The following is a 533,274-nucleotide window of genomic DNA, read 5'->3' as shown; positions in this document are numbered from 1 at the left end:
AAAACCCAGGAAACAAGATTAATGTCCAGTTGTCCAAGAATCCTACTCAATAGGCCATAAACTGGTAAAATTGATGAGAAAAGGGAGTACAAAAAGAATTTTCATACGGTTTTAGAAATACACATTAATTGTAGAAAAATAGAAAATTCAGAAAAGCAAAAATAAAGGAAAATAATCTCTAGTGCCATCACTCATTGGTTACATTTTTGGTGACAATCCTAGAAATTTTTTGTACTTACATTTGAAAAAAAATGAATTCCACTCTAAGAGGCTTAATAAAGAGATTCTTTTTAAGCCACAAACTATAAACTGAGAGTCTTGCCTTCTGTTTTGTATTTCGTTATTGTGTCTGGAAATAAACAGTCACATGAGCACATGAAAAATGTTTGGAAGAAATTAAAGTCCATGTTCAGTTACCCTTAATTAGTATTTAGCCTTGGTCTAAGTTCTTGTTAACACTACTCTTTTTTATCCTCCATTTGTCTTATAGAGATTCGGGACCTAAAAATAAATTTTAGCATCCAGATTCATACATCCTGATGAATGCAAAAAATAAAAATGAGATATACTCCCAGATCAGACTATTTGGGTTATCTGCCACTGACCATGTTTATACTTTCCCATCAGTAATAGTAACAATTTAAGTTGATTTAATGAGGACAAGGAAAAAAAGACATTTGGCTCAAAGAATTTGGAAAGCCTGAGCTAATGAAGAGATCTGAATGTAGGTTAGTCATTAACAACATAGTTACACTTGTATAGAGTATCTGATATTTCCATTTTGAAGTTAACTTCAACTGCTACATCTTATGGATTTGGATTGATGACCCCCTTCCTTTTTTAATGGGTATTTTGCAGTATTATTCCTCAGTAACTGTTACGCATAACTGCCTTAGATTTCTTATTTTTACAAAATGAAGTGGAGAAATAAATAGGGGTAATAGTAATCAACTGTTTTCACCAGAGAGGGACCAATATTTTAATTAGATTTCAGATAATTAGAAAATGGGATGTAAGAAAAACCTGGAAGTTACCTAACTGGAGATTTTTGACAGCATTGTCTAGTGCTGAGTTCTCAACTGGAGTGATTACACCCCCCCGGGAAACATCTGACAACACCTGGAGATATTTTTGTTTGTCACAAGTCAGGGAATACTACTGGTATCAAGTGGAAAGAGGCCAAGCTAGGGGTGGTGATGGATGGTGTCCAAAATATGCCATAGCACAATTTTAAATAATTTGAGTTTGTTTAGATTTGAATATATAGATGAAATAAATGCTCACTTTTATATACATAGTTTCATTATGTGAAATATATAAACTTTTTTCTACTCATGAGTTCTAGTCATTATTTTCACATTTTCCCTTGACGTTTTGAGACACCAGTTTTCTAAAGCATGTCTTGTTGTCTTGTTGTCTAAGCTTAATTGAAAGAAAGCAGTGTTTTCTGAAAATGGTAAAAGTTTTACCCACATATGATGTTCTAAGAAATCCCATGCTTCAGATCACCCACTGTATAAACAGCAAGGTAGCAATTTCTTCCCTTCATTCTGCAGGTAGTTGATTTCCACATTACAACCACTTATACTGTTCCAAAAAATGCTTGTACTATATCCTATGCTTGTTTTTGAGGTCACATTTCCAAGAATAATGACTAAACATTGTTAATTTTTTTTTAATTTTTCACCCTTTTAAGTATTCTGAAAGTAATAGTGAAGTGGCTTCAGTCTAATGTGATTTTCTTAAATATTACCTGTGATTCAAATACATAATTAGAGTGCTTCTCACAAAGAGATTTTGGTTGGCCTGGAGAAAGAGGTCTTTTCTGAGGGTTAATTACAGAGAAATAAACCTGCTGACATGGGATAGATATGTGTCTGTGAAACAGTCCTGACAAGTCTGTCACTTACTTCGGAGTTTGAGATGCAACACCAAATATAAAGCATTCAGGAGAGTAACAGGAATGCACAAAACATCCCCAGGCAAATGATTTCATTAAATATTAATTTATGAGTTCCTTGGAAGCAGAAACTCATCTATCCATAAATATGCAGAATATCTAATTGCTTGCAAAATCAGACCCTATCAGCTGCACTCTGAGGTCCTCAGCTTATCAGATGGGTAAGGCCAGCCACAATGCTCACAGCATATCAACTGGTGATGCTTCTAATTAATTTAAAAGAAAATCCTGACTTTTCTGATGCTACTCCTGGGAACCCAGGAAAAGAAAAGCGCAGTTAACCAAAGGAGCATGTGTGTTTTGGAATGTGAGTTTTGTCACTAGAAGAAGAAACAGGTAACGCACATAAACTGGCACTACTACTCGATTTCCGAGCTGATGATTATATCCAAGAATTCTCTGTATTTTTGTGACCTAGAAGGTTGTCACAAAAGATGGACCTAAAATTTTGTAGGTAGGCCTAGCATGGGGAGGGCTTCTGCAATCTAGGTGTCAACATCACTCCTTTTTCCCTCAAAATCTCCTTCTTCACCCCATGTGAAGAAAAGACATTTCTTGTCAAGTTCACAACTAATACCCACGCTGTGTCTCTGATACCATCTCTTCCTCTCTTTGGGACTGTTACTTTTCCTTCTCATTTCCAGTCTGCTAAACACAGGGGATTCTCATCCTGAGTTCCAAATGCGCTGAGCTTTTCCAATCCTTCAAGTTATGGCCACTCTCCAACCTCTACTGCTTACCCTCTTGAAAGCCGGTAACTGCGCATCTCCTTATTTCCTTGGAATTCCTCATCCCTTTACCCCACTCACATTCCACTTAAGAGCATCCGACTCACTTTATGATTTACTTAACGTTTATTTTTCGTAGACTGCCTCCCTGGAGAGTGTAAATTCAATCCAGGCAGGAATTTTTGTTAGATTTTTATTCACGTACCAAGTGCTCAACAAATATTTATTGAATGAATGAATACCTACTTTTTAAAACATTAACATATAATGTATTATTTTCCCCCGGGCGTACAGGTCTGTGAATCATCAGGTTTATACATTTCACAGCACTCACCATAACACATACCCTCTCCAGTGTCCATAACCCAGCCACCCTATCCCTCCCCCACTCCCCTCCAGCAACCCTCAGTTTGTTTCATGAGATTAAGTCTCTTACCGTTTGTCTCCTACCCTGGTCCCATTCTTGTTTCATTTCTCCCTCCCTTCCCCCTATAAACCCTTTGTCCTGCCTCTCAAATTCCCCATATCAGAGAGATCATACGATAATTGTCTTTCTCTGATTGACTTATTTCACTTAGCACAATACACTCTAGTTCCATCCACATCGTTGCAAACGGCAATATTTTGGGATTTGGATGGCTGCATAGTATTTCATTGTATATATATATATATACCACATCTTCTTTATCCATTCATCGTTGATGGACATCTGGACTTTTTCCATAGTTTGGCTATTGTGGACATTGCTGCTATAAACATTTGGGTGCACGTGCCCCTTCGGATCACTACATTTGTATCTTTAGGGCAATGCGATTGCTGGATTGTAGGGTAGCTCTATTTTCAACTTTTTGAGGAACCTCCACACTGTTTTCCAGAGTGGTTGCCCCAGTCTGCATTCCCACCAACAGTGTAGGAGGCTTCCCCTTTCTCCAAATCCTTGTCAACATCTGTCGTTTCCTGATTTGTTAATTTTAGCCATTCTGATTCATGTGAGGTATATCTCACTTTGGTTTTGATTTGTATTTCCCTGATGCCGAGTGATATTGAGCACTTTTCATGTGTCTGTTGGCCATCTGGATGTCTACTTTACAGACACGTCTGTTCATGTTTTCTGTCCATTTCTTGATTGGATTATTTGTTCTTTGGGTGTTGAGTTTGATAAGTTCCTTATAGATTTTGGATACTAGCCTTTTTTCTGATATGTCGTTTGTGAATATCCTCTCCCATTCTGTCAGTTGTCTTTGGTTTTGTTGACTGTTTCCTTTGCTGTGCAAAAGCTTTTGATCCTGATGAAATTCCAATAGTTCATTTTTTCCTTTACTTCCCTTGCCTTTGGTGATGTTTCTAGGAAGAACTTGCGGCAGCTGAGATTGAAGAGGTTGCTGCCTGTGTTCTCCTCAAGGATTGGATGGATTCCTGTCTCACACTGATGTCTTTCATCCATTTTGAGTCTATTTTTGTGTGTGGTATAAGGAAATGGTCTCATTTCATTCTTCCGCATGTGACTGTCCAATTTTCCCAACACCATTTGTTGAAGAGACTGTCTTTTCTTCATTGGATATTCTTTCCTGCTTTGTAGAAGATTAGTTGACCATAGAGTTGAGCATCCATTTCTGGGTTCTCTATTCTGTTCCATTGATCTATGTGTCTGTTTTTGTTCCTGTACCATACTGTCTTTATGATTACAGCTTTGTGATAGAGCTTGAAGTCTAGAGCTGTGATGCCACCAACTTCTTTTTCAACATTCCTCTGGCTCTTTGAGGTCTTTTCTGGTTCCATATAAATTTTAGGATTATTTGTTCCTTTTCTTTGAAAAAGATTGATGGTACTTTGATAAGGATTGCATTATATCTATGGATTGCTTTTAGGTAGCAAATACATTTTCACAATATTTGTTCTTCCAGTCCATAAGCATGGAACATTTGTCCATTCCTTTGTGTCCTCCTCAATTTCTTTCACAAGTACTTTATAGTTTTCTGAGTACAGATTATTCACCTCTTTGGTTAGGTTTATTCCTAGGTATCTTACAGTTTTGGGTGCAATTGTAAATCGAATTGACTCCTTAATTTCTCTTTCTTCTGTCTTGCTGTTGGTATTTAGAAATGCAACTTATTTCTGTACATTGATTTTATATCCTGACACTTTACTGAAATCCTGGATGAGTTCTAGCAGTTTTAGAGTGGAGGCTTTTGGGCTTTCCACATAAAGTATCAAATCATCTGCAAAGAGTGAGAGTTTAACTTCTTTGCCGATTCAGATGCCTTTTATTTCTTTTTGTTGTCTGTTTGCTGAGGCTAGGACTTCTAGTACTATGTTTTTGTTGTTGTTGTTGTTGTTGTTGCTGTTGTTTTTTAAGATTTTATTTATTTATTTGACAGAGATCACAAGTAGGCAGAGAGGCAGGCAGAGTGGGAGGGAAGCAGGCTCCCTGCTGAGCAGATCGAATCGGGGCTCTATCTCAAGACACTGAGATCATGACCTGAGCCGAAGGCAGAGGCTTAACCCACTGAGCCACCCAGGTACCCATTCTAGTACTACGTTGAATAACAGTGGTGATAGTGGATATCCCTGTTGTGTTCCCAACCTTAGGGGGAAAACTCTCAGCTTTGCTTTTCTTTCTTTCTTTCTTTCTTTCTTTCTTTCTTTCTTTCTTTCTTTCTTTCTTTCTTTGTTTTTTTGAGAATGATATTCACTGTGAATTTTTCATAGATGGCTTTGATAACATTGAGGTATGTACCCTCTATCCCTACACTTTGAAGAGTTTTGGTGGATAAAGATGCTGTACTTTGTCAAATGCTTTTTCAGCATCTATTGAGAGTATCATATGGTTCTTGTTCTTTCTTTTATTAATGTATTGTATAATATTGATTGACTTGCAGATGTTGAACCGACCTTGCAGCCCAGGAATAAATGCCACTTGGTAGTGGTGGATAATCTTTTTAATGTACTGTTGGATCATATTGGCTAGTATTTTGGTGAGAATTTTTGCATCCATGTTCATCAAGGATATTCATCTGTAATTCTTCTTTTTGATGGGTCTTTATCTTGTTTTAGGATCAAGGAAATGTTGGCCTCATATAATGCGTTTGGAAGTTTTCCTTCCATTTCTATTTTTTGGAACAGTTTGAAGAGAATAGGTATTAATTCTTCTTTAAATGCTTGGTAGAATTCCCCTGGGAAGCCATTTGGTCATGGACTCTTGTTTGCTGGGAGATTTTTGATGACTGCTTCAGTTTCCTTACTGGTTTTGGGTCTGTTCAGGTTTTCTATTTCTTTTGGTTCAGTTTTGGTAGTTTATACGTCTCTAGGAATGCATCCATTTCTTCCAGATTATCAAATTTGCTGGCATATAGTTGCTCATAATTGTTTGTATTTCTTTGGTGTTGGTAGTGATCCCTCCTCTTTCATTCTTGTTTTTATTAATTTGGGTCCTTTCTCTTTTCTTTTTGATAAGTCCAGTCAGGGGTTTATCAATCTTATTAATTCTTTCAAAGAACTGGCTCCTAGTTTCATTGATTTGTTCTACTGTTGTTTTGGTTTCTATTTCATTGATTTCTGCTCTGATCTTTATTATTTTTCTTCTGCTGGGTTTAGACTTTCTTTGCTATTCTTTCTTCAGGTCCTTTAGGTGTACGGTTACATTGTATATTTAAGACCTTTCTTGTTTCTTGAGAGAGGCTTTTATTGCTATATACTTTCCTCTCAGGACCACCTTTGCTGTGTCCCAAAGATTTTGAATAGTTGTGTTTTCATTTTCATTTGTTTCCATGAATTTTTAAAATTATTCTTTAATTTTCTGGTTGACCCATTCATTCTTTAGTAGGATGCTCTTTACCTTCATGTATTTGAGTTCTTTCCAACTTTCCTCTTGTGATTGTGTTCTAGTTTCAAAGCACTGTTTTCTGAAAATATGCAGGAAATTATCCCTATCTTTTGGTACCAGTTGAGACCTGATTTGTGACCCAGGATGTGATCTATTCTGCAGAATGTCCCATGTGGACTAGAGAAGAATGTGTATTCTGTTGTTTTGGGATGGAATCTTCTGAATATATCTGTGATGTCCATCTGTTCCAGTGTGTCATTTAAGGCCTTTATTTTCTTGTTGATCTTTTGCTTGGATGATCTGTCCATTTCAGTGAGGGGGTTGTTAAAGTCCCCTACTATTATTATATTGCCGATGTGTTTCTTTGGTTTTGTTATTAATTGGTTTCTATAATTGGCGGCTCCCATGTTAGGGACATAAATATTTTAAAATGTTAGATCTTGTTGGACAGACCCTATAAGTATGATATGGTGTCCTTCCTCACCTCTTATTAGAATCTTTGGCTTAAAATCTAATTTATCTGATATAAGGATTGCCACCCCAGCTTTCTTTTGATGTCCATTAGCATGGTAAATGGTTTTCCACCCCCTCACTTTAAATCTGGAGGTGTCTTTGAGTCTAAAATGAGTTTCTTGTAGACAGCGTATCAATGGGTCTTGTTTTTTTTTAATCCATTCTGATACCCTGTGTCTTTTGATTGAGTCATTTAGCCCATTTACATTCAGGGTAACTATTGAAAGATAGGAATTTAGTGCCATTGTATTGCCTATAAGGTGACTATTATTGTATATTGTCTCTGTTCCTTTCTGGTCTGTTACTTTTAGACTCTCTCTTTGCTTAAAGGACCCTTTCAATATTTCCTGCAGGGCTGGTTTGGTGTTTGCAAATTCTTTAAGTTTTGTTTGTCCTGGAAGTTTTTTTTTAAATCTTTCCTCCTATTTTCAATGACAGCCTAGCTGAATATAGTATTCTTGGCTGCATATTTTTCTTGTTTAGTGCTCTGAATATATCATACCAGTCCTTTCTGGCCTGCCAGGTCTCTGTGGATAGATCTGTTGCCAATCTAATATTTCTACTGTTATAGGTTACAGAACTCTTGTCCCAAAGTGTTTTCAGGATTTTCTCTTTGTCACTGAGACTCGTAAGATTTACTATTAGATGGCAAGGTGTGGACCTATTTTTATTGATTTTGAGGGGTATGCTGAACCTCCTGGCTTTTGATGGTTATTCCCTTTGCCAAATTAGGGACATTCTCTGCTATAATTTACTCCAATACAACTTCTGCCTCTCTCTCTCTTTCTTCTTTTTCTGGGATCCCAATTATTCTAATATTGTTTGTCTTATGGTATCACTTATCTCTCAAATTCTCCTTTTGCGGTCCAGTAGTTGTTTGCCTCTCTTTTTTTAAGCTCCTTTAGTCTTCATCATTTGGTCTTCTATATCACTAGTTTTCTCTTCTGCCTCATTTATCCTAGAAGTAAGAGCCTCCATTTTTTATTGCACCTCATTAGTAGCTCTTTTAATTTCAACTTGGTTAGATTTTAGTTCTTTTATTTCTCTAGAAAGAGATTTTATTTCTCCAAAATGGTATTCTCTAACATCTCCCATGCTTTTTTTGAGCCCAGCTAGCATGTTTATAATCAAGTTCCGAACTCTAGTTCTGACATATGATTAATGTCCATATTGATTAGGTCCCTAGCCATTGATACTGCCACTTGTTCTTTTTATTGTGTTGAGTTTTTCCACCTTGTTATTTTATTCAGATAAGAATAGATGAATGAGAGAACAAAATTCTAAAAGGGTAGCAAAATCAGAAGAAACCCCAAACCTGGGGGAGATGAAAGGGGAAAAGAAGAAAGAAAAAATAAATATGTATATATATTAGACTGGTGAATTGAAGAGAGCCACACACTTGATTTTGTGTGTATTTTGTTCTGTTAGAGGAAACTACCTCACAAAATTTTAAAGAAAGAAAACCATATATATATATATATGGGTAAACACAATGAAGGGATGGAATATGACTGTAAAGATGAAAATTAAGAAACATGCTAAAAAAGGAATTGATAAAATAACTTGGTTAAATTAAGAAGAGGAAAGAATGTGATCAGGCTGAAGACTAGAACAAAGGCATGTACTAGATTTAGGGTATATTTTGATCTATTAGAAATTGTATCCCAAAATTTTAAAGAAAAAAGAAACCATATATATATATATATATACATATATATATATATACACACATGTATGTATATATATGTGTATATATATGTGTGTATATATGTATAAATATATATAGGTTATATATAAATATATATATATAGGTTAAATACATGAAGGGATAAAATATGACTATAACAATGAAAATTTAAAAAGATTTTTTAAAGGTATTAATAAGCTAAAGTAGTTTTAAAAAGTTAAAATAAGAAAGAGGAAATTTTTTTTTAAAATAGAATAAGAAAAAAAAATTAAATTTAACTTTGAAAGAATAAAGGATCATGGGGAAAAAGCCATGAATTCTATGTGTTGCTTTCCCCTAGCTCTGGAGTTCTGCCATTTTCATTAATCAGTGCATTTGGTCTTGGCTCGATGTTCTTACTGATCTTCTGGGAGAGGGGCCTGTTGCACTGATTCTCAAATCCATTTGCCCAAGGTGGACTTGCACCACCCTTGCCAGGGGCTGGGCTAAGTAATTTGCTTGGATTTGCTCTTAGGCGCTATTGTTCCCTGGCCACTTTCTGTAGAGCTTTGGAGGATGAAAATAAAAATGGTGGCCTCCCAGTCTCTGGCCTGGAGGAGGCAAGAGCTCAGGGCCCACTTCTCAGTGTGCCCTCAGAGAAAATCAGTCAATCCCTCCCATCTCTCTGGTCTCCGGCTGCACTCTGTGCTTACCCAGCTTGTGACTGAGTCTTTCTATCTCTGGTGCCTGATCCCACTGGAGTCTCCAAACCCAGCTGATTCCCGCAGTGTGCTCCTGCACCACTCCTCTTGGAGGAGGAAGGATCTGCCACTTTTTGGGTCCCTGCCTGAAGAGCAGTGGTCCAACTGTACCTTGGATCACAGTTTAAGGTAACCTCGAGCTGAGAGCCCAGTCCACAGCTCTGTCTCTGTAGCTGGCTTCCCTGCTCTGATACCTAGAAGGTCTGCCACACTCAAACACCCCTGGTCTTTCTGTGACCCTGTGGGTCCTGACATCACACTGTCCCCATGAGGGCTTCACCTCCACCACTCTTCACCCCCCTTTCCCCACTTGGCCTCTGGAGTGACATCCCTCAGTGGAGCAGACTTCTAAAACCTCTGATTTTGTGCTCTGCTGCTCTCTCACTTGCTGGGAGCTGGCCTGTCCCCCCTGCAGTCTATCTTCCCATCGCTTTGGATCCACTTCTCCACATGTCCTACCTTCCAGAAAGTGGTCAATTTTCTGTTCCTAGAATTGCTGCTCTTCTTCTCTTTTTCCTCCTGCTGAGTTTGTAGCTGTTCAGAATAGTTTGATAACCATCCAGCTGAACTCCTGGAACCTGATGATATTTAGGCCTCCTACTCCTCCACCATCATGCTCCTTTCCTCATGAATATCTACTTAAAAAAAAAAAATGTTTTAAGTAGGCTCCCCACCCAGCAAGGGGCTTGAACACATGACACTAAGATTAAGAGTCACTTGCTATACTGACTTAGCCTCTCTTCTATTTTTTAAATCTAACTTTTGCCAACCTGTTCTGTTAAACCAATTATCCTGAAAGGTAACTAATGCCAAATCTTATAACTTACTGTTGTATTTTATAATTTTACATTTAGGCTTTTTTGTTTTGGTTTTTTTTTTGTTCTTTACATTTCTAGTTTCTAAGATTCGGTATTCTCCCACTTACTTGGGGCTTACTCGTTGAATGAATACCACTTTAAGATTCATTTGTTTAACTAAGTTTTGTGCGGTGGCAAGAATGTGGTCAGTAAGGTTTATCCAAGGCACAATTATTAAATGAAAACTTCTCATTTTTTTTCTTAAAAAGGAATCCTAGAAAGATTTAGTATTACTTCCTCAACCTGTTTCTGCTGTTCAGTTAAAAAATCTGCAAACCATCATGGCCATCTCTTCTATTCCGGGCACTATGCTAGATAACTGGGGTGTCAGGATGAACAACAAAAGGCCCCACCTTAACACATACAATGTGAGATTAGTCTTGACAAGGAGAACATTTTTATCCCAGAGACAGGTCAAGATATGCTGAGGTTTAGGTAAATGGATACCTAGATGGATCATCAGGCTGCAGTGTGATAAGCAAAATCATGGTTGCTGGGGCGCCTGGGTGGCTCAGTGGGTTAAGCCGCTGCCTTCGGCTCAGGTCATGATCTCAGGGTTCTGGGATCGAGTCCCGCATCAGGCTCTCTGCTCAGCAGGGAGCCTGCTTCCTCCTCTCTCTCTCTCTGCCTGCCTCTCTGCCTACTTGTGATCTCTCTCTGTCAAATAAATAAATAAAATCGTTTAAAAAAAAAATCACGGTTGCTGTACTATTTTGGAGTAAGGCTACCTACTCCAGTGGGTGGTTGGAAGGACAGGAAAGGATTCCAAAAGGTGGTGTCTGAGTTGCATTAAGAATTCCTTATTGAAGATGAAGGCAGCTGGGGCAAGTATAATGTCTCAAGAAGAACAAAAAGAAGTAAGCATGGGAACTTACAGTTGATACTGGAATAGAAAGCATGAGGTAGAAGGTAATAATAGGAAGGCTCCAGATGGACCCAATCCTGAATGCCGAGTTTCAAAGCTTGAACCTCACCTTTCATAGGTGATAGGTTAGGGAGTGAAATGGTCAGAATCGCACCTTGTATCATTCAGGCATTTGTGGGATGGAGAGACCTAGGAGGGACCATACAGAGAGACAGCACACTCTGGGGCAAGGAAACTAATCTTTGAGCCCCCCTCATGTCTCTATGTGTTTTTTGGACCATCTCACCCATTCTCATGGCTTCCACTACCACTTTAAATAAATGATTCAGTCTGTATTTCTACCCACAGTATCTACTGAGTCCCAGGTGCCTAATTCAACCACATTTTGAACATCTCCATGTGAGGTTTTCCAGACACCTTACCCATCTCACCCAGTCATCACTTATATACCCCTTACCCTGCACACTCTGATGTCTGTCCCCCATAGTTCATATTAAATCCATCCAGTCATCCCCTGTTCAACATCTCAGAGTCACATTTCTAATAACTATTCTTTTTTTTTTTAAGACTTTATTTGGGAGAGAGAGAATGAGTGGGGAGAGGGAGAGAGAGAAGCAAACTCCCCACTGAGCAGGGAACCCAGTGAGGGACTCGATTCCAGGACCTAGGATCATGATCTGAGGCAAAGGCAGACACTTGACCAACTGAGCCACCCTGGCACCCCTGTGATAACTATTTCTTTGTCTCCAAATTCACTTAATTTTGATCAATTCTTCATTTCCCAAACTTCTGCTTTTCAGTTTCCATGCTCAAGACTTTTGCTAAATCATTATGTCTTTTTACTAAACCATTGCACTTAACTCCCAATAATTATCCAGCCTTACAGCTCCCTTCCTATGTTTTCTACAGACTAGTATCAGAAGAATTTCCTAAATCATCATTTTGCTTTCTTTGTTCCCTAACTTAAGGCCTCCTATTTTCTACTCAGTAAGTTCATCTGCTATACCACCATTTGAGATTCCTTCATGTGACTCCTAGAGGAATTTAGGCGTGTGTCTAGCTATATTCCCTTATTTTCTTTAAAAATACCCAATAGTCCCACCATGAGGTACCTCTTTCTATCTCCTAACGACCTTTAATGACTCCTACTTTCTTGCATTTGCTCAAATTGTTTCTTTTAATTGGAATGCTCCCCTTCTGTTTCTGTCTATCAGTTTTTTCTCTTTCAAAACCCATCTCACCAGTGCTACTTCCTCCATGATGTCTTGTCCACTTCAAACTAGGTACAATCTTGTCCTCATCTGATCACCCCCCCCCCAGAACACTTTGTCCCTTTTTCCTGAAACTTACTTTACAATGATAAAATAACTTAATCTTTATCCCATATAAATAAAAGCTTTACGAGAGCTGGAACATTATCTTGCTTAACCTCATATCTGGCACATACTGGGTTCTCAATAAATATTTCTAATGAATTATAAGTGTTTTGCGAACAGAGATTTAATGTTATTTTTCTATTTCCTGCCATATATAACATGGTGCTGGGCATACAGTAAGAGATCAGTAAACTTTAAAATAACTTGATGCTGGGGCGCCTGGGTGGCTCAGTGTGTTAAAGCCTCTGCTTCAGCTCGGGTCATGGTCTCAGGATCCTGGGATCGAGCCCCGCATCGGGCTCTCTGCTCAACAGGGAGCTTGCTTCCTCCTCTCTCTCTGCCTGCCTCTCTGCCTACTTGGGATCTCTGTCTATCAAATACATAAATAAAATCTTAAAAAAAATAACTTGATGCCTTGGGATCTCCTATGTATATAGTGCCATATTCATCTTTATAAAATGTTCTTTTCATATCACCTTCCTACCCAAAGTCCTTCCTCTAATCTACAACATAAATGCAAGCTCCTAAAACAGGTATTCAAAATTCTGGATACCTAAGTCCAAGTTCTCTAACTCTTCTGAAAGTTAATGAATTCATTGATGACACCATCACTGCCTATTGTTTCTTGTTACCTTGCTACCTGAGTAAGTTATGGCCAACTTCATGACTGGGATGTCACAACATCTTCTATGCCCGTACCTTTTCAAATTCTATTCATCTCCAAAGTTGGGTCCAGTTCAACCTTTATCTCAGTTACATTGTCTTGCCTGACCATTTTAGACCACTTTTTCTCCTCCTCAGCATGGTCTAATAGAAATAGCAGGGACTCTGGACCCTGTTAAAGCAAAGTTTAAAAACCAACTTTACTGTATGCTTGTGGGCAAGTTACCCAGTCTCTATGAGACTCTCTTTTCTTATCTGTACAGTAACAATGTAGTGGTCACAAAGCATGGCTATGGGTTTAAGTGAAACTGTATACCTGATTCATCTAGGTACTTAATACATGCTGGTTTATCCCCCTTCTTTTTCCAATCTTTCTTGAGAATGGACATTATTGCACTATCAATCATCTTTCTTTCTTTCCTTTTTTTTTTTTTTTTTGAGAGCAAAAACTTTTCCCCAAATACTTTCAATAAAAATTTTCAAATTTTAAAAACATTGAAAGAATGGTACAATGACCAGCTGTATATTCTCCATTTAGATCCAAAAATTTTTAAATACTTTCCATTATATGATTTATCTATGTATCCATCCTGTGTGTAGATAAATAGATGTATGTATACATGCCAACACTGTGTGTGTGTGTATGTGTGTGTGTGTGTCCACTTCCATGTGTATGTATATGGTAGTAAGTCCCCCTTATCTGTGGAGAATACACTCTAAAACTCCCAGCAGATCACTGAAACTGTGAATAGAACTGAACCCTTATATATACTATGTGTTTTTCTATACATACAAACCCATGATAAAGTTTAATTATAAATTGACACAGAGATTAACAATAGTAACTAATAATAAAATAGAACAATTATGACAATAATCTGTAATAAGTTATGTGAATGTGGTCTCTCTCTCAAAATACCTTTAGATCGACCTTCTTCTTGTGATGATGTAAGATGATAAAATGCCTATGTGATGAGATGAAGTGAGGTGAATGACATAGGCATTGTAATGTAGTGTTAGGCTATGACTAAGTAGTACAACTATTAAGTAGTACTAAGTTCTTTGTGACCATATGTCAGAATGATTACCAGCTTCCAGACCACGGTTAACTGCCAGTAACTGAAACTGTGATAAAATATCACCACAGATAAAAAGGGACTACTGTACTTCCTTTTGCTGAATAATTTGAGAGGAACGTGCAGACATAAGACACTATACACATAAATTCTTCAGCAAGGATCTCCTAAAAGTAGAAGCATTCTCCACAGAACTATAATATTATTCTTATGATTCCCTCACCCAGACCCAGAATGCCCTTTTAGTGGACCTGGTATTTAAAAACCAAGAAACAGACAAGAGATATGCTTATTATTGCTGTCATTACTTCTAGGTCCTTTCAATAAACAGAGCAAGGAAAGAAGTTTGCTTTTTTGTTGTTGTTTAAATACCAGACAAAATTGATATTTCCAATATCAGTGGAATTTTTTCTGCACCTTGTTCTTTTGACTTCAGGAAATATTTCTTTGCTATTACATAGAAATCTTCCTAATTATGGCTAAATGGCTTTGTGTGGTTTGGATATTCCAGAGTTTATTCCAGTGGCCCCCAGTGATAGATATTTGGGTTGTCTAGTTCTTTGCTTTACAAATAATACCACCTACATTCTTGGGTGCATATTCTACTCATGGAGGTAGAAGTAGGGTTGTGATTGCTGTGTCAAAGTGTAATGATTGCCAAATTCCTCTTCTTGGGACCTTTCACCTGAAATATATAGGAGTGCCTATTTCTTCAAAGACAGTTGCCAACTTGTAGATTTTTGCCAATTTGATGAGTGGGAATTCTTTTTGTAGTTTTAATTTCCATTAAATGGTAAATTGTATTTCCAAGGATGGTTGTAATAATAGTTCCTGCCTACATGCTTTTTTTTTTAAATAATGTTCTCCTGCCAATTTTCCATAAGGTAGTAGAGCCTGTTTCCCCTTTCCTTGAAACAGGGCTGACCCTATGACTGACTCTTATGAATCAGCAGTATGCCAGAAGTGACGCCATGCAACTTGTAAGACTGCGCTTTAAAGATCTTCCTTCCTTTTCCTTGGTCTTGGAGTCCTGAGCTATCACATACTGAGATCTATCCTCCTGGAGAGGGCACAGGAGGGAGAGGGAAGAGAATAGAGTATAACAACAAAATAAGTATTAATACCAATTAATGAATTAAAAAATAAAAACTTGCAGCAAGGGGTACCTGGGTGCCTCAGTGGGTTAAGCCTCTGCCTTCGGCTCAGGTCATAATCTCAGGGTTCTGGAATCAAGCCCCGCGCTCGGGCTCTCTGATCAGCAGGGACCCTGCTTCCCCCTGCCCCTCTGCCTGCCTCTTTGCCTACTTGTGATCTCTTTCTCTCCATCAAATAAATAAATAAAATCTTAAGGAAAAAAAATGAACTTGCAGCAAACAGGAATAGAAGGTGCTCTCTTAATCTGATAAACAGCCAGCATCATCCTCCATGGTGAAATATTGCAATATTTCCATTAAGACTGGAGAATAAAAGGATGTGAGCTCTGTCTAACATGGTGCTGGAAGCCCTAGCTAGTTTGGTAAAGCAAGCAAAAGAAATAAGAAGCACAAATATGGGAGAGAAAGAAGTAAAACTATCCTTAATCACAAGTGGCATAATTGTGTATAAAGAAAACACAACAGCATCTATAAAACAATTAGTAAACTAATAAGTGAACTTAGCAAAATCACAGGATATCAAAAAAACATCAATTATCTAGAAATAAACCTATTAGATGTACAAACATATACACTTAAACAAAACTAGGCAGACAGAAATTACTGAAAATCTGCATAAATAGATATCCCATGTACATAGATTGGTTGTCTCCCAAACTTTAAGATTTGAACTCTTCCCAAATTGATCTGTAGATTCAATGAAATTCCAATCACAATTCGAGGACACTTTTTTTTTTAGATTTTTAAAATGTATTTGACAGAGAGACAGCCAGCAAGAGAGGGAACACAAGCACAGGGAGTGAGAGAGGAAGAAGCAAGCTTTCTGCTGAGCAGGGAGCCCAATATGGGGTTTGATCCCAGGACCCTGGGATCATAACCTGAGCCAAAGGCAGAAGCTTAAGGACTGAGCTACACAGGTAACCCTCCAGGAAACTTTTTTTTAGAAATTAAAGAACTAATTCTAAACTTTATATGAAAAAGAAAAAGGTCTAGAATGGCCAAAACAAACTTGAACAAAGTTGGGGGAATTACACTTTTTGCTATTAAACTTAATATAAAGTACATTGATCCTGACAGTGCGACACTGGAATAAGCTTAAATATATCAGTGACACCGAACAATGAAACTGGAAAACAATCCACCTATGTATAGCCAATAATTCTGATCAAAGTGCCAAGGTAAATCAATGGGGGAAGTATAACAGTCTTTTTTAAAAACATGCCTGGGGCAAGTGGGATATTCATATGTTAAAAAATGGACCTCAGCCCTTATCTCACACAATATTATTTCAAAATGGAAGAACAAAAATTAGTCCAAATGGAAATTGACCTATATAAAAGCTTAAAGCATAGAGTATCTACCCAAAAGCTTGGAAAAATACCTTTTGTGACCTCAGACTATTGAAATATTTTAGACAAGATAGAAAAACACTAACCATAAAATCAAAAATTTATACTTAGATTAACCAAATTGAACATTTTTTATCATCCAACGATATCATTAACGAAAGCATAGGCATGTCAAACTGGGGATAGAAATAATTTTAACACATAGAGCTTGTAACAGAATATATAAAGAGATATAAAAATGGGAAAACACCTTAAAAATACTTGACAAAAGAAAGGATACAAATGACCAATAATTACATAAAATGGTGTCTGACATATTTAGTCATAAGAAAATCCAAAAATAAAATTAATGTTAAAATGACTGAAAACACCAAATGTTGGTGATAATATGAAGGAATTAAAAATGACTCTCGTCATTGCTGTTGGGATTATGCCATCACTTTGCACAACTCCCGGCAGGTGATTGTAAATTAACATACATTTACTCTTGGACTCAGCAAGTGTGTGTATGTGTGTAAGAGAAAGGGAGTGGAGGGGCAAAGGTACAAGAATGCGCGTAGCTTCCTTATTTACAGTAGTCAGAACTGGAAACAACAAAAATGTCTATCAGTTCAATAGCAGCATGGACAAACAAAATGTGACATCTTCATGAATGGAAACGTACTCATTAATAAAGGAACAAATAATAAAGGAACCAAATACTCAGACACCAACGAAACAGAGGCATTTCGAAACATCCAAGAGTAAACTCTAATCACAAAAGGTGGCAAAATATATGCCATTTACATGAAATTCAGGCACCAGTGAAACTAACATCCTGTAATAAAACTCAGAACAATTGCTACTTTTGTGTAACAGTGGCTCATTGGAAAGGGGCATGAGAATACGTTCTGTGGTGACAGAAATGATTTATGTCTTGACTTACATTAGTGTTTACATATGTGGACGAAACTGTCAAAACTCAGGATCTTTGTATCGTGTTTATGTTAATTCCACCTTAAATTATGTTACATAAACCGTACTTTAAGAATGATGGCTTAATAACGTTGGATCCGGAGGACTTACTTATTCATTTTCTTTGAAATTTATTCTCACTTTGTTCTGGTCTGTCTTTTAGTTTAAAGATACAGAACAGCTCGTTGTCCTAAATTCTGCCTTGACCTCTGACCAACGTTATGACAAATTGGACCTAGGCCAAAGAAAGAATAATAGCATGATACAAATGGCATATGAAGTACTTATTTTTGCATCTGTGCAGAGATCATGAAATACGGATCTCAACTTTTGTCAAATGTTCGGATGTAGGCGCACATAATGGCTGGACCCAAAGGCAGGTGAAATGCTCCCATTACACCACTGGTGCACTTTGGGGCGTTTCCTTTGGTGACTGCCAAAGGAGTCCTTGTGTAATCTCCTTCTTTTGAATCTGAGCCAAGCCAGGGACCTGCTTTCACCAAAAGGGCAGCAGCCCTAGTGGCTATTGATTTCATAGCCCGGGGAGCTCTGAGCTGCCATGTAAGAAGTCTGGCTACCCTTGCTGGAGAAATCTCGTAGACTGACCCTATGGAGACACCATTTGGAGAGGAAAGGTCGTGAGATTACATGGAGAAGAACTGGGAGCACAGCCAGCAAGAAGCACAAGGCACTAAAAACATGACCCCAGCAGAGTCATTCAGGGCCTCACCATTGACGACTTTCAGGGAGAGGCGTGGGACATGCCAAGTCAGGAAACCACTGGCACATTGAAGCTCCAGGAGATTAGCCCTCTCTGCTTTCCCTGTCTGAATTCCTGCTCCGCAGAATGATGACAGATAATCAAACGGTTCTCGCTTTCTACCAGAAATTTGGGGGTACCTCACTATGTAACACACCTCGTGGGATAAGCTGTAGAGGGAAAGCTGGGGCCAGGAGGAGAAGGAGGTGAGAGACTATTGGAGAATGAATAGAAAGTGAAAGGACAAAGAAACCGAAGCAAATGGATGATCCTGAGGGAGCAGGAGGTGCTGGGATCATAGCCTGATGTTTCACACAATCCACCCTACCGATGAGAAGCCTCGAGCCCCCCACAATAACGAGGTGAAGGATCGTTGGGCCAAAGTATGGGACAAGGACAGAACAGCCTAAAAAGCCCACCGTGTCTACCAGTTTGACTGTGGAACGTGAGCCAGGCTGTCTAAAAATTAGTGGTAGTCTGCACCTCTGTATCGAGTTCTCCATACGGTTTTCAGCGGAGCTACAAAGTGGAGATTGCCTTAAGCAATCCCAAACGATTTTCTAGACGAAGAAGGTGTTTCTTAAAAAGAAAACACGATACATTAAGATAACACACTACGATTCCTTCTAAATAACCGTTAATAGCTGTAGCAAGTTAGACTACAGATTCCTTTCATTGAAATTCTTCTGATGACTTCAGTTCACATCCGCTAGGCCGGCCATACCGTCTCTGTGTGCTGCTGTTCTGAGAGCACTTGAACGGTGGATAAAGGACACATCAAGTCTTGCAGTGCCCGAATTGTCCAGACCCTTTGCATCCTGAGAACTCAGAAAGTCTTCCAGAACTGACCTAGGAAACTGGTCAAAGCTGTGAGTGCTGGGGAATAACAGAACTGTTGAAGGCCCTCCTCACCGCCCCCTCCCCCATTCGCTCTTTCCCCAGTGTCTCTCTATTCCCTTGGAGAATCGGAATTTTAAGGGTACCTCCCTCCTAAGATTACTATGAGGATTCAATAAGGGCATATGTTTATACTCCTTCAGATAATGACTGGTACGAAGTATGCATTATTTGTCAACAAAATTTAGTCCATTATTATAGTGTTTTGTTAATCAACAAAAACACCTCATCACCACCCTCTTATGCAGATTATGTGTCAGGTAGAATTCTAATTATCCCGAGGGGTAATAAGGATACTAAAGCCCTTGCTAGCTTGTCACAAAGACCTGTGTAGATATTTCCATGACCTTGTTCACTTCGGTATATCTTGAAAGGATAATCAACATTTATCCTTTGAAGGCTGCATTTGTGCTGTCTCCGAGTTGGGAATCCCACTGGATTAAGGAAGTCTCCCTGCTAAAAAAATACCGGGATACGAAGAGAGATACGAAAATACTAAGACCATTACATCTGTTAGCAGCCTCCAAAGTGGAAATAACAGAACTGACAGCAGTTGTGTCGAGTAAAAGGGGAATTGATCAGGAGGATACTGGGAGTTCATGTCATTAGTAGGATTCTGGAAGACCGAACTTGGAATCTGGGTGGACACCAGTGCAGCGATGAAGGGCAGAAACCGGAAGCTTTTTGGGCAGAGGTAGCTGTCCCTGCGGCTCTGAATCATGCCTCAGCGTCCCTGTGCAGGACATTCAGTCAGAGTCCTGGTGGGAGTGTTTGACTAACTAAGCCTGGGTAATATGACCACATCCTATCTCCTGGGGAAAGAGGAGAATCAGGCCATTTTTGGTTCCTATAACGGAGGTAGGACCCTGTGTTCCTTCGAGACCGTTGGTGAGTTATCCCAAACAGGAGCGGACGTTTGGAAGGGGAGCAGCCATGGAAATGCTGACTATTTGCAATGCCTTTGAATTGTGAGACAGAGCCACATGAGCCTGGCATCCACGTCAAGACTAGTTGCTCGAAGGTAATTTTCTCAAGCTGCTTGTCAATGACCTTTGACTTCAAGCCATGCGTATCGAACCGACAAAGCCACAGTCTCCATGGAATCTCAAGACCTTTAGAATGCCAGAATCCAAGAGAATGCTAAAAAGACTGACAGCACCAAATGTTGGTGATACCATAAAGTAACTAACAATGCCTCTCATCATTACTGTTGGGATTATGCCATCACTTTGCACAACTCCCGGCAGTTGATTGTAAATTAACATGCATTTACTCCTGGACTCAGCAAGTGTGTGTGAGTGTGTAAGAGAAAGGGAGGGGAGGGGCAAAGGTACAAGAATGTGTGTAGCTTCCTTATTTACAGTAGTCAGAACTGGAAACAACAAAAATGTCTATCAGTTCAATAGCAGCATGGACAAACAAAATGTGACATCTTCATGAATGGAAACGTACTCATTAATAAAGGAACAAATAATAAAGGAACCAAATACTCAGACACCAACAAAACAGAGGCATTTCGAAACATCCAAGAGTAAACTCTAATCACAAAAGGTGGCAAAATCTATGCCATTTACATGAAATTCAGGCACCAGCGAAACTAACGTCCCGTAATAAAACTCAGAACAATTGCTACTTTTGTGCAACAGTGGCTCACTGGAAAGGGGCATGAGAATACGTTCTGTGGTGACAGAAATGATTTATGTCTTGTCTTACGTTAGTGTTTACATATGTGGACGAAACTGTCAAAACTCAGGATCTTTGTATCGTGTTTATGTTAATTCCACCTTAAATTATGTTACATAAACCGTACTTTAAGAATGATGGCTTAATAACGTTGGATCCGGAGGACTTACTTATTCATTTTCTTTGAAATTTATTCTCACTTTGTTCTGGTCTGTCTTTTAGTTTAAAGATACAGAACAGCTCGTTGTCCTAAATTCTGCCTTGACCTCTGACCAACGTTATGACAAATTGGACCTAGGCCAAAGAAAGAATAATAGCATGATACAAATGGCATATGAAGTACTTATTTTTGCATCTGTGCAGAGATCATGAAATACGGATCTCAACTTTTGTCAAATGTTCGGATGTAGGCGCACATAATGGCTGGACCCAAAGGCAGGTGAAATGCTCCCATTACACCACTGGTGCACTTTGGGGCGTTTCCTTTGGTGACTGCCAAAGGAGTCCTTGTGTAATCTCCTTCTTTTGAATCTGAGCCAAGCCAGGGACCTGCTTTCACCAAAAGGGCAGCAGCCCTAGTGGCTATTGATTTCATAGCCCGGGGAGCTCTGAGCTGCCATGTAAGAAGTCTGGCTACCCTTGCTGGAGAAATCTCGTAGACTGACCCTATGGAGACACCATTTGGAGAGGAAAGGTCGTGAGATTACATGGAGAAGAACTGGGAGCACAGCCAGCAAGAAGCACAAGGCACTAAACATGACCCCAGCAGAGTCATTCAGGGCCTCACCATTGACGACTTTCAGGGAGAGGCGTGGGACATGCCAAGTCAGGAAACCACTGGCACATTGAAGCTCCAGGAGATTAGCCCTCTCTGCTTTCCCTGTCTGAATTCCTGCTCCGCAGAATGATGACAGATAATCAAACGGTTCTCGCTTTCTACCAGAAATTTGGGGGTACCTCACTATGTAACACACCTCGTGGGATAAGCTGTAGAGGGAAAGCTGGGGCCAGGAGGAGAAGGAGGTGAGAGACTATTGGAGAATGAATAGAAAGTGAAAGGACAAAGAAACCGAAGCAAATGGATGATCCTGAGGGAGCAGGAGGTGCTGGGATCATAGCCTGATGTTTCACACAATCCACCCTACCGATGAGAAGCCTCGAGCCCCCCACAATAACGAGGTGAAGGATCGTTGGGCCAAAGTATGGGACAAGGACAGAACAGCCTAAAAAGCCCACCGTGTCTACCAGTTTGACTGTGGAACGTGAGCCAGGCTGTCTAAAAATTAGTGGTAGTCTGCACCTCTGTATCGAGTTCTCCATACGGTTTTCAGCGGGAGCTACAAAGTGGAGATTGCCTTAAGCAATCCCAAACGATTTTCTAGACGAAGAAGGTGTTTCTTAAAAAGAAAACACGATACATTAAGATAACACACTACGATTCCTTCTAAATAACCGTTAATAGCTGTAGCAAGTTAGACTACAGATTCCTTTCATTGAAATTCTTCTGATGACTTCAGTTCACATCCGCTAGGCCGGCCATACCGTCTCTGTGTGCTGCTGTTCTGAGAGCACTTGAACGGTGGATAAAGGACACATCAAGTCTTGCAGTGCCCGAATTGTCCAGACCCTTTGCATCCTGAGAACTCAGAAAGTCTTCCAGAACTGACCTAGGAAACTGGTCAAAGCTGTGAGTGCTGGGGAATAACAGAACTGTTGAAGGCCCTCCTCACCGCCCCCTCCCCCCCATTCGCTCTTTCCCCAGTGTCTCTCTATTCCCTTGGAGAATCGGAATTTTAAGGGTACCTCCCTCCTAAGATTACTATGAGGATTCAATAAGGGCATATGTTTATACTCCTTCAGATAATGACTGGTACGAAGTATGCATTATTTGTCAACAAATTTAGTCCATTATAGTGTTTTGTTAATCAACAAAAACACCTCATCACCACCCTCTTATGCAGATTATGTGTCAGGTAGAATTCTAATTATCCCGAGGGGTAATAAGGATACTAAAGCCCTTGCTAGCTTGTCACAAAGACCTGTGTAGATATTTCCATGACCTTGTTCACTTCGGTATATCTTGAAAGGATAATCAACATTTATCCTTTGAAGGCTGCATTTGTGCTGTCTCCGAGTTGGGAATCCCACTGGATTAAGGAAGTCTCCCTGCTAAAAAAATACCGGGATACGAAGAGAGATACGAAAATACTAAGACCATTACATCTGTTAGCAGCCTCCAAAGTGGAAATAACAGAACTGACAGCAGTTGTGTCGAGTAAAAGGGGAATTGATCAGGAGGATACTGGGAGTTCATGTCATTAGTAGGATTCTGGAAGACCGAACTTGGAATCTGGGTGGACACCAGTGCAGCGATGAAGGGCAGAAACCGGAAGCTTTGGGCAGAGGTAGCTGTCCCTGCGGCTCTGAATCATGCCTCAGCGTCCCTGTGCAGGACATTCAGTCAGAGTCCTGGTGGGAGTGTTTGACTAACTAAGCCTGGGTAATATGACCACATCCTATCTCCTGGGGAAAGAGGAGAATCAGGCCATTTTTGGTTCCTATAACGGAGGTAGGACCCTGTGTTCCTTCGAGACCGTTGGTGAGTTATCCCAAACAGGAGCGGACGTTTGGAAGGGGAGCAGCCATGGAAATGCTGACTATTTGCAATGCCTTTGAATTGTGAGACAGAGCCACATGAGCCTGGCATCCACGTCAAGACTAGTTGCTCGAAGGTAATTTTCTCAAGCTGCTTGTCAATGACCTTTGACTTCAAGCCATGCGTATCGAACCGACAAAGCCACAGTCTCCATGGAATCTCAAGACCTTTAGAATGCCAGAATCCAAGAGAATGCTAAAAAGACTGACAGCACCAAATGTTGGTGATACCATAAAGTAACTAACAATGCCTCTCATCATTACTGTTGGGATTATGCCATCACTTTGCACAACTCCCGGCAGTTGATTGTAAATTAACATGCATTTACTCCTGGACTCAGCAAGTGTGTGAGTGTGTAAGAGAAAGGGAGGGGAGGGGCAAAGGTACAAGAATGTGTGTAGCTTCCTTATTTACAGTAGTCAGAACTGGAAACAACAAAAATGTCTATCAGTTCAATAGCAGCATGGACAAACAAAATGTGACATCTTCATGAATGGAAACGTACTCATTAATAAAGGAACAAATAATAAAGGAACCAAATACTCAGACACCAACAAAAACAGAGGCATTTCGAAACATCCAAGAGTAAACTCTAATCACAAAAGGTGGCAAAATCTATGCCATTTACATGAAATTCAGGCACCAGCGAAACTAACGTCCCGTAATAAAACTCAGAACAATTGCTACTTTTGTGTGCAACAGTGGCTCACTGGAAAGGGGCATGAGAATACGTTCTGTGGTGACAGAAATGATTTATGTCTTGTCTTACGTTAGTGTTTACATATGTGGACGAAACTGTCAAAACTCAGGATCTTTGTATCGTGTTTATGTTAATTCCACCTTAAATTATGTTACATAAACCGTACTTTAAGAATGATGGCTTAATAACGTTGGATCCGGAGGACTTACTTATTCATTTTCTTTGAAATTTATTCTCACTTTGTTCTGGTCTGTCTTTTAGTTTAAAGATACAGAACAGCTCGTTGTCCTAAATTCTGCCTTGACCTCTGACCAACGTTATGACAAATTGGACCTAGGCCAAAGAAAGAATAATAGCATGATACAAATGGCATATGAAGTACTTATTTTTGCATCTGTGCAGAGATCATGAAATACGGATCTCAACTTTTGTCAAATGTTCGGATGTAGGCGCACATAATGGCTGGACCCAAAGGCAGGTGAAATGCTCCCATTACACCACTGGTGCACTTTGGGGCGTTTCCTTTGGTGACTGCCAAAGGAGTCCTTGTGTAATCTCCTTCTTTTGAATCTGAGCCAAGCCAGGGACCTGCTTTCACCAAAAGGGCAGCAGCCCTAGTGGCTATTGATTTCATAGCCCGGGGAGCTCTGAGCTGCCATGTAAGAAGTCTGGCTACCCTTGCTGGAGAAATCTCGTAGACTGACCCTATGGAGACACCATTTGGAGAGGAAAGGTCGTGAGATTACATGGAGAAGAACTGGGAGCACAGCCAGCAAGAAGCACAAGGCACTAAACATGACCCCAGCAGAGTCATTCAGGGCCTCACCATTGACGACTTTCAGGGAGAGGCGTGGGACATGCCAAGTCAGGAAACCACTGGCACATTGAAGCTCCAGGAGATTAGCCCTCTCTGCTTTCCCTGTCTGAATTCCTGCTCCGCAGAATGATGACAGATAATCAAACGGTTCTCGCTTTCTACCAGAAATTTGGGGGTACCTCACTATGTAACACACCTCGTGGGATAAGCTGTAGAGGGAAAGCTGGGGCCAGGAGGAGAAGGAGGTGAGAGACTATTGGAGAATGAATAGAAAGTGAAAGGACAAAGAAACCGAAGCAAATGGATGATCCTGAGGGAGCAGGAGGTGCTGGGATCATAGCCTGATGTTTCACACACATCCACCCTACCGATGAGAAGCCTCGAGCCCCCCACAATAACGAGGTGAAGGATCGTTGGGCCAAAGTATGGGACAAGGACAGAACAGCCTAAAAAGCCCACCGTGTCTACCAGTTTGACTGTGGAACGTGAGCCAGGCTGTCTAAAAATTAGTGGTAGTCTGCACCTCTGTATCGAGTTCTCCATACGGTTTTCAGCGGAGCTACAAAGTGGAGATTGCCTTAAGCAATCCCAAACGATTTTCTAGACGAAGAAGGTGTTTCTTAAAAAGAAAACACGATACATTAAGATAACACACACTACGATTCCTTCTAAATAACCGTTAATAGCTGTAGCAAGTTAGACTACAGATTCCTTTCATTGAAATTCTTCTGATGACTTCAGTTCACATCCGCTAGGCCGGCCATACCGTCTCTGTGTGCTGCTGTTCTGAGAGCACTTGAACGGTGGATAAAGGACACATCAAGTCTTGCAGTGCCCGAATTGTCCAGACCCTTTGCATCCTGAGAACTCAGAAAGTCTTCCAGAACTGACCTAGGAAAACTGGTCAAAGCTGTGAGTGCTGGGGAATAACAGAACTGTTGAAGGCCCTCCTCACCGCCCCCTCCCCCATTCGCTCTTTCCCCCAGTGTCTCTCTATTCCCTTGGAGAATCGGAATTTTAAGGGTACCTCCCTCCTAAGATTACTATGAGGATTCAATAAGGGCATATGTTTATACTCCTTCAGATAATGACTGGTACGAAGTATGCATTATTTGTCAACAAATTTAGTCCATTATAGTGTTTTGTTAATCAACAAAAACACCTCATCACCACCCTCTTATGCAGATTATGTGTCAGGTAGAATTCTAATTATCCCGAGGGGTAATAAGGATACTAAAGCCCTTGCTAGCTTGTCACAAAGACCTGTGTAGATATTTCCATGACCTTGTTCACTTCGGTATATCTTGAAAGGATAATCAACATTTTCCTTTATCCTTTGAAGGCTGCATTTGTGCTGTCTCCGAGTTGGGAATCCCACTGGATTAAGGAAGTCTCCCTGCTAAAAAAATACCGGGATACGAAGAGAGATACGAAAATACTAAGACCATTACATCTGTTAGCAGCCTCCAAAGTGGAAATAACAGAACTGACAGCAGTTGTGTCGAGTAAAAGGGGAATTGATCAGGAGGATACTGGGAGTTCATGTCATTAGTAGGATTCTGGAAGACCGAACTTGGAATCTGGGTGGACACCAGTGCAGCGATGAAGGGCAGAAACCGGAAGCTTTGGGCAGAGGTAGCTGTCCCTGCGGCTCTGAATCATGCCTCAGCGTCCCTGTGCAGGACATTCAGTCAGAGTCCTGGTGGGAGTGTTTGACTAACTAAGCCTGGGTAATATGACCACATCCTATCTCCTGGGGAAAGAGGAGAATCAGGCCATTTTTGGTTCCTATAACGGAGGTAGGACCCTGTGTTCCTTCGAGACCGTTGGTGAGTTATCCCAAACAGGAGCGGACGTTTGGAAGGGGAGCAGCCATGGAAATGCTGACTATTTGCAATGCCTTTGAATTGTGAGACAGAGCCACATGAGCCTGGCATCCACGTCAAGACTAGTTGCTCGAAGGTAATTTTCTCAAGCTGCTTGTCAATGACCTTTGACTTCAAGCCATGCGTATCGAACCGACAAAAAGCCACAGTCTCCATGGAATCTCAAGACCTTTAGAATGCCAGAATCCAAGAGAATGCTAAAAAAGACTGACAGCACCAAATGTTGGTGATACCATAAAGTAACTAACAATGCCTCTCATCATTACTGTTGGGATTATGCCATCACTTTGCACAACTCCCGGCAGTTGATTGTAAATTAACATGCATTTACTCCTGGACTCAGCAAGTGTGTGTGAGTGTGTAAGAGAGAAAGGGAGGGGAGGGGCAAAGGTACAAGAATGTGTGTGTAGCTTCCTTATTTACAGTAGTCAGAACTGGAAACAACAAAAATGTCTATCAGTTCAATAGCAGCATGGACAAACAAAATGTGACATCTTCATGAATGGAAACGTACTCATTAATAAAGGAACAAATAATAAAGGAACCAAATACTCAGACACCAACAAAACAGAGGCATTTCGAAACATCCAAGAGTAAACTCTAATCACAAAAGGTGGCAAAATCTATGCCATTTACATGAAATTCAGGCACCAGCGAAACTAACGTCCCGTAATAAAACTCAGAACAATTGCTACTTTTGTGCAACAGTGGCTCACTGGAAAGGGGCATGAGAATACGTTCTGTGGTGACAGAAATGATTTATGTCTTGTCTTACGTTAGTGTTTACATATGTGGACGAAACTGTCAAAACTCAGGATCTTTGTATCGTGTTTATGTTAATTCCACCTTAAATTATGTTACATAAACCGTACTTTAAGAATGATGGCTTAATAACGTTGGATCCGGAGGACTTACTTATTCATTTTCTTTGAAATTTATTCTCACTTTGTTCTGGTCTGTCTTTTAGTTTAAAGATACAGAACAGCTCGTTGTCCTAAATTCTGCCTTGACCTCTGACCAACGTTATGACAAATTGGACCTAGGCCAAAGAAAGAATAATAGCATGATACAAATGGCATATGAAGTACTTATTTTTGCATCTGTGCAGAGATCATGAAATACGGATCTCAACTTTTGTCAAATGTTCGGATGTAGGCGCACATAATGGCTGGACCCAAAGGCAGGTGAAATGCTCCCATTACACCACTGGTGCACTTTGGGGCGTTTCCTTTGGGTGACTGCCAAAGGAGTCCTTGTGTAATCTCCTTCTTTTGAATCTGAGCCAAGCCAGGGACCTGCTTTCACCAAAAGGGGCAGCAGCCCTAGTGGCTATTGATTTCATAGCCCGGGGAGCTCTGAGCTGCCATGTAAGAAGTCTGGCTACCCTTGCTGGAGAAATCTCGTAGACTGACCCTATGGAGACACCATTTGGAGAGGAAAGGTCGTGAGATTACATGGAGAAGAACTGGGAGCACAGCCAGCAAGAAGCACAAGGCACTAAACATGACCCCAGCAGAGTCATTCAGGGCCTCACCATTGACGACTTTCAGGGAGAGGCGTGGGACATGCCAAGTCAGGAAACCACTGGCACATTGAAGCTCCAGGAGATTAGCCCTCTCTGCTTTCCCTGTCTGAATTCCTGCTCCGCAGAATGATGACAGATAATCAAACGGTTCTCGCTTTCTACCAGAAATTTGGGGGTACCTCACTATGTAACACACCTCGTGGGATAAGCTGTAGAGGGAAAGCTGGGGCCAGGAGGAGAAGGAGGTGAGAGACTATTGGAGAATGAATAGAAAGTGAAAGGACAAAGAAACCGAAGCAAATGGATGATCCTGAGGGAGCAGGAGGTGCTGGGATCATAGCCTGATGTTTCACACACAATCCACCCTACCGATGAGAAGCCTCGAGCCCCCCCACAATAACGAGGTGAAGGATCGTTGGGCCAAAGTATGGGACAAGGACAGAACAGCCTAAAAAGCCCCCACCGTGTCTACCAGTTTGACTGTGGAACGTGAGCCAGGCTGTCTAAAAATTAGTGGTAGTCTGCACCTCTGTATCGAGTTCTCCATACGGTTTTCAGCGGAGCTACAAAGTGGAGATTGCCTTAAGCAATCCCAAACGATTTTCTAGACGAAGAAGGTGTTTCTTAAAAAGAAAACACGATACATTAAGATAACACACTACGATTCCTTCTAAATAACCGTTAATAGCTGTAGCAAGTTAGACTACAGATTCCTTTCATTGAAATTCTTCTGATGACTTCAGTTCACATCCGCTAGGCCGGCCATACCGTCTCTGTGTGCTGCTGTTCTGAGAGCACTTGAACGGTGGATAAAGGACACATCAAGTCTTGCAGTGCCCGAATTGTCCAGACCCTTTGCATCCTGAGAACTCAGAAAGTCTTCCAGAACTGACCTAGGAAACTGGTCAAAGCTGTGAGTGCTGGGGAATAACAGAACTGTTGAAGGCCCTCCTCACCGCCCCCTCCCCCATTCGCTCTTTCCCCAGTGTCTCTCTATTCCCTTGGAGAATCGGAATTTTAAGGGTACCTCCCTCCTAAGATTACTATGAGGATTCAATAAGGGCATATGTTTATACTCCTTCAGATAATGACTGGTACGAAGTATGCATTATTTGTCAACAAATTTAGTCCATTATAGTGTTTTGTTAATCAACAAAAACACCTCATCACCACCCTCTTATGCAGATTATGTGTCAGGTAGAATTCTAATTATCCCGAGGGGTAATAAGGATACTAAAGCCCTTGCTAGCTTGTCACAAAGACCTGTGTAGATATTTCCATGACCTTGTTCACTTCGGTATATCTTGAAAGGATAATCAACATTTATCCTTTGAAGGCTGCATTTGTGCTGTCTCCGAGTTGGGAATCCCACTGGATTAAGGAAGTCTCCCTGCTAAAAAAATACCGGGATACGAAGAGAGAGATACGAAAATACTAAGACCATTACATCTGTTAGCAGCCTCCAAAGTGGAAATAACAGAACTGACAGCAGTTGTGTCGAGTAAAAGGGGAATTGATCAGGAGGATACTGGGAGTTCATGTCATTAGTAGGATTCTGGAAGACCGAACTTGGAATCTGGGTGGACACCAGTGCAGCGATGAAGGGCAGAAACCGGAAGCTTTGGGCAGAGGTAGCTGTCCCTGCGGCTCTGAATCATGCCTCAGCGTCCCTGTGCAGGACATTCAGTCAGAGTCCTGGTGGGAGTGTTTGACTAACTAAGCCTGGGTAATATGACCACATCCTATCTCCTGGGGAAAGAGGAGAATCAGGCCATTTTTGGTTCCTATAACGGAGGTAGGACCCTGTGTTCCTTCGAGACCGTTGGTGAGTTATCCCAAACAGGAGCGGACGTTTGGAAGGGGAGCAGCCATGGAAATGCTGACTATTTGCAATGCCTTTGAATTGTGAGACAGAGCCACATGAGCCTGGCATCCACGTCAAGACTAGTTGCTCGAAGGTAATTTTCTCAAGCTGCTTGTCAATGACCTTTGACTTCAAGCCATGCGTATCGAACTGAGAAAGCCAAACTCACATTTTCTTTATCATTAAATGAACTCTGCCTTTTAAGCAATTTGTCTTAAAATGTCTGTCTATATTAGCATAATAGTTTTAATCAATTCAGCGATGGTAGAGTCACATATTATATACATTTTTTACTGTTCATTACACATTAAGAGTAATGGGTTCTTTGTATTTTGTTCAACACACCCACATCAGTTGACATACCTACATTGACCAAGTCACGGTATTTCCTCCCACTATGATTGTTTTGATGATTACTTTAGTAACTTTTCCCTTGTTTTCCTCATCTGTATTTGTTTCCTTTGACTGTTGCAGTAAATTCCATGTTTACAAGAGAAATTTGTTCTTTTGTAGTCAGTGAAAATATCAAATACCTTTGATTTTTTTAACTGTCAAGCATAGAAAACTGCAAAATCATGTAGAACATTTTAAAATAAAAAAATACATAAACTTTATATAAGTAAAATAAAATATATACCATACACAGAAAATATCAAACCCTGGCTCTTTTACTATAAAATACATTTACTGTATTTTTTGTTTTTTAAATTTATTTTTATTAAAAAATACATATTATTGAAAACTTAGGAAGTATGAAACAAAGAGGATTACCAAAATTTCATTTTTTCATTTATATTTTACTTTCAAGTACATTAAGAAATTAACTAAAAAGCCGTCCTCACCATATACCCAAAGTGTCTTCCTTTGTGAAATCCTATCCTGAATCAGTTTATACCTTACTAATTTGTCAAAATTGTTTTACCTACTACTGTTTGTTAGATCAATTGAATTGCAACAAAATCTAAATTTAGCAACTTTAAAGAAGCATGCTGTGTGCAGAAAATTAGTTGCAGTAAGCAAACTATGTTTTGCCCACACAGAAGCAGATTGGCTATCTGAAGCTTTTTTTACAAGAGAACTTGTATTTTTCTCCTTTTCCATACTAAAAATATCTAAATTTAAGTTTTCCTATCAAAAATAATTTTCTCACATTGATTGGATTCAAATCACAACATGGTGACTTATCATTGGAAATCATTTCAAATAGTTAAGAATTTTATATAGACATATATTGAAATAATTATTAAATGATAACATAATGGCCTTTGCTAGTTTTTCTAGTATTTATTTCCTAGAAACCTGCTCCCAGAGAGGGAATTGGAACATGTAAAATTCCACAGACACTGGCTATGCCTTATACTTAAGGCAATCATTCCCAGTCAACCCCAAACCTTGGACCCCTGTGTCCTGGTTTCATCAAGAGAGAGACAGGTAATTCTTGCTATTAGCTTACGACATAGGAGTTGGACTCAGTCTTTGAATATAAAAGAGGAGAAATACTTCAACCCACACCTTCATACACACAGCTGGACTCAAGCCTGACGTCTTGGGATGGGACTGATATTAATGTTCCCCTTGGCCCTGATCACACCAATAGAAAGCATAGTATTTTGTTACTCATCTCACCTGGAAGCAAAGTGAACTAACTGACCTTTTCTGGGAATACAATTTGGCAATCATTACACTTTGACACAGCAATCACAACCCTACTTCTACCTCCATGAGTAGAATATGCACCCAAGAATGTAGGCAGTATTTTTTAATAGCAAAGAACTAGACAACCCACTATCTATCACTGGAGGCTACTGGAATAAACTATGGAACATCCGAACCACACAGAAAATTTAGCAGAACCATTTAGCCGTAATTAGGAATATTTCTATGTAATAGCAAAGAAATATTTCCAGGAGAAGTCAAAAGAGCAAGGTGCAGAACAAACCCACTGATACTGGAAATATCAATTTTGCCTCATAATTTTAAAAAACACGAACTTCTTTTCTTGCTTTGTTTACTGAAAGGACCTAAGTAATGACGTCAAATAATAAACACATCTCTTGTCCATTTCTTGGATTTTAAAAACCAGGCCCACTGAAAGTGGGAATCATCAGACTAATATGGTTCTGTGGAGAATGTTTCTATTTTTAGGAGACCCTTGCCAAAGTATTTATGTGTATGGTTTCTTACGTCTGCTGGTTCCTCTCAGATTAATCATCAAAAGAAAGCACAGTAGTTCCTATTTATTCCTGTTTAACCTGTATTTTACCACAGTTTCAGTTACTAGCATTTAACCATGATCTAGAAGCCAGTCATTGTTCTGATATATGGTCACAAAGTCAGTAGTAGCTTAACGATACCTATAGAAGAATTCATCTATTTTCTTCTGGTCTTTCTATAGTTTCTCACCCTCCCTCCTTGCCTCTTTTTCCAAATGGCTAACCAATTGTAACATTTTATTGGGCCCCTTTTTTGTGCAATGATTTAAGATGCCATCTTAATGGGGATGAACACTGGAAACTCCTACCTTACAATTTTACTGATATCACTCCAAACTATTTTAAGACAGGACAAAACAAGGGCCAGTTTTTAATGCTGTATTCTTATTGCTATCCAGGGCTTATTGTTGGAAATCCCATTTCTGAAAAAGAGTTGCCACATCAACAAATTTGGACAAATTAGTTATTAAGTATATTGGCTCTGATGAAGGTAGATTTAATTCCTGATGATTTTTATCAGACTGAACCCAGCAAATCTTGAGTATTTAGTCTTGATGCAGTGAATATTAATTTTCCTTTATTTCCCTAGTGTTATAGTCTCAATAGTATAGTATAGCTTTAGACAAAATCAGTCAATTAAAACAAAATTCTGAGGTCTCATTATGTCCATTCATTTTGCTTTCCATTGTGTTCACTTTTCTTCATTTGTTTTCATGGTTAGACAAATTATTTAAGGGAAATTTTTTGGAGAAATCATATTTCTATTACATATGCTACATGAAATTGGAAGGAATGAATTCTTCCATAAGAGTATAGGAATTGTTTTTATATATAATATATAAATATCTCCAATGAGATATATATATATCTCATTGGAGAGAAAAGATTCTTCTGGTGTCTCCTGAGAACATTCAGGTATGGGGCTTCTGGAAAGAATTTGTTATACTTCTAAGTTACTAGTTACTATTTCTCCTATCAATTTTACTATCTCTTTACAAAGTTACTATATAGTTCAATATTTAAATATTTAAACTTTACAAAGTTTACTATATCTTTACAAAGTTACTATCTCCTATTTCTCCTGTACATCTTCATACAATAGATCTTGTTTCTTCCTTTGCATCAGCTACTAGGATGCTCAGCATCAAAATGCGTGTTCTAATTTTATTGAGTATTATTATTAACTCCGCCTTCATATTATAGTTTTTGGCTTTATTTTTTATGAAGCCCAATTTTCTCATTTGCTTATTTTAGTTTCTGAAATGTTTAAGCTGCCACATAAATTGTACTAAAAAAGTGGGTCTAACTCTGCCTACATTAAATCAAAGAGTATTGGAGATGGGGTGAAGGTGTTACCCAGGCTTCAGGAACTTGAGCAACTATTCCCACCCGCAAGGATAGCTCAAGTCTCTCGGGCTCTTGCCCTTGACTTCTCTCCACCGGGCTCTGATACCTGTGGACTAGAGTGCCCTCTCCCTCCTACTCTTCTCTCCCTTGTACCAGAGCACCAACTTCTTTAAGTACAAGTTCTCCACCCACTCTCTCTCCTATTCAAAGCAACTCCTGTAAATAGGTAGCACAGGCTTGCAAATGCACGACTCCATTAAAATCCCTGAATTCCTTTAGCTCAACCCAGAAGCACACTACAAGTTGATCCAACCTGGGAAGCCTAGAAATGTACCACAGAGCCCAGGAGAATGACCCGACTTAATCTATTTCTCCCCCACTGGTTTGTTTCTTTTGAGCCCCAGGGCTGTATCCCATTCCAGGTAGTCCAGAGATGCACTGCTCTCTCTCTCCTACCCTTACCAGGTCATAGTATCTACCCCAGGATGTACCCATGCTGGTGATGACCTCTCACAGAGTTTTCCTCTCCGTGATTTTTTTTTTTTTTAAACCTCTGACTTACATACTACCGGGTATAGTTGGAAACTAATTTCTGGACACTTGGGTGAATATATGTTTCTTGAGAAAATGGTGTGTGCTGATAATTCATTGCGACAACTACGAGGGTCCTATACCTTTTATGGATTCAAAGAAAAGAGCATTAATAAAGGAAATTATTCCCCTTTTTAAATTTGAGTCCTTCCAAGTTATGTTTCTTCCATTCATGAATTATTCTCTCTAGCTATTTGATTCCAGTTAATTCAATTAAATATTGAACTATATGTAAGGCTGAGTTACAAGCTATAAAACAAATAAGACACTATTCCTACTCGTATGAGATTTTAGAATAAAACGTTTTTGTCTTACCTCTGTCTGCATAGAAGATTCACTTGGAGAGGACTTCAAAACACTGATGTCAGCAGTCTGTTTGCAGGAACTCTGACTTAAATGGTTTGGTGTGGCGTCTAGGACATTTTTTTTAAAGTCTTAAGTAAATTAATTAATTTATTTGAGAGACAGAGAGAGAGGGCAAGTGGGAGAAGGGACAGAGGGTGAGGGAGAGGGACAAGCAGACTCCAAGCTGAGCTCCATACAGGGCTCTAGCTCATGACCCTGAGACCGTGACCTGAACCAAAACCAAGAGTCAGATGCCATCGGAGCCACCCAGGGGCCCCAAGGACATTTTGGTCAGGTGGTCCACATGTGTAGCCAGAGCTGAGGCCCACTAAGGCAAGTCTGTGTGCTCTGCACCAAAGAGGTGTGCTACAGGGCTGCCTGGGTGGCTCAGTGGGTTAAGCCTCTGCCTTCAGCTCAGGACATGATCTCAGGGTCCTAGGATCAAGTCCCACATCAGGCTCTCTGCTAGGCAGGGGGAGCCTGCTTCTTCCTCCTCCTCCTCTCTCTCTCTCTACACTTGTGATCTCTCTCTGTCAAATAAACAAAATCTTAAAAAAAAAAAAAAAAAAAAGAGCTGTGCTACAAAGCAGGATATAATTGAACACTTTTGAGACAGGCACCACGGCTGAGATGAGGTCCCCATTCCCCAGGGCTTCCTCATAAGCACCTGGCCCCCTTCCCTACTGCATTCTGGGTTAGCTGTTCACCAATCTTGTTTCATAAATCCCTACACTTACTGCAGATAACATTTATCACTAACTTTTCTTTTTCTTTTTCCTTTCTTCATTCGTCTATAACCAGTGTTTTTGCTGCTGGACTAGGTTCCCTCAGGTCAGGGACCAAGGTCTGCAGTCAGATTAAAGTGATTTCTCTTCTGGCAACTGATGGTACAGGTAAATTACTTAACTTCTATGCATCCTAGTTATTTATCTGTAAGATGTCAATAATAATAGTGCCTAACTGAGAGGGCTGACATGAAGATGTAATAAAATATTGCCTGTAAAGCATTTTGTTCAGTGCTATGAGCCAGGAATGTGAGCTATTGTTATTACTAGTCCCTCTAGCCCCAGAATCTGGCATTATTGATTTGTACCTGCTAAGTACTTAATAAATAAAAATACTTGACTTCCCAGGCCAGATTTATTGAACCCTAATGAGCAGGGATGCACTTCTTTAACAAAAGGCAAACTGCTGAGGGTCCAAACTGTGCCTCCATGCAACTTAGGGAAAGGACACTGTGCTGGTTTAGCTCTGTTTTTTCCCCCACTGGGACCAATGTGCCATGGTCAGTGCCTCCGGAGGCTGAGTGCTCCTGACTGTATCACAGGGGCTCCCTTGCCAACAGACTTGGGTTCTGCAACTGGGAGACCTGAGAAGGAGAGTGAACTGGCAAGAGAGGTGGGACCTGTATTGCTGCTCCCTCCCTGCTTGGGGCTGCACCTCTGGCTGGGGCTGCAGCTGTCCACAGGCCACCTCCTGTTGGGAAGGAGGCTAGAGCTCCAGGGGTTACAGGATTCCGTGAGCTCCATTTCCTTCTGGGCTCTGGGGTCTAGGAAAGGTGCTGGCTTCCTGCTCTTGCCAGTGTCCAGGTCCAATATCTCTCATTGCTCTCCTTAGCCTTGTCCATACACAGGAAGGCTGGGGAGGTCAGCTCTTCATCGAAGTCTTTTGAACTGAGTTGGACACAGTTTCCTATTAGGTGCTCGTCTAATACCTGCACTTCCCTCAGTGACATTTTACTGCCCTCTGCTGGAAATTTGTGGTAAGCAAAATACATTTATTAGATCTCCAAAGAGAATGTGACCCTTTAGACGTGGGTTAAACAACTCAAAGGACAGTGAAGTTACAGGCACAGCGTTAATGAATTAATGTACCTATAAGCCATATTTGCTTCAGAAAGGAACCTCAAAGTCTCTTCACTTAGTTATTCGGGGTGTCACCTGTGAGCGCTTCTGTATCCTGTTTTTCTCTTCAGTCTCTTTCAAGTCCCCTTATCAAGTAGTCCGCCCTCCCTTGGGGAACGCCAGTCTTTCCCACCAAGTAAATCATCGGAATTTGGGGGGTGGGCATACATATGAGAAATTGTTCATTGTTTATCTGAAGTTTAAAATGCAATTGGTCATCCTGTATTTTTATACGCTTCATCTGGCCACGATCTTTGGGACTGTTAGCAGTAGTAGCCGCACAAATGTAGAACAATGGAATCAAAAACATGAGAGCGATGTGGTTGATTCGGGGTCACACTTCTACAGGCCTGATTTGCCCTAAAAAGTATAGTCTTTCTCATTGCTTGTCACTTGAAGAAATTTCTCTCTGTCGGTGCTGGTATGTTTGTTCCAAGTGCTGCTTGGCCCTTCCTGGGATGTGAAAACAAATAATACCATTTACAGTATTAATTTTTAAAATTAATTAGAGAGAGAGAGAGACAGAGAGTGCACAAGCGGAGGGATAGGGGAGAAGGAGAAGCAGGCTTTCCTGCCAAGCAGGCAGCCTGATGTGGGCTCAATCCCAGCACCCCAGGATCATGACCTGAGTGAGGGCAGATGCTTAACTGACTGAGGCACCCAGGCATCCACTATTCACAGTTGGAAAGTAATTTTATTTGTTTCTATTAGATCCAGATTATAAGCACTAATAGAAAGTAAAGGGCTGGGGCTCCTGGTTGCCTCAGCTGGTTGGGCATCCAATTCTTGGTTTCTGTTCATGCTTCCTGCTCCGTGCTCAGTGAGGAGTCTGCTTGAAGATTCTCTCCTGTTGCCCCTCCCCTCACTCTCTCTCTTTCTCAAATAAATAAATGGATCTTTAAAAAAAAAAAGGAGGGACACCTGGGTGGCTCAGTCAGTTAAGCAGCTGGCATCAGCTCAGGGTATGAACTAAGGTCCTGGAATAGAGTGCCACATCTGGCTCCTTGCTCAGCAGGGAGTCTGCTTCTCCCTCTGCCTGTTGCTCCTCCTGCTTGTGCTCTTTCACTCTGTCTCTCTTTCTCTGACAAGTAGATAAATAAATAAAATCTTAAAAAAAAAAAAAAAAAGGAAAGGGGAATTTTAAAAATTATTTGCATAATTTTCAGTCTCAACTTTTCTGTCTTAATATTATTTATTGATGATTAATAATAAATATTTAATCACTTCACCTTTAATTAATTTGACATACTGCTTATTCCCTGGTGTAAATTTTCATCTATCATCATTTACCTCAAAGACTTTATTAAAACACTGCAAGTTATTCAGTTTTTTGACCAGGTCATAAAATTATAAAAATACCCAAAACACCCTTACTCAAAGTCTTTGTCTATGGTGTAGCTGTCTCTTTGTTATGTTTCCATTCACTCTTCATTCACTAACAAATATTTCTAATACATATAATGAAAATGATACTTGATAGGCACAGTGTACAGACAGGATAAGACACCCTCACTGACTCTCAACTTCATGCTTTGACAAGGGCACCACAAATGCTTGGTGGTTATGTTAGTTACTTCTATATACTATTTTACTTCTATATAGCCAACTAATCCAAGTCTTATTGGTTTGAAACAACAGCATTCATATCTCACAGTTTCTGTAAAAATGATTCAAATATGTAGTATTCCCATTTTTTCCCCTTCTGCCCTGAGCCTCTTCACTCTCTCTCCTTTCCCACTACTGCCATCCCGGTTGGTGACCGCTGTTTCTCTCTGCTGGATTCTCACCAGATCCTCCCAACAGCTCCAGGCTTGGTCACTCTTGCCCCTTAAACACATTCTCTACACAGCAGGAGAGTGATCTTAAAACCAAGCCAGATCATACCACTGCTTTCTCAGGACCTACTCCAAGAAGTTGCATGCGTTTATAGCTCCTGAATCTGGGCACAGCTTAGCCGGGTCCTTTGTTCCAGAGTCTCAGAGCTGGCCAGGGCTGTAGTCACAACTCAAGGCTTGCATGGGGAAGGAGCCACTGTCAGCCCCTTCATGGGCTTGTTGGCAGATTCAATGCCTCCAGGGCTGTGGGTAGAGGCCCTTAGTTCCTCACTGGCTGTTGGCTGGAGGCTGGTCTCAGTTTCTTTTCACGTAGGACTGTCCATACCGTAGCTCAGAACATGGGAGCCAGTTTCTATCAGAGCAAGCAAGAAAGAGGGCCAGGCGGGCTCCCTGCTAGGCCAGGAAACCTGCTTCTCCTTCTCCCATTCCCTTTGTATGTGTTCCCTCTCTCGCTGTGTTTCTCTCTGTCAAATAAATAATATCTTTAAAAAGAAAGAAAGAAAGAAAGAAAGAACGAACAAACGGCCCAGGGAGGGCAAGCAACAAGCTGCAATCTTTTGTAACTTAATCATAAGAGTTACACCCTAACAGTTTCGCTATATTCTCTTTGTTAAAAGGAAACCTTTAAGTCCAGGAGAAATTAATTTTAGGAGCAAAACTGAAGGCACCTTTACTATAATTTCTGGCTTTGTTTTCTAGAAAGTCTGACATCATTGAAGTGACTGCCTTGACCAAAGGAGATGGGGGGGGTGATTTTTAAGTGAAGGGGAGAGTGGGGGTGGGCAGGAGATATTTCCCAAGTAAAGAAGTTGGCAGCCAAGGAAGCTGGTGAGCTCTGCTGCCTTCTGGTTGAGTCGGGTGAGGGATCAGAGTTGGTTTTAGCTGTAATTAAAGACAGTAAGTGGCTATTTCTTACACACCCATGTACATTTGTGTGTTGAGAGTCATGGTCACTTCTGATATTTGTTAATGTTTCCTCACTGTGAGAGCAGACACATGATGAAGAGGGTACTGACACCAAGGCTTTCAATGAACCAGATGGTTAGTTTATGGATTTACATCTTGGTGTGTCTAATTTAAATTGGTTGTTTGTAGAATTCTGTAAAACCTATTAAATCATGTTAGGTAGAATTAGTTCCAGAACAATTATTGATGTTTGCACAGACTTAATATTCCTTTTCATAATTATTTTCCAATGCATGAAATCCTGGGGTGGGGGAGGGAAGGCCAGAACAAATGAGTTTTTGCTAATTTCACTTTCTATTTTTAGTTATCAGAATATAGTATGTATTGGACTTGGGAGATAAAAATGTTACAAACATTTCTGAGTTTGAGATAAAATCTTCACAAAATGAATAAAAATAATGATACATTCCATGCCTCATTCTTAATTCTATTGCTTCTTCCATTTGCAGGAAGGAAGAGGCATTGGCAAAAGCATACACTTTAGTGAAAGAATCAAGAATTCATATAATGACTGCCACTATTTATCACTGGAGTTTCAATGTAAAAATGTCCCCCTACCCACAAAACAGAAAGCTTTTTCAGACAAAAGTGTAGTTAAAAAAAATAGTACTGTATTGGTCTCTTTTGGACAAGAAAGCCACAAGAATAAATGATATACTGTGCTTCAGCTTCATTCCTTAGTTAATCGCAATACCATGGAGCAAAAACAAGAAGAAATTCGTCTGCCTGGCACCTCGACAGTCAGATCACACGACTCCTTTCTCAAGACCCACGCAAAGCTTCTCATTCGGCTTTGAACAAAGCACAAATGATTTAGATCTCCCGGGGCAGCCTCCCTAACATCAACCCCTCTCTCCTGTCACTCTCCTAAATCCTTTGTTCCGGACCTCACACTTAATTCAGATGAGCCAAGCACAGTGAAAAACAAACAAATGAATAAACAAAAAGCAAATCTGCTAGAGGTAGTCTCAGTATGCACACTGATTCTTTTCAATAAACAAGTTTCCCATTAGCTTTTGCCTGCATCCATTTAGGCTCTGTCTCGTGTTGGAGCCTCTGGTTCATTCTGTCAAATGACTGAATAGAATTGAGGACTTAGTGTGGGAAGCAGATTCACACAGCCTTCTCTGCCATTACTCTCCAAGGTGAGAGAAAATGACCTGTTTGGCTGTTCAGCTAATCCTCTGAGGAGAATTAAAAGGTTCATAATGTATCTGTGTGATGAAGTTTAGCAGTAATATCTGTGGGCAAGATAGTTCATGGTATTTAGAGATCAGGCAGTGGGTTGTGAGCTTGCGGCAAATTTATTTGTTATTGAATTCTCTCTCTTTCGGCTCATCCATCCTCATGAGCAGACATGTAGTTTTCAAAAAATAGCCTGTCAACAACTTTGGAATCCCCCAGTTAGTGAGGTCCTTAGAGAGGAGATACATTTTCTTGATTAAACAATACACTGTCACACTGGGCAGACTTGAAACGGATGGGAAAAAATGGAGTTATTAATCATTCTCAATGCTCGTTGGAAAATGCAATTTCTATTTCAGCAAAGCAAATCATTTCTCTTTGGTTAACTAACAAAAGTGGGCTGCAAAGTCTCCTTACCTTTGGGTCATGCCTGAGAACTCAGGTCTGTGAAGATTCCACAAGACCCACTTCCTTCTCCCAGTTGTCTGTGTGCAGTGGGCAGGGCTGCAGCCAAGCTAAGGTCACTTTTCCTGGACGCTCTATGTTATGACTCCCTAGAGCTCTCCCAGAGCACATCCTGCCTCCTGGGCTTCAAGTTCCCTAAAGAAAATATAAAACAATGTGTAAACCACAGAAATATATAGTAATGAGATAATGAAAAAGGACACCAGATGGTACATTAAAAGCTTTTGTCGTTTCCTCCAGAGATTCACAGAAATGCCTATCAGGCACCTACAGGGTGCTTAGCGCTTGGTTAGGATGAACAAGCCACTTATTGGGCATTCAGTAATGACATAGATACAACAATGAATAATGTGAGTCAAATATAGCATGATAGAAGACAAAATCGGACGTCACAGGAACATAAAGGATGGCGATTAAGAGACATGAGATAATCAGCAAAACCTTTAATAGTCTTCAATGATGAGAATGATTTGCCTAGCAGCGAAGCCTTCATTGTTCTCCTTATGGAGCACGCTGGATCACTTCCCTAGCTGTTTTTGTCAGCTGACATTCAATGTCCTCGGAAATGTGATCATTTCAGCAAGAGCAGGCTCCTCCTACAGACACCTAGGTCCTCCTGAGTTCTTTTATTTACCTTGGCACTCCAGAAATTTGCAGTGTATGGTCAGGCTTAGGAACCATCCAGTGTCATGTTTGCCTTCAAATCTAGACTCAGGTTTCTTTGAAAGCAACATGATCTTTCTTACCAACACTCTGCTTGCAGTCTGGAAAGGACTGATTGCCCCAGCATCTCAGGATGGGGGCAGAAGGGCATTCTCCCAATCCCCAGCGCTCCTAGCCAACCAGCACTCCTGCTTGCTCCTGCAAAAGCCTTTCTCTGAGGGGTTGGCCCTTTCAGCTCTCTCTTCTACACAGCTGTCCCAGCTCGTTGCTCTTCACTCTCAGTAACGGCTGCGTCTCACTGCCTCTCTCTTTCTCTTTCTTTTCTTTTCTTTTTTTTTTTGTCTTTTTTTCCCTTTTGTTTTGTTTTGTTTCCTTTTCTTTTCTTTCCTTCCCTCTATCCTTTCTTCCTCCCTTCCTCCTTCTCTCCCTCCCTCTCTCTCTCTCTCTTTCTTGCTTGCTTGCTTGTTTGCTTTCTTCTCTCTCTCCCCCTCCCTCCTTCTCTCCTGCCTTCTCTCTTCCCTCCTCCCTCCCTTCTTTCTTTCCTTCCTTCCTTCCTTTTTCAAAAAGCTTTATTGTTTCCATTTGGTTCAAGGCTTGGGAGAGGGTTCTCAGGTGGTTAAAAGGTGCCTGGTGGCTGCGGGGAAGGTTCACCCGCAAGCCTGGCACCGGGGGGATCCCAGAGTGGCCCCTAAAGTCTGCTGGGCTTCCGGGGCTCCCAAGCATGCTTGGGTGAGCCTTCAGAAGAGAGATACTTGCCCAGGCCAGCCTGGGAGCCAGCCAGCCTGTGGAGATTAGTCAGGTGGTCATTCATCTCCTTAGTAAGTTTTACCTCCTCATCCAGGAAGTGCTTCACCAGGAAGTCACAGCGCTGGGGATCTTGCCAGGCAGAACCCAGGGCATGTAGATCCAAAAGGGCCTGGTTCAGGTTCTTCTCCAGAACCAGGCAGTTTCTGTGGCATCCAGGGTCTTACGCACTCATCCTGGGACAGCCTCTGCACATCCTGGAAGAGGGTATGGCTGCTGCACTGGTTTTGCATCTTCAAGAGAAGCTCAGTATCCTCACACTTCTCAGCCAGCAGGTGGAAGAAGTGGCCCACAGCCTCCAGAGTCACATCCTTGCTGCAGAAATACACGCCCAGAGAGAGGTAGGTGCAGGAGGCCCGCAGATGCCTGCTGACCAGGCAGCTGATCGCACCTTCACCTGGGTGGAATAATACTGCTGAATTCGGGAGCTCCTGGTCGATCGATCGGCAAGTAGGAGCTAAGCCTGGAGTAAGGTGTTGGCTGGTCTCAGGGGCAGAGAGTGACAAAGAATATGGCTCTGAAGGTTGTGACTAGAAAAGGTTGGAGGGTTGTCAGAGGCTGAAAGAGGGGCATCCCTGGGTCTGTTCGGTCCACACACTGTTGAAACAAGAGACAGATCTGTGGGACCTCTGGGTGCACTGGCTCACTGTCTCCCTCTTCAACTCAAACCCCACTATTACTGAAGGAGCCTAGGCTTTCGAATCAAAGAGAACTGGGTTTGAAACACAGCTTGACCTACCAGCAGTTGTGTGACCAGAGGCAAGTGGCCTGACTTTCGGACCCCTAGTTTGTCACACGTAACACACAGTAATGATGCTTTCTTGAAGAAGGCTGTGAGACTCTGCATGCAAATTGCACACCCCCATGGGAAACTCACAGAAAAGCATAAGTGTTGCTTTGGAGGATTGCTATGACGTGGAGAGCATAGCCAACACCCTCTCTCCTCAGTTCTCCCATCTCTGCTGCTCCATCAAGCTCCCCAGCACGTAGTCCCTTTCAGCTTTGGACTACCTCACAGCATTCAGAACAGCTCCTCGACCAAAATCTTAAAGATCTACATTTTTTCCATTACCTTTTCCTATTATTCTAGCCCTCTTCCTTTTATGCTCATGCTGTACCCCTTCTCCAATTTTTTTTTGCATCATCTGTTCCTCCTTGCTCTCCTTCATCTCTTTTCCTGTCTCAAAGCGTAGACGTCACGATGTCATTGATAACATTCTTTGACAACTTTCTTGCTTCCTCGTCTTTCCAGCAAAATTCCACTGCTACGCCAAACCAGGGGTTTGCCTCTCCTGTTTTTATACCCAGTCTCTAGAGAGCTATTAGGAAAACAAGATTAAACTTCGGTGAGCATCTCTAAGTATACATTCTCCAACTAGCTCTAGTGAGTTTCTTTTACACTCTTCACTCTTCGACCTAGGACATTCTCTTTGAGTTTCCTACACATCAACTTTCTGAAAGCTCCCCGCTAAAGTTCTAGCCACAAGCATCCCATGAGAGGAACTTCCCTAACTGTCTGTTAATCCCCTCTCTCAATCCTTCCCCATGTCCTCCTCCTATAATTACAAAGATCCACATGTTAGAAGGCTCTGTACCTCATCTTCTATTTCTTTAACAACATCATTCTCTTCATCATCTCTGCTCTCTTCGGTTGCATTGCCCTTTCTCTACCTACTTAATCTGTCTCTCAAAATATGAATGTGTTCAGTGTCTTCTCTTCTTCATATGCTTCCCTTCCCCAGACACTATTGATTCTCAGTTTGAAACATTCCTCCTGGTGTTCACTCTTATAAATCTTCAACCTCTCCTTCTTCCTCCTCGCTCCCTCCACCCTCCCCCCCTTCATCTCGGGTCCTCTCCTAAACACGTGAACATTTCCTAGGGTTCCACCCTCAACCCTTCTCTATTGTCCTTCTGGATTCTCTCCTGCAGGGCTGATAGTCACCACATTTAGCACCTGGCATGGGTGGACACTGACAAATCAGGACAGATCCTGGCCATAAGTGTCTGACAGAGCTATGCTAGTGCATAACAGCTGAGCACTAGCCCCGACTCCATGGCACCCACAGTCACCAGAGTCCCAGATCTGTACCATCAGCCAAACCGCTTTCATAAATCAAAGTGGACACATTCCCTCGGACGTAGCACAAGCACCATAAATTTAACATTCGCTAAACTGAGCTTTTCCTTTCCTCTTTTCTTCAAATGTTTCTTCTCCTGCACTGTACTTCTAGGGAGCTAGAGAGTGACAGCACTTTATTCTGTCTTGAGTAAAACTGTTTCACCACTGTGATCTTGGCATTTTCTACCTCGGCTGCAAGGGAGAAGAACACAAATCTTAAACTGTGAACTTCCCTGCTAAAATCCTATGACTTCGTACTGCTTTTAGGATAAAATTCACACTCCTTAGGACATACAAGGCTCTTCAGGATGTGGCTTCTGCTGGTCTCTTTAACCTGGCTGACTTCTCAGCACTTCTCTCACCATCCTTAACCCTTTGTGCTCTCCACTCCATACTAGATGGAGCCCTAAATATCAGCCCCCAAAGGCTGTGGTAGTTTTTGCCTTGAGCCTTTCCACAGCATCTCTTGGCTACCTGAGCCATCATATCACCACTAACTTGCCCTGATCTATTTGTTAAAACAGTTCCTGCTTCCTTTTAAAAACCTAGCACTACCCCCTCCCCCAAAAGACAAAACAACCCCTAGTCAGAGAGATGTTTAGTCTTTTTTTGTTGTTGTTTTCTTCTTGTTTTTAAATACTTTATTTGTCAGACAGAGATTACAAGTTGGCAGAGAGGCAGGCAGAGAGAGAAGGGGGAAGCAGGCTCCTTCCTGGGCAGAGAACCTGATGCGGGGCTGGATCCCAGGACCCTGGAATCATGACCTGAGCCAAAGGCAGAGGCTTAACCCACTGAGCCACCCAGGTGCCACACTTTCTTTTAGGAAGACTTCTTGAACTCCCCACTGTCCAGCTAAGGTTAAACATGATCCTCCTGCTCTCATTACGCCTCCTGGTTACCTCTTCCATTTCGCTGATCAGAAACTACCACATCTCTCTACTTACCTGTTTAGCTCTTCCTTGCAAGGGGAAGTTTTTGAAAGCAGTCAGATCAGCAGCTGGAGCACAGAAGGAGCTCAAGAGTTTATGGATTGAGGGGCTGATGGCACCAAGAAGGAAGAGCGTCAATGAACACCAACACATCGTGTCTGTTCATTGTTGGTATATAGGTTTGCTTATCATTTGAAAAGGCTTGAAATTCGTGAAGCAGATAATACTGCCTAGTCTTTGTTTGGCGTTTGGAGAAACTATCAAGACACACAAAGCATCCCTCAGGAGTTTCTGAGAATCTAACATTGATGAGAGGGCTCTGTGAGCACCTGCCGCCTCCCTGTAGACACGGTGATTGCCTAATGAGTCTTGACTAATTCCACCTCTCTCGGTGCTTTGCCAAAACAGACCCATAACACTTTAGGTTAGTTTCGTTTGCCACCGTCCTCCTTTCCAGATTTTTCTTTCATAGAGTAAAAGTGGACATGCCAAATGGACACAGGTAACATTCTCAGATCACCTTGTTTTGTATTTTGGGTGCTCTCCCAAATCCTGCCTCTATTTTAATCATTTCAGTAAAACTACATGATTTATCTTTTAATGTTTCTCTGTTGCCCTGTAATTTTTGTGACATCAAACTGTATTCCAGACACAAATTATGATTTAGCTTGTGTTGTTCTGGATTTTGTATAGCCTCCAGCCATTTGATTTAAAAGTTTGAGAGAGAAGTGTTGCACTTACTAGGAGTTGAGTGACTGTGTCTGGGGGGAAATGCAAATCTGCGAACGGTGAAGGAAGAGGTCACCTTTAGTTATTGGAGCATAAAAAGTAGTTGGGAGCAGATTACCTGCACAGTAGTAAAGGACTCTTTCTTTAGAACCAACTTTTAAATGATTGTCCAAATTTTGGTTCAAACATTCCCTCACTTGCCCTTCCCATTCCCATTTCCTACTGCCTCCCAAAGGAGATTAGCAAAAAGTGGACAAAATTAATTTCTCAAATTCTTTTTTAAAGAAGATTTTATTTACTTATTTGACAGACAGAGATCACAAGTAGGCAAAGAGGCAGGCAGAGAGAGAGGGAAGGAAGCAGGCTCCCTGCTGAATAGAGAGCCCGATGTGGAACTCGATCCCAGGACCCTGAGATCACGACCTGAGCCGAAGGCAGAGGCCTAACCTACTGAGTTACCCAGATGCCCAATTTCTCAAGTTCTTTTTTTTTTTTTAAGATTTTATTTATTTATTTGACAGAGAGAGATCACAAGTAGATGGAGAGGCAGGCAGAGAGAGAGAGAGAGAGAGAGGAAGGGAGGCAGGCTCCCTGCTGAGCAGAGAGCCCAATACGGGACTTGATCCCAGGACCCTGAGATCATGACCTGAGCTGAAGGCGGGGGCTTAACCCACGGAGCCACCCAGGTGTCCCCCAATTTCTCAAATTCTTAAGATGAAAAAAGTTCAGGCCTATTATATTAGAGCATTTTATCCTTCTTGTGCCAATGCTGTTGATGATAATTTGAATTTTGCTTATGATTGAAATACAAAGTAACCCCTTCCATCATGTGACCCTTGCTGGGGCTTCCTCATCTTATTGTCTATCTCAGACCATTCTCAGTATCTTTCTTTCCAAGGCTTACCACCACTGGGCCTTGTGCTATGTTATGAATGTCCAAATGGCAAGCCTGGTGTTTATTAATTCCACATCAGCATTAGGGAATATAAGGGGATTATCATTTATTGATCACACATGATGTGCTAGAGCAGTGCTGGGTGTTCACAGATGCTATCTCATTTAATACCATATTTCTAGTGATGAAGAGATTATTTTCATCCTGTTAGATAAGTACATTGGGGTTCAGAGAGCTTAAGCAATTTTATTTGACCAACAGAGCACAGAATGTAGGGAATCCAATTATGGTTGATTCTGAAAGCTCATTATCGTTCTTTTATACAGGCTACATCCTGCTATGACTAGGGAATATCACAGATTTAGCATTTAATTTCCCTGTTATGAAGTTTTTCTCTTAAAAATTTCATTGTGGTTCCTAATGAATTCTCCATGCCCCTTATAAAGTCTTCCGAGGATACCGTGTGCACACATACACATACGTGGGTATGTGCTGGAAATTAGAAATAGTTCTGTTGATACATTAGGGTATTTAGCCAATAGCATTTATACCGAGAATTCTTCCCTTTTCTATACTTCCCAATTTGAGAGTCTTATAGAATGGTCTATAACTTACAAAATCAAGATGTTGATCAGCACATGGTTTGCACAAACTTTGGAGTAGTTGACACAGTCCAGATTCCCTTTGCTCTTCTTCATCTATCCTCCGTCCAAATCTGTCCTTCATCTGTCCTTCATCTGCCCTCATCGCCTTCTAACCTCATTTTCATCTACTTGCATTGTATTCCCTTGTGACTTGGTCTCAGTTGATATCAATTCGTAGCAGCCTACTCCAACCCTTTCTTCCCTTCTCTTCCCTGGGTTGGTTTGTGTCCTTTTCAATTAACACTTTCTCTGTCTACTCTCGTCTTTGATTTCTTCTTCGTCAGAACCACCTCGTTGAAACAGTGAGAGAAAGGGTAAGTGACTATTAGCAGTATTTCTATAATTAAATGAAAAAAGTAAGGACATTGCTTTATGAATTTTTTTTTTCTTTTTAAAACTTATCCTCAGTCATTGGACAATGCTGGTATATGGTGAGCCCTCAACAAATATTTCCAAGTTGTTTTGTTGGTCAGGGCTGTGTATGAGGTGATGCAAACATGAAGGCTACACAAAATGGCTATCTATATCTATATCTATATCTATATAATTTTTTTTTTTGAAAGAGAGGGAGAGACGTTGAGGAAGAGCAGAGGCAGATGGAGAGAGAGAATCTCCAGCAAACTACGCCTGAGTGCAGAGCCCAGTGAAGGGCTGGATCTCTGAACCCTGAGATCATGAACTGAACTAAAATCAAGAGTCAGATGCTTAACAGAATGAGCCACCCACATCCCCCCAAATGGCGTATTTTAACTATTGTTAGTTTCCATGTCAGACGCTTTGAAAGTGAGCAACCCAGTGAATGGGGCGAGGCCTACTATCTGCCAGCTACATCTAGAGTAAAAATCTTTAGTGAGGAAAGTCTCCTTAATAAAAGGAATACTTTGGCATTATTTAAGTGCCAAATTAATTAGATGATGTGGTATAAGTCATCAATAGGGGATCACATTACCCAATCTTCCCAGCCTTGTTGTTCTTCTAATGCAATGCTTTGGACTCCTAATACCTGCTTTGCTCCATCAGCCCCAAATCAGTCTTTTCTCCATTTTCACTTGCTGAATTACCTTAACACCTATGTGTGCTCCCAGAGCAACCCATACTTCTACTGGCAAAGCACTCACAACAGTTTAAATGATGTGTGTGGCTGGGAAATATATCATAACCTCCCTGTGAGGCTATAATACTCTCATTGCTTCAGAGAAACAACGTGGAGAACAGAAAACAAAAGACTCCTTCAACATTTTGGAGGAAGAAGGGCTTCCCCCATGGCAGAATTTGCTACTGTGCTCACCAAAACCTGTTTCTTTTTCTTTTTGGACACACAGCTAGCTGACACTTTTCAGATTCCCTTGCAGTCAGGTGAGACAATAACTAAGTGTGACCCATGGACAGACCTATGGATTGTTGATAAAAATGATCTCTGCTCTTCCTTACCTGGACCCAGTGACCCCCAATCAGTCCCCCACGCTTCATCTTCTCCACAGCTGACTGCATGGAGAGGATGCTAAAGACACAGAGGACAGTGAAGCCACAAAATGGGAGGAAAGTGGATCTCTGCATTGCCATGAGAAAGGTTTCAGGCTAGAGACTTTCAGCAAACTGTTTAGTGACAGAATGAGGATGGGTGGCAGAAAGACCTGATATAGACAGGTTTGTGGAATCTGAGCACAAATATGGAGACCCAGGTTGGTAGCAGAACTCTAGCAGATAAACAGGTATGGTGTGAGTCTAGGGTCTCAGAACACCACGTGGCAGAGTAATTCATATCCCTACAAGCACAGCTTAGGCACAGAATACAGAACTGCTGGACATAAAAGTCTGCAGAGATGAGTCAGTGGTCACCTCTAAGTGGTGACTGTGTAGGCTGGAAGATGGAATGCATCAGATGGAATGCTGGATGTCTCAGCAGATGCATGTGCTCAGGTAGCCTCAAGTGGCCTCAGGAGACAGTGTCACCTTCCTAATCCAACCTTATGAACTCCTCAATACTTTCTATGACCCATCTCCAAAATTATATGCAACCCATGAAAAGAGGAAGTCTCTAATGGGCCAAGATGAAGTTTCTGTTACTCTGGGGGAATGGGAGCTTGAATTGGAAAGTAGGTTGGGTTATTTTTCACCACTGAATATGAGGAGCAAGATTCATTCCCACTCCCTCCTTCGTTTGTCTCTTTCCTGCTGTACTGTGAGCTCTGTGAGGTAGGGCCTATCCAGTTCACCAGGTTGTCACCAATGCCTGCACATGGTAGGCACTCAATGACTACTTATGAACATGTGAGCAAATGAATAGTCTGTGAACAAAAGAGTGGTTCCATTTCTGTCTATCAATGGTGTGTGTGGGAAATAACTTCAGGGCAGCAAGAGCAGAGAACTAAGTTGGGAGAGTTTTCTGTTGGGGATTTTGTTCTTTTCTTCTAAAGGTGGAAAAACTAAATGTTACTGAATCTATTTCCTGAGAGACAATATTAGCTGTTGGGTCTTAAAATAATAATTACCGGGCGCCTGGGTGGCTCAGTGGGTTAAGCCACTGCCTTCGGCTCAGGTCATGATCTCAGGGTCCTGGGATCGGGTCCCGCATTGGGCTTTCCGCTCAGCAGGGAGCCTGCTTCCCTCTCTCTCTCTGCCTGCCTCTCTGTCTACTGTGATCTCTGTCTATCAAATAAACAAATAAAATCTTAAAATAATAATAATAATAATAATAATAATAATAATTACCAATGGCAGGACACTACCACCTTTGTGAAGGCTTACTCATTCATGTGAGGGTTTGAAGCTCAGAAGAAAATAAACAGATGTTCAATGGCAGGCTTCCGCAGTGACATTTATTTTTATAAAACACAGGCTTATACATCTCATATATTGTGTCTTCATAACTTTGATGTCAATCATAATGAGTACAAGCAGGTATCAATAGTGTTTTTATATAAACTAGAAATACTACATTTGTTCATAACTTGAGAGTGGTTATTTTTGATATACAATGACATAAGATGATTTCAATTCTGGGTTTTCATTTTATGTGATAATTATGATCACAATAATAATTATCAACACTGTCACAATGGGGACCATTTATTGAGTGCTTACTTGGAATATTGGTTGTTTCAAAATTAATTTTGAACTTATGGTTTAATTGGTTTTCAACCAATGCCTAGAGAAGAAGAAGGTGTCCTTCTCCTGTCCCTCTTGAGATCACATCTTGAGAGGCATTATGGGAGCAACAGAAAGTCTCAGAGAGATCTAGAGGAATCAAAGTATTGGAGGCTGGAGTCTCACCTTTCTGAACATAGCCTGGGAGGATGCCAAGATGAAGAGAAGCTTTGAGTTCAGCATGGTAGACGGTTGAATTTTGGGCTCCAAGGGATATGTCTACCCAAAACTTCAGAATGTGACTTTATTTGGAATAAAATTCTTTCTGATGTAATTAAGGTAAGGGTCTTGAGATTATATCATCCAGGATTAGGTTGGGCCTTAAATCAAATGATGAACATCCTTATTAGAGACAGAAAGAGAGAGATGGGAAGAAGAGGCCTATGAAGAGAGGAGCAGGAATTAGAGTTCTGCAGCTGTAAGCCAAAGAATACCAAGCATTGCCAGTGGCCACTAGAAGCTTTGAGAGAGTCCTGGAACAGAACAGATTCTTCCTTCAATCCCACAGCAGGAATCAAGCCTGCAACATCTTGATTTCAGATTTCTGGCCCCCAGGGATATGAAAGGATAAATTTCTGTTGTTAAAAGCTACCCAGTTTGTGAGAATTTGTCATGGCAGCTCTGGGAAACTAGTACTCGAGCAGCAATAGCCAGGCATGGGTCTGTGGGCAGTCTTCCAGTCACGTCTTGCAAATCAGTGCACACACGGCCCCCTGAGTGTCCCAGCCCAAAGGGGTGGTTCTCCAGCAGAGAGCTGGAGCAAACAAGAAGAAGCCTGAGGTCAGGATAAGGGAGGAAAAGAGTGTGGAGCCCAGTGTAGCAGGTGACTGCCCAGCTGCCAGGAAGACTGAAGACCATCATGGAGGAAATCTTCAGGACCTTGGAGGAAATACATAGTCCAGGAACTTCTCTGTCCACTTCCAGGGTGTGGTATGAGTTGCCTTTGGTTTTTGTTACCCTGGAAGAAGAGAAGAGATGAGAGAGAAAAGAAAGCCTTAGAACTGAATACAGTTGACTTTTGAACAACATGGGTTTCAACTGTATAGGTCCACTTATGCATGGATTTTTTTTTTCCAAAAATACTGTACTGTACTGATAATGTATTTTCTCTTCTTTGTGATTTTCTTAATATTTTCTTTCCTCTGGCTTACTTCATAGTAAGAATACCATGTTTAGTACATATAACATACAAAATATGTGTTAATTGACTGTTTATGTTATCAGTATGTTAACAGAAGTCTATTATTGGTAGTTAAGTTTTGGGAGAGTCAAAAGTTATATATAGATTTTCAGCTGTGTGGGTATCAGTACCCCCAACACCTGTGTTGTTGTGTTCAAGGGTCAACTGCATTTATCCAAAAGAGACGAAGTGTTTACCTGAAAGACACTATTTTATACTGGAAAGGAAAATACCTTTAACTGACATGTTTAACTTTTCCCCTTGGTGATTGTCACATAGGAAGCTCAAAGAATAGGTAAGTTACAGAAAACAATTAACTTTTTTTGCACATCTGAGTTGTTTGTGTGAATTCAAGAGTGGAACACTTGATCTCTGTCTTATTTGGGATGAAATCTTCCTCACCAGACCCCTGTGCTTCTCTTGCAAGAATGTGGTGGTTCCAACCCCACCCCCAAAAGGCTTCCAGATGACTCAGCATGGGATCCTAGCAGGAATCCAGCATAAACTCCAGATGAGACCTTGCCTAATGTATAGTGTGCTCAACAGGTGTGAGTTCTTTTCTTTTTTTTCCCCCTCCCCAACTTTTTATCATGAAAAGTTTCAAATACACAAAGTAGTTGAGAATAGTTTAATGAACACTCTCATACTCACCACTGTCTTAGATTCAACAACTGCTAAGGTTTCCTCATTCTCTTCTTATATATGTGTGTATGCACATTATACATGCATATTCATAATAGACTTTTTTGAAGTATAATCGGCAAATAATAAACACTTTTTTATTCTTTTATTTTAAGAGATTTATTTATTTGTTTGAGAGCATGAATAGGGGGTAGGTCAGAGAGAGAAGGAGAGAGAGAGAATCCCAAGCAGACTCCATGCTGAGGGCTGGTGGAATTGATGCTGGGCTCAATCCCACAATCCTGAGATCATGACCTAAGCTCAAATCAAGAGTCAACACTTGGGGCATCTGGGTAGCTTGGTTATTAGATGTCTGCCCTTGGTTCAAGTCATGATCCCGGAGTCCTGGAATCAGGTCTTGCGTCAAGCTCCCTGCTCTGCTGGAAGCCTGCTTCTCCCTCTCCCACTCCCCCTCTCTCACTGTGTTTCTCTCTGTCAAATGAATCAATAAAATCTTAAAAAAAAAAAAAAAAAGAGTGAGACACTTAACTGACTGAACCAGCGCAGTGCCCTTAGGATATATTTAAAGTTTACAATTTGATTAAGTTTTGCAGTCTGTATATACCTACGAAACCATCATCACAACTGAGATAACAAACAAGACCATAACCTTCACCCAAAAGTTTCTTTCTGCCTCTTTGTGATATCTCCCTCCCCGAACCACACATCTCACCATTGATTCCCAGGCAGCCTTTGATCAACTTCTGTCACTGTAGATTAACTTAAATTTTCTAGAATTTCATATTAATGGACTCATGAAATATATACCCCTCACTGCAGGGACTTCTTTCACTCAGCACAACTATTTTGAGGTTCATCCAGGTTGCCACATGTAGAGTAGTTTATTTCTTCTATTCCTAATGTCCTATTGTATGTAAACCAAAATCCATTTATCCATTCATCTGTTGATGAAAATTTTCATTGTTTCCATCAGATAAAGCCACTAGGAGCATTCATATTGGAATCTTCATGTGGACATATGCTTTCATTTTGGGGTGCATATCTGGGAGTGAAATACTAGGTCATATTGCTATATGTGTATGTTTAACATTTAAAGAAACTACCAAGTTGTTTTCCAAAGTGGTAATGCCAAGTTACATACCTACCAGTAGTGTATGAGAGTTCCAATTGCTTCTAATCCTTGCCAACATTTGTTATGTTTAAGTTTTATAATACTAGCCATGCTAATAGGTGCATAGAAGATTCTCCTCATGAGTTTAATTTGGATTTCTCTGGTGTCTAATGACCTTGAATACCTTTCCATGTTCTTTACCTTTTCATACATTTTCTTTGGTGAAGTGTCTATTCAAATCTTATGTGGTCTTTAAAAATTGGGTGTGTTGTCTAATTACTAAGTTGTAGAAGTTATTTATCTATTTGGGAAAAAAAACCTTGTTTTGGAAATATTTTCTTGTATGGCTTGCCTTTTCATTTTTCATAACTGTGTCTTCAGAAGAACAGAGTATATAATTTTAATGATGGTTAGACATGCAACTTTTGCCTGTACAGATCTAGGAGGTGCACTCTGACTCCAGATCCAGCAGTTGTAGAGGCGGTGGTTTCTTGATCCTTGCACAAGACCTAAGGAAGGAGATTCCTGGAGCTAAGGGCTGCAGCAGCCGTGCTCCGATTTCATAATGTGCTGGCCTCTTTGCTTCCACTCCCCCCTGACTTTCTGTGCTTTGTGTATAGGTAAGCTCCCTTTGCAGATATCCTCCCCCACAGGTGCCTTGTTATGTTTGACCAATGGGTGACAACGTCAGGAGACTGGTAAGGTGGAGACGGAGAAGTGACTTCTATCCTTCCTTCAGTATTGTGGGGACTGCAGTGGCTGAGACTGAGCTAGCAGAAGCAGTAGCTGGAGTGCACCCTCTGGTGTCTGCACAGGCAACTCAGGTTCAACAGGAATCTTGGCAGCACATCGATCCTGTGCTAGGGAATGCTGTTTTTCCCTTTTGGATCCTCAGCTACAGCCAGTTATGGCTTCCCACAGTTACCCTTCTCCGGGGAACATTATTTTTCTTCTTTTGTCTTTCCAGTTGTTCCAACACCCTTGCAACCAATGTCTATATTAAATTTCCTCTATTTGAAGGGTGCCTGGGTGCCTCAGTTCATTAAGCACCTGCCCTCCACTCAGGTCATGATCCTGGGGTCCTAGGATGGAGCCTTGCCTCCTAAGGCTCCCTGCTCAGTGGGGAGTCTGCTTCTCCCTTTCCCTTTGCCCCTCCTGCTGCTGGTGCTCACTCTCTTTCTCTCCAATAAATGAATAAATACAATATTAAAAAAAATAAATTTCCTCTGTTTGAAATTAAGAATTTCTTTTCTTTTCCTTTTTTTTTTTTAATTGAACCTGATATGATTTCCTTCCAAGCATGACAGAGAATCCTGTCCACCAGCAGCCCAGCTCTGTGGAATTGTTCTAGGAAGTATTCCTTTTATTTATTTTTTTAAAGATTTTATTTATTTATTTGACACAGAGAGAGAGAGTGCAAACACAAACAGGTGAGCTACTGAAGGAGAAGGAGAAGCAGGCTCCCCGCTGAGTAGGGAACCCCATGCCAGGTACATCCCAGGACCCTGGGATCATGACCTGAGCTAAAGTCAAATGCTTAACCCACTGAGCCATCTGGGTACCCCTCTGGGAAGTATTCCTGAAGGTTCCGTCTAAAGACTTTCCCCTTGCCCTTCCCAATTATCCAGGAAGCACCAAATTTCTCAACTTAAAACTCTTTCTGATTAAAATAGCCAAAGTGATTTCCATTCTCTGCAACTGGAACAAGATTCTGGAGTTCAAAGGCTTAGTCATCTTTTGATAACTTGTGTTTAAAACTTCTGTACAGGGGCGCCTGGGTGGCTCAGTGTATTAAAGCCTCTGCCTTCGGCTCAGGTCATGATCCTAGGGTCCTGGGATCGAGCCCAACATTGGGCTCTCTGCTTGGCGGGGAGCATGCTTCCCTTCCTCTCTCTCTCTGCCTGCCTCTCTGCCTACTTGCGATCTCTGTCTGTCAAATAAACAAATAAAATCTTTTAAAAAAAATAAAAATAAAACATCTGTACATCCATCTCTCTGGCCTAGTTTTGGCCTATGGCCAGTAAGTCACACCTACATTCTGGTGACCAGAGACCCAGAATGTCTGAGTGTCCTGAATGACTGCTGATTGCTGATGAGAACACAGGGCACACAGGTCGGAAGTGTTTGTGGATTTCACTTTGTTGGGTATTTGTGACCACACTGATCAGTTATATGATGTTATTTATATGTTTTGTTTTTGTTTTGCACACACTGACAGTAAAAGAAAGTATAGTAGATATGCACGTTTTAAGTTTTAGATCTGAGTGAATCCAGCTCTTCCACTTACGGCTTGCAGGTTAATCTCATAGAATCTCATTTTTTTCCCCATAAGAATGAGGGTAAAATGTCTGCAACAACTTTATAAGATTTTTGTACTGGAGTAAGTGAGATAACCTGTATATATATATATATATATATATATATATATATATATATATGTAAAGCACTTAGTGGTTTTGCCTGTAGGTATACCTCTTAAGGACATGAAGGTGTAAATTACTAATTTAAGCAAATCCACCAACTTCAGAGACTGCCTGGTCAAGGCCAATCTGTGTCCCTGGATACTGTGACTTCTTTTCCTGAGATACACCCAGAGGTGTTTTGTGGGCTAGATGGACTAGAGACTGCTTTGAGGACTAGATGAGAAAATTGCCACTTACTACTGTGAGCCCTATTAATGACTGATTGTTTAGGAGAGAGCATGCAAGGAGCATTAGGAGGAGCCTGGGGAAACTCCACAGACCTTTCCCAATAAGCAAAATGTAGTCACCAACATTTCACAGCAAACTGCAAAAGACTGCTACTAAATGTGTTCCACTTTCTCAATAGAGTGCAAGTTTTGACTTTGAGGACCATTTTTGGGGAAAGTCTTAACTTACCAACAATTTTTTTAGACAGTCTTCCTGAAATGAGGGCTGTTTCTGGGGATATGCCTACAGACATCCAGGAATGATTCTTGAAGGGGAAACTGTAGAGAAAATTTTGAACATCAGAGTGGTCAAACGGCTGCCATGTCCATTAACATGGGAGCCTTATTTTCTGTGTTTTATACTGAGTATTGCCTGTTCATTGATTGTTCCCCTCTTCCTTGCTAAAAGATTCCACTTTTATTTGGACTACAGCTTGCCCAGCCACAGGGGACCAGTCATGACTAAAATAAGTCGAGCATAGTAATCCTGTTTCCTTTTGCTAAATGATTGGTTTAGAGGTCTAGCCAATCACATAAGAAGTCAGCCTAGGGATTCTAGAAAAGATCTTGCTTCCTGCTAGAGGATACTCACTCCATCCTTCCTGCTTTGGAATTTGTCAATTTTGTGAGAAATTGTGATGGTTGGTGCTGCTACAACCATCTTACAACCATAAGGTCAAGAGAACCACAGAAATCCATAGACAGCATTCTTACGTTATGACTCCACCCCAAAAGTGCCTACCTCCAGACTTGTCATTAAGTGAGCTCTTACTCAGAGGGCTAGTCTGTTGTATTGCTTTGACCCTGACTCAGCCTGGGTGCAGTATGATGTCCTGGGCAAAGTTTGAGAAGATAATTTAGTACAAACTCTGGTTGATAATATCTACTTGAGTGTCCCTCCCAAATTTTTCACATTATATTTTCTGTACTAGACTGTGTTTTAATTTTTTTTTTTTTTTAATTTTTTTTTTTTTTTAATTTTTTTATTTTTTATAAACATATATTTTTATCCCCAGGGGTACAGGTCTGTGTTTTAAAATATATGGCAAAGCAGTCTGCCTCCATGGCTAGATATTTTCTGTTTCAGAACCAATCTGGTACAAAGGAAGATCAAGTGGAGTGTGCCTGTTCCTCACCCTGGTGTGTTTCTGGTAAATAAGCTTATTCACACAATTGTGTTGGAATAGCAGAAATTTCCATGCTGAGAGGACTGCAGTTATGTTATTGCTGGCTGGTGAAGACAGGACCATGCTTGCTGTCATAGCCTCAATAACTGATTCTAGAAATAACGCCCTCCTCCTCAAACTTCCCTCACCACACCCAAGGAACATATCCCAGATAGTTATATTTCTTTATTCTTCATATTGGCTCTTTATAGCACTTTTTTGTCATCCTGTCTTTTTTTTAATTCTCAAAATCTGCTGCATGCTTGGCGCAAAGACTGTGTTTTGCTTGCCCTAATGGCTAATTACTTGAAGTGGGAAAAAAATCTCAACTACAGACTGATGAACAACATAAGCTTGGAAGTTACCACCCCCATGTAGAGCCACTCTTCTTTGATGAAAATATTTCATAGGATTAAGTGAATCCACAAAGAAGTTTACACTATATACTTTGGTAAAAAAGGAAGTAGGCCTCCTGTAGAAAGACACTGTGACTTCTGGTTAACCACAAGAAAGACCTTGTTGTTGTTTATAGACCTGCTATATTTTAGAGTCAAGAATGGGCTATGAAACTGCCAGAAATTTTGCTCACATAACCTGACTGGATGTACACATTTAATAAGAAGTTTTCAAAAAAGTTATTATTCCAACAATTTCCATTTATATACAATACCATTTTAATAACATCCTGTAAACTTGTAAAGGAGCATCCCTTCTTTTAAGAGAGATATCTTGGTTTTGTTTTGATTATAAAAGTAACATATGCTCTGTGACAAAAATGCAAACCACATATTCAAATGTTCAAATGTAGAGTGCGGAGGTTCCCTGTAAACTCATCTCTCAGAGACAACCACAACTATTTAGTGCACAGACTTCCAGTTTTGCATGCATACATATTTATGTAAATGGGATCTAACTCAACACACAGTTTTATAAACTGCTTTTGTCACTTAAAATATATATCTTGAACATCTTTTCAATTTAAAAGTTATATACTTCATCTTTTTTTTTTTTTTATTGACATATAATGTATTATTTGCCCCAGGGGTACAGGTCTGTGAATCATTAGGCTTACATACTTCACAGCACTCATGATAGCACATACCCTCCTCAATGTCCATAACCCAGACACCCTATCCCTGCCCCCCAACCGTCCAGCAACCCTCCGTTTGTTTCATGAGATTAGGAGTCTCTTATGGTTGGTCTCTCTCCCGATCTCATCTTGTTTCATTTTTTCCTTCCCTACCCCCACAACTCCCTACCTGGACATGCAAATTCCTCATATCAGAGAAACTATATGATAATTGTCTTTCTCTGGGTAGATCTAGAGGGTATTATGCTGAGCAACATACTTCATCTTTTAAAAGAGATGCATAATAGTTCAGTGGGTTGATACACTTTTTTTTATTTAATCAAACAAATACATATTTAAAACCTTTTTTTTCCTTTTACTATTTTAAACAAATCTACAGTTAATACCTACATACCTGCACCGTCATATGCTTTGATTATTTTTCTGAGGATATATTTCAAGAAATGGAATGACTTTTTTTTTAAAGTATCGTGGTTTAAAATTTTAATACCCTTTGGCAAATTTCTCTAGAAAGTTTATTTCTATTTGCACTCCTGTACGCAATGAATGACACGACACTTTTCCCAATATCTTTACCATTGCAAGCAGTAATAATTGTTTGAATGTTTGCCAATCTGAAAGCTAATATCACTGATGTTTTGCTCTCTATTTAATTAATGATTAGTGAGATCAAACTTCTTTTCATTGGTTTATTGGCCACTTGTGTTTCATACTTTGTTAATTGCTTGAGCACACCCTTTGCTTATTGTCAGTAGGAAGGTTAATCTTTTACATGTTAGAGTTCTTATATAGTAAAGGCCTCAATTGTTTTTGTTTGTAGAAGTTACTCACTATTGAAAATTATTTATCCAGCATATGGAAGGTCAGTCACTCATGGAGCCCCAGTCTTCCTAGGGAAGCAAGCTGAGTTAGATGGTGGCTTCTCTCTCTGGCATTTCAGATGTGCATTGACTCTAGAGTACTTGTTGCTCAGTACTCAGTGCTTGGGGGCTTGACTCCTTCACTATACAGGTATCTAATAAAAGATGGGGAAAATCCTTGTTTATCTTTGTACCTTAATTCAGAAATAACACTCTGGGACAGTCATTCAAAGTGGTAACAAAAGCAAAGCCATTTGGTATCCTTTCTTCTCTGTCTTCTATAGCACAGCACAGGCGGAATCTGCAGAGTGGTAAGGCAGGCAGTTTCACTCTACTCAGCCCAGTTTGGGGCATTTTCGGTATGTCAACATTATAGTAGAGGCAGGTGATGTTCAGAAAAGGACAACACTTTTTCGATGATTTGCCCATTTTTCAGTTCAAGGGAACTCTCCCCTAAATTTGGAAATTAAGGGTCAAAACAAAAAAGCCACCAACTGTATCTGTGATACTGTATATGAATGGAGAAAATTAAAATAGAATGATGTTGGGAAATATTAGCCTTACAAATGCCTCAAAAATGATAGATTTTAAAAAGGACAGTGACTATTTTTGAAACCACAATTAGATATTTACTCATTTATTTCTAGAGGCAAATGTATGTAGTATGTGTAAATTCATTTTACAGCTTATTCTCTTTTTAGTGATCATGCTGATAACTGAAATTTCTGAAGAGCTGTTGCTAAGCAATATAACTTGAAGCATGTAATGAAGCTTTTGGGTGACTACTTAAATGTAAGAAAGTACTATCTTAAGTTTACTACTTCATTATCGATCTACTTTTAATGTTTGTGGGATTGCATCCTTCTTCCTTAATTAAAATTTTTTTACAGTCATTTAAAACTGATCTAATAATCTAACCAAAGATGAAAGAGGAAATATCTTTTGGAGAAAAATGTTTACATAGTGACAAGGAGACAAGACTTTGGTGTTCAACATTGGGTTATCTGTCATTATCTATCTGGGTGACTTGGAGCATGTCCCTCCCTCTTTTGGACCCAAGACTTTACCTGAAGTTCCAGCCAATATGAGAAGACAAAAGACATGGAGCAAAAGCAAGGGAGAAAAGACAACATTTTCTAGTTGTGCTCTATTGTATATGTTGAAAATCCAAATGACTTCACAGATAAATTAATAGATATAATAAAATTGTTCATCAAGTTCAACAAGTATACAAGTAATCAGTCTTGTATAAAAGATTGACATACATAAATCATTTGTATTGCCATATCAGCCATAAATAAGAATAGAAACTGAAGAAAAGATGCCATTCCAAGAACAACAAAAACTGAAGGTAACCTAGAAATAAATATGTGTGGATTATCCATGGAGAATATTAAAATACATTAATGAAGAACCTAAGGAAAAAATCTGAACAAGTAGAGGTATATACTATGTTAATAGATGAAAACGATTCATATTGTCATTAAGATACTTGATGTCATTTCCCTCCCCCTAAAACTTACAAACTCAAAAACATCCCAATAAAGTCTCAATAGAGTTTTTCATGGAACTTGATATATTGATTCTGAAATTCATATGGAAAAAGGCCAAGAGGCCTCTCATGTAAAGGCCAGAAGGAGCTAAAGCAATTTTGAAGAAGCAGGAGGGGAGGCTCACCTTCAGATATGAAGATAAATTATAACACTATGGTAACACAAGGTGGTGCTTTTTTTCCAGAGATGAACAGGAAGACTAATGAACATATTGGTACAAAATAGAGCTCAGCAAAAGCCCCAACTTATAAGCAGTTGATGCATGACAGGGACACCACCACAAATCAGTAGAAAAAAGCATGGGCCTTATTAAATAGTGACAGTACAATTTAATAGCATTAGATAAATTCCAGATGGATTAGAGAATTAAATATGAAGGACAGAATTTAAAAACTCTTAGAGGGAATACAGATGACTATTTTCATAATCTCTGTTGGGAAGTATTTCTTAATATAAAGCCATGAAAAGCACAAACAAAAAGTTTGATGAATTTGATTATATTAACTTTGAAAAGCTCTTTCATTATAATAAATATTTAGGAAAGAGTCCAAGATGGTGGGGGAGTAGGAGATTTAGTTTTTTTCTGGTCCCAGGAATTCAGCTAGATAGCTATTAAATCATTCTGAAACCTGCAAGCTCACACCTGGAGATCTTAAAAAAAAAAAAAAAATAGCAGCAGCTCTACAAATAGAATTGTCCTTCTGCAAGAAGGACAATATAGAAAAACTCACCTCAAAAAAGAGAACAAGAGGCAGTACTGACTTCCAGGGACTTAATAAGTATGGATATAAGTAAGATGTTGGAACTAGAGTCAGAATAATGATTATAAAGATACTAGCTGGGCTTGGGGCGGGGGGAAGCCATAGAAGACACTAGAGAATTCCCTTCTGGAGAAATAAAATCTAATCAATTTGAAATAAAAAAGGTTATTAATGAGATACAATAAAAAATGGAGACTCTAACTTCTAGGGTAATGAGGCAGAAGACAGAATTAGTGATATAGAAGACAAAATGGTAGAGAATAAGAAGCTGAGACAAAGAGAGATAAACAGCTACTGGATCATGAGGGGAGAATTTGAGAGAGAAGTGATACCATAAGATGAAGCAATATTAGAATAATTGGGAATCACAAAAGAAGGGGAAAGGGGAGGTGAGGGGAAGGGGAAGAGGGTAAATTGGAGCAAATTATAGCAGAGAACTTCCCCAATCTGGGGAAGGAAACAGTCATTCAAGTCCAGGAGGCACAGAGAACCCCCCTCAAAATCAATAAAAATAGGACAACATCTCGATATATAATAGTGAAATTTGCAAATCTCAGAGGCAAAGTGAAAATCCTGAAAGAAGCTTGGGACAAGAGGTCCTTAACAAGGGTATGAACTATTAGACTACAAGGGTAGAAATATTAGACTGGCAGAAGACCTATCCACAGAGACTTGGCAAGGCAGAAAGGATGTATGATATATTCAGTGTACTAAATGGGAAAAACATGCAGCCAAGAATACTTTATCCAGCAAGGCTATCATTCAAAATAGAGGAGAGATTAAAAGCTTCTGGGACAAACAGAAACGAAAAGAATTTGTGATCATTATACCAGCCCTGTAAGAAATATTAAAGAGGAGATCCTTTAAGTGATGAAAGAGCCCCAAAGTAACATAGACTAGAAAGGAACAAAGACCATATACACAAACAGTGACTTTATAGGCAATACAATGGCACTAAATTTATATCATTCAATAGTTTCTTTGAATGTAAATGGGCTACATGCTCCAATCAAAAGACACAGGGTATCAGATTGGATAAAAAAGTAAGACCCGTTGATATGCTGCCTGTAAGAGACTCATTTTTGACCCAAAGACACCTCCAGATTGAAAGTGAGGAGGTAGAAAACCCATTTATTATGCTAATGGACATTGAAAGAAAGCTGGGATAGCAATCCTTATATCAGACAAATTAGACTGTAAACCAAAGACTGTAATAAAAGCTGAGGAATGACACTCTATCATAATTAAAGAGTCTATCCAACAAGAATATCTAACAGTTGTAAATAATTATGCCTCTAATATGGGAGCAGCCAATTATATAAATTGATTAATTAAAAAAATTAAAGAAACACATTGATAATAATACAGTAATGCTAGGGGACTTTAACACCCCACTCACTGCAAGGACAGATCATCTAACCGAAAATCAACAAGAAAATAGGGCTTTGAATGGTACAGTAAGCTAGATAGACTTCACAGATACATTCAGAGCATTCCATCCTAAAGCAACAGTATATATATTCTTCTCGAGTGCACAAGGAACATTCTTCAGAATAGATCACAACCTGGGTCACAAATCAGATCTCAAAAGATTGGGATCACTCCCTGCATACTTTCAGACCACACTACGTTGAAACTGGAACTCATGTGGCTGCAGAAACAAACAAGTCAAGAAGATGCTCCCACCTATCTGCAAAGGAACTGGGGGGAAGAGCATCCTTTTGATGAGTACTGGTGTTGTTCCCCCACACTTGGCCTTAAACTAAATGCAGAGAGACTACACTTAGATCCAGAATAAATAACCTTCTAATGGTAGGAAACTCCTCAATAATTCAGTCTCTCTGGCTCCCTTGGTCACTGGATCTTCGAGGGCTGATCTTTTGTCAAATGCTTTGAATGCCTTCATAGATACCAACTGTTCATTTCACAGAATCATCAGATGAGAGCAGAGGTTACCAGGATTTTCTCTGACAATAACTCAAAAAGGAAGTCTGGAGTGGTTCCACATCTTTTGAAGGTTTTATACAAGTGTTGAACATTTTGGGTTAAAAAAGTACATGTTAAATAGTAGTTGTTTATAATTATTCTTCTGAAAGAGTTTAGGATTACCCCTTAGTGACTTAATAACGCTCTTTGATTAGAGTTTTTGAATGAGGTGCCTGCTGACTGGTAGATCATCCATGAGCTTGGGAGGTTTTGAAAGGCTCATTCATCAAAGCCAGCAGTTTTGGCAAACTCTGAGCTACAGCTTTAATTAGCATTATGTTGCTTTCTTCAGTTTGGATTTTGCAGAAGTTAAAGCAGCCAGGGAAATATTTCACTCAAATCCACCTGCTCACTCAGCATCACCTAACCCTTTAGTTTTCCATAAATAGCTTAGGATGAAGAGTTGACAGTCTACTTGTTTCTGTACTCACAGCTTGAGTGCCTCAAATGAACATATGGAAAGGTAGAGTTTGGGGGCTTTGTGACTCTTCTTAAGCCAGGGAAATGAGTACCTGAGGCTGTTGTGTTAGTGCCTTCCTTGATATCCATATGGCTCTTAGGTTTGGAGCTGGCCTTATAATCAAGTCAGAGCTATAGCTGGCTTTGATGTTGCCCTGGCGTAATCTACTTTTTCTGCCTATCTTTAGAAACCAGCACTCCCATATCTCGGTCTCAGAACTGCCTAGATCCTTTATGTAGGCACCTCTGCCAATCTGATGTCTAATTAAGCAAAGTGATAAATAACTTGGGTCTATCATTAAGTCAATTTCTCTAAACATAGAAATGAAAGAGAACAAAAAGTACTCTGCAGGATATACTGTATTTTGCAGTTAGTTCTTATTATTATTGGTATATTCTTCACTCACTTCCATTTGAAGAGTATATGAGATTTCAGCAGTTCTCTCCAGTACTAGAGGGTAGAAGAAAAGGTACATGGATGAAGGTGTACCAACCATAATGGGACCAGCCATTCACCATAAGAAATAGCCTTATTTCTTATAGCATGGCAGTTTGGGGAGATTCTCTTTGTCCTCCTTTGTTTTTGGAAATGGACACCTGACTATAGAGAGACCCCATATCTTACAAAGGTTACTGATGCCCTTGAACCCATTGAACACTTTCAGTGCATTCCAGGATAAAAAGAGACGTAGATCTATTCTTTCCACATTCCATATTCTTCTCTCTATGAGCAGATGGAGTACAACTGTGTTCACTTTAAATAAACAAGAGTGTGTTGAATACTCCCAGATTCTTTGCAGTGAAGTGTTTATTGCCAGGTGTCTGCAGAGAGCTTCTCAGTCCTTCTTCAGCCTCAGCTGCCTCACACAAGGCCTCAATTGGTCAAGACAGGACATAAAGACCTTGATATTTGGGCCTAAGGTGAGCTAATTCTGATGGGCAGTATTTGCTCCTAGGGTCCTCATGGGACTGGCTGAGGCTTTATCATGCTTGCATTCAGACTTTTCCCTCCACTCAATACAGCTTCTTTCCTCAGCATAGATGCTGATCTTTCAAAATTCCCTCTATGCCAACTACGTCTCAGCATCTGCTTTTGGATAGCCCAACCTGCAACATAAAGCAAAGCTCTTTCCTTTCTAATCAACCATATATGCCAAGTTAAGCTATGACTTCTCTATATCCAAGGGCAGTGGCCCATGTTGGGTGGGGGAGGGCTAAAGAACACAGTGGGACCATAAATTTATGGGTTCCAAAGATATCAAGAACCAAGGATGTGGGTCCTTTGAGTTCATCAAGTCCAGATTTTAAAAAATTGTATTCTGAGGGAAAAGTTAAAGAGCACTCCTTACAACAAAGTTCCCAGGGCAGAAACATTTAAGAACTAGAGCACGCATTTCTCTTTGGAGATTTGCCATGCATATTCATGAGAGATTCTGTTGTAAAGAGCATAATTTAACTTTAGCTTAATGATCATTGTCCAAATTTATTTGATTTTGGAAACCTTCTATTCCCATCAAACAACCATTAGTAGCTCACTGTGCTAGAGTTCTTTTGATAGCCCTTTGGGAAGCTACAATGAAGACTTATGTAGAAACTGAGTCTCAGACAGACAAAGCTTCTCCCAAAGCTGGTAGAATTAACTCTTGGTAGAATCAGGACTAGAATGTGGCGCCATTGATTTTTTTCCAGTACTTCCTGTGAGGTTTAGCTGCCTCTCTCATGTAATCCTAAGGGGATGTTAAAACAAAATTTTTTGGTTTCATTTTCAGCTGAGGTTCCAAAAAGTGGTGTTAGACCTCTGAGCAAGATTCCCAAATGATGAGGCCAACCACCAGAAAGTAGCTCTTGCTAAGAGACTGAAGTTGAAAACTGGACGGTTGTCTTGAGAGAGTGGCTCTTGTGCTGATATAATGAGGGGGGTTGCCTTCCCCTTCAGGCAAAGTGACAGTGGCTTCCAGGGACTGCCCCAAGGGCTGGTTCACATTTCCTGCCAAAGGGAGCCTGGATATCAGCCTGCAGCTGCAGATCAAAAAGCCGTGCTTTAGGAATACCCACAATCCCACTAGTGATGGGACAGACATGAGTTTCTTCCACAGTGGACTTGAGGGAGAGCTCACCTATAGTCCTCAAAAAGGGCTTGACACAAGAGGACTGTCTGGAGTGGTGATCAAAACTGAAAAATGATTGTGAAGGTGGATTGTTGAGATTCAGAGCCAAAGAGGAGTTTTTAAAAGCCAGTCAGAGGGCAAAGCCCACAGAAGGCACAGCAGGTGTGTCACCCAGTGATTGGGGATTCTCCAAGAGCTCACAGAGGTCTGGCCCAGAGACCAAGTCTGTTTCAGACTTGGTGAGGGTGAGATAATGCTGGCTAAGGGTAGGAGGGAAGCACCACCCCTGCAACTCTCCCTTACCTGATGTTTTTTCCTTCCAAATCACCATAACTTGCTAGTGGGGAGGCTGGAGGACCTGGCAGGCTGAGCAAAGCAGTAGCCAATCAGAGCCCCTCTCCCAGCACAAGACCTGCAAAAGCCACCAGCTGAGAAGTGCTAGGTGTTAGGAGATTCTTGTTTGGAGCTCAAGTTACTATTACATTGTACTTCATCTATTATGTACTTAATAGTAGCCATTCTTACCCCTCCAAGTTACTGGAACCCTTTTACTCTGGAGGAGAAAGACTGTGAAACCTGCCCAGAATTTCATTCCTGGTAGGGGTTATGCATAGAAAGGAGCTGACAATGGATTTGCAGAGGCAGTGCTGACAAAGAAAAGCCAAGCTACGACTCCATGACAACAATGTAGTAGGGACCGTGGAGCCAGATCACCTCAGTTCACATCCTACCTGTCGCTGTTTCCAAGTTACTTAAATTCTCTGTTCCTCTCTTTTCTCATCTGTAAAATGGAATAATAATAGAACCTACCTCATAAAGTTATTTTGAGAGTTAAATTGGTTAACACATAACGAACAAATAAAATAGTGCCAGAACTCTCATAAATGCTCTATAAATAGTAGCTATTATGGGTCTAGCACTTTTGCAACATGTCAGATAAGCATGTATGATGATCCCTGTTAGGTCCATTATTAAATGAAACGAGACTGAGACAAAGTGAAAGTTATTTAAAGCTTTATTTTATGATAAGTATTAGAAGTTAGACTGATTGGTCAGGGGAACGAGACTGAGACAAAGTGAAAGTTGTGCAAAGCTCTATTCTATGCCAAGCATTAGAAGTCAGACTGACCAACCAGGGCCATCTCTGAAGAGAGCGACCACCCCCAGCTTACAGGCTCAAGAATTGACTCCAAAGAGGGCTACCCCTCCCGATCTTACAGACTACCTTTTATAGAGCAAAAGTTTGACCACACATAGGTGGCCAGTGAGATTGTAGTCATGTTAGGTTACACGCAGGTGGCCAATTGAATTACAATTTACCCTATAGTAGCTGTTTGAACTAACCTATTACTCTGGTCAGAATTGGTGTTCAAGGTTGGCACCCAAATGGTGGGGTTTACATTCTTTGGTGGTTAGGGAAAAAGTATGTGTGTTTCTTACTGATTAGATGTCTCCACCTGGCCCGACTCATCCTTGTATTCTGGGCTCTGTTATTAGGAACTAGCTGACCATATTTTACTGGTTTCCCAGACTTGCTTCTAAGTAAGTTTCTCTGGGGGTCAGTTTAAGTTTTACTGCACAAACAACAAAATGGCTTTTAACCAAGATGGAGTCGCTCTGGCTAAACAGGTCCTTTACGATCCCAAGAATGACTGTTTCAGAGTTGGTAAACCAAAACACAAGTTATCAAGTGAATTTTCTCCCCTCTTGAAACTAGACAGAATTGGGCTGTGTTCAGTGATGATGAGGTAAGCCCATTACCATTCTATAGATAGTTCTATAGCTTTCCTTTCTTTCTAGGAAAAGGTCTGATGTAAGCATGCACAGCTGGCTGTGTGGACACTGGCTTAACTCCCTAGGTACACTAATAAACATTGTTTCACTTATGGATGGCGAAAACTTCCGGTCTTCCCAGAGGCCCCTGCGCCAGGCCTTGCTGTTGAAGGCCGATTTCATCAGCAGGTCAGCAGGAGGTGCTGTCCTGCTGCAAATTTAGTAGAACTGGCTGGCACATGCCAGTCAGCTTTCAGGACCTTGTGCTCTCATGTGAATATTTAGTGTTGTCTGAAAAAGACTTCAAGTCTGTTCGGTTAATTCACATAGTTTGTAAATTCCAGTGTCCCCCTGATAGAAAATCTTTTTCAGTTTCTTGCTCATGACTTCAATCTGTACCTCTGCAAAGGAGGGAGGAGTAACAACTCGGATTTTCCCCCCCATCTCTTGGAAGATGAGATGTGTGAGGTATGGAATCTGTCTTGTGGTTTCCTGGTATTCAAAGCAGAATTAAAATGGGAAACTTAAGAGAACTTGACATTAAATTTCTTTATTAATGAGTCATGTCACTTGTTCTTAACTATGATCTTCACACTTAGCATTTAAAACCAGCAATCCATTTTGCATTGTACGCAGTTGAGTTAAATAGTAGTCACATATGAATGAGAAGGATCAAAGATGTACTTTTTCACTTTCATGTTCCAGTTTTTGCTTGTCTCTCGTTTTTATTTACTTCTTCTCTTGTCACACAAATGATTTGAAGGACGATTTTCCAGCTCTAGGAAAATGACTGAGACTATATCAATATGATGACTTTATGAATATAATTAAATTTCTGTGAATACAGAACAGATATCATCTTGTCAACACAGAACATACAGACACAGAAATTAACTGGAGGTGCATTGTTTAGATTTCTTATGTATCTTTATCTGTGTGACAAATCTTTGAGTGCTTAAAAATATAACTGAAGTTGATGACTCTTAATCTTGCCTCCCTCATCCCCCATATGGGTCTTGAAATGAAGAGCCATTTAGTTAGTTCTGTCTTTGTAGGATTCTTGACACTTCACTGGAAACCTATCAAGGAGGTTTTGCCGGAGAGGGGTATGTTGGAAACTGCTTCAGCCAACTGTCATCTGGAACAACTTATCATTCTGCAAGGTTAATTTTCTGGCAGTTTCTTTCATATTTTGCATGTACTTGTTGGAAGAAGCAACTTGTCTGAAGTTCTATTTGTGGCAGGAGAGTGTTTGCTGTATAGTAGTGACCGAACATTCAGTGGCTCTATGATGTGAGTTTCATAAGATGCAGTTGACTCCTACACACAAAGGGAAAACATGAGAATCTGTTTCCTTTAGTGTGAATTCAAGGAAATATGTTTTCTAAAACTCCACATCTCTTATACACATTAAATATTAAAATCCAAATAGCTCTTACCAATCATACATATTCTAGGTGAGAGAGAGACCCCAGGCAATCTACTGGTTCCAGAAGAAATAGTCATTAATCTTATGTGATTTAACATAACATAATTTTTATGAATCTAGCATCAGACCTGCCTTGGCATAAAATATAATACATTTAGCCTGTTCTTGGTAATAATTTTTTGTTGTTGTTGTCATTATTGTTTTTTAGTAAGCTCCCTGGACACATCTCAAGCAGAAATGGAGCTAATTGGTGAGTCAAATGCTGTGGATTCTAACACACTTTCCAAGGTAGAGCCAAGTTAGATAGAAATGCTGCTAGCCCAAGGGTTGAACCCTTAGCCAGAAGAGGACTGGAGGAAATTTGCTCTGCGGGGCTTGGCAGGGTTTAAGTCAGTCAAGTGTGTGAATTAGATTGTGCATCCACAAGAAGCCAGAGCTACAAGAATCCCACCCCTCTGTGGAGTAGGAATATGCACTTTTCCATTACATAAACTTTTCATAGAAGCCAGGGAGGATGACCAAACCAAGAGCTTTCTAACCATTAAGGACAATAGTGTAGAAAGAGGTTGCAAAACTAAGTAACATTCCTTTTGGTTTGGAGGACTATTGAAAACTCACGTGTGTTTTTCCTGTTCCATCTTTTCCTTCCTCCATTCTTGATTCTCTGGCTTCTGTGGATAGATACAGCACAATGAACACTTGTGGTAACAGACTCCATGTGAATACAGGGGTTGCTATAGATTTTGATTGAAGATATTGTTTGAAATAGAGTCCCTGGTGGTTGTTGAGGATTTATTTGGCATTTTTAGAGGATTCTCTAGCATCTTGATTTAATTACTAACAGGCAATGAAATGGCAACAATTCTGAACAGTGACATGTGTGTAGAGGTTGTAAAGTCATTATAAAGTGATAAAGATTTATTCCTGAATGCTTCAATGAAGTTTACCTGAATCTTAGGTAGAGCAACTCCTAAAGAATTCCTTGGGGGTTAGTTATTGGCAGCTTATTAACAACCCACTGGAGACATTAAAAAGTGTGAGTGATCAAAACAGGCCCACCTCATTCTATTTGTGAATTAAGTAAAAAATAATTCATCCAGCTTCAGTGAATTTTCCATTATTACCGGAATCTATTATTACCTGGTATTTCCAGATTGGTCCTGAATGCAGTGAAGGTAAAATGTATCCAACTCATAAGCAGTAAAAAGTGCTAAATAAATGGTGGAAAGAGGACTAGGTTTGTGTGTATCAGAAGTGCCACCCTGGGTCAGGCTATGTGTGTGACTACCTCAGGTGAGCCTAGGACTATGCTGTCACCTGGGAGATAGTGTGACATGGTAGAAAGCATAGTCATCTTGATTTCGGCAGACCTCTCAGAGAGAACTTCAAAACCATTGGAGTTTTAGGCCCAAGGCTCAAGTTAGGGTTGGAGAGATGGTATGATGTCATGCTGTTTGGCCAAGGCCTAACTTTCTTCATACAAAGGACTTTTTCAGATTTTGATGTCATTTCCAAATGAACCTGCCAAATATCACAGAGATACAGTTACAGCATTGAAAAATCACATTTATCACCGACTTTCACTGTGTCCCATTCCCAGACCACATTGACTATCGTGGACTATGAATTAATATTCTGTTTATTTACAAAACAGATATCATTGTATCTGTATATATAATAATATATTTTATATTAAAGAACTAATTTATTAAATAAGTTCTTATGTTAAAGAACTTATTTATTAAATGTAAACATTCAAAATGTACAGAAAATTTGCAACATTTTATTTCTAATATAATGGTAGTCTTGGAAAAAATGGAAGTAGCTTGGTCTCTGTTATATTCTATGTAATTTATAATCGCTTAAAAGTGGTTGGGCGCCTGAGTGGTTCAGTGGGTTAAAGGTCTGTCTGCAGCTCAGGTCATTATCCCAGGGTCCTGGGATGGAGTCCTGCATTGGGCATGCTTCTCCCTCTGCCTGCTGCTCTCCCTGCTCATGCACTCTATCTCTGTCAAATAAATAAAATCTTTTTAAAAAGAGTGATTAGTTAGCTTTTGAAAAATACTAATCAGGATTCCAGACTCCAGAGGCAGCTATTAAATATTATTGTCCATGTCTGCACCAGAGGGTTTTGTTATTTAGGCAAAGGAATGTTACAAATAATTCCCCATTAGAGAAATGAATAGTGTTCAAGGTACATAGTTGGCTAGAAAGATTGCATAGGCATTTTTATCCTTTTACATGGATAAAAAAGAGGCCCAGCAAACACCCAGTTAAGTACAGCAGCATAAAATGTATGGAGTGACACCTTAGCTCTAGAATTCCTTGTAGTCATTTTTGTCTCCTGAAATGGAAACCAAAAGTCTCATTGATCCTATCTTCAGTGTTTTGTTAGATCTGCTTTGGAATCTCCTACAGGGTATTGTTAGAGCCAAAAATTGTCTTAGTTAGCTCAGGATGCTGTAACAGACACCGATTTCTCAGGGTTCTAGAGGCTGGGCAGTCTGAGATCAGGTTGTCATCATGGCTAACTTCTGGTGAGAACCCTCTTCTTGGTTTATAGATAGTTGCCTTCTTGCTGTATCCTCACATGACAGAAAGACAGAGAGAGAGAGAGAGAGACTATGAGAGAGCACACAGACACTCTGGTGTCTCTTCTCATGCAGGCACTCATTCCATCATCGGGGGTTCACCCTCGTGACTTCAGTTAAACCTAATTACTTCCCAAAGGCACCACCTTCAAATACCATCACTCTGAGGTTTGGGGAACATTCAGTCCATAACAGAGGTACTTTGAAGATTTTATTAAGCTTACAAGAGATATTGTCTGTTTCTGTAGCTGTCAACCCCCTGCTCTGAATGTCACAACTTCTTTCTGTATCTTTCATTAACCTTTCAAACTGGAAGAGTAGTTCTCAACTGCATTATATGTTTTCATCAACCAACTCAAACCATGTAAATAGTGTGAAAGCATATTAATAAACTATGTATGCAAAGAACTTCAGACATGACTTTGAGATATTTCTTTATGCAAAGAAATCATTCTTTGTTACTCTGATTCCTGAACCAGAGATTCTGGTTCAAAGACAATCACAACAGAAGGTGTGAGGCACTGGAAAGTGTTCTTGGTGATATGCAGAAAGGATGGGGACAACTAATTGATTATTTAATTCTCAGTGACTCAGATTCTTCCAGATGCTTCCATAAACTGTGGAAGTCTATTTGCCTTTTCATGTTTCTAGCTTACAAGTCAGAAAGGCATTCTTTTCATTTTCAGTTTGGAAACCAATTTTTTAGATGAAGTACAGTTGACACACAATGTTACATTAGTTCCAGGTGTAGAAAGGCTTTTTTTTTTTTTTTAGTGCAAGTATTGCAATACCCATAAAAGTGATTTGGAACTTACTTTTATCTTTTACTTCAATTATTAATTAAGCTCTTCCATAAATGTTATTTACAGGCTTATGATTTTAAAAGGGTGACCATTTTTAAAAAGATTTTTTAAAAATTTATTTATTTGACAGACAGAGATCACAAGTAGGCGGAGAGGCAGGCAGAGAGAGAGGAGGAAGCAGTCTCGCTGCTGAGCAGAGAACCTGATGTGGGGCTCAATCCCAGGATGCTGAGATCATGACCTGAGCTGAAGGCAGAGGCTTTAACCCACTGAGCCACCCAGGAGCCCCTGGGTTGTTTTTTTAAAAAGCTTTATTCTTTTGCAAAAGGTAGCGATTGACCGTAACAAGTTGATCTTTGGAAATAGCATTCAGGGTTTACGTTAGGGTCTTGAGGATAAGTACAAATGTGACTCTTGAAAGTATAAGATGGTGTCTTAGTAGGTTAAGTGTCAAACCCTAGATTTCAGCTCACGTCATGTTCCCAGGTCTATCTTAGGTCTGTCCCGAATTTAGAGCCCTGTGTTGGGTTCCTCGCTCAGCATGCTGTCTGCTGCAGATTCTCTCTCTCCCTCTTTCTCAGCCCCTCCTCCCACCCTACTCCTGCATGTGCCCACCCTCTCTTTTTCTCTGTCTCTCTCAAATAAATTAATCAATCTTAAAAAAGAAGAAAATATAAGATCAGCCTCTAAAAGGGTGACCATTTTGAATCCCTGCATGAGTGCCAATATGGTGTTTAGTTTAGTTTAGTTTAGTTTTAGAACTATTGAAGATAGTTTATTGACACCATTGGCTCAGGGATGAGGTATTTGGAGTGTGGAGCTTGAAGTAGAAATTCAAAGGGTGAAAGAAAGAATGAACGGATAAAAGGTTCAAGGCACAGATTGGTGACAAATTACTGTGGTATGTCTTGGATTTGCTTATAGATTGAGAGCCTTGTCTGTTAAAATCACTGTATATATATGGAGCTTAGTAAAGTACTTTGTGAAATTAACAACTTCTTATTTGACCAGTGTTTAGAATAATGTCTTAAAGTGCTCTGAAGCATTAAATCAGTCAGGCAGGATTTTGCCTAACAAAAACCAGGTTCTCTTCTCACATGGGATGTTTGTTCCTGTGTCCAGAGGTCTTATTTGCCAGTAAGGAAATGAGACCCCCTGACTTTAGAACCCGAGGTCTCTCCTGCCGTCTTTCACAGGGATGAATCCTAAGGGCAAACCATCAGACCTCCAGCCATGAGGTCCTGTGGAATATGTTTCATTTTGTCAGTAATTCTACAATTAAACTCTTGAGTTTCTTCGAAAGTTTAGCACAGATTATGTGATTTTTTTTTTAAAAGATTTTATTTGTTTGACACAAAGAGAGAGAACAAGTAGGCAGAGGGGGTGGGGGCAGGAAGCAGACTCCCTGCTGGCAGAGAGCCCGACATGGGGCTCGATCCCAGAACCCTGGGATCATGACCTGAGCTGGAGACAGAGGCTTAAACCATTGAGCCACCCAGGCGCCCCTGGATTATGTTTTTTAATCTCTAATTTACTTCTTAGTATCTTTTGATGAGGGGTAGAGTATCAGTGTGTTTATTATTATTTTCCAGTGTGGTATCTTAGATCTCTCTGTTTCAAAAGACAATTTGAAAGTGGAAATCTTCCTTCTTGCGAAGTAAAGACCAAAAAGGATATCAAATGAATCTGCTTTATATAAATTGAGTGGTCTTCAGGTTCAAGGCACTGTGCTAAATTCTCTAAACAACAACCAAAGACATGTTGCTTTTGCCTTTAACTCTGTTGATCGCACCCTTTGCTCTGTGATTATGAAATGTTCCTTCAGAATCTGAACCTGGTTATCCCTCTTTGAAAAAAATTTTTTTTAGATTTATTTATTTAATTAATTATTTGACACAGAGAAAGATCACAAGTAGGCAGAGAGGCAGGGAGAGAATGAGGGGGAAGCAGGCTCCCTGCTGAGCAGAGAGCCTGATGTGGGGCTCGATCCCAGGACCCTGAGACCATGACCTGAGCTGAAGGCAGAGGCTTAATGCACTTAGCCACCCAGGGGCCTCTCTTTGAAATTTTAGAAATGCATTTCCATTCCTTTGCAAGTTTGTCCTAGAATTCCTTCTTTTGGTTTCTGCACAATTTCTAGTTTACTCTTAATTTCTAGTTTGCATTCACTTTCTCTCCTCTCTTTAGTCATCTTTCTGTTTTAAAAGGATGCTTTCTTCTTTATAATACTTCTTCACCCCCACCCCAGGTCTCATTATTTTGTGACTTGGCCCATATTTATTAGAGGACTTTGGGAAGTTGCATTAAGTTATCTCCAGGCTTGTTGGGGTTTCAGAAGCCTCCTGTTCTAAAAGTTAATTATTTGTCCTTTACTAACTTTGTTTTTCAATCTCTCTTATGATAAGATAAAAATTCTCCATTATTATTATCTGACTTATTATTACTTTTGCAATATCCTGTAACTTTCGCAGATCATTTTTCCAGCCTAAGTTAATTTTGTCAAGCACAGAACTACCCACAGAGGTTCTATAGTTTCTTTTTGGTCTGGCAAGTTGTTTTTGCAACATTTCTATGTTTTCTTTTTCTTGGATACTGTCTATTTTTGTGCCCCACCCCACCACTGCTTTTTTAAAGATTTATTTGAGAGAGAGAGAGCGCACGTACGCTTGTGCATGCACGGGAGAGGGGCAGAAGGAGAGGGAGAGAGAATCTCAAGCAGACTCAGTGCTGAGCATGGAGCCCAACTTGGAGCCATTTCTCATGACCCTGAGATCATGACCTGAGCCAAAACCAAGTCAGAGAATAACCCACTGCACCACCCAGGTGCCCCTTTGTCCCACTCCCCTCTCTTTTTAAAAAAATATTTTATTTATTTGACAGAGAGAGATCACAGGCAGGCAGAGAGAAAGGGAAGTAGGCTCCCTGCTGAGTGGAGAGCCCTATGTGGGGCTCAATCCCAGAACCTTGGGAACATGACCTGAGCCGAAGGCAGAGGCTTTAACCCACTGAGCTACCCAGGTGCCCCAGTCCCCCTTTAAATGTATCTGTGTCCTTTAGAATTCTTGGCTCCACCAAATTCCATTGGCTGTCCTCATGTCTTCAAGGTGCTAAGATGCTGTTTTAGTCACCTTGAGGTGCTGTAAAAAAATACCGTAGACTGGGGGCTTAAACAACATTTATTTCTCACAGTTCTAGAGGCCAGGGAATACCAGATCAAGGTGCTAGTGGGTTCGATTTCTGATAAGGAAATTCTTCCTGATTTGCAAACAGCTGTCTCTTTGCTGTACCTTTCCTGGCAGAGAGTTTGAACTCTTGCCCTTGATATGGGGACTCTAATCCCATCTTGAAGGCTCCACCTCCATGACTTTATCTAAACCTAATTACCTCCCAAAGGTTTCACCTCCAAATATCATCACATTGGAGAGTATGGGTTCAACATATTAATTTTAGGGGACCAGAAACATTCCGTTCATACAAGAGGCCTCTTACATGAAAACCTTGATGGTTTTTTCCACAGAAAACTTTAGGAACTTACATACACCCAGTTTTTTTTATAAGGAAAACTCTAAAAAGATAAACAATCTGGGATACTTGGATGGCTCGGTCAGTGAAATGTCTGCGTTTAGCTCAGGTCATGATCCCAGGGTCCTGGGGTTGGGGAGAGGCGCTGCTCAGCAGAGAATCTGCTTCTCCCTCTTCCCCTCCCCTCTGCTCGGGAACACTCTCTTTTTTCCTCAATTAATAAATAAATATCTTTTTAAAAAAAGAAAAACAATCTGGCTAGGATGATCATCACTATTGGGCAAGATCACATGTCATAAATTTTAAGATAAAAATTGCGTTAAAATAAGACATCTTTGGTCAGTAGATCTTTGGAAGTAGGAGATCATTGCAGTGTATGTCGGTGTGCTGATTCTATTAGGATCACTCTGTAATATAAATGTAATCAATATTTAGTCTTAAGTCTTCAATGAAATAAATCATTTTTTCTCTCATGGATAAACTTGTAATGAATCAGAGTTTTAGCAGTGATACTTGAAACACAAACCAGAGTAAAAGGGAGGACAGAAGCTGTGGGTGAATTGGCATTTTGTTGTCACATTTATTTCTTATGGGACACAAACATATTGGGAGGGAGCAGAAGGAAGCAACACTTGTATTTCCTGCCAAGCACAGTCAAATGCAACGACTTTATTTTTTTTTTTCAAACACAATATGCATTCATGCCTGATGTTGGGAAGTTATGAAGAAAACCAAGACTTCGATTGTTTCAAAATATTAGAAATGATTGTATAAAACATAAGACTTTTATAAACCTTTAGAAAAAAACTTGATAAATAAGAAAAAAGTATATTCTTTTTGGTGACATTTCTAACACCATATGTTTTAGTTTGAAAAAATGTAGTTCAGGATTGTAGGGGATAACAATAGAAATAACCAAAATATATCAGGAAATAAATTCTTTAGTATTTCTCATGAACCAAATTATTTTTTGAGAAAATTCTATTTTTTAATATAGAAACTGACTCTTTTAGTGGAGGGCTCTGTTCTCTGCTTCCTGGCATTATAACTAAGCTGTCCTATTAGATGATGATGATATTCTAATATAGACATTTAATGGTTCAAAACCAAACACTTTTTACTAGGGTTAGTAGACTCTTAATTTCTGTGATTTTATCTATATAAAGTTCTGCCAAGAAGTTATTCAATCAATATTATCTACAAAATCAGCAAAAATAAATGAAACTGATTTAGTTTGCCTTCATTCATTCAAAAATTTTTAATGAGCTCCTACTATATGCTAGATACTGTACACCAAACAAACCTCCCTGTCCTCAAGAAGCATAGATTCTAGTAGGGAAGACACATAAAAATAAATAAATATGTAACCATAGGTATATATATATACATATATATATATATATAGAGAGAGAGAGAGAGAGAGAGAGAGAGATCTAGAATAGTGACTGGCATATAACAGGCATTCAGTAGCTTTTACAAAAATTGTTTTATATTGAAGTAAAATTCACATAAAATGCTGCTGGTAGGGGTACCTGGGTGGCTGAGTCTTTAAGTGTCTGCCTTCGCCTCAGGTCATGATCCCAGAGTCCCGGGATCCAAGCTCCACATTGGGCTCTCTGCTCAGTGGGAGGCCTGCTTCTCCCTCACCCACTCCGCCTGCTTATATTCCCTCTCTCACTGTCTCTCTCTGTCAAACAATAAATAAAATCCTTTTTAAAAAATGTTGTAGGTAATACTCTTCCCCCCACCCCCCAAGATTTCCATGTCCTAGTCCCTGGAATTTGTGAATGTTACTTGACAAGGGAATTAAGGTACAGATGAGGTTAAGATTGTTAATGAACTACTTTAAGGTCAGGAAATTATCATGGACTATCTGCATTGGTCCAGTGTAACCACAATGATCCTTTAGGTATGGAAGAGAGTCAGTGTCAGAATGATGCAATGTGAGAAACTCTTGAGTAGCTATTGCTGGCTTTGAAGATGGAAGGAAAGCAAGAGCCAAGGATTGTGGGCAGCCAGCCCCTAGCAGCTGGAAAAAGCAAGAAGGTAGATTTTCCCTCAGAGCCTCCAGAAGGTACCAGCCCTGTTGACCCCTTGATTTCAGACCAGTGAGACATATTTTGGACTTCTGACCTCCAGAATTGTAAGATAGAAAATATGTGTTGTTTTAAGCCATGAAGCTTGTAATAATTTGTTGTAGCAATGATGAGAAACTAACATGTATGATAAAATTTACAGATCTTAACTGAATAGTTTGATAAATCTTAGCAAGTATCTTCACTTGTGTAACCAACGACACTACAGACATTTCCATCCTCAAGAAACTTCCATCATTGGCTCCTTCTAGTCACACCATTCTCCCCTAAATAGAAGGAATTACTAATTTCTAATTGTTCTAACTTCTACCACTGAAATTACTTTTGCCTGTCCTTGAATTTTATGTAAATTAAATAATTAAATATGCATTTCTTTATGTCTGGCTTCTTTCATCATCCTGGTTTTGAGGTTCATCCAACTTGAATCTCTCAGTAGTTCAATCCCTTTTATTGCTTAATAGTATTCCATTGTAAGCACACTGCCAGGCCAGATCAGGGCCATGACTGGTAGTGACAGTGTCACTTCTGTCATAATCTATTGGTCAAACCAGTAACAGCATGTGCCTGAATTCTAAGGGCCAGAGAAACAACTCTGCCTCTTTGACCTGAGCGGCAAAGCCCCTGTTATATACTGAGTTGTATCTCCCCAAATTCATATATTGAACTCCTAATCACCAGTACCATAGAACAGGACTGTATTTGGAGGTAGAAACTTCAAGAAAAAAGACCATGTGGGGGCACCTCAGTGGCTCGATCAGTTAAGCATCTGACTCTTGATCTCAGCTCAGGCCTTGATCTTAGGGTTGTGAGTTCAAGCCCCGTGTTGGGCTTCATGCTGGGCATGGAGCCTACTTTAAAAAAAAAAAAAAAAGTTAAGAAGAAGACCATGTGAAGACAACGGGAGAAGACAGCTATCTACGAGCCAAAGAGAAGTCTCCCTGAAGGAAACCAAGCTGACACCTTGATTTTAGACTTCAAGTCCCCAGAGCTGTGAAGAAATAAACTTATGTTAAACCACTTCATCTATAGTGTTATGGTAGCTCTGGAAAACTGTTACAAGCCCATTGCAGAAGATGGGAGATTTTATTGTGGCTATATATGGAAAACATTGTCTGCTACAGTTAGGTTAAAGCCCTCGACCTTATCCTAGTTTTCTATTTGTTCCATCTCTTTTTATATTCCTTTCCCTCTCACCTCTTGGCTTCTTGTAGTCTAATTGATTGCTTTTTATAATTTCATTTTTCTTCTTTTTTCCTCTCTAACTGTTGTGTTCTTTTAGTGGCTGCTCCAGGGATTATGTTTTGCATCTATAATTTATCATATCTTACTTAGAATCGAAATTGTGCCAGTTTAACTCACATTTAAGAGACTTGTTAACAGTGGAACTCTTTTGTGCTCCTGTCATGCATTTTTCTTCTATAAATATTATAAACATTGCAATGTTTCTAAAGAAATTAGGGAAAAAAGAACTTACTTGTTATATTTACCTAATGTTCTTAAAATTTCTGGAGTTCTTCATTTCTTCTTGAAGATCTGACTTTCCATGTAGAATTTCCCTTTAATGTAAAAAGAACTTCATTTAGCCATTTCTAACATAAAGGTCTGGTTGCAAAAAGAGTTCCCTTAGTTTTATTTTGCCTGAAGAAAATGTTTTCCTTATTTATGAAGCATATTTTCACTGGATATAGAATTAGAGTTTGAGAGGTTTATAAAACTTTCTTTTGCTATGGGTTGATTTGCATGTCCCTCCATCCCCCAACAAATTCATATGTTGAAGTCCTAATCACCAACATCCCAGAATGTGGCCTTATTTGGAGATAGGGTCTTACAGAGGTAATCAAGTTAAAACGAGGTCACTCAGGGGCCCTAATCTTATATGACTGATGTCCTTCCGAAAAGATGAAATGTGTCTACAGAGACGTGCTTACAGCAAAGACAATGTGAAAAGGCATAGTGAGAAGACAGCCATTGACAAGCCAACAGATTCCTTCATAGTCTTCAGAGGGAACCTTTTCTCTCAGGACCTTGATTATGGACTTCCAACCTCTAGTTCTGTGAGACAATAAATTCATGTTGTTCAAGCCATACAGTCTGTGGTGCTTTGTTATGTGGCCCTAGCAAACTAATCACTTCTCATCACTTTAAAGACTTTGTTCCATTTTCTTCAAATTTTTTTTCTAATGAGAAGTCAGTTGTCATTCTTATGATAACTCTCCTATATATAATGTGTCTTTTTATCCTTCTGGCTATTTTAAAGATCTTTCTCTTTCTCTTTTATTTTCAGTAGTTTGAAAATGATGGGGATCAGTATGGTTATCTTTGTATTCATCCTGCTTGAGAGCATCTGAATACATTGGGTCTATGAATTACTGTTGGTTTGTTTGTTTTTTAAAATATTTTATTTATTTATTTGTCAGACAGAGAGAGAGAAAGAGAGCATGAGCAAGGGGAGGGGAAGAGGAAGAAGCAGACTCCTGACAGAGCAGGGAACCCAATATGGGACTCGATCCCAGGACTCTGCAAGCATGACCCAAGTCAAAGGCAGATCCTCAACCAGTTGAGCCGCCAGGTATCCCTGAATTAATGTTTTTAAATAAAATTTTTAAATAAAATTTGGGGACATTTCTTCCATTGCTTTTTGAAATATTTTTTCTAAGTCATTCTGTCTCTATTTCCCTGAATGTCAGTCATCCAAGGAAATTATATTGTTCCACAGATGTTGAGGCTGTTCATTTTCTTCCCAATTTTCTTCCTTTTATTCTTCAGGTTGAGTAATTACCAAAAAATCTGATTTTAAACTAACCCAGGAAGTCTTAAATTTCAGATGTTGCATTTCTTTAGGTTTAGAATTTCCATTTAGTTCTTTTTTATATTTTCCATTTCTCTGCTGAGCTTCCTTATCCATTTATTCATTCATCCTCCATAGTTTCTTGAACAAATTTACAATGCTTTTGAGACTCTATCTGCTAAATCCAACATCTGGATAATATTGAGACCTGTAACTGTTACCCAACCAGCTTTTTAAATTATGGTTCACATTTTCCTGCCCTCTTCCCTTGCATATTTGTATTTTTTTATTATGTGCTGGATATCATTTTGATAATAAATTGGAAGGAGTCAGGATTATTCTGAGTTTTGTTCTGGCAAGCAAACCAAATTAATGGTGAATCCTCTTGATATTGTCTGAATTGGTTTTAGGCTTTACTGAGCCAGATATATTTTGGTCTTGTCATCATTCTACATCATTACTGTTATTCTTGGGAGTGCTACTTACTCCTAAAGTATGGCCTTTCTGGGTTGTCTTTGAATGCATAGCAATCAGCAAGGTCTTTCAACTCTGGCATGGCTGTAACACCAACTCCTCCCAGAACAGCCTTACTATCTTCCTTCAGCTCTTTGTCATGCAGGAGCTGCTCTTTGTTATACTCTTGGAGTCTTGTGTTGCTTATGTTTAGTCCAGCACTCAGAGAAGTACCCAAGGGTAACCACCACACAGATCTAGGGACCCATCTGCATTATTTTCTATTAGCTATACCATGATGTGTGAATTTCAGCCACCTCAACAGCCCCAACCTATTCTGCCCCTCCAGATCACTGAGATCATTGTTCTTCTCCTGGGTTCCACATCCTGGGTCATCAGGAAAGGGCTTCAAGAAAGAAAATGACAGTGAATGTGTAGATCACTTTATGCGTTTTCTGTTCATCATAAAAGCCAGTGTTCTTTATTGTTTGATAGCTGAAAAAATCTCCCACTTATTATTTGTCCAGTTTTATAGCTGTCTTTAGTGGAAGAAGAAGTCCAACACCACTTACTCCATCATGGTACAAAGTGGAGGTCCAATACTCAATACTCAGTGCATAAATGTGTGCACTGAGTTCATGTTCCTCTGTTTGACATAAAATCTGGCACAACTGGAATATAATAAATGTCTATTGGATAGATTTATAAGATTTCAAAGAAAGCTTACTGTCAAATTTCATTATAAAAGTACAAGATAGGAACATAGGAGTAGAGGAAGGTATTATATATTAATATGGCACTTTTTTTCTTATTTCAGTTATCTTTTATTTTGTGCAAATAGAAATGTTTCCATATCCAGAACTGTGTTATTGGTAAACTCTGTAGACAAGATCAAGGCCTATTGGCACAAGATTACTTTCTAGCTAGAGAGAAAACTGACATCTATAGCCGACTTGGCTGGGAAGAAACAACCATGTTGTTGAGACCAAAAGAAGTACACATGATCTCCTGCAGGGAATAGGAAAAAGGTTTCTTGTGAAGAAATTCTTCTTTTATCTGATTAGCCATGTAAAGAAAACAACTTTCTCTTCTTTTTGGCAATTTTCCTTTTTTTTTTTTCTGGAGGGATTTTTTGTGGTTTCACACTAGGCCCAGGTGGATTTAAGCAAAATCTGCCAGGGAAATCCTTCTGCTTTGGGGTTCCTACAAGTTCACTCCCCATCACCAACTAGGGTGGGAGCTGCCAGCATCAAGCTTAGTCCTCAGTGGACAGTCTGCCACCACTCACAACATGGTGATCCCTCACATTTATGCTAACAGAACAGAAGAGTCATTGCTTCAAGTTCTCATAATGACAATGTTTCCATTTTCCTTCATTTCAAACTGGGACTCCCACTAGACTAGTTGATGGAGGACCCAGCTGGGATTCACTGTCAACTTGATGCCTACTCTTTTTCTTTAACCCTTTTACTCCAGTTCTCTACACATTATATGTAGATACAAATCTCTGCTCTTGTTTCCTAGAGAAACAAAGAGGCAGCTGAGTTAAAATTTGCTAGCAAATCATGTGACCGCCTATAGTACAAATTTTATTGAAAAACGGACTAGAATTATGCAGATCTCCCCGCTGCCAGAGTCCTGACATTTCTCCCTTCAGAGAATTAATTTGATTCAAGACTCTGGAAGGCAAGAAGATGAATAAGATATTAATAAGATTGATTTATGCAAAGGAAACCACAACAATGAATATATTGTGCATTATGCAAACCAGAGGCAACGCACTTCACTACCAGAGTCACTTGAAATCTTAATTACAATGGCTACGTATTGAAGTACACAGCAATGACAATGTCCCACATTTAACATTTAACCTCAGAGCTACCAAATAGAAAACGTGGATTTGAAAGAAATTTTTAAAAAGTGATGAAAAGATCACAACACTGAAATTGTTATGAATTTATATGTATCTCTTGACTTAACAAGTATGACAAGATGACAGGTGATAAGACACATCTGACATGTGACTTTCTGCTCCACAACACACCTTATATACCTAATGGGGATATAACCTTTTCTATCATAGTATGGCTCACATCCCACTGGAGAGTGAGGCGTCCATCAGGGCACAGCAGTTAGCTTATGTGTAATAGATGGATATGGAATGAAACCGCCTCTATTTAGCTGTGGCCTTTTGGTGAAAGGGCAGTGAAATTTCCTACAGTCACAGTAATGTTAATAATCTCTTGCATTTATTTAGGGATTTATAGTTTACTGAGTGTTTGAAGATAAAGGAGAACAAAGGCTATCATGGTTGTGTGTGTGTTTCAGGCTCCTTCTTAAGTGTATTACGAGTACTTTGTTGGTTTAACTCTTACAACTCTGTCAGGCAGCCATTGTTTTTCACATTTTCCAGACAAGAAACTGAAGTTTGAGAGATTAAGCAACTTAACTGAGATCATGTAACTAGCGAGAGGTCACAGCTGAGATCTGTGTGACCACAAAGTCAGTTGTCAAAAACAGAGTTAAACTGCGTCGTTCTATGTCACAGCAAATACATTCTTGTGTTAAGTAATTGCAGCTGCTCTCTCTCATGCTTCCAAAGTGTTGTATACTGTTATGATATGAAAAATAATGTATTTACATAAAAGGAGAAAAATAGAAAAAGCTGTTGCCTGGTTAAATTTTTTTTCTCCTCATTTGCATTATTATCCTTCATGTCTTCTATCCCCTCATACACTAACACTTCAGACACAGCTTGCCATTCCTTAGCCAGTCCCCTGCTGTCCCTTATCCTGGAAATCCCCCTGGCTACCCAGTCATGACACAACTGTGTTCAATATGGGACACTGTTCCTCCATTACAAATATTCCAGTGTGTGTGTGTGAGAGAGAGAGAGAGAGACAGAGAGAGACAGAGAGAGATACAGAGAGAGAGAGAAAGATCAGGTCCAAGCAGAGCCAAATTTAACAAGATCACATGGAAAGGGAACAACTGTTTTTTCTTTGGCAAAGGTGGTAGATCCCAGGCACTACTTCTGAGGTTTTTGAGTTGTGCTCAGATATTATTCATATTTACTCATTTATTCATTCATTCAATGACTAATATTGGAGCATCAACTCTACACAAGGCTTTGTGCGAGATGTTGTGGGTTTTCAAGTACGGTTACTGATGTATTCCTTGCCTTCAGCAAGCTTACGGTCCACCTAGGAGCACAGATATTGCCCACTTCAATATATATATGAAGATGCAGGTTTTGCAAATGATAACACAACCCAAGTCAGAGATCAGCAAAAAGAAAAGTATCTTTTGGGAGTAGGAGATGGGGGAACACTACCCGTGAACTCCTGATATTTCCATCTTGGCTGGGACACAGGAATTAGTACAACATCAGCATTTCTCAGTTTGTATTTCATTCTCTGGATGTCACTCTTGTTTGTCTTCACTTTTGCTGGTCACCTTTTTCCATTCAATCTTCCATGCTTAGTGAGTTTGGGAGGAGGGCCCAGACGCATAGCGTTCCACTCTTTCCATTCCCTTTCTCTTAGGGAGCTTCTGCCATCATAATGACATAGCCATGTCTGCTTCTCTGCGCTCCAACTCTGGCCCCTGGGAAGGCCTGAGGATTTCAGCCCAGCCTGAGAGTGAGTAGGTAGATCTAATTCTGCAGTTCAAAATTAGAAACATTGTTGCTGAACATTGAAACCGCATTCTTCCATATCAACCTAAAGATTACTATATGTGATATTGTCACCACAGGGCATCTTACTCTCTGGTATGATTTCTCGAATGGCTCAGATAAGCATTTGAGTAGGGAGGGACTGATGGAAATTAAGTTCTATACTGATCATAACAAGTATCTTCTTAAACATCTCTACTTAGAGGAAAACTAAGAAACATGGAATTATTCTCCCAACCCAACTGTCAAAATGATTACTGCCTGTTATTTTATTTCCTCCAGCAATGTCATTCCTACCGCAATTTTGGAATAAAAGTAGTGCTGAAATGTAAAGTCAAAAAACTGTTCTCTGTTCAGTTATTGATCTCTAATTCCTCTTCAACCTTTACTTCTTATATAATTATTCATGCTAAATTTGACTTGTGACTTCTTAAGAACGGGTTTTCCTTGTTCTGTAATATTAAGCCTTGAGATTCATTTTTAAATCATTATATAACATTTGTACAGAAAAGTTTACAAAATATAAATGCCTATCTGCACAAACTGAATTATTGAATTCTTTGAGTTGTCCTTGGACAGCCACTGTTCAAAGTGCAAATTCTGATGAGGAAAGTAATATGAAGGTTTTGTTTTTCTATTTTTTGATTTCTTCATCTGTCAATGAATCCAGGAAGCTCTGACCTCTGCTAACGTTCTGGTTCTTTATTCTCATCTGAACAGTGGACTCTCAGCACGCCTTTGGTGATCAGGACTACACCTCCCAACAAGTGAATTGCCTCTTACTGACCATGTATGTGCTATGAAAACTGCTGTTTCCTCTTACCTCATCAGGATCTGTCATCATGATGTGTAAGTGCAGAAGATTCATAGAGAGAAGCTGTCAAACTGATAATATCATAATATTTCCTTAGGGACTTAGGATGATTGGGGGTGAAAAAAGGGAAAATTTAATCACCTTTTCTTTTTTCATTTTAAGTGATATGAGTTATATTTTCTTTATTTTTTTTTTAAGATTTTATTTATGTATTTGACAGAGATCAGAAGTAGGCAGAGAGGAAGGCAGAGAGAGAGGTGGAAGAAGGGTCCCTGCTGAGCAGAGAGCCCGATGCGGGGCTCAATCCCAGGAACCTGGGATCATGACCCAAGCTGAAGGCAGAGGTTTTAACCCATTGAGCCACCCAGGTGCCCCATGAGTTATATTTTCATAGGTGAATCCTCCAGTTCACTTAACTGAGAGCTGCAGCTTTGCTTGATTAACTCTAATCCAAATACAATCAACTTTTCCTCTAAACTACGGACACGTGCAATTTCCACTGTACAAATTTGCATTTGCTAGGTGTTATTTTTGTGTTCATCCAGTCATTTATTTAATGCCTGGTATGGCCTTTGGTAGGTCCTGGGAACGCCGAAATGAATAGGAAACAATTATAACAAAGTAATAAACTGTAGAGTAAATTTAGGGAGTAGATCTGAGAGCGTGGAAGAGAAAGTTGTCTAAGACTAGATTTAAGTCAAGAGGGAAGACTTCACTGTAAAGGGGAGGGGAAAAGCACTGTGGAAGGAGAGCTTTATTTGCAGAGGATTTGGGGGTTCGAAGGGTACAATGGAACAGGTGAAGGTAAAATTCACAGGTGAGGAGATAGAAATATGGAAGGGAAAAAGATGATTGACTCCAAGGGCTTGCATTTTGGATGACCATGCGGGATGATGTGAGGAAAATTAACTAGCTTCCAGGTTCCAACGTGAGTTATAAGCAAAAGCTATTTTGGAGATGCCTGGACTTCAGCTCGTTTTTAAAAATACTCCTGGGAATGCTATTGGGGTCATTACTGCTCACTATCAATTAGAAAGGAAACTGTTGGCAGGCGAGGCTGGCCAGAAAGAGCTTGCACTTCAGAAAAAGCATTTCTGGAAAATACCTAGGTTGTGATCATCAGAACTATCCTCTTACAGTATATGAATGTCAGCTTAAATTCTTTCACACGCTTGTGTCTCTGTCATCTTTTTTTCCCCAAGTAATATGGAAGATGTTACCTTTCAGGAATCATACTTCTAATGTGTGAATCTACTTCTCCATCTCTCACTACATAATACAGAATTTTATATACTTTCTTATAGTATTTAGGTATATGACATAATCTCTTTTGGTTATTAACTTCCTCAAAGCTGAAATTTTAATCATCCTTAGTCATTAGCTTATATTTAGTAATCATTTAGGAAATGTTTCTTGAAGTATAAAAACAGAGCTAAGTTGAACAGTGGGGGCTCAGGTGTTACAGTTTTCCATGAGCCTAAGGAAGGCAAAAGAACAACATACCATTTCTGGCATGGAAACCAAACAAGCCTGCTTGAACGTGAACTCCTATTGCCTTGACCTACAGACATCCAACGTAGATGCTTATCATCCACCCCAAGGAGAATATTCTCTGTGAAATAAAAGAATATGCTAAGAACTGTCAAACCTAAGAGCTATAAATAGTATTGGTTTTTCTTCCCCCTCCTCCACCAGTAAGCCTAGCTTAGACTTTAGGATAAAAGTGAGAGAAGTGTTTCCTCTTCTACGTGACATTATCAGTCTTATTGAATGCCTTGTTGCTGGGGAAGAGGAAAATTCATTATAAAAACTATTTTCAATTTTCTGTTAGGACACTTGCCTCTAGGATATTTCACTTTGTGTGAAAACTGTGTGTTGATATTCCATGATCTCCAGAGCCCAGGGGATATTTTTAATGAACAGAGAGAGAAGGAAGCAATAGGATGCAGAGTGACAATTACCTGACGATGATTTTCATCTTCTGCTTTGATTTTTTTAAATAAAACTTTAAATTTTAAAATAGTTATAGGTTGACAGAAAGACTGCACAGAGAGTACAGAGTTCCCATATACTTCTCACTCAGTACCTCTTATTATAATCTTAATATGGTATGGTATGTCACAGTTAATGAACCACTCTAGATATAATTAATTAAAGCACATGCTTTATTCAGAATTCCTTCATTTTCCTCCACTGTCCATTTTCTTTTCCAGAATGACATCCTTAAATGTAATGACACTACATTACATTTAATCATCATGTCTCTTTAGGCTCCTTCTAGAAGTTGGACATGTTTAATCAAATAACAGGCACTGTTGTGAATAAGCATGTAGTGGGCAGATTTATACTAATTGTGCTAGAAGCTAGACTGTGTTAGTGTCTGCGGTTGCTACAGGTGTCAGAGCCTTAAAATTCCTCTAGTGATCTTATTTTTGTCTCCTTTCTTGACTTGAGACATCCCTAAGTAACTGTCCCTCAGAAAGAGCCTGAAGTTTTCAGCTACAATCCACTGTTATTATACTGGAATCCTGTCGGTATTGTGATAAAGGGTGGAAGTGAAATAGCATTCTACCTTCTTGTAATTAAATTTTGGTCTTTTTTTTTTATAATAGCCAATATTTATTCAGTATTTATTTATATTCTTTTTTAACTTAAATTTAATTTTTTTCAGAGTTCCAAAATTCATTGTTTATGCACCACACCCAGTGCTCCATGTAATACGTGCCCTCCTTAATACCCACCAGCAGGCTCCCCCATCCCCCCACCCCTCCAAAACCCTCAGTTTGTTTCTCAGCGTCCACAGCGTCTCGTGGTTTGTATCCCCCTCCGATTTCCCCCAACTCCCTTCTCCTCTCTGTCTCCCAATGTCTTCTGTGTTATTCCTTATGCTCCACAAATCTTGGTCTTTTAATGGGCCTGTGTCTTGGGGTTGTGGCCTTCCTGTATATTTCTCCAGTGGTATAGCTCTTCTCTCTCTTGCTCCCTACTTCTTCCTCTCACTTCACTATTGCCAGTCTACTTTCTTGAAGACTGATTTCTGTTGACTACACTTTCTCCCCTTTGGTGACTTCATTCAACAAATATTTACTTAGCATCTGCTGCTTTGGCACTAGGAGAATGATTTAATATTAAAAAAAATTGATGTTGCAGGGGAAATTGAGGATAATATCTAGAATGATGTCCTTGATTAGCAGCTAATGGATGTGATTCAGTTTACCAGTGGAGAGAGAGGCTTTCGATAATACCTTTTAGAGTTGATCGTAGGGGCTTCTAATAGGAAAGAAGACAATAATTTGACCCAGATGCAGATAGCGTGGTTGATTTGTCTTGATGATTGTCTTATGTCGTCATGAGGGACTGAAGCCAGGAAAGTCATCAGAAAGAGGCAGGTATTCATTGTCTCTCTCTTTTTCTTTTGCTCCCTCTCTCTCTCTGTCATTCTTGAGCTTCATGGTTTCTTATAACTCTGCCTGCTCGCTTCATTCTTTATTGTCTAAAGTCTGACATCCAATGCTTAAGCAGGGCTGTGATAAGAAATGGCTCCAACAAAATTCTCTCAGGTCATTAACTTAAGAGCTTGGAGTTGCTGTGTCTCATTTAGAAACTTCTGGAAAAGAGAACTATATGATTTTCCCATCTGAGGTTAAGTGTCTATCACAGTTTCAGTTACCAATAGCCAGTAATTTGCCCCACTGGTCACTTTGCAAGGATTGAAGAACAGATATGAACAGGTTTTGTAAGAGTATGTGGAGTTGAGGAGGAAATGATTTAAATTTCTTGCCAATGTGTGTGTGTGTGTGTGTGTGTGTGTGCGTGCACACATGCATACAGGGTAAGCAAGTAAAACTGTCAAAGTTAATCTGTATATTTCATTTCATTTCACATTCTTAAAAATATAGCTGTGCTCAAGTGAATTTAAGATTTGATTTGGGAATTAAGAACCCAAGAATAGGGAAATTACATTTTAAACTATACTTTAAATTATTGGTACATATTTTCTTACTATGGTTGGATTCCTTACTCAAAAACATAGTTAAATACGTATTGCCAGGTGAATTCTACAGTGTGGGGATGAACTGAGGCGGTCTATGTACAGAAACAATTAGTCCTCTTTTTCTCATCCTTTTTCCCCAAAATGTCTTTTAAAACTAGTCTTTCAGCCCAGGTGGAATCTGCTGTTATGCTTGATGACCACTTATGATAAAAATAAACACTGCTTTGTTGAAACACTTACTAACACCAGCTGAATTATTTAGACAATTGGACCATGTTGGAACGATTACTAAAAAAAAAGGCTTTGTCCTTTTGGCAAAACACAAAATTACATAAGCAATAAAATGTCATAGGAAAAAGTTCTATTTTATATTTATGAATATTAGTATTTCTTTAATTATTAAGTATTATAATTGCACAATTTGCTCAGATAACAGTGTAGCTTAAGTTTAAAAAACTGCTTTAATTTGGTAAGAGCCCTAAATAGGGAAATAAGTAGCTTTCTCTATGTCAGTATGTTTTTTTTTAAAAGATTTGTTTATTTATTTATTTGAGAGAGAGAGAGAGGGAATATGAGCAGGGGGTGGGGAGGACAGAGGGAGAGAGAGAAGCAGACTCCCCACTGAGCAGGGAGCCCAACCCAGCATCCAGAGATCAAGACTAAGCCCAAGGCAGACACATAACCAACTGAGCCACCCAGGAACCCCTCTGTCAGTGTACTTTATTGGCACATATGACTTACCAATTGTCCCCAGAATCTAGTCTCCCCTTCTTCCTTACTGATGGAACCCCCAGTTTTTATCTAGGCACAAGCAATAGGAATAAAGACTACATTTTCTGGTTCTCATTCCTTATAGCTTAATGTGTATATAACTAGCTTCCAAGAAGTTTCCTTAAAAGGAGCATTTGTCTCCTTTTTCAACACTTGTTGGTTTCCCACTGGCTGGGATGTGTGTATTTGGATGTCATGGTTCAGCAGCAATATTGGATGCTAAAATAGAAGCCACAAATTGAGGATCAAAGCAGCAGAATATAAGGAACTTGGGTCCCTACACGTCTAAGCTTTTATGTCTCCCCAGACTACTTTGTTACTATATTGGTTCTCTATTGCCACAATAATGCTAAATAAGAAATGTTCACAAAACCTCAGCGTTCTACAAAAACACTTATTTCTCACATATCTGTGGAGTTCAGCTCATCTGGGATCTCTCCTGCTTCTAGAGGTCAACTGAGAGTTGACTGGTCTAGGCTGGGTTCAAACAGGGCGGTTGGTATGAATCCGCACTGCTCCATGTGTCTTTCATCCTCCAGCACAGCGGTCGGGCACATCCTTCTCAAGGAATGATAGAGACACAAAAGAACAATTGGAAACATGAAGACCCCTTAGGGCTTAGGCTTGAAACTGGAACACCAGCACTTCTGCCCCATTCTGTTGGCCAAAACAAGTCAATAAGACAAGCTCAGATTCAGGAAATGGATTCCATCTCCTTAATGAGAGAAATTACAGGTTACATAACAGAGGGGATGATATATGAAGGGAGAAGAATAGGGCTATTTTTGCACACTTTCGCATTTCTGACTTATTTCATGTCACAGACAAACTGTTGTCTTGTTGAAGCTACTGTAATTCAACTTAATTTCATTCTGCTTTTGTTACATATAGTTGACCCTAATCCTAATTGATTTACTGAGCTCTCATTGGAGTGTAATTTCATGAGGACAAGGATTTTTGCCTTTTTAAATTCACAGTTGTATGCACAGAATGGCACAATGCTTGTTCCATAGTTGGCATTCAATGTTTATTGATAGAATAAATAAATGATATGGCAATTAGATTTAATATTTTAGAACAGAACCCATCTGTAGAAAGAACACAAACATGAAGAGAAGCAACACCCCAAATAGACAAACAGGATTATGAATATCTTTAGAAATGAATTAGACTGTTATGAAATAAATATTTTTTTTAAATGCTGATGTGTCTTAAAATAATTTGGTGACTATGGCAGATACTATAATTTGGCTCAATTCCCATTCCAATCCACCCCCCCCCTTTTTGGGGAAATTTATTTATTTTTTTTTAATTTAATTTTATTTTTTCAGTGTTCCAAGATTCATTGTTTATGCACCACACCCAGTGCTCCATGCAATACGTGCCCTCCATAATAGCCACCACTGGGCTCACCCAACCCCCCACTTCCCTCCCCTCCAAAACCCTCAGTTTGTTTCTCAGAGTCCACAGTCTTTCATGGTTCGTTGTCTCCTCTGATTCCCCCAATTTGCTTTTCCTTTCCTTCTCTTAATGTCTTCCATGTTATTCCTTATGCTCCAAAAGTAAGTGAAACCATATGATAATTAACTTTTTCTGCTTGACTTATTTCACTCAGCATAATCTCCTCCAGTCCTGTCCATGTTGATAAAAAAAAAAAAAAAAGTTGAGTATTCATCCTTTCTGATGGAGGCTAACAGAGACATGAAAAAATGTTCATCATCATTAGCCATCAGGGAGATTCAAATCAAAACCACACTGAGATACCACCTTACACCAGTTAGAATCGCCAAAATCAACAAGATAGTAAACAACAAGTGTTGGAGGAGATGTGGAGAAAGGGGAACCCTCTTACACTGTTGGTAGGAATGCAAGTTGGTGCAGCCACTTTGGAAAACAGTGTGGAGATTCCTTAAGAAATTTAAAATAGAGCTACTTTATGACCCTGCAATTGCACTACTGGGTATTTATCCCAAAGATACAGATGTCGTGAAAAGATGGGCCATATATACCCCAATGTCCATTCCAATCCCTTTTATTTTGATTTCTAGAACCATAAAGACTATAAAGCTAAAATCTTAATTTTCACATTCCCTAGCAGATATGGTACTGCATGAAATCCAGTTCTCCCCAAACTGACCCACCTAGGGTTGATTCAGAAGTAGCAATGTGCAACATCGGTGAAGGGGTGTGTAGGTGTATCTCCCAGTGTGACCGATGGTAGAAGCGCCTAGTTCTTTTTTTTTTTTTGTTTTATTTATTTGACAGACAGACATCACAAGTAGGCAGAGAGGCACAAATAGGCATAGAGGAAGGGGGATGCAGGTTCCCTGCTGAGCAGAGAGCCTGATGTGGGGCTCGATCCCAGGACCCTGAGATCATGACCTGAGCCGAAGGCAGAGGCTTAACCCACTGAGCCACCCAGGTGCCCCGAGGTGTCTAGTTCTTCCATGTTTCTGGCTTGGGTCACAGGTATAGAGTGGTGAGGACCGTACAGGTGTATTTTTCTCAGCGGTCTTTAGCTTTTCTCCCGTCTGCTCTCTTCTGGCTGTGTGGTGTTCAAACCTAGGACTTGGACGTTCCAAGACAGTCTTTAAAGTATGTGCCATATCTAGTAAATGTGCTATTGAAGCGAGCACAGCTATGCGTCATATCTAAAAGAACTTTTTATTATCAACCAGCCAGAGGAGATTGTCATCTGCAATTATTTTCAGAAACAACCAAAGATTTGATTGTTTATATTAGCACCACATATGCTGGGGTGCCATTTTTTGGATCTTCAGTTAAAATGTTGTGGAAACTTATTTTTGGTTAAGGATAGAGGTGGGGAAACATCATAATTGGGCACATACTACAGATATGTCTTTGATTCTTTGTTTACTTAAGAAATACTTCTTTGGCTAGCAAAGAAGATGACATGGCAAAATGGAATAATAATCTAGACATCAGGCATCAGGAAGTGGAAATTATTAATATTTTAAATGCATTTTATAATAATTGTTTTCTACAACCATGAAGTATGAAGATCAAACTTTATTTTAATTATTGTTCCTTTTTTCTACATGCCCTTTCTTATATCCTTGAACAGATTTTTTTTTAATCCCACACAAAACACTGATAAACATAAAAATATTAGAAATAATGCACTTACTTTCAATGATCTTTTTGGTATGGGAAGTGCTTCTAAACAAAGTAAACTGATATCTAAAACATTTTTTGTTTATTTTGAAGAAATGGATATAAACCCACAGGTAACCCATAATTGCCAGAAAAAGAAATACAGATTTTTACATTTAAACTTACAGCTGGCCCTCTTAACCTCAGCATTAATGATTTTGAGCTGGATAATCCTTTCTCACGGGGCAGGGGGAGGAGGGTGTTCCTGGGTCTTGAAAGATGTTCAGCAGCACCTTTATGCTCTACACAGTAGATGCCAATAGCATAGACCTTCCCAAGCTGTGACCATCAAAAATGTCTCCAGACACTGCCAAATGTTGTCTGTGGGGCAAAATCATTCCCCTCCTCCCACACAACCTGTTGAGAACCACTGACTTACACAGATACATAAAACATGGAAGCAATTTCTAATAGAGCCTTTAACAGTATTTTTCATGATCTGAAGAACAACATCTTAATGGATGAAATATGCACCACAGATAACATGTTAGTATCGTATTAAGGACTTGTAATGGAACCGATGGATCTTTCCACTTTTTCACTTTATTGTACTAGAGATACAAAGTGGTGTTCTGCAGATCAGATCTAAATGAGCAAACTGTCAACTGGGTGAAGACAAAAAAGCCAGGCATGTATACAATGGAAAAAGAAAACACAAAGCTAGAGGCACCTAGTAATTACCTGGGATTAATTTTGAGTCCGTGGTGTTTTTATTTTAATTTCTGGGAATCATCTTGGTGGTTGGAATCTAGTCCTGGGGGTGGAATGAAAAATTATATTCTTCTTTTCTTAGCAGCTGAAAGGAAAAATGACTGTTTACTTGAGTTCTCTTCTCAAGCATGTGGAGTAGCCCTTGGGCTGCTTTGTCACCGTTGTTTGCTTATGTGCTTGAGGATCCTGCTCTGGGAGGGCTTCGGGGCTGCCAGAGCAGTTCTGAGACCTCAGAAATAATCATTAATTTTTAAACATCCTGTCAAAATAAAAATGTTTTTCTGACTCAACAAACCTTTGCTTCAAACACAACATCAGGGATTTTCTATGAGAATGAAAGTTTCAATATTTAGGACTCACAGGGAAAGGTTTTTTTTTTTGTTTTTTTTTTTTGAAGTATGGTACCAGCATGACAAACAGGTGAAAGATGTGGTTACAAACATAGATGTTTGGCTTGTTTGGGTAAATGAAGCAAACTACCTTATTTTTAAAAATATACATTATTTAATTGAAATTTAGGAGATCCAAATTTTCATCCTGTTTCTGACACAAACTAGATCTGTGATTTTGAGAAAGGGGAGAGGAGAGGAGTATCTTTAAAGATGATTCTGTGGGCCAGGGCCCTGCATATGTTCTCCCAGATACCCGACTTATGCACTTACCTCTACTATGTCTGAATCTCTCACCTCCAAATTACATTGTTGCATCTGGCCAGGGTTTCTTTTTCCTAATTTAATTTAATTTTTAATTTTTATTATTATTAAAATTTTTAATATTATATTATTTGCATTTGAGGATAGTGGACATGGAATGCTACATTACTTTCAGGTGTACAACATAGTGACTCAACAAGTTTATATATTATGTTGTGTTCACCCCAAATGTAGCTCCCATCTGTCACCATATAACACTATTACAATATCACTGCCTAGATCCCTTATGCTGTGCCTATTATTCCTGATTTAGTCATCCCATAATTAGAAGCCTGTATCTCCCTTCAACCTTTTTGCCCCCCAATTTTGGCAACCATCAGTTTGTTCTTTGTATTTGTAGGTCTGATTCTGCTTTTTGTTTGCTTATTTTAGATTCCAAATATGAATGAAATCTTACGGTATTTGTCTTTCTCAGTCAGACTTATTTTACTTAGCAAAATATCCTCTAGGTCCATTCATGTTGTCACATACATTGGCCAGGGTTTCTAAGTTGAGAATCCATGCATGGGATTCAGGGCAGTCTGTCAATTCCCTAATGTTGCCCAGAGTTTGGGGTATGCATGTTTGTGCACTGTTCTGTGGGAGATGGTTCAGAGGGTCCATCAGTTTCTCATGAAACTTGGATCCTGAAAAATAATCAATTCACTTAAAATAAATGAGGGTGTGCATGCCCTTGTGAGTAGGCAAATCCAGGAAGTATGCTGGCACAGAAAGTTCTAAGTACATTGATTTGCTTTCCTTAACTTCTTTGTATATTATGTACCTAAACGGATCTCCCTGAGAAAGTGTGAGCGTAAAAGCCCATGTGATGGGACCTGATCCTTCTCTCCTACCTCCTCATTTATAACCTGCATTCTTCATTTCATTAAAGAGTTTTCCTTCCATTTGACTCATAGTCTTACTATGGTGCGTTGCCACCATAGTGTTAAAAACCTCATGGTGCCAAACAGGATATTTGAGAGTATGAGTATTGGGGTTAAAAAAGTAAATGACTTCAACGGCTAGATAGAAACTCCTTTGTTTCTTTCATTCACATTCAATCCAGTTGAAAGAGGACTAATAAATTATGAGCTGATAAATCATTACATTTGTTGATGATTTGTTCCAGGAATTTTCTCTACTGCATATTTCTTTCTTGATTTCATTTATTTCTGCTCTTATTTCTATTATTTCTCTCCTATGTCTTTGGGGTTTACCATGCCATTGTTTTTTTCCTAGTTTCGTGGATAACTATTTTAACCACTGATTTTCTCAGCCTTAACCTTTTATCTAATAAATACACTAAAACTATATGTTTCCTTCTAAGCTTCAGTTGATATCCACAAATTTTGGTAGGTTCTCTTTCATCACCATTCAATTTGTAAATATTTTATTATTTCCAATATGATGTTTTTGAGCATGAATTATTCAGAAGTGTATTGTTTAATTCCCAAATCTTGATTTGAGAGATTATTTTCGTTATTTACTTCTAGCTGAATTACACTATGTCTATAAAACATATTATGAATGATTGCAAGTATTCGACACATTTTCTGACAATCTTAATAAATGTTCCATGAGCACTTGTAAAAGACATGGAATTTTTGGTTTGACCTGACCGCTCTCTCTGCCTTCCCCACTACCCTCCTTGCTTTCCCGTACAGGACTCAGCACAGGAATCTTTTGCATGGCCAATCTAGTCTTGTACCTGCTTCTTAGAGGACCTGGACTAAGAACCAATTTGCCCACTCCCCTCCACTGACTTTTGTGCTATTGTTTCAATGTATTTACTTGCACATATATTTTAAATCTCAGAAGACATTCTTATCTTTTATAAGTCAATATTCATTTGGATTTATTCACGTAGTCTTTTTTTTTATTAGTCTTTATTTCTTCCTGTGTCTTCACAGTCTGCTTTCAAAGAACTGAGATCACATTTTTATCCTGCTTACAGAATTCCTTTGGTATTTTTCTTTAGTGCTGGTCTCCTGCTGATTAATTTTCCCCCTTTTTTGTGCATCTAAACACATTTTTATTTTGCCTCTATTTCTTTTTTTTTAATTATTTTATTTCTTTTCAGCATAACAGTATTCATTGTTTTTGCACCAGTGCTCCATGGAATCTGTGCCCTCTCTAATACCCACCACCTGGTTCCCCCAACATCCCCCACCCCCCACCACTTCAAACCCCTCAGGTTGTTTTTCAGAGTCCGTAGTCTCTCATGGTTCACCTCCCCTTCCAATTTCCCCCAACTCCCTTCTCCTCTCTAACTCCCCATGTCCTCCATGCTATTTGTTATGCTCCACAAGTAAGTGAAACCATATGATAATTGACTCTCTCTGCTTGACTTATTTCACTCAGCATAATCTCTTCCAGTCCCGTCCATGTTGCTACAAAAGCTGGGTATTGATCCTTCCTGATGGAGGCATAATACACCATAGTGTATATGGACCACATCTTCCTTATCCTTTGGTCCGTTGAAGGGCATCTTGGTTCTTTCCACAGTTTGGCGACCATGGCCATTGCTGCTATGAACATTGGGGTACAGATGGCCCTTCTTTTCACTACATCTGGATCTTTGGGGTAAATACCCAGTAGTGCAATTGCAGGGTCATAGGGAAGCTCTATTTTTAATTTCTTGAGGAATCTCCACACTGTTTTCCAAAGTGGCTGCACCAACTTGCATTCCCACCAGCAGTGTAAGAGGGTTCCCCTTTCGCCACATCATCTCCAACACACGTTGTTTCCTGTCTTGCTAATTTTGGCCATTATAACTAGTATAAGGTGGTATCTCAATGTGGTTTTAATTTTAATCTCCCTGATTTGCCTCTATTTCTTAAAGATATCTTTGCTGGATATAAAATTTTAGGTCTTCTTTCTCCACCAAACTGTGGCAACTAATTTGTGAGCTTGCAAGTAGGATACACTCTCATATCCTTCACAGTTCTTAACATTTATTACCTGAAACTGTATTTTTATTTATTAGCTTGTATGTTATCTGTCTTCTTCTCTAGAATTTAAGTTCTTTGAGGGCAGGGACTTGGTCTCCTTTTACCCTATATCTTCAGCACATAAAACAGTTCTTGGCACATAGCAGACAATAAATATTTGCTGACTGAATAAATGAATAAATAAAAATATTTTCTAGCACAACCTTTTGAAAATCAATAGAGCCATCCTCATTGCATCCCAATACCAAACAGAATCTATTTTTCAAAGTTTCTGCTGCCTCGATCATTTTTCTTCCTTTCTAGACTCTTACTTCAAATCTTTTCTCAAGATATTCATGTTATTTTTCATTTCTTCCAAATCATATTACATTTGATCCTACTGTAGGATGTTAGTAATGTGGGTAAAACAGGAGATTTCAGAGGATATAGACTTTAGAGTAAAATTGCTTCTTGGTCTAGCACTGGCTTCACCCTTTTCCAGCAGTGTATTTTTGAGCAACTAAACTTGTTTGACCTTTGTTTCTTCATCTTTAAAATAGGGATAACAGTGATGCCTAATTCATATTGTTGACTATAATCAGAGATAACATATGCAAAATACTTAGCAGAGTCCTTGACCTGCAAAACATATTCAGTGAGCTGAGTTGTCTATGGAATATGGATATGGTTCTTCCTCCTGCCTGCGATGCTGACAGTGCCTTAGAGTTAGAACTCCTGCCAACTTTCTGTATATGCTCTTTGTTCCCCACTGAAGGAAATTACCCAGCCAGGAAACAATAGGCTTCAGGACTGTAGAGCTCTGGGATGTGCCACGAAATTTTTACCCAGCTCTTTATCTGCTGTGGATGATCTGAAAACCTGTCTCCAGAGTAAAAGAGGAGCAGAAGAAGTGGGCCAATCTTTCAAATATTCCAGGAAGTCAATGCATTTTGGGTTTTGATTTTTTTAAGATTTTATTTATTTATTTGTCAGAGAGAGAGAGCACAAAAGCGGGGGAACAACAGGCAGAGGAAGAAGCAGGCTCCTCACTGAGCAGGAAGCCCGATGCAGGACTCAATCCCAGGACCCTGGGATCATGACCTGAACTGAAGGCAGATGCTTAGCTGACTGAGCCACCCAGGCATCCCTGCATTTTGGTTTTGATCTGCATTTCTATGTTTATGGTAGTTGAAATTTTAATGTTTCCTTCCTCAGAATTTCCCCCTGAATGATAGTCTCAGTGCTTTGCTTTATTAAAATTAGAGAATAACAATGTAGTTCAGCCTCCTTTTTACAAGACAGGCAATGTGAAACATTGTGGTGAAATGACAAAAAAAAAAAAAAAAAAAGCTACAACAAAGATGCAGATTCTGGCTGCATAGATATTCGAGAATCTACAGCCCAAGTTGAGTCTAAAGACATGAGCCAAGTCTGGGAGATCATTGTGGAAGATAGCAAATAATCATTACACTGCTAGATAAGAGTGTCACCGCGTCGTTCTGGTATTACATTTTATTTTTCATAACTGCTAAGACTATCTGAGAATAGTTTCTTACCAAGCCAAAGGTTTGAAGATGGAGAATGCTTCTTCTGTGAGGCAGCACGGAGACTCAGCAAAGACTTGGGGCCATCTCTCACAAGCAGTGGTCATGTGCAACTGCAGCTCCCACCAGCCACAGGGTCCTCAGGAAACCCATGCCAACACCCGTGTAAATGGTTGCGAACAGAGAGTCCGAAGAGTTGGCGGATATGGCTAGGTTTCTAGAAATAGATGAATTTCAAACAACAGAAACAGAAAAGTTGACATTCTCAGACAGTGTTATATTTGCAAGTAGCTCTAGCAAATGACATTGAACGCTGGTGACAAAGCAGTCACTACCAGAAAATAAGTAAGTAATAGAAATAGTCCCTTAGGCCTGTGAATGAAGATGGCATTTTGCTGCATCAGGCAGAAAACTTGTCTTCAGTGAGGTTAAACCGAAGCAGTGTGAGACACGATGAATATACACAGCAGCTTCACAGACACAGGGTTTGTGACGAATGCCAGATGCAGAGACACGGGGCCCTCTTTCCTCTAAGAGCGGTATTATCCTCCTCATTCCTTTCAGGACCTCCTGCGTGTGCCTGCTAGGTGGACCACGCACCATGCGTTCTGGCTGGTCTGGGCAGCACTGGCTTATACTTATCGTTCTTGTGACCCTGCCTGCTAGGATTCCCTTTTGCTCCCACAGATGTCCTGGTTTGGACAATAAATGATATGATCACGCTATGCATGGTCACATTTTTAGGCATTTGGAGGCTAACCAAGAAAACCTGTGGCACTTAATGGTATTTCTTTTTCTCCTTTGTGGGCACTATGTGCCCCTGTTGGAAGAGATCGGGGACCAGGGGGCAAGGGCATGCAGCCTCTTGGCTCCTACAAGCCTTAATAGGTGGGTGAGTTGGTTGAATTAAATACTGAACTACCCCAGAGCCTCTTGGGTTTACATAAATACTACATCTGTGCTGAAGATTCCGAGAAATTTAAAGAATACTGTAGCCCAGACACAGAGAAGCTGTGTTCAGTTTTACCCGTTGGAAAGCCACTAAACACAGGGTTTTGCTAGAAGGCTGGCTCTTCCAGCATCAGCAGACCAGCCCTTCTCTTTATGCCAAGAAGTGAGTAGAGTGAGTTAAACTTTTCTATTATCTGGATGAAAAAAGTCCCAAACACCTGCTTTCCAAAGATAAGGAACTTGTAAATCTACTACTTAACCTGTTTATGGACTAAACATCCCTTTGCCACTTATCAGGGGAAGTAATCAATCACGTGGGTCCTGAACTGAGTTAATTGTTTGGGGATTTTTTTTTAAGGATTTGATGATTTTGTTTTTTCTAAAGATTTTATTGATTTATTTTGGAGAGAGAGCATGAGCACGGGGATGGGCAGAGAGAGAGAGAGAATCTCAAGCTGACTGCACAGCACCTGCCCAATGCCGGGGTTGGTTCCCACAACCCTGAGATCACGACCTGAGCAGAACAGACTGCCATCCAGGCTTCCCTATTTGAGCATGTTACGTTGCCAAAGTATCACACCAGAAATAAAGTTGAGATTATCTCTTTAAATGAATAATCTATTCCTTGTAGGCATTCATGATAAAAGAAAGTAAGATTTAAAATCTAAGCAAAATCTTAAATTTTTGAAAAGCACTTGACTCCAAGGTGTTCAAAGAAAAATGTTGATTTGTTTCTCTTAAGTAATTCTCATATTTCTATGAAGAAAGGAACAGATAAGAATATTCTGATCTCTGTAAAGAAAGGAACACAGACAGTACAATCTTTGTTTGGTTGAGAGAGAAAACGAAACATGTTGTTTCAAGTATGTATATATTCGTGGTGAAATAATGACATTTCATTGAGTTTTACCTTAAGGAAAATGGATAAAAATGATTAAAACTTTACCTTTTGTTATGATGATACATTGAGATCAGGGGCCCAGAGCCAATGCCATAAAGGAGGATTAAAGAATTTTCTGGTAAATTTATTTCAAACCTTACTCTTAATTCAATTATCTTGGGTTATTTGTCAACTGAAAATAATTCATTAGAGTCATTTATCATTAGAAATCAGTTATTGCTCATCTAGAAACACACACCAGTTCTAAGGAATGCATTAATTCATTCAATGAAGATTCATTTATCAACTGTTTTGTGCCAGTCCCTTTTCTGAGTGCTCAGGTCAACAAGACAGACAAGACGTTGCTGAGCTTTTGTGACCGATGAAAGTCAGTTGTAAATATCAAGAAACAGGGTGAATCCAGACAGGGTAAGTTACCATGCATGATGAACTAGAGACTGCCATAGCTTTTGGTGTTTAGACTAAAAATTTCAAGATGGTGAAATTTAAGCAAATGCAGGGCTAGGGGCAGAAAATGTGGTGTGAGAAATCATCATTAGCATACAATCAGGTATTCGCAATCATTTTTTCTTTTGCTCACTGCCTTCCTTTAGTGCTGAATGCCTCCTAGTTTTCCCGCAGTTAGACTGTTCACTACTCTCTGTCCATTTCTCACAGTGACCTCCTCTGCAGCCCAAGGGTGAATCTTCCACCTGGCAACAGAATCACCTGGCAATCCAAATGCACTCTTCTCACACTTTCTGATGCTCTCAACTTTGGCAGGCGAGTCCTCCAAGTCCGGTGATCTTCTCTTGGCTTGGCTGCTTTATGGGAATTACCCAGGTGCACCGAGGCGAAGGTGGTGCTAACATGTTGCTCTCCTGGGCCCTGGAACAGCTGACCTCACTGCTGGTGAGTCGTGCAGTTGCTGTTTGGTTTTTATTTATGTTGTTGTTGATGTTGTCGCTCCATCTTGTTTGCTTTTCTTTCTTCGGGAACAAAATCTAATCATTGTCCAGGTTGTTCTCTTGTACGCCCTGCTGAAATTTTCTGGAGGACACACCTAGATCCGATTTGTCAATTGTCTCTATTATTGTCACTGTCATATGAATATATGACATTTTGTTTGTCTATTCCCTTATTACTAGCCTTTTAGCTTATATCAACTTTGTCTCTAATATTGCAAAGGACATTTATGCAGGTCTTCTTTGGTACCAGTGAAAGAGAACTGGTACCGAAATAATTTTGGAATGTTTGAAGTACACATCTTCAAGGATTATTAAATCATTGAAATTGTTAAATACTCAAAGTGGTTATACAAACATATCTTCTCTTTGGTGGTTTATGAGCTTTCTCATATTCCCATGTCATCTCAATACTTGGATGATATTTTCGCCAATTTGATGGGAGTGTATGTGAAGATAGCATTTAATTGTTTTAACTTGCATCTCCCTGATTAAAATGAGGTCAAGCATTTGAAATGTTTATCTCAGTAGGAATTCCCTTTCATATCTACCCATTTTCATTTTGGTTTGTCTTTTTTCTTCCGTTGATTTTTAAGAATCTTATATATACTTAATAAATTTTTATGTGTTTTATTGCATGACTATATTGCAAACATTTTCTCCCATTCTGAAGCTTGCCTTTAAGTTTTAAATTCTGATATAATTAAGTTTATTAGTCATTTTTCTTTATGATATATGACTTTAGTGCTCTTCAGATAAATCCCTCTCTGTTGTAAGGTCATGAAGACATTCTTCTCTAATTTTTTCTAAAATGTTTAAAGTTTTGGGGCCCCTGGGTGGTTCAGTCATTAATCATCTGCACTTGGCTCAGATCATGATTCTAGGGTCCTGGGATCAAGCCCCATATAGGGCTCCCTGCTCCTTGCTTCTCCCTCTCCTACTCCCCTTGCTTGTGTTCGCTCTCTCACTGTGTCTCTCTCTGTCAAATAAATAAAATCTTTTGCACTCCTGGGTATTTACCCCAAGGTAAAATGTCGTGAAAAGAAGGGCCATCTGTACCCCAATGTTCATAGCAGCAATGGCCATGTTGCCAAACTATGGAAAGAACCAAGATGCCCTTCAACGGACGAATGGATAAGGAAGATGTGGTCCATATACACTATGGAGTATTATGCCTCCATCAGAAAGGATGAATACTCAACTTTTGTAGCAACATGGACGGGACTGGAGGAGATTATGCTGAGTGAAATAAGTCAAGCAGAGAGAGTCAATTATCATATGGTTTCACTTACTTGTGGAGCATAACAAATATCATGGAGGACAAGGGGTGTTAAAGAGGAGAAGGGAGTTGGGGTAAATTGGAAGGGGAGGTGAATCATGAGAGACTATGGACTCTGTAAAACAATCTGAGGGTTTTGAAAGGGTGGGGGGTGGGAGGTTGGGGTACCAGGTGGTGGGTATTATAGAGGGCACAGATTCCATGGAGCACTGGGTGTGGTGAAAAAATAATGAATACTGTTTTTCTGAAAATATATACATAAATGATTTTTTTAAAAGAGAATAAATAAATAAAAACATAAAATAAAATAAAATGCCAAAAATTGTATTCTCATTTAGATCTTTAATTTATCTGAATTTCATTTTTCTAAATGGTATGAGAGGGAGATCTAAAATACCTTTTTTTTTTTTTTTCAGATGGATGGCTTTCATCCAAACACCTCTTATTTTGTATATAGGCCTATATTTTCCTTGTGAACTTGTATTGTGACCTCTGTCAGATAAGATCTTATGTATTCATCGTGTATTTCTGGGCTCTCTGTTCTGTTCCACGGGCCTATTTGAGTCTATCTGTGCCAATGCTATACAGTTTTAATGGGTATTACTTCGCATTAAATCTTGATAACTGACAAAGCAGTTCCCTGTTTTTGTACTTCAGAATTACTTTAGTAATTCTTGGCTATTCCATTAGAAAAGGTGTATAGAAGTCTGACAAAATTTTGGGGCTTTGACCGGGATTGCATTTAATATAGACTAAATCTGATACTACCGAGTTCTTTTATTTATTTATATTTTTTAGTACTGAGTTCTTTTAAATACTGATTTTTCCCTTCACAAACATGCTTTATCTTTCCATTTGTTCAGATCTCTTATATCTGTCAGTAAAATTTACAGCTTTTTTGATAATAACCTTGTATATCTTTTCATTTCTTGATAATTTATCCTTTTTCCTATCTTATTATTCTATCTAGGACCTTCACTAAGACATAGAATTTCAGTTGTGGCAGTGGGAATTCTTGTTCTGTTTTTGAATTTAAAAGAATGTGGGCGCCTAGGTGGCTCAGTTGGTTGAGTGTCCAGCTCTTGATTTCGGCTCAGGTCATGACCTTGGGGTGCTGGGATCGAGTTTCACATTGGGCTCTGCACTTAGCACAGTCTGCTGGGGTTCTCCCTCTCCCTTTCCCTCTGTCCCTCCCCCATCCTGCTCATGATCTCTCTGAAATAGATAAATAAAATCGCTTAAAAAAATAAAAGAATGCTTTTAAAAAATAATTAAAAAGTGCTTTTAAATGTTCACTATTAAGTATAAGATTTACTCTGTGATAGATATCCTTTACTGAATTAACAAAGAATTATTCTATTCTTAATTTTTATTTAAATCATTACTGCCTGTAGAATTTTATCAAGTACTTTGTTGCATCAATTAATATCACCAAATATTTTCTCCTTTATTTTTTATTTTTATTTTTTACTGTGGTAAATAATCTAATTTCTAGGTCAAAAAGTTATAGTTATGTCTTTTTTGTAAATAGCATATAACAGGATTGTTAAAAAATTCCTATATGACTACTTCCTTACCTTCTGGCACTTCAAGATGCTCCAGACTCGTCTTGTATTTCTCCTGCTTCGACCCTAGAGGTAGCCGATTCTTCAAGGACCCCTGTTTCTTTTTCTTGGAGAATGGTCTTGAGAAAGTAAGACTGGGCATAAGAATACTCATTGTTGATGGGGTATTCTAGCCTTCTCAGTGGACAGCAGCAGGAAGTATATAACTCTAAACAACTATGTCAATACCAAGTTTTAACTTCTAAATTTGTGGTTTTGACTTCGTGTAGGTGATGAGAAATTGAACCTCATATTCAGGTGTGACCTTTAATTTTGGTTTCTTGAGGGCAACTCTTTGTCTCTTCATCATTCAGGGATGCCAGCCTGCTTTCCAGCACGTATTCTTGGGCCAGTGAGCACAGGTTTTTCTCTCCTTTTTATGGACTGGACCCTTCTTTCTCGCTCCTATCTTTAAGCAGAGTGCTCAGTTCCAATGTCCCACAGAACACAGAGTTTGCAGCCTTCGTCATAATTCAGGCATCAGATTCAAGCCCCTTACCTCGTGTCTCCTGACACTTCTCAGGGCTACCAAGCTTTTGTAATTGCTTCAGTTTTAAGTTTTCATAGTTTCTGGTACCTATAGTTATCTCTTTCTTATGTGGAACTCTAGTAAGGGTAAGAACCAATATTTGATGTTGTATCTGGTATTTCTGTGTGGATGTGGGTGTGTGTTTGTGTGTATGTGTCTTCACATTGGCTTCATCTGCTGTGTTGAATAGAAATTCTGTCTATTTACAGCTGAGGCAACAAACACTAGAAAATTTGACCCCAAATCACATAGAAACTTAGCACCAATATATCTGCACTCTCGTCTCTGGTCTTCCCACTTTACTTTTCTTGCACCTGTGGGAACTGTGATAGTTTCACAAAGTTTTAAGGTTTTTCCCATATGACTTTTTCTTTCCCCAAACTAATTCATTTCTAAAAACTTCCAGAGTTCTATACTGTAATCAACTTTCCTTGAAATGTTGCTGTAGTACTGATGGAGGAGGGCAGAGAAACACAATAGACTGAGAATGAATCCTCTTTCATTTTAGGACAATCTGAAATATATTTAATTTGCAAGCCTATTTATAGAATGGAACAGTGCTTGGGAAACACAAATAACCTCAAAATTGCAGAATTCATCTAGAACTCAAATAGTAGCCATATCCAGACTCATTGATTTGTTGGAGTTTATGTAGATAATATATAGACCCTCATTTTAAACCTATTTTCTTTTTTTTTTGTATTATTTAAACCTATTTTAAATTATTAGATTTAAAGTGTCTAAATTTAGAGTTCAAATTCTGGTCTTTCTCTTGGTAAAGAAGAGGCTGATGTGGGGCATATCAAATGGGAATAAATGCTTGCTTTATTGATAAAAGCTCTCCCCTGTTGTGTTTTATCAATTCTTTTTTTTTTTTTAAGATTTTATTTATTTATTTGACAAACAGAGATCACAAGTAGGCAGAGAAGCAGGTGGGGGTGGGGAGCAGGCTCCACGCAGAGCAGAGAGCTGGATGAGGGGCTTGATCCCAGGACCCTGGGCTCATGGCCCGAGCCGAAGGCAAAGGCTTTAACCCACTGAGCAACCCAGGTGCCCCTTATCAATTCTTCCTTATTGTATAGTCTTTGTAACTGCTGGTTGCCTACTTATGACTGTCTCATTACATTAGAAAGTACTAATACTAAGAAAATGGTTACATAATCAAATACTTTCAAAATTAAGATTCTTTATTGATAGGATAAATTGTATAAAATAAACAAGTTAAATGTAAGTTTATAATTTTTGCTGAGAGACAAGTAAAGATAAAACAAACAGAGAATAACCTCCTTCTAACTTCTAACTATACTTCTCTATTGGTACCAGATAGATAACAGATATGAAATGATAGATACTTTATTACTCATATTATTTTTAAACAGAACAAATGACCCTATCAAATGCATTCTAAATAATTCACTGCTGGGTTGTGAGAATCACTTAACTAGATTTCTTTCCTTAATCTGACATTAACATAAGAGATCTATAATGCTGATTAAGATTCAGGGATCAGTTATGCCTGGGGAAATCACAAGAGTGGCTTTTTAAACATAAATTCTCCTATTATTTGGTAACCACTATTATGTATAATGAAGCTTTGGTATCTACTTGTGGAGTTTTCAAAAATAAGTCTTGTGGTACCAGAGTGGTTCAGGTGGTTCAGCTTCCTACTCAGTGACTTCAGATCAGGTCATGATCTCATGGGTCATGAGACCAACCCTGGGCTCTGTGCTCAGCAGGGAGTCTGCGTGACATTCTCTCGTACCTCTCCCTTTGCCCCTCCCCCAACTCACAAGCGCACATGCGTGTATGTGTGCGCATGCTCTCTTGCTCTTTCTCAAATAAGTAAAAAGTCTTTTTTTAAAAAAGTAAATCTTAAAAGTGTACTTGTTTGTCTTATGGAAAATTATTAAACCCTCCAAAATATTTATTAAAATCTAGTCACTGGAGCTATACTTCAGTCGATTTGTCGGAAGAACCAAAATATAATATACAACCAGAGGATTTTTACTCATGATCATTTGTTAGGACTGAATATCAAAGTCTGATTCATGTTAGCTGGAGATCACAGAACCCACTGAATGTCAATATTTACACAACTAAAAAATTTTTACTCATCCACATAGTCTGGCAAATGTTCGTGGAAGTTGCTCTTCAGCATGATGTTCTCCTTCTAGGAAAAAAAGTGTGTAATTGTGGAAAAGAGAGATTCCCAAATCCAAGATTATTAGCTGTCATTGACTACAAGCTCTTTTGTCTTTCTCATGAAAAGAGAATGAGATATAAATTAAAGAAAGCATTGATTGATATTAGTTGTTCCAAAGGTGCTTATGCAGTAATCACTGAGAAACAGTTCGGAGGCCCAAGAACTGTGTGCACGTTTGATGAATTCACGTCTCAGATGACCTCATGGGCATCAGGAAACCGCAGTAGTTCCAACTATCTCCTTGACTTTGGGACTCAGGCAGCTTAGGTCAGGGGCCTAAAATCCCAAAGAGAGACCCATCATCTCTGCTTTCATTCTGCTGGAATGCACCAGATCTTTAAGTTCACATCTCTCCTGGACAGATGACATCCTTGGGCTGTGCGATCATCCTCCATTCTAAACTGTGCACTCTTATATTTTGTTTTTCTGTCTCCTGCTTTCAGAGACTTTTACAGGGCTCCTGGGTGGCTCAGTTCTTTAAGCAACTGCCTTCAGCCCATGTCATGATGCTGGAGTCCCCTGACCAAGTTCTGCATCAGGCTCTCTGCTCAACAGGGAGTCTGCTTCTCCCTCTGACTCTCTCCCCCTCTCCCCTCTCATGTTCTCCCTCTCACTCTCTCTCAAGTAAATAAATAAATTTTTTTAAAAAGAAAATTTACAGCAGTTTATTAGAAAATAGCATCTCTTCCCACCACTGTGAACAGATCACTGTGAACAGATCACTGTGAACAGATCACTTCCTGTGTGTTTTCTTATGTGGGGAGATGGTGGGGGCGAGAGGTAGTGTTCCAGAACTGTCCCCACAGCCAAACTGGCAGCAGTGTCCTAGGGCACAGTGCCTGTGTGGTCTCCCCACAGCCCAGCTCCAGCACCTGGTAGAATGTCTTTCTGTAGGTACAAACTGTCATGCGCTTAAAAAGAAAGGAGTAAAGCATTTCCATTGTTCTTTTTTACACTTTGCCTTCTGGTTCTGTCATGAACATGTGTTTTCTCTAAGGAAAGAGGTCACCATCTGAACCTTTGATTTATCCTATAATTCCCAATTGTGCCTCATTGAACAAAAGAACCTTTTCAAGAGAACAGTAGGAACATTTTTCATTACTCTTTCTAAGAAAAGAAAACTAGTATAACATAATAGAGTTGCGGCTGTATAGCATTCAAGGTCTACCTGTCTCTTTTACTTATTTCTTTCCGGAAGTTCTAAAAGCAGAATTTTTTACTTACTTCTGGTAGGGAGAGAAGGATGTGGGGCGGGTAGGGTGTACATGCACGTGTGTGTGTGTGTGTGTGTGTGTGTGTGTGTGGTGTTAACTAAGATGAAACAGTTAAATAATTGGAGAAAAGATAAACCACTTTTCATCTCCCCACTCCCCTTTCACTAAACATGTCCACACTAACCAGCTCTGCTAAACATCCCCAGCACATGTCTTTACTGACCTCATCAGACAGCACAGTCAATACCTGATGCTCGTTTATCTGGTCAACAAACAGGCATTTAGTATTTGGGGGGAAAAATCCATTTGAAAAGACTTGAGTTTCCCTCTTAAAAAATAACCAAGTTAGTTTTAAAAATAGAGGCACATTAGTAATTACAATTGCAAGTGGGATCCCTCCTGCATGCTCTTAGGACTGGTGGCTTCCTGCACATATAACTTGATGTTCTCACTGATGGGCTGCCCCCACAGATGCTTAGGCCATCTGTCTTTGGTTTATTTATGTTTCCTAGGTGCTCTTGACAAGTAAACAATGGTGACATGGGAAGAGGCTTGACAGTTTGACAAGATGATCATCATGCTCTTTGATGCCAGTGAGACCCCAGAGGGAAGAAAGTATATTTTACAGAAGTCTTTTGTGAAGTAAGTAGTAGCCAGGAGTGAGATATTTGAAATAGATGGATGCCCAGTTATCGGTATTTAGTGGGCATTAGTGAGGATGCTAAACATCCTGCAGAGCATGCAATAGGCTTATAAAAGGAAGAAATGTCCCATCTAAATGTCAGAAGTGCCTCTGGAGAAACACTCTGGGTCTAGAGTGTATTGAAAGGGGAAGACTATTGTCTGAAGTTCTTCCTAAATTCTCCATCCGTGTCATACACAGTTGCTCCCCATTCTACCATGGGCCACGAGTCTTCCTCCTTCTAGTCACTTTCTGGCATTCCTGGATGCAGTCCCTTTCAGATCATATGGCTTCCTGTCCAGGGGAACCAACATGGCAACCAACTCCACTGTGTCTGTACTCTTCATAACTCCTCTGTGTTTTGCTGAGATTTTGGCACACACACATACAGTGATGGTATATTACAGCCTCTGGCACTAGTAGGGATTCAATCAAGACTCCTTCAATGAGTGAAAGAATAAAAAAGCCCCTCTGTCTTCCTTCTTTATTTCTTTTCTTCCTCCTCCCTTCTCTTTTTGTTAGGTTAGTTAGATTTGGTTTCTGTTGCTTGACATTAATAATCCTGGTAGATATAGAATTGAACTACTTTTTTTTTTTTTTGCCAAAAAAGTCATCTTCTGAGAGACAAAATTCAATCCAGACCACGTATTTGCCAATAGATAGTTTGTCAGTTACCCTCTGCTCAGCTCTGCCCTTGTGCATTAGATAAAAGGCCTTCTCAGAAATACAGTCGGATAATACCTGATGCATGACCCCATTTCCAATGTTTAGCAGTTCCTTCTAGTGCAGCTCTGTTGAACCGAAATGAGGTATCCTAACCTTGGTTTCTAACACTCTGAGTAAATCACACACACAAGAACTTCCATTCCCACGAATGCCATCATCAGCATTTCCTGATACCCTCACCGAAAACTTTCTGAGGACCAAGCCTTCACATAGTTCACTCCTTCTCTCTTTGTGTCCAGTTGGTTTCTGGGTGTAGCCATCTCCGTGACAGCAGAAAGAGGTTCTGAGAGAGAGGGAGGTGGGGGAGGGACTCTGACTTCTTAAAAAGCATTGCTCCTGTGGCACGTTGCCCAGTTTTCGGATTGAAGTTTTTCTCACCCAGTGATTAAACAGTGAGGAGTAGCACAGCTGTCTTGTTCCTTATTTTCATGTGGGCATCACACAGCTGCTGTCTGTTCTTCATTTTAGCTGTTAGGGAAAATTCTTCTCAAATTCTGTAGATCAACCGTGTCTCCTTTTTAGGTGGCAGCTTTGGAAATCTATACATCCTTTTTGGGTTGGTTACAAATATTTTAGTAGAAGTTTGGAGAGATCATGTTAGAACTTAAACTAAAGGCCTAATGTTTATTTATATACAAGTTATATTTCAAGTATCTTTTACTTTGTCCTACTATGACACATACACTCAAGGATGATCAAACTAGGACTTGCATTCACACACTGCATGTTTCAATAATGTGATTCTCCACCTGGGAGGCATAATTTCAAGCTTTGAGCTTTCACCATTGCCAGTGTTGAAACCTTGGTCCCACAATCTCCATTAAGCATCCTTCTAGTCTTCAAGAAGGTGTGAAAAGGCTCAGTGGTGAGTTGTCAAAATATACCTCCTGCCTTAAGGCCCTCTGTTTGCTGTTGGACCATTGTTTCTCATGATATTGGTAACCCCCCGCATGACTTTCAGAGTTTATCTGAAGCCTTATCAATGGCAGCCACAACTTTCATTTTCCTCCTTGACAAATGCTCTTGAAGTTCTTCTAATTCATCTAGAATTAAATTCTTTGAGTGTGGGAATCAGACCCTATAATTTGTAAGAAGCCTGGAGACCACTTACACACTCTGTGTCCTGCAGAGGGGACACTTGGTGGCTGCTGGTTGACTGATAACTGTTAAGGCAGTGATTGTTACATGTCAGGTGGCAGCCTCACACATGGGGATACTGATTCTCAGCTCCATGAGCCTTTAGAAAACCATTATGTGAATGGAGAAGGAGTTACTATTCATATTACATGTATTTATCAGCATTTTCTGTTTGTGGTAAACACTTCCTATGTATTATTGAAGTACAGTTCACACATCACATTACATTAATTTCAGGTTATAGCACAGTAATTTAATATCAAAATTCCCTGCAAATTGATTACCTCAATAAACGTAACAACCATCTGTCACACTGTACAACGTTATCGCAATATTGTTGACTGTATTGCCTATGCTTTACTTTTCATCTCCATGACTTATTTGTTTTATAACTGGAACTTTGTATCATTTAATCCCCTCCACCTATTTCGCCCATCTCTTCATCCTCTTTCCTTCTGCAAACCATGAGTTTATTCTCAGTACTTATGAGTCTATTTCTGTTTTTTGTTTGTTCATTTGTTTTGTTTTTTAGTTTCCACATATAAGTGAAATTGCATGGTAATTTTCCTTCCCTGTCTGACTTATTTCACTTAGCAGAAAACCCTCAAGTTCCATCCAGGTTGTCACAAATGGCAAGCTCTCATTCTTTTTGAAGGCTGAATAATATTCCATTGTGTGTGTACACCACATCTGTCCCATTCATCCATCAGTGGACACTTGAATTGTTTCCATATCTTGGCTATTTTAAATGCATAGATTAATAAACATAGGGGTGCCTATAGCTTTTCAAATTAGTGTTTTCATCATGTAATTTACTCTTTACTGCAGATATTCTTCCATTTGTACTGAAGAAAGAGCAGGCTCAAAAGAAGTGATTACATGGTCATAGAAACTAGAACACCAGCAACTACATAAAATTGCATGCTGGGAAGGAAAAATCAGAAGATGTATATGTTTGGGGGAAATTCTTAAAATGTGATGAAGGGTAAGAAAATCTGTCTGCAGAGGATATATAGCCTCGGCCAGGGACATCATTAGCACTCAGTGGAGACCTGGAGTTCCAGAAGCATAGACTTCAACAGCTGGAATCTATGGGTATAGCTAACTTTTCTTTTTCCTTTCCTTTTTGTTATTTTTATTCCAAAGAACTATAATAGAGAATTTGAGCAATAACATAAGGGAATTTGGAATTTCCTCAATTACTTAGCATTTTACATTATTAATCCTGCCCGAGTTAGGCATCCAAAGGTCCTATCAGAACAGTAGCCTATTCCTGATTATAGAAAGCCATGTTTCCACTACTACTGGAAGCCTTGTCCTCTAACAGTCTTGGGGAGGGAAATGTAATTAGTTCTGTATTTTCAGTTGAAGACTCTTTCCCTTGAGGCACTGTGGTCTGATAGTGTAAGTCCCAGCCAGAAGATGGGTATTTGTCTAGTACAGCACAGGCCAATGAAATTTTCTGTCATGATGAATATGTCCTATATCTGCTTTGTCCAATACTGTAACCACAAGCACACATGGCTATTGAGTATTTGAAATGTGGCTAGCATGACTGAGGAACTGAAATTTAATTTTATTTAATTTTAATTAACTTACAGTTAAATTTCAATAGCCACGTGTATATAGTGCTTACCATGTTGGACAACAGAGCTCTAGTGTCTGGAAAAAAAAAAAAGAAACTAATCAGTTCCAGGTTACACCTAGGTGTGCTCTTCCTACTGAATTCTGGCTTCAACTAAGCTTTTCCCTGTATGCAATCACGTGATTCCTTCCTGCCCTAGCCTCACTCCACTTTCTCACTTATCATTAGTTTCTCAGCATTTCTAAACAATCACCTACTTGCTTCCAACAAGGATCTCAAATAGCTTTATTGGACAATCTTTTCACAGAAGCATTGTTTTCCTCATTTCTCCCAATATTTGGACAATAATAGTTTGCGAATGTTGTTCCTTTTCATATTACTTATTAATGCAGAGAGGTATTTCCCCAAGTGTGGAGCATGTGCCCCGAGTGGCATGAAAGACAATTTTAGGAGCTAACATACTAAGCATTAACGTGACTTTAGTACTTATTTTTATTTTAACGACTATTGGGAAAATGTGATTAGTACCTCAGATGTGTAATTTCATGGATATTATTGCCAAACATGAAGCTAAAGTAGACATTTATATTTTACATAGGGAGTCATTTAAAACAATATTAAGTAACTAGTAGTACAGGTGGTATGCAGATATGACAAAACTTATTAATTTATTTTTAAAATGGCTGAACTCTGGGAAAGGCAGTTGTTAAATATACTTTCTGCGTTGACTCCATTCCCTGCCCCTCCCTGCATGTTCTCTGAGCTTCTGCCCAGCCCTCATCACCTGCAAGCATGCTGAGCATTTTTCCATCTGGCCTTTGCTGATTTGGTTACTTCTTCCAGGGCTGTCGTTCTGTTCTGGTCCTCTCTTTTTCACCAGGTGAAATTCTGCACAGCTGTCTAAGGCCAGATCAAATCTTTGGAGAAAATATCTATGGCCCCTCTTCTTTCTTGACTCTTCCATAAAGCAAAACTCACCTACCTTCTTAACTTCGCTGCACGTTAGTCATTCTTCCAGTGTACTGCTTACAAGTGATGGCTTAGTTCATTACATAGGGATCTGTTTCACTCACTGGGATTGAGAAATCCTTGAAAAGAGAGACATTGTCATAATCATCTTTGACCTTAGTGCAATCGCAACACCTGGCACATAGCCAGTGTTTATGAAATATGTGTTAAGGAACAAACTCAATTTTTGAAGATTTTCTTTTGTATTTATTTACTTGAAAGTGTGTGTCTGTGTGTGTGAGACAGAGAGCCTGGGAGAGGAGAGGGTCAGAAGGAGAAGCAGACTCCCCACTGAGCAGGGAGCCTGATGTGGGACTCAATCCCGGGACTCCAGGATCATGACCTGAGCTGAAGGCAGTTGCTTAACCAACTGAGCCACCCAGGCACCCCAAATTCATCTTTTAAATCAGACTTAATTACATGAAGCCAGTTTTAAGCAGCCACGCCCCTTTCTGCTTACATTCGGTATATTTACAGGCAGCCTTTGGCTATGCTAGGCTGGTAGATGCTCAGAATGACAAATTACACTTAGTATTAGCCAAAAGGAAACCCATGCAGATTTTAAATCTGGGAGGCAAAACAACCACGATGTGCAAAGCTGAAACAAAATGACTTTGCAAAAATAACTCACACCTCTGCTACCAAAGAAAGTTGAGGCTGAGGTTTTAATTTATTCAAACAGTGCAGGCTAACATGCTCTGCTTTATTTAAAAAAAAAAAAAAAACAAAACAAACACCTTTTGGGTTTCAATTTCAATTATGCACCTTGTCTATGCTAATTTCCTTCACCATTGGTTAACGCTTTTTTTCATTTAGTTTGTTTAGCTGTATTACGAGTTTAACATTACATAGCTCTTTGCTATTGAGGTCAGATAGTAAGTTACATACAGAGAATATCTGAACACAGTAAATTTTCTGTAAGGCTTCTTATAAGTCATTTAGTTGTGTCTAGGATAGTAAAAGTATGCAAGATAGTCAGTAATTATAGAAACAATTTCTGTTTGAATTAAAACTTACTACATTAATTTTTAGAAAGCTCTTGACGTTCTCTTAAAGTGTTTTCTAGCTTAGATAGGCAATATATTTGTTCAGGAGATAGTTCCTTTTATTAGGTCCCCCAATAATGGGTCCGTGATTAAAGGAGCAAGACTGATACAAAACGAAGGTCAAGCAAAGCTTTATTCCACGCCAAGCATCAATAATCACCTCAAACGTTCAGGGCCGCGCCTCTTACAGAGAGGACAACCCCTCTCTGCTTCACAGACTAGCTTTTAAGGGCAAAGGCTATGTGGTTGGGCCTGGCCATGCACAGGTGGCCAATGAAATTGTAACACACAGAGAAAGTTGCATAGTCATGTTAAGTCACACATAAGTGACCAATTGAATTACAATTTACCCGAGTAGATATTTGAATTAGCCTATCACCTTGGTCAGAATTGGTGCCCAAAAGGCTCCCAAAGGGTGGGGCCCATACTCCTTGGTAGCTAGGGAGACAGTATGCACACCCCCACTGATTGGATGTCTCCACCTGGCCTGACCCATGCTTGTATTTGGGCTTTGTTACCTGGGACTGGTTTCCAGGACCTGTTTTTAAGTAAGTTCCCTGGGGGAAAGAGGGACAGGGACAGTTTAAGGGTTAAACAACAAGGTTATTGTTTAACCTGATGGATGCACTCTGGCTAAATAGGTCCTTACACTTTCATATCAGCATTCCCCCTCCAGCCTTAAAGGAAGTCCAGTAGCAAAGTCCTTGTTCCATACGTACATTTTTAAACAATATCTGATTCTGACAATGTGTGGGAACTGTTCCAAAGTCCATTTCTTCATTGTCAGTTAATCATTTGACAAACACTATTATATGCTGGACTCGGTACCAAGTGGTGGGATAGAAGCTGAACAAGAAATGAAGCTTATAGTCTCCAGAGAACCACATAGGAAAATGATGCTGTGTTTCATGTGCATGGAGTGCTATGATTGTGTGAGGGCATCTAGTTGGGCTACGAGGTAAGGGAAGGCTTCCTGGAGGAGGCGACTCCTGAGGTCATTTTTGAACAGTAACTAGGTGTCTGCTGGACCAGGAAGGAAGGGAAGATCATTCCGAGCCTGTGGTATGTGGGAAGGCCCCTAGGCATGAAACAAACCCTCACAGTAGGGAAACTGAGCATTCTTCTACTTTTTTTTTTTAAAACTAAACATTCTTTGTGGCTATGCAAATGTACACTCCCTGAGGAAAGGAAGGAAACAAGGCTAAAAGGAGTTGACAAATGGTCAGATTATGAACAGGCATTCCACTAAGCTAATGGATTTGAATTTTGTCCTAATTGCTGGGGGAGCCATTGGTGGGTTCATAGCCAGGAAATGATAAGTTAGGTTTGTAGGGCACTCTGGCAGCTTGAGAAGGGTGTACTGAAGTAGGGCCAGACTGGGATGGAAAATCCAGTTCAAAGACCACTGTAGAGACCATACTGAGATGTAGAAGAGCCTGGGCAAGGCTTAGTGATATAATGGAATGGGGAAGGGCAAGAGGGGATTTAGGAGATAGTACGGCAAGACTTCATGACAGTAGGGTAGAGAGAGGTGCAGTGTAGACATCTCCCAGCCTTTGCTTGAGTGCCTGGGTCAGATATAACATCATTCAGGGAGCCAGGTATCATAGCCAGCGGGAGATGTGGGTGGGTGGGGTTGGAAGCACAGTGTGTCTGATGCATCTCTGCAACATCGAGAGTTGGGATTCAGGATTATCTGGAAGTTCTGTGGAAGAAAAAGAGGTCAGAGAGCCATTGGTAGTATCAATGAGAGCAGAAGCCAAATATGCAGATGAGATTAACCAGGGATCGTGAACTGAATAAGAAAAGCAAAGACCCAAGGTCAAGGCTCTGGGCAAAACCCACAGTTAAGGGGCCATTGGTATTAGATGTTAAATGTGGTCATGGGAGTTAATTAGACTCACTGTGGTAACTATTTTGTGATGCATACAAATATTGCATCATGGTATGCACTTGAAATTAATATAATGTTCTATATCTATTTTAGCTCAATAAAATCAAAACAAAATAATAATAAATGAAATAAAATTATGAGTCTGTAACTCCAGAAAACTAGATGAAATAACAAATTTAGGCAAAATTCTGACATTTTCCTGTTATGAGTCCAAACATCTTTAAAAAAAAAAAAAAAGAGGCAGTTGGGAAATAGTCACAAAAGGACAAATATCTTATAATTCCACTTATAAGATGTACCTAAAGTAGTCAAATTCATAAAGACAGAAAGTAGAATGGTGGTCCCTGTGGCTGGACGGAGGGGTAAAAGGAATGGGGGAATTTCTGTTTAATTGTAGAAGAGTTTTAGTTTGAGAAGACAAGAAAGTCCTAGAGAGGAATAGTGGTGATGGTTGCACAACATTGTGAATCCACCATGCCACAGAAATATACACCTGACTTGGTTGATTTTATGCTGTGTGTATTTTGCCAAGAAAAAAAAAAAAAGATTGAATAGGTTTTGTGTTTATAGAAACTATTCAGAGAAGCTATGTTTCTCAAACTTCACCAGTTAAAATATGAAAAAAAAAAAAGAAAGAAAAGAAAAAGAAAATAAAGCAAAGAAAGGAAGGAAGAAAAGAAAAAAAGGGCAGGCAATTGGTGGAAGAAGCCTATAGAAGAAATGGAGAAGCAGAGGTGGGCAAAAAGAAGTATTCTTCTAGAAGCAGAAAGAATAGAAGGTCAACAGTGTCAAATGCTGCAGAGGGTTCAGGTAAAATAAGCATAGAGCAAAGTCCATGGGCTTCGGAAAATGCAGGAGACATGGAAGTTTTTGTTGCCTTAGTAAAAGCTGTTTCAGTTGGCAGCACGGGGGCAGAAACTACATTTTAGCAAATTAAAGAGTGAATATAGAGCAAAATGGACTTTTAGACAAGAAATCAAATCTCTTCTTTATCAAGGGTTTAGAAGGCTATATGAGGTTGACAGAGATCTTAGTTTTGTTTTGCTTTGCTTTTAAAGATGAAAGTTCTTCGAGCATGTTTCTATGCAGGAAGATAACCTAATGGAGATGGAATCCGAGTGTGAGGAGAGAAATCAGACTGATGGGAATGGGGGGGGGGCACATGAATTAGGCAAAAAAGGAGAAAGAAATGTCTTCAGAGGATATATACTCATAGGGCAAAAAGGAAGTTGGGGAGGTTTTCACTGGGTAATGTTTATTTTCTCATTGAGGAATAAGAAAGAGGAAGGTGGCAAGAGAGGGGCTTGACGGAGAGGCAGTTCTGTGCATCTTTTCCAGGCTTATGGCAGCTTCAGGGAAGGAGCAGAGAATTTGAAGACTTGAGTTGATTAGGCCAGGAGTTTTGTTAGATATAGTCACTGAAGAGCAAAGGAGATTAAGGAATCATTTAAGAGAATGATTGAAAGGAGGCTCTATGGGCTGAAGCTATTGAGGGGAAGTTCAAAATCCTACAGTAAATGGGAAGAAATATAGAAAATTTTCAAGGTTTATTTTAAAAGATAAGTAACATCTAGGGAGAGAGGGAAATAGGAAGATTTCCATGAAAAAAAAAAAAAAAAGAAATACTATGAGGGGCGCCTGGGTGGCTCAGTGGGTTAAACCTCTGCCTTTGGCTCAGGTTATGATCCCAGGGTCCTGGGATCGAGGCCCACTTTGGGCTCTCTGCTCAGTGGGGAGCCTGCTTCCTCCTCTCTCTCTCTGCCTGCCTCTGCCTACTTGTGATCTCTGTCAAACAAATAAAATCTTTAAAAAAAAAAAAAAAAGAGAGAGAGAGAGATTGAGAAAAGTACTATGCAAGAATCCCAGAAGTGAAAGAGAATGTGTGTTGGCTTCATTCAGTTCAGGGACCTCATCCCATTGAAGAAAACATGCTGCGGTAGGAAGGAGGGAGTGGGGAATGGAGTGAATGCATGCAGGTTGAATGAGAGGTTGAAGGTGGGAGATAATTGGTGCCATTAAAATGATTCCTGGGCCCAGTTCTAACACATATGTGGAGGGGGGCATCCCCTACACAACACCAAGCAATTTCAGACAACAGTAGGATGTCCAAGAATTCAACGAAATTCTGACGCTATCTACTTAGAGATAGCATCAGAATCCACAGTTTAAGGATTCAGTCCTGTAAGAACCCTCTCTGCCCCTCACCCCGACTTCAGCAGCCAGTCATAAATCCCAGACTGTTACTGTGCTTCTGATAACAGACCGCAGAGAGGAAGTAACCATGACCCTCTCCTTGGACTTCAAATACCAGTCACAAATCCAGGGTGTTGTTTGTACTTCTCACTGGCTATAAATCGGAGGTTCCCACAGCCCCCTCTTCGGGTTCGCTTAATTGGCTAAAAGGGCTCACAGAACTCAGAGAAACATTTTACTTACCAGATCACTGGTTTGTTACAAAAGCATCTAACTAGAACAGCCAGAAGGTAGTGCTGCATAGGGCAAGGTCTGGGGAAAGAGTGTAGACCCTCCATGCCATCCAGGTAAGCTGCTCCCTAGCACTTCCCCCTTGTTCACTCACCCAGAAGCTCTAAAACCCAGTCCTTTTGGGTTTAATGGGGACATCATTATATGGGCATGACTGATCTTAGTGATCATTGAGTAAATGATTGAACTCAATCTCCAGCCTCTGTTTTCTCACCACAGGTCAGGGGGTGGGACTGAAAATTCTCACCCTGTAATCACAGCGTTGTTTCTCCTGGGAACCAGCCTCCAACTTTAGGTCTGATTCAAAAGTCATCTCATCAATATAACAAAAGTCATCTTTTTTTTTTTTTCTTAAGATTTGATGTATTCATTTGATAGAGAGAGACACAGCAAGAGAGGGAACACAAGCATGGGGAGTGGGAGAGGGAGAAGCAGGCTTCCCCTTAAGCAGGTAGCCCGATGCAGGGGTTGATCTCAGGACCCTGGGATCATGATATGAGCCGAAGGCAGATGCTTAAAAACTGAGCCACCCAGGCTTCCCAAAAGGCATCTTTATTTTTCTCATCACTTGGGAAATTCCAAGGGGTTTAGGAGCTGGAAGCCAGGAACCATGGACAAAGACTGAATATATGAGAAATATATTTCTTACATCAACCTTAAAAATAAAATATTTGACTGGAAAAATATGGGTAAATTGGGACATGCAAGCCCTGACAAAACCATAGGCAAGTCTAAAGTGCAGGTCAGTTTTAAGAGGAAACTGGGAGGGGTTGTTTTGAACAAAAGATCACTAAAGAAGAGTCCAGGATGGTGAAATTTCTTATGGCTGCAGGGAGTGATTAATGTGTTGTTGCTGGGACAGGTAGGGATCTTCCTTCTTTTTTTTAGGAGCAGAAGGTAAATTTCCTTGTGAAAAGTATCCTCCTGGGTAGAGGTAAAAATGATCTTCCTCCTCCCTGCTGGTTATGCAGGATGCAATGAGTTGTCTGTGCCTGAGAGCTACCGCCTCAGGGGCTTCCAGACTATTTTCAGTGAAGTTTCCTTTACTTAGTTTCACATGTGGAAATCATACTATCACAGCTATTCATTGGATTAGTGAAGAGTCATTTCAGGATAAAAATACTGATTTCAGTTTTAGCATTTGGGGTTTGAGATGGTTTGTGTGATATGTAAGTAGGGATGTTTAGTAGACAGTAATCTATACTAGTTGGAAGTTCTGGAAAAAGACTTTGTCCTGCATATGAATGAATCTTAAAGTCAGTAGCTTACAGATAATAACTTAAGCCATAGAAATAGGTAGATTGGGTGCCTGGGTGGCTCAGTGGGTTAAGCCGCTGCCTTCGGCTTGAAAGACCAGCGGATCCCCTTACCCAAGAATTCAACACTGCCACAGGATGCAAACAGCAAGAGGTTCTTTATTGTTACGCAGGCGCCTGAGGGTGGTCAGCGCCCGCCTGCGGGTGGTCAGCAGCTCCTGCTAGCTGAGCACACCTGGCTGGGGTGGTGCAGGATTTTTATAGACAGGTACATACAAGTCCCGGATGGGACGGGGCCGATTGGCTGACAATTTGAACATTTGAAAAAAGGCATACTTGGTGTTAGCGGATTGGCTTTGGAAGACCCCCTCGCGGGAAGAGAAAGGCGGGAAGGGGAAACAAAGAGGGGAAGTTTGACCTTATTACTCAGCAGAAAGACATCCTGTCTATGTGACTATGCAGCCCCCTGTCTACGTGACCTACGTGACCATGCAGCCCCCTTGCCTATGTGACCATGCCTCGGCTATTAGGAGAAGGTATCTTGTTCAAACAGGAGACAAGTGTCATGCCCTAAAAGCCAAGCGGTTACAGAAAGGCAAAAGAGCAGTTACATTGAATTCAACCCTGGGGGAAGAAGGGTCTTTTCATTGCAAGGGGAGGAGGGGTACTCTTACACAACAAAAGAGCAGTTAATTAGTTAACAACGGGGGGGGGGGGTCTTTCAAGCTCAGGTCATGATCTCAGGGTCCTGGGATCCAGTCCTGCCTCGTCGTAGTCGTCGTCTTGTCGGGCTCTCTGCTCGGCAGGGAGCCTGCTTCCCTCTCTCTCTCTGCCTGCCTCTCTGTCTACTTGTGATCTCTCTCTCTGTCAAATAAATAAATAAAATCTTAAAAAAAAAAAAAAAAGAAAGAAATAGGTAGATTGCCTACAGAGAAGTTGTAGAGCAAAAGAGAAGAATTAAGGACAGAGCCCAGAGGATCACAACTAAGGGACTCATGAAGAAAAGGTTTCATGCAAAAGATACAGAGAAGGAACAGAGTAAAAAACCCCCAGAGTACTGAAACCAAAGAAAGAAAACTTTAAGACAGTCATCTGTGTTATAAGTTTTATACCTGATAAATTTGAGTGAACAAAATAAAGATCAAAAGTGTCTGTAGGGCTTAGCAACCAGGGTGTCCTCAGTAACTTTGGAAAAAGCAATTTCTGTGGAGTGGGAAGTGGGAACAGTGTGGGCAGAAACCTGGCTGCATAAAATTGATGAGTGGGTAGAGGTTAGAAGAAGGAGACAGTAAGTGTAGAAAACACTGTCAGAAACTTCTCTGTGAAGAGAAAATGCCTTTAACTAGAAGGTATTCATTCCTCTGACATAAACTCAGAGGTAGCATTATTTTTTTTCTTTTTTTCCAGAAGAGAAAGGCTTGAACATGTCTAAATGCTTACAATAAGGAGACAATCGAAAGGAGAGGATAAAGTACAAGAGGCAGTGGTACTTTCTTGATCAAGCTCCTTGAAAATCAAGGGCTCCAGGATCCAGCACAGAGGTGAAGAATGTAGCCTTCAGAAGGGGGAAGGATACCTCCCTTCTGGAAGGTAAGAAGGAACAAAAGAGATAAATTTGTGAGATCAGTGTGGGAAACTGAGGGAGCGCTCCCCAGTGGCTTCTGTGGTCTCTGTGGAGTAAGCATGTAATGAAAGAAGGGTGGTAGAGATGGTAGAGGTGATGGTCAGAAATAGGATATTTTGATATGCGTATTTCAGAAGGTGCTCAGCTTTTTGTGGTCCTTACCATGGGAGTTGAAGAAGAGTTGACGAAGAGATCCTTGGAACCAAGGAATAGAGCTATTGAGACATTTGGTAGCCCTTTATTTGAATATTTAAATGAAAGTAGTCATAGAAATGGGTAGAAGGAGAAACAGTGAGTCAGACATGAAAATGATCACTTAATGAAGGGAATTGGCAGCAGATTTGTAGATGACAGAAGTAAAAAGGGGTACCAAGTTGTCAAGTATGATGTCTTGGGTTTAAACGATGTAGTTTTTTTAGAAGTGGGAGAAGAAATGTTGTGAAAGCAGCAACAGGAAGCAAGAGGCTCCCTATCCTACTTCTGGAACCAAAGGTGAGCGCACGTAGGAGAAAAAGCAGCATCCACTTGGAACGGCTGCAAGGGAAGAGGGGTCATTAGGGGATATTTAGATTTCAATGAAGGCAAAAATGGGAAGATGCTAAGGATGAAAAGAATAGTTTTCTGCTATCATATCAGGAGTTCTAGAAGACATAGAGAAAAAGTTAAGGGTGTGGGATAGGTAGAAAATGATCTCTGATTACAGAATATGTAGTTATCATTGTATCTGGGTGATGGCTGATGGCTTAGGAAGCTTGGGATCTTGAAGATAACAAATAATCATAATGTGAGACATGGGATTAGTTTCATTGGTAAACTATGGGGCCACTTGGGTCTTTGTTTACAGTTCATGGCTGCTTAGCTAAGGGATAAGGCAAGGTCTCTCTATTAGGCAGCCATTGCCATATAGATAATAAATAAAATCTTGGGTGTTTAGAGTGACAAGGAAGAGGTATAGAGACTTGATGGCTGGGTGTAGGAATATGGGAGAAGGAGCTTACAGAGAAGACCAAGAAGGAATCACAAGGTTAGAGGAAAACCAGGAGCATGTGGGTCATGAAGAGATTCACTGAGAAATTATGTTTAACAAAGAAAGGATTAGCTGATATTGCCAAAGGCTAAAATGAGGAATAAAAGCCCCATTATAACACAAAGATCACAGATAATCTCAATGAGTTTTCTGTGAACTCAGTGCACAAAAGTCAGATTGAGGAGTGATGGAGAATTGAGAAAACTGGATAGTGAATTAGTAAATTCAACATTTTGGCTTTGAGGTGATGATGAGAAATGGGAGGTGGGTGACTTAGGAGCTAGAGAAGGCATCTTTTTTTTAGGTGGAAGAGACTTGTGTATGCTTGAATATCTATAGGACAAGGAGGAAGTTTGATGTATAGGAGAGAGAAGAGAAAAGTGATATTATAAATAGTTTCCAACACGATACAGTTGGTTATTTTTTTTCTCAGAGAACACACGGGAAAACTTGGTTGGGAGGTCAAAGAGTAGTATAACAGGAGAAAGAATCTGGGAGGTAAAGATAGTTGTCTTTGTGGCTGACTCTGTAACAACCTTTAATCTCAGATGTTTAGTTTTAACCAATCATGGTAATGTCCCTCTCCTTGCCTCTGTAGTCCAGAACCAGTATTTGACCCAATCATGACCAATGAGTAAGAAAAAAGTCTGCTCATGGGTTTCTGGAAAGGAAGACATGGCTCCTTTCTTCTTCTGGTTGTTGGTGTATTTGGGCATGACATTCAGAAATGCAATATTCTGGCAGCCCTGAGGGGAGCCAACTTGAGGGCAGAACCAGCTCATTGAGGCTGGTAGAGAGAGATGTCTATGCATACAGATGGCCAACAGACTCATGAAAAATTCCTCCACATCACTGGGCATCAGGAAAATACAAATCAAAACCACAATGAGATACCACCTCACACCAGTCACAATGGCTAAAATTAACAAGTCAGGAAATGACAGATGCTGGTGAGGATGTGGAGAAAGGGGAACCCTCCTACACTGCTGGTGGGAATGCAAGCTGGTGCAACCACTCTGGAAAACAGCATGGAGGTTCCTCAAAAAGTTGAAAATAGACCCAGCAATTGCACTACTAGGTACTTATCCTAAAATATAAACATAGTGATCTGAAGGGGCACGTGCACCTGAATGTTTATAGCAGCAATGTCTACAATAGCCAAACTATGGAAAGAAACTAGATGTCCATCAACAGATGAATGGATAAAGAAGATAGGGTATATATATGCAATGGAATACTATGCAGCCATCAAAAGAAATGAAATCTTGCCATTTGCAACAATGTGGATGGAACTAGAGGGTATCATGCTTAATGAAATAAGTCATTTGGAGAATGACAACTATCATATGATCTCCCCGATATGAGGAAGTGGAGATGCAACAGGGGGGCAGGGATTTAGGGGGGTAGGAGAAGAATAAATGAAACAAGATGGGATCGGGAGGGAGACAAACCAAAAGAGACTCTTAATGTCACAAAACAAACTGAGGGTGGCCAGGGTGAAGGGGTGTAGGGAGAGGGTGGTGGAGTTATGGACATTGGGGAGGGTATGTGCTATGGTGAGTGCTGTGAAGTAAACCTGTGTGTAAACCTGGTGATTCACAGACCTGTACCACTGGGGCTAATAATATATTATATGTTTATTAAAAAAAATTTAAAAAAAAAGAAAATAGGTCTATGATCACACATTTTAGACACTGTTAACTAATTCTGGTTCCTGCTCCATGCTTAGACTTTTTTTTATACAAAACAATACATTTCCTATTGTCTGAGCCAATCTGAGTCAAGGTTTTCAGCTACTCACAGTTGGATATGTCCTTAAAAATGCAGTAGAATTAGTTTTTCTCAAGAGAGTATTGATGCAAGTGTGCTGGCTGTCTTCTAAGTCTTGATAATATTCATATTTTGAGAACTCTTCAGAAATCTGCGGCCTTTTTATTGGTTCTAAATAGAAGTTTTATGCTATTTATTATTTCTGAATTGTATAAACCTCAGTGCTGGGTGACAGAGACATTATTTTAGGACTGAATAAATACACAAGTAGCTAATGCTTACAGGGTTTATGACCTTGCAAACTTCAACTCTAACTGAATTTGCCATGGAAAAAAATGGCCTTCTGTAGGGTTTTTGGTCTTCATGAAACTTATTCATAAGCAGAGAATAAAAATAAAATCTTAAAAAAAAGGGGGGGGGTGCCTAGGTGGCTTAGTGGGAAGCCTCTGCCTTTGGCTCAGGTCATGACCTTAGGGTCCTAGGATCAGTCCCACATTGGGCTCTCTGCTCAGCAGGGAGCCTGCTTCCTTCTCCCTCTCTCTCTCTGCCTCCCTCTCTGCCTACTTAGGACCTCTCTGTAAAATAAATAAATAAAATATTTGAAAAAAAAATTAAACAGAGAATATGGTATGTTCAAGTTGGAGTCACAAAATAACAAACTAGCATTAGGTACAAAATTAGGAGCTTACTTGGGTTTCCAGGTAAACAGAAATATCACAACCATATTTTCATATATATTTCAGAAAGAATAAGCAGAAATGCTTTAAAAATAGAGTTTAGAAATAGAAGAGAAGTTGTTATTGGGTTGAAGGTAGGTTATTTGCCTTTTCAATATTTGACAATTCAATGTTGAAACATAGCCAATGTAAGATAACTTATTCCCGTTGACTTTTAGCAACTCATTGACTTGTACAACCCTACAGGGACAGGGAAAGTCTACTATATCCAGCTGAATGAATAAACTCGACCATGTTTAACTTTTGATTTGAAAACTGAAAAAAAAACCACCATATTTACTATCTTCCCTCCCCACTTTCATGCCAAAGTATGTTAATGAGAAAATAATGTCTTACTGTTTATTAATATTCTACTGCTATATTTCAACTTGACAAGAAAGTGTTTGTTGGATTGTGGCTGGATTAATCTGTTGGGGAATTGAAGGTTTATCAATGAGGAAATGATAGATATCTCTATAGAATGGAAACATAATTAGCAAATTAATGAATCTACTTGTAGATATACTGTGAGAATTATTTGTTAGCTTAAATAAGAAACTGTTGCAGATCTTGACAACGGCCCCTAGCCTTCTGCCTTAGTTGCAATCTGCTCAGGAAGGTGTCTTGGCAACACTAAGAACTCAGTGTGTCAGGGTTACACTTCTATACTTTTCTTTCTTTTTGAAAAAAAACAAAACAAAACAATACAAAACAAGAAAAAAAAACCCTATCTATCTATTTATTTATTTATCATTGGTCAAATTTATACCTACCCATGGTTTGAAGAGTCACATCTATAAGGTTTGTTAGGTAAAAGAGTAGTGTTCCGTTTCCCTCTCTACCATTTTGCCCTTCACCACAGGCAATCACTTTCCACTCTCTTAGTTGATTCTTTTATTGATTTCTCACTATGGAAACTGTGGGGTTTGTTTTCTTTTTTACTGTCCCCAAATATACATATATACCATTTCATTCTCTCATCAATCCAATGTAGTTATACATTTATCTAGATCAAAATTCAGGGTCTGCATTGTCGTGACTCAGCAAACGCTGTTAAGAGCTTGGACAGTTAGTGAACTGTAACCAATTTCTTCTCCTGCCTGAACAACTATTGGTTATTGCTGATGTTAATAATTGCCATTTTCTTAAAATTTCTTTTTACTTGTTAAATTCAATTACAAGTTTTCTACTAGTTGTCTAAATTTACTCTCAAGAGTTAAGATGCATTAGGTTTTGTTTGTTTTTGTCAATTTCATCTGGGAGAAGGACTCTCCCAGAGTCTTTTGGCATTTTCCAATGTGAAATATTTGTCCTCAATGACTTGTGCACACCTGTAGTTTTGAGATCTCCCAGCATCATCACAGGTATTCTCTTTGCTTCTCTTCTGTGTTGGATCTCTTTGTTCTTAGTTCTCCTTCTTCATTTAGACTCTAGTTTTGGTGGAATATATCAGGTAGCTTCCCCATAAAAGGTAAATGGAAGGTAAATATTGCAAGACGTTCTATGTCTGAACATATCTTTACCTATATTCATAGAAGATTGACAATTTGACTGGATACAAAATCCAAGAATGAAAATAATTTTCCTTCAGCATTCTGAAGATGGCCCACTGTCTTTTAATTTCCATTGTTGCTATTAAGAAGACCCTTACCATTCTGGATTTTTTTTTTTCTTCTCTGGAAACTTAAATTCTTTGTCTCCAAATTATTGGACTTGCATGATAAGGTACTGGTGCTGTTTATCCTGTTTGGCCTTTTTAGACTCTAAACTCATGCTTTTTAGTTCTAAGACATCATTGCATTATTTCATGGACATTTCCTCCCATTTCTCTGTTCTCTTACGAAGAACACCTATTTTTCAAATGCTGACCCCCCAACTGACTTTCTGATTTTCTTACCATTTTTCTCTATTTTCCACTATTTTTAAAATAAATTTCTAGATGAATTTGTTAGATTTACCTTGCAAACCATCTATTGGGTTCTTCATTCCTCCTTCAAACATTTTAATTTCTGAATGTTTATTTTGTTTTCTGAATTTTATTTTTTGCATGTATGTCATTCTGTTCCTATTTGAATTTTTCAAAATCTTCTTTTACTTTCTGAGAATATAAGTGATGTTTTTCAACTTTATTATGGCATATTTTGTATATCATAAAATTCACCCATGTCATGCCTAAATTTATCTAATTATGCAATAATCATCATAAATCAGTTTTATTTCATTATGTATTATTTATTTACTACTTATGGGTTTTTTTCCCCCAACTTTTAAATTTTTCTCTTGCTCCTTGTTTTGGGTGCTTTGTTCAAGTTTAAGATCTGGAAAGACCCTTTGTTAACAAGAGCCAGCAGGAAATTGAGGATCCCTTCCCTGTCCCCCGCCTACCTCCACTAAAGCCATCACCCTACCTCGTTGGCTGGATGCTGTGGGTCCTCTATGTGTGTGGAATTTGGATGACAGGGTGACCTCCTTCTGTGGTTGCTGGGCTTGTGAATGCTGCAGTATCTTTTGACTGTCCACGTCCCTAAAATATTTTTAAATACTTTTCCACATTTCTAAAGTATCTTGCATACATAGCTCTTTGCCTTTATGGTTTCTTTTCCCACTTGGGATGGGGGTATATAACAACTTCTTCCATGACTATGATGTTTTTTCCTTGCCACTTATAGTCTTTAAAGGTCTTGTGTGCGGTCTCGAAGAGCTACTGGCCCTCTGGGAAGACACCAGCACTAGTTGCATAGGCCTGGCTCAGCTTCTCCTCTTTTTCTATCTGTGTTTTGCTGGCAAGCCTACCAACATTGAGTACAGCTAGGGGAGAAGGGGTTTCTCTTCAGTAATTAATTATTTCCACTTCTGAAATATACTGTAGGTTTATGAGCAAGATGTCTGTATGGTTGGGCTTTCCACTGGAAGGGAGGAAAGCCAGCATTTCAGACTGTAGTGGATGGCTACCACTTTGCCTTATAGCTGCTGATCCTGTTACCTCCCTCAGTATACCTCTGAACTCTGCCGGTAGCAACCACCAGCTTGGGAGAGCAGCCTACTATTTGCTGTTCATCTGACCTTCTCACCTTTGTTCCAAACAACCAATAGTTTACATTCTATCTCTATAGATTTGCATGTTCTGAACATTTCCTACAAGTAGAATCTTATGTTATGCGGTCCTTTGTGTCTGCCTTCCTTCACTTAGCAGAACGTGTTTCAAATTCATTCATCTCAGCATATATCAGTAGTTTGTTCTTTTTTACTGGTGAGTAATAGTTTGTGGTATGACTATACCATATTTTTGTCTATCCATTGACAATTGTTGATTGGCTGTTCCATTGACTAACTGTTGATTGACTTTGAATTTTTTTCCAATTTGGGGTTATTATGAATAATGATTCTTCAAACATTTATTGCAAATCTCTGTGTGGGTATATGACATATTCATTTCTCTTGGGTAGATACCTGGAAGTGAGATTTCTAGGTCATATGGTAAATCTATTTTTAACTTTTTAAGAAACAGCCAAACTATATTCCAAAGTGGTTCACCATTTTATATTCCCAGCAGCAGTGAATCAGTGCTTCTGTTCTCTAAATCTTGCCAACCTTAATAATTGTCTTTTTTATTATAGGCATCCTAGTGGGTGTGAAATGATATCTCATTGTGGTTTTAATTTACATTTCCCTACTGACTAATGATGTTAAGCATCTTCTTACATGTTAATTAGCCATTCATACATCTTCTTTGGTGAAATGTGTATTCAAATCTTTTGCCTCTTTTTGAATGGTTTCCTTGCTGTTTAATGAGTTGTAAGAATTCTTTATATACCCTGGACCTGTATATCTGTAGATACCCTGGACCAGTATATATTCTTCACTGGACGTGTGTTTTACATATGTTTTCTTCCTGATTTGCTTGTATGTCCATTTCTTTTCTTTTTTTTTTTTTTTTAATTTTTATTTATTTACTTCAGAGAGAGAGGGAGTGCAAATGGTGGGGAGAGGGGAGAAGAGGCGGAGGCAGAGGGAGGGGGTAAAATTCTCAAGCAGACTTTGTGCCAAGCATTTTTCATGTATACATCTTGTACCACCTTTGTTACATCTCTTTCCTAAGGATTTTATTCTTTTTGATACTATTATAAATGGAATTATTTCTTAATTTCATTTTTAGTTATGTTCATGACTAATGCATAGAAATACAATTAATTTGTGTATATCTATCTGATATTCTGCAACCTTGCTATATTTGTATGTTAGTTGTAATAGTGTTTTGTTTTGTTTTTTTTTCTAGATTTCTTAAGATATTCTATGTGTAGGATTATGTCATCTGTGAATAGAGATAGTTTTACTTTATCTTTCTTATCTGGATGCCTTTAAATACTTTTTCTTGCTGATTGGATTGGCTAAATCCTCCATACAACATTGAGTGGAAATGGTGAGAACAGATATTCTTGGTTTATTCCTAAGTGGGGGGGGGCACTTGGTTTTTAAATATTACATATGGTTTTCACTGTAGTTTTTTTTTTTTTTTCTTTTTAGATGATCACTCAGATTCAGGAAGTTCCCTTCTATGAACAGTTTTATGAAAGATTTTATCAGGCATGTGTGTTGGGTTTTGTCAAATGCTTATGAAAAATTATTTTTATTTGATTAATATGGTGTATGACATTAATTGGTTTTCAGATGTGAAGCCAACCTTGTGTGTTTCTAGGAGAAATCTCCCTTGGTTATGGTATAGAATCCTTTTTGTATGTTGTTGGAGTTGGTTTGCCGATGTTTTATTGAGGGTTTTTACATCTATGTTTCTGATCAATATTAGCGTTTTTATACAGCCAAATCTAGAATAGGTCTTACATTTTTAACTGGCTTAAAAAAAACAAAAAAGGAATATTTCTTGACATGTGAAAATTATATGGAACTTAAACTTCAGTGTTTATGTATAAAGTTTTAAAATTTTTTTACTTAAATTCAATCAATTAACATATAACATATTATTAGTTTCAGAGGTAGAGGTCAGTGATTCATCAGTTTTATGTAATACTCAGTGCACATTACATCAGATGCCCTCCTTAAAGTCCATCACCCAGTTACCCCATTCCCCTACCCCCAACAACCCTGTTTGTTTCCTATGATTATGAGTCTTTTATGGTTTGTCTCCCTCTCTGATTTCATCTTGTTTTATTTTTTCCCCTCTTCTATCATCCTCTGTTTTGTTTCTTAAATCCCACATATAAGTGAGATCGTGTGATGATTTTCTTTCTCAGAATGATTTATTTCACTTACATAATACTCTCTAGTTCTATCCATGTCATTGCAAATGGCAAGTAAATAAACTTTTATTGAAACAGAGCCATATTCATTTACCTATTGCCAATGCCTGTGTTCACATTGCACCAACAAAGTAGTTGCAATAGAGACTGTACAGCCTATAAAGTCTATAATATTTATTGCTTACTTTTTTAAAGAGAACATTAGTAACTTTTTCCCTGCTTCTTTATATTTGTAGTAATTTTTGTACTAATTTTTGGCTACTTGCTGGATGTTGTGAGTATAGGCAATAGAGATTTTGGATGATGGTATCTTTCTCAACACATCAAATTTTAATACAGAAGGCAATCTTCAACTCGGTCAACTCTGTCCTGTTGAGGTTTTGTTTTTGGCTCTCTTAGGAAGAGTTCTCCGTCCTAGAGCGTAGCTCTTACTGCGATGACATGGTCCTTAAACTTAGGGTATAGCCTTTTTTTGAGTCTCTACCCATAGCCTGGGAGTTCATCAAATACTCTGTATAATCACTGGAATTAATTACCAACCTCTGCCCTCCCAACACTGTGCTCCCTCTGAAATCTCTGTCCAGCTCTCCAGCTTTCTTTGCTGGGCCTAGAGTTTTGCTGTGTACATGTAATTCTCAAGAGTTGGCTCTGTGTGCAATTTTCACACTGAGTTTTTACCCTCCTTCTCTTAAGTTCCTCCTTTCTAGAACCCTCCCGAGCAAATCCCAGCAGTCTTTGCAACTCTCAACTCTGGGATCTGTCTCTACCCAGTGAAACTACCACTCTCTGATTGGGCACTATTTCTCTGAATTGTGGTTTGGAAATGCCCTCAGTGTAAAGCTGAGATGAATATTGGGCTCACCTAATGTGCTAATGTGTTTAATTTCTTACATATTTCTTTCCTCTAAGGGATCATGGCCTTACATTGACTACTGTCTAATATTTAATATACCTTTTAGAATTATTGATGGGGACAGTTAATTCTAATGCCATCCACTCCATCATATCCAAATCCAGATCAATTATTTTTTTTAAATACCTGTTATGCCAGATTCTTTGTATATATTATTGCTAGTCTGTGTGTGTCTTGTAGAGTATATGTTATTTTCCTCATTTTTATTGATTAGAAAACTGTTACTCAGAAAGCTTTAAGAAGTGATTAAAATGAAACAAGCCAAGTCAATAGGGCTGAATTTGTAACTGAGATTTCTTTGGCTCCAATTTCTACTATAACATGCTAGAATTCTACTCAAACATAGTTTCTTCTCAGCTGGTCACTGACCAGACAGTATGTAAATTCCCACCTAGTCAATGTCAAGTTGGTATATAAATTCTGCACAAGTAGTGGTATAAATTTCACTGACAAGTCAGTATATAAATTTACTACAATTTTACCAAAACTTTTACATTAATATTTTTGTGTATTAAAAATTTAGAGGGAGAGGTTATTGATGTCATCAGTTTAAAAGGATAAAAGAGGTTTATTTAAGGATTTTGATACCCTATTCAGAGATAATTGATATCCCTGAATCTCTGATTAAACTCGTAAGCACTATGTTACTGATTTTTTTTTAAAGATTTTATTTATTTATTTGACAGACAGAGATCACAAGTAGACAGAGAGGCAGGCAGAGCGGGGGGAAGTAGGCTCCCCATGGAGCAGAGAGCCTGATGTGGGGCTCGATCCCAGGACCCTGGGATCATGACCTGAGTTGAAGGCAGAGGCTTTAACCCACTGAAACACCCAGATGCCCCTCCATAATGTTTTCTTAATGCCTTATGTAAATTTGTATAGTAATACTCCAACAAATCAAAATAATAAATTATCATATATACTGTCAAAAAAACCCAGTGAGTGTTTCTGGAACATTCCTATGAAATGAATGTTTGTGTCCACCTCCTCCTAACCCAAATTTATATGTTAAAACCTGAATCCCCAGTGTGATAGTATTTGGAGGTGGGCCTTTGGGAGATAATTAGGTAATGAGGGTAAAGCCTTCATGAATGGTATTAGTATCTTTATAAGAGACATGAGAGAGATGGTCTTTCTCCACAGCAAGAAGGTGAACATTTGCAAATCAGGAGGAAGGCTCTCACCAGACACCAAATATGCTGGTGCCTTGATCTTCGCCTTTCCAGGAACTCAGAAATAAATGTTTGTTAAGTTGATGATATTTGTTATAGCAGCCTAAGCGGACAAATACAGGAATCGTTCTCATAAATATATATATATATATAATGTCTTGAGATATATATATATATATTTATGTCTTGAGATATTAAGATAATCACGAGGAAACTGGTACTATCAGTGCCCTTACTGAATAAGGCAAGCTTTCTGTTGTCAAGGACTTACCATGTCACCATGACAGAGATATGCTATCCTATGCTTTTGGAAATGGAACGCTTGGCAAATAATACTTAGACATTTTTAAGCTATGGTAATGTAGTCTGACCCTGGAAAATTAGGCCTTATTCACAACTAATAACACTTATCTCCTTCTCTAGTGTTCCAGGTCTCTTATCAGGAAAGGTCAATTATAAACCTACAGACAGTATTCAGAGTTTCCCCCCGATGAGATAACATTTACAAAACACAAAAGAAAAAATTACATAAACAGAAGAGGGGTGTAAAATGTGAGAGCAGTCCTTGATACCTCTTGCTTACTGTCTGTTTCCTTGCTCTGTGCATCTTTTCCATATCCACCGATAGTGTCCACAGACTGTAATGATGAGGTTCTGGCAATTTGACTTCCCAATTATCTTATCCATTGCTTGGATATAAATGTAAAGACCTACACATTCTTCTCCTTTCCCTTTCCCATCTCTTTAAGTTTCCCACCAGCTTTGCTTTCTTCTCTCCTGTGTGAATTCAATCACGTGAATCAAAACTCGGCTGCCCTTTCATTCTCGATGCCATGTAGCATGTTTTGAGTAGATTAAAAAAGACTTAGGAGAGAAAGAAAAAGAGTAAGAGAGTGGCATGGGGAGAGCAGATGGGCTACTGGGCATTTGGAGCAGCGCAAGCAATTCCAGGCGACTGCTCAGCAATTTGGAGAGAATCGGCACTTACTTCTGGAGCACGACAGTAAAGCTTTTACCCAGTACAACACACAGGTGCAGTCCCTGCAAAACAGAGGAGACAAAATGCCTGGTGAATGTGAGGACTGAGACACAGGCCAAATCCTTCTCTTCCCTACCTGAGAGGAACTCTCTTTAAAATGAGCACCCTTAAAGAGGGTATAGCTGATAGTCACCTTCTACTTCCTAGAAGAATCCAACGGAGCTAGCACTTGTTTAAGTGAAAATCAGATGATGTAGATAGTATGAGTGGAATGGAAATTTTGCCATGGTCAACACTAAGCACACCTGGTCAAAGAGGGATGAACTGAACAGTAAGCACCTTCCTGGAATCCACACGCTCCAGCTAAAAAACTGCATACAGACCCACAGCTTATTGCCTTTATCCCCTTTTCTTTGGTTCTGAGCTCATGGAAGATGGATTTTGAGGCCCAGGAGGCAGCAGGGGAAAGGGAAATAGGCCTTCCACATATCTCTTTTGTTTAATTCCATATCAGACGGCCAATCAGACATGTGTCCTTTTAACAGCTGTTCTACTTACCTCTCAAATGCTATTTTGCTACTTTTTAGGAGACAAGCATGAAGCACAGAACTGGAAGGCAAGAATGGCCCTGAGACTGTAACCCCTTCACAAGAAAGAAGAATGAAAACCCAAGGCTTGCACCCGCATTAGGTCTCTTCTTAACAGCAGGATTGAAATTTTTCATCTCTCATCTTGTTCCTCTCCCATCCTGGCTTTCTTCCCTCCTGACTCAGTGGAGAGTTAGATAATTTGGGTTCAACAGTCCAACTAGAGAAATGACCAGACACAAACGCGGACACTGAAGTGCAGACACAGCCCTGAGTTGTGATGTGCCAGAAACATTCAAAAGGAAGGAGGCCAAATGTGAAGGAAGAGGGCACTCAAGCAACCAGTCATTCAAGGCAGACATGTGAAATAACCACAAATGTTGTTTTAATAGAGAGATTCCTACCACGATTTGCTGCCAGGTTGAGATGAAGCGCATTGATTAATATTGCCTCCATTAGGTGGGTCCCCTAAGGGCAAACTCATTGTGAACTATTAGAATCTTACCGCCCATGAGGTTACAAGCTTTGGTCCCATTTGCAACAATTCTTCAGAGTATCTGGTACAAAACTAAGGTGGAAAAATCTGAGTGAAGGGTTCTTGAGAAAGAACAGGGCAGCATGTTAATTATAAAAGGGAAAATGCTCTAATTTGGGTTAAGTTTTGTAGAAAAAAGACCTCAGGGATATTTCAGGTAGTAACCGGGTTTTACATAAATTGGAATGTAGATTGGAGAGTTTTTTTGGACAGCTGTTTCTTCAAATTTTTGATAATTAAAAAAAGGACTCCCAATATTGTTAAAGGCATCTTCTTAACCAAACAATGAATCCCATCTTTTCATCCTCCCCTCTCCCTTGGGTTAATCAGACATAGTCCATTCCTTTCTCGAATGTTATTTTTTCGCCAACCCCACTCTCCTTGGCAAATCACCAGTATTTTTTATTTGTGCATTTGGATTCAGTGGCGATATTAACATGCCATTCTGTAAACATACTTCTCTTTTAACCATAGTCAGGGCCAATCATTCCACACGCTGACTAAAGTGGAAATTTTTAAAAATGCCTATCATTTTCCACAGTAGGATCCCTATCCAGACAGTCTAGATAAAGGAAAATGTGAAAAATAGAACTCCCTTAAGAATCAGTTATTAACTGGAATCTGGAGCAATCGGTGTAAGAGATGCCTGGGACAGGAAACCAGGTTTCCTTTGAGAGAAATACGGTCTTGTTTAGGTCTAAGGTTTCTGTGCCAGGTTCTCAGAGGCTTTCCCCTTTGGGGGTGGAGATCCTCTGGTCAGAGACCCCTTGAAGAAGCCCGCAGGGCCCCCTGCTGGGTGCTTTGCCTCATTTAACTCTTACTACACCACGGGGAGAAAGACGCAAAGCCTCCGTTGCACAAAGGAGGATGTGTCTCAGAATGTGAGTACATAAATTGCTTAGGGAATCTCTGCTAATAAGTTTTAGAGGCACAATTGGAAGTCGAATCTGCCTACGTTTCCTTCACAGCCCTACAAGATGCAGACGTGGAGTTGGTCTGACATGCTTTTTCCAGTTTCCAGAATGAATTCTTTGCGCGAAGTTGCTTCTCCTCCAATTTCCTCCAGGCCCATTACGGTGAGTGTTGGAGTAATAGGATACTGGAGTTTGGGTTTTTAATTCCGGACCAGCGCCTTGTCTTCGCGTCCCGGCGCTGTCCCGGGAAGGTGGTGCTAAGGTTCCGCGGTGTCGCGGCAGGAGCGGGTAGTCGCCTCCAACTAAAGGGGAAGGGTCTATCCCCAGCCTCACGCGAACAACAAACAAAAGACAACAAAACAAATCCTCGCAACCCCGAGCTAGGCAGGGCCGCGGTGGACGGGGGAGAGGAGGGTCGCGGCAATGATGCGCCTCGGGAGCGCCCTCTGGCGAAGACGGAGCGCGCGTGTCCCCGCCCTGGCCCCCCTTCGCCGCCGCCGCCGCCGCGGCGCCCCCGCCCGGCTCTCCGGGTTCACTCTCGGTCTCTCACTCCGTGAGACACAGACGGCAGCTTTCCGAGCGAGCGGGGGACAGGTTGAGGCGGTGCCAGCACAACTGCGCCGCTCGCCCGGAGAGGACCTGGGCGCCGGGAGAGAAGGCAAAGCCCGGAGCCCCATCCCCTCTCTCCCCGGGGCTCTCCCGAGCCGACGGGCAGCTCGGCGGCCGCGCGCGGCCCCCTTTGCGGCCACTTCGCGGGGTGTGCCAGGACTTGGGGAGCGGCTCTGGAAGAGCCGGGGCGGGAGAAGGCGGCGGCGGAGAAAGGGGGCGCGCACCAGGACGGGAGAGGAGTGAGTGGCGGGCTGGGCGGCGGCGGCGGCGGCCGTAGCCGCGGGTACCTCCCGGCCTCGCCGCTTCGCAGGCAGCACCGCCTCCCGGGCCGCGGCCGCCCGGCCGGGTCCTTTGCGCGTTCCCGGGCTCCGAGCCGGCGCACGATGCGCCCGGCTGGGTTCTGATCGCCGCCGCGCCGCCGCCTCCGCCGCGATGATCCCCCCCGAGCCGCCGCAGCAGCAGCTGCAGCCGCCGCCGCCGGCCCCGCCGAACCATGTGGTGACCACCATCGAGAACCTGCCGGCCGAGGGCAGCGGCGGCGGCGGCAGCCTGTCCGCCTCCTCCAGGGCTGGCGTACGCCAGAGGATCCGCAAAGTGCTGAACAGGTGAGCGGCGGCGGGGGCGCGGAGCGAGGGCTGCGGGAGCCGGGCCCGGGGTCTCGCCGGACCCCCGGCGGCCCTGAGGCCCCTTGGGACGGAGTCGCGGCCGAGGGACACTGAGGAGACCTGGCGACGACGCGCCCCGCGCCTGCTGGGAGGCCGTGGCAGCTTTGTCCCAGAGCGGGCAGCCCTGGGGCGCCCGGGCTGCCGGCTGGTCCGAGGCGGGAGTTCGGGGAGAGGCGGGGTTTGCCGCCCGGCTGCCGTGTGTCTGCACTCACACCCTCGCACACGCGTGTTGCCTCGGTCCCCTTACCCACTCGGACCCCAGCTTTGCGCCCAGGGAACAGGGGGGACCCAAGGGTGGCCCGGGCGGAGGCGGGAAGACGCGGGGCTGCGGGGATGGCGAAGAAGTCGCCGGCCTCGCGCTGTCGCCCGCCGCGGCCGGATGTCTCCAGCCTCCACGCGAAGGGATGGAGTGAGTCGTGGCGACAGCCCGGGCGGGCAGGAGGGGACCCACTTCTGTCTGACGCTCCAGTTGCCGCTCAGACTCGTCCAAGCTGAGACCAGGGAACGGGAGGCTGGAGGCCTGGATCAGACCCAGGCAAAGTGCAAAAATGTTGCGAGAAGGGTGTGAGCAGGAGGGGCCCGGTGATTCCAAGGCGGGCTAAAGCCAGAGGAGGCGAGCGCAGATCGCCGGCGCCTCCAGTGCTGGAATCTGCGCAGTGAATGGATCAAGGACGAGGCTTTTTAGGCTGCAAACACAGGTTGACGTGAAGATGGGGCCCCGGGTGCCCCTGACTCAACTATTCCGTGGAGGCGACTTTTTCTACTTAAGGAACTTGAAATGGTTGAAGAGCTGACACTTAAAAAACCCCGAGGATTGGTTTTGTGTGTTTTTATTTAAGTGCGTGTGCGCTCTTTTGGTGCATGTGTGCGGGTAACTCTTAAGGTCGCTCTGTTCGTACAGGTTTCTGTGTAGCACAGTTTTGGGTGGCCGAGACTCCCCATAGAGCTATGGGGAATTCACATAGAACTCTATGGGGCTTAAAGCTGTAGTAGGAGCACAAAATATGCACAGAAATAGGAGCTGAAAGATGGGAGTATGGTTTAATTCAGGTATAACAAATCCCAAACCATTCCGGTCCTTTGCAAAGACTTTAACATGTACATTAGCTTATTTGTGGGTACTTCAGTATGTTTCCTTTTATCAGCAAACAAGAAGCAATTCACTGGGAGTGAGACAGGAGTTGGTAATACAAAGTCAAGATTCTACTTTCCTTTGAGTTGTAGCTTAGGATAACACCTTCCAAAATATTACATTTAAAAACAGTGGCCAAAAGTTGAATCAAGAAGATGTTGGCTTACTACATGCTCTATAGGTTTCCTAGTCTTCACGCACACCTGTGGTTTTTTGAATCGTAAATATCTTGGCATTGGATGTTTAAATTTTTAAGCAGAGTATGTTAAATATTAATATCCCTCATCAAATTGGAAAAAAGCGTGATGCAGTCGTTCATTTATCTTTGCTTGATTACAAGTTCTTATTGATTCTGTGCAAATTGATATTTAATGAATCTTAGAGTCCAGAATAAAAAGATCACTGAGGAGACTTGGCTGTCATCATTCTCAGCCAGTAACTAGCCATGTGGCGTGGGGCAGAGCTGCACATCTCCCTGGGGGCTTGGTTTCTGCATTTGTAAAACATGTTTTATAGTACTTGTCTTACCGCTCTTGTCATGAGATAATATTAAAGAAATACTAAAGAAACACCTGGACGAATATAAAACTCTACATAATCTCATTTCTTCAGCAGCTTTTTTGTTATCTGAGGTGGGTTTGTGGGAGCATCATAGGCAAATGAAGTCTTAGTACGTCATAAGTAGAATTTAGTGTATTACTAAGCCTTACACAGTGATCTGTGTGACATGAGTTGTACTATTCCTAATTTACAGAGGAAGAACTTGGACTGAAAGATTGAGTCAGTGACATGTCATCTCAGGTCCCTCTGTGAATGGGAACATACCCAGGGTTATAACCTCTCCACTTCAATTAAAACATCCAGTTTTCTGGGCGCCTGGGTGGCTCAGTGGGTTAAGCCGCTGCCTTCGGCTCAGGTCATGATCTCAGGGTCCTGGGATCGAGTCCCGCATCGGGCTCTCTGCTCAGCAGGAGCCTGCTTCCTCCTCTCTCTCTCTCTGCCTGCCTCTCTGCCTACTTGTGATCTCTCTCTGTAAAATAAATAAATAAAATCTTAAAAAAAAAAAAAAAAAAAGAGCACTGTGTTCTTTAAAAAAAAAAAAAAAAAACATCCAGAATTTTATAGAATTTTCAATATAATATTTTATATTGAGTTAATGGTCTTCCCTTGTACTTAAAGGGACAAGAAGAACATATTTCTTCTGAGAAGGAGCATCTTTGGTATGAAGACTGAAAAAAAAAGTCAGATTAAATATAAAAATCTTGATGGAATAATTTCATTAGCATGTTGATGAGTTTGGCTTCTGCACCATGATTATGTCTACAGGAGGTCATTGGTAGTGGCTGATGAGTGACTGGGCTCTACAAACAACAATACGGGAAGAAAGTAGAATTTTAGAGCTCTCGTGCCAGAATGTAGGTGTGGTTTCCCTCTTGTCTGAATCCTCCAAGTAGGTTGGATCAGTCAGTAATGTCCAGCAGGCTGGCCCACTGGGGCCAGATCATAAGCATCTCTGTTCATTCTCTCAAAGCTTAAAATCCATTCTCCCTGGGGCGCCTGGGTGGCTCAGTGGGTTAAAGCCTCTGCCTTTGGCTCAGGTCATGATCCCAGAGTCCTGGGATCAAGCCCCACATCGGGCTCTCTGCTCAGCAGGGAGCCTGATTCCTCCTCTCTCTCTGTCTGCTTCTCTGCCTATTTGTGATCTCTGTCAAATAAATAAATAAAATCTTAAAAAAAAAAAAAAATCCACCCCCCCTTCTTTTTCTTCTTCTTTTACTCTTCCTTTTTTCTTAATGATTCTATATCCTTCACCTGTATTGCTCTATCAACTTACTATCCTCTGGGTTTCAGTTGCTTTTATTTATTTATTTATTTTCATCTGCTTCTGGCATGGAGCAGCTTAGCTGTTAGCAGAAACTGAAGTTGCAAAGCTGGAAGTTTAGAGCCAATATTAAAAAAAAATCTCTCCAATTTTTGGCATGCAGATATATGGTTGGCAGCATTCTATTGCTGTGAGCTGGCCAGTAGTCTCTTCAGTGACAGAATGGGACATTGCACCACTGTTAGTTAGCTCTTAGAATCCCATTGGGCCAAAGAGGCAGTACTGACAGACTGACAATGGTGCCGTGAGATGGGGAGTGTTAGACTACAAGCAACTTAAGCCCTGTGATTTGCCTGCCATTGGTGGAAATCTGTAACAATAGCTACCTGTCAACTGGAGGAAGAAATGCAAATACATATGCTATCTATATCTACCCAGGGATAAGTTTAAAAAAAAAAAAAGTACTGATTAATAATTAATTAAAGGTACTTGCTGTCAAGAAGCATAGACTGAAAAAGGTAGTGTTATCTTAATGAAATCTGCTTGACATTATTCTGCATCATTTTACTTTCCTCAGTATAGCCCCTCATCCTTTCCCCTTCTTTACAGGCTTGTAGAGTTGGATTGCTGCGTTTTGTACATAGCAGTTGGGGCATCTCACTGATTACTCACTTTCTATATAGTGATGAGTTTAGAGTCTGATAGAATCCAGGATTTTGGTGAAAGAGGAGGTGCTAGGTAATTTTTTGAAACCAGTTGATGGGATGTGTCTCATTCTTCTCCCTGTGGTATTCAAATTTGTTTTGGCAGTGGGATGCAAGAAATCCAAGATGGCTCTAATGCTGAAATAATTGTTACTTCTTTAATTCCCAGAGATTTAGAATAATGTATTGGTTTGAGCATGGAACAAAATACGGCAAACTCTTCCTCACTTATTTCTTAGCGTGGAATAGTATTTATTACCCTGTCACAGGCAAGCAAGATGTGACAAAAAAGAAAACATTTCAAGGGCAACAGTTGATGACCCTTTCACAAAAACTGCCAAATACTGGTATGGTAGAAAAATAGAGGAGTAGATGCTGGTCTGTATGGTATCTGGAGATTTGCTCCTCTAAAATGATTACTTAATGAAAGGTTTGTGAAAAACGAGTAAGAGCTTGTTTTGTATTTTGCGTGTGTGCGGTTTTATTTATCTTTTCGAGTTGAGTATTATTTTCAGATCTCAACAAAAATAACTGCGAATTTCTAGTTTTGACCCACTTTCTTCCCAAAAAGAGATTCATTGGGTTGTCTCAAGTTATAAAGGGGTTTCTATCTTTTTGAATCCTGTAGTGGGGATATTTAGTAGAATGGAACCACTAGTGTGATGCTGGGTCATCCATTCATTTGATTTGGAACTGATGTCCAACTTCTATTTTGATTCATTTTATTAATTTTATAATTTCTGAAAATTTTTGAGTTGAAGACCAAGAAACATTAAAGAGGAGAGCACTGGTAGCAGGCCTAAATAAAATCCACATATAAGATAGGTTAGTATGTGTATATAGCATTTATGAGTCATTAAATAAGGTGGACAGAACATGGTGAACTAACAGAATGGCTGCCAAGAACAGGAGTATGCTTGAACTAAGTATAGGTACAGTTGATGAGGACATAATTTAGGTGATCCCTTTTTATCAAGTCAGAAGGCTCTTGTTGAAAAATTGATAGCGAAGCTCTTCCTCAAGCTGCTTCTTCTAACAGATGTCAGAATGAAAGGAAAGACCAACGAGTGATGAGGATAATTGATACACAGTATTCCAAATTGAACTGGGTGGTATGATTAAAAACAGACATTTCTAAGATCAGTAGTAAACAAAGGATGTCGAAGGATGCATTTATTTTTAACCAAAGAACAAAATTATGAAAATAAAAGATCATCCTCTATAGTTATTTTTTATACAGAGGGCTTGGAGAAATGAGCATTTATATTAAAGTGGTATTTGGTTTACTTGGGATAGAGATAAAATATTTCCAAGTGATGTGTAAGAAAATGGGTGCATCTTTGTGTAATTTTCCTTTGAGCTTTCACCATTTCAAGATCCTTCAAAGTCCAGGGCCACCATAATAGAAATCTATTTTTACTGTACACTGCTGTAATAAAAACGATATAGGAAATTAAGTTGGCTGCCCAGATAGTTCTAAAGTTGCCTAATGCAAGAGCTGATTTATTATTTAATTGCCATTTCTCATAAAAGTAGGATGCAGAATGTGAGAATACCACCACCAGGTTTTAGTTTAGCTTTCTCATTCATTTGAGTTCAGGCCAATGAGCACCACTGTACCTTTTTCAAACACATTAATTCTTGATTATGTTTCTAAAAAAAGTATGGTTAAGAAGTTAAACTCCAGTAGCCACATGGAAAAATATCTCACAAATGCTTCTTTCTTTTTTCTTCTTCTTCTTTTTTTTTTTTTTTTTAAGATTATTTGTTTATTTATTTGTCAGAGAGAGAGAGAAAGAACGAGCACACACACAGGCAGGTAGAGTGGCAGGCAGAGGCAAGGGACAGGCAGGCTTCCCGCCAAGCAAGGAGCCCGATGTAGGACTCAATCCGAGGATGCTGGGATCATGACCGGAGCTGAAGGCAGCCGCTGAACTGATTGAACCACCCAGGCGTCCCTGGCATATTTCTTGACTGTAGCATGAACATATACAAGTATAAATTCATATCCTTGTTTTTTTTTTAATTTTATTTATTTATTTGACAGAGAGAGAGAGAGATCACAAGCAGGCAGAGAGAGAGGAGGAAGCAGGCTCCCCGCTGAGCAGAGAGCCCAAAGTGGGGCTCGATCCCAGGACCCTGGGATCATGACCTGAGCCAAAGGCAGAGGCTTAACCCTCTGAGCCACCCAGGGGCCCCATATTCTTGTTTTTAATGGCCAAACCACATGACATCTTTAGTACCGTTAAGTGTATAATACAGTAGTGTTATTTGTGTGCACATTGTCATGCAACATATGTCTAGAATTTTATCATCTTGCAAAACTGAAACTGAATCCATTAAACAACTCCTCTTTCTCCCTTCCACGCTGACCCTGGCAACCAGCATTCTACTTTTGTTTTAAATTGTTTGACTTTTCTGGATACCTCATGTAAATGGAATCATGTAGTGTTTGTCTTTTTATGACTGGCTTAATTCACTTAGCATAATGTCCTCATGTTGTGCCACCTGAGAGAATTTCCTACCTTTTTTAGGCTGAATAATATTCCACTGTATGTATATACCACATTTTCTTTATCCATTTATCTGTTGATGGACATTTAACTTCTTCCATCCCTTAACAATGGTGAATAAAGCTGCAATGAGCATGAATGTGAAATATGTCTTCAAGATCCTATTTTCAATTTTGGGGGATATGTACCCAGAAGTAGGATTGCTGGATCATATGGTGATTCTATTTTTATTTTTTGGAGTTTTTCATAGCATTGGCACCATTTTATATTCTCACTCACAGTGTCTAAGAGTTCCAATTTCTCCACATCCTTGCCAACACTTGTTACTTTGTGTGTGTGTGTGTGTGTGTTTATTGTGGCTATCCTCAGGGTTATGAAGTGACGTCTCATTGTGGTTTTGATTTGCCTTTCCCTAATGATTACTGATACTGAGCAGTTTTTCATAAACTTTTTGGCCATTCGTATGTCTTTGGAGAAATGTCTAGTTAAGACCTTTGCTCATTTTAAATTGGATTTTTGGTGGCTTTTCAGTTGTTGAGTTGTAGGAGTTCTTTATGTATTCTGGATATTAATCACTTATTAGATATAAGGTTTACAAGTATTTTCTCCCATTCCATTGGTTGCGTTTATACCCAGTTGATGTTGATGTTTATTTGTTCTTAATCACTTACTGTGTGCTGAGCCCTGTTCTGGAGGACACATAGATAATAAAACATGATTCTTAGCCTGAAGGACCTCAAAATCTAACTGGGTAATTGGGCACATGTTCTACTACTGGGAGTAAATCATTATAAGCTGTAACCTGAATTTTTATGGAAAATATCTTATTGTATGTCTCCCCATATCGAGATACTAGAGTCTTTTAAATAAGTTGTTCAATATGCAGTCCATATTAAACTTCTTATTCTACCATTTTGACTTTATACAGGGGCTACTTGTATGTACAATAGTTAAGAAGAAATTTCATAGGAAATATCAAAGAAAACAGGAAAATAAATATGTCTTAGAAAGTGTTCTCTTAGAAAAACGTCACGCCTCAGTCAGTGGCAATGAAAGTAATTTGTTTAAGGATACAATTATTAAAAATTTTTAATGATTATTTTCTATTGGATTTAAATTCCAAACTTTCTCTGAAGAAATTTTTTTTAAAGATTTTATTTATTTATTTATTTGAGAGAGAGGGAGCCAGCTTGTGCACACGAATTGGCGGGAAGAGCAGAAGGGGAGGAAAAAAGCAGGTTCCCCCCAGGGCCCATCCCAGGGCTCCATCCCAAGGTCCTGAGATCATGACCTTAGCCCAAGGCAAACACTTAAGGGGCTGAGCCATCCTGGTGCCCCTGCCTGAAGAAAATTTATGTATGTGACTCTGTGATGGTTAAAAAATACCTTAAATCCCATTTTGAAAGCTCTGATAATATGTACCACCAATTCTTGCCATTTTAAAAATGAATTAGGGAAACCTACTATAATTGAATAAACACTAAAGGATTCGAAAAACCAAATCAGTCTAATTATTTAGATTTAGAGTTAAAGGGCTATAATTCCTAATCATTCCTGACTCTGAGATAGCTAAAGTACTGATCCATTGTATAAGACAAACACTTTACTGTTTTCCATTCATTCATTCAGTATTTATTGAGTTCTTCCTATATGTTGGGCACTACAGGATCACAGCAGTGGACCAGACAGGTATGGGCTGAAGAGGACTCTTGGGTGCCATTGGTAGACTTTCTAACTGTTATTACCCTTTCAGTATAATTTATCAAGGGGACAATTTAAGTAAAGTAGAAATAATGGTAACATACATCACCTCTCAAAAATGATTAGATTTTCAAGCTGATCTAACAGAGGTGTACAAAAAAGCCTCATAATTTAGCTGTTTCACCTATAGGCAAACTACTCAAGAGGAAGACTGAACCCATAATAAAATTACTTGAAGTGTACACAGAGTCCAGAGGTAGATCTTTCCTGATGAATGTAGTACAATTTGTTTCACCCAGAACTTAAAAAAAAAAAAAAAAAAGGAGGAGGACTAGCTAGCCGTAATGTTTATCTACCTTCAGAATATTAGGAGAAAAAGGAGAAAAGATTTGAATCCCATCCTGCCATTGCAGGGTGAGCCTATCAATAGGTCAGTGCCATGTAAATTAAAAAAACAGAATTTCCTAAAAAACAAGCAAACAAACAAAAAAGGAAAATACTTTCGTGACAATATGAACATTGTGAACAATAGGAACAGCTTTAAGTGACCTTGAACACATGGACATATGTCACAGGTAAGAGAGATTTCAAATAGGGCAACAGCATGAGCATGAGTTGGGGGAAGGACTGCATGCGTTATTATGTAATTTGATACAACCTAACGAATTAAAATTAGCATTTAGACAGCAGATCAGATTCTTAAATCTTACATTATAAAGTATACATTTTATATTATAAAACCTACAGCATGTGTTCTTATAATAACAATAGTGGTTATATTATCATCCTTTTATAGATAAAGAAACCAATTTTTGCGGCCATACAGCTTAGTGCTTTTGAATGGCTACAGAGGATGGAGAGCCCACACTAGATGGGAGACAGGGCAGGAAGGTTCAGGGATAGCATTTTCCCTTGGCATGGAGCAAGGGAAAGCAGCCCTTAGCAAGGGCTTCCCTTAGCAAGGGCTGCGATAACAAGATACCATAGACTAGGTGGCTTAAACAACAGTTATTTCTCACAGTTCTGGAGGCTGGGAAGTCTCAGATCAGAAGACCAGTCGAGTGAGGGTCTGGTGGGGCCTTCTTGACTTGTAGTCAGCCATCTTCTCCTGTCTTCAGTCTGTAGTGCAAGAGAGCAATCTCTCTCCTGTTTCACCTTGTAAGGGTACTAATTCCATCATGGGGACTCCACCCCAGTGACCTCACCTCAGTCTAACCACCTTCTGCAGGTCCCACCTCCAGATACCATCACCCTGGGGATTTGGGCTTCAACTCATGAACTTTGGGGGGACATAAACTTTCAATCCATGGCAGAAAGGGGGTAGTAGAAAGGATGAAGCCAAGTATGGGGTAAACGATAGTAAGAGGAGTAAGTGTCCAGTTTGACAGTATTATGTGGAAGGGAAAAACAGTGGAGTGGAGTAGGGTTAGAATTGTGGGGTGGAGACAGACACTGGGCACTCTTAGGTGCTCTGATAAGGAGTGAGACTTCACTCTAACTCTTGCGGGTTATTGAATAGAGAAAGGACATGATCAGAGATGTGCCTAAATGTGATATTCTGAACACAATCTGTAGGACAGAAGGAGAGGGGATGACCGAGGTAGGGAGACAAGTTAGGGACTACCATAGCCATTTAGGAGAGCAGACAAAGGAGTCTAAAGGGGACAGAGGCAGGGACAGGGAAGTGCTGTGATTTGGACAGAATCTGGACCAAGATCAGGAAGAAGAAGATTAGATTATTTTGGAAAAAGTACCCAAGAGTGCCTACAACATTGTGGGTGTTTTAATACTTGTTTTACAAAGTGGTATTTAAAAGTTGTTTTGAGGAAGGGATCTGCTCACCATGGCAGAAGAGACCTAGGGTATTGCGTGAACTACACAGCCTGCCAGGAGGACAGCAGCCAGACAATCAGAGTGTGGTCCCAGGACCTGTGCTGGTTCAGAAACTGCATAACCAGAATGTGACATGAACAGACATCAACAGTGAGCATTTAGAAATATCTATAGATAGCCGACAGAACTTTTATGTCTTTCCTTCTAATATTAAAAATGGGGTCATGTATTTTGGTAAGTTTTTGGGTTTTGCCATTTTATTTTTCTAGTAGCTGGTTTTTATTTTTTTTTTATTTTTTTTTTTTTATTTATTTATTTTTTTTTTTTTTAAGATTTTATTTATTTATTTGACAGAGAGAGATCACAAGTAGGCAGAGAGGCAGAGAGAGAGAGAGGAGGAAGCAGGCTCCCTGCTGAGCAGAGAGCCCAATGCGGGACTCGATCCCAGGACCCTGAGATCATGACCTGAGCCGAAGGCAGCGGCCTAACCCACTGAGCCACCCAGGCGCCCCATCTAGTAGCTGGTTTTTAAAGTTGCATTTCACAAAAGCATTGCCTGCAATGAATGGAAAGGAACAACTGATATCTTATAGTACATAGTTTGAGAGACACTCACTGGTCCCAGCCCGGTATCCAAGAGGGAGCAACTGGGAGTCTGGATTCAACAGTGAACCTAGAAGTGCATCTAGTCCCAGGGTAGGGGTTCCTTACAGCAGTAGCATTAGGCTGGTGCTAGTCACGGCCTTGGAAATATCCCAGCTGGTGCTATGAAGGCAGTACATTAGCTCAGAGGGCAGCTACATTAAGTATCAGGGACTCAGCCCAACAGCCTGGGTGGGTCTCCCACCTTAGACGCTAGGCAGGGTAACTTTTACAAGTAAGAAGTGGTATAGCACAGCACCCCAGTTCTGTGAAATGGGTTGTAAGTGGAGATGCTGCCTTTCAGGGATCACGAGGTGAAAGAAAGCACATTCTGAGTGAGAGAAAGGAGAGTCAGGGTTCCGTGGCTGCGGGCATGAGGGACAGAGCCACTGTTAGGGCTTCATTTCAAGCTCTGAGGAGCAGACACTAGGAGCTCTGCAGCCATTCGTCAGATGATGACTGTGCCGCGTAAGAAGCATCATCTGGAGGGGCGGCCGGAATAGCTCAGTTGGGAGAGCGTCAGACTGAAGAAGCATCATCTGGATATTGGGGATACCGCAGGGAGCACGGCATAAAAGACCTCCACTGTCATGGTGACTGCATTGGAGTTGGGGCAGGCAATGAGCAAATACTAAGAAAGCTATCCTGTTGTGCTAAGTACTACACAGACAGTTAAAGTGGGGGGAGGCAACAGAGAGGCAGTGGGTGGTGCTTTGACTTGAGGGGTCAGAAGAGGCTTCTCTCTCTCTCTCTCTCTCTCTCTCTCTCGTAACACTGAAGCAAAGACTGGAATGATCAGAAGAACTGGCCACTTGAAGGTCACTCCAGGCTGAGATGCTAAGGTGAGACAAGCAGGAACAATGTACTGAAAGAGAGGGAGACTGAAGTGCAGGATGGAAGCGAGCAGAGGAGGGGAGGAGCTCACAGGGGACCGAGGCATTAGATCTTTTAGGGCCTCAGAGGCCAGGAGACGATTTTGGGTTTTATAAGTGGGAGGGGGAGCAACTGGAAGGTATTTAGCAAAGGAGTAATCTGGTTAATGTTTTGGAAAGACTATTCTAGCTGCTCTTGGAGAATGGATTATAGGAGAGGTAAGCGGTTACTGAAGGAAAGGAGGTGTTGGAGGCTTAGACTGGAGGGCGGCAGTCGTGGTAGAGAGAAACAATCCTGTTTTGGAGTGATCTGCGCTGGGAGATGGAGTCCATGGGACTAGGTGAGTGACTTGAAAAGGCTGCTGAAGGAAAAGGATAAAACAAAATTCCACTTTGGGGGGCTTGAGAAATTGAGTGAGTGAAGGGGCCTCTGTCTGAAGATGGGAAGGACAGGGAGAGTAACATATTTGTGGGGAAAAAGTCAGGCAATTGCTTCTGGCAAGTTCTTTTAGAAATGTCTAGTGGAGATGATGTCCAGTGACAGCTGGAGTCTGGGTTTCTGGAGAGAACACGGGGGCTGGGGATTTGCATTTGGAGGTCACCGGGTGGTCCTGGGTGAGATCATCTGGAGAGACAAAGTGAGATAGCGGAAGAGAAGGGTCCGTGGTCTGTCTGGGCAGGGCATCCACCTCTGAGCTAAGGACCTGGAGGAGGAGAGGTCTGAAGGAGGAGAGAAAAGAGAGAGTGTGGTATTCAGACGTGTAAGGGAAGAAAGGAGGGAGGGAGGAGATAAAGGGTGCACAGCGCTGAAGTCATCAAGGGAAGGAGACAGGAGTAGGCAGTGGCTCAGCAAGGTGGGAACCTTGGGGGCCACGAAAGGCACAGGTTCAGTGTGGTGGTACGTGGAAGCCTGAATGGAATGGATGGGGAGGGAAAGTGGGGGAGGCCTTCAAAACATAACTTCTGAGAAGTTCTTCTCTAATGAGGGGCAAAGGGAGAGTCTCTTAATAGAGGAGATAACACCAAAGGTCTGTGTGCTCATGGGGATGGTAGTGTGTTAAGGGGGAAGTTGCATGTGTGGGAAGGAACAAGATACGGAACGGAAGAGGGGAGAGCCTTGAGAAGGCTAGTTGCTGGGATCCAAAGGAAGGGGGGAAGGTTGGACACTCTCCATGGTACAAGAGAGGAACACAGCATGTGGGTGTAAATGAAGGTGATTTGGTAGATTTTGATGGGAATAAAAGTCCGTTTCTGGCTGGGGACTTCTCTTTCTCTTCAAGCTCTAAGGCAAGGATATCAAGGAAGGTATGAGAATGAAGGAGCTGGGTGCTGGGAGGGGTGTAGGACATCAGTGCCAAGGGAAGTGGGTCCCAGTCATTTTGAAGAGTCAGAGAGGAAATATACGAAAGAAGTGGAGTAGGATTGAGGGACAATGCTGTGTGCTTATTTGACATTTGTGGGGGGGGGGGATGACGTAGGGGGTGTGATGGGCAGAAAGAAGTCTGTCCTGGATAGGGTTAACTCAGAAACAGATCTGGGCCCAAGTGACACAGGAAGCAAGAACCCTCTGTGAATTCAGCTATGAGAAAGTCAAGATATTAGTACAGGGCACACCTGGGGAGCTCAGTAGGATTTGTGTCCTGAATACATCTGGGAATAGGGTGTGAGAGACACAAGAATTAAAAGTCACTCAGAGATTTTGTGTCTGGGCTATTAGCATGATGGTGTCCCCTTCAGAATGTGATCGATACGTTCTGTCTCAGGCAACTGACTTAAGTTTTAGGCTTCAATTTTCTCATTTGTACATTAGTTAAACTAATCCTACCCCTTCATTTCCTGTTGCATTTTGGGGATTTTTAAATGAAATAACATCTGGGTGTGGGCTTGGAAAGCCGCCAAGCACCATGCAGTTGTTATCCTTGTCACAATATTCAAAGGGGAGTGGGGTCTTCAGGGGTTTGAGCTGCCTTCAGGCTCCTGACAGATGCCAACTGGTGCCCTCAGCGTGCGGAGGCCTTGAGTGCAGGCCGCAGGCTGGCCTGCTGGTTTCCCTCCTGAGCCTTGTCAGTCAGAATCTGAACGGGAACCCACCCACTTGTGAACAAAGCACAAGTCTTTACTTCAGTGTATTCCATTTGTTGAAAGCTAGATATGATGATGATGATGATGATGATGACTTGGTTTGTTTTAAGAAAGCCTCTTCTTGGGAAGGCTCACGTGGCCGAAGGTGTCCGTCCCGCTGTCTGGTTGAGCCTCTCAGAGCTTAATCGCTCTGAGAGGCTCAAGGCTTCCAAAGTAGCTGTGGTGTGTAAAGGAGTTCGACAGGCTTCAGGGAAGGGGTTAGTGCCTCTTGAACTGGGAGGTTTCAAAATGAGCGTGGGCCTAAAAGGCTCCATAGAGGCCGGCAGTGGGACAGACAGAGCGGCTCAGAGGGAAGGGACAGAGCAGCTTTAATGTGCTAATGAGGGGAAGCCCAGATGCCAGCAGGATCAGAGGAGCTCTTTGTGATACTGGGTTCCTGAGGATGGCTGGAGTCTCTGTCCCGATCTGTATCCTGCTGTAGGCAGAAGAAACACTGTGCTCTCAGAGAGGGTCCTTTCCTCAACAGATAGCCTTATAGACCACTCTGAAGGCCGGTGGGTGGTGAGGGGCCTTGGAAAATCCCAGGGTCAGGTGACAGCTTGAAAACAGGGAGGCTGTGAGGTGGGGGGAGGTGAGTGTGGGAGGACAGAGGAAGGGTCGGGGAAACTGTTCTGGATGGTGTGTGTAGTCGCAGAGAGACTAAGATGGATATTTGCAGCTAATTACAAAATAAATTACAAGATTAACCGTTGTCCCTCCAGTGCTGCCAAGCATGGTGAGGGCATCCGGGCCTGTCCAACAGGAGGTGATGAGTCTTTTGAAAACGGCGCAGGGCAGTTTCTAGCTAGTTATGGAGTAAGTCTGAAACATCATGAAAACCAACCAAACAGAAACCACCACCATCACCCAGTGAGCGCTGGAATGAAATTCATGGTCTGGTTGCTTCATTCAGTGATTGCTCTGGAATTCCTCGTAGGGAGGGGTTGGAAGCAGGGTCTTGAAGCTGACTGTGCATAGCATGAACATAGCATTTTAAAGATTGTGTGTTTACTTGTACTTTCCCCATCTACTGATGGAGGGGTTGGGTAACTAAAGCTTCCCCAGTCATCTGGTAAGGAGTTTTCTAGATTTCATCATAATGTCTAGGGTTGTTAATGTCTCTGGAAATATGAGTTCCCAGATAAGAGAGACAAATGAAATGAAGATGATCAATCCACAATATCCTGACCCTATCTTTGCCTCCTGCTTTTCCTTTCTGAAGCTTTCTGGGGTACATAAATATTTAATATGATGTACTATGCATATTATTTTCCAAATAATGATTATTTGTAATCAGTCTTTGTCTACCTGTCTTTTTCTCTCTTGCTCTATTTTTCATTCTTACTCTCTCTCTCACACACATACACACATTGATGGATGATAGTTTTCCATTGGAATAGTTTGTCTTTCTTATTTGAAAATAGCCATCACATTTCCTTACCATGCTTTTTTGGGGGGCTCAGAGTTGGTTCAAGAAGAATGCTTTATTTTTAACACGTTTTATTTTTATTTTGGAACTATACTGAATTAGTATCATCTAAGAAAATAAAAATATTCTGTGTGGAATGACCTATGAACTAGCTCTACCTGAGAATGTCCCTGGGCCTACAGAATAGCCACCCCAGCCTGCATTTCCCTGAGCCATAAATGGTTTTATTACAATACTCCAGGCTCCGGGTGATAATGAGTCTGGTGACTTGACTTTAAAAATTTTCCCTTTCCGCCTGCTTTGATTCTAACAGTTTGTGTGATTTGTGTTTTTCAGGCAAAATTCTTCTACTCCCCCTTGCTCTCTTCCTCCTCCTTGTCCTTCCTTTAAAAAAAAATTCCTCTTTCCTCGATGCGTCCCATTTATTTTGTGCACCTCATGGGATCCATGCATTTTGGATTGACCTTCCCTAGTGAAAGCTGGGCGCTCTTGATCCTAAAGAAATATAGGCAATGAGGTGCTTGCTTGCGCTGGTTTTAGAAGATAGATCATTTGCAACTCTAATGCTGATAAATGGACTCATTTGTGTCCAATGCAAAGGGACCATAATTATTACCTCCCTAGCCCCAAAGTTAATTGCAACCTGAGACTGTGCCTTTGACTGTGACTGAGGAAAAGCACCATTTAAAGCATTTATAGCAATGGGTATCAGATCACTCATTTTGGATTCAATTTGTCAAAAATGGTGATTATGTAAAGTATGCCAAAGGGAATGTATGCAAGTGTGGGCTGATGTGCCAGGACTGTTAGTGTGTTGGGCTGTGGATTGGTGAATTGAGATACAACAAAAAACTTTTCTTACCAGATTGGTGTCTCCCATTTCCCTTTGTCACAACTAGAAAGCAGTTCATTGGATTTAGGAACCATTGGATTTAGAGAAGGCTCTCTGCCTTTTGGCTGCAACCGGAGAGGCAGGTAAAGGGCCAGAGTCTACAGTGCATCCTTTCTAAAAAAGGAATTTCCTTGGGCTGATGTACTCTCCCACAAGCTCTTCCAAACGGTGGTTGGGGAAGATAAGACATACGCGAGGCACAGAAGATTTTTACGGGGGAATATACAAGGACATGGAATGCTGGTGGTGGGGTGGAGGGTGGAGGGAAGCCTTACAGAGAATTAGCCTTGCTTTTATATTACTGCTCTGCTGTTTTAACCATTAAAGTAATTGGCTTCATGAGGCATAGAATGTTGATTCTGGAGCCTCTTAAGGAAATGCTAGCAAGTGAACAAAGGAAAAAAAAAAAGGCACAGAAGACATGTGATATATTAATGAATCAAAGACACCCTCATTCCTTGTCAGATTCCCCATTTTGGTGAATTGCTAGCACTGTCTGTGGAACTGCTTTGATCTTAGGGAGTGGATAAAGCAGAGCCATGCCTGGTGGTGCCTGGCACAGAGTAGGTACTCAATGGATTTTAGTTTTCATTTTTAAAAACTGATCAGTGGAAAGGGAGGGGATATAGACAAGTATAGAAAGATAGTTTGAGTGGTGCCAGAGTTAGGAAAATACCAAGGTGTGCTACGCAAGTCCTACTCATAATTTAAAACTCCACACGTGTCTATGAATACTTCTCTCCTTAAAATTTTCAATTCTGTCCTGCCATGAAATTTTCCGTGCAATAATCCGTTGTAGAAATGAAAACAGAAGTCACTTAGAGATTGCTTTAGGCAGCCGAAGTTAAGAAGGGGGCTAGTCTGCTTACTTTAGCAACATAAGGCTCTGATCTCAGGGACCTCAGTTTCTTATCCACTAACAGGTTGTGTTGAGGACTAAAAGAACAGCATCTGACGTAGCACGTAGAACAGCATCTGACATATAGAAAGTCCTACTCAAACCTATTACTATTATTATCATTATTACTTGTTATTATCATCACTGGCAGGTATAAAGCCTGGGGAAAAGGGAAGAATGAAACCGATTGCCAAGATAACTGCATGAGAGTAGAGACCATGATTGGCTGATTTAGTGCTTTCTGCCCAGAGCTCCGCATAGCCCTTGAACACAACGTGTGTTGGCAGTACTTGTTCGATGAATTAATGTTATGCTTATAGTGATCTGGACAAGGAATGATAAGAGGAATATATGTACTTAGAAGTCCTTGCTCAAAGTATTGGTTGGATTTTTAGAGTGTGGGAGATTGTACCCCTAGAGAGCCATAAGTGTTTTTGGCTGGAGGAGAAGAACCCACAAACATGGGAAAGCAGCAGAGATCAGCTTTGCTGTCTTTGGAGTATTGTCCAGGGTTCCCCACCGGTGGGGTTGAGCATCACTTCCCAGAAGATTTTCAGAGGCGTACTGGTCAGTCAGTGTTCGAGAATGTATCTGTGCAACAGCTATGAGAATTTTGACGTGTCATTTGAGATACATGCTCAGTAAATCCCTGTACAGCTCTTATGGTATACGATTATATGTGACAATAAATCCCAAGGATCTTTTGACAAGTCAAATGAAATTTGTTTTTAAAGCATATAGGTGGCCTTTCTTCTTTGTTTGCTGGTACCTCCGAATAAAATGACAGCCCCGCCATTTCAGGAGTGGCTCATATGTGCTTGTGTCCTGGGAGCAAAGAGCCGATGCCGACAGTTAAGTTAGAGTTCCAACCCAAGAGTTATTTGCTACCTCCATATATTTAGATCATTCCTGCCAAGGTGGACTCAGGATAATTTGAGAAGTTATCTGCACTGGAGTAGAACGGAAGTCAGCATAATATTTTTTCTAAAAGTGTCTGTTAGCTTAGTTGGCTTCTAAATTTCTGCTCCAGGACCCACAGATGCAACACATCAGGGAGCAGGCCAGTGCCATCGGGTTACTCACTGTCACAGCCTTTCCCCCTCCTCTCTCCGGCCTCTGTTGCATCACTAAGGCGGGACGTTTTATCCGCTGTGGAGTGATGAGACTTCTGCTTTATGACATTATCAAAGATCTGCATACATAAAAAAAGAGTAATGAAGTCATTTGGCTTCCATTCTTGCTATCATTTGTATTGCCTCTGCGCAGGGTTGAGTGAAGCAGTTTCTGTCGCTGCTGTAAGCAATAAGCCTCGAAATGTTAAATGCTGACTCAACATAAGCATGTCTGCAGAAGAAGATGATTAACTTGAAGAGAAGCTAGTGTCAGCAAGAAGAAATACAACCACATATTCAAAAGGGATATGGAGTATTTACATGTGACATTTTCAGGAGCTATTGCAAATAGAAAGAGAAAAATACAGTAGCGTTAGGTGGAAATAAGTGTACTCTTTTGTGTCTATCCTTGGCCTTGGAGATTTTTTGTCCTTCAGAGTCTCTTGATGGTTCCATCACTAGTGCATCCATTTTGTTCCAGATGGTTCTTATAAGCCTATTAGTTTTTGGCATTCGTCTGGATTCTGGGGCTGGCAGATTGTTGTCGATCTTGGGACAGGCACAGTTCCCAGGTTGGCCCCATTGGATTGAAGGGAAGCACTAACTTTAGATGGCGGGGGAAGAAATTTCTCTTTCCCTGTTGGATTTGATCAAGGAGACATCCGTCTTGCTACTGGCTGTTACTGTCAGCTACCTTATGACCATGAAGGAAACCAGCCTTTGAGTGTCACTGATGCCAAGGACAGCAGAGTGGAGACAGAGAAAGTGCCCGCATCCTTGAAGATAGTCTCGGGCAGCTGACGGGTGTACCACCAGCTTAGAGATGGCTCCATTGCTGGACTTACATGACGTGGCGTCATAACTATCCTATCCGTTTAGGCCAGGCTAGGTCGAGCTTTATTTTCCTTGCAGTTGAGAGCTTCCCTAACTGATACACATTTCTCTGACTTTGCCCTGAAAGCAACAACTATCTACGAACACTACCAGTGGAGCCTTTTCATCTCTTGCAGTATGGACACGTGTGCCAAGGGAGAGCACAGAGGTGTGGAGGGCTGATTTTCCAGGATATGGTTGCACAGAGAGTAGGAGGAGTGGGCTCCTGTGATGGGGAGAGGCCATGGATAGCCACACCAGTCTGTGGGCATCCTGAGTTGCTCCCAATTAGACAAATACATTGAGGGGATTGGAGTGCTGGGTGATGGACTCCCCCATCACATCAGCCACTAATTCATTTGTTCCATGAGCGTTTATTTGAGCCTGCTTTGTGCCAAGCTGGTGCAAGACACCACGTGTAGGAAAGATCTCACAGTGGACAGTGGAGAAGCATGGAGTGCCCGAAGTGAGGGACTGGGGAAGGCTTCTGAGCATGTGACAGCTAAATTGGCAACTGGAGGCTGAGGAGGACTTTGCCAGAATAAAGAGAGGAGTGTGTGTGTGGAGGGGGGGAGGTGGGTTGGTTTAGAGGGAATGGTGTTTTAGACAGAGGAAGCATCACCTCAGAAGACCATGAGAGTGAAAGCGTGGTGCATTGTGGGGGACAGAAGTGGTTCAGATGGCTGTGGACCCACCTGTGAGGGAAAGCGATGCTAGAGGTCAGCAGAGTAGGTAAGGGCCAGATAATGGAGGGCCTTGGAAGTGTGTCCAGTTGGCTGTGCTTTATCTTAAGAGCACTGAGAGTACTGAGGCTCCACGCAGAAGAATGACAGGACCAATTCATGTTTTCGTAAGCTCTGGCTGCCTGCGGTACAGACAGTGAATTTGAGCACAGCAGGATCATTGCAGGGAGCCCAGCTAGGGGACAGTTCCAGAGGAGAACTGGCACATTATGATGCTCCCCTAACTTATCTTTTCTGAAGCCATGGGTCTTGATTGTAGCTACTGTTTAGGAGAAAGGTGAATTGGGTTTACGGTGGTCAGCGTTTGATTTCACGTGGTGTAATGATGATATGACCTCAACTCTCTGAGTTTTGGTTTCATCATCTGTGAAATTACACAAGTACATCTACCTCATAGGGTCACTGGGGAGAGTTAGGTAAGATAATATATTTATAGCTCTTGATCCCATGCCTGAAATATGCTAGCCATTACACTTATTAATACTTAGCCTAATAAATGTGCAAGGAAGCGACACAAGAATGAAGGCAGAAGAAGCGTTTTCTGTCTGAGTTCCTTTGTAGTCTGGGAGTTGAGAGTCACACCAACATCTTATTATGTTGGGGAGCAGGACTTGTATTTACCATATAGGCAGCAAATTTCCAATCATACTTGCTCCTGGAAGGCAAAGAAATAGAAATCAAGACAGAAAATGATAATGAAAGGCATGCTGAGTTTGGGGTGAGAAAAAGAGCAGAGAAGGGATATTGAACTCACAGGGCAGGGAGAGAAGGAGGCCTGGACCTAAGAGATGCTGGGAGCCAGGACTTCCAAAAACCCGGGGCTTCTTGGCAGTGACAGCATTGTTCAGGGACACACCTCGAAGCTCCAGATGAAGGCAGGAAACAGGTGTATTTGTTTTACCACAGGGTCTTTTCTTTTCTTTTTTAATTCTGGAGAACAGCTGTCACGTCGTAGATACCGTATTCAACAAATATTTATTGAATGGATGACTATGAAGAGATGGCCTCTTCCGTGGAGTTATGAGTTCTGGGGTCAGAATTTCTGCCTGAGACGTAGGCACAGGCTGGGTCAGGTTCCTTTCCTTGGCCACCTACAAAGCAGCCTTGTAGTTCTCTTGCAGTTAATAGAGAAGCTAATGAGAGAGGCTAATCAGTGGCTGAGGAACTGATTCATGGAGAGAGAATTCTCAAGCCAGAGTTTGAAAGAGAGTGGTTTCTTCCCTTGGGCTACGGAGGCGGCTGTGTGGAGTCAGCAGGTGGACATCGCTCCCTGCAGAATGTGGAGATTTCTGAGTCACCAGAGAGAGAATGCATGGCTTTCAGCTTCCCTCATCTGAATCCATTTCTGTACCCAGAACCTTGGATTATAATTTAAGATGTCAATACTTATTAGTCAGAAAAGGGCCAATCAGTTTTCTTTGTGCCTTGCTTAAACACAAACAAATCCCCTCCAAATCAATTGGCGAAAACACGGTGATTTAACAGTTTACGCAGTTCTGAGTTGAGAACCGGGCTTCCAGAACAGTTATTTCCTATGATAAGTTTCTAATCACACCTTAGATTCCTGCCAGAGATTGATGAAGTGTGCGCCACAAATAGTAGTTTGCTCTTTGTTCAAATGTTCCACTGTGAGATACCATACTTAGATCTTGGATGAAGACAGCTTGGAAATTTCTTGTTTCTTGGAGAACAGTTGTGGAAGTCAATCAGATACACTCGTGGCTTACTTTAGTGAGCTGTACATTGCCTGCCATTCTGGGTTACTTCTAACCAGTACCAAGAGCTTTAGGGGAACAGCTAGACAAGTCATGATGATTATATGAGTCAGGAGATGTGTGTGTGTGTGTGTGTGTGTGTGTAAAGAATTTTGATACACTGTATTTAATATATTTGCATATACAAGTATATATAAAATATTTTTATATAAATAAATATGTATATAGGTATATGTATTATATCTGTATGTGTACACATGTGTATTAAGAGACAGAAAGAGAGGGAAAGAGAAACAGGAAACGAGAATTTATTTATTTAAAGATTTTATTTATTTATTTGGCAGACAGAGATCACAAGTAGGCAGAGAGGCAGGCAGAGAGAGAGAGAGGAGGAAGCCGGCTCCCCGCTGAGCAGAGAGCCCAACGTGGGGCTCGATCCCAGGACCCTGAGATCATGACCTGAGCCGAAGGCAGAGGCTTTTTTTTTTTTTTTTTAAAGATTTTATTTATCAGAGAGAGAGAGAGAGAGAGAGCAAGCACAGGCAGACAGAATGGCAGGCAGAGGCAGAGGGAGAAGCAGGCTCCCTGCGGAGCAAGGAGCCCGATGTGGGACTCGATCCCAAGACGCTGGGATCATGACCTGAGCCGAAGGCAGCTGCCTTAACCAACTGAGCCACCCAGGCGTCCCAAGGCAGAGGCTTTAACCCACTGAAGGAAGAGGCTTTAACCCACTGAGCCACGCAGGTGCCCCGGGAATGAGAATTTAAATCAGCTTGTGCAGTTGTGGGGGCAGGCAAGTCCAAAAATCTCTAGGGCAGTACAACAGGCTGGAAATTCAGACAAATTTCTGACACAGTGTTGAGGCAAAATTATTTTTCCAAGAAACCTCCGTTTTTGCTCTGAAAGCCTTCAGTCAGATTGGATGAGACCCATTCTATTATCCAGGTAATCAGCTTTACTTAAAGTCAACTGATTGTAAATGTCAATCACGTCTATAAATCCACTGATAGCAGCCTCCAGACTAGCACTTGACCCAAAACTGGGCGCAATAACCTAGCTGAGCCGACGCATAAAATGAACCGTCACAGTGATGGTTACGGGATGGAGATGGTGATGGCTGCAGCCCTCAGACGGCCTGGCATCATCACGTATCAGTCATTGTGCCAAATGCCTGTTGATACCACTTTGTTTCTTCCCAGCGACAGAAACCTAACTCAGGCTGGACTGCAATTTATTGTCTCATATTTTCGGGAAGTCTGGGATGACTAGCCTCAGGCACAGCTGGATCCAGGGGTTAAAAGGATGTCCTCAGGACTCTGCCTTTTGCTCCATTGCTTGGGTCTGCTTACTTCTTTTTAACTTTTTTATGTCGACAGGCTTTCTTTATGAGGAAGGCGGGATTTACATCCTCTGATTCAGTGAGCACAGTAGAAAGGGGCTTTGCTTTGCTATAGCCTTTTATAGCAATTCCAGAAAATGACTTTGGCCTGGCTTGGGTGATATACTTATTCCTGGTCTAATTCCTAGGTCCCAAACCTGCAGCTCTCTGTTCGGTACTGCTTGGCTTGTCTCTGGGTTGGAAGACATCAAGATGGAAACCACAATAGAACCGGTGGAACGAGGGAGGGCATTGCCACACTTCGGCCTCCTGCCACTGACAGCATCCCGTGAACACCTCATTGGAAAGGAAACTCCCCAGTGGATACCTCCAAGGACTGGACTGTGTGTGACAGGGTCACATTGCCCAGTGACAGAAGTTCCTTGAAGCCAGTGTTATAGAAACACTGTTTTTAGTGCCTTTGCTTGTTCAAAGGGAAAGTTAGCCCTAAACTATATAGAATTCAAATATAGAAATTTAATTTTTTTTCTCTGATTCGAAGCACAGGACCTAAGCAAACTTCTTACCTAAACTTTAAGGCTAAATTAGCTTCCCAGTAGGTACGTACACATCAGAGGCTCTCTTTGGGGAAGGTAATCATGCACCCTCATGCTTGTATCCCTTCATCTTTTCTAACCGCAGATCACAGACTACCTTGAAAATAGTTGTTTGTATTCCAATCTGATCTTTCTTCGGTTGTGAGCAATTAGGGGGCAGGGCCCAATCTTACTTCTTTGAGTAACTCTATAGTTCTGGCACAGATTTCTGTCGCAGTGGGCACTCAGTAAGTGCTTCTGAGCAAGTGAATGAATCTGAATTAATATGAGGTAGAATAATCCATTGTGTGCTGCACTCAGATTTCTTCAGCATAAATTTTTAAAGGGGCATAGCATGGAACAGAAGTTGGGGCACTGGTCTGGGTCAGACTGCTTGGGTTTGAATCCTTTACCCTGGCTTTCTGTAACCCTCCATACCCCATCTGTCAAAAGAGAGATTATGATAGTATTGACTGCACAGAGAGGTCTGATGAGATCTGTCGTAAGCACTTGATCCATAGTTAGTATTCAGTTAACATTAGCTAATATAACTACAGTTGTTATTTGATTGTTTTGGATGCTAGAAGGTCACGGGGCACTGTTTGAACCTGGCAAGCACTGGTTTGTTACACTCTGTTGTGCCTTGGTCACGTGTCTGAATTCAGTCTCTTGTTTGCATTGAAAAAGAAAGAAGTATCTTTCAAAACATAGCTTTCCCTTGCTCTTTCATTAAAAACAATACTAGCATATGTCCCGATAAAACTGTAACAGAAACATATGCACACACAGAGAAGATTAGCTTACAGGTGGTTGTCCTCCAGGGGTGCCTGTCTCTGGGCTCAGCTGCTTCATTTGCTGAGGCCCCAAGATACTCTCAAGTCGCCAGACCTATTTTCACAATGAATGTGGCCCATTTCTAAGTTAGAGGTCTCTTAATGCTTAAAATCTATCATGTCCCCTCTTGTATGATTCAGTCACTGCCTGGCGCATCATTTGACAGTCTTTCCATCCCAAATGTGTCCAAGACACCCGGAGGGGTTTTTCATCTGGCACGGAGATGCAGTGAATCCTGCGAGAGAGGAAAGGTAGGGTGGGGGTGTGCCTACGCTTCTCTGGAATCCTCTGGATTTCCCCTGTGGGGACGATGAGAGCCACCTGGGAGGTCTTTTCCCTTTTGCTCCATACAGTGTAGACAAAGCGACTACCGCAGTCATCTGCTTTCTTATCGCCATTGATTTCTGAGAAACTCTGGGTAAAGAGGTGCCTCCAGATGGAGATGGGAAAATACCCTTGTTGCTTTTATTGCTGTTGCCTAAAAAAGAGTTTCAGTTTTTTTCCGCTATTGTTATCGCTGTTTCACGGGAAAGGAAACCTAGGTGTAAAAAGTTGAAGAGGACAGGGCAAGTAGCCGAACTAAGATTTGAATTCAGTTGGCTTTAGAGTCTGTTATTTTAACCACCACGCTACCTACAAATTTGTCAAAAAAGAACACCTTTTAAAGCCTCTTGTGGTCCTTACCCAGATAAATTAATTTTCTGTACCCAAATCCAAGAGGAAAAAGGCGAAGTCAGCCAAATCTCAGACAGATTGAGGATTTTCTTCTCAAAAGACCAAGATATTAAAATCCTTCCTTTTAAAAAATTCACTTTGTGGTATGACTTCGTGCTGTGTGAGCTGCGTCTTTTCAAGGATTATATGAAGTTTTTGGGAAATGAACATCATAGGGACTTTCAGAAATTGAAGTCATTTGTTGTTTGGCCCACGTTTTCCATAGGAGGCAGTTGGAAAATGAGAACCTGAGGCTGCTCTTCTGAATGTATGCGATCTGGACTCCTGGGCTGGGCAAGCCAACAGTGTGCCATGGTCCGTCCCCTGCAGTTACTGTTCCTAGACGCTCCTCCAGGCTTCTCAGAACGTGCTGCTCAGAAAGCCAGTGGGAGCAAAACCAATTTCTTATGTTGATTTCACTAAAGCTCTAAGGACAAGCTTAGAACGCGTTTGATTTCTGCCTTTGTGCTTCATAACTAAGAATGGCACAGACTTCTCTCGATCCTTGTGAAATGAATAGGATGCATTATTGAGATAGTCACAGATAAGGATACAGCACTCATAATGATAGTCAATCCTTCTCTTCCACTTTCCACTTCTCCTAATGCCCCTTGGACTTGAGGCACTGTTAGGACTCGTATACCTCCCATATTTATATCTGAAGTCATTTCTGCATGCATAATATAGTCAGTATTTAGACTCTTATTCCTTTTGTTTTTCTCTCTGCCAACAAAAGCAAGCCCTATGAAACATTCCAAATTGTATTGTTTAGAGTAGCAAATTATCTTTAAAACATCATACTTCAGGGCCTCCCATCTTCTTTTAAGCATGTATTTTTTAAAAAGAAGGTATATCACACTCAAAAAATTTGAGTAAGCATAGATGTCTTGTGATATAGTGGTTGCCATGGTAATTAATCACCTCCCAAAAAGAATAGTGGAGAATATAAATCCATGTAAATTACCCAGAACACTAGTTAGAACAGTCCCTGGGGCACCTCAGTTTATGAGGAATTTCAGGGAAAAAAAAAAAAAAGGATGTTTTCCTCTTTTTTTCTTTCATGGAAAGAGGGCTAGAGAAAGCTGCTTTTGTGCTCTGATGGTCCGGCCCTCTCCCTTCCCATTGGAGAGTGCCAGAAGGTTACAGAGCAGGGAGGCAGTCACTCTAGCTGACAGAGAGGGCTCTTGTGATAACAAATTGCAAAATACACTTGGGCATGGCAGGGTCTGTGACTTTATGAATATCCTGCATTCAGATTCTGAATCGCCTATGCACTTTCTAGGACCTCGTGGGAACTCAGAGCTCAGTGCTCACTCCTTTGGCTCGTGTTCTTCTGCTTGCCTTGACCTAGGTCTTCTTTCAGATCGAAGTGGAATTTGCCACTGACTTCTATTCAATATGAATAAGGGGGGGGGAGATTATTTTAAATTGTTGAGCGGGGGTCTTCTGAGACAGAGCAGGGCATTGTGGACTCCAGAAAAAGGGCTCAAAGAGGGTGAGCTGCTAGAGGATGATTTCCAAAATTTCAACTACGTAGAGCATTGCCAGTTGCACATAAGATAGGGTTGGCCTTTTGGCCTGCTCCTCCTAGGTCAGAAACTGTAGCTTCCAATCCTTTTAAAGACAGGTTGTCCTTCGGAAGCGTGGCGCATTTGGTGTGGCTGGTGGATAGAGCTATTCCTGACGGAAAGGATTTCTTGTAGAAAGGCTGATGGGAACAAGCGAATATGGTGGGAGGTAGTTTTAGCTAAGATGATTCAAAGAATTATATTAAGAAGATATTCTGTGACAATATTGGGAAGAGATATTTTGATTAAAGAATATCTGATATTTATTAAAGGTACATTTTAAACATAGATTAACAGTCACAAAAAGAAGTCTCACTATTTCATATGCAGGTTCACCTCACTTTATGGAAGGTAGTTTTAAAAGTCACTTATGGGGCTCCTGGCTATCTCAGTTGGTAGAGCATGTGACTCTTGATCTCGGGGTTTTGAGTTTGAGCCCCATGTTGGGCATGGAACCTACTTAAAAAAAAAAAAAAGATGATTTATAAAGCAAATTTTAGTCTCAGTTAATGCAAAGTCATCTTTGGTAGAATTTGTTTCCTAGTTATGAAAGTTATAATTTATTATTTTGGGATGATATTTGGTTAGGATAGAAATATTAAACACAAGAGTAAAATAGAGCATTATATTTAATGGTTTCATTTAAATGAAAACAGTTCTTTTCTGATTTTGTTGTATGAAACAAATTTCAAGATACGAAACTTTCATGATTGACTCAGCAATAAGATACAGAGTTCAATGTCACAGTGTAGCCCTGTAGAGCCTGTTGGCACAGAATTCACTTAGTCCCTCTCATATAATTTGTACACAAATTCTACTCCAAGGAAACCTACCACTCTATCCCACTGAATGGGTTTTGCTTTCTGCCAAATAGTAGAGCTTATTTTTTACCTCCTTTTTGTATCCCTTGCTTTAAATAAGTTTGAAAATAAGGAGAGGATTCTATTTTTTTTTTTCCAGTATTTTAGTCAATACTGGGACTTCTAGCTGTGAGATATAGTAAGACAGAATATCACAACTGAAGCCATAGAAAGGGAGGAAATTCAAGATCAGTTGCAGTAATTGTAGATTTTGTGTCATCTGTGTGAATACTTATATCTTATAGGAAAGATTTATCCTCTCAGCTTAATAATGTCCAAGTAGACGATTTAAACATATACCACTGTGGAGCTGGCCAGGCCATTGTGACCTTTTCCTCACTTCTCAAAATTTTCTACTAACCATGCTACCAGTGGATATACCGTGATTGAGTTACAGGAACCAACAATTAAGAGAATCTACCAAGTGCTGGGTACTTGGGGTTCAGAGACGTTATGTAAGTTGTTCCAGCTCATGTGGACAGTACCACAGTTGAGATTCGAACCAAGGTCTGTCTTATTACAAAACCCAGGTTTTATGCTCAAATTTATTTTCCATAAGAACTTTGAAGATATTGTTCCATTTTCTTTTAGCATCTAGTGTTTCCCTAAAGAATTCTGAAGTTAAAATGAGCCTTGTTCCTTTGCAGGAAACCTGGTTTTCTCTCTGGAAGTTTTTACGAACCTCTCTTTATCTTTGATATTGAAATTTTACCCCATTGTGTCCACCTGTGGATTCTAAAATTCCTTCTGCTGAGCATGTTCCAGGCTCTGGCAATTTGAAGACTTGTTTTTCTTTGAGAAATGTTTTCTGTACTCTGTCTTCTTTGGTCTTGAAACTCATACTAGGTAGATGTTAGAACTTTTATACTTCTCTCTAATCCTAAACTTTTCTCACCAACTTTGCATTGTGTTTTGGTTCCTCTGCAGTGTCTGTGGGTGCATTTTTGGCTTGATCAAACGTACTAATTTATTCTAAAGCTAGCATCCATTTTGCTATTCAGTGTACTTATTGATTTTTAATTTCTACGATCCTACATTTTTTTTGTCAAGAATCTTAGATTATTTCTTATACAGTGTAATATTATTCGAGTGCAATAGCCTATCTTACTCACATGAGGATATCTACTATACAGTCTGTTTTCAATATTCACAGTAATTATGCTCTATAAAGTCACCATACATTAGTAAATTACCAAATACTGAATTAGTAAATATTGGACCATTGTTCCTAGGGCAAATACAGGATTAAGTGCCTGTGAGTTTCTGGTCATATTTTCATTAACTAATCAATAAATAACTTTCTTTTTTGTATGTTTTTGTTGAAGACACCTTATTTAATATGTATTATTGACTCATAAACATCGAACTTACAACCAGTAGCACTATAACTCATGCCTTAATGAAGTTATTGAATACATGTATTTTCTCTGTAAAGCACGTCACAGCTTTCCAGTGCTTAGAAACTCTAGACAGGATTTCAGTGCTGCGCTTGGGGGCCATCTTACCCAGAGAAATCACCAACAAAAAGCACAAAAATGTGAAAAACATGACACTCAATACACCACAAAAAAGACACTTGTTCACAGTATGAGAGAAGGCAGATTTGCCTTGTTTTCATCTAGCTGGAATATGCACATTGGGTGATTCAAAAATTTCACCACCCTATGTATGTCTGTCATTGACTTTGAAAGGGCCACCAGAATTGATTTGGGATTATAAATAGATTTTATCAAATAGGCAGATTCAGAGATAAGGGGATCCACAAGTGGGAGGATCAGCTATACTTTTTTCAAAGTCACCTTCTTCTTGTTCTATTAGGTTGTTTCTTTCTTTCTTTTTTTTTTTTTTTTAAAGATTTTATTTATTTATTTGACAGAGACCACAAGTAGGAAGAAAGGCAGGCAGAGAGAGGAGGAAGCAGGCTCCCTGCTGAGCAGAGAGCCCAATGTGGGGCTCGATCCCAGGACCCTGGGATCATGACCTGAGCAGAAGGCAGAGGCTTTAACCCACTGAGCCACCCAGACGCCCCTAGGTTGTTTCTTTAAATGTTTGTGGTTTTCTTTATTCAGTTTGGGGCTTCTTCTCATGGGGTTGGTTTTCCTAGAACATTTGGAAATTCTTGTGTGAGTTCATTTTTATATTTGAGATCCCTTTCTTACTTACCTGTAAATAATGTTTCTGTTTACCAGAATCTGCCTCCTTCGTTGGAGAGAGAGAGCTGGGATATGTTGCTGGGCATGGTGTTTAAATGTTACTCATCTGAGTATGGACAGTCCATATTCTTTATGGGCAATGGCAATCCAGGTCCTTCTCCAGTCTTCTCTCCTCACAGGCCCAGGGGTGAATACTGCTGCTGCTGCTGGTGCTGGTGTTGGCAGGGAGCCGGGAGTCATGAAAGGTGGGAGAGTGGGATACGCTGAAACATAGACCAGCCTGTTACTGAGGCACATTTCTCAGGATTCCTTCCTGCTCCCTTGTCTGTCATCTCTGAGTTTTGGGTGTCCCAGAGTTGCTCTCACCTTTGTAGCAGATTTTTCCTCCATGTCATCTGGATTGTGGTTTTTCTAATCAGTAAGATTGTCAGTGTTTTATTTCTGGAAATCCTCAGAATTTTTGTCCATCAATTCTACTCTTCTCATTTTCCAGCACTGTTGTGAATTTATTCTTTTTTAAAAACAGATTTTTTGGTATTTTTAGGAAATTGAGGTGGGAGTAGATAGGCATAAAGGCTTAGTCTGTCATTTTGATCTAAATCCATACTACTTTAATTGGAAAAAAATAAGTTATTTTTAAAAGTAAATTTGTGTTTTTCATATGTTTCAGATGAAAATGGTTCATTCTGGATTTCAAGACACAATTGTATGGAATTCTTTATTGATAGTTTATATGGGGGTCTTTAAGAACATATCAGTAGATTCTAATTGTTACTATTGTCTTTGTTATTGCATGGATTATTTTTATCTTCATAATTATTGAAAGATACTTCACTAATAACATTTTTATATGAGGACCTTCTGTACTCTCATATAGCTGTATCGTAACAGTAATGTCAAGCACCTTATGGTTCATTATCTCATTTAGTTTTCACAAAGGTCTTAGGAGGTAGCGGTTGTCATTTCATTTTTGAGGATGAGGAAGCAGGTTCACTGACATGAATTTTCCGGTGGGTCCCAAATATGTAGTGGAACTGGACCTGACCTGTTAGCTTTCTGGCTCTAAGCTCACCAAATCATCACTGTCTTATGGGAGATTGGCACTTGTTCTGCAATGCTAATTATTAGCTCACAGTGTATGTGCTCATGCACATAAAAATCAGGAAGGTATGTAATGCATTATGAAAAATTGGATCTATGTTGGAGGAACTGTGTGGTAAACATTTAGACATATGCTGAAGCCTTTTGTTATTGGATTCTTCTTCATGTTAGAATAAATAACTTAAAAAGTGCATTTTTCTAAAAACAAATTAATAGTCAAGTTAGTGTCATTATTGACCATTAAAAAATTCTTTTCCAATTTTTAAAAAGGATTTTATTTATTTATTTGACAGAGAGAGAGGGAGAGAGGGCATAAGTGCGGAGAGCGGCAGAGGGAGAGGGAGAAGCAGACTCCCTGCTGAGCAGGGAATCCTATGCAGGGCTCGATCCCAGAGTCCTGGGATCATGATCTGAGCCGAAGGTAGACACTTAACCACCTGAGCCACCCAGGTGCCCCATTTCCAATTTAAGGCACAACAATGAACCATTTATTTAAGGAAAATAATTCTGCTTTCCCCAGGCTTTTTCATTTGAATAAACAGAAAATAAATCAAGAAATGCTGTACATAGCCTCTAGCTCAGTACAGCTCAGAAATTCTTCTGACATCTGTATTGCAAAAACTTAGGTGAGTTACCTAAGTTTAAGTGGGAAAAGTCCTGTGGCTTTCATCTATAGAGATCGTGAGTACATCGGGTAAAAGCGAAAAGGTCCCAGTTTCTAACTTCTCCATTTTGAGCTTTTTAAACTGAGAGTATACTCAAATTTAGGAATGTTCCCTGAGAACATGGCTTGAACAGGGTCTCATGCTACAGCCTTTCCTCTCCTTCCCCTCCAGTTTTTGATGGACCTGATTGGAAGAGAAGAGTTGGATCTCATATGCATGCTTTGGAGACATAAATTCCTCTCTGTGGGTCACTGAAGCATTCTTAAAGACTAGTCTGATTATCACGTAAAGAGACATAAAAATGATACAAACCTATAGAAATCAAGCCTTGGGCAATAGGCCTAAAACCAAACCTGTGTTCCATGACTTCCTTAATCTCTTTACTCTCCCCATCTTTTTTGTGTGTGTGAAGTTAGGGAGGGGGTGATTTGTTGTAATTCAAAGGTTTATATCTCTGCCAAATAGTAGCTACTAATCTGTTAGTCTAAGTCATCTGAGAAACATTCCACAGAAATAAATCTCACTGAAGTTAAGTTGGATAAGTTTGTTTCACAGGACCAGGAAAAATGTCAGCTCTCATGATTCTCCTGACTACTGTTACATTACATCATGTTTACATTAATAACTAACCCCACTGTTCTAAATCTCAGCATGTTCCAACAGAAATTCCAGGCTCTTCCAGTAAACCCTGGAGAGGTCCCTCCCATGCCTCATCAGTGGTCAGGACTCCCCTGCCGGCCTCCTTGTCCATTCTGCAGGAAGCAGCCCGCCCCCCTCCTCAGTCCCTGCTCCCCTGACTGGCATTCGCCAGCTGGGGGAGCAGATTCCTGCTGAGTCATTTAGGCTTCTGACAAGCTTCAGCTCACTCCCATAACTTGTCCAACTCTTGAAGAGTGGGAGGGAAGATGTTTCCTCCTCTTGAAGGTCCCAGAACAAGGGTTCTTGCATCCAGACTGTGGCTGAGTTTAGTGCAGTGGCTTTGCCAGATCACATGTAAATTCTTTTCTAGTCTGGGATTTGTATATATCACCAGGTAGCTTTGTCTGAACGGATCTAAGTACCAACTTACTGAGTGCTGCAGTCATACTTGCCACTCTTCCCAACCTTCAGACCCTTTGGCTTCCTATATTAGATGACTTTGGCCCTTACTGTGGGTTTTCTTCAGTGGGAAGTCCCCACTGTCCTCTCCATACCCTTGCATCCATTCCTCTTTCACTTCCAAATTTCTGCCAGATGTACCTGTGTAGGCCTGCGCTCTAAGTGGAGACATGATTCACGTGTGTCCTACCCCATGGCCCCCAAGGCCCCCAGCCCTGATGTAAATCAGTGGATGCAAGTAGGTATTTTGAGAACAAGTGTCACTTAGCTCTACTTTCTAGACAGATCTGAGTCTCACTGCAGCCCAGCCAAGTGCACATGTAATTTCTGCATTTATATCTTTTCCCCACAAGCTCTTCCTCTTGTAGTTTTATATTTAAACAGCACATTACAATGTGCTAAGATTCTGTGGGCATTGTGGACTTTGAGCTTCTGCAATGATGAGTGTTGCTTCTACGGAAGAGTATTGCTTCGTGGGGGCTGAAGGGCCCACAGCCCATGGTCCAAGCCCAGCATGAAAGGGAGAATGAGCTAAGAGGAAGGAGCATGTACCATCCCAGGAGTCTTCAAGCCTGGCCAGGGCCACACAGTGGGTGCTCTTTTAAGTCAGCCTTTCCCCTGCTCTCTGCTGATTACAGAGCCCCTCTGGTAATTAGCCATGGCAGTTTAACCAAGTATGTTGGTGGGCATTGGCATGGAGGAAGTATACAGGGAAATCAGTCTTCATTTGAAAATGAGCACAGTAGGGGGAGAGAAATACATAAGGGTAAATAGCTGTTTCCTAGGCTCATTGCTTTTGATCTCTTATAAATCGATTTGCTGAATATCCAGAGAGACAAAAAAGTAATACAGCCTTTATTAACCATCAGGAGAAGCACTAGGCCCTTTCTGTTGATGTGTTGGGGGAGGATGGAGTTTTCTTTTATCTCTCAGGGTCATCTGGGACATTTCATCTGTACTAAGACTGTCTTTATTTATTGCCTTTGTGTTTTTTTTTTAGATTATGTCTCGGCATCTGAAACTCTTCTTAGAAATACAATAATGGCATCTTGCATTTGTACCCGTGTGGTGCTCACTGACCTGAAGGCAAGGCATCACATTTGAGCCCTCGTCACAATTTCCTTCCTTCAATATTTTAAGACCTGGTAGCACGTTTGGTTTTGAGAATCTAGACATATCTCTCTGATTTATAAATTTCATATTTAAAGAAAGTGTTTCTGAAAGTGAAACAAAAGCTCCAGTACCTCTTGAGAAAATCGGTACTTAGAATCAATAATTTTTAGGTTTTCATGCTTCAAATGAGAAAACACATTGGAAAGACTTTCAGCTATTTTAAAACGTATAGAAGCAAATCAGTCTTACCACATTGTTTACATTCAAGGTAAAGACCTAACCGTTTCATTCTTCTTCTGTTTCTGTGATCAAGGCAAGAAGGTTTATAGAATAGGGGTAACATCCTTGAGGAAACCCTTAAATCAAAGTCAGTCATTAACAATAGCAAAACCAATAACAACTACCATAGTAATGACTTTTCAAGTAAACCAAGAAACATAGGGAAGTCAAGGGCAGCTCATGTGGTTGTGAAACGCCTACTTACCTTTATGCCAGCGACTGTCATTCTTTTCTTTCATACAGTAGTCTGTTTACCTTTGGAAATTATTGATTCTGTCACCAATAATACAACAGATTAGCCTTTAATTCAGAAACAAACTTATTCCGTGGAGTGAGGTGATTAAATACCACTGAGGATTTGAGCCTGTCTTTAAGCGGCCATATATATTTTACCCCTTTCTTGTTTATCTGAGGCTTTTCTGAATAAAACAGCCTTTTTAAAAAAATAAACAGCCTTTTAAAAAAAATGGGGATCCTCCATTCGTATCTGGAAAAAGCTCATAAAATTAACATGACTCAGTAGTTATTATTGCTCCCCTCCCCCAGAAGTTCTTTAGCAGATTTTCATACTCCTCATCATATCATCATTTGCATAATAGTTATCTTACGTTTGAATACCTACTGTGTGCCAGGCACACCTCTTTCTCAAGATCATAAACATTATCATCATGGAGGAGAATAAAATGGCATAAGTGCCAATATGCACGTGTTACATAATAATTATCACTTAATCCTGTCAACAGCACTTTGAAGCATCATTTCTTTTTGCAGACGTTGGTCCTTGCCAAAGTGCCTGACTCATTTAGGATTACACGAGTGCTGTGAACTCAAGTCTCGCTGACAACAAAGCCCTTGCTCTCATTATGGGATTTGGACTTAGTTCTATTGTTGTTACAGAATATGAATATATAATATGAATTATGTAAACACTATGAGCTTAAATATTATAAATATCCAGGAAAAAGGAAGAGGGAGAACAGTTTTGTGTATTTGTAGTCAAGAGATCAAAACCAACTGAATACAGAATATTTTGATCCTGAGTATGTTCGTGACTTCATGTTTGTGAATTTAAATTTTTGATAACACCGATCAGTTTTAGTCTTTTCTAGAAGCAACCTGCGTTCTACGCAGAACAGCCCATTCCATTTTTTTAGCCTATTTTTATTTTACTAAAATTAATTTAATTGTATCACTTATATTTTGTATAACTTTTAAGACAATGACAATATATTGTTCAGCCTTCTGACACACATTAACATGTCCGTGATTACAGCCTCTGTCATTGAAGTTGTCCTTTTGTGAAGTCACAACTTCTTATTCTAATATTGGCATGACTGAAATTTTGCCAGGAAGGTTTAATTCTTCCCTTACTGATCTGCCATCGCCAGTTTTGTGTCAGTTGCATCTTCTAAATATGATTTTCCAAGATCAGTTTAGTAGTTATGATTGTCATTAGCCAGAAGACATGTGTGGGTTTAGTTATTGTACATTTTCTTTTATGTTAGTTATTTTTACCAATAGTGCATTCATTTAGAAACAAACAAAAACCTAATAGTTTTCATTTCTTTCTTAGTCCATGAGAAAATTATGATCAGTTTCCGTAATTCCACAATTCATCTTTTGTCAAAATACCATGCCAGTCTCAAATTCTTTGAATTCTCATGTAATCAAGTCAAGTGCCTCTGAGACAACTTCTCTGTCAAATGAACTGATCTTTTTTTTTTTTTTTTAAGATCTTATTTATTTGTCAGAGAGAGAGAGTGAGCGCGCACAAGCAGGCAGAGTGGCAGGCAGAGGCGGAGAGAGAAGCAGGCTCCCTGCCAAGCAAGGAGCCTGATGCGGGACTTGATCCCAGGACTCTGGGATCATGACCTGAGCCGAAGGCAGCCGCTTAACTGACTGAGTCACCCAGGCGTCCCAAATGTACTGATCTTGTTGTTGATCCATTTCAATTGAGTCTTACAGATCTTGCTAATGGATTTCTAAAATACATGAAGCTTTATTTCAAATACCATTGGACTTTGATATCTATATCTGTAACCAGATTTTTCAGTAGATAATTATAGCTGATTGATATCTCATGTTGGGACTAGATCTGCGGAGGTAACCGAAAGCACATTTTTTGAACCAATTTAAAAGTAGTTTTATGTTGTACAGTGAAACCAATATAATGTTCTATGTCAATTATATCTCAGTAAAAAAAAGTGGTTGTAGTTTTTCTAAATTACTAATTTGCTAAGGTCTCCAGTGAAGCCCTAGCTTATAAATTGGAATTTAGGCAAATGACACAATTATCTCCTCTGCATGAGCAAAATACATGTTATCAGATGTGCTGTTAACACTCTCTGCTCTAACTTTCCCTGGATTAAAAAAAAAGAAGAAACTGAGAAACCTAATGTCAAGGAAAATTGAACAGATTGAATTAATGCCACTTGTTAAGACTGTGGACATTGATGTCAGTGTGAAATTCTGTGTAAAGTTCATTATGGGTTTAAGCATACATCAGTGGTACATCAGAGATAATTGAAATCATCTTATAATGGAAATTACCTAAATCCTTGCCAAAAGAGTTGGCTCTATTTTAAATGTCACATCAAGGAGAAATCTCTTTATTCCATTGTTGCCATGAACTTGAAGACTAGTAGCCTGACCAAATAAAAGCTTCCCATATTTGTAGTATCTGAACATGTTCTTGAACCTCAGTTTGTGTCAGATCATTGGTTTTACTGGTCCTGGAAGTCCCTTTGGCTTTACATCCCTTTTCATCAGTATGTCTGCCTTTAGCTATTTTCCTTTCTCCTCCCTCTCATGCGGTCTGCTGCGTGCAAATGTGAAATGAAGATGGTGTCTCCAACTTTATAAGCATCAGTCATGGAAGCATAAACTCCACAAAAACGCCTCCGTGAGATGGTTCTTCACCATCCGCAGATCCAGTCTCTTCATGGAGATGTGAAGTCCAGCTTTGCAGGTGCAAGAAATGCACCCAAAAATGGATGCTTTCATTGTTGCTTATTTTTCCAAAGGAGAATAAATGGCCATCACAAGATAATTTTCTGCAATTATATTTGATAGTCTGTTGTTCTGTATTTGTGCTTGTTATTCAAAAACAAAACATGAGCAATTATGGAGAATTATTTCTATGATTGAACTTCATCCAGTTCTCCTTTTGTTATTACTTTGCTTACTATGTGCTATCTGTACACATTATTGACAGTTCAAAAGCCATTAGTAAGAAAAAGGTAAAGGATCTGGGTGAAGGAAGGAACAAATCATCTCCAAGGTCAAAATTGTGAGGCCTGATATCCCACCTCATTGCCAAACAGCATAAATTCTGTTGTGGGGCTCAGAAATCCAGAGTCACACTGCAACTGGAAAGTGCTGTGATAGCTGAAGAGTTCAAAATGTGGTGAAAAAAAATACTGAGTAAATTTCATATACTGACAAACTATTATTTTTTCTTTTATTTTCAGAAGATCATTTTTAACTTTGTTTTGTGAGATCCACCTCTCCCAACATACCCACACATAAACACACACACTGTGAGAATATAGGCTGAATGTAAGCACATGATAAGTATTTGTTGATTTGTTTTGACTTACTTTACTGCCATCTTTATGGATGCATCTGTTCCAGGGAGAGAACGCCTGCATACAAACAAGGCGCATTTAACTAAACTTTACAGGATTCCGGTTTTAAAGAGTAATTTGTAAGCAGTTTTTGAGATGTGATTCTTATTTCTGTATGAAACCATTCTTCCTCTTCGTTTCAGTTATGCTGTCGAATCTGAGTGCTCTTACTCTGAGACTCCTCAATGGTCTGGATTCTTGCAAAAAATGTGGCTGGATCTGGCTTTGACAAAATAAAGCAGATTTGGGGGTTTGGAGGCAGAGCTGGGAAATCCCTTCTTGGCAGGGCATTTGCAAAAGCTGCCAGGGTCCTGAGGGCCAGTGCTATTACCCTCCCCAGGTTATCTGGCACTTGGCCAGTCTCTCCTTAATGGTATCCCTCTCCATCCGACTATGCTACCTCTTCTCCTTATGTCACGTATAGACAGGGTTGGTCCTATTTGGAAAGGTCTGCTACCACAGAGGCTGTGTTTTATGTTGGAGGTTTTTTTTTTGTTTTTTTTTTTCACGTTTAGTCACAGATTTACCACTGTTTATTTAGTACTTGCTATACACATTATATCACTTAATCTTCATAACATTCTGTGAGGTAAGCAGTATCTATTACCCCATTTTATGAGGTAGACTTATTTATGAGGAGATGTGGGGAGACTTATTTGGGAAAATTACTCATTTTATACACACACCCGTATTCATGCACATACACAGTTTAAAATACTGCTTTTCTGAAAAATAAGAGTTAATTGCTAATGATAACTATTTTAAGAGATACTGCAGGTGTTTAAGATGATTGATTCTTAACAGTTAGATGCAGCATTCTTTTCCCCATTTTCACCTACAAGTAAAGACAAGCCTCCGGTATTGCACACTTAACCGCGAGACTCTCTGCTGTCTTTTTGCCATTGATGTGGTGCTTGGTCCAGGAGCTGTATGTCTTCACAGCAGGATTGTAATGGGAAACACTTCTCTTCTAACAGATTTTTCTTTTTACATTATAGACATCTTTAATTTTGAAAAAGTGTAGGTTGTTCAATAGTGTGGTTCTTCAGATGGAACGTTTAGAGATACATCTTGGAAAAGCTGAGGACAGAAACATGACAAGGAGAGAGACCAAGGTCCTAAGAGAAAAATGATAGTTGCTAAAATGAAGAGCCTTTTCCATGAGTTGCAAAAAGTTCTGAAAGGAATTGCAGTTTGTGTTGTTAGTTTAGAATTAGTCTTGGTAATTTAGTTTAGAAAGGTCTTACTCTTGGGGTGCCTGGGTGGCTCAGTGGGTTAAAGCCTCTGCTTTTTGGCTCAGGTCATGATCCCAGGGTCCTGGGATCAAGCCCCACATCAGGCTCTCTGCTTGGCAGGGAGCCTGCTTCCCTCCCCGCCCCCACCTCTGCCTGCCTCTCTGCCTACTTGTGATCTCTGCTGTCAAATAAATAAATAAAATCTTAAAAAAAAAAAAAAAAAAGAAGGAAAGAAAGATCTTATTCTTTCTTGTGCTCCATTATTCTGACTAGATTTTTCTGGAGAATAAAAAAAAAGGAAAATGAACTGGATGGTTTCCTCAGTAACACCCGCTTCCCTTCATTTTCCTCACAACTAACTTCCAAGTCCTGACTCCTTTCCAGATCTTTTTTGGAAAAAGTTGAGTTTAAAATAGGAGGAGAAAATAATCTGAGTGGGTTGGCATCTAATCCAAAAATGTGGATTTTAAAATTAGTCTTTTATTTATTTACTTACTTACTCATTTATAAATTTTTATTTATTTATTTGAGAAAGTGAGCTAGGGAGCATGCAAGCAGGGTGAAGGGGAGCAGAGAGGGAGTGAGAGAGAGGGAGAGAATCTCTCAAGTAGACTTCCACACTTACTGTGGAGCTTGACACAGGGCTCAGTCCTATGACCCTGAGATCATGACCTGAGCTGAAACCAAGAGTTGGACACTCAACAGAATGAGCCACCCAAGCCCCCCTAAAATTATTAGTTTAATGACATGATATAATTACATAGAAAATGATGATAGTGGAAGCAATTTACATATTGCCATTCAAATATAATTCTCACAACAACTCTAAGATGGTAGAAGGGCTAATATTGTGTTTCTTAATTCAAATATGTGTCAGCTGAAGTTTTGAAAGTCTGATGCCTCTCCTTGCAGAGTTCCTAAGGGGTAGTGCTTGGATAAGAACTCAGACCACATGACATCCAGCTCTATCTTCAGTTCACCATTACTCTTCCATTTCAACCCAAGTTTTCTATTGTAAGTATGAAAGACCATATAATATATCCTCTTAAAGGGGACTGTAGCATGGGTCCTTCCAATCTTTGTGTGAACCCTTTTAAGTGATTTGACCTAGAGGCAAAACATTAGTAGCTAAATGGGAATGTGCTTTGTGACAGAGAATTAAGGAAAATGTCCTTAGAAAAATATTGACCTTTTTGTGCACTAATATTATTTAGGTTACGTGATACTGAATTTCAACCATCGCAGACGTTTTTGAACAGCTACAGAGTAGTACCATTTGTTTTTATTTTCAAAAACCTGGTCTGGAAAGTATGGAAGCTGTTTATCTACTTGGTTCATTCATTCATTTAGGTATTTATTACGTGTCTCCTCTGTGCCAAGCACATTTTTAGGTTTTGGGGCAACAGCAGTGAACAGAATAGAAATCTTCTGCTTTTAAAGAGTTTGAGAAAAGCTTAAAATGGAGGGATGATCCGAAGCATGGTTGAAATTTTAGAAAAGGTGGTCTCAGAAGAGGGTTTTTGAGGAAAGACCTGGCAGAGATGATGGAACAGCTATTTGGGGTCTGGAGAAGAACTTTTCGGACAGAGAGAATAAAGTGCAAATGCTGAGGTTGTTGGTTCCTGGGCTGCTCAATAAACAGCAGGAGGCCAAGGAGGCTGGAGTGGATGGGGAAAATTGTTGGAAAAGAGGTTCTAGAGATGAAAAGAGGATCGTGGGAGGAGAGCATTGCAGACCATTGTATGAACTTTGGCTTTTATGCAGAGTGAAATGAGAGCTGTTTGGGGACTTTTAGCAAAGGGGAGATTTGATCTCATTCCTAAGAGCTCTCTTATAAAGGATCACTCTGGGTGTTGTGTTGAGAAGAGACAATTATAGGTAGCCAAGAATGGAATTAGGGAGACCATTTAAGAGGTGACATCAGTAGTCCAGGTGCAAGATGACGGCAGGAACGTAGATGATAAAAGGTAATGGGATTCTGGATATACTTGGAAGGTAGAGCCATCGGTATTTCTGGACTGATTGGGTGTGGAGTGTGAGAAAGGGAAGGGAGTTAAAGATGGCATCAAGGCTCTTGGCACCCGAGAGACTGGGAAGGTTGAATTGCAGTCAACTATGGTAGGGAGGGTGTAGTGAGTGAGTAGGGGTGAGGCAAAGATCAGCAGTCCAGGGTTGTATTAAGAATGTTTGTTATGTATTCATGCCAATTGTTGAATGGGCATTTGGGGTATTGGAATCTGGAACAAGGGAGATGTTTGACTGGGCATGTACGTTTGGGAGTCATCGCATAGTTGATATTTAAAACTGTAGGACTGGGTGGGATCTCTAAGGAAGAGAAAAGAGGACCAAGAATGAGCCTTGAGTCACTCCTACTTTATGAGCTCCTGGGGAAGGGGGACCCAACAAAAGGAGCTAAGCAGCAGTTATTCATGAGGCATAAATAAACACTGTGTCTTGGTAGCTTTATTTGTTTCAGTATTTCTTGTAATTGTGGAATAAATGGCAGTAAAGGAATCTGAGAAAAAGTATCCAGTGATGTGGGAAAAAAACAGGAAAATGTTCATAAATGACAGGGCTTTAACCAAGACAAATCCCAACTGGGTTAAGCAGCAGAACTAAGTCTGCATAGAGGTCATAGATGAAGAAGCAGTAACACTCTTTTTTTTTTTTTTTTTGTCTCAGCCTTTTGCTTGGGAGATGTTACAATTCTAACTACTTTGGGTTTGATCTGGTACTGAAAGATAATTTAGTTGTTAATATCCTGGAAACTAGGAAATGATACCCACTCCTTTATATTACCTGGAAGTTGGGTCCATTGCCCTCTAAAATGCTTTCATATACTTCTTAGAAGAATTGGTTGTATTTTTCTCTCTGATTTGATTCTCAATTATATACTTTTCTTTTGTTGTTTGAGGTTAAGAGCATGCTGGGTTCTGCTGGAGAGTCTAGCCTTGTCTTCCTACCTTATATTCCTTTATTTAACAAACATTTTTTAGAACCTATTGCAAAATCAAATTTTGTACTTGACATTGGAGATACCAGTATCACCCACATAAGCTAGCTCTCCCTCCTGGAAGAGTTCCCATTCTAGTGTGAATGGCTAGTTATACTGTAGTGTGATGTGTATTACAGTGGAGATGAGTGTTGAGGAGAGATTTATTAAAGGAACTATAAGGGAGAGAGCAAGGAAATTCCTGGCAAGAGTTGAGGAGTGCTTCTTGGAATAGGAAATACTCACACTTAGACTTGAGAGATCGGTGAGTTCTCCAGCAGACAAGAGGGCAAAGGATATTCTAAGCAGGGAGGCAATATATCTGTGGGCGAAATAATAGAAGAAGAGGTGCAGAGTTGAGTAGGTATATTAGGGTAAAGGCAGAGGGTTAGCAGGAGCTGGGTTTTACCTTGGCCATTTTTTGCCCTGTGCTGGGCACTGTTCTTAATGACTTTTGTGTATTCACTCCCCTGAATTCTTACAACTTTCTGGGGTGATGCAGTATCAACACCATTTTTGCAGATGTGTGTCCTAAGGCATAGAGGACCGAATGAGTTCTCAAGGTCAGGCAGCTAGTAAAGTAGTAGAGTTAAATATGAGCATCTGATGCTGAAATTGTTAGTTGGTCAGTTCTAACACTTTTCCTCATCATTTTCTTCTTGGAATTGTTAGGAACCTCCTTCATTATAACTTTTTGTTTATTCTTCTCATGGCACACCTGCTGTCCTCCATCATATCAGATTTGACAAAGACCTTCATTTTTTCTGATTGTTTCTTTCTCCTCTTTCCCCAAATTTGAATTTAAAGTCTCTTTCTTAGATTGGCAAGCCTCCTGTCAGGATTGGTTTTGGGGGGATACCATCAAATCCCTTCCAGGAGCCCATGATCCCAGCATCGTGACCCACAGCACAGGGAAAGAAAAAAAAACAAACTTTCTTCCTTTAACACAATCCATGGAGCCTATTGTTCTCACCTTATAGACTTAATTCCCTTGTGTAATTATCACCTTCAGATTGGACAAGGTTTGAAAATATCATCTGTTCACTTGTGTCTCTAAGGCTTTTGGTTGCTTAACCTGTCGTTGCAGGTTTCTACTGAGTGAGTTGTAAAAGGTAGCGCTGGGGGACATGTGTCCAGGAAAGTGGTGAGCCTCCTGGTTAGTCATGGATTTATACTGTTTACTTTGAATAATGGATGTCTCTCTCTGGGGGACAACTGAGGGCCCTGCACTTGATAATGCATCTTCTTTCCTGTTCTGCAGAGTGAAATGCTTCTCTTTCAGTAGGTCTGAGTCCCCTTCCTGGGCAGAGTCTCATGTTTTTTTGAGTAATTCTCTTGCCATGGCTTTTTCTACCATATTTCTGTCTCCCATTTGTAGCGCTTCAACCCATTTTCTTCTTTCTCTTCTGAGTGTTGTTTCTGTCCTGGGATTATTCATCCTTTCTAATGGTCTAGTGGAGAGGTATTCTTCAAGCTGTCTCACATTCTTCCCTAGCAAGGAGTTGGATTCTACCTTGCAGGACAGTGATCAGGGACCACCTTGGTGAGGTTGTCATATCCCCCATATGGCCATTGCAAGAGGCTTGAAACTTCATCAGCTGCACTCTAAAGACCGAGCTCTTGGTTACCATTTTGCTTTCTCTTTGGTACTTAACATGAAGGACTATTGGTTTTGCTAGTTTTGTCCAAGAACCATTTATTGAGCATTCTGTGCCAGATGCCATGTAAGATCCTTGGCATATAAAGGTCTCTCCTTTCAAAGGTGTTGGTTGGTTCTCCAGTCCCTCAAAGACCAATGTGCGTAACTCCAGTCACTGATTTATTTCAAACATTCCTGACACAGATAGCTGTGAATTCCATTTCCAGAGCATTTCCATTATAAGACGAAGATTGAGGATATAAAGAGTTCATCTGATATAACTTAAAAAAAAATAAATGACTATTAAACATTAGTAATGAACATGTTCAAAGCCTTTGATTTGTAAATGTGCAGTATTGGAATTATAGTTCCCTGCATTACAATTAAGGCACAGAAGGAAGCAGGTGTTGAGATGTCAATGTTGATAAATAAGAGACTTTTAAATAGTCTAAGTCATTCCTAAGAAAGGGAAGAGATTTTTAAAAATTCCTTAACATGTAGTCAAAAATACGTTCTTAAATATGTCTAAACTAAAATAAAAATCACAGACACGCACAACTGAATGAATTATTTTTTATTTCACTTATGTCTGGATGTTCTGTTCTTAGACCTGAACAAGAGCATTTTTCTTCTTAGGAATTTATTTCTATAGCATGAATGTGATCTTTGAAAAAGATGTTTTGTAGGGTTCATGTAGAGCCCAGAATCTTTACAGAATGAGCTGGGAGAGCTTTGGAGCAAGACAGAAAAGGTTTGGATTTAGGGATAAAATGCAGCTCCCAGAAGGAAGGATTTAATTAATCTGCTCTTTTTCAGAGAAAAAATAATAATAACAGAAAAAGAGAATCATATTAGAATGAGTGAAGAGTTTTCTGCTGGGTTTGAGATTGAAAAGTCTAAGTTACAGATCTTGACTACAATCTAGACATAAAACAGTTCTCGAGGTGGAAAAACAGACCTCATTTACTAGAAATTTTGCAGTGTGGTTTCATTTTACAAAGAAAAATGAGCAAAATGAAATTTAGTGAATTTAGTGGGATTAAATGACCTGGAGAAAATTGGGAATGTGTATAAGACACAATATCAAATAACAAAGGAAACAGAAAAATAACAAAAGAGAAAAAGTAAAAGAAAACATTTCAGCAAGTGGAAGGCATGATCTAATTTCTCCTTTTTAAAAAAAAAATCCTGGATTCTTTGAAAGAATAGTTAACAAGTTTGCTTCTTTGTGCTGCAGAGGTCAAGGAATATGCTAGCAAAAAGAGACTGAGAAGAGACCTCTGTTCAAACCCAGGGCAGCGCTCAGGGACCCCACACTAATGTGCTTTTTGCCAGGAACCTGCCCCTTGCTCATGAATGGCAGTGGTGCAAGGAAAAAGGCTGTGGAAGACGGGGCCAAGGGAGATGGAAAGGGATTCCGTCCTGCCAGTGGACTGTGCCTAAAGTTGTCCATTAAGTCCCAGGGATCCCCTGCAAAGTGTCTGCGGGTGGAATGCAGAGCTTCTGAAAGGAACCTTGAAGTGCAGCTGGGAGTGAGCCTTGCCTGTGCTGCGGTTGCCAGCCGGTGGCCGCCTCCCGCCGCGCCCTTCTGCAGAGCAGCCATCTGCGGCAGCTTTAATGAATGAATCTCTCCCGGGCTTTTTTTTTTTTTTTTTTTTTAACAGAACAATAGCTTCTCTGGTGTGCTCTGCATTCCGATGGATGGATTGAGTCCTTTGCTCACACTTCTGTGTGTGTGTGTTGGGGGTGGGTGGTTAGGAAAAAGAGGGGGTGTGTCTGAGTCCTCTGGGTGGGGAGATGGTAGATGCCTCAAGAAGGTAATGCTTCAGGTTTGCTTTTAATTGTTGGCTCTTCCTTTGGAGACTTGGATGACTGGGCTGCTGCTCTTTTTCCTCTGTATGTCCTTTCCGCAACTTTTTTTTTTTTCTTTCCCTGAGCACGGAAGGATGGATTCTTTTCTTTCAGAAATGCTCGTGAAGTACAGGTCTATGGAATAAGATATTTAAGCAAAAAAAAAATTTTTTTTTCATTTTAAAAATAACCTGACATTCACTTGGGTTGATGAATCTCTGTCCCCTTTGCCTTGGCCGGTGTCTGTGAATTTGTGTGGCTTTCCTCTGTGCGGTATGTTGGAGGAGTCCCGCAGCCCCCATCGATATCGCTTTTCCCTGCGGTGCTCATCAACCCAGAGGCTGGTTCTTCTTAATTACAAAGGAGAGAAAGAAAACACCCCAAAAGACAAATCAAAAACTTTACCAGGAGAGGATTGATTTGGTCTCTGGTTTAATCATCCTTAGAAACAGAAAAAAAATCTTATTTTGCCTGTCAATAATGGTCCTGTGGTTATAATCGTTAACCTAACAGAACTGAAGGAAAAGCTAATTTGGGGGGAAACTTTTGAAGATTGGTTATTTTTCTTATGGAGGTCATCTAGTTCCAGGTTTTCAAGAAAAATCTTAGAACCTTCACATACGAACCCAATACATTTGTAGTGGGTCTGGTTGAGCGGGGGAGAAGTGAGCACAAAGGAGACATGGCTGTACACACTTGTCCACACCCGTCTACAGGGCCCACATTTATGGGGCTCTGGTGGATGGAGTTTGTAAAGCTACTCATCAAACGTATTATTTGTTTGTGGGTGGAATCCCACTACATCATAGTTTGGAGTAATTTTTATTATTTATTTGTATTTTTATTGTTACTCTGCACTTATCTATTAGCAGAAGTGCTATTTTTATTATGTTTTAAGATTTTATTTATTAATTTGAGAAAAAGAGAGAGAGAGCACAAGCAAGGGGAGGGGCAGAGGGAGAGGGAGAATCAGGCACTTCACTGAGCAGGGAGCCTGGTCACTGAGCAGGGAGCCTGGTGTGGTTACTCGATCTCAGGGCCCTGGGATCATGACCCGAGCCTAAGGCAGACGCTTAACTGACTGAGCCACCCAAGTGCCCTAGAAGTGCTATTTTATATCATTCACTGGTATCCTTCCTCTCATCAGTATGGGCTACATAAGGCAGGAGATGGAATAAATGGGAACTAAAAAAATCTCTTCCATTCTAAAATTCAAAGGCAAATGGAAATATTTTTACTTTTACTTTTTTGTTGCTATATGCTGAAATTTTCTTATGTAGCTGTCAACATGACATCCTTACCCTTTGGCATTTTATTACTATAAGAACTGTGCTTTAATTTTTTTTTAAAGATTTCATTTATTTATTTGATAGACAGAGATCACAAGTAGGCAGAGAGAGGAAGGGAAGCAGGCTCCTGCCTGAGCAGAGAGCCTGATGCGGGGCTCGGTCCCAGGACCCTGAGACCATGACCTGAGCCAAAGGCAGAGGCTTTAACTCACTGAGCCACCCAGGCGCCACAGAACTGTGTTTTAATTTGTATTGAACTTTTTTTTTCTAGATATGTTTGCATATATGTATATAAATAAATATACGCCTATTATATGCATTTACTTCTATACCTGCACATATACACAAAAGACATATTAGTATAATTCTTGCATAGTTCATTCTGATAGACACACATGTCTCCAGTAGAAGAGCATCCTTGAGATTCCTTTGTACAAATCCACTTACCAAACCCTAAGAAAATCCTTTTTATAGAGGCATCAGGAAACCTATAAGTTTTCCTCAAACCTATAAGTTGTTGCTGCTTCTTATTTAAGGGCCAGCCAGGGCCCTTAAGGGAGGCTAAGGAGGCCAGCGATTATAGTTGCATTTGAGTCTATTTTATATGTGAATATTTGAGTTTATATGTCTGGGGAAGTAGAAATTCACATCTCTAGTGGGGCCCGACATGAAGGTATCTTCAGTGAGTGGGTCACCTGCCATTCTCCAGGGGCATAAAGCAGGTAATTTATTTTTTAAATTTTAAAGCACATGATTTATTGTTAAAACTGGGATTATTTTGGGATGCCTGAGTGGCTCAGTCCATTAAGTGTCTGCCTTTGGCTCAGGTCTTGATCCCAGAGTTCTGGGATCAAGTCCCGTGTCAGTCTCCTTGCTCAGTGGGGAGTCAGTGTCTCCCTCTGTCCCTCCTCCCGTTCATTCTCTCTCTGTCAAATAAATACATAAAATCTTAGAAAAAAAAAAAAAGCTGGGATCACTTGGAGAATGAAAGGGAACACCAATTGAGTGGGATGCTGGAGCAGCAGGTATCAATCAGGACGAGTGGTCAGTCTACTCCATCTTTGTTAACTCCCTGGCCTCTGTGGATGAAGAGGATCTGTAGCCTCAGGTCATGTAAGCGATTGGGAGGAAGATCTCCACAACTCAAGAAGTTAACTGAATTTCGTTGAAGCAGCTTGATGCTCTACAGCATTCTTCATAGGTTACCACAGCTTTCACTTGGTCACAGTGTGACAGTGGTACATTGAGTAAGCCTGTTGAACAACCATCAGTAATAACATGGTGACCAAGAAGGTAAGGGTTTGGGGAAGGCACCAAAATAACGGTGCTCAAGCTACAGGGGCAGAGTCAGGAGATCTCTGTCACTCAAGCGACACACTAGGATGGAGATGGCAGAGAGGAATCGTTCTCTGGACTGGCGGTGCGTTCTTCTGCACCCCCGTATCTGTGTAGCCAGGATACAGACTTCGCTTTCAGCTGGTCTCTTGGTATGCCTTTCCACAGACTGTCTTTGCCTCAGTTTTCTCATCAGTGCAGATGGTTAAATATGCAAGAAATACAGTGATGACCCTCAGGTTTCCTCACTCTTGATTATTAATGGATACTCAGTATAAAATTTGGACTGTTAAGCATATTTTATCGTATTGTAATTCTTTGAAAATATTAACTCATCTATAATTTATTTCAAACTGTCCATTAGCCTTAATATTAAATTAAGCTTCACAATCCATTCTTCGACTACTCCAAATACCTAGGGGCTCATACTTCATTTTAAAATTTATCATGAAAAAATTCTGTCTTAAAGCTAATGTTTTTTAACATTAAGTTGACTAACATCTGAACATGACATTTATGCCACTTAATCTATTGTAGAATCTCCATGCTTTCTTATAACTCCAGACTCACACCCCCCTAATTTTTAAGTGATTTTTAAAATTGCTATTGCCAGAAGAAACACTTTTTAGGGCTAGCAAGCAAAATTACTACCTGAACTGCATTTTGTAATACTTACTCCTTCCCCAAACTAGAGACCGTATTTCCAAAGCTATACTTGGAACTTGTACAGTGTGACAAGTGGTCTGAAAAATGGGACTACATTTTGGAATCAGGAGTGTCCCAGCCAATGGTTACCATACAGAGAGCCACCGACACCTGGTAGAAGCTTTGCATGCGGTTTCAGAATGCAGGATTGTATTGTATTTGGCTGCAAGTTCTTTATTGCTTCTTTGGATCTTAAGGGGAATCTTGATGCTCCTGAGCAACAATTATGGACAAGACTTCTAAGCTCCTGAAGCTGTTCCAGGAACTTTCCTCACCTCCCCACTTCACCAGAGACCCAAGGTAAAGGAAAGAGATTAACCAGGAATGAGAACAGGTGGGACTGTGGGAACTCAGATGGAGGGTCAGCCACTTTCTATTATTCATGCCTGTGCTGACTCAGTTACTGCCTTTGCACCATGCTCCACCGAAAGCTGCGTACCCCGTGTCGAGTGCAGGGGCCAGCCCTGCTTGAGGATGGTCTGAGGTAATAAATAGCAGCTATAGGAATGTAGAATTAAGGACGGGGAGGCATACATGCAGGCGTTTTATAACCATGGAAGTTCATCCACCAATGCCAACAATAGTCATTAAGAGAAATGGTGTGAGCGATCACAACTGTGCCTCCTTGGGCGGTATGCGCAAGCTGCACTCGGGAACGTCAGGAGCCTCCGGCCAGAGCTGCACGTAGTCTCTGCTTCCAAAGCTCACCATTCCGTGTCCTTCCTGCATCTGCGTGGACGCCTCCGGGTAGTTCACAGAAGCCTGTTCTTCAGTTCTCAAACTGGGCGTCTCCCTGACAGACAGATGGAGTACCTCATGCTCTTTGTCTCCAGTGGGTGACTGGCGTGAGTGTACTGCCCCGCCGGAGAGGAGTGGTTTGGAGCACTGTGGGCATCAGGCTTTTCCAGAAGATGATCGGGCATTGGTCCTTTTGCCTTGCCCAGGCAGAGAGAACAGCAGGGTGATGGTGCTGTCTTTTGATGTGCTGTTGGGCTGCCTTGTGCAGTGAGAGATTCTGGCCCCTTCATTGTGGATGGCAAACTGTGATTAAACCTTCAATGAGCGCGCCTTTACTAGGCAACGGAGGGACAGTGCCTGGAATCTAGTCAGTTCATTGATAAAACTAGAGGTTGAAAGCATGACTATTTCTTTGTGTGAGTGCATCCAGGCCTCATTAGTGGGCTTCTGTCCAACTCTGCCATCTGAACCAGCTGCTGAGTAATCGGAGGCATTGCAGAGGCCATTTTAAAGCGCCTACAAGTGATGCTTTTAATTTCTCATTGGAACGTTTCGGGACTTGTCACCTGTCACTGAGGACCCTGCTGATAGGTTAGGGTCTGAGCAGAGGCCATGGAAGGTTAAGATTGCAGCAGATCTTGAGCAGGTAGGGAAATCCCATTCTTCTTTGTGCATAGATTTTCCATATCTTCTTTAAGCAAATATCTAACCTGAAAGTCAGGCATTTGGTAGAACTCTTATCATCTAAATGAAAACTGGAAAAGGAAGGAAGAAGAATGAGGAATCTATCCCACTTTGTACGTCGAACAATATTCTAAGCCCATAGAAATGACTTCCTTTTTGGGCCCAGGGAGGGAGGTTTTTCCTTCGAGATATGTTTCGTGAGCAGCCCTCTGCGTGACTCAGATACCCTAAATGATTTATGGCTTTGCCTCTGCATTGTGTTCATCACTTTTCCTTCCATCTTCTCCAGACATCCTTCTGGGTAAAAATGAACATTCATCCAAAGAAAGAATGACCCCAGTTGCCCTTGTGAATATTGGAGGGTTTTTTGGATCTAACTTTTTTTATGGTCATTCTGCAACTCTGACAGAAATACTTTTGTCCCATTTAGTTTTCATAGGTTACTGAGCGTAGAACTGTACAACATTGGGACTCTGCTTTGGAGAAAGCCACAAGAATTACGGTAAAAAAGAGAGCATCAAAGTGTAAAGCATTGGCATGGTCCTTAACATGGATTAGAATTTTCACTATTGGTTCTGCCAGCATCTGAAGTGGCTTGAATTTTTGGATGTGACCTTCGATAAAAACACCTGAAAAATAGTTTTGTTGTATCATCTCTTACTGTTTTAGAGTATTTGCCGAGAAATGGAAAAGATTTATGTAGGGTTATATAAAGTCACATAGGGTTGTGAATTTTTGGTATTGGCTGTTAAAATGTAACTTTTTCATGTCGCTTAAATTAACCGTTTTACTCTCATTTTGTACTTGGTTTTTAGTGACAAAGAGTGCATCAGTGAAAGACTGTGGTAGTGGTCCGATAGGCATTTGTTTGGTAGAACTTGACATTTCTAGAATTTCTGATCCCTAACATGCCACTCCTATGTTGGCGATGAAGTTTAGTGGAATTAGAGCATAAAATGGGGATATTCATAGGACATTTCTGAGATTTATTGAGCTGACCGAAATAATGGAGTGGAACAGTGTGGCACCTGGTAAACTCCATTGATGTTCTCTTATTTCTTGACATTCTAAGTCCTGGAGATGGGTACAGTATGATACTCTGAGTAGGATGGGGAATTGCAAGCTTTGTGTGGGGGTGCGAAAGACTGGGGCAGCCTCACAGCTTTTTTTTTTTTTTTAAAGATTTTATTTATTTATTCAACAGACAGAGATCACAAGTAGGCAGAGAGGCAGGCAGAGAGAGAGAGAGAGAGAGAGGAGGAAGCAGGCTCCCCGCAGAGCAGAGAGCCTGATGTCGGACTCGATCCCAGGACCCTGGGATCATGACCTGAGCTGAAGGCAGAGGCTTTAACCCACTGAGCCACCCAGGCGCCCCCTCACAGCTCTTTAATAGGGCTGTGTTTGGGAGCTGAGTACCCTGCTCTTGTGAGTGCCCTATACCAAAGCTGCCCTCCAGTTCCAGGACTTATAAGTGAGACCTCCATGCAGCAAGGGCCTTTTGACATTTCAGTAACTAAACTTGTCTGTGAGGTGGAGGTAACAGTCCTCAGTGCTCAGGATGGTTCTGCAACAAGGGGTTTTCCATCTAGAGCCTGATGTGTCATATCTGAGGGGAGAAAACAATTCTAGCATCTGGAGATAGATATAACTTCCCATATCTGAAATGTGGGAGAAATAAATAAAACAGATTTCTCCATAAATTTGGAGATATAAAAATAGAACTCAGTAAGCAAACTTTATGGCTAAATAATGCATGGAATAAGAACAAACTAGTATGATAACATTTGAAATTCCTCTCTCCCGTATATAGCTGAAAAAGGGTTTGCTGAACCAAGAGGTTCTTAAGAGCTATTATTAGGGTAGATTCAAAGTATATATGATACCTGACATAGATAATCAAATAAATAATCATAAATTGAGATAATTTTTTTGATCATCTGTTATATGCTGAATGCTTTCACAAAACTGCCTCAGTTGATATACCCAGAGACATATGAGTCACACATTATCATTTTTATTTTTGAAGCATAAAAGTGAAATTGTAAGTGCTTCATGTGAGGTTGTATATAGCTAATGATTGACAAGACAGCGTTCAAATCCAGGAATTCCTAACTCTGAATCCATATTCTTTCTGCTATAATCTTACTGTCTTTCAAGGTTAATTTGGTTCAGACCAGTGAGAAACAAACTGAGCCTCTGTTGCGTGCAAAGCACCAAGGAGGGTACTGGGGATCCCAGGCAAACCAGACAGGCATGCTTCCTGCCTTCAGAAACTGACCATGTAGATGGGATGACAATTATTAGCAAGCACTTGCTTCTTTCCTTCTGTTATGCATCCCTAGACATTTACCTTGAGTAGACATGTCACTATGCTGAGTAGTTTAGACAGTTCATGAAGGACTGTGTTCTCTCAAGGATACTATTTTTAAATGTCCTTATTTGTGCAAATATGTGCATCCCAAATTGTCACCCCTGCTACCTTACATTCCTACCTGACGTGTTAGTTTTCAGAGAGATTATGCACAGTATAGGCTTATCGTCACCTTCAAAGTATAGATAACTTTGAAGGATCGGTGGGAGAATTGTAATATAGTGAGTTATAATGTATTTCATGTTAAAATAAGAAAAGTGATTGTATCAGGTTTCGTTTTGTTTTTTAAGATTATTTGTTTATTTATTTGTCGGAGAGAAAGAGAGGGAGCGAGCACAAGAAGGGTGAGCAGCAGGCAGAGGGAGAAGCAGACTCCCCACTGAGCAAGGAGTCTGATGCGGGACTTGATCCCAGGACCCCAGGAAAGTCTGATGCGGGACTTGATCCCAGGACCCCAAGATCACGACCGGAGCCAAAGGTAGACAGTTAACTGACTGAGCCACCCAGCCGTCCCTGTATCAAACTTCTGACTCCCAACGTGACAGCAGCTGAAGCTGAAGTAGATTTGTCCTGGTGCCGTGGAGCTCACTTTGAGAAGGGAAAGGAGGAGCAGGGAAGCAATCCCTCTGGTACATCTCCAAGGAAAGTGGATGGGTGTGGATGAGGTAATTTTGCAGGAAAGAGAAGTTGTGTGACAACTGATGCTTGGTGGAAAAGGGACAGACTATTAGCTCAGGCGTTTGAGAGACAAAAGTCAGATGACCAGAGAAAATAGGGGAAAAATGTGAGGACTAATGGCGTGCCTTAGAGCTTATTTTAGGAAACGCTGCTTTATTTGTTTCTTACGTTTCTATAACTGTGTGACATTTGCATTCCTTTGTGTGACAGCTTCTTCACACCTCAGGATCTGCTCTTCACTTTGGCTTAAGAGTTCAGGAAGAGAAAGATGTGGGCCACGGGGCACCTTGCTTCTGGTCACTCATCTTTGACTAACTTGGCACCACCTAATCCTGATAGAGCGTTACAACATCTGCTTAAGGTCTACCCGTGAGAAGAAAACAAATGGGAAGGGAATTAAAAGGAGAATTGGAATGTGTTTCATTTCTTTTAGGAACTGTGAATTGCAAATGTCCTTTAGGTTTAGCGTCTTGTCTTGTCTTTCTCTCTCTTTTTCTTTTTTTTTCTATTCTAAGTACTTGGGTGGCTGCTCATTTATAATGGGAAATCCTATAAGGAACTTCATGAAAAACTTGGAAATGAGACAACTGAATCTCAATGAATGGATAAGTAAAGAATGTCTGGCAGATTCAATTATTCTGAGAACGCTTTTACTCTGCTTTATCACTGAAGCTATTCAGAAAGCCGGGACACTTGCAGGCAGGACACCAAGACTCTGGTCATCTCCACAGGATGAGAACATTTAATAAAACCAAATGGAAAACTTGTGATCTCTTCCTTCCCGGCTGACACTCAGGCCATCTGGACAGAGGGCTGATTAATAGAAGAGAACCCAGCCTCAAGCTCCGGAGTTCGGGCCGTCCAGAAGGGAAGTGATTTCCAGGGCTTCTCAGTCCTCGTCTGTGTCAGACCGCTTCATTGCCCACAGCTCCTCCTCCCTCTTGCCCTTTGTGCCGGTCAACGGGCTGCACAGATACCCTGTTTCCTGAGGAACACAGCTATCATTTTTTCTTGATTCCACTATGGAGTTTTTAAATCTGAACACTAGTCTCAAGTCTGATGTTAGGTTTACAATGCGACATACACACATTGAATCTTTCCCAGTGATGTACTGCAAAATGAGAAATTCCTTTCCAGTACCAAACATACCTCATTTGCTGTGCTTCTTTTTCGACACAACTCCATCAATAGCCCTTCTTTAGGGGCGCCTGGGTGGCTCAGTGGGTTGGAGCCTCTGCCTTCAGCTCAGGTCATGATCCCGGTGCCCTGGGATTGAGCCCCACATCGGGTTCTCTGCTCCACGCAGAGCCTGCTTCCTCCTCTCTCTCTGCCTGCCTCTCCGCCTATTTGTGATCTCTGTCAAATAAATAAAATCTTTAAAAAAAAAATAGCTCTTCTTTACATTCATGTCTCCTTGTAATGCCTCGTCTTACAGATTAGAGGCAAATATATGTGAAGAAAGGTCTTGGCCAGTGGAAGACAAGGCAGTGATGCAAATTTGCAAAAAATAAATGCCTCTGGTGACGGTTACTTCTGTGTGAGGACTTCTGTCTGATACTATTGGGAATGCCATAGTTACACTTCTCACATCTGGGTGTTTACTGACACTTGGATTATGGACTGAATCACTCAGTTCCCATTTAGAGGTTTGAGGTCCTTGATATGTATTTCTTTAGAGTTCAGGATTAATCCATTGCCAGGCCAGCGTGTCACCAGGGACAAGACTCGAGACTGGCGAGGGCCTCGGTTTCCCATCCCATCGACCGATCTCCCTTCCTCACTCCTGTGTATGGGTGAGGAAGCCGCCCACCTTATGAAATAGTCCCCCAGTATTTTAATACAGAAAACCAGAACCCAGGTGTAATGTTTTGTAAGACAATGAGAATGACTTATTTTTTTTTCCCTTCACTTATGAACAATCCCTGTTGTTTCTGTAGATCTTTCAACATGTTTATATTTTGAAATGATACCCCCCCCCTTGCTTTTTCAAAATGCAGGACCTTGAACTCCGGCACACACACAAACACAAAAGATTTTAAGATTCACTCGTCTTTGATATAAAACCATGGGGTATCGTATAATCATCTGCTCACTGGGAGAGCAGATGCTGCTCTCTTTCTCTGCAAACAAAGCTGGGATGAAAAGGGCAACAAAGCAGGGAAGATGTTAACGCCCACCACTCCTCTCCCACCGACAGGCCGGGGCTTCCCTGAGGGCCCGCGGGCTCCTGTTAGCTGTGCCACATAGGGTGTTCCTGAGTGATCAAAGAAGAAAGGGGCTTCAGAGTAGAATGTGAGGAAATTTTGAAAAATGCAGATTAGCTGGGGGACTCTTTAACTGTGATCGGCTGCTCTGCCCACTTTTCATCCCGCTGGAGATGGAGAGCACTGCCTTGTACATGGGGAGCCTAAGTGGGAGAGAGCCAGCTGGGCCCGCCCTCCCGTCCCATACCTGGGCTCAAAGCTTGGCTCCACCCCTCTTGGCAGGGTGGTCTGGACAAATAGCTTAAACTCTTAATAAGAGTCTCAGTTTCTTGATACCCAGTGTGCTGATAAACTGGTTCTGGGGCATGGGTGAAGGGAAGCCAGGGAGCGGAAGCGGGGAAGCCCCTGACTTGTAGCATTTGCCAATTTCCATGGTATAACTATTTCCACTGAGGCTATTTATTCAAGCTGTCAAGAGTGGTGGCTCAGAATCTTGCAAAATTTCTGAATATTTAATAATTGGGTTATCAGCCAGCACTGGCATATCTTTGCTGATCTGTAAAATGGGCATAACAGAATTTACCTCATACAGTTGTGGTTAAGATTAGGAGACAATGTATGCAAATCTCTTAGCACCTTAGATGCTGAAAAATGGTAAATACTTAGCAAACACTAACTATATTCCTTGTTTCTAGTTGCATACCACCTTAGGCTTTTGGGAAGTCTGTGATCCTAACCCTGGCTTTAGAGTAGCAAATGCTGCCAAAAGGCTATGATTGAAAACACACATTCTAAGGATAAAATTAATCTTAATGTATTTTACATCTTAAAATAAGTCAGCGTACTACACCACATTTTAGAGGGAAAAGAAGGATATTAAAAAACGTGATTCTGATTCCAAACTTCCTCCCTTCTCCAGTTCAGTCTTGGCTTGTGACCTACGAGGCTTGGAAGTGAGGAGGGCTGGGCTCTCATCTCCTGTTTACAAACGCCGTTCTTCTCCGGTGTAAGGGAGCCCCTCCAGTGTCGGGTGCCAGCAGGGGAGGGGGAGAGAGGGCGTTTTTTGATCTTGTAGCCCAGTGAGCCCAGGGCCCTTCTGCTGTTTCTTTGGCTGATGCGCTGACCATGGCGAGCCATTGGCGCTGTCCCCACCTTTCCCTGAGGTGGAGGTTTGGGCTCTGGCTGACCAGCTTCTCCCCACTCACTCCAGTCACCAGCCACCTACCCCACAGCCTCCGTGGTGGGGTGCCAGCAAAAGCATGCAGGTGCTCCAGCCTCCAGTGAGGTACATGCACCCCACAGACAATTCACAGGATCTTGCTGTGCAGAGCAGTAGGACCAAACTGTAGACTCCCCAGCAAGCCTTTTGTCAGCCTTCCCATCTCTCTTCAGTTCTTCAGGTAGGCAGAAATAGGCCAGGCTGCTGCCAAAGCAGAAGTCCAACGGGGGAACCAAATAGTGGTTTCCCAGTCTTACATATACCTGTCTTTTTGATTGAATCTCCTGGAGGCCCTCTTACTTGTCTTAGGGAGGGAGAAGCATCCTCCTTCCTCCTGCACGGGATCCTCCACTGTGAGCCCTGCTCTCCCTACCCAGTCTGGGGCTCCTAGTATTCGCTCCCCACCGCTGGGGGTAGCTGGTGTGGAGGGACAGGAGTCCGCTCTGGCTGTCATGATGAAGCCACAGGCTGGGTGGCTTAAACAACAGAAATTTGTTTTTCCCCAGTGCTGGAGGCTGGGAGTCTGAGATCAGGAGTTGGCAGGGCTGGTTTCTTCTTCCAGATTTCTTCACCAATCAGACGGATTAAAGCATGCCCTAATGACTTCACTTTAATTTAATGACCTCTTTAAAGATCTAATCTCCAAACACGGTGCTAGGTACTAGGTACTAGGAGTTAGGACTTCAGCATATGATTTTGAGGAGACACAGTTCAGCCCATAACAGTACAGTAGGGTTGTTTCTGCTGGCTCTGGGTGTCACTGACGCTTCTCTTTAGACAATTTTGATATTTTTGGTTTGTTTCAGCTTTGAGAAGTCTCAGATTCTGAGATGACAGGAAAAAGCCCACTTAAAATCCTGTTCATTGGAAATAAAAATCGGTAACCCTGAATATTTTGGGGAATTTTACTTTACCCACATCATCCAAATAGTTGTGAAAATATGAAATGTGTCACGTAAGAAATCACTAGAATGCGTGGCAGAAAGTGCTGAGGAAATGAAAGGAAAAGTTATGAGACCTAGGAAAAAGGAATGGAAAGTGTCAGAAAAAATGGAAAATGTCAAAAATCTATTTTGAGACTGCAGAAGAAAACCTACTTTGTAGAAACACAGTGTTCTTTGGGAAGAAGCAGGATGAGACAATCAGAAAACTCCACGGGAGAGACGGTGTTATAAATTTAAGTAATTTAAATTAAGTAATAAATTAAATAATTTAAGTAATGACTGTAAATGCTACTGTTATTGCCTATCAGAAACTTGAAGTTAGTAAATCATTCCTACTGACACTTCTGCCTCGTCCATTTTATGATTTATTTAACTATTGCCTTGGTCTTTCTGGGGGACTCTTAATACCTCAAGATAATGTTTATTCAATTTCGCCTATGGATCCAGTATGCTACTATTTGCTCTTGTTTCCAAAACTAATTGATGGCTTTTCAGCAGTTTCTGAGTGCTAAGGACTGTGAATGTTCATTTAAATAAACAAGGCACTGCAGAAAGATCAGCCAGGCAGTCTTACTCTGTGAGTGAGTTAGTGAAAGTTAGCTTGATAAATCTGGTCCAGGATGGAAGCTGGCACCGAAAGTTTAGTTGTTTTTAACCCACACAAAGAAAAGAGCTAAGAGTAGTGTAGGGGAGCCCTTTTAGCACAATATGAGCAAAATTAAAAAAAAAAAGTTTGTATTTCAGAACCTCTTTTATTCTTGGTTCTTTGAATTCTTAGTTATAGTGATGGAGAAGTGGATGTGTGTGTGTGCTTTTGTGTGAGAGAAATAATGAAATATTGTATAAAAGAAGATGTTAAATATTTTCCCAGAGTACTGTTTTATTTCATTTCTGAAGTAACTGGCAGAGAGATTAACATACTTTTTGGCAGTCATTCAACTTGTGTTTGTTTGAATTGTACTTGGGTTCTTCACCATAGTGGACACATCTTGTTTGCTTAGAGAATGACAGAAATGAATTTGTGTGTGTCTGTATGCGTGCACGCGCTTGTGTGTGCATGCTTCAGACAGGACCCATTCCCTCTTTTCATTCCTCCTCTGGATTATATTCCTATTTTCCTAAGGAAACTGAGAACCTTATTTTAATTTATAAAAATAATAAGTCTCACCAAATTAGCTTGATGTTGGTTCTCTCACTGAGAATAGTCTTCCATATTAGGGCTGAATTTTATCCATTCTTTGTCTGAAAAGAAATTATATTACTTGGTAGTATCAGGAATCAAGATTTTAGGTAAATTCAGATGAAAGGAGTGTCATCATTAAGATCACTTCGGATTAATTCAATCCAAAAGTAGTAGTGAGTGATAGAAAAGAAATTGGATAGAGGTAGAAACATGCTGGAAAGATTTGGGGTGTGCCAAAACTCTGAATATTTCGTTTCAACTACCTTAAGTAAAATTATGTATCAGAATAAACTAGTGAAGTATATATTGCTTATTTTTATAAACCTAGTGAGATTTGAATTGGCAGTGGTATACCAGAAATCTAATATTTAGCCCTTTGCATATTTTAGAGACTATTGAAAAATATGGCCCACAGTCTACCTGAATCAGAAACATCTAAGACACTTGCTGAGTCTACTATTCCTGGTCCCTTGAGATTCCGATTCCGTATGGTGATATTCAAAGACCTGGATTTGTAGAGGGCTCTCCAGATGGTTCTCGTGCACATTGAAGTTTGGAACAACTGTTTTGGGAAATAACTCTGTTCACAGACAGTTTATTTTGGCAGCATTGATGCCTGCTTGTCTATTAATCTCTTTCCCGCTTCTTTCTGTTGTACACTGGGTATCAGTCCACCAACTACCCATTTTGCTCCAGAGAGGTATTAGGTGATGAGACTTTTTTATGGGTAAGCCTGTATAGCTCAGGAAACGTTTTTTATTGACTAAAAGTGATTTTATAATTTCAGTACAATAGTGTCTCTCCCATGTGTCTCTTAGTGTTTCAGTTGACATAAACAAACTGGGGAAGATGGTCTTTCTGAAGTGAGAAACACGTACTTTCATTATAAAATGTTGTTCACATTTTCACAATAAATTTCTCTGTAATGTAGTTCAAATATTTCACCTGGGGGATGAAACAACCTTGTTTAAATAAAACACATATTCTTTATGTCCTTATTTTATGAAAGGACAAACTGAGACATGAAGATACACAGAGATTTTGCCCAGTTTGTGATCAGAACTCCGGTGACATGGTTAATCATGTAAAAAAGAAAACATTTATTTTTTTTATTTGCTGATTCATAAAAGTAATATATAGCCTTTGTGGAACTTTTGAACTATAACGAAAGAATAGAAAACCATCTTTAATTTCAAAACTCAGAGGAAAACATTTTTAACATTTTGGTATATTTTTATCTTTTTCAAAATCCATGTAACTACTGTTATTATTGTATATATAAAACTGTAGGCATTCCTGGTCATTCCTTTAGGATAAATTCCCAGAAGTCTAACTCTTGCCAAAAGAGATATTTAGGACTCTGGATACTAATTGCTAAATTGCTTCACAGAAAAGTTGAGCAAATTGTTATTCTTTTTTTAAATTATTTTTTAAATTTTTATTTATTTTTTATTTATTATTATTATTATTTTTTAGCTAATTGGTATTCTAACAGTTAAAAGGATAATCAGACTTTGCTGGTTCAAATTGGTGTCTTTTTTTTTTTTTTTAAACTGGTAAGGACAGTACTTTACATTTTTAGCAAGTTCAGAAATCTTTAGTGATTTAGTCTGAATTTTGTGGCTTCTGCTTTACTCTTTGGAGCTGTAGTTAACTGTCATCAGTGGATGGAATGAGGTAGTTATCGGACACCTTCGCCTTGTCAGTGACTCTGCTAATTGCAGTGTCTCAAGTTTACATCTATAATGCCCTGTTTCTAAAATGCTGTTTCTCTCAGGAGCTCTCCTGACTGTGATGAGGGCAAGAGCTCCGTCCGTCAGCATAGCACGTATGGCCTTATTGGCCTTCACGACAGCTCGTGAAGTTCCTGATACCGCCCTCTTATAACATGTAAGACATGTATGACTTTGCATTTCTATACATACTTTTTCAATAGCATCCTGTAGGGTTAGTCTTTTTCCCTCTAGCTTTTCCTTGTCAGCAACTTGAGGACAAGAGAGCTTGACCACAACTTGTAATTCTTGTTGCTATCCCTGGCAGATCCTCAATGTGGAATTAGGGACACTTCTGACTTTCTTCTCAGACAGATATTCAGATGTCATGATTTACGAAATTTACAGGTAGCATAATGGAAGCCCAAACTGTGGAATTTAAAAAAAAATGCAGTAATATAAGGGAGAGAGACTGATGTATTAGTCTCCCAGGTCTGCCCTAACAAAATACCACAGACTGGGTGACTTAAAGAACATAAATCTTTTTTTTTTTTTTAGACTGTTAGGGTGTCATTTTATTCCCCCAGACTAGCAATTTACCAAACATAGTTGTATTTGCAATGATACTTGTGATATTGTGATTTATAGTAAGAAATATTATAAATTAATATCTGGCACAGAGCTTCTAAAAACCCTGGAATTTCCTAAGTGAAGAAAGGGCAAAAGGTGTCTTTTGTTATGTTAATGAAGCGAGTTTGCATCACACATAAGGTTAAGGGCTGGTTGCCCATGGAAACCAACCAAGAGCTTAGAGAGGATTGGAATTTTTATTCCCACACCCTAATGGTTGGGGAAGGTGAGAGGGGTTGGAGGTTGGGTTCAGTCATCAATGACTGAGTTAATTGATCATGGCTAATGAGTTAGTCAGTCATGCGTTTTTTTGGAAGTCTCCGTGAAAACCTCAAAGGATGGTTTAGAAGAGCTTCCTTTTGGTGAATGTGTGGACATAGGGAGAGAGTGGCACTCAGAGAGCATGGGAGGTCCAGATCCTGTCCCCCGATCTTCCCCTATGCATCCCTTCCATCTGGCTGTTCCTGACTTATATCCTTTTATAAGAAGCCAGCAATCTAGTAAGCAAAACGTTTCTCTGAGTTCTGTGAGCTGCTGTGGCAAATTAAGGAAACCCAAGGACAAGGTCATGGAAACCTCTAATTTATAGCCGGTTGGTCAGTCAGAAGCACAGATAATCTGGGTTTATGACTGGTGTCTAGGGTGTCTGTGTATGTGTGCTGGAGAGCAGTCTTATATACCTGAGCCTTTCACCTGTGAAATCTGGTACTATCGATCTCCAGGTAGGTGAGGGTCAGGATTGAGTTGAATTCTTGGGACACCCTGCTGGTGTCACAGAATTGCTTAGTTGTATGTGTGCGGACTCCTCCCAACCCCTGCCACACAGCAGAATTGGTTTCAGAACACCAACAAGATAGGTACTCAGTAAATTTTTATTGAATCGATGCATGCATGATATTTGAAAATTTCTTATTACTTACGTCTGTGCTGAAGTGAAATTTAATTTGGATCCTGAGAAGCGTAAAGTCACACAGAAATGCCTTTCAGCTCTGTAGCAAAGTAGAAGGTTGCTTTGATTGTGAAAATCCAGAAAGATGTTCGGGAGCCTCTGAGTTCAACATTCTTAAAACTTTTTAATGTCGAGGCAAAATAGAGGTCTTTGACAGCTGTTCACAAAAATTTTGGTGTAGGACTCCTTAAACTCTTTGACCAATTATCGTGGATCCTTTAAAGAGCTTTCGCTTATGTGGGCTATATTAATTCATATTTATCATATTAGAAATTAAAATAGAGAAATTAAATACTATTTATGTATTGTCCAAAATAACAAAAATAAGGCAATTGTGGGTTGATATAAATAGCATATTTTTACGGAAGAGAATTATACTTTCCAAAAGAAACAAAAATTCAGCGAGTAGAGTGGTGGTGTTTGACATTTTTACAGATCTCTTTAATGTCCGGCTTAACACGAGGCAGGTAGATTCACATACCTGCTTTTGCATCATCCTGTTGCAAAATTTGCAGTGGGTGATTGTAAGAGAACGAGAATGTAATAGGCCAACCACATTTTGGTGTGGTGATGAACATACATTTGAGCATGTGGGCCTCAGAGGACTATAGGGACTCCCAAAGACCCCCATCCCACACTGAAAGGTTACTTGACAAAAACAGAAAATATGATTAGTGTTAACTACCCTGTAAGTGCTTTTCTCACATTTAGAGCCCTCTCACTGGGAATGTAAATTAAGCTTTGACCTGGGATTGGCAGGTAGCCTTCCAGGAAAAGTCTGGCAGTGTTGTTGAAGTATGAGTAAAGGATCTGGAGTCTTGAGAAATTGTTTTCATTTTAGTATGACCTTCCCACTGGAATGTGATGGACTTAATTGTGTATCTCAGTCGGTCAGCCCAATGTGATATTTCCATAGTAAGGTTGCAATAAGTAATCCCCAGATCAGAGCGAAGGACAAGGTTCTCTTCCTTGTAGATGGTATCATTTCAATAAAGGGGGATGCATTCTCCCCTCCATGTGCTGCACAGGTCATGGCCTCTATTCTAGGTGATCTCTAATTTGATTTTGTTCCCAGCCTAATAAGTTGTTTTTAATCATGTTTAGTTTTAAAGTAACGATTTATTGCTTTTTAAATGAAGACTTTACAAAAGTAACCATCTTCTCTGGCTTGACTTCTTTTTGCCACCTTCTTCCGTGTGAACACAACTGAGTGTATTTGCCCCAAAGGAGATTCTTACGTGCTCCACTGTGATAACCCTCACACGCTGTGGTAACAGTGCAGGAGAACATTCATGTTGCCTCGTGAATTTTAAGACAAGCTAACTCTCTACTGAATGTCAGGCACTTTCGACTACAAATGCATTGTATGTCGAAAGCCTAGATGATCAGAATTCTGGGACAATTTTACTTTGAGGACTGTGGTATCTCTCTCTCTAGTAGCACGGTTGTGTGTTTTCTCCATAGTAAATAATCCACTGAAATCTTTTTCGGCTCCAAATACATTTAAAATTTCATTCTGTGCTCACAAGAGGGCGCTAATTCATATTCATGCCTAAAGTGGTAAGAGAATAAATTTCCTGAAATCTCTTACCTTCATGGTCAAACCAGAGAAATCTTGGGCACAAGAACAACTGTTGATCACTTCCTTTTCTTTTAGCAGAATAATTTCAATTTTTACAGATCTTAGGTCGAAAAAAGTGCAGCATATCACATACTTGTCTCATAAATGACAAACTCAGTTTTGAGGGGAAAATTAATTTAGCAAGTAAAGATTTTGGTTTTTTGTTCATTTCTTTTATTGTATTGTTGACATGACAGTAAATAACAAGTATCAATACTTACAGCAATCTATAAATATAAACCTATAAGTACAAGTATTTAATAAATGCCAAGGTGTATGGGTTTAAGCCCTGTGCATATCCTTAGATGAATCCATATTTGTTTTCTTTATTGTAGTAGAACAAAGCTCTTTAGTGAATGCTAGTTCTCATTTTTTTCCTGATTGCCAAAGAAGGACATATTTACTGTAGAAACCTCAAAAAGTAGAAGAAACAATTTAAAAGGAAGCAGGGATTACTCATAATTTTATAACGTGATTAATCATCGTCGATATTTTGATTTAATTCCTTCTCTTTTCATATAGGATTGTGATAATACTAATAAGTGATATATAAATACAGTTTTCTGTGCTACTTTGAAAAACTTAATGTCGTATCAGTTATTTTCAAGGTTTGTTTAAATTGTTTCAGATGCAGATTTAATGACTGTCCAGTATTCCATTTTAATTATTATCCTATTAACAAACATATATATGCTTTTTTCCTATGATAAATAATAGTATGATATCTTTGACAATACATCTGATGATTTCCTTAACAGATTTCCTACCAGTAGAATTGCTAGGTGGAAGAATATGATCATTTTTAAGGCATTTGACATCTACTGCTGAATTACTTTTCTAGAAAGGTTTTTGCCAGTTTATACAGTAGGAGAGTATGTGATACTCATAAACTACCTTCATTATTGTTGAGTATTTTAATTCTAAAAATAATAGCTCATTTGATAGGTGTAAATGTTAGTTAATGGTTAACATAATTAGGATTTCTTTGATTGCTAGAGAAGTTAACTATTTTGTGTTCAGTAGCCATTTTTGTTTCTTTTTCTCGGAATTATCTTTTCATGACTTTTGACCATTTTCCTACATGGTGGGTAAGATTTTCTTATCTTCACCTGCTCTGTTTGGAGTATTTCCTACTTTGAACTTTGCCATTTAATTGGTTATACTCATATACACTAGAGCAGTTTTAAGGTTTGATGCGTTTCAGTCTGTTGAATACCTATGTGGTTTCTGTCACTGATTTTCTTTTAGTGTATAGAATATTCAGATAATTCTTTATCAACATTTTTTTTATGGTAGGGAAATGTTTTCAGAAGCTGTGACATATTTTAGTTTCATTTAGTAAAAGATTTATAAGAGAAATAAGCAGCTGAAATAATAAATATTGAAAAGGAAAAAATCCCTTAATCTATTATTATGTTAATTTGGGAATAGATTAGAATTTTACTTGAAATTTTTTAAAGATTTTTATTTATTTATTTGACAGAGAGAGATCACAAATAGATAGAAAGGTAGGCAGAGAGAGAGGGGGAAACAGGCTCCCCGCTGAGAAGAGAGCCTGATATGGGGCTCGATCCCAGGACCCTGAGATCATGATCTGAGCCAAAGACAGAGGTTTAACCTTCTGAGCCACCCAGGTACCCCAGTTTTACTTGAATTTTAAGAAGATTTTGCTCTGTATTTTATCACAGCCTCTCCTGGGAGGCCAATAAAAGCATTTATTACAGTCTTCCCCATTTTTCTTTTCTACCTCAAGGCCCTTTTTAATTTCACAACTTCTTTGTAAAGTGTTGGCTACATCTCCTAAAGGTGCCAGATCACCAGTAACTTTGGTGAGTTACTTGTCACTAAGATTTTTATTGTTTCCTCAGGCACAGTACCTGGAATGTAGTAAGTGCATGGAGGCATTTTGTTGAGTGAATGAATAAATCAATGGCTTTTATTTTTTTATTTTTTCAGAGTAAATTAATTGTCTTTTTAAAAAAACTTAATTTTATTTTTTCAGTGTTCCAGGATTCATTGTTTATGCACAACACCCAGTGCTCCATGCAATACGTGCCCTCCTTCATACCCACCACCAGGCTCACTCATTTCCCCCACCCTTCTCCCCTCAAAACCCTCAGTTTGTTTCTCAGAGTCCACAATCTCTCATGCTTCTTCTCCCCCTCTGATTTACCCCAATTCACTTTTCCTTTCCTCCTCCTAATGTCCTCCATGTAATTCCTTATGCTTCACAAGTAAGTGAAACCATATAATAATTGACTCTCTATGCTTGACTTATTTCACTCAGCATAATCTCCTGTAGTCCCCTCCATGTTGATACAAAAGTTGGGTATTCATCCTTTCTAATAGAGGCATAATATTCCATTGTATATATGGACCATATCTTCTTTATCCATTCATCTGTCGAAGGGCATCTTGGCTCTTTCCACAGTCTGGCAATTGTGGCCATTGCTGCTATGAACATTAGTGTACATATGGCCCTTCCTTTCACTACATCTGTATCTTTGAGATAAATACCCAGTAGTGCAATTGCAGGGTCATAAGGTAGCTCTATTTTAAATTTTTTAAGGAATCTTCACACTGTTTTCCAAAGTGGCTACACCAACTTGCATTTCCACCAATAGTGTAAGAAGGTTCCCCTTTCTCCACATCCTCTCCAACATTTGTTGTTTTCTGTCTTGTTAATCTTTGCCATTCTAACTGGTGTAAGGTAGTGTCTCAGTGTGGTTTTGATTTGAATATCCCTGATGACTAATGATGATGAACATTTTTTCATGTGTCTGTTAGCCATTTGTATGTCTTCTTTGGAGAAGTGTCTGTTCATGTCTTCTGCCCATTTTTTGACATGATTATCTGTTTTTTGGGTGATGAGTTTGAGGAGTACTTTATAGATCTTGGATACCAGTCCTTTGTCTGTAGTGTCATTTGCGAATATCTTCTCCCATTCCGTGGGTTGCTTCTTTGTTTTGTTGACTGTTTCCTTTGCTGTGCAGAAGCTTTTTATCTTGATAAAGTTCCAAAACTTCATTTTTGCTTTTGTTTCCTTTTCCTTTGGAGACATGTCTTGAAAGAAGTTGCTGTGGCCAATGTCAAAGATGTTACTGCCTGTGTTCTCCTCTAAGATTTTGATAGACTCCTGCCTCATGTTAAGATATTTTAACTATTTCAAGTTGTTTATCTTTGTGTATGGTGTAAGAGAATGGTCAAGTTTCATTCTTCTAAACAGTTATTCAATTTTCCCAGCACCATTTATTGAAGAGTCTGTCTTTTTCCACTGGATATTTTTTTCCTGCTTTGTTGAAGATTATTCAACCATAGAGTTGTGGGTCCATATATGGGCTCTCTACTCTGTTCACTGGTCTATGTGTCTGTTTTTGTGTCAGTACCATGCTGTCTTGGTGATCACAGCTTTGTAGTAAAGCCTGAAATCAGGCAATGTGATGTCCCCAGTTTTGTTTTTCTTTTTCAACATTTCTTTAGCAATTCAGGGTCTTTTCTGGTTCCATACAAATTTTTAGGATTATTTGTTCCAGCTCCTTGAAAAATGCCAGTGGAATTTTGATTGGGATGGAATTGAAAGTATGGATTATTCTGGACAGTATAGACATTTTAATAATGTTTATTCTTCCGATCCATGAGCATGGAATGCTTTTGCATTTTTTTGTGTCTTCTTCAATTTTTCGTGAGTGTTCTGTAGTTCCTCGAGTGATCCTTTACATCTTTGGTTAGATTTACAACTTACAGAAATGGAAAAGCAACAACAAATTAAGCCAACCCCATGCACAAGAAGGAAAATAATCAAGATTAGGGCAGAGATCAATGAGTTAGAAACTAGAGATTCAGTAGAACACATCAGTGAAACTAGAAGCTGGTTCTTTGAAAGAATCAATAAGATCAATAAACCACTGGCCAAACTAATCCAAAAGAAAAGAGAGAGGACCCAAATTAATAAAATTATGAATGAAAAGGGAGAGATCATGATTAACACCAAGAAAATAGAAACAATCATCAGAAATCATTATCAGTTATATGCCAGTAAGTTAAGCAACCTAGAAGGAATGGATGCATTCCTGCAAACTTACAAACTTCCAAGACTGAAACAGGAAGAAATTGACAACCTGAATGGACCAATATCTAGTAACGAGATTGAAGCAGTGATCAAAAACCTCCCAAAAAACAAGAGCCCAGGACCTGACAGATTCCCTAGGGAATTCTACCAAACATTCAAAGAAAAAATAATACCTATTCTCCTGAAGCTGTTTCAAAAAGTAGAAATAGAAGGAAAACATCCGGTCCCTTTCTATGAAGCCAGCATTACCTGATCCCTGAAACAGACAAAGACCCCATCAAAAAGGAGAATTTCAGACCAATATACCTCATGAATATGGATACCAAGATTCTCAATAAGATCCTAGCTAATAGGATCCAACAGTACATTAAAAAGATTATCCACCATGACCAGGTGTGATTTATCCCTGGGATAAATCCACCACCCTGGGTGGTTCAACATTCACAAATCAATCACTATGATAGAACAAATCAATAAGAGAAGAGAGAAGAACCACATGGTCCTCTCAATTGATGCAGAAAAAGCATTTGACAAAATACAGCATCTGTTCCTGATTAAAATTATTCAAAGCATAGGGATAGAGGGAGCATTCATTAGCTTCATAAAATCTATTTATGAAAAATCCATAGCGAATATCACTCTCAATGGGGAAAAGCTGACAGCCTTCCCTTTGAGATCAGGAACATGACAAGGATGCCCACTCTCACCACTGTTTTCAAAATAGTTCTAGAAGTCCTAGCAACAGCAATCAGACAACAAAGAGAAATAGAAGATATTCAAATTGGCAATGAAGAAGTCAAACTCTCTTTCTTCGTGGATGACATGATACTTTATATGGAAAACCCAAAAGACTCCACCCCCAAAGTACTAGAACTCATACAGCAATTCAGTAATGTGGCAGGATACAAAATCAATGTACAGAAATCAGTTGCTTTCTTATATACGAACAATGAAAATATAGAAAGGGAAATTAGAGAATTGATTCCATTTACTGTAGCACCAAGAACTGTAAGATACCTGGGAATAAAATAAACAAAGAGATAAAGGATCTGTACTACAGAGTAATTTAGTTGCTTATCTCTTTAGGTGGACTTAGATTGAACTTGATTTTTTTGTTCTATTGGGTTTAACTTCTCTTCCACCCAAATTAATGAGGTGCCTCATTTTTTCATGCTTTAGACATACCAGATAACAGACATCAGGGCCTACCTCCTCTTTGGTTCCTTTTCCAAGAAATGTGTCTGTGGAGAATGAGTTCTTTTCTCTCTCACTCTGTCTGCTTCTCCCTCCAGTTTGCCAAGATAACCCACCTTGCTAGATGTTGTGGGGTATGGCCTAGAATCCAGCTTTGCTTTACCATATTACTCAGCATTTCTCTTCTGACTAGGTTAGCTTCCCCTTTCCATCCTCATCAGGATGAGCAATAAGGCCTATAGTGTTAGGATTATTTTCTACGGTACATACTTGCTCATGACAAAAATCTGAACTTCTCCCCTCACACGATTTTCTTTCCAGGCCTTTTCCTTCGTCTCCCAGCTCAGTTCAGATCTTGGTCATCTCTCCTTGGTTAGAACCCATGACAACCTTGCAAGACAGCCTAATTCCATGCATAGTAGAGTTCTTCTCCTGTGACAACTTACTATTCTTCTTTCCTGTAAGAAACCCACCTCATTGTGTGTGTAATGGAGCTGGTTGCCCACTGTCACTCTCTCAACCAAGTCCCCATTTCTTAGCACGGCTTCATTTCCCTCATTTAGGGTTGCCAGACTTAAATAAAAACATAAGATGCTCTGTTAAGTTTGAATTTCAGATAAACAAAGATTACTTATTCTGTATAAGTATGTTCCATGCAGTGTTTGGGATATACTTATACTCCAAAATAGGTAAAAAAAAGGGTGTCCTATATTTTATCTGGCACTCCTGCCCTCTTCCTGTGGCTCATTTCACATCTCCTTTTACCTCTCTTTCTGGGTCAGGTGGAGCTCTGCCCCCACTCACCATACCTCCTGTCTGAACTCCTCTCAACCTGGTCCCAATCCTGGCTTGCCTTGACCTCTTCCTTGTACACTTAGTGTTATTAATTATTTTACATAATGTGCATAAATTTTTTCAGTTTACTCTGTGTTATTGTCTGACTCACTTATATGTTAATTGATGATGTTGTGGTGGAGCTAGAGGACGGGCCACGTGAGAGCAGATACCCTACTCACTAATGCCTGAAACTCACTCATTCCTCAGCATCACCTCCCTCGTCCACCAGCTTCAACTGTTTCCAATTCTAAAAGCTGGCAGTGGAACCAGGACTCAGTACTGAGCTCTTCCTTGAGCAGCCCATGAAAGTCACAAGCCTCCATTACCCTATTAGAAGATCGCCTCATGAAGCAGGTGTTAGTTTCTGGTCCCTTGAAAACTGTTAAGAAGATGTTATTGGGTGTGTAGAGCAGATATCAGCAGATACAGCGTTAAGGACTGGCTCCGCCTCCCGGTGCTTTTCTTCTTTCTCACAGAACTAGATTTCAGATGCATTCATTTCACCTATCTGCATCTAGAAAGTATTAATAGCTCTTTTTCTTTCACTCACACAGCGTGTTCTCCAGCAATCAGCATACTGGTGTGTTCCCAATCCTGCTGTGTTCTGCCTTCACACCCAAAAGAGAAAATCTTTTTTAAATTACTCTTTTTGAAGCGCAGAGGCATTACCATTCTATTATTATTTCTTTTTTCTCTTTAGGCTCTTAGCACAAGGTCACGTACGAGGGTCTGTGGTAGAACAGAAGAGAATCTGGTTCTGTTTCCGTGGGCACGTGCTGCATGAGCATCGTTTTGTGGTCCTTTAACTCCTCTCTAGTGAATCCAGCTGATGTGGTTTCCAGCGTGGGAGACGTTTGCTTCCCAGCACGAGGGGATGATGGAGCTTTTTGTGGATCTCGGCGGGGACATTTGATTTATGTTTCTCTGAGCTCTGGCAGCAAAAGTTACTTATCAGGTTTTTTTCCTTCACAGTGGTAACAACTTGCTGTTAGCAGAGTTGTAAAACTCTTTCTACCCCTGTGTTGACATTGGGGTTTCAGATTCTTTTTCACTTTCTGGGTGGGTGCATGTGCGTAGCAGCTGTGGAGCCAACTGCCTTGCACGCTGTCCAAAGCCTCCCCTGTGTGACTGCAGTGGCCCCGTAGCGTCTCTCTGTGGCACACTCTCGCCATCTTTGTTGATTTTCGGATGATGTGTGAGGGAAGCATCAGAAACCTGCATGGCTAAACCTCCTCACAAAGGTGCAGGTGGTCAGATGGGCTAGATGACCTCCCAGTCCCCTGCTAAGTCTGGGATTCTTGGGGGTACATCATCAGAGAAATATGGGAGACAGTGGGATTTGCCGGAGCCTTGACCATTCTAAATATTAGGAGAGTCCATAACTAAGATTGCCTGTTTATTCCCATTTCATGAGTCCCCGATGACCTTATGGAATTTCAAGAATTGGGTAGAACATCTGGTTCTAATGTTGTATATGTTGAGGTGTCTAATTCAACAACTGTATACACTTCAGCGGAGAATACTATGTTTTCTAGAAATAGCACAAATGGGATTCAGGGAAAAGCGAAAGTGGGACAGAAAGGAATTTGTTTCCATTCAGTTACTGATCAGACAATTGTTGAGTATACCCTCTGACGGCAACTGTGCTGGTTGCTGTCTCTCTCGCTTTAGGGAGCTCAAGGTTTAAAAAGGAGAGATACCTGTAACAACTAATCAGAGTATATTTTAGCAAAGTCTGACTAGAAATATTTACAGAGTACGAAATGAGTCCTGGAGGGACAGTGTAAGACAGTCACTTAATGATGCATGTGGACCACTTGGTTTTTCAAAGTTGGTAACATTTGAGTTAAACCTTGATGGAAATGAAGGAGTCCAGCAGGGTGTCCTAGAGAACATTCAAAGTTGCAGTAGGGATATGAATGAAGACACAGGGACAGGTGAGGTAATTGGAGTTAACTGGTAGCAAAAAGAAAGCCATAAAGGGAAGTCATCAGTTCTGGGTTATGGAAACAAGACTTAGAATGTAGGAGGTGCCTTGGTGTCTGCTTTCAGCTCAGGTCATGATCCCAAGGTCCTGGGATTGAGCGCCACATGGGGCTCCCTGCTCAGCGGGGAGCCTGCTCCTCCCTCTCTCTCTCTCTCTGCCCCCTTGTGCTCTCTTGCTCTCTCTCTCTCATGCTTTCTATCTCAAATAAATAAAATCTTTCCCAAAAACCTCAGAGTGTAGGAAGACTAGTTGTGGCTATGATAAAAACACATGGATAGAGGCAGGGGCAGTGGGAAAAGAGAAGAGGTAAATTTGAGATAGCCAAAGACTTTGAGACAACCAAAGACAGCTTTGGTTGAGAGGAAGAGGGGCTGAAGTGTATGGGCTACTAGCTTTACTTAGCAGTGATGAAAAGGAAAATAGGCTACCCGAAGTGGATTATGGTTAATGGTTATTGTTTTATTTTAAGAATCTACCTTAAGATTTAAATTTTCTAAACTTTGCTAAGGAATATGTATGACAGTGGTTGAATAAATGTGTATTCACACTACCACTGATATTACTCTCATAACTTCAACTTGGAGAGTAGTTGTCACTAATGGCTTTACTTTGCAGTTCTTTGTCTTTTCTTTTTTGCAAAGAGATCATTTTTAGTGCAGGTATAACTTTCTGGTGTCTCTGTTGCCCAGTGGGTGTAAAGGATACTGGCCTGTGTCTGACAACTTCTGCATTGTATTATTCGAACTCACAGCTCTATGCTTACTTATGCTTTTAAGGATACAACAAGATATAAAGATTCATACTTAATCTGTGAACTGTTACAATCCCTAAATGTATTTTGTCAGACATATATTCACAATATATTTATTTAAAGTTTGTTTTTCTTTCTAAATGAATTAGCCTTTTCTGAAATCTTTTCACATTGGTATCTTCTGTCTCTTAAAAGTCAGATATAAGGAAGTTATTTTGATTCTAACTTTACATGGATTATTTCCAACATATATTTCTTACTAGCTTTCTTTTCCGAGATGATGAGTATCTTTGAAAGTTATTGAAATGCAAAATGTGAGATAGGAGACCAAGAAGTTAATATTTAATGAGGATTTTGATTAGCATCCAAACCTTCAATTTCAAGAAATAAAAACTCCTATGATTTTAGAGAATGACAGCGTCTTTCTTTCTGGCCTTCACTCTCTTACACATAAACATTATAAAAATAAGGCCAGAAACTGTTTCAGTTTTTCTTGGTAACAGCCCCCAGAACATTAGCTGTGATGAGTAATGTAAGATGATGATTTGACATTTTTTTTTAAAAAGATTTTATTTATTTATCAGAGAGAGAGAGGGGGAGAGAGCGAGCACAGGCAGAGGCAGAGGGAGAAGCAGGCTCCCTGCGGAGCAAGGAGCCCGATGTGGGACTGGATCCCAGGACGCTGGGATCATGACCCGAGCCGAAGGCAGCTGCCCAACCAACTGAGCCACCCAGGCGTCCCTGATTTGACATTTAATTGGAACAGAATTCATGTGTGGATGGACAGAGGGAACCTCTAAGGAGCCAACTTGAGAACAGGTTTCTCTCTGATTGGAAGGTGTTCCCAGCTGGCAGAACTATATGACTGTTTACCAACATGAACTTCTCAGAAGGGAAAGCAATGGAGATATGAGCTGGTGCTTGGGGTACTAATGCTCAAAGAGAATGAATACAGAACAAAAAACAAAAAAAAAGATTTAAAAAAATCAGGAAAGTAAACTTCTGACTTAGGGATGTTACCTGGGAGACCCTCTATAAATACATTCATTAACTTTTCTGTATCTTCAGGCTCTCAACCAAATGATCTCAATTATCCAGCATTACTCCCTGAGTAACACCTTATTGAAGTGGTAGCATTTAAATTTCACCTCTTCTCCATCTACCTACTTTTCTTGATTCCATTCCTTAAACTGGAGAAACTTGGACTGGGACACTTGGTGTAGAAGAAAGAAAACTCTAATTTTGCCCCTAGCTGTCCTTCTGTCAGCAGACTTATAATTGTACTCCCTTGGTCTCAAAGGATGGTCAGCAATGGAGTGGTGAGAAATGAGTCTAAGACCTTGAAAACCAATCCCAAGCACATGCTCTTTGATAGGTGGCTGGTGCTTGGTCTTTTCCGCATGAAAAACTGTCAGTTCTTAATTGCAGACATGAGCTGTGCTCATCTAGCATGGGAAAGCTCTTTTAAAAGTGGATTTCCTTAAGTCCCGATTGGTTACTGGGTTCCCCTGCCTTAGAAAACTCAGAAGCGTCATAAATCCATGCCATGCTTTTTAGATAGGTAAGGAAGCTTTTTCTGGTCCATAAAACTTGTAGCATTCTGACCCCTCTAGTGAGCTAGAAAGGTCGTTAAAATACCAAAGCCCATTTATTGTATAGATGAAAAAGTGAAGCAGAATGGGTTATTTCTCTCTATGTTTAATTAAAATCCATCTTGATCTCCAAGTTCTGTCATGACTGGTCTGATTTTTTGAATGTTAGATATGTAGGTATTTCTAAACTTGTGAGTCGCTGCCATATGGAATTGGACCCGCCGGCGTGGGAGGCTGCCATGGGAAGACTGGGCTTCACTGATCCTTCTTGAATCCTCGAAAGGGTATATTCTGTCATCTCCTTGGCACCATCCGAAAATCCCTGTTCTGATCTGCCCTCCAACTGCAGTTTCAGCTATAGGAAGAAAAGTAACACATTTACTCCGAAAACACTTTTTTCTCTATTTCACAGTAACACAGTCCCTCCTCTGGTTTCAGTTATTATTGTGATTGGCAATACTAATAATGTTTTTCAGGATTTTCTGTGGGGCCGGCCTCCCGCCTATTTTTGTACAGCTTGCAAGCTAAGAATCATTTTCACATTTTTAAATGGTTGAAAAAAAATCAAAGTAATGATATTTTGTGACAAGTGAAAATGCCAGGAAGTTCAAATTTTAGTGACCAGAAGTGAAGTTGTGGTGCACAGCCAGCCCGCCCAGTTTCCGTGTTGTTGGAGGCGGTTCTCACGCTGCAACAGCAGAGTGTAGTAGTTGCTGTAAACACTGTCTTACCCGCCAACCCTAAAATATTTACCATCTGGTCCTGCACAGAAAAACTTTGCCAACCTCTATCCCATATACTCGACATATGTTAGCTCACTTAATCCTCCTAACAATGCTACTCGGTATGTGCCTTTATTGTTCCCTTTCTACAGACGAGTAAACTGAGGCTTCTTGAAAGATGTGATTGACCAGAGTGACAGAGCTGAGAGAGTAACCCATGTCTGTCCGATGTGGAAGGGCTACTAGCCCTTTGTCATACTCTCAGTTGCATCCATTGGTGGTTAACAACTCAGTCCTTTTCTATAACCATGCTGCTCTCTCTGAACTGCTTGATTCTCTCCACCTTCAGTAAATTGAAGTCAGTGAACGCACACTTAAAGCTAATGCACAGAGAGCTGAGCATACTGTAGATCACAATTAAAAAAAAATACTTTATTCTAGAGTGAGATAGAGAGAGAGTGCACGCTCAGGCAGGGGAGAGAGAGAGAGAAAACAGGGAGAGGAGCCAGGGAGAAGAGCTGGGGGAGGGACACGCAGACACCACACTGAGTGCAGAGCCCGACACGGACCCTGAGATCATGACCTGAGCAGAAACCAAGAGTTGAACGCTTAACCAACTGAGCTACCCAGGCACTCCTATAGATCACAGATTATAGGTCACAGTTTGAAAAATCTTTTGTGTAGTTGAATAAAGAATCCATCAAACTCTGCAGTTGATTGAGCCTTTGGAAGAACATATGTCAGAATAAAAAACCTTTTCCTCCCCATTCTTTTGGTACCTATCTGATGAACTTCCTGTGTAAGTGCTGAGCAAGCAAACTGATGTGAGTAGAGCCTGGAACCAAAGGAGCAGTTGAACGGCAGGAGGAGTAGATCATGAGTAAGAGTAGTGCTTTAAATTGGATGTCTGTGACTTGAGCTTTTTAGATAAAGCTGTGATTGTAATCATTTGGGTTTCTCTATTTTTTTTTTAATTTTTATTTTTTCAGTGTTCCAAAGTTCGTTGTTTATGCACCACATCTGCTCCACGCAATATGTGCCCTCCTTAATACCCACTGCCAGGCTCACCCATCCCCTCACCTTCCTCCCCTCCAAAACCCTCAGTTTATTTATCAAAGTCCACAGTCTTCATGGTTCATCTCCCCCTCTGATTTACCCCAATTCACCTTTCCTTTCCTTGTCCTAATGTCCTCCGTGTTATTCCTTATATTCCACAAGTAAGTGAAACCATATGATAATTGACTCTTTCTGTTAACTTATTTCACTCAACGTAATCTCCTCCTGTCCATGTTGATGCAAAAGTTGGGTATCATACTTTCTGATGGAGGTATAATACTCCATTGTATATATGGACCATATCTTCTTCATCCATTCATCTCTATTTTTGATAGTAGGGCTTAGCTAAAAACAAACATTAGACAAATCACAATTCATTTGTAATCGGCACATGGAGGGAGAAGGTGTTTGAGAAATGCCATCTGATTTAGAATTCAACTTGTGTGCAGAGTTGTTTGTCACATAGGAAAATACAACAATTAAAAAGTCATTATATTATACATTTCAAATTGAAATATCTCAACATGATCGTCAAAGGAACATCTGAGGCCATTGAATACCTGTATTTGAGTGGCATAAATATCTCAGTATACATACTCTTAAGCCATATGTTCCATATGTTAAAATCTCTTCAAAGAAACTGAATAGTACGTCTATCCATTGACTCTTTTCTTTTGACTTTCAAGGCTTTTTGATTAGTGAAGAAAGAAAATGGTTCATAAAATTACTTAAGGGTTTTTTTCTTAATGTATCTAAATTTGTAGGAAAAATAAAGCCAACGACGTGCCTGCACTTATAGGGAGCATCTGTCTTAAAGTTAGGTCTCCTTTGTTTGGAAGGTGCAGAAATATCACTAGCTTGAATGTAAAGGAGAACATTTATGGTAAGCATGGATATTCTTCAGGGCTATCTCATGGAATTCAAGCACAATGTGAGGGGGCATCACAAAGGACTGGGCGGGGCGATGGATGTTTGAAGGCCGGTGGCTGTGTTTTGGTGTCATTCTCACTCTGTCAGGCCATATGGTCTCTTGTTTCAGATTCTTCCTACTGGCTGCTTTAGGCTTCTCTTTCTTCAGACCAGTCTCTTCTGCTTCTCCATTCACGTTTTGGAAGATGGCCTTTTCACAGCCACCAGAGACTAACCAGTGTACCAGTTCCAGTTCCTAACAGACAAAATCTGTTTGACTTAGCTTGGCTGTGGGGCTAATCGGCTGTGGGGCTAATCAACTGTGGCCAGAGTTCTAGTTCTCATAGTTGAAACATGACCATTGGCTTCCATTCCTGGGTTGAGGAGAATTTTCAGGAAAAAGAGGTGGCAGACTGGGCAGAGTCTCAGAGATGTAGCTACTACTTATCCCAATTGTCCTTGTAAGACCAAAAATGAATGGACTGCTTATTTATTACGTTTACTATTTCTTGCTTAACTCTGAAGGGCTCACTGAGATTATATTTGTATATGTTCCTGTTGTTTCGTTTATTTTCTACAAGTGCTCAAGTCCACTGGGGTGTTGGGCTGTTTGAAGCTGAATGTTGGAAAAGCTTGTTGATTGCTCACATTTACCACATCTGCTCACATCTACCATTAGGCTTCTGAGGGCAATCTGCCTCTATATGGCTGACCCCAGCTCTGCACAGCATGTCTGATCTTCCAGCTTCACTAGTGGAAAATTGTTAGTGTATCCCTTCCACCGTGGAGAGTTTTGAAAGATGAGGTATCTCTATTTTTATCCCACTTTTTAAAGATGACAAAAAGGGTCAAATATTTCTGAGGTGCCATTGGTCTCTAGTAGCTCTGAAGAGCTTTCATTCTTGACAACCATGGCAGCTCCTACTATTGGAGATGATTTCTAGCAGCCTTTGTTGGACCTTTGATGCTCAGCTCGGGTCCTCACTTACCCTTCTACGTAGCAGGCAACATGTTGTGTGCTGGGGATAGAATTTCAAAAAGAGTTGATTTTCGATTTTCACCATCAATTATAGAGATTTAAAAATATGCAGGGTTTTAAGGAACACTGAGGAAGGGCATTCAGATGAACATCTGGGTCTACAGTGAGGTTTCTTACAAAAGTCGTGTTAAAGGAGCAAGCCTGTGCCCTTTACCAACCTGCTTTCTCAGTTTCAGTTTCTCCCTGTTCTGGGGAACACCACTGTCATAAATCAGAACCATAAGCATGTGTGGGTGTGGTTCTGGGTCCTGTGCCTTCATCTGTCTCTGCTTATGTCCATATTGTCTTAAGTATTGCAACTGTATAGCAAGTTTGCTCTCAAGTAGTATGAGTCTTTCAGCTTTCTTCTCCCTGGTCTTTCTCCTTTCTCAAGTTCCTCCTCCTTTAAGATTGTTTAGCCTCTTCATTTGCATATCAGTTTCAGAATCAACCTTTCCAGTTCCACCAAGAATTCTAGTGGGATTTTGATTGGGATTGCTTTGAATCTGTAACTCAATTTTGAGGAACCAATGTTTTTACAACATCAAGCCTTCCAATTCATTTAGGTCTTTAAAAAAATGTTTTCAATAAAGTTATTTAATTTTTAACAGTAGGTTCTTAGGTATATCTCATTAGATTTATTCTGGGATAGTTAATGGGTTTCAATATTATTATAAATGGTATTTTTGTTAAATTTACTTTTTATTTATTCTATAGAAATAAAACTCGTTATTTTGTACTTTGATCTATCTGTAGCAACCTTGATAAATTCACTCATTAATTCTGTTTCTAAGTAGATTTTTTTGGATTTTCCACATCCACAGGAGATTTCCTCCAGCCCAATCCAGGACACGCAGCCAATCCCTCTGCATGGATTTAGTGGTTTACCAGAGCTTTGAATTCGAGCTTTTTCTACTTTCCAGCCTCTCACGCAAGGCATCACAAAGCTTGCTTAAAAATAGAGTGGGAGTAGGGTAGAGGAGAGAGGGTATAAGTCTAGGAAAAACAAAGACACATTAATACTTCAGTAATTATGGTGCCCTATAGGCATTAGCCCCTTGGATAGTAAAGTTCTATCCTCTCCCAGGATGTATAGATTAAGCTTGTGAATCATTTTCTGCCAGGACATTTCTCTAAAACACATTATTTTATGTCTTTTAAATATCTAAAAATTAAATTCTGCAGCCCAAGCAGTACACTTCTAAAGCTGACAAAGATAGCTTTTCTTTCAGGAGGCTTGAAGTTTGGGGTGCACAGTCAGAGCCCACCAGTGGCAAGACCTTCAGAAAGGAAGGATCAGGACTCCCACCTTCATAGAGAGGAGAAGCCTGCAAGGCCCTGTCCCTCCATTCAGAACAGTCAGGAAGACACACATCATTCCCCCAGAACTCCACGAAGCCAAGGATCACGTAGGTCTGATCACTCTGGAGTCCCACACCCTAGCAAAGTATAGGGCACAGCAGGGACTTAGGCAGTGTTTATTAAGTGAATGACCAAGGTGAAGAACAATGAGTATCTCGTGTGTGAATCACTCAGAGCTACGATATTATTTTATCCCCAGGTGGGAGGCAAGATGGTGGGTTTTCTATTTGTTGTCATTACATATCTATCCCAGAGCAGCAAGACAATCTAGACTGACAGAACATCATAATATGCTCCCTATTTCTTAATTTAGTACACATCAGAAGCTTAAGGATTTCTCAGAGCCATTGAAGACTTCTCTTAAGAGAAAACCAGTAGGGAAGCCTAATTAGAATATAGTGAAGCTCTCAAACATCCCAGCTCTATTTGTGACTGTGCAGAGTTAAATGAACAGAGTTCTCAGCCTCAGCGCCTCAACTGAGATGATGATGCTTCTCTGGCGAGAAGCACTCAGTGTGAGAGTTGTTTCAGTAATACTATTTGAATATCAGAGATACATCTATCATTAATATTGACCAACTGGACTATAACTCTGATTTCTTTTATGATACAGAGAAATGTAACAGCACTGAAGGTTTCCCTTAGAGAAAATAAATTCTATAGCTTCCTAATGTGGAATAAAGTTGGTTTCTTTCTTTTTTAAATTTTAATTCCAGTATAATTAACATACAGTGTTATGTTAGTTTCAGGTATACAAAGCTGGTTTCTTAATATTTATTATCAAAGTCCTATTGAGGACCAAAGGGAAAGGGCAGGGGAAATGAGGAGTTAGTTTTTAATGGTGACGTTCAGTGTGGGAAGATGAAAAATTTCTGGAGTTGGGTAGCAGTGATGGTTACATGACAATGTGAATATATTTACTGCCACTGAATTGTACACTTAAAAATGGTTAAGGGATGCCTGGGTGGTTCAGTTGGTTGAGTATCTGACTCATGGTTTCAGGTCAGATGGTAATCTCAAGGTTTGGAGATGGAGTCCTGCATCGGGCTCCCCACTCAGCTGGGAGTCTGCATGAGATCCCCTCTCTCACTCTGCCTCTGCCCCTCCCCATCATTTGTGTGCATTCTTGCTCTCTCCTTCTCTCAAATAAATAAAAATCTTTAAAAAATAAAACAGAATATTTTTATATGGTTAAGATAGTAAATTTTATGTTGTGTGTATTTTACCACATTGAAAGTGTCCTATTTTGTGAGTTCTGGGAGGTGCCATATTTCAAAGCAGTTAATACTATCTCTGTAGCAAGATGGGGAGTTCTTGGTATCCAAGTAGCTGATGTGGACTTAAGTCCTAGATGATTCATGGCTAGTGACCTCTCGTAGGTCATCTCTGGAGTGGTCCCTGCTCTCAGGGACCCACCCTCTTCCCCCTCTCCCCAACCCCAGCAACTCCAGTGTTGCATTGTGATAAATAACAGGTCTCTCTCTCTCTCTCGATGAAGCAGTTATAGGAACAGCACCCTTGTACCATTTTTAGCCAAACACATTTATTCCTTTTTCTGTCCCCAAATGGGAGACCTTCTCTGTACTGTCAAACCATGCACTGAGCTTTCTGAAAGACTGTCAGCAGCGGGGGATGTGCTTTTCACTTGTAGCCTGTCAGATCATTTGGGATTCTTCTGCATGGTAAGTGGCATGTCTGAGGGAAAAAAAAGCTTCCTATTCAAAATAAGTTTTGGTCTCATGGTCACATGTAGACTTTCTTTTGAGGAGGTTTTATCTCCAGCATTTAATTTTGGGACATTCTAAGGCCTTTTGGATTCACCGAAGGGGTTTAAAAAATGGAAATTAAATTGTAATTTCTGACCTTATAAACGATTTTTTTTGTTAATTAAAAATTAGAAAGAAAAACTCATAACTATAGTATTTAAACTTAGGTATCCTTAAACTGGGAACAATTATTAAACTTAGCATTGGCTTTAGGTCATTTCCTCAGTGACTATGGATACAGGTTTGTGGTGGTTTATAGGTAGAATGAAGTAAAGCAATAAATATTAATGGCACTGATGAAGTTTCTGTATACTTTAAGAAATGGAAAAAAACAACAAAGATGACTAGAACAAAGCTTTTAACTTGATTTTCTTGCACTACCTTCAGTAGAAATATCAAGTTCATTTGGCCTGACAAATGACAATGGTTTTCCCATTTTACAGGCTGTTCTGTTCTATTTGTTGTGGTGGTGTTTTTTCTTTGTTTGTTTTTTGTTTTTTATTTTTGGTAGCAGAGTTGAGTCCAACTTAGCATATAACTGTGACAGGGAAGCTCATAAATTCAGAATTTTCTTACTGCTTGAATGTCTGATTCAGAGTGGCAGCTGATAATTTTAATTTCCCTGGGTTAGAAATGGTTAATTGGAGAGCTTCTATTTTCAGGGCACTTGATTATTAAAAAAAATTTTTTTAAAGATTTTTACTTATTTATTTGTCAGAGCGAGAGCAGAAGCATGGAGAGCTGTAGGCAGGACAGGCAGGACAGGCAAAGGGAGCAGCAGACTCTGCTGAGCAAGGAGCCCGATATGGGACTCCATCCCAGGACCCTGGGATCTTGACCTGAGCCAAAGGTAGATGCTTAACCGAGCTACCCAGGCATCCCTCAAAAAAAATTTTTTAAAGGAACTTCTGGGTTATTGCGGAGGTCACTAGGAAGTGTGAATAGTCTAACAAGAGCCTTGCACTTGGGGAAGTTTGTGCCATATACTTCTTCTCTCCCCTATGGTAGAATGTCTAGTTTATTCAGCAGTAAATTTCCAGTATGAGTCACTACATAACTGAAAAAGTTTCTTATTCTTCCAATAATTTAAAAATTCACAAAATATATAGGACATTTTGGTGTAGGAAGTAGTGCAGCTATGACTTGCTTGCATTTATATCCCATTTAGAGTTTACAGAGGGATTATATGAGTTCACTGGTCTTAAAATAACTCTGTGAGCAAGTGCCTACTATGTGCTGAGCCCTGCTAGGCATAAGAGGACATAGGAAAGAAGACAAAGAGATATCTTTTGCCCTTGTAAAATCTGTCCTCACTTTTCATGGAGAGTTAGAAGTTAGTGACATTAAGAGAAGCCAGTTGCATGAGGGGAGAGAGTGATAGGAAGCCCAGATCCAGCTGGGGTGTCTTTGGTTCCATAGCAGCTGCTGTTGGGGTGTCAGTTGCATCCATCTCGTCGGCTGCTGGTTCTGCTCTCGGTCTTCAGAAATGACCAGGACTTTGTGAGATGTGGCTAACTTGTGGGGATTAATGATATTGTCCCCCAAATATAAAAAATAGGATATAAAGTTATCAAGTGAGTGGTTTAGTGATTGCATTAATTTTTTTTTTCTGATTAGAAAAATTTTCTGCCATTAGAAAATTAGACATTCTAGTTGCAGGAATTATTAGGAATGTAGGAAAATATAAAGATGAAAGTAAAAATCATTTGTAACTAGAACCAGATCAAGACATTCAGAGCAAATCAAGACATTAAACAAAGAAGAGAATATAGTCTCTTCAACCCACGTTTGTATTTCAAAATGAAAACACTGCTAAACTGTGTAGCAAATATAAAGGAGTCCAACCATGTTCTGATTTTTTCCTCATAATGACTAATTTGTTGCTTTTTCTTTTTTAATCATGAAGTTCTTTTGGGAAAAAAGAAATTGTTGGTTTTGCTCCACTGTTGGCCTAGTCACCTTGCTACCCTTCCCTCCTACAATCCAAAGACAATCCCTCTTCTTATTTGGATGTATATTTTTTTCTAGAATTTTCTTATATAGGCTAAAGCAAATTTTATAATTAGGTTTGGATACTGAACATGTAGTTTTTTAATTTTGAGTTTTCACTTACCACATCATAAGGCTATTTTCATGCCATTAAGAAATCTCTGAAGACACTTTCAGTGTCTGAGCCATAGCTATATTTAACCAGTCTCTGGGGGTTTCTCATTTTATATGCTTAAATAAACTTCTGTGAACAGCTTGCCGCATATATCTTTTAATCCATTTTTTATTTTTATTAGAGTTTGTTATTTGGATCCAGTTTATATGTCTGCCAGCAAGTCTGTCTCCTGTTAAGGGTATTTGTTAAGGGTATCCTTAACAATCCAGAGTGGGATTATTTTTTTAATGAAATAATAAACAACTTTTCTCATTTGATAGAAAAAAATAGTACTTTATTTTGCTTTACGTGTATTTGACTAGTAGCAGAATACATTTTTTGCAGGTATTTACTGGACATTTAAAAATTTCTGTTTGTGTCCGTTGAATATTTTTCTCTTATGTTATCAAAATTTTACAAGTGTTCTATGAAGGATGCCAACCTTTAAAAAAAAATTGTTGGAAATATTTTACTTCTGTTTTCTTTGCCTTTTTATTTTATGGCATATTTAATATAGAAAGATGTAAGTTAAATTAGCTAAATGTATTAATATAGTCTTTTGAACTCGTTCGTTATTTAGAAAACCCTCCCCTGTCCTGAGAGCTGATATTCAAGTATTTTTTTCCACCTAAACTTCTTTTTTTTTCTTGTTAACTTTTGTACATCTTCTGACAATGTTTTGCACAAAGTATTGTGTATTTCCATCTACCAGTGATTTGATCTCGTTGTATTTGAGGGGTTCAGTTCTTGAGTTTGGAAGGTGGGAGGGAATGATCCCAAATGTCAACCCAATGGACCATCATTCCTTGTCCACTTCTTAATATTCTGAACTCTTCTCCTGCACATGAAGCAGGTGTCAGCAAGCCAACCACTCCCTTGATTTTCCCTCTTTCTTTGCATTTATGTCCCTTATCACCTCTTCATCTTCCCCCAATTATCATGTGATGAATACAAAATTGTCTTCTATCTCTTCCACTAGAAACATGTGGAGACCTGGTCACAGAGAAGTCAAAGTTGGAAATACGATTACTTTGCCCATAGTATGCCTCTCTGATTGACAGAAATTACTCACTTCTGTAGCTGTTTGAAGTATTTCCCATTTAGCTCCACTTATTTTCCTGTGAGAGAGATTTTTTTTCATGGAGTGGCTTAAGTTGTTTCTTTACTTGCAACCAAGAGACGGTCAGAAGTGAAAGATTTTTAAAGCTGGAATGGTGCAGAGAGAAATTCAATTTCTTCTTTTGAGATTAATTGATAGTCTTTCCAGGAATCATCTGTATTTCTGAGGAGTATTTTAGTTTCATTAGCTTCGTCCCTCTACACTCTATATCAGAAAGATAGGATTTTTGCAGATGGCAGTGGGCCATGCTTCATTTCTGGTCAGATCACATCATAATGATACCACTTATTCATCCATAAAAGCTTGTGGAAGTGCACTGAACATCTGCACATAATGCAGCCATTCATGCAAAGAAAGACGAGGACCCTGTTTATCACAAGGGAAATGCGAGCTCTCTTCCTGCTCAGTCTGTCTCAGGAGTTTCAGTGGTCCCGTGAGAGAAGTGCCAACAGCCCATTAGCCTGAGGAGCCAATCCATAGAAACATGCTCTCTTTGCCCTCACAGATGCCTGGCCAGAGCTGGGGTACAGCCAACATGCATTTCATTCTGGAGCCCATCGACATCATCTTCCTTCTTTATCCCTTTACTCCCAAAGCACTGCTTGGACATATGGCGTCCTATGGTAATGTTTACTGGTAACCACACATTTTGTGTAAACTTAGCCAAAAACAAAGTTGACATTTTTGAAATTAGAGCAGTTCCTTAAACGAATGCTGTTACAGAAGTACTCATTCAGTGCAAAGCATAACAATTGTTCTCTATCCGCTGTCACTGTAAATATGCTTCCATTTGTCCAGTTAGTAGATTTTTATTGAGCAGCTACTATAGAAACAGGGAATATGGATATAGCAGTGAACAAGGAAGAAGTTGCTTTATAACCTTCAGTATAATTCAATACAACAAATGACTCTGGACAAATCCTTTGAGAGCTTTTCTTTACTATTTCCCCAGAAACCTAATCAGCTTTCACCTGTTTGTAATCATTGCATAATTTAGATCAGAGCTTGAGGAAAAATCTAGAAATCTGAGCAGTGTACCTTCTGACAGTGTCTTGAACTTGTTCAGCTTTAAATAGCTTTCTTGTTTTCTTAACTGAAATTTGTTTTACAATTAACCATAACACTCCTCAATCCATGTTTGTTGTAAATAATAGTGATGCAATGCGGGGGTACTTACAGTCCCAGGATGAGTCCAATTATAAGTGTATTAGTTTTGGTTTAAATTGAGGCATATTTGACATATTACATTATATTAATTTTAAGCGTATAATGTTTTCATTTTCTCTTGCTGCTGTAACAAATTATAATACATTTGGTGGCTTAAAAACAATACAGATATGTTCTTTCACACTTTTGTGGGTAAGAAGTCTAAGTAGACGTGGCTGGTTTCTCTGCACTGGGTTTCATGGGGCAAAAATTAAGGTGTCAGCCAACCTGATCTCTTGTCTGGAGGTGCTGTGTTCATTCTGGTTATTAGCAGAATTCAGTGCCTGTGACTGTAAGACTGAGGTCCCAGTTTCCTTTCTCACTGCAAGCTGGGAGCCTCTCTCAGCTCTCAAAGGCCACCTGCTTCCCTTGTCATGTTTCCTGCTTCCATCTTCAAATAATCAAATCTTGTGTCTCTTGCAACTTTATACTTTGAGTCTCTCAGACTTTCCCTTCTGCTGCCTTTCTCTGATTCCACCCAGAAAGTTCTCGTAAAGACTCATGTGTCTTGATTGGTTCCACCTGAACAATCCAGGATAATCTCCCAATTTCAAGATCAGCTAGAAAGTCCCTTTTGCCATGTAATGCAACATATTCATGGGTTCTAGGGATTAGGATATAGACATACTTTTGGAGCCATTTTGCCTCCCACAGCTTTCAGGGATGTCCTGGGAAGAGCTCTTTCTGACTGTCAAGATCCTTCCTACAGTGCCGCAAGATGGGCATTACGTAGCCCAGTTCTACAGGTGAGGAAGCTGAAGTTCAGAGAGGGTAGGTAACTTGCTCAAAGCCTTGCAACTATTAATATTGCATTGGAATTTGAACTCCGTCTCCAAAGCTACTGCATTTCATCTGTGTAAACAAAATAGTCTAAAATATTGATTGATCTGATGCTTGTCTGTTGATGTAATTAAATTATTTGATAAAGTAAAATTTTATCAGGATTTTTAGGACTCTCCCAGAAGCTTAGATAGATGAGACCACACATATGGCTCTTTTTGAACAATTTCTGCATCAGATATATACCTTCTTTGTTGTTGTTGTTTTTTTTTTTTTTCAATTTTCAGGCAAACCAATTAACATTATTAACATTAACCAATTAACATTATTGTGGAATGAATACTAATGTCTTGTCATTGGTATATTTGTCTTCTCAGTAGATAGTCTAGTCTGTAAGTTAAGTTTGAAAACATCAGCACTCTTGGAATTAGCACTTTGAATTAGCACACTTTGAATAAAGCACCCCCAACATCTCACCTAATGTGGGAGTCTGCGAGGCAATGTTTCCAACTCTCCAGCCTCCCTCATCCAGCTTGAGATTCCTTCCATGACTAGAATACTAACAGCATTCCAGAGTTTGCTATTTTTTTTTCCCAAGGTAGTCAACCTTACCAGTGGATTGCTTTAATAGTCATTTCTTCTTTCATGAAATCAAAATCTTGCTTCTGCCATTTTCCACCACTGATCTTTATTATGAAATTTAGGAAAAATTTCCAGGGTTGTTCCCATTAGGAAGAAAATTAAGCAATATATGCACATGTTTTGCTAAATACCAATGAGGACCTTTGGGAATTTCACTCAAATTCAGTTCAGTGAAGATAAGGGTGTTGTCTTGTATGTCCAGGGCCTAGGGTTTGACTCATGGATGTGCTAAATAAATATTTATCGAATGAATAAATGAAGTGATAGCTGGATGATGATTTTCATTTTCCACATACCAAGGGGAAACATACTGAAGTTCTGTTTAAGAAATGAACAAATAAGTACCTCTTATTTGGACATTTTGATAGATTGGATGGATTGCATTGTATTGAAAGTGTATATGATTTTCATTTTCCCCAAAAGGAGACAAATTCTTGTTGAACAAATTTTAAGAGAAATAAAACATCAGTATGGGGGACTCCTTAATACTATGTCCCATATTTGGAGAAGCAAGTGTCCTCGGTGGCTGAGGGAACATTACGAAGACAAGCATGGACATTTATAGTGTGTCAGTAGTTGTTCAATGTGGTTTTTCTCTGAAATCCCCACAGTTAAAAATATGAAAACTCTACACTTACATTTTTTAAAAGAAACGTTCAAAGAAAACATTTCAGTATTAAGTCTCTGCCATGATTGTAGGACGGACTTTTAAAACCCAGTGATGTTAGAGTAGTGCAGAAGCCAACATTTGCATGATTGTGCTAAATAAGAATTTCTTTTTTTTTTTCCAGTTTAAATAATGGCTTTTCCATATCTTATTTGACCATGTCTCAAGGGCACAGTTTGGTATGAGAGACAATGTCTGGACATATGCAGAAACTTAACCTTTTTCATGATGTGAGAATTTCCGGACTGCCTGGAAGAAAAGTCGTTAAGCGATAAGAAAAAGAGTAGCATCAAACATAAGATGCTCAAAATTATTTCTGAGGACTTAACAAATTTGGCAGCTATTCCTACAACTCTAGACATGCTATTATGAGATCAGTTTTATATTTTCCAGTGACGTGTGCTTTTTGGAGGTTGCTTCCTCTTTCCGCACAGTAGCTATGAAGCCAGGCTTCAGCATTGTTGACATCTCTGTCCACAGTATCCAGATTCTGCCTGGCGAATCATCTAGTAGATAATCTGCACACGAACTTGCTTAGGATGCAGATCCATGGGGAACTGCAATGAGGTCATCTGCAGTTAGGTGTAGTGATAAAATTGTCAGTGGAATTTCAGCACAAAATAGAGTAGGATGCATGGATGGTCTTTCCAGGCTTTGCCACATCACATTTCCTTTGCTGTGGGATAACTGAGTCCCCCTGTGTGTGTGTGTGTGTGTGTGTACCCTTACGCCTGTCCACAGAGGTTAAGATAGCTTTTCCAATAAACCCAGAAAAATGAAACTGCCCTCAGAATAAGAAAAGAGGATTATTTCTGAGATTCCATAGACTTAGTTAATTCTGCAGTTATCCCGATAAAGCCATGGAATACGCAGACCCAGATGTGAGAGGTTCTGGTTCATTCTGGACCTGGCTCCCGTGGCAGCCTACTGGCTGGGGCGTCTGGATGGGTTTCATCCTTGACAATGGGTGATTCAAGTGGGTCGTTCTTCACATAGCGCTGCCCTGGCTCAAGGTCTGGGCTCTGTATGTAAGCTAAGGGCATGCTCTTCAGATGTTGAGACAGAATCAAAAAGAGAGAAAACCTAAACAACTCAGTTTTCTCATATGTAAAATGGAGATAATCACAGTGCCTTTCCCATGAAGATTAAATGAACTAATACAAGTGAAACCCTGAAGTTATACTTCATGCCTAACTTTATATTAATGATTTTACATTCTTTATATTATTATAAGATTATATTATATACATAATATATATACTATATATATGATATTAATGATTCTACATTGGATAAGGCACTCCACATTATATAACCCTTCAGGTCCCACAGAATCTGGATCTGCTCTGCCTAGTGCGAAAAAGTGAGAACAAAGTTGCTGCTCCCATAAAGGAGGAGAGGGCCAGGACTCATTCAGCCTCAGGATCTTCATTCATAAAATGAAGATAATGACATCTTGACTACTTCACAGGGATATAAGGCCCCAATAAAGAATGTATGTGAAAGTAACTTAAAAATGTAAATTACCAAGCTATTATTATTATTTACACCCTTTGTGTGCAAGTCCTGTGTTTTGCGAACACAGTAGGCAATCTGGATATATGTGCCCCTGGTCACCTTCTATTTGTTGTATTTTTGCTAAGCATTCGTTTCTTTTTCAAAGATGATGATTGCACAGGATAATTTAGGTGTCTGGAGAGTGTTATTTTGAAGTTTTTATTTTGTTCATTTCAAATCTTGAAATGGAGTGATCCTTCTAAATGCTTTCGTGCAGATAATATCAGCAGAAGTTTTTAGAGTTCCCTGAAGTTATGCATCCGAGTTTCTATTTTATCACAGAGAGTTTTAGCGGTGATTCAGAGTTCTTAGTTCAATTGTGACTCTTATGCTTATTGTCTGAAACTTAAATCCTTAGGACGTACGCTAAGCATTTGGAACACAAAGTTCTAATCATGCTCCAGTCCATCCTTCCATCACCTGAAATTCAGATCCAACACAATTCACAATTCATTCAACAAATTTTATTGAGTGTCTTTCATGTCTCAGGGATAGTTCTAGTTGCTGAGCATATAAAATCAAATAATATACAGGGCTTGCTCTCTCAGGGAGCCCACAGTCTAGGGTGGAGAAACAGTCAAGTATGTAACAATTAAGCAAGTTGGTGGATGTTGTGACAGAGGTCTTTATTCACAGGTGTTAGATAGAGTAGGACAAGAGAAGAGTCATCTGACTTAGACTGGTGGGACTGAGAAGGGTTTCTGGAGGAGGAGACACAGAGAGACATTTGAAGTCTAAGCAGAAGACAGTGAGACCAAGAAGGGGAGGAGAGACACAGAGTAGTGGAAGGGCCCCCTGTGTTCAGAGGACTCCCCGGCATGGTCCCAGGGTGTGCATGCCTGCTCACGTGCCTGAGGGTGTGTGGCAGAGAGAAAGCAGGCGTCAGGAAGCCTTCAGTGGGATGCTTTGGAATTTCACTGTTATTCTAGAAATTGTGGGAGTCACGGAAAGGTGTCTTCCTTATCTCTGTCAGCGAAACCACTTTTCCCACAGTCACATTGATTCAAAACCACAGTGTCTTTACTTTGTCTTCTCTGCTGTTTTCCAAACCATTTAATAACTCTGCTTTAATCCATCCTTCATGGTGTCTCTAGACATTCCCAGTCTTACCATTTTTCCCTCTTTGGTGCTCCTCTTCCTTGTGGGGGACCGCTGCTGGGCCTCCCTGAAGGATTTGCCCGCTGCCCTGATTTTTTCTCCTCCAGCCTGTTCAATATCCCTACCCCTGATAAGTTAATCTACTTAAGCCACTTTGGCTACAGAAGTCTTTAGCAGTTTTCTGTAGCTCATGGTATTCCTCCAAATACAATAAATAAATATTGACTTGGATTGGACTGAACTAAAAACATCCTCACTCGGCCTGCCACGCCCACGATGCAGCTCCAGCCGACCATGCAGGGAGGGGCCGCGGGAGAGGGAAAATCCCGAGCAGATTCCCTGCAGAGTGTGGAGCCTGACACAGGGACCCTGAACTCATGACCTGAGCCTAAATCAAGAGTGGGATGTTGGGGCACCTGGGTGGCTCAGTGGGTTAAATCTTCTGCCTTCGGCTCAGGTCATGATCTCAGGGTCCTGGAATTGAGCCCCGCATTGGGCTCTCTGTGCAGCGGGAAGCCTGCTTCCCCCTCTCTCTTTGCCTGCCTCTCCACCTATTTGTGATTGCTCTCTGTCAAATAAATAAATAAAATCTTTCTTTAAAAAAAAAAAAAAAAGAGTGGGATGCCAACCAACCACCCTGTACATGGTAGTAACTTCTAAGGCACTGTGGATTTATGAAATGGATACTCAGTCATCAAATAAATATGTTCACTATTTTCTTAATTCTTAAGACAGCATTTTATTCATTAATAAACAAGCTTATTTATTCAATATTTATTAATTCAACAACACCATTTATTGACCACCTCCTCTATGCCAGATATGTGCTAGGCAGGGGAAAGCGTGTGCTCTGCCACCTAGCTATAATTCCCATGGGTATAGTGACTTTATAGTAACCCCCTTCATTATCGGGCGGCTATGTTCCCATGCCAAGTATATCTCTCAGTGTTAAAGGACAGCTCAACCATTGTAGCCTGGAGCCCATCCCTTCTCATTATGTATACTGAATTTAACTTCTCCAGCACTCTGCCCATTCACCTGATTTTATAATCTGCTCGTGATTCTTTCCTCTTTGTATTAGCTTGCTATTGGTGTGTAACAAATGACTGTGAAATTCATGACTTAAAATAGCACCCATTTTTTTAAATAATTTTTTATTTTTTATAAACATATATTTTTATCCCCAGGGGTACAGGTCTGTGAATCACCAGGTTTACACACTTCACAGCACTCACCAAAGCACATACCCTCCCCAATGTCCATAATCCCACCCCCTTCTCCCAAACCCCCTCCTCCCAGCAACCCTCAGTTTGTTTTGTGAGATTAAGAGTCACTTATGGTTTGTCTCCCTCCCAATCCCATCTTGTTTCATTTATTCTTCTCCTACCCACTTAAGCCCCCATGTTGCATCACCACTTCCTCATATCAGGGAGATCCCATTTTTTATCTCACATTCTGTGGGTCAGGAGTCCAGCAGGGTTTCACGGGGTCCTCTGCTCAGGAGCTCACTAGGTCAGGGTGCAGTTCTCAACTGGAGTTGTAGGTCCTCTTCTCAGCTCACATTGGAGTCAGTTCCTTGCGGTTTTTGGATTGATGTCCCTGTTTTCCCTTGCCATTTGCTGGCCAGAGGCCCCTTAGGTAGTGGGGAAGCCCACTGAAGCTCCTATGGTCTCCATAGGCATTTTCATGATGGAGATGGTTTCTGTCTTTCAGGACAGCAGGAGTGCCTCTCTCTGACTTCTAGTCCCATCTGGTCTGTTGACAGTCATAAGCATAATAGAGTAAGGTGATGACTGTCTCGTCATATCCACAGGTTCCACCTGTATTCGACAGAAGAGGGTTATAGGGTGCATGCACACCAGGGAGCTGGAACTCGAGGGGTCATTTTAGAATTCTCCCACACCCATGTATGACATTGATATGTTGGTGTCATTATGTAACTGAATCGTGGGCTTGACATTTAAAAACAAAGTAGAGGCTGGGCCATGAGGAGGTTCACCACGAGGGGCGAAGTGTGTGGCTGCTTTCCTCACTTGGCACTCATGGGTGCTGGGTCAGCAGCCTGATCTTATGGTAGCATTTTAATGCTTTTGCTGAAATAGTCCAAGGATGAAAACTTAGCTCACAATTCAGGAAAGGGTAAGAGAACCATTCCTGGAATTTACTTAGAGGAACAGAATTTAAACTTATATTCAAGGCTAGCAGTAGACCAGATTAGACCTAAGCAGATGGCCAGTGACAAGTGCAGACGGTAACAGCCTCAGTTTGAAAAGTCTGTCTCTTGCTGCGGGGAATCACAATCTTTAATATTTTCCTTCCATCATCCAAATTCCCTCAGGAGTTGCTTTCTTTATACTTTTCCTCAGAATCTGGCTCTTCTGCTCACGTTTTCATTTCTGTTAGGAGAAACTAAAGACCTAGCAGGAGAATTTCAGGTGGCAGTATTATAATTACTGAACACAGCACTTCGGAAAATGTGAATTATTGATGGCCCTTAAAAATCTGTGTTGTCATGATGCGGTACGTGCTGTCCGAGTGCCATTTCACTTCCTGTGTGTGTCGTCATTTAACCACCAACCAACGAGCCATGTGAAAGATACATGGCGTTGGGTCTGATGCACAGAATTATTTCTTTATTCTACACATATTTTCCGAGTGCCTGCTATGAGCCAGGCACATGTGCTCATGCTCAGGATACGGCGGAGACTCAGGCAGACCTGGCTCTTACCTTCAAGGGAACGGATAGAGACATTAGGCTAAAGAGAGCTTGAAGCTCCTTGTGTTCTTTATTCTCTAAAATTAGACATTTTGCTTCAATGTTACAGATGGTGAAGTAAGAGTGTGTTGAGGAATCCTGGATACTTGTGGTGAGGTAATGGGCAGAGTCCCATCAGTAGTGAAATTCCATCTCTTCCATTTTTAAACCTAAGGAAAACTCAGAGGAACTGTTGAAATAGGTATGAAGAATATTAAAATCACCGATCTGCTCTCCTTTTTCATTCCTGTGCCCTGCACTAATGTGATTAGACAGTTTTGCCCAGGTTCACAGAGCTAATTAGAGGTAAGACAGCAGTTTGGCTCCTCCAAGTTCAATCATCTTCTGACTACAGCTCCATAAAATACTTTAAAATCCTCTGTTGGTTCTTCTTTGCCGTTTTCTGAACCGCTTATTCACTCTGCAAAAGTACTTTGGAAATGAAAACCTCAGTTCCTCAGTATAAATTTTATTCTCATTTTCTTTAAGGATTTGTCCTCCGGAGACACCTGGGTGTCTCAATTGGTTAAGCCACTGCCTTTGGCTCAGATCATGATCCCAGAGTCCTGGGATCGATTCCTATATCAGGCTCCTTGCTCAGCAGGGACTGTGATTCTCTCTCTGCCTGCCACTCTGCCTGTTTGTGCACACTCTCTCTCTGACAAATAAATAAATAAGATCTTAAGGGAAAAAAAAAGATTTGTCGTCCAAATTGGTCTAACGATATTTTCTGATATTTTCTCTTAGATTTATGTTTCACGTTTGTGTACTCCAGGGTAAATTGTCCTAGTCTTGGGCATCTGGCTGCCAAACAAAGGAATTTTGTTGTTTTATTTAGGAGGAAATTTGCATGTTGGGGGAGTGAGCTTTTGGAAATTTATGGACTGCATATTTCACAGTTGACCTCTGAAAATAGAAACTGTTAACAAAGGAAACTCCCAAGATGGGCTGTCTGTCTCTTGAAAGCTAATACTCAAGAGACCAGTTTAGACCAGAAAGGAATATGAGCTTTATTCAGGAGGCCTGCCACCTGGGGAGGAAGAGGACTCTTGTCCAAGGGCCAACTCTGGAGGTTTCTGCCTGACCCAGGTATTTTTAAAGGAATTTAATTGGTTAAGGGAATGCAGTGGTCTATGACGTTTCCTGATCACATGCAGACTTGATGATGCCAGGGACAGAGTTCTCTCCATGCTTAGAGGTTGTGCAAAAAGTTCTAGTTCCTTGGTGCTCAGGGGTATTTGTAAGAAGGTCTGGTTTCTTGGTACCCACAGGCTGTGCAAGAGTACACTCTTTTTCTGGCAAGGGAGGGCAGGTCTACACATGCTCAAAGGGAGGTCAGTAGAGTCTTTGTATGACCTTAAAAAGGAAAAACATTTTACCAGAAGATTGCTGGGCTAATCAGAAAGCCGAGGAGGCTTCAGATAGACTTTCTGGCTCCTGTGGCCTGGGAACGTTCTGGTCCTTCATTCCCCAAGACCAGTGGCCTGCAAATCTTAAAGAAGGTAAATTAGTTCTGTTACAGATCAATGGCCTTAAGTCAGCAAGTGAGGAGTGTGTCTATTGGAAGCAAGCTAACCCATAGGACCAGTTGGCTTATTGTTACAAAACCACATACATATGTGATGCTTATGCTCTTATTTGGGATTCTTTTAAAAATAAGATACACTTTTTATAGGTGGAAATTGCCTAAAAGGAAAATCCTCCTAACTAAATTTAATTTTAATAGTGCATAGAAGTGATTAGAGTGTTAATTCTAGAATCAGACACGGCAAATTTTTCTCTGTGGTCCAAGAAGGTCTCTACATCCTGAACCTACGTAAATTGAGGTTTACTGATGTTTTGCTATAAAAATCTTATATTTAAGAGCCTCTTCTTAGTTTGCAGTATTTCAGAATAGCAATGCCACTTGTCCTTACATCTGCCTTGTCAGTAAGAGATGATAGTGATTCTTTCGGTATTAATGCACCACAAGGATTAATTAGTTGTTTGTGAAATGCACTTGAACGTATTTCTAGAGCTGACTAGTACTTCATTGGTAAAGACAAGAGAATGTGAAAATGGTCTCTAATATTTCAAGGATGAACTCTTATTTTTAATATTTTTTTTTACCATTTTATTAGGCCATATCAATAAGTAAATGCCAAAAAATGTTAGCTTGTTAACATATACAAAAGTTTGAAAATGTCTATGGTTCTGTTAGGTTCAGTCCCCTCATGTTGTGTAAAACATGTTATTCTTTGGTGCTTTTGTTATTGTTTTTCGGGTTCCATTTTTTCCACCAAGAAGCTCAAGATCCTTTAACCAGCCTTGTGGTGTTCACAGCAATTCTCTCCAGACCAGTGTGAGGTGAGCAGATGTTATTAAAGAAAATAATCTCTCACCTCACTGACCCCTAGCTTCATCCCTGCCTCAAGAATGACAGCTTAAAAAACTCAAAATCATTTCCTTTCTTCCCGAAGGCACACAAACACGTGGATGACCCAGTGGTATGATCGAGGGGAGTCCTTGTCTGGGGCTGATTGGGGCCCCCCTGGGGACATTTGGCAATGTTTGGAGAAATTTCTGGTTATTAGAACTCAGGGGGAGGGATTGCTATTGGCATCTAGTGGGTAGAGGCCAGGGATGTGGCAAGCATCTTACAACACACAGGACAGCCTGCACGGCGTAGAATTATGTGGCCCCAAATGTCCGTAGTGCCATGTTTGAGAAACCCTGATATAGGCCGAAAACACTGAGCCAAGAGACAAGATATACCACAGATCTTCATTTGTCTCTGCTTTTTATAAACCTGTCAGAAAAAGAAAAAAGAAATTATTTTTCATTTTCAGAGTGACCACTTTTTACCTAAGGTCTTTTTTATTTATTTATTTTTTAGTTTTCAAGGTCATTTTTATTTATTTATTTATTTATTATTTTTATTTTTTTATTTTCAGCAGAACAGTATCATTATTTTTTCACCACACCCAGTTTTTAAAAATGGTGTTAATATTTGTAACGTTAACATCACAGTTGATAACATGCATGGACTTCTAAGTAAAAAAAATAAAATCTGCAAGGAAAGGATTTCCATAATATTATGTCTCAGTGTAACCAAAAGCGATATCCTATTACTTCTACCATCTGTGATCAAGCTGGAGAGGAAAATGAAGCAGGGGCCAAAAAGAAAAGGAGAGGAGGGGCGCCTGGGTGGCTCAGTGGGTTAAGCTGCTACCTTCGGCTCAGGTCACGATCTCAGGGTCCTGGGATCGAGTCCCGCATCGGGCTCTCTGCTCTGCAGGGAGCCTGCTCCCCCCCCCTCTCTCTACCTGCCTCTCCATCTACTTGTGATTTCTCTCTGTCAAATAAATAAAATAAAATAAAATAAAAAAAGAAAAGGAGAGGAGAATGGCAAGGAAATAGGTAATTATTCGTTTACTTAGTGAGACCTGTGATACCTTGTACTTTTTAATAAAGTTAGCAACTGTCATTTCATCAGTCTTCCTCCTGAACTTGAAGCTCTCTCAGGAGACAGCATGTGGGGGCAGGAACTGAGAGAAGGAAAACAAAGTTAAACAGATAGAAGAAAAGACGCTCTGGATACATGACTGTGAGCCCCTTCATGGCGACCGCAGCAGGAAGGATCAGCAAACTGTTGGCCGACCTTTCCCAGTTTTTTCCTAATCGGGCAAACCTGAGCTGAGATGCCATGCTTGGTGTGGGGGCCCAGCGTTATTGAAGGATCCCACTGCTTCGGTCCTTACTTACACTTGCTGACTTGCTAAGTGGTTCCTGGCAAATCGCTTAACCTCGCTGAAGTGAGACTGTGCTTCCCTCCATTAGCTGTCTGTAATTGCCTGAGAATGGTGAGATACAGTGAGAACTCGGAATTCAGAGGGAAGGTGCCATTTCACAGGTGTTTTTACTTAGTATCATCATTCATTTAGAACATGTCCAGCCGCCACAGTGGAAATGAGTGCTCCTATTCCAGACGGTTAAGCCCTCCACTTAGATGTAGAATCATGTACATGGTTCGCAGTAGAAGCTGCAAGTTTTATAAGCAACATCTCTTGCCCAAACCAGCCTTCTCTGGTGGTTACTTAGAATTTGGATGGATTTGATTTTTTCCCCCCTTTGGAATTTTTGAGCAGTTAGTTCATTTAGTGCTCCAAGAATCATGAAAATAGGTCAGACCCTTCTTGGAAATGGGTTCTCAGCCACCCCCCACCCCTGCCGGAGAACAGCACTTAAATACTAATAACATCACTGGGAAAGCATGGCAGCTATTTCTCTGTTTTCTGTAGCTCAATGAAGAGCTGTTCAGTGTGGACCCCAGGGCTCTCCCCTCATGAATGGAGGTGATTGTGAAGAAACCATCTCCTACTAAGCCAAGACGTGACACTGTGAACAAAGGGTGATTTTTAGCCTGATGTGATGAGCTCACCCCTATGCCCATGTGGGGACTTTGAAGCTCATCCAGGTGCCAGCTTTCTGTGTATATGACATTCTTGGGGGAGCTTTGGAGACTGGGCAGCAGGCCTTGGAACACTGATCTGCAGTGTATGCATTGCAAGGTCAGATGGGGTAAGATGGCATAATTTCTATTTAGGTTAAATTTCCCTGAGAGCAGACATACTTCCTGTATCTGGAATGAAGAAAAATCACAATATTTTCAGTTCAGTCAAATCAATAAAACAGCAAGATGTTTAAAACAGTGTCTGTGTAATGATTTTCCGGGGTGGATATGTCTGTAAATAGGAAAGTTCATTTCTCCTTTGCAGTATCTGCCACAGCTTCTGTGAGGCTGTGCTGATGCCGGGGAGAGATGCCATGAGAACATTAGGTTCCGCATAGCCAGTTGAAGCTCTCATGGAATTAGTTTTGATTCATGCCGTGGCTTAGAACAGCTTTGATTGCCGTTTTTCTCACTGAATTGACCGATTCCATTGTTTTATTGTCTTGTCACACCTGACTGTACTGGCTCCATGTGAATCTGTCCAACTGTTTGTGCCTCAGAGTAAAATTCTACAGCATTCGTTGTTTCTTCCACTTGTACAGGGATTTTCCAGTCACGCTATATATTATGCGCACAATTAGTCAATCAGGCACCCACAATAAACCTAACACTGTGCGAGTATCAGACAAACTCAGAACAACAGGAATTTACAGTTGAGATTTATAGGACATAAAAATACTATGGAATCATCTAAGACTGCTTTTGCTACCTAGTGGGGAAAATAACAGCGTTCGGCTCACACTGAAGTTTGAATCAGTATTGCTAGCTGAATTATCTTAGTTGCTGGTCTCTCAGTTTCATTTTCCTCACCTGTGAAATGGGTGTAATATGGCATACTTTGTAGGCATATAATCTGGATAAAACAAAGCATTGTGTATAATACGCCAGAACAGAGTAGATATTCAGTGTGTGTTACCCACTATTATGAAGATTTCAACACATGCCCTACAGTTTGAGGACTATCAGGATTTATGGAAGGATGTCTTCTTCTCGGGATGGAGTAGTTCAGGAGGAGTTCACTGGTATAGACCCAACACTGGGCTCTGATGGCCTCTGAGAAATGATGGGCCCTAAATGTACAAGGAATTCACAGGATGCTAGGATGTATTAACCATGGTAATGCTTTGAAAACAAGAGTCTGTAAACACAGAAAGAGCATACTAGGAATAATTGTGACATTCAGGTTTTGAAACCCAAACGCAAATTTGTCACTTCTCATGTAATCCCCTTAAAACCCAGTTGTCACAAGATATCTTTTTGGGTGGGTATGATCAGGACAGGAAACAGCGTTGGATTTTTCTCGAGGCTGGGACTGTGAAGGGTGGTGGGAGCAGAAGTTGAGGTCAACTGAAAGCTGAAGGTGCTGCTGTGTCCCTCTCAGGGAGAGTCGGAAGGACACCGAATTTAAGGGAAGTGGAAATGGAGATGCCACCATATGTCCTAGAGCAAGTGTTCAGACTCACAGACAGGGTAAAAATGGACTAAGACCAAGCGAGAGGGTAGGCATCAGCCTCCCTCTGACACCCATCTATACAGGCTAGAGGGTCTATGATAATCAGGTAGGAGCTTAAAGAGCAAGTAGTAGGACAGACACTTGCCTAGAAATTCCGGCACTAAAACTGGAGGCTTTGCGTGTCCTAGTAGATCCACAGGCTGACTTTCTCCACTTTTAATTCTCCCTGCTTCTTTTCACCCATTCACACCAGCTGAGCTTGTGTTCTCAATGTTCTCTACAAACATTGTTTCTTAAATTCTAGTCTTTAATTTATATCCAACCTCAATCCCCAGGGGTCTGCCTAAATGAAAAGTTCTTACTTCCCCAGCAGGAAATAATCACATCCCACCTCTTAATTCCTTTAAGACAGAGTTCCCCCCACCCCTATTCGCACACCTCTCTGTTAGACCAAAAAGTTCTCAAGGGCAAGGACTCTACTAGTACATTTTGGTATATGGGAGGGTTTTCAGATATAGCCGATGGCTCTCAGGGAGCCCTGAACAGCTAGGAAATCCAGCTACTTGCTAAAGAACTCTGTATGTACTTTGTTGGAAGATGATTTACAAAACTAATCTAATTTCCTGAAGATGGCTTTTATCAAGGAAATGGTCACATGTCTGGTCACACCTGCCTTTTGAGATTTAACTGACTTTTAAAACATGCACCCATTCTCCTGTTTCCTATCCAGTGAGTTCTGCTGCTTGAGAATCTCGTTCTGCCTTTGCTCTTTCCCACACCTTAGTCTTGGAGTTGGTCTGCTGTATTTCCTAGGAGCCCTTCTGTAACCCCGGCATTCATGGTTTCCCCCTTGGTATGTTTCTAAGTCAGCCTCTAGGCACCAGACCTCCAGTCCGCTGTGTCTGGATGAGTGTTTTTAATAGCTTTAACTATCACTATTCATGCTTCTTTCATGTCATTTCAATCCTTGGGGGAAATGGCGTGCCTAATATTTACTGTTTCATGCTGAACACAAGAAAAAAAAAAGTCATTCATTATGTAATATTATTTCCCACAGAAATACTGGTTTAAGTAAAGGCTAAGGAATTGGAATTCTGTAAGCCCTTTACACATTTCAAAACATTCCTTTGTCCAGTCTAGTCCTATCAGAAAGGGTGGGAGGGTGAGGTAGCATAATTTATGTCCTGTTCTTTTAAAATTGAGTAGAATTCATTTCTTAAATCAACATTTTAGGGTTAAACTGCAGATATTCTTTGTTCAAGAACTTCTGTTTTTATAGAATGACACTGGTTCCAAGCCACTGTGTGACAGTGAATGGTGGAGTCAATGCCTGAACCATGTCTGGTGGTTAATATTTGCTTAGTGCTTGAATTAATCAGCATTGGATTCATTGCTGGTGTCCTGGGTTTTCATCCAAGATATTTTTCTTGAATACTTACAATAGTGCTTTCAAGGTTAAAAGGCATGCCTTCTAATGAATATTTTCAAAAAGAAAAATCTCCAAATCGTTCCTGCCCCCTCTCCACAATTCCCCACCTCACAATTTCTACCATTGCTATTATTAACAACAAATAAGTCCCTCAATCAAACCACTCAGGCAGTGAAGTTGCAAAATTGTTTTTAAGCATGAAGCAGGCTCCACGTAGCCAGATTGAGGCTGACTTTATCTCTCACTCCTCCCCAGAAGCACACAGGCTTGCCTAGAGAATAGGATCTGTGTAACACCTCCCTCCCTCCCCTGTCTTTCCTTCCTTGGAATATTTCTGAAAAAATTGAAAGTAACTTCAAGAGCTCATCTCGGAGAGAGAACATTGACTCAGTGCCTTGCTTCTTCTGGCTTACTCTAGAACTGACAGAAGCTGTTAGTATTCTCAGTGTTTTCTCACGTGGGCATAGACTACATTCAGTGGCCACTGCAGGATGAGTTCCAGGGGCCTTTCCTGAGCCTGGAGCCAGACTGCAAGCAGGATGTGATCTAGATTGTGGACAAAGGGCAAGCAAGTCCATACTTGACTGGGTGCCATTATCTCAGTGCTTGATTTCCCAAGAAAGGAACTTTTTCCTTTTGTGTGTGTGTGTGTGTGTGTGTTACATTGCAGAATCACAGGATAGGAATATGGCTTCTCATTAGGGACCTCTCAGCAGTGCTCCCCAGGAATTCCTAGCAGGTTTATCTGTTCTTGGGCTACCGTTCTTCAATTTCTGGTGACTGATATTCAGTGGGTAGCAAAAGCTCAACTGGAAATAGAGTGCTCTTCTAAATAATAGCAACTCGGCAACTGCATGAACTCGTACTAATTATGTTTCTGTCACTCATCTGTGGTAGATCTTTGTGGCTCGTATATAAAATAGCTCCAGGGTATTATTTCTGCACACTTATGTAAGCTCTGCTCATTAAATAAAGTGCTTGAAGTTAAGTTCCCTTTTCATTTTGTTTTCTAAGATCATCGTAATAAGAGAGGGACTGGACTGGGGTGAGCGCTTCTTGTGGAGTAGTTAATGGCAACTTGATTTAAGATCAGTTTTTAAAAATGCATAAAGAAGTCAATGGGCCTTATCATTACTTTGCACTTTGCTGTTACAGTCCTCCAGCCTCAGCCCCAAGAGCCACAGCCGCAGTTCGTATGGTGCCTCATAAGTGGTCATTATCAGAATCTAGATTCTTTAAGTGGAAGGAGCATTAGACTTGTAATCAAAGGACAGTCTTTATCATTTACTTGCTGCATAAATCCTTCAATTTCTCTCAGCTTCTTTTATCATTCGAAACTGGGCATAATAGTTTTTACCTTACAGGGCTATTACGAGATTAAATGAGTCATTTTGTAGGGGTCGATTCCTTTGTGTCTGTGCAGAGCACTTTGTAGTTTGGCAAATTATACACATCTTTGTTGTTGTTAATACCAAACTGCTTTAGATAGGATATTGTAAACATGCCTTTCTATGTAAAACTAAGGCCTTCGTGCTTTGGGATGTAGACATAGGGTTTTACAGGAACCTTTGAATATTTCTGTTAATGAGAATAATGATGAACAGTACTGTGTAGTGGAATCTCCTCCAGAAAATCTCATGCTCTCTTACTGAGCCCGTGGAGCCAGCTGGTGACGTGTGGCTCATGGGACTGGTTGCAGCTGCAGGGAGTTCAAATGTGTATTGTTAAGCTATGCTACACACATCGTCGTGTGATTGACCTCTAGTGACTCTTCCTCAACTTGCACAGCTTTGAGGACATTCCAGTTCACATGCCATGACAGAGAATTCCAATTTGCTTTGTAACAATAGTGCTTGATGAGGACTGTCCCAGCAGACATAAAACCATTTAAAACAATTTCAGCTCTTTAAGTTGAATGCGTCAGGTCAGACAAAACCAATGGAGTTGCTGCCTCCACCTATCTTTTTTCTTAACCTGAAAGACAGTGGTTTTAATCTTCTGCATGTATAAATTTATACCATGGCTTTTATAATGTGAAACTGACCAAGGGTTAGTACTCTTCAACACTGGATTTCAGCAAATGTAGTTTTGATATTGGAGTAGATACAACGAAATATATGGTGCCTTTGGTACTTTACATTGTCCATACATCATTTTATCCATATGTATGTCTATTTTTTATATAGTAGGTAAATAAATCCTTAGCTGATGTTTTCAGTGCCAAATAATGAAACATGTCTGTGGTGTGACCATTTCAATACATCTTCTGTATTAAGTGTTAATAAAGAGTAATAAGATATAAGGATAGAAATTGGTAGTTGAAGCAAGTTAGATTTCTGTTTACTCTGAGTAGTTGTATTTAGTTAGTATTATTGGTAGAGAATTAGCACCTACTGTGTGTTGAAATGTATGTATGTCTGTGTATGTATGTGTGTATATGTAAATATATATATATATATATATATGTATATATGATGGATTGGTGAAGAGGGACAAGGGAGGAAAAGTTCTGAAAATTAATATTGTTCTCGGGCACAAATTATTCTTTTATACATCTTTCCCATAGCTCCATGCTTCTTAATTCATATTCTATAATGCACAGAATAATATATTTTCCTAAGTGACTCTGACCTCATCCATTTTAAGTCTCTTATTTCAGATTGAATCCCTTGGGCAACCCTAGTGGAGAAAATGTAAGTGTATTTTTGTGTACTAGTTGGATGGTGGTGATACTGTTTGATTTGTTCGCTATTTATCTTCAGTGAAGAGTCATTTGGACAAAACACTCATCCTATTTGTATTATGCCCTTTATCATGATGGATCTAACTCATCATGATGTCTTTTTCCTCAATAGAGAGTGTTTTTAAAATGTTAGACAATATCACAGCATTTGAAACAATATCAGAGATTGGCCTCTGGCACATTTGAAGATTCAATAAAAATAGACATGATATTTCTTCACCTTTTAAACTAGCCAAAATGAGTCCTTGTAAGTGTCTCCATTTTTGGTCCCTTTCTCAGAGACATCATTTATTAGGATGTATCATGGTATGATCATTATAGTGAACTAAAACTGAACACCAGTTGCCTCCTACCAGCCCCAGAGTCTGTGTGATGTCTGCTCCTAACCACTAATTTGCATGTTGGACTCTTCTGATTGCTAGTTATGTGCAACGTCCCATGGGTTACCTGAGCAAGATATGACACGGTACCCAACTCCCAAAAACACACCAGATGGTTGGAAAGTAAAGGGGAATGGTCACAAAGGAAACATTTAGAACACAATGAGCTTGATCGGAGTGGAAGAAATCAAGCCCAGGAAGAAAGGACTGGATCTGGATTAGAGTTTTGAAAGAATTACTGAATTTTCAAATGTGCTACCTAGAAGTTTCACTGCCCTAAGTACAGATACAGAAACCAAAGTCGTTCTTCAGGTTATAAACAACTACTTTTTGGTAGAGTAAGGATTAATGTCATGTCTCTAATTTAGGGCCCAGGAGTTACGGAGGTAGAACTCGAATTGTAAAATTAGTAGAACTCGAGTTAATAGAGAGCACAGCATAGATGAACTTGCATCCGTGACTGACAGAGGGCAGGTGAATATGACTGAGCACTTTCTGTGTAGTTGAGAGAATTGAACTAGTATGGTGAAGAGGGTGTACGCGAAGGGATTGTTGGAAAGTCGAGTATTCCTCTGAAACCTTTCCTGAGATGAAATGGCACACAGTTAAGAAGCAATTACTATTAACTTATATGGAAATATTTTTGAACATTCCCTGCGCCCCCCCCCAAAATAACCTGTGTTAGGTTTTTCTGATACCTTGGGATACATCTTGCTGATAGTTGCACAAAATAAATCAAGATGAAGCACAGATGCTCACAGACATATTTCAAAGCTAAGGCAGCTCAATGCTGAGACAGAGTGTAGTTCCAAGAGAAAGAGCTTAGCGGTGGCCACTCTTGCTACTCATGGTCCTCACTGCCTCTCTAAGGGCTTGCTGCATAATGAAGGCTCAACGATATTTTTTGCCTTTGGACTCTTTTCATAAAAGCAGAAGTCATCCTTGGATATCTTTTGTCATGAAAATAGGTACTCATGTATTATTAATAATACTATATTATATACTTGAAAGTTGCCAAGAGAATAGATCTATATGTTCTCACCACATACACACACAAAAGGTAATTATGTCAGGTAATAGAGGTGTTAAGTAACTCTATAGTGGTTATCATTGCACAGTATATAGGTGTATCAAATCATCATGTTGTACCTTAAGTTCATACAAAGGTATATGTCAATAATACCTCAATGAAGCTGGAAAAAAACAAACTATATTGTATATAAACATTTAACTTGAGGGGTGCCTGGGTGGCTCAGTTGGTTAAGCACTTGGCTCTTGGTTTTGGCTTGGGGCATGGTCTCAGGGTTGTGGGGTGGAGCCCTGCATGTTGGGCAGTCTGCTCAAGATTCTCTCTCCCTATAAGTATGCCCCTTCCCCCTGCTCTCTCTCTCTAATAAATATATCTTTTTTTAAAATTAGGTACTAATGTAGTTCTTCCAAAATGCAAAGAGGTGTAACCCATACTCTCAAAAAGTAGCAAACTCTGATCCTAGGAAATAATTTTGGATAGGCTTGTGGGGAGGAATTACAGGGAACCCTTGAAAGTGAAATAGAAAGTATTGACTTCATGAAATGGGACGTAGGTGATTATGACAGACTTTTGTGTGTGTGAGAAATTATAGGAAACTTGTTAAGAAAATCAGTGTGTGTGCTATACTTAAAATGTTTGGAGGGCACAAGGGTAGAGACTATAGAGGCTAGCTGAGGAACTGCTGCTGGAATTCAGCTAAGGACCTAGACTTAGGGGAGGCGGTGGCATTGGAGATTGAGGTGAAAGGACACATCTGAGATTTGCTTTTGAAACAAGCAGTGATCAGATTGTAGAGAAATTGAATATGGAGGATAAAGTAGAGGAAAGGATCAAAGATAATTCACAGTGTCCTACTTCAGGATGCTCTCAATAGGATGTTGAAAAGAGAGAACTATTTTAGAATCTGTGAGCAAGTAAAACCTTCTATCCATCACAAAGAACGGAATTTCTCCAGCAACCAGCATAGAGCCCTGAGTAACATCAGAAGCCAGCATACCCCCGTGACCTCTAGAGGCTGAGTTCAGAACTCCCACAGTATCCTACTTCTGCCACATTCTGTTGGTCAAAGCAAGTCACAAGCTTGGCCCAGAATTGAGGCAGAAAAGGAGTAGACATCCCTCTCGAGGGAAGGGGAGGATTGATAAAACTGCATTGCAAAAAGCCATACATATAGGAGTGGGAAGAATTTGTGGCATTTTTTGTTTTCGGTGTGATCAGATTTTTTAAAAAATAAATAAATTCTTTATGACTACAGCATGAAAATGCACTTGATGATCAGGAGGAAAATTTAGACTGGAAACATGGAGACTAATCAGGATGTCATTGTGGTAAACCAAGAAGATAGTTATAGATGTATTAATTAAAGCAATCGCAAAGGGGATGGACAAACATGAATAGATTTGAGTAAATATTAGGACGGCAACACTTGGAAGTGAATTTGGTGTGGAGGAGGGTCAAGGATAAGGGTCAAGGTCATGTCTCTTTGTTTGGACAATGAAAAGAAAGGGATGATTGTCACTGTATGGGCAGCAGGCTTGAAGGGGAAGGTGAGTTGATGTTGAGTCCGAGAAGCCTGGAGGGTACCTATGAAGAAGCAGGCAAATGTCTCACCTGAGGATGAGAGGGAAAACTAATAGGAAACTGGTGAAAATGCTACTGTTGAGAATGGAAAGGCAGAGGAAATGTGGGATTATGGACAGTGTTGGGCAGAGAATGGAAAACCTGAATGTGGGTATCTTGAGACTACAGGTTGGACAATTTTTTCTAGGAATGCTCAGCCATTTTTGTATGGACATATTCCTCTAGGGAATTTTGTGGATCAATCATGATGTGCTGTAGGTGATTGGTTAAATGTCTTCACTCAATGTGAGGGAAAGAAGTGAAGATCAGAATTTCTGAGGATCCAAATGAGAGGTTTTAAAAGCAATGGTCGACATAATTTGCTGGACACAATGCCAAAACGAGAATGTGGAGCCCCTTGTTCAGAAATTATGAAGTTCAAACGGTGACCAGAAAGCCATCAAGCCAACCTGGAGCCCTTTTGGGTGTGTTGCCTTGTGTGACTGGACATGTCAAATGCTCATGAAGTTGGCCTGGTGATGAGGGAAATCCAGAGACTATCTATAGAGACAGATTAGAACACAATCACTGAGTAAAGATTTGGATATTTCTCTGTGAACATCTTTTTTTCTTGCTCTTCTTTTGTCAAACACATAAAGAACTAAGGTAATAAAAGTGATGGATGCAAGGGAGGGTGGTGGGCATAGAAGGTATTTGGTGGCATAATGTATCTAAGGGCTGACCCACACTGTTCATCTGTGCCTATTTCAATGGAAAATATGATCTCTGTGGTCTCAAGTCCTATGTCACAGTGTCTGGTCCCTGATAGCCTTGGTGAGTTCTCAAGCAATATTAATATTAAGGTTATCATCTTAAGCACAGTTTTCTTACAATCCTGTCTTTTCTGAAACATACAAAGCTTTCCCCTTTCTCCTTTTTCCTTCTCTTTGTGTCTGTCTGAATTCTGGCATCATGGTGCCATGGGGATGCTGCACTCTAGTTTCGGAAGACTCTTCCCAGAGATAGGGGAGCAGGAAACAAATTTTGAAATCAAAGTTGAGTGAGGGATGTTGGCCCCAGTGAGTTTTTGAGTTTTTGCTTATGCAGCACAATTTCTGGTTCAGAGATAGAAAAATCCCATTCCTGTTGTCATGAATTTCAAAGTCTGTCCTTGAGGGGCTATGAGGTGACTGGGGAATCACGCCCACCATGCTTATTTGAAAGGCTGATTGTGAAATTAATACTCAGACTTTTGTTTGTTTTTTGTTTGTTTTTACAGCTAGAGTGAGTTTAGAGGTAAGTGATTGTGAATTAAAATCTTTTCATTTTATAAAGGAGGAATCTGAGCCTCAGAGCCGAGGTGTTCTCCAGGTCAGTCAAGTCAGGAGATGACTTGAGAGGTTCTAGAGGATGGCTCATAGAGCAGCTGAACAGGCTCCCCTGTCTTCCTTCCTAAAAAACAACCAGCCAAATGAAAAACAACCCTCTCCCAGTCTTTTTGACCACACTATCTCCAATACAGATATAATTTATTCAAGAAAGCTCATTAAGATAGAAAGGAAAAAAAAAGCTCATAATTTTAGCGATGGCAAATGCATAAGATCTTGCCAATATCAAATTTCTTTTCAGTTTATTTTGGAAGGAGAATTGTGAAAATTAAGAACATAAAGCATTTTTTTAAATTCTACGAGACCAGTGCTCTAACCCCTGAGCTACGGAGCCGCATTTTTTTAAATTCTAATAACCATGTATAGTGTCCCTTTATTCAGAATGGGAAAAGATAAGAGAGAAATCAATCATTTCCTCAAGTGGAATTTGTTTTCGATAAAGCCGACCACAGGGTAAATTTCTTTGAATAAATTCATACATTTTTCAGTGGCTTTCAATATAAAATTACACTACTTCTTGGTGAACTTAAGGTAAAGGAAATCATATGCAATAAGTTTAAAATGATGCATTTAAAGGTAACAACCTTCGAGTAAATATTAAAACTACTAATTTTATTTGTATTTGGAAACTTCATCTGCAACTTTTCCCCTGAGATGTGTTTCTCTGTAGGGCGAATCTCCTGTGATATAACTTAACTCTTTATTGCCTAGAAGCACATCATGTTTTCAGGATAAAGTTTTAACATATGAAATTCGTGTATTTAAAAAAGAAATAAACTTCTAACTTTAGACAGTTTTAGCTTCACAGAGAAATTACAAAGGCAGTACAGGGTTCCCATTTGCTCCACATCCAGACTCCCCTATTGTTGACATGCTACATTTGTATGTTACAATTAATGAGCCAAGAATTATGCATCATTGTGAACTAAACTCTAACCTTTATTCAGATTTCCTTGGTTTCCCTTTATGTTCATTTTCTGTTCCAGACTTGTGTCCAGGATAGCATCTCACTGTAGTTTGTCATGTCTCCTCAGACTCTTCTTGGTGGTGGCAGTTTCTAGACTTTAATACTTATTTTTGATGGCCTTGACAGTTTTGAGGATCATTGGTCAGGTATTCTGTGGAAGGTTTTTTACTTTGATTTGTTAATATTTTTCTCAGGTTATGTGTTTTGGAGAGGAAATGTGCCATTCTCATCATATTACATCAAATGTACATACTATCAACCTGTCAACCTTGATCTTACTCTTTTTTTTCTTTAAGGATTTTATTTATTTATTTGACAGAGATCGATCACAAGTAGGCAGAGAGGCAGGCAGAGAGAGAGAAAGGAGGAAGCAGATTCCCTGCTGAGCAGAGAGCCCGATGTGGGGCTTGATCCCAGGACCCTGGGATCATGACCTGAGCCAAAGGCAGAGGCTTTAACCCATTAAGCCACACAAACGCCCGATCTTAGTCTTCATCCATTGGCTGAGGTGGTGTCAGATTTCTCCATGTCCCATTTCCATACAGTACTCTTGGGAGGGAAGTCACTCTTCGAAGCCCACACTTAGGGAATTATGTTCTATCTTCTTGAAGGTGGATTATCTAAAGAAATTATTTGCACTTGCCTTGAATGGGAGATCGTCTGTTGTTTTCCATTTATTTACTCCATCATATAATTGGGTGGGTATAGACTCATGGATATTTATTTTACATTTTTGGTTATAATTCCTACCACTTTATTTATTTTGTTGCTCAAAGTGTTTTAGCTTTGGCCTTTGGGAAATTCGGTATGATATGTTTTTAAAAGACACCAGAATATATCTTCTATTTAGAGTGAGTCTGTTACCTTGAAATAAAATAGAGGTCAGCAAAATTTTCTGATGGGCCATTTTTCTATGATTGCATCAAATTTTCTATGATAGCACCAGATAAGGTCTAAATTTAATTTTTCTGCCACTCAACACGTGTCCATTGGACACTTTTCTCGAGGCACTGTGCTTGGCGCTGTGGGAGGTGTGAGTATGACTCACACACACTTGCTCCAGCCTCTAGCGGCTTGCAAGGCAATAGGTGAATTATGTCAGTACCCATATAAATATAGTACAGAAACTCAGAAGGTTAAGAGAGAGGCAGAGAAAGGGCAATGGCATCCAATCGGGATCCTTTCAAAGGATCCTGAACTTACCTAGTGTCTGAGATGGACCTTGAAGGACAGAAAGGATTCTGATTCTGGAGCTGATGAGGTGGGGAGGACAGCACGACCTGTGCACAGAACATAGGGAGAAAGACACGGAGGCGGAAAAAACTACCCTGGGGCCAGGCAAGTGGTTCAGTTTGACTGACACTCTTAACTTCGTGTGGATTCATAGACAGTATATTTAGTGAAAGTGGGTGGTTATCGTTCCTTTTTTTTTTTTTTAAAGATTTTTACTTATTTATTTGATAGAGATCACAAGTAGGCAGAGAGGCAGGCAGAGAGAGGAGGAAGCAGGCTCCCCGCTGAGCAGAGAGCCCGATGTGGGGCTCGATCCCAGAACCCTGAGATCATGACCTGAGCCGAAGGCAGAGGCCTAAACCACTGAGCCACCCAGGCGCCCCAGTTATCCTTCTTTTATAGATGGGGTTCAATTTCAGCTGATGAGTGTTTTTTTTTTTTAAGGAAAAAAATATCTCACTTTAAGATGTATTAGTAAGAATATTAACATCATTTCTGGTGACCCTGCTCAATTTCCTGTTTTGTTAACAACTTCTCTGTGGATCCCAGAGTTGTGGAAATCTTGCAGTGTAAATTTTTTTTTCCTTTAATTTATTTGACAGACAGAGATCACAAGTAGGCAGAGAGGCAGGCAGAGAGAGAAAAAGGAGGAAGCAGGCTCCCCACTGAGCGGAGAGCCTGACGTGGGTCTCGATCCCAGGACGCTGGGATCATGACCTGAGCCAAGGCAGAGGCTTTTTAACCCACTGAGCCACCCAGGCGCCCTGCAGTGTAAATTTTTACTCCTCTTTTGTTTGCAGCAGGAAACCTTCAGACTCAATCTTAACCTTGTTTTTGTCATTTGCAGGATTTAAAAGTGTGTCCTTAAGCTGATGCTGAGAAATTATTATGAAGGTGTTTGGGGAGAGAAATTAATAAGGAGATTGGGATAAGGAAAAGAAAATATTTGTTTTCTCTTTTCTGTTTTTGTTTTTTTTTTTAAAGTCTTGATTTCTTTAAAGTTAAGTTTATTTGAGGTGTAATTTTTTTTTTTTAAAGATTTTATTTATTTATTTGACAGACAGAGATCACAGGTAGGCAGAGAGGCAGGCAGAGAGAGAGAGGAGGAAGCAGGCTCCCTGCTGAGCAGAGACCCCGATGTAGGACTCTATCCCAGGACCCTGAGATCATGACCTGAGCCGAAGGCAGCGGCTTAACCCACTGAGCCACCCAGGTGCCCTATTTGAGGTGTAATTTATACACAAGAAAATTCACCCTTTTTAGGTATGAAGTTTAGTGAGTTCTGACAAATGCACTCAGTTGTGTATCCATCACCAGAGTTGGGAGATACAGTACATTCAGTCACTCCAGAAATTTTTCTGGTGCCCTTTTATAGTCAGTCCCTTTTCCTATCATCAGTCCCTGGCCACTACTGATTTGATTTTTTTTTTTTAAGATTTTTATTTATTTATTTGACAGAGATAGAGTGATCATAAATAGGCAGAGAGGCAGGCAGAGAGAGGGAGAGGGAGAAGCAGGCTTCCCACTGTGCAGAGAGCCTGATGCGGGCCTCGATCCCAGGGCCCTGAGATCATGACCTGAGCCCAATGCAGAGGCCTAGCCCACTGCACCACCCAGGTGCCCCTGATTTGATTTCTGTCTTTGCTTTTTCTAGAATGAAATAAATAGAATATACATAGCATCATACAGTATGTAGTATTTTGTGTCTGGCTTGTCTTAGCCTAATGCTTCGAGATTCATTGTTGCTGACACATATATCAGTTCATTCCTGTTTATCCCAGAAGTTTTTGTTCTCTTGTTTACCCATTTACCAGTTGATGGACATTTGTGTGTTTCCAGCTTTCAGCAATTGTGTGAAAACTACTATAAACATTCTTGGGCAGGCCTTTGCCTAGACATACTATCTTTCATCTGTGGTAAATACTAGAGATGGGATTGCTGTGTCATATGGTAAATGTTTGTTTAACTAGGTAAGAAACGGCCACACTGGTTCACGGTGGCAGTCATCTTTTATGTTCAGCAGCAGCGTAGGTGAGTTCTAGTTCCTCCACATTTCACCAAGTACTCTTGGTGTGGTCAGTCTCTAATTTTCGCGTTTCTTATACGTGTGCCATGGTATCTCATTGTAGTTTTACTTTGCTTTTCTTTAGTAAGTTAATGATGTTAAACATCTTTGCCTTGTCTCATTGACCATCTGTATCTCTTCTTTGGCAAAGTGACTGGTGAATATTTTGCCCTCCTTTTTTAAAAAATTAAAATTGGGCTTTTTGTGTTCTTATTGATTAGACTGTGAGAGACTTTCATCTATGTTAGATACAAGCTCTTTATCACATGTGTGTTTTGTAGTTTTTTCCTTCCCAGTCTGTGGCTTGTTTTTTATTCTCTAAACAATGCCTTTCAAAGAGCAAAAGCTTTTTGATTTGACAAAGTCCAATTTATATTTTTCTTTTATGGTTCACAGTCTGTGTCTGTTTGAAGAATACTTTGCCTGACCCACGCATATCATAAAGATTTTCTCTTATGTTTTCTTCCAGAAGTTTTATTTTTAGGTTTAGAATTTATGTTTAGTTTCATGGTTCATTTTGAGTTAATTTTGTTTAATATGGTGCCAAGTTACGGTTTTATTAACATTTTTTTTGAACTCATAGATTTTTCTATTCAAATGAAAAATCCAAAATATGTCTTGGAATTTTTAATTTTCTTGTGTACAGTAGCTGTCTGTATTGTGTTAATGCCTATAATAGAGTTTGACTGTAATATACCAACTGGGAGACACAACTCCTTAAGAGATAAGTGCCTCTGTTTCCCCTGTGTCCTGTATACTTTTTTCTTCTTCCCAACTATAATCAACATCAGCGAGACTCTCATTGTAAAATTGTTTCTATTTTTTATTTTCAGTCTTTTCCAAAAGACTGGGAAACTCTGGAGAGAGTCTAGTGAGATCAGTGGAAACAAGTCAATGGAGAGGGAGCAGGGGGTCTGCGGCAAACTGAAGGACATGGAGATGATTCACACAGTGCAGCAAGCAGGTAGATGCAGGAGTGAAGCCTGTGCCTCAGAAGTCTGGCTTGGGTGCACGGGGCAAATGAGGAAGGAGGAATGATTGGTAGCAGAGCTGCTACACTGACTCAGGGGGTCGGTCCTGTTGTTTTGAAATTCCACAGGTAGAAGAAAAGAAGGGGCCCAAGGGATGGGAAGGGGCCCAGAGCACAACGTAACCACCTGAGAGAATGTGCAAAGGATGAGAACACTAAGGGATGAGGGCGAGGGAGGATGGTGGGGGGGGGAAGCAGGTGTGAGAGAGAAATTCCAACATTAACAGTCTGGTGGACAGGGAAAATGGTGTGTCTAGGGGCAGAAATAAAGGCGTTTGGGATGAAAATACAGTTTAAGACCTGAGGATATGGGTTATTTTTTTATTTTATTTATTTTTTATTTATATTTATTTTTTTTAAAGAGTTTTATTTATTTATTTGACAGACAGAGACCACAAGCAGGCAGAGAGGCAGGCAGAGAGAGAGAAGGAAGCACGCTCCCCACTGAGCAGAGAGCCCGGTGTGGGGCTCGACCCCAGGACCCTGAGATCATGACCTGAGCTGAAGGCAGAGGCTTTAACCCACTGAGCCACCCAGGCGCCCCTGGATTGTTTTTTTTTTTTAAAAGCTATATTCTTTTGCAAAAGGTAGCAATTGACCGTATCAAGTTGATCTTTGGAAATAGCATTCAGGGTTTAGGTTAGAGTCTTGAGGATAAGTACAGATGTGAAACTTGAAAGTATAAGATGGTGTCTTAGTAGGTTAAGTGTCAAACCCTAAATTTCAGCTCACGTCATGTTTCCAGGTCAATCTTAGGTCTGTCCCGAATTTAGAGCCCTGTGTTGGGTTCCTCGCTCAGCATGCTGTCTGCTGCAGATTCTCTCTCTCCCTCTTTCTCAGTCCCTCTTCCTACCCTACTCCTGCATGTGCCCACCCTCTCTTTTTCTCTGTCTCTCTCAAATAAATTAATCAATATTAAAAAAGAAGAAAACATAAGATCAGCCTCTCCAAGGAGAAGAAGAGCAAAAGGAGAAATAAGACAGGAACTTAACTTCAGGAGGTGCATATAAATAAAAATTATAGGATAGATAAGAAGCAACAGAGGGAACCAGGGGTGTTCAGAGAACTAGCAGAGGAAACAAAACAAGTGGTAGGTAAACAGATGGAGATGCTTCAGGAAGTGCTCAGATATACGGGGCAGAGGTCAGGCAGATGAGGATCCACAAGGGCCAGTTATATTTCTTTATGACTTTGGTCACCTTGAAGAATCCTAGGGATGAAGGAAAAAGCATGCAGGAGAAAGGCATCAGGGACTTGATCTTTTAGGGTGTCCCAGCTAGTATGTTCTGACAACTATTAGTAAATGCTACAAGAGCAAATGTTATGTATACAAAAGTTAAAGTTAGCACTTCTTTGTGGAAATAGTTTAAAATGCCTCCTTTTTATGATACTTGACAGTCTCCACATGCTAATGTGAATTACTGAGTCATCAGAAAGGATGAATCCTTACCATTTACATTCACATGAATGGAACTGGAGGAGATTATGCTGAGCGAAATAAGTCAGTTGTAGAAAGACAATTATCATATGGTTTCACTCACATGTGAAACATAAGAAACAGCACAGAGGATCATGGGGGAAGGGAGGGAAAACTGAATGGGAAGCCATCAGAGAGGGAGACAAAGGAGGAGACTCTTAACTGAGTCTCTGGGAAACAAACCATAGGGGAGGTGGCTGGTAGGATGGGCTAATAGGGTGGTAGGCATTCAGCAGGGCACGTGACGTGATGAGCACTCGGTGTCATACGCACCTGATGAATTATTGAACACTGCATTTGAAACCAATGATGTACGATATGTCAGCTAATTGAATTTAAATAAAAAAAAAAAGAAGTGAATTATAATATGCAGCTTCTCCTATGTCCTGGGCTTTGTATCCCTCTGACTTTCTTCCCTTCTAGTGAGGGAAGAGAGAACATAAATAAGTTTATAGCATACATTGAGTGTGTGTATTATGCATAAAAATAAAGAATGGGGATAAATGTGCTCAGAGGTCAATTTGCAGGGTGTTCAGGGGAAGGTAATGTATTGAAGATTAGAAAGAGGTAAGGCAGGAAGACCATGCTTGCCTCTTGGGGACTCACATTCCGAAGGCCACACGGCAGGGGCTTGAGCAGCCTTCCGTGTTCGTAGAAGGACAGTAAGGCGAGAAGGGAGTAGTTGTAGGAGAGGTGGTAAGAGGTGTATGTCTGGGACCTTTCTGACTGTGCTGCGGCAGCATGCTGTAGCTGGGACTGAGGCATTGACCTGCGTGGTCCAGAGTGGGTTTCCGGTTTTCTGCTTCCCGTCAGTGTCAGCGGTCAGCATCTTCCACTGCTCCTTCTCTTGATTTCGACTAATGGTTCGTTGCCACTGGAAGAGCCTTGGCCAGAATGCTTTCTGCTCTGACCCATTCTGGAAGAGCAGAACATCATTTTCATGGCTTCGGAGAAACAAGTAGAAGCCGAGAAGAGCATGACACAGTTTGGCTAAGGATGCTCCAAACCGGAGAGAGTTGTTGAGGTGCATAGAAGCACCAATAAAGAAAGCAATAAAGCAAGAATGGACAGATCTCTGGGCATAGAGAGAAAGGGGGTGGAAAAACAACCATCCCCTATATTTAGGAGTTACACACCTAACAATCAACCCAGTTGCCTGAGATTTTTGCAACTAGGATGTATAAAATTAGAGATCCCTGGTGATATACAGCTGTTTGCCATTCGAAGCTTTCTTCATATCTGTATTTTAAGAAACAGCCTGTTATCTTTAATAATAGTGTCATTCCCTGTCTCACTCTTGGAAAACGAGTGCCCTCTAAGGAGGTCTTAATGTTTTTCATGACAGCATGTAAAACATTTGAGTTGTTAGATTTTACTTATTTACTTCTTTCTTACTCTCTTTCTTTGGAGCAGTTTCAGGTTCACTACAAACCAAGCAGAAAGTACAGAGTGTTCCCATATAACCCCCTGTTCCCCAAACACTCACAACTTTTCCCACTATTAGCCCAGAGTGGTACATTCAATGCGGAGTTTATTTTTAAATAGAGTGAAATGAGAAGTGGAAAGTCAGTATGTATTTGAAGGATGGTGTGATTCAGAATGCACCTGTTCACACTTGGGATTTTTTTGGAAAGCTTTGTTTCTTTTTTCCCTGCATCTAACTCTTAGTAGTAAATTTTAAGTAAATATACATCTTGAACTAGAAGTTATTTTTGCATAAAATATAACTTTCTAGGCCAGGTATGAGGTCTGCTATAATGTTAGGCTAATTTACAGATTATTACTTTTAGCGGAGGATTCATACAGCTTTGAGGTGTAGGGGATTCCAGGCTCCCAATTGTTCAGATGGACCTGCTGGGAGGTTCTGCTGGAGCAAAGAATTATTATAGCAATTGGTTAGTCTGAGGCTGCTTCAAATGAGTACATGATGAATGAATATGCTAAAATCATATACATAAAGCATGGTTGGAGTTCTTATCTAAATAGGTATTTGGGAGGAAGTATTTGTGTGTGTGTGTGTGTGTGTGTGTGTGTAAACTGTGTCACAGGGTATTAAAATCGAATGCTTAATATATCCCAGTAAACCCAGAGATATTTTGTTGCTTTCATTATTCGTCTTTGTAATGATGAAAAAAAAAGTTTTTCTTCATGTTATAAGTTCTGATTTCTATAATCATTAAATTTTTAACATAGAAAAGAGATGAAAGAGGATAGAAGGAGGGTGACAACAGGATCATTTACAGCTGTAATGACCAGAACAAGGTAGGTTTGTCCATTTTTCGCTAATTTAATCATTGTATTTGTTTCAGAAATCTTGATTCATGATGTGCTTGGGGCTCTTACAGTCTCTGTGCTCAAGGAAGTGGAGTGAGAATAGATGCTCGGCCTCAAACACCTCTACCCTTTTTATCCCTCCTGCTAGTCTTGCTTTTCTCAAATGCTCTTTGGCTCTAGAAGTAAGAATAGGAATCAAATCTTCAATAACTTACATGCCATGGGGGCTGTTTCTCTCCCAGCCTGATTTAACTGTTACAAGTGATCCCAGTTTAATAAAAATGATTGTTAGGAAGGTTGCTGCTAGTATTGTTTAAAAAAGCTATTTGATATTATTCCACGTACTTCTTTTCCCTAGGCTGTAATTTGTCACCATGTTCTCTTACAACCCAGAAAAACTATTGGCTTTAAAGGTCTTGACTTATTAAATACCTTTCATGAGCCAACTCGGTTTCTTGACCTTGATTCCTTCAGTCTGTATTTTAGGTAATTTTAAGTCCTTTCCCTTCGATTAAGTTCTTATGTCTTCATCATTCTTATTTGGCTTTTCTCACCTTTCTCAAATGTGTCCACTTCTCCTGGGCACTGGGGCTTGCAAGTGATACACCATTAGTCTTCTTCCTCTTTTCTTTATGGTGACATCGCTGCAACCCAAGTCACTCTGATTATTTTGATGACCATGTCACTTTAAGAACATCATTAACTTACTCAACACTCTCTTGTACATGTTCCCTCGATTAGGTCTTCCCTCCAGCAATTTTTTTTTAATCTGATGAAATAAATAATTGATTCTAACCACTTTATCCAGAAAATATCCTCAGTTGTGTTTTGTTCAATAGCATTGTATTTTCTGCCCGTATTAATGCTGCCCTCAACTCCTTTTGAAAATCTCTCTTATATCCTCTGGATTTAGAACCCAAATAATTATCAGTGGCTAAGTAAATGTTAGCTAATGCTTTTTAACACATTAAGCTGCATATGCTTTGGATTGGGAGATTTTTTTATTAACTTGAAAATAGGCAGTTATTTTTGGATACATTAACAAAACCGCCTTGGCATTATCTTTCCCTAATATTCAACTGTATTCATTTTATTTTAAATATGAGATTTAAAGAGTTTCAATTTGAGAGAAGGATTAACAATTTTAAAACATCCAACTGAGGAAGGCACAAGACTGCAATAAAATCTTGTGTTTTCATCCTATACATTCACATTAATTTTTCATCTTTTATCACGAAGTGTGTAATTATCTCTGTATTAGAATGGCAAGAAACCTCAGGTCCAAAGGAGCATAGAATTCAATGCAGAGTGCAAAGTTAGCTCCAGCAGCAAAAGATGGAAAGGGTATGTTGGGCTGTAATCACTGTGACCACGTGGCTTTGGTAAAACCACGCTGGAATCTTTGAGTCATTCATCGAGTAAACATTGAAATCTCTACTGTAAACTGCATAGGCTCACTGAGGGTGGGTTGCCTAGTTTGTACATCACTATATTGCAGATATAATGGTAAAGTGACGCATATATATTAGGGCTCACCTACATACTTATTGAATGAATGAATGAATGAATGAATCAGGAGCTAAGCGAAGGGTACAGAATGGGAGGACTGGCCTATGTCCTGGTCTCTGAGCATTTTGCATACCTGCCCCTTCTGAGAGTGAAATCATACAATTACTTACTGTCATAAACCTCTTATGCTAACAAGGATAGCAAACTTTATCTTTCTTTCATTTTTCTTTTCTTTTTTTCTTTTTTTTTTGCTAAGGCCAAAGAGTGAGTATCTTAGGCCTTGCAGGCCATACATAAATGCTGGTTACTACTATTACTACTACTACTTCTTCCTCCTCCTCCACTACTACTACTACTACTACTACTACTTCCTCTCCTTCTTCTTCTTCTTTTTAAGGTTTTATTCTTTATGACAGAGAGAGATAGAGAATACAAGCACAGAGACCTGGAGAGGGAGAAGCAGGCTCCCAGCTGAGCAGGGAGCCTGAGGTCATGACCTGAGCCCAAGGCAGACGCTTAAAGACTGAGCCACCCAGGTGCCCCTCCTTACTTATTTTTTAATAACATTTTTTTTAAATGTAAAAACTGTTCCTTTGCCTGCAGGCAATACAAAAGCAGGGCTGAGCTGGATTTGACCTGTGGGATGTAGTTTCTCTGCTACAGAACAAAATGATTAGATAATTATCTAGAGAGTATGTTGATACTGTGTTTTACCAGAGGCTGTATTGTAATCGGGCCCTTAGAGGCCTTTCTATAGCAAAAGTCATTTCTGTATGGTCTAAGACTTTGTCACAAAGGTATATAGTAATAGGACTCCACTTTTTAATTTTAATTTTACAACTTCATTGAGATAGAATTATATCTTTTTAGTCAGATTTTGTAGTGGGATATACTGGTATTTTAAAAAGAGTTGATCAGTATCTCATACTCCTATTTCCTGAAAAAGTTTATGTAAGATTGGCATTATTTCTTCCCTGAATGTTGCTTAGAATTTGTTGGTAAAACCACTTGGGCCTGAAGTTCTCTTTGGGGAACAATGTGTGATAAGGAATTCAATTTCTTTAATAGATTCAAGGCTATTCAGTTTCTGTTTCTTCTTGTGCCTGCTTTGCTGAGTTGTAACTTTCAAGAAATTTGTCCATTTCATCTGAGTTGGTGGGCATAAAATTGTTCTTAGTATTCTCTCGTCATCTTATGTGTAAGATGTGTGTTGACACATCTTTCCCATTTTCTGTTCTTTCTCCATTTTCTTATTCAGCGCAGCTAGAAATCTCAATTTTGTTGATCTTTTTAAAGAGCCAACTCTTGGCTTTGTTAATTTTCTCTATTGTTTCCCTATTTTCTGTTACATTTATTTCTGCTGTTTCCTTTGTTATTTCCTTATTTTGAATTTACTTTGTTCCTATTTCTCTAACTTTTTAAGGTAGAATGTTAGGTCATTTATTTTATTTTTTCTTCTTTTCAAATACCAGCATATTTTTCCTACAAGCACAACTTGAGCTGTAACTTACAAATTTTTGATATGTTGTGCGGTTTTTTGTCATGTAGATTTCCCTTGTGATATTTATCCATCACTTAGAAATGTGGTTTAATTTCTAGATATTTGAGTTTTCTTTAGGTATCATAATAATACTGATACCTATTTAGTTTGGTTGAGGTCAGAGAACATTCGATTTTTATCCTTTCAAATTTCTTTTTTTTTTTGAAAGATTTTATTTATTTATTTGACAGACAGAGATGACAAGCAGGCAGAGAGGCAGGCAGAGAGAGAGGGTGAAGCAGGCTCCCTGCTGAGCAGAGAGCCTGATGCGGGGCTCGATCCCAGGACCCTGAGATCATGACCTGAGCTGAAGGCAGAGGCTTAACCCACTGAGCCATCCAGGCACCCCTATCCTTTCAAATTTCTTAAGACATCTTTTAAATCTCAGTCTATGGTCTATCTTGGTAAGTGCATCTATGCATTTGAAAGAAAGGGTATACTCTGCTATTGTAGGATGTAGTAGTCTAGAAACATCAATTAAGTGAAGATACTGTTGTTCAGATCTTTTGTGTCTTGGCTGATCTTTTATCTGGTTGTTCTATCAGTTGCTGGGAGGGGGTGATAGATCTCTATCTATGATTTTGGAATGGCCTGATTCTAATTTTAACTGTTAATTTTTGTTTCATGTATTATGAAGCTCTGTTATCAAGTGTTCACATATTTATAATTGTTTTCTGATGAATTCTGCCTGTATCATTATGAAATATCACTCTTTATGTCTGGGAATACATTTTGTCTCAAAGTCCATTTTATCTGATACTAATACAGCACCTTCAGCCTTTATATAATTAATTTTTAAATATTATACATTTTCCATCGATTATCTTTCAACCTTTATGTGTTTTAATATTTAAAGTATATCTCCTTAGCAGTATATACTTGAGTCTTGCATTTTATCTACTCTGTCAGTCTCTGCCTTTTAACTGGAGAGTGTAGACCATTAGCACTGAATATAATCTTAGACAGTTTTAGGGATATTGCTTTGCCTTTTATCTTTTTTTTTTTTTTTTTCTGTGTGTTCTCCTGGCTGTTACTCCTTTGTTCTTCCTTTCCTGCCCTCTTCTGGATTATTTGAATATGTTTTGGTATTTGCTTTTAAATTATTTAGTGGCTTTTGGTTATATGTCTTGAAATTTTTTTTTCAGCCTACTTAGAGTTAATATTGTACCACTTTTGGTAAAATAGGAAAATTTGCAGCCAAATAGATTCCATCGCCATGCCCTCCTGCTATTTTTTCATGTTGTGGTTATTTTATGTATTCTGTCTACATACATCAAAAGCCTACTGGAAAATGTTACTTTTTTTTTTTTTTTAACTTAAAGCATTTAGACCATTTTAAAGAATTTAAGGGGGATATCTATAGTCTTACGTGTTCATAGATATTTCTCATTTCTGATATGTTTTTCTTTATTATTGAAGAACCAAATTTCTCTCTAATGTTATTTCTTTTCTGCCTGCATAACTTTCTTTAGTACTTCTTCTAAAGCAGGACTCAGGGCAAAAGTTTCCTTAATTTTCCTTTATCTGAAAATGTCTTTATTTTGATCAAGATTGTTTTAATCTATAGACAAGTTTGAAGAATACTGCATTTAACATTACTTTACTAAGTCTCCTGATCAAAGGGCATGGGATGTCTTTATATTTAGTTAGGTCTTTTAAAATTTCTTTCAAAAATGCTTTGTAGTTTTCAGTCTACATGTATTTGCTTTTGTTAAATTTGGTCCTAAATATTGTATTCTTTTTTAATCTATTGTAAATGGAATTGTTTTCTTAGTTTCATTTTTTAATTATTATTTTTAGTGTATAGAAAAAAAATTCTGTCTTGATGTTGTATCCTGCAACCTTGCTTGACTAATTAGCTGAGGTAGATTTTTTTTTTAGGTTCCTTAGGCTTTTTTGGAAAATTATTTTCTTTTGCCTTTATTCCTGAATGGTATATTTGTTGTATATGGATTTTTGACTTGACAGCTTTCTTATTTCAGCACTTTAAAGATGTTGTTCTACTGTCTTCTGACCACAGTTTCTGATAGAAATTCCATGGCTATTTAAATATTTATTTCATGTATATAATGTGTAATTTTTCTCTAGCTCATATCAGGATTTTTTCTTTAGTTTTTAGTAGCTTGATTATGATGTATCTAAGCATAGTATCTTTTAATTTAATAATTTAATTTGTTTGTTCACGGAGTTTCGTGAATCTGTAAGTCTGTATATTTTACTTAATTTGAGATGTCTTTAACCATTTTTCCTGCCTCAATATCTTTTTTCCTCCATTTATTTCAAGTTTATTTTCCTTTTTCTTTATGTAGCAGAATTCTAGTACCTATTTTAGTGTCTTTGATATGGTACCTAATCCATCTCAGGATTGGCTTCTGTTGATTGCCTTTTCTGTTCAGACTGGGTTACATATTCCTCCTTCTTTGTATGTCAAGTAATTATTGATTGTACCATACACATTGTGAATATTACCTGGTAGAGAATGAAGGTTTGTTATAATCCTCTGAAGAATGTTTCTGTTCCAGTAGGCAATCAATTTGATTATTTGATTATTTGATTATTTCTATTTGCTTTTTGTCTCCAGTGATTCAAATCTCAGTTCAGTTCTCTAAGTCTTCGCTTTACCGCTTTGGGTCTATACCTGTGTGGTCTTACGTAGAATTGGGGGTTTCCTTCTCTGTCTTTTTACTCTCTGGGATTCCTTTCCCACTCCCCGATCACTGGGGCTCCTTTTCCTGGATCTCCAACTAGAAAAGAGGCAGAGTTGCTATTAAATAGCTGCCTATGCTGAGCAGTTGCAGTCCACCCTTAGGGCAAAGTTGAGAAAGAAAAACATACTTGGGAAGCTAATCTCCTTGCTAATTTTTTCTCCAAGTTTTGGCCACTCTTCCTGATTTTCCTTCTCTTTTTACTTTGCAGAATTCTCAGATTGGGTTGTTGCTGTTGTGGCTTTTCAAAAGTTTATAGGCATAATCAATGTGGAGGGATTGATTGTAAAGAAATTACATTGCCATGGCAGATCTGGAAATTACTTAGTATACTTTTATTAATAAATAAAAAGTTACTTCTATAAAGAACAAAACAGTGATAGGGCAGTATAAGTACCAGCCATAGATCTAGAAGCATCTAAATATTTTTTATCATGACAGTAGACAATGTTTTTATAGTCGAAGGCATCAGCACAAGATAAAATCTTAGAAGTGTGGGGCTGAAGGACATCAAAGGTTATTAACTAAGCTAATCATTTTGCATATTTGTCCCAAAGTGAAGGGTATGGCCTAAATTAATTCAGTTCACCTTTCAGATTAATCATATAGTTGCTTGACAGAAGTCTTTGTGTCTGTGTCCTGAGTATGGTTGTTGCATTTCCACAAGCCCAACATCTAAAAATTCGACAAAATTATCTGATAGAGGGAATCTAAACTATTATGAGTATAAATATTTGTTTTACTAAATTTAAACAGCTAGGTCTATTTTAAATTCCACTTATTTTGGTTCAGGGGCATAAATACAAGTTGGGTTTAGTTGCTGTTCTGACTTTTTCAGGTGGTATGAACATATGAAAAGGCCTTAAATGGCCTCTGTGCTTATTTTTTTAAGATTATCTTTTTAAGTAATCCCTACACCCAGCGTGGGCTCACATATACAACCCAGAAGTCAAGTGTCAAATGCTCCACTGAATGAGCTAGCCAGGCACCCCTGCTCTGTGCTTTTATAAGAATATTAGAGTACTGGGCAGCTGGGTGGCTCAGTTGGTTGAGCAGCTGCTTTTAGCTCAGGTCATGATCCTGGAGTCCCAGGATTGAGTCCCAGGTCAGGCTCCTTGCTCAGCAGGTGGTCTAATTCTCCCTCTGACTTTCCCCTCTCATACTCACTCTCTTCCATTCTCTCTCTCTCAAATAGATAAAATCTTTTTTTTTTTTTTAAAGAGTATTAGAACACTAACTAAATAAAAAAAAGAGTGGTACCATTAGTTTAGAGTCTGCAAAACTTAATGATGGTTATCATAGTGGAAGTTACTAAATTAATTTCAACAAAAATAAAGTAAGTAAATAATAAAAATTTCTTAGAGTGATGACCAGTGTGAAGGAATAAAGCAGAGGTTCTAATAGAGAGCATGAGCCTAAAGCCCGTCAAGGGGGACAGAGAAAGACTTCCTTGAATAAACTTTATTTTATCTTAACACCAACTGCCCTTTGAGGATTTTGCAAGCAAAGCAAAGGAAACAGCAATGGAAAAAGGCCTTGAGGCAGAAATGAGGTTGGTGTTTCAGAGAGACAACTCAGGCAGAGTGGGTGAAGTGGAGTCAGGGATCGGGAAATCAGGGAGTTAGAGAAGCAGCAGTATATGAATAATTGGTATCTTCTCATCTGTGATAAAGTCTTCAGATTTTATTCATGGTCATTTGCTCCAACCAAACAGAATTTCTGCTGTTTGTTTTGTTGTTGTTGTTGTTCTTTTTTTTTTTTTTTTTTAATCAATTTTACTTAAAGGGTGAGCTCTTGGTAACATAGTTAGTCCCACATGGATACTCTCTGTCTCATTTCTTCCTCTTAATCCAGCTTTTATCCAATTTCTAAAAGTGAAGCTCAAACCCAATATCATCCATGAGGTCTTTCTTTCTTTTTTTCAGATTTATTTATTTATTTATTTATTTGACAGACAGAGATCACAAGTAGACAGAGAGAGAGAGAGGGAAGCAGGCTCCCTGTTGAGCAGAGAGCCCGATTTGGGGCTCGATCCCAGGACCCTGAGATCATGACCTGAGCCGAAGGTAGAGGCTTAACCCACTGAGCCACCCAGGTGCTGCCATAAGCTCTTTCTTGACTGCTCTGAAAGGATGTATTTTTTTCCCTTTTCTATCCATCATCCATTCATTCTTTTCATTGAGTACTCACTATGTACCAGGCATCATGCTATGCCCTAGGAATACAAAGATAAGTAAGACACTTTCTCTCTCTCTCCAAATCCCACTATTTGGTGACGAAGATAGCCATATGAACAGATAATTGTGATTAAGCATGATGAATGCTATAACCAATGAAAAATGAAGCATTTGGTTGGGAGCACAGAAGAAACAACCATCTCTACATGAGTAGAGTTTTGAAGGATGCATAAGGGTTTGCTGTGTGGGGAAGTTGAGGAAGGCTATTTCAGACCACGTGTTTGAATATGTAAAGACCTCAAGACATGAGTAAATACTACAAGTCTGAGTAATGGAGAAGGGTCTGGGATGGTTACCAAACACTTGGGCATTAAGTTACAAGAGGTTAGAGACAGCCTTCTATGCCTTGCCTGAGAGTTTGGACTTTATATGGAGAACAAAGAAAAGAAATTTAGAATGTTACTTGGTGGCTGTATGGAGGGTGAGCTCAGATAGGGAAAGAAAAAAGAGAGGAGGCCATATTAGTCTACTGAAATCGTCTAGATAAGTGATACTAAAGACCTGAATTTAGTCAATGACAGAGTGAATGAATAGTAGGGACTGAATGTAATAGTTCTGCTTAGAAACTACCAGTGTTGGTGACCAATTGAATGGGGACCATATGGGAAAAGCAGAGCTTTGAGAGAACTGGTTTAGGTGAAAGTTGCCACCATTAACTGAAAGAGTAAGCAGAAGAGGAGGAACATGGTTAAAGAAGAGATCATCAGTAGCATTTTGAAAGGTTACACTGAAAGTTACTACAGTGCACCCAAGATACCTATTTCCCCTTATTGAGTTTATAACTCTACCCTGTGTGGCTAGTATTCTGTTTTATAAGAGTGCCTTATCTCACTCGGTAGAATGTTGGCCATAACAGAACAGAATCATGGACTTCACTTTTCCAAATGCTTCTTAGCAGTATCCACATGATCTATTCCTGACAGATGCTCAATAAATACATATTAAAATATAAATAAATAGAATTGTAACATTGATTTTTTTTTTTTTCACAAGTTGCTGACTATTCTTTTGGGCCCCCTGGACTAACAGAACGTTAAGTAATAAGCTCATTGGTTAAGTACCAGCCTGGCTCTCTACATAGGTTTGCCTTCCCCTTTAAGTTAGGATGAGTGGGTCAGTCTAACCAGCAACTGTTTCACAGAGGAGAGTTTTGAATTGGCCTTTACATTTTCCTTAAACAAACTCCAACGCAGTTTACGTAGCAAAAAGTGATGGCACTTTGTGGCACTGATGTGATATGTCTTCAAGATTTCTGGTATAAAAAGGAGGAAGAGGCCATGTCTATTTTATTTTCAACTGTTTACCTGGTATCTAGAGCTGTGATTAACACATAGTAAAATTTCAATAAATATTTAACAGATGAGTGAACAAATGTAGATTTCCCCATGTTTTTCTATTTTATTGGGTATTTCTCTACAAATTTGGGATTGAGGGTGCTAGACATACTCCCTCACACTAAGTCTTTCTATTCCAAAATGCATTGTACAGCGATGGTTTTTGTTATTGTTGCTGTTGTTTTTAGAAATTTTAACTTTCTGACCTTTGTCAGCTTTACAGGTAGGCATGAAAAAGAATCCTAAAATCCTTTGCTCAGGTCTGCAGGAAAAAAAAAAAAATTGTTTTTCCCTCTGCCGCTGCTTTCAGAATTGCTTTTACCACAGGCTTTTTAGGGGAATTTGATTTTCTCTATTGTCTGTCCGGAATATGACCCGTTCCCCTTGGTTTTGACAAGTCCGTGCTGATTAGGGGCGGAGGAGGGCATAGAGGACTGTCAGTGCATCTCTTGATTGACCCAGCTGTGGTGAACTGGCCCCCACTGACTGAAGCGAGGACGCCCCCCTGCGGGGCGCAGGCCAGCACCTACAGGGATGTGAAAGAAAAGCGCTTGGCAGCCACAAAGCAAGTGCCCCCTTCGGTTCAGTCTAGAAGCTTTAGGCACTCGTGGCTAATGTGGGTGCTCACTTTGCCTGTCATTCGTAGCCATTATGGACTGCTTACCTCTTTGTGAGGAACCTCCTCTGCCCTAGAGTTTCTGTCCAGGGTGCTCTCTCCTCAACTTTCTGTTCTTTCCAACCACCTGATCTCCCCTTCTTTTCCCTGTGCCTCAACAATTCTTTACTCTCTTTGTTTTTCTTTCTCTGTACAATTTACATCTATGATGCCAGCTCAAAATCCCTCTCTAAGGCTTTTCCCTTGGCTCTGGGGAGGTGTTCCTTGAGTCACCACCAGGTGAGGTGGTGGGTGGGTGGCCAGGAGGGCTGGCAGCATTTCTTTTCTCTCCACCTGTATCGTCCCCAGATGTACCTGGCTCAGCCTCGCAGGGGCAGTGTCTCTGGATGCACAGCTGAAGAGCCAAACTAATGACCAGTCGACAGCCAAAAGAACTGAGAATTATCTAGGCCTTTTGAAGTGTTTTGAAGGTAAAAAATACATAGCTCATAGCTGCACTTATAAAATCCCCCGTCTCCTCCTATTCATTGCCCTCACACCTTAAACTCTTCTCCCTGATCCAGTCACACACCTTTTACTCCTCAGTCTCCCATTTTCTTCTTTAGCACTTTATCCGGTTGCGGAATTGATCTCTCTCCACAAGATGTAATCCTTCTAATTTAGGAAGGATAGGGGATTAGATGCTATGGGGGAACGAACGTTTGTGAACATTCTTCATGGGATAATTTCTGTACTATTATGTTACGTAGTGCAAAAATCTGTTTTAAATAAATACTTCAGGATGAACTCTTGCGTCTATCAGCTATGAGGAGAATTTTTCAAGAAAACAATTTTAAATTATTTTATTATGCATTTTTTAAAGGCCAAGTATGAACTCAGGGAATGACTTCCTTGTTAGACATATTTACCTTTAAATGATTCATTTTGTGGTATCAGAATTGGTGGAATTCCACATTCTTGGATTGTATTGTCTATTAAAGGCTCCACTACTTGTAGTGGAGAGATTTTGAAGTAAGACATGCTTTCCTACTAGAAAGGAAAAACACACAAGCAAGTGTTCCTAGGCTGCTAGCTACAAACGTAACAATCTGTTAGTTGTTTCAGTTAAGAAAGTCTAAGATCCAGTTCACTAGATATATGCCGTTTGTGGGGAGGATGTGTCAAGGGCACACACAGAGCTGGTCTGTAGGAAGCTCGTGATGGATGTTGCATGAACTGAACTGTGATTAGAAGCTTTGAAGTCCAGAAATTTTAGTTTTGGACATTTACCCACAGCTATTTGTCTTAATTTCTGAAGCTGACTGTTATATTCCTCTTTTCCTTCCTAATCACAGGCACACAAAAACCCTCCCACCTGACTCTCATGTCTTTAGAATTTACTGAGTATTTCCTGGCCGTGAGTGTGTAAGATTGTGAGCTTCTAGAAGGAGGTAGAAGGGACAGTGTCTAAGTGCAGCTTAGATGTGCGCTTTTGGACGATGTTGATGACTTTATTCTAGTAAGACTTCTGCTGGGAGAAGGATACTAGAGTATTCTTACAACATTTTTCTCCTTCTCTTGACATTGTCATCATTTGTTCATTTCTCCAGATATTGGTTTTCTCTGGGGTTGACTCTGAGACCAGATAACTGATGAGGAAGGTAGGTGGACAGGAAGAGTATCTTTTTCATGGAGCTGTGACTCAACCAGATGGTTATAGACCTGCTCTATTATAAAGTACTTCAGTTACTGGAAGCCAGATACTTAAAATGCACAGGTATTTAAAAGAATCTGTGAATTCTTTCCTAAAGTAATGTGGGAATCTATAGACACTTGTCCTTCTGGAAAATGAATTGGCTTTGTAAGCAAAGTCTGACACCTTTAACACAGATGAACTTAATACCTTTTCATATGCCGTTCATTACAAAGTAAAATTTGGCTTCCCCCAGAGCTGACCCTACTCAAAATTCAGGAATGACCATGGCATATCACCATTAAAGCTGTGACAGTGACCAAAAGTTCAGGGTACCATCAAGCCAATATCCATTTTCTTAATGAGGCTCCTTTACATTCCTGTCTGTCCTAATTTGCAGGAAATAAATTAATTAGATGATGTTTCTCATGTGAAATTCATAATGTTAGTAGTTAATACAAAGTGCCTTTTCAAAACATAGCAGAGAGATTTGGACATGGGCTATGAAGTTGAATGGCTTGGGTTTGGAGTTCAGGTACAATATCTCACAGCTATGTGAACGTAGGTACATAGCTGCTAAGCCTCTCTAGCTTTAGGTTCCTTATCTGAAAAATGAGGGTAGTGGCAGTTGTGAGAATTACGTAAGAAAATATATGTAGAGATAGACTTTTGAAATAGGAAAAATCATATTTTGTTTTCTGTTCTCACTGCAAAGAATTTCTATGCGTTTTCTTTCCTCTCTTCTCCTTTAGGTTCCCAGAGCTTCATCTCATCTTTCACTGCCCTGCCTCAGGGGCTGACCAGCTGATCCTTCTCTTTTCTTCTGCTCTTAATCAGTGGCATCCCCTCTGGAATGTAAGGGATGGGGATGTGTATGTGAGTGCTAAATAGACAACTCCTTCTTGCTTGTGTCTTAGATAGTTAATACTCTCTTTCAAGCTTTATCCTCTTGAAATCCAGATGAAAAGGAGGATGCTGGAATGGATGAAGACAAGAAAATAAGTGAGAGCATCAGCCTATGGAATCCTATGACAGGTGGCATCTACCTGTGACATCTTGGAGCCTGGGAGTAGGAGCAATAAGGGGCTCTAGCCCAGGTTGAAGTTCAGTCTAATTGGTCATTGCTTCTGTTTGTGCTCGGTGTTTTCATTCATAAAATTAAGAGGGTTGGTCTAGCTCTTGGATTCTAAGTTCGGAAGTCTGACACATCATTTGAATGGACACTGTGGGCCAAGGGAAAGTGCTCGTGAGGATGTGACATGAGTGGTGAGGACCATAGGGAGTTGAAGAGCTGCAAATAGTTAGTTCCAGATGTTGCTGACCCTGGGGGAGGGACTGATGATCTGTTCAAAAGCCAGTCCTGAGGTAGGAATTTGAGTATAGGCAGTTTATTTGGGAGTGGGTCCCAGGAATCACGGTAAGGGAAAGGGGAAGTGAGACCAGGAAGGGATGAAAGCCAGTGAATGGTGTATTAACACAAGATTTTTAGGACAGTGAGACTTCTCTGATGATACTATAAGGGTAGATAGATGTTGTTAAACATTTGCTCAAACCCATAGAGTGCACAACATTGAACCCTAACATAAACTGTGGACTCTAGGTAATTATAATGTGTCAGCGTAGGTTCATTGATTATAGCTAACATACATCTATGGTGAGGACTGTTAATAATAGGGAGACTATGCATGTATGGAGACAGGGGGTTATGAGAATTGTATCTGCCGTCTGCTTAATTTTGCTTTGAACCTTAAACTGTTGTTTAATGTAGGCTTTTTTTTTTTTTTTTTGGAGATTCATTATTTTTATTTTTATTTTTATTTTTTTTTAATAGAGGAGATTAGGCATTAATGAGTCCCGCTAGGCAGCTATCCCAGGACAGGCCAAATCACCTTTGAGAGCCTCCACCCAGGTGAAAAATTCATTAATGAGTGTAGGCAGCTAAGGCCAAATCACCTTTGAGAGCCTCCTGAGAGACTTTTTAGAGAACACGCCCCAGATTCATGCTTCTGAGGGCCTAGGAAGCTGGCAGTGGTAGCTAGGAAAAGAAATTGCTTGAAGTAGGGAGATCTGGGTTCATAAGGTCCCTTCACACTGTGGGGAGCACAGTGGGGATGTCGGTGGACATCAGCTAACCATATCGGCTACCTAACCTCTTCCTTTCTCAAGAAGTCAGAAAGCTCACTTTTTATGGGAACCTTCCCAACTTCGAAATCGCCAACTCAATCATTTTTTTTTATAAATCTGAAAAGATCAAATAAAAGATGTTTGTGGGCCACATCTTGTCCATTGATCAACTGGGCTAGACACAATGCTAAGTGTTTTACTTGCAATTCATTTCTCAAAGGTACAAAAAAGAGATGAGTGCCATTATGACCCACATTTTATGTATGAGGATACCAAAGCTCACAGAAGCTGTGATGTAGCCACAACCAAAGAGCAGCTAAGGGATTGACCTAGAACGTAAATCTAAGCAGCTCTTCGTGAGCTTCTGTAGCTTCTTCCCCTGGGTTTCACTGATTTTATCCAACCTAAAGTGCACGGGGGCCAGGGATGGTGGTGGGCGGGGTATGATGAACCCGAATCCTACCAGCAGCTTACTTTGCCCCACCTAAAATTAAATTGATACTTTGGATCACTTAAACTTCTGGCTCTTTAATGAAATGGTTGTCAAAACACAATTTCAGACACCGAACAACACTTTTTACCTGATACCATTTTTAGTTTCAGGTTAGTTCATTCATGTGAGACCTAAGGAGAAGCCATTTATTAAACTAAGACTGGGGACTTGAAAGTATTTCCCCAAGGAAGTTTTGAAAAAGTCCAGGAAAAGATATACTTTCAGAGATTCCAATAATTATTACACACATATTTTTTTTTCCAGCTGAACAGAGGAAGACGAGAAGCTTTGAAAAAAGTGTTCTATTTTAGCTACTGAAACTCTCTGCTGTTTTGCTATCCCATCAATTCAGACTGATGGGTAGCTCTATTGTAGACATGTCAAGGTGGGATGTAGCAATTTTTCTTCTATTGTTCTTACCTTTACAAATGTTAGGTACAAAGAATTTATAAGATCCTCTCCAAATTCAAAGGGGAATTATGTTTGTAGACATAAAATCTAGTTCATTCATTTCACAAATTTGGTGCTCTCTGTGTAGCTTTGAGCCCTTGAAGGATGACTTCAATTACTAAGTATTTCTAGGGTACTAGGTTTTCTTTGAAGCATTTGAGCAATCAAGTAGATATGAACTTTGTGTAGTTGGCTTTATGCTCTGATAGATAAAAAATAAAGTTGGCTGAGCAAACTTTATAAAGCATTTCTACAAAGACTGAGTTGAGCCTGTTTGAAAACAATGTTTGTCTTTTCCCTAGACTTGATTAGCAAATACACATGGTGTCTTCCACCATAATATCCATCTTCGCAATGAATGGAGCTTACCTACTTTAGGGCCCTTATCTGTGCACAATTTACAGCTGGCACTGGAAACAAATAGCAACAGATAACAAACAAGATGGCACCTGTCCTCAAGGAATTCATGTCTTCATGGAGGGATTAAGAAGAACCAAACTAAAACCTGACATTTGTATTACAGTGCAGTATGTGCAGTGGTAGACGTCCAGAGACAACAAGGACCTAAAAGAGGAGCAGCTAACCCTGGCTGTGAGCAAGAGACACAGGACCAGAGAATTCTTTTCTTTTTCTTTTTCTTTTTTTTTTTTTTTAAGATTTTATTTATTTATTTGACACAGAGAGAGAGTTCACAAGTAGTCAGAGAAGCAGGCAGAGAGAGAGGGGGAAGCAGGCTCCCCGCTGAGCAGAGAGCCTGATGCGGGGCTCGATCCCAGGACCCTGAGACCATGACCTGAGCCGAAGGCAGAGGGTTAACCCACTGAGCCACCCAGGTGCCCCAAGGACCAGAGAATTCTTGAAGTAAGAACTGTGGAAGAACACAGACTATCCAGGCAAAGGAAGAAAGGTGAAGAAGAGTGTTTTAGACAGAAAGGAAGAATAAAATATTTAAAGGACTGGGGAAAAGGAAGCCTAAGGCTTAAGGGACTGAAAGAAATACTAGGTGGGAGAGGGGGGTGGGGAGCAGACGCTGAAGAAGGTGGGGACAGACCAGGCCAGGTTTTTTTGTAGAATATTTTGGGAGCTTAGCCCTCATTCTAAGAAGAGTTGGTAAGCATTAAAGTAAGGATAGTGTAGGCAGAGCGTGGTGTCTATCATTCCTGGTTGACCTTGACTGGAGAGACGAGAGAGAACACAATGAGGGGGAAACTCCTGGCAGTGGTGGGGTAGAGAAAACATCTTAGGCTGATAAAAACCTCTGTGAAATAGGAATACCTCTGCACAGAAGCAGCTATAAAGATGAATATATTGACATCTAGAAGATTTTTCCCTATCAAATAAAGTTATAGAAAAATTGTACCTGATTCATTAAAGGTCTATTTAATGTTACTCTGTGCATTCTAGGGTAAAAATCTACCCTCCAATCAGTTTCTTCGTTATCTGGTTTGTCAACTTCTTACCATTTATGAAGTCTTACCTATTTAAAATTTGTGCCTATTCAATTATCATTCTAAATTCATTTCTCTCAGAAACATGTTATTTAGTTTTCCAAAAAAAGAAGCTTCAAGTATATTTCTTTTTGCTCCTCTATTTAATATGCATCAATTCTTAACAAGTCCCAATTGTGGAGCCAGCCTTGTTGACAGCTTTGTGCTTGACTATTACTCAGTACCTCACTGAATAATTGACTAAATTTCTAATTATACATGTAATGAGTGTGATGCCTGTGTGTGTGTGTGTGTGTGTGTTTTAATATAAATAAGAGAAGTTCTCAGCTTTGGTAGTTAGAAGGAGAATAAATCATTGAAAAGTAAAAGTTCGTCATCCATCCACTGCACAGTCATCCCTGTGCATTTCTAGAGGGCAGTTCCAAAAATATAAGACACATAATACTCCCTTGCAATTCACAACATCAGTGAGGAACCAGATAATAAATAAAAAAGAAAGAGGAGCAGGGAATAATGCCAGGTAAATATTGAAGAGCTCAGAGTTACGGCTGAAAGGACAAAGTGCAATTGGGGTGCAGATGGGGCATCTCAGTAAGGCCCAGTGTAATAAAGTGAATTGTACAGGAGAGATGCTGGAGCCTGAGTGGTGAGCTGACTTTGGATGTTGATGGTTTGTCTTGCTACAGAAGGTTTTATAGGTGAAAATAATCTTGATGCTTACCATGGTGCCGGGGAGAAGAGTGTTGATAACTAAGGCATGGCCTTGGTGTCCTTCCTTTATCGGACCAAGACCTAATGTTATTGCTTTGCCATCATTTGGTTCCAATCTTCCTAGTCTTACTGAGATCCTATCACTGCCAGGCTTGTCTCCAGTCTGCCATACTCATGACTCCAGGAGAGATACATCCTGCCTTCTCTCATCTCACATCTCCTTAGGCCATTTGTCTAGTAGAAAATGCCCTTTCTGTACTATATATACATATACATAAATATATATATATATTTTCTATCTATAATATATATATTTCTAATGATTTATACATATACATAAATATGTATTTCTATCTATAATATATATTTCTATCATATAATCATAAAAATATATTTATGTATATATGTATATATATGTATGTATGATATATGTATATATGATAGAAATGATGACTTCTTGCAACCAGCTCCCTTCATTTCCACTACCATTACCTAAAACCATTTGGTGACAAAGCATTATCTGTAAACAACCCATTACATAAAAAGTGACATTAGCTCCCCTCGATGTTGTTCATATACAATCTCAAACCACCAAAAGAATTAAAACAGAATTTAATTAAAAAGAATTAAAAGAGAATCCCCTAAATGGTAATAGGAGCCTAAGGAAACTAAGTGAAGTCTCTGATCTGAACATCTAAACTCTTATTACCCTTTAGACTCTAGCTCAGAAAGAAAAAGAAAGAAGAAAAGAAAGAAATAAAGAAAGAAGAAAAGGCAAGACTCTGCCTCACTTCCTGAGGTATAAATAAGTTACTGTTACGATACCTAGTTACTATTACATAGGGAAGCTCTTAGACAAAGTAAGTTATAGATAGTGGTACTTTAAAAAGCCAATTTAAAAGAAGCCTTAAGGGGCACCTGGGTGGCTCAGTTGGTTAAGCAACTGCCTTTGGCTCATGTCATGATCCTGTAGTCCTGGGATCAAGTCCCACATCGGGCTCCCTGCTTGGTGGGGAGTCTGCTTCTCCCTCTGACCTCTCCCCTCTCATGCTCTCATTTTCTTTCTCTCTCAAGAGAGAAATATAAATAAATTTTTTATAAATATATAAAAAAAAAGCCTTAAAAATCTAAAACGTAAGTGAAAACAAGTAGAGAATTTTAATATGCACTTTTAGCTAGCATTTTCAGATATTATCAACTTCTTTTCAAATCATTTTCAGACCTACCCAGTGAGAGAAACAAAAATGAAGTTTAAGGGAAATGTTTGTCATTATTGATCAGATATATTAATTTCTATACATTATTGTTTCTAATGTAGGAAAAAAGCTATTTAGTTGTAAAAAACAAAACGAAACTGAGGCCTTAAAATAAGGGTATTTTCATCATGGAATAAGAATTCAAATTTTATGAGAAAATAGTTAATGTTGGATTAACACAGATATCAGTGAACTTATTTTCTGGAATGTAGAGAGTCCTTCCCTATTACATATTTGTCATGAAGAGAGCATTTAAATAAGGTAATATTTTCCACAAACTCTCTGTTATGTTTAAAGATTGTCCTTCTCTCAAAGCACCTTGTCTAATTCAATGGTGTACAAAAATAATTACCATTAAATTTGCTACAGCATTCTGGATTGATCAGCAATGTAAAGGATTTGTGTAAATATTGTGAAAAAACTTCATTCTGCAAAGGAAATTTACAGCGTAAGGAAACTTACCCAAAGCAAATTTCATTTTAGGGGGCACCTGGGTGGCTCAGTGGGTTAAGCCTCTGCCTTTGGCTCAGGTCATGATCTCAGGGTTTTGGGATAGAGCCCTGCATCGGGCTCTCTGCTCAGCAGGAAGCCTGCTTCCCCCCTCTCTTTCTGCCTAGCTCTCTACCTACTTGTAATCTCTCTCTGTGTGTCAAATAAATAAAATCTTAAAAAAAGAAAGAAAGAAAATTTTATTTTAGGACTCCAAACAAGCTGAAATATTGTTAATATTAGATTTTTAAAGAACTTGAAATGCAGTTTATGAAATTCTGCTGCTCTTTGGCATTCCTAAGAGAGGATGCATTACTTACCACTTCTTAGACATGATGAATTTGAAGAGGAGTAAGAAATCTACATTATTCTAAAAATGAGGGCATGTAATGATGCTATAGGGAGCTGGGCCAGTGCTCACAGGGACACAGAGATGAATAAAATACAGCTCTGGGCTTTAAAACAATAACTTGAATGTCTGAGGGGAGAAAAATATCTTTGGTATCTCAAAAAACCTTATATTAAATTATAAAAATATTATTATGACAATATTAATACTTAAGGTCATTAAGCAAATCCTCCCTAATCCTATTTTCCTAACACATTTCTTATATTTAAAAAATATTTCTGTTTTGTGTCTATCCACATGTATATTTCATCAATTATAATCATAGGGAGTACATAACTTAATATTTATTTTCACCCACGAGTGTAAGGTTAACATTTTCATGTTGTTTTTATAGTGTTCATTTTCATAATTTTTAATGGCCTTGTGATAAGCTAGTGAGCCAAAGCGTCCGTATTTACTTAAACATTCCTCTATTTTTAATGTCTTTATTTTTCATATTATAGGTACTTATGTAATAAGCATCTTCATGCATATATTATTTTTATACTTGAGAGTTTTTTTAGGGTGAATACTAAAATTCCTGGGTCAAAGAGCAAGATCACTTTTATGGTTCTGGATACATATTACTGTATTACATTCCAAAAGAGTAGAATTTAGCTAATACATCATTATTAGCAATTTATTTCTGTGTTATGCCATAATGATAGCACTGAGAATTTTCATTACTTTTTCTAATTTAATATGTGCAGAATGATACTTTATTGTGTCTTAATGTACATTTCTTTGATAATTAGTAAGGCTGAAAATTACTCCGTATGTTTGTTGAACATTTGTCCTTCTTTGTCTTTGGAGAATTGACTTTTTTTCCTTGATGTCTCTTTTGGAGTCTTGATTTCTTTCTTGCAGTCGTTATAACTTTTTGCAATTGGTTAGCAATGAGCAAGGCTTTTTGGGCAGAAGAAGCACTTTCTAGACAATGAGGCATTCAGAGAGAGGGAGCCCTGGGAACAGAATTTATTTGGCTGGGGTAAGATAGCCTGTTAATAGCGTTCTTTCCTATAAATGCCTGTCCGTATGAATGGAAATAAAAAGGATACTGTTTTAGTCACATATCATACTGCAATTTCAGAATCCTTAAAGAATGTTTTTTGACTGTGTGATTGAAATGTTTTACTTAGGGATTAACTTATAAAGGTGCTTTTCCATCTAGGAATGTAATTCCTGGCTCTTGGCACAATTACAACCTGAGCATAGAGAGAGGACATCAATTTTTAGAGTCTTGCAGTCTTCGGATGCTGTTTTGGCACTAAAGGGAATGTGGATTCACAGGAGTTGTTCCCCCATGTACCTCTAGTATTTCACATTACTTGTCACCTCATTCCCTTTCTGGAACTAATTCATCCTATTCTGTTAAAACTGATGGGTGGCAGATTTGACACTCCAGCAAGCCCCATTGTCCCAGCTGTATGAGAGAAGCCTGCTGTGGGGCTGATTGTATGAGTCAATCTCTCATTCTTTTCAGTGGATGAATATGTCTGGGTTTGAAAGGATGTTTAGATATTGACATCTAGTGTGGAATATTGGTAGAAGTTACTTTTCCATGTCTGAAGATTGATTTGTTGTCGGATTCTACTTTAAATTTTGAATTTCTACTTTAAATTTTTGAGGATGTCGTATTTAAACAATGAGCTATGAAGCCCCTTAATGGAGTTCCACCTGGTTTATCAATGGCTTTGCTAATTAAATATTCACAATACAAGCATTGACTTTCATTATCAATAACATTTTTTTATGGAGGCAGATATTGATGTAAGGAACCTGGCTTTGATAGCATAGTGGATATTTGAAAGAAAAGCCTCTTTGATACTGGATGTCTCTCAAAGTCATTGCCCTTCGCCTCCCACGTGTACTACTCAAAGAAAGAGGAATTTTTCATTTTAGGAAGGGACCTACTACTAAAATGACCAGTTATTTTTATTTTTTCAAATTAATTTGGAAATCATAGCATGAATCATAATAATGCTTGGTTATCTTGTAAAAATGTTGGGAGATATCTTTAGTAAGTTTTTCCTGGAAACGGTGCTTTTAGTCGGGGTGATAAAGCATCGAGTTATCAGATGGCTGAGCCAGAACTACAGATAGTGAGGGTAGGGTTGAAATGAGATGCACGGGAAAGATTAGGGGTAAATTATAAACAAGCCTCGAGCCAAAAAATATGTGGGCAGGAAGGCCTCTGGAGAGAGGAGTTCCTTGGTCATTGACTGGCACCCATGAACAAACCAGGTATGCTGTGGGATGGTGCCAAACAAGGGTCAAGTTTGTCTTTGCATCCATGGCAGGCTGGGCTTCAGTTCATAGTCAGAAGTCAGGGGCCACTTGTGCAGCTTCTAGAGAAGGAAGAATTGTGTGGTCTTTTCCTCTGTCATGGCTCTGCTCCTCCCCATCATCCTCGTCTCTGGGATTTTCCTTGACATTAAAGATCTCAGAGTGAGTCCTAATCTCCTCGGTGTGTAGCTGGGTCCTCAGGTATCCCAGGCCTTTTCTTTTCTGACTTAGGTTTCTTTCCAAATGGGAAGGAGCTTAGACAATGCAGGAGTGGGAAGAAGGATGGGACATACCTCTCTTATGCCATAAAATCTGCAAGGTGAGGAGATGGGAGATCAGGAAGCTCATCCAGGGCAAAGCCCACCAAGAGCCTTAGCCGATATATAACTGAAGGGCAGAAACTGGGTGGGGCATCTACAGATTTTCCATTTACCAAAGCAGGACAAAAGTAGCTGGAACACCTAAGGGCAAGTAGAGACTGGAGAAAATTCCCAAGGTGTTGACTTAAGGAAACATTCAAGAGGGTGGCTGTGGTTGCTCTTTGGTTGGGCAGCAAGATAGTAAGGATTTTCAGTCAATGTTACAATGTTATGTAATATTGGTATCACATCTTTTATAGTTAATATATACAATTATCTTTAGGCTTATTTTATTATTAAAATGCCCTTGGCTTAAATACAGTTTAAATATACAATTCTAAGTTTGATAGCATTCTTAAAAATAATTTTGTTAATTTTATCTCCTTCTAACTATAACATCATTCCCTTGTTTTCTTTAAAAATTAATACCATTTCTTCTAAGAAGTAAATCCTGACTCAGTATGGACAGATTGATATACATCTCAAAAGCAATGCTAGCCTCATAACATCTACTTAGTATTTCAGATGAAGGAAACATAAAAGAAGATATTTTGATACTTCAGTTCAGTTGATCGCAAGTTCCCAGAGGAAGGCAGTCCTCTTTCACATTCTGGATAGTGCTTTGATTTTATGAATATTCAGCCAACACTAAATCAATCTATAAAGGCTTGATAGAGGCTAGTTTTGCAACTCAAATCTGGTTGCCCTCTCAGGCGGACAAAATAACTACAGCCAACTCTATCATAATAAATGGTGAAGTTGATACCTTGTATTCTAGTTCAGTGAACCTAAGAAGAGTGTGTGCATTCAAGTGTAGAAAAGCGAAATGGTTTGTATTTATACGAAGACGTTTTATGGGAATTTCCTTGAGCTTGATAATCACTATCTTGATAGTTAATGCCCTGAGGTAGTAGAGAATTGGTCTTTATAATGTATCACACTGCATTTGGGAAAACTGAAAAACAAAACAAATGATTTGTCCTCATTTTGCTTATTAGACCATGTTGTTTGACAGCACGGACTATATTCTTTTTACCTTGTCAGCAATCGCTGTTTAAAAAGAGCAAGCAAACAAGGATAGTAAGAAATTAAAGGTGAAAAGTGTGCTGGTCCTAATTTAGTTCTCCACATATAGATTTGGTGGTAATGAGATAATTGCATTTGGGAAGTGATTACCTCTGCCTCATGTAAATTTAAACTCCAGAGTCTATGAGAAGGCTGCCTTTAAGGTTGCCACATCACATGAGCCATTTAGCAGGGGCAAATGAAATTAAGCACCGAATTAGTTTGATTAGTGTTTACTGCACTGTTGTACCAATCTCATGCTAGAGACTTTACAACTTGCCATTCAAATTCCTTAATATGGGCTTTAATAGCAAAATTATTGCATGGGCCTGAGAGCTACCTGGACAAATACATACCTGGACAGTCTCAAAGTATATTTCTGAAGGCAGCAATGACCTTGATGGCCTTGAGCAGGAGGGACTCTATGGGAATCCCAATGCTATGGGATTCTAACACCGAATGCTGTGGGAGTTTTGCAGATGAGTTCTACAGCAGAAAGTTAAAGACATACTGTAAATCAACCTAGGAAAGTATAGTTAAAAAAACAATTGCTTTTCCTAATTTGGTAGGAGATTCATCTGCCAAAAATTTAATGCCTTAATCTTTGACTTCTGTGTTTTGTCAGATACGGTTTTGAAATTCAGTGAGAGGTTGCTATGGTAGGAGTAAAATACTGGAAAAATTCTGATTTCAGTGGTTCTGGGAAAAATGAAGAGCAGATGAGGTCTGGTGGTTGTGTCCACTCTCTTGTGTTGGTAGAACAAGTTAATGATTCTTCACAGGAAAATCTTTGAGAAGTGGAGACAAGCTAGGTACTAGAGCAGGGAGAGATATCTGAGGTTTGGGTTTCTGTTGTTTACAGGGAGGCAACTTGTAGAACCTTCTCTGCCCAATGTGTGGAAGCCTTCAGGTCAAAGGCAGGCAGCAATGCCTGAGGTGGGTGAGGGAAGAGTTCTTTATCAGCAGGCAATGCTAGGAAAGCATCAGTGTGCTTTCCTGTCACACCTGGTGGGAGTGGAATGGGGAGAATGATTCCCTGGGGCGTAGGAACTATCTATTACAACTTTGATCTTCTTCATGTATTTTTAATGTATCTAGTGTATTGGCACAGATTTATACACATATAAATGCATGAATAGATACACAGACGTACTAGGGGTCCATTTCCAATTTTTTTCTTTTTTACTAGTGTGGTGAAGAATGTAAAAACTTGGAGGTCTAGGATCAGGTCCTTTTTCTTGCAGTAGCTTAGCCTGGCTTCTCCAAAGACATTCCCTAAACCAGAGACCGGAGGAATTAGTTTGTTTTCATTATTTGGGGTTTGTGCACATTGGAAATTGTTGTTTTAACTTACAGATTGGTCTGATCTCTGTCTTATTTCCAGACATTTGTGTTTCATAGACCCAAATTCCTCATTTCTTTTTTTAAATCCCATTGATCTGTACACATTCTTCCAGATCACCTTGAGATTTTTATGGAACAAGGTGGAGAATATATAAATAAAAATGAAAGTACTTAGAGAATTGGCTATTAGGACTCTCCAAAGCAACTTCACAGTTAATAAGTGAATATTTCTATGGTGGGAACACTAAGTAGCTTTAAAGAGTCAACTTATTAAAAGTGCTATTTGTCTCAATAATCATATTTTTCTTTCTAATAAATCATTACTTTGCTATCTTTCTATTGGCCTCTGGCATTATAATAAGCTGGAATTGGAAGACTCATTCTTAAAATAGAATGCAATTCTTTTTCTATAATAAGATCAGCTTTAATTTAGTTTCAATGCAATGAAAATATAATGAAAATCTCAACTTCAGAACATAGAATCTGGAGAAATGTGCTGTCAGTAGTAAAAGCTATTCATAACCTTTTCAAGATATAACAATATTTCATTTCTTACTGAAATTGTTTGTGGGGGCTTTAAAAATATTCTCCTGATAATAAAAGATGTCATGAAGTTAATCTCAGTGAGATGACTTTGTGGCAATTCATAGTTATAAGAATAATTTAATTAACAATTCGGGATGTGAGGAGGCATATACCATAATATTGAATCACTAAGCCCAGAAAAGATGCATTTCACACATTTGAGTCACCTCTGATATTCACTGTAACAAAACAGAGAATGCACCTTTGCTAGCACTTTTGTCAACCTTGGATTCTCTTATACCAAAAATAAATATCAGATCTGTTATTTAGTGCACTGAGGCCACTGAGGAGAATGGCTTCTGTACTGTCAGCTGAAACTTTTCACCCTTACCCAGTTCACGCCTTGGTAGCACAAAAGGGAAAATGGCTAAGGAATACAGTTTAAGGGAGACAAAGTCTGATTTTATGGGCTATCACCTTGTAAATTGTTATAAAATGCTAGAGTAAAGTTTCTTTCCTTTATTGTCTTCAAGTTGACCTTTACAATGTTAAATTGGGATCTTAAGGTAAATGCCATGTTGATTAGATTTTAAGATGCTCTATCAGTCATACAAACTAGATTATGTTGTGTTAAAAACCAACTCCAAGGTCTCAGTGGCTTACAGTAACGGAGTTTGTGTGTTGCTCGCGCAGCGTGTCCACTGCAGCCGACCGTCATCGTTACTCAGAAACCCGGCCATGGAGGTGCCATCTCCACCCCTGGTTTCATAGTTGGTGAGACAGGGGAAAGGAACATGGGGACTCAGATGCTGGTATTGAAATCATTATTTCCACTTATGGCCACAGTGTTTTTGAGCAAGCAGAGGATTCCAAAATTCTACCCCATACCCAGAAGAAGAGTCTCAGAATTTGTGAACAGCCTTAATAAGCAATCATGGAGACCACTGATTGAAAGATGGACTACCAATCTGATGGTATGTTTAGAGAGGTGGGGGAAAAAAACACTGTATTATGTACCTGGTGGCTTATAAAATATGCTTTAGGCCTGCATATTAAAAATAAGCATTGTTAATGCCTGAGTGCTGAAAGGGGGAGTAAGAACATGATTAAATGAGACTAGATAATGTATCTGGTTAGAGGAAAATATCATAAATTATAAAGATAAGAGCCACACACCAAATAAAGAAAAACAGGTGTTTTAGCACTAGACTAGAGCTTAGTTGCTGTATGATTTCACCCCTATGTCCATAAACAGGGATCATATCTGTACTATTGGGTTACTGTGAGAATTAATAAGATGGCAGATACAAAGTGCCTGCCACATAGTAGACATTTGATCAATGATGATTGTTATTAGGACATTTCAGTGTATAAAGTATTATGCTTTGACATATTATATGTGTAGACAGGCATTTACTAAGCGAGTTTGATCAAATGTGCTGTTTTCATTCCTACTGAATATATCTGAGTGAAGAGAACTGAGCCTACTTCTGATAGTTTTCTTTTTACAGAAACAATGATAATGTATTTTTTAAAAAATAATTTAAAATTTGTCCTTTTATCAGTGCACAAAGGATAGCCACTCTCCTGTTGTTTTTACTATTCTACAGTGGCTAGTGTTAGTTATTAATCTAGACTCACCCTAAAACATTCAGAAGCCTTGAGCATTTGGTTCACTAGATGAGATTTGGTCACATTCTTAAGTAAAAGATGCTCAAAATAGAATCAGACAATCTGAAGTGGATGGATGAATGACTGACTGAAAAGACAAACATATTTTTGAAATAAGATACAATTCTCTATCCTTTTGCCAGCTTGAATTGAGGCTATTTATTAAAACAAGAGACATGAACACATTTAACCCTCACAACAAGATGGGTGCTGCTCTTTTCTGCCTTTCACAGATGTGGACACTGAATTAAGTAATTTATCCATGGTTGCACAGAGGAGAAGAGGTTGAGCCAGGGTTGAAACCAGACTGTGTGGTCCTCAAGCCCAAGCTCAAGTACCACATCTCACTCATTCATTTGTTTGTTGGTTCGTTCATTCATTTTCCTTCTTTCTCTCTCTCTAGTAAAATCATTTGCATCTCACAATTCCAAAGATATTCTGAGTCGTCTTGGTAAACTTACGGACAAGTTCAGGCCAAGTGACGGTCACAGAATGGACAGTCATTAGGAATCTCAACGGCCTTCCAAACTAAGGAGAACATAAAAAGGAGTGGAATGGACCGTCTACTCCCCAGAGAGGCTGGAGGCCACCATCGTGGACTTGAAATTGCTTTTTACATGCATCAGTTGAAATGGCCTCCGCATAGCAATTAGATTTAATGAAGGGAAGCTGCTGATAACTAAGACAGGCTGCCAGGCCTTCTGTTGGTTATTTTTAGAGGAAATAGATTATACAACCTGTTTGGCCCCAATTCCTATCCCGCTAAAATTGCTTTTTCTTGATGGGTTTTTGCTTCTTTTTGTGAATTCAAAATCAAGAGTGAACTAAAGATAGGTTAGTTGATAGCTTCAAACAAATGATGCCATTAAAAAAACCAGACACATGAAGATGCTCATAGACCCGATGTATAGAGACTTAAAGACTTAGACACCTTATACATATACAAACATATTTATTACATTTCTGGATACACAGTTGACCCTTGGTTTGAACTGTGTGGGTTCACTTTAGATGTGGATTTTTTTAATATGTACAGTTCTATAAATGTATTTTGTCCTTATGATTTTCTTAGTAACATTTTCTTTTCTCTGGTGTCCTTTATTATAAGAATACCGTATCCAGGGATGCCTGGGTTGCTCAGTCATGAAGCGTCCGACTCTTGATTTCAACTTATGTCATGATCTCAGGGTCCTGAGATTGAGCCCTGCCTTGGGCTCCCCACTCAGCAGGGAGTCTTGCGGTCTTCCTCTCCCTCATCCCCTCTCCTTTCCGCTCTCTGTGTCTTTCTTTCTCAAATAAATAAATCTTTACAAAAATACAGTACACAATATATACAATGTGCAAAATATGTGTCAATTGACTTCACCTAATCGATTAAGACTCTGGTCAACAGTAAGCTATTAGTACTTAAGTTTTTGGGGAGTCAGAAGCTTTACTTTGTTTTTCAACTGTGTGGGGTTTGGTGCCTCTAACCCTCATTGCTGTGCAGAGATCAACTGTGTATGTGTTTGGTGTCTTCTTTGATGTTATTTAATAACTGTGTGCATAAAATAGGACCTTTCTCCATAGTTTAAATCATAAACTGCAGTTTTATCCATTTTCCACTAAATTTCCACTTATTTTTTTTTCTTATTTTTAGAAAAAGTAACTAGAAGTAAAGAACCCATATATCAGCTTAGAGGGTTTTTTGATGACTGAACTTCTAATGATTAAAATGTCTGCAGAATCTGTCACGTTAAGAAGGGGCACAAACTTCAGTTAAAAGGCCTTTAAAGAGACACCTGGATGGCTCAGTCAGTTAAGTGTCTGCCTTTGGCTTAGGTCACAATCCCAGGGTCCAGGGATCAAGTCCTAGCTCCTTGCTCAGCAGGGAGCTGGGACTTGCTTCTGCCTGCCGCTTGCCCTGCTTGTGTGCTATGTCTCTCTCTGATAAGCAAATAAATAATCTCTTTTAAAAAAGAGAGAGATCTTTATAGTTTTGAGAAAGCAAATCTATTGTCAATGTTAACAGAGCACTGAATGGCTATTATTTTCTGTGGTCACATATACTCAGAATGAGATCTAAAAGAGACAGATTTAAATGGGATTATAAGATGCCTTTTACTTGTATCTGTATCATGTTATTGCCCTAGCGTTATGGGGGGGAAAAATCAGACTGGTGAGAAACCAAGCAACACTTGGAGAAGTAGGAGAACTCGGATTTATTTTATGCTGGTGGACCCAGGCAAGCTCACACTCGAAATTCTGGGCTCTGGATAGTGGAGTTACAGAGCTTTTACAGGGCAGTACAGGGGTCAGGTTCCAAGGGCTGTGCTGACTGCTGGTAGATAGGTTTAAATGAGCGGAGGGGGTCCTTTGAGCAGGAATGGGGTTAGGGCAGGGCAGGAAGCTTGTGGCGGGAAGCCTATCTACAGAAGCAGAAATGACTAGTTACCTCTTGCTCACGTGAGGCTTCTGGTTATCTCTTATTACTGCTAGTAACTTCCCATCTTCTGGGGCCTGCTGGCCTGGGCCTGCTCTGGGTATTTTCCTCGTCACTCGCAGAATTTTAAATGGACTGTTCTAAGCTGAAATAAAGTGTGTCTTTTAAAAAATAATGGCAGTAGAGCATTTGAACTCAAGATTTTTTTTTTCCTATTTCTGATAAGAAAATCAGAATGAGCTTTTTAAAAATATACATATATTAAACCTGAGAAATATATACCTTTAAAATGAAACACAGTAGTTTTAAATGAAAATACTTTATAAGACACTGAAAGAGAAACCTCATCTTATTAAAAAAAATCGTATTAGAGATGTTCTGATTTTAATTAAGGAAGTTGATTGCTCATGATGGTCAAATAATTGGGTAACAAGTGAAAAAGAAAACAGCTAACTCCTAAAGCTGCACGACATCAATATTTTTTGGTATTCTCCTTAATTTATAATTATTTTTAGAGAGCATGAAGATTTGTTTTTTAAACACATTTTATTTATCTCCTAATATATGGATTTGGGGGGTATGATATGTCATATGATGCTTCCGTATTTCATATTTCTATGATAGAAAAAAGCAGCTAACTGTTAATGTCATATTGTCATGTAGTCACCAGAAGACTGGAGAGCCACAGTCTATAATCAGGGGAGAAGGAAACAGAATCCCCTTTGGGTGAAACTTACCATTTCTTTGTCTTACTTATACTTTCCCATAAATTTTCGCATTTAATTTGTCATCAGATGTCCACAAAAATATTCTAAGTTTTTTTCACTGTTAATTTTCAATGAAATAAGATGTATTACTCCATTATAGAAAATTTTGAAAACAAAAGGGAGAAAAAAATTTTTTTAAAGATTTTATTCATTTGAGAGAGAAAGAAAGAGAGCACGTGCAGGGGGAAGAGGCAGAGGGAGAAGCAGAATCCCTGCTAAGCCAGGAGTCTGATGTGGGACTTGATCCCAGGACCCAGAGATCATGACCTGAACCAAAGGCAGATGCTTAACCATCTGAGCCAGCCAGGCACCCCAGAGAGAAAATCTTAATTAACAAAAAGATTTCATTTCTTTCCTTTCTATATATGCTGTTTTCCTCATCCTAGTTGATGCTCTCTTCAAGACTCCTCTTTGGGTTAAGAACCTGACAGAAAGGCAAAATGTTTCTAATTAGGTAATGTCTATATATTTTTTTCTCTGTATTTTTCTTGACATACTTTTTGACTAGTCACTGTATAAAAGGCTGATTGTTGCTGAAATTCAGGAATGGATCAAAAACCATCCTCCATCGGCCCCATGCCCACCCCATTCCCCAAATCAAAGCTTTGTATACTGCTAGTGCAGTATCCTCACACAGGAAGTCATTCTTCCTTCTCCACAATAATCACTGAGGACTGACTGTGAGTAAATGCTGCATGTAACCATGTACTTTTAAAATTGCACCCAAGAGGGGCACCTTGAGTGGATCTGTCAGTGCGTGTCTGCCTTTGGCTCAGGTCAGTCCTTAGGATTGAGCCAAACTCCACATTGCTCCTCAGGATGCCTGCTCAGCTGGTTGTCTACTTTTTCCTCCCCCTTTGGTCCTCTCCCTCTGCCCCTCTCCCCTGCTCATACTTTTCTCAGATGGTCTCTCTCTTTCAAATAAATAAATAAAATATTTAAATAAATAAATAAATAATTTTGCACCCAAGAGAGAGAACTGTGGTCTGGTGCTTCTAGTATTTTTGTCTCCATTCTGAAATCAGATGCTGTTTTCAACAAATATCTGAAAAGAAACTTGAGATGATTCAGAAATAATTTTATTAAAAACTTAGTATTTTTTTTTTTTAAATTGCATTAAATGTGTGATAAATACACATGAGTGCCATGATTAAATCATATAAAGAAAGTGTCTGCCTGGACTGAAGAATGCAAACTCATCAGCCCCTTTGCAGGTTTTAATCATTTTAATTTCGTGGCTTTTTCAGAATTGGAGATTGCTTTTGCATCATAGCCTGACACAGAGAGTAAATCATGAGTTCAAAGTGTAGCACAACAGCCATTTCCATTATACCTTGAAATACTCCTTAGAATTGTCCAGGGCTCCCTAGTATTTGGCAGCCCTGGTCTCCTGTGCAGGTTACTGGAGGACATCCGAAAGTCCAACATGAGTGAAAGCAGGACTTTGGCAGATGAGCGGGTACATCATCAATGCTTCTCTTAGAAAGTCTCAGATCTCCTTGGATTCTGCCAGACATCTGAGGTGCCCTGAAATTTCAGACCTTATTTCCATGGAATAATAAACAATAGAGTCAAATCCTGAACTTGTCTTCTGAACTTTGTCACATCTCTGAGGAATTTATCACTTTCTACATTATACCACACGCATCTTGGTTATCTGTTGTCATGCCTTTTCTCTGTTCCTGGCTGCTAAGGGCTGTGTCTTGTGAATATTTTCATCCCCCTCAGTGTCTTGTACTTACTGTTTACTTAATGTAGATGGACTGAATTGAATCAGTCAAAGCACAGGAAGCCAATGAAAGCTTACACTACCAATTGATGTATAAGGGAACAACCACCCAGATAATCTAGATAATCTGGGGTGGAAGTGGTGAGGAAGGTCACCATATTATATGAATTAACTGGATTTACTGTGGGGGAAGAAATCCTGAATTACTGCGTGGTCCTCCACAAGAGGTTGATAATGGGATACGAAGTGGTAGGGGTAAAGTCTTGTACCTCCAGCTCCTAGGTTAGTGCTGTGCTTGCTGAATGTGATCACACAGAACTTCCCAGGGAGGCAGAGCATAAATAAATAAATAAATAAATAAGTCTTGCTTTTGGATATTTTGGTGCAGGACAATAAACTAAGAACATGGATTTATATTCCAATAATCTGTAGTCTGCCTTCTGCAAAAGCTAAGAGATACTCAGAAATAGGGCTAGATTAATTTTAACATGATTTTATAGACTTTTTTCTTTATGCTCATCTTGGTGGTTGATTTATATTGCCTTGTGTTGCATCACTCAGGCCATGCTCACATCAAAAATGCATTCTGAATATGAAATGGAAAACTATAAAAATTAAAATATTGCTGTTGAGCAAAGAAAAGGTTGAATTGGTTCCTTATCGGAAGATTTACATAGGACTGGTGAAATTTTTCAGCTAATTAAATTTAGTGGAGTTCTACTGTTACAATACAAATTAATTTCATAAATAATAAGGCAATGATCTATCACCATGGAATGTTAGATTTGTAAAATTATACTGTTGACTTGAACTATTCATTGTTGTGTAATTTTGAAAGTAGATAAATCATCCCTACTGTAACTGAAAGGTTTTTTTCTCTTGCATGGAATTTTATTATATATATATTTTTTAAAGATTCTGACAAAGACTGAAAGAAAGAGAGCACAAGCAGGGGGAGCAGCAGAGGGAGAGAGAGTATCAGGCTCTCCGCTGGACAGGGACCTCACATGGGGTCAATCCCAGGACCATGGGATCACAACCTGAGCGGAAAGCAGATGCTTAAGCACCTGAGCCACCCAGGTGCCCCTCTTGCATGTAATTGTATATCTCTGTTCAAAGAGTTAGTTTACAACCTGAAATAAAATATTTAAACCTACATACATTTATTTCTCATTACATCTTACAGCGTAGTGGTTACCAAATCATGATCCTTAGAGTAGGTGCTTATACTGAATAAGAAATCTGGAGGATAGGGTTCCAGAATGTGCACTTTTAATAAACATCCCTTAGAGTTTCATACAGAGTGTCACAGACTTTGCAAATAGTATTTTTTAACATTGGGATTGGGTTATTTCCAATATTTAAGTCATTTAACTACTATGAGACTCAGTTAAAATATAGATTCACAATATCTTCCAAAAGAAAATTTCCACTATTTGATGTCAGTAGAACATCTATCTAAAGGAGAAAGACAGAATTTCCTCTTTTTCATTGCTTTCCTCTTTTTATCCCTGGTGAAGAATTGCAGGTGAACTCTAGAATCTGAAGGCAAGCTCCAGGCTCTGGTCAGTAAGAAGCCAGTATCCTCGGTCATACATCACAAGGAAGTGAGTCCTGGCAGCGACTTAAAGGAACTTGGAAATAGGTCCTCCCTAGCAGAGCTTCTGCATGAGAACGTAGCTCAGCCAATACCTAACTGCAGCCTTGAAAGACCCTGAGTAGAGAAGCCAGGCTGCTAAGCCATGTGTGGGCTTTCAACCCACACAGAGTGTGAGATCATATATGTGTGTTGCTTTAAGTCCCTAAATTGGTGGTCACTTGTTTTGCAGCAAAAGCAAGTCTAATATAAAGGTCAAGGAATAGAGTTCAAGTCTGCAGTGAAAACTTTCCTAAAGCAGTAGCCCTTAAGATTTAGTAGCATTAAAAGCACCAAAGTTATTTGTGTAAAATGCAGATTCTCAGACCCCTGGCCCGTTGACAGTCTAATTCAAGTGTGTCTAGGTTGGACTCCAGGAATGTTGACAAGCTCTGTTAAGTGATTCCTTCTGTTTGAAATTGACCTTTGAGAGACACTAAAATACGGCTTGTAGCCAGTGACAGAGGAAAAGGGATTAAAGGGATAAGGTTAAAGATATTTTTAAAATAGAATTGAAATGACTGGTGAGCCCTTGTTTGTGAAAGGCAGGGCTAGAAGAGGATCACAGACGATGGAGCAAAGCAGTGGCTGCCCAGGGCACAAGATGAGACGTGCAAGAGAAGAAGCAGGTTGATTGGGGGAAGGGTGGGCTGAGACGGGGCACACATTGACTCTGAGGCCCCTCTAGGAATATAGGTAGAAATGCAGAAGGCAATTGAAATTTAGGAGTGGAGCACAGGAGAGGCTGGCGCTGGAGATAGAAACTGGGAGTCATTAGGGTTTCGTGGAAGGATGACTTGAGAATAGGTAAGATACCCAAGGAGAGGGAGCCGGATGGAAGACAGGAGAGGAGGCAGAACACCACACAAGAACATCTCATGCGGAGGCGTGGGTACGGGAGGAAACACAGGGAAGAGGTGAAGGTAGAGAGGTGAAGTGTGATGAACGGAGACAGGTAGGAGATGTCTGAGAAGCCATCTTTCCAAGTGAATTTGGAAAGGGGATGGCTCATCGTTTCCAACGAGGATTAAAGTTCAGATGAAATAAAGGTTGAGGACATGATTCCAAGAAGCAGCGAGGGGATTTCAGGAGCAGGTATAGTAGCAGGTGGTGGGGGATCAGTTCGATGGTGGTGGAATGACAAACAGGGGTGAGGAAGGGGAGGCAGGAAAGTGTGCAGTCTTCAGCCTCAGAAGCACTGGAAGGCTTGTTAAAGCACAGAGTACTGACTGAGCAGCGCTCCCAGGGCTTCTGACTCAGTACGCCTAGAGCGTGGCCCAAGACATTTCATTTCTTGTGAGTTCTTTATAGTTTTCTTGTTTACGGTGCTACAACAGAAATTAAGTATCTAACACTTCTGGAGGCCCTACGGGAGAATCTGTTTCCTTACCTTTCCATCTTCTAGAGGCACCCTACTTTCTTTGACTTATTGCCCCGTCCTCCATCTTGAAAGCCAGCGCCTTTGCCTCTCTTTGACCATTGTCCCATCTCCTTCTCTCTTCACTCTGGGAAGGGTTCTCTGATTTTAAGATTAGGTGATCAGGTTGGGCCCACCTAGATAACCCAGGATATCTCAAGGTTAGTATCCTTAGTCACAAATCCTTCTACATTTTAATCGTTTTTCAAGGATTTAATCCATTTCTGATCTTTGCCAGTAAAAAAGCTTCTGCTGGTCGTGCATTTGTCACTTCTTAGAAGAAGGAAAGGTGAGGGAATGAGATTCATTCAGAGAATTGTTCTTTTCATTATCTCCTTCAAGACGATTGAAGATAACCATATGCAAGCCAAAAATACACCATTGAAAATGGTGTTTAGTTGGTAAATACCTGCCGTGTTTTGAGTATTCTTTGTAAACTTATTCAAACCTGGTACCATTTTAGGAGGTAAAAATCTTTGTTCTTTTTATAGACATCAGGAATGAGAGCCTCAGAAAAACTAACTTAAGTTATGTTGGTAAATTCTGGGTCTGGAGTTTAAACTCAAATTGGTTTGGGCTTAATTGCAAAGGTTGCTCTTTCACCACACTATAGAGTTTGCAAAGGTGGTACAAATATCACTAAATAAAAACCAATTTCATTATTTTTCTCTATAGAGCAAGGCCTCAAGTATTTAAGTTTAAAAGTAAATTGATTAAAAAATATTTATTTAACAAAAGATATATAGTATGTGGCAAGTCATAAATGTACTGGCATGACTAAGAGTTGTTAAATATTCAAGAAATAATTTTGACTGTGTCAAGTTGAAACAGTTAAGAGGATAAGAAGATGGTATGAAATGGATTACCTTTAACAAATTTAGCCATGAGTTCAAGTACATGAACGCGAAAGCACTTATACTTATATCGTCATTTATCATGTATACTAGAGGCCGTTTAATATTTGTGGATATTACACAATATTAATTCTGTAATTCATATGCAGCACACACAACTCTCCCTCTGATTCCGCTCATTCTGTTTTCACAATTTCCCTATCATGTCAAGGTAATATTAAGCTCTCATTGCAGGACAGAGCCAGTCTAAAGCCTTCACATCCTGTTTAGAACCATCTCGAGGATAACCAAGGACATGGTGGAGGCTTTTTATCTCTTTTCATCGGGAGAACAGTCTTTCTTTGAATATGAGGTAGAAGAAGAGAAAGGAATCAGATGACTTATTCAGCATTTTGTTTGTTGTTCGTTTGTTTGTTTGCCAGCCCCCTCCCCTGGAATGTATCTAGGCCCAGGTAAAGAAGATGCTTTCTAGTAACATGTGCTTTCTACTAACATCTCCTAGGCTGGTCAGAGATACTTTCTCAAAGCTCTACCTTGCCATTCAGCTTTGACAGTATTGTGAGACACATATAAAAACAAAGCAGAAGATTGTCATAGCAACGATTAATAAGCCTCCTTGTTGATTTCTGTAGCTAGCGATTTAACTTTTTATTGCAGCAGGAATAATTATATTTACCAGTCCTGAGTGATCGTGGGGGTATAGTTTACCCAATGGGTAAAGCTCTTAAATGTGAACTTTGTCCCTTCGGTGTCTGAAAGATCAGAGATTCCCAGTACTCAGCTGCTTACTCAACATGAGATCATTTATGGAGGAATGTTCATTTAATTAAAGATCACTTAACTGGTGCATAATGTATTATGCAGTGAAAGCTAAGGAAATCTAAGACCAGGTGAAAAAGGCAAATTGCTTCTCTCTTCTCTCTTTGGATAGAGGTAAGGACTTAAATTTCAGAGGAACAGCAACCTGCACTAAATCTTATCAACAGAGTTTTATTTCCAACTGGCATTTATGTTTCTTCTGTGGCACAGTAGGTATGAGAATATAAATCTTGCATCAAGAAGCTGAAGTCTACTTTAAACAATGACAGTAAGTTCTACCCTCTTGGATTGGAGTTAAGCACAGCAACTATACAATGCTCTGAAAAAGAAGTGTGCGCTTACACATACATACTTAAATACATGATGTACATATTTTTAAAACTGAATAGTTTCAAGATTTTATAATTCCTTCCTATTGCACCATATCCCACCCCACTACCATCCAGCCCCACGTACTCTATTTTAAATTGTTGCAGCTGCTACTTTTGGTGGTTACCTTAGTTTCTCTAAATAATATGCCTTTTCTGCTCTTTCCCTTTTTTGAAAATATTATACATTTAAAAACTTAGACATCTACTTCTTGTTATCATAGATGAGGACTTGGAATTACTTTGACACTAGCCCATCTTATATACCAATATAGTAATATTACCCTGTTTTTAAAAATTGATCATTACTGCTTACATAGTAGCAATAGTGTGCTCAAAATAGCAATCTTGTGTAAATATTGTCCACCCAGTAGTGTACTGTGGCAACATTTCCTTTCCTGTACAACTTTTGCTTTCCTGGAATTTCTAATTACTCTTTTTTCTTTCCTGCTCTATTTTCCCATTATTGTAGCTTTACTTTTTTTTCAAAGGCTTCATCATATTAGGTATTTTTTCAGTCCTTTTTCCTTTCCTGAATCCCATCATCTTATAGCCTCAGTTAGGGTTGTTCTTCTCTAGTCTCTGCTGCACAACCTCATCCCAGAAATTGTGAATCTTATCTCTTTCCTTTCCCCTTCTATGGTTCACTCTTTTTTTTTTCTTTTCTTTCTTTCTTTTTTTTTTTTTTTTGGTGGGGGTGCACATTCTCAGAAAGGAAGTAAATATCCAGAACTCCTTCCATGGCTGAAAAAATCTCTTTTTTTCACCTTCAGGTTGATGAGTTGGCTATAGATAGTATTCCATGGTAAGAATAGTTTTTCTTAATAATATTTAAGGGATTCTTCTTTATCTTTCAGCCATCTGCTGTTGTTAAGGAGTCTGATGCTACCTGATTCTCTTCCCATTTTGGTAACCACCACCTCCTCTTCCCATAAAGTGTCTTGTATTTTCTCTTTTGACTGGGATTCTGGAATTTCACAGGATTGCAACTTGCTGTAGACCTTCCCCTCTCTTCACTCATGAGGCGTTTCAACTTGGAAGCTCATACTGTTTAGCTCTGGGTTATTTTTCTGTATTGTTGCTTTGTGAATTTCTTCCTCTCTGTTTTTTCCTATACCTATTTCTGGAATTGTATTATTCAGATGCTTGACCTGATTCTTTACACCTCTTATATTATCTCTTGCATTTTACATATCTCTATCTTTTTATTTTGAGAGATTTCCTTGATTGTCTCCTTAATTTTTTAAAATTGGAAATTCATAGAGATTTATGTTTAATTCCCAAGCCACTTAATTTTTCTTTTTTCTCTTTGTGGAGATAATATTTTCTCAGAACTCCCTGAGCATACAAATTAGAGGTTTACTTTTTCTTAATTACTTTTTTAAAAAAAGATTTTATTTATTTATTTGACAGATAGAAATCACAAGCAGGCAGAGAGGCAGGCAGGGAGGGAGGAGGGAGCCTAAGCAGGGAGCCTGATGCGGGGCTTGATCCCAGAACCCTGGGATCATGACCTGAGGCGAAGGCAGAGGCTTAACCCACTGAGCCACCCAAGTGCCCCTTCTTAATTACTTTTAAATTTTCTTTCTTATTATCTTTCCACAAATAATTTTCCCTTTACTGTGTTCTAATATTGGAGGCTTCTTTAGATTCTCCAAATAGGTTTAAGAAAAGGCATTAGAGGGGCGCCTGGGTGGCTCAGTGGGTTAAAGCCTCTGCCTTTGGCTCAGGTCATGATCCCAGGGTTCTGGGATCAAGCCCCGCATCAGGCTCCCTGCTTAGGCTCCCTCCTCTCTCTCTGCCTGCTTCTCTGCCTACTTGTAATCTCTGTCTGTCAAATAAGTAAATAAAATATTTAAAAAAATAAAAGGAAAAGGCATTAGAAAGCTAATTGTGGGCTCTGTTTACGTAGACTGTGTTAATTGGAGGGTTTTGATTTGAGTGTTTAAGGAGTTGACAATTTCATTAAAAACCCAGAATCCCAGATTCCCTCCCTCACATCCCACCCCCCACTCTGCCTATTCACTTTTTCTTCAGAAGAAATATTGCCTGGGATGGGTAAATGCATAACTATCAGACATTCTTTATATGAAACAGGAGGGAAACTGAGGCTTCATCTCTTCTGCATGCCAAAAGCCTCCTCTGACCTAGATAATAGTAGCTACTCCTCCATGCAGTTTCTCTCTCCAGGAGTTTGTTCACCTCCCTTGTCTCCTGATGGCTCCTCTCCTGTTTGCTTAATTATGCTCTATACATTTTAAATTCCTTTATTGTCACTTAAGTGATATCTTTGGAGGGAGGAAAGATGGACGCTTTGTTGTCAAACCATCATATGTAATTCAAAATCTTGAACTCTGATTTAAATAAGGTTCTCAGGAGGATTTTTGCACACTAACGTTTGTGAACCACTGACTTAAGGTGTGGAGAGCACATTGATTAAACAGGGGCTCAGGGAGGAGGGAGGCACAAAATAGAAGCACTTCATTGCACCTCTGAGTTTTATCCTTTATGGAAAAGACTAAAATATACCCCACAGTTTATAAAAGTTCATGCTTTGGAGACAGAGAGCCTAAATTTGAGTCCTTGAATGACCTTTGGAAATATACTAATGCTTGCAAAAGGCTTAGTCTGTGCTTGGCATTTTTGTAAACAGTTAACAATCACTCAGTGTTACTAGTTAATATTAAAGTAACCATCCCCCTTGGAATTGCAAAGAACAACAAACATAATTCTATTCATAAATATAGATATAACGTGATTCGGTTAGTTATAAATTCCAACATATTTAGTTACATAACCTAATATCAAAATGAGGTTTATATGTGAAACTTTGTCATGTGATTGAACAGCTACGTGTCAGCCTAATTTTCAGTGTCAATATTTGAAAAGAATTTCTTGCCATTATTGTTTAAATAACGAATAATGTATATTTTTACTAGCCTCATGTTGTAGTTTAAAAACACCATTTGCTACCTAATGATTTATCTAATAACATAAGGCAAATTAGTCTTTTGTTTGTTAGATTGGTCCATACATTTTAAATTGATTTGTAATATAAGTGATGCAAAAATCATTTATCGTACTAAAATTTAAGTAAAGAAATATGGCCCATTTTTTATTTTCCCGATGTCAGCAAATCCAGGAAAAAAAAATCCTTGTCAAAATTGAAAAATGTTTCCTGCTGATTATATAAATCCAATTACTTTAGCTTCTCCTCATAGAGTATTTTTTTTCATTTATTATAGCTTGTTTTTATAATTATGCCCTGCAGTAGGGAAGAAGCATTTGTGTTGTAAGTTGGCAAACATGGGTTCTAGCCCGGGCTCTGTTGCAGACTGCAAGTACATCCTTTCTGCTCCCTGAAATGTGTACAGCCTTATGTCAATGCAAGGGGTGGGGGGGATGCTTCTTTCAACTTCATGACAATTGTCTAAATCTTGCACAGGATCCATTCCTACCTGTAGGAAAGTAGGGTAATGTGGATTGTACAGTGCATCGCTGTTGTGTTCCCAGCATAGAGAATTGACTGGCTTTCTTTTGTTTAGCCTATCAGATCCTTTCTGTAAAAGTCTCTGTTCTTGGGCACGACCTCCTCCAAAGCACACCCTGAGCTTGGCTTACCTGATAGGATTCATTCTCATGGATGGTGGGGATTATCCCCCCATCTTCTCAGTCTCAGCTCCTCCTCTTCAGGACTGTAACGTAGGTTTGAGGTTTTGGTGGTTTGGCATAGTACAGAGTAGTGATTTGGTGACTATCCAGTTACTCTGAGATATATAGATTTAAGATGCAGATAATTGGGAGGATATGGCCTTCGACTTTGCCAAGTACCAAAGCTTTACTTTCCAACACATTCATTGCTCATGCAGCCCTTTCTCCATGCGTGTCGTCTCAGTGAATGACAATGAACCCATGTTCTGTTTTAGGACATGATGCTTGTTTAGTGAGAATTTTGGATCTTCAAAAGTTTGGTTTAATTTGTCAGTTGAATTCTTGAACCTGCAGTCAGGATCTTATTTATGTTGGTCAGAATATAAATGGTCAGAAAATAAAGCCTTGGGACTCAGAACATTTCTCACTTCTAATTATAATTTAGAGGATTTTTAGTTTCTTCAGTGGTTTTGCATTAATTGTCACAGTATATTAATAGCAATGCAGTAAGAACTTAAATCTGCATGATAAATGGAAACTAGTGTTATTTCCGAAAGAAAACCTGTTATTAATTTTATATTGGCATCTTTTTAGCATTACTAAGTAGTTTATCAGATTTTGTGATCACACATCCGGTTTTTTTTCCTTCCAGAAACATTTTATAAGAGCAAACCAAGATGCACTGGCAGCCTCATGCAAAGATTAAGGTGACAAATACTGTAATTAGATGCACAAATAGCAGCAAAGCTCTAATATAATATTTAAAACTGCATTGGTATTTGTGTTTGCATATTAGTCTTTGAGTTACACAAATGCAATATATTTGGTCTGTTATCACTTTAGTTTTGGAAACAGCCTGGTTGATGTTTGGAGCTGATTGTGGTTCTTAATGCATATAGACTTTAAGACAAACATTTACTTTAGTTTACTCATAATAAACATGGAAAGCGGTAATCCATATTCCGCTTCAACAAAGCCATATATAATCTAAATAGCTGGACAGCATATTGAAGATTTAAGGTAGTTTTATTTCAAAGCTTTATCAGCATATGGTGCAGTGTAGAGTGTATATAGCTGTCCCTGGAATTTCCTATGACACGCACAATCATCAGACTGAGAAATAAATTAACTACATTTAGTAGTAGGGGAAAGAGTTCCCAGAAAACTCTGAAACTGCAAGAAATCACAGTCTAAAGACCTTCGCATCCAACCATAAATGTACTACTTAGCTCATTTTTCACCTACTCTAGCTGTGTTTTAATTTTCTAGCTCACTAAGTTTTCTCAGTAGAGGGTTAAGTTGCCATTGGTAGTCAATTTAAGTTCTGCCTCTTGGGAATATAAAAAAAAAAATTGTGAGAAGGCAAGTGTCTCTTTTTAATTGATGTCCTACACAGACTAAAGCAATGGAACCTGTTTTGTTTGTTTTTAATGGCTTTTCATTTAACTGATGTCACCTCAAAGGCATGGCATAGTTGGTGGAGTATTTTTAAAATTGTGTTTTAAATTCATGCATGACAGAAATACTCAAAGCTCATTCCTTCTATATTTCTGTCCAAAGTCTATAGAAAAAAATGTAAAGCAAAAACTATGTATCTAGGGGCGCCTGGGTGGCTCAGTGGGTTGGGCCGCTGCCTTCGGCTCGGGTCATGGTCTCAGGGGCCTGGGATCGAGTCCCGCATCGGGCTCTCTGCTCGGCGGGGATCCTGCTTCCCTCTCTCTCTGCCTGCCTCTCCGACTACTTGTGATTTCTCTCTGTCAAATAAATAAAATCTTAAAAAAAAACAAACCAAAACAAACGATGTATCTATGTAGAGATGGCTCAGGTTGATGATGGTGAACTCAGAAAGGGATGGAAAACCTTATAGGCCATTAAGAAAAAGAAGAATGGGTAGCATTTTGATGCTGCAGCCGGTCAGAAACAGGAACAAATTCCCCTATTTTACTTTTGTTGTGTAGTATCGTAAAAAACCCTTAAAACAATACGTGCACTGGGAGCAGTAAGAGAAAGAATTAGTAATACGTACCATATCATTATGCCACATTGAGGACCAAAGTACTCACATAGCAGTTCTATTGTAGACTGGAGCTCGCATAAAAAAATAAATAAATAAAGTAAAAAATTTATGGAACTGACCTCATCCTCCCCTAATACTTGGATCCTGTGGTGGCGGATTACACTTTGATTTTTACAGTTAGTACGATCCCCGTTAAACTTTGTCACTTGAGAGTAATTAATCGACTCAGTGCAATCTACCAATAGGAGAATTCTTCCTTCTCAGGAAGTCTCTACCATTGCTTTACCTCAAGATGGTGTCAGGGTGCAAGAAGGAGTGTTTTGTCCCTTTAGCTTTGGTGCAGCTTAGTGGGGACACATCTGTTGCCCCTCTGGCCCTTATGCTGTCTTTTCAGACTCCCCTGGTCTCAATGGAAATGTCCTTCAGCCAGCCTGAACTCTTGGCATCGTGAGCCACAGCTGTTTGGGGTGGGGTTTTTGGCATGACTTGTGGGCACCCACTGCTGAAGTCCTTTGTCCCTATCACTCTCCCTTTGAACACCGTAGCCTCCTGGTCCTAAAGGTCCACTTAAAACTTTTTTTTTTTTTTTTGTGGTATGATATACATAACAGACAACTTACATTTTAACTGTTTTGAATGTATAATTCAGTGGCACTAAGTACATTCACAAAGTGTGTCGCCCTGACACTGAGTGATGTCAGGGAAGTATAAATCAAAACCACAATGAGATACCGCCTCACACCAGTCAGAATGGCTAAAATTAACAAGTCAGGAAACAACAAATGTTGGTGAGGTTGCAGAGAAAAGAGATCCTTCTTACACTGTTGGTGGGAATGCAAACTGCTGTGACCACTATGGAAAAACAGTATGGAGGTTCCTCAAAAAAGGTAAAAATAGAGCTATCCTATATTCAGCAATTGCAATACTAGGTGCTTACCCAGAGGATACAAACATAATGATCCAAAGGGGCAAGTGCACCCCAAAGTTTACAGCAACAATATCCACAATAGCCACATTATGGAAAGAGACCAGATGTCCATCAACAGATGAATGGATAAAGAAACTGTGAGATATATCTATCTATATCTACTGATTGATTGATAGATAGATAATGGAATATTACTCAACCATCAAAAATTGAAATCTTTCCATTTGCAACTACATGGATGGAACTAGAGGATGTTACGCTAAGTGAAATAAGTCAATCAGAGAAAGGAAAGACAAGTATATCTTTTCACTCTTATGTGGAATTCAAGAAACAAAACAGGATCATAGGGTAGGGGAGGGAAAAATAAAGTAAGATGAAATCAGAGAGGAAGAAAAACCATGAGGAACTCTTAAATATAGGAAACACACTGAGGGTTGCTGGAGGGGAGGGGGATGGGAGGTTGGGGTAACTGGGGGATGGGCATTAGGGAGGACACTTAATGTAATGAGAACTGGGTGTTATATGCAACTGAGGAATCACTGAACTCTACCTCTGAACTAATAATACACTTTATGTTAAGTAATTAAATTTAAATTTTAGAAAGTTAAAAAAAAAATGTGTGCAACCATTACCCTCTTCATTTTCAGAATTCTTTCATCATCCCAAACATGAATTCTATACCCATTAAACAATAAGTCCCCATGCTTGCCTTCCTACTACCTCCTGGTAACATGTCCTTCTTTCTGTCTAAATGAATTTACTTATTCTAGGTACCTCATATAAGTGAGATCATATAATATTTGTCCTTGTGTGACTGACTTATTTCATTTAGTATAATGTCTTCAAGGTTCGTCCATGCTCTAGCCATTATGAATAATGCTGCTGTGAACATGGGTGTAAGAGTATCTGAGTCCTTGCTTTCAGTTCTTATGGGTATATGCCTCAGAGTGGAATTGCTGGAGAGGGGTCCACTTTTGATCTTAAAGGTTTTTTGGTATCCACTGGAGATCTGACAGCTTTCTGCTGCTTACTCCATAATTCGCTGAGGTGTGTGAAGCTGTCCTAAGTCTATTTGCCTAGACATTTTCCTCATTCTTTTTTTATTGTACTGCTCTGGTGCTGGCTGAGTGTGGGGACTTAATGTTGCGGACCTTTCCCTGGACACAGGAACATCCTCTCTTTCTCTCTGATTCCCTTTAACCCCTGTCTGTGGTTTGAGTTTCAGCCCTAAGAAACATGAGCCAGGATTCCTTCATCGGATCACGTGACCTCCACATCCTCTCCTTTGTCTTGTGCTCCAGTAACAGGACCTTCTGCTTCCCCTTTCTTGTTGTCAAGAATTTTCCCCACACTGTATCCTCTTGTCTTCTGTGATAAGGCTTAGAGTTAAGCATGCTCATCTCCTAAATTTCCCTTTTAATATGTAAAGCAACTCTTTTGGAATATGGAAAGCCTCTTATTTTTCAACAAAGCCAGTCTTTCAAAACTGTTATCTCACTCTGAACATTAAAACATTTAGCTTGAAACTCAAAGTTGAGCTCAGGTTTCTTTTTTCCTAGGTGGTATCCACCAAATACTGAAGTAAAAAGTATCATCAAATTGAAAAATGGGGATATAGCAGGGTAGGAAAAAAATACGTCAGTGAAATGTATCAAAACTACTATCACCATGAGGTGCCTGGGTGGCTCAGTGGGTTAAAGCCTCTGCCTTCAGCTCAGGTCATGATCTCAGGGTCCTGGGATTGAGCCCTGCATCGGGCTCTCTGCTCAAGCAGGGAGCCTGCTTCTCTCTCTCTCTCTCTGCCTGCCTCTCTGCCTACTTGTGATCTCTGTCAAATAAATAAATAAAAATTTAAAAAAAGAAACACTACTATCACCATTACATTAGCAACATTTATTCTGCCAGTTTCTGGTCAGTTTCTCTTCCTTGCTCTGCTCTTATGTCCTACAACCTCAACTCTGGTTTTGATGAAGCCAAACTGCTCTGTGAGGTGAGGGGGGATCCCATTTGGTGGCTTGATGAGTTCTGGAAGGAGGCTTTCAGTGTCTTCTTGTTAGCCTATGCATGTAGGGTTTCCTTTCAGATATGGTGACTATTGACACCCTAACAAAAGCTTTAATACACATACCTTAAAATAAAAGGACAAGGTGAGGAATGATAGATTGGCATCGTTGTAAAGAGAACTGCACAAGTTCAGATGACTATTTCATATGATTATTGATTTCTAATGGCTTGGCCGTGACCTTAATTGGGCTATTAGAGACTAAGCCAGGTTTGAAATAAAATGAAAGTGCTTGCAGCATATGCAGGGGTTCTTCTAGATTGAGTGAAATAGTGACTGGGAAGACAGTGGGAGTCCTCACTGATGAGCTTGGGCTCCCAGTGGCTTCAGAGCTCAAGTGCATCTGAGCTGCCCTTTGCAGCATTCCTACTGCCGTCAGCCTAGGAGTAAGGCAGAAAAGGCTGGTAACAGTCAATGAGAGAAGACGCTAATGAAGAAATCAGCAGTGATCCTAATAGCACATCAGTACCGTTCTACTTATTTTGCCAGTGTCTGCCTAGGAGTAGTAACTCCCAGCCCCTTTGACCTTTTTATTATGTATGTTGGTTTTCTTTATGAGAAGTACCCTTGTCTAAACCTAAGAAGCTGGTGAGCCAAGGTCCTCTGCCTCCACCTCTTCTTTGTGGCTGATTTCAGAAGCTCAAAGCTTCAGATGAAAGCTTCTCTGTAATCCTCTTCCGTCCTCATTTACTTCCATTTGGTCTAGGGGGTACTCGCTGAACTTTTCAGTAATAGAAGGACAGATTTCCTCCTGTAAATCATGCTTTATATTTAGGACTTATCTTCTAGAGATGTTGGAGCAAGACTTGGGCATACTCACAAAGGCACATGGAGAAAAGACCAGAATGATGAAACCTAGAGTTGTAAAGTTTTATAGGCTTTTAGTCTATTTTTCCTTTAAAATAATCTGATCTGGTTTTGTTTTGTAGATGATATGACTTGTCGCATTCTTTACACCTGGTTTGTCTGGGCTGAACATGTCACTGTGCAAATAAATGCTGGTCAGTACAAAGCCTTCCAAATCTCATGAATTTTCAGTTTGTGTTTATCCCTCCAAAGGCTCTTTATGCTATGTCTGCAAAATGGCTGTAAACATAGATTCACTGAGGGTGAGTTGGCCCCTCATTAAATCCAGTAGTTCTTAAGTTTTAGTGGCCATCAGAATCACCTGGGGACCCATTTACATTTCTAAAAGATCCACTGAATCAAAATCTCCAAGAATTTGTCTTAAGTATCTGTTTTTAAAGACCACTCCATGATTTTGCTCATTAAGCGGATTTACAATCCCATTGATCTAATCCACATCTCTTCTTTAAAGAAGGTACCTGCCTAGAATAGTTACAGGTGATTCCTAAGCCAGGATATATATATGAAACACAGAGTCTTTAAAAATACATTTCAGGGTTCCAAACTGTGAAATTTAGTGATAACTCATTGAGCTTGGCATCTTAGGCAATTGTAATTTTCTTAAAAATGGAATCAGTAATTCTAGTTTACATCCCAATACCAGATAACAGTCACTGGTCTCAACCATTTTGTACAGATAAGAACAAAGCCTAGTTTTAAAGATGCCCAAAGGAGATGTACTGATTTAAATTATGTATGTGTCTTTATTGTAATATGCTGGTGGCTAATGATAGAAGTAATTGAAATTTGAAGGGCTTGGGGAAGAATTTTAGAAAATAATAAAAATAAATGACCTTGAGTTTATTCTTGATAGAAGATGAGAATTTGGGAAATTAAAGTAGCAGTGATTATCAGCTAAAACCATCATACTTATCCTTCCCTTAAACAGTTGTAATCAGGTCTCTTTTAGTTACACACAACAGAAACTCATCTCTAAAGAGCAAAAAAGAGATTTTTTTTTTTTTCCAGTTAAGGAGAGATGAAAACTTGGGACTTCAGGTACAGCAGGATCCAGAAACTAAAAAACAAAAAACAACAGAAGAGCTCTGTCTTTTAATCTCTCAGCTGTTTTTCTCTTTGTGTTAGCTTCATTCTCAAGCAAGCACTTTCCAAGAAAAGAAATGGCCACTGATAGTCCCAAACTTATTCTCTTACATAATCCAAAAGGGAGGAGTCCCTCTATCTTAATAGTTTATCCATAGTCGAAATCTCAAGGAAGGCCCTGATTGGCCTTGCCTGAATAACCTGTTTGTCCTTGTATTTATTGCAATAGCCTGAGGAAAAAGCACTCTGAATGGTGAGCCTATGTGACACATCCCTGCTTTGAAGTTGTGGATATTAGCATATCATCCAGCACCACTAAAGGTAGAGTAGAATAACTCCCCAAGAGGTGAAGGGAAAGAACTGCTGGAGAGGAAAAAGCAACCTGTCTTCTAAAACACAAATTGAATGATTTTGTTTTGTCTGCCCAAAATTCTAGTATTCATTAAGTTTGTAATCTCTGGGGAGTCACACATCAGACACTTCTAGGGCATAGAAAATAAGTTTCTTCTATGGCTGTATTCAAATTGAATTGATGAAGTAAACAAATGTGTGGACAGATATTCAAACAGGCATTTTATGAACCTTTCCAGGATAAGTGGGCTGACCTACTTGGTAAAGTAATAAGGATTTTGCTTTCCCAATATATTTGTATGCAGATGTGCTCCTGTATTGAGAATATGACCTTGAGCTTGAGCTGCTCATAGCTTTCTATAACCTGGTTAGTGATGCTTGTAAGAAAAAAAAACGATGAGGAAATGTTAAAGTAAAAAATACATAATTCAAAATCATTAATATCATCTCTGAGGTACTTTCCTCTCAGATATTAAAAGCAAAGAAGGGAATCACTTTTACTAAATCCAAGGATGCTCTTATGTCACTATTATGAAGTCAAGGTCAAGAAATAATTTAGTACCTGATTCTCTGCTATATGATATACCTTAAAAAATGTTCTGTGGGGAAATAAAAAATGTTCTGTGGTTAATCTTGCTTGGTACTTGGCAGTCTGTTTGGCTTCTGGCTACAGACAAACAATAATTTGCAATTTAGCTATTTTAATTAATTAGTTAATCAGCATCATTTAAAGGCAGTCGTTATTGCCACTTCATTTTATAAAAGACAATTTTCTCAGTGTCTTTGCTGTTCTCAAGATTTCACCATTTACACTGAGGTCATATTTTTATAACTTTATTTATAAACTCAATGAGTTAACATATAGTATATTATTAGTTTCAGAGGTAGAGTTTAGTGATTCATTAGTTGCATATAATACCCATTGCTCATTATATCAAGTGTCCTCCTTAATTATTAGTGTCCATTGCCCAGTTACCCCATCCTTCCACCCACCCCCCTCCAGCAAGTTTGTTTCCTATAGTCAAGAGTCTCTCATGGGTTGTCCCCCTTTTTGATTTCATCTTATTTTATTTTTCTCTCCCTGCCCCTATGATCCTTTGTTTTATTTCTTAAATTCCACATATGAGTGAAATCATACAATACTTATCTTTCTCTGATGGGCTTATTTCACTTAGTGTTATACCCTCTAATTCCATCCACGTAGTTGCAAACAGTAAGGTTTCATTTTTTGATGGCTGAGTAATATTCCATTATACACACACACACACACACACACACACAGAGAGAGAGATACATACATATATACACACCACATCTTCTTTATCCATTCATCTACCAGTGGACATCCGGTCTCTTACCATAGTGTTGCTATTAGGGATAGTGCTGCTATAAACATTGGGGTGCAGGTAGGTGCACCTTCAGATCACTATGTTTGCAAATACCCAAATACCTTCGGGTAAATACCTAGTAGTACAATCTTTGGATTGTACGATATCTCTGTTTTCAACTTTTGAGGACCCTGCATACTGTTTTCCACAGTGGCCATAGCATTTTGCATTCTTAGCAGCAGTGTAAGAGGGGTTCCCTTTCTCTGCATCCTCACTAACATTTGTTGTTTCCCGACTGGTTAATTTTAGCCATTCTGACTGGTGTGGGGTGGTATCTCATTGTGATTTGGTTTGTATTTCCCTGATGCCAGGTGATGTGTAGCATTTTTTCACATGTCTGTTAGCCATTTGTAAGTCTTCTTTGGGGAAATGTCTGTTCATGTCTTCTGCCCATTTCTTATTTGTTACACTGAGGTCATTTGAATGGAATTTTGAGCCTTAGACATTTGCTGTCTCTCCATACATGGACATATAATGATAACACTTTTTGAGCACTAGCTGTGTAATAGACACTATCCTAAGCCGTTTATATGTATATTTTGTTTAATTCTCGTAACAGCTAGATATGATGGATGCTTTGATTCTCCATTTTGTATATAAAGAAGCTGAGTCTTAGGGAGTTTAAGTAACTTGCTCAGGGTCACACAGCTAATAAGTTCTGGCACCAGGGTTCTAGCCCAGTTTTGTCTGGTCTCAAAGCCCAAATTCTTAATCCTAGATCCTTTCTTCTCTTACTGTTTCTTTGACCCATGATGGATGAAGAAGTAGATGAAGAAGAAAGAGGAAAAGAAAAAGGAAGAAGAAATTTAAAGTTCATAAATTAAGTGAAGGAGTGCAGTCATATAAATGAGATACACGTCTCCAATCTATTTTCTATATCAAGCTGGAATAGATAACTTTATTTTTTTAAAAGATTTTTATTTATTTATTTGAGAGAGAGAGAGCAGGAGCAGAGGGAGAGGGAGGAGCAGACTCCCTGCTGAGCAGGGAGCCTGATTTGGGACTTGATCCCAGGATCCTGAGCTCATGACATGAGCTGAAGGCAGGTGCTTCACCAACTGAGCCACCCAGGCGCCGAAGGAATAGATAACTTTAAAAGATGTAATAGATACTGATTCTTATTTTAACTCTAGTTTTACACATAAACATTTGTCAACATTTCTAAAAGATTCTAAACAATATAAGGCTATTCTCTGAACTTTCTCATCCCCACTTTGCTTATGTGTCAAAAGAGATACAGAATAATTTAAACACAGTATTTGTTTGCGAATGCTTTACCTTCTGTATTAGTCAGCTTGGGCTACTATAACAAAATACCATAAACTGGGTGACTTAAACAACAGAAATTTATTTTATCATAGTTCTAGAGGCTAGAAGGTCCAAGATCAGGATGCCAGCTGAGTTGGGTTCTGACAAAAGCCCTCTTCCCAGCTTGTAGACATCTACCTTCTTGCTGTATCCTCACCTGGTGGAGATAGAGAGCCCCAGTGTGTCTTCTTATAAGGCCACTAATATCATCTTGGGGTCCCATCTTCATGACCTCATCTGTCTAATCACCTTCCAAAGGCCCCACGTCCTAATACCATCACATTGGGGGTTAGAACTTCCACATGTAAATTTAGGGGAGATACATTCAGTCCATAACAACTTCTAGTGGGGGAGATGAGACAAATAACTACTAAGAAGTGCAGTAAATCATGAGGTTCAAGTGACATTGAAATAGTAATACTCATGCAAATATGTGGGTTTCTAGGGTAGGTCATCCTGCTTGTGGATGAGGAAAAGCAAATGAGGAAGTCATTTAAAGGATTGGCAGATTATTAAAAGATTTAGGGCAGGCATCAGAGGAGAGCTGGGTGCTGAGGGTGGGAAATGGGGTGATTTCTCCTTTCTCCAGCAGTCAGTGTTTATACTGAATGATCCCATAGATTCAGGGAACTCAGCAGCCTGCCTTCCAGGGCCTTCGAGGTCTCATTACCTCTACCTCTAATTTTATGGGTGTCTTTACCTATTTTTTCCATTCTATGTGTCATTTTTCATAACATTTCATAGAACAGCCCCACCCTAACCTGGTGATATGTACAGAGGAGGTAATAAGATAATCATAAAAAGAAGATACAAGTTGTAATTACAGTTCTAGGAAAACAAACAAGCAAACAACTATTGGAGTTCATGCTTTTCCCTGCTCTCAGCCAGTATTACATTAACTGGGAGCCATTGATTAAGCATCTTTATGCTTTCAATTGTTTGATCAGCCCCTCTTTCAATTGTAGATGAGAGATAGGGTCTATGTATGGAGCAGAGACAGGGCAGGTCAGAACCCAGGTAGCAAGATCCTCACTGCCATTGCATCCTGCACACCACAACCTATCTCCTCGGGAGCTGCCAGGACCTTCCTAGAATTCAGGCTCACATCTGAGAGGTCCCGAGGAATTGGTTCCCCCTTGGGAGAGACTCTTCTGATCTAGGAGATTCCTCTACAAGGCTGTTGCTAACGTGGCCTACTTGCAGGGCTGCCAGCTGGTTCTGACAGATTTGGGGCCAACCTGTTCCAGTTTGTACCAGATTCCTTAGGATCTTCCTGATGACATTAAAATTGTTATTGTGTACATATTTAACATCCTTCTCACAAATCCATGAGTTAATGTTCTTTGTGTAAAGGCTACTCCAACTGGTTACAAATTTAGCTAAGTGTGCAGTCATCCAGCCTATAGTTCTCTATCTTATCTTCGGGATATGCCCTTCTGAATACTAATACATTGATCTTACAACTTGCCCCAGATGAATTTCTGTGGTTATGTCCAATCTGATTATGTAAATGGGCTGCCTTAAAAGGAAATGAGTTTCTAGCCATTGGAGGCGTTCAAATATAAGTTGGATCACAAACTTAAGGGAAATTTAAACATCTGATGGATTTGGAGGCTGAGCTACCTAAAAGACCCTTCCAATTCTGCAATTCTGCAATTCTTTATTTTTCCCATATGTGTCTATGCTGACTTCTAATAATCAAATTTCTCTTTCTTAAATGTTCATCCTTCCCCCATTTGAGGATTTTTCCCTGCGATTACTTTCAGAGTGTCCATTTGATAGTTTGTGGGTGTCTCTTTCCTCCTTTTGGTGAAAATCAGGCCATGCCATGCCCATCTCCTGTCTTGTCTCCTTCTTCCATTTTCTGTGCTCTCACAGAGGTCAGTGTCAGCAGTTCTGCCACTCATTTGCAAGTTCTGCAGTTACCTTGAGATGTGATTTATCGAGGTCAGGATACTTGAACTCACTTAGAGCAGCTGTGTGCTCTTTTATCTCCTTCACCTCCCTTGCATGTCAATTCCTTCTTACTAAGGCTCATCTCTGTCTCTTCACTCAGAATCTCCCTCTCACTGACAAGGACTGAAGCAGAAAAGGAATGGAAGGTTCTCCTTGCAGCTATCATTTGGGAACATTAGAGTGTCTCTGTCCAGCCCAGGTCCTGGCCTCCCTTGGTCTCTGGGCATCAGCTCTAATTTAGGAAGCTCTCATTATTTGCCCACTTAATGTTTAGAAGCCTTCACCGTGCTTTTTAATCTTTGTGACCCTTCTGACTTGCTTGTGTCAGTTAGATGCTTTCTCTTGATTATATGTCCTTCTCTCTATATTTAATGCAGGTCTTATAAAAGACAGGCTTATCAGGGAACCTGCCCACGCAACTCCTTTGACTTCCTCTTCCTTATCAGGTGCACTCAGAATTATATGGTCTTGGAACATGTATCATGCCTGCCTCTACTGTGAGCTTTCTGCTATGTGTAAAAGCCTATGCATAATGCCTGCTCTACATGTCCAAAAACAGTCTCCTTGCTCCCTACTTGTCCCACCCAGGGAACTCTGAGATGCTGGGGCTCTGTATTAATCTGCTCGGGCTGCCATAACAACACTCCAGAGACGAAGGAGGCTTATACAACAGGAATTTAGTCTCTCATGGTTCTGGAGCCTAGATTTTTGAGATCAAGGTGTCGGCAGGGTTGGTTTCTTCTGAGGCTTTTCTTCTTGACTTGTATGGTTATCTTCTTCCTATGTTTTTACATGGTCTTTTGTCCATCACCATCTCTGTCCAAATTTCCTCTTCTTATGAGAACACTGGTTAGACTGGACCTCATTTTAACTTAATTTCCTCTTTAAAGATCCTATTTCCAAATACACTTTCTGAAGTCCTGGGGCTTAGGACTTTAACATGTTAACTTCTGGGGAAACAGTTGAGCCCATAATAGGCCCCTTTCTACAGCCGGTGCCAACAGGTCAGAGTTAGGTCCATAGTAACACTTGTGGGTTATTGCTCTTGTTGCCTCTCTCTTTATTTTTAGAGATGCAATGTCAGCAAACAGTCAGGATCATCTTTGCTGATCTGCTCTTGGCTAGGCTCAGCCCTGTTCCAGGACTGAATTTCACTTGACTTTCTTCTTCCTGCCTTCCTAGAAAGCAGAATGAATACATGTCTTCTATGCTCCTTCTGTCAAAACCCCACCCATCCATCAAGCATAACTCAGATACCACCCTGTTTTCCTGATCTGTGATGCCATAGCGCTCTGCCTGTATGATAACATTTATAGTTATTCATTGTTTTTATTGCATTAATGTTATTTATAAATAGCCCTCCTTGCTCCTATATGATAGTGAGCACCTTGTGGAAACTTTGTTATCATCTTCATCTTTATTCAATCTAAAACCCAAGCCTTCGGTTTGTACCCAGCAACTGCTCAACAAATATTAAACTGGATTGAACCTTAGCAGAGATTTAAATGATATTCAAAGCAATAAATATTTAAGTTACATTTTATATTTACATATATTCTTAAAGGTACTATGTGACAAATTATTGATATGGTGAATATAATCATTGGATTATTTTAATAGCTACTTTTAATGGTTACTTGAAGTATTTGGCCTAATTAAAGCGTGTATCTTTTCATACATTTTTCATGGTGAGTTTGCATTCTGAACTCCCAAAGCACCATTTGTTCCTAGCACAAATTTTATATTTATTATTTATGATGAAGTATTATTTTAAACATTATCCAGTCCCTTATATTAAAATGTAGTCCTTTGGTGAACAGGGGCAAGGCTTATAAATGTTTCCATCCCTGTTTACCTGTAGTAAACAGGTAATTCAAGGTAAGCCACGAGGTTACTCTCACCAGCTGCATAGGGTTGCCATCTGCCTTTCACCGTGAAAGTTGTTTCTCGGGAAAAAACCCATTGGAAAGAAATGTTGTGTTTAGTAACCAGTTCCCCTTAGTTTATCTTTCAACACCCTCCCGGCAACTATGCCTCATCCACAGGGTGGGTGTTGAACATTCATTCATTTATTTTTCCATGTTGGAATATTTAATCGGCACTACTTATAATAAATCTTATTTTGTTTTTAAAGGGAATGATGAGGGGTGGGTAAAGCTACTACCTTTGCTTGTGCAGGTTATACTCTGAGCGGGGACTTCCAGCCAAAGGGGTGATGGGGCTAAGCCATGTCATGCATTTTGGCATACAGATGTGTCAGCCCAGAGAAAGAGGAGAAAGGGAGGCTTTTTCTAATTAACGTTAAGTTGCTACGCACTTACCATGCTTGGCACCTGTGGGATTGCATCAACCCAGAGGGGGCACCTTTTTTTGTAATTTATGTAAGATACCCTGTGGACTAGCAGCATCCCTGAGGATGAGAGAGAGGTAGACCTATGCACACTGCACAGTTGTGGGGCTAGAATGGAAGCAAAGAAATCATTTAACAAGCTATTACAGAAACCCAGGAAAGAAATGATGATGTCTAGGACAGGGTCAAGGCAGTGGAGACAGAACTGATTGACATGTTGACAATTTGGGTACAGGGGATGTGAAAAAGAAAGGGAGGCTGGGAGGAGACTTCAGCACTCGGGCCTGAGCATTCCGTGATTATTGCTGTCATTTACTAAGATGGGGAAGGCTGGAGTTGAGGGCCGCAATGCCAGAGAGAAATGTAATAGCCTTGTTATGAGGAGTATCACTGTAGGTGCTGCTTGAGGATTTCTACTTTATACATCTTCAGAGCCCCATAAAATAGCCACGAGGAGGCTCATCCTTCTGTATGCCCAAAGCCTAAAAGAAACAAAAGAGCCTGGGCTAGGGGTTTAAAGTCATTCAACATCTATAGGTCCATTTGCCAAAGGAAGTGGGTACTCATTACTTCCAAAGCCTTTTCCTGCCATAAATCACTGTCATTAATTTCTATTTCCTTCAGCTCATTTTTGTGATATTTTCTGTGCAGGATACACAACTCAGGAAGAGAAGGTGACCCTGACAGCTCATAGTAAACTAATCCAGATTGGCCAAGCTAAAAAACAAAATCAACAACACACATAAGAGGCCACAAGCTGCTCTCTACCATGTTTTTGCAGTAGTGCTGGCTCAAAGATAGACACTTGGAAGACTCATGGATCTGTTTTCATGCTGTATTGCTGGTAAAAGACCCCTCTTCTACCATGGATTTAGATCCTGAGGGCATATGTGGATCAGAGAGTGTTCTGTTAGCAGTTCTACTCAAAATAACCATTAGCCTGCAATTTGACTTTGCAGAATTGGAAGGAAAGTCCTTTTTTCTGTAAGCCAATTTTACAAAACAAAAAACAATGCTTTATTTCTTGACTTGAAGCCGAAAAACTGTAATGGTCCCATAAATGATTAAAACAGCAGCTGGTAATGTCTTGAAAACAGATTGATCAGTTGGAATGCCTTAAAATCTGCTTAGATTCTGCACGCCTTTGAGCAGTATAAACTAACTCTGATGTGAAACCAAGAGTGGGTGTTTAGAACTCAAAGATATCAAGATAATTATGAAAGCTCTGGCAGGGACTGCATCTCTCTAGGGCAACTGCTAGCATATTTTAACCTCAAAGTGAGATCTAAATTTTGGAAGCATTTGGCATTATGGAAACTCATGGTGACCCCAATCAGGATACTCCAAGTCAGATCTCCTGGTGTCGTCTACTCATGGCAAGTGGGTTTTAGGTGTCTATGTTGTATCCATTAAAGGGACGCAGTGGTGAATGAGTCAGAGTTCCTGCCCTCATTGAGCTTTTATCATGGTGGAATGAAACAGATAGTAACTTAGTGGATAAAGAACATATATAAACTCACATAGCAATAAGAGCTATGCTGGAAATAAAGCCGAAGTAGGGAGATACTACTTTAAATTGAAATGCCAGGAAAGCCCAGTCTAAAGAGGTGACATTTGAGCAGACTCTTCAATGATGAGAAGCAAGGAGCCAACAACGTAAGTTCCTCAGGCAAAAATTCTGCATGGACAGAACAAACAGCACATTGTAAAGCCTTGAGGTGAGAATGGACTTGGCATGGTTGAACAGCGAGAAGAAGGCAGATGGGACTGGAGTCTGGTGAGTGAGGAGAAGAGTAGTAGGAAATAAGGCAAGAAAGATGAGCAGAATCCAGATCAACTGTTGCCTTCCTGATCTTAAGAAATTGGGTCTAATTCTATGGAAAATCAGTGGAGCATTTTAAACGGTTTTACACAGGAATAGAATTGATTGAATTAATATTTCTAAAAACATCCCTCTAACTGTTGCACGGAGAATGGACTTTAGGGAGCATAAAGAGAAGGAGGGAGACAAACTGGAGGCTATTGTAGTTGTCCAGACAAAAGAAGATGGTGAGCTTGGATTAGATGGAAGTGGGAATGCTGGTCAGAAGTGGTTAGAAGTGGAATAGAGTTTGAAGGAGGATATGATATGATGGGATTGGATTTGGGGATGTGGAAAAGAGAAAGAAACAAAAGATGATAGGATGACACTTGAGTTCTTGCCCTAAGCAGTTGGATGAATTAATTTTAGCTGGATGTATGTAGTAAGTCTTAAGTGAAATAAGGAATAGTTTTGATGGAGGTGGAGGAGGGGTCTAGAATTTAGACTTGGACTTTTTAATATGAGATGCTTATTAGACATCTAAGTGGCATGTATAGTGGGTGTTCAAGCTCAGTGGATGAGTTAACAAGGTAGTAAAATAGGCACAGGCTTAGGACCAGATTCTAAAGCCCTTTAACCTTTAGTGAGAGTGCAAGAAGAGCATCCAGCAAAGTAGGAGAAAGTCAGGAGAATGTGAAGCCTGGGAAGAAATGCTGGGAGGAAAAATAAGAAGAGGACTGATAAACTGATCATCATACTTGACTAGACAAAGGTCATGGCTGTACTCAGCAGTAACACTTTTAGGGGAGAGCATGGAAAGGAGCCACAGCAGTTTGAAGTGGATGTAGGGAGAATAGGCAAGTCTTTGAAGTGTTCCCGTGGAAGACTTGAGGGAAATCCAGGTCATAACTTGGAAGGTATGACCTTCTATTTCACTTTCGTTTTCAAGGTGACCGTTGTAGCATGATTTTGTGCTGTTGAGAATGATCGAGAGAGAAAATCAAGATGCAAAGAGTGTAGGGTTATTTTCAAGAACAAAATCCTATAGTAAGTAAGAGAAGATAGTGTCCAGGGCACAACAGGGAAGGCTGGATATTGACCAGAGTAGGGAATGGGTTCGACTGACACATTAGAGAAGACAGAGTATATAGGACCAGGTGAACTGGGTATGTAAAGTGTGGAATAAGTATATGATACAGATTTCACAAAATTACTTTCATTTTATTCAGTGAATTACGAAGCAAAGGTTATCAGCAGAGAGTGAGGAAGGCAGAGTGTTGAAAGTTTAAAGAAAGAGAGAAGGCAAATTTTCCAGGCAAATAGGGTCAGATTACTGGGCTGCACTTAATGCTCTCAAGAGGTCCTGGTCATTAATCTGAGTTTATGCTCTTCCTCACAACAAGTGTTAACATTGAATGTCTTAGTGAAAAGATCATGGTGCTGGGCAAAGGACAGGAGGGGCAGGGAGGTAGAAGTTAGCTGTGTAAACTTGAGCACTTTATTATATTTCCTGAGTCTCATGTTCTTTATATGTAAAATGGAGTTGATGGTTCCCACCCAAAGGGAAAATTGTGCATATCAAATTAGACAACACACTTGATGAGTTTTTTGCTTCAGAAAACTTGTTTTTAGGGTTTTTTGTTTGTTTGTTTTTAAACCTGTTTATCTCTGGGTAAAGAGCTGTGGAGATCTATGACTAATATGTTCAGTTCAGGTTGTGGATGTGGCCTTTAATGAGCCTTGCGATGTTAATATATGTGGGAGAGGAATGTCATGGGGTCTCTGACCAAAGTGGACATAATTCTCAGGGCACTCTGGGCTCAAGAAGAAGTGAGCTGCTAGAGGGCTAAGGTGGCATGCAGACGGAGTTGGAGTTAGAAAGAAGGAACCAAGAAGGAAAGGAGAAAGGGAGTAAAAAGGCCCAGAGTGTTGGGATGGGGTTGTGGGCCAGAGGAAGGTCACGCACATATTTCAGTGTTTCTGTTTAACATTGAGACGGCTCTTTTGTTTTAGCCTCATTATTACCATTGAGACCCAAACTCTAGACCTATATCTCCAATTTACAGATTTTACTCTGATAGAAGAAGTAATGTGAGAATGTGGGCCTTGGGAGAGGTGTGGTCTGGAGTAGCTGTGTGTGCTCTTAGAAGCAGGGAAAAGGAAGGAATTGAATCAACAAAATATTGAAACATTGCTGCTAAATCCTGTTCTCTCTGAACTTTCTCTGTCCCAGTTTCAACCTTTTCTTTCTTTTAATCAAGCAAGTTGCAGATTCAGGACTGAGTTTGCATTTGGCAAATACTGAACAAATAAAAATAATGAAATACTAATATATGTGAGGAATATGGTCACAGATATTTTTAGGTAAAGCCTTGGTACAACTTGGCCTAAAAATCTGCACCCTATGGCTGAATCCACATGGTTCCTTTAGTTAAGGCATAGTAGAAGGCAGTGAGTGTGAGCTGTAAAGAATAAAACCTCTAGTGAAACAAATCTTTGTAGATGTACTACGTCTTTTAACTACCTCAGATCTTTTTCGGAAAGGGCTAGGCTATAAATAAATAATCAGTTCTCTTGGCTGATTTTTCAGAGTGATTGGGCATTCAGTTTTGACTAGCTCCATACTGAGCAGCCCCTGGTCACTCAGGCATTGTTGTAAAATCTCTTTTAAATGTACCTTCATTATTTTTCAAAATCCTAGGGGTTGACTGTTGGGGATCACACTTCATCTTTTGTTCTCTTCATTCTAGGACTTTCCTATTGAGAAACTTTCAATGAACTAAGGAAGATACACCACTCTCCTTCCTCTGTGCACTTTTGTTCATTCAATGTCTAACTGTAGACATGAGGTAACGTTACTACAAAATGCAGAACCGTGAAGAGAAGCATATTCTATTATTCAATGGTATACCTCTCTCCTACTACAAATCTGCTCTTTTTTCACAATGCCTTGGCTCAAGCGGAATACTCCTTTTACTTCTATTTCACATGCAGTATTGGTCATGAAATGCTATCAGGTTTGCTTCTTTAGCACTTGTGGGATCTGTCTCCTCTTCTCCATCTTCAATACCTCAGTTCAGGATTTCAGAAATCTCTCCCTCTTGGTTCTTACTGGCCCCTTTTCCCTTCTTTAATATTCTTTCAAGGTTTTCTCATAGCAGCCCAGAGGATCTTTCTAAAAAGGCACACAGCTGCTTAAAAATGCACACAGTTGCCCCAGGATGAGGCCACACTCTGAAGCTAGCTCACACCATCTTCTCTCATTGGACTCCCGCATCCCTTTCTGGCTTCACATCTTGCCACCTTTCTTTTGTTCTATACCCAGGCCCCACTGTACTACCTTCAATATGGCTTCGTAAATGTCACTGAAGGAAGGAAGGCCTGTTTCTGAGGGGAGAAGGGGGTCCTAGATGAGGAGGGTTTGTTTCTTCCTTTTAAAACACTTAAGCCCCATTTCCAGTTTCCTGAACCAGAGCGTTTAAGGCCTTGTTTTTCTTCTCTTTCAGGAGGTTTCCAGTCACTTATGTCTTGGGGGTGTATATTTATCTCCGTCTCTTTTCTTTTTGAACCTGGAGGGCAGGGGTAGCCATTTTGGTCTAAATGTCAGCTGTCAACAACGGGACATTCGAGTGCACAGCCAGAGCTGACTCTGACAGAGTGATATTTTTCTGTGAAGACTGATTTATACGGGAGAGTGTATTCAAATCACAGATTTCATTTAGAGAATTATTTTGCTGCCAACACCAGCGGCAACAGCTGATAATGCCACAGTGCTCATTCTTCCTACCAATAAAACAAAGTACACTAATCTATTAAAAACAGCACCGAGCTTAAATCTGTGGTAATCATCCAAGACAATTCCCAGTTACCAAGTAATTATTCTAGAATGAAGTTTCCTGTCTTGCTAAGTGAGTAGGTGTGGTCTAGGTATTCCTTAATTGTCTCACATCTATTTATAAACAGGCTTATTTCCAAGTATCCAGTGTCTCCTTTCTAAAAATAAGACAGATGGGTCTATATATCTCCCATGTGCTGTGCTCTAACACAGCGTGAATAGAAAATTAACACTGATACCAGTACTGTTAAATAATAACAAGAGTACTTTGGTTCTCTTATGTGCCAGCCCAGTTCTAGGTGCTGGGGATGCAACAAACAAATCAGTCAAAAATCTACATGTTCATGAGCTTTATATGTTATTACTTCACAACTATGTTATTACTTACTTCACAGTTGTATAGGTTGATTGCAAAGCATTTTCATATACATGCCTACTTTGGTCTTCAACCAAAGCATTTTCATATACATGTCTACTTTGGTCTTCACAACAACCTTTTAAGATAGGTAAGGCTTTTATCCTCCTCCTGAATTAAGAAAACTGAAGTTTAGAATGTCTCGAAGACTTCAACAAGAACATATAACCATAAGTGGAAAAGCTAGGATCAGAATCATGGTCACCCGAGTCTAGTGCTGGTATGATTTCCACTGTCCCATCTTCTCCATGGTAATCCAGTTTCTTGAACCAGTAAGCCTCATGCATTGTGCACCAGGAATGAAGATAGCTAAAGTACTCCACTGCAAGGAGACCCACTGTTTTCCTACTGGCTTTCCTTTCTTTATACCTCTGATGACTTTTTCCTTCTTTCTCTGACTCCTGTCTTGTGTCTTTTCTACATCTTCTCTTTGTATCCAGATAGCATTCTTCACGGGCTTTCAGCTCATGGTTAGATGTTCCCATTGCCTTTATCCTCTCCAGTATATTCCTTATTCGATGACTAAACTAATGTATCTAGTACTATACCCTTGAGTAAAATGACTAGAGGTCAAATATTACTTGTACTAATCAAGACAAAAGGTATTATTGATGTAGAGAAGTAAGACAACATGTTTATTTTTATATTTTATTAATAACACATGTGAAGAGTCGAAGAAGGGGAAAGTTCTTTGTCCCTATTCAATATGTCCCTTCCTGGTTCCCTTCATTTTCTCACCACTGGGTTTGACTTATTCTCTGGGGTTCCTGCTTCATGCCGCCCCTAAATCTATCTGTGGATATTGAGAGATGGCTTGAAATGGACTATGAATCAAAGAGAGAAAACAGCATCAGGAAATATAACTCTGGTAGGGAAGCTGGGCGAAGGAAAGTTTGGAGCGAAGTATGCTCATGGTGTGAGGGACAGAGCTGTTTACCCCAGAGGTGAGAGAGAGTTCAGCAGGTTGGTGGTGAGAGTGGCAGTGCTACAAAGACAAAGATTCTGTGATCTGAAGGCAACCCCACATAGTATGATGAAGTCATTTAGGAAAGTGGTTCTCAAACTTGAGCAACAGAATCGCTGGGAAGTATTGTTAAAACAGGTGGATGGAGGCGGACCTGGGTGGCTCAGTTGGTTAAGCGTCGGATTCTTGGATTTGGTTCAGGTCATGATCTCAGGGTTGTGAGATTGAGCCCCACGCTGGGCTCTGTGATCAGCATGGAATGTGCTTGGGATTCTTTCCCTCTTGTCACCCTCTTCCCTTCCTTCTCCCCTGCTCTCCCCACCCCCCAAATAGGTTGTTGGACTCTATTCCTAGAGTTTCTGATTTAGTAGGTCTGATAGTGCTTGCTAGTTGGGGAACTTTGCTTTGAGAACTACTGATTTAGATGCTACACATGTCGTATAGGGAGGGTATATAGCCAAGGAGAAGACATGCATTTCTTTCTCACTCCCTCTCTTTCCTCTTACTCCCCAACAGAATCCCTTTACTTAGTGTTTACAGCTGACCCTCAGAGCCTGAAATGCTCAGGCATGCAGTTTCTCGTGTAGATAGAACTGACTGCCAAGGGGGCTGAAGGGAGTGACCCCAGGCTGAAAATAACCTGGTGTTCAAGGGCACATCTGAGGTCAGCCATGAATTAAGCCTTCTAGAGCCTTCTGCATCTGCAGATTCCCACCTTGTACAGCATGCATTGGGAGAAGATGAGTGGCTATGAGTGGCTATGGTTCACAGTTATACATGAGTGGGTTGGAGAGGAATTCACACATATTCCTCTAGCAAACAATAAAACAGCTTTTGGTTAAATGGCTAGAACCTGTGATTTGATATTGTAGTAAATAAAAGATAAAGCACATTAGTATCACTTGCTTCTTGGTTAATGTTAATAGAAAAAAATACAATGCATTAGTTTGTGTATAGTAAGTAACATTTATTTATGAGCACTTAGGAGCATTTTACATGTGTAACATACTCTCGCAACAACCCAGTGTGGTAGGTATTGCTGTTATTATGCTCTTATAAATGAAGAATCAGAAGCTCAGAGAGTTTAAATAACTTGCCCAAAGTCATTCAAGCTGTAAATAACAGAGGCAGGATTTGGATCAAGGCTGTCAGGTGCCAAAACCTGGACTTGCTTTTAACTTATTCAGGACTGTTTTGTGCTCATCACCTGAGCAGGGGGCCTTTCATACACCTTAACAAAACTGTTCCTCAATTTTGAACGAAGTAGACCACTAAGAAAGCCACCCAGAGTTAGCCAAACTCAAGGTCAGGGGCACAGCCTTGCATAAGACTGCTGGACCAGTTGAAGAGTCTCCAGGGCTACCCTCATTTCAGACTAGCTGACTAGTTTGGGAGTCCTTATGGAATCTCTTAATTAATTTCAATAATTCACTGAATAATTCACAGAACTCAGGAAGATACTCCACTTAACAATTACAGTTTTATCATAACAAAAACGTACAGATTACAAACAGTTTAAAGAAGAGGCCGTGAGGGAGAAGCTGTAAAGCTTCCATTGTCTTCAGGGTTGTGCTATCCTCTCCATATCAAAGTAGAAGATACTCAAATGTATTGCCAACCAGGCCAGCTCCCTCCAACTGTGATGTCCAGAGATTTTATTGGGTATTTCTTTATTTAGGTATGATGGATCAAATCATTGGCCACATGACTGAACTCAGTCTCCAGTCCTCCTCTCTTCCCTGGAGGTAGGGCTGATATCTTGTAGCTCAAATCCTCAGTGCTCTCTAATCACAAGCTTGGTCTTTCTGGTGTGGCCACATCCCTGTCTGAGTCACCTCATTAACATAAAATGTCAGGTGTGGTCCAGAGACCCACCATGAATAACAAAGACACTGCATTCACTGGGGAAATTTCAAGGGTTTAGAGGTTACCTCCCAGGAACTGGGGACAAAGGCCAGCCAAGTTCTTTATTACACAAAAGCACAGCAGAGGAGGGTGTCAGAGTCAGGATGCAGGCTCAGAAGTGACTTTTATGACATCTTTTAGGTCAGCAGCACTATTTCTGTGCTAGGCAGAATTCTGAATGTCACAGAAAGGTAAAGAATTTTCTCCTGGAATTTCTTCAAATCATCAAGCACTAAATCAGGAAAGGTGACACCGGCGAGAGTGTCTAAATTAGGAGGAAGCTAGAGAGCTCTAAGTGGTGGAGGCTGCCGGTGAGCACAACATGGCAATTTGCAATGAACTCCCTGGCAGACAAACCAAACACAAACTCCATAGCAAGGGAGTGAGTCTTTGCTGTGTGAATTGAAGGCCACAAGACTCTGCAGTTGTGAAGCCTTTATGCGCCCCCAACATGTAAATTACAGTGCTTGTGAATTGGGGTTGCTTCACATGTAAATGAGAAAATGCTTGAGTTAACCAAGTCTGCCTTTGAAAAGAATGGATATCTAGGAACTAAAGACTGAACTGAAGAACTTACAAATAATAGAGGGACAGAGCGGTTGTAATTCCAAGGGGCTTCTAGAATGAAAAATAATGAGGGGTGGATGGGAGAGGGGAGAGTAAAACATCAGAAGGAGCAATCTTCCATAAAATCTGCTTGTATGCCATTAATGTATGTCTCTCCAAATAAGAGCAAGCAAATGAGAAAATAGCAAGGAGGTATAAAGGCTGGGGTGAGCTCTGAAGGAAGCACGTTATGCATGGATGGAGACTTTTATTTTAAAGGGCTGGCTGTTATTAAAAAAAAAAAAAGGAACATTGCCCATTTATGTTTGTAACTCACTCAAAACATGGGATTTCCTATTACGTTGGAGCCCTCTTTTCTCTAAAATTTAAGTCCCTCAAATCTGAATGAAATCAGGATTTGCAGTAGAAAAGGGGAAAAGGTGCTTAATTTTGCTTGTCTGTATGCATCTGAGTGTCTTGGATGTTTGCCAGATTGATTGGTTTTGTCTTCTTGTTGGCATCCTCCCTTTACTCATCCTTCATTACCTGGAAGTCTGAGAGAGGTGGGGTTTTATGATCACTAGGACGGCTTTTAAACCACCGTGCTTCTCCATTTAAGTCCAGTGCTACTGTTGGGGAGGAAGAATTTATACTGCCCTCCAAGGTCCTTCTAGCTGGACTAAGAATCAATTGACATAAGAAAGATTAATAGGAGAAAATCAGATATAATTTTGTAGGTACAAGTAATTGACACAGACATGGAGATTCCAAAGACAGCGAGGCAAAATGAAGTGTATATGTCATTCTGAACTAAGGAGAAGGGGGTAGGTATATGGGACTTCAAAAGAAGGGAATGAAATTCACAGGATATGAAAAAGTAAATGTCTGGTAAACAAATGTTTGCTGAGCCATTCAGGAACAATGGGACATCGAGGGCTTTGATCAGATAGGCCTTGCCAGGTTCCTCCCTCTGCCACACCAAGTTCATGGTATAATGTCACTATCTACGATGCTAGTTCTCTTCCTACAGTAGGTTCTTTATTTAAATTCTGTTAGGCGGTTGAGGGAGGAGACAAAGAGCTTTTTCTGAATCCACTGGGTTTTGATTGCTTTTTCACTCAAAATACTCTTAATGCCAAAGTGGCCCAACTTGGGGCAGCGTGCCCTTGGCCCCTACACTGCCGGTTTAAGCAACATAAACTGGTACACAATAACAAAGGGTTTTTCCTTTTTTTTTTTTAAGAAATAAATTTTTTTCTTTTTTTTTAAGGAAAAAAAAAAAGGAATGGGTTAGTATTCAGATGCAACAACCAGCTTTGTTTATAAGGCGACAGCTCTGGGTAATGAGGAATTCAGAATGTCCGTGGATGCTGAGTGACACTTTTACATCATGGCACTGCAGTCTTTGCTCTGAAATCAGTTGCTTCAGATGTAGAGAAAGCAGCCACTGCTGTGCCTCAAGAGCTCATCCATGGGCTTTGAGGCTTAATTCCTCCTGTTCTTTCTGAATTCTCCTTTTGGAGGTCTGTCCTCATCAGCCAGATGCAAATCCGGTGTTGGCAGGAAGGAAGATCTTTCCCTAAGAGGCATGGGTCTCAATCCAGAAAGAAAGTTGTGAAGGAAGCTCTCATTTAACCCAGCCAGATATGACGCCAGGTAGTCACAGGAATGGAAGGGAAACAGACTTCTGTATCTGCCTGGACCTACATTTGTACCTAATACTTTTGCTTTGTACTTAATAGTCTGGGACAAGTCTTTGTTGTTGTTGTTTACTTTTCTGAACCTCCATTTATCTGTTTGTGAAACTGGGGTGATCCTTAGATCTATGAAGGCTGTTTTGGAGATTAAATAAAGGAACAGGGGCACCTGGGTGGCTCAGTGGGTTAAAGCCTCTGCCTTCGGCTCAGGTCATGGTCTCAGGATCCTGGGATCGAGTCCTGCATCGGGATCTCTGCTCGGTGGGGAGCCTGCTTCCCTCTCTCTCTCTGCCTGCCTCTCTGCCTACTTGTGATCTCTGTCTGTCAAATAAATAAATAAAATCTTTAAAAAAATAAATAAATAAAGGAACATACACCTGTGGTACCTGAAACGCAGTATGGGCCTCTCAGGAAGAATATGTTGACTATCAGGTAACTATATTGCTAATGCAACATTGAAGCATGCAAATAATTTTCACTGACTTTAAAAGTTATTGGCTGTCTTGGAAAACTACTCTGTATTTTCCTTTACTCACATGTTACTATCACACTCCTGATACCCAGTGGAAAGGTTTTCCACACATCAAGCAATTTTGTGACACCAGCTGGGTGTCCTACAGTTCATTCAATTCCACTCTGACACTGTCTCCCTGGAGTTAGCATCAGATGCCATAAGTTAAGAGCTCAGCCTCACAGCACAGTCTCCACTTCAGATGCCAGGTTGTCAGTATCCATCTTGCTTACTGGTTATAAATCAGGGTTCCCACCACCCCTTCAGTTATTTGCTAGAATTGGCTTGCAGAACTCTAGGAAACACTAATGTTTACAGGTTTATTATAAAAAGATACAATTAAAGGCTACAGATGAACATCCAGCGGGAAGAGAAGTGTGGAGCAGGATGTAGAGGAAAGGGCTCAGAGCTGCCAAGCTCTGTGGGAGCAGTGTTCTCCCAGTGTCTCCATGTGTTCAGCAGCCCTGAAGCTCTCTCAACTTCTTCATTACATAGGTGTAATTGATTAAATTGTTGGCAGTTGGTGACTGATTCAACTTCCAGTCCCTCTCTCTTCCCCAGATCTTGGGGAGGTGGGGAGACCACGGTGAGACTGAAAATTCCAGCCCTCTGATCATGTGGTTGGTTCCCCCTGGCAACCAGCCTCCATCCATAGGGACTCTTCAGGAGTCATTCATGAACACATACTCGGGTATGGTTGAAGGTGGCTAGTCATGCATAACCAAAAATACTCATTTCACCTTTATTGCTCTGGAGCTATTTCAAGGAGCTGGGAACAAAAGCTGACCCTATAGCTCTTGTTACGTAGGGAATTGCAAAGATTTTAGGAGCTACGTACGGGGAGCCATGGATGAAGACCAAATATATTTCTTATTAGAAATCACACTATCCTAATGCCCAATTTATCTTATGAGCTATCAAATTAGTGACCTGCTGCTTTGGGGATCATAAGGTCTAGCTGAGTACATTCATTTATTACTGTTCATTTATTGTTACTAGTGCCATTTGGCTGTCCTGCCCTGATACCTGCCTTAGTAGAAGGCCAGTTCTGTCGGGGTGTGGAGTGGGTGGTTGTGCCCACCCAAGCCACTGCCCCCTGTGCCCAGCCCTGAAAGCCTGAGGGAGCACATTCCACCTCCTTGTCGAACACGGTCTTCCAGAAATGGCAGGGAGGCCACCACATGGTGCTGAAGGAACCCAAATGTGTGCTTGCTCATCTGTGAAAATGCCAGCCGTCTCTGCAAGGGGAGGCAGCTTGTGTGGAGCTGGGAGTCACCACCTCTCTCCCCTTTCCTTTCTCTTTGTGGGAGGGAGTGGACCTCTCTCCCACAAAGAGAGATTAGAGCCCAATGGGTATGAACTTGCTTTGTTTATCAGTGCAGCTTGTCCAGACTCAGAGGATTGTTTCGGCGGCCTTGAAATGGTTTTGATTTAACATTTCCATTTGCCATGATTCAGTTCTGCCAGCAGTTATTTTTAACCAGTAATGAAGCTTCAGATTACTATGTTTTATCAGCAGATGCCTCCTCGTGAGCTTACACCGAAAAGGTAAACACACCAAAATACTGTTATGTTCTGTCACAGAGCTGGCCTTGGAGCATTTAAATAGCATGTATACTCGTTTGGAGTCATGTCAGGTTTTTCCCCTTTCGTCCATCTGTCCTTCCTTCCTTCCTTCCTCCCTGCCTTATGAGGGAACTGGTTGAGCTAAGGTGATAAGAATCTTTTCCTTTCCAAATTCATATTAATAGGAGAAAGGCTTCACATTTATTTAAATTCTATATGACATAGGAACCTTTGGAAGGAATGAAGAAACAGTTAAATTCTGAGTATTTTAAAAACTTAAGTTTGATGAAGATTGGACTGTCATGGAGGAATACGTTGGGGCAAAGAGTATGAGGTAAGCATAGTAAACTGAAAGAAATTTGGTGAGACCTGTTGGGATTCTTCCCAGAGTCCCTTTGTCTTCAGAGACATGGCTGCTTTTTTTCTCTGGGTACCTCTCACATAATGGGTTTTTTTTTTTTTTTTTTTTTTTTTTTTTTTTTTTTTAACCTGTTTCAGTGGAACAGGGCAGGGAAAGATCAGGGTGACCTTCCTCCTTCTGCTGTTTTCTCAAACTCCTTCAGTTTAAAATACTCAGTATATCAAGGTGCTGTACTCTGGGGCATCCTGACCCTTATCACTTCCTTCCTTACTTTTTTTTTTTCTTTCTTTTTTAACACTTTTCAAGTATTTAAATACTCCAGTGGCATGTTTAGAACTTAGATTGTGTGGGGCACCTGGGTGGCTCAGTGGGTTAAAGCCTCTGTCTTTCCATGATCCCAGGGTCCTGGGATTGAGCCCTGCATCAGGCTCTCTGCTCCTCTCTCTCTCTTTGCCTGTCTCTCTGCCTACTTGTGATCTCTGTCTGTCAAATAAATAAAATCTTTAAAAAAAAAAAAGAACTTCCAGATTGCGTGTCTAGCCTGGTCCAGCAGCTATCTAACATTACACTCTAGAATATGACTGACCAGGGTCAAATTTACTATTATTGGCTGTAAGGCCCTGGGCAAACTATTGAACACCTTAATTCTTAGCTACAGCATCGGTGAAATGTAAATAATAATATTGGGTTCATAGGATTCTTGTGAACTTTAGAGGATTCATGAAGAACAGTGCCAGACTCATAATAAATGCTCAGTAAATATTAGCTACTTTTCTTTATTTACTTGTGGAGAATTTTGTAAGTTTTAGTAATATTATTTGTGATAGTTGTGATTCATTTCTCAGGTTCAGCCACAATAGAAGTTGTATCATAACCAAAACGTATAAAGGGAGGGTAAAATAATCCCTAATATTATTTTTTAAATAAATAAATAAACAACTGAAAGTAAAAAGAATACATTATTCTAAAAACTCTCAGTATAGCTACTGAAGACAGGAACTTCAAAGCTTTGGACCAATGTCACCCAGCTCCTAGTGATTTTTAGTTCTTTGGCCTAATGCCCTTCCAAGTTAAAAAGATCCTTAAGGCTGAATCTGTCTCTTCTGAATCTTTCTCTTCTCTGTCTAAAGCCTACAGAATAACTCCTCCCTTCCAAGTCCAGACCTGTTCGTTCTGTACTGGAACCACGATCTAAGCATTTTTGTCCTAACATGGACATCCTTGCTCCTCCTCTTCTTGACTCCTTCCATTATGGCTTCCCAGATCCTTTCCCATCATTCTTTCTCAAAGCCTTCTGATACTCCACTTGCCTTCCTCCTCAAGACACTACTTTTCTTATAGTCTTCTCAAACTGTAGCCGAGTATTATTTCACATCTGCCGTTCCTCAAAGTGACACAGTAGATCTGTTAGGCTGTTTCTTTGTGTCCAGCTATGGCCCAACCCTTCTCTTGTGGACATGCCATTAACTAATACTGCCCCTCTCCCACCTTCTTGCTATTGTCTGCCCCCCCCCAGTCTTGCTCATTCATTTTGGTAAATTGGGGGGCACCTGGGTGGCTCAGTCGTTAAGTGTCTGACTTCAGCTCAAGTCATGGTCCCAGGGTCCTGCGATCGAGCCCTGCATCAGGCTCCCTGCTCAGCCCCCTGCTTGTATTCCTGCTCTTCTATATCTCTCTCTCTCTGTCAAATCAATAAAATCCTTAAAAAAAAAATTTTTTTTTGGTAATTAAGTCAGTCTCCATCCTCACCTCCGTGTCCACAGGAGTGACCCACTGAACAGCCTGGACCTCAGTTCCTTCACCTGTTTATCTCCTCTTCTTTGACCCTTCTGTACTCCATCTCAGAAACCCACAATACATTTACTCCTGGACCTTGTCATCACTATCTCCAAAGTAAATAATTTAATTGTTCCACACTCTGTGTGAAGCTTTCTTTTGCTTTACTTTGCTTGCTCCATCAGTCACACTATGACCATTCTTTGGCATTCTTTCTACCTCATTATTCCCTTTAATTCATTATTCAAGCATCTTATAATAGCATGCTTATCTATCTTAGGTTCCAAGAATTCTTTAAAAAAAAAAAAAAATTATTTATTTATTTATTTATTTATTTAAGAGAGAGGGCACACAGAGGGAGGGAGCACACAAAGGGAGAGGGAGAAGGAGACGCCCTGTTGAGCAGGGATCCCGATGCAGCGCTTGATCCCATGACCCTGGGATCATGACCCGAACAGAAGGCAGATGCTTAACTGACTGAGCCACCCAGACACCCCAACCAAGAATCCTATTAAAAATAGAACACCCCGGGACGCCTGGGTGGCTCAGTTGGTTGGACGACTGCCTTCGGCTCAGGTCATGATCCCAGAGTCCCGGGATCGAGTCCCGCATCGGGCTCCCAGCTCCATGGGGAGTCTGCTTCTCCCTCTGACCTTCTCCTCGTTCATGCTCTCTCTCACTGTCTCTCTCTCAAATAAATAAAATCTTTAAAAAAAAAAAAATAGGACACCCCTACCTTTCTTCTCAAATTTTTATCACACCCATCAGGTAGAATATGAACTCTAGAAGAACACACCTATATGCTTTATTTGTGCCTATTTCTGACCAGTGGAGTACTCATAAAGAAAAATCACACTAATCTTGAAGATATCCTCAGTACTACCAGGCAACACTCTTCCTTTTTTTCTCTTCAGCTCAGTCTGTGAAACTCCACTCTCAAATCCCAGTCATCCCTCTGTCTCTGCTTCCTTGTATGTCATAGACAAAATAGTAACCATCAGTATATCAAGCCTGCAACTAAATGTTGATAATACTAATGTTAATCCCCAAAACCTGTAATATAATAATCATTCTCTCCCTCAAGCTTCCTGTACAATCGAAGAGCAGACTCCGTAAAACTAAAAATGCCCCCCTGCCAAGTGAGGTTTGTATACTATCTTTCTGCTTTCTCTCCTTCCTCTTTCATTATAGTCAATGCTGTTCTTTCAACGGGAACTCATAAATTGCTTGATTCTTCTCCCCACACCAAGCCAAGGTTCTCATTTTCCTAATGGCACCACCATCCACCTAGATGCTTGTGGGAAAAGTCCTCAGACACCCTTGTTCTTTTTCTTTCACAGCCATACAATCTGTCAGCAGGAACTATTGGCTTTACAACCACTGTAAGCGAAGTCTGATCACTCCTCACCATTTCACTGCTATATCTGTTTTACATGTACCACACTAGGAGCCCTCTAACAGATTTTACTTTGTTGTTGTTGTTTGATCTCCTATAATCCATCTCCATGCAATAGGGAGACTGATTGTCATAAAGTTTGAATAACATCATGCCCCTCCCTCGGTTGAAAACTCTATAATACATTCTTATTGTGGGGGCGCCTGGGTGGCCCAGTGGGTTAAGCCGCTGCCTTCGGCTCAGGTCATGATCTCAGGGTCCTGGGATCGAGTCCCGCATCGGGCTCTCTGCTCAGCAGGGAGCCTGCTTCCTCCTCTCTCTCTCTCTGCCTGTCTCTCTGCCTGCTTGTGATTTCTCTCTGTCAAACAAATAAATAAAATCTTAAAAGAAAAAAATACATTCTTATTGTGATTAGAATAAAATAACAAGATTCAAAGTCCTTCTTTGGCTGATGGGCTACGCTTACCTCTTAGATGTTATTTTCTACCACTTTCCCTCATTTACCACACTCACTGGCTATCATTTAGTCCTTTAAATATACCAATTTTTGTGTCCCTACCCTAGAGTCCCTCTGTTTTGCATGCTTTTGCCTCATATTGTTTTGTGACTAGATTTTTTTTCATCACTTCAGCCTCTACTAAAATGTCACCTCCCTTCAGAGGCCTTTCCTCACTACTTTGTATAAATAACACTGCACCCCTTAACATCACTTTGTATTATTTTCCTCATTGCATTTACCACCAACTAATACTAATATCATTTGCTTATTGTTTATTAGTTTTCCCCAAATAAATGGCAAGCTCATTATGGATAGGAATCTAGCCTGTTTTATTTGTTGCTCTTCTATAATGCTTAGAACAATGTCTGTTATATAGAAGATGCTCAAGAAATGTCTATTAAATGAAAGAATGGATGGACCAGAAAAATAGATCCTTCCTATAAATATTTACAGTTGCTAAGTTTGTGCTTTCTCAAAAGAAAATCAAAATGAAAACAAGCAAGCAAAAAAACCTCATGCCTGCTTTCCAACAATTCCCTCCATTACTGCTCTATTTTCTGTTCCGTGTTCTAAATCCTGCACTCTCAACATCCAAATCCTTTCCTCCCATTTTCATTTGGGCTGCATATCTACTCAGTAGAGCCTGGGGAAAGAACTGGGAAACACATGTATATATATTTTTCCTTAACTATTTGCCCCTCAAATGGAACTCTTTACCAGGAAAGATTTTCTTCATTGCCCAAGAAAGCTAGAAAAATGAACACATAGCCTGTCAATGTTGGACTCTGTCTTCTTCGTTGGGGCAATATTTTAGATAGATCCTAGTGCTAAGAAGAATGAACTAGAGACTAGACTAATTTTTCTACATATAAAAAAGTTTTCAAAATAATATTGGGCACTTTTGGATTTGAGTGTAAATTAGACATACACACCTATACACACATGGGCAAAGTGTGTGTGTATGTGTGTGTGTGATCAGAATTGTCAGTATTGATTAGTAGAGATAGTAATAAATAGTATAGATAGATAGATAAATAGATAGTTTGGATGGTGTTGGGGAACAGGGAAAAATTATAGATATTTTCAGAGAATTAAGTATTCCCTCAAATTACAGCAAATTCTACCCTTGCCTGGAGTTTTATCAGTAGGTCTTTATGAGCCCCCAGTTTTCACACTGTTTTGGCACAATGAGAACTTTAGATCCTACCCTGAGGTGCTATGATGGGTTAAAACGCTTTCTGAATCATTCCAGAAAGAATGAGCAGTATAAAATTTTAGTGTGCAATCCACATAATGATTTGGAGATTGATAGTCTGTGTTTGGTGTACACTGTATACAACTCAAATGTTTGATTCATTAAAAAATTCTTCTGCTGCCAAATAACAAAGAATTCATTGCTCTGCCAGGCCAGGGTAATATCCCTCTGGAGCTTGATATTTAACTGTACCAGTTTACTAGTTCCATAGTTCTTCTATAATTTAAGTATGAAGTGAGATTTTATCATGATCAAGACTTGTTTGTCATAGTCATCATATTGATGCCAGTGCCTAAGCTACTTCTGGATAAATTGGTTTAAGAATCTGAAGGAGTCACTGTAGATTTTATAAATGGTGATTTATCACTGTCTTGGGCTCTGGGACAGTCTGCCTGTATATCCATAGTCCCCTGTAGTGGGAGAGGCCAGAAAACTCCTTAAGAAGTGGAAGATCCTCAAAAATGCTAAAAGTGCTAAGAGGACCTTGTTTGCAGATTACTTTTTGTTTATTTGTAGATACTTTTTAATGTACATGTGTAAAAATACCTTGGTTGTATGATTAAAGGAAAGGAAATTACTTGAGAATCTTTTCTCAAGAACGGTCTTTTCCTAAAATGCCTTGTCTGTTGCTGCACTGTGTTATTACTAGCACATGGGTTGGGGAATTGTTTTGGAGCCCATTTATACTGTTTTCTCATGTGAAAAATGATCAATCAACTACTATCCATTAATTTTTTTCTTTTTTTATATCAAGCCATAGATGGAGAAATGAGTTGAGCTTCTTATGTTTCCCTGACATTTTCTGGGTATATTATTGTCTCACACTGGAAAAATTAAACTTCTTGTAAGATTAAATTGCAATTCTTATTGCTTTTCTTTGTTTTGAATCATTCTAAAGTCCTCTATGACTATGCTCCTTTGAAGTCATTCCTGCTGGATAAATTATAACAGCTTCAAGTCAAAGAAACTTAGAAAACATAGTGAAAGTTAATGCAGAAGTGTACCAAAGGAGAAGATTAATTTAAAAAGGAACTTCACATGTAGGAACAACTTCCTCATTACTGGGAATCACTGTAGAGGGAAGAGGAGATTCACATAAGAAATAGTAAGGCAAAGCCTTATGCTAAAATCTGAATGTTTGAGATCATTGGATTTAAGGGATTCATCTACTCATAGTAGAAATGGGTGATATAAACAGATACGGAGCATATGAAGAAATACGAATATCCAAAGGTTTGTGATTATGTCAGGTCATTGATCATAGTCATGGTGGTTGGGAGTGGAAAGACTGCAGAATACTAGCTCTTAAAATCCCAAAGACATTGACTGATAACCTCTATGGGGTTTTCCCTGTGTTTTTCTTTCCAGTGCCAGAGGTACAGTAGCCTTCTGTTGGGCGCCTGGGTGGCTCAGTGGGTTAAAGCTTCTGCCTTCAGCTCAGGTCGTGATCCCAGGGTCCTGGGATCAAGCCCCACATCGGGTTCTCTGCTCAGCAGGGAGCCTGCTTCCTCCTCTCTTTCTGCCTGCCTCTCGGCCTACTTGTGATCTCTGTCAAATAAATAAAATAAAATAAAATAAAATAGCCTTCTGTTCAAGGCTCATATATCAACTTTCCTTACTACTCAAAAAAGAAAGCACTATAATCTAAGTAAATAATGCTAAGGATCAAGCCTTCAGCTGAATACGAAACTTTTATTAGAGTTTCACTATCTGGCAATTAGAATGTAAGAACTTCAGAGAACAGGGACACCTGGGTGGCTCAGTCAGTGAGGTGCCTGCCTTCGGCTCATGTCATGATCCAAGGGTCTATGGATTAAGTCCCACATCAGACTCCTTGCTCAGTGGGGAGCCTGCCTTACCCTCTGCCTGCCACACCCTCTGCTTGTGTTCTGTCTCTCTGACAAATAAATAAACAAAAATCTTTTAAAAAATGATTTTGGAGAACATATAAATCTTTACTGGTTAGGGACAGGTGCTCAACCTTTACTGGTTAGGGACAGTACCTCTGGCACTGGAAAGAAAAACACAGGGAAAACCCCATAGAGGTATCAATCAATGTCTTTGGGATTTTAAGAGCTATTTAGTTGACCTAAATATTGCGAGAGGAGCGTGTGGTAAAAAGAGGAGTTATTCTGAGTTAACTTTTCTTACAATAAGAATAAGTCACATAAGGTAGAAGCAAGTGGACAAATGTAATATATTAAAAGACAGAACACCAGCAACCCACACACAGGTGATATTCAGCAAATATTTACTGAGTGAATGAAGACAATAATTCTAAGGCATAAAAGACTAAACTTCAGTTGAGATGTTGAGATGTAGCAATGTAAACCTTTCTTAATCCATAAGAGGCAGTGTACTGAGGCCAGGATATCCTGAGCGAAGTGCACAAAAATCAGGAGAAGAACCGGTAAGAAACATTAAGAAACTGGTAGATCCATGCTTTCACTTTCTAATAGAAGAACTCAGAAACCATACTGCACATACTAAAAGCTGGGCCGCTTTTAAGGCACATGGGGAGATTTCACAACCTGGCTTACTGACATAGTCTAGGCCATTAACAGCCTTCAGAAAACCCTTCTTTCTACCTAGCATTACCTTTCTCGTTAGTCTTTCATTCAGCTTAGAATTATTAAGGGCCTTCTTTCTGTTAATCACTGGGGATATACTGGAGAGCACACCAATAGGGGTCTTCTATAATAACAGAGGATTAAAGCCAAAAGAACTGCAAGTCTCAAACCCTCTTTATGGAATTTCTGGAGACACCTAAAAACAACAGAAGAGATAAAAATAAGGACATTGGGGCACCTGGGTGCCTCAGTGGGTTAAAGCCTCTGTCTTCGGCTCAGGTCAAGATCCCAGGGTTCTGGGATCGAGCCCCGCATCGGGCTCTCTGCTCTGCAGGGATACTGCTTCCTCCTCTCTCTCTGCCTGCCTCTCTGCCTACCTGTGATCTCTGTCTGTCAAATAAATAAATAAAATCTTAAAAAAAAAAAAAAAGAAAGAAAAGAAAAGGACATTGGAGGAAACTTTAGCCTCTGACATTACAGCAAGGGCAAATGGTAAACACAGTCTAACTCCTAACCAGATAAACATAAAATTTCACTCTAAAGTCCTCTCTACTTCACATTTGTTTGCTAGTTTGTATTGTCTGTTGTATCATGTATAGCTTTCCACAAACAGTTTTAGGGTGTGAAAAAATGCAACACAAAAACAACAACAACAAAACACTATATGAAAAAACAAAGCAAGCATTATGATCAGATTTAGACAAGGCAGAGATTTTAGAATTACTAGACTAGGAATTTACAATAACATTGATTATTCGCTAAGGACTGTAATGGAAAAAGTGAACAATATGCAAGAATAAGTAGTTAATGTAAGCAGAAAAATGGAAATTCTAAGAAGGGATTGAAAGGAAATACTAGAAAGCAAAAGCCCCATAAGAATCCCTTCAGTGGGTTTATTAGTGGTCTGCAGATGACCAGAAGAAAATCAGTGAGCTTGAAGATATGTCAGTAAAAACTTCTAAAACTAAAATGCAGGGGATATTTAAAGAAAAAAAAAAAGAGTTGAGAAAAGATGGAATAGAATATCCAAGAACTGTGGAATAATTGCAAGAGGTGTAACATACATATAATGTGAATATTGGAAGGAGAAGAAAGAAAAGGTAACAGCATAAATATATAATAATGGCTGAGAATTTTCCAAAATTAATGATAGACAGTAAACCACAGATCAAGGAAGTTTAGTGAACACTAAGCCAAATAAACAGGTGCCTGTATGGCTCATGAAGCAGTATAGTGTTATTTGAGAGTGGACTTGGATTACTCATAAACGTACACTGCAAGACAAAAAAGGAAGGAAAGAACAAAGGCAACAAATAGAAAACAGTTACAAATATGACTGATATTAATCCAGCTATATCAATGATCATTTTAAATGTGAATGTTCTAAATATATCAATTAAAAATGAGGCTTTTAGATGAATAGAAAAATAAGCCCCAACTATATAGTCTACAAGAAACCTGTTTTAAATTAAAAGACATGGGTAGATTAAAAGTAAAGGAATGGAGAAAAATATACTATGCTAACACTAATCCAAAGAAAGCTGGCATAGCTATATTAATTTTGGAGAGAGTAGACTTCACAGCAAGGAAAATTATAGTAACCTCTCAATAATATCTTTTCTAGCTATGTCTTCATTTCTTTAACTTTTTCCCCTAGGTTCTATTTCCAAGTTTATTAGTGTAGAGCAGAATACCAGGTACCAGTTATCAATCCTAAGGGAATAGAATATTGTGCACCAGTTACTAATCCCAGGAGAGGACTCTAAATGCTCATTGCATCTTTGTATTGGAGTCACTGGAAAACACAACACAGTCAAGTACTGAACGGAACAGTACTTTATAGAGAGGAGACAGAGCAAGATCACCTTCAGTGACGGGTATCAGCCTCCCATGGCCAGTGGGTCTTTCCCTGTAGCCAATGCAGAGCAGTTGGCCTACAGACACCTCATCCTCTCCTTGTGGAGGACAGGTGTAACAGTAGGGTGACGTGATGCACATGCTGTTAGCGGTGACAAAAGAGTAGTCACTGAACTGCAAGTAAGTATGTTCCCACACAAGGTGATAAACCAGGCACAAGCTGCATGGATTTTTTATCTCTTGGTTAGGAAGTGTTCCAGACCCAAGGCCCATTCTTATGTGGGCCAGTGGAGGTTGAAAGACTGCATCTAGGGGACTGCCTTTTCCATGAGATAATTAACTATATTTCTGACTTTCCTTCTCAGATTCTTCATATTTCAGAGCCCAGAATTATAAATTAGTTGTCCAATAACATTTAATAATGCTGTACCATTTTCCTTATTTATTTATTTATTTTTTAAAATTTTATTTGTTCATTTGACAGCGAGCAGGAAAGCACAAACAGGCGGAGCAGCAGAGAGAGAGAGAGAGCAGGCTCCCCACTGAGCAGGGAGCCTGATGCTGGCCCTATCCCAGGACTCTGGGATCATGACCTGAGCCGGAGGTAGTTGCTTAACCAACGGAGCTACCCAGGCGCCCTAGTTTTCCTTATTTAAAAAGCATATTGTCTCTCTTCTAAGCTGCAGCTGTTAAGATACCGTAGTGCCAGTGTCATCTTTTAGATGATGTGTCGGCAGTGTTCAATGACTTGTGTACTTGTTTTTATTCAGCATGGTGTAATACATAACACTATGAACAAAAAAGCAAAAATAGCAGTATTAGCTAACTTAAACCAAGCCCTTCTAGCTGCAATACATCATTTAGTTATCATAAGAGATAGATACTGGTTTTATCTCCAGTTGTACCCGTGGGGAAACCAAGCGTCAGAGAGTGAACCCTGGGAATCAGGCAAGGCTGTTCGGTGGCAAGGATGGGGCTTGAACTTGGCAGTATTGAACCCCAGAGCCCAAATACCTAACCCCTACATCTTAACTTCTTTCCTTATAAACATTGTATTATCACGATAATGTTTTCCATTTGCTTCACATATTTAAGCCATGGTCTTGGAATATTTTAGCCCCCCAAGTGAATTGTTGTATTTTGCTTCCCGCCTTGGTTTCTTAAATTTCGCATTGATAATGCTTGGATTCTTTGGCTTTACCCCAAAGATGTTTGGTCTCCTCTCCACTGTTTCAAGCTCTCATTCCTTCCATTATACCAATCAGTTGAAATCTTTCTCCTATAACCTTTTACTTTCATCCTGTCTCACATGATTTAGGTTTGGAAAGGGTAATCTTGTTATTTTGAATTGGAATCACGGTCAGTGGTGGTGGGGTAGGGGGAAACAATTTATTTAACATATCTAGTGTCTTTGTTAAATATAAAGAAATCACTACATTTTTGAAAAGTAGAGTAGCTTAAGAGACCCATAATCTGCTGCACTGAATAACCATGCAAATCTAATACAGGGTCTATGTAGAAGCCACTTGGCACAGAAGGTGTTTGTTTCAGACAGTTCTAATTTGATATCCAGACTGCTCTTCCCAAACGGTTGTGTTGAGTTATTCGTTGACTTTTAAGTCACTGTTGTGTTTTAGGAAGTCTCCCAGCTCTTGCTTCAGATAATGCTGCGCATCAATCAGCTGGTTTTACTGCCAGCACAGTTCTGCATTGATATAAGAGAGGAACTAATAGTATTTACAGTGTGCTACTTTTTTTGGCAGGTGCTTTGCCGATGTCTTCTAATTACGTGATAGATTATAACTGGAAGTGCATTTCTATGTAACTGCAGCACACTGTGGGCGCCATTATGAGGAATTACATTTTTAACCACAAAAGAGTAAAATGACTGTTCAGAGAAGCAGGCTCTAGGATATCATTGCTTTTGTGAAATAGAATTACAGTGTATGTGCAATTAAAGAAGTTAGCCTTGACCTTCAGCATGTCTATCAAGGTCATTATCTGTTGTGTTCCGAGACAGCTTTGTTTCAGATCTTGTAGCTGTTCCAGCTGAGTCTGTCAAGTGTAACTTTATCCATAATTCCACATTGACATGCTGTCATAGCACCCTGGGAAGAATGATTCATGCTTAGTGTGTCAAAGCTGGCCATCAACTGTCAGCAGGGACAGGAGATAAAGAGAAGATTTGTAGAGGTGAAGAGGGTCCTCAAGCTGCTAGAAAGGAGGAAGGTGCACTGACCAGATAGTACTGAGTACTGAGCACTTTTTGGTTGACAAATGGAAGTAGAAGTGACATTGCAGTACCAACCAGGAGAAGAGAAGTGATAGGAATCAAGGACAAAGTTGTGGTTTTATTGATTAGGCCATATTCTCTCCTATTTGTTTCTAGAATAAAAATACCTGTGTTCATAGTACTCCAGAGTTCACACAATGATTAACATTAGTTGATTCTTTGAGGCTTCACCACCAGAATTTGAAAGTGGACGGTGCGTTTTACAGACACTGAACCTGGCCAGCAGGCTGCTCTCCTTGCACCACACCAGGTACTGTTTTGAACCAGAGACCCCTGGAGTAGTTTGATCTTATCTCTGAAATTTTCGACTCACACTTTCCCCTACCACAGCATAACTCCGCTAAGGTTCATATAAGTCTTTCAAATAAGAAGGAATAAACGAGCAAAGAATTGGATGACAAAAATGACAGCAAGCCTACTCCTACCCAGGTAGAAAATGTATATGGATGCCTTAGATTCAGTAAATATGTGGCTAAGGTTAATAAAATTGTTAATAATAAAAACAAAAAGTCTCTTATTTATGTCTGAGTTAAGAGAAAATATGAAAAAATCAATTTATCTCCAATATGTGTTTTTATTTGAAGATCTAAGTTTGAATGGTTGGAAGTAAACATGGAAATTTTCACTTCCTCCTTGAGATAATTCAAATATGCAATTGAGAGACAAACTTGGTGCCTTGATAAAGGAAGACTTGGTAAACACAGTATTTCATACTGTTCCTTTTTGTAGTGTCTTTAAGTTTCTTTATACCCCAAGGCTTTCTCTGCCACCATACTGTAATGCAGAATGGGTGAGAGGCATGCATTTCTTCTGGAAAGTGGGAGAAAGGACATGATGAAAGAGAGGGGAAAAGGAGCACAGGCATGACCGTCAACTATAGATTGTCAGGCAGACCCACTTAGGAAAGCATATATGGGGGAAGCTGATTATCTGTAACTAATGTCTTCAAACTGGATCTTGCTTGCAAGCATTTGTAAAGTGTTCTGTGGGAACACATAACCCAGTTTGATGACCACTGGATTATAAAATGAATACAAGAGTGATCAACATTTTACAACTTTGCAGGAAGTGAAAATCTTGAAGGTATTTCTAGAAATAAAAGCCTTCTTCTAGGGGCATTGACGACGTATTGCTTAAATATAATGCCTGTAACTGTAATTTAATTCAAGCCATGTTTACTACCATCTAAGATGTATAGAATAAGCAATATGCATCCAAATGAAAGGGACTTGACAATTTATATTATTTAAATCGTGCTTTAGCTTCTATCTCATGCTAAATGAAAAAGATAAATATATTGTTATATTAATCCTTTCTAAATTACTACTTTAAAAAATAAATTGTTACTTTAATAGAAGTTATAGCTCTGAAGACTTTTTTTTTTTTTTTTTTTTTTTTTTTTTTTTAAGACAGAGAGTATGAGCAGCTTGGGAGGATCAGAGAGAGAATCTCAAGCAGGTTCCACACTCTGCATGGAGTTCAGCATGGGGCTCTTATCTCACAACCCCAAAATCATGACCTGAACTGAAATCAAGAGTCAGATGCTCAACCAGCTGAGCCACCTAAGCCCCCTGCTCTGAAGACTATTTTAAAAACAAAACCGGAGGGGCACCTGGGTGGCTCAGTGGGTTAAGCATCTGCCTTCGGCTTGGGTAATGATTCCAGGACCCTGGGATCGAGCCCTACATCAGGCTCCCTGCTCAGCGGGGATCCTGTTTCTCCTTCTTCCTCTGCTACTCTCCCTGTTTGTGCCTTCTCTCACTCTCTCTCCTGCTATCTGTCAAATAAATAAATAAAATCACTAAAACAAAACAAAAACAGAAGTGAAATGTCAAGGTGTATCAAACAGTGGAATAAAAAATGCAATGAAAGGACTGAAAAAGGTGAAGGTAAAAAACCAGTGATGGTTTATATGGTATAAAAGAAAGTGACTTAGAATGGTTAATTCATGCATGTTCCTTTGGTTTTCAAGGCGTTTCACAGAACGGTTTTCCTTGCTGGGCTTCTGGTAGCTCTCCTTTTTTTTTTTTTTTTTTTTTTTTTGTTTTCTTTCAGTTTACCTCTAATTGTATTTACTGAGTTGAGTCCCTGCAATGTGCTTGTTAATACTACTGGGTACTGACGACATGCTGGGGAGCATGACCATCTTGTGAGAAGTTTGCTACTTCTGTCTCCCACTCTGTCCCCTACTCTGGGCTCTACACACAGAAAAGACAGAGTTCAGAAGAAGAGGTATTAAAGCATATGTTCGCTGGTAGAAGACCTTGTTCACATCCCAGTCTCACCATAAGAATCTTGTAACCCAGTCAGGGTCTCTCATTGTACCTAAGCTTCAGTTTCCTAATCTTTTATTTTTTTTTTAAGATTTTATTTATTTATTCATGATAGAGAGAGAGAGAGAAAGAGAGAGAGGAAGAGGCAGCGGGAGAAGCAGACTCCCCATTGAGTAGGGAGCCCAGTGCAGGGCTCCATCCCAGGACCTGGGATTATGACCCAAACGGAAGGCAAAAGCTTAACCATCTGAGCCTCCCAGGTGCCCCATCAGTTTCCTAATCTTAAAATTAGGAGATAATGATGCTTTGCAGAGTTGTTGCAGCAATTAAATAAAAACGTGTCTGGAAAAAGCCTTGGTAAGATGCCATCAGGTGTTGGTTACTGTGGAGATTATTCCCATTTTTCTTTCCTAATACCTCTAAGCATCTTCTAATTATCCACATCATTAAGCCTTTCTAGCTTCACTGAGTTTTCAGTTTACTACGTTAATGCTGCTCTTTTCTACTGCTGGAATTCTCTCTTCTTTGATCTTTAGCTGAGAATGTACTAAACCTTACTCTTAACCCTAGAGCACATGCTGTCTGCTTTTTCTTTCTTTCTTTCCTTCTTTTTTTTTTTTTTAATTTTATTTATTTGACAGAGAGAAATCACAAGTAGGCAGAGAGATAGGCAGAGAGAGAGAGGTGGGGGGGAGGAAACAGGCTCCCTGGGGAGCAGAAAGCCCAACGTGGGGCTCAATCCCAGGACCCTGGGATCATGACCTGAGCTGAAGGCAGAGGCTTTAATCCACTGAGCCACCCAGGCGCCCCTGCTTTTTCTTTCTTTCTTCTTTTTTTTTAATCTGAGCTGCCAGGGGAGACATAAAACATGTGAGTAATCCATCCAAGATATTTAATTTTATGTTGACACATCTGCTCCAACAGCCTCTCATTCATCCATTCTCCACTGTGTATTTCTTTAAAACACTTTCTCTTCTCTTCCTCCTTTTCAAAACACCTTGCCTCCCACTGAACTGAAAAGATAGGAATCATCCAACGACTACTTCATGTACAGGGACCTACACTACCTCCTCTCATTTCCTTCTCTCTGTCACTTTAGTGCTCACTTTTCAACTTGATTCCTTCATCTTGTCTTTGAAACTCGTGTTCCTAAAAGGGGGGGCGCTCCTTAGACCATGCTGAGACCTTATGAAATGGACCTCTGTTTTCTTATTTTCTTCTTGTTCTTCGTGGCCAAATTCTTCGTCTTGCTGAAGCCAGCAGTCTGTGATTCCCTGCACAATCTTGCTTTTTAACCCATGACTTTGGTCAAACTACAGATGAAAAGGTCATTAATGGTTTCATTGTGTAATAGAATCTCCTAGTAAAGTGAGACCTTAGAGATCACACTGTCTCACCTCATAAATGATGCTGGGATGGGGCGCCTGGGTGGCTCAGTAGGTTAAAGCCTTTGCCTTCAGCTCAGGTCATGGTCCCAGATCCTGGGATCAAGCCCCACATCCGGCTCTCTGCTTGGCCAGGAGCCTGCTTCCTCCTCTCTCTCTGCCTGCCTATCTTGACTACTTGTGATCTCTGTCTGTCAAATGAATAAATAAAATCTTAAAAAAAAAAATGATGCTGGGATAACATCTATGACTTTTGTAGAGATGTTTATTCAATTTCTGCTGTATTATTTGTAGTGGAGGAGACTCACTCTTTCACAAGGCAGGCAATTCTAATTTCAAACAGTTGTAGAGCTGAGGTTTATTTTTGCATACATACAAACTGTGTAACTTCCAAAAATGACCGCATTTCTGCTATCTGGGGCCTCATGTATGTCTCACTCTTCCTTATTAGTGAAAAGACATGGTCATTCTCAGGTCTGCAGCAGACAAGTGAGAGGTCAGTCATTCACACCTTGCTGTACCAACAACCCTATTTATATATACTTGATTCTAAATATCATCACCTTTGGGGCGCCTGGGTGGCTCAGTGGGTTAAGCCGCTGCCTTCGGCTCAGGTCATGATCTCAGGGTCCTGGGATCGAGTCCCGCATCGGGCTCTCTGCTCAGCGGGGAACCTGCTTCCCTCTCTCTCTCTCTGCCTGCCTCTCAGACTACTTGTGATCTCTGTCTGTCAAATAAATAAATAAAATCTTAAAATAAATAAATAGATAAATAAATAAATATCATCACCTTTATCAATGCAGGCACTTTCAAAACAGAATCTTTTCAGGAATTTTTACTATATTTTCCTAAGTGAAGGGATATGCAGTTTTGTGTTTATTTTTCTGGTGGCACTGTGCCTATTGCTTGTGACCTAGAACAAAGAGAGGGAAAAAAACAACACATGGACACTTGCAGCAACTACATTCTGAAAACAGAAGTCGAAAGAAGGGGAATGGTTTGTTTTATGGGGACAGTCATAGCATGAGAGGGCTTCTGAATTATCAGAGTTGATTTTCTAGGTAAGAAGGATCAATAATTTGAAGTAAGTTTTAAAACACTTTATAACAAATACAATGAACCAAAAAGAGCAATCCAGAATAAAAATATTTCATTGAAGTGTTACTCACAGATGTTAAGTGTACAGTTTGATAAATTCTGGTAATTATATATAATTGTACGTCAATGTTAAGTGTGCAGTTTGATGAATTTTGGTAATTAGATATAATTGGGCAACCATCACCAAAGTAAAGATAGAGTATTACTATCGCCCTAAAGACTCCTCAGACCCTTTGCAGAAAATCCCCTCCTTAAATTTCCCAAGCTGAGACAACCATTGATCGATTGTCTTCTGTCAGTATAGTTTTGTCTTGTCTAGAATTTTCTGTAACTGGAGTCACACAGTATGTTCTCTTTTGTGTTTGGCTTTTTTCACATGGCGTGATGTTGGATGTTCACCCATGTTGTTGCATGTATTAATATCTCATCCTTTTTTATTACTGAGTATTTTTCTGTGGTATGGATATAGCACAATGTGTTTATTAATTCACCAGTTGATAGAGATTAAATTTGCTTCCAGTTTCTTGCTGTTATGAATGAGGCCGCCACGAACATTCGCATATACATTTTTGTGCAACATATGTTTTCATTTCCTATGGGATAAATATCTAGAAATGCAAATTGCTGGTTCACTCAGGAAATGTATATTTAGGACGTTTTCCAAAGCAACTATATACATTTTGTATTGCCGTCAGCAGTGTATTAGAGTTCCTGTTGCTCTGAGTCCTTGTCAACTTCCGTCAGTCATCTTAACTTTAGTCACTCTAGTGGGGGTGTGGTGGTATTTCACTGTGGTTTTAATTTGCACTTCTCTGCGGACTAGTGATGTACAGCATCTTTTTATATGCTTCTTGGCCATTCATATATCTTGTGAGGTATCTCTTCACATTTTTTTTGTTCACTTTTAAATTGTGGTGTTCTCAAAACAGATTTTTGAAAGAATCCAGGAGGCTTTGAGTTCTCATGAATGCCTTCTTATGTGGAGGAAGTAACAAATCTGGTAGGTAAACAGAGAGGAATTCATTTCAGGAAGGGACAGAGCGGGGAACTAATGAGCCTCTTTTCCCAGTATAGAGAATGGTGTGCTGCTGTGTACTGACCACCCGTGATTTATTGATACCCAAGCAAGATGCAAATGAAAGGCCCTGTGATGAAAATGGCAGCTTTTAGGGATAGATACGCTTCGCATTTTTGCTACAGGTCTCAGACATGGATTCTTCTTGAGCTAAGAGATGATTAACCATTCTCTTTCGACAGGAGTTTCTATAAAGTAGCATAAGGTAACTTCCAGACTATACTGGAGTGAGCGATGTTGATTGACAAAGCTATGTGGCGATAGATCTCAAAGTACAGAGGGCTTAAAACAAGGTAAATATTTCTCAGTGGTCATGCAATCTTGTGTTAGAAGAAAAGAAATATGTAGCACAAGTATTTTGCCTTTTTAAAGATTTTTAAAAGGATGCTTATGTACAAGATGATATAAAATAATTCAAGAGTAACAATATTTTCTTATTTTAAAAAGCAAAAAGATTTATACATCATTAGTTACTCTACTACAATGCTGTCCAATACACAGTTTTAGTCATTATCACATAATATTGGTTCAGCACCATTGTGTACATTGTACACAATGTAATTCTCAAGGTACCCAACGTAAGCTCAGTAATCCTGGCAGCTTACCTAAAATGTGTAGGAAATATACAATATTATGTTCCTTTTTACAGGATGAAATAATAAGCATGCATTTTTTTTGAGGAACATTCAGACCACAGTAGCTTATCTTTTTAGAGATATCCAATTCAAATTAAATAAATAACTTATATTTTGCACTACTGAGCTTAATAAATTGAGTATACAACAGATGGAAAAACAAGAGATAAAATGAATTAGGAAGTCAAACATGATGAAAGTCTTTGTAAAAATAATAAGGTTACATATTGGAAAGGATAATCTTTGAAATGGAAACCTGAAAGACAAATAGCATAAAAAAATAGCAGCTTCTGGCTATAATACCAACAAAAGACTACTCCAGCCTCTAAGTTTAAATTGGGTCAGATGAAACCCAATTCAAAGGTAGCTTCTCATTTTTTCTGGGTTAATTTGACACCTACGGTAAACATATAGATGGTTTCCCACAGTGCGCGGTGCTTGGCATGAAATAGGCAATTGCTACAATTTGATGAGCTAGTTTGAAATTCTCAAGAATCTAAGGAACTGTATACAGAGCACAACTTTTCTTAAATCTTTTATGTGTGATTTTAGGCAGTGATGCTACAGAACAACCTTAGCCAAGACCAGGCTGATGCAGCCTGCACTATCTGAGTAATTCATGATAATCTGCTTGGCTGTGGTAAATTTTGCAAAACCTCTTTCAGAATCACTTTAGCTAACTACCAACTCATCACTCAGAATCAAATTTCACTAATTCAGAGATTAATCAAGACCTTTTTTTTTTTTAAGATTATGCATTAATTTGAGAGAAAGTGAGCGGGAGAGACAGAACACCTGGGGGAAGAGCAGAGGGAGAGGGCAAAGCAGACCTCTTGTTGAGCAGAGAGCCCATCACGGAGCTCAATTCCTGGACTCCGGGATCGTGACCTGAGCCAAAGGCAAGTGGTTAACCGACTGAGCCACACAGGCGCCCGAAGAACTTATTTTATATTAAAGATAGCCCCATCATTCCCTCACAGATGCATGCTGTGCTTAAAATTACCTTCAAAGTAAGGAATTCCCTCTATGTCTATAGAGGTAAACTTAGGAGGGGAAAATGGACCATGGGATCCTTAAAGTTTACTAACCCTTTTCTCTGTATATTTCTTATGAACATAAGTTTGTTGGGTTGTGTCTTCTGCTTCCAAACAATTTCCATATTTTCTCAAGATAATTCAAAATAATGAGAACTGAAGGCTCAAACCCTTAATTCATTGTACATTGTAAGAGTATATTAAAATCGTACATTAAAACCTATGATGGAGGGTGATGGGTGATTTGAAGTCCCATGAAAACCCCATGAAAGCCACAGACCCTTGCAGAGTTCCACACTAAAGGGTCACTGACAGAATTCATTCCATTAAGGTTCTAAATATTTAATGATTAAAGGAGCTCTTTGGTTTGGCTGCCAGAACTCTTAATGTTAAACTTAAACTTGAATTGTAATAATCTCAGTGGTTATTACTAATTCTTGGCATACTCATCTTTTCTCTCTCTCTCTCTTTTTTTGACTGTTGCCCTTTAAACTGTTTTGAATTTAAATGTTTAACAGTTCGGGGCTTCTGGGTGGCCCAGTCAGTTAAGCATTGGACTCAGGTCATGATCTCAGGGTAGTGAGATCCCTTGCTCTGATCTCAGTGGGGAGTCTGCTTCTCTCCCTCTCCTTCTGCCCCTCCCTCTGATATGTTTCTCTCTCTGCCTCTCTCTCTCTCTCTCTCTAAAATAAATCTTTAAATGCTGAACAGTTCCGTCAGAAATATCTAGTATATCGTTTTTTGCTTAATTTTTGTTTTAAGTATTCTCGGAGGTTTTTTCAAAGTAGACAGGGGACCAATCAAAAATAGATGAAAATAATAACAATAAAAAGATGTTTAGCATTGTGAGCTATCAAAAAGCCAAGAATTAGGAAAAACTGATTTGCTTTAGCATCTGTTTCTTGTGTCTCTTTTCTGATTTATCATCATAAGCATGAGTATGGAGAGTCACTGCTTTATTTTGTTAGGCATTCAAGAGTTGCTATTCAGAGGTATAAATTAGAATCTGTGGTACTACTCTATTTTCAGAAAGTTGAAAAGGACTTTAACAAAAATAACTGTTACCTTCTGAAAACATATTATGATATAGACACCATAGTAAGGATTTTACATATTGATCTAATTTAACCTTCACAGAATTGTTGTACATTTTCATGACCATCATTTTGAAGTTGAGGAAATTGAAGCCTGAGAAGGTTATGCATGTTGCTCAAGGTGATGGCACCAGCGTGTTGCAGGACAGGGATATGAATCCAGGGCTCTCTGGCTGTATTCTTCTGCTGTGTGCAAATAACCCACCTCCTTAAGAATCATTTCAACCATCCACCCTCCCATCTCACAGAATCACATTTTAAGTGATCTGTGTAAATGAGAAATTATTTTGTCTTCAAAGGCAGCCCTGCCGTTCCCTTAGAGATGCAGGCTGATGCTTTGCATTCTCCTCAAAGGTATGAAATTCCTTCTTCGTATCTAAATTTATCTTTTATATGATCTGTCACGTTTTTTCTCTTTTGTCTTTCTCAGTTGAAGGGAAGACCCTCAGACACCCTGACACACTCTGGTAGACATAAGGGAAAATATGATTCTCAGATCTTTAAGGTATCAACAAAACAGAAATTACTAGATGACTTAATAACAGTGCAATTGGGGATTTCATAATAAGTTCTCATACACCCTATCAGAATAGCTGTCCTAGTCTTTCAGAATCAAATGTTGCCATCAAATCCTATAAGAAAGCTCCCCATTTCAAAGTTACATTTTCTCAAAACACTGTAATTACCCCCAGAAAATGGGAAACTGGTAAAATGAACTCTACTTGTAGAATGCAATTCAGGACACGGTGATATCTTATTTTTATATCTCAATTGACGTAAAATAATGATGTAATAATTTATTCTAGTTGAAGACTTCATCATGTTATTTTTGTATGTCCAATATAAGCATATCTTTACTTCAATTCCCTCATTTCTCTTCTTCTTTCTTTCGTTTTATTAAGAAAAAAGGAAATGTAACAAAAACCATAAACTCCATCGTTAGCTAGAACCATTGCAGCTTGGCTGTCCTGAGCTTTCGACAGTGTGGTAGCTTGATTTTCAATGGCTCATTGCCCTGTGCTTGCCGATCTGAAAGGATTCAGTACCAAGCAAAGCTGCTCATTAAACAAGTTCTTGCCAAGTCAGAGAAACTTTATTTTTTTCCTGCCATAATATAAGGTACCGAGTGCAATTCTGGAGGCTTCCCACTTAACACCAGCAATGGGAACCTGGGAGAGCTTGGATAAATGAGATATACTTGATAAAGAAAGTTTACTATTATTGTGTGCTTTTAATACACCGCCTTGCCAAACTTTTAGCCAGAGCTGCCAACAAATAACAAAATGAATTTATTTGAGTCTCCAGGCTTTTATTCCTACCTTACTCCTGCCCCTCATTCCCCCAAGAAGGAACTAACAAGCTGTGCTATGGCCAAAAGGCAGGCAGCAGAAAAGAAAACAGAGGGAGAGCAGAGTCAAGTTAATTCCAGACTCTGGCTAATTGGCCTCCAAATAATTAAGAGCTGGCTTTAAAATAAAATACCCAGCACTTAGCAGAGGCTCAGCAATGAATAAGGCACAGGGAAGAGCACTGAAAATTTTGGAACATTTATCAACTAGTAGGAGTTTAGGCTGTGGGCTAATGCAGGAAGTTAGATAGAAACAGACCCCAGTAGGAGAGAGGAAGTTAGACAGCTAGCTGGCAGCAGCAGATTCGTCTTATAGCTAGAAAAAAGATCATCTTTCACTTTCAGTGATGAGATGTTGGGTAATTGGTAGTTTGAGTATGATTTATTCTCAAAAGGCTTTTTTTTTTTTTTTTTAAAGCTTGCTTTAGGTTCCATTTATGTTGTATAATAAATACCTATCTATAAACTAAAGAGAAAATCCTGGGAGAAACACTTCTCTGGCTATGTCTCCAAGTTCAATCAAAGTGGAGGGTTCGGACAATTACCCAGAAAATTTAAAGTAAAACAATTTCACTTTTGCCTGAATTAATAGGCAAATTCAACCCAAAGTTTACACTTTGCCTTAACTCCAATACTTGACTATTGTTGGGTAGAATTGATGATCAAAGGTAAAATATTTGGTAGGTGTTATAAGGCCATTCTTAAATTCAATTCCAAATAACAGATTTTTTTTTTACAGTTACCATGGAGATGGGTTCTAAACAAACAGATAAGTTATTTAATAGATGACAAGAAAAGAAATTGCCTATGTATACTTTAAGAGGTGACTCCCTTCTGTGCCTTGCTGTTCTACATGTTAATGCTTTGGAAGTGCCAATGGTGGAATCAATGAATCAATGCAACCCATGGTCTTCCCAAAAAGTAAGACTCCCAGGCTTAAAACAGAAACATTTCTGAATTGACATCCTACATACTTCAGTGAGTACCTATCATTGACAAGACATCTTACCATTCTCTGTAACAATCTGCTTGAACTGAAGTCCACTTTAACTCCCTTAGTGAGAGTTTTTGAGAACTCTGGGTCAAAATGGCACTTCTGGAAGTCTTTATTTTTAAATGGAGCAGTCATTCCGTTTCTCTGAACTTCATTCTCCAAGCTGAGAGTCCCAAGTCTCCTCTATGACATTGGACCTACATCTCCTTAGAGATAACAATATCTCTCTAACAAATATTAACAACCTGTGTCCACACTGGAAAAAAGGAGAGAACCCTCCACTGTCTTGCCCTGGCTGAGGTCTCAAGCCTCCGTGTTCTTACTGAGCTCTGGTCCAGGCTGACTTATCCTTCTTTTGGTGGCATACCAAGGTCAACTTTCATGACCTAATGAAAGCCCATATATTAATTTACAAACCCTTTGCTCCCTTTCTCTTGAATGGGACCCAAGTAGGTGTATGTAATCAAGTCTAGTCTCAGAAATTCATCAAGAAATTCTATAGGGGCGCCTGGGTGGCTCAGTGAGTTAAAGCCTCTGCTTTCGGCTCAGGTCATGAACTCAGGGTCCTGGGATCGAGCCCCATATCAAGCTCTCTGCTCAGCAGGGAGCCTGCTTCCTCCTCTCTCTCCCTGCCTGCCTCTATGACTACTTGTAATCTCTGTCTATCAAATAAATAATAAAAAAAAAAAAAGAAATTCTATATATTCTCAAGGTCTCACTAAAAACCTAAACTATAAAAATAACTGACAGTTGCAATTACAAATGCTACTCTTTATGGCATCTGACCTATTTCTTTCTACAACTCGATATTCTTCACAATGTACAAAATAGATGATAGCAGGATGAATGAACAGTAAATTATAATGAAACAAAACTTGATCAATCAGGAACCAGGGACAGAAGAAATTCTGGAACAGGGTAACATGCAGCTCCGCTTCTCATATATATTCCCACATTCCAGAATCTTGATGGGATAAGTAGTAATTTGCACAAATTTATGTGTCTTTGGACATACAGATATGTAAGCAGGTGTGTGTATGTGTATGTGTTAAAAGTCAAGAACACATTTATTTACAGTAAAAAATAAAAAAAGAAGTAAATGGTGTTCTCAGAATTAAGCACTCAGGTTTTATTTTTGATTCCTAATTTAAAACTGCCAGCTAAAATCTATTGTTATAGGGAGTAATATGTCAGTTTTCCCTCTGTGCTATCTTAACTTTATACCATTGTTTGGGAAAAGATAACAATTATATGTATAAAATTGGAACACTTTTTAAAAAATGAATTTATGTTTTGGTCACATATGATAGATGTAGCATGGTCACATTGGATTTATAGTTATTCATTGGCATTTTTCTAAAAGGTGAGAATGAGCGAATTTTGACCTTGAGAAGCTTTGGCGTGAAACAAGAATTAGACTGATTGTTTATTTCTGAGTATCGGTGAACTTCCCTGGGCAGTCCCAGTTAAGCCTCACAGCCTGTTCCTCCAGAGTTACTCCCCTTTATCAGAATTCATAAAATTTGAGAACTTTCCCAGATACCCAGTGGGTGGACAGCCTTATAACTAGAACCTCAGGCTGGTTCTACTTTTTTATGTTTCTAAGATGAGGGGTTTGCCAATGTACCAGAGATAAAGCAAGCCAAGCCACGGGTCATCAGTGACTTTGATGAGATCCGGGGGGAGTATATTTTATACATGACCTCGTTAATATCATTACATCCGCTCTCAGTGAGCCACACCAGTGATGAAGTGGGTTGGCATTTTTATGGCCTGGAACAGCTTTTGATCATCTTCATTCTTTTTTCCCACTTGTTTGGCTTAATTCCTAGCAGTAGGCATTTCTGTTAGCATTTGGCGATGGGAAGGTTGACTGACTTAGAAATGATACTGGATCAGAAAATGTAAGAAAATAAATTCAGAGTACATATGGTCAGAGTTTTAGCAGAAGAGGCAGAATAGTTAGTGGTTAAGACTTCAAAGATGATAGCACCAATGCACTCCTCACTAACAAGCACCTACTGAGTTTTCTGGGCCTGATGTCTCATCTGTAAAACAAGGACACAAATAGCCTCTCCCAAGAGGTTTGTTGTTAGGATTAGATGAATTAATCCACGTAAAATATTTAGAAAAGAGCTTGCCACATAATAAGTGCTGCATTAGACTACATCCCCCCCTTGGAATGTCAGTGTTTTAGCTTGGGGTATTTCATAAAAATAAATGATTAAGCAGTGCCTCCTCAACACATCCATTACTCCTGTTCTAATATTACACAAGATTGTTAGTGATCCATCCATCAACTATTTTTTAAGAGTCTTCCCTGTGAGGAGCAGGGTGCTTGGCAGGCAAGATACAACCATACACAGGAGATGCTCAGTCCCTTCCCTCACAGAGCTGACAGTCTAATGGGGGAGACCCATGATAAATAAGTAAGCAAATGAATGAATCAAATACTTGTGGATTATGATTAGTGCTTTAGAGGAAGTCATGAGGAAGAACAATAGCAGGGTCTTAAATTAGGTGGGGATGTGAGGGTTGGCTTCTCTGGGGAAGTGCTACTTGGGCTGGTGTACAAAGGCTGAGAACAGCTGAGGGGAGAGCAAACTGAGCCTGGGGAATGAGAAGAAGGCATGAAGGCCCAGGTGAGGAAGGCATAGTCTAGAAGTGTGGGAAGTAAGAAAGAGGAGTCAAAGCATCAAAGGCTTTTTTTTTTTTTTTTTTTTTTTTTTTTTTTTTTTTTTTCAAGATTTTATTCATTTATTTGACAGAGAGAAATCACAAGTAGATGGAGAGGCAGGCAGAGAGAGAGAGAGAGAGAGAGGGAAGCAGGCTCCCTTCTGAGCAGAGAGCCCGACGCGGGACTCGATCCCAGGACCCTGAGATCATGACCCGAGCCGAAGGCAGCAGCTTAACCCACTGAGCCACCCAGGCGCCCCAGCATCAAAGGCTTTTAAGCCAAGTTGTTAAGTGCTATAATTTGCATTTCCCAAGGTTCCTTTAGCTGAGTTCTCTAAACGTAGATTGAAGAGGGTGGGCAGTTATGGGAGCTGGGAGACCAGGGGCAGCCCAGAAAGGGGATAGTGGCTTGGTCTAGGAGGTTGGCAGTTGTGGGAACAAGGGATGGATTTCAGAGATGTTTTGGAAATCAAATCAAGAGAACTTGCTACAAATGGATGGAGCCTGGAATGTGAGATATAGGGAAGAATCAGGGGTATGGAATGAAATTCCCTACCTCAGTTTTGATGAAAAATATGATGTATACTAAGTAAAAGATGCCAAATGAACAATCTTTTCATACTTAAGAGATAATTTACATATAATGTAAAATGAGGATCCTATACTCTGTGTTATGGAACATTATAACAGATAGAAGAGCCTTTTAATGTTTTAGGAATTCACTGAATGTAAGAACATTGGTTAAGTTTCATACATTCTTCTTTTTATGAGGTGCCTCTTGCCTCAGATATATCACCATTAATTTTACAAACTCTCCACCCCTCTTCCTATACTATAGGCTATTTATAAACCACTTTATAATTCTAAAACATTTGAAGCATTATGTTATAAGAAATTTGAGATATTTATATTCTGAGTTTGAAACCTGGGGCAAAATATTAACCTTTCTTTGGTGGTTTCTTCATCTGTAAACTGGAATTTGATAGTTGTATCTTTCTCAGTGGGATGTTATGAAGATCAAATCGTGTAGTACCTATATAAAGTGCTATGCAGGGTCTGTCATAGAGTATGATTTCAACAAATTTTAGTTCCTTTTATTAATCTAGGCAGACTTCTTAGGATATATGTGCTTCAGTTTCTTCATCTGTAAAATAAAGATGGTGTTCTCCTCAGAAATCGGTAGAGTTTGGTTTACTATAGAATGCTGTGACTTTCCAAAAGAGCTGGAGTTTAGCAAGATGTAAGTAGTTTTTTGAGTCTTTCACACCAAATACACAGCACTTGGCCAATCATATTACATTATGCCAAATGTACAGAAACGTGGGAAAACATACACTAAGCTTAAAGCAGCGATTTTTTTTTCAATTTTATCTGCAGTTTTCTATGCAGAGAATGACCACTACTTGGTACGCATGAAGCACTATTATTATTTCTTACCTATTTATACTGTGCTACAGTCAGAAAGGATTTGAGGTGGATGACAATAAGGGGCTCAGAATTGTAAATCATTTAAATAAAAGTAAGAGAACCAAAGCCAGTGAAGGAAAGGGAAAAGTATGTTAAAATTTTATAAATATTTTATGTTTTCTATAACTAGGATTTTTTTTTCAGGCAATTATTTTAGATAACTTTACAATCTTCTGATCAATCTTCATAAAATATGTGGCATGGAAACCTAGCATAGCACTGCCCTCACACTGCAAATGCGAATGTCACTGTCTTGTTCAAGTCCAAGTTTGGGCATAGTCCATATATATCCTGGTTGTTCCAGTATTACATTTTCCCCAAAGACACACATTTTTTATCAATCATATTTTTTTCTACAATTTCAAATTACTTGATTAACTTACTAGAGGAGAACAGATTCAAAAGAAGATTTTTTTTTTATTGATCCATGAAAGTTGGAACACACACCGAAATAAAGTAAGAAAGAAAAAACAAAACAAAACAAAACTCTGTCAATATGCATAAAATAATTTTATGCAATTGTGGTCAAAGCACAGAAGCAATTTTTATTATAGTGTTTTTCACATGGTATTACATTTTAAGCATTTTATATCTCTACAATCTTTTAGCAATGATGTGAAATTGCTGCCTACTGTTCAATCAAGTTGATGCATTGTAACTTAATGAACCAATACGTTATAATAACAATTAGGTCATTTCCAAGTTTTTGTCATTGTGAATAATAATCATGATGCAAGTCTAGATAATTTCTTTATAATAAATTCTCAGGAGATTACTGGAAGTGTCAAAGAATATGAATAGTATTGTATCTTGGTATATACTGCTATCAGTAATGCAGGAAATGTTGTGCCCCATCTTTTAAACATGTGTTTTTATACTTTGTAATGTGCATACTTTTCTTTATACTTTACTTTAATATGTATAAGTGGGTGAAAGTTTTGCATACTGATGTAGTAATTCTAAATCTTTTATTCTGGCATTCAAAGACAGATAAATCTATTCTATATTATAAGTATTTTACTATTTTATATACTATTGTTATACTATTATATGCTATATTATAATATTTACACACATCCACATATGTAAATATATAAATATATACTTATTTAAGAATATATGTCACCCTGTTGATGAATTATTTCATCTTCTTGTTAAAAGGCCAGTGTTTGTTTTTTTCCTAAACTTTTCTAGAAATAAGTAACACCATAAATATCACTAAGTCTTTTGTTAAGAGAACTCTGTAAACTTCCTAAGTGTCAGATATATTGCTAAGAGAACTCTGTAAGATATATAATCCATGCTTGATACTACTGTTTTGTAAGGACCTCAAGAAATGGATATGTACATTTAGTAAATAACTCAAAGGACAAACCTTACTCTTTGGAAGCTGTTATTTCAAGAAACACAAGCAGACAGACAGATCCAGGTCTTCAGAATGGATCATACCTCCTTTCTTCTTCCCCAACTCCCCCAGTCCATATAACTTCATTTCATTACCCTGGGGTCAGAGTGATGTAAATATTATAACAGTGAAGACTTAGTGGAGGAAAATATATAAGAAAGAAAAGTAGTGCAGTGAAATGAAATAATGATGTAAAAATAGCAGTATAACACATGTCCATGCCCTTGTGTGTGGTGTATGTATCTGTGATCATCTGGAAATGGCTGTAGAGTTTGTTGTTAAGAATTCAGACACTGGAATTAGGTGGAGTTTGAATTACATTTCTCTCACTTGCTAGCTGTGTAATCTTGGACAAATTCTTTGACCACTCTGTGCCTCTATTTCATCATCTGTAAAATGGAGATAATGAAAATACTTCTGTCATGGAACTATTGCAGGATTAGTCCATGTAAGGCCTTTAGAGTGCTGGACATATAGTAAGTGCTTAATAAGTGTTAGTTAAAATGACTTTTATTATTGCCACTACATGATAAGAACTGAAATCTCTAAAATAACGTGTTCTCAGTGAGGAATGATTGAGTAAAGATATTTAATTCTCTTATTTGCAGCACATCTTCTTAGCCACCCAAGAGATTTGCCCATAGGGTGTGATTTAAGCAGCAACTGTAAAGTTCTATTCTTAAATATATCTTTTACTTAATTATCTAGTTCCACTATTATTGCCATTTCTTTTTATTGAGTCTTGCCCTACTCCCTTTACCATCTTCTGAAATGCTGAGGAAGTAGGATATTTCCTCACCATCTCCTTGCACTATTAGTAGGTTTATTAGGATTTCCTGAGGGGTCAGGACAACACAAGAACCCACACTCCTAGAGGAAGGCATGGAGATACAAAAGGAAGGGCTAAGGGAGGGCTCTGGGATTGAATGTTGTTCTTCCAGTGGGGGGAAGAAAGAGGTTGACATATGACTCCCTGTGCTTCCCTGCTTGTTGTATCTGGGTAAGATGTGTAACAGGAATGGACCTGAGTCTCTGCAAAAGATAATCTAGGAGTTATGTGATGTATCTGAATGAAAGTTCTCTGCATTATACTTGAAATGATCTTTTCTTAGAATTAGAAACCTATTATTTGTTCCTGGATCCAAGAGAAGAATCTGGTCCATAGAGTTTTCAGGCAGGACCTTGCTGATGGAAGGGGGAAAAAAAAAAAAAAAGGGAGAGAGAGAGAGAGAGAGAGAGAGAGAGCGAGAGAAGAAAGAGAAGAATAAAAAATGAAACCTAGCTGCAAAACACACATTAGTGCTGTAGATGAGCAGAACACTGTTGCCTTGATTTAGGTTTTCTTCAAAATTAAGTAGCAGGACTATTTTTAGGTTCTAAATAATGTCATTTATTGCCACTAAAACTAGTTTTTAGATGCGTAAATGGCAACATTTCTGCCTAGGAAAAAATGAATTTCTACCTAGAACTAGTATGTAGAAAGGTTAATCATATTAATAGAATAAAATAGGCCAATTTTCACTGCATAGAAATATTTCAGTGTGCAGAATTATCAGAGTGAAGAACATTTTCTCTTGATTTCCATTTTGGAGTTAAATTTACAGAAAACAGACTTAATTCTTGAGGAAAAATAGTTGTGATTTTTTTTTTCTTTTCCTTCTTGTAATGTAGGAATCCAGGACACTATTTTATTATTGTTGTTTTTGCTTATAGACTTTTTTAAAATATGAAAAATAATGGATTCTTCAGTTTACTGATGGATTGGTTAATTTCTAGATATGATCATACACATCTGCTCTGACCTCCCTTGTCACAGTCTCTGTCCCTAGGGCGATGTAACTGGCACTCACTGGATGCCCAGTTGCTGCATGGCCTGGTCATATTGAATGATTTAGTGCTCTACTTTTTGGAAGCATTGGTCTTTCTGTCCATAGCAAACCTTCTTGGTTAGTATGGTCCATCCTTTCTTTGCATCTCATTACCTTATTCCCATAAATGTCTCTGAGACCATCAAAGTGGTCTTAATGTGAGTGTCACACATTAGAGCATCTCCATCTATCTATCTCCTTTCTGGAAGATGTAACATGACTCACTTTTGAAAATTTAGATCCCAGGATGCCTGGATAGTTCAGTCAGTTGAGTGTTCAACTCAGGATTTTGGCTCAAGTCATGATCTCGTGGTCATGACATGGAGCCCAGCATCTGGCTCTGTGCTCAGCAGGGAGTCTGCCTGAGAGTCTCTCCCTCTGCCCCTCCCCCAACTTCTGTGCTTGCCCTCTCTCCCCACCCCCCAAATAAATAAACAAGTCTTTAAAAAAAAACAAAAAAGAAAGTTCAGATCTGTATGAAATCTGAAGTTAATAAAGTTATATCAGAAAAAGGAGTGGATTACAACATCATCAGAAAAAGAAGAATGCCTGTGCAGGACTGGCCTTGTACTATATTCAGAAATGAAATGCACAAGATGAATGCTGGTCCTTAGAGAAGAACACAGTGTTAGACAAGGTCAAGGTCTTCCTGCAGAGAGGAAAGAAGTTTGGTTGCATCTTGTAGTCTGTTATTTCATTACTTAAGTCTCCTCCCTGCCTTGGAGACATTTGCTTTCTCAACTGTCAAGTCCAGTTGGAGAGAGGGAATTAGAAATGTTGTTGGCTGCCTCCAGCACACCTGGGGGCATAAAAGCCAGGAGAAATGTGTTGGTCCACAATCAAGCTGCTTACAGTGGCAGGTGGTTGATGCAAGAGGGTTGATGCAAGAGTAAATAGGGCTGAGTCCCAGAATGATGCCATACATGAGGCACAGTTTATTAATGGAATCCCAAGGTGAGTTTAAGGCAGAGACCTAGACAGAGGTGGCATGATCTGGGCAGAAACACATAGGAAATCCATTCTGTGCTGGTCTCCTCTTTCATAGTATGACTCTGTGAGGCAGCCTCTCCTGGAGTGTGGAGCCAGGGACTAGAAAAATCTGATGACACATGAGAGAGAATCCCTCAACACCTAGAGAGTGGCTGATAAATGAACTACACAGTTTTAAAGATCTGCAGTCACTCCCTTCATGAATCAGAGGAGGCAGACATCAGGATCTTCTTCCTATACTTCTCTTCCTCTTCCTTCCTCTTTTTCCTCCTCCTGTTCCCCTTCCTCTTCATTCTTTATCTTGAGTTTTATCTTTCATATTATCAAACTAGGGATTAAAATTTGAATGTTGAATTTCTGTTTTGTCTGTCAAAATGAAGGGCAAAGTTGGAAAGCTTACTTCTTAACAGAGGTTACATAAGGGCTAAATCAGTAGATGCAGAAGGTGAAGTAGGTAGAGATTAAGAAGAAGAACATCACCTCTCTGTGGGCTTATGAGTAAACTATTTCCCTCTTTATTATGACGTGTATTTCCGAAATATTGATTGACCACACTTTCAAAAGCATCCAGCCACACACCCCTATCTTGAGAGTATAAGCATACTCGGGACACAAGTCTATCAGAGAGTCATTAAAACTCACAATAGTAAAAATTTAAGTTTGGCTCTTACTTACTAACATGATAATAAACTAATAAGTTCATAATCCTTTTTTTATGACATGATTAAATCACTTTTTAAATTTTTTTGGTCTTTTTTTCCTTAAAAAATTTTTTATTTAAATTCTAGTTAGTTAATAAACAGTGTAATATTGGTTTCAGGAGTAGAATTCAGTGATTTATCACTTACATACAGTACCCAGTGCTTACCATAACAAGTGGTCTCCTTAATACCCATCATCTATCTAGCCCATCCCCCACCCACCTCTCTCCACCAACCTTGAGTTTGTTTCCTTAAGAGTCTCTTATGGTTTATTTCCCTCTATCTTTTTGTCCCCTTCCCATATGTTCATCTGTTTTGTTTCTTAAATTCCGAATATGAAAAAATTCATATGGTATTTGTCTTTCTTTATATGACTTATTTTGCTTAACATTATGGATTCTATCTGTATCAATGCCACTGCAAATAGCAAGACTTCATTCTTTTCTGGTGGCTGAGTAAAGTTCCATTATGTATATATACAACATCTTTATCCATTCATTGGTTGATGGACATTTGGGCTCTCTCCATAGTTTGACTATTGTCTATAATGCTGCTGTAATCATGAGGGTGTATTTACCCTTTCAAATCTGTATTTTTGTATCTTTGGGTAAATATCCAGTACCTAGTATTGCAATTGCTGGATTGTAAGATAGTTCTATTTTTAACTTTTCGAAGAACCCCCATACTGTTTTCCAGAGTGACTGCACCACTTTACATTCCCACCAGTGATGCAAGAGGGTTCCCATTTTTCCAAATCCTTACCAACACCTGTTGTTTTGTGTATTATTAATTTTAGCCACTCTGCCAGGTGTGAGATAGCATCTCATCATGGTTTTGATTTTTATTTCTTTGATGACGAGTGATGTTGAGCACATTTTCATGTGTCTGTTGGCCACTTGGATGTCTTCTTTGGAAAAGTGTCTATTCATGTCTTCTGCCCATTTCTTAACTGCATTGTTCTTGGGGTGTTGAGTTTGATAATTTCTTTATAGATTTTGCATACCAGTCCTTTATCAGACATGCCATTTGTAAATATCTTCTATTCTGTAGACTGCCTTTTAGTTTTGTTGGTTGTTTCCTTCACTGTGTAGAAGTTTTCTATAATGATGAAGTCCCAATCGTTCAGTTTTGCTTTTGTTTCCCTTGCCTCCAGTGATGTATCTAGTAAGAAGTTGCAGAGGCCAAGGTCAAAGAGGTTGCTGCTAGTGTTTTCCTCTAGGATTTTGATGGATTCCTGTCTCACATTTAGGTCTTTCATCCATTTTGAGTTTATATTTTTATATGGCATAAAAAAGTGGTCCAGTTTCATTCTTTTGCATGTTGCTGTACAGTTTTCCCAACACCATTTGTTGAAGAGACTGTCTTTTTTCCATTTGATATTCTTTCCTGCTTTGTCAAAGATTAGTTGACCATATAGTTGTGAGTCCATTTCTGGGTTTCTATTCTGTTCCATTGATCCATGCGTTTGTGTTTGTGCCAGTACCACACTGTCTTGAGTCTTGATGACTACAGCCTTGTAATATAACTAGAAGTCTGGAATCATGATGCCTCCAGTTTGGGTTTTTCTTATTCAGGATTGCTTTGGCTATTCAAAATTGCAGTTCCATACAAATTTTAAAATTGTTTGTTCTATCTCTGTGAAAAATGCTAGTGGTATTTTGATGGGAAATTCATGGAATGTGCAGATTGCTTTGGGTAGTATGGACATTTTAACAATATTGTTCTTCCAATCCCTGAGCATGGAATACTATTCCATTTCTTTGTGTCCTCTTCAGTTTCTTTCATAAATGTTCTATAGTTTTACCTCTTTGGTTAGGTTTATTCCTAGGTATCTTACCATTTTTGGTGTAATTACAAATGGGATGGGTTCCTTGATTTCTTTTTCTGCTGTTTCAATAGTGGTGTCTAGAAATGCAACAGATTTCAATATGTTGATTTTATACCCTGTGACTTTGCTGAATTCATGTGTTAGTTCTAGCAGTTTTTTGGTGGTCTTTTGGGTTTTCTACATAGAATATCATGTCATCTGCAAATAATGAAAGTTTGACTTCTTCCTTGCCGATTTGGGTGCCTTTTATTTCTTTTTGTTGTCTGATTGTGGAGGCTGAGACTTCTAGTACTATACTATGTTAAATGGTAATGGTTAGAGTGGACATCCTTGTCTTGTTCCTGACCATGGAGGAAGGGCTATCCGTTTTTCCCCATTAAAGATCATATTAGCTGCTGTGGGTCTTTTGTAAATGGCTATTATGATATTGAGGTATGTTCCATCTATTCCTACTTTGTTGAGGAATTTTGTCAAGAATGCATGCTGTATTTTGTCAAATGCTTTTTCTGCATCCATTGAGAAGATCATATGGTTCTTATCCTTTCTTTTATTAATGTCATGTATCACGTTGATTGATTTGTGAATATTGAACCAGCCCTGAAGCCCAGGAATAAATCCCACTCGATCATGATGAATAATTCTTTTAGTGTACTGTTGAATTCGATTTGGTATTATCTTGTTGAGAATTTCTGTGTCTGTGTTCATCAGGGATATTGGCCTGTAGCTTTAGTGGGGTCTTTGTCTGGTTTTGGAATCAAGGTATTGCAAGCCTCATAGAATGAGCTTGGAAGTTTTTCCTTCCTTTTTGTTTTTTTTTTTTTTTTAAACCAGTGTGAGAAAAGGTATTTCTTCTTTAAATGTCTGGTAGAATTCCCTTGAGAAGCCATCTGGCCCTGCACTTTTGTTTATTGGTAGGGTTTTGATTACTGTTTCAATTTATTTTCTGATTATGAGTCTGTTCAAATTTTCTAATTGTTCATGTTTCTAATTGTTCATGTTCATGTGTAGAGTGTATGTTTCTAGAAATTTGTCCATATCTTCTAGATTGTCTAGTTTGTTGGCGTATAATTTTTCATAATATTCTCTTATAATTGTTTGTATTTCTGTGATGTTTGTTGTGATCTCTTCCCTTCCATTTGTGATTTTATTTATTTTTGTCACTTCTCTTTTCTTTTTGATAAGTCTGGATAGAGTTTTATCAATTTTATTAATTCTTTTGAAGAACCAGCTCTTAGTTTTGTTGATCTATTCTACTTGTTTTTTGTTTTTTTCTATCTCATTTATTTCCACTTTAGTCTTTATTATTTTCCTTCTTCTACTGGCTTTAGACTTTGTCTGCTGTTCTCTTTCTAGCTTCTTTTGGTGTAAGGTTAGCTTGTGTATTTGAGACATTTCTTGCTTCTTGAGGTAGACCTATATTGTAGTATACGTCCTTTGTAGGACTGCCCTTACTGCATCCCACAGGGTTTGGACTGATGTGTTTTCATTTTCATTTGTTTCCATGTACTTTTTAATTTTGTCTTTAATTTCTTGGTTAACCCATTTATTCTTAAGTAAGACTTTTTTTTTAAGATTTTATTTATTTATTTGACAGATAGAGATCACAAGTAGGCAGAGAGGCAGGCAGAGAGATAAGAAGGGAAACAGGCTCCTGGCTGAGCAGAGAGCTTGATTCAGGGCTTGATCCCAGGACCCTGAGATCATGACCTGAGCAGAAGGCAGAGGCTTAACCCACTGAGCCACCCAGGCACCCCAAGTAAGATGTTCTTTACCTGTATATACTTATGCTCTTTCCAATTTTTTTCTTGTGGTTGACTTCAGGTGTTGTGGTCTGAAAATATGCATGGTATGATCTCAGTCTTTTTGTACTTGTTGAAGGCTTATTTGTTACCCAGCATGTGATCTATTCTGGAGAATGTTTCATGTGCACTTGAAAAGAGTGTGTTCTGCTACTGTAGGATTATATGTTCTGACTTTATCTCTTAAATGTGTCTGGTACAGTATGTCACTCAAAACCATTGTTTCCTTGTTGATTTTCTGTTTAGATGATCTGTCCATTGCTGTAAGTAGGGTGTTAAAATTCCTCACTGTTATTGTATTGTTATCAATGAGTTTCTTTATGTTTGTTATTAATTGATTTATTTATTTAGGTGCTTTACAATTGGCAGATTTTTTTTTTTAAGAACTACATCTTTAAAAAAAAAAAAAAAAGATTTTATTTATTTATTTGACACAGAGAGAGAGAGACAACAAGAAAGGGAACCCAAGCAGGGAAGTAGGAGAGGGAGAAGCAGGTTCCCCACTGATCAGGGAGACCAACACGGGGCTTGATCCCAGGACCCTGGGATCATGACATGAGCTGAAGGCAGCTCCTCAACCAACTGAGCCACCCAGGTGCCCCTACAATTGGTAGATCATCTTGATGGTTAGACCCCTTACTTAACATATAATGCCCATCTTTATCTCTTGTTACAGTCTTTGCTTTAAAATCAGTTTGTCTGATATAACTATGTCCAGTTTTCTTTTGACATCCATTAGCGTGGTAGATTGTTCTCTATCCCTTTACTTTCCATCTGCAGGTATTTTTAGATCCAAAATGAGCCTCTTGTAGGCAGCATATGGGTGGTTCTTGTTTTTTTATCCATTCTGTTACCGTATGTCTTTTGATTGAGGCCTTTAGTCCATTTACATTATTGCAAGATATGAACTTAGTGCCATTGTGTGACATAATGTTGGTATTTCTGGTGATATTCTCTGTTCCCTTGTAGTCTTTGCTGCTTTTGGTCTTTTTGACCCCACTCAAAGAGTCCCCCTTAATATTTCTTACAGGGGCTAGTTTAGTGGTCATGAACTCCTTTAGTTTTTTTGTTTTGTTTTGTTTTGTTTTTTTGTTTTTGTTTTTGTCTGGGAAACTCTATCTCTCCTTCTATTCTGAATGACAGCCTTTCTGGATAAAGTATTCTTGGCTGTATATTTTTCCCATTCAAGATGTTACATATATCCTGCCATTGTCTTCAGGGTCAAGTTTCCATGGACAGATCTGCTGTGAACCTAATTTGTCTTCCCTTGGTTAAGAACTTTTTTACCCTTTGCTTTCAGGATTTTCTTTTCTGTGTATTTTGTGAATTTGACTATGATATGCCTCGGTGATGGCCAGTTTTGTTGAATTTCATGGGAATTATTTGTGCTTCTTGGATTTCGATGTCTGTGTTTTTCCCCAGGTTAGGGAAGTTTTCATCTATAATTTACTCAAATAAACCTTCTGCCACTTTTTTTCTCTCTTCATCTTCTGAGACTCCTATGATACAAATGCTACTCTGTTTTAGTAGGTTGCTGAGTTCCCTAAGTTTATGTTCATGATCCATTACCTTTGTTTCCCTCTTCTTTTCAGCTTCATTATTTTCCATAATTTCACTGTCTGTATCACTGATTCATCCCTCTGTTTTATCCATCCTCATTTTTATGGCATCCATTTGGGATTGCATCTTGGTTGTAACATTTTTCAGTATCGGCCTGACTAGATTTTAGCTCTTCTATTTCTGTAGTAAGAAATTCCCCAGTGTCTTCTATGTTTTGTTTCAAGCACAGCTAGTATCCTTATAGTTGTTATTTTAAATTCTAGTTCAGACATCTTACTTACATCTGTATTGATTAAATCCTTGGCCTTCATTTCTTCCTGTTCTTTTTTGGGGGGATGAATTTTTTCATATTGTCATTTTGGAGAAAAAAAGGAAGAAAGGGTAAAATAAAATAATTATAATAAAGGAAGCTAGATCCTAGGTGTGTTTTGGTCTGCTTGTTACAAGAAACTTGATAGGGAAAAAAAGGAAAAAAGATAAAAAATTAAAAGTTAAAAAAAAATGAATAATATAAAAAAAAATGCTCTTTCTTTTATCCCAAACAACCAAAAACAACAAAAACAAAACAAGCAAAAAAAAAAACCCCAAGGAAGCTAGATTCTGTTTCCCCTAGAATTGAAGCTTTGAAGCATTCAGTAGTATCAGTAAACTTAGGAGGGAGGGATTTGTACTGGCCCTTTGGGGGAAGGACTTGCTACCCTGATTCTCAAAGGTACTTGCTGTAGTGGAGATGTGCCTGCAGGGCTCAGGGGGATGGGGCTTGGTGTAGTGGTTTCATTTTCCACTTGGTGGTGCTATTTAGCTCACTAGAGTGGATCAGTGCTGCTGGGGGGTGAAGATGTCTGTGCCCCACTCCGTTGTGTCCAGAGCTGGACATTCACATCCACCACTCTTCAGGAGGCCCTCACGGACTTGCAGTGACCCCTCCTGTATTTTCACTTTCTATTAGATCCCTGCCTTCTCCCTTTCTGTGTCTGAGCTGCCCACCTGCCAAACGAGGTAGCACTCCTGTGTTTTATCTCAGGGGAGGCTGTGTTTCAAAGCCCCACACTTTAGTGGACCCCATAGTTAATCATGCTGATCCCCTAGGGAAGGGCATTGACTGCTCTCTGGTGTGCAGGCTTGTCCCAGAAAACAGTTGCACAACTGGGCAGTGGTTCAGAGTTTATGGTAAACTGCAACATACAACTGACACCAGGGTTTGCTGCCCTCAGCCAGCTTTTTTGTTCCTGTACTAGTCAATATGGCAGATCAATGGCACCCATAGGGTCTTTTGCCTGTGGAGTGGCTATACCCCCTTTTACCAAATGCACTCCAAGCGGAGAACCCTTCTCCCTGTGGGATCCAGGGGATTTTTAGATCATGCTCTGGTGCTCTGGGGATTCCATGTTGCTTCACACCTGAGGACCACTCAACTCATCAGGCATGACCGTGGCTATGGTGCTTACTTCCAAAACATCAGACTCTGTGCTCTGTTGTTTATAAAAAACTGACAACTTTGAAACTCTGTCCTTTTTTCCAGTCAATGGGTTTGGGGAACAGTTTTCTTGTGCAGTCCTCTGCATGTATTTTCGTTCATTTTTCCACTCTTCTCTCAACCATCTCCCCATTAGGTATCCTCCCCACCCCACCACACCCTCAGCTCTTTTCTCCCACAAATCAACATCTTCACAGTTCCTGCCTCCCATGGGCAATTTTTCCAGTTTGTAGATGTGCAGCTTTGTTCTCAAAGACTTCTCAACATTTCTTGGTGTTCAGAATGATTTGATATTTATCTAGCAGTGTTCAAGGGAGGAGGCAAGCTTAGGGTCACCCTGCTTCTCCTCCATTTCCATAATCCTTCTATCCTTCAAAATTATTCTCCAGGTTATAAATTTTTTGTCAATCATAGCATTCTCTCTAAAATATCATCCATAAAATTTCAGTGCCCTTGAATTCTGTATTATATTTCTACAGTGGGTACATTGTTTATGTTGCTTCAGAAAAAGGTGAACCTAAAATAAAGGGAAGATTGAAGCAATGTGAAATCTCTACCTTTGGAAGCATTTAGATGGAGGGTATTGGCCATCTGTGCTGGTTGTTGTGTAGGACCCTGCCCAGGCTCTTAATTTGTCTTGGCTGCTCTGCAGACAGCTGAACCTCCCACTTGCTGCACAGTCCAGTTGGATTTCAGCATCTGTCTCTGCATGCACAAAGATTAACACCTGCTGGTTTCTAACCATTCTGAAGACCTCTGCTGCTCATGGAATGAACAGAGGTTGGAGCTTGAACAATACATTTGGGTGATTTCTGATACTAAATACACCGAACAAAATTCATATTATCTCCAGCATAATTCCCTCACCAATTTTCCTTGAAATATTTCTGTAGAGAGAAAATAGAACCAGGTGTTGACCACCTGTTTCACATAGTTGGGGGATAGGAGGATCTTCACTCCCATCTTCCTCATAGGCCCAGAAGCCGGATAGTTACTTCTGCCAGAGATTCTGGAAAAGACTGCACTACCTGGGACTCTCACTCTGTGCACTGGGCTTTAAGGACACTAGGACACAGAAGATCAAAAACCTTTAGGTTTTTGCCATCATGTAGCTTTGGGGGTTGGCATTGACAAACAAGTACCCCATGGAAAGACAGTCTGTCTTAGAACACTTTCTCCATAATTCTCCACTGTGAGCATGTATTGTCTTTTCCTTGTTGCCTGCCCTTAGCTGGCTATGCTATATTATAATTTAGCATTTTTAAAATAGTTCTTCTGGTGTTAGCAATTATCCGAATTTACCATAGAATAATCATGATGAATTCAGATGTTTCCCTACCATTGTCTTGCCTGTAATCTATAGTTGATTAACACATTAAACACACTGTTCTGTCTGTATCTGCTCCATCTTTGAAGAATTGTCCCCATAATGCTGAAACATTTAACATAACTGATTAAAAAGTACCCTATGGTTTATTTAAGTGTCTCTATTTGGGATTTTTAGGTCTCTGTGCTAACATACATGCCTTGGTGGGAATAAAATTCTTTTCTTTTAGTTTCCTATTTTATTAGAGTTGAATCACGGTATTTATGTCTTGAAGGAATTTTTGTATGTTAAGAGGGCGGAGCCTCTTTTTTCCCTCATTAACACATCCACTCTCACCCTTCCCTTTTTGTTCTTTGGGAGTCTTGCTCCACTTCCAGACATATACTTACAACAAATACTCCCATAAATATGAAATGGGAAAATGTTCGCAGATGTATCCTGGGATTATCAACTGAACCAAAAGTTTATGTGCCAAACATAAAAGAGTGAGTTAGTGAGATAACTGGCATCTCTTATGTCCCTCACTGATATATTTCAGGGAATGCACAGGAGAAAATATTTTGTTAGAAAACATTTTATAAAATATATATCACAGCAGCCATCATGTTCTGTTCTTCAAAGGGCCTCATCTCTCACCTTACTCAGATTGACTGTGGAGCTGGAATATGGATTAGGTAGTATCTATTCATGGCTAGGTAACTTTCTCAGTTTCTTACCTAGTTTTCTTTACATGTTATCGTTTTAGAAAAATCAGCAAATACCATATGAATAGCTCTATTTTGCTACATATTATTACACATGATTTCTTATCTATTTCATTTATCCTTTAGCACATCATTTAAGTGTCCTTTAGCTTTGTAAACCTTTCTTTTTTTGCCTGTTCCATCCCTTCAGACTTTACTCATCACCCTCCCCACAAATCAAATAAACTATAATCTTTCCCCATAAAAAATTCCAAGCATTTTCCAATGGAGTAGGAAAAAGAGGAGATTGGAGGGTAAACAAGATGCTTTATTCATGAATGACTTCTTAGCTAACAAAATGGAAATGAACTTTCTCAAGAGTGGAAGAATGGAAGAGAGACTTTCTGTTCCAGCTTTCCACAAAACAACTTAAATTTGCTTTCATATTCTCTTGACTTGGACTCAGAAGAAATTCTCTCTGAGCCAATTGGGGAGGGTGTTCCCTTTCCCATTCCTAATTTACCCCAGACCCTTCCATGTCACTTCTTCTAGCCCCACCTATTACTTTTGGGCCAAACAGAGGACTCAGGGACTTATGTGTTTCAAAACATACTGGACTGGGGTGGCTGGGTGGTGAAATCTGTTAAGTCCCACTCTTGGTTTCAGCATAGGTTGTGATCTCAGGGTTGTGGGATCGAGCCCCATGTCAGGCTCTGTGCTCAGTGCAGAGTCTTCTTGAGATTCTCTCTCCCTATCCTTCTGCCCACCTTCCCCGCTAGAGCTCTCTCTCTCTCTCTCTCTCAAATAAATAAATAAATCTTTAAAAAATAAAAAACAACATACTATCAGCATACATATTTTCCAAGTCTGCACTATCCCATGGAATCCAGAAGCTTTGTGGATTTTATGCCATCCTCAGACACAACAATCCATGCAAGCTAGAGGCCTTGGTTCCTGGGATACAACTTACCTAAGTGGTCTATCACAGTATTCCACCTTGATGTCTGTAACTTTCCCCTCCCTACAGTGGCATGGAGGGTTTTGTCTCCATCTCTTTCCCTTGTAGAACCTGCCCTAGTCTTGAGAAATCTTTCCCCAATTTGATGATTCTTCTTCTTCTTCTTTTTTTAATGAGAGATAGGGAGGAAGGTCAGAGGGCAAAGAAGACTCCCTGCTGAACAGGGAGCCCAATGTGGGACACGATCCTGGGACTCCAGGATCATGTCCTGAGCTGAAGGCAGGTGCTTAACCAACTGAGCCACCCAGTCGCCACCAACTTGATTCTTCTGTGTCCTCCTTTCTCTAGCTGATGTCTGCCTTTCCTACCCTTAACCTAATCCTCTCTGTGGAATCAGAAACAAAAGGAACATTTGTTTTAATCCTCTGTTTTCCTTCTTAATAAAAACTGTTCTGATGCCAGGGGACTCAGAACATGAAGGAAAGAAAATATTAGGAGGAATCACATAACTAAATGCCTCAATAAAGTATTTTTATATCAATGTGAAGAAGATCCTAGGCTCATTTTAGCCAGTTTTTCTGAAGTTAATGTAATATCTGTCTCACTTAAGTAAGAAATGACCCAAGGTCTGTCTGACCTCTTATTCACTCTGAGATAAGGTATCAGCAACCAAGTCATTAAATAAAACCCATTCTGCCTTCTTCACTCATAGAACTTCATTAGGTGAAGTTCTAAAATGTGCTTGAAAAATCTAATTTATCTTGATCTAAGAAATTTAATTAGAACTCAATTAATTTTAGCAGAATGCATACATCATGTTACACATTGTCCCTTGATTGATTTTATTTGCTATTTTTACTTTTAAAGATGCAATAAAATTATTTGGTCCTATAGTATTCTGTCCAAAAGAATCCACTTCATGCATACACTAATTGGTCCTCAGGAGCACTATGGGAAACAAAATATGTACATCATTATGCATGCCACGTACAACTCATTTGAATTTAATCTCTTTGGCAGTGTGTGTGCTGGTGAGACAGGTACTTCAGGTATCAGTTTACCTGTACTTCCAAAAACAGATTATCTTTTAGGCCCTCCCTTGTTTCCCATCAGACACATGCATAAATGAATCAATAAGGGAGAAGAAGCAATATTCAGACTCTATTCAAATCACCTTACATTCACTATTAAAACTTTAAGTTATCAGTCCAAAAGCACAGGCGACAAAAGCAAAAATAAACAAGTGGGATTATATCCAACTAAAAAGCTTCGGCATAGTAAAGAAAACCATAAAATGAAAAGGCAACCTACAGAATGTGGGGAAATTATTTGCAAACTATATAGCTGATAAAAAGGGTTAATATTCAAAATATATAATGATTAGACAACCCAATAGTAAAAATATGTGATTTTTTCTTTTTAAAAATTGAGCAAAGGACATGGATAGACATTTTCCCAAAGTAAACATACAAATAGCCAACAGGTATATGGAAAGGTGCTTGACGTCACAATCAAAAATGCATATCAAAAGCACAATGAGATATAATCTCACACGTGTTAGGATATCTCCTATCAAAAAGACAAGAGACAGCAAGGATGCAGAGAGAAATGAACCCTTCCACACTACTGATGGGAATGTAACTTGGTGCAGACACTATAGGAAACAGTGTGACAAGTCCTCAAGAAATTAAAAACAGAACTACTGTATGATTTGGCAGTCCCCCTTCCGGGTATGTGTCCACAGGAAATAAAACGAGGATCTCCAAGAGGCATCTGCACTCCCAGGTTCATTGCAGCATATTTCACAATAGCCACAATTTGGAAATAATCTAGGTGTCTATGAGTGGATGAATGGATAAAGAAGATGTAGCATTTGTGCTTATATGCAATGGAATACTATTCTTCCATAAAAGATAAAATCATTCTGCCCTTTGATCTAAAAAAGTTAAACTTATAGAACCTGAGAGTAGAGCAGTGGGCTGGAGGGTAGGGGAAATGGGGAGATGTTGGTCAAAGAGCAGTAACTTTCAATTATGAGATGAATAAGTTTTGGGAAATAATGTATAGCATGGTGATTGTTGTTAATACTGTACAGGGCACTTTAAATTTGCTAAGAGAGTAGATTTTAGGTGTTCTCACCACACACACTAAAAGTGGTAACTGTGTGAAGTGATGGATCTGTTAATTAAGTTGATTGTGGTAATCATTTCACAATGTATACATATATTAAATCATCACATCATACACCTTTAAGAAATCACATGGTACCACCTAAATATATGTAATTTTTGCTTGTCAATAACACCTCAAATAAATGTGGAGAAGTAAGCAAACAAAACTTTGGATTGCCAAGAAAACCAAGAATGGCGTTTGAAACTCTGTTCTTTAAGGATATATCAAAATACTAACATGTCTGAAAATTGTTTTGTTATCATTGCGAAGGCGTAGACATGACACACTAGGGTACAAATTGGTCTAACACAGTCTGACGGGGACTGGTATCACATGAATACTGCTACATAAGCACCACTGGAAGGATGCTCACATAGTTCATTTTCCTGAAGGATAGTCATAAGATGGTCTTTGGGTTGTTTGTTGCCATGATCAACTTAGTACAACAGAAGCCTTCTAAGGCTATATACTTTTGTGATTCAAGAAACAAAGGGGGACAACAAGTGTCTTTTCCCTGTATTTTCTTGATTTCAAAATGCCTCTAGCTGAAGGCTTCACAAGTAGAAGGTAAGCCCATTGCTCTCTTGGTTTACCAATATGCTGAAACTGTCATAATGCCATGATATTGTTCTCAGTCACCGAGCTATATTCCTGCAGCTGTTGCATCAAAGGAGCTTTAGACAGTTGCAACAACTTAGGCGCAGTGTGCAGGAGGGGCAGGTAGACAGAAAAGGAAAGGTTAGTAAAAAATATTGTTAGAATTAAATTGGAGTGTTTATTTTTCAGCTCTCAGGGTTTTATTCATTTCCCCTTTGGAGGAACTTTAAAACACTGAATGAGGCCGTTCTCCTTTATTAAATTTGAAAGACAAAATCTTAATGTTCTCTTTTGGTATTTTGCCACATACACATTAGGTGCGCTCTGTGTTTTGGACAGTTTGGAAATCGTTGTAGCCTTTAGTAGGAAACGAAATGAAATTCCTTGCATTTACCCAAGTCTTGACATAAGTGAAAAGGAAGGAAAAGTGGTGTGTAAAGGGCTTCCGCTGGAGGCTAGTAAGTGATGCTTTCCCTAGCAGTCCACATTTTGAAAGGGTGGTTGTATCATACAAAGCAGACCAGAGTGAAGCCCTGGTGCACGTTCAGAAGGTACTGGATCACGTGCCTTCTCACTCTGGGGACTGCATTGCACCATCAGGTATACCAGAAGTCACCCTGTCGGATTAACAGAGTGTTTCACAGATTTGCTCAACTAGGAGAATGGTGAGCACACAACTTATGTTGACTAAAGCAACCCTTCATTATTCTTTTCTTCCTTCTTTAAAAAGTGTCAGGGGGTTCCCGCAACCTGAGGACTAGAGGCTGGTCTTCAATCAGTAGACTTGGCCCTGGCTCCACTAGTATGAACAGGCTCATCTCTTTCACACAGAATGTGAATTTAATGAGAATACTCTTCAGAATTTAAAAAAAAAAATCACTGTGGCACCTTTAGTTCGAAATCTGCCTTTTTTTTTTTTTTGGCCTCGTGTTTTTACCACAAAGCTTAGTCTTGGTAGTTTTTAAAAAGTTGGAACATTTTGTACCTCATGAACAAATCTGAGCTGTCTTAACAAATTCATCGATTTAATTTTGTTGTTTTTTTTCTTTACCTGCCCTCATCCCCTACGGAGTCTTTAAAAATCCTCCTTAGGTTGCCCTGCCTCAAGAGCTTTCTCTCCCGTGTGGCCTTTTTCCCTTTTCCATCTTAAAGGCAGCTGAGAGCCTTTTTGGATTTCCCACTTAAAGACAGCCCTTCCTTCTGACTGCCTTTTCCTCTAACCCTGAAGAAAGAGTGTCAGTAATAGATTTTATTTTCTGTTAAAATCATTCCTACAGTAGAAATTTCAACAGGTTAAATGTCTTTTCAGTCACTATAATATTAATTATGATAAATATCCAATTTTTATTCTTTTTTTAAAGATTTTATTTATTTATTTGACAGACAAAGATCACAAGTAGGCAGAGGCAGGCAGAGAGAAAGGAAGGGAAGCAGGCTCCCCGCTGAGCAGAGAGCCCGATGCGGGGCTCGATCCCAGGGTCCTGGGATCATGACCTGGGATCATGACCTGTGCCGAAGGCAGAGGATTTACCCGACTGAGCCACCCAGGCGCCCCACCAATTTTTATTCTTAACAGAAAACCGTTTCCTCTAAAATAAGTTGTGTCTAGCTCATGATGCAAAAATTGGATTTTGGTGTGATTTTGAGTCGTTTTTCAAGGCAGTGGATCAGAAGTCCCGAGACTCTATCGTCAGTTCCTTATAAAGGGGCAACTGGAGTCATCTTTTGATGCAAAAAATGATGAAGAAAAATGTCTGCTAGCTTCCACTCAGAAGATCCTTTTATGACTTGAAAGCAAAAACCAGATATATTTGTCTTGTAAATTGAGGCCTGGCTTCCCTACCTTTTTATCCTGATTTCCCTGCATATCCTTCAAGTAAAAGACATAATTGATGATCTCAGTTGATTATACATTTTTCAAGCAGGTTTTAATTGTGTGCAGAGAAGTTCAGCACTTAGTGGAGTCTAATTTTCCCAATTTGCTCTACTTCAAATACACTGTACTGCATGCATACAAATTTGGTAAATATGTGACAAAATAATGGAATTTGACATGAGTCTTTATTTTAAAAGAACGTGAATCACCAGTGCACTTTGTTTTTATTTATTCAGTAGATTTTAAAGTTAAATGTTTGCCATTTGGTCTCAGGGATCACTAACATAATTAAAAATACAAAGTTAAAAGCATTTTGTAATGAAAAATGTCGAAGTCATTTAAAAATGCATAAAAGAAAAAAAAATCAGTAACACAGTTGGCCTGAAAATATCATCATCTCTTTTCTATTCTCCAAGAAGATGTTATTAGCAAGTATGAGAAGGTCAAGTTGAAATCTCTATTAAAAAGTAAGATGTTAGTTTCATAATAGGGCAGGTAAGACTCTTTACATATTCCTCATTTGGGGGCACCTCGGTAGCACAGTTGGTTAAGTGACTGCCTTTGGCCCAGGTCATAATCTGGGAGTCCTATATCCGGCTCTCTGCTTAGCAGGGCGTCTGCTTCTCCCTCTGACCCTTTCCCCTCTCACATTCTCTCTCTCTCTCTCTCTCTCTCTCTCTCGCAAATAAATAAATAAATAAATAAATAAATAAATATTCCTCATTTCTTTTTTGTTTACCTTCCTTGATTTCTAAAGGTCAGAAATCCTTTAAATTTTCCAAATTTGAGAGTACAAGTACTAGTCAGAACTTGTGAAAATAAATTTACAATGCATGTTAACAATATTTTCTCTAATTTTTCCTAAATGTATAATGCAATCTTATAGATAGATTTCAGTAGTCAGTATGATTTAAGGGTACTTCTAAAATGTACCGAAAGGTAGTGAGAGCTATGATTCTAGGCGTTTACCCTGAGCCAGTTACTGTAGTACCGAGACATTTAAAAAACTATCTCATTTAGTCTTTTTTTTTTTAAATATTTTATTGATTTATTTGACAGAGAGAGATCACAAGTAGTCAGAGAGGCAGGCAGAGAGAGAGAGAGAGGGAAGCAGGCTCCCTGCTGAGCAGAGAGCCCGATGCGGGACTCGATCCCAGGACCCTGAGATCATGACCTGAGCGGAAGGCAGCGGCTTAACCCACTGAGCCACCCAGGTGCCCCTATCTCATTTAGTCTTTATGACAGTCCTGTGAGGTATATATTATTATCCCCACTTTATAGATGAACAAAATGAGTCTCAGTGATTAGTGGCAGAAGCAAGATCCAAATCCATTTTCAAAGCATGTTCTTATTTTACAACACCATGTTCATTCTCTGGAGAAGAATGACAAGTGTTCTTACCTTCCAAGCTAATGATTGAAAGCTTATCTTTTAAGTAAATAAAAATGAGAGTACACATTTCAAGGGATAATGTGAGATGATTCCCTGGGATCCAGGAAGAAAACTTTACTGCCACGTATAATTTAAAAGAAAAAAATCTTTATTTTATATATAGAAAAATATAAGAAAGTTATTAAGCTTGACTAATTCTTAATATATAAATTGACCCTAGCATAATCACTCAATTTGTAGATGAAATGTTTGAATTTTTTTTTACCTGCTGTGTAATTTTATTTTTCTTTTATCTTTTTTGCTTATCTATTTTACTCCTTCCTCTTTCCTTTCCTTTTTTCTCTTTCTTTTAATAACAGCTTTACTGAGATATCATTCATATACCATACAATCCATTTATTTAAAGTGTACATTTCATTGGTTTTTAGTATATCAGTATTTATATACAGAGATGTGCAACTAACAGCATAGTCAATTTTAGAACATTTCATCACCTCAAAAAAGAAATTCCGTCCTCTTCAGCTAAAACCTCCCTATCTCCCCATCCTCCCAGCCCTAAGCAACCAGCCCTCTACTTCCTGTCTCTGTAGATTTGCCTATTCTAGACATTTCATATAAAAGGAGTCATGTAATATGTTGTCTTTTGTAACTGGCTTCTTTTTTTTTTTTTTTTTAGATTTTACTTATTTATTTGAGAGAGAGAGAGAGTGAGAGAGCACAAGAGCAGGGTGAGGGACAGAAGGAGAAACAGGCTCCCTGCTGAGCAGGGAGCCCGATGCAGGAGGCTCAATCCCTGGGATCCTGACTTGAGCCAAAGGTAGACACTTAACTGAATGAGCTACCCAGGCACCCTTGTGACTGGCTTCTTTAGATAGTCAGCTCACTTAAGGTATGAGATTCTTTGACAAGAGAGTGAATGTTCTGCTTTCAAAGGGTTTCACAGTAGCCCCATGACTTCACTTAGATTATGTGGGTCTAGTTAAAGGATTTAATGATTATACTCAGTAACTAAAGTTCACAAACTGATTCCTACACAAAACTTAAGAGTCAAAGATAATGCCAAAATGTGCCAGAAATAAATAACAAGAAAAAATTTACTCAATTGAAACTTCTCTCTGACCTTTCTTCATTAGCCACATTGCAAAATAAAACAAACACAATGAAATCTAATCATATGAAACAACAAGATACACCAAAATTTGTAATGACAATAAGATAATTTCAAATATGAACTTTCTTCCACATTTATTAAAGATGGGCTTCACTCTAAGTGTTTATTGTGCCTTAAGATATTACCCAACACAATGTTAGCAAAAAAGTAAAAACTAAACCACAACATGAACATAACTTTCACAGTTTTAGTGGGGGGTTCTGTTAAAGTCATCAGCCCATTACTTTTAAAAATTCCACTAAATGTAGTAATTGTTTATTTAGCCTTGATTGGTATTTCTTATTTATTAGTAAATAAATGATCAAAATCTTTATACTACTGGAAAAATTCTTCTTCTTATCACTGTAGAAATAGCTATAAAACACAAGAAAAACAAGTAGCAACAGACAACAACAGATTCTTCTGTTAGCAAATGGTATTGAGAGATGCATAGAAAGCCATGCTGATGATTTGAAGAAGCAAGCATTACAAGACCAAAGCTTTGCCATGTTAGGATGAAAGGTGTGACTGGCATGCCCAGGTCAGATGTAGATGTACTATGAAGCTAATGGACTTTGAGGATGTCGCACAAAGAGATCTGGTTCTTCGATCTTGCCTCTTCCTGAATTTTTTTCCCCATAAAGAGAACAAGATTTGGTTCTAAGGAAATGAGCAGAGAAATGTGGGGACATTGTAGCAAGAGCTTACTTCATTTCTCTTGCTCAGAAATTCCAAAGAACAACTCCTCCTGAATTAAAACTCTGTCCCATGCTGTAGGTTCCTCTGCTATTCACCCATCTTTACTATCCATCATTGCTGTTCTCACTGATGAGCCAAGTGATTCCATGTGTCCGTCTCTGCTTCCGAGAAAGCACAGCATTCTGTTACCTGGGATGGCATGCCAATTTCTCAATTCCAAATTACATCTCTTCCATTATTTAAAGCAAACAAAAAGACTTAATGCATTGTTCTCCATGAAACCCTTCCAGATTTGCTTTGTCTCATTTTAAGGTTAAAGTTATCCCAACAACTTCAAGCAATTTTATATACCTACTTGAGTATATTGGTATTTTTATGTTCTCTGTTTAGATAGTTTCACTTATTTATATTCCATGTCTCTAAGCTTCTGGGAGGCAGGGACCAAACATTCCTTTCTTATAACCTGCACTTAGCATGCCTTGGCAAGTACTACTGACTGATTTATTTCTTAGTGACTAATCCCATAACTCACAGAGTTTGCACATAACAAATGAGCAAACATTACTGATAACTCAACTACCAAAACAGTTTAATGAAATACACAGAAGGAATGGACTTCAAGATCGAAGATACCAATTTCAAGAGTTGATGATTATACACCAGCATCTTCTAAGAGTAAGTCAGAATATGGAATAGAAGGAAATTTAAAACTAATTATCTTAACCTGAGTTATCCAGAAAGCAGAGCTTTATGTGTTGTTACTTTTCTTTTTCTTTCTTTCTTTCTTTCTTTCTTTCTTTCTTTCCTTCTTTCCTTCTTTCCTTCTTTCTTTTGAAGTCTGCAGCCCCAAGGAGCAGGCACGAGAAAGGGGTAGAGGGAGAGACAATACAAGGAGTACCCAACAGAGCATCTTGTGAGCTAGGACCTCTTCAGAGAACCTGAAGAAGTGACTGCTTCTCAGGACTGTCTGTCTAAGGGAGGAAGAAAGAAGAATTTATCTGTCTGCTGTGGGTTCTCTAGTGGTAAAGGGCAGTAATTCTCCTGCACTTCCCAGAACGGGCACTAAGCAGATCCTCACAAAGTCTGACCCTCAGCATATGGTGGAATCCCCAGGGTAGGAGGCACAAGGTGTACAGAATGAGCATGAGGCCTTGGGCCACTGGGTTTGGCCCACATAATGTTATTTGTAGTCTATGCAAAATTGGTTGGGCCTCCACTGGAGCTAGAATAAGTGACTAGAGACCTTGGAGGTAGGTAAGACCAAGAAGATTTGAAGGGAGAGCATAAGAGGTATCTTAGCCACTCACTACTTTGTATAGGAAGGAACTGACGCCTAGATGCCCAAGACTATGGAGCTTAATTAGTGGAACTCAAGAGCCAGAAGCTTCTAAATGCCTATTTGGTGCTTTTACACTATTCCACTTTAGATATACAACACTGTGCCACTTTAAATATACAATATACAATTTACATGCAGAGTTCTGACCTATCCTCTCATACTAGAGTTTCAAATGTCTCCTACACTTAGTGCCTCATAGATTCCCTGAAATATTGCTGAGGAGGGCTTTTTGTGGCATACTTTGTTTCCTCTAAAAAACAAAACAAAACAAAAATATGATACCACAGAACCAGAGATTAGATTAAACTCCATGAATATAAAATTTGAATTAAATCTGTGAATATGTGTATTTGCTTCTTGCCTAGTGCTCTTCTTATGTAGAAGTCTAATTAATGCTTAATGTTATAAAACCTTTCAGCAAAGAGCTTCAAGAAGCCAATGTCCTAACTTCTGTAAGCATGAGCCTTTTAAAGAACATAATAGAACACCTGTTTCTCCCATGTTCAAGTGAAATTGTTTTTAGTCAAGGGAGTTTACTTAAGTGTTCTCTGTGTATGTATATCTGAATTCATCTGCTGACCCAAATCTATCATGGCTTGCCTGAGAATAGTTATCAGAATGAAGATGTCTCTACAGAAAGGTTGATATGCTCTGATTCAAGATGATAACATAATTGTTTCACTCTCATGTCAAAGAATTACAAAGCAATATGATTATATAACTCTATGTTGAAATTTTTCATACCTTTTTAAAAGAATGTAGTCTTATAACGGAGGGTAGAAACAAGATTCAATTCAGGTTTTATTTTAAATCTTATTATTTTGAATATCTAATTTGTAACAAGTTTATTCACAAGGTTCTAAAGTCTTTCTCTTTAACAGAATAAAGTGCTTGTGGTAATGGTTATGTCAGTCTTTATGAATATAAGCTGTATTATAATAGGTATTCAGCTCCCAGCAGCACTGTTTTTCCTGAGACTCATACATTTTTCATTGTCTAGTCATTCTGAATTTAAAGTGGATAGGATGTCCTTTTAAATGCATAAACAAAGAAGATGGAAGTATGTATCATAGTCTCTTCTCAATTTCTGCTACTAAAATTATAGAACCTATGTTTCCTATGTTAGAATGCATCTGGTGTGTTATTCTATATATTGCATGAATAACTAGCAGCTCCCTGTGCAGAATTCTACCCAGGACCATATTTAGCATCATTTTTGTAGGATAGCACCTTACCAGGCTTGTTCAGAAAGGCAACAGAATATAGCTTATTAACTCAGTGTCTAACTGGAAGATGGAATACAGTAAAAATATGGTGGATTTTGTCTTTCAGAGCTAGTAGTTTTTTAAGGTAAGGTAAGCAGCCATCTTTCAAATCTTCTATGACTTTGCCCTTTTTCATTTATAAATATTTGTTCACTTGTAAACATGTTTCTTCATACATTCTGTACTTATTGAGCATCTATTTCCTTTTAATCCAGCAATACTGAAGGCACAAGGAACATAGAAATTTAATAGAATGCATTGTCTTCTTTTCAGGAGCTATGAGTTGTGCAATTTGGTGAGTACAAATAGAGATAGAAGCGTACATATGAAGGCACTTAACTCCGCCTTGGGGAGAAGGAGTAGCCAAACAAGGTTTTCTGAAGAAGATGGGTCTTCAGATTAGGAAGAATTAGGTGAAGGGACCACAGATCTATTGTGGTGGTTACCTATGCAAAAACAAAACAAAAAACTGTTCAGAGTGATAAGGCAATAACAAGTGAACTGAAAAGATCCTAAAAAAGAGAGAGTTGGAGAGGACACTCTGTGAAACAAATCACAGAAAGGATTTGGCCAGTGCTTAAAGACAACAAAAAAGAATTTGATGAGAGGAAAATGGCAGGGGTGGGGAGGCAGAATTAGCAGAATTTGCTATCTAGGTCAATATTTAGGTTTCTTTATATATATATATTTTAATTTACTTACTTTTTAGCTTTGTTGACTCTAGTCACTTAACTCAGATGTATAAACTACAATAGCTACAGAATTTAGCTTTCTGTATTTGGGAAAGAACTCATGAACTAACCTGATAAAGGGCTCCTTCCATTCCTTCCTGCTTTACAAGTCATCTTTATTAGTATGACAGATAAAACAATAATTTGCATTTTGTATCAAGTAATATCAAATAGCTAAGTGACATGGTCACTAATTAAAAGCAAAAATTAATTACTACAGATTTGCTGTTTTGTTTGGCTAAAAAAAAAGAGAATAAGCCTGTGTTGACTTCCTGTTCAAAGGCTTAAACTACAGGGGTCTTGGTGGAAGAATTTTCATTAGTCAGTCTGGCTGGCTTTTTTTTGCCTTTACTATCTCCAGAATACTTCTAGAACCCAGCAACTGGGGTTTCTAGCACTGTGCTCTGTGCTTTCATGAGGGCAAAGAATTTTTTTGTTGTCTTTGGTTTTAGGGGTTTTTTTGCAGCATAATGGTGGTATAGCATAATTAATTAAGAAGTTGGAATTTGGAATTATATAACCTAGTTGCCATCTAAACTCTTCCCCAAGCTAGCTCTGTGATCTTGAGCTGGTTGCTTAATCTAAGCATCAATTTACTTACCTATAAAAATTTAATTCTCTCTAAAATAGTAATGTCTATTATAAGCTGCTTTATGTAAGCCTATGATAACCACAAAGCAAAAACCTATAGTAAATACACAAAAGATAAAGAAAAAGGAATATAAACACACACAGAAGGTCATCAAACCACAAAGGAAGAGAGCAATAGAAGAAGAAAGAAACAGTGAATTGCAAAAACATCCAGTAAACAATTAACAAAATGGCAAAAAGCATGTACCTATCAATCATTATTTTAGGGACACCTGGGTGGCTCAGTCGGTTAAGTTTTCACTTAGGCTCAGGTCATGATCCCAAGGTCCTGGGATCGAGCCCTGCCCTCGGCTCTCTGCTTAGGGGGGAGCCTGCTTCCCCCTCTCCCTCTTCCTCTGCCTGCCACTCTGCCTACTTACCTCTCTCTCTCTCTCTCTGTCAAATAAATAAATAAAATCTTAAAAAGAACAATTACTTTATATGTAAATCGACTTAATTCTCCAATCAAAAAACATTGGGTGGCTGATTAGATAAAAAAGCAAGACCCATTTTTATGTTGCCTATAAAGGTCTCACTTTAGATATAAGGATATACACAGATTGAAAGTGAAGAGATGGAAAAAAATATTCCATACAAATGGAAACCACAAAAAAAAAGCTGAAGTAGCTATACTTCTATCAGACAAAATAGAATCTAAACCAAAGATTCTAATAAGATCCCAAAATGGGAATACACAATGATAAAGTGGTCAGTTCAACAAGAGGATATAGCATTTGTAAACAAATATTTATGCACCCAAAATAGAATTACCTAAATATTTAAAACAAGAATTAATAGACCTAGGGATGCCTGTGTGGCTCAGTCGGTTAAGTGGCTGCTTTCGGCTCAGGTCATGATCCCAGCGTCCTGGGATCAAGTCCTACAAGGGGCTCCTTGTTCTGCAAGGAGCCTGCTTCTCCCTCTGCCTCTGCCTGCCACTCTGCCTGCCACTCTGCCTGCCTGTATTCTCTTTATCTCTCTGACAAATAAGTGAATAAAATCTTGAAAAAAAAAAAAAGAATTAATAGACCTAAAGGGAGAAATAGACAACAGTACAATAATAGTAGGAGATTTTAATACCTCACTTACATCAATGGATAGATTATCCAGAGAGAAAATCAATAAGAAAATATTTATCTTAACACATTAGATCAGATGAACTTAACAATTATATGTATGGAACATTCCATCCAAAAGTGACAGAATACACATTATTCTCCAGGGCAATTAGAACATTTTCAGGATAGATGATGTTAGGCCACAAAACAAGTCTTAATAAATTTCAGAGGATTGAAATCATATCAAGCGTTTTTTCTGACCACAGTAGTATGAAACTAGAAATTATCTATATGAAGAAAGCTGGAAAATTCACAAATCTGTGGAAATTAAACAAGATGCTGCTGAGCAATCAGTAGACCAATGGAGAAATAGAGAAGCAAAAAATACCTTGAAGCAAATGAAAACAGAAACATACATACCAAAGTTTGTGGGATATAGGAAAAGCTGTTCTAAGAAGGCAGTTCATGGTAGCATATGCCTACCTCGAAAAACTTTTCAAAAAATATTTCAAAAAAGGAAACTTTCATATAAACAACCCAACTTTACACCTTAAGAATCAGAAAGAGAACAAACAAACTTGAAGGAAATGAAGGAAATAAAGATTAGAACAGAAATAAATGAAATAGAGACTAAAAAGGCCATGGAGAAAATCAGTGAAACTAAGAGTTGGTTCTTTGAGAAGATAAACAAAATTAACAGGCTTTTAGTTATACTCATGAAGAAAAAAGGACAGAGGGCTTAAATAAATAAAATTAGACATGAAAGTAGTTTTACAACTGATATCACAGAAATACAGAGGATCATAAGAGACTGCTGCAAACAATTATATGCCAAGAAATTGGACAAATTAGAAAACTGGACAAATTCCTAGAAACATACAACCTATCAAGACTGGATCAGGATGAAATAGAAAATCTGAACAGGCCAGTTATTAGTAAGGAGATTGAATCAGTAATCAAAAACCTTCCAACAAACAAAAGTCCAGGACCAGATGGCCTCACTGGTAAATCAAATCAAACATTCAAAGAAGAATTAAACCAATCCTTGCTGAAGCTCTTTTAAAAAACAGAGGATACGGGAACTCTTCCAAACTCATTTTATGAGGCCAGCATTTTCTTCATATCAAACCAGACAAGGACATCACAAGAAAAAAAACAAAACAAACAAACAAACAAAAAAGGCCAATATCCCTATTAATATAGATGCAGAAATCCTCTACAAAATGTTAGCAAACAAGATTTAACAATACATTAAAAAGATGATACACCATGATCAAGTGGGATTTATTTCAGGGATTCAGGGATGACTCAACATCAGCAAATCAGTCAGTTTGATACACCACATTAACAAAATGAAGGAGAAAAATCATATGATCATCTTAGTAGATGCAGAAAAAACATTTGACAGAATTCAGCATCCTTTTATAATAAAAGCTCTCAACAAAGTGGGTATCCTCAACATAATAAAAGCTATATGTGACAAGCCCACAGCTAACATCATACTCAGTGGTGAAAAGCTAAAGCATTTTCTCAAGATGAAGAACAAGACAAGAATGCCTACTCTCACCACTTTCATTCAATATGGTATTGGAAGTCCTAGCCAAAGTAATTACACAAGAAAAGAAATAAAATGAATCTGAATTCGAGAAGAAGAAGTAGATTGTCACTATTTGCAGATGACATGATATTATATATAGAAAACACTAAAAAGTACCAAAAAGTATTAAAAACAATAAATGAATTCAGTAAAATTGCAAGCTACAAAATCAATACACAAAAATCTGTTGCATTTCTTTATATTAATAACAAACCATCAGTAAGAGAATAAAGAAAAGAATCTCATTTACAATTGCATCAAAAACAATAAAATGCCTAGGAATAAACTTAACCAAGAAGGTAAAAGACCTGTATTAAAAACTGTAAGACCTGAATGAAATTGAAGAAGACACAAATATGAGACTGACGCGCTACCTACTGCGCTAACGAGGCACCTAGAAGACACAAATAAATGGAAAGATATTTTGTGCTCTGGATTGGAAGATTCAGTATTATTAAAATGTTCATACTATCCAAGGCAATCTACAGATTTGGTGCATTCTCTACAAGATTACAGTGACACTTTTCAAAGAAATAGAACATTTCTTTGTAATTTGAAAATCTGAAATAAGACAAATTTGAAAATTTGTTTAGAGCCACAAAAAAACAAAAATAAAAACAAAAACTAATAGCCAAAGCAATCTTGAGAAAGAACAAAGCTAGAGGCATATCATGCTTCCTGTTTTCAAACTTTATTACAAAGGTATAGTAATAAACACAGTATAATGTTGGCATAATGACAAATACATAGATTAATGGATCAGAATAAACAAACATATATATGGTCAATTAACTTACAACAAAGGAACCAAGAATATACAATGGGAAAAGGATAGTCTCTTCAATAAATGGGAAGGGATTGGGGAAATTGGATAGCCGCATTCAAAAGAATAAAATTTAACCGCTATCTTATACAAAAATTAGCTCAAAATCCATTAAAAACTTGAACATAAAACCTGAAGCCATAAAACTCCTAGAAGAAAACATAAGCAATTAGCTCCCTCATATGGGTCTTCGTGATGATTTTTTTCAATCTGACACCAAAAGCAGAAGCAGCAAAAGCAAAAAGAAGTGAGACTACATCATACTAAAAAGCTTCTGCACAGCAAAGAAAACTATCAATAAAATGAAAAATAATCTACTGAATGGGAGAAAATGTTTACAAATTGTGTATTTGTTAAGGGGCTAATATTCAAAATATATAAAGAACTCATAAAACTCAATGGCAAAACAACAACAACAGCAAAACAAATAAAAGACCTCAATGGCAGAAATATAAACAATCCAATTTTAAAAAGACAGAGGATCAAAATAGATATTTTTCCAAAGACATATAGATGTCCAACAGGTACATGAAACGATGTTCAGTATCATTAATTATTAGGGAAATGCAATTCAAAACCACAATGAGGTATCACCTCACACCTGTTAGAACGCTTATTATTTAAAAAACAAACAAACAAACAAGAAATAAATGTTGGGAAGGATGTGGAAAAGAGGAAACCCTTGTGCACTGTTGGTTGGAATGTAAATTGGTACAGCCACTGTGGAAAACAGTATGGAGGTTTAAAAAAAAATTAAAAATAGAACTACCTTATAACCCAACAGTTCCCCTTCTGGGTATTTATCTGAAGAAAAGAAAAACTAGATAACTAGAAAGGATTGTTCATGTTTGTTGGACATGTTCATGTTCTTTGCAATGTTATTTGCAATGGCCAAGATACAGAAACAACCATAGTCCATCATTTGGTGAGTGGATACAAAAATTATGGTGTGTATATGGTGGTTTATGACACAGAGATGGATCTTAAGGGCATTATGCTAAGTGGATTAAGTTAGACAAATACTGCATAATCTCTCTTATATGTGGAATTTTTTTTCTTATTAAAGCACATAGATAAATAGAACAGATTGGTCATTGTCAGAGCTGTGAGGATTGGGGATTGCGAGAAATGGGTGAAAGGGGTGAAAAAGTGACAAGAAAAAAAACAAGTTGAGAAGGAGAGAACTCTGTGTGTACCTATAATTACATTTGTGCCTGCTTTTTGAACAAAGGACCCCACATTTTCACTAGGATATGCAGTTATGTAGCAAGCCCCATTCCTACTTGAAACTGAGTTCCTTAAGATGTTTATTCACCATATTATTCTGTGTCTAGTATAATAACTGACATTTATTAGATCATAAAAAATGCTTCTTGAGATAATTTTATTAATTTGATTTATAGTATATATGTGTGTATCCATAAAACATCTAAATATCTAGAAACTCCTGGGTGGCTCGGTGGGTTAAAGCCTCTGCCTTCAGCTCAGGCCATGATCTCAGGGTCCCTGGATCGAGCCCTGCATGGGGCTCTCTGCTTGGCAGGGAGCCTGCTTCCCCACCCCTCTCTCTGCCTATCTCTCTGACTACTTGTGATCTCTGTCAAATAAATAAATAAAATCTTTTTTAAAAATCTACATATTTATTTATGCATTTATAGAGTACAAATTAGTAAAAATGTATACTGTGAATGTAGAATGATATATGCAGTAGATAGATAAATATAAAATATTTATAAAACAGGTTTCTAAATATTTTGATCTTCCAGTTATCATTCTATATTAAGAGACTACTGCTTTAGTCCTTTTGATTTTAAAAGGTCATTAATTCAAATGCTGACATAACCAATACTGTATTTTAAAAACTCTTTTTTTTTTTTTAAAGATTTTATTTATTTATCAGAGAGAGCGAGCACAGGCAGACAGAATGGCAGGCAGAGGCAGAGGGAGAAGCAGGCTCCCTGCTGAGCAAGGAGCCCGATGTGGGAGCAAGGAGCCTAATGCGGGACTCGATCCCAGGACGCTGGGATCATGACCCGAGCCAAAGGCAGCTGCTTAACCAACTGAGCCACCCACGCGTCCCTGTATTTTAAAAACTCTTAAGGAGTAAATTAATACCTGGATTAAGTGGATTCATTCTACCATAAACTTTCAGAATGTGCCCATTGTCAGCACATTTCTATGAGAAATAAATACAAAAGTACTACCTACCTCATTCAGTTATTATGAGGATTAAAGAAGAATGTATAGATAAAGCTAAGCCCAGGACTTAGGTGAGAATTTACTAAATATGAATTATTTTTGTTATTTCTCATTAACTGGCCTCACTGTGTAATAAGTTATTTGGGAACTCAGCCCTAAAATCTTGGTTAGTATCTCCTCAATGACAAGGACTGTGTCTTACTCATCTTTGCATATATAGTGCCTGACATGTAGATGGCTGTTTTATAGTATAGCAGTACATATATGTCAGAAGAACTAAAATTTTTTTCTATTACATAAGTAACCAGTCATTTTTGGTGGCTTGATTTTGTTCAGGAAAGGCACAGGATATTGCCAAGGTTTTGAATGCCAGGGTTGTAATTCAAGCAGCTGTAGGAATTACCACATCATGGCAGTTTTTAACCTTCTTTTCCCAAGGAGACCTACTCCATACCCAGTGTTCTCCAGTGGATGCACTCAGCACTGGGAGCAGCCAATTAGTTGTAACTCTCCTCATTTCTCTTCCACTTAAGGATGTAAGTTATTATGCAGGTAATCAAGAGTGACCCAGTGAAAAGGTAATCATGAATCCATGCTAAATTAAATTTTTAAATCATTTTATACATTATTATTTTAACTATCATCATAATTATTGTGTTTTGTGGTGACTAGCTCAAACTCCTTCAAAGAATTCTTTGAATTCTTCAAAATTCTTCAAAGTCAACACTTTTATATCTTACCACTTCCTGTCTACTTAGTCACAACTAACTATTCCCTCTGTAAATTCCCTGTTCCCTTGGTTTCCATGATACCAGTATTGCCCTGGTACTCTCCACTCTGCCAAAACTGGTCCTTCAAAGGCTAGGAATGACTACAACTTAACTTCCATCAGTCCTCATTCTCTCTACCCTGTAAGCAACTTTCAATACTACAACTACCTCCTCCATGAAAGTCTCTGCTTCCTTGGTTTCTCTGATAGCAAGAACTGTCCTGGTTTTCCCCTTAGCCTTCTAACTACTTCTGACTCTAATGATGTGCCTCTTCTTTCTCCCCTAACCCCAGTCTGCAGATTCCTCAAGGATTTTACCTAGCCCCTCTTACTCTCTCTTTCATTCTCCCTTCCTTGGTGATATCATCCATTTCTAGTACTTTAGACATTCTCAGGTGTGTAACTTCTGCATATTTGTCTCCTGGCTGACCTCCCTATCCAACTGTTATCTCTTGTTTCTAATATTGCTGGATCATCTGGACGTTCATCTGGTGGCTCAAATTCAATATTCCAAAAATACTTGTTATCTTTGCACTAAAACCAACTCCTTATCATGATTTTTGTTAGTGGATATCATACTGGTGTTAGGCTGGCTTAAAAACCTTTGAAATAATTCTGGAATATTTCTGGTGCTTCTCTTTACCTTTGCCTTTCTTTTTTTTTATCACCTTTCAGTTCAGTAAAATTGTTCAGGGTTGCCTAAGGCCAATCTCTGCACTGTCTTTGAATCTCTTCATTTTCTACTTCTTCTGAATGGTATTGCCCAGCTACAGATATGGTGAAGAACATCATGCAGACTTCACAGTCTGGCAGAGGGAAAAAAGGGGTAAAATCAGTAATTATAATACAGTGATATATCATGATCCCAGGGTCCTGGGATCGAGCCTGCATTGGGCTCTCTGCTCAGCAGGGAGCCTGCTTCTTCTCTCTCTGCCTGTTTCTCTGCCTACTTGTGATAATAAAATTATAATATAAATCTAAAAAAATCAAATAAATAAATAAATAAATCGAATAAATAAAAAAATAAATAAAATTTAAAAATAAAAAATAAATTTATAAATAAATAAATAAGATTTTTTTTAAAAATGCAGTGATGTAGAAGTAAAGGAGAAACATTCCAGCGAAGGGAGGACAGGTAATACTTCTTAAAGGGGGTAACATATAAGCCAAACCTAAAAGATGAACAGGAGTCAGACTGATAAAGGCAAGATGAACATTCTGGAAACAGTGATAACACAATAATGCCAGCGAAGAAGACTACAACTCACTGTTGATATGTAGGTAGCTCTGTAGGACTGGAGCTCTGGCTTCATGGGGAAAGCAGGAGGTAAAGCCTCAGAGGTAGTAAGAGTGGAGGGGGGCATTTGGGGCCTTGATTTCAGTTACCTATTGCTCCATAACTAACTACTGTGAATTTCATGCCCTAAAACAACAGCCATTGATTGTTTCTAGCAATTCTCCAGTTGGGCAGTTATCTCTGGCAATGGCTCATCTCCGCTCCATGTGGCATAGGCTGGTACTGCTGCGCTGGGGCAGGAGGATCCAGGATCCTCCCTCAGAGGGTTCGTGCTTCAGCTGGGGTGGCATTGGCTGGCTCTCTCTTTTCCTCTTCACTTGGTCTCTCAAGCTCTAATAGCCTAGGTTCTTTACATGGAAGCTGTATCTGAAGAGAGCCAAAACTGGAAACAGCAGAGCTTCTTATGGATTAGCCCAGAAGTCACATGACATCCTTTCCCTTACATTCTGTTGGTCAAAGTAAGTCACAAGATAAGCACGTTAGAAAAGAAGAAATAGATCCCACCTCCCTTTGAGAGGACCAGCATGAATGTGGAGGGATAGGAGGAAATGTTGGCAGCCATCTTTGTAGAGGATGTATCACAGGCCTTACAGATCACTGCACTTTGAAAGGTACCATTATAGGATTTTAAGCAACAGACTGACATTTTAGACATGTTTAAAAATATGTCTTTGATTCCTTAAAAAAGATTGAATTGCGGAGTGGGGGAGGTCAGGGCCAGTGTTTGGGAACAGGACAACCAGTGGGAAGCCTCTACCAGCATGCTCCAGGTTAACCTCAGGAAGTAAAACCTTCTATGGGCTCTCATGCCTTGCCAATATTTTCCTCCTCATGGAAACAAATGGAATGATGAAAATTTGATGGGTGTCTTTAAATTAATTTCTTTTCTTTCTTTCTTTCTTTCTTTCTTTCTTTCTTTCTTTCTTTCTTTCTTTCTTTCTTTTCTTTCCTTCCTTCCTTCCTTCCTTCCTTCCTTCCTTCCTTCCTTCCTTCCTTCTTTCCTTCCTTCTTCCCTTCCATTCTTTCTTTCTTTCTTTCTTTGGCAAGACACCACTGAGGTATCTACCCAGAACTCTTTGCCCCTTTCAGAAAGATGGATTCACATCTGCTGTGGGGGAGGAAATATGTAACATTGCAAATTTTCTGACCAGTCCTTTTTTATTTAAAAATACTACTCCTTGCTTATTTTACATTACTGTTTCTATAAATAAACCAGGAAAGTCAGATGGGACTTTGGGGGAAGGCAGAAGCCTGCTTTGTATTTCTAGGAGCTTTTCCTGAGTCAGATTGTGCAGATTTATATGATGGCAAAATCCATATGGGCACTTTATTTCTATGCAAAGTGAACCCCTTGACTCTTGCTTTTAGTCCCTACTACAGTGGTCTACAATGCCTATGAAAAAGCCACAGAAAATATTTACACGGTGTGAAATGTTTTATTGTACCCCCTCGGTAAATAAGTTTCCTTCATGAATAACAGGTTTAATATGCAATCATTTGTAACTTGTGTAAAGGAAAAAAGAGACTAGTGCTTATTAGTGCTTACTAGAGCAAAAGAAGATCCAAAATCTGGGAATGGGAAGGAAATGGTCCTTTTGGATTTTCAGGGGTTCCTGGATCCAAAATTTCAGTCTATAAACAAGAGTCTCTCTTTATTGATATAAGGTTACAATGAGATGCCTCTTTGTCAGGGTGCAAATGCTCTCTCGGGTTTCTGAACATTTAGTGAATGCAATGGTGGGCATCAGGGATGATGGTGATTTCCCCCCACAGGCTCCAGAATGCCTTGGCTAGAAGCCAGGATCGCTTGGAGAGATTCGGTCTCAAATCCCAGCTTTGCCATTTCCTAGTTATGTGACAGTGAGCAACTTCCTCAACCCCTCTAAACTTGGTTGGTTTTTTTTTTTTTCCACCTCTGTAAAACCTCACTAAAAATTGTACATCTTTTGTAGGATCATTGTGATAGGCAATAATAAATACTATTTATTACACTTAGCCTAGTGAATGGCACAAATGCTTAGTAAATTTTAACTGTTACTGTTTTAATGGACTTCCTGCTGATGTTTGCTGTTTCTCTTTACTTTTCAGGGAGATGTTAATCTCTGTGGCTCTGGGCCAGGTGTTATCCCTTCTTATCTGTGGAATTGGCTTGACCAGCAAGTACCTGTCAGAAGATTTCCATGCCAATACACCAGTCTTCCAGAGTTTCCTCAATTACATCCTTCTCTTCTTGGTCTATACCACCACACTAGCTGTCAGACAAGGTAAGCATGCAAAAACCTATATGTAGCTTGGAATATAGCTCAATTTCTTTTTTTACAAGCATCTAGAAGAATGATGAGCCGTGACTAAATTAACTTTTTTCACTTACAGCATCATAAGCCAATTCAGAACCTCAAATCTCACTTTTCTATTTTATAGTAATAAAGCAAACAGAATGAATGAATAAATCACAAAGAAGCAGAAATTGTGTGAATTCAGCGGGAAGTGGGAAATGCATGTATAGGCAAAATGTACAATTGCTCACTATCTGAATTTCTGTTAATGTTCCTCATACCCCTCCGTGAATCTAAATAGAGTGCTTCCCTGGAAGCTGGAATGGCCTGATGCAGCTGTCCTCACTCATGCCCGTCCTGAGAAATCCAAGGGAAAAACAGATAAATGTATGTTCCTTGGGAAGCTGTCACAAGAAACATAAAAATAGTAAACACGAACAACTCTATCAATAATAAAGGGGGAAAGAAAGGAAAGAAACTACCACAAATGGGCAGAGGAGATATTCTGTCTAAATTTAAAATAGCTAAAACAATAAAAACAAGTCCTCCAACAATCAAAGCAAGAAAAACCAGGATGGCTCAGTGGGTTAAAGCCTCTGCCTTTGGCTCAGGTCATGATCCCAGGACCCTGGGATGGAGCCCTGCATCTGGTCAGCAGGGAGCCTGCTTCCCCCTCTCTTTCTGCCTGCCTCTCTGCCTACTTGTGATCTCTGTCTGTCAAATAAATAAGTAAAATCTTTAAACACACACACACACACAACCACACAACTTTTTAATTGGTCTGAAGTTGAAATATTTTGGGGGGCGGGGTATCTCTACAGAATGTAATTCAGAACCTTATGACTGTAACACTGAATCTGGTGTAAATCCTCTTTCCTCTGGCCAACAATTCACCCCCTAGAAGCTGTTCACTGTGAAATATGCATTGAGAAATAATCATTAATAGGTTCAAAGACAATTATATACCTTATAATAAATAAGGATATGTGAATAGCTTTATTCATCAAGCCTAATAATCATACTTTTTGAAACTTTTATAAGAACCATATCAAGTATTTCATTTTTATGCTTTATATAAATGGCCATCCAGAATAATATTGCTTAATCATAACAATGTGGCCAATACTAGATTTTATTCAGCTGGGACTGAATTCCAGTTTAACTTTGGAATTTTTTTAAGTATTGGAAAAGCTAATTTCATTTACTTCTTAAAAAAAAAAACTGTATTATTGGTGCTTTGTTTTAAAACTACAATAGACATAATAAATTTCAACTAAAACTCAGGCTACGAAAATTCTAGATGTTGAGTCTCAGCTATATTTCCTCAGTGTGATCTGGAAGCTAACGGTTTGCACACTACTAATGCAATAAAGAAAACCCATGAAATTCACAGGAATATGGTGAATTTATCTTCTCAAGATTTTTAGAATGAAATCGTCTAGGTAAGAGATGGTGAATTGTAACTAGTCTTGGAGGTTCTTGTTCATCTTACTTTCCAGGAATCCAGAGATTTAACAAAAACTTCATGAGGAAAAATATAAAACTGTCACTCTAAGAAACAAAATTTCACAGTCAGAAAAGCTTAGAAAACTACATATAGCAAAACATTATAATGATACCTTTTGTCAAAACTCTATAATGTGCTAGACACTATGTATGTAAGTTATCTCTATTATTCCTTCAGTCAAAGGAAATAAGTATTATCATCCAAAATTTTATAAGTTAGGAAATCAGTGTTTCACCTGTGTCAGGAACCTGCTCTAGGCTGTAGAACTAGTTGCTGGAAGGCTCACCCCAGGCCAAGGTCACAGGCCTCCTGGGAGTCCCTATAACTCCATATGGGATCTAGGGGACGCAGGAGGAGGAAAAGAAGATACTTTTGAACAGAAAGAAGGGATTTTGCTTGAATTTTAAAATCCTGAATAAGAAACCAGCCCTGGGGCGAGGTCTAGTGAGGCACAGCAATGAAATCAAGACAATGTGATTCTGGATTGGGTGGGGAGAGTGGACCAGGGAGAAGCACCCTTGGCAAGAGGCCAAAAACTAGGACAAGGAATTTGGAGCCTCTTTGGAAAAAAGACTGAAGGGCACCTGAGGAAATTCTGTTTATCCTATCCAGTTGATAGAGAAAATCAGTTTCTAAAATGACCTATCTGGAGATTTCTGCCATTGCCTCAGATTACCATCAATTCACTGACATGTCTTTATGTGGGTGTTTACTTAGAAGGTTTGTTTTAATCTTCATCTTTAGAATTTTTATTTTTAAGCTTTTATTTATTTGATGACAGGCAGAGACCACAAGTAGGCAGAGAGGCAGGCAGAGAGAGGAGGAAGCGGGCTCGCTGCTAAGCAGAGAGCCCCATGCGGGGCCCCATCCCAGGACCCTGGGATTATGACCTGAGCTGAAGGCAGCGGCTTTAACCCACTGAGCCACCTAGGCGCCCCTCATCTTTAGAATTTTTAAAAAGCTAGCATTAAGGTAAAATCAGGAAATCAACATACTAATTACGTTAATTTTTTTATAGGCTGATTCAATACTATGTTCTAGAGACATAATTTCTTTCCCTGTGCACCCCACAATATGAGAGGGAAGGAAAACCAGAGCAGAGAGGATGAAAGGATGAAAAGTCTGGTGTGTGCAGGGGATGTGCTCTCACAGCCACAATTTCTTCTTTGCTGGTACTTCCTGACCACTCTTCCCAGAGGCCTGGAGATCAGGACTGAACAAAATCACTGTCTTTCCCATTATCCCAGCACAGACACCATTTCCCTGCCAAGCCATCATTTAATTTGATGTCACCTTAGGCCACATAACTGCTAGAAGTTAGTCTCAGGATATTTTTAAACAAATATTTTTTATCATTGTAACCATACAACTTCTAAAAAGTTATGATTATCACATGTGAATACAATGTGATAAATGCAAGAAGGCTTTCAAGAGTGCCCAGGGTGATACAATGGCAAATGCCTTGTGGAGATTTGACTTAAAATTAAACTGAGTCCTCTTTATTAGATTTGCTCTGAACCAGTGACCAAACACCTGAAGCAACAGGTTCCAGTAGAAATTCCAATATAACTCTAGTTCAACGGGAGTCTGAACTTGTCCCTTATTATTAATTGGTTCCTACAAAAAAATCGGACTTCCATTCTCCTTTAAAAAGTATCTATCTTGGGGCACCTGAGTGGCTCAGTGGGTTAAGCCGCTACCTTCGGCTCAGGTCATGATCTTGCGTCCCGGGATCGAGTCCCGCATTGGGCTCTCTGCTCCGCAGGGAGCCAGCTTCCTCCTCTCTCTCTCTCTGCCTGCCTCTTTGCCTACTTGTGATCTCTCTCTGTCAAATAAATAAATAAAATCTTTAAAAAAAAATATATATATATCTTGTTGGCCTATAAGTCAACCCTTTCCTTGACTGGTGACAGGTTTCTATCCCAGATAGTTTCTGACATGCCTTTTTATTTATTTATTTATTTATTTATTTATTTATTTGAGAGTGATGAGAGGGCATGAGCAGGGGAGGAGCAGAGGGTGAAGCAGACACCCTGCTGTGAGAGGAGCCCCACGTGGGCCTCAATCCCAGGACCCTGTGATCATGACGTGAGCCAAAGGCCGTCACTTAACTGACTGAGTCACCCAGGCGCCCCTATTCCAGATAGTTCTAAAATTCAAAATGATTTTGCTGTTCATAACAAAGAGCTTCAATAATACAACTTTACAGAAAAAGTGTGTTTCAAACAAGTAGTTCTGTTGACACTGTAGCAAGTTTGAGAATTTAACTACAACTTCAGTAGGTTGATAGTATCCACTTTTGAGAAGTTGTTTAGGCAGTTAAAATGTACTTTTTGAAGTAAGTAAGGCCTGAAATCCAGACTCATGCTGTATGTACCTAGTAGGGCTTCAGGAATTCTAAAGGAAAGCTCAGCTCTCTTCTTTCTTTCCCTTACTCATGCTATTGTCACCAGATATGTGGTATTTTTCCTACCAAGTAATTCTGTGACACCAGCTGGGTGTCCTATGGTTGATCTCAGTTCTGACCCTGTCTACCCGGAGATACCTAGCATAAGATTATGCAGGTTAAGAACTGAATCTCACATAACTGCCCCCTCACTTCAGAGGCCAGTTGCAAGTCTGGGTTGGAAGCTGTGCTTCTGACTGATGGACTCCAAATCCAACATTCCGTCAGCTTCCTTCTTGAGTTTGATGAACTTGCTAGAATGGTTCCCAAGACTCAGGAAGAGTCTACTTACTATTCATCAGTTTATTATGAAAGGATATGATAAATGATATAGGTGAACATCCAGAGGAAAGAGATGAGCAGGGCAAAGTATGTGGGAAGGGGCATGGAGCTTCTGTGCCTCTCTGGGCATGCCACTCTCTCTGCACTTCCATGTGTGCGTCAACCCTGAAGCTCTCTGGAGCCTCTTCTTTGGGGAATTTCATGGAAGCCTCATGACATAGGTATAATTGATTATTAACACCATGTCCAGCCCCTTGTCCCTTTTTGGGGAATGGACAGCTGGGGCTGAAAATTCCACACTTCTAATCATGGCTTGGACTCTGTGGTAACCACTCTCTATCCTGGAGCCCACCAGGAGTCACTTCATTCAAACAGAAGATAGTACCATCACCTTGGAAATTCCAAGGGATTTAGAAACACTGTGTCAGGAACCGGGGTCAAAGACCAAACATTAGAACAAAATGCTCCTGAGTACTCTTATTACTTAGGAAATTACAAGAGTTTTAGGAGCTCTGTGCCAGAAACTGGGGACAGAGACCAATATGTATATTTTCTGTTATCTCACAAAACTGTAATTACAAAAGTATAGGGAAGCTTACAAAATTTTTATGGATTTGCCTAGGAAATTCTCAAAAGAAGACTTTTCCTCATATCTACTTTTTTCTTTTTCCCCTTAAAATTCAATATAATGCTAGCTGAAACCAGGAAGCAGAGAACACAGAAAGCAAAGACTATCAACAAGAGGAAAGAACAGACTGGGGTCTAACTAAAGCCCAACCAGTTCTTGCATTTATATTATAGAGGGAAGAAATGTGACAGGCTTTTAAAAACAAAGGTGAAGATAGGATATCAAGAAAAAAATGTCATCTCACCTTTGGCCCATAAACTTCTCTTATCAATTATTATAAGAATCCTGATGCTTCCCAGAACTACTTTTAGCATTTCTTGAATAGATAACCATGGTTCCTCTTCTGGCAATTTTTAACTTCTGAGTGTAGATAAACCATAGTTTTTAAATAGTCAATAATTTTCTTCTTCTTTTCTTCATCTGCAGTTTTTCTCACTTCTTGCCTCCTTAATTCCTCTTTATTTTTCCATTCACTCTTTACTCTGTGATGGGGAAAAAGAGGATTGTGGGGCAAAGGCAGGATGTTAGGGGGGAAAAAAACACTTTCAATTTTTATTTTCTTCCTCCAGGCATGATGATTAAAAAAAAAAAAAAGGGGGGGGGTGCCTGGGTGGCTCAGTGGGTTAAGCCTCTGCCTTCAGCTCAGGTCATGATCCCAGGGTCCTGGGATCAAGCCCCGCATCGCGCTCTCTGCTCAGCGGGGAGCCTGCTTTCTCCTCTCTCTCTCTCTGCCTGCTACTTGTGATCTCTGTCAAATAAATAAATAAAATCTTTAAAAAAAAAAAAAGGGTATCAATAATAAAAGCACAAATAGAGAAGTGTGCTTCATTTCGTAGACAGACACTGGAAAGAAAATATAATGCTGTCACCACTGATCATCATTAGATATATTCCTGGTGACTCATTCTATATGTTTTGCTTTTTCATTGAAAGATACTTTTATAAACTCTCCAATTTTGAATAAAAGATCACACTTCCAGCTAAAAGCAATTTAATGGATAGTGCATGTATTTTGCTTTTCAGCAAATTCTTGAAACATGGACATTAAAGAATCTATTGAATCATTTATACATTTCTTTGTGTTAGTGTGAAATGAAACAGGTCTCTAAGAGTACTAACAGAGCACTCATAAACACATCACCACGTGGAATCCCTTTGATTTTTTCTAAAGAGAGGATACTGAAAAGTAAATGCATGATATACTCTTCATGAAAAATACCCTCACTTTGAAAGAAGACAGAAATTCTAGTTCGAATTTCAGTTCTAAGGGGAGGGGGCAGAAAAAATGAACTCCATTCAGTTATTTTAAGCACTCTCTTTCTCCCTGCCTCCCCTACCCACTATCTCCTTTTTCCTACTCAGGGCTTTCAAGGAGGGCAGGACAGCTGAGAGAAGTACATAAAAATGACAGCTTTGTCTACACACAAAAGCTAGATGCGACTCATGGCCCAATGGCCCAGACCCATCGCCCTCAGCATTTTCAGCAAATGCTCTTCTTGGAATTTGTGCCCCAGAAAGCATTTCTCCTTTTGGTGGTAGCTGGGAAAATATTAATTAGTAAGCAATTGCTACCTCTTCCCACAGCAGACAGTTCATATTTGCTCTCTGAAGAAACACTGCACTTCTTACGTAGAGTTACATAGGCTAAAATCACAATTACCAATGTTTCAAGACTAAAAAAAATCTATGTAATTAGAAGAAATGTAGGGCTTCATGCAAAATAACATAGACCTCTCAGAGTGTTACAATGACATCTCAGAAACTTAGATATCTGTCAGATCCTAGAGTCACCTGAGCATCTTTTCTCCCTAGTTCTGTAAATCATACACTGTATTTAGATTCCACTGAGATAACCCTCTTATGAGATTCAATCCTTTTTTTAAATCCTAGTTATTATATCATCTGGATATGTACTTTTAAAGAGTGCACTGATCATTGTGATTTAAAATAGTCTTTTTCTATTTTCTTAATTGAGTTGATCTGATTTTTTTTCTCTTAAGTAAAACTTAATAAATCCATCCTTTTTTAAACCCTCTGTGAATCTTTACCCACTGCCTTTGTTGGAATATGCTATAGGGAGTCAAAAACACAGGCCAGAGCAGTGAAAAGCATTAAAGCAGGATTCAGGGTTTTCTCAAATCAAAAGCCCACGCTATGCTCACACATAACTCAGTTTCCAGTTTTCTGGAAAACCTTGACTAAGTCACTGAGGAGGACTGTTAATGGGTTGTCAGTATAAGAAAACACTTGGCAAGTGTTATTAAGTACTGAATTATAACAACCTTGAGAGTTGTGAGGGAAATATTATTGTCACTTACCTAAGTCTGCTGAGGTAAAATTCATCAGAGCCTCTTGAAAATTCTCCCATGCGGGAAATCACCTGGCAAACCTCCATTCCTATTTCTTGTCAGATTGCCTTTATTTTTACTTAAGTATCATTGGAGAGTTCTAGCCCCCATAGTAAAGGCTGTACTTTGGGAATTGAGGTATTCAGATGAATCCTTGGTAGACACTCCATGGGAATTATGCTTGTGTTGTTGGGGAAGGGAGAAGAAAAGATGGAGGGGAGTGGTGTGGAAGAGGGGAATATACACAAACCATACTGGGAAATGATCAAAGAAAATCATAAGAGAAAACTGGAGTCCAGTTCTAGCAAAACTGTCTGCCAGCATATGGAACAACTAAAACTGTCATAGACCATTCTATGAGACTATTCTGCTGGGAATGCAACATGATACCACCACTTTGAAAAATATCTTGGCAATTTCTTATAAAGATAAACATACACTTATCATATGACCCATCAATCACACTTTTCTAAGAGAAATGAGAACATGATGTCCACACAGAGAACTATATACAAATATCCATTGCAGCTTTGTTCATAATTGCCAAAAACAACAAACAACCCAAAAGCTCACCAACTTGTGAAAGGATAAACAAGTTGTGGTGAATTCATATAATGGAGTACCACTCAGCCATAAAAAGGAGTAAGATACATGCAACGGTATGGATTAATCCCAAAAGCATTATGCTAAGTTCAAGAGGTTGGACATGAAAATTTCTATACTGTGTAATTCTATACTGGGTAATAATGTGATGTTCTGGAAAAGGCTAAACTGTGAGGTGAGGAAATAGTATATGGTTGCCAGAGCCTGGGAATGGGACAAATTGACTGCAAAGGGGCACAAGGGAACTTTCGGGGTATTGGAAATGTTCTATAGAGCTTGATTATTGTAGAGGTTACAGGAATATATATATACACATTTGTAAAAATGCTTCAAGCTCTGCACTAGAAGAGATGGATTTTATCACATGTAAATTATACTTTAATACACCTGATCAAAGAGGGGGAAAGAATGAAAAAAAAATTGACCGTCTGCTAGCCCTTCATGGTTAGCATGATAAAATAATGTCTCATTGGGCCCAAGTTTTCCAACACGGAAACTATAGTTGCTATTCCATCAGTCACTTATGGATATTAGGTCTCCATTAAATCTTCCCACTTCACATGACATGCTCTTAGACTATAAGAATGAGTATAGCTTCAAAAAAATACCTACTCCGAGGACCTTGAACTCTTAACTTATCGAGCTTATAATCCATTAAACAATGCAAACACACACACACTCTGTACATATGCGTTACTTAACAGGGCGAATCTGCCAAATCAAGTCTTCCAGTGTTAATCAAAGTTAAGAGGATCCAACAGAGCATGTCTTCTTTGCGTTAAAAGTGGATGAATCTCAAGTAGAGTGATACCTTACACAGAACTTTCAATATCACCTAAATGACTTTTAGATTAAAGGAAAATGACATGAATATGCAACACTATCTTCTCTTAATGAATCCTCATATAAACATTCACACAGGCACACACACATTATACATCACACTCTCCCTCATTTCCCATGCCAAATACTCATTTAAAGGATGCCTCTCTGATTCTTTCATTCCAAATAGCATATAAGCTTGGAAGGAGGGATTGTCTCTCTGTCTTGTCTGGAGTCCATGTTGACTGTTGATTCTGGAAATCTTTAAGCATTCACCTATCCATGCTGAGAGCTGGCACAGAGCAACACTCATTCCTGGCACGAAGCTCCAGTGTTCATGTGGGAGATTGAAGGGTAGTTACAAGATGATAACTGTATTGCCTGAAGGAGATAAGTCCCCTTCTGCCAAAATAGTGCTTTGTATGTAATTAGTGTAAAAATTCAGAGGAATAGAGTTTATCCTTACAATCATCTTTCTCATTTAAAAAGAATCATAATGGAAGAACAAAGCAGTCCCTGCAGTGAGTTGAATTGCTTTCCCTAAGTTTTCATTAAATCAAAGACTCAGCAGTTAGCCATCTTGCAGACACTCTTGCTGTCTGCTGCATGAGATTTGCAAGGGAAAAAAATGAAGCAAACATTTTTTTTTTCCTTTCACAGGTTTAGAGCCGCATTGTGGTTACTTTAGATCAGAATTCCCTATCTGTGCATTTTTTTTAGTATCTGGTTTCATTGGTTTCCATTTCTGAGATTTTTGAGGACAGAAAATAGATCATTTAACTCACCAAATTTAAATGTGGTATTTGCAAATGGTAGGTTCTGACTACAAGTTGGAGTGACTGGGCCCCTTCAGTGACCTATATGAGGAAAAACATAAAGGAAGTGACTTGGAAATAAAAAGGAATGTGATCAGAATTTATATTTTGACTGTTTTTTGTTTTACTTTTTGACACTTCTTTCTATGAAGTAGCATGAATATTACTTTCTTTTACTTTAACTATCTAATTAGCCATGTCTAAGAAAATATCTATCTTTAAGAACCATATTTAGTAATTACTACTTAAGTCCACTAAATTAAAGTGTAATTTTAAACAATTAGGATCTAGACTTTTTCTGTTTCTCAGTTAATCCAAACTTAAGTCCTCCTGGTAAGTTTCCATAACTTCTCTGTGTTGTTTTCCTTCATTTCATATGTCAGGGTAGTAATAGTAACTGCCTTACGGGTTTCCTGTGGACTAAATGAAGTGATGTATGGAAAACTTGTAGCACAGGGTCAGGCATATGGACCGCTGAGTGCATACGGTCTGCCATCATTGGCATTAGATTGAACTCAATAAATATTGATTCTCCTCCCTAGCAAGTTGGATTTTACACAAATAACCCTTAATTTGAATAAATTTGAACATGAGGACCCTGAAATTCCCTACCCATTTTCCAGCAGTTGTGTTCTCCTTAACTTGTTGCTGGTATGATGCATAGAAGAATACAAGGAAGAGACATTTTAGGTGTTTCCTTACCCACTGTGGTGGCCAGTGTGAGTGAGGGAACTCACTGATGGAATTATTACACTGGTGCACAACTCATTCTGAAATGCACTGGCCCAAGTCCTCCTCCCCCAGGGTGTGGAGTGGGTGTCTTTTGCCTGAGAAAGCCAAGCCAACGGGAGCAGTGAGCACCCAGAATCTGTCCAAAGGGAGCCAGAGCCGCCCTTCTACTTTCAGGCATAAGTGCACCGAAACTATGAGAGATCATAAAGGGGAAGGGAGCATTGCCAAAGGAACACTTGAAAGAACAATTCCCTAGATCAGTGCTTGTCCCCATAAATGAATGAGTTCTTTGCTCTACAGCTTTGATTTTGACCATAACACCTCAAAGCAAAATTGTTTCCCACCCTTTCTTTTCCTCTTGTTTGTGTGTATGTTTCCTTGCTCTTCTCCCATTTTCTCTCTTTATCCAGCTTCCTCCTTCTCCTATAATCATAATTGACACAAAAATAGGAGGAAATGGGAAGAAAACATTCTCATTCACTTTATTGAGATGCAACTATCACTACAACTTTAGATATAACAGAGAAGATCTAGATTAAGCCGTGCCTGCAAATTACTAATCCAAGTTACTACTCTTTATTCAAGAAAAGGTTTGGAATCAAAAGGACACCAACGAAGATCAGTATGTTGTAAACTAAGTTGGATCACCTCTTTTCCTGAGTGTTTTATTTCTTCCACAACACACACACAGTGCATCTGTGAACCACACCCAGATGAATACGCATATGGAAAGCAAAGAAGATCCAAAGCAGCTGGGAAAATCTCATTCGTCTTTGGCCCACTGACCAAGGCATGCCAACTGGAGAAGTTGAGGACAAAGAAGAGTGGTTTGACCAAAGCCAAGAAGAGATGGCATTTCTGTTCAAGATAATTCCCAGCAAGGAATCAGTTCTTGAGCAATGGCCATAGATGCTTTAGAAGACCTATTATTACCACAGCAGGAATTCTTCAGATGTATTCCCAATGGGAGGGTAGGGTTACTGTTTTATAATCCAAATCCCAAATCTCCATTAGTTATTTGGAATAAACAGTGAGCATCATGTCCCTTTTCGGGCCCTTTCACTAGAAGCCATAGTACAAAATCTATAGGCAGAGGTCAGTCTTACTAATGAACAACTGCACAGACAAGTATTGTCCTTGGATGAGCTCATTAAAAGGAATAGTGCTCCCATTTTTTGACACAGCAAGAACGTTTGTTCTATTTTAAAGTTGAAAAATAAAATCAGGGTGGGGAGAGGAAAAAATAAAAATAATCCAAGATGAAAAAGAGCCATAAAATGCTCTGAGAGAGCACAAAGCTTTGGGGGCTACATAGTCAGTGAAATGGCCACCAGTGTGTCATCCTCTAGCTGAGAAGAGGGGACAGACATGCTGTCAAGATCATGGAGCTCTCACTCACCCATCTTTCAGCAGGAAGAGCATGCCACAGACAAGCTCAATGGACTACTGGGGTCTCACCCAATTCAAAGCATCTGGTTCTGTACCTGCAAACACATTTCAACTTTTTGGTTTAGTGGATGTCATTTGCTGAGGTCGAAATTTCCAACTGTGCTGTGTTAAACTCAGGGCCATTACAGCATGCTTTAAGCAAGCTATTGATTTTAAACTTTTGTCAGACTAAAAGAAACTAAGTTAGATCATTCAGAAGCAAACAAAGAGCTCAACTTCTAAAAATAAAGTTAAGGAACTTGGTAACTTCTTTTTAACAGAGAAATGTGTGGGCAGATCTTATGTAAGTGGCATAAATGTGGAAGTCTCTGCACTGTTAAAAATTGTAGGTTATTTACTATATGGGAACTTAATAGATCTCTACTCCTAGTTTCTGTTGTTTCGGCATCAGATATGTTGAGTAATTTGGATTCCTCACTCCTAAAGTGTGTTCCTATACTCAGAGTGTCTCTTAACCAAAGGAATCAGCCCTATATACACAAGCCAAGGATGCAACTGCTCCCCAGCCTACTGAGTTTTATAGTTTTAGTTCTGCCCATGTTTCCTTATACAGAACCTTCTAGAAGGCTCTGAACTGATTACATCTTGCTCAACTATCTCTTACCTAGATTTAATTTCTCTTACCTTCCTCAGTCACACATTTCTTCCTTCATGATTCATCCATGTATTATTTCATTCATTTATGCAACAGGTGCTTTTTTGAGGGCCTTCTTTTGTTAGGCACTGTATGGCCAGGTGTGAAGGATGCCTAACCGAGAAAAGATGATCTCCCTTCACCCGCGCTTCTAAGCTTCTTTGAAGCTTCTAAGCTTCAAAGAAGGAGTGTGACTAGTGAAGGGTCCCTGTAATTGCGAGAGGCCAGATTTGAAGGCCTCATGTTCCCTCCTCTTCACGCATCTTCACTGTTAAAGATTTTACTTCTCCTTTGTCACCTATTTTCACAACTCTTCTCTCCATCAGCTGCCAGTCCTTGGTTTTGCAGTTGTTCACAGCAGAAGAATTCTTTACAAGCAGTTACAATGAATACTTTGCTGTTTTGTGGCCTCCCCATGGCCTGTGCACACACTCTTTGTTCTAGGATCCTGACTTTACACTAAAATAAAAACAGTTGTTCCTCCAGTTCCTGTGTCCCACCCCCGCAACACACACACATAACACACACACATACACACACACACACACACACACACACACACACACAGAGTCGGTCCAGGAGAATACAGCGCAGATATCATCCTTTATTTAGACTTAGCTGTGGTGACTTCTTGGCTGCCAAACTTCTGTGAGCTAGGGCACTTGGCTAATTTCATGATTGTTAGTGACTTCCAAGATGCCCAAAGGTCTCCTATCCTCTTATAAAGCAGCTCTGTATTGATCACGGGTCTCCTTCACTTTGTCCGGCTTGTGACCCCTTTGTGTAGTAGCAAACAGTCCTTTCCTTTTTGGCTTTACCCCTTTAGGAAGCCATTTACCCTTCCGGCATCTGCTGGTATCTGAACTTAAGTTCTTCCCAAGTTTCAACAACCCCTGTAAAATAGTAGAAACCATAATAATTTAGTGTTGTAAAGTGAAAAGCAATAACACAGTAAAGAATTTTAAAGCTCATTAGCTTTATCTCAGTACCTGACAAGAGGAGAAAGACTGCCAACCACTCACTGGGGCCTTTAGCAGCTGTGGAGCAGCAGGAAGGAGGATTTTGGAGTAGTGAGTAGTATTTTGGAGGAGTGAATTAATGATGCCTTTGACAACCGGTCTCACAATATGTATAATTTCCAACGGTCCCAATTGGTTTTCAGGAAGTAGCACAGATAAATATCTAACTAAACACAACAGTGATTATGATTCCTTTGAAGAAACCATTATTGCATCCTACCAATCTTCTACCAAAATTCCTGATCTAATCTATTCATGGTTTCCCCTGAAAACCAGAAAAAAGGTATCTCTGCCTAGCAAGTGTATCTCTAACCCCAGGTATCCCCTGTGTATCTATGCAACTCTCATTGTTAAAGTTGAAACACACCTAACAAACTATCTTAGAAAACGCCCATCATCTTTGGTATTAAAGATACATTTGATTAAATAAATAAATAAAATCTTTAAAAATATATGTGTTACATTTGGTTGAGGGATATACTGACTGATTCAAAGTTGTCTTCAGTTAAATGTTACCATCACTTATTGAGCCCACTGTGTACCAGACACTAGGTGAGCCCCTTTCAGATGTCCTTTCCCTATCTGCATTTGCTCTAGCATGCCTAAGCCAAGCCACCTATCACCCTTACCGCGTTACCTGAACTGCTGTGACCACTCCTGATCTGTGCTCTATCTCTGACACCTGTCACAACTTCATCACTATGCCCTCTTTTAAAAGTATTTGTTCTAAGCTCAAGTGCATTAGTCAATCAGGTTTTGGATAATTATGTAAATCCTTTATTTTTTATTTATATTGAGGCAGGATTTTTTAAAAATAGCTGGGGGAAGGAATTGGTGATATTTTTTTCCATACTCATTGAAATCAATGCATACTTCCCAGCTTTATTCATTGAACCAAAATAAGGTCTTTTAATAAGGTTCAAGAAGCTCAAAATCAGGATACTAGAATGTTGTTATTCCTACTTTCTAATTAGCCTTTCTACTTGAGGAAAGAGGGCCAACGATGGAATATTCTAATTTTTGTTCTCGGAGCAGAGTGTCTTCTAAAGTACAAGCTAAGTTGCTTTGGATTTCATAGTGAAAACACTGATCCAAATGTAAAACAAAACAAAACAAAAACTTAATATTTTAGGTACTAGTTTCATAAAAAATAACTTTGGGGACACTACATGGCTCAGTCGGTTGAGTGTCTGACTCTTGGTTGCAGCTCAGGTCATAATCTCAGGGTCTTGAGATATAGCCGTGTGTCGGGCTCCACACTCAGCAGGGAGTCTGCTAGAGAGTCTCTCTCTCCCTCCTCCTCTGCCCCTCCCCTGCTCTCTAAAATAAGGAAGTAAATCTTTAAAAAAATAACTTTGGAAGATACTGTCCTCTGTATACAGCATTACTGCTAATCTCAAAGAATTCCATTTAACCCTTAATATAGAGCTTCTCACTGAAATCAATTCAATTTGGTTGAGTTACAATACATTGAAAGACCTCCTTAATAATATACCTTCCAATCAAAGACCTTTGTTGGACTGCTTCCAAGGCAGATGTCTACTTTATAAAAACGGCTAAATACTAGGAGGAAACCATGAAGAACCAAGAGACTGAGACCATATTTGAGGTGACAGTGTCAGCCATTTAAAAAATTTGTTTCTATTTTTTAAATTACCCAAATAATACGTGAATATAAACATCACATGTTTGTATAAATATAAATATTACAAATACAGACATAAATTTTTTAAGAGATAGTACTTCCCACCACCCAAATAAATCCTTCTTTTTGTCAAAGGAATCTTGGTTAAAATTTTGTTATTCATTTTCATGGGATTTTTTCTTTGTATATGCATTCAAATATATGGTTATAATATGTTTTAATATAAATGCTAGGAACTATATATATTGTTTGGAAAGTTGCTATTTTCACTTAATATATTCTGGAAAATTTTCCTTTTCAGTACATGTATATTCACCTTATAGTTTTTAATTGCTACAGTACTATTGTTAAACTCTCAATTAGTAGTCATGCAGATTATTTCCAGTTTTGAATTATTCCATCCATTTTATAAGAACTACCCCTGTAAATATAATTTAAATGAATGTGAAAGTGTTTTGTAGTTTAGATTTCTAAAAACTTAAAGGCTGAGTCAAGGACATTTTAAATATTGATATAATATCACTAAATCTCTCCTGTCCGGAAAGTATTACTGGTTCAAAAGTCTACTAAGAGTACTTGAGAGTATATTTTCCCACTTACTTATCAACATTGGATATTATCAGTAATATTTTTGTCAATCTAAAAGGTGAAAAAAACCTTATTGTTTTAAATTTCATTTCCTTAATTACCAGTGAAGTGAGCATCCTTTTTTATGTTTATTGGCAAGGTGAAATGGTTTTTGAATCCTAAAATAAAGACACAAAATGATAATGATCCTCACGCAGTCTATTCATGGTGTAAGACAAAGTCCTGGTGGACTCTTCTCCTCCTTTCTTTCAGTCTCTTGTGTTCATCTCCTCATGAATTAGTACAAAGAAGGGAAAACAAATGAGCCCTGTGATACATTCCCCTGGAAAAATGCCGCTGCCAGAGAACTGGAGTAATAATACAGAAATTTATATCATCCATAAACCTTTTATAGTAGTGTAATTAGCAAAGCTATTAATATTACTTAAGCCTAGCTTTTTTTATTGCTGTAAACACAGCTTGTGATCATATAAATGACATCAGTATTAATCCTTTAGGGCACTGTGTAAACAAGAGCACTTGGGTCAGTTCAGGTAGGGTTTAATCAGAATTTCCATTAAAAAAAAAAAGATTCTTTTTGCTTAGAAAGCAGAAGGATAACCTTTGGGCATTTACCAGGTTTGGGTTACTGAGGAGGTGTACTGGTATAGATGTACCTGGGAGGAATGTATTGGAGAGAAATAGAGAAATTTTAAGCTGTATCAGTGTAGATTTATGTCTATTAGCCAAATATATCTTGGCTATTTCTATGGCTCAGTGTTATTTATATACGTTTTTCTTCTCTCTTGTGCACCTTTATTAATATTTAATTCAAAAATGAAGTGAGTGTAGTACATCTACTTCATATCTCTTTTTCAAAAAATAAGGAATGTGACATGGAAGTAGGCTCCAGGAATCCCAAATCAGTGTAAATTAGCAATGTGGTTTAGAGGACTGGTGTGGGAATCAGGACAGTAAAATTACACTGAAGGATGGTCTCTACTATGAATGCATTTCTTCCCTAAACAAGTCAGCTTAGTATCTCTATGACTCAGATTTCCTGTTCAAAAAAAATGAGGATGACTATCCCATAAAAATTGTTTATTAATATATATTGATAACTTTATGTGCTAAGAGATGATGTCATTAAAACATTAATCTATTTGATATTTGAGGGATGTATTCAATTTATGTGTCTTTTTAAATGTTAAGCCCTAGTTCTAGCTCTGAGTAAAACTAGTGTATTTCAGGTTGAGTAAGATTTTCTGAAACAGTAAGTGCAAAGTCAGGCCATTCAACTTGGATGATCATTGATAAGATCAATGATCTTATCATTGCTCAGAGAAGAGCACAATTAAAGAAGGGAGAAGAAAATAAAGAGGGGAGAAAGAAATAGTGCACAGTGAGTTTGATTCCATGGACACACTACACACCATTTCAAGTACCCCCCCAAAGGAGAAAAACAAAAGAAATGAAAATGTGTAGTATAGCTACAATATACTTCAACCTTACAAGTATTATATGGGTCATTTTATATAAGAAAAAACTGAGGCTCAGAAAGATTAATTGACTTATCAAAAATTATATAGTGGCTTCTGTTTAGGATATAATTAGTCACGAAAGACCATCACCCTCACTCCAACAACAAAAATATATAAAATCACAGATTTTTTCTGAACTCATCAGAAAGCTAAGGAAGAAAAGAAATCTAAATGTATAAATTCCAGAAAATTCCCTCTGGAAGACAGAAAAGATTCAGTTTCTTTCATCCCTGGCAGAGTGACAAGAGAAGGAATCCACAAAGAGAGGCAAGAAAAAATAGCAGAAACTTTATATTAATGTACACATGTAAGCTGGTGTGGCAGATTATATTCTAAAGGACCTTAGCCACAGAGCAGTTTTATATACACTTACAGACTGTGTTCCATGGGCCTTTGCCTAGTGCGCTGGGCATGTATATCAAAACTGAGAGATGGCACAGAAGAACTAAAAGAGACTCTACCTGGTGTGTGTGGAGCCTCCTCAAGTGCATGAGAGCCATGTTTTGAAGATGGAGAGGAGCAGTATAGGAGATCTGAGAGAAATGAACCAGAGGCAGTCCAGACTTTCAGCTGCCAAGGACTGGCGGCGTGGCAAGACAGTCGAGGGAAATCCTTCTAAGATGTTCCAGGCAGAGAGAGATTTCTATAGGTTCAAAAAGCTTACTGCAGGACCAGAGAGCGAAGAGAATTCCCCAGAAACCCAACAGAAGTCAACTGAATTGTAAAGAAAAGGTCTATTTTCCATGGTTCCGGAAGTTGGTACCTAGGGATAGAGTACAGAGATCTCCAGAATCTTACCAGTAGTCAGACCACAAGTCCTGAAGAAGGATCCTGCTTCAAAGTATTTGAAGTCAGGGAATGCCTGGGTGGCTCAGTTTGTTAAGCATCTGTGTTTGGCTCAGGTCAAGATCCCAGGGTCCAGGGATTGAGACTCACATCGGCTCCATTCTGAGCCTCCTTCTCCCTCTGCCTACTGCTCTCCCTGCTTGAATTCTCTCTCTCTCTCTCTCTGACAAATAAATAAATTTTAAAAAAATTTTTAAAGTAAATCTTCAAAATATTTGAAGTCAGTGGTGAACTCAGTGAAACTAAGGCTGTAAGAAATCCCAGTCTCAGTGATAGACAGAGTCCTCCCACCAGGCAAGCAGCCTAACACAGGATAAGGACATTCTGTTTTTGAAAGTAAATATTTTTTCATTCAGTCTCTACTGCTATTTTGTACAAAATACCCAGGTACAAAAAAAAAACGATTACTAGAGAAGTGAAGAAGCAAAGAAAATGTGACATGGTCACATGGTCAAGAGAAAGTAATCAATAGAAGCCAACCCAACAGTGCCATGGATGTTAGAATTATCAGATAAGAACTTACTAATAACTATGATCAGAAGCTTAGTTTTGGGTGGAAGAAGTTGACAGCACTCATGAAGAAAAGGGGAATTTCAGCAAAGACCAGGAAACTATTCCTAAAATAGTCAAATAGGAGTATTAGCGATAAAATATTTTTTTTAAAGAAGTATAAAAAATGAAGAATGTTGCGGGTGCCTGGGTGGCTCAGTGGTTAAGCCACTGCCTTCGGCTCAGGTCATGATCTCAGGGTCCTGGGATCGAGTCCCGCATCGGGCTCTCTGCTCAGCGGGGAGCCTGCTTCCCTCTCACTCTCTCTGCCTGCCTCTCTGCCTGCTTGTGATCTTTCTCTGTCAAATAAAATAAATAAAATCTTTAAAAAAAAAATGAAGAATGTAGGATTCAGTAGAGGCAAGAATCTGTGAATTTGAAGATAGGTGAGTACGAAGTATCCAGCTGAAGCACAGAAAAAAATGAGTGTGAGGGAAAAAAGAAAAACAGAATAGACTATCTGGGACAATATGAAATTATCCAACAGGCCTATTATTGCACTTCCAGAACAAGAGGAGAGAAACAATGGGGCAGAATAAATATTTGAAGAGAGAATAGTTAAAGACTTCTCAAATTTTTGAAAGACATCTAAAAAATACAAGAAACTGGGGAAATATACTGAATTTCCATTGAGTAACTCAACGTGGCCTACTTTGTTTGATCTCATTTCTTAGACTTGAAATGTGAAAAGTCATAAAAATTTTTGTCAGCCTTTTTCTGTCATGATAAATCCTCATTGCCAATAAAAGTAAGAAATTCAGTACTTTAAATGTGCAAATTAGTATATTCCACTTCTTTCTAACTTAAAGAAAGCCATTGGAGAGAGCAGAATTTCTAATCAGTTTAGCATAATGGCACAGAGATCATTGTTTAGGTTATAAAGGAAAGCACAAAGTTTTATATGGTTTCCTGCTGCCAAAGTATCTGATATTCTCTAATTCCACATGTCATTACCAACATGTCATTAAGCTTAGTTACATGAAGCAGACTCAGTTTCACAAACACCAGTATTGTCATAAACATACTACTGTATAATACGAACAAATATGGTTGGCAGTTTTAAAAATCACCATTTTCCACAATGTATTCACAACAGCCTTTTGGGACCAAAGATAAGAAGTCATACCTAAAGGTTAGGAGAGATGGCTACTCTAGTACTCTAATTTTGTTTTGTTCATGGTGAGATGATAAGAGAAAAAGACAACTTGTTGGTGGAGACTGTAAGAGTCAGCTACTACAAACTGTAAAATCTCCACTTCTCCAATAACCAGGCTAGGGAATCAGAGTATGCTTAAGTATTTTGAACTCCATATTTTGGAGAAAGGCGTTCCATCTTGGGCTGCCCTGACCATTGAAATTCTTTCTTATAATAAGATAAAATCTGTTTCCTTTTTTGCTACCCAGTGTCCTAAATCTACTCTGGGAGATTCCATAAAATATTAAATTCCTCTTTATAAGGTAGTCATTGAGGGGCCCCCAGGTGGCTCAGTGGGTTAAGCAGTCAGCTCTTGATTTGGGTTCAGGTTATGATCTCAGGCTGGTGAGATCCAGCCCAGCAAGGAGCCTGCTTAAGGTTCTCTCTCGCTTTCTCCTTCTACCCTACCCCTCAGCCTCCCTCTAACTTGTGCTTTCTCTCAAAAAAACAAAACCAAACAGATAATAATTGAAATACTTGACATACACCTCATGCACACATTTTCCTCTAGGCTAAATAACTCCAGTCCCTCAAAACTCACCTCTACTTCATTCTGATTACTCTTCTCTCAACCTCTTCTATTTAGTGCATAGCCTTTTGAGAAACAAGTATCCACTTTTCTCCTTTTCATAGTGAAAGGAGAAGAATCCCTTCCCTCTAAATATGACATTCTTATTTGTAAAGTTTAAACTTGCTTTGGATCTGTTTTTTTTTTTCACTCATAGCTCAGTTGAACTTCAATACTCCCAAATAGAAAAGTAATAGATGGATTTTTTTGTACATATTCCTATCTCTTTATTATAGAAAGGCACTTTCTAAAGCTGTTAATTCCATAACTTATAACTTGTTAACGTTATTTTTTCTGATACCTGACCAGAATTTCTTCCACTGTATTATAAACTCACTTCTTTTTAATTATCTTTTGTATCCCTCAAAGTCACCTTAAGTCATATTAAAGCAGCATCTCTGATGAAGGACTACAGCATACTTTTTAAAGCTTTCCTCCTAAGTCCTATTTTCTATGCTTATCGTAGCTTTCACTGCATACCTTCATACTCTCTTTGATCTCTCCACACTTCCTAAAAATGTGAAACTCTAAATTAGATACTCTAAATGTAGTGTAACTGACAAAAGTTAATCTTTTCTGAAGAGGCTTCCCTATCTTTATGCCAACATAGATGAATTTTATTTTGCCATATTTCTTCTATTAAATCAAAACTTTCGGAAATAGTTAAGAAAGTATAGGACATAAGCCCACTCTTGTCCCTTACAGTTGGAACATGAATTGGAGCATTGAGGTTTCATTGTGAAAACTCAATATGAAAGGAATGGAGTTCATTTCTTTAAGAATTTTCATCTTGAGTTTGAAAGGGAAAATGCCAGAGAGGGAATGATCTCCATTCTGGTCTAGTCCAACCTCTTCTTTTTATTGTCCCCTATCTTTTTATTGTCTTCTCATTGGTCTGTGACAAATTGTTTACAAACTATAGAAAATTCCTTGTCTCTTTTTAAAATAATCAATACTAATACTTTATGCAGAATCTTCCTCAGGTATAGTTCCAGTGTTCTAGGTGGTGACCTTTTGCTACTACTATAGGTTCCAAGTCCCTTTGGCATCTAACCATGAATTCTGGAAAATGGTCTCTGCCTATTTAGTAGTGATTGTTCATCATTGTCACATTAAAACGATGTGGACACATAGTGGATACTAGTGGGTACATAGAACACATTGGCCTTTGGCAGGAATTAAACATCTGGGTTAAATGCTGCCCATAAAGCCATTCCCCATTCCTCTTTACTTCTTAGCTTCCAGTCTCACACTGTTAAACATCCTTTTGTGACAGTACTGGAGGAGGGTGGTTGTTGAATGATCTCAAGCTCACTTTTGTAAGTGTGAAAATATTCCTCTACTAAAGCAATAACTTTCCCAGCCTTGCAACTCAGGTATGCCTGAAAGCTGAAAACCACAGCTAATGAGATCCTCATCATTGCTTCTGGTCTTTTCTGTTCAGATCCTTTAGGTATTTATACTACTCAATGTCAGCACCTCCTAGGATGTGGTGATTTGGACTTTTGGCCCTTCTCTGAAGGATGCTCACTCTTCTGTCCCCTTCCCTTCCCTCATTTTCCACCTGGAATGTCCCACTTCTCTTCCTTCTCTAAATCTCTCCTGTCAGAGTGCCTTGTTTTTAGTGGTCAGTTGTTTGCCCATGTGTGGGAGGATATGTTCAGCTTTGGACCTTGTGTTACTGTAGTTATTTCCTTTTCTTTCTTTTTTTTTAATAGTATATTTATTTTTATTTTATTTTATTTTATTTTTTAAAAGATTTTTATTTATTTATTTGACAGCCAGAGATCACAAGTAGGCAGAGAGGCAGGCAGAGAGAGAGAGAGGACGAGGAAGCAGGCTCCCCGTTGAGCAGAGAGCCCGATGCGGGGCTCGGTACCAGGACCCCGGGATTATGACCTGAGCCGAAGGTGGAGGCTTAACTCACTGAGCCCCTCAGGTGCCCCTAGTTATTTCTTTTTAAGAGATGTGTTTACTTATTAGAGATAGAGGGGGGAGGCATGGCAGAAGCAGAGGGAGAGGGAGAATCTCAAGCAGACTCCCTGCTGAGCATGGAGCCAGACCCAGGACTCAATCTCAGGACCTTGAGATCAGGACTTGAGCTGAATGAAATCAAGAGTCAGATGCTTAACCGACTGAGCTATCCAGCCACTCTTTTGTAGTTACCTTTTTAAAAAGTTTTCATGTGGGGCGCCTGGGTGGCTCAGTGGGTTAAAGCCTCTGCCTTCTGCTCAGGTCATGATCCCAGGGTCCTGGAATTGAGCCCCACATCAGGCTCTCTGGTGTTTCCGCCTGCCTCTCCACCTACTTGTAATCTCTGTCTGTCAAATAAATAAACAAAATCTTAAAAAAAAAAAAAAAGTTTTCATGTACTTCTACTTTTGTATTCAATTCAGCTGACAATTTTATTTGCAAGAATTTTTATTGAAGTCATTATTTTAACATTAAAAGTGACTTTTTAGTAGTTTAGATAAAATATAGATAATTTTTTCTTGTGATACTTCCTCCGTATCATTTGCTTTAAAGGAGGGAATCACAGGTAGTTTAAGGAGAATCATAAAGTCCAGATGCCTTTTTTATTCCACTGTACCCTAGATAAAGAGAAAATTCCCTACACTAAGCTTCAGTGAAGACCTACCCTAACCATTGTCAAGATGGAGCTGACAGTACCTAAAGGAAATCAAGACAATCACAAGACAGATATAAGATTTATCCCAAAAGTAACTCTCTTATCTTGTTCCCGTGTTTTTTCAGTACCTCTGTGAGTAGATTCATACTCTAAAAACCTGGGTCTACGATTGATGTATAATCAGATTCAGCAATGGTGGTTCTGCAACCCGGTCTCTTTACACTTAGGTTAACAGTCAAATAGTTTTGAACACTCCTCTTAAGAGTATTTTTATGAGGGGCCATAATAAAAAGGCTGTGTTCACATTACTAAAAATTAAAATTTCTTTTAATGTAGAATAAACATGATGGAATTGATCTACTTCTTTTCAGGACCGAGATTAAGTTAATTTTCCCTCTTGGTTAAATCCCTATTTACCCTTTCTCATACCTAGGGACCAAGGAGAAGCTGGCTGGGGCCAGGCTTATCTGAGAGGTTTATGGGACAGGGGTATCATATGCTTCTCCTCTAAACGTAGATCTGGTGGTCAGGATCCTAACCAGAGCCTGTCCTCCAAGCCTTTTGGGGAGTTGAGGAAGTAGATTTATTATTGAAATAGTTGAATGGGTGGGTTTCAAGAATTCTATATCCTGTCAAGGAATTAGTCCTCTACTTTGTGTTTTTTATTTAGTATACTTAGCCAAGAGAGGACTCCAGTATCATTTTATGTTACCGGAACCCAATCCAAACGTACCAAAAGAGTACGTTTCAGAATAGCATATTAGGATTTCTAATTTTTTCATTTATGAATATGATACGGAGTATATATTTTGAGAAACCTTTGCCAGTACAACATCTCTAAGATTATGGGATAAAATATGTTTCTAAGTGTAACTGACTTTACAAGAAACTCACGGGAATTTGTGGAAGTCAAATATGAGTTGTAGGCCCTAACATCATCTGGATGGACCTACTCACATCGGTGCTAGTCCCCCTCAAGTATATACCAGGTAGTTTAGATTCTAGTTTTAGAGTACTGGTTTTTAACAGGTCATTAGTATGGCGTTCAGAAGGAAAAGCCTGGAGCACAACACGTATTAACTGTAGGACCAGAGATCTAGAATAAATCTGGAACTTCCTAAGGGAAACCCTCTCAGTGGAAAAAACTAGGAGGAAATCTGTCCCATCAAAAGAAGGGGTGAGGATATGTGCCTGTCTGAGCTTTGATCTGATTAGAGCAGAATTAATAGAAATAAGTTCTCCCCTGAGATTTCTGTCCACAAACCCACATACATGCATATTTGGGGCCAGATGTCATATTATCTGCATGAATTCAAAAGCATTGAGGCTAAAATTTTAATTTTAAGTAGTCTCAGATTAATAGTTTCTCTAGGTGCCTGGCATAGACAATTACAGTTCCTCTAAAGGAATGCACTTCAAGATCTCATCTCAAAAATTCCCACAGAGAATGTTGTAAGGAATATGAGCTAATAATTTTTTTAATGTAAGCAAACTGAGGAAACAAACCAATGTGAGTAACAGCCAACATAACAATAAACTACAGAAACAGAACTGTAAAGATTACAGATACTGGAATTTCCAGATAAAGAATTTAAAGGAAGTATGTGTAATATGTTTAAAAGATAAAAGAGGATTTTCCTTGTGTGACAAAAGAGAAAGATAACCAAAACTTGATCATGTAGATAAAAAAAAAGAACCAAATAAGATTTCTAGAAATAAAAAAAAAAATAATTAAATTAGAAATAGTGTAGAGGTTAAACAAAAGAGTCAGTCGTCACAAAGAAAGAATAAGTAAACTGAAAGTTAGTTCTCCACTTGTCCTTTATTATCCCCTTAAAAAAAAAAAAAAGATTGCATTTATTTATCTACAGAGAGAGACAGCAGGAGCTGGGGAGTGGCAAGCAGAGGGAGGTGCAGGCTTCCCCCACCCCAGCAAAGAGCCTGATGGGGGCTCCATCCCAACACCCTGAGATCATGACCTGAGCCAACTTAGCCACCCACGCAGCCCTATTATTCCCTTTTTCATTCTTTCTTTGGCCTTATGAAATTCAATATTGAGTACAGAATAGACCCAAGGCCTCAATAAACCCAAACATTAGAAACCAATTTGTAAGTAACTTAGAGGTAAATGGATATAGGTAGCTCTATATTTATTGTTATGTAATGACACTGCTGTTTTCATATACATAATAAGCACTGTGCACAGAAACATTTGTAACAGAGTTACACTTTTACAGACTTACAAAGCCTTATAAAGTAAAATCACTGTGTTGGTACTTTTTCGTGACCAAATTTAATTCTTAAAGATCGTTACAGTGCAACATAGATAAATCTCATGATTCTTCTGTTCAAATGATTCACCTAAAGCTTCTTACTGGTTTGGTGGTTTTGTTTTGTTGTGTTGGTTTTGTTTGTTGGTTTTTACTGCTCAACCTGGAAGGATTTCACTTTGGTCTGATTCTAAACTTTTGCACACCTCTCTCAAAATCTGTTTCAAAGGAAGAGAAACTGCGTGATGGAGATTGCTGCAATCCATCATGGGGACTCCAGATGTCTTGAAATACCACCAGCAGTGAGGATCTTTCTTTTCCGAAGCTTGGTGGGGGGGCTTTGAAACCAATGACGGATAGCAAATGATTGGATGGCATGTGTTTGTGTATGTTGTGATCACAGCTGAAGCTAAAACTCCACTCTGAAGTGAGGTTAGAGGGGAGTTCCAGCTGCATAGTTGAGAGCCATTATTGATGACAGAGGGTGGCAGTGTCAGAGCAAAATTTTTCATGGTGTTAAGACATGCACAGAAGAAGAAATTGCTTTTTAGAGAAAAATTGGATAGATCCCATGAAATAACAACACTAAGAGTAAAAAAGCAGTGCTCAATAGTGGCCATCAAAAAATACTTGTTTCGGGACGCCTGGGTGGCTCAGTTGGTTAAGCGACTGCCTTCGGCTCTGGTCATGATCCTGGAGTCCTGGGATCCAGTCCCATATCGGGCACCCTGCTTGGCAGGGAGTCTGCTTCTCCCTCTGACCCTCCCACTGCTCATGCTCATTCTCTCTTTCACACTCTCTCTCTCAAATAAATAAATAAAATCTAAAAAAAAGAAAAGAAAAGAAATACTCATTTCAAAATATATCCTTGGGATCCACAGCATGTTTTTTCTGATAAGCTCTCTTTGCCTCATATCCCAGCCTGGTTAACTCAAGAAGACAAGAGGGTTTAGAATTTCCTGATTTCCTTAAATACCTGGCTATGTGTCTCAAACTAAGGTGTGAAATTTTCATTCCAGAGGGTTTTAGAATCTTTGTATTGTGAGTCCCAACTGTTCCACTGGGCAAACAGTCCAATTTCTGATGTCCTCAGCAGCGGACAGTGCTGATGGGTCACCACTGCATCCAGCAATTTCTTGTCTTAACTCAAGAAGAACCAACCTAGCTCAAGAACCAACCTCACTCTGTAATTAACTGAATAGACCTTTGTCCCAGTTTAGGGTGGTTCTAAATGGTAATCTAACCTTTGGAACTCCTCAGAGAATCAGCTAAGTCTTCTGTTAATACTGTCTCCCTGCTCACTTCTGCCTAATCTCACAACCTAGCTCAAGATGTTCTCGTGGAACAGGGCTTGGTAGGTCTAATGTGTATGAACAACTCTGTAATTAACTGAATATTAACAGGAGCATTTTGCAAATTACTATAAATCTATCTTCTCTTTATATTCTTCTACTGATTCTTTTCTTCTGTGGATTTTTAAAAATAATTTCTTGAATTCCTTCTTTCAAGAAAGAGGTAAAAATATTCTCTATTCTTTGTCCTTTTTGTTCCTTTTCCTACTCTTCCAGGAATCAGGAAGCAGAGAGAAATTTATCGCTGTCTTCCCTTAGAACGGTAGATCTTTCGGCAAAGACCTTTGTAGAATTGCTAATGAACCAGCATATGGCTATCTATGTGAACTGTTCTCACTTTTTAAAATGTTTCCAACAGTCAGGAGTGGCCATAATGGTTGCTTTGCTGAATATGACTAGTTATTCTTTTCTATAAGATGTTCTGGGATAGGGATTATTTCTTGCTCATTATATTTCCAGCTATCTTTAGTGCCAGCATGGTGTCCAAATCCCCTTTATCTAGCTCTTCTCAGTGTCTGGTCCTAAAGCCATTCCAGAGGGTTTTAGAATCTTTGTATTGTGAGTCCCAACTGTTCCACTGGGCAAACAGTCCAATTTCTGATGTCCTCAGCAGCGGACAGTGCTGATGGGTCACCACTGCATCCAGCAATTTCTTGTCTTTGATCCATAAAACAGACCAGCTCAAGATCTGGATTTTCCTGTGTCAGATCCATCTATCAGGACAACTGGAATAAACCTGTTCTGGTGAGCTTCCTGAGCAGTCCATACAGCAACAGGCAAACAAGCTGTTTTGGCACTCTTCTCTGAAATTTACCTCACGTTCTCTAGCTTCAGTTTGAAGGATTTGGGGAATAAAGAACAGTTTTTAGTTCTCCATGATTTCCAGTCAAGAGACTGGGAGAAAATTACACACCTTAGTTTGAGACACATAGCCAGGTATTTAAGGAAATCAGGAAAATTCAAGGTCCAGCCCAGTTTTATACACAGCAAATACTCAGGAGTAGAATCTAGTACTCACAAAAGGGGTTCCTGAAACATAATCTCTCTAAAATCACCCTCATTTCCACCAAAGATAGACAAATCAATACTGATCCAGTCTCAACAAACTTTGCCTATTTATTTGTAAAAATGCAGTAAGAATAATGATTGGCTGTGTAGTTTTTTCTTTCTTTTTTCCTTTTTTTAAAATCCTCTTTGTTGAAAGTTTTCACAAGGCATTTTGGATTGAACTTTTAACAGCTCAAGGCTAAGAAGCTAAGCCAAATAGAAGTGAAGTGAAGTGAAGTGCCATCACACTTCACCTACAAAACCTATAGATTTGGGTTATTTTGCTCTTTTTGAGGTTCCCAGAATATTCTGAGGCACCTTTACCTGCCAGAAAGGGGCTTTATGTTACTCATCTGGTAGAGCTACTGGGAACCCTGTAAGCAAGGTACCAGGCCAGTTTTTTCAAGGGGCTTCGCTGACGCTGTAAAGTCAACTTTAGGTCTTAAAGCTGTCTAGTCACATCTGATTCTGTGAATGTCCCCTCCAATAGGACATTGCAGTCAAAGCTCTTGGTAATAGAACCCGTTTCCACTTGTGGTGTAAGGAAAATAGATTCTCACTGAACTTGTGCAAATAAATACATTGCCATGAAAATATAAGGATACTCACTGGGAGTTTCTAAACTCTGGAGGGATCAGATGGTGAGAAAAAGATAAATGTTTCATATTTGTTTAAAAAGGTTATTTAAGTCACAGAGAACTTAAGAGAAAAATTTTCCTTAAATCTTGAAGAGCAAACATTAGAGAACCAGGAGTGTTTCAAACACGAGTCATAAAAAATTATAATCATCTTCCCCAATTCATTCAGTCTCATGCTACTGGTTCTTGCTCTGTTTGAATGCAGTTTTCCCATTAGTTCCAAAAATTATCAGTTTGATGATCGTATGGGTATCAGAGACCTGTATTTGTCATTATAAGGCAATTGATGAGGAAATTCTGTGACATACACTTCAATAATTAGAATTACAAATGAAGGCATTATACCAGGATATATCAAAACCTTAGGAATTTTATATAATTAATAGAACAGTTAGAGTATTAACCCATGCAATATAACTAAGAAGATTTTTATCATCACTTATTTGATAATGCTTCCCATGTAATTTGACATATCAAATAATAAGCCTGATTATGCAAAAAGACTTTACTTAGAAGTTGAATTGGGGGAGGTTTCTCAGAAATATCAGAATGTTTTAAAGCACACAGAGTTACAGATAGAAAATCAAATTCTAGTTTTACACTGGTGTACTTCTGATATTCAAACTCATTCATTCCAGTAAGATGAAATTTTTTAAAAAATTATGTAGTTCTTCCTTTTTTCCCCTCTGTCATATACTTATTGAGACAAAGACATACAGGGCACCGGCTGGATTTGGGTTCTTATGGTGACATGCTATGATATGCTGACCAGATTCCCCATCAGGAAAGAAGGGATCTTAGCTGTAGGGATTCTACCAACAACTGTCATCTCTCAGATGCCATCCAGGATCACCTTGCCAAGGTCAGGCGCTCTTCCCACATGGTCACATCTAAGGACTGTTCAGTATTAGGGTGTAAAACTCTAGACCTTTGTCCCAGTTTAGGGTGGTCCTAAATGGTAATCTAACCTTTGGAACTCCTCAGAGAATCAGCTAAGTCTTCTGTTAATACTGTCTCCCTGCTCACTTCTGCCTAATCTCACTCTCTTACTCTCATTTCTCTTCCCCTGGGGGTAATTACTCTCTAATAAGCTTTTTTTTTTTAAGATTTTATTTATTTATTTGATGGAGAGAGATCACAAGTAGATGGAGAGGCAGGCGGGGTGGGGGGGAGCAGGCTCCCTGCTGAGCAGAGAGCCCGATGTGGGACTCGATCCCAGGACCCTGAAACCATGACCTGAGCCGAAGGCAGTGGCTTTAACCCACTGAGCCACCCAGGTGCCTTCTAATAAGCTTCTATCCATAATCTTCATAATCTTCATAATCTTAGTCCAGAAGATGCACAAAATTCCTTTCCCAAAATTCCCTTCTCATAAATCTTCTACAACTTTTCTTTATATATTTAGATGTTGTCCTGAGTTTTCCCATTTTAGATAATTAGTCTCACTTTCCTTGCATATGGAGTTATTTCCTATAGCCTTAATTACATTTATTAGAATTTTTTCTAAATTTTTTCCCCTAAGAAACAGAACGAGTGAACAAACAAAACAAAGTAGAAACAGAATCATATATGCAAAGGGTAAATTGGTGGCAGAAAGAAAAATGCCATATGATTTTTTCTTTCTGACCAATTTTGTAATGGAGATAGCAAAAACCCTCCTGACTTTTAGTAACCTGAGGCAGAACAAGAGTTCCACATCTAATGCTAGCAACGCTAAAGATACTCATTGTAATTAAACCCACAACCTTAAATTAGCTTTAATATAAAATATTTTCCCAGATCACATGAACTTTAAAAACACTTGGGTTAGTTTCCATTTTTCTGAATTTTAGAATGCCCAGTTCTTACAAATATTTGCCTTTAAACCAGCTAAATAGAACATTTACAAATTGACTTTAATGATACCATCCAGAGGTAGAGAAAATATCTCACATTTACAACATACACAAACACACAAGCAGCAAATAAAATCTTATAGCCTTTGTTTGACTAATATTTGTGGAGAGGATTATTAAAGACTCAATTTCCAAATATCTCCCTTTTACAAAACAAATCTAATTGCAGAATGGTATTATGATTTATGGATCTGTTAGTCATTTTTATCCAGACTCTAATGAGTATTGTGGCCAAACAGTGTTAGCCAAAAAAGATCCCTTTTATTCACTTTCACTGGTTCATAACTAAACATGGCCCGATTTTGGAGAATACAGACCAAAGGGCTATATGTGCGACTTGTCATTTCCCGTTTTCCCGTAGAACACAGCTGGTTTTACTCAAAAACCACAGCAACAAACCAACCAGATGAAGCCTGAAGTACATCTTGTGATGGTTGGTTCCTTCCCAAAAGTTGGGGCTTCCCTAGCTGAACCAAATATCTTCCTAGTTTCTAGTTCCTCCCTTAAAAGTCAGAGCTTTACCAACTGAACCAAGCAGCTTCCTAGCCAACCTTTCCTTAATCGAGCCAGAAAAGGAGGCTAAGGGAACCAGATTTCCTTACTGGGAGGCAACTGAATGGGAGGAAGAAATCTAAGAGAGCCACAGCAAATGGGAGAAAGAAACGAGCTCACATGCCATTACCCATGAAGCACTCACCAAGAGACATCTGTCTAAACCCAACCCAAACCATTTCCTTGCCAAAAAAGTTAAATTAAGCACCAAAGGTTGGTGGCATCCAGTCAGAGTGGGGCCCTAGGGACAACCTCTGGGACAAAGAGCCTAGGCGGTTGCTTAGACTTGTCCCTGGACTCCCATTACCAGCTGGCATGGATGAACCACAGGCAAAGAGCTCTTGGCTGGCTCCCCAAATTTATAATTGAACTCATACTTGTCTGCCCAACATGCAGTGAAGCCAGTCGCTGAGCCCCTGAGTCTGCAGCAAGGAGAGGGTTTATTCAAGCGGTAGCCAAAAGAGGAGAGGAGAGCAAGCCTCAAGTCTGCCTTCCCGAAGGAGAGTCAGGTCAATTTAAAGGCAAACAGAAAGAGGTCTGGGTAAAAAGTCTCAGCCTTCGGCCGGCCGCTGGCCTTAGGAGCCCCATTCACCCTTTGGTTGCTGGTGCCAGTCCCAAGAAGTAAACTGGGGCTCGCCACCTAGACAAGATGGGCACGGTCCCGCTGGCCACAGTCTGTCTGCTGCTTATTTAGCGGGCATTGTGTTTGTGAGCCCTGCTCTGAGTTTGTATGTTTTAAGCTCTGTGATATCAAAGATCGGGTCTCTTCTGTTCATTATGACAGATGCAGCGTGTAGCACGTAGTAGGACTCAACACATACGTCTAGAACGAATAGATTCAAATCCTGACTCCCTCCCCATAAAACGCATAGCATTTAATTTCTATTCAACTCTGCTTTATTCCCCCCTCCACAAAAAAGGATCTGATGTGTTTCATTGACAGCTTTACTTACCTATAGGATATGTCAATCGGCAGAAGTTTTATCCTCAGATGTCTCATGACAGAGGATACAGTCCCATGGCCTTTGGGGCCGCTCCCTGAGTCACCCTACCTAGAGCCAGAATTGCATTCCAGACAGGCACACACACCACCACCACCACCATATATTCTGGCTCTATCTGGAGTTACTGTTACCACCAAGAATCTGAGCTCCAGGAGAGGAGAAAGAATTCTTTTTTTTTTTTTTAATTTTATTTATTTATTTGACAGAGAGAGATCACAAGTAGGCAGAGAGGCAGGCAGAGAGAGAGGAAGGGAAGCAGGCCCCCTGCTGAGCAGAGAGCCTGATGTGGGGCTCAATCCCAGGACCCTGAGATCATGACCTGAGCCGAAGGCAGCGGCTTAACCCACTGAGCCACCCAGGTGCCCCTTATTCCATTGTACTCCCAAGCCCAACCCAGAAAAAGGCACTCAGTATATCCGAATGGGAATGAAAAGGCAGCAGCCACCCTTATTTAAATCCCACATAATTCTCCGGTGTACAGTCCCAAGGCATCAAAATGTACTCTGCGTCAGCTCCTTTTCTCTCACTTAGTGCCCGAAGCTGCTTTGCAAAGGCATTTGCTCCTGTCCTACCAATGACGTCACTCTTTTTCCCTCTTCCCAGTCTCCAGCTTTCTCTCTTTTAGAGCTATTTCTCTTTTTCAGAGCTATTCCTAAGATAATGTAAGTATTTCATATTAGCTGAATTTATTGTGAAAGAGTCTGCCTGGTTTTCAAATGATAAAGACATATAGTTTAACTGTTGGTGGCATTAATTCCATAAACACTTGTGGAGCTACCTTCATTGCCAAGGTCCCAAGCTTCGTGCGAGGGATAGAAGGGGGACTGCGGCAGGCAGCCCACATTCTCTAAAGGAGGCCACTGTGATCTATCTCGGGGTACATGAGGAACTGGGGGAACTCTCCTCACGGCCCAAATAAAAGTACAACTTTTCCTGTCTGGTGAACTGCTAAGAGCTTATGACAAGTTTCCTAGACAACTTGAACCAAAGCCAGCTTCCCAGGGCTGGGGGCTATCTTCTAACGCTGTCGTGGGCACATATTTTCTATAGACTCCCATTTCCCTCCAGACACCCCCCCCCACGCCTTTTTCCCATATCAATCCCATTATTTCTGTCCGGCTGTCTCTCCCCTTCCATCTCAACCAGCTGCCTTTTGGAAAGATCTCATTTTCTCCTGAGGTGTACAAGTTGGGATTTGTTTACTGCCTCCGCTTTCGGACACTGAGCAAAACCTGTTAAATGAGATGATTTATGTAGCAACACCCTGCACAAGGCAGGCACGTGAATGTTACCTCTCTCCTCTCTCCTTTCTTGAAATGCCAGGGCTGAAAAAGCTTTTCTGTCAAATGGCGCATTCGCAGTCTGAGAGCCTGTTTTTGTTTCCATTTCTTTCTCCCTCTCCCTCTTTGCTGAGACTGACAGGTGTTCCAATTAATGCCAAACCCCTTCCCCTAGATAAGGGGTGGGGGAGGGGAGGGAAAGAGGCCTGGAAACTCTAACCAACTCATGAAGTCGGTTTTCTGGGCATATAAAAGAAACAATAGAAAGAAGATGAGTTTTGTCTGTGCTACTTCACCTTTGGGTCACAGAGCCTGTCTTCTGTGATAACGGAGCTTATACTTTGCTCAGTTCGGGGTTTTTTCCTTGACAGCCCCTACATCAGGTTTCCCCCAGTTATCCGTGTGGGTGGCTAAGGGACTTTTCCAGAGGCTGAGAAGAAACGGCTCTCGTTAGCGCGATGTGTGAACCAAGCTCACGGCCCACTCACCGTGCAGATCCTGATGAGTCATTTCAATTTTAGGAAGCATATTAATCTAAAAGGTGCCTGAGCCAGAAAACAGAATTTTCTCAACTGAGAGAGTTAAAAATAATCTTTGTTCCAGACAAGAGAGAAACTCTTCTCCTTCTGGCATATAAATCATGTGCCAGCTCCGCACAGGGAAGACACCTACTGGAGAGCACTGTCTCTTGCCAGATACAGAGCTATTTCGAGAATTACAGCACAAATTCCTAGTGCCCGGTTCCACTGGGACCACAGGGGAATGTATTTAACTCACATCCTGTCGAGTCATTGATCAGGGCTTACCAAAGAATTTGATACCGGATCTGATCGCTTCATTGTGCGTGACTCTCCTTAACTTAAGCACTAAGGCAACAGCATCACTTCGAACTTGATGCAGACCCACAGGTTCAGGGGGAGATGGGCTGCTGTGGACCCCAGCTGGCTCTCAATAACATGATTCCGTCTCTTCTGGGGATGGCACTTCTGAGTCGCAGTGAATTCTGTTCCCATGTTTGTTAGGTTTCCATTGTCTTTCAACCTGTCTTCATTTATTCCAGTCCCGCCAAAGAAAATCATAATGTGGGGAAAACTACTTCCAGTTGAAATCCCTTAGGTTTATCGGAGCATTGGTAACTCAGTAGCAGGAAGGGAAACAAGTTCTCGGCATGCCTGAGTTACTTTGTCTAGTAGTTCAGTCAGCTATGTACCCTCATTTCCACCCACTTTTTCCCCCTTTTCCTTTACTTTTCTTCTCCCTTTTTCCTTTCCTTTCCTTTTCGTTAGAAAACCTAAGATAGATCTTTGACCCTCCGAGTGTCTGCAAACTAAATGATATGAGAAACAAATAATGGCAGAATCTTGCTCTTTAAAAAAAAAAAAAAATCAGTGAACCTTTGTTCTGCCTTTATAGCAAAATACATGAATGAAAAGAGGTTTTACCTTATTATGAAGTTATTTTTCCCACGTTGAGCTTAGAGAGTACATCAGACCCACTCCACTGTCTCTGGGATTAAGTCAGAGATTCCCTATCTGATCCCGGTATTATTTTAATAGGGTGAAAGAGGATTCGGGGAAAATATAGAACTCCGAGCTTATAAAAATCAATCTCCTGAGACTTTGGCCTGAATAAAGACCATGGCCTGAGGCCCAAACTGTACTCAGCCGTTAGAAATGCCCTTGTAACAATTCAGGGTTGAATTTTTAAGACTTTAAGTTGTCTGCTTTCAGAGGGAAGACGTGGGGAGGGGGGCTGCTTTACATTTGAAAAGCTCACTTTCTGAACCTGCTGGTTCCCCCACTGGGAGAGCCTTAGATGGAGTTGGCAGTGGATTTGTAAAGGCATCACTCTAATAAACTTGAAGACAAGATAAACGCTGCTTTAAATCTGATGCCTCTGCTTTATCTTTAAAATCTGTCAGTTGTTTGCAGTAATGTAAAATTTACAGGAGAAAGATGTCCTTTTATTTGCTTTTAATAAGCAATTCTTGTAGATATTCTTCCTCTGAAACACTTTCATTACTCAGCCGCCTGGAGGACTTTTAGCTCCATGGTAAACGTCAAAGGCAAGACATGCTGTAATCATCTTCCGCATTCACTCCGACAATTATATCCGCTTGGAGTTCAGTTGTGCAATCTGTGAAGGCAAGCGTCCTTTGTTTTTTGCAAGGATATCTTTCTAGATTCCATGAAATTCAGATTTCAAACCAGGTGAATTATGCAGTTGCTCCCAGGGAGTCCAGTTTCCTTTTGTACGGCTTACCTCATGCACTGAGGCCCACGTTTCAAATCTTGGGATTTTATGTTACAGAAGTAAAATGACTGTAATTTTTTTTTTTATTTCTAACTAGAGACGGTTTTGAGAATGAAAGGGGACCCCATGACAACAGGCAGAAAACAGGACTGACCTGACCTAATTTATATGAAAGATTGAGTTTTTAATTCTGAAAAGAAATTAGTACAAGATAAAAATGTTCTTGCTTACCCACTGCAGTTTTTAAAAATGCATTTTTCCTCATGAAGGTATAATTTATTTTAGAAAAATGAGAAAATACACCTAAGCATAGAGAAGAATTAAATACAGTTCCATCCCCCCAAATAATCCCTGTTATTACCTTGATATATATCATTCCAGAGCTGAAATAGATACATATCCTTCACAATTTGCCATATTTGGGGATATTGTGTCCTGAACACCATCCATACATACATATGGATATGCATTCACCTATACATACATATGTACATATATACCTACCTTTTTATTTACATTTTTATAGAAGTGAACTCATACTGTGCATATAATTCATACTGTGCATATAGTTCTGTAACTTGCCTTCTTCTGTGTCAATAAATATTCTTTTTTTTTTAAGATTTTATTTATGTATTTGACAGAGGGAAAGATCACAAGTAGGCAGAGAGGCAGGGAGAGGGAGAGAGGGAAGCAGGCTCCATGCTAAGCAGAGAGCCCGATGCAGGGCTCCATCCCAGGACCCCGAGATCATGACCTGAGCTGAAGGCATGGCTTAACCCACTGAGCCACACAGGCGCCCCAATATATATTCTTTTGTAGCAACAACTTTTAAGGCTATGTAGCATTTTGTTATATGAATGTACGGTAATTTATTTAAGCAATTTCCATATGAAATCAATTCATCTTAAAGAGTATAAAATTCTGATTCTGATGCAAATTTTAAATAAACACATGTCATACAAAGATTTTATCTCGTCAATTCATAAAGAACCTGTAAAATATTACAACTAGTTCAGAAAGAACTCAAATTATCTCACATTTTGAGTATAAAGTATACTAAAACAGATTTACAAATGAATGCAAAACTGATCAATATCCACAGTGAAATAGTCACTTGCATTCCCTCAGACACAATATATATTTCTATGGACAGGAATTATTTGCCTTACTATCCGTTCCCTACAAGTGCACTTCTCTGCAGGGTCATATGCAAATAATGGCACACATAGCTGGTTCCTTACAATCCCCTTGTTGGGTCAAATTCAAATAATAAATTGTACTGTGAACACATCTTGACTACTAAATCCTAGTTTTTAGTATTTTTAAATTTATAATAAATTGGTAGAAATGCAATGACTGGGTCAAAATGCACAGTTTTATGGTAAGTGGGGTGGAGAATTGCCAATATTTTAAGACTTTGGATACAATGTGTCAACCCTTCAGAAAGATTGTACCCCTCACACTCTCACAGTGTAGGTGAGCACCAGGTCCCCCAAATCATGTCCAAAAATTATATTTTTATAAATCGCTTCAATTCACATGGCAACTGTTGGTTTAAAACACCTCATAAAATATGTCTGTTCAGACTCCTTTCTCTTTCTCATCCAACATCTCTTTTATAGCATTCTGGAACCACACCTCCAACATGCCTTTTCTGTTTTGAAAGGCCCTTGGACAGTAAGAGCTATGGCTTGCTAGATGTGATCTCTCTCATTTCTTTTGCATCTATTTTAATTTCTCCCTCAGCTTCTGGGCATCTCCTTTGGTGTTAGGTTCAAGGAGTCCCTGGCTGCTGTTTAATCTCTGGATTGAAGATTGGGAAGTCAAGCACGGGGATTCTGTCCATGGTGCTCAAGGCTTGAACCTTAGGGTCACCTGTCCTGGCAATACCATCCTCTCCCACATTCCTCCTCTTCCTTGGCTCTTCAATGGTTAAGACGTTTAGGTCTAAACACCTGCAGCCGGTGAAAGGGTGAGAGAATTGCCCTCATTTACTTAATTCTACCATCTGTTGTTTCTGTGCAATTGGAGAATTTGGGGGCTTGTCATTAAGTACAGAAATTATGATGGAAAGTGATTGTTCATTTTCCCCACAAACAATGGATACCAGGGCAACTGGTTTTGTTTATTTCTTGTTTCTTTCTCAAATGCTTGATAACCTTTTCATGGCAACTTGGCCTTCCGAAAGTGGGCTTGCTTGAACAAATGTCAAAATGTTTTGGCCATCCCTGAGTTAGACTCCATCCCAATGTCTTTCACCATCTAGTATGTTAAAATGAATGGAATCATTCATTTTACTATCAAATTACTATCAAAGTTAGTCTTAAAGCAGTACAAAATGAAAAGCAAAATAGGAAAGTAAATTAGGAGTTCAATTGGCTCCTTTAAGTTGGGCCATCAGGGAAGTCCTCTCTAAGGAGATGATATTTGAGCTGAGACCTAAATGTTGAGTTCTAGAGAACATGCTAGTGAGAGGCCCTGAGGATTTTCATTTCTATTACAAATTGTGCGTAGGAACCCAGTGAAGCAAAAGCTCTGAACTAACTTCCTTGAAGAAAGAGAGACCATTGTTCCCACCTGCGGCTAATTGATTTCTGGCAAACCACATTCAACAAAAGGCAGCCCAGCTGCTCCCACATGGTAGCCAGGATCTCTCTACAGGGTTATGAGTTTTCATGTTCACTGCTGTTCACTCCTGAGCTTGCCATGTCTCCAAGCACCCTTCCACCCTATTTATGCAGGAGCCAACTGTTGTCTGAAATTCCTAGGGCTCTCAGGACAGTGTTGATCTAGAGCAAAGCACAGCTCCTTTGAGCGGTGTCCTCCTAGGTGTGAGCACTCTTGTTATCAAAAGTCATCTGAATGAATGAAGCCAAGTGCACAAGATGCCCCACCTCCGAGCTGCCTCTCTGAAGGCCAAGGTAGGACCCTACTAACTAGGACCCGCACAACCACCGGTGTATGTGGATCACCCCATTCTCTTTCCTTCACTCCATTCTCTCACCTTTCCTATTGGCGCCTCATCCCCTTTGTGCTTTAATCTAACCATCTCCCTCTGAGGACTCTGTGTGCGTTCGACAAATATCTGAGGTCATGGGATGAAGCCTTGCTCTGTGAAGGGGAGGGAACCAGGTTGCTGGGAGGGGTACGTCTCTTTCCTGCCAAGACTCATAGGCAAGCCTGTTCACAGAAAGATGTTAGAAGAGAAATAACTGCAAACGCTCTGGTTCTCCATGTAATTCAAATTGTCCTATGGAAACCGCACTATGGGAGAGTGTGCTGTTTCTAGCCAATCAATTTGGAGCCATTCATTTCTTCATTCATTTATATAGCAAATAGGCATTTAGGAAACGAAAAGCTTTAAACAGAGCAAGTGGTGGGGCAGTGAAGTAGCAAGCAGGATAGACAAGTCCCCTGCCTTCCTGCAGGATTATATGCCAGTGGAGAAGGCAAGTCAGCAGAGTGATTGCTAATAATAATAATAAACAATCATAAAGGGAATAAACTATGAGATGATAATAGACAGGATGGGGGCAGATGGTCTACTGTACGTAGGATGGTCAGAGGAGATGTCGTTGAGGAAGTGACCCTTGAGATGAAACCCAAGGTGTCAGGGAATGAATCATGGGGACAGGCAGGGAAGACGAACTCAGCAGGGGGAAGAGTGGACACAAAGGCGAGGAGGGGAGGGGGTGCTGGGTGCCCTTGAGGAATAGGCCTGTATTACGGCAACATCGTAAGCCCTGGAGCAAGTGGACCAAGATGAAGATGCCCAGGTAAGCAGGGGCCAGGTCATATAAAGCCAGAACAAACGGTCATGGAAATTGTGGAAGCTTTTTACTTTGGAGAAAGATACAATCAAATTTGCCTTTTAAAAAATCACTCTGGGGGCGCCTGGGTGGCTCAGTGGGTTAAAGCCTCTGCCTTCGGCTCAAGTCATGATCTCAGGGTCCTGGGATTGAGCCCCACATCAGGCTCTCTGCTCTGTAGGGAGCCTGCCTCCCTTTCTCTCTCTCTGCCTGCCTCTCTGCCTACTTGTGATCTCTGTCTGTCACATAAATAAATAAAATCTTTAAAAAATAATAATAAATAATAAAAAAATTAAAAATCACCCTGCCTTGTGATAATGGTTGGACAAATGAAGCATAATCTCAATTCTTAACTGCTAGGAAATTTCTATTTTCATTTTCTAAAATATTCAGGAGCTTCCAGACTTGAGCCTAGCTGTGCCCCTGGAGGTGACTTCCCTACTAAATGGACAATCATGAAGCTACTGAATCTGTTGGGTGGGCAGGGACTTTTTTTCTGACGCATAATGAAGATGAGCACCTTTTTGTATGTTTATTGCTTGTGTGAGTATCATCTTTTGTGAAATGCCTGTTTAAGCCTTCTTCTTGTTCTATTGCATGTTGTCCATTTTTTGTGGATTTGTTGTTCTTTGCATACTGTGGGTACAAGCCTATGTCATGTATTTATTCCTGAAAAAGAAACTACCTCAAAAGTTAGTGGCTTAGGACAATGAATGTTCTGTTTGCTTGTGATTCTGTGGGTTAGCAACTTGGGCTGGGCACACCTGTGCTTGATACTGTGGCCGAAGATACCTTAAGTCTCTACAGGAGCTGGACAGTCTAAGACAGGCCTGCTCACATGTCTGAATGTTGGCTGGAGCACCCCTGTTCTCTGTGGTTCCTCCAGTGGGCGGACTTGGCTCGTTCATATTGAAAATTTAAGGTTCCAAACACAGAACAAAAAGTGCAAACCCCAATGCACAAATTCTGTTCAAACCTTCACTTTTGTCAAATTTGCTGACGACCCGTTGGCCAAGGCAAATCCCCCGACCAACCAACAGCTAATGTTGAAGGGACTATGTAAGGATGTACATAGGAAAGCATGATTCTTTGGGGGCCATTGTTGAAACAATATACCACAACCTACTACCAAGTCCTTTATCTACTTTCAAAATGCAGAATTAGAAGAACCTTTTCATTAGATCATCCATTGACCAACTGAATTAAGGCTCCTTAAGAGCCAAGAACAAAAAGTAAGAGGGTCCGAAGAGGAAAGGATTTCGTGAATAGAATGAGGCTGACAGAAAGCCACACTGGAGTGCCCCAAGAGAGAAGAGCTTGACAAGGGACTAATCTTTCACCCCTGCTTCTTTTGTCAGAGGTGAGAGACTTTGGCTTTGCTTTGACTTCTGCAGCATCCAGGGAGCCCCAGAAGATGTCCCTTTTTTTTTTTTTTCCTCATGCAGCTTTACCTGCATTCCCCATCCTCCACATAGGAAGAACCCCTCAGGGGAGGCAGCTCAGAGGACATTGCAAACCCATGCACAGGAGTTCCGAAGGAGGGTATGAGCTCATGGGCAGCTTCTAATAGAGAAGGTGTCTGTGTCCTTAACTGGAGATAAAACAACCTTTTAAAAAGCCACCACCCACAAGAACAACAAAAACCAATTCAAAGATGGGCAAAGGACTTGAATAAATATTTCTCTAAAGAAAATACACAAATAGCCAATAAGCATGTGAAAAGATTAAACTCGTTAGTCATTAGGGAAATGCAAATCAAAACCACAGTGAGTTACCACTTTATACCCACTAGGATGAGTACAATAAAACAAGAAAACAAAATGACAAATGCCGGTGAGGGTATGGATACATGGAACCCTCCCACACTGCTGGCGGAACCATGAAATGGTGCAACCAATGTGGGAATAGCAATTCCTCAAGAACTTAAACACAGAATTACCATATACCTCAGCAATTCCACTCCTGGGTATATATCCAAGGGAATTAAAAGAGGGATTCAAACTAGTATTTGTATGCCAATGTTCACAATTGCATCACTAACAATGACCAAAAGGAGGAATTAAAATGTGACTTATACATAGATTATTATTCAGTGATAAAAATAAATTAGATTTTGATATAAGCTAAAACAGGGATGGACCTTGAAGACATTACGCTAAATGAAAGAAGCCAGACACAGAAAGACAAATATTGTATGATCCCATTTACACTATTAGATATCTAGAATAGGTAAATTAGTAGAGATAACAAGTAGAATAGAAGTTGTGGGGGACTGAGGGGAGGGGTGAACGGGGCATTACTGTTTAATAGGTACAGAGTTTATGTAGGGGATGATGATAAAGTTTTGGGTATCGATAGTGGTGATGGTTACACGTCGTGAATATATTTAATGCTATTTAATGAATAATGAATTGTGCACTTCAACAAATGTTTAACATGGGTGATATTATGTATATCTTACCACAATAAAAAAAAACCCACAACTCTTTCCTGCCACCCCCCACCCTTTGATTCCATTTTCTCCGTATTTGATGGCCTGGCATTTATGCAATTTACTCTAACGCTTTTTGGTCATTTTTATGCCAACATGCTATCTTTATTTATTTATTTTTTTTAGATTTTATTTATTTGAGAGTGAAAGAAAGAGAGGAAGACAGCACAAGCAGGGGGAGGGGAAAAGGGAGAAGCAGACTCCCTGCTGAATAAGGAGCCCCATGTGATATGGGGCTCAATCCCAGGATCCCCGAGATCATAACCTGAGCCCAAGGTAGATACTTAACCAACTGAACCACCCAAGCGTTCCCAATGTGTTATCTTCAGAAATATTTTTGATAAGGGGCCAATTTTGGCAAAAATAGTTAGGGACCATACTCTCTAAACTCATTTCCACTACCTGTGGCTTAACCCCAGAAGGCATCCCCTCAGCACATGGGTCAGTGCAGCAGACAGACAAAACTTTTGGCCTGAAATCCAATTGTGAGATTATGAATTCTCATTATTCACATACAATGAATGGATATATTCCATACAGTAATGAATATATTATTCTGTTCCAAGGCATAGAAAGCCTTTCTGGATTCCTGTAACACATATAAGAATAATGTGACTAATCTTAGATTTCTGTATGTTTTTACAACAGAAAAAAAATCCAGCAAGTTTTGAGAATCTGTGAGCAGCTCTGCCGCTGTGCCACTTGGGGGGAGCGGGGAACATCCCATGTTTTGATGTCACAGAGATTGTCTTGTGAACGAACCACATACTCTTCCTGGGGGCCAACAGGCAAACTGAACTAGGTGTGCTGTGAACTGGCGGGATCGTGGCATTGGCGCAGGCCTTTGTTTCCCCCGCTGAAGCTCTTAGCATGTCGGGGATTCAAGGATTTAATTGCTTGCTGCAACCAAGAAGCTGATACTTGGAACAACTTAATTGACTTATTTTCTTTAAAAGGTTAAAAATAACTTTTAAGGGGCATCTGGGTGGCTCAGTGGGTTAAGCCTCTGCCTTCGGCTCAGGTCATGATCTCGGGGTCCTGGGATCGAGCCCCGCATCGGGCTCTCTGCTCGGCAGGGAGCCTGCTTCCCCCTCTCTCTCTGTCTGCTTGTGATCTCTCTCTCTGTCTCAAATAAATAAATAAAATCTTTAAAAAAAAATAACTTTTAAGTGATGAATATAGCAAATTCTGACATGTGCCGTTCACCAAAGGCTAACCTTCTCTTAATAAATCAAAGTTTCTTAATTGAGAAAATCTAAGGAACAGCTCCATTGTGGCTTTCTGCCAACCTGGGTTATTTCATACTATGCACGGGGTCCCTTGCTCTTTGGGTCTTCTCCCCTTTTTGCCTTTTATTTAGGTAAAACAAATGGGTAAAATGAGAAAAATACTTGAATCTGTGTTTGCCTTAAGGATAAGCGTAGGCAAAAGTATGTTTTAAAAATATAACAATTCCTAAATTGTATGCAAAAATAAAAGGGCACATTTGATATAAATGAGTTACTTAGGGTTCGTGTATGAGTCAGAGTTTGGTTGATTGGTAAGTTGATTGGTTTTAAGAAATAATCCCTTTAAAATATTTCCATAAAAAATTAAAAAATAAAATATTTCCATATAATAAATTGCAAGGAGGTATGTTCTGCAGAATGTGACTTAGAGTCCTCTCCTGGAGTTCTGAGCCACTGTGATATGTGAACAACAAAACAAAGGCTATGTTTCTCTAGACACACCTGAAGTACACTGTTCTACTTAAAGACAGCGTAGAAAAAGTAGTGGACATCAGTGTGAAGGCAACTCAGGGGTGATGATGGCTCAGGAATGGGGAGGAAACTGTGAAGTTCAGAGAAAGAGAGAAGCAAAGTGAAAATCAATGTCGGAAAACCTTCCTAGGCCCCCACGAAACACGGAAGCTGATTTGTTTTTCCATATTGGAGACCTAATCTGCTTTCAGGTACAAAGAGCTACTTCTCCTGGCAACCTCCCCCATCCCGTGCATCTAAACTACCTCCTTCTCATCACCTAGAATCCCCTTGAGTGGAGATGAAAGTGTCCCCATTGTTAGACACAAATACCATGAGCATTTAAATGTTTAATAGAGCTAGGAACCTAGCAGGAATAGAATCTACTAAGTTTAAAGGGTAATAGCAAATCATGCCTTTTTTGAGTCTTCGTGATGATTTCTGCCCTGAGTAAAAAGCTGGAAGGCCCAGGGCCCCTAAATAGGGGCAACAGACTTCTTAGAAGAGAAAAATGAAAGCATCAAGGGAGGGAGTTTCACACAAAGGATAAATCACATCCTCCATGACCTGCCAGTACGTTCTGCTTAGCCTGGCTATGATGAGATCTCTAGTTCCACTTTATGTTCCACTCAGATGTGACCCTGGGAAGTAATTTTATCTCTCTAATTCAGAAGCACCTGGTAATGAAATGAGAGCCTACCACAGAGTGTGAGCAGTGCTCATAAAATAATGACAAATGACTTTGCAATTTCCTTTGACCAAGACATTTATTGTTTGGTATTGTGGATTAAATCATTTTCTGATTTCTTTGTATATCTTTGTTGAATTATGGGAGTTCAAACTTGTGAAGAGAAATTTATTTTAAAATAACCCTTTTATTAGTTAGATTGCACCGACTTGTATGCAGTCATAAGTGCTTTTTAATTATGAAAGCAATTCATGCTTATTAAAAAGAAATTGAAAAATACGTGTAACTAGAAGGAAAAAATATCCATTGTGCCATCGTTCAGTCTCAAACACCTCTGTTAATATTTTGATGTCATTTTTAGAGGCTTTCAATACTTAAGTATGCTTTTGTTTTATATAATTAATGTCATGCTGTGATTACAATGTTCACACCTGATTATTGTACCCTTAGTATTCTATCATAGGCATTTTTACATTGTTTTACAAAGCTTTTCTAAAAGTACTTTTTAAAAACTATTAAGTATTCTAAAAAGTAGATTTATTGAAATTTACCTCCGAATTGGGCAATAAAGTGTTTAGCCTGCCCAGAATTTTGAAAACTAAATCTATTAAATAATAATATTGTTATAGGATCCAGAACCCCCACTCTATGGTAGCCATGATATTTTAGAAATTGTGATAATTAAAAAAGGGGGGGGGACACTGACCCCTGGACAACAGAATAATGAAATTTCCTTAAATAATCTTAAAGAGTTTATAAATTCATAGTGTTCCTGGTTCTGTGAGAGTCCAGCAATATCCTATTCTAGTTTTCACAAATATTTTATGACATTAAACATCATGCTGGCTTTCCCAGACTCTTCTTCTCAGTTATACCCTCCAGTGTCATCCAAATGACAAAAAAGAACAGAAGTGATTTCTGGGTCTGCCTTTCCAAAGGTATTATCTGTACCTTTGCTATGCTAAGCTATTAGCAACGACAATTTCAGTAGCCTGCTGTAGTACTAAAATTTATTTACCTCTCAGTGGAAATGGTAACAGTGATGTTCTAAGACACTTGTTTGGAAGAGAACCAAAGGAACCCAATTATGCAAATATGTGCTCTTCCACCTTGAGAAGTTTGGCTGAACGTGGGAGAAAATGGCAGGCTTACAGTTTCCTGCCTGAGTTATGAGTTCTCCTTATAATTAAAATCAGGCCTAATTATGATTATTACTATTATTCTTTAACAATTTTCAGCAGTTAAAAATTATCCACAGATATATTTAGATGTTCATATCCCTCATTTTCTAATCCTTTTTAAAGACATTTTTCCCTGTCAAGATGTTACCCCCTGGTTTATGGAAAATCTTGTTTGGAGTACTTACCAATAGGAACTCTTATGGTGATAAGTGACCCCCCCCCCCCCAAAAAAAAAATGACTGGAGAAATGGAAAGATAGTGCTGGTTTCACATAGATTGACCTGGCTCAAAGTGTGCCTCATTTCCATTCCTACATCTCTTCATTCTGGCTTCCCCTGGGTATGGCCCATGCTCAAATGAGGTTTTTCTCTCCTCGTGATTGTAAGAATCCACCTCAATTCCAGATTCCAGACTTCCAGCTTTCAGGTTCAAGCATTTGGGGGAAGTGCAATGCTTCCTCCTGGCCACTCCAGTAGAAACCTAGTACATCTGTTGGATCCTGTTTAGATTATGTGTCCAACCCTAACTCAAGCATTTTGGCAGGTGTAAAGTTACAGGCTGATTATTCCATACTTGTGTAAGACCAGAGCATAAACCCAAGAGCAGCCCTCCCTCATGAATCTATTCCTTACCCCCTGCCATGGGTTGAATTGACCTCCCCTTTCATATTTTGAAATCCCCAGTACCTCGGAAAGTGACTATATTTGAAGGAGTCTCTTTAAAAAGGTAAATAAGGTAGGGTGCCTGGGTGGCTCAGTTGTTAAGCGTCTGCCTTCAACTTGGGTCATGATCCCAGGGTCCTAGGATCGACCACCACATTGTGCTCCCTGCTCCACTGGAAGCCTGCTTCTCCCTCTCGCACTCCCCCTGCTTGTGTTCCCTCTCTCACTGTGTCTCTCGCCATTAAATAAATAAATAAAGTCTTTTTAAAAAATTTTAATTAAGAGGTCACATGCATGAATGCTAATTCAACTCTACTGGTATCCCTATGATCAGAAGAGATGAGGACACAGGGGGAAAGACCATATAAAAACACACGGAGAATACAGCCATTACAAGCCAATTAGAGAGGCCTCGGGAGAGAGTATCCCTGCCGTCACCTTGGTCCCAGACTTTTGGCCTCCTGAACTCTGAGAGAAGAAATATCTGTTATTTAAGCCACTCAGTCTGTAATACTTATTATGGTAGCAAACTAACATATACCCTAGTTAGAAGTAAGTAAGTCCTTTTTCTTCTGAATTTCTGTTGCCTATTTTTGGTCTTTCTTACCTTCTACCTTATATTACAACTAGCATGTGTTGGTGTTTCATATCTCTTCTTCCCAGACCATAAGATCTTTGTGTGCAAGACCTGAGTCTAATTCACTTTACAATGCCCACGGTATACTCAATAATTTTTCAAATAATTATCATGTGCCTTCTGCCAACCCTGAGGGTTGCACAGTCCTCCTAGGCACTCAATAAATATTTGCTAAATGAACAAATGTGACCCCCAAGAGGCAAGTAACTGACATAAATCATTATGAAATGCCAGTTCTTAAAGAATGCATGATCAATTGAGGAACAACAGCTGGGAACATATAGACCCTTTCAAAGTAGTGCCAAGATCATGTCATGCTGAGTACAGTATTTTAGTATTTCCATGTTGCTTATCCCTGCAGGATGAGGGGCTTAAGTGGTGTTAACAGGTCATTGTTACAATAAATTCCTTGTCTGACCCTAGCCAGAACTGTGCACAGCTAAGTGGAAAGGAGTTTGAGAATTTAGTGGATGCATTACCAAAATAATTGGTTTTCTCATGTAAGGACATTAACTGTTTACTTTCTCATAATAAGTTTAACACAGAGGCATCCACAGATTATAGAAAGGAGACAGAATTGTATATAGTGAAACCTCCTGGGGCGGACATTATTGTTTTCAGTCAGCCAGCATCCATTCACCCTGTTTCCAGCAGAAGCCCGTATTTTGTCAAGGGATCTACTCCATCCCCTAGACACGCCAGGTGGCCCTCAGGGGCCCCCAGTTCTCATTGAAGGAGTAGATTATCCCTTCATTTCTTCAGGGAAATAAGCTCTTTTTCCTGTGTATGCCTTTTTTGGTGTAACTTTATTCAACGCACTCCCTCTTCCTCCGACCAAGAGTTGGGCATGTGATCTGCATGTTGTAGGCCAGTGTGTCATTTTCTCCTGAGTTTTGACTCTTAAATGGAGTGAGGCAAACTGTTACAACAGTTGATCTTGATTTGCTCCAGCAGTACAATATTAAAAAGTCTATTTGTTTGTCCAAGAAGTTCTGTTTTCCTTAAGGATTTGTTTTAAACCTGGCTCCTCAACCTTCCAACAGTTGCCTTTTCTACTTGCAACCATGGCTGTGGTCTGTTGCTTTCAATTAGAAAAATCTTGACACAGAAATCATCATGTAGCAAGCAGTCCTCCACACTCTCCCAGCAGCACTATTCCAATGCATTTACCACAGTAATTAATCTAGTTTTCTTGTAGAAGTAGATACCATAAGTAACCTTGGGAAATCAAACACCATTTATACTAGGAAGCAAGTCATACCTAACAGGATCTTGCCTTTAAAAAGGTAAAACCAGGAGTGCTCAAGAAAACAGTTATAGACTATGATTCCGTGACATGATTATAAACACACTCATATAAGTTCAGGCAAGTCCCATGCATGTAGGCATCTGTTTTAAATTCAGCAACGCATAAGGACGCACTCCAGTTCTGATCAAGTCATCAGTTCTCAGCTTTCAGCCCTTTATCTCACTTACCTCTTAATTAGAATCCACCAAATTAAGATCAAAAGTCTACCCCATGTTATAACTGCTGGTACCATCCTGTCACTATTTTAAGGACTATTGAGTTTCGTGGTTTTGATCACAAAACTGCAGAGAGGGTATTCTTGTCTGTTAGTAGTGTGCGGGATGAATGTGTGCAGCTTGTGTTGTCAAGAGAGAAGAGAACCCCCTACACTGCTGATGGAGTGGAAATTGGTATCAACACTTTGGGAGTTTACTTGTCTGTACGTAGGAAGGTAAAAAATGCTCATAGTCTATGAACCAGTAAGTTAGGGGATTCTTAAGCTTTACACAGGCACAGAAGCATGTTTATTGCAGCATGGTTTATCATGGTTTATCACAGGAAATAACCTGTGAGTCCAGAAATGGGAGGAACAGGTAAATAAAATGTTGCATGCTATTCAGACTTTTTTTTTAAATGGCCAGATTTATTTGTGCGTAACATGAATAACTCACAAACACCATGATGAGTGGGAAAAAAAAAAACTAGTTGCAAAATAATATATAGAGTATGATACCAGTATTATCATATCTATAAAACTCTTACAAAAACGTTATTTATAGATAGGCGCACATATGTATATACATGTGTATGGGCCCAGCACGCTTCCGCTGCGCCACTCTGCTTATATATATGTGTATAAAAGCAGAAGTGGATTGTGAGCCAATTCGTAAATCCGCTTTCATTCCTCCTGAGGATGGGCAAGTAGTATTGGGTGGGAAGGAAAGTAAACACTTCAACTTTATATGGAGTGATGTATTTTTTTTTATTTCACTTTGTTCTTAAAAATGGTTTGAAGATATTTCAGTAAATGTTAAAAATTACCACCTCTCTACTGTAGCTACGTTGGTGTAGCCAACTATTTTTCTGTATTTTTCAAAACTAAAATTTTTTTCAGGGCTGCTACTAAGACCCATGAGGCTTGATTCATTCATTCAGTTTTCAACAAATGTATGTTACTTGCTGGCTATCTATGACACTAGTACAATAGAAAATAACCAAGGTATGTAAAACATAGTCCTACCCTCAAGGATCTTGTAGCTTTGGCATTTTCAAGTCCTTGTTGGAAAAAGTGTGTGTGGGCTCTGGCAATGCCTCAGTGTAGAAATATTTTCAGGAGGCTTGTGATATGAAATTATTTCAGATGTCGTGCAATTACATGTGGGTAGGCTTCACACTCTGAAAACATAACAAGAAAATCACCACTTACAAAAGATTAAATTAAGGTGTGCTTGGCACTTTAAAAGAGAATTATTCTCTTTTAAAAAAAATTACGTGTTTTATAAGCCTCTCTCTAAATATGTAAAATGTGATGTCTACAAAAAGTTTCTTTACATCCACTTTTTTGGACAACACATCCGTTATGTACTTTAGTAAGGAACACCAGTACAAGGCAAAGATATTTTTAGCTGCAGAGTGCTGCTCTGTAAGTCAAGCACACTGAGAGACATGGAGCTGAGGTACTTCATTGTAGCACCGTGCCCAGTTCTGCAGGCCAAGTGGATAAATTCGATCAAACTTGAATGGAAATCCAACAGAGAAGCATCACCTAGGTGTGTCTCCATTGTAGCTGCCACTGGAGCTTTCGGCTGCTATAACCAGGACGATGAGTGGAGGGAAGATGCAAGCAATCGCAGATGCCAAGAGTGGGAAAGGAAGTGAGGGATGACCACGCCTCTTCCCTGACAAGAGAGGGAATGGTGTATCAGTTTTGGAGAAAAGGGCAGAAATCCAAACACACTCTGTATTTTTCACAGAGAGAACTAGAAAGGACACAATCATCAGTGAAAGAAGAGAGAATTCATATGGGCTGTAGGTGAGACTAGGAATTTGGAGACTACTGACAAGTCAGACTGCTTGGCAAGGCCTCCCCCTTAGTTAGAAACTCAGTAAATGTGTGTTGACCAACCTTCCGAACTAAACATTAAATGTAACATATGTGCATGCATCCTCTAGAGCATCAAAAGGAGTCTAATCCAATGTGTACAGCTTCCTAACTCCAGTGGTTGAGATGGAGGCAAGGTGCTTATGAGAGCATTGCTGTTAATGGATGGCTCAGCGCTCATCGTGCTGGATTCCTTCTCTATTACAAAGGCTCTCAACATACTTTAGTGTCCTCTCCTCTCCATGCCTCCCTTTCCTGAACAGCCACAAAAAACCCTGGTAACTGCAAAGAGAGAAAAGATAGGATGTGTGTGTGTGTGTGTGTGTGTAGGTGCGTGTGTGCAAAAGAGAGATTGAAAGAGAGAGATTGATAAAGAGGGCAACACAGAGAACCAATGACATACATAGTCCTTTTTATGAATGTATGACTTTTGCTCATTAGATTTTGCTTCTTCTCCCTCACTTTTCTTAAAAGTGATCAACTGTGACTGGCAGGCAGTGCGTCACTATTTTGGTGAATGATGTATGTCTGAAGAACCTTTCTCCAGGGCACTTGGTTATACTATTCTCCCTGGTGTCAGGAAGCAGAGAACCCTAGCTTCCCTCCAGGGTCTGCTCGCTGGTCTTGGCTCAAGCAAAGTGGAATTTGAGGAGGGAGTCACTGCAAAAGTGGGGAAAAAAGCTGTCAGCCACAGTGTGCGTTGGCATTCAGACATGTTCTCTTCCTTGGGGATTTTTATATTTGGCCAGACTGCAAGGTTTTGAGGTAGATGAAACAAAAGAGATCTGAAAACTGCACAATGAATTTTCCCTTGCGGTCTTATATCACACACACACACAAAAGTAATTTAAAATGCATGTGAGAAAAGGGTATTTTTGAAAGTTTTCAAAAATAAAAGAAAGACCAAGAAGTGCTTTCAACTAATATATATTAAAGGTTATTTGCCAGCACAGGTAAGATGGTCTTGTTGCTAGGCAACAGAGACACCGAGACAATGGTGGACCAGAAAGGTAGAGGAGCTCATGAGTATTTTAGTGTGCAATCTTGTCACATAGGAATCAGGCTGACAAGCCCTCCCGTAATGGGAAATGGCAGAAATGAAGATATGATGGACTGACAGGTGAGGCATCTTGATTTGTTTGCCTAATATGTGCTGTTCTTGTATGATATCGTTAATATTTTTAAGCCAGGTAAACTGTTTATCCTAGTAGAGATTTTTCCAACTTTCTAGCTTGTATTTGATGACTATCAAAGGAATTTGGCTGTCACTTAAAAGTGAAATTTATTTGATAGATGATGGCAGATGTGAAAGTATATTTCCTACTTAGTTTTATCATAGAAGTATGAACACTGTTCATTTCAGGAATCCTATAAGACTGGATATTTGGTGTGTGTGGTTTTACTCTAGAGCCTCACAGTTTTTAGAATTCATGTTTTATCTTTCCTACTACTAAAAATTTGAATGGAAGATAAAGAAGATTAGTACCTCCCAAAAAAACTGTTGGAAAGAGGTGAACAGAGGATTTTTAAAAGTTTAATTTAAGGCAGAAAAGCAAAAGCGACCAAGAAATGGCTGACACTAATTGTGTCAGAGACCTCTATGGAACTTTATTTATAATAAATATCAGAATTGATGAAGGTTAGTCATCAACTATCAATAATATATTTATTGCATAGGAGTTATTATCTTATTGTCTTTATTTGAAGAGCCCAAAATGCTGAATATAGAGTAGCACTTTATTATAGTCATGATTTTAGAGGTTCATAAGATTTTAAGAAGTACCACATTTTTACATGGAATAAAATATATATAGTAGAACTTATATAATATAATATTTGTGTTCATATATATATATATATATAGTACAACTTCTTTACAGTCTAAAGCTAGCAGCTAGCCAGGTTCCCCATAGAATATGAACTTAACAATGTATGAGTCCCAGTCCCATACTTACCCCCATTCTCCCAGAGTGGCTTTAAATTGGGTTAGATTCCAAAGTGATTCAAATTGAGTGATCATCTAACTGGCCTGAAGATCCAGTGATTTGGAATAGCCAATATGGATGACTACCAAGGAGGACCAAAATAAGGGGGAAAAATTTCCCTATGGCAACTTTATGCATTACATAACCTCACCTGTGACTCTCAGAATTATAAAATGTCATGACCTCCATCCCACTTCTGTGTAGAGACCCGAAATAATTGAAAGTAGGAACCTGAACAGATACTTGTACACCAGTGTTCATAGCACCATTATTCACAATAGCCAAAAAGTGGAAGCAACGCAGGTGTCCGTCAACAATGGATAAAACAAAATATGGTATATACACAGTGGAATATTACTCAGCCTTCGAGAGGAATGAAATTCTTATACTTGCTATAACATAGATGAACCCAGAAAACATTATGCTAGGTGAAATAAGCAGACACAAAAGAACAAATATATGATTCTACTTATATGAAGAGCCCAGAACAGTTACATTTATAGAGACAGGAAGTAGAACAATGGTTACCAGTGGCTGGAGAAGAGAGAACGGGAGAGTTCTTGTTTAGTGGGTTCCGGAATGGGATGATGAAAAAATTCTGGAGATACATAGTGATGACGTTTGCACAAGAATGTGAATGCACTTAGTTTTACTGAACTAGGCTTAAAAATGGTTAAAATGGTAAATGTTATGTATATTTTGCCATATGCACCCAAAATAATATTCATGAAAAAAATACATCATTTCATTCTAACTCAACACTTGGATTATTCCTTGTTGGAATTGCACCCTTTTGCTTATTTCTCTCCAGGCTCAGGTTCAAAAGTACAATAGCATCACTAGGAGTCTTAATTTAAACTCTGGGGTCATACCACAGGGTCAGTTTAGCAATTTCCTCTCCTGGAAATGTTTATGTTGTTTTCTTGAAGCACTATTTGTTTATATGTTCACTTGATAAGGCCAGCCACATGCGAGGAGCAATGATGAGATGTCAAGAGGGAAGTCCAGTTTCTCTTGCCTTGGTTGGAGCTTGTAGGACAGATGGTGTAGTAAAGACAGCAGGTCCACAAACTGGACAGATGGCCCCCTCTTAATTCTAAGGAGAATACAAGTCCTGGGATTTTTATTCAGTTTATCAGACTGTTGTTGAGTCTAAGTTTCTGTTACTGAGGAAGAAATGAGAGTTACAGAGATCTCTTAGGAACACAGAAAAAGCAAGGAGAATGGAGGAAGTGTGCTTACTGGCATGGTGCCCCCAGAAGACCAGGGGAAAGGAGTATCTAAAAATCCTTTGGCACTATGCCTCTTCACATCCCAGCTTCCTATTAAGCGGTTAGCAGCCTCATTGCTCAGCTAGGTGACTATCCATGACCTTCAGGCACCCTTCAGACTTTGGCCATAACCTTCACAAAAGATCACTTTGTTTCATTTGAAGTCAGATCTAAAAATAGACTGGATTTAGTTGGTGTGGAGGTGGGTACTTCAAGTTTGGTATTTGGTTTAGATCTAAGCTGTAAGAAGTGAAGAGGGCAAAAAGGTTGATGGAACTGCTTTGGAGAAGAGCTTGAACTGTCTTCTAGGTTTACATTAGAAATCCTAATCTTAACCTATGTCTCTCTCTTACCTCCTGTCTTGACTACTGATCAGAACTCTAAAGAGTTTTTTTTTTTTTAATTCACCTTTAAAGCTCCTACTTTTTCTCTATGTCCTAAGAAATCTACAGACAATTGGCATATCATATTAATAGTTACTATGCAGTCCTTGACTCCGTTTTGGCTCCTAAGAGATCATTTCCCTTTAGTAATTAATCTCAGGTCATAAGAATGTGTACTCAACAGTACAAGCCATCTGCTGTGTCTCAGAGAGAGATACGCTTCAGAGATACTCACCCTTCTTTTCTCAGATGTTTGTATTCTATCAATGGATACATATCCAAGAATACATAACCATTTTTTCCAGGAAGGGAATTAGTATGGGTCATTAGGGCTCGTATTTGTTGTGTTTAAAAAAACAAACTACTATGTTGTAAAATTGACCTTTTTCTTGGAGGTGTACATTTTTATGAATTTTATCTTGGGTCATTAGGTTTTGTTAACATTGGCAGTGCCCGTGAGTTGAATCACTAGCACTATAGTTGATACATAATAAATGAATGAATAAAATTTAGGAAGATTAAAATCTCCCTAAGTGACTCCCCAAGTCAATGTGTAAATGTAGTAGAAGATGATAAAAACAGAGGTCTTTGGTTCTATTTTATATCTGTTTGAGGATTTGTTTGTGTTAGAAGGTCAATAAATATTTGTGAAGCAGACAATGACATATGTTCGTAAGAGTATAACAGAAAAGGACTACAGGGGTGCTTGGGCGGCACAGTTGGTTAAGCTTCCGACTCTTTGTTTCCACTCAGGTCATGATCTCAGGGTCGTGGGATCAAACCCTATGTCAGATCATGATCTCAGGGTCATGGTATTAAACCCCGAATCAGGGCTCCACACTCAGTGGAGAGTCTGCTTGAGATTCTCCCTCTCCCTCTGTCCATCTCTCCTGTGCTCTCTCTTTCTCTCTCTCAAATAAATAAATAAATCTTAAAAAAAAAAAAAAGAACTATAAAACAGAGGCTTTGCTTTCCCTAAGTTTACTACTATTTCAGAACAGAGGAAACACACACACATAACATTTAAAAAATCTGAGATAGGTTGATTAAGTTACCCAAACAATAGAACAATGTATAAGGACCATAAGAATTCAGAGGAAAAGTCAATGTGGCTCAAAATGGGGAAGTTTCTTTGAGAAGGTAGAATTTGGGGCAAGGCTTATAATAGTATTTGTCCATTAATAGTGCTGCCACTCACCTGTCTCTGACAGGCTTAGAACAGATACCAGATTTATTCCTGTGCTAAGGACAACCCCGTTCTAGTCACCAGCTAGACTAATTGGTTCTTTCTTTCTTTGTAGTGATAGGAAGTAATGAGTCAGTCACAAATGCCTCAGGGAGGAATAGTCCAATTTATTTATTAGTTTAAATCAAGGTTCCCAAAATGTAATGGAATCAGCAACAAGCAGCATAGTAGCCTCTGGAACACTTTTTAAAATACGGATCCCTGAGCCCCAGCGCAGACCTGCTAAGTGAGAATGTCTGAGGTGGAACCCTGAAATTGGCAGTTGGAAAGCTCCCCCATGATGCTAATGGACACTCAAGTGTAAGAACCAATGAGAGAAAGCTGGGGGAAAAATGGCAAAAATCTGATTTAATTAAGAAAGAAACATCTCTGCAGCCCTATAAACAAGGGAATCGCTGGCTGTTTTGTTTTCCTGCTTCTCAAATATTTTAGCATTTCTTAATGACTTATTCTAGGCCACTGTATGGGGTTAGGGCTGGTAACATACTCTGGAACCTTCCTACACCATAGCCTGCAGTAACAGTGATATCTGTGGCTCAGAACGGATTTGCCATACAACACAGGAGGCTTCACTTGGGTTGGACATTAGCTTCTTATTTACCGTCTCTTCCTCTCCTGGTTTTTGGCAGTCACAGTTCAAATCATACCATCTCTTATCGTTGAGTTAGATTTTACTGCCCCCAGCCAGCACTACCTTAACGGTATCTACTTTTTTTTTTTTTTTTAAAGATTTTATTTATTTATTTGAGAGAGAGAGAACTCAACCAGGGAGAGGGACAGAGGGAAAGAGACAAGCAGACTCCCTGCTGATCCAGGACCCCAGTGGGGCTGGATCCTAGGACCCTGAGACCAGGACCCGAGCCAAAGTCAAGCTCAACCGACGGAGCCACCCAGGTGTCCATGAATGCTATCTACTTCACTGAACGCAGTATTACCAACCCTTGAGAGGAGTGATTTCTCCACCAGCAGCTTTACGAAGCTCCAGGGGTTGGTATCGATGCTACACTGCACCAACAAAAGATTCCCTATGAGGGTTTTTGGAGTTCAGACATAGACAGGCTTTATCTGTAAGTGAAGCAACAAAGGCAGGCAATATCTTGGCCATAAGCGCAAGGTCAAGGCCCATCCAAAAACCCAGTACAGAGAAATGAGCAAGAGCAGTCCTTAGTTATTAAGAACTTGCCAAAACCCTTGCCGGAAGAGTTGCCAAGTATTCCTCCCGACCTCCATCCAGACTGAAATGAGGACATGGAAGTAACAGAATTCAAACTTCTGCCTTCTCTGGCTGCTAAAGAAGATAATATCGCCTACAAGTCAAGGACACTGTATGGAGGAATTGTGACTGCACCAGTAAAATACTTAAAGAAGTCTACAGACACAGAGGTGCTGTTCCTATCCATCCAAGGCTCCTCCATGAGCTAAACTTCCTGTTCACCTTCGAACCTCTTCTTTTTGTAACTTTCTTACTCTGAAAACTTTCAGACATACAGCAAAGCTGACAGAGCCATGGAATGAACACGTCTGTGCTAGTATAGCCACCTCAATAAATTTCAAATCATGGTCAGTCTTATTTTATCCTTATCCTCACCGCTTTCGCCTTCTTGTAGGATTTTAAATCAAATCTAAGACATTATATCGGTTTATCTGTAAGTATTTCAGGATGTTTTTCCCAAAGATAAGGGCTTGAAAATAACCACGATACCTTGCTCACATTTAAAATAAACAATAATGCTAAATATCCTGTCAGCATTCAGATTTCCAATGTTCTTATAGGTGTATGTACTTTTATAGTTTGTCTGAGTCAGGATGCAAAGTGGTTGATATTTTTCTTAGGTTATTTTAGCCTATAGATTCCCTTCTCTTATTTTTACTACAGTTTATTTGTAACAGCTATGTGTCCTACGCAATTACCTCTTCTCGAGCTGTAATGCATACAAATTCCCTGGCTGTTGATCAAATGCAGATTCTCAGTCAGTAGGGTCTGAGGTTTGCCTAAGAGCGCCCATTTCTACTCACTGATGTGGCTGCCACCGTCCCACCGATCAAACTGAGTAGCGAGACTGCAGCCGATCTCACAATCTGATTTTGTTGATTGACTCTCTAGTGTGTTTTAACATGCGTCTTTGACCTCTAAATTCTCTAAATTAATAAGCTCAGTCCAGAGACTTGATCAGATTTATGTTCTTTTTTTTTTTTTTTTAGTAAGTAGTGTTTTGTTTTTCCATCAGGAAACATAAAACATACTGCTTGATTGTCTCTTCTTTTGATATGTTAGTAGCTTGACCTTCAAGGCCAACATCCATTAATTCCATCATAGGGTACAAAATTATGATATTCTAATTTTCTCATTTCTTTTTCATGTGTTAGTATATTACCATAAAGACCCATCTCCCCTCATCTACTATTTAGTGACTTAGTGGTGTAATTCATGTAAGAATCCCGGGGGACCAAACATTGATTTTCCCCCCTTTATTTACCAATTTTCAAAATGAATTGGCTTGCTAATATCCTCTGATATGAAGACCAGTGACCAGTTAGGGTTGTGTTTTTTTATTTGTTAGGCTGTAATTGTCTTTGCTGTTGCTTTCAGATTGATTATGCGCTTATGGATTTAAACAAATCTGATGCGTTTCAATCCATTTCAGTTTTTATCGTCATACAAAAGACCCTTCGAATTGGGCTCTGTGTCCTTTTGACACAACCCTAATAGTGTTTGATTGCTTTCTTGCTCTTCTGTGTAACAAGGTGTTCCAGGCTTGACTTGTCTTACATTTTCTGATCCAAATCTGTAATTAACCACTCCTCCAAAAACCATTATTTCTTTTTGTGGAAAATGATAATTTTAGATAGTTATCTGGGCACCATATTGCTCACTGCCCCTGATTAGTATAGTGGAAGATTTTTTTTTTTTTAAGATTTTATTTATTTATTTAACAGAGAGAGATCACAAAGAGGCAGAGAGGCAGGCAGAGAGAAAGAGGGAATCAGGCTCCCTGCTGAGCAGAAAGTCTGATGTGGGGCTCGATCCCAGGACCTTGAGAGCATGACCTGAGCCCAAGAGGCTTAAGTTAAGCCTTAAGAGGTTAAGCCCAAGAGGCTTAACCCACTGAGCCACCCAGGCACCCACAGTATAGTGGAAGATTTTTAGTCCCCAAAATATATTCTCTAATATTTTCATGTGGGAAGATAGATATTTCCATAAGTATTAATACTATTATTGCATTGCTCAGAAAATACTGCCTTGTCTCTACTGTAACTAATTTCAGAAAGATCATATAAATAAAAATACTTCTGATTTGTTTTATTAAGTGTGCCATTGAAACAAAAAACATCATTCTTCAAATAGTGGATACTTTACAATAAACAGTCAGGACCAACTTCAGACAAATTACTTAATTTCTGAATCCAATTTAATGCTCTGAAAAATACTTTCTTCTTAGGGCTATTAGTAACAAAGCTATCATTCACTAAATATTTCTCGGAAGCTAGTCACTTTATGTATATTTTCTCACTTAATTCATACAGCATATTTTCAAATGAGTAGTGTTTGACTCATTTTACAAACGAATAAACTTTCCCAAGGTGACACAGCCAGTCAAGTGGCAGAGTCAGTACCTTCACACAGGTCTTGTTGACTCCATACTTTTAACCTAGAGTACAGGCCAGCAAGTAAATGAGAGAATGAGTATGTGGTGTCAGTGCCTGACCACTGGTGTTCAATGAAAAAATAGATGTCAGGTAACAGCAGTGGCCTTGGTAGATGTATGCTTGTCTTTTGGGCTGGGAGGCGGGAGGGTGAACAGGAGAGAGGGGGCTGACCAGCTTTCTGCTTTACTAGGGTTTCTGGCCTATTGACACTTCTCTTGCTAATTTCCCATGCCGGTTCTAACCTATATGTCCACCATGACAGATGTTCTCATGTCAGAGCTCAAGGTCAGCCCTCAAGAGTTCAGGCTGGCACCTTCTGTCATGCTGTCTTTTGAATATGCTGAGCAAGTAGCAGGAGTCCAGAGGCAAGCCCACTTTGGCCTCTTCCCCTTACATCATGTGTCATTAGCTGCTACACAGTTCTTCGTTCAAAATAAAATTCATAAAACTGACAGATTCATCTGCTAATGTCAGGAGGCATCAGAGCCAATTACAGGAAACCTCCAAAAGGCAAGTAGGGTCACTTTTCACAAAATGGGTTGAAGAAAAGGAAAATAGTCTTGTCATTAAAAAGGACAAATAATTTTCCTCCCAGAGGGCCCATCCAGGAAAATAGAGAAATTTGTACTAGCACAAAGTTTTATTATGATTGCTTTGAATAATTTTAAATCGAAGGATTTGCCCCTCCACACAGCCAACCTATCATTAACCATTTTAAACTAGTGAGTGTATTTCCCACTGTAAGTGATCTCTTTAGAAGGACAGAAAATTTAGGTATAAAGCACAGTTTTTACACTCTTTTTTATGATAACACATAATTATATACATTGCTTAACATCATCTGGAAAGGACGCTAGTTGTTGGTTTATTTTAATTTGAATTCAGACCTGGAGGATTCTGGGGTCTGGTTATTCTGAGATGCACCTAACGTCGACTCAAGTTCCTGAGCAAGGGAGGGCATTTCAGTTTAGTTGTGTTTGAGGAAAATATCCTTCAAAGACTTTGGGACATAGCCCCAACACTACTGTTACCTCACACCAACTGTGAGAGTAAACCAAGTGAGAAAGTTTAGGGTCCATCCAGGACTACCCCCTCTGCTGACACCAATTGCAAGTTCATAGGTGGGAAGTATCCCCAAAACCATATGCAGCTTCAGTAATTTGCTCAGACTCACAGAACTCACTGGAACTATTATAGTCATGGTTACAGTTACTATAAGGAAGGGATACAGGTTAAAAATCAACCAAGGGTAGAAGCACAGAGAGCAAAATCCAGGTGAAGTATCAAGTGAAGAGCTTCCATTGTCTTCTCCTGGTGGAGTTAGAATTACTTTCCCAGCACCAATGTGTGAGAATATGGATAAAATATTGCCAACCAGGGAAATTCAGTAGACCCTCTGTGTTCCGGGTTTTTATGGGCGCTCCATTATGTAAGCATGATTCATTGCACATATGGCTGAACTCAATCTCTGGCCTCTGGCAGTGACCCAAATTCCCTCACTCTAACTCACATTGCTGGTCTTTCTGGCATGGCCAGCCCCTCCCCTAAATGATATTGTTAGCCTAGGACAAATACCAGACCTCTTTTGAGACAAGGTAAAATTCTTTACTATACAACTACGTTATGTAGGAAGCAGGGCATAAGGAAAGACCAGCTATGATAAATATCAAGATAATAATAACATAAGCAACTTGCCAGTCACCATGTCAAGCATTTTACAAATATTTCATTTAGTCCTAACAAATATTTCTAGAAGGCAGGTCCACCTAGTAGCTCCAATTTGTAGATGAGAGAAATTGATGTTTAGAGAGACACAGTTACAAAACCAAATCATACAGTCAGTGCCCGGGAAAGTGTGGTGTAGAACCCACTGATGAATGGCTTCAGTGTCCTCCCTATGTCCCAAAGACCAGACATGACTGCCACAGACACAACTTCAAAGGGCACCATTCTTCGTAACTTCTCTGAGACATCGGCCTCCTGGAGCTGAATAGCCCAGCAGCCCCAAGGGAAAGCCCCGGCCTCATAGACTCACTACCTAAGTCAAAAGAAAGGAACTACTCGTGAGACTTTTCAGAGGAAGAACCTGTGTGCGTAGATAACTGCAAAAGATACACAAAGTGAAAATGGCCCCCAAGGAGTGGTTGTTCAACAAAAGGCATAAACTGGACAGGAGTTTGAGGGGAGGAAGATATGCTCAGGTTACGTTTTAGTTGTTAGATTATATACATGAATAAAGGTGTTACAATTAGAAATGGGACAAAAGAGTTGGATTGTGTTTGACTCTGCAGAACATTTTTAAGGTTTTCAGATTCTTCTTTCAATTATTCATAGTGACAGTGTTTAGTTATTCAAGCTGGTTTATTCTTTTTTTTTTTAAGATTTTATTTATTTATTTGACAGAGAGAGATCACAAGTAGGCAGAACAGCAGGCAGAGAGAGAAGAGGAAGCAGGCTCCCAGCCAAGCAGAGAGGTGGATGCAGGGCTCGATTTCAGGACCCTGAGATCACGACCTGAGCTGAAGGCAGAGGCTCAACCCACTGAGTCACCCAGTGCCCCAGCTGGTTTATTGTTTATAGTGCTCTGTCCAAGAATGTAAAATATATGCTGAACTGTATAGATGTTTTATTTTATTTTATTTTTTTTTAAGATTTCATTTATTTATTTGACAGAGAGAGAGAGATCACAAGCAGGCAGAGAGACAGGCGGGGGCGGGGGGAGGCAGGCTCCTTGCTGAGCAGAGAGCCCAACTCGAGTCTCTATCCCAGGACCCTGAGAGCATGACCTGAGCAGAAGGCAGAGGCTCAACCCACTGAGCTAGGCAGGTGTCCTTGTATACATGTTTTAAAGAATGTTTTAAATTTTGGCGGGGGCGCCTGCGTCATGATTTCAGGGTCCTGGGATCAAGCCCTGCCTGGAGCTCTCTGCTCAGCACGGAGCCTGCTTCCCCCTTTCTCTCTGCCTACCTCTCTGTCTACTTGCGATCTCTGTCTGTCAAATAAATAAATAAAATCTTAAAAAGAAAAAAAACTATGTACCCACTCTTAAACTATGGGGAGTCTGCTTCTCCCTCTGCCCTTCCCCCCATTCTCTCTCTGTCACTCTGCACACTCTCTCAAATAAATCAACAAAATCTTTTTTTTTTAATGACAGCTTAAAAAAAACAAGAAAGATAAGTTTTCTAAGATTTAAGTGATTTGTTAAAAATGTTAAAATGGTAGCATACTCTGAGGCCTCTATTTTCATATTACAATGTGTAAATGTTTTAATCTCAGAAGAGGTGATAGATTGTGTTCATAATTAGAGCTCGAATGTTGGGTTTTAATTATCAATGCCAGAAATATAACTGTGAAAGAAGCAAAATAAACTTATTATTAAGAAATCTATCCTGTGTGCAATCCCTTCTACATCATCTATACTTTTTTTCTCTCATATTCAGCTTAAAGTAAGAGCTACCAGAACCTGATGTGATTAGGGTTCACTTTTAGCTTTTGGATATTTTCCCAAAGTTTTATTAGGCATTTCTGGAAAACAGCCAGATGACTGAGCAGATTTTTAAAGTGTTATTCAGCTTTCTTGCCTTAGTAATAAGATTTTACATTGTCCAACTTACTAGGAAAGACATCGTTGAGGAGACATAAACAAGAGAAGTGCTGAGGGGGACTGGGATGGGTTGACGGAGAGCAGGTGCATCCATGCACAGCCTCCACTCTCCTGTCGAGTGGTATAATCCAAAGGGTCAAGACATGCGTCTGGTCCAGGGGAGAGGCGACAAAGACAAGGCCCTCAGCCTGTCTCTAGTTGGGACAAATGTCGTACACTGGCTTGGATGTGATCCAGAGTAAGAGACAGACAGGCATGTGTGGCCAGTGTCTTAATGAATAATTATGAGGGTTCACTATCCTGAGCTTCCTGTGTACTGCCTCTAACATGGTGATTTAGCCTGTCATGGGTGGCTAGAAGGCACAAGGCTTTCAGAACCCTACCCATTGCCATGGTATTTTGTGCATAGACCTTAGCTAGGTATTAGCTTATACACTTTATTCATACTACCTTTAATCAATGATACCCCATGAGATAGTTGTTATAATCCCTATTTTGTAGTAGAGGGATTGAGGTTCAAGGCCATTAACCAAGTTACTTAGTACCACACAGCAGAAGGCAGTCAGTGCTCAAACCCAAGTCTGTTTGCTACCAAGCCAAAACATTGTCTCTTACGCTCTTCCCAATCTCACTGTCTGTTTCTAATAGTAAAAATGACTGAAAGAATATGAAACAAAGTTGAATCTTCATTATCTATCTTTTTTGTATTTATTTCATCTTTACTCTCAGGTTCATATTATAAAGTACAACTGGTTACAGTCCTTTTTGTGAACAATTTATATTTTCATTTCCTTATTAGTGCATTTATTTTGTTCACTTTTCTCACAAAGAGAATTGTTTTAAGCTCTACATTCTAATATTATATTTTAGCTTTTAAAGATGGATCATTAAGATCTCCATCAGAAGTCTTCCGCCCCCACCCCAGATTCACTGGTTGATACTTAAACACTTCCATTTAGAGTTCTGGGAAAGAAAGATGGTGTTATGGCTCCATTTGTGAGATAAAGAGGGGTCCATTCGAGTAAGGGTCTCAACCCCTGTGGAGAGGCTTTGCTCTTGCCTGCAGGCTCTCTGTGCAAAGCATGCTGGGTTCTGTTCTTGCATAAGAACACCATGAAGGATCACACCACCCATGAGAACCCTTAATGAAAGTGTCCCAAGAATAATGCAGCTTCTTGTTGCCTGAGCCGATCTACCTCTGGTGCTTTCTTGCAGTACTGTTATTCTTGACCCAGACTACCACTGGGGGTGAACAAGAACACTATGAATCAAAGGTCTCTGTTTTCCAGACACCGCCATGAATGTGTGCCATGTTTTTGTTCAAAAGTTCTCTCCTCTTTCCTTTAGCACGTATTCACCATCCCCTTGCCCCACCCCATGTGTGACCACAGCTACTATGCCTGAAGCTTTAGCAAGTAGTACAGCATAAAACAGTAATTCTTGTAATTAGAGTTTTTTAAGCAATAGAAATGACTTTAAAACTTATTTTACATTTCATAAGGGGAATTTCGTCATGGCTTAGATCAGGCAGGGAGACACCGAATCCTTGATACTGATTTGCTGGTGGTCATCATCCCTAAGCTGCTACAGGAGCTGCATTGCTGGGTGCTGGCAATGGGGGGGGCTCCATGCACATCGGCTTCGGTGTGATGGGTACCCCCAGGAGTTAGCTGAGGGGCACTGAGGGGTGAGTAGGGACAGGTAGGTCATGAAAGAGAAATGAGAAGTGTGTGACTCCTGAGGACAATGCCACAGTACAAATCAGGGAGGCAAAACTGTACAGGACTAATGAGTATGAAGCCTAGGGCCTGACTGTCATAAGTCCAGATCCTGGCTTATCTGTGTGACCTTTCAGGCAAGTTACTTAACTCCTCTGGGCCTTGGTCTTCTCATCTGCAAATGGGGTTAATAGCAATGTCTATTGTATGGTGTTACGATTAGGATTAGGAAAGTCAATATTTGTAATGCGTGTAGATATTGCCTGATACAGAGTAAGTATCAGAGAAGTTTTTTGTTACTGAAGTTCTAAACCACTTTTAATTGGTCGTGCTGTTGGTGCTTAGTAAAATTCAATATGACTGATGTGATAAAGATTGTCAGTAATTCCCTTCCCTGTTCTTAATTAGTGAAGTAGTTATTGTTTCTAGAATGCTGTTACTTGAAATCAGGGTAACTTTCCTGGCCACACTGTTCCTAATAGAGAAAGATTGGAAACAGCTTAGATGTCTCTTAGTGGGAGACTGGATAAATTGTGGCATATTCAGAGAGTATGAGAATATGCAGTGTTTAAAATAAATGAGTTAGCGCTACACAAAACAATAGGGATACATTTCTAAAACAATGTTAAACATTAAAAAAAAGAAGAAGAAGAACCTAGAAGAATGACATCTACAGTATATACAGTAAACTTTCATTTAAAGTTTAAAAACATACCGTTTTGGATACAAACGTAACTAGGAAATGTATAACAAAAACACAAACATGAAGGATCCACAACAATATCAAGACAGTGATGTGTGGAAGGAGGGAAAGGAATAGAATCTGGCAAGAGCAGAAGGGGAGCTTCAGTTTTATCTTAAACATTTTCTTCCTCAGAAGAAAACCCAATATTTATGAAGCAAATATGGCAAAATGTTAACATCTATTAAATCAGATTACAGGTTACCTTATTATAATATTCTCTAATAATTTTATTTATATTTAAACATATTGATAATAAAAATAATAATTAACAGAATGCATGCAAATGGCAAACTGTAATTCTAAAGTTTCCACCCATGGATTTTATTAATCCTTCAGTTAATTAAAAAAAAAAAAAGAATTTCAAAGCATTAACATACCACCAGTTGTGCTGGTGTTTCTTATGGATGGCCCTATTTTAAAAGATTTAGGGAGTGTTTTGGTACAAAGGCTGTAAAGAACTCATTTTCATTATTTTAGAAAGAATTTTAATGTCCTGTTGTACATCAGTGTTAATAAGAGTCATGTAGATAAATCCCTAAGCAGTCGTTCGTAGGGCTGGATTTTTTGCTCAGCCAAAAATACAAAAGTGCTCTCTTGCCTTCCTGGATAATTTTGCTGTGCAAGAATGTTGTATGTTTTCTGGTGCCTCAAATCAAACAATATGGAACAATATGGAACATTTATTTAGGTGTTTTGCTTTGCAGACTTTTGCAGCAGAACAGCAAGTCAATTAATCATTCCTTTGAATCTATGTAATGAATTACACTTTGAATATGTTATTGATTGGTAGAACAAACAGCACCATGACCCAGATTTTCAGTCTTACATCATTGAGATGTGGCTGGTATGCTCTGAGTTTGGCAACTGTCTGTTCATTGTGTAAATTAACTGGGACAATGACCTGTAACTATAGAATTGCAGCTTTGCAGTTAAATACGCCATCGACCTTTTTATGACCTATGTATAGTATGTCATGTGTAAAATGGTCACCAAATTAATTGTGTCAGATATTGTCTACATTCTAACTGGAAAACAATTTTCATTGTCCGGAACATGAATGTATAAACATATATCTACTATAAATATATGTATAAATATATATATGTATAAATGTATAAATATATATCTACTATAAATCTATGTATAAATATATATCTACTATATATCTACTATAAAGTGGATACCTCAATTTCTATCTACTTAGCATTGCTGAGATTATTAAACATGAAATTTATTCATACATTTTGTATTAGTTATTGACCGCTTACTATGTATTTTTGGATCCTAGAGATAAAGTGATGACCAAGGTAATGCTACTGTCTTCAAATTGTTAATAATCTAATGAGTAATAGGGTCAAGAAAACAGGTCATTTATAATATATTGAAATTAGTATTGTATGTGGGTAAGCAAAGGGTGTTAAAGAAGCATATTACAGGGAAATCCAGCCCTACGAAGATCAAGGAAGGCTCCCTGGTGTTAGTGTCTATGCTCATCTTTCATTTGGAGACTGGAAGAAAAACAGTCCAAGCAGAGGAATCAGCACAAGGAAAAGCCCAGAGACAAGACAAGGAAAAGCATACTTCAGGCCAGATATTCAGGTGTTTCTTTGGTATGAAGAGCATTCACTACTTTGTGGTTATATCTGAAATTCCTAGCGCAGGCCATCCTGAGGATAACCACTGGACATCAACCATTTCAAAGTCCTAAGTTTGATCCTCAGTGCAATGCCCAGGTCCACCCAAAGCCAACTACACTAGAATTTTGAGTGTCTGGTCCCAAGCATTGAGATTTTTAAAAACCTCTCAAGAAGATGGGAATAATTCAGTCAGGTGGCAAATCACTAATTTACAAAGTAAATCTTGAGAAGTGTGTTGATTGATCAAATGTGTAGGCAGATAAAGAAGGCAGAAATGCTGTGCAAGGGTGCTGTCAAAATGAGCTGCTATAAAGAAATGACCTTGGGGATCACATCCACTGGCTATGAGTCTCAGTGCAAAACACAAGAAATGTGACTCATATACTAGAGCTGACTCTTGAGGTACTCAGAGAAATAGCACGTCACACTTTTTTTCAGTTCAATTATTTGTCCATTCCAAAACACTTCGCTAATCCTTATTATATGTCAGTATGCTTAGGGCAATGGATACATATATGACTGGGACATTGATGTCTTATCATCCCCAAACTCTCAGTTTTGTGAAGAGAAAATTTCTAAGTAGTCACAATCACGTGAAAGGATCTACTGGGTACACATTGCCAAGGGGGCAGTGACAGCAGACAGAATGGCAGAGAATAGCTAAATTTTGAAGGATGAACAGGAATTAACAATTCACCAAGTCAGAAAGATTTTTAGTGTACTTGAAACAAATGCTGTGAGAAGTGTGGCTCCCAAAATGAGGCTTGAAAACTGGGTTAGCTACCAAAGGTCCAGAGACCTCTCTCTGTTGCCAACTAGGCACAGCTCAGACTCCAACATTCTCTATGTAGCTGGAAAGATTTGTTTTACAAATTTATGTCAGGTTGAAAAGGTCTTCACCTCATATCATAAGGTGAGTTGAATAAGACCAGTGGTAGAAATTAGGAGTTCAAAGTCCCGAGAGTGGCTCAGAGACAGGCGAGGATGTGGAGTCTGTTGAGGTTCTTGAGAACCAGCTTAAGTATAGCTAAAATACTAGATGTGTGTGTCACTGGGGAAGCCAACCTCTAAGATAACCTCCAATGATCTCTGCCTCCTGATAGTCACACCCTTACAAAATTCTCTTCCTTGAGTGTAGGTTAAACTTGTTGACCCTCCTTTAAAGAAGAGAATAGGGGAGAAATCCCATTTCTGATGATGTTATTAAAAAAAACTTGTACTTTCCCTCTCCCCTGCACTTTGTCTCCATTGCCCCCAGTGCTCATCCTGGGTGAAATCACACTGCCATGTCTTCAGGTAGGCCCTTGAGGTAAGGACTGAGGCCTGCTAATAGCCATGCTGAGTGAGTTTAGAAGGAGATCCCTCCCCAGTCAGACCTTCAGATGTGACTACATCCATGGGTGATAACTTGACTGCAGCTTATTGAGACAGCTTGAATCAGAGACACTCGGTTAAGCTGTGTTCAGACTCTTGACCCACAAAACAAGGAGGTAATGGTTGCTTATTGTTTTAGGCAGCAGTGTTTTAGGATAATTTGTTGTGCGGCAATCATAATGAACACAGTCACTATTCACTCAGTTTCTGCAGATCCCATACTTCTATGAAGACCTCACAGCTTGACTCTAGAGAGCTGTTATTAACAATCATGATTTCCCCTTGAGAAATAAGATTTCTTTCAGGCTTGAAAGATGTAAAAATATGGATGAAAAGCTAAGGGATTCAAAATCTGTTCTGATGTTATAAACTTAAGAGGCAAGATGGTGAAGATTATGGTTGGGAGCAATATTCAGACCATGATCCTATGGCTCTTGTCCATCCGAGAGTGACCCTCTACTTTAATTCTTTCCCATCACCCACACCCCACCAGAATATAATGTTCAAAGCATGTAATGTTCAAAGCTGGGCAAGCACTCAGGATGGCATCTGGGAGTCTAACTGCAGATGTGCTGTCAAGCATAGGCCTTTGTCCATTGGCCTACCCTCATTTTGTTTCTTTCTATTTTACCACAATACTGAAGTTTAGAATGATTTGGACTTTGTATGTGTTTATGCAGCCTTTCTAGTATGCCTTTCCTTTTATTTTTACATTATGTGACTTTTTTTTTTCATCAGATGTTCATGAGAAAAATGGCTTTCATGGTGAACTAAAAACCTACCTAGTCTTATTCTGGTATAAAAACCAATTTGAAAAGACAAGGTCTACAATGAAGACTATTAGCTAAGTAAAAACATGTCAATCTTTGACACAATTCATTTGTTTAATTGAATATTTGTTAAGGAACAAGAAAAATATAGAGTACAACGGTAATTTAGAATCCTTCTAAATATACAGTTTCTATTTCAGAACCTAACCCATTTCTTCTCACCTTCATGACACAGGAGAAGAAAACCTCCTGGCAATTTTACGACGAAGATGGTGGAAATATATGATCCTGGGACTCATCGACCTGGAAGCAAATTATCTGGTGGTCAAGGCTTACCAGTACACGACTCTGACCAGTATTCAGGTACTGGCGGATCTTATGTATTTCTCACCTTCCTCAGTTTCCAGATGTAGTTTGCTTTCAGTTTAGTCACCTGGAAGTCTAAATACTTTACTCTAAAGGTTTTGCAAGAGGGACATTGGGTGTTTAAAAATTAACTTGTGCATTATTTCTATGTCTTATTAATTTTTCTTAATTCAAATGTAATTGCATATCTTTTTCCTCTTTGTTCTTATTGGACTGTAACTACTGAAAATGTAGGAAAATATTTTCTAACTATAAATACTACCAACTAATCTTATGTCAGTAGGAGAGTTAATAGGCATAAAAACAGAGCCATTTTAAACACAACTTAAAACATCTTAGAACAAGTTAATGGACTTTGATTAAGTAATCAGTGCTTAATAATCTTTTCTTTTAGCTTTCTTTAATAAGGAGATTTTGCAACCAGAAGGGACAGAATCTTTCCTAAAAGAACAAGATACAAATTCCTAAATAGTGTTATTCATGAAGATAGCCACTCTGTCCCCCCTTCCTCCCTCTCCTTTTCTTTTATGCACATGGGTGTGTGTACACACACATACACACACACACACAAACACAATTGCAAGTTTAAACTTAGGTTTTCACAACTTTCACCAGACACCATTTACATTCTTCATTATACCATAAATTATACACTTGACCTTTTTTTTTTTTACCCTCATTTCCCCTTTATGGTCATATTATGAATTTTATAGCATTCCAAGGCTCTGGGATGAAAACAAAATATTATTCACGTATGTTATATCTTACTTAGACTTGATATCACAACAACATTCCTGCCATTCAGATAATTTACTCAGAAAAACAATAACAAAAATGCAGAATCAGGGGCACCTGGGTGGCTCAGTGGGTTAAAGCCTCTGCCTTCAGCTCAGGTCATGGTCCCAGATCCTGGGATTAAGCCCCACATCTGGCTCTCTGCTTTTCCAGGAGCCTGCTTCCTCCTCTCTCTCTCTCTGCCTGCCTGTCTGCCTACTTGTGATCTCTCTCTGTCAAATGAATAAATAAAATCTTTAAAAAAATTTTTTTTAAAAATGATGCAGAATCAAGCAAGCAGACCAACCACCTAAACATATTTAGATTGCATGGATTGAATGGGAAGTTGTCTAAGCTGGAATGAGATGGGGCTGCAGGCTTCCTCCTGCATGCCCAGTGAAACAGAAGGGATGCTTGTCTACCTAAACCCATTGAAAAGAAGTCCAGAGCCCTTATACTAATTGGACCACAATGACAGCAGGGGAATGCTGTGAGCTAATTGGCTTAAAGTTGGACTCCCCAACCCAATACAGGATAAGATTTCTGATTGTCTCAGACTCATGTTTTTCAGGAGTACTACTGGCATTTTGGGTGGGGCAATTTTTCATGATTTGGGTCCCTTTCCTACTTTATTGGTCATTGAACATTCTTAGCTTCCGTCCACTAAAAGCTAGTAGGGTCTTTTTCAGCCTTATAACAACTAAAAGTGTCCCTGTGGATTTCCAAATGCCCTCTGGCAGAGAAGTACCATCTCTGCTTGAGAGTTACTGACTCACCAGTCAGGACTCACTCGTGGCCTCAGAATGGGATCAATCCCACTAATCACATGTCACCCACTGCAGGAGGAGAAAGATGAATAAATGCTGGGAAATCAGCTACGTGCCCCCATACTCAGCTTCACTCCCACTCACTTCAATGAGTCCCACAACAGAAATAGGTATCTCTCTTCTGGGCTCCCATGGCACTTTATTTGTTAGCTCTGTCTACAGTCTGTCTTACTGAAGAATGATGTTTAAATATTCCTACCTACTCCACCCGACTGTGAGTTCTTAGGTAGACAAGCAGGGGTAATTTCTTGTTCACCTCCGAAGTTCTAGTATCTACTAGAAAACCCAGCACATGCCAGGTACTCAATAAATGTTTAAAGAAGTTAATTCAGTTGTATTGATTTCCACTTTTGGGGGGCACAGAAATTCCCAGCAGTTCTCTACCTAAATGTAGAGGCCTCCAGAATGTCTTTACAGATAGGGCAGGAGAAGGAAGAGACAAATGTTAGCTTTGTGGCAGAGCTGAGCCCATTAGTCCAGAGCCAAAAACTGTAAGTGAGCCTGGGGAGAATGAAGAGGAGATGCTCCCCTTTGAAAATCTAGTTGGCTTCTGTGGGTTTTTTGTTTGTTTGTTTTTAAGCATTGTAAAGTCACAACCAATTGTTGGTTTCTTAAGTTCTATGGAGCTTTTTTGAAAAAAAAGTTTGTTTGTTTTTTTCAATTTTCCTTTCTCTTCCTTTCTTTTCTTTTTGGAGCAGTGGCAATTTATTCCTAACAACTGGTCTCATGGTCTTCAGGTGTTTAGTTCAACCCATGTCATACCCCACCATTCTGATCCATCCTGCTACCTCTCTCAAATTCGTTCTTCAATGCCTGATAAACCTGAAAAAGTTTATCTTAATTCTTTAGCAAGAAAGAAAAATAATAATTCTACTGGAATATCAGTTGGTCTTCATTGTAATTTACTGAGCAAGGAATAGTGAAAAGTAAAAAAGCAAGTTGAATCTAACAATTTTAGAATGACTTTGCGACGTACAACAAATAAGCCTATTAAATAATGATAAATGGTCAGAACAGAAGGCATTTGTTCTGGAACCATGTCTGTACAGCTATTTAGTAATTTAATTTTGTTTACTCATTGGAAATCAGTAGAACTAACAAGTGCCAATAATTTTTCCTTATTTTTATAAATATTAATTCAGCTTTTAATATGTGTTTAGCTTTTACTCATATTAATCAATAAGGAAAATATATTAATTAAGCCTCTGAGAAATGAGCTAGTTATTGCAAGTGACATAAAGAGAAATGAATAAGCCTTGCCCTCCAGAAACATATGAATTGATAAAGAGCATAAGAGGCAAAAATCTATCGATAGCAATGCCAAGTACGGCAAGAGAACAGATGCCTAAGTGCTACAGTTTCCAAAGAAGGCAGAGATGATGTTTATTTCCAAAGACCAAGAAAGTACCCATTCATATGAGTCTATAAGATTAGATAAAATGTAGAGAAGATAAAATGTGGGTATAGATTTGCACATGGGATGAAGAGCATGACAGAAGCGTGGGAGCAGGAAACCCAATGAATATGATTGGGGCGCAGTTATTCCAGTTTGATTCAGCCAGTCACTAAAAGAATAATTACTGAATAATTCTATGTTCAAGACATTTTATTAAGTGGTGAATAAAGTTGCAAGCAAAAATAGATAGAAGCTGTATTCTCATGGAACTTTTAGTCAAATAGGGAAGGAAGCATCTGGTCAAATAATCAAACAAATGGATGTAGGAAGGATAAGCATTTTAATGAAGGATAAGCATTCTAAAGGAAAGCAACACAGTTCTATGAAAATGGCTCTCAAACCAACCTGACTTCCAATGGCAAATTGGGGAAGGTTATCTTCTGAAGAACTGATAGTGAAACTGAAGTCTAAAAGGGGAGTGAAAGAAATAGATGTATTCCTGGAAACTTAAAAACTACTAAGACTGAAAACAGGAAGAAATAGACAATCTAAACAGACCCCCAGCCAATAAGGAAATTGAAGCAGTAATCAAAAATCTCCCAACAAACAAGAGCCCAGGGCCAGATGGCTTCCCAGGGGAATTCTTCCAAATATTTAAAGAAGAAATAATACCTATTCTATTGAAGCTGTTTCAAAAATTCCACTTTGGGCTTCTACAAATAAAGGTGCTATGAGCATCCATGTGCAAGTTTTTGTGTTAACATAAGATTTCATTTCTCTGGGCTAAATGTGCAAAAGTTCATCTGCTGGGTCATATGGAAAGTGCCCGTTTGGTTTTAGAAACTGGCAAATGGCTTTCCAAAGCTGCAGCACCATTTTACATTCCCACCAGCCATGTATGAGAGGTCCAGCTGCTCCGTATCCTCACCAGCACTTGGTGTTATCATCATCTTTTATTTTAGCGATTCCAAAACACACATAGTGGTTTTATTGTGCAGGTCCATTGGAGCTAATGTTGAACATCTTTTGGGGGAAAAAAAAAGTTTTAACTTTACCTTCATAGTTGGAAGCTAAAAAAAGTTAACAATGGCAAAAGTGATAACATATTAAGGAAAAAGATGATGGAGGAGAGACACTGAAGTGAAGAAACCCAGCTGTTTCCCTTATTAGAAAATGAGGAGATTTATAAGGATTTATAAAGATTGTATTCTAAAGACACCTTTGTGAGTTTGTATCTCTTGACTTGCAGAGAATAGACTGTGCCTGCGACTTTGAGACGGATTAACGGTGACATTTGGATAAATTCTAAAAGCACTGCTATTTTTATAACTGTGCCATTTCTACCATTTCAGTAGAAATATCAGCTTTACAACTTCTCGCCTAAAGATTATTCATCTTTTTTCAGCCGTGTAGTACTAAAATGCAAACAGATGAAACTGGTACTTCTGTGAAATCAGAAGAAAGCTGGTCTCTTCAAACATGGTATTTGGCAACTAAAATTAACTCACGTTGGAAACGATTTGCAGTACTCTTGCTGATAACCATGCTGAGGGGTCTGTACCTCCAACATATCTCCTCCTCACATAGTGTATACTTCAGAGCACTTTCCATTCTTCTGGCAGTTTCCATCAGAGGCAAAGGACAAGAAAGAAATTCCTCTGGCTCTGGTTATTTTCTTTCTGTCCTGCTCATCTAACTCGGAACATGTTAGGACCGGTTAATACAGAATGCAAGCCAGCCTCCCCAGTGTGTATTGTGATATCCAGCTCTGAAATTAATTCTACAAGGCATACACACAACATATACATATAACATACACAACATGCTAGGATATACACAAGTGACAGTTTGTCCTATTGCTTTACGTAACTCTCAGTCATTTCTGGGTTTTCTCTTTGTCAGTTTTCAGTAGGCTATGAGTTAAGTTGTATCAGATCCAGAAAAAGGCTGGGTAGTTTATACATTATTATGTCAAAAATTTAAGCCATGTGAATAGACTTGCCCTTCAGATGTATTTATTGTTTCAAAAATGCCTATGCTGTAGTTAGAGGCTGGGGATAGGACTACTGATCAGACCTGAGTCCTGCTGTGAGGCAGTGGACAGCTATGTTATCAGTTAAGATACAATATAGTAGGGTGATGAAGAAAGTATGCATTAGTATCTTTCCTGGAGACAGGAGAGGGGTACCACTCATCCTCAGGACTCATGTACCTCTGGTCCCATAGTCAAGAAGTTATGATATAAGAGAGAAAGTCACTAAACTTCTTATTTGTAGCCAACTTGTATTTCCATCTCCATGGATGAGCCCAGAGACAAGAACTGCCTATGCATGTTAGAAACAGATCCATGGGCTTGAGTTTACGATTATGAGTTCAGCTTTTAAGACTGTATTTCCTTCTTTACCCTTGCTGTTTTACCTGTCCTTTGTGTAGGACTATGGCAGTTTATGACTATTCAAAAGATATTTTAAAGTACATTTAAAAGCAAAGCTTTAAAAGCAGACAAAGTTCTTACCGTTTAAGGGAATATGATATTCTGAATATCTTTCAGATTTCTTAAATCTGGACTTTTTATTTTCACGATTGCAGAAGTAACCTAAATATGTAAATAAAATAAAATTTAAAAAAAATAAATAAATATGTGATTGGACACTGCAGGTTTCCTGCCAGCGTTTTAACCTGAAAAAAATACAGACTTTTTTTTTTTTTAAACATATTTACTCCCTCCTGCATATCTGTAAGGACCTTGAAGGTGAGACCTGTGTATCCGGTATACAGTAAGCACTAAATAAATTTCTCGTGTTTGGATAAATGCAGAAACAATTCATCTTTGTTTCCTTCACAAGATCATGCATATATAGATACCAACAATGTATGAAATATTTGCATAAATAAGGTAATGCATGAAAGGTTGAATTTCTAAAGGTGAGCTACCAATGGGGTAGGACAACACAGTGATCGTTAGTGGTTTCATCATCAGTAAGTTCATTTATTCTTAGGACTCAGATATAGAACACTAAATACCTTTTGAGTATTCTACTATGCTCTGGGGATGTAGAGGTGATGAAAAAACTGTCCCAGCTCTTAAGAAGCTCAAGCGTTATAGGCATTGTCTCCACACAGATTCACTCGTGCTATACTTAGATGTTCAGAGCATCTTCACCTTCTTCCTAACCCTATATTTATCGTATCTTTCTAGGGAACCTTCCCCTCAAATGCCCACAAGCTGGCTAAATAGCAGGAGGCGGAGGGAAAAGTCTGATTTCATATAAAATTACTAATGTCTTCTAGTTAAACATTTTCTCTGGATAATTGAGTTGCTTTTGGACAAATGCTCACCCTCTCAGAAGTCCCTTCTTCCATACTCACTTCTGAGATGGCATGTGGCTGGGTCTGTAGTGTGACCTCAGGCCTATGTTGATCCTTTGGCTGCTCTCTAGGGTAGGACAGCTCTCCTGTTGTTGGGTGTGCACTTGCTGGATTGGATGTGGAGCGCCTCAACTCTGGGCCTGGCATCCGGCTGGCCTCTGATGTTCACTCTGCCCCCCGGTGGGGGTGTCCCTCTCCTTCCTGACTAGCCCCCTGATCCTCACTGATCTGCGGCCTCCAGGTATCAGGCTGTGAATGTGTTTGGTCTTCAGCCTTGCTGGTCCTTGTCAGATGGAACCCCTTGCCCCACCCCAGGTAAGCCAGCCTGCACCACTTTGCAGAGCACTCAGACTTCTGGCAAAACAGGAGCCCCAAAAAAGGCTTCTGGGGAACTAGGGTGCTCTCTGCTAATGACACTTCACCTCTCATCATTCTCTGATGCAGGCTCTTCAGGTTGGTGTGGCTGTCCCAAAAGGAAACCAATGCTTTGCTTTCAGTTTTCCCTCTAACAATCTAGCATTCTTTCCCCCACCTGGGACTTCAATGCAGAGAGGGCACCTCTGGGCACCTATGACTCAACACTTGCTTCTCCGATGTTAATTCCTTTTCTCTTCCCACAGTCCATGGTGGGAGAGTCAAGCTCTTTCCCCACTCTTCCTCTCTAGCATGGACTTCCTTGTCTCACACCCTCCTTTCAGGACACCAGACCTCCCAATTGGGTCCTAAAGTAGAAAAGAGCAACCTTCCACGTTCTAGAAGAAACTCTGATGTAGTTCGTAATCAATTCTTAATATGCTGGTGGGAGAATTACAGAATTTAGAATGCCTTCTCTGTCATTGAACCTGACTCTAGCCCATTCTTCACTAAAGACATCAGGAAAGTCAGCTTGGTATTTGGAAGTTGATGAATGACCTCTCTCTTCTACAAAGGACCTGCCCTCTTTTTTTTCTCACGGCCCAATTTAACAGGTAGAAGACAGAATGGGCATGATTGACGGTGGAAAATTAAATTTCCAGAAAACTTTATCCTATTTTTCTGGAAGACAGATGTATAGACAAATTGCAGTGCAGTCTGAACAGTAGTAAAATGGAGCTATGCACAAATGCTATGGGATTGCAGAGAGGAGGGAGGGACTGCTTCCACCCATGAGAAAGGACTCTCCAGAGAAGACATCTTGGTGGGGTCTATAAACCTAGACATGACTGACAGCATGAATCCCACAGTAAAACACTTGGCCAAGGGCCACTTGGTTCTTTGGTGATTGTCAGCTCCAATGGCTCATGTAGACAGGTTATAAATAAGTGAGATGCCCTTATCTATTTGTTTCCTGTCTGAACACCAGTTTTCCCACTTCGAAGAATTTTAAAACCTGCCTGCTGGTGTGGTCCTGGGTGTGCACATGTAACACTGCATGCAGTGAGCCTTGTTTCCCCCACAGTCCCAGGCAAAAATAATCCAACAAACAATGACATATCATATTGTTCTGATCCCACCACTACCTCCAACACCTTCCTCAGTGACGTTCCTCTGTCCTTCCTGCGGATGGAATTTCCCTGGTCTTCCAGCATTCTCAGACGTGTCTGAGATCCATGTGACAGTGAGTCGGCCAAGCTGGGACACCCACTGCTTTAGCCAACCTCCAACATGTGGTAGAGGCTCAAAAAATACCAGTCCTTTTACTCACCTGTTTTCCACTGCATGGATTCTTTCCATTGGTCCATTTAAGAAAAAAGATACATGTTGCCTCAACTAGACTGTGCTCTCCACACACAGTCTCACTCTTGGATAGCAAACCGAAGAAAAGCAATGAAAAATTGTGCAGTTGCATGCAAACTGTTCTAGGTGAAAGACCTTGTTTGAGATACAAGAAGGTTAGGAAACCCACATTCCAATTAGCTTTGCCACTGATTGATTACTCTGTTACTTCACATAAGACCATTTGCCAGTCAATAGAGGTGAAATCCCATAAACATTAATGAGATTGCTTCTAGGTACAAGCAAAATTCTTCTAGCCCACTCTGTTTGGGAGTGAAAATATCAAGGGAACTTGTATAAGCCAATATGGTTATACCCTACTTGGAATTATGTTTTCACAGTATCAGAGCTAAACAAACCTTAAAACCATGGAATGCTGTTGCTTGACAAGTAAAATCAAGAAAATTTTCTCCTCTGGTACAGATGCACCACTTTTATTTTGCAACGAACATGTTCCTGAAATATTACTTCCAAATAAACTTTTACAAATGATTTCTAATTTTAATACTCTGGGAAATGTACAGAGTATTTCTTATAAATTGAAAAATCATTCTGTGCAATGAATAGTAACTATTTCTGTTTCCATAGATATTCTTTCAATACGCTGAGTTTGTGAAAAGTGAAACACTCCTATAGTCAGTATTATGCCACACACAAGATTGATATTTTCAAAGTTAGCAGCCAAAATACCTGTTATGTTTGGTGGATAAGAGTGAACAGGGCAGAGGGGAAGACACAGGAGGCCTGGCTGTGGATATCCCCAAGGTGTCTATGTGCTCACATAGATTAATCAGTTAACCACTGACTGCCTTACACCTCCCAAATGTGCTTGCTCTCTACAGAATAGAATCAGTGGAATTATGGGCAAATGGACACTTTTAATCGATGTTTTCATTCATTTAAGTAAGGAATTGAAAATAGATTTAGTGAGCACCTCTAAATTGTGTGTGTGTGTGTGTGTGTGTGTTTGTAAAAGGGGAAAGGACAGGGAGACTGAGAAAACAGGACCAAGACAGAAAGCACAGTACTGAAAACAAGTCTTCTAATGTCCAAGTAGATAAAATTTCAAAAATTCAAAGTTTACTTTGGAAACTAATACCTTAGAAGCCTTAATAGAAACTAATTAAAATTTTAAAAGTCAGAATGTTCCAGTATGGTTCAGTTATTCCACTACTGGGCATTTACCCAAAGAAAACAAAAACACTATTTTGAAAAGATATATGCATCACTCTGTTTGCTGCAGCATTATTTACAATAGCCACAATATAGAAGCAATGGAAGTGTCCATCAATAGGTGAATGGATGTAGAAGATGTGATACACACACACACACACACACATATATACAGTAGAATGTTACTTGGCCATAAAAAATTACTTGCCATTTGCAACATATATGGATCTCAAGAGTATTAGGCTAAATGAAATAATTCAGAGAAAGACAAATACCATATGCTTTCATTTATATGTGGAACCTAAAGCACAAAACAAATAAATAAATGAATAAAAATGGAAACAGAATCATAAATACAGAGAACTGGTGGTTGCCAGAGGAGAGACGGTTGGGTGATGGATGAAATAACTGAAGGGGATTAAGAGATACAAAATTCCAATTATAGAATAAGTAAATCACAGGATGAAAAACAAAAAATAGGGATGTAGTCAATAATATCGTAATAACGTTGTATGGTGACAGATGGGGACTACACTTACTGTGGTGAGATTAGCTTTATGTACAGAATTGACTCACTGTGTCGTACACTTGAAACCAATATAAAGATGTTTATCAGCCATACATCAATTAGGAAAAAAAAAAAGTGTTCCAATTAGCCATGCATTAAAATCCTGCCAATTAAGGCTTGTTGCCCAAACGTGTTCATTTGGCCTTTAAGTGATTTTTATACATATGAAATCTTTTGATAGAAATTTAGAGTCATGTTTTTATTTCAAATCATCCTCCCTGCCTTTCTTCAAGCAAAATTCCATAAATAACATCACTGGTAATTTCTCATAGTTTTCTTCAGGTAATTACTTCCTTGGTTTCTTGAAACATTAAAGATTATTAATAAAATGAAAGAGAGGGTAAGAGATTTTTATGTGTTGGTTACAAGATTTGAGGATTTTTTTTTTAAACCAGTGATCTAGTTTGGCCTCGTTTAAAAAACAATCCTATATCCTATAAAGGATTTAATTAGGGGATACAATATGAAAAGATAATGGACTTGAAAAGAGCTAGTTTGTAACAAATAGCTTCTCTAATTAGGCAGTATAACATGAAAATTAAGAGTAGGCAAACACCAAGTGGTTTCATTAGAAACATCATTCTATATAAGAATTCTCTTTCTTTTCAAATAAAAATGTCCTTGAGGTAAAAACAGTATTTTACTATATAAGATGTAAACAGAGTGGCTTAGTAAACATAACCAAATTTATACTTTCAAATTAATATTATTCTTTTTTTAAAAAGATTTTATTTATTTATTTGACATACAGAGATCATAAGTAGGCAGAGAGTCAGAGAGAGAGAGGAGGAAACAGGTTTCCTGCTGAGCAGAGAACCCAATGTGGGGCTCCATCCCAGGACCCTGGGATCATGACCTGAGCTGAAGGCAGAGGCTTTTTGGAGCCACCCAGGCACCCCTCAAATTAATATTATTCTTCAACATGCTTTTTATTACACACTTATTTAGATGTGCCTGCCATTGTTCAAAATATCGTGGAGTTTCTTTGACATCTTCTGAGCCAATTTTAAGTCACACAGATTTCTTTTATAATTTATCCTTCTTTTCGATCCCAAAAGTATTATCTAGCTTAATCCAGCATTTGTGTTCTTTCCAAAAAAAATAAAACCTACTCTTGAAGAATGAGCAGTTGCTTCCGTTAAGAATATTCCAGTGAGGGCTCTGAAGGTGATTTTACAAAGTTCAAAATGTTTTTGAGCAATGAGAGCTTCATTAAAATACACCCATGACCTTCCAGCATGACTACCTTGAATGACAACCATGTCCAGATTGAACAAATTCCAGTGTTAAAGAAGATTAGATATGTAAACACCTGCATGCCCTGTTCAATAAGTGGCAGCTTTCTTTCCCTTAAAAAAAAAAAAATCCTCATTATTTCCAAGGCACACCTTTCTTTATGTATGAACATAGCTTGTGTCATAGGCAGAACAATGACCCACCAAAGATATTAGAGTTCTAATCCCTGTAATATGTTACTTTACGAGACAAAGGAACTCTCAGATGTGATACAATTGATGAATCTGAAATGATGAGATAATCCTAGATTCTCTGAGTGACCTCAATATAATCACAAGGTCGTTTGAAAAGAGGACCCAGAGTCAGGGCGGTGCGGGGTGGGGGGAAGAGCAGCCATGGAAGCAGCCTAAAGATGCTACCGTCTTGGCTTTGAAGATGGAGGAAGGAGCCACAAACCAAGGAATGCAGGTTGCCTAGAAGCTGAGAAAGGCAAAGAAAGGGGTTCTTCTTGAGGGCTGCCAGAAGGTACACAGCTCTGTGAACATGTTGATTTTAGGACTTCCGACCTCCAGAACTGTATGATCATGAATTTATATTGTTTGAAGCCAGTAAGTTTGTGGTCGTTTGTTAGAGCAGCAATAAGAAATGAATACATTTGGAGACAATATTTAATTCTTCCTCTACCCCCAGGCAGATTTGAAGGTGCTAACCTTTCAAGGGCCTTCCAAAAGGAACCAGAAACACACAGGTGCAAGGGCAATCTTCTGTTGTCTGTCTGTGCTGGTGTTTCCATTCTCTGAGAAAAGGATCCTGGCAAGGACCTATTTCCTCTCTGTGGTCACTAAGGTCCCAATGCTCCCACTGCCGCCTAGATGGATTTCTTTGGAGGACAATTTTGGTGCTGTCTGCCATGAACAGATATCCAGGAAAACACTCTTGCATCATGATTGGTAGCCTTTACAGAAGTGCTCATTTTGATTCAATCACTACACAAAATTCACCTGCAATTAGTACGTAAAGTAGGATGATGTACTTGCACTATAAAAAAGAAAATACGTTCATTAGCCTGCTTACTTTGGCAATGCCTTTGAAGGGATGTGTTTGTTGATAAATCATAAATGAGTAAAAGTCTTTGAGATGCATTAAGAATGAAGGGTATAGTCTTAAAGCTGCTAAGACTTCCCCCATCAAATAAATAAATAAAATCTTTTTTAAAAGATTTTTAAACTCAGTGGAGCGTCCTGCTCTTGGTTTCTGAATAGGTCATGATCTTGGAATCTAGAGACAGAGCCCCCTCGTCAGGCTCCACATTCAGCAGGGAGTCTGCTTCTTTCTCTCTCTCTCCCTCTGCCTCTTCCCCTGCTCGAGCTCTCTCTCTCTGTCTTTCAAACAAACAAACAAATAAATAAATAAATAAATATTGTTTTAAAAAGCTGCTAAGACTTTTTAAGACTCAGACCATAAAAATTAATAAAAACACCAACCTGTGAGAAAACAGCAGGAATTATTTCTGTCCTTCTTCCTGTCTTCCCTCTTTTTTATATCTTCTGGCTCAGGGGCCAGTTACAATTCATGATCCCTTGAACAGGAAGACAGAATATAGCTGAGCATTTTCTGAAACCATCAGCTGGTCAGTTTAGGAGATGCAACACCATCTGGGCCAGAGAATGAGGACAGAAATAGGTGCTACACAGAAATGCACCTCCAGGTCCTTCGGCTGAAGTCCTCTCTATGAGCAGCTTTAGGTAATACTAGTTACCTCAGTGATGGCAGATTCCCCCCAAATGGTTCAGAGAAGCAGAAAATTTTCACCATTCAACATCTACTATCTGCCAGACAATGAGGTAAGCACCTCTGGACCTTGTTCCAAAGTTCCCTTCTCAAAGGGTCCTTCCCTGGCCACCCTGTTTAAAATCACAATCTCCTGCCCCATTCAGCACTCCCTTCCCTCTCTCCCCTGCTTCATTTTTCTCCATAATTTTTATCTCCATTGGCATAACTATATATTTCGATTGTCACTTAAACTCCATAAATATAGAGAATTTTTTATTCTTAACTAGATTTCTAATTTCCTCGGATAGCGCTGGGCCCCTTCTAGATGCTCCACCAATATTTTTTAGTGAATTAATAAAATATTTAAGGGGCCCTTGTGTGTACCAAACACCATCTAGCTTCAGAAAATAAAACTTGAGTTCAAGAGAGAAAAAAATCCTTTCCTTATGGAGGGTAATTGTGTCTTAGCATAGTAAGTACAATTTGATAATACTGAGACCAGTGGGAACCCCCTGAGGGGGCACTTAATTCAGATTTGCGAAGCCAAAGAGGGCTTTCTAAAGGAAATGTCTCAACTGAGCGCTGAAAGATATGTCTGAGTGGATGAGGGGAGGGGTAGTGAGAGAGACGGACATGGGAACTCTGGGCAGAAGGAACAGCCGGTGCAAAGAAATGCGTTGAGAAAGACCATGACATGTTAAACTAAAAATGCTCTGCGTGGAGTTTGAAAGAGAAATGGTCAAAGAAGAGAATGAAGAGGCAGCTGGTGACAGATCACGAAGGGACTGACAAACAACGTTAAGGGACTTGGGCTTTATCCTGAGAGTTTCTAGAGTAGTAATATATGATGAAATTTGCAATTTAGAAAATTCATTTGCATGGTCTGATGAGGAAGGGGCAGACAGGCTAGGGCAAGTAAAGAGGTTCTAGAGAAATATAGGTGGCTAAAAAGACAGGACTCGGTGACTTATTTGATGTGTGCATGAAGAAGGATCAATCCACGTTTTATTCACCCATGTGTGTAGCAAATATTTATTGAGCGTATATTACATATACCTTTCTATGAGTTCTAGATATATAGCATAAAGATCATATTCTTAGCCTCATGAAGCTTCCCTTCCAAGTTATACTTAGTTTCACTTAGTTATACTTAGTTTCACTTTTGTTTTCTCTCAAACCAGAACATGAGGGAGTAAGATGTGCAAAGATATGGGGAAGAGAGTTCTAAGGAAAGGGAACAATATAAGGGTGAAGGCTCTGGCATGTTTAAGACACAGTAAGAGATGACATTGAAGAAAGAAGTAGAGGCCAGATTACATAAGGCTAATATAATATATATGTTATTATATATAATAATACATATGTGTTATTTTATTTTATATTATTTTATATGGCTATTACATAAGATCAAGGAAAACATTTTGGGTTTGTTCTAAGAAAAATCATTTGAACGTGCAGAGTGCAAGGTGCAGAGTGGGGGACTGATGTGACCTAATTGGTATTTTTAGATCACTGGGGCTGTGGCTGCTCATGGAGAGTTGACTGTACATGGAAGCCACTAACTGAAAGATGCAGTGACTTGAAGCCAGGTGCTAACCACAAAGGTGGCTAGAGCTTGGGGGATACATTTATAAGATAGAGCCAATAAGGTTTTCTGAGTATTTGTATGAGGGATGTTTGAGAGATTCAAGAATGACTCCTCGGTTATTGGACTCAGCCACTGGGTTGTGCCATGTGGTAAAATGAGGAACATAGGGGAAGAGCAGATGTGGAACAGAAAATCAAGATTCTGCTTTGGCCACATAGGCTTGAGCTTCCTGTTGCACATCCAGGCAGAGCTTGCTAGAGGCGGCTGGGGATATGTATCTGGGGTTCAGGAGAGAGGTGGGGGCTTGGATTATTAATTTAGAATCATTTTTAAGTAGATGGCCTGATTATATCACCAATGGGGTGAATGTAAATGGAAAAGAGAAGGAACCTGAATGCTGAGCCTTAGCACCAGCCAACATTCAGAGACCAGAGGAAAGAGGAGACCCAGAAGAATGTGATAAACCCTGGAAGCATGTCAGGGACGTGTTTCAGGAGGAATGGAGTGACTGCTTAGATATCAGGGTTCGGGATTCAGACCTGAGCAACTAAGTCTCCAGTGGTCGCATTCAGCGGGGGAAGAACAGTATGGAGACACAAAGTGAGTTATGTTTGTGCCATGCTGAGCTGTAGGTATTTTTGGTACATCCACACAAGATCAGGAGGCTCTGGAGTCTAAGAGATGGGTCCAGATTTGAGACGTAGATTTGGAAGTCATCAGGAGAGAGATGACTTTTGAAGCCAGAATAGTAGGTGACATCATTCAGGATAAGTGTGGAGAGATGGGAACAGATACTATGGCAAAGTCCCAGACGCATAGCATAGGAGAAATGAGAGTGAATCCAGGAGCCCATAGACTAGGAACTCATAACAGTCTCACAAGGAGGCTTGAGAGATGAAGGGATGGATGGGGAGCCTGGCAGGTAAGAGCACCAGCAGGAGGGAGTGTCAAATGCTATACTGAGTCCAGTAAGGACTAAAATGTCTCTGCTGGGTTCAAAAACAAGAAGTGTATTTTTGAGCAGTTTTGACTGTGCTCGGGAAACAGAACCCAGATTGCACTGAGTGGCTGAATGAAGTTGAGGGAGACGGAAGCAGTGGCTGAATGCAACTCTTTTCAAGAAGTTTGGCAGGAAAGGAAGTAAGAGGTGGGTGACAGCCAGAGGGTGGCATATGTAGAATATGAAAATGAGAGTGCCAAGGACTGAGCCCTCAGACGTGACAACTTTGAGGGACAAAAAGAACAAAATGAGTCAAAAAAAAAAAAAAAAAAAAAAAAAACCAGAAGGAAGGGCCAGAGAGGCAGGAGGGAAGAAAAAAGACATAAATCAGGAGAGGAGAGAATTAAATGAGAGAATGATTAGTAATGCCAAATGCTGCAGAAGGTTTAGTCAAAAGCAGCAGCACACTGTAGCTTTGGTGATTCCAGCCAAGAGAGGTGTCAGTATTGCTGTATCTTGAGGAATGACTGGGGCCAAAATACCGGAGGCAGTGGCTAGAGATTACTCTTTCAGAAAGTGGCTGTGAAGAGGGAATAAATAAATAGCTGCAGAGCAATTAGGCTTCCAGGGTGAAATCAACATGGGCCTATATGGCAAAGAAAAATAGCCAACAGAGAGCATGGGATCAAGAGGGACGTGGGATAGATGCTGGAAGCCAGGTTCCTTAAGGATAGAACGGGAAGGTCCCAAAGAACAGAGGACAGAGGGAGCTTCAGGGCTAGGCAAGTCCTTGGGGAGCACGGACGGTGAACTCCAGGAAAGAGATGTGTCTTCATTGGCATCTGTCTGCTTTGGACCAAGTTGTAGAATGTCCTGTTCACTCTGGTATCGGCTGCATCTCTAGCAGTGCTGAGTGTGCAGTGGGCACTCAATAAACACCTGTTGAATACATAAATAAATGATGAGCATAAGGCAATGAAAATCGGATTTTGTCTTTTTTAATAAAACCTGGAAGAGTTGGGTTAAACCTAGAAGCAGAGCCCCAAAAAGTACAAGATGTTCTCCTGTAGCTTTTGAAATTGTTTCTGCCTGCTGTTTTAATGCTGGGAGGAATCAAAAGTAATGCAAAATTAATGTAGAATTAATATTTCATCAGAAACTTTCATTCCCTTCAATATGTGTTTTGAAATGTGTGCTTTCTTTAATGTTATTGTTAATGTTCTTCTGTCTGATGATTTTTATAAATAAGAAATACAAGTTAGTGGTGCATGGCTGACTTAAGGCAACCGCTTCTCCAAAAACCACTCAAGATAGCCACACAGTATCAAAGACTCATCGCCAATCCCGAACTATTCTAATTCCTTTTTTTTTCCTTCTGCAAAAATGTTGGATATGTAAGAAAAAAATCATAACTAGGTTTGTGATTGTCTTCCTGGGAAGAGCTATCATTCACTAAGTGGATATTGATGAATGGATATTTTCAGCAAAATAGAGCCATAGTTTATGCTGTAATGAACGGAAAGCAGCCGTTTCCATTCTGGTGATACAATTCTAATTCTCATACACTTTTTCTTATAAACTGCACCTTATTTAATATAAAAAATGCAGACAACCATTAAATATTATATTTAATATAAAAAATATAAAAACTGCACCTTATTTAATATAAAAAATGCAGACAACAATTTCAATACCCTCAGAGTCTGCCCACTTGCCAACATGCTCTCAGGGTAAGAAAGAGCACAGGAGCCTGCTAGAAAGAGTCAAGGCTGACCCAGCCTACACCAGTGTTGTTATAACTGGATCCGATATAGTTTCTACCCCACCTGGACCTGACTGCTTATACTCACTTTGTACAAGAAGAGTGGCAGACCTGGGATCATCTTGGCTCTGACACTTCAGACTGTGTGACCTGAAGTAAGTTACCTATCACTTCAGTACTCTGTTTTAGCATCCGTAAAATGGGAAAAATAAGAACCTAGCATTCTGCCTGTTCTAAGGTAGACATTCAGTAAATGTTAACTCCTTGCTTTCTACTTCTAAAATCCAGTTTACTGATAATCACAGCTTATTCTTAAACCTGATTCAAAGTCCGGTGATGCTCATCCAGAAGGAATTTGTCCTTTGGGACAAGCTCTGCTCTCACCTGAGATAGATTTCCCGACAGCAGAGCTAAGGAGTACATGTCTCCTAATTATCTGTTTTCCAGGGGTCACCTAGATTTCCAGGTTCCTGTCCCAGATTTTCAGTGCAGGGTAGTACCTTTTTTTCCCCCCTCCCTTTCTTTCTTTCTGTCTTTGAGAGCTGAAGCCAAAGAAGCAAAGTGAATGTATTTTAACAGCTAGGAAGTTCTTCTGATGGACGGGCACAAGGAGACGTAGAAAAGTCACACGTTTAAATCCTTACCGGTAGTAACAAGAAAAGTAGTTTGGTGAAAATCTTTTTCTAAGTCTCGGAAATAGGACATTTCCTGGAATAGGGCTGTCATATAATCAGCACAAGGACACATTTTATTAGTTTGGCTCTCTTGGGCAACATGATGGAAATATGTCTTCATCTAATATGAATATTTCAAGACAATAAAACCTAAACATTAGGTCCTAAGGTATAGGGGTGGAGGTGTTATGAATAGAATAACTCTGAGAGGAAAAAAAATCCGAGAGGTGGAGGGAAGGAGGGTGTCTACCAGAAAAGCCTGTTCCTGATGAAAGATATTCCCAGTTGGATTTTTCAAACGCTCCGGGGATGGGTACGTGTCCAGGCCACTGAATTAAAGTGGTTCTTGATTTCGTATGAATGTGCATTTTCCAAATTTATACCCCACTCTCTTCAGCTGGACTGTCTGCCAAAAAAGGACTTTTGTTGTGTCTGTGATACTGAAGATTGTCCTTTTTTAAGATCTTTCTCTGTTAATGCTTCAGTTTTACTCACCGGAGATGAATTTATAATATATATCACTTTTAGAAACACAGGAGAATTGCCAATTAGAAGCAGAGGAAGGGAAAGTAGGGAAATGTTCTCTTTCCTGCAATCACCTCCGTAGTTGCCTCGGGTTTAGCCTCTGACAGCTGGGCCACGTGAGGGGAGCTTTTTCCCTGTGAATAGCCGGAGGGGAGCGCTAATGAGGAGCCCCAGGCTGGCGGAGGAGTCTTTTTGGCAGACAATTAGAAGGAGGGATGAGATCACCTCCTCATTATGCTCTGCTGGAATGGGAGCAGTTGGGTGGCGGGTTTTGTGTTTTGTTTTAAGTTTTTTACAAACCATCTGCTTCCCTTGAGAAAGACTGATCTGACTCTTGTAGGTTTTTTACACTCTCCTAACATGTGTTGTTGTATATATTTTGAAAGCTGTATATACTCAAGAGAGGAAATTTGGAAACCACAGAGAATTGAGATGGTGGGATTGTGACAGTGGTTATCTGATCCAAAGATGACCATTGTTAACATCTTATGCTGATTTTCTCCTTCTAGAGATTTTTGTGACTGATAATACCATACGTAGAACTTTGATCAAGGAATGAACATTTATGTGAACGTACATGTTAGCCAAACCAAAATGGTATAGAAGGAAGATGCAGGAGCTCCTGTTTTCCCTATGATACCACTCGGGCCCAGGGGGACGTCCATTCCCTTCTAAACACTGAGAGAATGGAAGAAAACTGTCTTTTTTCTCCATCCCTCCTTACTTCACCTTAAAGAGGAAATAGCTAATTCAATATCCAATAGGGAACTTTACTGCTTGGTGGGGTTGTTATGTCTTAATAGGAAAAAAGAAGGAGGAAAAAAACTGTCATCCTAATGTTTCATTTCTGCCTGCTTTGTGGATTGTCCCATGCTAGAAGGACCCCTGAGAAAGAGGCCTTGGCTTGGTGGCTGTTTTCCCCGGTATATCTGCCTAAGAAAGATTAGGCTAAGTTAAAATTGAAGTGGGAAATAGGAGGCAAGACTGTCTTCTGCACACCAGATCTAATGTGTGCACACCAGATCTAATCTCCATTTGGTTCTTTGGATATCTTAGGTGACCAAGAGGATCTGTCAATATTCAACCAATTTGACCTACAAAAATAGCTAATCCAAATGGGTCAAGTTATTATTTTCTGCCAGATAGATTCTAGAGGAGAGCAGAAGTAAGTGATTGGAACCACAAATATTCAACATTAAAGAAAACAGTACAGGTAGCTTGTTAGCCACAAAAGACAACCTCTAAGCCTCTGAATATAGATATTTTATCAGAGTGACTCAGTTTTTCTGAAGATATTTAAGGTCCATAAGATGGAGCTAAAGGACAAGCCATGTTGAGTCTTTAAGTCTATAAGAACAAAATGTAAATTCTAGGGAGATTCCTGAAATGCCTGTTTTGGATTTGCAGAGCAATTCTCCCATCCAGGTTACCTACATTTTTCATCATCATCATGTTGCAAAGCTTGTAAGCACACAAGTCAGAAAACATAAAATAGCATGACAAGCTAATTTTATGACCCTTATGATGCTCTGGTATTTGTTCCTTTTCATAAATTAAAGTAACTTTTTGAAAGGGATAAAATCTAAGTCTTAAATTTGGTCTTTTGGAAGAAATCACTTCTAGTGGAAAGAAGTAACCTACTGGCCTTTTGCTGTACCTCCAGGCAAAGCTACTGATTCTTTTTAAAAATAAAATTAATTTTGTTTATACTTTGGATTAATTTGGTGAAACTGTGGAACTAAGAGAAAAATTTAACAATAGCCTAAGTATACCATTTACTTTAGGTGCTATGTGACTGTCCACATTTTCTGTTTTGATTAAAACAAACAAAAATACTAGAGGCGTATGGGTGTCTCAGTCGGCTGATGGGCCAACTCTTGATTTTGGCTCAGGTCATGATCTCACAGTTAGGAGATGGAGTCCCCCATCAGGCTCTGTACTCAGCAGGGAGTCTGCCTGAGGGTTCTCTCTCCCTCTCCTTCTGCCTCCCCCAACTCAAATGCACCATTCTCTCTCTCTTTCAAATAAATGAAGGTGAGATAGATTTAGAGACACAACACAGAGAGAGGATGCAGTAATCCAATGGTATATGTGATTATTGGCAGGCTTACGGTGTATCGTACCACAAGTGAGATTGTTGTACTTTGCGTGCTTATGGGATATGTCATGGGGACAGGATTTACATTATTTTCCTTATTTAATCATTTTGCACTAATTTTGAGAGTCAAGTATCATGATTACATTTAACAATCAGAACTTATATTAATGTGCTGGTGATTGTACAGTGAACTTCTGTGTCAGTCAGAAATGTATCATCATAATCATCTATGTGTAATAGGACTCAACTAGTCAAGTTATATAGTGGCTCTGAGTTCAGCCACTTACATTTACTCACAAAGATATTGTAGAGACATAGATACATATCAACTAAATATGCACATGACAAAGATAGACACACATCAAGTAAAGTAGAAGGGATAAAATTCTTATTTCATACAAGAAATAAGTTAAATAAAATTAGTGTGATGGCAAGCAACAAAGTCATGGGAGCAGCAGAATTAGGGACAGAGTAAGGGTAGAAAAGGTTTTTTGTTTTGTTTTGTTTTTAATTCAGCAAGCATTTACTGGTCATCTACTAAATCCCAGGTTCTGAGTGAGATGGTGGAGAAAAATATAGTGAAGGAGGAATGACCATGTTAGAGGAGAGGAGGGACTTACATGTGAGCATAAAAACCAGATTGAGCATGTCTGAATCCAGAGAGAGGTAGTCTGGGGAGTGTTGGAAAATGGGGTTAGCATAGAAAGGAAGAGAGAAGCTTGAGTGGGTATAGGCAAGAAGAGGGTGTGTGTGTGTGTGTGTGTGTGTGTGTTAAGGAGAGAGCATAACCATGTGTGGTTGAAGACTGTCAGGAAAGATCCAGTGTTAAGAGATTGGCTGAAGCTGAAAAGACAGGGAGGCTGAGAGAGAAGAAAAAGTTAAATGATGCTGTGATCTTCCAATGTGTACTTAAAAATAAAATATATATATATATATATATATATATATATATATATATAAAGTTATTTAATATTAACTTCTGTTGTCCTAAAAGCAATGTCAACACAGGTTTTTAGTTATTATTAAATAATTTTTGGAAGCTGCACTTTAACTCTGTGAAGCCTAGGAGTGCAAATACTAGTATTTTAGCCCTAGTTGCTCTATTACTGGAGGCACTAACTTGCTCTATTATTGGAGGTTCAGATTCCTTACCCATAAAAAGTATATAATCATAACTCCTTTCAAGTGCTATTTTTGGAGATAAAGTAAAAATAATGTGTTTTGTGAACTGTATATTTATAATAAATAAATACAAACTAACCAAAATATTGATAACATGTAAAACCTACTGTAAATGTTATTTAAAGCTACCAAGTTTAAATAATAATCCTGGAGCTATCACCTTGTCTTCAGAGAATGTGCCCCACCCACTGAGCATGGTATGCCCCAGTGCCTCCATCAATAGTCAGACAACTTGGGATCATAGACCTCTCTGGCAGGTAGCGTCTAAAGACTAATGATGTGGAAGAGTTCGTTTAAATCTTTTGGATAAAAAAGATGTAAATCCAAGGTTGTAATGAACACTTTTCTTTCCATGGTGTTCTTCGTGTCTGTTGAGATTTTTCAGAGCATAAAAAGAATGAAATCTTGCCATTCGCAACAACATGGATGGAGCTAGAGAGGATAATGCTAAGCAAAATAGGTCAGTCAGAGAAAGACAAATACTGTGTGATTTCACTCATATATGGAATTTGAGAAACAAAATAAAGGAGCAAAGCGAAAAAAGAGTGAGGCAAACCAAGAAACTGACTCTTAACTATAGAGAACAAACTGATGGTTTCCAAAGGGGAGGTGGGTGGGGGGATGGGTTAAGCGGGCAATGCAGGTTAAGGAGAGCACTTGCTGTGATGAGCTCCGGGCGTAGTCTGGAAGTATGGAATCACTATATTGTACACTTGAAAATAGTATTACACTGTATGTTAACTAATTGGAATTTAAATAAAAACTTGTAAAGAGAGAAGGGAAAAAAAGATAATTATGAAATACTATTCATTTGTTTATTTTTTGGTTGTTAATATTTTATCATTTCTTTTTGGATATAGAAATGTATGCAAAGAAAGGTAAGTCTCCTAAAGATTAATGACTGAATCAGAAGGGTTTTTGTTCTTTATGCTTTATTTAACAGCCCCAATTGTGGACCTCTGTTATCACACTTCTCTCTTTTATTACTCCAACAACCACTTTGCTAAGGAGTTAAGCCACCAGAAAAGTATTGGAGAATTATTTTGTCGATATGTTTCATGCTATATGACCACAGGGAAAAGGCTGGAGCCAAAAAAAATCAACAAAAAGTAATAGCCTGTTTACTAACAGAAGCTCTCAAATGTTTATTTCCTTCTGTAGTTACAGATGCAGGGATGAGACCTCTACCTGTGGCAATTCCTGTCATCGACCCTCATTAATATGTTGTTTAAAAAAAAAAAAAAAAAACATGACAATACTGTTGTTATGGGGGGTCCCCCCATAACAACAGTTTGAGTGACCTTGAGCATATCACTTCATCTCTTGAAACTTCTGAGTCCCCAGCTTTTAAATAAAGGCAGTAGGGGGAGTCTAGTTGATTCTAAACTGAGGGGCGGTTGTAAGTATATATGAGCATTTGTTTTAGTGGCCAGTGCCCAGCAATGCTGAAAGCCCTGCAGAGATCATGGGTCAATCCTGCCTATTACACTGCCCCATCCAAAATGCCAGCAGCGCCTGAATTAGTCCTAATGTCCTTCCTATAATCAGTGATACCAAGTCAAGTACCTGTCCATTCATTAATTCATTCAGCCACCCATTATTGATCCCCCACTGTATGCTGGGCACCAAGCTTCCCCAGCTGAATATTCCAGAAACCCTGGCTTGAACTGTATACTTCTTTATTCTTTCCTTTTCCGTTTAAAGGTATTCCCTATCTATAGGACCACCAGCCATGTACAAATAAGGATTTTTCAGTTCACCCCATTAAAGGAATAGATCCCAGAACTCATCCAGCTCTTTGGGGTTTCTTACGACATTGAGAACCAAAAACCCTCACTCAGTCCTCCCCAAAGTTTGAACGACGGCCTGGTTAGCCTTTCATCATTCAGGAACAGAAGCCCTCAGCTCCACTGACCAAGGGCTTCCAGCTGGACAATGAAATCCAAATTGTGGAGCTTGTAGCTAAATATTTCAACTATTGATTCAATCATTTCTAATTTTTAAAACAAGACACACCAACTGGTTTTTTGTTGTTGTTGTTGTTTTGTCCAATGAATAATTTTCACTGGCAAACTCAAATTTCCTAATATACTTCAGTGGCATTTGAAGCCTGTTGTACTAACTGCCTTAGAGCATTTTACCATATCAAATAGGATCATTAACTTGCTAATTAACTGTGCAGTAAGCAAGCCGGTGCTATTGGGCAATGCTAGCAGCCTCCACCCCAATACAGAGTCCCTCAGGGGAGTGCTGTGACCTATAGACTCAGACCCCAGGCAACAGACTCTTACTCAGCATTCACTGGGCCCTTCCTGGGGTGGGGGGGGGGGGCAAGGGAAAGCTTACAATTCTGATTGCTTGTGATGCAAAGGAGACCAAGGGACAAAGAACCCTGAGAGTCTGCCAATCACAAAAACCCTTTGGGAAGGAGGGGATTCTGAGTGCTGTTTATGGTCCCCAAAGTCATGCTCATGGGCAGGTGGGCAGGCATGCTTTGCAAATATACAAATATTTTTCATCCTTTAATGAATCTTGGATGTTACTGATCATCAAAAATCCTATATGTACTTGTTCAGTCACTATCATTGGGATTCTTCTCATGAACACAGCAGGGTCTGGGTACTGAGAATGTAGTCCTGCTCTCATAGACCACTGGACACATAAGGAAGTCAGACATCATGCCAATAATTCTGTACTCATTACGTATTGTTGCAATCAACACTATAAAGGACACAGTACACAAGGAAAGCATGGATGGACCTGACCTAGCCTAGGAACCCACGAGGCTTCCTTGAGAAGGCAGTATATAAGTGCAGGCCTGAAGGAAAAGGGGGCAGGAGTTCGGGAATTCAGATGGGGCATTCCAGAGGAAGGGGGATGCATGATTAAAGACCCTGAGACAGGACAGAAAGGCTTATTCCAGGTAAGATAGGATGCCAGCTTAGTCCAGGTGGCAAAAATGGGAGAGAGGGGCATGAATGCACTTGAGATGTTTAGAAGATGGAATTGGCAGCACTTGGTAATTGACAGGATATAGGCAGTAAGAGTGGAGGAGTACAGGGATCACTGCCCTGCATCTGACTTGGGGTGCTGAAGTCACTTGTTTAGGATTCTAGCAGAGGAGTGGTACAGGGTGGTGGGACAGAATCATCAGTTTCTCATTTGGTACCTGGACTTGGAAGTCCTGTGGGACGTAGTTTGTCTAGTGGAGATCCTGCCTTGCTGGAGCATCCAAAGATCACTGTGTTTTACTAGGATGGAGTAGAAACAACCTGCTCTGGGGGCCCAGAGCATGTGTTTGGAAGCACGATTACAGACCAGCATGGAGACCCTTGTAATTTATAAAATGTTTTCTCATGTTTTATGTCTAAGCTTCTCGGTCCATTTTGGAGGAAGTCAGTGAGTTAGTCTCTTCATTATACTAGCAGGAAATTGAGGCTTCCTGAGTTTGTAATTTGCCTGAGTTCCCGATACTCTGAGGAAGGATACGGTACTCAAATTCAAATCTCTGGACTCCAGTCGCCACGGGCTCCTCATTTCACCACGTTAACTTGCTCCATGATTAGGGCCGACTCTCTACCCACTCCTGGGGCTTCCATGTCAGGTGGAATCTCACTATTAGCACAAAATATGTAAGAAACGAAATAAAAATCTTTTTCTATCCTCTTTATTCCCTCCCCTCTTTATTCTGTTTTACAACAGAATTTTTAAAGTATTGTAAACTTGAGAGTCATTTTGTGTTTATATTTAGAGAAATATGTTTACAAGTAGCAAGGAGACAGTTATCTGGGAGAAATTTAAGTTCAACTTTTGTCTAAATTCTAGTAAATTATAAAACATGGTAAGACCTCTGCCTCTTCACCTCCCATCCCAATTTACTCCTAAAATAGTGGAACCACCTAAAACGGCTCCGCGTGTTCTTCCCTCATGTGAGGTGTTCTGGGAGGCAGACCTGCCCCCACCTAGTTGGCCTAGTTCACCTAGTTCACCTAGTTGGTGAACAGGATTCTGTTCACCACCATCCTGTCATCCATTGGCCTTCTGCCCTTTCCCTCACAGCTGGGGAGATGTTTAAGTAGTTTGCGCTTTTTTCAGAGTCTGTTTAACTGAATCAGTTCTGGGTCTACACAGACACTCAGGTTCAGGGGAAATACCTTCTCTACAGGGTTGAGTTATTTTTCTTTATTATATGGGAAACTTCTTCCTGAACATCCTATTGTTGCTAACCTTACTCCTTCCCTATAGCTCTTGGACTGCTTTGTGATCCCGGTGGTGATTTTGCTCTCCTGGTTCTTCCTGCTGATTCGGTACAAGGCTGTGCATTTCCTCGGCATCGTGGTCTGCATCCTGGGAATGGGCTGCATGGCAGGAGCGGATGTCCTCGTGGGAAGGCATCAGGGAGCAGGTGAGTCCCTAGGTGTTTGCCCCATTACGTGCCCATATGTGTGAGGCCAAGACAAGATGTGGAATGTTCGTGGTAGGGTAGGAACAAGGAAGCTGGGTTCCCAGTGTCTGTGTCTGAGTCATGTTTGTTCCTCAGCACCTTGAATATGGCATGTGGGAGGTGCTTAATCCATGTTTCATGAGTAAATTAAAAAGGCAAAATACAAAATTTCTGCTCTTTCTGCATATATTCAGAAACATTCAGATGGTGTTTAACATTGGGGGTTAGGACCCATTTGGAGGCTCTTTTGGAAGGTCTTTACTGCCTGGCCCAAACCAGCTGGTTAGACATGGTGTTGGTGGTCCTCTCTTGAAGTGCAGGGGCCTGCCCCAGCCTGACCCTCCAACTCTTTCTTTCTCAAGTCAAGGAAAGACTGAGTTCTTAAACCACTGGGTGAAGGTTGGTATATAAGCTAAGAGTGGATATTTGAAGTTTGAAGACTAGATTGAGAATACATAATATTTTTATGGAGGGGAAGCTAAATTTAGTCTCCTTGTGCATGATTTTTTTGTTTGTTTATTTTTTTGGTAGGAAGGATTTGTGGTTATCAATCACAGCTTGTAGACCTATAAGGTAAAGCTTCAAGATTTACTCATCAAATTGCAATAAATCTGATGGGGATCCTGATTCAGGATGATGAGGATGGTTTCCAGAGGAACCTTTTTTAAGCCTTGAAGTTCTTTAAAATGTACAAAAATTCTTATGCTACATAAGGTTTTGAAGAACAGGAAAAAAAAATGACCTCCTTTGTTAATGTCAAGAATAGGATAGAAAGTATTCCCATTTCTATAGTTCTTGGACTTGTCCTTCCTTGTAGGGAATTAGATGATAATCAAAATTGGGATGTTTGTCATAATGAACCTAGGTTGTATGAAGTGCCTAGGTTGTAGGAAGTGTAGAAAATAAATACATTTTATCTTTTCAGGTTGTATCATAGAACATTGTAGCTGAAACAGACCTTGTTCAGCAACTTCTTGTGACCCACAAGAACGCTAAGATACGGGGAAGCCAAGTTGCCAAGGTCACAGAGCTACCAGAGCCGGTCTAGAATAGAACCCAAGGCTCTTGAACTCTGGGGGGGCTTCCTTTCCTCTTCCACATCTCTGGGAGCTAAAGATACAACACGGAGTAAAAGAGAGAAAGCCTTGGGGTCCTCACGAACCCACTGCCTACACAGCATAATCAACCCTACCTTAACAGATGGGCTAAAATACACACACCAGCTTCTCCCAGATTCTTTTCTATGAAACACTGGTTCATGGGATATCAATAGATATCATGTGAAAGGGCCAGCTTCATGCTCTATGCCCATGTGATCCTGATATGAATAATCTCTTTGGAAAAATCAGATAGTTTTTTGTTTTGTTTTTGTCTGATATAATGTGGCTAGTGGTTCTGAAGTTATAATTTAATTACACTTTCTGTGCTTTACTGGAAGGACAGAAACATAGACTAAGCAGAACCGTCTGCCCTTATTTATGAAAATTCTGCTTTGCTGAACCTTAGCCATTGGACCACCTGCTGTCATCTTGCATTTCCTGGTCAAGGAAGACCATTGCCCTGACAATCTGAATGTTCAAAGCCCAGAATGTTTAAGCTAAATTGAATTGATTTCACTAGACTGTATTCACTTCTCCTAGGGACAAAAAAATATCTTCTTGATTTCAAACGCAGTATTAGGAGAGGAGTGATACTCTTAAAGAAAAGAAAGTAAGTCCATTTGAGGATCTTCCGAAAGAAATAATTTTTAAAAAAACAATGCAAAGTAGCTCAAACACACTAGAGCAGGTTTTATCTGTTTAAGACTCACAGCACCCTCCTTTTTGTGATATGTGAAGTCTTCGTGTTAACAATTAAAATTTATCATCACGAGTACCTTTTGTGCTAAAGTAAGGGGGCCCAAGTACATGGTATGGTGTTCTAAAGGCAGCCCAAATATAGGATCAAGGGCTTATTTTATAAAATATATTAGACAAAATAAATAAGGCAGCAATTTAAGCTGTCACGCAAAATGTTTTGGAAAAAGAAAAAAAAAACAGTCTGGTTTTAAGGACAATCTAATATTAACAGTGGCATGCATCACTATGCAAAACAGTCCATTTGTTTTCACCTTGACAGTAGAATTGGCTCAGTGTTATTACTCACCAGGGACAGAAATTTTTTGAAATACTTCAGTCACTCATCAGAACCTCAGTCAGGCATTCAACTCAATATAAATCATCATCCCCCAATCAAGAGCTTTTCATAGGAAAAGAGACTGACTTCATCCTTTTTTTATTGCTTGATCCACAGTTCACCTTAGCTTGGGATTTTGAAAATTCTCTCCTCAAGCACAGGGATAACGGCCTGTTCAAAGTTCCTCTGACTTCATTATAATTTAAGTAATTGCTCTCATTCTTCTTGTTAGGATGTTTCTTCCTCATTTTGATTTAAGCCTCGCTAAAGGAAACGTCACAGATGGCAGCAGGCTCAAAATGTCCATATCAGGAATCATGCTTCTGAGGAATCTTTGCCAACAGCTTTGCCCACTGCAGACAGAAGTGGAGAGAAGGCACCCACAGTCTGTGGCCCTAGGAGGTTCTGCCTTGGTGCCTGGGGAGTGTGCTGTACAAGTGGGAGAAAGTCCTAAGACTAAGATGAAACTCAATTAAAACAGCTCCTTATGATAAATATATTTCTTGCTCTCCACTATGATCATAATTCGACTATAATACTTTTACTGCATCTTTTAGTTCATTTATTAAAGATGTTAGATACCTATAATGACATTTTTTCTTATTATTAAACATAATTTTGTAGTTATTTCAAGGAAGAGAAAAACATATCCAAGGAGGAACATTTTAATTAAATCACAAACAAAGAGTGACCATTTTTTTGGTGCAAGGCACTTTCCCATGCATTATCTCATTTAATTCTCCTAAATATGCAAAGAAAGTTTTCTTAGTCTCACTTTTGCAGCTGAAGAAATCAAGGCTAATGGAGATGAGAAGTGTGTGCAAGGGCACACCAGTACTAAATGGTGTGGCTTAGACGTGAATCTAGCCAGTATTTTTTCTGCTACATCACTCATTTCTCTATAATCATGACCCTTATAAGAAAGGTACAGCTGTTCTATTGCAGTGAATTAGGAGAAATGATTGTCTCGGGTTGCTCAGTGTGATAGAGTTTCCTGAGTTGAGGGAATTTGGTACTAAAAACAAGAGAATACCAGAAAAACAAGGCAGTTGGTCACATTTAAAACTCAAAAATATTCAGTGGGATGGGTTCATTTTCATAAATTATGTGAATAGTCTTTCAACACTCCAGAATAGTCTAATTCACCATTTATTTCTCCATCTGGTGTTTAAGTAGTGGTTTTCCAGGATGCTGACTCCAGCAAGCTCTCTCACCTTTCAGTGACTCTTCGCTCTGTGATCCTTACCAGGAGTAGAAATTGGCCTTAGGAAAAGTGACACGGTTAAGAGTACAGTTGACCTTTGAACAGCATTCATTTGAAATGCAAGGGCCCATTTGTACATGGATTTTTTTTTTCAATAAATACAGTATGGCACTGTAAATGTATTTTCTCCTCCTCTTGATTTTCTTAATATTTTCTTTTCTTCAGCATATTTCATTGTAAGAATACAGTATATATTACATATACAAAATATGTGTTAATTGTTTATATTATTGGTAAGTCCGTAGGCTTATTATTGGTCCACAGTAGGCTATTAGTCTTTAAGTCTTTGGGAGGTCAACATTTATATGCAGATTTTTGACCATGGGTTTGGGGGGCAGTGGTCGGCACCCCTATCTCCTGCATTGTTCAAGGGGAGCCTGTAAATATAGACTCTCCCAATGTCACTGCGGAGGCATGAATGAAGAGGTCTTTCCCCAAGCCCAGCACAGATTCTTTTTTGTGAAGTCATTACCTAGAGAATGCTCAGTGATCCCAAATGAACACTGAAAACCTGGTTCTGTGGTTTTAGTTGTTCCAGCCAACCTGTGAATCCAAGGCTAACTACCCTGAGGTGTGAGCCCCTTCCCTAGAATCATGCTGGAGAGAGCACCCTTCCCATCTGGCCTCTCTTGTGCCTCGGAGCTTCATGCCTGCCATGCTCCCATATGCTGAGCTGTACAGGAGGACAGAGCTGGAGACTACTTGAGTACAAGCCCTCATGGGCTGCTCAAGTCCACTCTTTTTTCCTGGTTTCACACTTCCTAGAATAGAATTTGCCTAATGATAAGAAATAGTGGGGTGTAGCACTTAATTAAAAATTGGCCAAACTCAAACCAACCAAAACTGGTTTAAAAACAAATAGACATTTCTGGGGCGCCTGGGTGGCTCAGTGGGCTGAGCCGCTGCCTTCGGCTTAGGTCATGATCTCAGGGTCCTGGGATCGAGTCCCGCATCGGGCTCTCTGCTTGGCAGGGAGCCTGCTTTCCTCTCTCTCTCTCTCTGCCTGCCTCTCCATCTACTTGTGATTTCTCTCTGTCAAATAAATAAATAAAATCTTAAAAAAAAAAAAACAAATAGACATTTTTATGAAAATAAAAGAAAATATTAATGTAATAGTGAATTACCTATATTTTCACTCTTGCATTACTTACTTTAGGGAGTTGAAAGTTTCAACTCATAATCTCTTTCACTCTTATTTTCTAAGCAAGGACATATTTTGCCCACAGTCAAAATAAAGAGTCCCGACTACTTCTGTTACAGCTTCTCTCCCTGTAGAGCAGAGGGTGAAAATTCAGACTAGCTCTGTTTGTGCTACACCATGTTCACTAAACTGTTGGAAAGCACCCTGCAGCAAATATAACATGTACATGTATTAGCATATATTCCTAGACATATATATAGACAGTAGACACGGGGCTTTGTAGAGATGGTGCATCCTAGAAGCAACTGGTCGCTTTTTGGGGTAAAAGAAGACTTCTGGTTGGGCATACACAGGCAAGATTTTTATACCAGAACCTATCTGGAGCGCAGTTAAACACGCTTTACTAGATCTCAGTTGGCAAATTACCGGACTTTTGTAAAAACATTGGAATAGAATAGACAAAGGAAGTTCAATTTTCTGGTGCCAGATTCTCATTAAGAACATTTTAATGAAGCTGCATTTGTGTTTCTTATTTCTAGGGGAAAATAAGCTGGTAGGGGACCTTCTGGTCTTAGGAGGAGCCACGTTATATGGTATTTCCAACGTCTGGGAAGAATACATCATCCGAACCCTGAGTCGAGTGGAATTTCTGGGGATGATTGGACTCTTTGGGGCTTTTTTCAGCGGAATTCAATTGTGAGTAAAAATGATAAGAAATTCATGGGGTGGGATTATGGACATTGGGGAGGGTATGTGATTTGGTGAGTGCTGTGAAGTGTGTAAACCTGGTGATTCACAGACCTGTACCCCTGGGGATAAAAATATATGTTTATAAAAAATAAAAAATTAAAAAAATTAAAAAAAAATAAAAATTAAAAAAAAAATAAAATAAAAAAAATGATAAGAAATTCAGACAGTAGATACTCTTAGGGCTTATTCTAATTATTTTCATTTAGGGTACAGTTTGTTGCTTTATTTTATAAAAATCAAGACTGGAAGCCTTTCACTAACCTCCTCCATGAAATCTGAAAACTCAGCATCTTTCTTAGTAAACTTCTTCAAAACTAAACAAGTTTATTATCAATTATTAGAAAACCACTTAGTGGACTCTGAGCACAATTTATAAGAAAGCAGTAGAAGTACACTGGTTCTCCCAAACCAGCCAGTGGTTTTACTTAGAGAAGTAGAATAGCAAAGCATAAATGCCATGATTGGATGCACTTCTGAAGAGGGACACCTGTTTACTCCTGACAACAACTGCTAGAAAGCTCACAGTGTAAGTTTGTCCTTTCACAAGTTCATTCTTTTATTGCTCAAGGATTTGCCTGAAGGAACCATATTTCAAATTCATCTCTTAGAAGTTTGGTGTTCTCTTGTCCTTAAACATATGGAGATAAAACACAGACATTCATCAAGCATCTGAAAGTCCAAAACACCCCACCTGTCTTGATGTATATGTGTTACCACAGACTAGTGCCTCAGAATCATCATGAGAATAAGTGTCAAACGAAGCACACTTTTCCATCAAGAAAGACCATATGTTTTAGTTTCACATAAGGGGTAAAGATGGATAGTACAGCCCGCAGTCTGATTTCACCCAATCCCTTTCTATAAGGCAAGTGCCTTGTCATTGTATCAATTCAGTATCTTAAATTATTTATGGAAGATATTTTGGCATTGCCTTAAACATGTTTTGCCAATAGGCAGTTTCCAAGAATCCTCCAAATCTTCGTATCCCAAGACATGGGGAGAAAACCCCATAGCAAACGGGGCACGAAGATGGGCAGGGTCTCTGAAAAGGATTTATTTTTGATTCATTTTGAAAGTGGGATGGCATTTTTAAAGCTCCTAAATTTGTTGCTTCAACTTTGTGAGAGGAAAAGAGATTGCCCTGTTCAACAATTCATAACCAACATTTTGTAGATAGAGAGCTCGTTTTATGGATTCTTATTCCTGAATCCAAAAAATATCCACAGCTATCCAGCACTCATTTGTTTTCATTGTAGTCCATTTGAGTGACGAGAGCCCCTCAGCGCCACTGCTGGCAAAATCAAAGTGGCACAGGGCTGTGTGTGTCAAATGGGGTATGTTGAGTGTGCGCCCCAACCAACATATTTCTGGTGGAGCAGGGCCAGTTTACCCTCCTGGTCCTCTTCTGGAGCTGTGGTTCTCAAAGTGTGTTTTTCTCACCAGCAGCAGCCGCACCACAGGAGAACTTGCCCCCCTCACACAGCCCAGATCTGCCAAACTCATATCTCTGGGGAAGGAACAGGGAAACTGTTTCAACATGCTCCTCATATGGCTTTTTGGCACCTTAAGGTTTGAGAACCACTGCCCTAGAGAACCCTCAATCAGAAAACTGACTTCGAAAAAAACCTGATTAAACCTGCTAGCACAGAAATTTTCCCTACCTCACCAATGACTTGTCAGAATGCATCTAAGCAAGAAGAAATCAAGGCCTGCAGGCCGACTCTCTGGGGAAAAGGCCAGTGGGAGGTTGGAATGCCACCATGCCCTCGCCGCACCTGCCGGGAGGAACCTCAGGTTGCCAAAGCAGACTTCCCTATCCCTGGCCCAAGGTTGTTTTTGCAATTTGGTGGTTGTTTTGTGACTTGCACAAATCTGATAAATGAAAAAATAAGGAAAAAATAAAAGGGTAGGACGCATTATAATCTCGCTCATGGGGTCTGTTTTCTTTGAATTTGCAGAGCCATAATGGAGCACAAGGAGCTGTTAAAGGTGCCCTGGGATTGGCAAATAGGTAAGAGCTTTGCTCACCTAAAAATCCTGTTTTTAGTAAACCCGAGGGATACGTTTGAAGAGTGATGTGGGTGGGTGTGAGGCAGGAAACATGAAAGGATTCAGAATGCAAAGGACAAAGGAAAATGAAATCCCTTGTCATTTTAGGAATTTGTGTACACGGTAAGAGACTAACCTGCATGATTTCTAATGTTTCCTAATTGAGCTACTGCCCATTATCATCGTCAAGATGCCATTAGTGTACACACAGAAGTATGTTATTAGGTTAAAGACCAACCAGAAAGAAATAATGCTCAGAGGCAGTGGTGGGACATAATTGACAGCAATTTTCTCTAGCCAAGAGACACAAAACTGATGTGATCATTAAAAAGTGGCACTTTAGTAAAGGGGGAAAAATGAACAAAAATGCATAAAAGAAAACAATGTAATGGGCATTTTGAGCCCATAAAAACCTTTTCAGAAGGGAGCACTTTGCACATAAGAAACGGTTAATTGATCTCCAAGTAGACTGGGTGGAAAATACCAGACCCGCTCGAGCAAGTTAATGGTCATCCAGGGTATCTCAGATTCCACCTGTTCTGAAAATCACTTTTCTTTAAAAAAAAAAAAAAGAAAAAAAATTGGGACAAGGATTTAAGATCCTAGGTGATTGCTGTAAAGATCACACAGCAAGCCCTGAAAGGTATTTAAAACCTTCTGCCTAGATACCCCTTCAGTGTCTATACCAAGATGCATGGTATGAGGCCAGTATGCCAGCAATGAGCACAGGGCGTGGCTTATAAGGGTGCTTGGAAAACACACACTGTGAATGAGTGCGGGCTGAAGCCAGATCGCCCACACGGAAGGAGGCTGCTGGAGACCCCTCCAGCTTACGTGCATTTTGATGAGATTGACGGCTTTAGTCAAATTCTGCTTCCACCAGCAGGGACAGCAATGACATAAGCTTCCCGGCACCGCCTTACCTACCCCTGACCTGGAAGTGTTCAAGGCCAGCTGGCTGCTGACATGATTCCCTCGGAAGGCACCCCGCCAGCTACAGAATCATGTATGACTCTCCCTAGGGGTTATCACTAGTGACTTCAAGGGCTGCCGCCTCTTGTGTCTGTCACAGAATCCTGCCATTTAGTTTCTTGTGTGTTTTGCTCTAGAATGTTACCATTCAGTGAAAATCACTAGAAGAGAGGGGGTGTGAAGAGGAGAGGAGGGCCAGCGGGGAAAGGAAAGCAGCTGCAGGTTACAGAGGCATTTGCCTTTGAGACTCTCGGAGCCAGGAAACAAAACGTGACCCGTGCTTGGTAACACTTCACACGCAGTGGTGTAAATTCATTTCATATTGATAGTCACGGCAGTGATCAAAAATAATTTGTCCTCTAGTGATATGGATGTCATATGCATCTCCACCGAGGTTCTATTCTAATTCAGTGTTAGTTAAATGTGGCGTCCAAAGGTAGTTTTACTCTTAACTCTCCTGTTGTCATTAAACTGTCAGTCCCCTGTAGTCCACGCTGATGGAAGGTAGGATAAAAGGAATACATTATAGAGCCATCAGTTTAATTCCTGGCTGGAGATGAGGCTGAACTGGGCAAGAAAGATATGCATCGTTTTCTTTCCAAAACATCGATAGGGTTGGGTTTGAGATTTTTTTACACAAGGGCTGCCTCCGTCCTCATTATCTTATCCTGACCAACTACACAGTGTCATGGTTTAGCTCAGTTCTGGGCACAAAATGTTCAGTGAATAAATGTTTACTATAAATGAGTGAAGGGCAAGCAAAGGTGACAGGGCCTGTTCGGCCCCTCTCCTCTTTCAAAACCTAGAGAACAGGGGAGTGGTGGGGGGATAGCCAGAGGTCTAGGCTTGACATCACCCTCTCATTTTGGGGAACTGGGAGATGCCATACTAGTTCTGGGGACCAAGAGGTCGGGAGATGTGGCGGTAGGGCAGGGTGTGTGTGTGTGTCAGTGTCCTCCCTAGCATCCCTGCATTCCTTGGGAAGTCACCCAAGAGTGCTGAGCTCTGATCGCTGTCTCTGGTGGAAAGCTCACAGCATCTTAGGTAAGAGACCAAAATCCAAGACTCTTCCTCTCCCACCATCTGTCAGAACATTTCTCTCCCTCCCCTGTCTCCACCTCAGCAATCCCCCTCACTCTGTCTCTCGGACAGCTCCTATATTTGACATTTTATCAAAGTAAAAAGATTTTTTTTTCCTACAGAGAAAATGGGATAATAAATGTATTTTATCTTTTCTGTACTTGGAAGGCACTTTTTAAGACAGATTCCATTATTTTCCTATCACATTTGCAAGATGCAGAGAGTAATTCAAAGCAAGAAGACCACCTTAATTGTTGTGTGCTTCATTTCTTTGTTTTACCCTACCCAGCGGAGAGCCTGGGTGTGAGTATGCAATCGTTAAATTCCAGTAAAATGTTCGACCTAACAGAGCTCAAATGTCCTGTGGAGCAGGTGTGTTCGAATCACCGTCAGAAATCTAGTAAATGGCTTCAACATTCCCTTTATCCCGTTTGCCATATTGTGTTAAAGGACTTGTGAGCAGATACCAACTGGTGTGAAAGCCAAACGTCAAAGGAAAGGAAAACTGCGCGGCGGGACAGAGAGCACAGGTTCGCTGTATGCAGGGGTCCCTTCTTGGCTCTTGTGGGTGATGTGTGTTTTGGTTTTGGTTTTCTCCTGGAGGCCGAAATAAGAGATTTGACCTTTCCCTGAAGATGGAGTAATGGGACCACGGAGCAGGAAGGAACTTCGGGCTAATTAAGAGCGTACCTTTTTTACCGAGGCTGAATCAGAGATCTGGGGAGGTGAGGCCACGGAGGAGGCCAATGGCTGCCTGTGGGTGGAGGTGTTGGGGAGTGGGGGGGGGGGACCGATAGGGTTGCGCATTCTCTGAGCAAGCCCTACCCACCTCGGGCGCTTGCCTACTCGGCCTAATGCACATGGGCTAAGAAGACGTCTTTAAGAATTAAAAATGTTTTTAAATATCTAGTATACTCAAAGGAAAGTGAAAGACAGAACATCAGTGGGATCCCAAAGGGATGAGATAAAACATATTCAGCATACACGGACGCTTACTATATACACGTGTGTGTCATATCTATCATATCTAAAGGTATGTCACAAGTCATGCCTCCTGTATTTATCATGTATGTATTATATATAAAATGAGATGCTCATTAGAATCACATCAGATGCTCCATCGAAGCCCTGTTTCTCTTCATAATAATCAAACAATATGGACTGGGGGTATATGCTTAGAATTGAAAGTCCGACAGCCTGCGTCCTGAGGGCAAGTTACTCAGCCTCTGTATGCTGGTTTTCCTGTTTATCCACAGATCTGTTTCTGACCCTTCCTCTGCTGTGCTCTGCAGAGGCTGACTTATGCAAACTACACTTCCCAGGCTGTGCTGTTAAGTGGCTTCCAACTAGATTTGACCAACGGGAGGCAGCAGGAGATCGGAGGGTGGGAGGAAGAAAGAAATCAGGCTGCGTCTCCTTGTTTCCCTCTGTTCGGAGTCAGGTCCCTAGAAAAGGCGGAGTGGCCTCTGAGTGGTTGACTGTCCCTTTGCTGGGCTTTCCTACCTTCTGACCCCCGAGCACATCGCCTCCTCCCTGGATCTCTCTAGCTCCAGGAGTGTGAATAACTTCCTGCTACTGCTAATCTCTGGGATGCCTCATCACCCCTTTTCCCCCATCACCCACTCAAGCACCTTTGTGACTTGTGCCCCATATTAAATGTCCTCTATTGAACCTGAGGTATGGACTGTTTCTTAACTGATACTTTCTTTCAGGCTGTTTCCTTTCCTATATAAATAGGGTAACAATAGTAATGGTCTTTTCTATGGTTGTAGATATTTGTTAACATATCTAAAGTACAGGGCATGTAGCAAGCACACAAGTGATATGAACCGATAGTATTCTTTCTCATTCCTTTGACTTAAATCTCTTTAGCGCAGGAGGAAAACAGCTCCCGAACGCTGTCTTTTGTGAGAGAGAAAGCGCGGCAAGTAAGAAATGGCTATACACACACCTTGTCTGCAAAAGCAGTTGTTGCAGCCATTAGAGAGCTGTCAGTCAAAAAAATCACTCAGTTCCTTTGTTTGATCACATTGATTGACAGTTGGAAAGCCCCGCACAGACAGTGCGCTGGGCCTTCAGGTGTATTGCGCACATCCACGAGCCAGCTCATGTCCACCTCCGGGCAGCATGTCAGCAAACTGCAGTAACCCTGCACACCTGCCTCGGTCTGATCCTGAGTCCCAGTGGCTGAGCACGCTCTGCTCTCAAAACAGGATGTTCTCACGCAAAAGCATCGGTTGACCTAGCAAAGTGGTGAGCTGGGATGGCGTAAATATTCCATCCCTGTCTCCCTAAATTTAATTTCTGCGGTTTTTAAAAAATAGGTTTAGAGAGTTTGAGCTTGAAGCACCCTGACATTGCCCGATGAGTAGAAGGAAACTTTGCCGTGGGTCTCGTTCGCTCTTCCATGGCTCACCAGCCATATGGCCACTTCTCTGAGCCTGCTAATTACATACCCAACTCCTTGCTGGACAGATCCTCTTGGTTGATGCATAAGCGTCTAAAACTAAAAGGAAGCTTTTTATTTCCCCTGAAAACCTGTCTGCTCTCAGTTCTCTGCATCTTGGTAAATGGCACCATAATTCACACAGTTTCTAAACTAACTCATGAGATCCCCTGGGTATCCCTGATGGCCCCAGACTATCACCAGGGCTTGCTGAGTGTCCACAGACCCAGCCACTCTTCTTCACCTCCACTGCCGTCCTGAGCAGAGCCACGAGGATCCCTTGCCTGGGCTAGGACACTGTACCTCTCGCTGGTCTGCCATGCTCTCTCCTGCCAGTCCTTTCTTGGCAGCAGGCAGAGCTCTCGTTTGAAGATGTGGATCCGGTGTTAGCCTTGTTACCAGCTCCTTAATGGCTTCCTATTACAACTAGAACAAGATGTCAATTTCCTTCGTAGACCTACACGGCCCTGCATAATCCATCCTCTGCCTAATTTTCCACCTTTGTCCCTTCCTACTGCCCCATTCTGTTCATTCTCCCCAGATGTCCTGGCCCATGGCAGCTCCAAGAACACGTGGGGCCCTGTCATCAGGGTTTTTCATTTGCAGAGCTCTCTGCCTAAAATGTTCTTGCCCTGGGTCCTCCCTGGCCATTTCCTTTTAGTCCTTCAGCATTCGAGGTAAATTCCACTTGCACAAAGAAGACTTAGCCAGTCGCCCTTCCTGAAGCAAGCCCCCTGCCATTCCCTAAAATGAACCCTTTGACCACCCCCCCTCTTAGCACTAAAGCAACTCTAAGCTTCTTACCCATTCTGTTTTCCATAGCTTTGCTAGGCGAGGGTACAATAAATACTCAGTGAATACATTTGAATAATGAGTGAATATAAAACATCAGATCCCACATGTGAGGTGGGATCAGTGCCAGGTAAGGTGTACCAGGTAAGGTGATGGAAGGGTAGGATTCTGGAACTTTCTAGCTCAATCATATTTAATCTAAATCACTGATGCAATTTAAAAAGAAAAAAGGCACTGGTACCTGGACTATATTCTGACCAAGTTTGATTTTTGTGGACTTTTAGTAGATTAGTTTCAGGATATAGCTTTTTCTTAGTCTTTTAATCCCAGATTTTTTTTTTTTTAAGGAACACTGCACTAAATTTATGTCTTTTCCTGTGTTGTTTTTAAATTATTTAGTATTATGCTTTTAGTAACTTGGTTAAAAGGAAAATGAATTATAAGTAGCATGAAACCCAGTTTCAGGAGAAGTGACTGTTTTTAGGGAATTAAAACTTGTGATGGAGAGTCAGAAGATATCTGATATTACTATGACAGAATATCCAGAAGAGGACTTGCACTTGACTGAGCTAGGAAAGTGGTTCTTCTAGTTTCCTCTTAGGGCATTTCCACCACACTAGAGGGGGCTATTGTACTGAGTTTGCTTACTTAATGTTCAGAATAATCTTTTCATATAGATTTGCTATGGCTTTCCTTACACTGAGAATCCAAAATGTATAGGATGATGATTTATGCTCTTACATACTTCTCATATGGGAAACCAAATTTCTCTTCGGAGGAACCACTAGTCTTCATAGTCAAAGGGACTAAGTAGGTGTCCAGTATCTATAAAATCCTCCCCAATTCATAAGATTCAGATAAAGCGATCATCTCACAGCCCACATCAGACACATTTAATCAAAGATTCCTTTGGAAAGGTTGGAAGCTTTAATTGCATTAAAATGCCCAAAGATCCACTGAATTATTTTACTTATGCTTATTCTATGCTTTATTCTGTCAAGGTAGACAATAAGCCTTACTTTTGTACATTTGTATTGTATCACCACCTAGTAAAAGGTGAACCAAATTCTGCATTTAGCCATGAACTCCTGCTTGGGGCCCAACAAAATTGTATACTTATGGAATTAGTATGAACAATTGTATGTCTAGTTAAATTGAGAAAGAATTTTAGAGGATGAGAGTCTGACCCTATAGCACTTTAAGGACTTTTTTAAAAAACTTTGTTTTACGACACTTAACTCTCTGATAGTCTATGAAGCATTTAGTTAACGATGTCTAGAACAGCAGAGCCTACTACATGTGAGAACCCGCAGTGTGCTAGGGAAGTAGGACTCTGTTTATTGGGGTGTAGGACTGAGCGGGTGTAGGACTGAGAGGGATGCACAAATCTGGAAGAAATTCACAGGTCGTCTTGTGCTCAGAGAATGAAGTGGTCTGCCCAAGGCCACCCAATTAGGATTCCAGTTCTGACCTAGTCCATATCACTGTGACATGTGAGCCCTTCAGTCTTGAAGACTATATATATATATATATATATATATATATATATATATTCATAACTGTGAACAATACATGGAACCCAGTAGTTCCCATTTTGCAAACAAAAAAGAGACTTTAAAAAATGCTTTAAAAGACATAGATAGGAAAAGTAGAGTACAGCACCATTGGAAACAGAATTAAGAAGGCTCGACCCCATATTCTGCCTCCAGCCACTAGGAGGCACTCCTTCCCAGAAGAAGCAAAAGATCTGCTTATGTGGTGGGAAGCAGAAAGTTCATTTCCCACATGAAGATTTTTACTTTTTATTTTATGTTTTAGCGGCCTATTACCCAATAATAAAAGCCACTAGCAGAGTGGAGTAAAACTCTCTGTGTCGTGGTAAACGGCACAAGCCAGCCCCCTTCTCCCCGGTGCCGGGGTCCTCAGAGGCCCCCAGAGGATGCTGTCCATCACCCCTCTTCCCTTTCCCCACAGGACTGCTCTATGTGGGCTTTAGCGCCTGCATGTTTGGCCTCTACAGCTTCATGCCAGTCGTCATAAAGAAGACCAGTGCCACTTCAGTCAACCTCTCCCTGCTCACAGCAGATTTGTACAGCCTGTTCTGCGGACTGTTTCTCTTCCATTACAAGGTAAGTTGAGCCACTGCTCCCCTGTGAAGACAGGACTTGGTGGGAAATACACATACAGGTGGAAATGCCCTGTGGTGGGAAGCCCCAATTTTCTGGAAGGAAGTAGGAGGGCAACTCTCGCCAGTGCCCCCCACCTGCCTCCCCACCCTGGATCTGGATATTCACATTTCCACTGGAACACAGAGGCAAGAGACCCGTAACTACAGGCACTTAAAAGGGAAAAAGATAAGGGAAGGGCTTTTGGATCATGGGAGACAGTTTTTTTCTGATACCATTCAGCCCAGAAGCTACTCTTTTTCCAGCCTAAAGCTAGGAAGATGGGCACAATTCCCAAACTAGAACCACAAAATGGATTCTAGCAAAGGCACTGGCAGGGCACATTCTCTTTGGAGCAGTGATCTAGTGCCTGCAATTTCTGTTTTGCTATTTTCATAGCAAGCATGAATGGAAAATGCTAACACACTAGAAATACTGTTTCTTCACTGAAAGATTAGGGCTTGGAGTCAATGAATGCAGAGATCTTGTGAAGGATTTACAGCTCAGACTGTGACCAGGGTGAAAAAGGATGAATATGAAGTATCCAAACCAGGTAAGACCAAACTAGGACAGGGTAAAGAAGAGGCGGAAGAAAGAAAGATTACTCCAACCACTTCCAGCCAAAGACTTCACCAGTGATGTGACAGATAACATCACCAGCCCATCGGTGTGGCCAGCTGAAGGGGCCTCTTGGTGGGCGGGACATCTTCAACCAGGTTAACCCAGGTTTGGAGGTTCCCTGTACTTGAAATGACCCGAGGCAAAGCAGCAGAAGTGAGTAATTGGAAATATGACTGGGTAAGCTAAAGTCATAGCCAACGACCAGACTCAGTAGGGCAGACAGGGGTGGAAAAGTGGTCACAAACAAGGTTAGCAGAGAGGACCAGAAGCAGATCTGGAAGACAAGAGGTGGAGAAAGTGGCCATGGCAGAGCACAGGGTTCAAGTGCCGAGTTCCTGTTTTACAAGGAGCCCTGTGCCCAGTGTGGTGGCAGAAATGACAGCTGTAAGAAACTGTGTGGGACTGCACAGCCTTTATACATCGTTTGTCATTGGTTTTATCTAGATGGTCCCATCTCTGTCTTCTGAGCACACCCTGGTCCTCACGAGGGCAGGAAGTAGACTCACAGCACATTCCCCCATTGCTCCCTACTGCAAAGCTAGGAGGACCAGCTTCCCCAAGAAGCCCCCAGCAACACACCCAACTATTTTCCAGAGCCCTGGTCTTACCGTGTGGCACGTTGGCCGCCATTTTCCTTCTCTTACTCTGTGGTCAGACATCTATAGCTAGTGTGTTCCCAAGCGTGACTTGGATTCCCTGCAGTGATTCCTGTGGTTGTTTTGAGAAGTTCCTGAATTAGACAGATCCCCCTGAATTCTCTTTAAGGAAAGATGATTGAAAACTGTTGTTGTGACTGAGGACTGCAGGTTCTTCTCAGGCTGCCAAGATCTAGTCCGGCCCTTGGCATTCCTGAGAGTCTCCTTTCCCCAGGGGGACTGGCTCACCCTTCAAATCCACGGGCCACACTTCTGAGCCACGGAACTGTCTGGGAGAGTTTGTGCTATCACTAGGCTCCTCTGTGAAACTGATGTTCTCTGACAACTGAGACGGACACCTGAAGAGCGCCCATTCCTATTGGAGTGTCTCTCCTGGCACTTGCACAGACTTCTGGTTAGACCAGGGGCTCTCCCCACCTTCCCCTCCCCCAGCCTTTGTGGGTTACTACGTACTTAGGATAAGGGAGTTTGCTGAAGAGGAAGCCGTGTAGTAACCCTATATCATGCCATCAGAAGGGAGGCTGTGTTAGCTGAAAATTGAATGTTTGTGGTCATCAATTCGGAGATATCATGGTTGTTTTTACTTCTTAAAGCAGTGTTTTACTACATACATACATTTGTTGCTATCTAACAAACACATTTCTTTAATGCAACGATGGATTCAGTGCAACAAGTATTTTATCTCATTAAAATTGATTCCTATTGTCTTTTTTAAAAATAAGCTTTTAAGATAATAACAGATACACATGCAGTTTTCAGAAATAATACAAGGAAATCCCAATTTTCCCTTTACCTAGTTTCCCCCACTGGTAACATCTTGCAAAATTATAACACAACATCGGGATATGAACACCGAGGCCATGGGCACACAGAACATTTCCCTCCAACAAGGGCTCACATTGTCTTTCACCGCCAGACCTACTTGCCTCCCCCCCCCCACCTCCATAATGCTGCAGAATCTTGTTTCTGTTCCCCGTTTCTCTAAATTTGTCACTTCAAGAATGGTATGTACAGTGTATAACCTTCTGGCTTTGACCTTTTTCACTCAGCATAATTAGAGATCCATAGAGATTGTTTCCTATGTCAGGAGCCCATTCCTTTTTATTGCTGAGTGCTATTCCATAATATGGATATACCACAGTTTATTTAACCATTCCCTCAGTGAAGAACATCTGGCTTTTCTCTTTTTGGGGCTATTACAAATAAAGCTGCTCTGGACATTTATGTACAGGTTCTTCTATGAACAGTTTTCAGTGCTTTGAAATAAACACCCGGGAGTCCACTTGCCAGGCATACGGTCGTAACATGTTTAGTTTTGTAAGAAACTGCCAGACTGCTTTCCAGAGTGGTCTATTGTCTTTTATTAAAAATACATATTCGTTGGGCACCTGGGTGGCTCAGTGGGTTAAGCCGCTGCCTTCGGCTCAGGTCATGATCTCAGGGTCCTGGGATCGAGTCCCGCATCGGGCTCTCTGCTCAGCGGGGAGCCTGCTTCCTCCTCTCTCTCTGCCTGCCTCTCTGCCTACTTGTGATCTCTCTCTGTCAAATAAATAAATAAATAAATAAATAATCTAAAAAAAAAAAAAATACATATTCGTTGTGAGAAAAAGTCAGAAAATATAGATAGGTACTGTTATACATTGGTACAGTTTTATAGTATATACGTTAATATTATGGTAACTAATATTACAATATAGACAATGTTCTACTCCTTTCCCTTTACTCTCAGTGTGCTTACAGTTGACTCCTTACCTCTTAGTTCTTGAATAAACACTGCCTTGTAGTGTTCTTTAATTCTTTTATGAACAATAGTATTTATTATCTGCAAAAAAATAAGTTAAATACTCAACTTTAATCTTAATAATAATAAACCCTTCCCCTTGCCTATTTTCTTTTCTTTTTTTTTTTTTAAGATTTTATTTATTTGACAGACAGAGATCACAAGTAGGCAGAGAGGCAGGCAGAGAAACGGGGCGGGGGGGGTGCGGGGCGAGGTGGGGGTTGGTGGCGCGGAAGCAAGCTCCCTGCTGAGCAGAGAGCCCGATGCGGGGGGCTAGATCCCAGGACCCTGGGATCATGACCCGAGCTGAAGGCAGAGGCTTTAACCCACTGAGCCACCCAGGCACCCCTTCCCCTTGCCTATTTTCTAAAAGAATCTTCCAAGCACTGCTTGAATTTGTAGTCAAATAGTCTTTGGCAAATTCAGGATTTTCTTTTTCCTGGGATTCCAGCTTGCCAGCCTCTGAAATTGCCCTTGGGAAGCCCAGAGATGGGAGGTGCTCTAGAGCTGGGGAGAAGGGTGTGTCTGAGTGGCTTAAGAGGTTTCCACGACAGCCAGATGGGCCATCTCAGAAAACTGATTTTTAAAGAATGCTTATTGGAGGTAACTTCATCATTATGAGCAGTTTATAGTCAGTGGAAAATTCTTGGTAATTTTTGCAAAATTCACAAAAATGGTGATGTCAGGGGATGGAGTGTATGCCTGTGTGTTTAAGGTTGGGGAAAAGGTGGTTATATCTTCATGTCTTCTTTGAAGAAATGTCTGTTTAAATGTTTTGCCCATTTTAATTTGGTTAATTTTTAAATCACTGATTGCGATATTTCTTTATATATGCTGGGTAGTGTACACCTATCAGATACATGATGATAAATATTTTCTCCCACTCGGTGGTTGCTTTTCATTTTTTTGTTAGTTTCCCTGGGGTCGTAAAGGGTTTTAATTTTGATGAAGTCCAATGTATCAATCTGGGTATACATTTTAAGATGTAAAAGGAGCCAGGCCAGTCCCACCAGGGACACTGGGGTCACCAAGTCTTCCCTGGTGTCCCCAACAATGGCTCTCTCCAGGGTTGCTCAGTGATGGTTGCCCCTTGCCTCCGATTGCCTGCTCTTAGGGGATGGAGGAAAGACACACCTAAGGGAAAGAAAATCCAGTTCAGGGGAGGGTGACTTGAATAATAATAAAGTTATATATATCCTATATATATATAAATATAGTTCAAGTCACTATATGCAGAGTGTAGTGGGAAGTGAGTTTAAGCCAGTGACCCTAAACCTCGACTGCACATTGGAATCCCCTGAAGAGTTTAAAAAATGGTGCTGCTTGGGTCCTACTCCCATTGATTCTGATTTATGCTGTCCGCAGTACGATGGCCTGGGCTTTAGATTTGTCAAGGCTCCCAAGATGATCCTATTATGCGGCGGCAGGCACGTGGACTTAGGACCAAAGGGCGAAGATTCTAAGATTCTAGCTAAATATAAAGACATCTTGTTAGCAGTTAGTCATCTAAAAGTGGAATTGACTGTCTCAGGAGCTCTTTTTGCTGGAGGAAGCTGGACAGGAGCGTGAGAGGGGCAATGTGCAGGAGCCTCCCACTTCAGCCCTGAGAACTGACGGGTGACTGCTGAGATCTCATTTGATTTTCCTACAGTCTGCACATACAGTTTACTCCTTCACTTAATCATGATGTCTCGCCTCCAGATAACCTTCTGGTCGGGTTATAAATATCTGCAAATAGCCCTCCCAGATGTTGCTTACTGAGGCAGAACTAAATGATAAAGTGAACCTCTCCTACCCAACATTGATTATTTGCTTTTTCTCACTTTCCACCCTTGGGGAAAAAAAAAACTATTTCCTTCCCCACCCATCAGTCCACTGTCTGCACCTTCTCTTCCTTTTGTGCTGACCAGACATGAAGCCCCATGTCCCAGGGAGGCAAATGACACCTGCATGGTGCAGCGCTCTGGCAAATTCTGTTTTACAAGACTTTTGAGAAGTGGGTATCTATTTCTTTTGTTATTCCCTGATGACAGTATTGAATCCAGAACACTAAACCCATAGCAATCTGTGGAAAGTGTAGGAAATTAGTTTTATTAGGCCTCAGACATCCCCCAAAACCAAACCCAAAAAGGGATTTCCATGAGAGCTTTACAACTTGAGGGTGTGTTGGCTTTTCAAGGTTAGAGCTTGATCAGTTATGAACTTTCCCCTTATATTTATTGTACAAACAGGACACTTTTGAAATGGAAAGGATTTGATTCCTATGGCCGCTCAAACAAATTACCACATAGTTAGTGACTTACATCAATACAAATTTATTATCATACAGCACCGGAGGTCAGAAGTCTCACTGGGTTAAAATTGCTCACAGAGCTCTGTGGCTTCTGGAGGCTCAAGGGGAGAATCTGTTTCCTTGCCCTTTCCAGCTTCTAGAGGCGGTCTGTAGTCCTTGGCTTGTGGCCCCTCCCTCTATCTGGAAAGCCAGCAGTAAAGCATCTTCAAATCTGACCCTCTGTGAGCATATGGGGCTGACCCAGATCACCCAGGATCATCTCCCCAGGTTCTTAGTTTACTCACATCTGCAGAGTCTATTTTACACAAAGAGTAATGCATCCACAGGAGCTGGGGACCCATTGTTCCACCTATAGCACAAGAGGAGTATTAATAATTACACCAAGACAAGTGAGGGAATATTGGCACCACGCTGGGCCTGCTGGGACATGTGGCTGTGATTATTATTCTTTTTTTATGGATGTTTATGCATATGTTCTTATTTATCATTTTTTTATTGTATTCTGTTAGTCACCATACAATACATCATTAGTTTTTGATGTACTGTTCCATGATTCATTGTTTGCATGCATATAACAACCAGTGCTCCATGCAATACGTGCCCTCCTTAATACCCACCACCAGGCTCACCCGACCCCCCACCTCCCTCCCATCCAAAACTTTGTTTCTCAGAGTACGCAGTCTCTTATGGTTTGTCTCCCCCTCTGATTTCCCCCAACTCACTTCTTTCCATCTCCACATGTCCTCCATGTTATTCCTTAGGCTCCACAAGTAAGTGAAACCATATGATAATTGACTTCTCTGCTTGACTTATTTCCGTCAGCATAATCTCCTCCATCCATGTTGATGCAAATGTTGGGTATTTATTTTTTCTGATGGCTGAGTAATATTCCATTGTGCATATGGACCATATCTTCTTTATCCATCCATCTGTTGAAGGGCATCTTGGCTCTTTGCACACTTTGGTGATTGTGGCCATTGCTGCTATGAACGTTGGGGTATACATGGCTCTTCTTTACCCTACATCTATATCTTTGGGGTAAAGATCCAGTAGTGCAATTGCTGGGCCATAGGGAAACTCTATTTTTAATTTTTTGAGAAACCTCCACATTGTTCTCCAAAGTGGCTGCACTAACTTGCATTCCCACCAAGAGTGTACGAGGCTCCCCTCTCTCCACATCCTCGCCAACTGGCTGGTGCTCATTAGAAGCTGCATCTGGTCATGAAGACACATTCTCCACCCAGACAGACACTGCACTCTGTTGACTTTAACAACCGATTTTCAAGTCGTTCTGGTCACCTCCTCATATGTGACTTTAGCAAAGAGAATACCCAGGCATGCGTGGAGGAAAAGGATGGGGGCAGGAGGGCTACTGGCTGTCTCTTGGGTGAAGTATGAATCCAGCAGCCTGGGGTGATAAGCAGAGCATGGCCTGCCACATCAAAGGAGCCTTAAGTGTGGCTTCTTTTTACTCTTTAAGTACTTTGAGCCAGTTATTTATTCTTTCCCAACTTCAAGGTGATGAGACCTTCCTTAGGGAGTTTTTGAAGGCAGTAGATAATGTGTAGAATGTATAGAAATGTGTAGATGTATACATATATATAAATGTTGTATATGTGCATTGATGTACAGAATGTATAGAAACGTGACCAAATTGTGATGAGTTTCTCTGATTAAATGTGCGCCTCAGAACTAGTAATCCCTGCCTCATTACATTTTTAGGATACTAACTTATTTTAAGATTTTTGTAAGTAGGTGTAGTTTTTAACAATTTTTTTGTGAGTTTTTCCTCTTATGCCTTGTTTGAAAAGGCAAAACTAGGTCTCATGTGTACAAATATAGAAAATATTATATTCATCATTTTCAGCTGAATTCCCTCATTGCTTACAATAGAATTTTTAGGTGATAGCCATAAATACAAAACATTTGGGAGCTGTTAAAATAAAATGCCAATAAATTCTTTTACAATATGCCATCATACGCTGAACATTCTTCAGGAAAAAAGCAGCCAATGTTGAATATGCAGAATATTCCCGTTTACTTGACATTTAAAATAGAAAATGGTTTACTTCACACATTTTGCTATTAGTTTTTCAAGGCTTAATACTGTAACAGAATAGCTATAATAAAGTTGAGAGTAATTTCATAAGGTTATTTTTGTAACTGTATCAAAATAAATATGAAATTGATAGAGAAGAAATGAACATTGTAAGTTCTCTCCTAGTTCCCTTTAAACTTTTCCTCTAGGCCACTGTCTTATATGGTTCCCCACACTGAGCAGCCTGAAACCACAGGTGATCTTGTTGGAAGACTAACATTTTAGGAAATTAAGGGCTCCATAAAACTTACATCCAGGAAAATGTTTTTGTCATCCAAATATTCACTCCTAAAAAAAGGGGAGAGAGAAATTTCAAAGTCCTGTGTCCAACAAGTCTATTTCATCTCTTCTGGGTAATGTGATTCATGTGAATTTTTTAGAATTTTTTAGAATTTCATCTGTATGAACTTCATGTATGTATGTATGTATGTATGAAGAACTGTAAGAACTTCGTTAGACTAGATGCTGCATGGTTTTGGCTCATCTGTGTATCTGATACATTTTGTATAATTGCTGGGAGTTGTTTTAGACAAGTAATCATAAAAGTGTCTTACCTTGTCAACTACTTATTCTAACAATCCAGGTTATATCCTCAGAGGACAGGTGTAGTCTCATGATCTCCCTTGACCCCATCTGTCAGCCACTAAAAATTTCATCCCACATGTGCCATTTTCTCTTACCGGTTTTGTTGTTGTTGTTGTTGTTGTAAGAGATTTGGCAAGAAAACTTTAATAACCCTGGATGTGGGGATAATTTAATAACATATGATTATAAACTAAATTTAAAAGAACTTCATCCAGCAAATATTTATTTATTCTATGCCTGCTATGTGCCAGGCACTGTTTGGGTCCTTAACTTTTCATTTATAAATAAAGATGGTAAGAACACCCAAAATCACCAGGTGGATTAATGCAAAGGCTGAGATTCCAAACCACTGAAACTTGAATAGACCAGCCATCTCAAGCATCCTGAACATCTGAGTGCCAATGCCAGAGAGTTTGCAGAGATTGTGTTAACAGCAGAATCTTTCATTTGCTGTGGATCAGAATCTGGAGCCAAGCAACCATGTTGATCCTCTGCAGTGATGAGCAATTTGATTAATGGAACTGCACTTGAAAAGCCAGGTCAGGCATCCTCAGCCTGAGGCAGCCACGGAGCAGAAAAGTGATAGTAAATGTCTTCCTTACAAAAATACCCCCATAAGCAGTTTGTTGTATTTCTTCTTGTAAGAGTGGCATCTTCAAAGGCTATGATTTTTTTAAGTTTAGAGTACTAAAATAGGATTATAAATGGGAGATTTTTAACACTTAACCTTTATGACTCTTTTTATATTTTTTAAACTGTCACTGGTGAGTAGAAAATTGGAAAAATTGAGGCCCCGGGACATTTCACATAAAATATCGAGGTGAGAGAGTGATGAATATTTGAACTTGGTTTCCCCCTGCCTGGAAACTCAGTAGTGTCTTTTGAGATCACCGTCTTTCTAAACTGGTTAGGGTAAGTGTTGCCAGCTTCTTTGGGTGGGGGAGAGTGCTTCTCATGCAGCCATTCAGAAACCCAGACTCCTTCCATGTTGTGGCTCTGCCATCCTTAAAGGCAGGGATTAACAAACCATGATCTGCAAGCCAGCCCCTGTTCTTGGCGAATATGACTTTATTGGAGTGCAATTGTGCCCATTCCTTTCTATATTAACCATGGCTGCTATTGCTTTATAGCAATAGCATTGAGTAGTTATGACAGAGACCACGTGACCCACATGCCTAAAATATTTGCTATGTAGCCCTTTAAGAAAAAATTTGCCAGCCCGTGGGCTAGGTTTTCGGAGTCCTTTGTAGGGCTATCTGTTGAGACAACCTCGAGACTTTAATGGCTCTGTCCAGAGTAGTATAGATAACCTCTTCCTTGTTCTTTTGGCCAGAACTCCAGCACATGACCGCACCTGATTGCAAGGGAAGCTGGGAAATGTAGTCAAGTTGGTTGTAGAGGAAGAATGGAAAATAGGCTTAGTGAACCCATAGCCAGTCTCTGCCACATTAGCAATTTCCATGTACTAGAAGTACTGGAAGGATTAGAGAAATTGGGGATAAACCGTGAAGCAAGTCCAAGCTGATGACCAGAAATCAAAACTCCTTTTATGTGTATCTATTCATAAACTCCACATCACAAACAACGATTATGAACTCACATCATCAGCACAAGCTGTAGAGGAAAATGGAATGAGCTAGAGGAGTTGCAGAAGTTTCAAATGGAAAGGTTTGTGGTTGCTGTGGAGTGTGGCCAAGAAAAACCAGCTCGTTGTTTCCCAAGAGAATGCATGGGATGTGCTTGTCACCAGGTGCACAGTCCAGTCCCTCCAGCATACTCAGACACCTAATTTTGTCACCAGACCTGTATGTGTCTTTCTCCCGTGGACTAGAATATTGATGACACAAGTTCATAGAAATCACAGCATCAGCTTGCTGAGATAAAGAACAAAGGTTGGCTCAAACATGAGGGCTGAAGCAAGGCCACTATTCTGCACATCTTCAGGGGCTCCCATGGATGGAAGATTTATTTTCTACTCTGTATTTAAAGTGTTGAGAGTTTTTAGGTGGCCCCTTCCGTGAAAGGTAATACTGTCCCTCCCTCATTTCCTGACTTCTTTGTACTCTTTTTATATTGCCCATGATTTTAATAGTTAATTTTTATCAGTATAATCCCTAGGGATTTAACCCCATTTACCTGAAATGTAGACCCTTCTTTCCTGAATTCTTTATTTTGCTTTATTTCTTACTTGGCTGGATTTCATCAGTACTGGTAATGTCAGGAAGCAGTATATGCTGGTACAGGCTGTCCACAATGTAATTTGCCCATCTCTAGGGAATATTTCCCTGCAGATGGTAGTCAAGTGCCTTGAAGAAAGAGACACTTCATAGTCACTGGTGCCATTGGGCTGGTGGTGGGTCTGTCAGGAAATGTTCACAGGGGCTGTTATCTTCCAAGTCTTTGCTTCCTTGAAAACATTTCTTATATATATTTGTATTCAAAGGATAATTTTCCTAGGTTACATTTTCTTTTTCTCAGAACTTTATAGTTACTGGGATTTGTTTTGTTTTGTTTTTTGAAAAATTGAGCACTGCCTCTAGTCCTTTTCAGTCTTTTGAATTATTGGATTTTATCATTCAGTAGGAGCCTACAGGTGTCATATCTTTGGGCTCTTTTTGTTTGAGAAGATCTCTGATGTCTTTACATTTGTAGGTCAGCTTGGTCTGTGACCTATCCCACTCCCAGAGATGCAATGCCTTGGGAGCCTTGAACTACCCTCTCCATCCCCAGTTCATTAAAGAGCCCTAGATAATGGTAGATTCCAATCCTTGCCCACCCCGCCTCCTTTGAGAATATGAGGAAGTAGGAGAGGGTTTTTGTTCCTGAGAATGTTTCCTTGATTTTTTTCCTGAGTTTGCCTAATCACCACTTAACCTACTCTCTCTAAATTAGAGACTTGAAAGTATATTCACCAAAATATGAACATGCATCCAAGGGCAGACAGAATAAGAGAGTTGTCATATGCCTGAGCCCAGGCTCCAGAGTCAGACCACCCAGGTGTCAGTTTCAGCTCCCCTTCTACCAAAGGGTCCCTATCTTTTCTGTGTTATGGGTCCCTTTCTTAGTCTGGTAAACCCTAGAGAGATCCCTTTCACAATGTTTTTAAATGTCTAAAATAAAACACATAGCATTACAAAGCAGGCTGATTATATTAAAATAAAGTTTTCAAAATATTTTTAAATGAGATGATATAGTAATATTCAAATCACAAGATCTAGAAGCACACTTGATAACTACTATTGTTTCAAAGCAGTGATGAGAGCAGATCTTTCTCTGCAGCAGTTGTTAATGTGATATGAAAATTTATGTGATTTCTTTTTTTAAAGTATTTATTTATTTATTTATTCGACAGAGAGAGAGAGAGAGAGAGATCACAAGTAGGCAGAGAGGCAGGCAGAGAGAGAGGGGGGAAGCAGGCTCCCCACTGAGCAGAGAGCCCCATGCAGGGCTCTATCTCAGGACCCTGAGATCATGACCTGAGCCGAAGGCAGAAGCTTAACCCATTGAGCCACCCAGGCGCAGGCGCCCCAATATATGTAATTTCTATTGGCTAAAAGTTTAAGGCACTGCTAATACTAATAGAGCTCATCGCTTACATTTATAATGAAGAAATGCTAGATTTCAGTTAGATGTCAGTGAGAATCAAAATTCTGGGTTTCTGCCTAGGTTTACAGCACCCCTGAATTCGATGCAGGAATCCCTGATTCTACCAGTTATACAGCCTTTTGCCAAAGTTACTTAATTTCTGTTATCTGTAAGTTCTCCATCAGCAAATGGGGGTCATAGCAGTAGATACTGTGTAACTAGCCAGTTCCCTCTATAGAAATGAATACAGGAATGTAAATCACTTAACTGCAGTGTCTGACACACTGAACACTCAATAAATAATGCCATTATTAATGATGGTAGAATTTTGAGTGCTGATATTTTATGTTCTGCACACTTTGAAGTATTGCATAAATTATGCATTGGTGAAATGATATACATATATTATTTTTATAAACATAAAACTATGAAGTTATTTTTACTTTGAAAATACATAAAGCTTCCAATTCCCTCAAATAAATACATACCTCTGCCACTGAAAAATGGGACTGAATTGCAACCAGACACTGATTAGAAGGTTTAAATGGTTTATTTTCAGTTTTAATGGACAAGCGTGAACACAAAGGGCAAGTGCTTCTTTGTGTCTGTTTTCCTCAGTATTTTCACAGAACTAAAACTCTTTGCTCATTATATTGCCAAGCACTAACTTAGTCATAGGCTTAGTCTCTATCTCATTTAAGTCTTTTTTGGGATGTGGTTTTATTTAAAAAAAAAAAAAATACATTGTAAACCGGTCTGTGGAGTCTCAAATTTAGCAAGGTCTCTCAGTTGAACTTGAATGTGAATTTGGTTAACGCTTTCAGACCCAGGTCCTTCTTGATGCTCCGTGGAACCAGGCATGAACATGCAGGAGAGTAGCTGTTTCCTGTTGCTCTGTGGGCATCTGTCTCCACAGTTATTAATTGCCTTGGTATTTCCTCTATGTGCTAATGATTCTATCTTTAGATAAAAGGACTGACCTTATGTAAGAATTAAGTAGTAAGCCTAGATGACAGAGAGAGAGAGCATGTCTCCTTCCCTGTCAGATCCCCGATATCTAGTACAGTGCCTGGCACAGTAAGGATGCGGCAATGATTTATTCAATGAAAGGCTTATCTCCCCAAGAAACCTTCAAGGTTAAACTTCAGTTTTCAAGGCTGAATATTATCTAAGAATTTTTCCATGAGAAGTGAAAAAGCCATTGCTTGATTTGGACGCTTTACATCTCATGTTGATGCGACCAGCTGAAAAGTTAAAAAAAAAAATCCATAATAGCAAGCCACTATTTTGATTCATCCTTTGTCTGAATTGATGGAGTGCTCAGAGAACATCTTAAGGGAACATGGAGATTAGAAAAACCAGTTCAATGTCACAGTAGCTATTACAGTATCATGGGGGAGTGTGAGAGTCGAGTTCACATCAGGGGTGGACAGCTTGCTGAGAAATTTATTCTATTCATAGGAAAATCATAGCTAACATTCATATTTATTATCATATATTATTCCACAGTGAAACTGGGAACTGAGTCATTATCACACACTATATTTCCATGTCTGTCTATATATTATTGATGGGTCTCCATGCACAGAGGTCCACAAACTGTTCTGTAAGGGTTCACATGCTACATATTTCAGGCTTTACAAGCCAAGCAGCCTTTGTCACAGCTGCTCAGTGCTACCGTGGACATGGCTCTCATCCAATAAAACTTTACAAAACCAGGCAGCTGCCAGATCTGTTAGTTGACTGACCCCCAATGTAAACTACACCTGTCCTTGCAAACTCTTCACTGATCTTCAGCACCAGGAAACAGCCATCTCCTCTGCAAAGTGTGTCAGTAATAAAGCTGCTGAAAGCTGTACACAAAATGGTACAAATCCCTTTGCACTTCAAGTGTACAGACCTGCTCTTACGGCTAATTGTAATAATTTCCACCTCATTTTAGAGAAAGTGGTGGATGTGCCTTCTGTTTTAGTTCTTGGTGGCATAGAAGGCCGTATCTGTTAGTTTTGTGAGAAAGAAACCCATGGTGTGAATGCAGACAGTGAAATGTCTTCAGTGTATTGCTTTATCGTTTTCATTTATGTAGAGGAATGAGTGGTGTGCCAATGCAAAGCAGTAGCCCTGAGCGGAGATGGGAAAGGGAAGGGATATTGAAGTCATCACTTACAGAGCAGGCAGAGGCAAAGGCATCTGTAGACATGGAGTGCATTCCAAAAGTTGTACGCATAGAGTGCACCTCTGAAGAGCTAATATCAGATAGGACAATATCAGATAAGGACAATATTACCAAGTTAACTTTCCCAGAATCACAGATCCAGAGAAAAGAGGCCCTTATACACACAAACTGATTTGATTGTAGAGAAGGTCATCTCAATTGACCAATCTCTCTACAGTTTGATGATACTTCACTGTTCGCATCCCCTTCAAAATTTTAGGGAGAGACATCAAAAATGGTTATGGTTCTGTTGGTTCATGGATGCCAAATCCTCTAGATATCTGATTTTTTAAAAATATGTTTATATAATAGTAATAAACCCAAAGTTCAGAATGTTTTTAAGTCTTAAGACAGTCATTTTATTTTTATAGCAAGTACAAAATTTAATTTAAAGGGGGAATAAGAAACTGACAGTGTTGTTGAATGTCTGTCACATTTTTGATAGCACTCCATGGATTTTGAGGATTAGACAATACTGTGGAAATACAGTGATAATAACGTTGTGAGATTTTATTATGAAATAATCAAATATTCTAGGCCCAATGCCACTACTTCTTAGTGATATTCTCGAATTGGGAAATGAGTCTTGAGGGTTATTTCAGTGAAGGTGGCAGCGATTCATCAGTTACCAAAATTTTTTAAAATTTTTTTTAAAGATTTTATTTACTTATTTGACAGACAAGTAGGCAGAGAGGCAGGCAGAGAGAGAGAGGAAGAAGCAGACTCCCCGCTGAGAGAGAGCCCGATGCGGGGCTTGATCCCAGGACCTTGGGATCATGACCTGAGCCGAAGGCAGAGGCTTTAACCCACTGAGCCACCCAGGCACCCCCAGGTACCAACATTTTTATTTAGAAAAAGAATTGATTAATTATTAAAACCATAAAATGATCTCCCCCATGACATCTGTGACATCATGTTATTCTTTATGATCAATTACTCATCCATTTATCTCATTTTTCTGTCTTTCCTGCCATTACCAGGTACATGTGAGACAGGGAAATAAGGTATGGTTGTAAGGGCAGTTCATTTTTCTTTTTGTCAAAGGCTTCCCCCTCCCACAGCCATGATAATATTCCCTGATGATTGGTTATTTCTATGAATTGAGAAAGAACAGATCCAGCTTCATCAAATCTCCATTAAGGTTATTCTAAGATCTGTTGAATTAAAGTTGTATCCTTGGCCCATGCAGTAGAGATATGGATTGTTTTTAGAAGCCTAAAAATAAGGAAGGAATGGAAGGACAAAAAGAATTACTATGTTGCAATGCAATTAATGAAGCATTTGGGAAATGGGGAGAGAATTGGGTCAGGCCTTGGGAGACCTTAGGAGGGTCAAGGCAGTATGTCAGCTTTTGCCTCAAGACCTTATCCTGAGCACTCTACCCTACTAAACCTGCCTCACCTCCTGCTTCCTCAGCTCCAAGATGTTCCTCATAGTACTTTGTACTTCTCTGAGGGGTTGGTTTCTTTAAAATAAATGTAAGAGATGAAAATACTTTGGAGGAAGTTGACAGTGGTTCGTTTGCCAAGATTATCAAACTTAAGTAGTGTTTTTAAAATTGTGCTTTCCTAAATACAGTTCTCTTCTTAGAATAGTTCTCAGGTTGCAAGAATGGAGACCAATGAAGAAATAGGAGAAGTTCATAATACAATACATAAGATTAAAAATTCATAGGTTAAAAGCATAAGAGTTTATCTTAGTACTGTAGGAGATGTTAAGTGTAGATCTTCTCTGTTTAAGGAAATTATACATGAAAATAGGGTAATAAATGCACCATGAGAAATGTTTAGAAAAGAATCACATACCTCAAAACACTCAGCTTCAGTCATTGAGACTCGGTCTTAATTTTTCTCTGTCAATTCTCCTCTAAAATGCGTTATTTTCTCTTTCTACTGACATCATCTTAGCTCAGACCACCATCCTCTCTCATTTAGACCATTGCAATAGTCTCTCGGTCCGCCAGCTTCCCCTTAGTCCCTGCAATTAATCACCCACCAGCAGCCAGGGTGATCCATTTAAAACACCAATTAGATTATATTCTCTTTTGCTGAATACTCTTCTTTCTCATTGCATTCTGAGCAATGCCGTGCTCACCTCTAATGGCTTACACAGTGTTCCTATGCGTTTTAATGGCTCCTGAATCCACTCTTGACACTTGCTCACCATACTGTGTTTCCCTCTTTTCCTCTTAGAACGGGGGAAATAATTGTAGCTTCCTCACGAGTTACTGAGAAGGTGAATAGTGTAAATTGCATCCAACAGTGCCTAGTCCAGAGGGTGCACTCCATGAATTACTACTGTTAGACATCAGCAACATCGGCTGCCCTTCCAGTTCTAGAACTAGCTGTGCCCTTTCCTCCTTGGCACCTTTGGTTTCGATGTCCGCCTGCCCGAACAGCTCTTTCCCAGCTCCTTGCCTGGCTGCTTCAGTCTCAGCCCCAGTGCTTCATCTGCAAAGAACACTCCCCCTCGCTATCTAAGTAGCTTCCACCGAACTCTCACGTCATCCAGCCACCTGTTTATTTTCTTCACGGTGTTTCCCCAAATCATATTACAGATTAATTCCTTCAAGTGTTTTCAGTCTGTCTCCAACAACAGACTGGAATCTAAGAATGGAATTATATCTGTCTTATTTGTCACTGTATCCCCAGCTCATGAAACAGTAGAAACTCAGTGTTCCTGATGGACAGGGATGTGATGACAAGGGTCTCAGCTCACAGTTAAGCTCAGTTATTGAATGAATGATTCACTGCTGACTCTGTTGGTTCTGTGTGGCTGCTGTAACAGATTACCACAGACTTGGTGTCTTAAGACAACAGAAATTTTCCTCTCACCCTTCTGAGGACCAGAAGTCCAAAGTCTGTTTTGTGGGGTACAGCTGCTCCCCAGCAAACTCTCAGCCTAGGGCGGGTGATGGTCCAGTGACACCAAAGAAGACACCTGGAGGCAGCGATCAGGATGCAGGTTCCCTTGTGCAGAGGGAGCATTTGGTGCTAGGATCTACACGCAGCCAGTTTGTAGATCTGAGCCACTTCACCCTGCAACTCTCAGTACCCCTTCCCCTCCTTGCCTGGCCAGCATTTCCAAAAAATAAAGGCCTGCCACATGCACAGTCTTCATTGCAAAGGAGACACTTATCTCAGGTTGGCCAGCCCCTGAGCCCCTGACCTTGAACCCTGAACAACACACTGTGCCGTGCATCCTATCTGAAGGGAACACAGAAGGAGGACAAGATCTCTGTATTTTCAAAACCGTGATTAACAGGGATATTCAGGGTATGTTTGAACAACCCTGCTATCCAGCATGTACCATATGCCAGGCCAGAATTCAGCAGAGCCATGATCCATGCAGAGTCTCTGGGAGAGAATCTGTACCCAGCCTCTTCTAGCTGCTATGGCTGCCAGCATTCCTTGGCTTGTGGTTCTCTCTCTCCATTCTCTAAGTGGAGATCTTCAAGTCTCCCTCTGCTCCATCTTCTCATACCCTTCTGTGTGTGTCTACCTTCTCCCTCTACCTCTCTCTAATAAGATACATGTGACTACATTTAAGGCCCACCTCAGCCTGGGTATATTAGCCTGTGCTCAGGCTACCCTAACAAAATACCACACGCTGGGTGGCTTAAACAACGGAAATTTACTTCCCACACCTGGAGGCTGGAAGTCCCAGATCAGAGTCCATCAGGGTTCAGTTTCTGGTGAGCTCTCCTCCTCGCTTGCAGAGGTCTACCTTCTCACTATGTCTTCCTTGGCCTTTTCTCCATGTGTGTACATGGAGGTGAGGGATATGGGAGAGAGAGCTCTCTGGTGTCTCATGAGGACACTGACCCACATTTATGACCTCATTAACCTTAATCACTTCCATGGAGACCCCGTCTTTAAATATAAGACACATTAGTGGTCACAGCTTCAAAGGGGGGTGGGCAGGATAGCCACAGTTCAGTCTATAGCACACAGGATAACCTGTCATCTCAAAATGTTTAACTTAATCAAACACCCTTAACATTCAAAGATTGCAGGTATTCAGATGTGGATGTATTTTGATGGGGGAGGGGGTCCCTTTTCAGCCTACCACACGGAGGAAGCAAAATACATTGCTGAACTTGAATATATTCAAAGATGATTTGTGGTGCTGGGGAGTAGTTGCTCTAAATTAATAGAGCAAAGCAGAATAGGAACTTAGAAGGATTCTTAATAAGTTCAAACAATCAGGCAGCGGTTTGTTATTTGCTCCAACAAAAAAGCCTTCCGCCCCAGATGGACTGATGGTTGTGCCCTTCTTTTAAGTTGCCAATTCTCTACATGCATTTGTAGTTCAATTTGATTCATGCTGAACTTTTTAGAAAGAACTGTTAAGGAAAGTTTTCAGACCTTTCCATGCTTTAGCATTGAGTTTCAGTGACGTAAAGCTAACAACAGTTGACATTTATTGAACATTTACTATGTGCCAAGCACTGTATCAAAAGTCTCATATACGTATATGTTTACACACACACACTGTCTCTAGGAGGGATGGGGCAGGGTGCAGTGGGGTAACCCTATCTTCATTCCTGAATATGTGAGCCATTAGTAGTTCTGCCTGGATTGGGTTGTTGATGTTTCCCGTTAACTATAATCACAGGGCATGGTCATACTAAGGAATGCCTGGGGATCTCCTGTATCCCAGACCTATTATTCCTTACCTTTTTCATGAATTAGGAGCCCGGTTCCCTTTGGTAACCAAGATCGATCACCCCAGCCAGCACAGTGACAAGAACTCCCTTTTTTGTTAACTGAGAAGCACGAGCTGAAAGCAGCTGAGTAGCAATCTTCACTTCCAGTCCAGTGGAATCATGGTTGTGTCTCCTGGTAGAAACATTCCTCCCTTTGTTTTTGTTTTTTGAGATTTTATTTATTTTAAAAAGAGAGAGAGAGTACCCATACTTGAGAGTGAGTGGGGAGGCGAGGAGGGAGAGGGAGAGAATCTCAAGCAGACTGCCCTAAGAGCAGAGCCTGCTTCAGGGCTTGATCCCATAACCCTGAGATAACAACCTGAGCCGAAATCCAGAGAAACTTAACAAACTAACCCATCCAGGGGCCCCTGAAACATTTCCTCCCTTTAGAACTAAGACTTTCAGATCAGCAGAGCAATACATTAGTGGAAAGCAAAAATTTTACTGGGGGATCACTGGGGGAAATAGGGCGTGGTGCCACTCCCATGTCTGCCTCTTGATTCCATTGTAATGAAACAGAGATTCTTTTGTGGTAAGCTGAGCTGTAACACCTACCACTTCTGTAAACTAAATCTCGTTCACTGGCTTTCACATTCAGTTTCCTGCAAAATCACTGCAGCCCAGTGTGACCTGTGTGTTGTGTGGAGGGAAGATAGATTGATGATGCAAGAGTCGTAACATGGGAGTGAAGGCCACTCTCTGCGTCCCTCACACGCAAATGCAATCCCCTCTTGATGAGTGATAAGAAGAAGGAAGCACGGAAAAGTGACATAAATGAGCCATCTGATGGCCTTTGTTGTAAGTGAGCCTATAATTAAACACTCCCACAGACCAGGCCCCCTTTCTTCCATGTCTGGCCGGGCTGTTCTGGTCTTCTTTGGCCAGACTGCAGAGAATAGAAATCTGCATGAATGAGGTGTTCTATCAGTTCATCAACCCAAGTGAAAATGTCTGTTTGTCATCTACAAGATAATGTCAGAAATCCATTTTTAGCTCCCTGTTGCTGTACTCTTATGTGAAATTACTCACAAGGGAAGATATATGCCCATAAAAAACCTTCATTGGCCTTAGAGGTGATTGGCTGCACGAATTATAGGGCCAGATGAATTGGTTTTGCAAATCAAACAGAAGTCCTCATAAACTGAACTGGGTTTGCAGTGGGACGAGCACTGCCCTGTCCTGTGACGGTGTCAGGGTCTTCCTGCTCGCTCCTTCTCTCCTTAAGAATACGCTGCTTGGAGGATAAAGTTGTTCTTCAGGTATTTAAACCTTTGCAATTCACTGGTTTGCTGGTATAGATAGAAACACCATTTGTCATTTTGACTGAGGCACTCACTGATTTATTTTTTGTCTAAATGAGATAAACACAGATTGGGGATTACTTGCTATCGCCTTCGGAGAAAGAACTGGGAGGGAGGGGCTGAGGTCAGTGCTGGTGGTCTCTGATGACAACCGAGTTGTGGGTTTGTGGGTAGATCGTGTGCCACGCTGTCATTTGATACTTCTCATGCTATGACTTATGACTTAGAAGAAAGAAATATTGCAGTATTTAACCAGAAAAATTTAGCCCTTTTCTTTAAAAAAAAAAAAGGGGGTGGGGAATGAGGGGCTGCCTGGGTGGCTCAGTTGGTTGAGCAACTGCCTTCAGCAGTCCTGGGATCAAGTCCCACACTGGGCTCCCAGCTCCATGGGGAGTCTGCTTCTCCCTCAGACCTTCTCCCCTCTCATTCTCTCTCTCTCTCTCTCAAATAAATAAATAAATAAATAAAGTCTTTAAAAAAAAAAAAGGAATGAAAAGAGGGGATGAGAAATACAAGGAGGTAAGAGTAGGAGACAGAACAGCAATAAGGCAGTTCTAAAGAATTTGAAAAAGCCCTGGCCTTTCCAGGCAGTGTGTTTCCAGTTCAGTAAACTCAGGAGCCAAACTTTTTTATTTGTAATACTCTTACTAATAATAAAAAAGATCTTGTTAGTTTAATGCAGAGCCAGAATTAGGAGGTCAAACAGCAACTTGTTTATGTTGGCATTTCTGTGGAGCCAAGTCTGTCTAGTTGCCTTGCCCGAATAAGAATTGGCTCAGACCCAGCAGCAATAGATCAGGCCCAGGGGAGAGCCTTTCCTCACAGGATCCCAGGCAGACTGTGGCTGACAGCCTGCCCAGCAAGGACCAGCCTCTCCTGGTTCTGCTCCTCACCACGGCACTCCCAAGCTCAAGGTGTGGTCCACAACCGGCTGAGATATACACAGCTGCCGAGAGATGAGCTCTCCTCGGTGAGGGGTCCTCTCCCTTCCACCCCAGGGCACCTGGCAGATTAGTCATGGCCCAAAGGGTCCACTCTTCAACTCACATCTCAGATGGGAACCCATAGTTATAAAAGCCAATTTTATCAACCCATAATACTTGGATTTAAAAACTCTGCTATGGCATTATATTTACATAGTATTATATTTAATTGTGATTCTCTCATAACTAGCATTTGCATTAGTACCTGATGAGTCTTTTGGTTACTGTGGTACCAAGGATCTCCAGCTGCATAACCTGGTTTTCTGTTGGAAACAGAATGGACTTAATTATTTGTTCTCAGTCTCTAGAAATCACGGTTAGATGTGCCAATTGATTTACCATTGTGTGTGCATTTTATATCACAGAGGATGGAAGTATAAGTAAAGAACACTATTTTACATTGTAGATCATTCAGGATAGTTTTCACAAACCTAATGAGAAGTCTAATTTTTCCCAGGCACAACTTGCTGCTGAACTTGCCAGACCAATCTCCCTGCATGGAAATTCTTCCCGACAGCTTTTGAACCTCACATATACCATTCTGTGCCATCTGACCTTGGGAATGACCAGTCACTGCCCTTTCTTGTTCTACTTACCCATGGTTATATTGACCTTTGAAGCAACCGCTAAGTTTGCAAATTCCCAACCTCTATCCTCCTAGGTATTTTCTGCTAAAGAGTTAAAAATGTGGAAAGATTTAATTACCTCTGTGTCTCTTTCAAAAAAGAAACAAATAAGAACAAAAAGGAAATCATTATTGTAGCCACGTATCTTTTGTTTTCCTTTGTGTATGTGAAAAGTCATGCATGAGAAGGACACTTAGAAATGTCCTTGAATTTCAGTGCAGTGCAGAAACCACTTTCAACGATTACCATTGTCAAGTTTCCAAATGGAATGCCTCTTGCAGCAGCAGCCTTGCATCCAATAGAGCCCCTTTTCTGGGGCAAGACATGTCTTTTTGTTTTTTTTTATTTTTTTTTTTAAGATTTTATTTATTTATTTGACAGACAGAGACCACAAGTAAGCAGAGAGGCAGGCAGAGAGAGAGGAGGAAGCAGGCTCCCTGCTGAGCAGAGAGCCCGATGTGGGGCTCGATCCCAGGACGCTGGGATCATGACCCGAGCCAAAGGCAGAGGCTTTAACCCACTGAGCTATCCAGGCGCCCCAAGACATGTCTTTTTATGTTTTAGCAATAATGCCTTCAAGATGAGGCCTGGTCTGAGATACTGCTATTTCTTTCCTCCACACTTTACAGATGGCCTTGGGAACACGCGACGGTTTGAAAATATTGTCCTTTGCTCACCTACCACAAATGAGAAGGCTTTAGGGATAGTGTTCTCTCCCCCACTTATCTTCTCTCAAGTTCAGAAAGCGGGTCCTATCAGGTCAGCAGTCATGGCTCACAGGTGTGTGGGCATGCATGTGCGTGTGCGTGTGCGTGTGTGTGTGTGTGTGTATGGAGGTTAAAAGTGAGAGATGGAGAGAGAAAGAATACACGCTAGGTGGTTAATTTAGGGAATTATTCCTTTTCTGGGTATCTAGTTATGCAGTCCCCCTTCCTCCTGGCTATCAAGGAACTCTCTTGACCTGTGTCTCTTTTCTTTCTAATTTGACCTTCTTTTCTACCTCCTTCCAATCGCATTTTCTCTGAGGTTCTTTGGCTCTCCAAGTTAGACAAAACTGGATCTAAATTTAAATCTCTCCTTTTTTGTCAGATAACTCCAGGAGCTCTACCCAAATCTCATTCCCCTGTACCCCGGTTTCCTAGGAAACCTCACCATCTACTCGTTTCCAGATCTTTCGTCTACATATCACAAGCGACATAGTTCCTTTTTTCCATTGACTCTGTTTCTTTTCTGGAGATAGAACTACCCTATATCTCCCTTTAAGAGCTAAAAGAGTCTTTTAACTTTGTATTATCTATTTTGACTTTGTATTATCTATGAAATAAAAATTCATTCTGGTCATTAATAGGCCCCAGTGCAGTCGCTGAGCAAAAATGACCAGAGCCCAACATCAGTAGTCTTAGAAAAGCCATATTATATAGAAGCCTGCACCAAGAGTGCACCCCCCAGGGAAGAAGAAAGAAGCAGGCCCATCATACAGAAGTGGCTCAGACATAAATTGAGTAAAAGCAGAGCTTTAACCCAAAGTCACTTCATCCTTGAACCCTTCCACCTTTCTGAGCATTGACCACATTCTTCTCTGCTCACCCCTGCCCTCCTCTTGGTCACGCTAGAAAAGGAAAGATGCCCTTGAAAATTGCCCTCTTCCTCTATTATTCTATATTTGTAAGTAAAATCTGAAATGGCTTTCAAACCATGTAGTTTCTTACTGGTATAGGCTTAAGACTCACTCATGTCATTAGCTTATTAAAACTGCTTTAATGTTTAATACCAAAGCCAAAAGGAAAATTTGTGTCTGTCCTTAACTGATATGCTGAATGTCCCATTAGCTAAATAATAATCATATTGAGATGCCAGCTGGCTAGAGCTAGGGTTTTTTTGTTTGTTTGTTTGTTTTAAGAATTTATTTATTTGACAGAGAGAGACACAGCAAGAGAGGAAGCACAAGCAGGGGGCGTGGGAGAGGGAGAGGCAGGCTCTCTGCTGAGCCGGGAGCCCGATGTGAGGCTTGATCCCAGGACTCTGGCATCATGACCTGAGCCGAGGGCAGACACTTAACAACTGAGCCACCCAGGCCCCCTTAGAGCGAGGTTTAATCCCTCACTGGAGGCTGAGGAACATTATAAAGTCTTATCATCAGTCTTCCAAGCTACCCCTTTCTGGATGATGGCTCATGTCCCAGGCACATTGCTTTAAGCAACACACAGTCATTCTCATTATGTGCCATGAGAGTTTTCTGACCCTTGTTAGCAAAGAGACCCATCAGGATGGAAAAGACAGCAGCAAAGTGAACATTGTGGGCAGCGTGGTCATGTTAGTGCCGGCCCACCCCTTCTCAGCTTCACAAAGCTTCGGGTTGGGTAAACGCAGGTGTGAGTGTGTCTACAACATGGAACATAGAGCATCTTCTGATGGGCTACCACTGACTGGGACCACCGTGCACACATCCACCAACAGCCTGTGCTCGTCAGTGGGGATAGCCAGCTTCCACCTGAACCCTGTCCTGTGTGTAACTTCAGGCCTCCTCTAGTGCCCAGGGCACTCCTTGTTCTTTGGTTAGGCAACTAGGCATGAGTATTTCTTTGTACCAAATGACATAGGCAGCCTAGAATATACAGAATTTTTTTTTTTTTTTTTAAAGAATGCGCTATCAGGCTAAGTGCAGCATACAAACCTGGGAATCATCCTATCAGGGATCCTGATTCAGTTTTCTTTTTTTTTGTCAATCCAAAAAGAGAAAAGAAAATCAGATCTTTCCTCCATGATTTCTAATATTCAGTATTTATCCAGATGACTCATAATGCATATCTTTCTGTTCCCTTTTGGACATGCATGCTAAATAAGATTTTGTCTACCATCTATGAATAAAAACTCTTGGGTGACTTCCAGGATGCCTCTGTCATATAAAATCCCATGCTATCTGTATTTTGAACAATGTTAGAGTGACTTCTGCATGAAATAAATGGAAATGCATGGGAAGTAAAATATGTGCTGTCATTCTAAAGCTGAGTCCCAGGAGAACCCTAGGTAATGGAAGTATCATTCAACTTGTTGGCTCCATGTCCAGAAGAGATGATTCAGGTATATGTTCATACAATGACAAGAGTATTAGCTTTACAAAGATGGATTTGTAAATATTTGTCGTCTTGATCAAGGAAGACAATTAGAACTGAAAGGAGGAATTGAGAGGAATTCACGTCCTGGTTGCAGGATACTGCTCATGAGATCCTTTCCGGTCCCTCCTCCCGCATTGCCAAGTCCCGTCCATCCCGAGTTTATGAAACGTCCTGTGCCAATCCACTGATCAGCAGCCCCCATCTTTGACCCAGACTCTTGCATCGTCCCTCCCCATTTGTTGTCTGGTCATTCTCCTCTGACTGACCCTAGGTTTGAAGATGACTTTTGAAGTTAATGATTAAGGGTCAATATTCTGACTTCCCTTTCAATGAATTTTTGTTTGCCATTGTATGTATGAGAAAGGGCACTGGATTATCCAGTTTAAAGTTAAAAAATTGAAGTATACCACTGATACAGGCTAACTTTTTACTGTTTGTTTCTTTAATCTGAAACTTCTACGTGGTTAAATTTGTTCATTTACTCAAAATACAAAGAACAAAGGACACTTAGCAGATGTCGACACTATGCCAGGCTCTACACTTGACACTGGTGGAGAAAGACAGAGTCCCATAGTTAAGGGAGAAAGGCAATGTAATCAATGATTACATAAAAGTGTTTCATATGTGACCACTCATTATAAGATAAGGCTGTAGACATTAACGACAAAACAGTACTCATGACAACAAAGGTGATAGGATTGAATGCTTGTTACAAGGTAGGCATCGGTTAAAGTTTTTATCTGCTTTATCAAGTTTAATCTTTACAGCCACTCTTTATATAGCTACCTGTATATAGATAACAATTATTAGCCTTACTTCACTGATAAGTCAACTTGGACCTGAGGAGGTTAACGTACTTGTCCAAAATGACAGCTAGAAAGTAGGGGAGCTGAGATTTGAATCCAAAGTGTGGGTAGAAGGCAGTGTGGAATTTCCTCCCCGCCTTCGGCTGCCGACGTAGAGGCCAGCTCACACCTACGAGCAGCATGGCTCTTCACTTGAGACTAGGGACATGTCTGTGGAGTTTGGAAATGAAAGTCATTAACAAAATATTTGAAATTATTTTAGTGTTGGGAACAAACCCTTTTCATTCACCAGAGTTTCAGGTAAAGACTGCCGCTCTTGAATGTAGAATTTCAGGAAGCAGGTGTGGGGTAAATTGGTTTTCTGAGATCACCTGCAATCGATCTGATGGTCTTCTTTTCCTCCCATCTCACCTTGCCAACAAATTCACGGATCAAAGAATAAAGTGCACTTCTTTTCATTGGGAAAAACTGAATTGGTTGTTTCAAGTTATTCAAGTGAAGTTGTTACAAGCTGAATCTAGTCTATAAATCCACCTGAGGAAGGATTATCACATCGTTTGACTACGAGGAGTAAAGGAATTGAAAGACAGAGTGAGGAATGATCTAGAAAGAAAATCAGAAAGTTGTCTTTAGTCCTAGCTACCTTGCTGCTGCTAAAGAGAGAGAGACGGAGGGGGGTCAAAAGAAGGAGAGAGAAAAAAAGAGGAGGAAAGGGTGGGGAAGGGGGTGAAGGGGAGGAGGAGCAGTAGCCGGGAAAAGGAGAAGAAGAAGGAAAAGAAAAAAAACACCACTGTAATGGACTCTTCACCTCAGGGATGTCTTTTCTGCTGTAGCTCTCTTTGAACTATTATAGCCTTGCGACGTACTTTATAGACTCTGCATCCTCTTCCTGTTGTTCTTCCAGCTTCCAGTTAATTTTTGTCTTTTCAGCAGTTTTCAGTTCTGTTAGAATAAGAGCATGAAAAATGAATAGGAAAATCCAATCAAACTGGTCTTCTGTTTGCCATGGATGCAGCATGTAGTCAAGACTGGAACAACAGCTCTTGACTAAAATGGGATTTGGCATTCACAAATGGATTGTGTTTTGTCTGCCTGTACCTCTGTCTCTCCATCCAGATGTTTAAGCCCTTGGCCATAGGTTCTCATTTCTCATTCCCCAGTATATAGTTCCATGTTTGCTATAGAAGGGCATAAAAGAAACTGTTTGCTGAATGAGTGAACAAATGAATGAATGAACGAATGAGTGAAATGGAAATGACAACACTTGTGTTGTAACCTTACTCCCCTCCACCTCAGTAGATACTCAAGGAACAGCTTCCAGGGTAACTGCTCAAGAAGGCCCAGAAGCGGGGCACCTGGGTGGCTCAGTTGATTGAGTGATTGCCTTCGGTCACATCTTGTTCCCAGAGTCCTGGGATCAGGGCCCACATCTGGCTCCTTGCTTGTCAGGGAGACTGCTTCTCCCTGTCCCTCTACCTGTTACTCTGCCTTCTCATGCTCTCTCTCTCTCTCTATCAAATAAATAAATAAAAGTTCTTTAAAAAAAAAAAAAAGGTCCAGATGTTGTAGTTTTTTGAAAACATACATAAATTCTCAAGCCCTTGTATAAACCAATATTTTCTCCCCTCCCCCCCCACAAATCTCAATAAATTGTCAAGCAAATACTTTAGGAAGCAGAATGCTACATATGCAGCTCTGATTGTTTCCAGATTAGTGGAGCTTGGATGGCATGCTTCCTACTTTTTCTCGACCTAAGGATAATCTCTTCTTGCAAAGATAGTTACAAAAGTCGGTAGCAGTTCCTATGAAGAACACAAATAGTGTCTAAACTGGATGAAGGCACAACAAGAGTACCCAGTGCAGCTGTGTCAGGGAGGGATTCGGTGTTTATGGCTTCATTACAACCTTAAATGGAACATCTCTATTTCTTCCGGGTTTAATGAAGCCACAAACAACCAAGGTTTTGTAAAGGGATATCGAGATTGTTTTGTTTGGTTTTGTTTGCTTTCAACTCAATGTGTTTTAATTTGTGCTTAACTAGCTCTCCCACATCAGGGACTCAGACTGGCACTTTAGGGACAATTAGATAAGTGTTCTTCTGTGTTCGCTGCAGAGCCGAGGAAAAAGATAAGGAGAATCAATAGGAGTGAGGCAGTTTAGGAAGAGAACATTACATGTCCCATCAGGAGCCTTGGCCAGCCTGTCAAGGCACCTGCTCGGCTGGGCAAATGCTCTTCCTGGGTCCCTCGGGGCCTCGTTCCCATGGGGGCAGCTCTGCTCTGAATGGCTGAGTGACTTTGCTGTCGTGTTCTTCAGTTTTCAGGGCTTTATCTCCTGTCTTTCTTCACCATCCTCATCGGGCTGGTGCTCTACTCCTCCACCTCCACATACATAGCCCAGGACCCCCGAGTGTACACGCAGTTCCGCAATCCTTCGGGCCCCGTCGTGGACTTACCGGCCACAGCTCAGGTGGAGCCCTCGGTCACCTATACCAGCCTGGGCCAGGAGACCGAAGAGGAGCCCCACGTGCGTGTGGCCTAGGACGAGGCCCTCCCACCCACTGAAGTCACCTCCGTGGCCACGTTGTTCGCCCTTCATCTCCGTATTGTACATAGAGAAAGGTATTTATTAGGTGTGTGTACGCAGGTGGACTGAAAGGTAGCAAATCTGAAAGCCTGTGAGAGGCACAAGCTAACCATCCATGGAGACACGGGCTCCAACCCACCTGACTTAGCAAGACGCCTAGCTAGTGTGTATCCTGATCGCGACCCTCCTGCATTAATTACTGTGAAAACTTTTGAATTAAAAGCAAGTATTGTTATTATTTGTATTATTATTGTTACTGTTATTACACTAACTTTCAGGAGGTTGTTTTGTACTCCTGACGAGAACTATCGCCAGACCCACGTGTAGTTAACAGAAGTCCCCCTTTTCTATGGCAAGTCACTTTTTAAGAATCATACTTTATTTTTTTGCACAGTCTATATGAGCGCTGCGTGCCACAGGAGCTCCACCCCTGAGAAGTTTCCTTAGCCTAGGGACCTGGTGGCTGATGGTTTCCTCTGTTACCTGTTGGATTGCCTGCTCGATAAGAATTTTGTGCTGGGACCCTTGTGGGGAGGGGCAACTGACCATATAATTCTCTATTCTAGGAATAGATATAAAACACTTGAGCCTTTTTATATTTCCATCTCTGATTACTCCGGGCCATTGCCTTTTTGTTGTACCACATAATTCTGCTAATGAAGTCCCTGTAATAACAGGATAAGGAATGTTCCATTTCTGAGGCTCATAGGAAACCCCAGAAATAATAATATCATGTGCATTTAGGGTTATATATGTATATACATATATATGTATATATATATATATAAAATCTTTCTGCCCCTTTCTATACCCTCTCTTCCAAAAATGTATTTGATTTTACCTTTAATTCCTAGATTTCTTTAGTGACACTATGGAAATTATTCAAGTCATTGGAAGAAGCCATGGCCCCTGCTCTCTTAAATTGTGTGACACCCTTTTTAAGCTCCACCAGCATGGACATCACCCTCATTGTGGGGTTTCATCGGTTGCGTGGCCTCCCAACAAAGTCAAGGTGCTGATGTGGAGCAGTCTGTGACGATGGCTGGATTGATCTGACCACTGGTAGTGATAAAGATGGTGTGGATGAAAAGCATGGCCTCCTGGTCGTATTTGGCATCCCTTCAACCGCAGAATATATCAACGCCTTATGCTTAGGGATACAGAGAACATCACAGGATCCTGATAAGGCTTTGAGGCTTTGAGGGATATGTTACTAGTGTAATTGTGTTGCCCTTAAAATAACTATTTTTTTCAACACACACACACACATACACACACATACACACAGAATCAAGAAGCACCACAGACCTCTACGATTTGGAATAAATTTCATGTGTCAGTATGTGAAATAGTCTTTAAGTTTGGCTGGTTTCAATACCATGTAAAAAAATCCACGATGGAGTACAGGGATTGTAAAGGAAAAATAAATGCTTATGAAACTGTGGGCAGTTCAGATCAATACATCTTAAACAAACAAAGCAAAACACCAGAGGGGCCCGCGTGAAGTAGGACAGATTGCAGCCCCATCAGGATTCCCATAGAGCCTGCCCAAGGCCTAAATCCTGGGCAGGCAAACAGGTCCCCTGATGGCTGGTCAGCAGCAGGGGGCCCCTCTGCCTGCCTTCTACCCAGGGGGTGCAGTCCTGCCCCTGGAGATAGGGAAGAAAAATTATCTCCTCAGATATGCAGAGTTGATGGTCATCTCTGTTCAGCCCCCTCAGAAATATGCTTTATTTTTGGAGGAAAAAAAATATAATGTCATAACAACTTGCCAGTGTCTGCTCTCTGCTACCTTTTAAGCCAATTAAATACCTTTCTCTGAATATTTTGTCCATTCAGATCTGAAGACCTTTAAAGACTGTGGTTTTATTTTTGTGTTTACATTCCTTCGGTTGGCATAATTTGCTTGATTTATTGCATTTTTAGTATTTATTTTAAAGCCAAATGTTTTAGTCTTTTTTATTCATTCTTATGACACTAATTTGTAGACACTTAGTAAAGTCTTATGAGAAACAAGTGGATGAAGCTATTCCAAGTCAATTCAGTGGACTGGGAAGTTTTTTAAAATTAAAATTTCGAAAAGGTTTGCAATCAACAGATGGCTAGAACTGGCCATTTGGATTATTTTCTAGGATATTTTAATTGACTCCATTGTATGGAAACCAAGTGTGAATGTTAAGGTGAACTGGCTGTATGCCCTTTACCATCCAGTGTCCTTGTGCACAAGACTTTCACGTCACTGGAGTCCTTCACTGTGTTGGTTCGTCTCCAGTTAAAAAAGCTGATAACATATTGTACCGTCTGAGATCAGGAGTCCTGAATGGACCCTTCGGACAGAAAAGAAAATAACAAAGAATGATCTCTTCTCTGTGCAAAAGCACTGGTCCTTTGGGAGCGGGTGGGAACTGGGAATAGGGCAACATTAACTCTAGCTGTTTTCATTTCTGAAATCTCACAGCCTCAGTAGACACCAGCAGAAAGTTCAGCTTTTCGCCGCACCCCCCCCCTCCGACCCCTACCACCACCCTCTCCTCCACAAGTGAGACTTTAGCAACTTGTATAGAACTGGATTGGATAAGCAAACCACAGCGCCCCTCACCCCGCTAGGGATCAGTGCTGGTTCTCACTTCCTCCCTGAAAACCTGCGCCACTGGGGACAGCCCTTGCCTTGGTCACGCCTTCCCACGGCTCCAGACTCTGTAATACACAACCAGGTAGACCAAGCAATGGAAAAATTTGCACCACTGTGTCCCATGAAAATGTTTCAATGTTTAGTTTAGATATTGCTAACTTGTGCTATTAACCTTTTGACGAGCGTGTAGTATTGTTTGTTTTGGGTTTGTTTTTGAGTTATAACCACTTAGTAGTCCCCAGCTAGCTACCAGGACCGATTTTTACCCCATGGGTAGGATTCTATTGTCAAGCCACATAACAAGCACACTAATCTAGGCACCGAAAGTGGAAAATCTGAACCAAAAAGGAGATTTACACCGATAAGTTGAACAAACTTTCCATTTTTGATATTTGCATGCTCCCCTATGGACTGGCTGTGGCAATGTAATGCCTGTATAATGTTTTCAAATAAAAATAAATGCTTTATGAAAGCACTGAGTTCTTGGTTTTCTTGAGTGTTTGCACTATGACGACCGTGGAAGGAGCTCCCAAGGGATGCTGGAAATAGCCATGAAAGTAGATAGCAGGATCCATGTCAAAATAAAAACCAGAAAGAAAATATTTCCAAATTAGGACGGGCACAGTTGGCCTCAGAGCTGTAGTTTTGAAAAGCCAAACTGAGCACCTTTGTAATTTGCAAAATTCATTCTTTTATCTGAACGCTTAAGAAGGCTCTCCAAGCCTGTGTTTAAAACATATGTAGAATGACACGAATGTTCCCCCAAGAAACAAGGGTCTTATAAAGGAGAAAGTTCTGTGTATCCTGCCCTTGGCGCAATGCCAGGCTTAAAAGAGGAGTGCTCTTCCAGAACACAGCGTTTATTGAGAAGGGCTGTTTTGTGTCTCTGCTCTGGACCCACACGGTATCTTGTCATTGTCCTTACCCCTCTGACCGCAGCCACTAGCAACCCCTTCAGTACTTCGAGACGATGTATATAAATTCACGTGTTCCTGTCATGTGCGTTCATAATCGGACCTTGAAAATTAAGCGAGCTGCAAAGACCTGAGTTACATATTTAAAAAATTTTTAAAAGAAAAACACCCCCTTTGTTTTCCCAGGAGAATAGGAATAGTATCACACCGATCCTTTAGCGTACCCGTCAGCTGAGGTCCAGTATGCTCTACCTTTATAAATACAACCCGATGCACTTAACACTAAGAATTTGCCTCCAAATGTGACTTAGCTCAAGAAAAAGCCTTTTCCTTGAAAAAACACAAAGATGAAAAAATAATAAAGATAATGTGCTGTTCACTTTGTTGAGGAGGTTCTTTCATCAAAGATGAAATATATTTGAAACTTCAACCCAGGCTCTGTCCAAGGGCCCAGCAGTTCTTAAATGCTTGGAGTCCAGAGACTATACGTGATAAATGCGTGCGGCATGTTTACTCAGTCTCCCCCGTGCGAATTCTGTTTCCTGTGGGAAAGAACTCGGTTTCCTAAATGCTTGGAAATTCTTGCAAAGGTAAGATAAGGCAGCACTTGAGTGATTTTTGTGACTACTAGCATGAAGAAAAAAAGAGAACCAAGTAAGATTAGCACGAGAGCTGTAATTTATTATGTTCTCTCGATGTTCCATAAGAAAACAAACTGTAGTATTGAAATGACAGGATCCATTTTTTGGTCTAGCAAAACACATTGCACAGGGAAGGCACTTGTACTCCTTTTTTTTTTTTTTTTTTTTTTAATGGAGTCTAACTTCTATACTCAAAATAGAAAATACAAGTGTAGGATTTCTATTACAAAATGTTCTGTTTTTTTCTTCTACTACTTAAGTACTTTTTTTCTATAAAATTCCTTTTCTTGGAAAGGAATAAATCACTGGTCCACTTAAATGTACCCTTCTGGGGAGTTGTTGTTTTTTTTTTTTAATAAACCCTTAAAATGTTTACCCCTTCAGGTTGGCCCTGGGATAAAAAAGCAACACAATGAAGTTCTTTTTTTACTTGCAATTAGTGTTTCTGAATTTATAGCTCTGCTTCTTAATTATGTACACTGATCTTTCTTTTTTGATTCCTTTCTTCCCTTTTTCTTTTTTTCTGTCTTTTTTCTTTCTGCAAGCATAAACAGAAGGATAGCTATTGGCCGCCTAGGCAGTGTCTCTGCCCTTTATTCTCTATGTAGTCAAAAATGTTTAATTCAAAAAAATTATAATACAGCTGGGAAATCCCACACCTACCAGATGGCCTTACATCAGTGCCTAAAAGGACTAGCCATTGTGTGTCACTTCTCAGACAGCCAGACCAGTCGCGTCCAAACACTATACAGCAGGCTGATTAACAAGGAAAACTAATGATCAGAGGGAGCAGGTCTCTGGGAATAGACAAAAATTAGGGGCTTCCATCTGGATAGACAAAGGCCTGGTGTGGGTAAGACTAAAATCTATCAAATGAGCTTGTTCACCCCGCCTCAGCGTTAGAGCTAGAAAAACATCCCATAACGCTTGAAGGATAATTTCAGTCTAGATAAAGATAAATATTACTTTACACAATGGGGAGTAATCTTCCTGAGTTTATTACCTCAAAGTGATGTGTTAAGTCACCTAATAGATGGGAGAGCTACAATAAGGCATTAAATCGGCAGTGTAATTCATTATCCAATCTGTTAAGGCTTCCAAGAGTGAAAACTGGCACTATTAATAATTATGCCTAGACAATAGGTGTGGACCCAGTGTGTCCCAGGCGGACCTGAACGTGTGTTCACCCTGATTTTAAGAGCTAACACCGAAAAACGGAACAAAAAGAAAAAGAAAGGAGAAAAAAAAAAGAGCTAACACCAGCCCATCCCTCAGGATGGGAAGCTGACAGCACAATGGAGAACCAGTTCTTCTGGTCACTAGATGTCGCTGTCTGCGGGAGCCCATATAGATGAAGCCCAACCCCTGCCCAGGATGGCCAGGCTGAATCTTACTCCTGGAGGGTAGCGCCCGAGGCTAAAGGAGGCCACACTGCTATAGTTATTTAGAAGTAACTTAGATTAGAAGCTGACACTCATACGTTTCAAAAAGTGTTCAGTGAGGAAAGCATGCCTGAATGGATGATACTCCTCATGGGAGGAAGAGGCAGATTGCTGGGTGCTGAAGAACCGATGCCTGGCGGCAGTGGCTCAGAACCCTTCAGCAATTCTGCACCACCATGTTCTCCAACAGCGTCCCCAGAAGTTACTTCTGTTGTGTTTTAGCAAGGTTGGGTCTTGTTCATGCCTTTCTTGGCTTTGTCTTGGTAGGCAAGGAGAATTATTTCCATTGCACCTGAAGAGATTTGATAAATTTTAAGTAACTGTAATAATTACAGTGTCACAGATGGTTGGCCACTTGCCAGTTTCACAGCAAACTAGAAAAGCAAAAAAGAAAATCTACTTGTTCTTAAAATGACTACTTTTCTAAATGAAATTACCAAAGAGAAAGGAAATGGGTTAATCACTGGAATAATCAAAACAGTCTCATTATGGGACTCCCTGCAAGCTTTTGTTTGAATTCTTTAATGCAGTTTTTGGCATTAAATAGGATTTTAAAAGCTAAATAGGTCATACATGCATACAAACGGTTGAGTGAATCACATAACTGCTTTATGCACCCCAAGATTCTGCCTATCAGGCTGCATTTTAATTAAAAGGAAAATTGTCAGGGATGGAGGACGACTTAATGTGGGGGAGTTTGGTGTCACAGTTGAAGGCTGAGACTTGACTTGGCATTTAGTTTCAACCCATAATCATGACTTCCAAACAACAATGGAGTTCATTTTCATTTTAGTCAAAAGCTTAGATGAAGAATTAGAGACCTGGAAAGAATATTAGAAGTCATTTTGTTCAAAATCTCAAGTCATTTTCTGATATATAAGTGTGGGGATGGTTTAGTTGAAAGAAAGATGTTTTAGTCTGGAGAAGCTATATAGCCTTGCTCACCCTGGCAAAATTCTGACGATTGCACCAGGGAGGATGAGTCCCCAGTTAAAGAGGTTGTTCTGGGATCACTGGAAACCAGGGTCATAGAGCTAATGCAGACCTTTACCATTCAGGGCTCAGACAATCTGGTCCTTAAGGGGATCAATACTTCCACCCAACTCTGTAAGTGCAATCCCAAAGAGAAAAGAAAGGAAAAGGGGCATGTGCCTTTGCCCTTCCGTGGTGAATCCAATAAGACAAATGTGTGGATGGGAAACTATTCCTTTGCTACCCCCGCCCAAACCTCAAGTCTAAGAGGGGTCTTTGGGATGGGCATTGCCCATGAGACTCCCCAAACCAGACAAGTTCCTAAACGCTGCAATGGTCCATCTGTAAGTGCTGTCCTGGGCATGGGAGCTCACTGCTGCTATGTGGAGACATCTTACCCAGACCCACTAACTGTCACTCCTATATTCTCCGATGACCTGTGGCAGATTCGTGTCACTAAGAAGTCTACTGCCCTTGAGAAACAAGTCACCTGCTCTCGAAAGAAGACCAGACTTGACTCTAAAGTGAAGGAGCTTCTGTGTTCCTCCTGACTACTGGGACAACACAAACCACTCAGTTGAGTGACCCTTGTGAGGCAAGGATGTGAGGAAATAAAAGTCATCAAACAAGAGATCATGATAATAGAACTTTGAAATTTTAAAGCAAAGTTGTTCCTGCCTTCCCTGAGGAGTGCATGTGGCTTTCATTCTGGATCATGGTCTCTTAGATCCCTGGGGTTTTATGAGGCCACCAGTTCCTACTCCTAAGCTACCAGGGGTTTTGGTAAAAGTGTCCTTCTACTATTTCTCTTGTGGTTGGTTGAATGTATTGCTTCTATTTGTAATGCAGCCCTCTTTTCTTGCTTCTTTTTTTTATTTTTATTTTTTAAAAAGTAATCTCTATGCCCAGTGTGGGGCTCAAACTCACAACCCTGAGATCAAAAGCCACATGCTCTACTGACTGAACCGGCCAGGCACTCCTTGACATTGTAAAGAAACAGACTTTTATGTACTAATGCAATGCTATTAATGACATTATCATGATAAAGTAGAATATCTTCTACAGGGTACAGCAAAAGTCCCATCTGTTTCTACTGAGAAGGTAGAAGCATCTGCTTTTTGGAATCATATTATTTCTGTCTGCACCTCCTGAAATAATTGACCCAGCTTCCCAGCAGCATTTCACATTTGCTGCCATCTTCTCAGCTTGGTTTTTCTACTTCACTAGTTCATTCTTGATGACTGCTTCTTGGAGCATTTCAGGGAAAAGACATTTTTTTCTTCATAACTTAACTATATTTGATCTTTTGTTTTTAAAACCATTTAAGAAAAAGAACATGAATGGTCATATATCTCAGATGCTGTCTCTAGGCTGTATGCACATTTGTTTAAAAATAAAGAATAGAATTGGGTTTTTTTTAATATTACTCTGAATATTTATTAAAACATTCTAGGTCCTAAATAACAGTTTCTTTAAAATCAAATCATGCTTTTAAAAACATTAAAAATCATTATATTTTCCAACATCTTTACCTGTCAACACTATACTTCAAGATTCCCACATTAGCAAAACACTGTGAAATATCCTACTTTTGGTGAAGCTGGTTCATACCATCCATCCTGAGGAATAAGCTGATTTTCTTCAGGTTATTATCTAATTTAATTTTTCTCTTGTATTTTTTTATTTCTAAAGTTGTAAAACACTTTTTTTACACCATTTTTCCATTTATCCAAAGAAGACGTTATAGCCAGGTAGGATTGCCTGTGGAGATAATAATATATACAAATCACTCACTGCTACCAGGATTATAAGGAACTAAATGCTTTTCTTTTTTCTTATATAGTTTATTCTTAGACTAATAAGTAAAAGTATTAATTTTGAAGATGACAATCTAAAAAAATAAGGCATTAAAGTTAAGCCCCCAAGTCAAACTAAAGAGAAGTTTTGGTTACATTCAGATGTTTTAACCGACCAGGTTCTGCCCTTCACTGGCTCACTTGCAGCAGATGGACAGGTGTAGACATGAGTCCTGACTCAGTTTGGCTCACATGTTCAGCCAGTGTGGTAAAACAGGTGTTGGAAAGCTACGTGCCCACACAGAGGCAAAGTCAAGATGTGAGAAAAGAATCCAAGTCAAATGAAACTATCCAGGGCATCTTGTATTAGTCATGTATATTCCTGATAATGCTCCTATTTGAGCTTACTGTAGGATATTCTAAAACCTATCTTCATGTGAGAATTTGAGATCATCTTTCAGTTACTTGCTTCCAGATTAAATTCCATCTGGGTTATGTACACTAGATGACAATTTTCTCCAGGGAAGGAAATTGAAAAACTCTTCCAACTCTACTCCTTTGCAACTTGATCTACTAGCTATGTCTATTTTTACCTTACAGAGATTTGTTTCTCTTCATGTTCATCACTTGAACATCTTATTCCACCCGTCAATCTCCAGCAAAGTTTTGAACTCAGATCTTGAAGGTTTTTCTGGGAAGCCCAAGGTCAACTATTAACAAGACCAAAGACATTGATTTTGCCTAGCATCCCATGGCACATGTGGTTCAGGATGAGATGAATGCCTGCGAACAGAACAATCAGGTGCTTAGGATTTGATTCCACCAAATGCCCTTTTCAGTTGGACAAATGAAGCTTTGGAACATGCCCAACCTAACTTTTCCATTTTCATCTCCAGTTGCCCACTTTATAAACTCAGGCTCTGGTCCTCTGATATTGAAAATTGACAATGGATGGAGATCCCCCCCTCACTCAGTGAATGATGTGGAGTTACAGTAATTAGGATAACATCTTCAAGGGGAGGATGAAGTTCAGCAATGAGTGTCAGACCCCAAAGTCTCTTCCTTTAGAAAGCCTTTGCTCTCTGCCAATCTTGAAGGATATTACATTCAAATTTTTAGGGGGGTCAAAGCATTTTATTTGAGTCTCTTACGAATTTCTATGTAGCTACAGTTAACCACTATCATTTATTGTACTGTGTGCTAGGCACTGAACATTGTAGCAATTGTCTCCTTTGATCCTCAAACCAATCCTATGGGGTGAAGTGTATAGTGTATCTTAGTTATTTTGATGAGGGAATGGAGGCATAGATGGATTATATAAAATGGCCAAGTTTGTACAATGAGCAAGTGATTGTGGTGTCAAGATTCAAACTCAGATGTATCAGACTCCAAAGATATCAGAATATTGTATTAAGATGTCTCCTGATACCTCAGAAAAGGATTTATTTAGTCAATGAAACTTTTGAGGAGTTGTCCACAAAATGGAGTGATTAGAAACATGTGAGAGAGAGATGAAGTGACTCTGTATCCAAAGAGAGAAACAGTTAATATCATAATGATTAAATTAGTTAACATACAAAACCAATGCCAACCACACTCATAGCTCATCTTTTTTATGGGAAATGACAAGTAGATTCTCCCTTGTGCAACACCCACAGCAACAGATGGTCTCAAGGAAAGAAAGAATTCCACCCTTCGACTGAAGAGATGCTGACTTGCTCTGGAAGTGAAAAGATGCCGCCAAGGCCACGTCCCAGGCTTCTGCAGCAGGCTCCATTTGCACCTGCCCAAGGAGCAAGTCTCGCCCATGCGCCCTCCCCCCGCCCCCACAGATACCTTCCCCAGGCCATGTCCTATGATAATTGCTTTATCTGCCAGCTGCTGAACTTTGCAGCAGCATTTGGCACAGCCTGCCACATCCTCCTTCTTGAAACACTCCTTTCCCCTAAAGTTCACAGAACCACATTCATCTGGCATTTCTGAACTCCTTCCTGATGTCATTTA

General features: G+C 39.8%; 1 protein-coding gene and 2 pseudogenes across 1 annotated transcript; 1 reads left to right on the top strand and 2 right to left on the bottom strand.

Annotated features, from left to right (window-relative positions):
* Nucleotides 1–42,735: 42,735 nt before the first annotated feature.
* Nucleotides 42,736–48,273, bottom strand: LOC101681847 (annotated as a pseudogene).
* An 81,324-nt stretch (nucleotides 48,274–129,597) lies between these two features.
* Nucleotides 129,598–137,776, bottom strand: LOC101682146 (annotated as a pseudogene).
* A 347-nt stretch (nucleotides 137,777–138,123) lies between these two features.
* SLC35F1 (solute carrier family 35 member F1) lies at nucleotides 138,124–525,977 on the top strand. Its single transcript, XM_045071150.1, has 8 exons — nucleotides 138,124–138,832; nucleotides 385,350–385,525; nucleotides 453,866–453,993; nucleotides 479,882–480,041; nucleotides 485,200–485,356; nucleotides 487,369–487,421; nucleotides 494,724–494,878; nucleotides 522,604–525,977. The coding sequence occupies exons 1-8, from the start codon at nucleotides 138,660–138,662 to the stop codon at nucleotides 522,826–522,828; spliced, it is 1,227 nt and encodes a 408-aa protein (XP_044927085.1). The 5' UTR covers nucleotides 138,124–138,659; the 3' UTR covers nucleotides 522,829–525,977.
* Nucleotides 525,978–533,274: the final 7,297 nt, after the last annotated feature.

This window comes from Mustela putorius, unplaced genomic scaffold (genome assembly GCF_011764305.1).
Source record: "Mustela putorius furo isolate JIRA1106 unplaced genomic scaffold, ASM1176430v1.1 tig00003983_pilon_pilon_pilon, whole genome shotgun sequence".
Lineage (NCBI taxonomy): Eukaryota > Metazoa > Chordata > Mammalia > Carnivora > Mustelidae > Mustela > Mustela putorius.
This window is presented reverse-complemented; position numbering and strand designations above follow the sequence as displayed.

What these genes read in the sequence shown, in the direction of transcription:
- SLC35F1 (XM_045071150.1), top strand. Translation starts at nt 138,660, where the DNA reads ATGATCCCCCCCGAGCCGCCGCAGCAGCAGCTGCAGCCGCCGCCGCCG. An exon ending in GGGAAGGCATCAGGGAGCAG is followed by an intron (nt 480,042 to 485,199) that starts GTGAGTCCCTAG and finishes TCTTATTTCTAG; the next exon opens with GGGAAAATAAGCTGGTAGGG. An exon ending in TTTTTCAGCGGAATTCAATT is followed by an intron (nt 485,357 to 487,368) that starts GTGAGTAAAAAT and finishes TTGAATTTGCAG; the next exon opens with AGCCATAATGGAGCACAAGG.